General features: G+C 42.1%; 38 protein-coding genes and 1 long non-coding RNA gene across 116 annotated transcripts; 20 read left to right on the top strand and 19 right to left on the bottom strand.

The window, feature by feature from the left end:
* Positions 1-2,943: 2,943 nt before the first annotated feature.
* LOC108033213 (nucleolar protein dao-5) lies at positions 2,944-11,348 on the top strand. Its single transcript, XM_017107468.3, has 3 exons — positions 2,944-3,156; positions 9,487-9,995; positions 10,762-11,348. The coding sequence occupies exons 1-3, from the start codon at positions 3,140-3,142 to the stop codon at positions 10,908-10,910; spliced, it is 675 nt and encodes a 224-aa protein (XP_016962957.1). The 5' UTR covers positions 2,944-3,139; the 3' UTR covers positions 10,911-11,348.
* Positions 11,349-11,954: 606 nt separating this feature from the next.
* LOC108033171 (serine/threonine-protein kinase PAK mbt) lies at positions 11,955-16,465 on the bottom strand. Its single transcript, XM_050888368.1, has 4 exons — positions 16,223-16,465; positions 14,847-16,141; positions 14,514-14,785; positions 11,955-13,277 (listed from the first exon to the last, which is right to left on the bottom strand). Exons 2-4 carry the CDS (start codon positions 16,015-16,017, stop codon positions 12,801-12,803), a joined length of 1,920 nt encoding a protein of 639 aa, XP_050744325.1. The 5' UTR covers positions 16,018-16,141; positions 16,223-16,465; the 3' UTR covers positions 11,955-12,800.
* Positions 16,466-17,196: 731 nt separating this feature from the next.
* On the bottom strand, positions 17,197-28,715 carry LOC108033069 (nuclear pore complex protein Nup153). 3 transcript variants are annotated; one of them, XM_017107236.3, is made up of 9 exons: positions 28,290-28,715; positions 27,599-28,191; positions 26,990-27,508; positions 26,679-26,929; positions 22,319-26,564; positions 22,087-22,242; positions 21,152-21,277; positions 19,977-20,044; positions 18,520-18,759 (listed from the first exon to the last, which is right to left on the bottom strand). In XM_017107236.3, exons 2-9 carry the CDS (start codon positions 27,755-27,757, stop codon positions 18,666-18,668), a joined length of 5,619 nt encoding a protein of 1,872 aa, XP_016962725.1. In that variant the 5' UTR covers positions 27,758-28,191; positions 28,290-28,715; the 3' UTR covers positions 18,520-18,665. The 3 variants fall into 3 exon arrangements, with proteins under 3 accessions (XP_050744010.1, XP_016962725.1, XP_016962726.1); XM_050888053.1 differs by lacking the exon at positions 19,977-20,044 and having other exon boundaries at positions 17,197-18,759; XM_017107237.3 differs by lacking the exon at positions 21,152-21,277.
* Positions 28,716-29,530: 815 nt separating this feature from the next.
* On the top strand, positions 29,531-31,512 carry LOC108033193 (inositol polyphosphate 5-phosphatase K). The gene is made up of 2 exons (XM_017107437.3): positions 29,531-29,750; positions 29,830-31,512. Exon 2 carries the CDS (start codon positions 29,832-29,834, stop codon positions 31,347-31,349), a length of 1,518 nt encoding a protein of 505 aa, XP_016962926.1. The 5' UTR covers positions 29,531-29,750; positions 29,830-29,831; the 3' UTR covers positions 31,350-31,512.
* Positions 31,513-32,943: 1,431 nt separating this feature from the next.
* LOC108033202 (ubiquitin-conjugating enzyme E2 G2) lies at positions 32,944-34,469 on the bottom strand. Its single transcript, XM_017107448.3, has 4 exons — positions 34,158-34,469; positions 34,012-34,093; positions 33,693-33,952; positions 32,944-33,285 (listed from the first exon to the last, which is right to left on the bottom strand). Exons 1-4 carry the CDS (start codon positions 34,198-34,200, stop codon positions 33,167-33,169), a joined length of 504 nt encoding a protein of 167 aa, XP_016962937.1. The 5' UTR covers positions 34,201-34,469; the 3' UTR covers positions 32,944-33,166.
* A 62-nt stretch (positions 34,470-34,531) lies between these two features.
* On the top strand, positions 34,532-35,554 carry LOC108033010 (uncharacterized). The gene has a single exon (XM_017107137.3). It carries the CDS (start codon positions 34,730-34,732, stop codon positions 35,426-35,428), a length of 699 nt encoding a protein of 232 aa, XP_016962626.1. The 5' UTR covers positions 34,532-34,729; the 3' UTR covers positions 35,429-35,554.
* Positions 35,555-35,956: 402 nt separating this feature from the next.
* On the bottom strand, positions 35,957-40,310 carry LOC108033170 (structural maintenance of chromosomes protein 3). Its single transcript, XM_017107403.3, has 5 exons — positions 40,215-40,310; positions 40,024-40,138; positions 39,822-39,961; positions 36,602-39,721; positions 35,957-36,537 (listed from the first exon to the last, which is right to left on the bottom strand). The coding sequence occupies exons 1-5, from the start codon at positions 40,227-40,229 to the stop codon at positions 36,325-36,327; spliced, it is 3,603 nt and encodes a 1,200-aa protein (XP_016962892.1). The 5' UTR covers positions 40,230-40,310; the 3' UTR covers positions 35,957-36,324.
* Positions 40,311-41,172: 862 nt separating this feature from the next.
* LOC108032963 (microtubule-associated protein RP/EB family member 1-like) lies at positions 41,173-41,811 on the top strand. The gene has a single exon (XM_017107033.1). It carries the CDS (start codon positions 41,173-41,175, stop codon positions 41,809-41,811), a length of 639 nt encoding a protein of 212 aa, XP_016962522.1.
* Positions 41,812-43,079: 1,268 nt separating this feature from the next.
* On the top strand, positions 43,080-67,753 carry LOC108032964 (serine/threonine-protein phosphatase 2B catalytic subunit 3). Its single transcript, XM_044093450.2, has 2 exons — positions 43,080-43,349; positions 63,877-67,753. The coding sequence occupies exon 2, from the start codon at positions 64,152-64,154 to the stop codon at positions 65,907-65,909; it is 1,758 nt and encodes a 585-aa protein (XP_043949385.1). The 5' UTR covers positions 43,080-43,349; positions 63,877-64,151; the 3' UTR covers positions 65,910-67,753.
* Positions 67,754-72,318: 4,565 nt separating this feature from the next.
* Positions 72,319-75,957, top strand: LOC108032965 (serine/threonine-protein phosphatase 2B catalytic subunit 2). Its single transcript, XM_044093449.2, has one exon. It carries the CDS (start codon positions 72,954-72,956, stop codon positions 74,706-74,708), a length of 1,755 nt encoding a protein of 584 aa, XP_043949384.1. The 5' UTR covers positions 72,319-72,953; the 3' UTR covers positions 74,709-75,957.
* Positions 75,958-78,415: 2,458 nt separating this feature from the next.
* LOC108033157 (actin-related protein 2) lies at positions 78,416-85,071 on the top strand. Of its 2 annotated transcripts, XM_017107385.3 has the most exons (8): positions 78,416-78,584; positions 78,879-79,076; positions 80,039-80,149; positions 80,958-80,972; positions 81,940-82,155; positions 82,505-82,714; positions 82,770-83,198; positions 83,813-85,071. In XM_017107385.3, exons 2-8 carry the CDS (start codon positions 79,029-79,031, stop codon positions 83,981-83,983), a joined length of 1,200 nt encoding a protein of 399 aa, XP_016962874.1. In that variant the 5' UTR covers positions 78,416-78,584; positions 78,879-79,028; the 3' UTR covers positions 83,984-85,071. The 2 variants fall into 2 exon arrangements, with proteins under 2 accessions (XP_016962874.1, XP_043949164.1); XM_044093229.2 differs by lacking the exon at positions 80,958-80,972 and having other exon boundaries at positions 78,417-78,584.
* A 1,136-nt stretch (positions 85,072-86,207) lies between these two features.
* Positions 86,208-88,928, top strand: LOC108033024 (P3 protein). Its single transcript, XM_017107152.3, has 2 exons — positions 86,208-87,236; positions 88,268-88,928. Exons 1-2 carry the CDS (start codon positions 86,217-86,219, stop codon positions 88,607-88,609), a joined length of 1,362 nt encoding a protein of 453 aa, XP_016962641.1. The 5' UTR covers positions 86,208-86,216; the 3' UTR covers positions 88,610-88,928.
* Positions 88,929-96,416: 7,488 nt separating this feature from the next.
* LOC108032991 (sodium channel protein para) lies at positions 96,417-169,063 on the top strand. 50 transcript variants are annotated; one of them, XM_050887125.1, is made up of 32 exons: positions 96,417-96,461; positions 102,088-102,864; positions 105,828-105,916; positions 106,864-107,054; positions 109,891-109,923; positions 114,661-114,816; positions 114,904-115,109; positions 119,368-119,496; positions 124,269-124,360; positions 124,465-124,741; positions 125,014-125,323; positions 126,474-126,782; positions 130,126-130,188; positions 131,781-131,961; positions 132,028-132,239; positions 132,301-132,400; positions 132,745-132,813; positions 135,467-135,744; positions 135,804-135,977; positions 136,211-136,373; positions 138,432-138,619; positions 138,841-139,084; positions 141,477-141,658; positions 142,237-142,719; positions 143,796-143,969; positions 147,655-147,777; positions 149,391-149,513; positions 150,458-150,652; positions 151,244-151,489; positions 153,592-153,862; positions 158,260-158,564; positions 160,209-169,063. In XM_050887125.1, exons 4-32 carry the CDS (start codon positions 106,905-106,907, stop codon positions 161,232-161,234), a joined length of 6,462 nt encoding a protein of 2,153 aa, XP_050743082.1. In that variant the 5' UTR covers positions 96,417-96,461; positions 102,088-102,864; positions 105,828-105,916; positions 106,864-106,904; the 3' UTR covers positions 161,235-169,063. The 50 variants fall into 50 exon arrangements, with proteins under 50 accessions (XP_050743082.1, XP_016962561.1, XP_016962604.1 ...); XM_017107072.3 differs by having other exon boundaries at positions 138,841-139,045; positions 141,447-141,658; XM_017107115.3 differs by having other exon boundaries at positions 138,841-139,045; positions 141,447-141,658; positions 142,312-142,719.
* A 1,806-nt stretch (positions 169,064-170,869) lies between these two features.
* On the bottom strand, positions 170,870-177,022 carry LOC108033068 (eukaryotic translation initiation factor 4H). Of its 2 annotated transcripts, none has more exons than XM_017107233.3 (5): positions 176,899-177,022; positions 175,164-175,469; positions 174,716-174,894; positions 173,371-173,652; positions 170,870-172,461 (listed from the first exon to the last, which is right to left on the bottom strand). In XM_017107233.3, the coding sequence occupies exons 1-5, from the start codon at positions 176,928-176,930 to the stop codon at positions 172,295-172,297; spliced, it is 966 nt and encodes a 321-aa protein (XP_016962722.2). In that variant the 5' UTR covers positions 176,931-177,022; the 3' UTR covers positions 170,870-172,294. The 2 variants fall into 2 exon arrangements, with proteins under 2 accessions (XP_016962722.2, XP_016962721.2); XM_017107232.3 differs by having other exon boundaries at positions 174,617-174,894.
* Positions 177,023-177,649: 627 nt separating this feature from the next.
* On the top strand, positions 177,650-178,744 carry LOC108033136 (adenosine 5'-monophosphoramidase HINT3). 2 transcript variants are annotated; one of them, XM_017107359.3, is made up of 4 exons: positions 177,650-177,930; positions 178,001-178,191; positions 178,256-178,319; positions 178,384-178,744. In XM_017107359.3, exons 1-3 carry the CDS (start codon positions 177,741-177,743, stop codon positions 178,301-178,303), a joined length of 429 nt encoding a protein of 142 aa, XP_016962848.1. In that variant the 5' UTR covers positions 177,650-177,740; the 3' UTR covers positions 178,304-178,319; positions 178,384-178,744. The 2 variants fall into 2 exon arrangements, with proteins under 2 accessions (XP_016962848.1, XP_016962847.1); XM_017107358.2 differs by lacking the exon at positions 178,384-178,744 and having other exon boundaries at positions 177,651-177,930; positions 178,256-178,358.
* A 131-nt stretch (positions 178,745-178,875) lies between these two features.
* LOC108033138 (eukaryotic translation initiation factor 2 subunit 1) lies at positions 178,876-181,328 on the top strand. The gene is made up of 2 exons (XM_017107361.3): positions 178,876-179,698; positions 180,768-181,328. Exons 1-2 carry the CDS (start codon positions 179,004-179,006, stop codon positions 181,099-181,101), a joined length of 1,029 nt encoding a protein of 342 aa, XP_016962850.1. The 5' UTR covers positions 178,876-179,003; the 3' UTR covers positions 181,102-181,328.
* A 417-nt stretch (positions 181,329-181,745) lies between these two features.
* LOC108033137 (protein DDI1 homolog 2) lies at positions 181,746-185,539 on the bottom strand. Its single transcript, XM_017107360.3, has 4 exons — positions 184,941-185,539; positions 182,839-183,325; positions 182,486-182,771; positions 181,746-182,420 (listed from the first exon to the last, which is right to left on the bottom strand). Exons 1-4 carry the CDS (start codon positions 185,176-185,178, stop codon positions 182,037-182,039), a joined length of 1,395 nt encoding a protein of 464 aa, XP_016962849.1. The 5' UTR covers positions 185,179-185,539; the 3' UTR covers positions 181,746-182,036.
* Positions 185,540-186,047: 508 nt separating this feature from the next.
* LOC108033108 (protein gone early) lies at positions 186,048-216,773 on the top strand. Of its 2 annotated transcripts, none has more exons than XM_017107308.3 (11): positions 186,048-186,428; positions 194,357-194,813; positions 195,566-195,916; positions 195,988-196,146; positions 213,339-213,602; positions 213,669-213,820; positions 213,876-214,003; positions 214,673-215,227; positions 215,323-215,445; positions 215,637-216,140; positions 216,197-216,773. In XM_017107308.3, the coding sequence occupies exons 2-11, from the start codon at positions 194,498-194,500 to the stop codon at positions 216,282-216,284; spliced, it is 2,640 nt and encodes an 879-aa protein (XP_016962797.1). In that variant the 5' UTR covers positions 186,048-186,428; positions 194,357-194,497; the 3' UTR covers positions 216,285-216,773. The 2 variants fall into 2 exon arrangements, with proteins under 2 accessions (XP_016962797.1, XP_016962799.1); XM_017107310.3 differs by having other exon boundaries at positions 195,581-195,916.
* Positions 192,471-192,994, top strand: LOC108033114 (uncharacterized). Its single transcript, XM_017107318.3, has one exon. The coding sequence runs from the start codon at positions 192,567-192,569 to the stop codon at positions 192,879-192,881; it is 315 nt and encodes a 104-aa protein (XP_016962807.1). The 5' UTR covers positions 192,471-192,566; the 3' UTR covers positions 192,882-192,994.
* On the bottom strand, positions 196,758-198,790 carry LOC108033109 (uncharacterized transmembrane protein DDB_G0289901). The gene is made up of 3 exons (XM_017107312.3): positions 198,204-198,790; positions 197,253-198,123; positions 196,758-197,176 (listed from the first exon to the last, which is right to left on the bottom strand). Exons 1-3 carry the CDS (start codon positions 198,216-198,218, stop codon positions 196,851-196,853), a joined length of 1,212 nt encoding a protein of 403 aa, XP_016962801.1. The 5' UTR covers positions 198,219-198,790; the 3' UTR covers positions 196,758-196,850.
* On the bottom strand, positions 198,915-200,745 carry LOC108033111 (serine/threonine-protein phosphatase 2A 56 kDa regulatory subunit epsilon isoform). Its single transcript, XM_017107314.3, has 5 exons — positions 200,472-200,745; positions 200,225-200,415; positions 199,832-200,165; positions 199,209-199,438; positions 198,915-199,152 (listed from the first exon to the last, which is right to left on the bottom strand). The coding sequence occupies exons 1-5, from the start codon at positions 200,661-200,663 to the stop codon at positions 199,011-199,013; spliced, it is 1,089 nt and encodes a 362-aa protein (XP_016962803.1). The 5' UTR covers positions 200,664-200,745; the 3' UTR covers positions 198,915-199,010.
* LOC127010502 (uncharacterized) lies at positions 199,017-199,592 on the top strand. Its single transcript, XR_007763252.1, has 2 exons — positions 199,017-199,163; positions 199,230-199,592. It is a non-coding gene; the product is annotated as an uncharacterized LOC127010502 (long non-coding RNA).
* Positions 202,903-203,661, bottom strand: LOC108033113 (uncharacterized). Its single transcript, XM_050887468.1, has 2 exons — positions 203,114-203,661; positions 202,903-203,002 (listed from the first exon to the last, which is right to left on the bottom strand). Exons 1-2 carry the CDS (start codon positions 203,659-203,661, stop codon positions 202,903-202,905), a joined length of 648 nt encoding a protein of 215 aa, XP_050743425.1.
* LOC108033112 (uncharacterized) lies at positions 205,872-206,880 on the bottom strand. The gene has a single exon (XM_017107315.3). The coding sequence runs from the start codon at positions 206,812-206,814 to the stop codon at positions 206,062-206,064; it is 753 nt and encodes a 250-aa protein (XP_016962804.2). The 5' UTR covers positions 206,815-206,880; the 3' UTR covers positions 205,872-206,061.
* On the bottom strand, positions 210,070-212,212 carry LOC108033110 (uncharacterized). The gene is made up of 3 exons (XM_017107313.3): positions 212,071-212,212; positions 211,186-211,996; positions 210,070-210,600 (listed from the first exon to the last, which is right to left on the bottom strand). Exons 1-3 carry the CDS (start codon positions 212,083-212,085, stop codon positions 210,326-210,328), a joined length of 1,101 nt encoding a protein of 366 aa, XP_016962802.1. The 5' UTR covers positions 212,086-212,212; the 3' UTR covers positions 210,070-210,325.
* Positions 216,774-217,409: 636 nt separating the features above from the next.
* LOC108032966 (uncharacterized) lies at positions 217,410-224,167 on the bottom strand. The gene is made up of 4 exons (XM_017107037.3): positions 223,760-224,167; positions 222,246-222,994; positions 217,798-218,409; positions 217,410-217,717 (listed from the first exon to the last, which is right to left on the bottom strand). Exons 1-4 carry the CDS (start codon positions 224,087-224,089, stop codon positions 217,606-217,608), a joined length of 1,803 nt encoding a protein of 600 aa, XP_016962526.3. The 5' UTR covers positions 224,090-224,167; the 3' UTR covers positions 217,410-217,605.
* A 1-nt stretch (position 224,168) lies between these two features.
* Positions 224,169-234,184, top strand: LOC108033194 (transforming growth factor beta-1-induced transcript 1 protein). 3 transcript variants are annotated; one of them, XM_017107438.3, is made up of 5 exons: positions 224,169-224,364; positions 225,341-225,396; positions 231,193-231,414; positions 233,303-233,536; positions 233,605-234,184. In XM_017107438.3, the coding sequence occupies exons 2-5, from the start codon at positions 225,394-225,396 to the stop codon at positions 233,680-233,682; spliced, it is 537 nt and encodes a 178-aa protein (XP_016962927.1). In that variant the 5' UTR covers positions 224,169-224,364; positions 225,341-225,393; the 3' UTR covers positions 233,683-234,184. The 3 variants fall into 3 exon arrangements, 2 of the variants coding, with proteins under 2 accessions (XP_016962927.1, XP_043949212.1); XM_044093277.2 differs by lacking the exons at positions 224,169-224,364; positions 225,341-225,396 and adding an exon at positions 230,986-231,123; XR_007763251.1 differs by lacking the exons at positions 231,193-231,414; positions 233,303-233,536; positions 233,605-234,184 and adding an exon at positions 227,132-227,150 and having other exon boundaries at positions 224,218-224,364.
* Positions 234,185-234,645: 461 nt separating this feature from the next.
* Positions 234,646-236,472, bottom strand: LOC108032967 (odorant receptor 7a). Its single transcript, XM_017107038.2, has 2 exons — positions 235,294-236,472; positions 234,646-234,764 (listed from the first exon to the last, which is right to left on the bottom strand). Exons 1-2 carry the CDS (start codon positions 236,470-236,472, stop codon positions 234,687-234,689), a joined length of 1,257 nt encoding a protein of 418 aa, XP_016962527.1. The 3' UTR covers positions 234,646-234,686.
* Positions 236,473-238,287: 1,815 nt separating this feature from the next.
* Positions 238,288-248,202, bottom strand: LOC108033097 (mitogen-activated protein kinase kinase kinase). 5 transcript variants are annotated; one of them, XM_017107296.1, is made up of 11 exons: positions 247,873-248,202; positions 247,338-247,755; positions 246,618-247,270; positions 246,380-246,546; positions 246,142-246,317; positions 245,892-245,912; positions 245,426-245,602; positions 245,251-245,365; positions 240,602-241,040; positions 240,021-240,448; positions 238,288-239,952 (listed from the first exon to the last, which is right to left on the bottom strand). In XM_017107296.1, the coding sequence occupies exons 2-11, from the start codon at positions 247,605-247,607 to the stop codon at positions 239,015-239,017; spliced, it is 3,384 nt and encodes a 1,127-aa protein (XP_016962785.1). In that variant the 5' UTR covers positions 247,608-247,755; positions 247,873-248,202; the 3' UTR covers positions 238,288-239,014. The 5 variants fall into 5 exon arrangements, with proteins under 5 accessions (XP_016962785.1, XP_016962783.1, XP_050740843.1 ...); XM_017107294.2 differs by lacking the exons at positions 238,288-239,952; positions 240,021-240,448; positions 240,602-241,040 and adding an exon at positions 241,636-244,673 and having other exon boundaries at positions 248,012-248,202; XM_050884886.1 differs by lacking the exons at positions 238,288-239,952; positions 240,021-240,448; positions 240,602-241,040 and adding an exon at positions 241,636-244,673 and having other exon boundaries at positions 247,338-247,742.
* A 5,112-nt stretch (positions 248,203-253,314) lies between these two features.
* On the top strand, positions 253,315-317,302 carry LOC108033061 (MAGUK p55 subfamily member 7). Of its 12 annotated transcripts, none has more exons than XM_017107210.3 (16): positions 253,315-253,453; positions 263,420-263,602; positions 263,703-263,760; positions 276,739-276,869; positions 282,399-283,652; positions 283,910-284,172; positions 298,672-298,910; positions 299,007-299,098; positions 299,885-301,168; positions 303,444-303,671; positions 311,978-312,212; positions 312,280-313,564; positions 313,628-313,824; positions 314,188-314,319; positions 314,382-314,563; positions 315,160-317,302. In XM_017107210.3, exons 1-16 carry the CDS (start codon positions 253,367-253,369, stop codon positions 315,352-315,354), a joined length of 6,045 nt encoding a protein of 2,014 aa, XP_016962699.3. In that variant the 5' UTR covers positions 253,315-253,366; the 3' UTR covers positions 315,355-317,302. The 12 variants fall into 12 exon arrangements, with proteins under 12 accessions (XP_016962699.3, XP_016962701.3, XP_016962703.3 ...); XM_017107212.3 differs by having other exon boundaries at positions 300,179-301,168; XM_017107214.3 differs by lacking the exon at positions 299,885-301,168.
* Positions 317,303-317,803: 501 nt separating this feature from the next.
* On the top strand, positions 317,804-318,670 carry LOC108033117 (uncharacterized). Its single transcript, XM_017107323.3, has 2 exons — positions 317,804-318,034; positions 318,096-318,670. Exons 1-2 carry the CDS (start codon positions 317,920-317,922, stop codon positions 318,470-318,472), a joined length of 492 nt encoding a protein of 163 aa, XP_016962812.1. The 5' UTR covers positions 317,804-317,919; the 3' UTR covers positions 318,473-318,670.
* A 31-nt stretch (positions 318,671-318,701) lies between these two features.
* Positions 318,702-320,643, bottom strand: LOC108033116 (C-factor). The gene is made up of 3 exons (XM_017107322.3): positions 320,502-320,643; positions 319,415-319,466; positions 318,702-319,355 (listed from the first exon to the last, which is right to left on the bottom strand). Exons 1-3 carry the CDS (start codon positions 320,625-320,627, stop codon positions 318,790-318,792), a joined length of 744 nt encoding a protein of 247 aa, XP_016962811.1. The 5' UTR covers positions 320,628-320,643; the 3' UTR covers positions 318,702-318,789.
* On the top strand, positions 320,141-325,608 carry LOC108033115 (thioredoxin reductase 1, mitochondrial). Of its 4 annotated transcripts, none has more exons than XM_017107321.3 (4): positions 320,141-320,345; positions 323,660-324,005; positions 324,066-324,292; positions 324,358-325,608. In XM_017107321.3, exons 1-4 carry the CDS (start codon positions 320,330-320,332, stop codon positions 325,242-325,244), a joined length of 1,476 nt encoding a protein of 491 aa, XP_016962810.1. In that variant the 5' UTR covers positions 320,141-320,329; the 3' UTR covers positions 325,245-325,608. The 4 variants fall into 4 exon arrangements, with proteins under 4 accessions (XP_016962810.1, XP_016962808.1, XP_016962809.1 ...); XM_017107319.3 differs by lacking the exon at positions 320,141-320,345 and adding an exon at positions 321,316-321,631; XM_017107320.3 differs by lacking the exon at positions 320,141-320,345 and adding an exon at positions 321,896-322,048.
* A 2,049-nt stretch (positions 325,609-327,657) lies between these two features.
* LOC108033178 (NADH-ubiquinone oxidoreductase 75 kDa subunit, mitochondrial) lies at positions 327,658-330,743 on the bottom strand. Its single transcript, XM_017107416.3, has 6 exons — positions 330,633-330,743; positions 330,233-330,420; positions 329,834-330,165; positions 328,748-329,774; positions 328,199-328,687; positions 327,658-328,136 (listed from the first exon to the last, which is right to left on the bottom strand). The coding sequence occupies exons 2-6, from the start codon at positions 330,413-330,415 to the stop codon at positions 327,972-327,974; spliced, it is 2,196 nt and encodes a 731-aa protein (XP_016962905.1). The 5' UTR covers positions 330,416-330,420; positions 330,633-330,743; the 3' UTR covers positions 327,658-327,971.
* Positions 330,744-332,297: 1,554 nt separating this feature from the next.
* LOC108033086 (uncharacterized) lies at positions 332,298-354,724 on the top strand. Its single transcript, XM_017107280.2, has 8 exons — positions 332,298-332,913; positions 344,663-344,821; positions 347,157-347,694; positions 348,010-348,220; positions 348,677-349,521; positions 350,303-350,504; positions 350,569-351,676; positions 354,236-354,724. The coding sequence occupies exons 1-8, from the start codon at positions 332,881-332,883 to the stop codon at positions 354,413-354,415; spliced, it is 3,276 nt and encodes a 1,091-aa protein (XP_016962769.1). The 5' UTR covers positions 332,298-332,880; the 3' UTR covers positions 354,416-354,724.
* Positions 351,718-353,571, bottom strand: LOC108033088 (uncharacterized). 2 transcript variants are annotated; one of them, XM_050885620.1, is made up of 2 exons: positions 353,131-353,571; positions 351,718-352,711 (listed from the first exon to the last, which is right to left on the bottom strand). In XM_050885620.1, the coding sequence occupies exons 1-2, from the start codon at positions 353,228-353,230 to the stop codon at positions 352,155-352,157; spliced, it is 657 nt and encodes a 218-aa protein (XP_050741577.1). In that variant the 5' UTR covers positions 353,231-353,571; the 3' UTR covers positions 351,718-352,154. The 2 variants fall into 2 exon arrangements, with proteins under 2 accessions (XP_050741577.1, XP_016962772.1); XM_017107283.3 differs by having other exon boundaries at positions 351,718-352,696; positions 353,131-353,498.
* On the bottom strand, positions 354,583-356,605 carry LOC108033089 (pyridoxine/pyridoxamine 5'-phosphate oxidase). The gene is made up of 3 exons (XM_017107284.3): positions 356,462-356,605; positions 355,315-355,833; positions 354,583-354,890 (listed from the first exon to the last, which is right to left on the bottom strand). Exons 2-3 carry the CDS (start codon positions 355,827-355,829, stop codon positions 354,764-354,766), a joined length of 642 nt encoding a protein of 213 aa, XP_016962773.1. The 5' UTR covers positions 355,830-355,833; positions 356,462-356,605; the 3' UTR covers positions 354,583-354,763.
* LOC108033087 (uncharacterized) lies at positions 356,234-359,810 on the top strand. Its single transcript, XM_017107282.3, has 4 exons — positions 356,234-356,533; positions 357,497-357,843; positions 358,101-358,600; positions 358,662-359,810. Exons 1-4 carry the CDS (start codon positions 356,327-356,329, stop codon positions 358,754-358,756), a joined length of 1,149 nt encoding a protein of 382 aa, XP_016962771.1. The 5' UTR covers positions 356,234-356,326; the 3' UTR covers positions 358,757-359,810.
* A 5,148-nt stretch (positions 359,811-364,958) lies between these two features.
* On the bottom strand, positions 364,959-463,905 carry LOC108033124 (acetylcholine receptor subunit alpha-like). Of its 2 annotated transcripts, XM_050885576.1 has the most exons (12): positions 463,570-463,905; positions 462,045-462,284; positions 421,361-422,054; positions 396,062-396,356; positions 395,217-395,397; positions 388,457-388,572; positions 378,773-378,941; positions 373,017-373,153; positions 371,179-371,325; positions 371,015-371,107; positions 369,829-370,831; positions 364,959-367,116 (listed from the first exon to the last, which is right to left on the bottom strand). In XM_050885576.1, exons 3-12 carry the CDS (start codon positions 421,413-421,415, stop codon positions 366,916-366,918), a joined length of 2,397 nt encoding a protein of 798 aa, XP_050741533.1. In that variant the 5' UTR covers positions 421,416-422,054; positions 462,045-462,284; positions 463,570-463,905; the 3' UTR covers positions 364,959-366,915. The 2 variants fall into 2 exon arrangements, with proteins under 2 accessions (XP_050741533.1, XP_016962829.1); XM_017107340.3 differs by lacking the exon at positions 463,570-463,905 and having other exon boundaries at positions 462,045-462,328.
* Between the last annotated feature and the right edge of the window lie 20,119 nt (positions 463,906-484,024).

A 484,024-nucleotide genomic window follows, 5' to 3' on the forward strand; every position in this document is an offset into this window, starting at 1 on the left:
ATTTCGGGCTTATCTGTCTTTACAGCCTTTTAATTTGTGCCATCCGATACCTTGAATCGGCTCAGGCCCTCCATTCCGAGATGGATTTCAGCTGCTAAGATGCACTAAATGGTTATATTTAAGAAAAATTTACTGTAATATATTAAATTATTAAACAAAAATTAAGATATTTCAGGAAGGATGACTTTCAGTTCATATGATACTTTAATAAATTTAAAGATAATAACTTTACTATTATATATAATAGAGAATTTATTACACATTCTGGGTTCGAAAAGCCAAGTCCATGAATTTCAAAAAATATAAATTAATTTTTTGTTTTTTGTTTGAAAAACCAAGTTAACGAATCCATATATTGAAATTATATATATAATTATCGAAATTATATGTATAATTGTCGAAATTATATTTATTATTATCGAAACTATATCTATATCGATACATATTTCGATACATATAATTATCGAAATTATATCTATAAAAATAGAAATTATATATAAGCAATATATTTGTTTAACCATTCCCTAAAAATAAAGGCAAGTTTTATATATTTATTTATGACTCAGGTCAAAATGTAGGTAAAATAACTCGAATAGTTTAAAAGGAGCTAGGATCTGTTTTATCTAAGAATGCTTATTTTATCATATACATAAAAAACAAGTTGGATAAAAAAACAATGCACATATTCATTTAACATCCCAGAATATAAAGAATAAAAAACAATCCATAATTTTGAAAGTGGTCCCTTTTAATAAATTAGGTTGAATTTTTAATAAAAAAAAAGATTATGTTTAAATTAAGTATTAATATTAAGTTATATTTTTAATACAAAAAAATATGGATAAACATTAAACATAATACATGTACTTACAGTTCCATTTTAATTCACCAAAAATCAATTGGGAGTTTTTATATTAAAGAAACATTTAAAAATGTATTCGAAATATGACCAAAACTAGTTGGAAAAAAATGATTTTAGAGAAGTTTACTGGCTTTCTAGAAGTTTGATAGACAGGCTACCAAAGAAGTTAGGATAGCTCATAATTTTTTAGAGTATTTCCTAGTTCGTTAACAATTTCCTCGTCTGCTCCCTTAGTTCCATTTTTGGGTGTTTCGTTTTTTATGATTTTTAATCGTGAACTAAGAGATTTACATGCGGGACAGATGTGCCCTGGCTCTTGGGCGACGGGGCTCTGGCGACCGGGGATGGGCAGCCCGATCGGGATTTACCAGATCGGCAAAGAGCCAAAACAACAATTGGCCTAAAATCAATAAATTAATTAATAAAATATACAAATTGCGAGCGCTGGCGAGCTGGGCTGGCTCCGCTCCGCTCGGCTCAGCTCGGCTCGGATTGGATTGGCCGACTCGGCTGGGATTGGAGTGGATTGGGTTCGAAAAACCTGTCATAACCAGAGCCCAGGCCCGTGACAAATTGGCTCCGAAAAACCAGAAGTACTCCTGCACTCTCTGCCAGCATAGATCGCATGGCCACACGGAGAAAAAGCGGATACTTGCTGGCCTAACATCACTTTGATATGCAAATAGTGGCTATAGGTTTTGGATTTACATTGGCATCGGAAGGCCTCCGAATATGGATTCTAGTGGGTTCTGTACTCTATATGGAGGAAAGTGAAACCCAGCTGAGGTCGAAATAGTGCCACAGAACAAAGGTGTCACTTGCGCACTTTAAACAAGACAACAGTCTTTAAAAGAAAGTTATGGGTTCCAAAAGCCAAGTTAACGAAGCTCTTAAAGTACAGCTTATATGTAGAACTATGTTTATTTTAATACAACTATTTTCTGATGAGTGAGATTATTTATTATTATTTACATCTTAGTTCAAAATTATAGTAAAATAACCTGAAGATGCATAGCTGAAATATGGAAATCATTTTTTAAAATCCTTGTTCAGCAAAAAATTATTTAACCAGCTATGTTATGTTTGAAAATTGTTTGATATTTAATTCTATAAAGAAAATCCATATAATCCATATAAAGCATTGAAAAATTCATGTTTAAGTAAACTTGTGGGATATTCAAAAAGAAAATCTATACATTTTACGCACAGGGCTCAAGAGTTCGCGTTAATAATGCAAGGCTTTTCAAGATTAATATTCTAATTTGTTTGTGCCTAGGAATCTGAAGATTTCCCGTGAATATTTAAAAAAAATATTTAGATCAAGGTTTTATTGAATTGAACTTATGCATGTTACTCGAAGGGCTCAAGAATTCACGTAGGTAGCTTACAATCACATCATGTTGTAGTTTGTCTTTGTCTTAAGAACCTGAAGAATTCGCGTGCATATTTTATCATATTGAATTTGTGCATGTACGCAGAGGGCTCAAGAATTCACCTGGATAGTTTAGAACTTTTTGAAACTAAGGTCGCATTTCTTTTTGCCCTAAGAATCTATGAAATTAGTGTGAATATTTTTAAAACATTTTAAGATTAGGGTCATATCATTTGGCATTTTTTTCCGTGCTGAGATATATATTTAAATAATAGAAGCCGTATGTAATGAAGAATCTGAAGAATTCGCGTGCATGTCTTTATGAATTTGTAAAGTAAAAAAATACTATTTAGTTTTTCTCTGCGCATTGGAATATATTAAATAAATGAAAATCGCATGCATTTTGGGAAAGTGCCTCAAAAATTCGCGGTCGACTCCTAAACATTTGTAGATAAATACACATACTTCATCGAATTTTCTTTCTGTGCAGGGCAGAGCTTTGAGCAGTGGTGGATGGGCGAGGGCGAGGGCGGAGGCGGAGGATGAGGAGTGGGGGCAGCAGGAGGAGGCGGTGGCCACGGGCGGGAGGTGCAGGCGGCTCGGCTAGGGCGGTCTGAACCTGTTGCTCGGCCGCTGCCGCAGTCTCCGTCGAAGCCGCCGTCGCTGCCACAAAACATTGGATGGCCGTAGGTTAACTGTGTGCACACGGCATAAGTAACGTTCAGTCTGCCTCTAGAAGTCGATCGTGATCGTGGCCAGTCAGTTCCGCTCGCTAGCACAAGCCGCAGCCCTCGTCCCCCCAAGAAATAGCAATACCAGTGTTTTTTTTCTAGTTTAAGTTTAAGACGCGCGCGCTCCGAGTTCTCAATTCCCGCACAGCAAACACACACACAAGACGAGACAAAATGAAGTACTTCAACATGTGAGTGATCCCTAAGTATAGAAAGCACTAGGACTATTTTTTTAACTGTATGAAGTGTCGGTCAGAGGGCAAGAACTATTTTTTTAAGTGGTGCACTGCACACTCAGGTACTCCGAAAGTAAAGAAAGAAAGTTCCAGTGCCCAAGGGAGACTTGATATTGTATTATTTCAGCATCTTAGCAATTTCATTCAGTATCAAATGCCTGGCAATAGTAGTAAGGCCTCAAATTTCTCTGGCAAACATGGCAACTTAGTTGCCAACTGTCGAAATGCATTGGCAATCGCTGCAGGTTGACTTGCAACCTTTTTGGGGCACGACCACATGCAGGTGTAAGCTCGGCTTAATGCCAATTTGAACTTTAACTGCGGCAAACTGGAACTGCAACGCCAAATGCCAAAGTTTGGTCATGACGAGCATGGCGGCGATGATGAAGTTGTCGCGGCGCCCGAGGCTCTGGCATTTCGCCGGCAAAGAAATGGCAAATGTTAAAGCTGCTCAGGCCGCTCAGCCTGGGGGCGAATGCGGGGCGGCCCAAGGTCAGCGGCGGCTCGTCCCTAGGCCCTGCCCCTCGGCACTCTGCCCAATAGAGCACCGCCGCCCGCCGCCCCAACCGAAGTGTGCTGGATTAATTACCGCGGCTGTCTTATAAATTAACGGTTGCACTTTTAATGCCAGCTGACGGACAGAGCGCATATCTGGCTGCATTTACCGCCGCATAAATGCAATACCGCTCGCCTGGGTGTACGAGATGTGTGTTAATCGGCGCGCTGCATGCGGGAATTAATCACCCCAGATCGCCGCGATCGAGGCGCCTGGCTGACGGCTAAAAGCAGGATTTTCTCTCCATCACGCATTGCATAATGGCTGCATTTAGGTAGGCACAAAACCAGAGGAGAGCTCCGAGAGCTCCGAGAGATTCGCGAGATTCAACAGCCAAGATTCAAGGACTTTCGCGCTCCAAATTGGCAATGAGTGGACCAGTGTGTGTGCGCGATTCGCTGCACTTCAAGGCGGGCGCGAAACGTAAACACCGCTCTGGGCCAAATCAAAAGACTTAGGCGGCGAACTCGATCGATTTGGCAGGCAGCCAGCGCCTAGCGGACACCTTACTGGGCCAACTGGCGGCGACACACAATGCACCGTTATTGAACCCACTTGCCGCAGGCCACTTGGCTTTTTCGCCTCAACTACAGGCCACCCCGCCCCCGAAGCTGGTCCCACACGGCAGCAATAAAGGCGGCTCAATCGGGCTGAATTCGAATTTGAATCCGATTCGGTGTCGAGTGTGCACGTTCCGGCCCGTAATGGGTGGCTGTGCACATGCCACGGGGGCAGGAGGCGGGGGCCGGTGGCAGGTGGCAGGTGGCAAGGGGAGGGGACGCGCAATGAGGGCGCCTGGGCAATTAGAAAACGTGCGCGGATTAACTGGGGCAGGTGTCGCCTCTGACGGGGAGGACTGACGGATCAAGATCAGCACTTTGGTGGAATCTACACACTACGGTCTCTTGGAGAACTTAAAAACAGGGGTGGCTCATGGTCAAAAGTATGTAATAAGAAGTCGAAATAAGAGTTTCTTACAGTCAAAAAAATAGGTGGAAATATCAACCTACCTACCAAACAACTAACTTTAAACTAGAGTTCCTTAGTCAAAAATAAAAAAAAACTTAAATAAAAGTTCTTTAAGTTGAACCTAAAAAAAGCTTTAAATAGGAGTAATATTCAAATGATACTCTCTCAAATTTAAGTAATCTAAAATATATACATCAAAAATATTTTATAATGTAACATTGTTACATTTCAAATCAAATTAATTAAATTCCATGAGGCTAGTGTCATATGACCTAAAGAAATCCTTATTTCACAATGTAAAATTCACAATTTCAAGAGTATCTAATAAACATTTTTTTTAATTCTTCTAAATTTGGTATGTGTATTCTTTGGAATCCTATATAAAAACTTGAAACAATATTGTATATTTTGTCCAGGGAAAAGTATATTTAAATGCGTGTACTTAGAATTCAAATTCCCTAGTTATAAATATATGTTTAACTTCAAAGTCACATTTTTGAAACTAGACACTATTACAATATATTTAAAAACATTTTTCAAACCTAATTTTTTGCTTAGCTCTACCAAATAAAAATTGCATTTCAATAATATTGATAAAAAAACAATAATTATTTTACAATAAAACGTATTTAAACTCATCAAATGTTTTTTTTTAATTCATTTTTAAATTAAATTAATTAGACAGGAAAACAAGAGGCCTTATTTAAATTTAATTTATGAATTTATGAATGAAACGTATTAGTATACAATGAAATGCTTATTAGTTCAAACGATTATTTTATTTTATACTTAAAAAGAAGCCAAACGTCTTATCGTGACTAAACGAAAACCTAAATGAAAAATAAGCATAAATATGCATCGAACTTCCGGTATTTAAATTTGTTAAGTGTTTTGGCCGCTCGAGGTGGAGGTTCCACGCCGGCTTTCATTTCCATATCCGCAGTAGGCCCAATGACGCCATCCCATTAAGTCGAAATGGACCATGAGCCAAAGGTAAAATAAAATACAAAAGTGGCCAAAAACAAAGGCAAAAAAGAACGAAGTCAAACAAAAGCGAAATGAAGTGAAATAAATTAAAGCCCAACCAATGTGTTGACCAAGCTCTCAAAGAGGATGAAGACGACGGTGATGACGGGGACGATGAGGCTGCATTAAACAAGTGGTTCCGCCTGCCCCACGAAGTTCTCGCCAACGCGATGCTTATCATAAATTCGCAACTAATGTCGGCTTATATAACCGGCTGGCACCAGACCAGGCCTTACTAACAGGCCCACGGCTAGAAATGTGCCAGGTACCTGTGCCCGAGTCCACCCGGCGGTTGGTTGTGGGTGTGGAGCGCGGCTGCGGCTGCGGCTGCGACTGGCACTGGGACTGGCCCGGCTGCGATTGTTCCGGCGAGAAACCGGTTGCGAAGAAGCTCGGGCACGGGCCCTAGCCAAATGTCAGGCCCAGGCTAGGTTCGCCTGGAAACCAGCGCTTGGAGACACTTCTTTCGGGGCTTGAACGAAGCACCTCACTTGAAAAATCCCAAGTAGAGTTTATGAATGTGTGAAAAAATCCTCTTGAGATCTTGAAATCTCTCCATTGAATTTTCTTATTTATAAACTGGCGTAGGATTTAATGCAGGATAGTTTCTTAAATTCGATAGCAGCCACATTTAAATGATTGAAACATATATTTTTATTTAATCTTAGGCCCTATCTAATTTTGGCTTCTAAAAAATATTGTAAACAATTAGGCACCACTGAAAATCGTATTTAAAAAAAGAGAGATTTCACATAAAATTCAACGTATTTTTAAAAAGCTCAAATGTGTGAAACAAAGATGTTTAACTTTATAATTGTTTATCTTATAATCTCTTACAATTGATTAAAAATGTTCCTTTTTCCTGTTCTCAAACCATTATGGAATATTGAAGAATATCTTTTTCAGACTATTAAACATCTGAAATGCCGATATAGGGTTCTAAAAGATATCTTAAAAAACATAATCATAAACATAAAAATAATGATCAGTATTACCGTCAGCAATACGAAATGTTGATAGAAATTATTTAACTCACATTTATTTAAAAATAGATTCTATTTGGAAAGATTTCAAAGATAAATATACTTTTTTATAGGAAAATAATTTTAAAAAATTATATATATTTTATTTATATTTTTAAAGAATGACTTAACATTCACAAGCGATAAACTCAGCTTTTTGTGCATAGTGCTCAACGAAAACCCAAAGAAAAAACCATTTCTTCAAAGGAAAGGAGGGTAAACGATGGCATACAGGGAAACCGTGGCTGTAAAAGCAAAATGGCCTAAACGTGAGCTATTAAAGACGCAAGACCTATTGATAGGGCGTAGAGCGGGGGACTAACCCCCTTTGCGAGCCTGGCAGGGCACGCCCCTGCCCGGGGGCAATGGGTTTGAGCCACTGGGAAGTTGCAGATGCCAGGCACGCACCCACAAGTTGGGCCCACGCCTTTCACCTCTGCCGGTTGCGTAATCGCCGCTCAACTGGGCCATCCCCAGCCATGTCTCCGTGCTTAGGAGGCATCCGAGCCAAGGCGAGCCAATTGGCTGACCCCAAAAGCGAGCAAGTAGCCATCGGAGAAATGCAGCGCCGATGAATGCAAAGTGGGGGAGCAATAAAACGCAGGCACGGCCAGATAGATATGGTAATAAAATGGAAATGAACCGCGGTGCTGGCTAAAAATAAAGCCTGGCTTGCGCATTTTACCGTTATTAGCCAACTGCAGTGCGAGCGCGCACTTAAATTTATTCTGGCGCGCCGCTGGCTGCCAACTGGTTTGCCACTCGGCTGCCGACTGCCGACCGCCTTTTGCATAAGCACCTGTTTCCTTGGCCACTCCCCCCGCCCCACGCCCCACGCCCCACCAGCCCCAACCCCCTCTCCAGACCGCCCCCTTTCCAACAACAACAACCACACACACTGGACCTCAGCGCTGCCTAGGAAAGAATTTCAAAACGAGTTCGCTGCCTAAGTCTTTTGTTTTGCATAAAATACGAGCAGTTGACTCACTGCAACAACAAGAAATAGGAGGAAAAAACGCAAAGCGGAGCAGCATTCATTCGCGTTCGAATTTGGCATTAAGGCGAATCCATATCCATATCCACATCGAAGTCGAAATCGAAATCGAAATCGAAATCGAAAGTGAACAAACCCGTTTGCCTGACCTTTACACATTAATATCTGTTAGCACATCTCCTGCTCCGTCGGCGAGCGACATAAAAACAGAAGAAAAAACCAACAAATCTCACAGGAAAACCGAGTGGCCACCACTTTTTGCTTAAGTTGCAGTAAAAAACGCGGCTTCCGTTTCAGTAAACGATTGTACGTCGTTGAAATACCAACATTTATGGGTTCGTTTATAAGCGACATCGTTAAACACAGACTTAAATACAATCCGAACATAAAACACAATGTAGTATTTATTTATGATATTTGGAAGGTTCTTTTGTCGTATTTTGATACGTTTTTTGATTGAGAATCTTAATTTGTCAACTTTATATGTGTAAAAATATGTAGTTTATGAAAAATATATTGTGAATTCATGCTATCTTTTATTTTTTGCAAATTCTTTGCTGTTTAATAAAACTATATTTTAAATACATTTTTTTTTTATTTCCTTAGTGCAGAAGTATGTAGTTTTTATACATATATGTATTGAAACAACATGCTTTTTTATACTTATTTCATACTTTTTTATATTTATTGAAAATATTTTAAAAATATATTGTAAATATATTGTTTCATATATTTTTTGAAATTTCTACATTGCTTAAAAATACTTTTTTTTAATTTTTAAAGTTTAGAAATATTTATTTTATAAAGAAATATATTCTAAATATATTGTTGGAATTTTGTAATTCTAGAAATATATAGTTTATTTAAATACAATTTTGTATAAAATTTTTTAAAATTTGTAGAAATTTGTAGCTTGCTTAGACTTATATTTTCTATTTCTTTTAATTTCCCAAGTGTTTCCGCCAGCATATCTCACTGTATATAGGGGCGGGTACACATTTATCTACACAATATTTACGACTTCAGGTTCTGTATTGTATAACCCGTCCAACCAGACCTGCCTGATCGCCCAAGACTGGGTTCGGCTGGAAGTCACGAGGATTAGATGCGTGTTAGCGACAACCTTGCCCCGGGGATTCACCACACCGAATCCCGTCCAAAAATCACTGGGCAACCGGCCATTGGATCCCTTCACTTTCGTTAATTCAAGTTGGAGTACATTGTAAATTCGTATTGGGTCTTGGTAAATCAAGTTTTTCCAGTAAATTCTGGCAATTAATGAAACATTGTTCGTATAACGACATGCATTTGGACTTTTATGCCAATTACCCAGTTTTGATTTATGTAAAATTTGAATATTCAAGCACTTAATCAAAATTTAAAGGGGCTTAATGCTCTGCCTTACTTTCCCAAAGGACTGACTGACAGACTAGCAAGAGCAATACGCTTCATTAGCATTTAAATAAAGGTCTGGAAACCTTCAGACTCAAAACCAAAAGCTCCGTTTACTCCGGAAGTCTCTTGGAATTAATCAACACATTCGTTAGAGTGTCTGAAATCTCTAGAAAGGCTCAATGCAACGTGTCTAGCCAGAAAAAAATTGTCAGTATCATTTGCAAGTAAATGAAAGCAATGTTGGAGGGATACTGCTACCCATGATTTAGTACTACCCATTTATTAAATACTAATTCATTTTCGATATTAATTGCACCCCACAGCTGCCTGCTCTTCATCGTGTGCGTCCTGTGCTACGGCCTGGTGTCCGCCCAGGAGGAGGCCGGACCCGTGTCGCCGGCGAAGAGGATCTCCCTGCGCCGCCCCGTCGGGAAGGCGGCCAAGGTGACCACCACGACGACGCCGGCGCCAGCACCGGCGGATGCCGGCGGCGAGGGCGAGGAGTACGACGAGGAGGCCGGCGAGCACGGCGACCACGGCGAGGAGGGCGACGAGGCGGCCTTCGCCAGCTCCACCACGACCACCACCACGGAGGCGCCCAAGAAGGTCGGCCCGGTCATCCGGCCGTTCCGCTCCAACGACGACTTCCTCAACTCGCTGAAGCGCCGCCAGGCGAACGCCAAGAAGCACCGCGCCGAGAAGCCCCCGAGTCCCAGCAAGCCGTCCAAGAAGAGCGAGGAGTCCCACTCCGGCGAGCAGGAGGAGCCGGCCTCCGCGCCAGCACCCGCCCCCGCCGCCAGTCCCGCCAAGGGCTACAAGGGCAACTCTGCATGTAAGTTGGGCTGGGATTGCGGATTCAGAAAGTACTATTTATAAATCTTAATTTATTTAGATAATCCTCAAAACAAAACATAGAATTTAGGAAATTATTGAAATATTACTTGTTTATTTAAATTGAATGCTTTGTGTTTTCATGTTTCTAATTGAATAAAATTAAAAACAATATATTTTTTAATTGATAACATTTTTGGTAATATTTTTAAAATAAATATAACGTTTTTAATTACATAAAATTAAAAACTATAAAATATTGATACTTTTTTTATTGTTTTAAATTGTTAATATTTGTCAGAAATAATTTACTCATTTAAAATCATTAAATGCTTATATCTCTTAATTATATTAAATTTAAAAAAATACTTCTGCTGGCTAACATGTCGAATGAGTAGTAATTAGTACCATTTTTTTGTTTTTAAATATAAATGGTAGCTTTAAAAAATTTTAGGATTATTTAAATATGTATTAATTTCATGTGTAGACGTTGGATTATACGTGATGCTTAGTTTGTTTAAAAATGTTTTTTCTTAAATATAATAAATTTTCAATTTTACTTGATCAGCTAAAAAAGATTTCTTCATAAAATCTTAATTACCAATAAGGTTTTATTCAGAAAATGTAAAGAACAGATGGGTTTAAACTTGATTTCACCTACAATCTCAAGTATTTTTATTAGCAATGAAAGGGCTATCATATATTTTTGGGTATGTTAGGATAAAACAAACCAAGTTCCGTACTAAAGTCTCGTATTTCTCCCCCAGTGAGCCGTCGCAAGCTGTCGAAGCCCGCCAAGGCGACGCCCGTGGAGGCGGTGGAGGACGCCGCCGCCGAGGAGTCGGAGCAGCAGCAGAAGGAGGAGTCGAAGCCCAAGCGCCCCATCGGTCGCCTGGCCCTGCGGAAGCGCAACTAAGCGGGATCGGGATCGGGATCGGGATCGAATTCGGGATCAGGAACACCGGGTCCCAGGCCAAGTCGCCCCTCCCGCTCTCCATGCCACAAACCCCCTCCTCGCCAACCCATCAATTCATATGGCTAGCTATGTGGCAGCCCGACGTGCCCTTTAGTTCTTAGTTCGCAATTGATTTTTTGTGTATGTAATATATTTGTAATTTTATGTTCTAAACAAAAACACGCGCACACACACGCAACACTCACTCAATCACCACCCACGACCACGACCACGACCACGCCCACAATCCAGAGCCAGCCCCATCCTCCATGTCCGCGCCGGATACCCCTATATGTTTCGCGAATATATAGACGGCTATTTGCACGGGCACAATTATGTATTCTTCACAACCATCAATCAAACAATCAATCAACCAGTAATAAAAACAACAAAATCGAACACTAGCTGTTTCCATTGATATAATGTTTCAACTGAAAAACCAGAGAAGTATAAAGTACTATGCTAGCGTTAAGAGTTACAACTTCTTCTTCCCTTAGCACAGGCGGCTTGGGGGCTAGGGGTTTCCAACCTGAGGAGGAAATCTTTGGCTCACCTATTTCTAGCCACATCCCAAATTTTATATCAATCAAGCAAATACTATAGTCACTACATCAAAAAGCAGACATTATAATATTTGACCTATATCTACATATTCAAAAGATCAGTCTAATTTATAGAATATTATTACCTATGGATGATGAAAGATGATATATCAATGTACTGAAGCAATATATAATAATTAAATAATGTTATTATATCATTTTACTCTAAAAGATGAGTTAATATTATGTTATTATATATGGATTGGAATAAACATGATCATTCAAGAAGCCAGAATCAATCAATATTAAAATACATTATACATATAAATATGTTTACAAATGGTTTGGAATAACATTGATATCCAGAAACAATAGATTTGTTTAATAATTACAATAGCACTTCCCTCTTACTGCTTAAAACGATCCATATGTCATCCAATCGGTTATTAAAACAACGACATCGAACATTTTTGCATTTCGGTTTATTCATTAATTAATAATTACACGGGTTAAATCAAAAAACAGAACAAAGAATGTAAGCTAAACGATCTAAAAGATATTTTCGAAATCGGGAATGTGTTTAAATGTACGTATATGTCCGGAGCGTTAACATTTCACACGGTCATATGTCAATGTTCATCAGACGCTTTAGAGTGGGGCCTAATAAGTTATACGTCTAATAAAAATATGTCCAAAATTTAATATGCTTCTCCAGCGCGCTTTCCATCTCCTTCTCTCTCGCTCACCGCCCGCGCGCATCCGTCTCTTTTCGATTCACACCTTCGTTGTTTTCGCTTTGCTTAGGCTTAGGTTTGTTTTTATAAAAAATATATGTGTATATATATATCGAGTTTTAACATTATCTCTTAGCGTTTACATAATATATATTCGAACAATGTTTTATGGGCTTGTTAAAAAAAATCAAACACACATGCACACACAAATTAATATTGACAAGAAGAGAGCAAAATGCAGAAATAATTATACATAATGGTAAATGATGGTGGTCCTCGGGGCGGATAAATGCTACATTTATATCGATTCTTGGAGGCGATTGAAAGGCACATTGCATTCTCTTCTGGAACGGCAGTGGGAATGTGACGGGATATGGGTTCGGATATGGTATGTGGGAGAGTGGCTAAAATGTGGGTGCGCTGGCTTAAATGACTTTACAACGTTTCGAGGGATTAAGTACAGTTGCCAAACTGAATGTTAATACTAGAATTTCATAAATGGATGCCCACGTAGGGTCGTCGGGGACCGTTGTCAGTGGGCTGGGGGATTGGTTAGGGCTTCCTCTGTCCTCCATCTACGGATGGTGTCTTGCGTTCCGCATCAAGGGCACCAGCAGCGATGGCGGCCCCGCCTGGCGCAGGAAAGGATGGGCCAGCAGCTCCGCGGCCGTGGCTCGCTGCGCCGGATCCCGCACCAGCATTCGGTCCAGGAAGGATTGCAGGCGCGGCGACACCTTGTGGGCATTCTTCAGGTTGGGCGGCTGCATGTCACGTATGCGGCGCATCGCCTGCAGCGGCGGTTCGTTGAAGAACGGCGGCTCGCCGTCCACCATCTCGATGACCATGATGCCCAGCGACCAGATGTCCACCTCGGGGCCGTAGGGCAGGCGTGAGATGACCTCCGGCGACATCCAGTACGGCGTGCCCACCAGACTTTTGCGCTTGGGCAGCTCCTGGGATACCTGGGCGCAGAAGCCAAAGTCGGAGAGCTTCACCCGTCCATCGGCGGCCAGCAGAATGGAGTCCGACTTGATGTCGCGGTGGATGACGCCCTGTTCGCCAATCGGAAGCGCAGAAAGAGCCGAAGAGAAGGGAAATTGGTTAAAAGTGCTCACAGTTTGCGGTTTTCCCCCACCCCTTTCTCCGCCATGCCCTTTCTCCCAGACACTTATCGCATTACACGAGCCAACGTGGGACAAAAATGCACAAAAGAAACCAGCCCGGCCCTGTGACGCCCAAAAAGAATGCCCTTCCCACGGGAACTGGTGCTGCTCTTCGCTAGAAAGTACACCTAACTGGTTCTAGTTCTAATTTCGTTAAAATAGTTCAAATCAAGCCTGTTTTCGATCCCTATTATGGGGCCTTTTTGGGTTTAAATGTTCTAGAGAGCGAATATATATAATATTCTACCATTTGAATTTTAATATTGGTGAAATATCAAATTTAAATCGTTCACTTTTATATAAATCATAAAGAAGATATCCAATTTAAACTTTTCTACAGCTTGCTTCGAATTCAGGTCTTCAAAAAGCAATATTAAATGGTTTTCCTAATTATTTACCATATTCATTTATAGTTTAATCGTTATTAAACATTTACTATCTTAAAAACCCTACTTCAACTGAGTAAAACTCATGAAATTATTAAGAGAAATTAATATCTAAACATAAGTAACGTTAAAAAACAACATAATTCAAAAAGACATTGCTAACTTTTAAACAAATAACAAAAATATATTATTTAATTCAGACTATTCTGCATCTTGTTTCCAATTCTGGGCAGAAAAATTTTTCATAAAAATGGTTCTCCTAAGTATTTACTATATTAATTCGTAGATTACACTTTTCCAAACAATCATCATCTTAAAAAACCTACTACTATTGACTAAAACTCAAGAATAAATTCATATCTAAGCTAATTTCTATTAAAGAAACCTACTTTCAACAAGAAATCTAAGCTGCCTATACGAAAAACCTACTACAGTACCATGAAAGCCTCTCTTTTGGGGTAGGGCATGCACGTGCGATTTCACCCGGCACTTTGGGCGGCTGATTGCCCCACTGTGCGGTGGCAACGACGAGTGCTTTTGCTGGTGACAACATTTAGAAATTGAAACCAAAGCCACGCGAAAGCAGAGGGCGAAGAAAGCGCCGCAAATGGCAAGCCAATGGCACAAAGAATCGCATGGCGAGTACAGGCAGGGCCCAGTGCTCTTGGCCAGACAATGGCGAGGAGAGGGCAGCGGGAATGGGCGGCGGGTACTGGGCAGTGTCATGCTGGTCACGCACCTGTGAGTGCAAATAGGCCAAAGCCTTCAAGCACTGCTTGCAGACGGTGGCTATCTGCTCCTCGTCCATCCGCGAGTGGGTGACAATGTCGGTGAGGGCGCCGCCCTCGAGGTACTCCATCACCACCCAGAGCTCGTCGTTGACCAGAAAGCTGGAGTATGTCTCCACGATATTGGGATGATGGTAGTCGCGCATGATGACCACCTCATTGAAGAGCAGCTCGCGCCGCTGCTGTTTGCGCAGGTCCATCTTCTTCACGGCCACCTGGCGACCTGGCAAAGCAAAACCATTAAATCAATCGCTAGTTAGGATTTCTTTGGGGTGTGTTCTCACCTGTCGATTTGTCCGTGGCAATGCATACAGTGCCCGTGGAGCCCTCGCCTATTTTGTTGAAATGGTCGAGGTTCTCGCGCGGATCGCCGGCGGAAACCACCATTTGCAGGGCGGCACGGAACTGTTCGTGCGTCAGGCGCTGGTCCTGCTTTGGCTGACCACCCGCTCCGCCCGCCTGCTGGGCGGCACTGCTGGCTCCGCCGCTGGAGCTGGAGGCCCGGGAAGCCGACTTGGCCAGGTGCTGGTGGGGATGCGGATGCTGGTGCGGATGGGCATGTGGATGCAGGGGGTTTTGGTTCTGATCGCCGCCCTGTTTGGCCTGCTGCTGCTGCTGTTGCTGCTGCTGCTGATGGTTTGTGGGATACATGGGAGGATAGCTGCCGCTGTTGCCATTGTTCGTGTGCGAGTGATTGGATCGCGTGCCGCTGGCCACCGAACCCACGGGCGAGGTCTGCTGCTGCTGCTGCTGGTGCTGGGGAATGGAGCCGCCGGATGGCGGGGCCAGATTGCTGCGATACTGCTGCAGGTTGGTCTGATCCGTGCGCACGGCCAGCGGGCCAGTGGCTCCATTGGCATGCGCATGCTGACTGGTGTAGAGCAGGGCGGGATGGCCACCAGGATTGGGGGGCTTGAAGGCGCCACCGCCTCCTCCGCCGCCTGCTGTCGGAGGACCCTCCTCCTCAGGCACCGATGGCGGTACATTGGCCACTCGGCGAACCCGCGGCGGACTGGAGCTCCTCAGCGAATTGGACCTGGCCACATGCGAGGTCTTGGGCAGTATGATGCCGCCCGCCTCGGGTGGCATCATCATGCCGGGGCCATGGTTCATCAGGGAAAGCGAGCCGGGGGCCATGGGATTCATCGGCGCCATGGAGCCCATCATCATGGTGCTGCTGCTGTTGAGCGACGTGGTGTCCGCCTTGTTGTTGTTGTGGTGCGGACGCACAATGGTCTTGAGGTCGAGGATCTCGGTGGGCGTGATCTCGGAGGGATCGACGAGGGGCAGCGGGCGGTTGGAGGACTTGAGGATCTGGTTGTTGCCCACAATGGAGGCCCACTGGAGGGGCAGGCCCACGTATTTGTTCTCCCGCTTGTCGAAGCCCGTGTGGACGCGGTGCTCGAAGTTGCTGGGCATCGAGATCAGCGGTTTCTTTTTCTTCTTCGAGAACATCTTCAGCGACGACTCCGTGGATTTCCCGTGCTCCAAATTTCTGCCTGTTTGCCGCCCTTTTCTCTCACTCTTCTCCGCTTCGCTCCCGCTCTCTCCCTTTTATTTATTTTCTTATTTCTCGACTCTGGAAAATGCACAAACAACAAACGATGGCAACGGCACAACAACAACAGCAAAAACCTCTTCCCGATCCGATCTCACTCACACACACAGACGCATGCACGGACACGGGCACGCACACTCGCACATAGCAGCGGACGCGACTGGAAACTGCGCTTGGTCTGGTGTGTCCAAATGGGAGTCCGCAACCGATATACCAGGCGCTCCAGTGGTCAGCACATATCGCCCTCGAGGCGACAGCACGAGCGATTCGGGGAGCAAAAATATAAACTTAGGGAAATAATTGCCGATGCCAGAAATAGAGGTGGTGTTTATTTTATCGTGACTGCTGGCGATGGAACTGCAGTCGATGGTTATCGGTATCGCCTATCGCTGTGGGCTGTTCGAGCGCCTATCGCTCGGTGTGTGGTGAGTTATCCGGTGGTGAATTGGCTTTTCAAATGTGGTACTTTAGCAGTTTTACTTAGTCCAATTTCAAACTTTATTTAAATACTATCCACGAAATTTCCAAAGTATGTATCCCAAGCAAAGTTTATATAATGGTTATATTATCCGTGGTGAATTGAAAATATAACTACATTAGAATTTTTCCTACAGAACTATCTTTATTTATGCACCCCAGAACTCAACTCGGTCTGTGGTGAGTTACCGTTTAATGAATTTGCTTTTCAAATTTTATGTTTAAGCTAATCTGTATTTCATCTTGGGGTTTAGATATATATTATTATATATATATTCCATGGAAAATGGAACTTCCTATTTAACCAGCAACAAACTCAACTCGGTCTATGGTGATTTTACCATTGGTTTATTGGCTTTTCCCATTTTTTTTATCAAACATATGATCTCCAAGTTTAATTTCTTAAATTTCAAACTATAATAAATATACCCAAGGAATTTCCATATTTATACACCCCAATCTTTTGTCGATCAGTGGTTAATAAGCTTTTTATGTCTTAGCAATCAGTAATTAATCTAAAATTTCAAACTATATTTAAGTTCTCAAGAATTTCCCACATTTTTGCACCCCCCAAAACTCAAAGCAAAATTCACACCAAGTTTTAAATTATTATACCGCATATATTTACTTATTTACATTATGATACCTTTCTTTCTCAACATTAAGACTTCTTATGTTTCACTTCTGTTCTCGACTTAAACATGATCAATTTAAAATTATAATAAAATATTCAATGTTCTTCATGAATATATGTATATAAAAACATGCATATAATCGTAACTCGTTTCCGCTCTCTCCATCATCGCCACCGACGTCTCCGTGTCTGTATCCCCACCAATCTTATCTGTTATCTGTTAGCTATAGGTTTTTGTTTGTTTACGTTGCTAGATAGTTGTTTGCTTTAATTTGTTGGCTTGTTTCCACCTTGGCTGCGCTGCACTGATGCACTGCTGCTGCACATTGCTTGCGGCAGGACTCCCTGGCAACACAATGGGGTCTCGTATATAAATCTAAGTTCTAAAATCAATAACAAAAACTAAGACTTAATGCAATCGTACACTGCGCTCTCTGGCTGCAACCATTATCTTGTCGGCTCATCGGTCGATCACGCTGCTTTCGAAAATTGTCTAGACAAATGATTTTACTTTAATAAATGTAATATATATATATATAATGTAGTTTAGTTTTGCGCTATTATTTCCTTTCGCATCTGTTTGCAGCTCTTTTCGCTTCTTTACAACTTCACAAAATAATTATTACATAATTATCGTATAAGCATTATTAATCAACAAAAATTAATTTAAAAAAAATGTATTTAAATTTAAAAGGTAGACACACACACGACTGGTTGGCCCCCATCCATTTGGGGGGAGTGTGCATACACCAACGAAATTTTTATAATTTATAATCATTAGATAATCATGTAAGTTCGGAGCTCGGAGTCCTCTTCGCTGCTCCTCCTTGATGGGGTCTGGGTCTCATCCTGGTTTTTGAGTCGTCTCCGTCGTCGTTGTCTCACTGCAGTTGATGCGCCGCACTAGCTTGTAGCGACTCCGTAGCACGTGTTCTCCGGCTGTTCCCGATCCTGCTCGTCCCGCCTGGTCGTTGTCCTGCTCCTGGTGATCGCCAGATGGCCTCTGGCCACGGCCACGGCCACGTCCCTCTCTGCCGTGGACTTTGTTGCGCGGCCTGAGTGCGTATGGTGGGGCTGGTGCTGCAGGGGCACCACCTAATCCTTCTGTCTCCGCTCCTCCACTCCTCGAAGGGTCTGCTTCCGCTCCAGCGAACGTGCAGCCGCCGCGCACGAACCGGTATCTGTCCGGACGCGGCTGCTGGCGGTGACGCTTGAGCACTTGGTGCAGCAGCTCCAGCTGCTGATAATGTTCGTAAAGCGGGCTATTCCGCCTCTTGACCAGGTCGTTCTTGGTAACTCCAGCTGCTCCTTCTGCTACATCTCCTCCTTGGGCTCTTTGTCCTCCTCCCACTGGCACCCCCCATCCTAATCCTAATCCGATGGCGGCCTCAGCAGATGCATTTGCTATCTCGACGGCCGACTGCGATGCCATTTCTACCGGGGCGGCAGGCGGCGCACGGGATTCCGGATCTTGCGACGTGCCATCTGCGAATTCTGCGCCGAATTGCCGGCTGCTGGCGGATTGAAGCTGCAGATTAATAAAGGATTAGTATTGAATGTTCGACCATCGATTCTGGAGACTTCTGCGGGCGGCTGTGGCGGAGCGAGTACACATATATGAATTCATTTCGTTCAAGTCTTCACACAACCGCACAGTACTAAAAACATTAACCAAAAACAATATTATGGCAACGAAATGGCAAGTGCTGAGGAATTTGGCAAATCAAATGGTCAGGATATAAGAAAATCGTACATCCCCATTTAGACAGAGGTACATATAACATTAAGATAGTAAAATGCATTCCTATTCCATCGGGGGGAAATGGATGCGTTTAAAACGTTTCAAGGCAAGATGAAATGCACAAGATGGTACAAAAAAAAAAAAAAAAAAAAAAACGATAAAATGATATCCTAAAACATCAATGTGCTTTTAATGGGCCAACCCATATACTATATTATTTTTTATGAAAATGCAGATAGATCATACATACAGTTTGGATAGTCGTGGCTTGGATTAAAAGTGATGGAACTCAATGATAAACGAACCTTTATCTAATGGGTTTTAAGGCTACATATGAAATTATGTACAGTGTTTATCTGAATTATTTATTATTGATACAAATTTCCTTCTTTCGATAAATTTTTTACAAAATCTTTTTGCATTTTAATATTTTTTATCATCTGAACCGTTAAAAAATCTGATTTTTAATTAAATGCTTTTCTTTAAGAAAAAAAAAAAAAATTTTTGGTACCATGGAATTTGTTCATCCCAAATTAAAAGAAACTTTAAATACCACAAAATATAAAAAATACACCTAAGAACGTTCTTATGTTATTGTAGGATCTGTGTAAATATATCCATAGATTCCATCTTCCTTTTTTACTCTTCTGCTTTAAAGCTGTAAAACGAATACAAAACAAAGAGAACGCACAAAAACAATACAAATGCCTTACAAATTAGTTAAACATAAATGCAATTATAACGGTTAATTATGCAGCTGTGTGTGTTTGCTGTGTTTTAGAATCTTCTGTGTGTGGGTGAGTTGACCAATTCAATGTGGGAAAGAGGGAGACAAAAAGGGAAATAGATGCGTGATCATCATCTCCTCTCTCTGTTCCCCGCCGTGTCTCTGTCTCGCTCGCACCCATTGAGGTGTGGGGAACGTGGGGGCATGGTGGATGTTGGGTGGTGGTGGGTTGGGTTCAGCCGCCCGCCAACGGATCACCCGTCTCTGTCTTACTTACGCAAATATATTGGCTGGCGCTGGGGAACCGGCGTTAAATTGGAACGGTGCATTGGCATTCGGCGTTGACTGCAAAACGAATATTTTTGGTTTGTTTTCCTTAGTAAGTTGTTTTGTTTTTCAAGTAATTTTGTTCAGAAGCAACGGTTCACGATGGTTGGTGGCTTTTCTTTTCTCATATGAATGGTTATTTACAAGAAAGTCCTGATTTTTTCGAGTGCAAAAGGGAATGATATTGCTACACGAGAATGACAGCTAGTGTGCATCTGTGTGCGTGTGTGGTGTGTGTGTATGGGTGTGAGTTGGGGGAGAGCGGGGTAAGGGGGCGATGCAGGTGTGCATGTGTGAGTGCTTGTCAAACTATTACGGTAAAAGCATGCTAAACTACACTTAAAACAATTGACACTGTGAACACAAACTAGTTTAGTTCTAAATACAATTTTAATCAGAAAAATTTGACAAGCCCTGCGACACAAGCTCTTCGAGTTCAAATTCAACAGCTACGCAACTACTAAGCATGCGGCTATGGTTAATGCTAGAGCTAAATGGAGCATGGCGAGATAAGCACGATAAATGGTATGTTTTTAATGATTTTTGTACCAGGAACGTCAAAGAAATCTCCAATTTAAATTAAAAGACCATTGTTTTTCCTTTCCTAAAAGGTTTCTAGATACTCTAAATTGAATACACTAAATTTAAGCTTTAAAATTACAAAATGTAGTATCTCGAATACCATGTTTTACTTTAAACAGATTTTTAAGAACTTAATGGTGATTCTGATGTTAAACAAATTAAAATTTGACAAAAATATATATTTTTAAGGTAAAAACTCGCTTAAAACGCCGCAAAAGGTTTTTTCTAATCAAATTATATAGGAAAAAAACAAAAAATATCTAAAAGTATATCTTTTAAATAAATTTAATATAATACCACAGAAAAATATGAATCTTTAATTCTCATTAAAAAAAAACACTTTAAAAAACGTATCCATGACACAGTGACAAGCAATAACTACTACTAGGAAGCACAATATCATACATAAAACCAAATCTAGGCAGATTTCTTAGACATTCCCCAATGGTACATTTCATTCATAGGTGGTCGAGATTAGCAATCGTGTATCGTTTAAATCGAGTCGACGCAACGCTCTCGATGTTGACCATGACTTCGCATTACCTGCATCATCGGCGCCGCGGCGCTAAAATTGAACATGGGGGTGGAGGAGTTGGCTCCTCCCGCTCCGCTGGTCTGGTTATCAGCCGCCGCCAAGGGATTACCAAATTGGAAGATTCGCGGCTGCGACTGCATTTCGTTTGGGGATTCAGATTCAGATCCATTCGGTTCATTATCATGTTCATTTAGGGGGTTCGTTCATTCGGTTCATTTGGTTCATTTGTTCAGTTTGTTCATTTTTTGTGTTGATTTAGTGGGTTTGTGGGTTTGTTGGTACGCAATCATAATCATAATCGTGGTAATCATAGGTGGTAGTAAGATGGATGGTAGTAAAGTTGGTTCGTGCCCGTGCCCACAAAGGTTTTTCAGTTTTTTTTTTTTCAGTACAGAGAGTGTACATTACAGATTTATGGAAGAGGCGTAGTTAAGGAGTATACATAAATTACATGGTATACGACAATATTTCAACAGTAACAACACGCACGATCGTTTGTGTGTATAAAGGGTTGTGGAAAAAGATATAAAAAAAAGAAAAGGAGAGAAGAATACAAATAAATATATGTATATATATAGATATTATGTATAAAGTTAGGAGGTAAAATCAATACGGGGTAAGTACTTCCAAATCAATATAATCGAATCGAACTGGTCAGTTATGTTAGGGGGTCGATCGATTTGTTATCATCGCTATAACGACGGGGTGGAGGCATGCAAGACGGAAAATCAAAGGGGATTTTGACGGACAGCTACGACTACAAACAACCGCAAACAAATTTGCATGGATGAAAGTGAGAGAGATTGTTTATATCATCACATCGCGAGCTCTGCTCTGCTCCCATCGATCATCTCTTGGTTTCACTGGGTTACTTGGGAAGTGGGTCAGTGGGTGGTTGGCTGGGTGGGCTACTGGGATAATTGGACGGCAAGCATATACTTACATCGCCGCCGGAGAGACTGGTGGCTGTCGGGTTGGCCGTGAAGTTAAAGGTGGCCGCCTGAGGAGTCGAGCTCGCCGTGGAGCCCGTAAAGTTGAACGCTGGTTTGGCCGCCGGCTCATTGGTGGTGCTTCCAAACTTAAATGGTGCACTTGAGGGCTGTAAGAGTTTGAAAAAATGATTTAGCAAGAGGTTCTCATTGAAATATATGTAGATTCTGGTCTGGCATACTCACAGCTGGCGTGGCTGCCGCTGCTCCGCCAAAGTTAAATGCTAGCTTCGATGCTGGTGCCGCCGTTGTGGCCGCCGCCGCCGCTGCTCCGAACCCTCCGCTCGAGCTGCTGCCGCTGCCAAAAACAGGCGCTGCCGCCGCGATGGGCGTAGGATTGCCAAAGATGTTGGCCAGCGGAGCAGATGCCGAAGCAGCTGGCGTGGTAGCAGCAGGGGCTCCCGGTGCCACCAGAGAGTTGCCCACATTTCCGAAGACCCCTGCGAGGGCTCCGTTGCCACCCAAACTAGCCGGTGTGGCCGCAGCCGTGGTCGCCGTCGATCCGAAGGGTGAGCTACTGGTGCTGGTACTGCTGCTGCCGGCTCCAAACATGGAGCTGCCGCCAAAGACTGGCGTGGCCATCGTGGAGGCCGAAGATGAGGACACCGTCGCACTGGTGATCGCAATGCTGTTGTTCTTCGCCGCGGCTCCATTGCTGGACCAGTCGAAGCCAGGTGTGGTCGTCGTTCCCGAACCGGCTGGGGATCCAAAGGCGAACGCCTTGGGCGCGCTGCTGGTCGTGGTCTCCGCCTTCTTCTCACCCCAGCCGCCAAAGAGCGACGGGGTCGAGGTGGGCGCTGCAAAGCTGGGAGCAATGGCATTGGCCGTGCTGGTGGTGGTACTAGAACTGGAGCTGGCCGTGGTGGTCACTGATGCTCCAAAGATCGAACTCACGGTGGTGTTGGCTGGCGTAGCTGGCGCGGCAGCAGCTGGTGTCTGGCCAAAGAAGAAAGTTCCGGCGCTGGGAGTGGCCGCCGGTTTGGGCTGGCTGCCAAAGCTAAAGGTGGCCGCTGGAGCAGGTGCTGAGGTGGCCGCTGCTGGAGCTGGTGCCGCCGCCGGTGTTAGAGCAAAGCCTGTGCTTGAGGTCGTCGTTGTTGTAATGGCATTCGAGGAGACACCAAAGCTCAGAGTGGCCGACTTGGGCGTGGGCAGCGTGCTACTGGTGCTGCTCACGGCACTGCCGGCTCCCGAGAGGCTGAACATGGGTTTGACAGCCGTGGGGTTCGCACCAGTGCTGGCCGTGGAACTGGACACGGTCGAGGATGACGATGGAGCACCAAAGCTAAAGCCACCCAAAGCAGGAGTTGTGCTGGCGGTGGTGGTAGTGGAGGTGGTGCTGCTGCTGTTGGTAGTGATTGAGCTGGCCGTGGTCGCAGTAGTTGGGGCCTTGAATACAAACTGGAGGGCTGGAGCCGCAGCTGGCGCGGTGGTTGTTTCCGTGCTGGAAGTGGCCTGCGTGTCCTTGGTGTCCGCCTTGAAGCTCACCGTTTTGGGCGGCTCCACTTTGCTGACTCCAAACGAAAAGGTCTTCGCGGGTTCTGTCTTTTTGCTGTCCGCCACATCCTTACCCTGATTGTTGCTCGCGGCGAATCCAAAGCTAAACTGGCCAGTGGCTGCAGGGGGAGGTGCCGGGGTCGCTTCCACGGCTGGCTTGACGACTTCCTTCACTGTGGCGAAGCCAAAGCTAAATTTGGGCACCGAACTGGCGGCCGAGATCGCCGAACCGCTGCTGCCGGAGACAGACGAGTTTAGGGATGTTGTGGAGGCGGAGCTCGCTGCTCCCGGCCTCAGTTGCTCGCAGCAGATGCATTTGACCCGCGACATGTCATTCTGGGCCATGCAAGCATCGCAGTCCCAACTGGCTGCCTTTTGGGCTGCGACCAGCTGCTTGAATCCGGCATCTTGCTTGGGCGCCTCGACTGCTGATCCTGGTCGATAGCCATTCTGAGAGCTGTCGCTCGAGGATGCAATGCTGATGATAGACGGCGAGGATGAGCCGGATGTTGCAGCAGATGAGCCAGAAGACGAACCAGAGGATGAGCCAGAGGACGAGGAAGAGGACGATGACGACCCGGATGGACTCCGGGCGGCCTCGTTCCTTGTGCTTTTCGCTTGTGCATTGGGCGTCTGGCAGGCCACGCACTCGGCGGCGCTAGAATTGTTCATCACCAGGCACGTCTGGCACTCCCACGTGTTGGCCTTTGGTTTAAATGCCATGCCAAAACCGGATACGGTAGAGGCCAGATTGTTGGCCATCAGCGGGAAGTTGTTAACCTTTGGCGCCGCCGTTTTTCGCGGAGTCTCGCAGGCAATGCACTTGCTGTCCTCCGCCTTGTTGGACAGCATGCAGGCGTCGCACTCCCAGGCGGACGAGGATTTCTTAAAGCGGTCTCCAAAGCCACCACCCAGAGGCACAATAGCCGGCGTGGTTATTGCTGCCTGGACGAGAGGAGCAGCGGGAGCCGGAGTTGCTCCCGGCTTGGCCGTCTCACAGGCCACACACTTGGCGGCCTCCGCCTTGTTGCGCACCATGCACACATCGCACTCCCACTCCTTGGCGGACTTCTTAAACTGCTCACCGAATCCCTGCACGGTATTCTTAGGTGGCTCCGCTGACACGGGCTGCAGCTCATCAAGCGAAGCCGGTGCCGGGAAGAAGTACTTGCGCCTAATATCCACTTTGGCCACACAGTTCTTTTGCGAATTCGACGGCAAAGGTATGGGCTCCGAGAAGGTAAATGTGCGTCCCGCTGGTTTACTGACTGCCGTCACGTTCCCATTGGCCGAGAAGTTTACAATTGGAGCCGTGGGCTGCGGATTGGCCAAGAAATTGGGCAGCTGCTGCTGCTTGGAGTTGGTGGAAACGTTGCTGATGCTGGTCTTACTACTGATGATTGCGGCAACGGAAGCTGGTTTTGAGACAACTGGCACAGTCGGTTTGATGACCAGGTCGAACTTTGGCGCACTGGCCATGTCTGGGAAGCTGATCTGGGGCAGATCCAGCGGCAGGGGTGCCTCCTCCTGCTCCGCCCGTGGCTCCTTGTTGCGCGTCTGGTGTGAGAGTCGCGATCGCATCTTGTTTGTGTGATGACTATGGCTGCTGGGCTGATCGACCGGAGCAACATAGGGTGTTGTTGCTGGGGCGGTTGTGGTTGTTGCTTGATTGGCTTGCTTCTCTTGGTTGTTCTCGGTGCGAGGGCGTGTGCTTTGGCTTTGCACCAGATCCCGCGAGTTCTGGGTGACGCGGTGTAGGCGCCGGCGTTCCAGGAGCTGCTGCATTGTGGGCACCAGCAGTTTGTTAGAGCGCAGCTCCGCCAACTCGTTGGCCAGACTGGGCACCCCTGATGAGGGGCGACTGGCGTTCATGGGATACGCGGGACGCGGATATGGGGTGGCCGGGGTAGACTGACGCTGCTGGCGACTGCTTTGGTGCTCCTTGAGGGTACTGCCCATGCGCTTGGCATCGATCAATGGCGTGGAGTAGCTGTCCAGCAGGTTAAGGATGCGCAGCGTGGTGTTCGACAGGCCGGAGCCGGACTTCTTGCTGCCGCCACCTTGACCCACAGAGGTTTCCGCAGCGTTACCGCCCTCGGTGGGCCGCATGTCCACCGCTTTCATGCCGTACCCAATGCCACCGGTCAGGGAACCCTGCAGCGGATGCGCCGGTGAACTGCCGGCTGAATTAATGGCCAACGTGGAGGATGCGGCGGAGGAGCTCAGATTGCTGCGACTGAATATGCGATTGTTCGCGGAATTGCCGCCGAAGGTGGTGCGTCCATGGTAGAAGGGCGAGCTGGAGGCAGACGCTGATCCCGAGGTGGAGGCACTGCGGCTCAGCAGGCGACTGTCGCTCAGCGCCGAGGTGCTGCCGTATATGGAGGCATTGAAGCGTCTGCGCTGGTTCAGGGAATTCAGCGACCACGTCGAATTCCGATGCGATGGCTGTGCGGTGGCGTTGCTCCTGTTAAATATCGACTTGGTGCTCTGCAGATTGCCATAGAACTCCAGGTTGCTGTTGCTGTTGTGATGCGCGGGCCGTAGTCCATCGTGGCCCTCGCCATTGTCGTGGTAATCGTTCACATCGCTCTCGGATTGCGAATCTCCGCCAGCAGCACCAGCTCCCGCCGCTGACAGTTCAGTTCGTCTTGACTTTGACTTGATGACATTATTATTGTTGTTATTATTGTTGTTGGTGCTAATGTTGTTGTTGGTCTTGCTGATCCTCAGCAAATGATCGAGGCGATCTCCGTCGGCATTGGATGATATCGAGCCCAGGCCCAGTCCAGCTCCCGTCTCGTCCATGGTGAGGTCTCGACGATGGGTTCGCTGGCCCAGAAGCGAGGGTCGCTTGTGGTTAGGAAGGCTGGAGAGGCTGTTGTGGCTGGTGGCGGTGCTGCTGCCTCCGAAAGGTATGTTCAGCGAACGGCGAATGCTATATAGTAATAATGGTTGAAAAATTGAGAATACAATACAAATTCCTTCAAATTCCCGGGGATTCCGGATTTCATAAGTCAATATCCCATTAGTTCTCTCTAGCAACCCTTACCTGTGCGGCAGATCCCCGGTGCTGCCCTCGGCGGCTTCGTTGCCCGTGAAAAAGTTGTAGGCGGGTTCGCGCTGCCGTTGACTGCCATACAAATTGAGGTGGTTGCGTCGGTGTGGAGCCAATTGGCTGCCGCTCCTTGAGCCCGCCATGTGGGAGGCGGAGGAGCTGGTGGCAGCCGCAAGTGGGGCAGCAGGCGTGGATGACAACAGGGGCAGACGACGCATGTTGGGCAAGTTGACGGTGGTCTCCAGCTGAAAGGGAATTGAAGCTTAGGAGCGGATCGTGGACAGAATTTACGGTGTGACTCCTACCTCCAGACGTCGACGCTTGGGCTGCACTGCGGCGGCCTGTAGAAGATTGTCCTGCTCCTCGTCGTCGTCCTCCTCGTCGCCTTCATCCTCGTCCTCCTCCAGTTCATCCTCCTCGGCCTCACCCTCGTCGCCAACGGCAGTGGCAATAGCCTCGCGGTGCTTCCGCAGCAGGAAGACATTGTACTCGCTGCGCCGCGTCTGCTCATCCTCGGCGGCCAGGTCGTGCTCGGCTATATTGTCGGCCAGGGCCACCTCCTCGTAGTTGAGCCCTTTGGCATCGGAGCCATCGTCCAGATCGTCGGCAGCATCGGCATCCGCTTCGGCAAGCATGATGCGACGCCGTCCACGTTTCCGCTTGGTGATGGCGCGTCCGTTGGACTGGCGTGGCTGGCGGAGATTAGCTGAGGAGGATGCGGCGGAGGGGGACTCGGGGCCACCTTTGGACGAGGGCGAGAACCAGTCGCTCAAGGAGGCGGGCAGCATGCTGGATACGCGCATCTTCATCTTGCCCATGATGGACTGCAATGGGAGATCGGGGGGATTACGAGAATGCTGGAATTTCAGACCACGAGATCCACATCCATCTTCGTCACCGACGACTGTACTTACGTTGTTGTTGTTGCCGCCGCCGCCGGACTGCAAGCCTCCCGCCGAGGAACTGTCCTCCTCCTCCTCTTCTTCCTCGGGCAGCTCCTTCAGCGGCGTCATGGGGTGCAGCTTGGCCAGTTCCGCTTGCGAGGATTCCCTTTGCTCCTGTCCATCCTCCATTATGCCAATTTCAAATTTCGGGTTTCCTTTTTAGCCGGCGAAGCAACGGCACAAAAGAGAGACACGAAGAGCCAAAAAGAAGCGCCGCCGCACACACAACAACAAAACGTAAGTAAAGAAGAAAAAAAAAAGGAGCACACACTGTTGCAATTCCTGCCAGCGAGTTTGTGTGAGTTTGTGTGGTGCTCACTCGCTCGCTCCTACGCTCTCTTTCGCTCTCTGTCTGTGCGTGTGCAAGCGTGTGAGTGCGCTTACGCACGCCGTCGTGGTTTTTTTCTTTTTGATTCTTTATTCTTGTGTTTCGCCGAGATTTCACACACGCGGCGATATATATTTAAGAACTACTCCTTTTGGCGCCACAAACTAACAGCAGCACATTGGCTTCGGCTTGGGTCACCTCCTCGACTACGCACACACTGGATAAATGCTGGGCACTGGAAAGGTAGAGGCGGGAAAAGGGATTTGGTACCAAATACGGGCAAAGCGTTCGCGTTTGGGTGTCTTCGTTTGCGCTCGGTCTCGCCCTCCTTACCGCTCTCCTGCATGCCGCTGCCGCCTTGTTTTGTTCCTGCCTTCCGCTTCTTTTCCTTTTCCCTTTATTTCGATCGCCGGACAGCAGCGCCGCCTGTCCGATTTTTTATCGCCTCCCTTTTGTCTTTGTGCTTCTTCCGCCTTGCACACACTGCTTTCGCAATTCTTCGCTCCTCTTCTTCTCACTCTGCTCACACACACACACGCGTGCTGCGAATCGGTACCAATTTTGGCATTTTCCTGCTGGCGATTGCACGCACTTGATCGCAACTTCCACTCGGTTCCGTGCCCGCGCTGCGTTTTCCGTTGGCTGGGCGAAAATAATGCAACGCCGATTTGTAACAAACGAAATTCCACCAAAAAAAGCACGATTTGGGAAAAAACGCGTGTGTGGCCACAGTCTAGAGCTGGAACTTGAATCGATGTTGGCTCGATACTATCGACGTTTCCAGAAATGTGCTACTATCGATATCCTTGAGACTCCTCCGATTACTTTCACTGTGGATTGCAATTTCGAGATTTCGAAAATGTACGTAGAAATTAACAAGTTTATAATTTATTTAGAAAATTACGAGATAAGTTAAAGGTATCATATTTTACAATACCCATCTTTAATGGAGGCTTAAAAATTTGCTATATTTTGGCAGCAGGGAACTTATTTGAAAAAACGCGGGGAAGTCACGAAAGTCAATCTCTTCTGTGATTCCAGGCAAGACATTGTGAAGTGAAACATATTTGTTGTAATATTAAGTTACTTTCTAGCCATGAAGGTCGAACAAGAAACGATATTTAACTAAATTTATGATTGCACCGCAGTTTGAATATGAAATCGATTCTAAATCAAATACTTCAATCGATAGTTGAGTTAAAATGGCGAGTCGGTTTGACGAGTGCTGGTGTGACCAAGGGCTTATTTTTTCATTGCCAAATGACACGCGCTAAGGTTAAGATTCGAAGGATTGTGGGCGCTAAATTTGAAATACATACAGTGGCTCACTGCTTTAACTCTGTTTTTGTTTAAATGGTGATTGTAAATAATGATTGGCAGCTTTGTTTTGCGGTATCCTGCTAAGTAAATTGAATATATGCGTTTGTTTCTGCTCAAGTGCAGAAAGGCTCTAAAAATCAGTGAAACTATTGCCAATGCATAACAAACACGGTTATCTTCTGGTTTCCCCGGTTTAAAATCACCGCGGTAATCGGTTATCGTAATCGATAGCCCACCTTGTCACCAGTACTGCCACCTCTAGTGGTTGTTGCTTTTGCTTTCGCTTTGTTGTTGCTGGGCTGGGCAAACAAGTGTTAATAACTATTTGTGGTGCAATATCTTTAGCAATTACCGCTCGGCGATCGTCTTGGCCGCTCGAGTGTCCACGCCAAATAAACGAGATTAGGGCAGCGCAAGCCGCGGGAGCACACCGTATCGGCTTACACAACAATCAGCCAGCTTAATTGGTAAAAGGTAAACAACTCGATTGCCTCGAACAGCTGGAAGAGATTAGCACTTAACCACTGCGGTGCATTCCATTCGATTTGCGCAGAAATGAGCCAGCCGGAGGCCAGCAAGTCGTCCAAGATCCCGGACGCGGAGCCGGACGAGGCGCGGGGCAGTGCCAAGCAGCAGCTGGAGACGTACCGCGTGTACGTGGTCACCTGGAACGTGGGCAGCCGTTTCCCGGAGAACATATCGCTGCGCCAGCTGCTGGGCCTGCAGGATGTGACGGCGTCGAAGGACTCGCAGGCCCACCTGCCGGACATCTATGCCCTGGGCCTGCAGGAGGTCAATGCCCAGCCGCAGCAACAGGTGCTGGGCCTGTTCAAGGAGGATCCGTGGACGCACAAGGCCAAGGAGCTGCTGCGCGGCTACGACTATGTGGCCGTCAAGACGGAGCAGATGCAGGGACTGCTGCTCAGCATGTTTGTGCGCCGACAGCATGTGGAGCACCTGAAGGACATCGAGGCGGAGTTCACGCGGACGGGCTTCGGTGGCATTTGGGGCAACAAGGGCGCCGTCAGCGTCCGGTTCACCCTGTACGGCTGCGGCCTGGCCTTTGTGGTGGCCCACCTCGCGGCCCATGACCATCAGCTGGACGAGCGCATCGAGGACTACAAGCAGATCCTGGAGAACCATCATTACCATGTCAAGCGGTACAGGGAGATCTACGATCACGACTATGTCTTCTGGTTTGGCGATCTCAATTTCAGGCTGCAGGGCGGCGACTCCTCGACGGAGGTGCGGGAGCTGCTGCGCGATGAGTCGCAGCACGAGGCTCTCATCCAGCGCGATCAGCTGTACCAGGTGCGCGAGAAATCGCAGCAGGCCTTCCAGGTGCTGCACGAGCGACTGCCTGCGTTTCCGCCCACCTTCAAGTTCCGCGAGGGCACCTCCGAGTACGACCTGAAGCGGCGGCCAGCCTGGACGGATCGGATCATGTACGCCGTGCAGCCACTGAACAGGCAGCCCGCCATGCAGCTGTCCATCGAGCAGTGCTCGTACAAATCCCACCCCGTGTACACCATCAGCGACCACAAACCGGTGACCAGTGACTTCGCCCTGAAACTCTATCCCAATGTGCGGGCGCCGGGCGTGGTTTTCTCCCCGCTGACCGTCTGGAAGATCGGCGACGAGAACACCGTGGAGTACCGCAAGCAGGCGGAGTTCGATGAGGGTCCCAACGACTGGATTGGCATCTACCCGGCCGACTACGCCAGTCTGGCGGACTACGTCGCCTACGAGTATGTCAACCAGGCCGAGTCACCCACATCCTCGGACTCCAACCACGAGGCGGATCCCTTTGACACGCCCTCGCACCATCGCCGCGGTCGGCATCATCACAAGAACCGCCAGCGGTTGCGGCGCCAGCAGGAGGCCAATGCGCAGGAGCAGGTGCGTCTCGATTTCGCCGACGACGTGGAGCTGCGCCATGGCGAGCAGTATCTGCTGATCTACTTCCGCAGCACGGGAGTGCGGGGCGTCACCAGCTTGGCGGGCGTCAGTGGCGTCTTCGTGGCGGAGAAGCGACACGGATCGCCGCATCGGACGGAGTACCATGTCGACTAGCTGGCCGAGGCCCTGGACATCTTTATTCTTTAGTCTTCGCTGTGCAGATCTAATCTTACTGACCCCCTGTGACCGTGTTAAGTTTGCTTGTTTTGTTGGCTGTTGACTCAGCGCCCCGCCCCCAATACGTTTATACTTGTAATTATACAATTATCCAACCAGTCATGTTTGTGTTTTCTGCCCTCCCCAGTCGCCCACCCACCCAGCTTGCATCCTATTTCGTTTGCCCGCCCGTTCTTTCGGCTCTGCTGTCATTTTGTTATTTTTATTAGCACGGTGTCATGGCACTGGATATGTATATTTAACCGGTTTCGCAAAGGTTAATTACGCCACTCACAGCCACATATTCAGGCTATGACACACCCGCGCACAGTGGGTCAGAACAGGCACTCCTACCTCTTTAGAAAAATCTTTTGATTCTGCTAAAAATGGAGGTAAATTAAGTTGAAACCGCAGGCTGAAAAGTGATATTTTTGAACATGTTCCAAGTAGAAAATACAAAATATTTTATTTTTCCAAAAATATTTGTAAAAAAATTTTAAAATAGGAATTTTTTAAATTAACTTATATTAAAAACCCTTATAAAACTTGTTTAAAAGTGCTCTTTAAAAACGTACTAAGTATGATTCCATAAGTTATAATATTTATAAAGTCAAAATTGAATACATTTCGAAAAAAATGAAAACAATTGCAACCTGAAACGGAAAAGACTTCAGAAGAATGACTTGATAACGACTACGAAACGGCCCCATTTTACACTATATGATGGGTAAATAATTCAATAAATTATTTATGACCCATTCTTAACCAATCATAACGATAGCTGAGATAAGAACTGCACTTTATGATAGCCGAACCAAAGTTAGACCACCAAGTAGACACTTTAGGCAGTCAGTGTCAACTTTTACCCACCGTGCAGTGGGTTGTTTGGAGAAGCACTGGGTTCCGTAATCGGTATGGTTTCAACCGCTTTGTAAGACCCATAAACCCATGAAACAATGCCCACTGTACTCGAACGCTCCAAGCTATAAAGGGAGCATAAATTTATGCGGACTCGGTCAATTGAAATTCGTGTGGCTTAGTAACCTTCAGCAACAATTGGAAGACCACAACTACCACATAACTACCCGCACACGGAAGACACTTAACCAAACCAAATGGGAATGCATTTACCACAAGCCTACTTGACTATTAGTATATACATATGCCTTATCAAAGTGTACATTAATCAATTTACTTAATCAAGTGAAAAACATTTACAAATGTGTAGTAAAATATATATAGAACAATTTCAAGTGGGATTTCGGTTAATGAGCAGTTGGGAGTAATGGAAATAGACTTACATATGTAATGAATATACTATGCCTAATAAAAGTAAACTAGCAAAATGGAAGAGCTTCCTTGAACTGGACCCTTCAAATGTGTGATGAAACAACTACTTTTGCATGATGGCATATCGCATTGAGCTCCTGTGATGTTGGTGTGGAGGTGTTAAAGCACATTTGCGAACCTTTCCGATCCTCCCTCGAGACCCGCCGCCCATTAGGTGGTAGAAAAACCCTCCTGGATCCGCCAAAGCATTACAGAGGGTTGATGAACTGCTGCCTGGTTGTGGTTGACAGTCGATTTTATTGCTAGGTTCTTTATTTTTGCTAAATTGAAACGTCTTTGTCGATTCGCTCGACGTGGGTTTTTGGGGGAACTGAGGGTTAGCATTTTTCTGTGAGCCGCAATCTTGGAATCGTGTTGTTGTTCAGGATAGAGGGTTTCGGGTCGACGGTGGCGGACATGGTCCAGTTCCAGTTCGTGTTGATCGTTTACGGCGGCAGTCCGAGGGTTTTGCGCACCAGGCGTCGGGCGATGGCGTTGAACTCGTCCCGCCGCTCGCGCCACATGATGGCGGCGTCGACATTGGCGCCGCTCTCATCGTTGGGTTCTGTGGGTAAAATCCGAGATTAGTGGATAGTTGGCAGTGCTAGGTTGCTCATGGGTGGATAAACTGAGAAGAATTCTTTACTTAACGAAGAAAAGAGAACCTCTGCAATATCTTCCGTTCCTTTAAATCAGTTGTTCACTCGTTGAAGGTGTTCATTCACCATTTGATGCTAATTTGTTATGTTCATTTGCTTAGACATTCATTTTCGCAATGGATCAACAATATTTTGAACAACATGTATTACAATTTCAAAGGTCAAGGCCATTTTAGTTAATATTGTTAGCCTTAAACAAGTGAAAGGAGTGAATGGGTTAACAAATGACCAAGGTAACAGACAATCTAGTGAACTGGAGCGAATCCTGCCCACTGCCATGGGCAACCTCAGGCCAATGGCGCCTCCTCCTTACCCGCTAGCATGCTGACCACGCTGAGCAAGATCTTCTCCACGCTCTGGACGGGACTCCAGCGCTCCGCGGACAGCTCGTAACCCATAGGATCGTCGCCGGGCGCGTGGAGTATTGATATGCAGACCCGCCCGTCGGCGAAGATGTTGGGATGGAACATATCACAAGTGAATTTCATTTTTGGCGGACTCAGTGGATAGTCGGGGGGAAAGACGAGCCGGGCGGGGAACACGCCGCCCTCGAAGCAAGTGCCCTCGGGTCCGCTGCAAAGGGCAAAGGTTTAATTTCTTGACCAACCGATGGGGAATGTCTTTCAGCTCACGCAATCAGTGCCTCCCACTCGAAGAAGTTGTCCTCGCTGATGGGGCCGGCCACAATGCCCTCGGGCGGGTCCAGTGTTAACTCTGGAACGGATTTGGTGAGTGGGTAGAATGCAGGGCTAGCCAGGCCAGCGGACTTTCGACTTACGTTTGTATTCCGCCATTAGGCGACGCAGTGCGGATCCAGCCATGCTTGGTGTCCTCGTTGCAGAATGGTGATGGTTGCCGTTCCTGTTCCTCCTCCTCCTCGTCCTCCTGCTCGCTGTGCCTGTGCGCCCACTGCTTCCTGTGCGTTTCCTGCGGCTCCGCCTCCTCCAGCTGCGTGTCCTCCGGCTCCTGCTACTGGTCACCCTTGTGTCTTGGCGGCGATCGCACTTTCCAGATCCTCGGGCAAGGGGTCAAGTGCAGACACGTCGTAATATAATAAACACAAGCCTTTCGGTGTTTATTTATATCGAATGTATCGAGTGGGTTTTATGACAGTGTATTCACGGCGGCCTGATGTAATCGAATCCAATCGATACGCCGGCCTATCGATGTTTTCAGTGTGCCCGCACTCCAACGATTTCTTGTGGTTGAAAACAAACAAGTAAATAAATTAAATAATTATATATTTAAGTCATATGGCCGGCGGAGCTTAGTCACCGCCGCGGGAATCTAGTCTGGTGGACAGGACAAGACCACCTCCAACCGGTGTGTACTCCCAAGCAAGCCATAACCATGGTGAACAGCCGGAGTCATCCGGCGGACCATGGTCCTGGGCCGGGTGCCAGTGGTGGCTCCTCCCGCCTGGCGCTGTGCCTCATCCACTTCGTGCTGGCCGTCATCTCCGGCTGGGGACTGAAGCGGAGCACCGGGCGCCAGGCCATGGCCGCCTTTGGCATCTACTTTGGCCACAGCCTGCTCTGCCTGCTGCGGCACACGCATCCCAATCCGGGTGCAGTGCAGCGGCTGCTGTGCGACAAGTCGAGGCGTTACTCCTGCGTGCTGTTCGTCACCCTGGTGGTGGGCGAGCTGCAGACCGTGAATCCGGCCACCCGCATGGCTGACTTCTTCGGCGCCGACTGGGAGCGTCTGGCCTTTGGCCTCTGGAGCTGCGTCCTGGCCCTGGCGATCACCAGTTTGTGGTTCGGCGGCAGTCGCAGTTCGCTGGGCGCCACCTTCATCAAGCTGGATGCCGCCCAGCTGGGCCTCTGTGTGCTGTGGAATGTCCAGTGCCTGTGGCGCATCGCCATGGTCGACGAGCACTGGTGGTCCCTGGGCCTGGCGCTGCTCGTCCTGCTCAACCACTTCATCCTGTGGCGACTGCCGCTGCACTACAACATCACCCAGCTGGAGGTGGCCACGGTGGGCATGTGCTTCAGCACCATCTTCGCTTTAAATGCGATACAGGAGCAACTGGAGGCAGTGGCGAGCTGAGGACGGCCGAGGCCTGGAGCCTTGGTTAGCTAGTTATAAGCCTTCACTTACTTTCTATTGACCATTAGGAGTACGTTGTTGATCAATTCTTTTGTATAATAAACCCATTTTCTGGATTAAAAGACATATTTCGTGTACATTTCCATTATTTATGACTGTTTTACGGATTACAGAACTACATTTCGAATGTTTTTGAAGTTCTATAGGAAGTTTTCGAGCTGTATTTTAAACAGATCAATGTTTATGGATGTAGAAGAAGAAATAGTTGTCTAAATAAGTAGTAAAACCAAGGGAAATGTTGAATGAATACAAGATTCAAACATAAAACACTCATTAAGGCTTAATATTAACTATCTAATGGGTAAATACATATTAAATAATAATTCCGTTCTAGAAAACGTCAAAAGTAACATGTTTCATGTGAATTAAACACTTAAATGCTTAAAAATTGCTATAACCTTAAAAACTCTTCACTACCCACACATGTATTTCCCTAATAGTCCAACTTCCAAACGCTTTCGTTTTGCATAAGCTTTTTAATACACATTTTTATTTTATTTTTATTTTAAATATAATTAATATTACTTCTCTATGCGCTTTATTACATATTGATCTGGGTCCAGAGTTGCTCTACTCTCGCTTTTGCCCGCTGCCCGAGGTGTTTTACGCCACGGGCGCGGCTAAGCCGAAAACTAACACTCATTGTTAAGGAAAATTACAAGTAGCAAGTGTGCTTAAAAAAACTATATATATGTAAATACGGATCGAAAGAATGGGAAAACAAATCTTAGGCCTACGAAACTACGAAAATAATTGCTCCGGTTTGGCCGGCTGGGACGAGGGACGAGGGATGGGTGGTGGTGGGCTGGGGCTGTGGATTTGGCTGGGGGAGTCTCCTAGGCGTGGGTGCTGTCGTCCTCGACAAAGTCCTTCGCCTCCTCCCGGGTCACACAATCAATGTGGCTGACCTTGTTGCGGAACCGCACGCCGTAGAACTTGTGCGCATTCTCCAGCAATTCCGGCCGGAACGTTGTCGTGATGAACTGCGCCGTGTCGCTGAGCTCGTGGATCATGTCCGCCACCGCCTTCCGATGCATTGCATCCAGGGCCTAAAGAAATAGGGAAGAATTCATAAGCAAAGGAAGAGAATAAGTAGTTGAATCTCTAGCTCACTTGATCTATCTCATCGAACAGGTAGAAGGGCGCCGGATCGCACTTTTGGATGGAGAAGATGAGGGTCAGGGCCACCAGGGACTTCTGGCCACCGGACAGCTGGTTCATCTCGCGCATCTCAGCCTCAACGCCGGTGAACGAAACCCGTATGCCGATGCCCGTGAAGGCATCCGAGTTGGCCACCTCCTTCTCCATCTCCTCGCCCTCGTTGTCCTTGGTCTTCAGGATCAGATAGCCCGCGCCCATGGGCACCAGCTTCTTGAACACCTTCGTGAAGTTCTGGGCCACCTGGCGGAACGTAAACTGGATGGCCTCCACCTTCTGCATCTCCAGCGACTGTATGAGCATGTGGATCTTCTGGTCGCCAATGTCCAGCTCCTCTTTGCGCCGATACAGCTTCTCCTTCTGCTCGGAGAAGCTCAAGAACTGATCCAGGGCCTTCTTGTTGACATGGTTATACTTCTTCAGATGCTGATTGGCCTTCTCCAGCTCCTTGAAAATGTTCTTCAGCGACATGCGCGTGTAGGCGGCATCCACCTGCGGCACGGCGCCCAAGCTGGCGATCTTCTCGGTGCACTCGTCGATCTTCTCGTTGAGCATGTTCTCCCTGGTCGACCACTTCTCCAGCTGCTTGGAATCCTTGTTGAGATTCTCCTCCGCCTCCTTCTCCTTGCGCACATGGGTCTCGAGCTCCTGCTGCAGCTCCTTTTGCAGCTGCACCGCCTCCGTGACCCGCTTCTCGATCTCCTCCAAGTCCGAGTTGACCTTCTTTATTCGCTTTTCGGCGGAAACCAGCTCCGTTTTGCAGTTGTTCAGTTTGCGCTTGCGATCCTCCACGGAGATCTCCTGCAGCGCCTGGATGAGTTCGTCGCGACGACGGAAGAGATTGTTGATCAGCAGGTTGTCCAGCTTGTTCTTGCGCACCTCGAACTGCATGCGCTGCGTGAAGGCCTCCTTGTTCTCCTGGTTGAGCCGCCGGATATCGTCGTTCAGCTGGTCAATCTCGCGCTGATCCTGCGACGACAGCGTGGACATCAGCTCCTGCTTCAGCTCCGCCTCCAAACTGGACTTGGTGCTGGTCATGGACTCCAACGAGGCCTTGCACTGCGCCAGGGAGCGCTCCTTGGGCGCCCGGTACTGCTCGATGCGCACCAGCTCCTCCTTCATAAGCCGGATCTCGCCCTGCACCTTCTCGAACACATCCTTCGACTTGCCCTGCTTCGTCTCCGTCTTCTGCATCTCGGACACAATCGAATTGATGTTGTTCTCGGTGGACTTGAGCTCGTTGCGCAGCTTGCCCAGCTTCTTCTCGAACTCGGCGATCTGGCTGGTGTACTCCGTGCGCTTCTTTTGCATCTCCAGCCGGGAGCGTGATGTGTTGAAGTAGCCACCGGTGAGGGATCCCTTCGAGGACACCTGATCGCCGTCCAGTGTGACGCAATCCAGCCCCGTGCTCTTGGCCAGCTCGGTGGCGCGCTCCAGGTTCCTGCAGATCAGCGTCTTGCCGAAGATGTACCTCAAGGCCTTGTCGTGCTGCTCGTCGTACTTCAGCTTGGAGATCATCGGTATGGAGTCGGGATCGTCCGGATAGTCGTGTATTTTCACCTGCAGGCGGTTCAGGGGCATGAAGGTCACTTCACCGGGCAGCTTGAGCTTGTTCATCTCCTTGAGGATCTGCGTGCCCTCGTACTCCGACTCCACGATGTGATGGAACAGCCGATTGGCCGCCGTCACCTCCACGGCCGTGTAGATGGTCTTGTCGCAGCTAAAGTTCTCGATCACGGGGCCATAGTAGGCGCGGGCAATCTCCGCGGATTGGCCGCCACGCTCCACGAAGCTGTCCAGCACCTTCCGCACCGAATCGCAGCCGTTGAGGATCGGCTTGCCGGCCATGCTGCGCAGCGCCTGGTCGGCGCGCGATAGCTCCTCCTTGTGCGTCTGCAGCTGCTGCGTCATCTGGGTCTCCTTGCGCCACAGCTCGTTGCGCATGGACTGGTGCTGGTCCTTGGTCTTCTTCAGCTCGTAGTACTTCTTGTTGTGCTCGTCGATCTGCAGCCGCAGTTGCTCCAGCTCCGACGAGTGCTCCTCGATCTTCTGGCCCAAATCCTTCTCGGAGGTGGCGTCCTTCTTCAGATCCTCCACCAGCTTGGCATGGTGGGCAATCTTGTCGCGCGTCTGCTTGCTAATGGACTTCAGCTCGTTGGTGATCCACTTGTCGCGGTCCTCGCGAGAGGAGAACTGCGAGCCGCGACCCTGCTTGGCGTAGAGCTCCTTGCGCTTCTGCTCCTTGAGCTGCAGCTCGCGGGAGCAGTCCTCCTCCTTGCGCTTCATCGCCTCGTACTTGGGCTTCACGTCGTCCAGTTCCTTTTCGCGCTCCGCTATCGTTACCTTGAGGTTCTTGAGCTCCTGGTCGGCGCGCTCCTTCGACTTGTTGTCGCCCTGCACTTCGTCGTTCAGATCGACGATGGTCAGGTCCAGTTTGGTCTTCTCGCGCAGCAACTGCTGCTGCTCGGTCATCAGCACGGAGCGCTCCTCCTTGGTGCCCTGCACCTTCTTCTTGGCCTCCTTCAGGTTCTTCTGCACGTCCTTGATCTTCTCCTGCGCCTTCTGGATCTCGATATTGTAGATCTTCTTCTTGTCGGAGGAGGACTTGCGCTGCAGCTGCAGCTCGTCCAGGGCCTTCCTGGTGTCCTTCAGCTCGGTCTCGTAGCGTATGTACTCGAGGGTGCGCCGCGTCTTGTCCCACTTCTGGTACTCCTTCAGTTCCTCCTTCTCCTCCTCGAGCGTCTGCAGGCGGTCCTCGATGGTCTTCAGGTACTCGCTGATCTTCTCCACCTTGCTGTCTGTTTCCCTCAGCAGATTCAGCGACTCTTCCTTCCGCTCGTCGTACACTCGCGTGCCCGCCACCTCGCGAAGCAGCTTGAGGCGGTAGGAATCGGCTGCCGTGGCCATCTGATTGATCTTGCCCTGCTTGACGATGTAGTAGGGATTGGAGCTGGAGAAACCGGCCGATTCCAGCAGGTTGACCACCTCATTGCGGGGCACCACCTTCTTGTTGAGGAAGTACTGGTCCTTCTTGGCGCCAATCACGCGCCGCAGGAAGATCTCCTCCTTGTCGATCTGTAAGATGGTTTAGAAGCAATGAGTCATGGCTAGGATTCCTCCCCAAGCTGGGCTCTTCAAGGGATTCTTTGGGGGAACACTGGCTTGGCCTACTCACTGGAACCCGGTTGTCCGAGTTGTCGAAGATGATCTCCACATAGGCGGAGATGACGCGGGCGCCCGTTCCCTCGTGGAGGAGCGACTGGCGCTGCTCCGGCCGCAGGTGGGTGAACTCGTCGCTCAGCACGAACTGGATGGCTGCAAAGTGGAGAGGGTTCGGATTAGGCATCGGTTGGATGCGGGATCTGTGCGCCACCTACCGTAGAAGAAGTTGCTCTTGCCGGAGCCATTACGTCCGACCACAACATTGTGGCGCTTGTCGAATGGTTCCACCACCGTCTGGTCCTTGTAACTCTTGAAGCCTTGTATAATAATCTGCAATTGCAGGCGGGGATTTGAGACCTCCGGCGTCCAGCGGGCTGCCCGGCGCTCGGCCAGCGGCTCAACTCACCTGCTTGATGTGCATTTTATTATAGTAGACAGCGATTTTGCACAAAATCGCGCTCTTTTTGTTTACAACAAATACATAAATAATATCGATTCGGACGCGGAGTCATCGATGTTTTCTGTTTTCTTCGCCTATCGATGGCATTTCTAAATTGAGGGGCGATGGAAATCGATTTCGGCCGATTTAAAATAAATAGGTAAAAAGAAATTGAGTAAAGTATTAAACAATTATGCTTTAACAAATGCAAACTTTGGTATTCATCCAATTTTATGTACATTTATTACTAACGAAAATTGATTTTTATATAACTCTGATTTTATGTAAACTACATTTTATCTGGTAAATATATTTGATTTCCAGCTGGTAAAACTTGATTTTATTTTTATATGATATGATTATTATTAAAAGCTTAGAACTTTCATCTCATCGTTGAAAATAGCTAAGCTATTGGACTGTGAGCTGAAAAATACCGGGAAAATACCAGATTCCGCCAGTTCATTTCGATAACCGCCGATAGGCACCGCGCGAAGAATAGGTAATTCAAATTTTCGCCGTGAATGAAATGTTTATTAAATATTGTAGACATTATACTTAGACATCTAAAAGTTTCAAAACTTTCTAATTGTTCTTAAATATTTAGAAATCTCGACAAAGTAAGCAGGGGAAATCTCAAAAAATGTAACTTTGCAAAAGCCTACTGTGATAGAAATGTTTCTTATTTCTTAAAAAATCACAATTTTTCAAAAAACCCAGACGCGGTAGGCGTGCGAAAAGGAAATCAGAACCTAACACCGAGCACATTACAATTTGCTCATTCTTATACTTTCACAGTTCAGTGCACACACAAAAATAAAAATAGCACAAATTTTTATTCTGGTTTTTAGAAAGATTTTCTAAACGTTTTTAACAGTTGCAAACATAAATCTTATAAGTGAAGACATTGAAAATTTGCCAGCCAACAATGGAGAACAAGGAGAGAGCCCTGACGAACGTCTCGGCCACCATACGCAAGTGGGTGAAAGAGCTCCTGGAGATTGACATCGCGTGCATTGAGGAGCTGTGCTCCGGCGCGATCTACTGCCAGATCCTGGACATGATTTTCGAGGATGTGGTGCCTCTGGGGGATGTGATTTTCGCGACAAACGCCATAGCCGACTTCAGGAAGAACTTGGAGGTGTTGCGGGAGTGCCTCTACGTTTTGCAGATACCGCTGGAGGTGCCGGTCGAAGACCTCGCTTGGTGCGCCTTCGAGGCCAATCTGAACTTCGCCGCGAACTTCTACCAGTGCTTCAAGCAGCTGACCACCAAGAATCTCGGCCGCATGCAAAGCTACGATCCGCTGGCCGCCAGGACCTACCAGAGATTCTTCCTGGCACCACTGACCTTCGTTTCGGGTGGCATCAAGGGGGCCTTGGACCTCAAAGAAGCCAGGCATTTTGAGGAAGTGGAGGACTTAAAGGTAGTCCTGGATATTAAGGACAAAGAGGACATAGAAGGTGTCGAGGACGTCAAGGACGTAGGGGATCTGGAAAATAGCAATGAAGACAACGGATCGAGTGCTTGTTGCAGACTGAAGCGAAGGGCCATGGGCGCCGCCTGAATTCTGAAAGCTATGCTTCTATTTCCCAAAAAAGGAACACTTCGGACCATTTTAAACCTTTTCGGAACCCAGTTGCGGCCTGGTTTCTTCTTGGAAAGAACGCCGGAAATCCTCGAATTACAGACCGATAACATTTATTAAGCGACCTTAAATGGGGGAAAAGGACTTTATAATGAAGTGGGGCTCAAGTTTTTTAGATTTTGGTAGGTAGGATATTTAACCGAAGACGTCTACATTTCATTTCGACGGTCTAAAGTTGCCTTTTAAATTGCTCACTCGACAGGTAAGAAGATCAATATTTGATCTCCACCCATAAGATTAAAATAGTATTTTAATCAAGGGCAACAGTACGTATGAGTGATAAATTGTTAAAAATTATTGTGCGAAAATAAATTGTAGTATACCGAGGCGGGCAAAACACGGAGTGGTAAACAGTTTGCTACGATTTTCAACAACCTAATGACAGGACATCTTTAAGGGGGATAAGGTTAATTCGTCCGTATTTTATTAGCATATTAAAGTACAACTTTTAACCTACGTTTTAAAAAATTTTCATCGAAATTAATTAATTGGCAGCCAAGCTTCATCGTTTTAAAATGTATGATATTAATTTAAACATTACAGGTATTAATCTTCGACAAATATTTCAATCTTTTCCTTATAATCTTAAAAAGGATAAATAAGTGAAATGATACACTACGATTTTCATAAAAATGTAAGAAGAGCACTAATGGGACACGAGTGTTGTTTTGTTCCATCTGTAATTATTTTATGGTTATTTGCTAGCAGGGTACAATTTATATTTTGAATTAGTTCAGATTTTAAATCCTAATTTAGCACGAAAGTGTGTTCCATCTCTAGAATCCGCAGCTTTTTCATATTTTCAAGCCATGAGCGATATCGAGTGTAACAGTTGGGTCACCTTTTTACCGACACTTACGCTGATTGCTACGTTGCCTGCGCTTGCTTACGTTGGCTTACGTTTGCTTACGCCAAGCACATTACTGAAGATACCGATGTTTTCCACCTCTAGAGATCAATCGTATCCAACGATTATTACGTTTGTTTGCGAGAGCAGAAATCTTGCATCTCGCTTTTTAGATTTTAACAGCCGCGCCGCTGCCCGTCCTCTGCCGTAGTTAGATTTTGATGCATCTTAGCAGAGCTGTTAAAATATACAGTGACACTTACGTTTGCTCACGTTTGCTTACGTTTGCCTACGTTTTGCTTACGTTTGCCCACGTCAAGCAGTGCGATGAAAAAAGCGATGTTTTCTTGCCTCGAACTCACCTCTAGCCCACGGAACAAGTGCAAATTCGGATTCAGCAAACATTCACTTGCGATTCATTTGCGATTTTTTGCCCTGCGCGCGTGCACTCGTTAATCTCCGTGTGAATCGCTCCAATCAGATATCGCAGCGCCTTCTCCCGTGTGCATTTCGAAAGAAAACAGCAAAAGCAAATAAAGAAAGAGCCAGGCAAAAGCTTAGGTCGTCGAGTGAAAAAACGAGTAGAATTTCGAGCTAGAGCGAAGCTAAGGTAAATGCAAGCAGTCTCTGTTTTTTTTCTCGTGCTATTTTCCCCATCCCACCCCCCGCATCCCGCCACCCCGACCGCCTCCGCCTGCGCCCCGCCCCCACAATTGTGCAACACACGCACGCACACAGACGCAAGTGGGAGGCTTGGAGCCGTTTCAAACCACCAACAAACACACGCACACGGGCCCAGCCACACGCGCGCATATACATATGCCAATATACACATGCATACATACAGCTGTGTGTGTGTGTACATGTTCCAGTAGGAACGGGCCAAGACGTGAGTGTTTTTTTTGTTGTGTGTGCATACATACATTAATTGCATTAAACGGGCCAAAAACAAGGAGGAAAAGCGCAATGTCAATGTCCGCACCTGAGCGTTTCAATTAATTTGTCCGTCGATTTTTGGCAACAAAAGAAGGAAAATTATCGAAAAAAACAGCGAAAATACGCGAGTGCAACGGGTAAAATACATGATACACACAACGTGTGTGTGTGTGTGTGTATATATGCTACACAAGTATATAGGCAACATTTTTTTCTCTCATTAGTCATCTTTGGAGTGTGTGTGTGCGGTGAAAAGCGATGAAATTTCAGCTGAGGCTGCGTACGTACATCCCCGAAACCAATTTTTTTCGTGTGCAAAAGCCAGCAAAGGAAAAAGTGAAAAAATTCATAACGGTAAAAGGCTGCCGAAGGCAGCTGAAATGGAAATATCAGTAAAATTCAACAAGAAAACTTTCGTGTGTGCCTGTGTGAGTGTGTGCAAACAAGAGATTTTCTCGGAGAGAGCCGCACGTAAATTACGGTTCTCCTCGTCCTGGCCTGCGTGTGTGTGTGTGCTGGTCTGTGTGTGTGTGCGAGCGGCAGGACACCAAAGCAAAAGCTACGAAAATTTTCATGCTGTGGCAGCAGCACATAACGGTTCTTCCTTCGCTTTTCCCAATGTGTGTCTGTGTGTTTCTGTTTTTTTTCCTCTCCTTTTTTGTTTTTTGCCCAGCTCTGCTGCTGCGCAGTCGCTGCCGACGTCGCATGCACAGCAAGAAAAGTGGGAGGTTAATTTAATATTGATAATAGCATTGGATATTAGTTTATTGTTGATGGGTACAAGCCGTAAGCGGATTTCTCAAATTTTTAATGTTACACTACCAAACTTTAAGCTAGTTCAGAAGAAACAAGAGACTTTTGTGGCAGAGGGTTGCCTTGAACTCGGGCCCTATGTATTTATGTCTTCGGAAATATTTGTAGTTTTTGAGATGCTTTTCGTCCTGTGCCGCTTTGAAATTTGTTTGTCCAACTGGCGCTCTCTCTTCGCCAGCTAAATCTCTCTCCGTTAGCCTGCCTGCTATTTGTTGTCCTTCGACTCCGGAGCTGAGCTCTCAACTCCAGGGACATGCCACAAGGTTCCACTGTGCGCGTGTTTTCATTCCGAGAGCTTAGGCCCAAGGTCCCAGGCTCATCTCGTCACTTTTGCTCCTTGCTCCTTGCTCCCAATGATTCCCCAAAAACCCCCTGCTGCACTCCACCCTGATCGACCTCCACTGCATCGCCGCATCGCCGCATTCCTGCATTCCATCCACTCCTTCGCAATCCCCTCAAGCTGCTGCCATTCCCACGAGGAGCGGCCAGGAGGTGCCAAGTGGCGCGCTTGTGCCGGGAACTGCTGCAATTCATTATTAATTGCGGGGGGCGTCCAATGCAATCATCGAATAATTGCCCCATCGACGTTCCAAGCGATTCGCAATCGACGTTCCGCCATTCCGAATTCGCCACCCCCCCAATTAAAAGTCCGCCCGCCCACAACTGTCGCCAGTGTGTGTGCTGAAAAACCTGGCTAACACTCGGTTTATGCGTCAAACTATGGGCAGTATTCAAAACGACAAGAATAGGATAACCCACGTAGGCTCTAGCGATGCAAGCCTTCAAAAAATAGTTCTAAATTTCCATCAAAAAAAAGGTTGAGAAATAGGACCGTACTTACAAAGGTCAAGGTTCAAATCCCTCTGCTACCTTTGATAAAAGCCTTATCAAGAATAAGCTCTTAAGTCAAATGCCTTCTTTATAATTGATTTAGTTATTTTATTTGACAGTATTATGGTTTTTAATGGTTAGTTGGTTAAAAAAGTAAAAAAAAAATTCTTGAAATTCTAAAAAAAATTTAACTGATAATCCCTGTACTCTCCGCAATAAATGGCTCCTGTCCAATTCATAATTTTTAGAAAGTTCTTCAAATACTTGAATCAAAGCGAGCGGTTCACAAACCATTCGAATCAGTTCCAGGTTCGAATCCCTCTCCTACCTTTAATAAATTTTCAAAACTATATATTTAATGCTCTTAAGTCAAGTGCCTTCTTTATAATTGATTTAGTTAGTCTATTTCACAGTATTAGTAGGTGCATACATGGTTTTTATTGGTTAGTTAGTTATAAAAAATAAAAAAAATTTCTTGAAATTATAAAAATGTTTAACTCATAATCCCTGTACTCCCTGCAATAAATGGCGCTTGTCCAACTCATAATTTTTAGAAAGTATTTTCAATACTTTATTCAAAGCGACAGGCTCACAAACCACTCGAATCATTCTGTTCCATGGGGATCTTTAAGTTCTGAAAAGTCTGCTTGCCTCCTGGCATATTTCTTCAGATCCCCCGCTGGTTTCAGAATGGGATTCTTCTTTTTATGTATTATTAATGCTGGCCCATGCTCGGGTTTTCCAATCGATTGTTTTCAATTGAACAGGTGCGTCTGCCGAACTCGGTGTGCGTTGTTTTTCGCCAAATTCCGGAGTGCGCGGCATAAACATCGCGTTAATTTTAGCGTAATCCCAGAGCACTGGCCGTGGCAGTTTGGGTGGCGAGAGGCGAATGGTGGGCGGAGGTGGAGGTGGAGGTGGAGGGTTCGACTCGAGTTCCGGTTGTGTCATTTTAAAGTGCCCCGCAGCGATCCACTGCGGCGATTGGGCCGATTGTCGATAGGGCGATTACCTATGCAAATATGCAGTTTGGCGGCTAAGCGGCTCGCGGCTCGCGGCTCGCGGCTCGCGGCTTGCGTTTACGAGCTGCCATTTACCAGTTAGCAGCGGAGTGCGCTAATGACCGGCCAAACCTCGGCCGTTGCAGCTCGCAGGTGACACTTTCGAGATTGTTTCCGACAATTAGCTGGGTGGCAGCGCGAGGCTGCGTGGGAGCGCCGCGCGAGTGAGTCACTAGCGCAGCAGCCAGGACAGGCGGCCCACCCACTGATGGGTGGGGGGTGGAAAAGAGCATGAGAACACAAGTAAATAGCCACTGCAAAGAATGGAAATTGAACAGTAGGGCTAAGGCACCGGCCAACACACAGCATTTCACAGCAGCGCTGGCTCTTCCGAGCACACACAAATTGCGCTAATAATAGCGAAGGCGGCAGAAGAAACTATTGGAAGTACAGAGAGTTGCGCCCGAGTTTTCGCCACGGCGGAAAATAGCACAGCTAGAGGGGGCGAACATAACAACAGCGCAGGCATGGGGAGGGGAGGGAAAATGCTTAAAAAAGCCCACAGAACTGGGTGGAAATCTTCCGTGAACTCAGGAGTCGAGTCGGCTGCAGTTGCCCTGGGTCCCCAATCGCACATACAGTGCACTTGGAGAAATTTAGCCGCCATGTCCGAGCTAACGATGGTCGTTAGCACTGCCAACTACCAACAAAAGCCCAATAACCCATAACGTCAGTGTTTAAACTTTTATTGAACTGCAATAAAGCAGGCCAATAAACCATACATATGCGGGAATTCAAGACGTATTTATCATTTTATTTGCTTGTTGGTAATGCTTTTTTAACAGTGTTAATACATATTTTGGCAGCGACATTAACAACTTTTGTATTTATAGCTGAATTTGAAATAATCTTCGGAGCCATCTCTAAGTACTGAAAGTATTATCTATGGAAAACGTTTTCAACCAAACTTCTGCCCTATTCGTTAGATTTTTGTTGAACTATAATTTACAATTATAAGCTCATAAAAATAGGCAAAGAAAACGTTTTTTAATAGTAATCCATATGTTTTTTGCATATTCCCCGTTGAAATGGCCATTGAACGACATGACCTGAATTGCATGAACGAACTCGTTTTATTAATTTTCGAAATTTAGATTAAATATTAATTTAACCCATTTGCATTTTGAGTAAAGTTTAAAGGAGCGTTTGTTTGCTTCGGAATGCAAATATTTTTGTTGGCATGCCCAAGCATACGTTTCGCGTACTGTTCCCACAGTTGTGTTCAAAATTATATATCTATATAAAAAACATTAATTTATTATAGGTTTGGGAGGCAATGTGAAAAACATTTGATGAAACTAAAGAATGTAATATAATACCAATTGAGTGTGATCCCTTAAAAAATATGTTACATCTATAGAGAATTATGTAATACAAAAATCACGTATACGCAGAGTAAGCCAGTAATAACAGGTGATAAATGTACGACGGTTCCAGGATTTTATTTGGGGGTAGTTTATCCTAATGCCTCCCTTTCCAAGCAATTTTCATGCACATATAGGGTCTTAATCCCTACTTGTTATTATTAGTACAACTTTAAAAAACATTGCGCTTTGGAATCTTAGTTATATTTATACCATTTTTCTACCTAAGCTACCGTTAATATGTTAGTAAATTAGCAAATAACACTGCAACCGTTCTAAGTCGAATGGCGGTGGGTTGTGCTATTATTGCGACTCCAGCTGTATGTACCCTACACATATACAGTTATTCCCAACAGTTTCGGGTCAATTGACTTTTAGTGTAGTGCTGCACACATACATCCGTTTTGCTCCGCTGTGTGTTTGTGTGCGTGTGAGCAGAGGCGCAGGGAAAAAGGAAAAAGCTCGCAAAAAGTAGCAAGCAACACGGCAACTCTGCCGGCTTCGGCAGAGGCAGCGGCAGCGGCAGCGGCGGCGGCAAAGCACGCAACAAATCGCCCGAGCTAAAGCCAAAACCTAAGCTCACACAGATACATGTGTATATAGCGCACACAGACGCTGACACAGTTCTCCCTCTACCACTCCCACTCCCACCACCCTTCTCTCCCCGTTTCCTTCTCTCTCTCAAGCCCCACCGCACTGTGGGTGTGATAAGCTCAAACATAGAGCCTTGATTCCGCTGAAATCCTTGACTTGCGTTTTCGAAAAGTTTTCAAACTCAGCTGTAAAACATTTTCATAAACATTTAACGGTAGCATGGACTTGCAGAAAAGAACTCCTACAAAGAAAAAATTGCAAAGTTTAAATTTAATGTTATAGATCATTATAGATTTCATTTCATTTAGATCATTCCAGTAATGCTAAAGCCATATTTTTGAAAAGTCCAATACATATATACACACCCAATTTATTAAGCTAACAAATTATTTTAAAAAATCTAGAGCAGCAGTGGTAATTGAACCCAGGACTTCTTTTCCATAGTGTTACGTAAAAAGAAGTTGTTAAATAAACACAACATAACTTAAATCAAAATGTATTAAGGCTTTGCTATGACCTGATTATTTTGGTTTTAATATCGAGTTGATTTTTGCACCTGTGTTAACTCATATGCGGCCACCTGATTCTCGAAACCTCTGCCTGCTTTTAGTTGCTGCTGTTGTTGTCAATGACATCAGCATCTTTTTTGTGCCCACCACCCCGTTGCGCCCCATTGTACTTGGCATATTTACCCGTTTCGGCTCCATCCTTCGCATCCTTTTTCCGCTGCAGATGACGTTTGGGGCCCAAGAAAAAGGATACGCGGAGATGAAAGTCGGAAGGGAGCAGGCAGGGGTGGAAATGGAGGTACTAACAAAAATAAACATAAAAGGAAATTCACGTTGGCCCTTGTGAAGTGCCCAAGTTAAAATTCGAATTTCGGGCAGCAATTCAAATCGTTGCCTGTATTTTAAAAGCAATTAATTGCTCAATTTAAAATCAATTAACTTCAAATGAAGTTGTATCGGACCAATGCAGTAATTGCCTTTCAGAAAATAAGCAGTACAAATGCTTGGAGTTCCATTGAAATATCGTTGGGAGAACATTTTATATGTTTAGAATTACAAAGGAAACTGAAATATAACAATGGAATTCGACTGTAAATTTTGGTTGGTTTATTATATTTATTTTCTACCAGTCACGATTGTTATTAATTTGTGGCTTATGGCGATAATCGTTGCTGGTCAATTAACCTTTTAAACCTTTTATTGGTATCATTTTGTCATGCGAGTTGGCAACGCAAAAAGTACAAAATTGATTTCTCAGTGGTAAATCTATGGTGATGGAACTTCTAAAACGATACTCCTGTAATGGTTACTACCTGCTTTGATTTAAATGTTTTTGATCTATTCTTGTAGCCCACAATATTGAAGTAAAACAATTTATTAATTGCAAATCAGACTAATGTGGTGTTCATGAACATGATTGCGCATTCAGGTGAAAAAATTACTTAACTAATTAATTTTTCTTTAACCAGAGAGGGTAGAAAACCCTCGACCAACCGAGCATACACATGTAGCTACCCATCTCGTTTATTTTGCTTAGGCATTTTGGTGTTTTCCTTTCACGAGGACGTTGCATTGTTTTCATTTTTATTGGCGTGCCGTTGTATCTGGTTTGTCCCCACTGCCGTTGTTACTGCTGTTGTGCTGTCGTGTTGCTCTGTTCTGTTGCTCGTGTACGCCAGCAACAGGACGTAGGACGTAGGACACAGCTCACTGGACTAAGGACGCAGGACGCAGGACTCGCAAGCAGGCAGAAACAGCAAAGGCAGCGGCAAAGGCGAAAGCAACAGTGAAAACGGTGGGAGGCGTAGGCATCCACTTTCACGTCCACCTCCACGTCCCCGTCCACCTCGTTGTCGTCATAATGACCGACTAACTGAGTGACTGCGTACGTCTGTTATCCTGATCCTGGGCGTGCGTGCGTGTGTGCCTGCGCCTGTGCCTGTGTTTGTTGGGGCCTTAAATGTGCCTGTATCGTATCTCTCGGTTCGTGCATGCGCCTCAACAGCGGTCAGGGTTGACTTTTTGCAGGAGGAAGCTACAGGATCCAGAGCCCAGGACCCAGGCAATCACCCCTCACCCCTCGGTAACCCCTCGTAACCCTCAAGGCAGCGCAACGGCAACGAAATTAAGTTGAATCCCAACGAAATCCGCGCGCTTCTCCGGTCTTATTGGATTTCGGCTTTTGTGTTGCTGTGCTGGGGAATCGATAAAGCATACTTATTTGGAGTTTTGGTGCAACATGCTTTAAACTACGTATACACACAGCCACAGATACAGAATACTGCGAGCTGCACAGAAAAAAATGTTACGAATGTAGTCCAATGTAAAAAACGAAACTCCAAACGGTGTTCAGTTTTGGAATTGCATTTTTAGGTAGAAAAGTCAAGCTTTGGAATCTAAAACTTTAGGTTTGATTTTCTTATAATTCGTACTTTTTTTTTTTTTTAAAGATTATTCACTTTTTAGAAACTCCGCGAGAAAGGCAGGCCATTTTTTTCCGTGTGCGTAGTGGGTACGGTGTGTCATATTTCAGCGTTATATTCTGGGCACCCCACCGCACATAACCTCAAACCGCGTTATGGCTGCGCCATCAAAAGCTCCACTGTCCTGCTTTCTCTCTCTTTCTAGCTACCTCTCTCTCTCTCTCGGACTCCCTGTGCACAGCCCTCTCCCTTGTCCCAGTTAGACCAACTCGAGATTAGCTTCCGGTGGGGATATAAATCATCTCTCGGTTCGTTGCTCAAGTTATAAATATTAAATATTCAAAAGCGACTTTTCCCATCCTTCCTTCATCTCCTGCTGAGTGGATGCATGTATGGGTGTGCTTGTGTGTGTGTGTATGTTTTCTCTCTGCTTGCTTTTGTTTCGCCCTTTCGCTTTCAGCCTCGCACTTTAAACAGCTGCTCCTGCTCCCGCTTCCCCTTCTTCCTCTCTGTTTAACGCACTCTCCCGGAGCTCCGTTACAGTTACTTTACGCATACACTGGCGGTCATAAAAACCGCAACGCGAATGAATGAAACAACAAAAACCGCTTGGGGAATTCCGTTCTGGGGCTCACTGTGAGAGTGTGTGTGTGTGTGTATGTGTGTGAGTGGGTCGAGAATTCCGAACAAAGGGAATCCAGGTTAAAGATTATGTTATTCACTCTGCCAATATTAAACCTTCGCAGCACTTAAAATTAAATAACTATGCTGAACATCTCAAGGATTTATTGCACGTACAAATCCAAAAAAATATCCTAAATAAGTATGGCGATATGCCAGTTGCAACGTTAAAACCTTTTTAAAAATGCAAATTAGGGCAAAAAAGATAAGTTAAAATAGTCGGAACAAGCATGGTGTTACTGGTTTTAAGAAAGTTTCTTAAACTTCCACAACGCTTTCGTAATCTCATTTACTAAAAGCGATTTAAAAAAAGTTTCAATCGTCTTCTTAATTTTTTTTTTTTTTAACTGCAATTACAAAGTTGTACAACAAAAATCTGAAATGATTTTACCTGTAGATTGCAACGCCAACGTTAGAAACTGTATCATTTTCAGTAAGGTGAGATGGTTAAATATAGATAGGATTCTGGGCTGTCCGTATCAATAGAAATTTATGCCTCTGGTAACAAAAACCGTGTTCGAATCCACCGTGTTCAAATAATCGTTATCCCATATTAATGGTATTCACATTGAAAGACCCATAAACCTCACCAAACAAAAGAAGTACGCATATTTGAATAACGAGAGCCAGAATATCTACATCTCAATTCAACGATGCATTTAAGTTTCTATACATCCCTTTGGGTACCATTAAAAAGAACTGTGAAATTTGGTTGCGCACTCGAACTAAACTGAAAATTAGAAATCCTCTTCAAAAAGGCAAATATTTGACTTATTAAGTAAGGGTATTCGAGTTGGCCTTCGCTCATTGTGGGCTTTAACCCATTCGTGTGCATGGTAAAAAGTTGCTTCCTTGTTGCTGTTATTGTTTTTTTTAGTGTTGGTGCTTTTCTGTGTAAGTTTTGCGTTTGTGCTACTTAACCTTTTTTGTTGGCAGCATTTTGCAAAGTTGTTGGCCAAAGTATTTTATGCTGTATGACGGAAACTTTGGAGAGTGTTGTTGTTCCTCTCATTTTAATACCCTTTCAGAGGAGAAAGCATTTTTATTTTAGTGAGATGGTTAAAATGGTTCTAACTGCCTCTGGTAAGAAAAAAAGGGTACAAATCCACCGGTTCCCAATATTTTTTTTGACTAATTATTAAAGTTATGTATCAAGCTTTAATCCTTCTGTTCGTGCTAAAATTCTTAGAATATACTTCATATTATATATTACAATTTATTATCAAATCTGCCATGTTTCAAGTCTTGACTTGTAATTCTTTCTCTTGAATTTTTATTCTAAAATTCGTGAGGGTATTTAAATGTTGCTTTCATATGTTTTTCTCTTTTTTTGGTATATGTTTTGGTCATGCCGCTTGATTTTGTGCTCAGCTCTTGGCCATCGAGTGGCGGAGCTACTTTTCCTTTTGGCCTCCCTTCGCTTTGATTGTGTGAGTGCACTCAGCATGCAAACAATGCCGTTAGCCAGCAACAAAGGCGGTTGCTTTGGTTTTGTTAGCTGCCTTTGTTTTTGTTTTGTTTGCTGCTTTGCATAAATTTGCACACACAAAACTGGCAAAAAAGAAGAAGAAAAAACAAACGCTAGAAAAAACAGCCAAAGAAGAAAATTTGGCTAAGCTGTTGCAGTTTTTATGACCGCCACTGTGCGACGAAGGATAATGGTTATCGTAATGATGACGTTGCCTTGGCCGTCCGCTCTCCTTCCCAGGCTTTGTCAATGACATGTCCTTTTCGCCATCTCTCTCTTCCCGCAGCTAGCCGTCTCTTTCCGTTTTGCCAGCGTGCGCTTGCATGTGCGTGTGCGTGCGTATACGTGATGTTGCATTTTACGGTTACTCGTTAAAGTTAATGCCTTTAAATAGCTTATAGGTAATTTGTTGCTGTCGTTGACACCTATGCGAAGCATTTTACAAGATTTGCGCTCCCTGCGTGCGTATGTGTTAGCTGATTGCTTAAATGTGGTCACGATACGCACATCAGCTGTTTGCGTCGACTTACTACTACTGCTAGTAAGCCGCATTTTCCGTCCTCGAAATCATATTTACCCAGTAACTTTAAGGTCTCTTGATCATTATTTGATTAAGATTGCTTAGAGAACAGTTTGCATAGTAATTTGTGGTTAATGCTAAGTAGATAGGGACATTACTTGATACAAATAAAAAAAGAAAATTTAACTAATATATTTGTGTTACACATTTTAGCAGTTGTCACTAAACAAGTTAAGTAAGCAGATGGCACGTGGTCAACATAAACAATACAGTTTTGTTCGTTTAGATTTTCATTCAAAGTAGATAAGGACAGTAGTAGCTAAAAGAAAATTAAATGAATCCATTTCAGTAGCTTTGACTTAACAAGTAACTAATCTGAATTTTGTGGTTTGCAAACTATTTTGAAATCAGAATTACTATTAAAAAAATATCAAGTTAACCGATTTAATTTGCATCTAGTTAAAATAAGTAATCTACTCACAAGGGCATACAGAGTAGATAGGGACAGTAACAGTCCATGGCATACAATGTCCCTTGAATCAATTAGACTAAACTGTGCTCTCTTGCTTGTATAGTGTTTTGATAATCAGAATACCATGAAATCAATACCATATGAATGAGCCTTTTGTAATAGACAGGACCAGGACATTTGAACAATAGGAACATCATTTGTGGTTTGCGTCGGTATTTTCGGGGGTGTTGTTTACCAGTAACAGCAGCCAGATCGCATGCACCGACTAAGGCATGCAGTGCATATTAAAAGAGACAGCTTAATAGGAGGGATTTATTTATAAACAATTGCATGCGCATTCTAGCTGGCCACTTTGCACACCTTCGCCTGAACCGGTGTGCAGCTGCCTTTGAACCTCAACCCCCGGTCGCCCACTCCACCCACTTGAAACCGCCGCCAGTTGAGCAGCCAGCAAGCAGTAGACTAATACTAATTGCCGGGTGGAAAGCACAGCAGAAGCAAAAGCCAGAGCAAGAGCGAGGTGGAAAACAGAAAACACATGAAATAAAGCACACTAAAATTAGGTCGAGCAGTAATAGAGGAAAACAGCCAGTAGAATACAATTTGCCAAAAATAATCTCGCTGTGCGACAATTTTCATGCACCAAACAAACAATATACATATATCTACACACATAGGATATGAAAAATCGCTCAAAGTGAAAAAAGTACTTGAGTTATTGGAGCAGGCAGCCGCCAAGGGGGAGGGGTTGGGGGTGCGTTGGATATAAGATAAATTGGGGGCGTTGGGGTCTTGGGGGGAAGTCTAGAGTCCGAGAGCTGTCAATCAAACGGACACCAAAAAAGTGCGAGGCGTTGATTTGGACTCATTTTTTTCTTTTCGTTTTTTCGCGTGCTCTTTAGAAACGATAAATTAAGTTTAACATTTACTTGAACAAAATCTGTACGTGAAATGTGTGTTTTAGAAAGATAAATGGCGTGAGTGTACGCGAAAAGCAAGTTCTAAAACGCCGGAATAGATGTGTCACATGTTGTTTTCGAAAGAATTATGTTGGAAATTTTTGATAAAAAGACTTAATAGCACATTATTTTTACGAGTAGTAAACATTATTTGGGTATTTATCTTCTTCTCTAGTCCAAGATGGTAGGAAAAAGGGAGGAATATCCTTACCATGGAATTTTTTTTACATATACTTATTAAAAGTAAAGTTAAGTTGATTATTTGTTTCTTCTTTTAGTTCGATATGGTGTTTTTTTAGTATTTATTCATTCAAGTTATACCCAGTACCCACTCTTGATTACTGATACTTCAATTAGTTTGAGTACAAGTCCTTAGTGTTGTTTTATCATCAGTTGTATTACCTATTGAATCAACAATTTTAGAGATTTTTCTTTCCTTTCTAGTGTATTTGCCATTAAGGTTTTTTCTTTGAATTGACAAGGTATGATGTGTGTATCTATTATAAGCGATTTCCACTGTAGCCTTTTCCGTGCGTGTGTCCAGTGTTTTTGGCGTGTGCTTATGTGTATGTTTCGGGCTTTATGCCTCGGGTAACTGTACACCCTGTTTGCGCTCTAACGGTAAAAATTGGCCAAATGGCGTGCGACCAGCGTGTAGAATAATTGCTAGCGACAAAACGAGACAGAGAAAGCTCACCCCCGCCTACATAAAAAAAAGGAAAAAGAATTCGGGAAAAATATAAAATCGCTTCAAATTTCGAACAAATATGTTTTTAACGCCCGTATGTGTTTCGCTTCTTTCCCCATTTTGTTTATGTGAAAATAAAAATTTTTACTCGTCGCGCTGTCTGTCGTGTGTATCCGAGTGTGCGTTAGTGTGTTTTTGGGTGTTTGTGCGAGTGGGTGGGTGTTTGGCTGGTTGGGCTGGTTTGGGGCTCTCTTGTGGGAGACATGTGCATGGGGGGCTGTTTGTTTTTGGGTTATTTGTTTCGGCCTTTTTTATTATTTTTTTTGTCCTCTTTTGGCAACAACGTGACTTCATCATCGTACAACATGATCATTGTCGACAACGACTGCGTAACGTGGAAAACAATTGCATGAATATTTATGTGTGCTCATGTGAGCGTTTTCCGTTTGCGGTTTTTTGTGCAAACATTTTCTAGCCCACTGCCAGCCAACCCACCCACCACGACCCCCATATATCCCATATACATACATATAACCCATAAAGGCAACGTCAAAGGATTGCCCGGCAAATTGGCTTCGGCCGTAAAATGCGTTTGCGTGTAGAAAGCAAACATTTCCATTTTCCTTTTGTCGCTCGCGGGTTCTTTTCTCTCTCCTTTTTTTGTACTATCTCACCCTGCTTCTGTTGCCGCTGTTACTGTTGCTTAGTCGCAACGCATTTCTAACTTAATTATTATAATTAATTGGCAAGAACAACAACACAACTAAGCCAAGGGGAAAAACCAAATAGGCACGCAACCAAGCCACAAATGTATGTAGTACGTGTAGTACCCACTTGGGTTCAACAGGCGAAAAATAAAGGGTCTTGAATATTCTAGATCATAGATTCTGGCTTCTAGAACTTTGGACCACGGTGCCGGGCAAAATCATTTAAATTGGCCCTTCAACGCTCTGGCGCGATTCCCTCATCCAGGCGACAAAAGCCAACAGTTTAGCTGAATAATTTACCATTTATAAACGTTTTTCCTCCATGTGTTTGCGCTGTGCCAGTGGAAAACAATGCCACACACGAGACAATAGATGCTATAATACGAAAGTTAAAAAAAAAATGTAAGAAATAAACACAAAGAATAACACGTAAATGTTTGCTTATAAAAATGAATAAGAACAATTGCTAAGCCATTTTATGCGCATGAAAGCGGTATTATGTATGCAAATGCAAATGCAAGAACGGCGAACGAGGATATCATAACATTTTCGCACTGGCTGCTGTGACAGCCAGCTTTTGTCCGCGTGGGTAGTGCCAGTGTTGCCTTTTCATCCCGTTCGAGCTTTAAAAGTTGTAGAAAAAGAGGAAATACCTATAAAAATATATAGGAAGGAGGTTGACCATTATTTATTGGTTTTAAGACCAGTTCTGACAGCTTGGGCCTCCAAGCTAAACCATATTTTAAGTGTTAATAAGTGTTCTTAGCCTACGTAACAGCTAATAGGCATCGGCATATAGATCTCTCTAAGCTTAATACCCTTTAAATAAGAGCCAAATTTATAAGTAGCTTTTGAACTGCAACCTACTTTTAGTTGAGACTCATGGCACCAAGTATTCAAAGTGCTCCACTTGTGATGCAAATCGAACTCAAATATTACGGCCATGTCGCCCTGTTTTTTCAATAACGCTCCATTGTTCATAAATGCAAACAAGGATTGTTGTTGGCGGTTTTTGTCGAATGTTGATATTTCACTTCTTTTTTTTACCAGACACCGCAAAGCAAACACAGAAACATGGAAACAAACGGCTGGCTTTTTGTGCTGTGCCCCTCTTAAGTTGCCTTTTTTTCGTTTCGCTTCGGTTTGGTTGGGTTTTCGATTCGTTTGGTTCGGTGTCTCGCCTTTTGTTCTTGCCATTGGCATTCGACACACTTTTTAATTAGTTTTGCCACATTTCGCAAATAGTTTTAAGCAAATACAGAACACTTTGCCCGCTTTAATTAAACGCTGCTGGGCTCGGATCGGTTGATTTGTTTTCCTGTATTCAACAATAAATATTTACACATTTTGTTGTTGCCTTTAATTAAGCCATAGGGCCCGGGACTGTACTGATAGGGGCCGCTTTAATTGTGACGGTGGCAACCCTAAGCAGAGATCATGCATATATACATATTTGAACGATTCGCCAATGGTGATACAAACAATCGAAATCGCCGCGAAAGGTGCAGGCATGCATGTATTTACTTGTTGGATAAACATTGAAAATACAGAACACCGAATTTATGGATTCAGTTTCAGACGAAATATTACAAACGTGTGGGTGGTTGGAGGTTGGATGCTTTTCGGGCGGGTCTTTCGGTTGGCCAGACCTGGCACACATGTTTATCGCATGATATAAACCACCGACCGAAACAAAATGCCTGCCAGAATTTAAACCGCAAACCCCGCCTAGCAGTCGTCTAAAACGAAAAATAAATACCGAAGAAGCGAAACGAGAACAACGACCAACAGAAGGCACAGAAAAAGTGAAATAAAATAAAAGCCAGCGAGAACTGGCAGGGAAAAAGTTTTGTCTCTATAGGACTGACACCTGTACAAAGCGTCAATAAGTGAGGCCAAGTGGGCTATTAAATGCCAACTTAATGGGCTGAACAAATTGTTTTTACCAGCCGGTGTTGCTATTTTCCGCCGTTGTTCATTTCGCTTCGCTTGGAGTAGACGCATTCAATGCATTGAGTGTCCGCCAATCTTATCGATTAAGTATGTGAATTATTCAGTCTATTGGCCCAAGGACTTATGTAGATTCGCGATAACAGTGAAAAATCGGGCCAATTATTCTTTCGACGAATGTCAAGTTCAAACAATTGGCATTTGTGCTTTTCCAACAGATAAAGGGAACGATTTAAAAAGGTTAAGTGGATGTCAATATATCGCTCGCTAATATATCGCTAGGTTATCAGATAAAGTTATCGATTACGGTTGATCGATAAAAAGGGCTTTCTTGAAACCTCCGATAATTAAGAATCGTATTTATTTTAAAACAGTATTTTAAAAGTCAATTTATATATTCCTTGGCCTCTCAGTGGAAATTCCTCTGACTAAATTTATTGCTGAATGTCAACCGTTAACGGTTTTACGACATTTAATAAAGGCACATACAGAAACTCGTGCCAATATATTTATTGCAATAAATTGAGCAAAAACATTAGCACAAATTACAATTGACACGGCGCGATTGAAAGAAAAACACAAACATGTGCGGCCATCATTGTTTGTGTGCTGTGTTCATTACGCGGTCAAACTGTTTTATTTGCATTAAAATTGAGGTTAATAACTATGGCGCAAATTTATTGCAACTGTCAATGCATATCCATTAAAGCGCTCGCGTTCAATTTGATGCGTCAAATGCTCGATTAGCGACCGCGCAGCCAGCCGGAGCAGCAAAACCACCGATGTGACATTGCCCTTCCATTCCAATGCACCACTACGGCATTTCCACATTACGCCATTCGGCCCCCTAAATTTTTAATGTCCCTCTGTGCCTGAATGCCGCATTTAAAGCCTCTGATGGGTTTCGGCTTAGACGTAATTGCGATGACAAAGTCAAGTAAGTGGAAGAATCTTCACAGCCTGAAATTTGGAAAAATGAAGGAGATCATGTGATCTTGATATGAGAAGGCGTCTTCTCACTTATTCAAGAGCAAAACTTTCTTGATTTTTTTTTTTGGAGATGAGCCATGTTTTAAAGTCGAAAGTAAAGCAAACCGAGAACAGTAATTCCATTTCGGAAATTAGAAAATTTGCTCTTAATTTGAGAACTCTTCTTACTTACTTGAGAATAGTTATTCTTGAAATGGAAAGGAAAGTATTTGTTAACAAAATCTTGTATCCTCCGAAATGGATTAGACTCTGCGATCCTGAACTGAACTGAATTACTTTCTCCCACACTTTAGCTGGGTTTTGGACACCGGTTCTCCCCGATTTGTGGCGCCCACCGCAGCACATTACTGCACTCGGGAGATTCCAATAACGAGTGCTGATATAATTACGCCGCCAGGCGAGCCGGGCTTCATACAAAATGAAGACATGCCCATTTATGCACATTAATGTGTGTACGACGTAACACATAAATTGCACGTTGGGGACGAGCCCCTCCAATATGGACGTGCAGTGCACAGCCAGGCAGCAGCACATCGTTCATCTGACAGCCCGAATTAATTCAATAAAATCCGTAACATTTTATGAGCTATCAATTAAGGTATTAAACGAAACAAGACACGGTTGTTTAAGTGGTTTCTAAATTAATTGATGGGAAACTATTATTGAAATTTTAATGTTTCACATTGGGCAATTGGGCTTTTCTCACCCTAATTGCTCATAGATAATTGAGAATTCGTTCGACTAGGACTATTGGCAAGACAATAATTCAATTTGCAGGGATTGCATTCGATTTTACATAGCTTTGTTTGGTAGATTAATAGGGCTTTTTGGAATAGTTAATCTTTCACATTTATCTAGGGCATTCAACGTGATAATGGATTCGAGACATGGCAGAGTCGCATATAAGTCAGAAAAAGAAATCGTTTGCGTAATTGTCTTTCTCATTATCATGCATAAGCTTTTATTATATTAGATGGTTAGAAACCGCCTAATATATTTTAAGAAACTGTAGAGATCTTCTGTCAATACCATTTGTTCTAAAAATCAAGCATACGCCCTGTAAAAATACCGGTTTTTTGCCTTTTTCATTATCATATCATGTAGCACTGCATGTAAAGGTTGCAAAATATATTTTTGGTAGGTGTGGTAACTCGATTTTTTAAGAAATACTAGAGAGTTCTAAAAATACCATTTCTTCTAAAGGCATAAGCCCTGTAAAAATACCAGATTTTTATTTATCAGGTAGTTATATGAAATTGGTTTAGGATTATTGTTATAAAGTGACAAAATGTATTGCTTTTTGGATCAATTGGGGTTATCTTTAATGTTTAAACTAACAAAAATATTATATATTTAAGAAATAATCCAGTGTTTACTTATTCGGGAGTTCACTGTAGTCGCGATATCGGTGGAAAAGTAGCACAATCTCTGTGGAAGTAAACAAAAAGTAATATTGCATTAGCCCAGTTGACAGTATTTCTGCTGCCACTTCATTTTTCTGGTCGCTGTGTCTTGCCAATTATTTTCTTCTTGTTATTTTTAATCAGGGGGAGGGGCTCCTTTTTTTTCTGAGTGTAGGAGATGGGGGGACACGTTCGGCAAGGAATGTTCTCTTTTTTTGTAGTGGGCGTGTTGATGCGATCGTGTAAACGCAAAAGTATGCGCAAAGCAATAAAAACCCAACAATAAGCAAACAAATGGAATGTATGCCTGAAATTAGCTGTGTGAGCAGTGATAAAATGTTGTTCTCTCCACTTTGCAAACTTGTTTAATACTTAAAAATCAGCACACACACTCAAGTCATTTTGTTTGTACATCAAAGCATATATGTATGAATTTGCATATCAAATACTTTGTCTTTGGAGTGCCCAAAAATGTGTCAAATCTCGATTGATATTAATGGATTTTACAAAACATTTTGGCCCATATTTCAATGTTGCACTTACTCGTAGTAAGCACCTACAAAATTGCAAACCATCAAGTTTGTAATGAGCTTTTCGGTTGTAATTGTCATTGAAAAAAGAGTGATTTTTAATGGTTTTTCTTGCCAGGGAAACCAACCATGAAATCGAGTCGTTAACTAACATTGTTGGAAAGTAATTGAAATAATGCAATAAAACTGTCATAGTTTTCAATCAAAATCCGAAAGAGCTTGTTTCTTTTTTGTAAACTAGTGTTATTCGACTTCGATCTTTTAAGCTATACCGGCAACTTGATTTTCATTGAATTAGAAGCAGTCGGCAGGTTTATTTCTGCGTCATTCCATCGCCTGTTCAGTTTGGAAAAGACAGCTAAACCGACTTTAATTTAGAAGCTATACTGAAGAAATGGGGTATAAAAACAAATGTTAAATACATGTAAATTGACTTATTTAATACAAACATATTTCTATCTAGTTAGAAATTATTAGAAAAATGTTAATCACATCTACTTTAAAACATTTTATGTCGTAAAGCAATAAATAGGTTTCTAAAAACAGTATTAAATATAATTTTTAGGTGTCTAAAAATATGATACAAAAGATTTTAAACCTAAAAGTACAGTGAATCGTTCGCAAAGTCGAATATATTTTATGTACTGCATACTTTTAGGCACATTTAAAAGAGATTTCCAAACCTTAGTAGTTTTAAAACTAATTTAAAGTGTTAAATGTTTAATATTCACATGAACTTAGCTGCTCTGTTTTGTAACAGTGCACTTGGATGTGTGCAAACCGAGTCGGGGCGAACCACGGGGCGGATGGGTAATGTTTTCAAATGGGCGCTCGGCAGGACGCACGTGATTTGGCCTGGCCCTATTGTTTTAGCCATTACCACTGGCTGCGCTGCAGTTGTCAGTCAATACGTCACTTGCAGACTGGTAGGAGTTACTGTGTTTGTCCGTCCGTCAGTCAGTCAGTGTTGCTGTCTGTTTGTGCAACCGCTGCGGTGATGATTGTTAGCGCTATATTTATTCAGACGGCGTTGATTATTTTTCTAATTTATCTGCACATATTTGCATTTGTGCAAGGAGGAACGACAGCCAGCCAGCCAGCTAGCTCGCCAGCTACCAAGTACAAAAATGTGTGTGCATTTTCTTGTTTTTATTGCCATTGCGAAACACTGCAATAAATCAAAAAGGCCAAAACGATGCCAAAAACGTCGAAATGCGCGAAACAGGTGGTTGGCAATCAGGGCACAAATTAACTGTCACTTGACACCCGTCGTGTGGCTTTCATCACTTCCTCTTTTCTATTTTATATTTGGGAATACTTTTATAAATTTATTGTAAAAATTTGAACACTTTGAGTGGCTTTCGTCACTAGTTTTTATTTAACCATGCATGAATGTTATGCTTTTCAGTTCTGAATAAACTGTATCTTACCATCTTTGACATTGCTTTCGTCACAATTCTAAGCAGAAAAAATACATTATAAGCTTTTTAATTTAAAAACAAGCTGCCAACACTTTTGGGGTTTCGTCGCTTTTTTTTCAGCCTGAGCGTATTCTTTTATAGTTACACATTAATATTTTCGATTAATATAAATTATATTGCTTTTCAATCCAGAAAAACTCTACCCTGACCACTTTAAAGTGGCTTTCGTCACTAGTCTAAAGCTTGTAAAATGTTTAGATAATGTTGATGTTTTTTACTGCAATTCAAGTTACTGGATTGAAATCCTCTAAAAAATGTTACTTTAAAAACTGTATGTAATTCGTAAAATGATCATGAGCTTTTTTTTATTATTGCACCCCTAAGCTAAAATTAAATACTACCCGACTCCCTAAAGATTTGTGGCTGGTGTTAACCTTCAGAATTTCGTATGCCCTTTGCAGTTTGTTTTATTACTGCCATTGACATTTAAAATGTGTATAAATAATATGAATAATGTATTTCTGACGTTGGATATTGGCTTCCGTCATTCTTAAAGTTAGAAAATGTTAGGCTTCTCGTTTGTGGATTGTATATAAAAACTGTATAAATAATATAATTCCTAATTCTAATTTGGTTTGTGATTTACTGTTGCAGTTGGCTGAAATGATTTTCTTTCCTCAATTCTGGCTAATAAACTGCTGCAATTTCGGGCAATTGTTTAACTTTTGCAGGCCACCCACACACCTGCCAGTTGTGACTGTGAGCATTACAGTTGCGGTCAAGTTAATGGGAATTTTGTAATATTTTATTTAGTTAGTTCATTGGGCGAGTTGCTCGGCAAAGCTGTTGTATACTGTGTGTGTGGCGGCGGCAGTGGGTAATTATGCGAGTAATTTGCACAGAACATGTCATGCTATCGATTTTTATCGATTCTTTGGGCACTGTTTGTGTGGCGGCAGTCCCAATGCCCGCTTAATGGGAAGCTGTCAAGCTTAAAGTTAATTTCGAATATATTTGTTTATTTTCTTTAAAACGAATTCCACTCGTTAAATATATTGTAATCTCACCTGTTTTTAAATCGTATGATGTGATGAGCCTTTAATATTTTTATTATTTTCCCCACAGTGATGCTTTTATTACCGCTATGAGCCACTGCACCACAATGTATCTGAATCAGAGATGCTCGGGTTGAAAAAAACAAGAATATAAATATATACATTTCAGAATGGGGCTCCTTTATTATTTTTACCTCGTAATGCGCTCGCCAACAAGAATATAAATAAAAATGCTAAAGCTGCTCCACCATTTCTCATTGCAGATCACGAGGAATAACAGCAGCCAGTGAGGGAATCCCAGGCAGTCCAGGACAACACAGAGCAGGGCCAAGGAGCAACACCTGGTGGTGTGTGTGGAGCAGAAGCTGGCGCGTCTGGGGCAGTGACACGAGATCAGGTGGGAAGCCACATCCAGACAGCTAGCCAGCCAGTCGGGCAGACAGCAGCAGCAGCAGCAGCAGCAGCGGCGGCGGCGGCGGAACTCCGGAGCAGTCAGCAGTCGAGGACGCAGGCGGGCCAGTCGGAGGATCGGGCAACCATGTCTTCGCCGGCGGCGCAGAGCAACAGCAGCAGCAGCCAGTCGCAGTCCGCAGCCCAGCAGCAGCAGAATCAAAAGGCGAATGTCAACAACACACACGACAACAAGAATGCAGCGGCGACGACGGGGACATCGGGCGGATCCAGTGGCGGAGGAGCAGGATCCGCTGCAGCTGGGGCGGGCACACAACAGCAGGGGCAGGGCGGCACTGGCAGCGGCAGCGGACCATCGAGCCCCACCAAGCGCAGCACAATATCGACAAAGGAGCGTGTGATCGACAGCGTGCCATTTCCGCCAAGTCGCAAACTCACCTGCGCGGATGTCTTCGATGCGCGAACCGGCAAGCCGCAGCACGACGTGCTCAAGCAGCACTTCATACTGGAGGGCAGGATCGAGGAGAGCGCCGCCCTGCGCATCATCCAGGAGGGCGCCACGCTACTGCGCACGGAAAAGACGATGATCGACATTGAGGCGCCGGTAACGGTGTGCGGCGATATCCACGGCCAGTTCTACGACCTGATGAAGCTATTCGAGATCGGCGGCTCGCCGGCGACCACCAAGTATCTGTTCCTGGGCGACTACGTCGATCGGGGCTACTTCAGCATCGAGTGCGTCCTGTATTTGTGGTCGCTGAAGATCACCTATCCGCAGACGCTGTTCCTGCTGCGCGGCAACCACGAGTGCCGGCATCTGACCGAGTACTTCACCTTCAAGCAGGAGTGCAAGATCAAGTACTCGGAGCGCGTGTACGACGCCTGCATGGACGCATTCGACTGCCTGCCGCTGGCGGCGCTCATGAACCAGCAGTTCCTGTGCGTCCACGGCGGCCTGTCGCCCGAGATCCACGAGCTGGAGGACATCCGGCGGCTCGACCGCTTCAAGGAGCCGCCCGCCTTCGGCCCCATGTGCGACCTGCTGTGGTCCGATCCGCTGGAGGACTTTGGCAACGAGAAGAACTCGGACTTCTACACGCACAACTCCGTGCGCGGCTGCTCGTACTTCTACAGCTACGCCGCCTGCTGCGACTTCCTGCAGAACAACAACCTGCTGTCGATCATCCGGGCGCACGAGGCGCAGGACGCCGGCTACCGCATGTACCGCAAGAGCCAGACCACCGGCTTCCCCTCGCTGATCACCATCTTCTCGGCGCCCAACTATCTCGACGTGTACAACAACAAGGCGGCGGTGCTGAAGTACGAGAACAACGTGATGAACATCCGGCAGTTCAACTGCTCGCCGCACCCGTACTGGCTGCCCAACTTCATGGACGTGTTCACCTGGTCGCTGCCCTTCGTGGGCGAGAAGGTCACCGAGATGCTGGTGAACGTGCTGAACATCTGCTCCGACGACGAGCTCATGACCGAGGAGAGCGAGGAGCCGCTCTCGGACGACGAGGCGGCGCTGCGCAAGGAGGTCATCCGCAACAAGATCCGTGCCATCGGCAAGATGGCGCGCGTCTTCTCCGTGCTGCGCGAGGAGTCCGAGTCGGTGCTGCAGCTGAAGGGCCTGACGCCCACGGGCGCCCTGCCCCTCGGCGCCCTATCCGGCGGCAAGCAGTCGCTCAAGAACGCCATGCAGGGCTTCTCGCCCAACCACAAGATTACCTCGTTCGCGGAGGCCAAGGGCCTGGATGCCGTCAACGAACGGATGCCGCCGCGGCGGGATGCCACGCCCTCGCCGGCGGAGGAGGGCCAGAAATCACTGTCAGCGGCGGCAGCAGCAGCGGCCAATGCAAATGCGAATTCAATCAATGGATAATTCTAAGTCAGTTATCACCAGCTACAGCTAAATAACAAGTCAAGTTAGTCAGATAGTCGGATCGATGGGGCGGTGGATCGATGGGTCCCTGGATCCAGGTGATCGCAGGATCGTCGCAGGAGCAGGAGGAAGGGGAGAAAAGGGAGGAGGAGGAGCAGCAATGTCAGTTAGTAGTCGACAATTAAGCAGCGAACGGAGGGAGGGAGTCAGCTTAACAGTTTGGAGCAGAGGAATGGTCTCAAGTTCGGCTCAAAGGAGACACAAACTGGGCATACTTACATACAATTGAAGGATCACAATATACAGAGGAGGCGAAGTTGATCGAGGATAGTAGGGATCAAGATCAAGAGCAGAGACACCACAACAACAACAAGAACAACACAGCAAGCGTTAACGAGTACTTATTGGTATTAAATGCAAACAATTGAAAGTAAAAACCATGAGAAAAAACTCCCCCCGTAAAATGGAAGCTAATTATAAAGTTGAATGATTATAGAATTATATATATAAAAATATATATATATATATCAAAATTTTGTGCAACGTTATATCAAAAGAGCAAATGTAAAAGCTAAGCAAAAGTTTAAGAAGCGCCCGGCTTTTGGCAAGGAGTTGACACAAAGAAGTAGACAGATGCAGTTGCAAGTTGCGCGCATTCCCCCGATTTAAAAAAAAGGAAAAAAAAAACGATTAAAAACCAAAAAACTTAAATCAAGCAAATTAGATAATTTTAATTATTTGCTAACAAATTGTAAAACGAATCGAAAACCAATTCTAATCTCTGAAAAGTCAAACCAAACGATGTGACAAAAGCTAAAGAGAACTAAATCTAGCATCTAAACAGAGGCAAAAGCTAAAGGAAATTTTACTACTTTCGTTGTGTGGCGTCTGCGGCGACTTCTTCTCAAACCGAAAAAAAACAAGAAAAAAAAATAATAGAATGAAACAACTTCCTACTACTACAACAACAACAGCAGCAGCAACAACAATATTTTACTACAATATTTTAATACAAGAACAAGAAACGACTGAATCTCTCTCTATCTATCTAACTATCCGACTCTTTCTCTCTCGCACACACAACATCAAACATCAAACATTAAACACTGAACACCACACCCACTAAACATATACATACATACACCAACAAGCGGGGCGGCGATCCAACTCAAAGTTGATCGTCCCTTGCCGATCGCCGATCGTTGAGTCGATCAGTTATCGTTTATCGTCGCCATTGTCGCCTCACGCTCTCTCTCATCTGGTGATTGTGTATGTGGTCTTTATATACGTGCCATCTTTGTCGTAGTCATTAGCTGAATATATAATTAATACGTTTGCATGGGCCGCAGCGATGCAGGCGCCAGTGCTGAGCCACCCCACCACCTCCAGCCTGCCACCAGTCGAGCAATCGAACTAATCGTTAATCGAAGCTATCGGGGTAATCGAATCTCAAGGCGCGTCGATAGGCGGCTTCCTTCCCGCTATCCTCTAACTGTAACCCTCCAGCATTTGCGCCTGCGTCGCGTCGTTGTCGCGTGCAAAACCTTTTTATACTTAATGGAATTTTAGTTACTTTTTAAAGTCAATGAGATAAAAGATGTAGAGGAGAAATTAAATGGGGGAAATACGAGTATGAACAGAGCGGATAAGTAATGAAGCCTAACTAAAGATGATGTAATTTACGTGTGCAAAGGGAATTTTGTTATTTCTTACATTTTTTTATATTTCTTGTTATCTTTTTTATAATTTGTATTTATTGTAAACTATTTATATATACATATATATATACACACAATCAGCAACACACGTAATATAAATACATAAATATATATTTATAAACTAAATTGTTGTTTCTACTTCATTATTGTTTACTACACCTTTTTCTATAAGCGTTAAGTAATTTAATTAAATGAATTTAATAAAATGAAAAAATTAAACAAACAAAAACCGCCTGCAGCCGAAAAGGCCAGGCAAAACGTTTTCTTAAACAAAAATAATTATATTCTACAATAAGAGATAAGGGAAAATCATTAACAACAAAAAAATAAAAACCGAACTATGTGAATTAACTATTAAGTTTAAATTATACAACAAGATGATGAAAATTAAACCAAATAACGTTTACAACCATTAACAAAAAAAATATGTTGAAACCAAAAAAGCAAACAATTGTGCAGCATGCAAAAACAAAAAAAAAACAATTTTTCAAATTCGACAAGACAACAAACAACCCCAATTTAAAGTTTAAAGAAAATGTAATACAAAATGCAAACTTATAGCAATTTGAAGTACTTTATAAACAAATATACATACATACGCCTAAGAGAACGTATATACACATATATATATATATTTGAAATAGTTAAGGGTCGAAGTTGGTACTACGATTATACGCACGGCCTGTGGGCAAACAAAAATGTATCGCTAGTCCACCTTTTCGGGTGTTAAACTCTTGGTTCTCAATTTTCAAACGAAGTTTTAATCGGTAATCGCTTTTGTGACTTACTAGTTTGCAAATAGAAAGTGACATCGATAATTGGGCAACAATTGGTTATCGATGAGCTTGTATTCTGGCCGATAAGTCGTGCGTATAAGCCAAGTAAGAGAAAAAAAGAGAAGGAGATAAAGAGCGAGCGGCAGCTAGTCGAACAAGAGAAAAAAAGAGAAAAAAACAAGAAAAAGCATAAGGCGAAAGCATTAGGCAAAAGTGCAGCAGCAATCAGAAGGGCAGTTAAAAGTCGATGACAAATTCAAATTAAGTTGATAGGCACCCTTGAACACAGCCACTCACACACACACGCAGCATTGCTTTTTGCGAGCGAGAGGTATAGAAAGCATGCTTGGCGAGCAGTCGAAAAGCATGCTTGGCTTCGTTTTCTTGCCATTTTCCAATTTCCGCTTCTTCCTCGCGTGTTTTTTGCCTTTGCGCGGGTGCCCATGCGCAGCAGCAGCTACGTCATCATGCAGTTAATGGTTACAGATGATTTACATTTATATATATTTACATATATATATATATATAGTATATATATCCATATACAATATAAACCGATCTAAAGTTAAGCGTTTCACAGACACAACAATTTACAAGACGTTTATGCATTTCGATTCAATGAAAAACCAAGAATACGAATAATACAAATATTATAAACAACAATTACAACCAATAAAGGATTACAGCAAACAAGCTCTTACTATTATTTTTAAAGTAAATGAGACATTTTTAACAAATTACCGCAACCCATATACATATGTATAGCATATAACTGAATACTTTTCTCCTCCAACGTTCCCACAATACAAAAAAAAATGAAAAACCAAAGTAAAAACAAATTACAAATTAGCGCGCTCTTCTAAAAATAAAAAGCAAATGCGAAAACCAAAGTAACTTAAATTAATATACACCTACATATATGAAAAGAAACCGAAAAACCAAAATATATAACATATTACAAGTAAGCGAATAATATATAAAAAATACTTTTATACTATATACACGAAGCCTAAGAACTAAACAAAGCGAAACAGAATTATAATAACAACTCCCCCTCTCGCTCTACCCACTCCACTCACCTGCTGTCCTGCTCTACGCTCTCCTATCTCTCTCTCGCACTCAGAAACTCCCGACTTCGACCTTGACCCTTTCTGTCCTCACTCTCTATCTCTCTCTCTTTACGTATTTCTCTCTCTGTCTTTTCGGTGACCTAAGAAAACCCAGCATAAATGCGAAACCAAATGAAAAACAACACTTTTTAATGGTACATTTTCTACTACACCATATAAATATGAAATACCAGAGAAGAAGCGAATATAACGTAAAAACCCAAATACCCATTACAGCAGAAAACAATTTCAAAAACAAAAGGCATGGGCCTAGTTCTGAATTCAACTTTCGGCAAAATTTGGGGTTTTACATCTCTGGAGGTTTGAAACCATTTAAAGGCAGCCTAAAAGTATGCAATGGAAAGTATGTTTTGGTCCTTCGGTACTTAAACATGGGAGCTTTATTGTAGCATACATTTGGGCACTTTTATAGTGATTGAAACCCAAATAAATCAGAATGTCCCAAATTCCTACCGAAAGTTTTGTTCAGAAATATTTCCATTCTAAGTTTAATATCGAACAAAAATCGCATATTGAACTCTTGCGTTCTGAGTTTCTTTTTTCAACTTTCCGTTGGACTGCTAGTTTGTCCATTAGCTTGAACTACTATGTACAATCAAATACTTAAGTCGTTTTAAGTAAGCCCTTTTGTTAACCAATTGTTTTTTTTATAAACGTATATACACTTATTAAATTAAATTTAAAGAGAATAAATAAAGAAAATGGGAAGATTTCTTGTTTTTCGTTTTCACTCATCTCCATTGCAATGCAAATGAAAACCTTTTCATCATATGTATGTATGTATGTAATTATATACGTTACCTTAATTTTTTTGATACATGTATTTTTCAACATCTACTTCCTGCCCTCGAATGCTTTAAAACTTTACACGAAAAGGAAAACAATTTAATATATATTATAAACAAACAAAAAAGGACAAAGAAAACACAAAAAAAAAAACAAGAAAAACCAAATGATGAAAAACCAAAAAAGAATTAAAACTTTACCTTTTGGATAAATCAATTTAAATGCATATTTTATATATATTTAAACATTTATTTATATATAACATGTATGATAAATATAAGTTGGAGAAACTTTGTCAAAGCAAAAAGTTTATATACTTATATTGAAAAACAAATGGATGAAAGAAAGAAAACCAAAATGAACATAAATAATATTAAAAATGCAACATAACAAATTAACAACAAGAAAACATCACATCTAGATAAATCTCTTAAAAATTTTCAATTTTATTATTAAACCGAAACAAAAGTTAATGGATAAACAAATTTATAACTGCATTGCAAGGGCAGCTGGCTGGCAAAAATTACATAATAATTGCGCCGTTGTGACAACAAATTGTATGCAATCCAAGGAATAACAAATTAATTTACAAGATAAAGATAAAGGTAAAGATAGTGGAGAAGTAGACGACGAGAATAAATGGAGGCAGCAACAAAATGCAGACAACAAGTTTTAACCTTAAGTGAATGCAAAACAAACGGAAGAAATCCAAACAAAACCAAATGATTATCAATGTTATTAACATAATTAATATTAACAAAAGGAAAAAACAAGCAAAAACAAAAACAACAAAAAACAATACAAAAACATTAAAAAAATATACAAGTACCTATCCTGAGAATAAAATGCGCGCACATTTATTATTTCCTCTAAAAGTTCGTTTGAGTATCTGCAAGTCCGTCTCGCCGCCGGGGAATTTCAGAACGTAATCCCAGGGGCATTCTTCCAAGGGCTCGAAAAGCGGTGGACGTGGGAGTCTTCAGAGATTGCTCCAGGACTTGGATAGCATCGACAGGTTTGTATACGCTAAAATAAAGGCGTACAGCTAATACACCTGTTCTGAACAGTGGATCCCCATCATTTTAAGAGAAATTATTTTTTGACCAATTTTTTGCATCATGGTTTTTTGCAAAAAATCTCGAAACAACTTGTTAGGTTTGAATACCAATGGAAAGGAAATTAAACAACTAGTTCAACAAGGTATCACAAGGTATCAAGGTATCATCTGATATTAATTTTTACAATAGCAGCCAAAAAACAGAATTTTTAGAGCTAAAATGGGATTTATAATTTAGTCAAAATTACGAGACTCCGATTTTGGTAAAAATTACGTTTTTTCCGATTCTCAATCGTAGTTTAACCAAATAAAGATGTACAGTCAGCTTGCTTAATATGCTAACGAACCCCATCACTTAAAGGACAATTAATTTACAATAGCAGCCAAAAACGGAATTTTTAGAGCGAAAATGGGATTTATAATTTAGTCAAAATTACGAGACTCCGATTTACCAATTTTTTGTAAAAAAAAAAACTCAAAAGCTAAAATTTTAAGGTTCGAATGCCAATGGATTGTAAATTAACGCGGTAAGCCATTCCTCGATGTGACGTTTACTTTTTCAAAACAGTCAAAAAAAAGAAATTTTTAGAGCAAAAATGGGATTTACATTTTTGGCAAAATACGTGATTCAAATTTTGTCAAAAATACGTGATTCAGACAAAATGACAAAATGTCAAAACTACTATTTTTCTTGTCGGTTTTTTTAACAGTACTTTAGCCATATCCGCATCACTCTAAGGACATTTATTCTTGAACAATTTTTGCAATTTTCATAAGAGGTACATATTTATCGATAGTTAGCGAGGACTCAAACTCGAACCATGTACCTAAAAAAGAGAAAAGCCGCGGTAGCTTTACTGAAATAAGCTTAGCGACGGGAAACTTCTTAAGCAATCGATAGTAGGTGGGCGATGACTTGGAAACATCGATGACCGCGATGTGGGCATCGATGTTTCTCCACCTCTAATTAGAAAACGAGAAAAAAAACGTAGCGAAAGAGAGAAATTACGACGTCTGCAGGGCCGTAGCGAAAAAAGCAGCTAATACTGAGACAGAGTGACTATGATTGTTGTTAAGTGAAAGCAGCACCTTGGAAAACGGCCAGGCCAGCGCCAGAGGGAAAGCAGCGGAGGCAGCGTTCCAAAATCAAGCCAGCGGAAAGCGAATCAAAGCTGGAAGGCGATAAAGCGGCTCACCAGGCACAGGCACAGGCAAGGCACCACCACCATCACCACCAGCAGCAGCACCACCACCAGCAACACCAACAACAACAACGGCACCACAGCAGCAGCAGCCAGGGAAAGTGCGAGAGTGTGCGTGCGTGTGCGTGTGAGTGCAAGTGCGCGGCGAGGGAGTGTGAGTGAGCAAGAGTAAGTGTGTGGGCAGTGGAAACTGAACGGAACTGAGCCGAGAGAGAGCGAGAGAGGGCGCGAGCGGAGAGCCAGAGTGGAAGTGGGAGCGGGAGAGGAGCAGTCCGATTCCGAATCCCGGAATAGAAAACCAGAGGCAGGAGTAGGAGATCCGGAATAGGAGGGCGAAGAGGAGCAGCAGCAGCAGGAGCAGCAGCAGCCCCGACCATGTCTTCGAGCAACCAGAGCGGCAGCAGCGCTGGCCAGGCGGCAACAAGTGCCCGCACCGTCGGTGCCAACGCCAGCTCCAGTGCCGCCGAAGCCACAGATGCCAATAGTACCGCCTCGAACAACAACAACAACAACAATGGCAGCAGCACCGCTGCAGCGGGCGGCGGCGGCGCCACCTCGCAGAGCAACAACAGCGAAAACAGCAGCAGCAGTCCCACGGGCACAGCAGCGGGCCCGGGCAAGCTGCACGGCGGCCACACGGCGGTGAACACCAAGGAGCGGGTGGTGGACAGCGTCCCCTTCCCGCCCAGCCACAAGCTGACCCTGGCGGAGGTGTTCGACCAGCGTACCGGTAAGCCCAACCACGAGCTGCTCAAGCAGCACTTCATTTTGGAGGGCAGGATCGAGGAGGCGCCCGCCCTGAAGATCATCCAGGATGGGGCCGCCCTGCTGCGGCAGGAGAAGACGATGATCGACATCGAGGCGCCGGTGACGGTGTGCGGCGACATCCACGGCCAGTTCTACGACCTGATGAAGCTGTTCGAGGTGGGCGGCTCGCCGGCCAGCACCAAGTATCTGTTCCTGGGCGACTACGTCGATCGGGGCTACTTCAGCATCGAGTGCGTCCTGTATTTGTGGTCGCTGAAGATCACCTATCCGCAGACGCTGTTCCTGCTGCGCGGCAACCACGAGTGCCGGCATCTGACCGAGTACTTCACCTTCAAGCAGGAGTGCAAGATCAAGTACTCGGAGCGCGTGTACGACGCCTGCATGGACGCATTCGACTGCCTGCCGCTGGCGGCGCTCATGAACCAGCAGTTCCTGTGCGTCCACGGCGGCCTGTCGCCCGAGATCCACGAGCTGGAGGACATCCGGCGGCTCGACCGCTTCAAGGAGCCGCCCGCCTTCGGCCCCATGTGCGACCTGCTGTGGTCCGATCCGCTGGAGGACTTTGGCAACGAGAAGAACTCGGACTTCTACACGCACAACTCCGTGCGCGGCTGCTCGTACTTCTACAGCTACGCCGCCTGCTGCGACTTCCTGCAGAACAACAACCTGCTGTCGATCATCCGGGCGCACGAGGCGCAGGACGCCGGCTACCGCATGTACCGCAAGAGCCAGACCACCGGCTTCCCCTCGCTGATCACCATCTTCTCGGCGCCCAACTATCTCGACGTGTACAACAACAAGGCGGCGGTGCTGAAGTACGAGAACAACGTGATGAACATCCGGCAGTTCAACTGCTCGCCGCACCCGTACTGGCTGCCCAACTTCATGGACGTGTTCACCTGGTCGCTGCCCTTCGTGGGCGAGAAGGTCACCGAGATGCTGGTGAACGTGCTGAACATCTGCTCCGACGACGAGCTCATGACCGAGGAGAGCGAGGAGCCGCTCTCGGACGACGAGGCGGCGCTGCGCAAGGAGGTCATCCGCAACAAGATCCGTGCCATCGGCAAGATGGCGCGCGTCTTCTCCGTGCTGCGCGAGGAGTCCGAGTCGGTGCTGCAGCTGAAGGGCCTGACGCCCACGGGCGCCCTGCCCCTCGGCGCCCTATCCGGCGGCAAGCAGTCGCTCAAGAACGCCATGCAGGGCTTCTCGCCCAACCACAAGATTACCTCGTTCGCGGAGGCCAAGGGCCTGGATGCCGTCAACGAACGGATGCCGCCGCGGCGGGACCAGCCGCCCACGCCCAGCGAGGATCCGCACGCGCACAGTCAGCAGGGCGGCAACAATGGGGCTGGTCATGGGTAAGCTGGGCGCCCCCCCCCTGTGCAGCTGCCGAACAGGGATGCAGACGCGGCGCGGCGCGGAGGAGTCTGGCGAGGAGTGGCCTGGAGCAGGGGGCCGAGTGGAGCAGAGCGGAGCGGAGGCAAACACAAAGAACACCAACCGAACGGAACCTTAATTAAGCTTAATGTGTGGCAGAGCAACAACTTAATACTAAAACCAATTCTAATTCTAAGTAATTGTCATTAGCCCCCTGCATTTCGTTAGTGATCCCGATGCCGCGCCAGCTCCATGCCCATGTCCCTGTCCACGGCCCAGAGCCTCCGAACCGGCGGCACGGAGCAGAGAGATTTGTTTTTACGCGGGCGCGCGCACATTGGATATTAGAATTATGTGTGGCATACTTTGGCGCGCCAGCCACCCCAGGAAAATTCCCCTTCTCGATAGCAGAAAACCAACCGTAACCCATAACCTAGCCTAAGTTGTAATGTATAAAACTGAAATGGGAAAATTTTAAAATGAAAACTGAACAAAACCGAAGCGAAAGCGAAAGCGAACCCCAAAACACCCGCAAAAAGATAGAAGCCAGAATCACTACCCCAATTGAAGAGATAGGAGGGAAAATCCAGCGCTAATCTGTTCCAAACATTTAGCAGCGCCAAAAAGAAGCGTACATATATGTATACATATGATTATATAGAACTATTCGAAGTATAAAGCCGAGATGTAACCGAACGTGTAATGAAATTCGAAATGAGCAAAGGTCATTTTTGTAATAATCGTAATCCTTGAACTCTAGAAATGTAATCTTGCATAGAAACAAGCAGAAGCAGAAGCAGAAAACAAAAACGATTTCGAAACCATTTGCAATATGTGCCGCAATAGTCCATAAATGTTCCTTATACGAATTAAACATTGAAAGTGAAACCAGAGTTTATTTTTTTTTTAGTATTACAATATATATATATATGTATAATTGTTGCATAATCTAACATTCGATCTAATACGTTGCATTCTTGCGTGTACCGACTGTGTGTGTAACTATTGCGTTTTATCAGTTGCTTGTCGCAGATAGAAAGATAGTCGTTGTTCGAGGATCGAGTGATCGAGGCTAGCTAATTAATCAATTGATGCGTACGATCGATTGTGCCACAGCAAATGCATTTTGAGCACACTCGCACAGAGCGAGCGAGAGACGGAGGAGGGGTCGTTAACCATTAAATAGCAAATCAAATACTTAACTAATAAACTACTGTGTAAACTTGATAACGTATTAAGTACTTCTGCGTGTACATTGAACTAAAATATTGAATAGTTTAGCGAAGCGGTTTTTGTTGAAGGCCTAGACACCTACTCACAACTAATTTCCCCGACCTATAAAGCTATTCGCAATGAGATTAGGCGAACAGAAGAAAAAGCGATGTATTTAAGTAAGTATAAGGCTAGGGCATGGACACCCAGGAAACGGATGGGTCTCGGCGTTTCAGATCAATTCAATGATAATGATGGCAATCAAGTTCTCAGTTTCCGCCTCCACCCGTTCCCAAACCGATGGCACCAGCTTCGCCATCACACCATCACACCAATATCGAATACCGAATCAAAATGTGAGCACACACGCAAGAAATGCCTTCATCCAGATCACCCAGCCACGACCCAGAGTCCCAGAGTGTTACGCTGTACTTTGCTTCGACCCTTCGACCACCAACAGCTGCATTGAACTCTAATCGAAATATTTATACAGATACAAATATATATATATTATACGCCGAGTTGACACATTGGAAAGCAAATAGTTTTAGTGATCTATGCACGTATCGTAACAATACCAAGATTATTTAAATCGCAGCTAAGAGAAGGCCAGTCCAGGAGGGAAACTTAGCTTTTATAGGGAAGAGCAGAGGGCAGAGCAGGGCGGATAACAATTTACTCGACTTACTCGAATTAAGCACATATAAAAAGCCACCACAACTATATGATTATTGACGAGGCACACAGGAGAGGCACGTTTAAGTTTCCGCCATTCTGTTCGCCATATGGTTAGATTGTTGACGCTGTTATGCCGCAAACGCATGTTTAGTTAGTACCGGGCGGAGGGGAGTCCCCTCGAAGTAAATTGTATCGCAATAGTCAGCAGAACGAAGTGGAAGAACTGGTATTCTTCCAGCGAATTATGATTGTACGCACTCAGAAAACCAAGAGAAAGACCTTATTGTGTACTGTTTAGAAGCAAATGTTAAAGATTGAAGCCCCTTAGATGCGGAGAATTGTTTACTTTAAGCCTACAGCATCTAAGAAATAGTCAAATATCAAAATATACATATATCAGCAATTAGCTCTTGACAATGGCACTCCGCATTTGTTCTTAGGCTATCATTTTTTGAACACGCCAATTCTCCAAAGATTTATAAGGATTCCAAAACCCCTATCTGGTATATTGAATTGTATTTCTTAGGGCGATTTGTGTTCCGCGTGTATCAGAGCCATGGAAAAGTATTAAGCTAAGGAGTAATAGTAACTCTACACCATGTATAACTAACGATCCATGGGAAGGTACTTGCTGCATGAGGCACAGTACCAACCTCCCGGCACATAGCGAAATTAAATAAATTAACAGAAGGACGTGTGGGGGAGGAGTAGATTTTGATAATACATCAAGGCCATGCCAACATACTTACGGAAACTATTAAACAGCATTGGGACGTTCGAGAAAGGCATAACAGCCAGAGGGAAGCAGACACTGAATCAAAAGTGCGGGGTCGAGACGGCTGCATGGTACATACATATATGTGTAAGACATTTCGCCTCTTAAAGCAATTATAACGATAACAATGAGTAACGTTTATTATATTATTAAATTATACATACATATACATACTATATAAACGGAATAAAATAAATCAGCAGCAAACTTTCCATTTTATGGCGGTGGATTCCTTATTTCAATGCTTCCCAATGGGGTAGAAGGGTCTACATAGCACAGAGATTTTCCAATACCAAGGGGCACACAAAAAATGTCTTAAATTTGAATTGATTCGTAGGACATTGTAATAGAATGGCAAAAAACAATCTAATAACTGCATCCTTGTTTTTATTCATTTTAAAAAGTTATATATTTAAATGAAGATTCGGAGATTGAAAAATAGGTTGGTTTGCTTATTTTTAATTGAATAGGTATGACATCAAGTTCATCTTCATATAAGAATTCATTTTTTTATTTTATTTATTTAAAAAGTTTGGGTTTTTTATTGACTTTCAAAAAGTTAATAATTATTTTAAATTTTAAAATATTTACTACATGATAGAAACGGATTCCCCCCTTCAATATAAGCACTCGTGAAAAGGAAATTGGTTTTCCCCGCATCGTTTGATGGGAGTCCCCTAAAATACCGTTGGGGATAACAGTTTGAATTTTAAAGTGTGCCCGCAGATTTGACGACAAAACTGGTACATAAAAATTCAAAAATAGTTGTAACCAATTCTCTAAAAAATTCAACAAACAAAAACAAGCACTGCCAATTGTTAACAAATTTCATATGCTGATATAACAGAGATAAAATAGATAGCTACTATTTTAATTTTTTTTTACTATTTGGGTCTTAGTTTTCCGGGTAATGCCAAAACGCGTAAAAATCACCTAAGCTTGTAAAAAATACTGAAATGCTTTTTTCTGCACTTCCCTTCAGTATTTTCCACTTTCTGGCAGCACCGATATTATCGCGCAAACATCGCGTTTTGTTCCACCACTAGCCAGTAAAGAGCTACTTTTTGTACCGCCCAAAATAACTAAATTTTAAGTGTTTGCTGGTCGCCAAAGACAAGCCTTTTGGCCGTAACCAATTTGTAGTGCAAATTAACAACTAAATTCGCAGATAACAACAAGCGGAGCGGCTAAGAAACGTAAGAGAGAGCGGCGAAGAGAGGAAAACAAATGCTCCCGCCCGCGTGTTTGCAACTGTATGAGTTCGCGGCGGGTGTCCGTGTGTGTGTGTGAGTGTGTACGAATGGAAGTGGAAAGTGTGTGATTAACTGCAGTCGCTCTCCGGCGGACCAAAAGAAGAAAAAAAGAGGAGCCATTCAACAGTAGTGTTTAATGGACGGCTGAGCCAAGCCAGCAGGAAACGCGATCGCTCGACTCCCCCGCCACGCTCTCTGTATTTGTTGTTGTTGCTCTTTTTGTTTTGTTTTATCAAGGAGAGGCGCCGGAACCAACATAAAAAACCAACACCCACAAAGGCAACCAAGTCGCGTCATCAGCAGTGGAAGTGTGGAAGGCAGTAGCAGCGGCAGCGGCAGCAGAAGCAGCAGCAGTGGTTTTCCAGCTCCAGTTAGAGTCCTTAAAACATGGACAGCAAGGGTCGAAATGTCATCGTCTGTGATAACGGCACAGGGGTAAGATAACTGTGGCAGAGACCAACACCCCCGCACCACCCACTCGGGCGTACATGCACGCACCTGGACTGTGTGTGTGTGTGACACACATTTCCAGCAGAGCTAAGCCGCGTTGTTGTTGTTGCTGTTCTTGCGCTGCGCTTCTTTCTTTTCCAGCCCAGCGGGCGTTGACGTCGCGGTTAGTCAAGCAGTTGCGGCAGTTGCACTTACATACTATATACTATACGCCTGTGCCCCCAATCTTCCTCTTCTCGTTCTGCTTCTTCTTCCGCTTGGCCGCCGCGCTTGGCTTTAGTCACTGGAACAGCAGCGATCGCCGATTACTCAGCGGTTCGGTTCCAGCAGCGTTACTCAGTGTCACCCACACACATACACCAGCACACCTATTTGCACCCGAGAGCGGCACAACAACAACAGCACACGGCTATTTCACTTCCAACATTCAGTTCTTATCGGCAAGCCCGAGAATTTTTGTTTTGTGATTACGCCCGATTTCGATAAGAGTTCGATAAACCAAAGCAAAAACGATGCACTGAGAAAAATGAGAGGGACAAGCAGTAGGTTAGACAGATCCCAGAAATATCTGTCATTAGCTATTTTATTATTATTAGTGTGTAACAAATATGTAAAGTATATTTTTCAACACACTGATCTTTCTTTCTTAATAATTAATCTTTTTCAAGAACTTACAAAATGGGAATTGGGGAGATTTATGCCATTAAAATTTGTACAATTGTATAGTACTGTCGAGCATTAGGAAGGTTTTATTTTTTAATCCAAGTTAAGCTCTGAAAAAATGTTTAAGGACTGTTAAAATGGTTTTTAAATTCCATTTTGACATGGTGCGTTGTGTAACTGACTTCTGGCCCTAAAACAATGATTCTGTAATCCTAAAAACAAATGATTTTATTTCCCTATAAGCATGTTAACATATTATTTATTGTGCCCTCTTCACATTTCAGTTCGTCAAGTGCGGATATGCCGGCAGCAACTTCCCCACCTTCATTTTCCCCTCGATGGTGGGACGACCCATGATTCGGGCGGTGAACAAAATCGGCGACATCGAAGTGAAGGTATGATAATTCGTACTTGCCAATTGGACGCCCAATAATTAATCGACTACTACATGATGAGATAGTACAACCATACACTACACACATTGAATTGTGCACAGGCCATCGAACACATTACCATATATAATATCATTTTTCGATGTAACTTATCCATGACTAGTTAAACGGCAAGAAAACATTTAGCGCATAGAAGCTCACTATCCATTAAACCACCCACCATACTTTTCACCCCACCCCATCTGATTTTTGAGTCAAATTGCTCTATTCTTTCTGTTCTGTCTATTAGTGTGGCATATCTTCTTATTCTATATATATATAAATCATTTGTTTTCGATCTACCCCATTCACATTTCATTTCATTTTCCGTCTTGATTTCATCACGGGGAAATGTTTCCCAACATTGCATATTTGGCTTGAGTTGCATTGGTCCCGGTGTGTGGGTCTCTCCCATGATATACGCATACTATATGTACTATGGTAAGGGATTATAACGTTGGTCCGAGGATGTCTTGTTTCAACCCAGACTTAGATCGATGGATTTGGAGGCCGGACCACAGAGAAAATAAGCTTTTTCTTAGTGCATCACTGATATTCACACACTTATATTCTATATAGATCCTACCTAGCAGTTACTTTAGTTTAGACAGCAGAATCAACAACAAACTCATCCAAAAACACACCTTGAATAGCAACAAAAACCGATACAAAAAATGTATTTTAAAAATTGTAATCTTTCTGTTCTTTTTAATATTCTTATACATTTTTCTGTTCTTTTTTTCATATTTTTTTAAAAACGAATATTTTGCAGGATTTACATGTCGATGTAAGTCAAATTTGTATAGTTAAAAAACCAAAAACCAAACTACCACTAAGAAATCTAATCACCAAGCAACACAAAAATCGAATACCATTCGGCAAAGGTTAAATAATAAAAATTTGTATACGATTACACGAGACACGAAAATCAACACACGCTTGACAAAATTTTCGAAGTTTTCTTGAATAATTCTAGTTAAAGCTACGCACTTAGGATTAACTACCTAACTGTTCACATTTTTCACTAGTTGTTTGCCTTGAATATTCTCCCAACTATATTCCGGCCCTGCCCAACTATCTCGTTGCTTCCTTTTGGCCAATATCTGTAATTGTAATCCATAAACATAAAAAATCTCCTACATCTTATATCGGTTCAGTCTGAGGCGTGTTGAAAATAAAATCATATCGAATATAATCAATTTAACGACAAACTTACGTAATATAATTTTTGTTATTTAACTTGTATTCCTTTGTTTTTACCGAAAGCGTTTTTTTTTTTACCCAGCTTACCTCTTGTTTTGTGTACATATTTTAAGGCTACCCCGTTCAGTTGTTTGTTGTTTTAATTGTTAATTAGCTTGTTCTAAAAACTGATAATTTATCGACTGCATGATGTCCTTGTTTTGCTTAAGCCTAGTTTGTTGCCCAGTTTGTTTTGCACGTCTGTGTGTTGGTCCGAGTTTACTTGTAGTACCAGGAGCTCTGGAGAAAGGCTTTCCCCGGAGTTGCTCGCTTATTGTTGCTGTTGATCGTTGAGCCTAGTCTAGTTAGTCCCGTAGAGTGATCGCTGTTATTGTGCCTACCCCCTGTGAATGTCCACACCCTCGACTAACGCTTACCATCCCAACCACTAAGCAAAAGCCCGCCCTATCCAAACCCCACCAAATCCAATCCAAGTGAAATGAAACCCCTTGGTGATGCATTGACCAAGCCACGGACACTAACGCTGCGTCCATTGACGAACGAATTTACAGGATCTGATGGTCGGCGACGAGGCGTCACAGCTGCGATCCCTGCTGGAGGTCTCCTATCCCATGGAGAACGGCGTGGTGCGCAACTGGGACGACATGTGCCACGTGTGGGACTACACGTTCGGGCCCAAAAAGATGGACATAGATCCTACGAACACAAAGATCCTGCTGACAGAGCCGCCCATGAATCCCACAAAAAACCGTGAGAAGATGATCGAGGTAAGAATTATAAGTTTTACTTAAAACTTTAAAATAACCTTACTGATTTTATCAGTATGTTAGCTTTAAAAGGTTATTTAAGGTGTCTAAAAGAATATATGAATATGTTTTAATCCCAGAAGTACAATGAATTCTGTCAGAAGGATGATTATTGCTAAAAATGTTATTTAGGGTATCTAAAAGTATGCAACAAATATATTTAAAAGGAAATGCGACTTATTTGTTGCATACTTTTACACACTTATACACAAATGTAAATTAATATAAAACTCCTAGTGATTGGGATTGAGAAACCTTCTAATCTTTTTAAACATGACTTATTCATGCTTTCTGATGTTTTTTTTCGCAGGTGATGTTCGAGAAATACGGCTTCGATTCCACATACATTGCCATCCAGGCTGTGCTGACGCTATATGCCCAGGGTCTGATCTCGGGCGTTGTGATCGATTCGGGCGATGGCGTAACGCACATATGTCCCGTCTACGAGGAGTTTGCCTTGCCCCATCTGACGCGGCGATTAGACATTGCCGGGCGCGACATTACTCGTTATTTGATTAAGGTTTGATCCCACGCACTTCATGCAAACTGTGACTTACCTGGATTTTCTTAAACAGTTACTGTTACTACGTGGCTACGCTTTCAATCATTCCGCTGACTTCGAAACGGTGCGCATCATGAAGGAGAAGCTCTGCTACATCGGCTACGACATCGAGATGGAGCAGCGATTGGCCCTGGAGACGACGGTGCTGGTGGAGTCCTACACGCTACCCGACGGCCGGGTAATCAAGGTCGGCGGAGAGCGATTCGAGGCGCCAGAGGCTCTGTTCCAGCCGCATCTGATCAACGTCGAGGGCCCGGGCATTGCGGAACTGGCCTTCAACACCATCCAGGCGGCAGACATCGATATCCGGCCCGAGCTCTACAAGCACATAGTTCTGTCCGGCGGTTCCACCATGTACCCGGGTCTGCCCAGTCGGTTGGAGCGGGAGATCAAACAGCTGTACCTGGAGCGGGTACTCAAGAACGATACGGAAAAGCTGGCGGTAAGTCGACTAAATTTGATATTTCATTATTTTGAGAAAACAAAATAAGTAGAATGAACAAAAATGTAATATTTTAATCAATGAATCGGGTCGAGTCCTATTTAAGTTCTGGTTCCGGTACCGGTTTTGCACCCTTACGACTGTTTCCTTAAATGATTCCATTTCTATTCCGATTCTGGAACCGGTACTTACCGGTTTAAATCTGAAATTGAAATTTGTGTATCGACAGCTAATCGAGAATATAAATTATTTTAAAGGCTTTAGCAATGCTTTAAAAATTACTTTAAAAAATATAATAATATTTCCATCTAAGCGGACATAAAAACATAAATAAACCAAGTACTAATCAACTTTTTTGAAAGTGATACATTTCAATTTTGTTTTTAGTCTCATTTAATTTAAAAAATTCATTTTTAAAATATGTGGTTATCCAAGCACCCATTAAAAAAAATAGTTACCAAAAGCGAACCGGTTCGAACGAGTCGGTATAAGCTTGGTGCTGGAACCGGTTCTGGTTTTCGATATTGAATCGGTTTATTCCGGTTCTCTCAATTTGTAGTCTTTTCTTTACCGTGTGTGTGTAATTTTAGTACAACTTTTACTATATTTTACAGAAATTCAAAATACGCATTGAGGATCCACCGCGACGCAAGGACATGGTCTTCATCGGCGGCGCTGTGCTGGCGGAGGTGACGAAGGACCGCGACGGCTTCTGGATGTCTAAGCAGGAGTACCAGGAGCAGGGTCTCAAAGTGCTGCAAAAGCTGCAAAAGATCAGTCACTAGAGGCGACGACGAATTGTATAAAGTTCTTTTGGCTAGTTTGTATAAGTTGAAAATTTTCAGTTTAGCGTGATGTATCTGTCTATATGTGTGTTTTTTTTTGTTTGTTGTGTGCCTGCGCCAAGTGGGCGTGTCTGTTGATCAGCATTTGGTCCACCTTGGTCCTGAGACCACCAAAAAGACATCGCAGACATGCCGCCACTTGTTCGATCCCCGTACAATGAATTGTAATATTTCTTTCGCCGCGAGCCGAGCGGCCAAAAAAGTGTAACCCGATAGTCAGCCTAAATTGTGTAACCCTGCAGTAGTAAGTTCAATTGATTATAATTACGCCTAAAGTCCAACGCCCTTTTGCTTTGATTAATAATATACATACATATATATATATATATAAATTCCCTGCACCCCAAGGTGCATCGATATTTTTGTAAACGCAAATGTTTCATTTCGAGCGAGTATTTCACATTAAGTATTACCTAGGCCAAGTCTGCTAGTGGCAGCGATTATAAATCGTGTGTGTTTGAGGCGGAGAAAGTGACAGAGACAGAGACAGAGGCAGAGACAGAGAAAGAGATGCATAGGCACAGCACAGAAGGAGAAGGCGAGAGTTGGAGCCATCCTCCAGCCCTCGTTGACTAGGAAACCCCGATTCGACCCGAGATCCGAACTAAATCTAGGCATTTCTGGGTTACCTCCAACTAGACAACCAGGATAAACCAAGTCAGTCACAAGAATTTGCATTTATGTTGCCCAATAATCGATAATATAACCTGGTGACTACCAGCCGAAGTGTTTAATTTGACCTAATTTCCCAACCTGCCTTTTCTAGTTAGTTGCAATTTGATGATTGTTGGGGCAAGCGGACGCCACCCATGCGAAACTATCGGCGTATATATTGGGCATATATCTATATGATCAGTATATATAACAAGTGTGAAATGCCAATTATATAAGTAAATGCAATAAACATAATTACGTATGTATGATGTATACTGTGTACTGTAGTCTAAAGCTAAATCGTATTTGACTTGGTTTTTTTTACCAACTAAAAACAAAACAAGAATCACAATAAAAACGAAAAACAAATCCAATCTACGCTGTTTTATGGCCGGGAGGCTTCCAACTTTCCCCTGGTAAATAAAGCAATTCATAGCACCCCCTTTAAAATGGTCTTCTAACAATGGCAATGGTCTCATTGGCCTGCTTTGCGGCCCTAATCAGTAGCGCAGTGCTCGATACCAATTGCTTGGAGCCCGTCAAAACAAAGTGCAATAAATGCAACACCAGGGGAAAACAACAAACAAAGAAAGTCCAGAATAAGAAGTGGTAGAGGGCTCTTGATGAGGCAGGGAGCGGATCTACGGGTTTGGAGGTTCTTGAGAAACGTTCTACTACTGTATTGTATTGTATAATTTCTTAAGTTTAGTTCTCATTTTTTGAAGAATATTGTGAAATATTGTATACTTTATAGTGTATTTTAAGTACTTTTAAGTTTTTGTTGGTTTTCTTATATTTATTTTTTTAAATTTAAGAGGTTTTCAAAAACCACTCCCTCATAATCCAGTCCTAAGACATTTCATTTTCTTTTTACCTATGCTTTGGTGTAATTTTATAGGGTTTACCCTTACCTATTTTATAGTGTTTAAAGTGTTTTCTTTTTTTATATTTATATTCTTGGGTTTAAGTAATGTCAAGGATCCAGATCTACATTAAAAAACACTCTATAATGGAGTATAGTATTAAGTTCTTTCTTATATTTCTTATTATAAAACTAACTTTTGCTATTTTATGAAGCGTACGTGTAAAAATTAAATTTTTTCACATTTTATTATATATTCTGTATACCATATTTTACCTGAATAGCATTTTAAAAATCGTTTATTAGGTGTGTTTATTAACGAAATGCGTTTTGTACTCTACTGATTCGGTTTTCATATTCTATTACTTCTATCTATATTTTCTCATAGATACGTTATATTTATGCACTTATCATAACCCATATTGATAGGCTCCAACCAAGCTATATATAGACCGAATCAGAACTATATTTTAAGACCTTTACATTACAAACCTTCCTGATTTACGGCCCGCTACTACGCAGACTGATTGACTTGCCTCCGGTTCGCACCTGTGGACTGCGCTGATAAGGCCAATCCGGTCCAGATAAGGTCTCTTTGTGATCGGCTCACCTCTCCAAAGCGTCGGAGTGCCCAACCAGTTGATAGAACGACGCAGCATGGGCTATACGAAGAACCACGGACTGCGGATCCTACTTTCGATCTTGGTCCTCCTCCCGGGACAGGGAGTGAGATCGGAATATGGCGACCTGGCTGGCGATTGGCAGGTGGACTACGGTCAGCAGGAGTTGAAACTCCTGGAGGACGAGAGCCAGCAGGTGGAATTGCACATATACAATGTGATACCGAAGGATGCGTCGCTGGACTACTACTTCGAGGTGTACTCAAAGGATGATCAGCGTGCCTCGTCCATGGTTAGAATACCGAAGGAGGACTTCGATCTGCTGGGCAGCTGGCGAGGATTGATCGATGTCACGGGTGTGCGATTCGGTTACAGTTCGCTGGAGGTGGAGCTGAAGGCGGGCGCAGTGACGGAGTCTTATGCCCATCCGCTGCGAATTGCTGTCCTCAGATCGCGGGTGGTGGACGAGCGGGTGACCACCTATGTGTCTGCCGCCCTGGCCCTGCTGATGTTCCTCAATCTGGGCACCGTGCTGGACATGCATCGCCTGGCGGGGATCATCTGCCGGCCCGTTGGACCCGTTGTGGGTGTGGTCAGTCGCTTTGTGCTTATGCCCGCCCTGGGTTTCGGATTGGGGCGTGCCCTCTGGCCCGGCGCCTGGCCCATTCAGTTGGCCCTCTTCTACACGGCCCTGGCTCCCAGTGGCGGACTGGCCAACGTGTGCGCCGTGTTCCTCAAGGGGAACATCAATCTCTCCGTGGCCACCACCACGATCAACTGCCTGCTGGCCCTGGCCTTTTTGCCGCTCTGGATCCTGGTGCTAGGCAGGCTGCTCTACGAGGACGACGAGCTTGCCGTGCCCTTTGGCCAGCTATCGGGCGGAGCAGCCGCCCTGGTGGCCTGCCTGGCCATTGGCATCCTGCTGCGCCTCTGCGTTCCGAGGACCACGCGGTTCATCTTCCGCTTCCTGAAGCCATTGTCCGTGGTCCTCAGCTTGAGTCTGGTGGGGTTAACAGTGGGCCTCAACTGGTTCGTCTTCATGGAGTTCACTTGGCAGGTGAGTGCAGTTCTACTCCCAACCAAATTCAATGAAAACTATTTGGGAAAAAAACGTTTTCCAATGCTTAAACCATTTCTTTTATTTATTTTTTTTTTATTATAAAATAACTACTAATGACTATAAAACAGAAAAAGATCAAAAAAGAATTTAAGAACTCACGTTTTCTCACTTTTCAAATTTTATTTTCTATTTTTTTTTTGTTATTTTAAAATAAAAACTAAAGACCATAAGTATGGACAAATAATGCCAAAAATGCTTGATAAATTGAATTTCTTACTCATGTAAACTATAGAGACTCCACAAAGATCATTAAAAATATGGGTTTAAAATTATTTTTAAATTTTAATGAAAATAATATAGATCACATTTTATGAAGCATTAATAATATACAGTCATAGTATACAGTAAAGCCAAAAATGTAGTTTTTTAAAGGAAATCAATATTAACAAGGAAGAACGCTATAGTCGAGTGCGTCGACTATCAGATACCCGTTACTCAGCTTAAGGGAGCGAATGGGAAATGGAGATATATAGCCAGCAAAATGATATTTTAGGGAGCCACCTTAGCGTTCATACGGACAGACGGACATGGCTAGATCGACTCGGCTAGTGATCCTGATCAAGAATATATATAGGTACTTTATGGGGTCGGAAACGCTTCCTTCTACCTGTTACATACTCTCCGATGAATCTAGTATACCCTTTTACTCTACGAGTAACGGGTATAAAAACGGTGTAATATAATTAATTAGCTTAAAATGCTTAAAGGTTGGTTCTTCCCAAGCCCAATCTTTATTGTCTCCTTTTCTTACTTTGTTAAACAGAACATAATCTCTACTTGGATGATATGTGATTATATATATTTAAAGTTAAGATGATTTTTAAGATTTCACACGTGACAACCTTTGTGATCAAATAAAAAAGGCTTTTATCCACCCGCTAAAAATGTGTAATCCTCTATTGGCCCGCGACTAATCTAGAGAGTTTACCCCATTACATTTTCCACCTTTGAATCTTTGCTTCCCCCAGGTTCTGGTGGCTGCCGTGTGCCTGCCCCTCGCCGGCTACCTGGCCACCTACCTGCTCGCCAAGCTCCTCTGCCGGTCGGCCACCGACGCCCTGACCCTGTCCATCGAGGCCAGTGTGCTGAACATGACCATGCCCATTGTGCTGCTGCAGTCCAGCCAGTTGGAGCAGCCGCAGCTGGACCTCGTCCTGGTGGTGCCCATTGCATCCTCGCTGCTGTCCCTGGTCCTGGTGATCCTCTTCTACGGGTTCCGGCGCTGTCTTGGCTGGAACAAGCGGCAGGATGCCGATGGGTTTGACCACAAGGAGTTGATAGCGGAGCACGAAGAGCACGAGAGTGCTTGAATCGATCCTTAGTTTTAGGTGTTCTTGTTAGATAACGAGCTGAACTTTTGCAAGGACTATGCACTAAGTAATAAGATGGATTTCTCGATTTTCTGTAACTTCAGAATAACCTTTTTTACTATACAACATTTAAAAAGTGTTGTTTTAGTCTCAATTCTATGAAGGTTTATATATTTTGAAATTGTAAATAAGTGAATAAGTAAATAAGTAATTGTTATTAAGTGGTAGTTACCTGTTAAGTATAAAAATAAATTTATTTTAAGTTAAATGCAAGAATATTATTTGATTATCTTACAGGAATAAACTCCATTGTCAATTATCTTTTTTTTGAGTGCGCTTTTAAATAGTATATGATTGTCTTATAGGAATCTCTATCATTGCAAATGAAACCTCTTTTAAAAGCGCGCCAACGTAATCTTGCACTTTGCGCTGATTGGCATCACTGTAGCCGCGTACTTGGCAGCACTGCCTTCCGCTAGGCGCGCGGAAATCAAATGCGCTCGCCTTCAATGCACTTTCGATGCACGTCGTGTGCTCGCATGCAAATTTGGTTGTGGGCCAGCGCAAGGCAATAAAATAAAATTGTGTGTCAACGTCGCCGCTGGCCACTGCGTATGTACGAGGAATTTGGAGCATTGGCCGCTGGACAAACAGCTCGGCAATTGGGTAGCCAGGAACCCGGGCGCATGATGTCATCAGTTGGTTCGCCGCGATGCAGGGCCGCCAATTACGACACACGAACAGGGCACACAGTATATGTACTGTATGTATAGTGCCTAAATATATACCCATACAAACTCGTGTGTACACGTGTTTGTGCAGGGAAGAAGATATAAAAATAAGTGCTACCTTTGCCTGCACACGTGTGCGCTGGTGTGGGTGTGCGTGGTCAACCAACGGTTCACGCGCGGAACGCATTACCCAGCCCCGGAGCACACCTCCCCAGCCACCCAGCCACCCACCCACCGATCCCGCCCGAACCGCCGACCCAACGACCCAGCGACCTCGTTAGCCAGCCCTGACAATGTCTTTTTGGTTATAAATACATTTTTCAAACGGCGGTAAATGACATAACGCGAAGCATACCTTAACAGGAAGCCAACTATCCCTACCTGCGGTGAGATATTGCAGTGTACTTCGTTAGCGAGCCATCTTCCCTGTTGATAACAACATAAACAGAGTGGTTCCTCTGTGGATCCTGGATGATTTGACTTGGGATTAGTTATCCTTTAATACCTATTGATGTTACTGCTAATCGAAAAGGGTTCTGTTTTAGTGTTCTTAAGCCTTTTGACTATTGCATAGCTTCATTTGATGTGCGCCGCCTTTGATTACAGCCCAAAAACACCTACCGCCACACACACAGTGTACGTACACCCTTCCTACAGCTCCTTCACTCGAATGCCTCTCTCTGGAGGCCCATTGAAGCGTGCAGCTTTTTTCGGCCACACTCAGCAGTGATTCAGTTACCTTCCAGATTTTATTAGCCCCGTTTAGGATCCCAATAGCCATCCCTATCCCTGCAGGGATTGCCTATCCCTAGCCATAGCCATGCCACTCCATCCCGTGCAGCATATTATGCGATTCCATTGACCGCCTTGGCCTGCTGCTGCGCATTGCAGTTAACCCCAAAAAGGAACAATGCAGCAGGCACACTTAAAGTATTACTATTTCTGGGGTTAAATGGTGGGGATTTATGGCTTGAAGATTCTTGAATATAGAAAAAAGAAATACCCATATGCTCCTGCTCAAGAAACGGATAAACAATAGGGATATTTATGTTTATATATTCGTTTTATTTCCTTTATTAATTTTTACTGCCTTTCTTTGCTGATTATTTTGGTTTTTAATTTAGTATTAGAGGAACAATTTGTTGGTAAAAAAAACTCTTCTAAATTGGAAAAATAATTTTTTTATAATAATTTTTATTAAATCTCAGTTTTGTACAGTTTTTGTTGCCAGTGCAGCCATAGTGCTCCATTTTTGGTCCGTGCCAAGACAACTTTGAAAAGGAGTTGCAGCACTTTTTCGATGAGGCAATTTCATTCTCAGCTGGGCTCTTGCCCCAATGCCAGTGCAACTGCACTCGAGCAGAGAGAAGGGCGGCGAAAGGGGGCGGTGAAAGTGGGAAAATGCTAAAATGGCAAGGGGGTGGGGCGGCAATGGCGGCAGGCGTTGGCAGGGGCCACAAGTCAAAGCAAAGCATTTGGTTTCGTTTCGTTTCGTGACATTTGGATGATTTCTGCCTATTTCCTGGCCAAAACAGCCCCTGCCCCTGCCCCTGCCCCTGCCCTCTTAGCCAACCCCCCCGCCCGTCTTAACCCTCTGGCCGACTTTAATCGCGTGCTTGGCGCACATTTTAACGCTCGTCGTTTTCAGTTGACGGTTGCCACAGCAACACAACACGAGCCGCACTGCAAATGCAGTGCAAAAGAGCAGCGGGCGAGTTTCAGGGGGCGGTGGGTCGGTGGGTGGCGCCTGGCAGGAGGCGGTGGGTGGCGCCGACATCCAGCCCATTTGCAACCGAGGAAGGTGCGTTGGCAAATCGCTGCTTCTCGCTGCCCTTCATTTCCTGTCTCCATTTCAAGGCGCAGAAAAAAGCACACAGAAACGGGAGGAAAATCTGCCAGGAAATTCACTTGCACGCCAGTCGCGTGGATACGAGGGGCAGCCGGAGGAAAAACAAAAAGCAAAATACAACCGAAAAAATTGTCAACTAAAAACAGGCAGCAAAAAACTCAGGTCAATTATCCCCAGCACGTGTACTTGAATATTATGCGTAATTACGGCGCTGGAGATGGCGATGGCATAATTAGCCCTGTAACTGGCGTATTCGCTTATTACGGGCTCATTCCTCAACGTGCCGACGCCATTGGGCAGCATAAGTGCCAGGGAAACAAAGCTCTCAATACCCCTTATTAACAAGTAATTCCAGAACTGATCCACTACGGAGGAGGGCCAGCTTAGGCATGGATCCGTGCTATGGAACCTATAGTCGTTGTGTTAAATGGCTGCCTAGTTTTAAAATGAAGTTAAAAAATGTCTCCTTATTTTAACTAGCTGCCTGGATTTACGTTTAAAAGGCATCGCTTCACTTTTTTTTATTTAAAACTTTTTAGATTTTATTGGGCTGTGACCTTTTTTATGTATCTTAAAGATACTATCTTTTATTTTAACCCCTGCTTAGTTTTTGATACATTTTTTAATAAACATTTTAAATTCTTACCTAAAGACAAATCTAATCTAAAGTTATGGCGTTTATAACATTTTATTAGCAATTAACTTAAAAATTAAAAAGTTTATATGAACAGAAGTATAGATATAAGGTAGAAAACAACCAGGTTACATAATATCACCTTCTCAGAGCCTAAGTAAATTCGATTACAAAATCAACAAAACGTTTTTTAAGTTAAAATATATTTTTAAAAATTTAAAAAGCTTTAAAAATAAATATAAGCAATCCCAGAAAATCGTTTCATTTAATTTTTCTGAGTAATACAGGGTATGAGTGTCACAGAATGTCGGGAAAGGCAGGACGCTAACCATGCGCGTCTCGTTAGCCAAAATTAATGCAAATTCGCTTGTCCCCGCCTTTGTCCTTCGCTTGCCCCTCAGTCCTTCCTAGTCCTGACCTCCGACCCCTCCCCACAGCCCACCTGGCCCCCTCCCACCTGCCAACACCCACTGGCAAGTGCAAAGGAAACGCACAGTTGAATAATGTAGGGTTATGCTAATGTGCAGGACTTGGCGGGTGTCCCGGGCACAGGTACCTACGCACAGGTGTACATTACACATTCGCTGCATTTGCTTTGGCATTTATGGGGGTCACCTGTCCGCCTGTCCAACCCAGCGCCACGCCCCCACCCTCCTCCCCAGCTCCAGCCCCATCGTCGTGGCAATGGAAAGTGCAAGTGGAAAGCGTTTGCCATAACCGAGAGCGATTAAATTAAATATTCAATTTCCTTTGCCCAGCCGGAAATATTTGAGATCGGGCAGCAGGGAAGACCGGAAAAACACCGCCAGTTGTCCAGCCCTATCAGATATCACAGAAATCGGGGTGATAGTATACGAAATTGCAATTTAAAAGCCATTGGCTCAAGCAATTTAATATATTTTACACACAAATTACATTTATAGGGATTAAAAGAAAGTTTTATTCAAAAATGCTAAAAAATGAACTTAACGTATGTTTTTGGTATACATAAGAAATTATTTTCTTTAAAAAAGTTCTGTCAAGGTGCTTTAATGGACATTTTTAATTTAAGCGCAGGTTCATTCACATATGTACATATATCAGGGTCAGTGCTGCCAATGTATGTCTTTTCCAGTAGAAAAAAGTCAAGTAAACCATGGCTAGAAATCTAATGTTTAAAAAAATATAGAAAAAAGAAATATATAATATATAATATAAAAAAAATATATATATATAAAATATATAATATAAAGAAAAGAAATTAAGCTTGAACGGGTTTTATATCTATATACCAAACAAATTCCATTCAAAAAATCCACTTAAAAATGAGTTGAAATATATTATTAAATTGGGTATTCGTAAATTTGAATGTTAAAAAATACATATTTTTATCTGATCTATTGGAGAATCTGCTTTTTGAAATTAAGCGCACTTGGCAGCACTGTTTTACTCACCTTGGTACATATGTCTGCCCCGTGTATATCAGTGTGTAAACAAAGGTATAGGAAATTTAGTTGCACTTGACAAGATGATGGACGACAGATACCGCTGCACTGCCACTCCCACTTTCACTCCGCCCACCATCCGTTCGACGTTACATACAGCATGGTATTGAGGTTCCTGTGGGAGCCTGTGGTACGGAACAGCGTGGCGAGGCATGGTATGGGGGTCTCGTGGCGTTGATAGCTGAGTAGGAGTTGGGTAGGGAAACGTAAACGTTGCCGCTGTCAAAATGTCGTCATTGTTCATTCATGAAATGTGCGCCTTTTTACATTTTACCCAACATCAGCAGTAGGAACAGAAACAGCAGGAGCTACGGTGATAGCAGCAACGACACTGAGAGAAATAGCCAGGATTTTGCGATGTATTTTGATTTTTTATTTTTAGGGTTTTTAACCAACAGTTGATCAAGATAAATATTAAATTAGGATATTTAAAAATAAAAATATTTTTTTCTGAAAATTGGTCAAACTTTGCTTTCAAATTTTTTAAGTTTTTAAAGATAGACTAGTCAAAACATTAAATGGCTATAATTGTTTAAGAAAACTAACAAATTTATCCAATTTTCTTCAGTCTTACAGATTATATATTAATATAACCCTGAAATAGAAAATAGAAAAAGGAGATTACATAAATTAACCCCCCAAAAAGGTTGTTTCATTTTCAGTTTTTGGGTGTAGTTTTTTTTTCGAGTGCAGCAACAACCGCAATGGCCGCAAAATGAAATGGGGAAAAAAGGCGAAGGAGGGGGAATCCGAGCAGTGGAGTGAGAAAGCGGGAAGGCGAGAAAGAGAGAGGGCGAAGAGAAAGCGGGGAAAGCAGTGTGCTTGGGTGTGTGTGTGTGCGAGGACATGCGAATGTGTGGCACACACACACGCACACTGCGCCACACTCGCTGACATCATCCGCAACCACTCATGGGGCGAAATAACGGAGAAAGGGGCAAGGCGAGGGGCGAAGAAAGTGGCAAGGAGCAAGGAGCGTGGAGCGCGGAGCACGGGGAAAGGAGAAAGGGGGCTAATAATATCTTGTGGGCGGGGCTGTGCGCTGTTGTTGGCGTAAATATTGTCATTTGTTGCGACATTGAAGTTATTGTTTGTCCGTTTGACGCTGTTCAAATTCCCCCAACGACACACACACAGTGCACACTTTCCCCCACACACACTCGCGTGCACACAGGAGTCCTTAAAGGACATTTGAATGTTTGCCTGCAATTAGGTAGATCAACTGGCAGGGGGCGAATACCGATCGCCGCCACCTGGGGCCCATTACCACTTCCGGCTAATTGGGGGGCGAAAAGCGAAGTGGGTGATGGGATAAGGGAAATGCCACGGCGGGCTTTCACACAAAGAAAACAATTAAGTATTTGCGGCATTTAGCCCATCTTGCCGCAATTGCCGGTCGGCAAACATGTCTGAACGCGAAAATGGGCGGTGTTTAATCCAGAGGAATTTAAGTAAGTCGTATGGCTAGTGAAAAATGGAATCATTATATTTAAATGGTGGATGTAGGTATGTATTTTAATATGAAAAACAGTTTTGAAATGTTAAATATGTATTTGAAAATAATAGGGGTAAAAAATTGATTTAAAATATGTAATGTATTTTTGAAAAATAACGAGACAATAAAAACAGATTTAGAATATTTATATATGTATGCATTTATGAAAATAATAAGAGTATAAAACCGAATTTAAATATAAAATATGTATTAAAAAAAAAGAGTTCAAGAATTGCATTTTTAAAGATCACAACAAATACATTAAGTTTATTATGTATAAGTTTGTCTTATACTTAATTAGTTAACAAATTTAACTTGCATACAATACTTTGTCTTAATGTAGCTTACTTTAAATTATACAAAATGTTGTATTGCCTTTCTTTATTATTTAAAAATATACATTTTTTAACATATATGTATTGTTAAACAAGAAACTAACTATAAAGTGCAGGCAGTACTCTTATTTTGAGGTCATTTTATTTCAGGTAAAATTTACATGGTTAAAAAAGGTAATTATTGTGCATAAGTTAACTTCCTTGTAAACTGGCAAGCTATAATAACTTCTTCCTTATAAACCATGAATATTTAACTCTTTTTGAAATGGGTTTTAAAAGCAAACAAATATAATATCAATACTAAATATGTATTTTAATATAATATACGTATATTATGGAATACATACATATATCATATAGTATTCTTATGTATATTTGTAAAATAATATTTTTAGGATGGTATTTTGAAAGTACAAAATATACTTATAGGTTAAACAACATAAAATATACGAATTATCATAACATTCCTATATATTATCACTTATATCATATAGTTACATAGGTATATTATGGAATAAACACATTTATCATATATTAAGGGATATCATTTACCATATAATATAGTTGGGGTTGTTTTTTGAATGTTTTAAATACGTTTATATACAACAAAATGTAAATAAATGTTATTTAGTATAGTGTGCTTTCGGAAATACATTGTGCCTGTGCAAAAGGACATATACTTGCGCTGAGCTGAGGCTTTGAGTGCAGCCGCACTGGCGACTGAGCCTGCAAAGCCACATGGTATTGGTATCCTCGTGAATTTGGACTTGCCAGCGCCTCGGCTTCTTTGGTCTTGTCTTTGCCTGACGTATGGCACTTGCCACCCCGCCGCCCGGTTCCGAGTTCCCTATAGCATACACCCAGTACCCCAGTACCCATTCCCCAGTCCCCGATATCCGATCCCCGCCTGGCTGTTATCCTTCCTGGCGTGGATGGCCTAGCTGGCGTGTCCCTTTTGCAGCCTTTCTGGGTTCTTGGGCTGTTGGGCCGTTGGGTTGCTGGGCTCTTGGGCTCTTGGGCCGTTGGGTTCTTGGGCCTGTCCCAATGACCGAGTGGCGGCATGTCGCATCGCTCTCAGCCGCAGAAATTCCGAATCCCCGAAAGCCGAATGCTTCTCCGAATTCGAGTCCCTGTGAAGTGGAAAGTGGCACAGGCCCGAGCGGCTTCGGGGCAGTGACGAAGGCCGCTCGTGGGCAGCCGAGGGCGTGACGAAGGCCCCCCGAGCGGAGTGCCGAGCGAACTGAACGAAAGTCGCACTCTGCGGACGCACACGCGCTGCGGCAGCTGACAGTTTCAGTAAACCACGGAGACGAACGGATTACGGGTAACGAAACAGCAGCAGCAGTTCAAGCAGCAGCCAGAGAAAATAAAAACCAAAGGAACCTCTAAAAAAAGAAAGCAAAAAAACAGAACACATAAAAAAAATACAAAAATATACTGTAAAGGGAGAACCAAAAAAAAAACTGAAAGAGCAACCCAGCATGGGCTTGCGGCCCAAGCAAACCTCGAGCCGTGGGTCCTAAGAGCCCAAAATAAAAAACCATATGATATATTATATATTTATGTACGTATATGCCATATATACAAGTGCCTTGAGCCGTGCGCAGGCAGGCCAGCGAGCAAAAGGAGCCGAGACCAAAGAAAGTTTTACATAAGTTCTCCCTCCTCCTCAATCAGGCAGCATTTTTTTCTATAGTTTTTTTTCCGTGAGTGTGACCCAAAAACAAAAAAAGAAATATAACCGAAGAGAAGAAAGAAAGGCAGCAATGAGGAGAAGAAGAAAAAGAAGCTGAAGAAGCAGAAGAAACAGCCAGCCAGCCAGCAGAAAAAGCAAACTAACTAAAAAATACATGAGAATATATATGCTCAGAAAGTGTGTGTGTTAAAGTGTGAAAAGAAATGTCCTGAAAACACTATTTTTTTAATGGAATTTTGGCTATTTTTTTATTTGTGCAAAAGCGCGTGTTTGCCATGGCGTATACTTGATGTGGCCGCACCAGCAACGATTGCGTATACGCCTAGTGTGCCCGCTCTCTGCGTGTGTGTGTGTGTGCGAGTGTGTGCTTCTGTGCGAGTGTGCGTCACACACAACGTGTTACGCAGAGTAAGCCCCCTGCCCCCCTGAGAACCCTCTCCCTACCAAAAACCGTTGGTTTGTTGTTTAGAGCAAAGTGCTCGGAAAAGTAGGCAACGAAAATGGTTACAACAAATTGCAGGACACACACGCACACAGAAGCAGTCAGCAGCACACTCTCTCACACACACATGTGCTTATTTGGGGGAAAGGCGGCGGAAGAAGAAGAGGCAGCCGCGGACTTTCGATTTTTCATGACTCGCTTTTCTTGTGTGCGCTCCTCGAGTGTCCTTTGTTGTTGCTCCTTTCTGTTGTTGCTGTTGGCGATGTCGCCCCATCTAGCGCCTCCCACCCCCAGCTAACTCCACTCTGCATGGTTTTCGCCTGCTGTTTAGGTTATGTGTATCTGGCAGGTCCTTTTGGCCTGCCTTTGCCTTTTTGGAGCGCGCATATGCGATGTCTGCACGAAAGCCAAACGAAACGAATCGAAACGAATTGAAACGAAACGGAACGCCACGAAATTCAACTCAGCACACAACACAATTCAACTTAACTCGCCCCGAAAATCAACAGAGAACGCGCAGAGCAAGCGGGACGGGCTGGGGCATCCACTCAGTCAGTCAGTCAGTCAGTCAGTCAGTTGGGCGCCTGGCTGAGGCCTAAGGATCCCCTGCCCCGGCCGCATCCTTCGGTTTTTCGGCTCGAGTCGCGCGTGTGCCATATCGCGTTTCGTTTCGTGTTTTCGTGCGCAAAAAGAGCCGAGTTCCAAAGACTGGGGGCTCTGGGAAGTGGGTACTGGGTACTGGGTCTGGGGGCTCGAAAAGTGGGTACTGGGTACTGGGTACTGGGTGCTGGGTACCGGGCTCCGAGGCCTGAGGACGAGGCCACGAGGAGCCCTCCAAAGAGAGCCCACTACCCCGATGCGAGAGAGCGGGCGCGAGAGCGGGAGAGCGCCTGGCGTAAAAGGGACAAGGGTGTCGCAAATTGCCTTGGCTCGGCTCACACAAAAAACACAAAATTGTGCAACGCTTTGAAGTTTGAAGTTGATGTCTGCTGGCAAGTATATAGCCCTGCCGTGCACACGTATAGTCGTACCTATGTGCAGCACATATGCAGTTCGAGCAGCCCTATAACAGACACGGGCTAATTGCCTGAAAATCGGATAATTGTAATTGTTCATATATGATTTACAACGGCCATTAATGGCAGTTATTGTCACGAAAGTGCTGTCCTGAACATTTACGACGAGTGTTTGGCCTAGGAAGCGGAACTTTCGGATTGTTTTTAGAGTTAGAGAGAATGTTTTTTAACTTTGCATTTTCTTTGCTTTAAATCAAGGCTTATATGGGTTATTTGCTGCTTTTAAAAACAGATTTCATTTGCAAAACATATAAAATAAAGCACTTTGACCGATATTTTTGCTCAAAAATGTTTGAAAAACGTTTTTGAGACAGACTTTACTTACAGAAAGTGAATATAGTAAAATGTAATAAATAATTTTGAACCCTATATTTGCCTAAAAACGTTTGAAAAATGCCTCTGAAACAGATTTCATTGACAGAAAGTTAATATAATAAAAAATAATAATGAATTTGAAATCCTACACTTGGTTGAAAATGTTTAGAAACAGCTTTGATGTACAAAAGGTTTATATATTTTATTACTTATTACTAGTATTTCTCCAAATCGATATTATTTCAAAGCTTATAGTTCAATAATTAAGAAAATCAGTGGAGAACATTTTTTAAACATTGCGAGTGGTTTTTGTGATTATGGTTTAAAGACCCAATTTTCTTAGAAAATCCAAACTAAACTCCTTGAAATTTTAGAAAATTTATGCAGGAACAGGTTGAAATGAGAGTATTTAATATTTTCTACCCACGCTTGCCTGTAATATTCAAGCCACAGTTGAGTGGGCTGGAGAGCTTAGCCATCGAGGACCTGTGAGGACCTCGTTGAAACCGAAAGCACACGCAATTGTGGCCCGGAATCGAAAGCGAAAACTTTCCTTTCTCTGGCCAAAATCTATAAACTGTCATTCGTGTGAGTGGCTGTGTTTGGTTTTTGTGTGCGTTTCGCGACTTTTGGGCGCTAGGAAAAGCCAAAGGCAAGGAGCTCTTAAAGTAAACGAGGTGCCGCAGTACCGGGGTCCTGTGAAAGTGGGGCTACTACCGAGGGCTACTACCCATAGCTGTGCGGCTCGACCAGCCACCGGCGGGCTGAGCCACTCGGCCCACCTGGCCCGCCACCAGCTAGTCCTGCGGAGCAGGCTCCCCAGGACTCCCATGCCAAGAGTGCCGCATGGAAGCCCCTCCCCCAAGGAGCAGCGCCACCAGTGCCATATGCCCCCCGGGCGTGCGTGTTCAATTGGTTTTCCCCTCCATTGTTGTTTGCTCTGTGCCGCTCTTGTTGGTTTTCGGTGTAAAAAATTTACATAACCCAAATTGACGCATAAATAAATTATTAAATACGTGACGTGCAAATGGTCAAAGAGCGGGGACCAGAGGCCAGAGGCCAGAGACCATCGAATGGAAAATAGAAAGCCGAAAACAGAAGTCGAATGGCATGTGCCGGGGCAATCCTCAGGCCGAGGCTCTCTGTGCCATTGTGCGAATCCCCTGGGCTCGCAATCAGGGCGCAATCCAATAAGGAGATTGTGTGCTCGGAACTGCCAGTTCGGCCATATGCCATCTGTGGCACATATCTGACCGGCGCCCAATCAAATGTCGGCGGAGATCCTCGCCGGAAATGCAATTAGCACCAGGGCAGAGGCTGTTAGGCCCCGGAAAACGATCCAACCTATCCAAAATCAAGGGGACTTGAAAAGATACTACTCATCAAATATTTTATAATCATTTACGGTCGATTACCTAGCCTATTTTACTGACTTGCCAATCATTAAGTACTTTAAATTCAGAAGAATTTGTATTTTAAATTAGAAAAGGTACGTTAAAGTTGCAAACGAAAATAGTTATCCAAATAGCTAGTTATTTCTTATAGGAACTAATTAATTTGTTTCCTATACACAAACATTTTATTATTCCTCTTAATCAAGTTTTAATAAATCTAATCAAATGCTTGGAAAAGGATCCATATTACCCATAGAATATTGTAGCCCTATATGCAAGTAACATTTGGGGTTTTACACTCTAAACTATGCCCAACATTTAAATACTGATTCAAACAGAAAAGTATATTAGATGAGACTTACACAGAAATAAAGACCTATTAAAGGTGCATAATTAAACCTTAAATAGTACTGTGTGAAATGGGTTGGGGCCTGGCAAATGCCATTTTCCCAAATCATTTTATTCCCATAATTGCTCCTCAATTTTTCGATTCCACTTAAATGGTATCCGTTTACGCAATTGACCTGAATCTGTGAAGGGCTTGCAAAATAGTAAAATCAAAGTTGTATTTGGTTAACAGACTGCTATTACAACAAAATAAGTATTTATTACGGCAAGATGGTAGCTAAAATTAGCTACTTTAGGAGTTAAAGAAAATATGTAAGAAAATGTAGTAAAACTTCGATCTGGGGATTATTAATCAGGCAAGGTGATAGGAAATATCCTTGAAAGTAGCTCCCAGTAATATAGCAATGCGTATGCTCATCACCCCATTTGGTGACCCCAACTATGAGCTTTGCTTTCAAGTTTTGTTCAAACTATCTGGGGATTATTCTACTTAGCTATGATTTCAAGTTCCATACACTCATATCTGTACCAATTAGAAGCGCAGCGTGTGCAACGGATTGACCGGCGGCTGGTGACGACGTGGTGACCCTGCCACCGCTGGGTGGTCGGAGTTCGGATCGATTGGTGGCTGTCCAAAAGCGGGGTCCCGAAAGCGGGTCAGCATGATTTGCGATTATAACTGTTGTTCCATTTTCGGGGCTCGTGAGTTATGAACGCAGCTCGGAATTGACCAGTCCAACTGGTGCCAAACGCCCCGAAAATAATGGCCCACTGTCGCAATTTTTTCGGTGGTCGTGGAGGAACGAGAAAGGCATTAGCTTGATGACCTAAAAATAGAATAAGTCACAAAAAAGAGGCGGCGAAGAGGCGAAAATCGAGTGGCGAAAGGATAAGCGGCGAAAAGGGGTGGCTAAGTAGCACAACAAAACCTGTGTTGACAACGACTTTCGGCTGCTTTTGGGGTGGTAATACGTGGTAACTGCTATTTGGGCGAAAGGACCTCACTCACACACACACAGGAAGCTTGCGGCAAATTCGACTGAAAGGAAGTTGCGGCGAAGCAGGCAGCTGCATTCTTCTTCTTCGGCTTCGCCCCGAAACGGAGTTAGCCAGAGAGTCCTGGCTCTCAGTGGAAACCGCTCGAACTGCTCGGTGTTCTGTGCTCGGTGCTCGGTGCTCGGCGTTTGCTGCTCGAGGTTTTCTTGCCCCGAGTCCTTTGTATCCTTAGTGTCCTGCTCTGCGTTTCACGTGCGCGCGAACATTGCATAAACATAAACAAAACGCTAATCGCAGCTTGGTGCCACACAACTTTTTTTTACCGTGTAATAACCAGTGAGAGATACTATAATCCTGACGTACTTGGAGTGCTTTCTTTTTTTTCGAGTGTCCCCGTGCAAGCCAACGCAGTGTGAAAGAAAAACATCCTAAGAAATAAAAAACAATCAATAAAGCTCAAGAGGAGCGGTATAAATAACCAGAATAATATTAAATTATATGAAAATAAGACTACATGTAATAACAAATATTTGAAAATATAAGACGGCATTAGAGACCTAGAAATACTATTGAATTTAATCTTGATTCCTTTTTTATCCTTCCGATTAACGTTCGACCCTTTTTTGTGGCTGGGTTTTCCAAATTTCAATTCGCGTTTCAACAACTTGTTCGCTCCTCCGCAGGCGACGCTGGCGAAATTGAAACTAAAGCCGCAACAGCAACCACAACTCATAATAGTAATATTAACCATAATACGGAAACACAATTGGTATAAAAGCCAACAGTTAAAGCGAAAGGCAAGCACACAACCAAACACCACAGCCCAAAATAGTACATAATAGCAATACACAAATAATAATAATAATAATAACAATAATAAACCGAAACAGCTCTGGGAACAAAACGCAACGTTTGGTGAGAATTTTTGGCAACACGTCGCGTCGTCTTGGTTGTTGTTAACCACATCCTGCAAACGCCAAAGGTCCGAGAATAAAATTCAACCCACTACCCAATAATAATACAGATCAGCAGCAAACAAAGAAACACAAAAAGCAAATAAAAATAAAGCAAAAAACAAAAAATTAAAAACAAATTCATCTTCTACTTGTTCTACCGCTTCAACTTTATTCGTCTTCGTCTCCGTAATAAATATATACAAAATATACATATATACATATATGCATATGTGTGAGTGCGTCGCGTGTGTGTTGGTGCCTATAAATGTGTGAGCCACAACAACAACAACAGCAGCAGCAACCAGAGCCAGAGCAACAACCACAGCAGCAGCAGCAGCAACAGTAGTTAACAGCAGCAACCATTCTTAGCAGCAGCAGCAACAGCAACACAAGCAAGCACCTCCACAACAACAGCAGCAGCCACAACCACAATAGCAACCACAACAACAGCATCAGCGGATAGAGCGAGCAGCCAGGCACAACATCGATAGACATCGATTAACGGTGAGTTGTTAATCGAAGCAGTTGAAATAATCGATCTGCTGGGGGTCTTTTGAGATTCACCGATTTCTAAGCTTTCAGAAGATCAAACCATTCCCAAAACTCAATACTAATTACATCTTTCTTTAATTACATTTTTACGATCATTTAAATTTAGTTTATTCGCTACTATTTCTATTGTTAATATTGTTTATCTTATTATTTATTTTTCAAATCAACGATTTTACGAATTTTTAAATTTTGTCTTACACAATCTCAATCTCGTCTCTAGAGAATTCCTCTCATACCTAAGACTTTTTAAGGAAATACATTTTTATAATTTAAGAAAAATATATAAGACAATGTCGTTTTTCGATTTTAAAAGAAGGTGAATTAAATATTTAGGAAAAAACAAACAATATTATAACCAAACAATGTTTCTTGCTCCTGAGGTATTGAATATAAAATAAGTCAGTGTTAACTTTCTCAGTTTTTACCTTAAAGTACCAAACAAAGCAAAAAAAAATTAAAATAATTTTCTATTTTAAATCAATAATTATTTTCAAATAGTAATGTCAATAGAAAGACCTATGTTATATTTTAGTATCCAAAGATCTCATACTAGAGCGGTATTAAGTTTTTAGAAAGACCCACAAGTAATGGTTTCGAATAGTTTACTGTCTGCGATTTTAATATTTTGAATGCTAAAATTACCAAATAATTCAAAACAGCCTTTTTTAAATTATATTAATCTCTTTTTATGGTAACATAATAGAGTATATGGACAACCCTTCAATTTTCATAGAACAAAGATTAATGAAGACATTAAATTAGAGAATTGATTTTATTAACAACGTAGAAATCGGAAATTTCTTCTTTAATGAAACTAGGCTACAAGGAGAAGCTACCAAGAACTTTTGCCATACATTTGTTTCACAGAAATTCAAGAGGGCCAAGGACTTTAAAGCCCCTCTAGAGCATCTTCCCATCGCTGGTTATTTACCTAAGAGGGCACCTTTCGAGATGGAAATCAATTGGGTCTTTTGAGCGGTTCGAGCATTTCAATGCATCAAGATGATGTGCAAGTGTGAACTGAAACTGAGCACCGAGCGACTTGATGAACTTGGCTTGATTATGTCATGCCTTCTTGGTGAAAATCCCAGTTAACCAGGCCCGACCTCAAAGACTATCAATGGGGTATCTGCGCCCCTTTTTCCCGCCCACCGGCACGCCCCTTGCTTTTTGGGCTACAACCTTTTGCTGGCTTTTGGAGGGCAAACTTTCAGCTGCCACCGAATAAAAAAACAACAAAAGAGAGAGAGGGAGGGAGGCTGGGTTTCTGACGAGGTCTAACGGAATTCCTTCGCTCACGCACACAAAGAAAGCGAATTCGTTAAGAGAAGGAAACCCAAAAATGTATTGTTGTAGTCCGCGTTTCTTGGCGGCAACACAGCGAGAGCGCATCCTCTCTCGGCGCAGGCGAGAGAGCGAGTCCTCTCCTCGTCCTGGCCTCCGCTCTCTCTGCCGCTCTCCCGCTAGCCCCATTCGGCTCTCCCATGCAAAATTCATTGACTAACAACATGCAAACTTCGTTCAGTTTTTTGTGCTGTTTGTTTAGTCTTTTTGTTCATTTTTTCCTGAATTTTATTCTGTTTGAAATGAAAAGGGCTAGGAAAATTTGTCATATTTGACATAATCGATTTTTGAATTTGACTGCAAGGGAAAACATTTTGCTTTCATTTTTTGTCGATTGCCCATGGTTTGCCATGTCATTTGCATATTGACACACATTCCGGTTGGCTGTTTCTCTGCTTTTATTTTCCTTTGCGGTCCTGGCATGACTCATCGCCAGCGATTGGCCAAAAATTAATTCGGCAAACAACATTTTGCGAGTGCCATGAATGAAACAGACACACATAAATATATGCTCATATTGGCACACCAGTTTGCGTGTTGGTGTGGACGCTCTTCTATGCTGCATGTGTGCGTGTGTGTGTACGAGTGTGTGTGAGTGTGGCGAAATATCGAACTGACCTACTTTTATGCTCGATACACACACACACACACACACACACACACACACAGGCGGATTGGCAAATGGAAAAAGAGTGCTTTGACCTTAGCGGAGGCTGCTTATATAAGCCCAATATCCGATACCACAATCCGTAACTAAATCTGGCTTCGACTTAAGACGATTGATATAAACAAGATGTTTTGGAAAAAAATATACAAACAACATCTTTTATATTTAACATAGTAATAGATATAGGAGATCTGTAGATATTTAAATGGGTATACTGACCACAACATCATAAAAACATTTTACAACCAACTAATCCAAAACGTGGTTTCCACTAAAACGTTATAGCAGAAACATTATGTTAAAAAAAACATTGCTAAAATATATTTTTAAATTTATAAACTGTATAATAAACTATATAATATATAAATCTATAAACATTTTAAAGCCCACTAACCCAAAGCCTCGATTAAATTTTAATGATAATAACAAATTTATTAAAGTAAATAGTATTTTATATATATTTTTAATTTATAATAGTTTATGATAAAGTAAAGAAGAGATTTCATAATTAGTATACAGACCATATCTTCGGTGAAACATTTTAAAACTTACAATAATGGACACCCAATAGTACATCACTTTGCATATTTATAAAACCCCCTCTTCTGACATTCCTAGAAATCCACCCCCTTTTTGAAGTCCTGCCTCCGCCCCTGCCTAAAATAAACACACGTGTACGCAACTATATTTGTTTTCCCCTTATTGATTGACCATTGTTTGTGTGTTTTGTGCATTTTACTTTTGATTGCATTTCATTTAATGCGAATTGCCGCCTGCGGTAATCCAATTAGCCAGCTGTTGAGGTTTCGATTTCGGATCGGCACCACGGGATCAATGTGCTGGCCCTCCCTATAACCAATTTAACCCACGACTAATGGCCAAAACCCATTCGATTTACTTGCAGCATCGTGCTAAGCGGCGGGCGCTAATCGAACATGGCGCCTCGGATATAGTTGTAGCTTTAATGTAGCAGGCGACATCCATGTGCCTCATGTAAGTACACCCCCTGTATTATATTATGTTGCACTTTGGTCGCCGGTCACAGGTAATTATGGGCAATGCTTTTCACCACCTCTGAGTCTGCGGAGAGGTGATTGAGTTACCAATTGTGTGCAATCCAGTGTGAGTTGCTCGAATAAAATGTGAATGTAATTTATTCAGTTCGTGCTTAAAGTATTGAATTATAAATCGATTTTCGGAGAGGTCAGCTGCACAAGTGGGAACCAGTTTGAGGCCAACACTTCTTGTCACATGAAAAATTAACGCAACTCAATTATCGGTTGTACAACAAGTTTACATTTCTGTTTAACATGATTGGGAAAATCATTTTATTCAGCTCGAACATGGTTCGTTGCTAATTGAAGACGGTTAGAGGAATTGGCATGAAAGTAAATTCATATTAAAGCAAATATAAATAAGTTAAATAAAAAATATAGGGCTTACTTAGTTGGGATAAAGTCGGAAATAATTTTTTCTCATTTAAACAATGCATATTTATTCTAAGCCTAATAGGTTTAATTTCAGTTAAATGGTAATTTAGTTCGTTACAACGAACAGGATAACAGATTTTGACAATAACTATTTTTCAAACTGTTCATATATCTTTTAACTCCAATTGGTTTGAAAGTTTACATTTAGCAAAACATTTCTAGGATACCCCGAATAATAAAGATTGTTTTTTTTGTTATTCATTTTAGTATTAAGTGAGAGTACGATTTTGAGCAATAGATTTTTGAAAGGATTGCGTTCTTATGTTACGAATTTATCATTGGTAAAGCAGTCTATTATTATTATTATAGTTTTAAATACAGGATGCAAACAAATATTATAACGTTACTGCGAGATACAGATGGAAGTGTTATAGAACTATATATTGGCTTTCTGATTATATTGATCTAGTGGTTTTTGATGGACCCCTAAACTTCCCCTCTTTCTTCCAGGCCTTGGAAATCTAAGGCTCTCATCGTTGGCCGCATAGACAATGACAGAAGATTCCGACTCGATATCTGAGGAAGAACGCAGTTTGTTCCGTCCCTTTACCCGCGAATCATTGGTGCAAATCGAACAACGCATTGCCGCTGAACATGAAAAGCAGAAGGAGCTGGAAAGAAAGAGAGCCGAGGGAGAGGTGGTAATTATTTCTAGCTGAATGTGAATAGCTTACTCCGTTTTGTGTGCCTACTCTACTACTCTTTCTGTATCTGTATCTGTATCCGTATATATATGTATCTCTCTCTCTTCGTCTAAGTGAATTGACTTCCAATTGAGATCGAATGCCAAACGGTCGACGCTGATCGCTGATCGATTGACGTTCAACGATTGCCGGTCGATCAGCGATCAGTGATCAGTGATCAGCGATAACCGATAACCAAACGCCGCTACTGTGCGCTTCTGTTCGTGCTTCAACTTAAGCCTGAACGTCTATTTTACATATATAAAATACTCGAATATGTTCTACTAACCAAACCCCAACATACATAACTACCCGAAAGAAACCGCATATCAAGTTAACAACAAAGCCATCCCACTCACAAGCAGTCATCCTCCGTATACATATACATGTCTGTATATCGAATGCGTCTGTGTCTACAGTTCTCTTTATAACCATATCTTTCGCCTCAGTTTATAATATCGAACCTCCATCATCTCAGCCTCTGTAAATGCAGCCACCATCCATTTAAGTCTCAGTCTCATTTCGTATCTCGGAAACACCCACTGTGCTTGACCCCTGCCATCCAATCCGTAAACCTGAAAGAATAACTAAGCAGATCCTCAGCTCTTTACGCCTTTTCTCTGTCTGTCCCCCAACTGGACCTCAACTGTACACTCCGTAATCTCAGCCTAAACTAACACCCATTCTCCATCATTTCACCACATTCAAAGTCTCAATTTCGTAAATGTTTTAAATCGTAGACCCCCATACCAATCGTACTCAAATCCCCAAATTTACAGCATAATCCACCGACTTTCGTTTCGATCTTCAGTTTGATTTGTTCTGTTTCAGTTCCAACAAAATTCCAAAACGTAAAATTGTCTAAAAGAATAGTTAAGTGATTTCTGATTTCCCTCTTTGGTTGTGTATTTTGTCGTATTTTGTATTCAGCATAAGATCCTAAAAATCCCGCCAGCAATCCCATATGCTCTTGTACGTACCGATATCGTAACGTATTACTACTATCGAATCTGTAAAATTTCTCTCCTGCCATAATCGTTGTATGTTCGTTCGTTTGTTGGTTTGTTTAATTGTTTATCTGTTTATCTATTTGAGAGTAAGAACTGTGTATTCCGTAACCCATTGGCTTCGTAATGTGTACTAATGTGTATCGTAATCGATAACCTAATCAGTTTTTGTATTATTGCGTAAACATACTGTATCATTTTCAAATGCCAGCAACCCCAACAATTTAACATTATCATTGTCGTATCGTTATCGTATAGTACTAGTCGAAGGCTACAAACTTTTAAGTTATATTTCTTGATTTCCGTTTGGATTTTTCATTTCTTTCCGTTTAATTTAGCGAGTGGCTTGGGTATACAAATACCAGGCCAAGTCCACGTCCACGTCCATGTCCATGACCCACATGTCCTTCTCGTCTCAGCATACTCTGCACATTCAGCAGACCTCCAGGTATCGTCCTGTAAATAAACGACTCGCTTGTGAATACGTGTATCAAATCTTCACTACTGTGTCCATTGCCGATCATTAGTGCCAGTATTCCGTTTCCAAATCAGACCATTACTAATCAAATCATCAAAGAGCTTGGACTCATATTTTGCAGTACTACCTGCTATAAAGAAAAGGAACCAAAATTAAATGCCCGAAAATGGAACCGATGAAAAATATATCTATTTAAAAAAAATATATGCTGGACCTGTCAATCGGTGAAAATAATATTAGAATGGATATTTATTCCTATAATTTCGGGTAGATATCCAAACAAAAAAAGAGCCCTCGATAAAAAAGGGTAGAACCTATCGAAATCGATTAATGCGAAGCTGACTGCTATGAAACCGGAGCTAAAATCGAAGGACCATAAACCTGATCTAAAGATCTAAGCCTTGAAACGTTGGAAAAGCAGAAAATGTTAGGGCTCAGATCTACAGTAAAAGAACCACCATTACTTGCATTATTGGATCCGATTTAACTAAAATCAACCCGAACTAATCGTAGCTGTAGCTGCTCGCTATGATATCTTGTACAAAACCATCAAAGCGCATTGTCATAAGCCACCTACACATAGACAAGCAACGACTTAACCATGCGCACCCCAATTAACTTTCAACTTTGACCCTTAAATTTCAAACTTCAAACCAGGCTCTGTCTCTGTCTTCGCCTCTGTCTCTCTTTCTGTCTCTCTCCCACCTGCGACCTCTCACTTTGTAAAGACCATTCTAAACACCCAGTCACAGATACAGACACAACCACACTAGATATGTAGAAATCAATCAGAATTCAGATATCAATGAATCATTAACCATGATTAATGGCATTGCGAAGATGCGCAACGGCAATTATTAGGGGTAGTCGATACCGATAGCGATACCGATATCGTGTAATCGATATCCCATATGTATATCCCCCCTGACAAAATGCTGAAAACTGCTCGCCTACATAACCACTTTCTACCGTTTGTTTTTTCTTTCGTGTACTCTTCTTCCGTTTCATTTACAACTTTCTCTCTACTTTTTGAACGCTCTCTCTCAACGAATCTTTTGCGCGCTGCTGTCTGGACCAAAAATGAATACAACCATGATTATAAATGAATATAAAAACCATCAATAATGTATGACAAATGCGAATTCGGCGCTTGCATAATGCAATCAAACAAAATTACGAATACTCAAATCCAAATCAATACCAAATCGAACATGAACTTTTCTCTACTACTACGCTACTTTTTACTTGAACTTGATAATGCTCGTAATGAATGCCCTAAACCAAATACCAAATCCAAATCTTCTTTCAGCCGCAATATGGTCGCAAGAAAAAACAAAAAGAAGTAAGATTTTGCTCAGAAAAAAAGAAACCACAACAAATAAGAATAAGAAAACCACCCCCACCACCTCCCAAAAAAAAAAAAACACTACCCGACCTTCGAGAACACACCCCCCACACAGAGAATTTCCATCTCAATGCGAAATCGAAGGAAAGTTTTATGATTTCACCTTTTTTCGTGCCTTTTCAGTTGAGACTTTATTGCCACAAATCGTTTTCCTTTAGCCGAACAATTTTGCGTTGCAATTTTCCGTTGTTGGTTCCTCAGTTCCCTCAGTTTCTTTGTGCAACTGCTGCAAGTAACCAATCAAGCCAGCCAATCCACGCCACTTAGCCCAGTTTGATCCAGAACCCCACACTGGTGTGCCCCAGCCTCAACATATATAACGCCAATCTCGTACCCAGTATCTACTGTATATGTACTGTATATCTTTGTATCCGCTCCCCAAATGTAGCCCTCGTACGTAAGCTTGTATCTATGTATATCGTAAATTCGTACCATATCTTTGCCGTTCTATATCTTTCCCACTGCCCCGGGACGCTTAATGCAAAAAGCATATATGAGATAAAAAAAGAAAACCTAAAGCTCACCTTTTAATAGCCTAGAAATACCAATGCAGCTGAAAATACGCTTTTGACTTTTTCGCTTTACTCAGTCCTTGCTTTGGGTTCTTGCAGGGGATTTACACCGTCTGATTTTTTTATTATATTATATATATCCTTTGTCTAATATCTCGGAGTGGTTATCAAGAGGTTGATAATGACAGTGGTTTCATTTATTTTAGAAACGTTCAGTGTTGAGAAGCGTTTAATATCTAACTCATGATCTTTAACGTTTTCCAACTCTGCCATATTGAAACAATGATCTTAATTCTAATTTAATTGGGCCAACACCCTTTCAAAGGAGGTTTTTCTTTTATAATATTAGTTATTATTATAAGATCTTTCTTGGATCTTTATATGGATTTTTATCTCAAGTATATGTATATTTTTTGCATTTCCGTATTATTTATGGTTTTAATTTAAGGACCTTGCAAGGACCTAAGATACTTCGGCTGGCCGATGAACAGACCAATTGTTTTCCTTATTCTTTATCCATTTACTGCTGTTAAATACGCCGCTTCAGGTTATAAGTGTACCAAAATCCCTTTGTCGTGTGCCGCTTGCCATTTGGCATTGCCATAGTTATTGACACTGCCCGGGGGCCTCAATTACTTATCAAGGTGGAGCCCCCCGAAATGACTGAGTGCCCGAGTTGGGTAAGGAGCTTAGCGAAACGGGCCGAATGGTCTGGTGGAATCAAAGCCGCTAACACAGACACCCACTCACACACATACGGCACTGGGTCCTGGAGAAGAATTAATGGCTAATCAAGGGCTCCAAGTGTCACTGTACCCAAAACCGAACCGAAACAGAGTACCCCCAACTATGTGTATCCGTAACCGTGTCTACTGTATATGTATCTGTTATGCTTTTGCCAGCTAATACTCGAGTAATTTGTGTGTGTTTCTGTGTACTATTTGTTGTTCTCGATGTGAGCAATATATATATATATATATATATATGATAATATTTAAGCTAGCCCCCCCACACTCTCAAACACCCCATCCAGATCCAGCTCCGAACCCAATGAACTTGAGATAGCTAGGTGTAGAGACCAAAGTGTTTAGGGCTAGGAACTCGTTTCTTTTGACCATACTATGCAGATGTCTGATGATTTCCAAGGCGGCGAGCAATCCGCAAAGATTTCCCCAAGCGTACATTTTTGCATTGCCCCGCACCCGACGAACTAACCAACCAACCGACCATACAAGAAATTCTCATAAATTCCGACCTATAGAATTACGATTACATAAAAACCAATAAAGAACGAGAAAAATGGGAGCGTAATGCGGGAAAAAGCAGCAGAAGTCGAGCAAACAAGCAGATGAGTCACCGAGTTGCCAGCGTACTGTAAGTTGTGGGAGGTGAATCGAGTAAGTGCCAGCCAAAGTATCTCAAAGTATCACATCCGAGGACAGCCACAGCTGGGGCCAGGCATCCCCCGCATATTGCTGGGATCTCAAAGCCCAAACGATCACAACAGAACCCTTTGCAGCGCATGTAAGGCATCCACACTTGCCCCCTCGACAATCCCAGCAATATCTTGGGGCTTGGCCTCTGTCGTTAGTTATTTCCTAGCCTTAGATGAACATCATTAAGAGGTTTATCAGCTTCGGTTCCGTTTCGGTTTGAACTATTATTTGTAGTTGGCTTCAGACAAAACTGTAGAATCTCCTCAAACCCAAACCCTAGCCCTAGATCCAAAAAAAAACGCCTGAAACCCGTTCCAATAACCATCTGCTATATAAAGTATATACGAAGTAATGGTGTGCCTGGGTGTACGTGTACATAAGTGCGTGAAAGTGCGTGTGCTTAGGAGTGTGCATGTCGTTGTAGTTGACGTTGCATGGCGCATGAAAAACGTTCTCTCTTAGCTACTTTCTCCACCTGCTCAACTCCCTAGCAAATATTCCCTCTTTTCCCCCACCTCTCTTAATGGAATCGCTATGTATGTACCCAAGCATACCTGAACTATCCTGTTATCTTCTGTTCCCGCTTAGTTCCTATATATTATTTTTCCCAATATCCCCTAATTAACCCCAGGTTAGTCTAAAAATATAAAAAAAAATAACTACTTCCTTGGCTACTCATATATTTTTAGCCATGCAAACCTCCCATTTCCGTTTACAGCCTGTACCTCTTATACTCAATAGCACATTGCTATCCTAAACAATTTCCAAGGTTAAATATTAACCTTAGGTTAACTGTCATTTAAGTGAATTTGCTGAATTTAACTCTCTCCCTTTTTGTAAGCCTTTTTCAAACTGGCAACTTGTCTTTCCTGTATTGGTATCTAATATAAATTTGCATTCGCAAGCTAAACTCCGCTTGATCTCACCAGGCGGTTAGCTAACCCCAACCTAACCTCATTTCGTCATTGCGTCCGGCGAATGCGTCATAAATTTGTAATCAGTACGCGGACTGCAAAGGCGCGAGGACGACTTGTGTCCGGTCGGAACCGGCTGCTATATCCAGCTATCTGCCTCTCTTTCGCGCTACTTTTGCGGCCTGCCTTTTATTAGTTTAAATATAGACTCGAGTTGGCTGTTTAAAGAGGGCTCCCAACGCCACCCATCGAACCACCAACTCCGTGCTCGTGCCCGCGTCCGTGTCCGGGTTTTGTAGTCCTGGTGTCCTGGTGACTGGCGAGTGCCGCAATTGCGTCAAAGCCTCGGCTCCACCAAGCAAACACATATATGTACTCTACTACATCCTACACACCCATACTGGGACAATCTAATTGTCACGCCAAGCCAACTATTATGGAATTTTTCCTTCAGTTTTCCTTTTGTGGCCCACTCGCTAGCTCTCGCTCTCCCTTTCTGGCCTTCTCCCCGCCAATGTACTCGTTCTGCCCAGTTCTTGTACATATAGAGAGTGGGTCGCACCTATATAGTGTGGCTGGCTAAGCTAGTATAGCTCGGTGTAGTGTGGCCCACTATATGTGGTATATGGCCAGAGCGAGAGGGCGAATCGAACGATACGTTTCATAGAGTGACGTTAGAGTTCTTGTGCTTTTGGCTCTGGGCTCTTTAATTTTACTTCTGGCATTGCACGTGTCCGCGTCCGTGGAAAGTAAAAACAGTACGTTTCCAGTACCGACTAACCCCGAAAGACTGAAATCGATAGGGAGGCGGATAGTTTGGGACGAGAATGAGGTTGGTATTGTATGGGATAGAAACCCCAGGAACCCAAAAAAATATTGTCATACAATATGCATGGCGGGGCAATTAAAACTTGCCAGAACATGCAAGAATAATGTTTGTCTGGCAATCAGAAAAAATGATGAATTGACATTGAATTTCCCTCCCTGTTTTCCTGCTTGTGATCCTCTCCAGATTTTCCCACCCTGCCCGTAGTACTTAGTATAGCCTAGTGTTTTGCGCACTCTAGCTAATAGTTTACCAACACTGGAAATGGTTTTTGGTTTCTATTTTGTAAGGGCATGCCACATACTTACACGCCCACACACACACATGGAAAGGGACTCCAACACTGGTTACCTCAGTTTCCTCTTCCGTTTCCATAAACATTTCCGTTTCCGTTTCGGTTCCACCTTATACATGAGTTTTGTTTCCGTTTCTTTGAACCTGACAGAAGAAGAACAATGATGAATCAGAACATAGATGAAGAAACCATTAAAATGATGAAGCGCCCAAAAAGGTCTTGAGCCAGACATTGGTCGAACCGACTTGGTGTTACTTTTGCATACCAACAGAATCGGCTGAGCCCCCAACACCCCGCCCCTAAGCTGCCTCCCGCCCCTTTGCCTCCCTCCATCACCCTGTATATATACTTACAATATTAAATGTACACCCCACTCTATATATATAAATATATATACATATGTAAACAAACCTCTGATATGATATGCAAAACTGAAACCATCACGAAATTCTTAAATCCGAATCGAAAGCGCTTGAAATTGATGTTGATTTGTGTGCCGCTCACTTACTTCTGACTTATGATTTTCGATTCTTTCAATTCCGTTTTTGAGTTGGACTCCGGGCTCCAAATGAGAGAGCTGCGTGGTTGATAGTGATTGATGTCTAGTGCCAAGGTCCTTGCTAATCTATTGTCGCCCAACCCGTTCTGTTCTCCCCGCACAACGCATTCACCTCGCGGCACTGCAAAACAGATCCGATATGATGACGAGGACGAGGATGAAGGTCCACAACCGGATCCTACACTTGAACAGGGTGTGCCAATACCTGTTCGATTGCAGGGCAGCTTCCCGCCGGAATTGGCCTCCACTCCTCTCGAGGATATCGATCCCTACTACAGCAATGTACTGGTAAGTCCATGGGATTCTAGGGGAGGGATTCTAACTTAATGGATAGCCATGATATTGAAAACCCACATGCAACGATCTCTCTTGCAGACATTCGTAGTTGTAAGCAAAGGAAAAGATATTTTTCGCTTTTCTGCATCAAAAGCAATGTGGCTGCTCGATCCGTTCAATCCGATACGTCGTGTGGCCATTTACATTCTAGTGCATCCATTATTTTCCCTGTTCATCATCACCACAATTCTCGTCAACTGCATCCTGATGATAATGCCGACAACGCCCACGGTTGAGTCCACTGAGTAAGTGCGGCCCATATGCATTTTGCTTATATGACCAATATATCTATATGTAACCCACGACTGAATACACTTGATTTGTGTTCTTCCCCTTAGCTAAATTTGATTTTCGAAACTTGTTTCAGTTGATTTTGGTTTTCGTTTCGTTTCCTCTTTGTTTACGGATATTTTATAACTAATGTTCTTATACTCTGTACTAGTCATATAAGTATATAAACATATATATACCTATGTGCTATATAATCGACATACCTACCTATATATTTAAACCATATATTATACAATACTATATATGTAACTTTTTCGATATTTATGCAGATGTGTATTTAGGTCAAACTTGAATTTCTTTCCTCTATGATTTCAACAAAAGCCAAACGAAAAGAAATCGATAAACAGCAACAAACCAAAGTGCAATCGATGTGTAAACACACCTGTACTATATCTTTATGAAACAAAACAAAACCCATTTAACAGTCTTACGCAGGCGAAGGTGAAGGTGTCGAGTAAAGTAAAGTTCCTAGGTAGCTAAGACCATTTCCAGTAAGCGAACCCTGACATCATGATGCATTATAACTAGTAGCGGTACGAATTCTCCATTGAGAGCCGCGACTTTTTGCGAACATCCGCTCTTGTATGATATGACACCACTATCGCATCAAGCTGCATACATACCTATCTTCTATCTACCAACTATATCTGTATATCCTCATATCCGTACTCGTTTCTGTCGTGAGTAACCTTGCAACAATCGATCGTTCGACTATCCGACTATTCGATAACTCGATCGTAGATATCTCGCGTCCCAATCTCAAATCCATTCAAATTGCTCATTCCAACTGTAAATTTACCTCGCTAGTCCATCTGCGGTTCTGCAATCCAATCCTCCCGACTATCCGAACCGACTATCCCGATCCGATCCCGAGCATCGGGAGCTCGTAGAGGTCCCGCTGGGACCGAACCAGTCGAACTGGTTGGTTTTGGTTTGTTCACGTTTCGAATTAAATTCAATCGATATATCATTTGTAACTGAAGTAACTTTGATCCGTATATTCGATTGTAGTTCCTAGCCACCTAGTTTATTTCTAGTTACATATATGTATCGAACATACTACATAAATTTGAGCTTATATCCATAGATAGAACATATGTAAATTGTTAAAAACATAAATATTAAGCAAACCTTAAAAACGAAAGTATTGTAAACTAAATCCCCAAATTATTCCCCAACTAGAAGCAGAACTTAGTTCATTTTGACCCTCGTATCCTTGTAAATCTTAGAACTAGAAATACTTAGTTAAGATCCTTTATAATCGAATTTAGTTTTAGAGAATAAACCGTCTTTTAAGAGGGTTGGTACCGTACTACTCACAGATCGCTCTGGGGGCTAAAGTAAAGTAGAGTTTTGTGTGATACCTAGCTGACTTAGAAAACATATAACCCTAGAAGAGTTGAAGGATCCTTGGATCCCGTATATAGAAACATATATTCTGACTTTCCATTAGCTGGCAGGACATCTGTCTCTCGCTCTTTTCACCTACTAGTCGACTCCCAATCGATTAGCCATGTACTTCTAGTTAGACTCGATTCGATTAGTGCTCATCTAGAAGTCGTTTAACCTAGAACATTGCGTATACGTAGTGGTTACTTGTACATAGGTAATGGTAAACCCTAGCGACAAAAAAGGAAAGCCAAGCGAGCAAAACTGCTTTGAAGCGAGCGCGCCCAGCGCCAAGAAAGCAATATGTAAAGTGAAAAGAGTTACGTCATTTTTCTAGCTGATATCAAAGTTATTGTCGCAGATTTGGTATCAGAATGGAGCACCCTGAGACAGAAATAGACAGAGAGAGACAGAGCAGATAAGAAAACTTTAAGGATAAGAATAAGGATGAGGATGAGGAGGAGTAGGTGGCTGCCAGGTGGAAGTGCAAGCGGAAGTGTCACTTGAACTTGGCTAAGGGTTGGACGCGTTCAAGGGTTCAGGAAGTACGATGGGAGGATGGGGGATGGGTGCCTGAACAGCAGGTGCTGCATAACTTGAGACACGCACACGAACACACACTCACTCACCGGGAAAAAGGGAAAGTACGAAAGTGCGGAATAACCAGAGAAAGGAAGGCCAAAGGACGCTTCTCAAAGTGGGTCGAGATGGGCAGGCACTGAAAAAAATTTCCTGGCCAAATTACTAAAAAGGATTACTTTGAAAAAAAATTATATTTCCTTGCTTATAAGCTATGTCTCAAGTATAACTATCCATATTTTTCGTTACCAAATTCTAATCACTCCCAATCTCTAATAAGTTTTGACAACTCTTATGGGGTCCGAACAGTTATGTTTAAAAGAGCTACATTTCAAGCATACTTATCATTATTTTTTATTAACTTCAAAAGGCTTCATACCCCATTTTAAAGACTTTCTGTGCTCTCCAGTTACAAGAGCTCTCTAGAGTATAAATATCTCTTTTAGTCTCTGACTGACTATATTTAAAAGTAACATTTGTTTTTACAACTTCCAAGAACAAAAAGTCTGACTGGATGATTTTCGGGTAGTGATTCGCCAGGCTCTACATTCCAAAGGCTCCATTGTTTTCCCCAGTGCAGGGGTCACACTTGTGCGGGCCCCTGAGAAAGACATAATACCTGCAATTAAAACACAGCTCGAGTGTCCTTCACAGGCATTGGGGCCTAGGTCAGACGCATTCCCCATTCCCCATTTCCCAGTCCCCATTTCACGCTTGCCCCTGCCCGCAGCGACTTTAAACTGTCTGAAATCTGTCAAATGGCTAACTAGGCAGCGGGGGGCGTGGCACTGGCTGGGCGCGCCAACGGGGGGCGTGGAATGGGCGGCTGGGCCACTGGGTGGGCAGTTCGGCCGAAGGTCGGCCTATTGATCTGACGCCCACACGAACAGCCTCCCACACACAAAAGCGGCGTCAAGCAGTTGGCCGTTAAGTATTAACCATTATTGACATTGACAATTGTCTATCTGCATCTGCAATTCAGTAATTGGGACGGTCGAGCACTTGCCAAGTGTCCTTTTGATGTGGAACGGCAGGCGATTCATCTGTATCTTAGGTACCAATGCACCTAAGGATTAATGGGGATATTATGAAATGTTTATGGATTGTAGCACGTGCAATTTATTATTTTATTTTAATATATGTTAGGAATATTTACTAAGAACCGAAAGATATCTTTCAAATATGCGTAAGGTGTATAAGCTTATGCTGGTATAGGTCTTTAAATTTGAAGAAAATTCCTGAAGACTTAGTATGGATTTTTAATTTTTATTTTATAATCAAACTATTTTATTTAAAGCATAAGTTGATTTAACTTCAGATATTTCTATTAAAAGATACAACATTTCATTCAAAAGCATGGTAATATGAGTCTTTAAATTTTGAGAAAAAGTTGTCCTGAAGACTTAGTATGGATATTACAATTTATCAGGGAATATTTGTTGATTATAATTGAAGCATTATAATATTTTTGATCAATTCGTTTTAGAATTATTTATTTTAACTTTAAATTTGGAGGAAAAGCGAATGGGACTTTAAAGTTGTGGGAATAAAATTCAGTAAATGAATCATTCTTAGGCCATAACTTCCAATTGTTGGACACTGTGCAGCGAAATGATTTTGTTCTCATGAAACCATTGCCTTTCCCAAATTCTCGGTGGGTGTGTTGTGGGTGTGCCTTCTTTTTGGGGTTCCAGTTGAATGGATGGAATTAGCAGTACATGAAACTAAGACAAAAGCAAATCAGATGCGGACACTATCGTTGAACTCATTGAGGCGGTGGCACCATCCACCCAAACGGTTAGGCTAATCACTTAAGTTAGTTTTAAAGCGTACGTATCCCAATCTCAGCGAATGATCTTGGAGAACTGCGACAAAGTCTGCCGATGGAGGCGAGAATGGTGAATCAACGCTGGATGGAAAGGTGCCAGCGACTGGAGAGCATCGCGATTGGGAGCCGGGAGTGTAGCCTACTTTTAAGCGCCATTTCTCCACCACTTTGCAACTACTCTGTTTTGAATATTTGATTTTCGATTTCTATGTAACAGTTAACCATCTATTTTCTTGGTCAACCTTTACCAATTGGTTTTAGTTTTTGTGTGTCTGTTGTTCTTCTTTTTTTTGTTTGTCATCAGGCAGTCCAACCAAAAAAATATTTAAAAAATAAACATTTCAAGTAACAATTGAAGTGCATAAGAACCGAGAAGACAACAACAAATTGCATTTCGAAATTCAATTCGTTTTTAGGGTGATATTCACCGGAATCTACACATTTGAATCAGCTGTTAAAGTGATGGCACGAGGTTTCATTTTATGCCCGTTTACGTATCTTAGAGATGCATGGAATTGGCTGGACTTCGTAGTAATAGCTTTAGCGTGAGTTATATAAACCTATATATAATAATATCTTACTTACTACAATTGAATAATAAATTATCATCCATCCGTATATCACGCTTTCAATGCCCATTGCAAACTGCCTTAGCACCGACAATAATGTTTAACAGCACCTGAAAAATATAAATTGCCAATTTTAAATGATAACAAAATGGATACTATACAAAAAACTAGATATTATTTATTAAAATATCTACTTATTTGATTTAAAACTTGGCAATTCAAATAATCGAGTGGTTGAATAATCTAAAGTTTTTGAAATAGATTTATTTATCTCTTTTGGATAATATTATTTTCGGTTCTGGGTAGTATCTCCACTTTCGCACCAATGTATCATCTATAAGGATCAGTTCTCGTTTTTTGTGTTGCCTTTGAATTACAATTCGCTTTCGTATTGGTATCTTAACTTAATCATCCATCGTATGAGCCGTAGTCCCACGAATCTGAATAGCAGGCCTTCCCGTCCACCAAAACAACCCACTCAACCCGAGCTTCCTTCCCACCACTTCTCCCACGCCATGTTTTCCTTTTCAGTTTTATAAAATTTTCATTTTTTTCGGTTTCAAGTTTACAGTCAGTTGACTTCTGATTACAAATTAGCGGTATTTGCATACAATATTTATTATTATTATCAATTTATGCAAAACATTCACACACACACTCCCACGTGCACACTTCATTAACATAATTATGGTTGTGCCAGTACTCTATATACATTCACATGTGTGTGGGAGTCGCGCAATTAGCAGCATCAAGTTGAGTCAATCAATGAAGGCGAAAAAAACGAATAAAGTGGAAAAATCGAGGCTGAATGCTGAAGGCAAATGAATGCTGCGTTAACCGATTTACAGACATATGCATATATGCATATTTTGCTGGTCTATTAAATGCAATCAAAGGAACAGCTGTGTGTTCTATCAGCATCAGCAGTTACATATATGAGCTCAAAATACGGGAAAGCCCTAGGACAAGGCAACGTTTGTCGAAGTAGATGGTCCGCTAAGCAAGCAAATAATTGAAAACTATAATATTTTAAGGACAAAAAAAATGTACTATTTTGTATTTATTTGAATAGATTTTTTACTAAGGATTTCGGGTCTACATATATAAATCAATCCAATTTAAACTGAAAATCAATGTTAATAACTGTAAATGGAGCACATTAGTCCTATACTAACCTGGTCACTCTATGACACATTTGTTCACTCTATTGAGCATCTGGTCACTCTATTTTAGCTCATTTTTGGCGTAAAACACAAAAAAAAGAGTATGTTTGCTGTTAATTCAGCAAATACTGGCTGACTTATTAACAAATCTATAGTATTATTAACGTGGGTACATTTTAGGCGTTAATCAAAGGGGAGAAGTCACCGGAAGTATTCAAAAGTAGGAGTTGAACCCAATCAAAGCGAAGAGAGGGGCAGAAAACCAAAGAGCAAATGGAATTACATTCATTAGAGTCAGCAGTTGGAAAATAATGAAAGCGACAAAAAAGAAGAGAAAATAGCAGTCACAAGAAAACAGCCATAGAGTTCTATAGAATTATACGATACACGCGAGGGAAACAAAAAAAGTCGCGTTAACGGAGCATTTTTATTGATTTATTTTTGCCGTTTCTAATGACGCACCCAACCAAACACATACACAAATAAATTATATATACACAAATACGGGCACAGGCTAGGATTTTCTACGATTATTTTTCACACACACACTTGTATAAAAAAGCCATAAACAAATTTTTGGTCGCTCAAGTTAATTTTTGTTCCATTTTCCCATCTTTTGGTTATTTTTCTCCTTTTGAAATTACAGCTTTCCCTTGTTCTTTTTGTCGTTTCGTGACAATTCCATTTCATTGCTTTCTGCTTCATTTTAAGCATTTATTGGAGCTGTCTATTTGCCATACTTTTCTTTTTCCTTTTTTCTTTTCCCTGGGTGGCCCACCGAGTGGGGGGATGTGGGGTGACTACTGGGAGGTGACTGTGTCGTGCGGCACATTTGCCTGGTGGCGCCGCCAGGACGCGCAGCCTTGGCTCGTCAATGCCAGGCACGACATTTTAAAGCTCCGGCTTAAAGCATTCGTGTTTTATATTTTATTTTGTCTTTTTTCCACCCGGGCGGAGAGAAATATTTGCCAAAAGCAGGCCACTCGTTTCCCCACTCAATTTCTTCTCTTTTGAAAGTCGGGTTTTAAAAATAGGTCCTATACCATTGTCAAATCGCATCCAATTGGCAGGATTAATGGGAAAACGGGATATTTTTATACCCATTACTCGTAGATGGTATAAGGGGGTATAATAGATTTGTCGAAAAGTAAGTTACAAGTAGAAAAAAGCGTGTTACACCTTATATTACATAAATTCTTGATAAGGATCACTGTTTGTCCGACATTAAAACTACGAAGTTGGAAGTTGGTATACAGATTCTTGAGGTTCTTGTGCATCGCTTAAATAAACTTGAGCTGCGCGAAAATCTCTAGATTCAACATGCCTAATCTTAACTCTTTAGCTTTTATATTTTCCGAGGTAAATAGTTTATCAATCAAGAAACAAATGAGCTTTATCAACTTAAAACTTACCTCTCCTCTGATTTTGTACTGATATCTGTCCTCTTTAAGAATCATTGTCATCCTTTAGTAAACGAACAGTCTTTTTCTGTTGAGCCACATTCATTTGCATTTTTACTTGTACTTAACATTCTGGAATCGTTTTACTCAATATCGTTTCCGCACATCTGTCTACGTAGAATTTTTCTGTTCATCAGTTAACATAACTTCCCCTTCTTCGGGACAACTTTCTTTAGTTTCTACACCGAAATCGGACATCCTCAAATCTTCCTGCTCAACAAATATGAATATCTCCTTCTCCTGAACACGAATCCTCGCTTTCTATAGAGAAATCCGAAGACTTTGAATCACTCACGCCATTGGAATGCATAGAGCTCAATTCAGTTTTTTCTCTTGTGCAAATATTAAATATCATGGCATCATCTTCATCAGAAAACGATAGAACCTCCAAATAGTTTCCAGTTTGATTCTGGGACATTTGCTTCTTTGGGCACTTAGTTATTTTGTCAAGAAGATTCTTCGGGCACGCTGGCTCTTTGTCTTTTTTAAGAACCATGTCGAGGGCGGCTTTAACTTTTTCGTCTGAGAACTCGTCTTGTATAAAGAATCGGTGTCCGCGCTTTTTTATGAATCCCCGCTCAACGCCAAGCTTTGTGCCAGTCGTTATGTTGTCCTTTAGATCTTTGCTCTTCACATCAATATTGCCGGATACGTGTTTTAAAAGATCGCGGAAAGTCGCGGGTTCACGGGACTCCCGAAGAGCATCCAGAATTAAACCGCCGGTGATGGGACAGAAAGCCATTTCACACAAATCTTAATGCTCACAAAAAAATCATCAATTTGTATCACTTTTCGTTACTTTAAAATTTCTCGTTTGATGGTAAATAGTGTGTGGCTTGTAAAATCAATAATTTAAGTGTGAGACAAAAATCACTGCTTGCCTTTGAAGGTATAATGGCAGTTAAAACGACAAAAAAAAGCCTACTTAAATTTAATATCGAATATGTTTTGCCTAAAACAAAATAAAATGGTTCGCGCATTAGTTTTGAGTGGAGGAGAATGCGAGCATATAATATAAGCTTTATATATTATTACATTTTTTGTGTATTACATTTTTTCGACAATTTTAAAACACCCTTTTTTTATGAGTAACGAATAATATCATCGTAAGAGAATGCACATTTTATGTTACACCTACATATATGTAAATAAATATTACGAATAGGTAACTTTAAAAAATATTAAACGTTACTTTGAAGAATTTTAACTTATGATTCTTACTAATATTTCTTATTTTTTTAAGAATCGTAAGCTTACTATTTATCTGATTCAAAATTGTAAGTCACTCTCAAGGCCCTAAAACAATTTAGCAAGTGATCTCTGTGATCTCCAAGCCCTGCCCCTATATTATCCCCACTTTTTATCAAAAATCTGGCAATTATACGAGAGCAGTGCACGCAATGGCAGACAAATCGATATATATTCATGAAAAATAAATGGAACCGCTGTTGCTAGTGGCACTTTCAGTCCGGAGGTGGTGCACCCACCCGCCGGCGTGAATTCCCAAAGGATGACGTACGTCGGGTCACAGCGAACCAGCGAACTTCAGGTTGAGGAGGGGCCCGGGCGGAGGGGACCAGGTTCTATTAATATGCTTTTTTATGGCCGGCCACGGGGAGAAAATTGATCGGTGGGCCCCCAGGACGGGTGGGAAGTGGCCCAGGTGAGGCTAATTTACAAAATGTGTAATAAACTTGGCCCGGCCGCAGCTTTATTTATTTTAGTACCTATGTTTACGGGCATATGTCAATGTTCGCATTCATTTGGGCTTCTAATGGCGTACATACATACACTCCATACACTCCCAACCCTTCATTCATGCTTACAAACCCACACACTCGTTTGATTTACCTTAATTGCTTTGTAAAGAACAACGAAAGAATAATGAACCCACAACATTTGTAATTATATCGAATGCATTCGAATCCGATCGAATCGAAGCAAATTCTATAAATAACCATACCTAATTGCATGCCTATAGCACTCTAATTACTAATACTCGATGACATTCTGTGTGTATATCCGTATCTGTATCTGTATCTGCCGACCCTGCCATCAAATTACGCCCCCGACAATCGACGATCGATCAACGAAATCGAAATCGAAATCTATATCCAATCCGCAGTTATGTGACCATGGGTATAGATTTAGGTAATCTAGCAGCCTTGCGAACGTTTAGGGTGCTGCGAGCGCTTAAAACCGTAGCCATTGTGCCAGGTATGAAATATCACTATGAAAGACCTTTACCACACTGCATTATCTCTCTGAGTGATAGGAGTAGCGTGTGCCAATCCATTAAACCATAACCTTTCAACTAACAGGCTTGAAGACCATCGTCGGCGCCGTCATCGAATCGGTGAAGAATCTGCGCGATGTGATAATCCTCACCATGTTCTCCCTCTCGGTCTTCGCGCTAATGGGCCTGCAGATCTACATGGGCGTGCTCACGCAGAAGTGCATCAAGAAGTTCCCGCTGGACGGCTCCTGGGGCAACCTGACTGACGAGAACTGGGACTATCACAATCGCAATAGCTCCAATTGGTACTCGGAGGACGAGGGCATCTCATTTCCGCTGTGCGGCAATATATCCGGCGCGGGGTAAGTTGTGCATTTTGTCCGATAAGAGAACTTAAAAAGAGATCGCATGGGCTCTAAAGATCAAGCTACATACCAATTTTGTTTACCACTCAATAATGTTAGAGTGAAAGTGAAAAGGGAATTTCTTTGATTTCCTCTCAACGACTATAAAAAATATTCCTCGTATCGTGCCCGAACTGAACTAAATTCTGATGTTTCTTCCTTTCTTTCCATGAACCAATCGATCACCAACCGATATCCAAACCTATCGATCTGATTCGACGCGATCCCAGGCAATGCGACGACGACTACGTGTGCCTGCAGGGGTTTGGGCCGAATCCGAACTACGGCTACACCAGCTTTGATTCGTTCGGCTGGGCCTTCCTGTCCGCCTTCCGGCTGATGACACAGGACTTCTGGGAGGACCTGTACCAGCTGGTGTTGCGCGCCGCCGGACCATGGCACATGCTGTTCTTTATAGTCATCATCTTCCTAGGTTCATTCTATCTTGTGAATTTGATTTTGGCCATTGTTGCCATGTCGTATGACGAATTGCAAAAGAAGGCCGAAGAAGAAGAGGCTGCCGAAGAGGAGGCGATACGTGTAAGTAGACACCCAGACCACTGCAAGTGCCCCATACAACTGCAACAGCAACTGCAACTGCGGCTGCAACTGCCTCTGCAACTGCAGCAGCAAGTGCCATGCAGTGGGACAAGTACAGACAGAGAACATTGAACAGTACAGAGCCACGAACTTAAAACTCGAACTAAATACACCATTACCAATACCACACACATGGTAGATAATTTCAATTTCGATTGCTGCGGGAACTCGATCGAGTATTGAGAATATCTACCCGTACCAATGACTACAGCAACAACCACAACAGACTTGCTTTTTTCTTTTGTATGTACCATATGAATATCAATATGAATATGAATATGAATATGAATCGACTACTCGTATGTATATCGTATGCCCTAATATAGTATGCTTTAGCTAATTGTCTATCAAACTTAATCAAACTATCGCAACATCTTATCAAAACTACTATCTCTCCTGTACTTTTCAATCATTGTATAAAGTGTCGAGCTCGGTTCCGTCTGATACCGTCATCTCGAATCAGTAACTGCTATAAGACCTGGTCTTAATCACAAACCATTTAGCTTTCAAAGTTCCTGGAACTTGCCCTTTACTCTCTCTTTCTCTCCATGTATACTTATATATTTTATCTTGTATGTAAACTCTTTGGAGATATATGTACTCGTACTTACTTACTATATACTTATGATTTTAGTGCACCATTAGTTCCGATCCTGTCACTAGTCACAAACGATTAACGAAAATAACAAAAGAAGAAATCAAATTACTCACAACCTATACTACTATATATATATATATATAAATATGTATCAAATAAGATCCTGCCCCAAATCCAGTACCAAAACCCAGACCCAAAGCCCTATTCAATGCCAAAAACAAACGATCCTCAAGACCCAGCACAGCACCTTACTGTATGATTTCATTTGATCTGTTTACCTATCAAACATAACCGATCAAAGTAGCGTAGTTTTGCTTTTCGTATGTACCAGTTCCGCACCTCGACCAGAGACCCGATCCCTAACCTTAAAAACCTCAACCAGTCCACCAACCCAAAAAAAAAAGAAGAAAAAACCCCCGAACCTCCGGTTGTGTGAGATTGCGGAGTGATGGGACTGTACATAATGGCTAATTACAATAACAATTGTTGTAGGAAGCGGAGGAGGCTGCCGCCGCCAAAGCCGCCAAGCTGGAGGAGCGGGCCAATGCGCAGGCTCAGGCAGCAGCGGATGCGGCTGCCGCCGAAGAGGCTGCACTGCATCCGGAGATGGCCAAGAGTCCGACGTATTCGTGCATCAGCTATGAGCTTTTCGTTGGCGGCGAGAAGGGCAACGACGACAACAACAAGGAGAAGATGTCCATTCGCAGCGTCGAGGTGGAGTCGGAGTCGGTGAGCGTTATACAAAGACAACCAGCACCTACCACAGCACACCAAGCTACCAAAGTTCGTAAAGTGAGCACGGTAAGTATTCCGAGCGCAGGCGCAGCATTATTCTTTACCTTCCTTTCCATTCCAGTCTTTTTTGTGTTCCGTTCCGTTCTGTTTCGTTCCATTTGACGAGTTTCCTTTACCTTTACAGTTACCTTTACCTTTGCCTTTACCTTTTCCGTATCCGTTGTTATCTTTCCTCTATTCCGTTTCGGCTTTTATCGTTTTCCTCTTCCTTTCCGTTAATACCTTTTTCGGTTTTGGCTTTTGCGTTTTGGGCCCTACTGTACCCAATGTCTTTAGACTTAGATGTGTTAACTGTACTTGTGTTTGGTTGGCCCCGATGGCCTGAAGCATATAAATATCTACATATATCCTTTGCCTTCAGTTGCTTTTGGTCTCGATTAGGTTGATTTTCCGTTGCGTTTATTCGTTATTCGTTACCGACTCCTCCGCAAGGGTCTCCTCGTCTTCCGATCGCCGCCTATCGATCACCGATCACTGGGCTCCAGTTTCAGCTTGCGTTGCAGCTTCGTGTCCTTCTATGAGCTATCGATAAATTGCGTCGCCGCTACAGCTACAGTTAGAGCTACAGTAAAAGTTATCGTTACCGCTACCGTTCCATTGCCATTGCATTGTTATCGACCCTGGGTTCGCCTATCATTTCTTTTATCGTTTCTCGTCGATTTTCCTTTAATTAGTTGATCATTTTGTTGGATCTCTCCCTCTTTTGATTGGATCGTACATTTCGTGCCTTATATGCTGTATAAAATTAACCCGTATGATCATGCAACTAGATATTAATCCTTTCATACCTGTATATGGATATAGTGTTAGTGCGTGTCGATATGTATGTATGTACTACGATCTTTACCTATCTCTATAACTATCTTTTGCTTTATATTTTTATTTTATTCGATTTGGTTTTTTTTTGTTGGATTTCCGTTCTTTAAGTGCATGCGAGTGCCCGTGAGTGCGTGAGTTTCGGTGGGACATAGAGTCCCAGACAGTTTTGTAGTTCTATTTTAGGAGCTTTTGAAAATGTTTTTTCCATTTGCCTAGCTTCAGATATCGATCTTGTTTTAAGTTTTGTCCTTGAGTTCGAGTGATTTCGTTTTTTTTTTATAGTTTTGGTTTCGATTTTGGTTGGGTCATTGCTCGGAATGCTTTAGGTAACATCGAAAAACTCGTTATCTACATATATTATGGATTCTTTAATAATTGGCTTTGAACTGCATCCTGCTACGCCCGACATTTCAATGCAAGCTAAAAGAACCAAAAAGAATCATAGGCTTCAGATTCGTCAGCGTGGCTTGGCCATTAGACCTGCGCTTAAAGGCTTTGAACCCATACAAAAACCACTCAGCTTTTTGGTTTTCGGTTTAAATTGATTTTCGGTTATGGTTTTGGTTTACCGGCTTAAGAGCTATCCTTGATCCCTGACCCTGGTCAACGATCAATGTTTTCTTTTAGTTAAAGTTGAGTTCCAGTTCTTGTTTCAATTTCTGTTAACGTTCTGTTCCGATATTTGTTGATATATTGTACGATAGAGTTTCCGATTTGATAATTTCTGTGGCTGCATAAACATTGCATGCATTGATAGAACCTTACATTTACCGTTATAGCATCTTTAAGTGTATAACAATTATAACAGTTGACACACGCCACAAACGAAATCCGAAAATTAGAATCCATCGATTGGAGAACGTTGCCATTCGTGCAATCAGCACCAGATCGAGCAAAATCAAATTGAATCAAAAAGAATCGAACCGATCACAATACCTATCGGGCAAGCGATAACAAATTGCGATAATCACCGATCTTTCTCTTTCTCGCTAAGCTAACTATATAGATACCGCTCACGACACACGAACTTTTTTGGCATATGGCAAGCGTTTGCTTTACCGCACAGCTACACATACACAAACACGCGCGCAATTCGAGGATTTTCGCGATAGCCGATAACCAATAACCGATGATATGCGGCGGTTCCCTTTATTGAGCAGCAAACTCTTGAATGTTGAAAACGTCTCGGCTTCTTCCGTTTGAGTCATCATCCCGCTAACACAGCAAAGAACTGCCTTGAACCACTAAGAAAGACACTTTTTCACACGATATATACCTAACCGATATACTGATTGATAACTCGCTATCGCTATCTCGCTCTCGCTCGCTCGCTAGCTCGTTCTAACCAACCATCAGATTTGCTCAGGGCAGCCTCAGATAGTTTTCGATGAGAGCAGAAACTATTTGGGATTGACCGTTGATCGTATACCGATAAGTCCCCCGTTGCCTCAGGTAGGTTGCTCTCTCTCTCTCGCTCCTTCTCTCTCTCTCTCCCACACACACTCTTTCTCTCTCCAAATTTCTCTCTGTCTCGCTCTGTTAAACTAACCAAGCGAACTCACACAGACAAGAAACAACACGCGTACACCCCCTAAAAGAAAAAGAAAGTCTGACTAGGACTCGCAGCAGAGCCAAGATCTATGTAAAACCGACCAGACAAACCGTGTAGATACTATATATCCTTACTTTCGATCCGCTAGCCGCCCCTGCCATGCCCGCTGAGTATGCAACGAAAAGAGATCGAAAGCGCAGTAGAGTTGTGATTTGAAACTAGAAATGCATCCGTACGAAGTTTGGAAGAGATTTGCCTAGAGTTGATTGTAGAACTTATCGATTAACACTTGATCTGATTTTCGATTATTTTCGTTACCGTTATGGAGCCGGCCATTCCGCCAATGGGACCGATTTCCCGATCGACGTTTGTTCTAACCTTTTCGTTTTCCGTATTATTCCATTGAAGCTTTCTCTTTTGTTGGTTGATAATTCTTGATCTAAGAACTGTATGAGTATATAACCCTGTTAAGAACGTTTCAGTTTTTTCGTTCTCCAACCCCGACCCTTAAATATATAGCTAAATTAATCCTTTTAATCAAACGCTACGCTGAAGTAGAACCGAAATCACACCACAAACTTAAAACTCAAATCAACCGTTCACAAAACTACAAAATGTAAAATAGTTGCTACCTTATCATGTTAAAAGGAACACATACATATAAACATAGTGACACAATATGTATACACACAGATACACAAGAAACACACACAAGAATTCTCACCACTAAACGCTCCAAGTAATAACTTTTCCTTTAAATCGTAGACAACCGAAATACCAACCCAATATTTTATATCAAAACCAAAGAAAAGAAAATGTGCAAATTATAAATATACATTTATCCATAGATAATAAAACCGCAATCGAGGAATATATATATTTTATTTGATTCATTTTTCTTTTTCTTCTTCTATTTATACTTTGTTTGTACAACAAATGAAAAAAATGAAAACGAACCGAAAAAAAAACAAAACTTAGACATCCTTATCCTTACCTGGTTCACCGTTTAACATACGCAGGGGATCACGTAGTTCTCACAAGGTAAGCGCCCAACACACACACACACTCTCGAACATACCAGACACACCCAGTGACACCTCACACAGATACACCGTCCACTAACACAGATACACCTCCACGGATTTGCGTCACACACGTACACCCCCATCATCAGCCAGTCCCAGTCGATAAGTACTCAATCCCCGAACCATGGAATTGGCCATAGATCATCACAAATCACTACACCCGTCGACCATCTGAGGCTCACCGTCCTAGTCTTAGCCAAGTAACCAAAGTATCTCGTAGGCAGTTGCTACCGTACACCGTTTAGAACATATAGTTTTCGAAACGGTTTCCATTCACAACACTGAACGAAGACTTCGGATCATCTCCCATATAAGCGACTAGTTAGCGTAGCACCCGATAAACATCTGTAATACTCCGTAATGCCCGAACATCTTTAGATATCTGAGAGTCATATGTGCATTCGAGCACCTAGTCATATCGATAAGCTTTCGCATTTGCATTACCATAACATAACCATTTGCCATACTCACCTAATCGTCTATTACTGTCTACATGTTTTATGGTTTCCTACTCTTCGGTAATTGTTTCCTTGTTTGGCCTTGTTTTGTGTATCGCTGTATCTCATAACCCCCTATATATATACTGTTATATATACTATATCGTGCATATCCATCTAAAACGTATAGTCGTCTAACTAACTGTACTGCTCTTTACTGTACTCGGTTGTAAGTGTGTCTGTCTCTGTGTGCCTGTCCTCTGTTCCTTTGTACACCTGTACACCAGACTCTGGTTAGCTTGATCTCAGCAGTGGGCTTCGATGGGAACAGTTCTCGTCCGGATGTCACTCATCTCACGGTCACTGTTACACACGGTCACTGCCATAGTCGCAACTCACTGTCACGATCACGGCCACGCTCACGTTCACCTTCACTTTCATGTCTCAATGTGCATTCTTATAATCGTTTTGCCTTCTTTTTTCCTTTATTTTTTTTTAATTTCTTTATTACTCTTTATTTGTTAACTGTAAGTATCTGTGTAAAAATGTCTATATATCAGCAAAACAACCAAAAAAATCACATACTTATATAACAATAGCGAACGTCACACACTGAGTTACATTCCAAAATCTGTCTGTGGTCCGTGTCCTATATATAAGGAAGTTACCACTGCAACTACCCGGATTCAGCTCAGATACATTCGATACTACCTGAACCGATTTCTTCGAAAGCTCATTTGATTTATTCTTCCGATCTTAATTTATTATTATTGCCTATGATTGCTCATTTCAATCCCATCGTTAACGAGTCTTTCTGTTAGAAAAGAACAGACCAATAGGCCGAAAGATTTACCCCGCGTCATAACTATCACCACTCTTGGCAAATACCACCTAATACCTACTCCTACTACTGCCCTCTACTGTGTTACTACTTTGTAATTACTGATTACGACTAAATATCAAAATATATATAATATACATATGCTATGTGGCTTCACTGAATGCGCGAGTGGTGCGTGTGTGACTGTGCGCCAGTGTGCCTGTGGATGCCAGGGTGTTTAAGCCGATGAACTAACCGATCCTAACCCTGTTACCCCGTAACCATGATCAGTACACGATACGGAACGGACGTGGCCGCTTTGGTATACCCGGTAGCGATCGCAAGCCGTTGGTACTGTCAACATATCAGGACGCCCAGCAGCACCTGCCCTATGCCGACGACTCGAATGCCGTCACCCCGATGTCCGAGGAGAATGGGGCCATCATTGTGCCCGTGTACTATGGCAATCTAGGTGGGGTTTCCTCTCTCTTCATTCCCTTCCTCAATGCCATCTCACAACAATCCACTTCGCTTGCAGGCTCTCGGCACTCATCGTATACCTCGCATCAGTCCCGAATATCGTATACCTCACATGGCGATCTACTCGGCGGCATGGCCGTCATGGGCGTCAGCACAATGACCAAGGAGAGCAAATTGCGCAACCGCAACACACGCAATCAATCAGTGGGCGCCACCAATGGCGGCACCACCTGCCTGGACACCAACCACAAGCTCGAGCATCGCGACTTCGTAAGACCCTTTAGATTGTCTTCTTATCCCTCGATTGATCGATTGTTTTCGATAATTTCAGGAAATCGGTCTGGAGTGCACGGACGAAGCTGGCAAGATTAAACATCATGACAATCCTTTTATCGAGCCCGTCCAGACACAAACGGTGGTCGACATGAAAGGTAGGACATCTAAACTCCTATTAAAAATGAGAAAACATTTTCCCAAAAAATAATAGGAAACGTTAACAAATGTAGCAAGCTTTTTAAAACAGTCGGTATTTGGCGAAACTAAGCCGGAAAAACCACTAAAAATCAGTATTTTTCAAAAATCGGAATCCCATGAAATCCTAATGTACCCCTAAAAAACATTTGAATACTTTACAAAAATTTCTTTAGAGTGAGATTTTATATTGGTGGTAATAACTCTCAAAAGACTTTGTTAGCAAACGTTCAAAATGGAAGAATGTAATTTTTTCGATAGTTTCAATAACACATCCCCTTCTTTCTATTCTTGCGCTTTTCAGATGTGATGGTCCTGAATGACATCATCGAACAGGCCGCTGGTCGGCACAGTCGGGCAAGCGATCGCGGTGGTAAGTGGATTGATACATGCCTGCCGATAACTGTAACTGTTTACTATCGATTAATCTCCATTCCGTTCATTCTGTACATTTTTGCATCCCAATCGATATCGATCGTCGTCTCTTTTGCGTTAACCCTTACATGTGCATTGTTCGATTTTGGTTTCCGTTTCCTGTTTCGTTCGTTTCATGTAAATACTTACAATATTGTTAACAGCCTTGCGAGAGCGCGGGGACTAAAGATTGCCAGTCGATTTTCCCCGACAATCTCCTCTTTTAAATAATTTACATTTTTGGCTTTACAAAAACCAGCATAGCTTAAGATCATCTCCAGCCCAGGTTTCTTGTCAAAAAATGAATATAAAAACCAAAGGAGTGACAGTTTCATTGACTTGGCCAATTTGGCTGTCTCGCCCGTTGTCGATTTAATTTAATTTTCCCGCTCATGGTTTATGCATTTCATTTTGCATTTTGATTGCGGTCATGTTTTGATTTTATCGGTTCGCATGCGTTTTGTGACCCCCGCCTGTCCGAGACCCCTGACTGATTGATAGATTGATGACTGAAACGAATGACCGGGGGTCCTGCTCCTAGAGCCCGCATGCGGCCTGCTTCCTGTGCATCCCGTGCATCCGTCGATTGATAGTTGATAACTGATTACTGATAGTGTATGGCCGAATTAGCCCAACCGCGTGACCATTTTTTAAATATCTATTTCCCCCATTGCATTTTCCTTTGTGTTCTGTTCTGCATTCTATCTCTACTTTCGTGTGCATAGAAATATATATAAATATTTTCCATTCCTCTATCCTGGGATATAAAAAACCTATTCAAGCAAACATATTTTATATATATACCTATGCATATAATTCCATTTATATATATATATACTCCAATGAATGACTTCTTTGACTCGTCCATTTTATTTAATGCCGTTGATGCTAACAGAAGAAAGCGAACAAGCAAAAAAAGCAAAAAATATGCCAAAACCTATACAACAAATGTTTACAAACATTAAAAAAAGTCCGTCAAAAAGAAAGCTGCCTGCTAGCCACACACACACAGCCAAACAGCCACACGTATATAATTAGAGTTGTTTCCTCACAAACACACCTACACACGCCTGCAGCGGGAGAGCAAGGCCTCTCTCACCGACTTTCTCTACTCTCTTGAACTCAAAGCTTTCGCATTTCGCACGCTGCTGATGCTCTCACCCACACAGAAACACCTTAAACAGTAACACACACACTGAGCAGCCAGAGAGGTGACGAAACTCCTACTCACACATTCCCGCCAGCTGTGACGTCCCGAAGGCTGCTCTTTAGAGAGGCTCAGCTTGACACATACGTTTCGAAAGAAAGTTTCGAAGATACCTATAAGAAAGCAAGAAAATCGCGAAATTCGGTTTTCTTCCTATGTTGGTTACAATGCCTATGTGTACTACCTTTCGTTACCTTTTTTTTTAGTGCATGCCTTAATTAGTTACCTGTATATTTCCAATATTTCAGACAATTCCTGGCCAAATATTAGAGGTTTCCTTTTTTTTTAGTATTTTTGTCATATTTCGTAGTTATTTTGCATTTTGGTCTAAAAATAAAAATAAATAGTATATTTGTTAATGCTAGAGCATGCTTGTTTGTTGAACAGTAAGTAGAGCATTATTTAGAACAATCACATTCACTATTATCTAATGATTTCCATGATTATGAAATATATATATTATATGCTTAGAGCTAATTTAACTGGTAATTGAAGTGTCGAGCAACGATTGTATTGGAATATGATTCGAGTAGTATACATTTTGACTTTTCAGAGTGGTTCCGATGAACGGAGGAAGTAAACCCAGCCGATATCCCAAAGTTATACAGTATTTAGTTATCAGAACACATAGAATCGCATATAGACTTTCAGCTTTTAGTAGAGAAAATCAGATATTAAGTAGCTGAATACCAAATTGACGGTAGAACTTTCGGGAACCAAAGTGAAGATATTCTTGATGTAAGGCTGGCAAAAGGTCGATAATATTTGATCGCATTTATTAAGTGAAATATTTAGCTATTTTTACACGAAGATATTTTTTTATTTTACCCCTCAAGAATGTGTTATTGCTTATTAATATTAAACATTCGCGACGAAGGACTTTAGCTTCCAGCTCCTTTTTATTTCAAATATTACTTTTAGTTTTATAATGACAGCTATAACTGCTCATTTTTGTTGTTATAGTTATATTATTAAGGTGGATAGTTGTTTAGTATTAACATAAATTGCTACCTTGTCAGCTTTACACAGGAACATCAATCAGTTTCCGCCAAGTAGTTCAGTTGAGTTAAGATATATCGTACCTTTCAACTAAAATGAAATTTGCAATCCTACCTACAAACTTTTGTTTTCGTAATGTGCAATGTGCAAAGCAAGAATTGACAATCAGTATCTCAAAGCCAAAGCCTCTCTCACACAAGACACAAACTTTGAACCGTTTGAACCGCTTAACGAATAATATCCAATGCAATGAGCTTCAACAAGATAACCAAATAAAAACAGCAAACCAAAACAAAAGAAATTCAATGAAATGAAAAACAAATGAAAATCTAACTAAAGTAAAAGCAATCTGGCTGAGTCAAAGTTGGTCAAATCACCACTAATAACAAATTTTTGTATGGTTCAGTCTCCGTTTACTATTTTCCAACAGAGGACGATGACGAGGACGGGCCAACGTTCAAAGACAAGGCACTCGAAGTGATCCTAAAGGGCATCGATGTGTTTTGTGTGTGGGACTGTTGCTGGGTTTGGTTGAAATTTCAGGAGTGGGTCTCGCTAATCGTCTTCGATCCCTTCGTCGAGCTCTTCATCACGCTGTGCATTGTGGTGAACACGATGTTCATGGCGATGGATCACCACGATATGAACAAGGAGATGGAGCGCGTGCTCAAGAGTGGCAACTATGTAAGGGCTATGACTTAAACAGTCCCAATCCTCATATATATATCTTTCGAACCTCCTAGTTCTTCACGGCCACCTTCGCCATCGAGGCCACCATGAAGCTGATGGCCATGAGCCCCAAGTACTATTTCCAGGAGGGCTGGAACATCTTCGACTTCATCATCGTGGCCCTATCGCTTTTGGAGCTGGGTCTCGAGGGCGTCCAGGGTCTGTCCGTCTTGCGTTCGTTTCGATTGGTAAGCCTCCGTTCCATTGCGTTTCGAAAAGGACCAAACATCCTCCATCCCTAGCCTAGTCCTAAGTTAGACCTAAGATCTTGCGACTCTAACCTCTAACCCCAGCAGGTTCTGAATAACGTGTTCTAACGCGATCCCGTGCTACCGAAGCAATCGTGTGTCTAACCCGAACTCGTACTCGTGCTCGCCTATATATAAACCCCTTTCCTTTCCTTTGCCCTGCCAATTTGCAGCTGCGTGTTTTCAAGCTGGCCAAGTCCTGGCCGACACTGAATTTGCTCATATCGATTATGGGCCGCACTGTCGGCGCCCTGGGCAATCTGACTTTCGTCCTGTGCATTATTATCTTCATATTCGCGGTCATGGGCATGCAGCTGTTTGGCAAGAACTACACAGGTACTTTAGGAGAACTCCTAGATCCTCCTCCGAAGCTCCTGATCCCTCCTAGATCCCCCAATTTCGAAAATCCAAAGACCTCGAATTCAAAGCAAAGTTCTAGCGTGCAATGAAACTATTTTCTTAGTGCAACCTTTCTCAACCTTTTTGATTCCAACTTTTTCAACTTACATACGTTTTTTGACTCTACATATACGCTCCTACTAAATACATATTACTTCTTAGCTATAGTCTTAAAACTACACCTACGTAAGACCAAGAATTCGCCTAATCCGAGAACTCGTTCAGAGAGCCACGCTTTTGGGCACGGTTTTTCTTAAGTTTACCACACTTTGGTTTGATTTTAGTATATTTCTTAAGATTCTGCTTTTGCTGCCAACTAAAAGTCAAATTATTGCGGAAAATCTTGCCCGGACTATGTCCTTTTTTTCTAGAGAGATTCTTAACGCATTTTAAGCGAATGTTATGTTACAACTCATAAGACACCTTCTATAGACCCGGAAATAAACCATTAGGCATAGCCTAAGCCTAAGTAAGAATGACAAAATCTGTATATAAATATAGCAACTACTTATGTATGGGGTTCCATCGTGCACAGAAATGATGATAGCTGTGCACGAACCATCGGTGACATAAAATGATATTTTACATTAACTTTTAAATCGATTGTTTTTTGGAATAATTCTACATAACCTAAATACAACTTTTTTCCACTATATTTTCCTAATGCTTTGCCCGGCTTTCAAATAAAATCAAATAAAACAAATCGAATCAAATCGAACCGAACCCTAATCAAATAATCAACATGCTCGATAACCAATCGAATCAAATCGAATCGAACTTCCCATACACCAATTGCCAATTGAACTGTGAATGATCCCCCAAAAAATACAAAATCAAATCAAATCGAATTCGCAAACTGCAGCTGCGTGTATTTAAATTGGCCAAGTCTTGGCCAACACTTAATTTACTCATTTCGATTATGGGACGCACCATGGGCGCTTTGGGTAATCTGACATTTGTACTTTGCATTATCATCTTCATCTTTGCGGTGATGGGAATGCAACTGTTCGGAAAGAATTATCATGGTAAGTGCAAGATCAAGCGCATCCCCAACTCTCATACAAGTCTTTATTCGATGTGATGTGTGTGTTTCTGTTTAAGATTCTAATTCTGTTTCGGCCTTTTATGTTCAGTATTCGTATTTGTATTCGTGTATATTGTCTAAGTGTCATGGGAATCACTGTATCCCCAAAGTATTAAGCCTCACCTGTCTGTATGTATTGCGTTGTTTGTGTTCACCAAGCTCAGTTTTACGCATAAAAGGGATTCCAATGGACTTTGAATCTTTTAAGTCGATCATCTATTTGGATTCCTGCAAGGATATTATCTGCAAATCCATCGTACCAAGCTACCTTTTCATTTATTATACACCAATGAGTTATCGTTAGTTTTGCGGTCTGCTTAACTCATCAGTCTGGTCCGAGTAAAAAAACACTACCCCACTCAATAGTCGATCTCCAGCGACTATACGAACGGCCTTATGATTTACTTGGAGCTTGAATTCCATTCGATCGAGAGAGTTCCAAGTGCCCGTGTCTTCCGTAAGTACTGGCCAGCCAGCGATGGCGTTGGCGGAAACTATCTTTTCTCCTAGCTAATTTACTCCAAGCTCGTCTATTTAATTTTTTCCTTCCTAAGTATTATGTATATGCGAACGCAAGCGCAACCTAGCTACACACTTTCGTAGCTCTAGCCTGAAAAACAAATCATGACGTTGATGGTGATGAGGCGTGCGATACTTTTGAGCCACCATTTTCGGTTTTCTGTTTTTTATTTTATTTTTGTGTTTTCTGTGTACGAATTTTCTGGCATCTCACCTTTTTTGTGAGTGCCCGCTGCGCTGAACACTTTTTGCACACGCTTTTGTATGTGGCTTAACACCAAACCGAAACAAAAAAATCACCTATTGAAACTATGTCCAAATACTCCCAAAAATATAAATAAAATAATGCAAAAAAAACAAGGAGCGATAATAACGATAATATCCTTCGTCAGATCACAAGGACCGCTTCCCGGATGGCGACCTGCCGCGCTGGAACTTCACCGACTTTATGCACAGCTTTATGATCGTGTTCCGTGTGCTCTGTGGAGAGTGGATCGAGTCCATGTGGGACTGCATGTATGTGGGCGATGTCTCGTGCATTCCCTTCTTCTTGGCCACCGTTGTCATCGGCAATCTTGTGGTGAGTAATCGAAATAATCGACAGCTAGATCAAGTTATGAGCAATGCAACAGGAAACGTGGTATTAAAGCTGGACTTGTACTTTTAATCAGTAGCATCCGCAGTTGGTTTACCGTCTAAGACCAGTTTTAAGCATCATTTCGTATCAATCGTATCCTCTGCTGCATCGTTATCAACAAGCATGTATAAAGCTAGTGGCTAATCGATGACCTTTCATTTCAGGTACTTAACCTTTTCTTAGCCTTGCTTTTGTCCAATTTTGGCTCATCTAGCTTATCAGCACCGACTGCCGATAACGATACGAATAAAATAGCCGAGGCCTTCAATCGAATTGGCCGATTTAAAAGTTGGGTTAAGCGTAATATTGCTGATTGTTTCAAGTTAATACGTAACAAATTGACAAATCAAATAAGTGATCAACCATCAGGTGAGAGGACCAACCAGATCAGTTGGATTTGGAGCGAAGGTTTTTATCCACTTGTTTTCCAATTACTAAACTACTTTTAATTATATGATACTCGTAATACTCGTATATTGCCAACGATATAATTGCGTATACCGTTAACGTTAACTTCAACTCACTATTGGCCAGTAATTGAATTACGTAATCGATCTAAAACCAATATCAGTAACTAAATCAAATACAAAAATCGAAACCCAATTCGCATTCTGTAAAAGAAAACCCCCCGAACTAAAAATACGTTCTTAGCTGACAATTTGCAAATTCTCTTTAGTTAGTTTCAAGTATAACTCTCCCCCCTAGACCTAGAACTGTAACCTTTAACCTCGACCTCAGCCTCAGCCATTCTAACCACTCACCAGAACATGTATCTATAAAGCCAAAAGTCTCATCGTGGTATTCATGTCGATCGAGATATTGCGATTGCTTCCATTTCTTTGGTTTTTTCGTATCGGTTCCCGTTCGATTTGAACCTAAGTGTTGTTGTTCTTCAGCCGGTCACTGATCCTCAGACCTCTGACCTGTGACCTCAGACCTCCTCCGACTCCGACCTATGCGGCCAGTCAGCGTTTGAGTCGCGCTGAGGGAACTGTGCCACGCCGTGTCATTTCCGATCACATCATACCCAACAAACGACTAAAACAAATCGTAACCTTAACCGTATCCGTCATAATCTTTAGCATTACTTAGATAGTCTGTATTTAGCTGAACCGAAAAAAGTAACAGTATCAGTAAAACCAAAAACCAAGTATTGTACTCGTATACGTATTTTCCTTAGATACATATGTATTATTAAAGTTTCTAAACATTTTATAAACTAGTTTGATCCTCGTCGTCAATACTGTTAGCAATTGAATATTTATAAATTTAGTTGAGTTCTTTGAATCTAGCTTAAAGTTAGTAAGCCTTGTTTTACCTCACCTTTTGTTTTCGGATTTAGGTTAATGGTTTTGGTTTTGGTTTCACAACAACCACTCCCCAACATCCTTGTACATTTGCATATTCAATATTCCTTGCTAGACTCGCAGCGGAGATTGATTGGCCGTGACGAAAGAAAAGAGATTGATTTCAAAAGAAATTCCCAAATGGCAAATTGAATTATGTGTCTAGCTGTCATTATCGAATCGAATTAAAAATATGCGAAAACAGTATTAGACTCACATTGTAATATGGAATTATATAAATTGAAAGTAAAACAGTGGATTTGATCCTTCATAGTGTTATGAACTTTTCTTACTCTCGATATTTAATTTTTATTTGTTCGATTTACTGTCTGTGTACTAGTAATATGTATGGATTTTAGTTTAAACTTTAGCAACTCGAATCATCCATCATCTTAACTTCCTTCCACTAGCTGTGGATCAGTTTGGAAGTGAAAGCAGCTTGTTCTAACTGATGCCGGCTAGTGGGAACACTTTGGTTAATTACGGCCCACCAGCTTATTCATTTAATCGATCAGTTACGTTCATTAGTCGGCATCAGTATTGCGAATGCAGTGAAAACCGTGTACCAGCCATTGATGCCAACTAGTGGAAACACTTTAGTTCAGTTCTCTACAGTGATGGCAAGCTGTGCAAACTGCTTGCCCATTGATGCTGACTAGTGAAAACGCCTTAGTTACGTTTTGCTCACTAGTTTATTGAGTTCATTGATCATTTTGCGATTTGTGTTGTTCGCTGTTGTGTTGTGAGCGTTCCACCTCCTTCGTTCCCTCCCAGACACTAACATCCACCCAACCAACTTACCAACAGAACACACGACACGATATACGAAATAAAATACATTCAATATGAACCACTGACACCACTAAACGAACCGCGGATACGCTGATTAAATGTGTTTTGTGTTCCATTTGTGTGTCCTTATCGATTTGACCCCAATAATAAGAATTAACCGTAATATCTATCTTCATTCTTTTCATTTATAATAACTTGTCCTGATTTTCGAAACAAAAAATCAAAAAAATTCAAAAACAAACCCAAACTTGAATCGTATTGCATTGGCCGACGTAACGAACAACGCTTAAACCAAATCGAATCTCGACTCTTCCCAAATCGACTCAAATCAATTCAATTTAAATCAAATTTTATGAAAAAAAAAATCAATATCAAATCAACAAAAACGATCGACAAACAACCAACAACAACAACAACTTTAATGCGAACGGCAACTGCTTGTATGAATTATGAATTCGTTTCGCTCTTATGATTTCCCAACAATCGATAACCGATCAACAATCGTCATTGCCCATCCGTACAACTCTATATATATATATGCCATACCTCTGTTACGTTACATATGTATATATCGAACCGATTATGTAAACACTATCTATAAACCTATTACGATCGAATATGGGATACGAAAGGCAAAGGCGTTTGTCGTTGTATATCTGCAGAGCATGGTGACAACGAACTGGAGCTGGGGCACGACGAGATCCTCGCCGATGGCCTGATCAAGAAGGGAATCAAGGAACAGACGCAACTGGAGGTGGCCATCGGGGATGGCATGGAGTTCACGATACACGGCGACATGAAGAACAACAAGCCGAAGAAATCCAAATATCTAAATAACGCAACGGTAAATACAATCCATTCCAGTGCGGATCGCAAGCAATCGAATTGAACAATTGAACTTTAACTTGAACTGGAGCTTGAGTTTGGCTGCCATTTGGTATTCGAGCTCAAGTTCCCGATACATTCTCGTATGTATTGATTTGTGATATCCCGAACCCGATCCCACACCCCATACTATATGTATAACTACAACTACTACCGCTACTACTCCTCCTAAATACTTTGTTATTATATAGAATATTTTCGTAACGACTAAAAATTGATTTACATTATTTATTCGTTTCTCTTTTTCGTTCATTAAATTGTCACTTTTTTTCTTATAACATATAACTGTCTATATGTGTACTGTTATGTGTGTGTATTCCACCACCCAATCAATAAAAAAATACCGAATTTACCAAAAACAAAAATGATAAAAACTCAACCAACCAATCCAACCAACTGAACCCAACCAACTGAAAACCAAAAACTGAAACACATGAACTGAAATCTCGCTAAAAAAAAAAACAATACCAAAAACAAAAAAATATATACCGATATATATAAATATATATATGTATAACTATAACTATAACTATACAGATGATTGGCAACTCAATTAACCACCAAGACAATAGACTGGAACACGAGCTAAACCATAGAGGTTTGTCCTTACAGGACGACGACACTGCCAGCATTAACTCATATGGTAGCCATAAGAATCGACCATTCAAGGACGAGAGCCACAAGGGCAGCGCCGAGACGATGGAGGGCGAGGAGAAGCGCGACGCCAGCAAGGAGGATTTAGGTCTCGACGAGGAACTGGACGAGGAGGGCGAATGCGAGGAGGGCCCGCTCGACGGTGATATCATTATTCATGCACACGACGAGGATATACTCGATGAATATCCAGCTGATTGCTGCCCCGATTCGTACTATAAGAAATTTCCGATCTTAGCCGGTGACGATGACTCGCCGTTCTGGCAAGGATGGGGCAATTTACGACTGAAAACTTTTCAATTAATTGAAAATAAATATTTTGAAACAGCTGTTATCACTATGATTTTAATGAGTAGCTTAGCTTTGGTAAGTCAACTACAAAATTTAATTAAATTAAATTTATCAAAAAAACCAAAAACAAACTTAAAAATACAATTCAAAAGACTCTAAACCAGACTCGAGACTATTGTTTGCCATTTAGATTGTTGCAAATTTCTGTCATTTGCTTTTTTACGTGCTAAAAACGCAAATCGTAGCTTGCAACAGATCACTAAATTAACCAATTCAATTAAAAAATCAAAAAACAAACCATTCAAAATCAGCAAAACAATTGAAAATGTAGTTACTCAAGCCATGCTTAAACTTTACCAAAGTTGATTGCTTCATTCAACCCCCACCCGACCCACTTTTCAGTTCGATCCCAGACTCTACCCAGTTTAGCATAGTTTAGCGTAGACCATTTCTAATTGGATCAGAGTTTTTATTTTCGATTACCCCAAGCCGATGGCAATGCTTGCTTTGCGTTCCAATACAAAGCTTTTCAAGACTTTCCATCGGCCTTAACCACCTTAAAAATTGAATATTATACCCCAGTATCTTAAAACGACAGAAGATTATATACAAGTAGCTTAAATAGGTTTGCCTCTTATGCCTAGGCACATTCCTGTCAAACGGCTTGTGTCTCCGCGTAAGCTCGCAAACTTTTGAGTCAGGCATCTCTGCTTGACTTTCCAGTAGAGCGATTAGCGTTAGACCTAGATGTTTACTTAGACATTCGATATAGAACTAGATGTAGACGCTTTGTGCGTATCATTTCAAGAATTTTGTCTTCAATTTCTTTGAAAATTTTTCTTTAATTGCGTTTGACTTTAATTTGTCCGCCCAAGAAGAAGATCAGAAAAAACCAAGGAAAAGCCGACTGTTGTACAGCAGTGCAGCAATGCTTTTACTACCATTTTAATACTCATTAATGTTATATAGCTTCTTATATTGCTTCTAGATAATTGTTATACTCGTACCCGTCTAATGTTACCTCATACTCTCCTAACCACTCTATAACGTCTATGTAAATGTCCATGTGTTTCTTCTATGAATACGCAACACCAACGAAACAACTTAACAACGAATCAACGAAACCGCAATCCTTCTTTGAACCGGAACAGGCATTAGAAGATGTACACCTGCCACAAAGACCCATACTGCAGGATATTTTATACTATATGGACAGAATATTTACGGTTATATTCTTCTTGGAAATGTTAATCAAGTGGTTGGCGCTCGGATTCAAAGTGTACTTCACCAACGCGTGGTGTTGGCTCGATTTCGTGATTGTCATGGTAAGTCCACCGGTTACCCAACTAGATCGCTCCCCTTTCTGCTTTCGGACCTCTCTGTTTTGTTTGCCGAACTTATTCTGAACGTGAAAAACTCAACCTAAACCACAAGCCTATCGCAAGACTGACCCAGGACCGAATTAATTGAATTGAAGACGAATTAAGACTTTTCAGTTATGCCCCATCCCAGCCAATCCCCGTCACTGTGTGCTGCTTAGGACAGTATGACAGTCTTTTTGAGAAACCAGATCACCCCGAGTCTGTATCTAAACTGTATATTGAGAACCATTGTATGATATACCAACGAACCAGTAAATAGTAAACAGTAAACCGTAAAGAGTAAACAGTTTGTTCGATAAACATAGGTTAGCTTAGTTACTCACCATAGCTTAGAACGATAAGTGCCTAGACCATAGACCATCCCTGTAGACATACTTAGCTTATCCAACTTTGAGTTTCGTTTTGAGTTACCCGCCAATCTAAATCGCCCATCTAGCTGTCGCTAATTAATTTGGCCGCGGTCTGGTCCGGGGCCGACGATGTGCCCGCCTTTCGCTCGATGCGAACTCTGCGCGCCCTGCGACCTCTGCGGGCAGTTTCGCGCTGGGAGGGCATGAAAGTAAGTAGCGTCCACCACAGCCTCTCTCTCTCTATCTCTCTCTGTCTTTATTTCCATATCTGTCTGTGTATTTCTCGCTCTCTATTCCGATCGTTCTCCTCGATCGCAGTCAAACCCTCTATATATGTTTCTCTCTGTGTAGCTTTCCCTCATTCGCATTCTCTGTTGTCTATATGTGTGTGTGTGTGCGAGTGAGTGTGTGTGTATGTGTGCCAAGTAACCATGCAATACTATGCGATAACTATAAATCCGTTAAATGTTGTGGCTTCACTAACAAACTAACTTCTCCTTTGAAGCTCTTAAAACTTCAATGCTTTAAAAAAAGTGTTATACCGCCTCCTTCAGCTGGTTGTACACGGTGCAGTGGCGGCGTTAGATGTGTTATTTGAGATGGAGTTTTCACAAGCCTAAATACTGCACCGTCTACAACCATCTTTACATAATGGGTTTGGAAGCCTTTAGGGTCTAGCAGCAATCGCAAACTTCGTTGGCAAAGCGCTTAGTTCCCTACCGAAAACTGTTATACACACACAAAACACATATCCGAGCAATGTTATTAATCACCGTCTTTTCAATTTTTGTGTTCTAAACATATATCGATATTTAAGCCATACATGTGCGTGTGTATCTATGGGTGTACGTGGTTTTCTTTCGCTCAATATGTGTGTGTTAAACGCTACTATCCGTCCAAGCCGAATCGCTCACATTGCGCCGAGGGCAGCGCCATGCTAAGTGTTATACCGGCCAGTTCTGTAAATTTTCTGCTGCCTGTTAATGTTGATGTTTTACTCCTACATATGTATGTATGTCCCTATCTACCCAATAAATATATATATATATATATATCTATATCAATGTCCCTATCTACTCATATTGTTGCCTAAATGTAACGTAAAGTTAAAGTAAATTATATAGACCAATCAGCTCTACTGCAATAACGATATATTCAAGAAGCTTTGTAGGCATTGTATTTCATTGCTGCCGTCGCGTGCTTCAGCTTAGTTGCGAACATAATATAGCATTAGCGTTATCATATGAATATAGCTTATTCAAGTAACTTAGGACCATTGATCGAGACACACGTAGGTCAGTCATAGCTTTTAAATTGTACTATAAAGTTTTACGTATTTTCTTTATCATTAAGTAGAACTAAGAACTAAACATGCAATACAATTGGCCAATTGACGTAACTGTTATACGAATCGAAGCGTATTATTACTTGTGTATAAGTAGTTTGGTTCAATAACTAGTCATAGCTTAGCCTTTGGTAGAGATACCTCGCCCCTAGCCCTAAGATATCCACCCCTGTACATTCCCAGTCGTCAAGTCCAAGCTACTAGATCGTTTTGGTTGTCTTAGACAGATAGTCCTAGATATCCCATCTCCAAAGCCACGTCCATATGAACACAACGAATATGAACCGGAACTGGACCCGCTTCCTCGCCACGACCCCCCAACTTAGCGGCACCAAACTATATCCATCTGTATATGAACAGGTGGTATGTACATACTAAATGTATATCCCCAAAATCGATGCAAGCGTACTACGCAAGAGGGCCACAACTGCACTGAATTGTACAAACAAAAAGTAAAACAGTATAATATCCAAGAACTTCGCGACGCTGAGTCGTTAGTGTATAGATATCAATATCGTTTACTCGTATATGTATATATACTGTATATTCAACCACAATCAGTACAATCAGAACAACCAGATGTCGAGCATTCGACAAATCGCTCATACGCAGTGGTGGCAGTGTTTTACTTACAACAAACGACGCTCCAGTCGCGTCCCGTCTCAAACCAACTGATGTCGCTTGGTCTGGGCTAACTTAACTGAGCTCTTATCCGGGGCTAGTCCCCACACACCCCCCAAAATACAGTCAGTCCAGTGAAAACTGGGATCCACAATACCCAATCGAGTCCGGCAGCAAAGTTTGAGCAAAAATGTGTCAACATAGAGACAGATCAAGACAGAAAACCAAAAGCCGAAAGCCATTTTCAATGAGAACCTAGTGATGAGGTCGCACGACTGCACAATGGACCCATCGAGGTCCCTGCATACGCCCCGACCAACATCCGATTTCTCTCCCAACGTCACAAAAGTAAAGTCTGTAAATATTAGAAGAATCTGTCGAATCACGCAACATCCATCCATTCAATCTTTCGACTCGTTTTGTCCACGGCGTATGCATGCCGAATTCGTCCATTGTGGAGTGTGGTGCGGCTGGTGGTGCAAATGATCGAATTAGGAAACTATCAATTTAGACAGAGCTAGTTTAGATCCCAAAGTCATCTCTCTCTCTCTCTCTCTCTATCTCTGTGGATGTTTCGTCCTTTTCAAATGCGCTTTTATATCGAAAAGGACTTACCAGATTTCAGTACTCCGTTTTCGTCCCAAACAACACACACAACTCTCGTCTCTCTTTCTCTCTCACCCGGATCAGTAATCGTATCCCAAGCCTTGGATTGAACCGAAACTACTTCCAAATACACATCGAACCAATCCAAAAAACCTATCGAAACAAACCGAACCCACAGTAATCTACATATACGTACTTTATATGCATATGTGTTAACCTGTTTTGTGTGTATGTGTCTACGTCTATAAGTGTTACCATCTATGTATTTGCCAGAAGACCTATATTTATCTATATATACTCGTACAAACTATATAATTTATCAACTATCGTACTACCCTAGGCTATTGTTTAAGAACATGTTTTGTCTAAGTCAGAACAGCGCATTGGTAATATGCAAGTAAGTTCTTCGAACCCATAGGGCCCTTGCCACGCCCCGTCCCGCCCTTTTGCCTTGCCCCTTTTTGTCGAGCAGCAGCTGCAACAACAATACCAACAACAACGGCGCGGATTTAACTTTGTAAAGCTTCTTTTTGTTAGACAGACAGAACTAAATACCAAAACCAAGAACCTTTAACCTGATACCCAACTGAACAAAGAACCAAATTCACACCGAAAAGAAAGAAAACACTTTTGCTTTATTTACAAAGATCTCTGTATGCAAATAAATATGTTAAACTTGGCACTATTCGAACTATATCGAAACTAGGTATCGCTTATCAACTTCGTTGCTTCACTTGTTGGAGCTGGTGGTATTCAAGCCTTCAAGACTATGCGAACGTTAAGAGCACTGAGACCACTACGTGCCATGTCCCGTATGCAGGGCATGAGGGTACGTACTTTCCATACATACTCGTAACAACCCTATACCAAAACCAAAATCAAATCAAAACCAAGTACCACAACAAAAAACCAACAAACAAACAACTTCATCAATCAGTATCAGTAACAAAATCAGTATCAGTATCAGCATATCGTAAATCGTATATCAATCCTGCTAATAGCGCCAAATCTCATCATAACTAATACTGGCGACTCATTTCGTTCAAACTAACAGCAACCGATCCGAATTGTGTATCTAGAGAAATTTAAACGTAGCTTTACACAGTTAACCATTTGGATTGATGGACTCATGCCATGATTATCTATCTGCATCAGTGCAGCAGTTGATTTGATTTGTTGCATCCGTTATCCGTAATCTGTAAAACATAAACCGTAATTGATTGACTGATTAGATGCTACTTACCCAACTACTTACTCTCAAATCTCTCTCTCATCGATCAGCCGAACACAAAAAACACATTCCAAGTACTAGAGTTAATCTTAGCTATCGTTAACCGTTATTCTTATACTTATTCGTATCGTTATACATAATTAGACAACTGTTTTGCCTTGCCTTCTCTCTCACACAAGTTGCGTCTTGCTCGCTCTCCTTTTCGCTCTCGCTCGCTCGCTCGCTCTCTTTCTCTCTCTCTCTCTCTCTATTTTTGTCCTACTATCCACATATTTTATTGATCGTCCGCTCGGCTCACTCTTAGAATAATTGGCTCATTCGAACATAACCAACTACGAAATTCGCTTAACTAGCTTCAATCGACGACAATCAGTCGAATCTTTTTGCCTGCCCAGTATTGTAGAAACCGATCGAACTTAAAGCTAGAATTATCATCGTCTTATGTACCCACACCACTTTTTATTCTACTCGTACTTAATCCATCTCATCTAGTCCGAATTCCAATCGGAGTCACGTACTTAGTCTCTAGTTTAAGTTAACTCTTAGCTAAATTTGCTGTATTTATATATTTAACTACTTCAATTTGATAATATGCTTGCTTGTTCTCAAAAGAACCGTTATGTCGTTGCCTGTTGTTCCCAACCGTTATACATGTAGTGTTGTAAAGTGAACTGCTGCTGCGCCATGTCTCAGTGTTGAGAAACGCACGCTGCCTGCAAGTAGTTTTGAACAACACCGAGAAAAACTTCATATGCACACACACAAGCTTTCATCTCATAAAACTCAAGCACAGAGCTCTATAAATAAACTATTAGCCATCTATACAGCACCCTCACTCATTCACAATACAACCATATACACGCAATAACACACATTTGTACATCCACATCTATTTATAAGTCTGTTACTAACTTAGTGTATACCGATAACTATATATATATTTCCCAACTGACTAAATAACTCTCTGCATTTATTGTATTATATTCTATCCCCTCTCCCCCGCCCTCGCCTCGCCTTGCCTCGCATCACCCATATACCCATGTATCCCAACTACAACAACAACCAACCAAACAACCAAACCATCGATAACTCAACCCCCAATCATCATCGACGTTGCCAACGACGACCCAATCGGTTAACGATCGATTAATCAATCAATCCACGAAATCTGAAACGTACGACTACAAAAAAAATACCAAAACCAAATTCAGGTCGTTGTTAATGCGCTGGTACAAGCTATACCGTCCATCTTCAATGTGCTATTGGTGTGTCTAATATTTTGGCTAATTTTTGCCATAATGGGTGTACAGCTTTTTGCTGGAAAATATTTTAAGGTACGTGCCAAATGTTTCAAACTAAAACCTGAACCAAAACCAGAAACCAAGCCAAAACCAAAAACCGAAACCGAAACATAATCAAACAGGCCAAATATCGGCGGCAAAATGAATACAAGTCACAGGCTTGTGCTCGTTTCGCCTCCCAACGGCTAAAATTGAAAAAAGAAACCCAATTCCGAGCAGCATTCCATAATTAGCGATAATCAGTCGAATCAAATTAAATCAGTCTTGAAAGAAATGCGTATCTTTGCATCTATTTTTCGTAAATAGTTGAGTTTTAAACACGATTCAAAACGCTAGGTTAAGAAGTAACGAGCCAAGGCTTTGTCCAAATAACAAATCCTTGCGGACTGTACATATAATCAGAATTCATTCAAATGCAAGTCCTAAGCAAAAACTAGAATCGGAGTTAAGATCAAAATCAGATGAATCAGAGTCCGATTCAGCTTGGGCATGCTTATCGAACGTTATATAACTATACGAGTATGCGACCTTGCGAAAGTTGCTGCACTAAAAACGTTTCTTAGAACACTCCTTAGTAATAGCCTTAGACAGTACATTGCCTCTTGCACTGGAAATTGAAGAAGAGCAAAACATTAACTATCCAATATATTTTAATATAATTAAATATAAATTAATCAAATTCTTTTCAAGCCGAGCTTTTTAAAATACCGTTTAGTCAAGAGGCCAAGCTAATTAACTGCTCAAACACTAACACACCCACAGAACCACTGACACTATTACAACTTAGTTAGCATCTATGTATAGCTCTTTCCTTATGTAATCTACTCTTCCCATTTATATACCTGTTACTATATATATCTGTATGTGAAATCCCGCATAACTGAAATACATTTTTCCGAAATCAACTCGATAAACAAAACCAAACCCATCGACGCCAATCACCGATGACCACCAAACCGATAATCGATAACCAACAGTGCGAGGACATGAACGGCACGAAGCTCAGCCACGAGATCATACCAAATCGCAATGCCTGCGAGAGCGAGAACTACACGTGGGTGAATTCAGCAATGAATTTCGATCATGTAGGTAACGCGTATCTGTGCCTTTTCCAAGTGGCCACCTTCAAAGGCTGGATACAAATCATGAACGATGCTATCGATTCACGAGAGGTAATGTACAACCCTTATAATCCATAACACTCCAAACACCCAAATCAGACTGCATTTATGTTTGCCAATGCGCTTTGCCAACCACAAAAACAAGTAAAAATCCATTTAAACACGCAAAATAGAGCAGAAAACCGCTATGACAAAGCTATGTTGCAAACGAATAGTTAGTTAATTCATACATACTGTAAATGTAAAGAAAATGTCTATAATCAATAATTAAGTCCAGTCTATGATACTTTTTATTAATCAACCAATTTTATCTATAACTTTTTCTCTTTTTTATGTATGATCAACAAATCTTCAACTACAACAACACTCAACACTAAAAAAAACAACTACAAACAACAACAAATACGGTCACATCACTCCCAAAAAACTCTGGCCACACCCACTCCACAACAACAACAACAACACGAGCAACACTAAAAATGATCCATTCACCAAATAAAAAACGAATCGAAACGAAATGAAATGAAACCCGAAACTGAAACCAATGATGCCATACTACAAAATTTCCCCGCAAACACAAAATTCAACAACGTTTCCTGCTGCTATCGATCGATATCGAACTGGCCAAACAATCGATAACAGGTGGACAAGCAACCAATTCGTGAAACGAACATCTACATGTATTTATATTTCGTATTCTTCATCATATTTGGATCATTTTTCACACTCAATCTGTTCATTGGTGTTATCATTGATAATTTTAATGAGCAAAAGAAAAAAGCAGGTGGATCATTAGAAATGTTCATGACAGAAGATCAGAAAAAGTACTATAATGCTATGAAAAAGATGGGCTCTAAAAAACCATTAAAAGCCATTCCAAGACCAAGGGTAAGACAACAACAAAATACAAAAAAAAAAATATTAATAATTTAAAAACCGAAAAACTATAACCAATAAAAAATCAATAATAACAATCAAACTACAAAAAGCGTAAATAAATATAACACAATAAGAAAATGGAATAAATGAAAAATAATATTTTTAAACTAAATTGAAAATAATCTAAGAGGGGACATAAATGCCTGTGTACGTACTACAAGAAGTACAAATTTATCCAAGTGACATACTTGCCAAGTTCTCAAACTTTCCGATTTTTGCCTACTTCAAATCATTTGATGCCCCATGATCGAAACCTATAAACTGAATTAATATATTAACCAATAAGAAATATGATCGAATAACATAAAATTAACAAATAAAAGTCAGCGCAATAATAGAAAAAAGCTTTTGATCGCGTAATCTGTGCCAATCGTATCTATATTGTATATATAACATTTTGTATATATGATAAACTTTTTTCTATGTTAACTTGTATTAAAGAAACACCGAACTGTGCTACTGAATCAGACATTTATAGTAGACTTATAAACTCAAAATAAAACACCTCTAAGGACAAATACTGAAAAATATGATTCGACTAATATTCAAAGAATTAGTACGAAACTGTTATACGGACTCGAACGTCGACCAAAAACCCTTGCAATCCGTTGAGTATATTCATGTACCAAACACATATCTACGTACGCGCGTATGTATGTATGTATGTGAAAGGCCCTGTTCTCTAGCAATATTTTGTCAAGTTAATTGATGGATCTTTGAAACAAGAGAAACAACATGAGAAACATTACGAAAACGAAAAGAACAAGAAGATGAAGGCAGCGCACCAAGTCGAGTCTCTGGAATGGCTGCCGTGGTGCGAGAGAGAGACAGCGCCACTGTTGCCATTGAGCGACTCCTGCGTGCGACTGCGAGTGCGAGTGCGACGACGATATGATCGCAACATACCGTTTTCTTTTCTACTCTAATACTTAATTTCCACTAGCTGTTCTTAAGTATTGTGTCCGTTTGGTTCGTCTGTACTTAAACATTTTTATGTCTGCCATTTATCAGCTGGACGTTCGTTCTATCAAATTTAAAATTCCAAAAGCAAAGCAAAACTACAATCTATCTATATAATGTATATACCTATCTATGATACCCCACTCGCAACACTCCTAACTTAGATATGGCAACCTATGCATGTTTCTTTACTACTCTCGTACAACTACTACTCCTTATCTGGATGTGTACATAGCATACATCTTGGCACGTCTCTCTATAATCTCTACTCTGGGCATGTTTAGTGATAGTCACAGAACGATAACCGATAACTAAAACCAAAATTAAGTCGATAGCCAAACTAAAATCGAGCTACCAGAAATTATAAGTGTGAGGTAACGGCTAGCGTTTGGCATGCTGACGTAGAAAAGAGACGGACTGCACGTTTTCAAACCGAATTATCTCTCTCCCTCTCTCTCTCTCTCTCTCTCTCTCTCTATTCATAGCTCCGTAAATGTATCCGTCTCTGTCTCGTGATATGCCGCCAAAGATTCGTTTAGTGCTCTGTTATATAGACCTTAATCGATAACCAATAAACCTTAACCAATGCAATGAATGAATGTTTCTAGCACACTGAGTCACTGTCTAACAAAGATACCCAACCGTTTTACTGTTATGAGCCTACTCTGTACGTCTGCAGGTGCGCGAAAATGGGAAAGACGCTCCGCGGAACATCACATCGTGGAAAAAAGTTTGCAATTGGCACAGATCTACAAACGTTATGTAATACTGGCAAGAATCAGCCTCAAATCAAGAGCAAAGCTAAGAATACGATAAATCACTATATAAAATAGTAACTGAAAGTAACTTAATAACACTTATAAAGCGATCAACTGAGCTAATAACTCCTAACCTATACATAACTAATAAGCAAATGCGACGTATTTAACCAGATGTACTTATACAAAACTCTTCTATTCCTTTTCTCTCTTCTCTCCAATGTGTTTTGTCGGTGTCCAACGATTGATTACGTTTTATGTTTTTACCTTTCCGTATTATTTCCTTTTTGATTTTCTTATTGATCTTTGGTTGACTTCTTTTTACCATTCCAGTGGCGACCACAAGCAATAGTCTTTGAAATAGTAACCGATAAGAAATTCGATATAATCATTATGTTATTCATTGGTCTGAACATGTTTACCATGACCCTCGATCGTTACGATGCGTCGGACACGTACAACGCGGTCCTAGACTATCTCAATGCGATATTCGTAGTTATTTTCAGTTCCGAATGTCTATTAAAAATATTCGCTTTACGATATCACTATTTTATTGAGCCATGGAATTTATTTGATGTAGTAGTTGTCATTTTATCCATCTTAGGTAAGTAAAACCGAAAATCAATTTCCAAATTAACCCACCAACCAATACCCAACCGCCAAACCAAATAGCCAAAGTATGCAAATTGACCCCAAGCTCTAAAGCAAATAAACAAACACTTTTTGAATTCAGGATCATTTACGTGATCTTCGTGATCTAAACTCCCCTCTCTCCCCACTCTCTCTATCTATATGCATATATTTGATGTAAAAATCTGTCTGTCTCTGCAACAGTACGCTCCTATCTCTTTAAGTATTGTCCTTTCCAATAATTGTTGCTAATTTGCTGTCGTATAGGTAATGCGTAATTCCATTGTTCGATGTTGACTCGTATTAAAATCCCCCATTCCCAGCAAATGAATTGAGCAATGTAATTCCCCTCCCAACCTATTTGTTGTGTAAAAACATTGTTGTATCACGAGTGCCCATATTGCGATGTGGGTCCAACTGTTATATATGTACTTATGACGGGATCACAATCACTATATGAGCAGCTCAATGTTGTTGTGCTTAACGTATTCCAAGTTATGTTTTTGTTTTCGCTTTTAAACCGCTTGCCATTTGCATAATAAGCTGAAGATGTAATAATGCTTTCAAAGGAAGTGTTATACATCTGTTATATACACACTTATAATCTGTTTCAATTCAACATATTGTCAATTGTTAAAAAAAAAAATTGCTAAGGTTTTAAAATCTTATAGAAATTTATACAAATAAATATAAATATAAGCTATAAATCTGACATACCAGCAGATTTTTTTTAATCTTTTTAAATTGAGGCTTTTTGCTGTTATACATGCTATCTATTCTTGTGTTTATTTCATGCGGCTTAAAATCGAACGGTTATTTAAATAAATAAATCAACAGAAGTACTTTTTAAAAACTTATTAATCTAAAATTGGTATCATTGTGCTTTATTGCTATACAGAATTCCAGCTAAAATTGCAAATGCGCAATCGATTAATTACTATGGATAATATTTAAATTGTTGTTGCTGTTATTGCCAAATTTGTATGTAAAATAAGTAAATTGATGTTACATTTTTATTTAAGCCTAAGTTGAAAAGTAAACGTACTACGTTACTATATTGGTGTTGATTTGATTGTGTTTTCCAAGTAATTGTTGTCGTTCGTAGTTGCCGTTAAAATCGAAATATTTGTATTTGACCATAAAGTTGTTCTATTTTCGTTGTCAATCAAGTATTAATACCAACAATTGGCAGATTTCAAATGAAGTTTGTCAAGAAAAATATTTATATTTTATTCAAACTTAAAAGGGCCATACCTGAGCCCTCATGATTTGTTTTATTTCTTTTTTATTTTATTTAATCTTAAACTACAATTATAAGATCGAAAAAATTGCGCATACGTAAGCACAAAAAGAGAACGAACAAATGGAAGAGCTGAGACGAGACATATCCCACCACTCAAAGTATGTGGAATTATACTCTGAAAATCAAGTAGGAATTGGCTTTTGGATACAACCAGAAACGAGCAGGAAAAACTCTACAAAAGATGGCTTAAAATATGCTTTACTACATTGACCAAAGCAACAGAGAGCCTCCTTTTTAATGCCGAGTTCGTTGAAAAGGATGCTTTCTACCGTTCTGTTGCTGTCGAAGGTGTTGTCCCTATTCGAATGCGCCCAAAAAAATATTTTGTCTAGCGAAAGACCCCGAAATCCCTCAGCCCCCTCACTCCAAAGACCCCAACCTCTCAACCTTGATCCAACTCCAAGCCAGAACCGAACCAAAACCAGTAACCAAGATAACCCCCTCAAAAAAAACGGAACCTAAACAAACCGATCGTATTGTGTTTTTTCCCTACATGTACAAGTTTTTCGTTTCACTTTTGAAATACCTATAGTTTTTGCGAGAGAAGCTTCAAGTAAACCCTTACTATTTAAGAGCTGCGAAACTTAATGTTGCTTACGCTTCCTTTATCTCATATATATGTTTACTACTCGCAAGAGATTCACGCGCTCCAACTTGTTTTCAAGCGCACTTTCCAAGAAAAAAAAAACGAAACTAAAATGCTTTAAATTTTTTCGAACGCTCTAAAGTACGCTTCCTTATTTGGCTTCGATGTTGCGACAGACGCAAAGTGATATCCTTATAGACGAATATATTAATACACGCTTAAGGCAAACGAAAACAATCCACAAAAAAAAGAAATAAAAAACGACGACTTAGCTTTTGTAAATGCAAATTCTTTAAATAACAAAATAACAAGAATAACAATAAAAAATCAATAAAAAAAAACAATTGCTAATACACTCTCACACACACACACACAACTACACACTCGAACACGTTAAATGGCTTGCACAAAAACGCATAACTGAATATTAAACGAAACGAAATGAAAATTAAAATCAAGATAAACTCAATCACACAAGATTCATTCAGAGTTAGGTGTCAATGGGCATTCCACAAGCATTCCACTCTGTGCGATTGTCGGTTGCATAACTCTGTAAGCTACTGCATATGGTATCCAGACCGAACCAACTGGGGATCCCAATCTCATCAAGGGATCCGCCAGCGATCAGAGCCAGGAGCTCTGAGGGCGGGGCCCCAGCCAGGACAACGGCCATGCGGACTGTCTTAGCGTGCGGATCCTGCAAGGCCGTTGAACTGGATCGGACCGGACCCAACGGCAATTCAATCCAAACCAACCCAGCCGAATCGCATCGTATCGTGTTAAACCGATCCTAAAACCTGAATTCCGAGCCCCGTTGATAGTGTGTTTTTAGAGTGCCCATGCCGGAGGGTCCCGCCCACAATCAGGCCCACAATCTCTGTTCGTTTTCAAAGAACTACTTTGAAAATCGAAACTATGTAAAACCAAATCGATGGATATACCGTAGCAATAGCCTGAATCTTCTTAATGGTTTTGGTCCAATCTACGATGGAGATTATGTACTTTACTATGAACGTAGTAAAAAGCATACAACTTTGTATATTCTATAGACGAGTACCCCTCCAATGGTTCCCAAGCCATTCCCTAGTGCGGGACTTGACCCCCCCCCACTCAAATACCCAATTTTTTTTAACAACAACTCTTTCTACCTAATTATAAGAAGCTTTCACCTTACTACTCTAATTTTTGTGTTCCTTTAACTAGTTAATCCTTTTTCGAGATCGCTGTAATTTCGCTCTCAGCTCAAAATTTCAAAAGTCCTGCAAATAGTTCGTTCGACCACGCCAATGCCCTTCCAACGCCCTTTCGTCATTGTTAGAGCCATCAAACGAGTTACCAAACAAAATTAGAACCAATGAACATTTTGATCAGCCAGGCAGCGAACGAACTTTGCAGTGTATAGTATTTGGCACATATAAAATATGCTGCGGATTATCGCTAAAGAAAACGTGACAACGCATTCCAAACAGAAAAAAAAAGAAAAATCTATTTCATATATCGATAACGGTTCCCGACTTACTGATTTCGGGCTCCAAGATTTTGTTTTGATGCTACTTTTGCTGTCGCTGCTTAAACCAACGCCAAAGATCGCCTGCTCCTGCGCCAGCTGCTCGCAAGCAAAAGGATATCGACTGCTTAACCTGTTAACCGTTTACTGTTAACCGTTCAGCGTTTACCGTTTACTCTAACCTTAAAGTTTTTAGTTTTTAACATTTTTCTTTCATTTCTTGATCGTTTTATTTCTCTAAGGCTCTCTTTCTCTCTGTTTTGGTTTTTGCCCACCAAACTCCCTAATTTGATTTAGGCCAGCTGTAAAAAACCTTTGTGTTAACCAGTGTTTAAAAAACTTTCTGAATTTCCTATTGAAAAGTTTCAGGAGTTACACAACATCGTGACTTTTTCCACTTCGGATGAAGCGTTTTAAACACTGGAGTTAACTGTACTTGTACTGCTAGTCCGTAAATGTAACCAGTAACTGTACTTTGACTGTATCAGTTGTAAATGTAATTGTAATTTAATTGTACTTTCTTCGCTCCACAACGATTTGTAATTGCTCTTCGATTGATCGACTGCCCTGTTTTTATTTTGTACTTTCATTCCGCCTGTTTATGTTTTGTGTCAACTGTACCCCAGCGTAACTATTGTCTAAAGTGTACATATAAGTTTTGCGTTTGTTAATGTTACCTTAACCTGTAACCCCTATCCCAACTGTGTGCGTGTGCGTATCTGTTTGTAAATTGTTAACTGACGTTGGAGAAAATGGAGGAGCGGAGCGTGCCGACAACCTAATGCTTTCCATATTTCAGCTATGTCAAGTGTTTAAGTCCCGAGCTCCCGGAGCTTTAGTCGCCAGCTTAAAGAAACCCCATCCAATATCCCCCCGAATTACCATCCCCGACTCCCGCCCCGATTCTATGTATCAACTCAACTGATTTATCTTGATAAACTCAATCCCCTATCCGCTGCCAAATGTTTGTCACAGGTCTCGTACTTAGCGATATTATCGAGAAGTACTTCGTGTCGCCGACCCTGCTCCGAGTGGTGCGTGTGGCGAAGGTGGGCCGAGTCCTTCGACTGGTGAAGGGTGCCAAGGGCATCAGGACGCTGCTATTCGCGTTGGCCATGTCGCTGCCAGCCCTCTTCAACATCTGCCTGCTGCTGTTCCTGGTCATGTTCATCTTCGCCATCTTCGGCATGTCGTTCTTCATGCACGTAAAGGAGAAGAGCGGCATCAACGACGTGTATAACTTCAAGACCTTTGGCCAGAGCATGATCCTGCTCTTTCAGGTAAGAAGCCCAGCCACAATTCCGTTGACGGTTTATGTTGTCTATTGTTGTTGTCGTTGGGTGATGTTGCCACGACCCCGTGCTGAAATCGAAAGTTACTAGTCGCGAAAGAAAAAAAAGAAGAACCAATACCATACCTCTCTGCCCTGACCATCGATCGGCGACGCTCTATCGCTGGAGTTTGGACGTCGATGGATGGCCGGAAACGGAAATGGAAATGGTGCCGCCATTTTGGGTCGGCCATCGTTTTTTCAGTCTAGTGGCAACATCACAATGTTGATTGAAGCTGCGGTAGTTGTTGGTAAAAGCTAAATTAGTGCGATTTTTTGATTAACCTTCGATTTTATTTATCGATTTGTTTAAATCTCTGTCTATCTGTCTGCCTATCGGTTTACCATTTACTCTTTTTACGTTATCTGTACAAAGTAACTCAACGATCTAAACGATTCACTTAACTTTTATTTTGCACCACGGCATCACGTGAAGTCCAAAATTGATTTGGTCACGGAACGGTGCGGTGTCAAAACTGCTTTTCTATTTTGTTTTTGCGCTTGTTTTTCTTTCAATCAATTTGTATCTAAAGTATATGCTTCTCTGTATATGCATTATTTTAGTAAATTGTACAAAAAAAAAACTAATTCAGCTCTTTCAACAAACACCAAATGAAATGTTAAGTTTCCTCAAGACACCCCCTCCCCCCAAAAAACAACAACCCACCCCCAAAGTCTCGCCACCTACGTATATCTACATACTTGTATGTAAAGGCAAACTGAAAAATATATTCGATCTTACGATCCCGGGAACACGAACCCATCCCTCTCTCTTTATCTACCTACTTTTAAACTATCTTTCTATCGCAACTGCTTTAAACATCCTATTCTTTGTACTTTCCCCATCTGGAGTCTATCGACTTCTCGAGCTAATACAAATGCTTGCCACGCTTACCGCTTTGAATCCCCCAGTTCTGGGCACAGAGTCCCCAGCAAATATCGCCCTCCTAGCAACGCCCCTGATCGCCCTTTCGACCGGGCCAAGGGGACTTTTTATGGCTTACAAGCTTACCCCACTTTCGGGGCCGGATCAAAGCAAGGCAGCCGATTATCCGTAACGTAGCCGCATACCGAATACACACTCAATGTATAACTACTAACTATAGCCGTAACTGTACTAACCACCTACCGTATGCCATACATAACTAGTTTGCTTAGCCCAGCGATCCCGGTGCCGAACGTTTGACTAATGATGACTCTTCTTGTTATTGTATCTTCTGTCTTAAACTTCTCTCTCTCTCTCCCACCGCCCACATACGAACACACCGAAAAAAACACACCAATACCACCACGAACGAACGACCTGACATGCATCGATAAATATCGATCAATAAATATTGATGCATCGAACCATGCCCAACCGATCGTACAACTGCCAATCCAATCCTGTCAATTTGTAATCGATTGCGAATCGATAATGCTCCATTTGCAATCCCGTAATCCCAATCTCAAATCTTTGCTCCCAACTTGCACCATCCCAAATCGTTGATCCTGAACTGTGATCCCATATCATTGGTCTTCAATCAATTGACTTTTCCAAAACTACCAATTTTCAAAATCCAATTCCAAATCCATATCCTATTAAAACTGGCAGATGTCGACGTCAGCCGGTTGGGATGGTGTACTGGACGCCATTATCAATGAGGAAGCATGCGATCCACCCGACAACGACAAAGGCTATCCGGGCAATTGTGGTTCAGCGACCGTTGGAATAACGTTTCTCCTCTCATACCTAGTTATAAGCTTTTTGATAGTTATTAATATGTACATTGCTGTCATTCTCGAGAACTATAGTCAGGCCACCGAGGACGTGCAAGAGGGTCTGACCGACGACGACTACGACATGTACTATGAGATCTGGCAGCAGTTCGATCCGGAGGGCACACAGTACATACGCTACGACCAGCTGTCCGAGTTCCTGGACGTGCTGGAGCCCCCGCTGCAGATCCATAAGCCGAACAAGTACAAGATCATATCGATGGACATACCCATCTGTCGCGGCGACCTCATGTACTGCGTCGACATTCTTGACGCCCTCACGAAAGACTTCTTTGCGCGCAAGGGCAATCCGATAGAGGAGACGGGCGAGATCGGTGAGATAGCGGCCCGTCCGGATACGGAGGGCTACGAACCAGTCTCATCGACGCTGTGGCGCCAGCGAGAGGAGTACTGTGCCCGGCTGATTCAGCACGCCTGGCGAAAGCACAAGGCGCGCGGTGCGGGTGGCGGGTCCTTTGAACCGGATACGGATGGCGATGGCGATGGCGACTGCGATCCGGATGCCGTTGACCCAGCGCCCGATGAGCAGGCGGATGGAGGCGAGGCCCCCGCCGGTGGAGCATTAGATGGTAGTGTTAATGGTACTGGAAATGGAACTGGAACTGGAGAAGGAGCTGCCGATGCCGACGAGAGCAATGTAAATAGTCCGGGTGAGGATGCAGCGGCAGCAGCAGTAGCGGCGGCGGCGGCGGCCACGACGGCGGGAAGTCCCGGGGCGGGTAGCGCCGGACGACAGACCGCCGTTCTCGTGGAGAGCGACGGGTTCGTGACGAAGAACGGCCACAAGGTGGTCATCCACTCGCGATCGCCGAGCATCACGTCGCGCACGGCGGATGTCTGAGCCAGGCCTCGCCCCCCCCTCCAAGATGCACGCGAGTATTAGCATGAGTACGTGTTGGATGCTGCATGTTGCATCGGCAATGTGCAGCAACAGTGAGCTAACAACAACAGCAACCAGGCGAACAACAAGCATAATTTTCTGCTATATAATGAAAGTACACCATACAAACGAAACAACAATAAAAAGAACCAATCAACAACATCAAGAGAACAACAACTACAACAGTAAAAGTAACAGCAACCGATGATATAACGAAGAAAAACAACAACAACACCAGTGTAATGTCTCTTTGAGTTACATATTTGTATACCCGCATTATTCAGTTAACGAGTCAGCAACCAACAACAATCATACTTAAGCTAAACCGAAATGTCTCAATAATTTGTAAGCAGCTCGTAGTCCAATCCATTTAGGCGTTTTTCCAAACCACTATTTGCCTAAGCAGGTGGAAGAAGAAGGAGTTAAACACATCAGTACACACAAACACATTACAATCGAAAAGCATATACACACACTTACATTACCATAAACAATTATTAACCCCAAAAAACAACAAGCCGATAAGAAAGTTAAAGAACGATGAACAAGCTCTAAAAAATGTATTTGCCAGTAGTGGGTCAACAAACAACACGCTTGATTTAATTAACTACCTACCAAACCTAAAAAGCAAATAAAAACAAAAGAAAACGACGAGCATATAACGCTAAAGGTATGGTAAGCAAAAAAAAAAACAAATCCCCCAAAAGCAACATTCTCAAATAAACAAGATGAAACTTTTTAACTTATTCTAAAAGAGACGAGAAGAGAACACCAATTTGCATAGTTTGTATTGTACATTTATCCAGCTAAATAATGAAAAACTAAATCAGTAAATCAAAAGCGGACCCAAAACCAGTAACTAAAGCAACACCAATAAAAAATACCGCCCGAACTGCCATTGAAAGCAATACGAACCAAAAATGAAAAACCAAAAAGAGGGACAAACAAAAGCGAAAGCGAATGCTAAATGTCAAAGTATATTCACACAACATCCATACACCCATTCACACGTACACCCGCACACACAAAAGGAGGGGTAAAGGTCACCAAGAGAGTAATAGGCAGACAGAGTTAATTCACATTCACAAACAATCGTACTACCTATCGGACATTCCCCTTGCAGTTTCGATTTAGGCGATAACATCCCATTGGGCCAGCAAGAAAGTTCAAAGCAAACATTTCACCCATAGAGATCGGATATTTGAGGTTATGTCCTCAGTTTGAGGTTATGTCCTTATTATGAGGTTATGTCCTCATTTTGAGGTTATATCCCCGCTCACATTCTTAAACCCCCACACAGAAACACCGACACAAAGCGACAACAGTACCAAACAAATCCTTGGAGTTGGGGCGCATGGATCCAAACGAAGTGAGACAAAGTCAAGTGAAACCTTACCAAGAGATCTTAGCAATTCAAATTAGAATTCGATCAGTCTAACAATCGATCAACCAAACAATTAACGAAGTACGAAGAACGAAGTGAACACGGTAGAAGTGTATAGAAGAATTGAACAATACGAAGAATGTTAAGTGAAAGAGAACCAGTACCGAAACAAGTTCAAAGCAAGTGCTAAAAGAAGAAATCATAAAACGGAAATTAGCAGAAGAAGCGATTGTGCCTAGCACAATATATAACTAAAGCAAATAGTGAAACGAAAACGAGTGAACAATTTGAACAAGTTTTTGTTTTCAAAGTGCTATATTTTCACATACTTCTTTTTTATCTAAACCTACAAGTAGAATCGAGCAAAGATCGAGATTAACGCTAAATTACACAGTGAGCAAGAGAAGTTAATAAAAAACGAATATATATTACACGTAATTATAACAAAACTAATTTAACTAAAATACGATATTGATACTGAATTGAATTCAAACAAAGTTTTAGCCCAACCGCTTAAGAGCGAAAAATACTTTTCAGCGGCAACCGCCTTCGCATTCGCTTTCCTTTTCGTATCCGCCGCAGCCGCGTTATAACGATGGACAAGAAGATATGTGAAAACCGAGAATCGATCTTCGATAACCGATAACCAATCCAAAAGAAGAAGAAAAGAACCAAAACGATAAAGTATTTCGCTGAGTTGCGCCCAGTTTCGCCATGCTAAGCTTTGTTTGAATCAGCCTTACTTCATATCATTTCTTTGGTTTCTATGTCGTTTCATTTACTAGCAATGCCTTTTCCGACGCTGTTCAGTTATGTATTGACAAGCAAACGATTACCGATAACCGATTACGATAACGTTCAATGAAACTCCATCGAACGGCCCCCGCTACACCGAAAGTTGTGGAGCATTTCGACCCGAGTGTCGCAAGAAAACAAATAATATGTGAGGTTCCATTGCGCACACACACACAGTACAGTACACTCTCGCAAAATTCACCCACCCACCCACTCACTCAACAAACATATATATAGAAACTCAGACACATGTAAATGCTTTGCTTTTGCTTCGAAATTGCTGCAATCGTAGGAGGTGAATGAAAAACGAATACTTTGGGATCAATGCGCTTTTTGGTTTTGACAATAACAAAAATTAACAGTTCACCCCACTGACACTCACGTCCACGAGAAAAGCATATGTACACAGAGGCAGACATGGACATTGAAAGGACCTCTTTCATTGGCAATCCTCTTCTCGCTGACTTGCTCTCACTCTATCTCCGATCACGAATTGAAACTGTTATACGAAACATGCTTTCACACACTGCCTAACTTCTAACTATCTGTTAAATCAAATACAAATGCGGAACTTGTTCTAAGCACATCCAAATCTACTTACAGAAAGATAAACAGCATCGTACCAAGTTTACCAACACTGGGAGTTTACAAATCACCCTCGGTCAACCAATGCTTTTGATTTGCCAGTATTTTCGTTTAGTTTTCCAATATGTTGTTACTAGTAGCTCACCAATTTATGGACACAGTTGATTTATTGCAAATGGCCAGAGTGTTTACATTAACTTTTTGTGTTGAATAACTGTTGTATAACCGATTTATAACCGTTTTACCGGATGTATAACAGTAATATAAGGGTTGTACAGCTTTTAAAATAATTATAACACAATTACATGACGGTTGTAGGCAACAGTATATGAGTTCGACATGTATAACAGTTTGCTTTGAATGCAAAACTCAGCTTTCTTTACAGTAAAACACATGTATAATGCCCCAGTTACATTGGCCACTTCGCATCGATCGACTCTCTCAATTTGGTCGTACAACAAAGTTGGAAAAAAAAAAAAAGGAAATGTTAAAGCAAGCCACAATAGTTTTCCAATACTCGACCGTTCTGATTTCAAATTATCTTAGCCAACACAAAAAGTAACGCAAACAACAAAAATTGTAGAGTAATTGACATGTGTACATTATGGGGACCAGTTTAAGCGTTGCCTTAAAGTCCAAATTGAGTTTTTTTATTTGCGCACGCGTTTACAAGACCTTTTTCAATGATCAGACCCCGAAACTATGTTTAACCATGACCCCTAAGACCCCTTACCCTTTTAGACGCAACGCAACCCGACTCGAACAGACTCCGCTTTGGTTTGCCTTAAATTCATCGTATTACGTATTTGAATTTCCCCCACATTGATTTAACCGCTTGCCAATTGCCAATTTTGTAACGACTTAAATGTAGCTTCATTATTATACATTTTGTTGGCTGTTTGACAAATAATACGAGTACCCACTTTGATAAATAATAGAATACATGGAAATAACGCAAAAAACGATAAATCGCTTTGTCGAGAATAATAAACGAAACATGCTATAAACTAATAACAGAAAATTAAGTTTGAAAATTCCGTACAAAATGCATAAGTTAAACGAAAAAAGCATATAATATTGAGGAAATTAAAGGAATAATATATCTACTTATACTGAGTGCACTGTTATAAACGAGGGGCGGGGCGAGATTAAATAAACAACAAAAAAATCGAATCAAATGAAATTAAAAATTGAAACAAAAAACATATATTATAATGGTATATACTTCAAGATATTGTACTATCTATGTGTGAATAACATCATCTGCAAAACAACAGCCACACATGAAGCTTATGCGACAAGCAAAAAAAAAGAAGGGACAACATGCAAGAAGTCGAGGATGACATACTCTATAATATACGTGTAAATTTACAATAATACAAGCTGAGGAAAGGATAAGAATTTTAGCAAGCGGTAAACTCAAGCGACACCGAAACGCAAATCGAAATCGAAAAGTTAAAAAATATGCATGAGGACAAGAAGACGAAAAGGACGACGACGACGATGTCGTGGAAGGGTGGTAATGATATTGATAAGGAAATCTATTTCATATTTTTAGCATACGTGTAAACATATTTTTTGTGCCGAGGTTACGTTCGAAGCAACACGCGCATCATTGCCATTAGACAAAATAAAATTAATTATATATACAATATGCCTAAAGATAATACGGGAAATCCAAAAAAAAAAAACTACAACTAATAATTATAAAACAACCAAAAGCAAAACAAAACCAACAACTGCATATTTTGTGCTGCTGAAGAAAGTCACAACGCAACAAAAAACATGATAACAATAAAACGTATATAAATTTCTAACAATTTTAGAGCAATAAAACCACACACCCACGAACCATGACACGAACACACACCCTCACCACAGAAGGTTGCCGAATTTTTGCACATCCACTGTTGCAAAATGGCCGTGCAAAAGAGAGCGAGATAGGGCGGAAAAGCACTCCACACTGCTTCGCCCACGGCCGCACAGTGGCGTCGCAAAGTTTGCAACCGAAAACAGCCCGCAACATTCTCAAATTACAAAAACGATAAAATCATTTTTTAGATACACTTCAAAAATCAAAGCGTGAAAATTTCTATATTAGTTAATAATAAAATCCTTTTTTGTTAACTCACTATATTGAAATGGAAAACAAAGATGGACAAAAACTTTAGCTTTATACTCGTACATTTGTAATATATTACATAAGCCTAGATAATTACATAAAAAAAAGGAAAATAGAAAATATATTATAAATTACAATTATACAAAAGCAAAACCGAAAATTTTACAAATAAAAAAATTCAAAAAGAAAAAAAAAACAAACAAAACCAAATCAAACGAAGCATAGCAAAGGAAATTCATAAATAGCAAACAAAAATCGAAAAAAAGGAGAAAACCAAAAACGAACTGTATAAAAAAAATGAAAAACAAGAACATTTAAATGTAAAACAGCCAGTTATTATGCATAGCTATTAAATTTCAAATACAGAGCAGGAGCAGGAGGCGATACCAAGAAATAAGAACAATTATTGCAATTAGATATTCTACATAAAAAATTCGAAATCTTTAGTAAAGCATAGGGTGCATATACAACCACACGAACACATTAACACAAAGGCCCACATAAGCATTCCCGTGTTTTCAAATATGAGTAAAGTGTTGTTTTCAACGACCCAATCAGGTCGTTATATCCTAAATTTGAGTGTTATCAGTTGCCAGCCCTCTCACCCATCCAACCACCCACCCAGCCACCCACTCACACACCCACAGACAGACAGACACCCAGACAGACCCCGGAAAAACGAAGCCAAGCAGCAGAGATTAAGATAAGAAACCAGGCCTAACTATACGAAACCAAAGTCAAACCAATCCAAACCGAAACCGAAACACAAGAACTCACAATTACGAAAGTTGCCATCCAGCGAAATATTTGCAATTTATATTGAGAGCAAGAGTTAATAGCCGTTTATATAAAGCCCGTTGAACACGAAAACAAAACGAAAAAAAAGCAAAAACCAAAAACAGACTGAAGAAAATGAGAATTATTTAACAAGAAAAATTTATATATATAATGATAGCCAATAGAGACGACAGAGTGCATCCAAGCTATATGAACAGAGTCACAAAATGCCAAGCTGCTTTTACATGCATCCAGAGCTGAGCCCCATCCACTCACTCACACACACACCACACACACGGAGACAGGATATCCTGCCACGCCCACAAGCAACCACCCACCCACAGACACAGATACTAAGACACACACAGACACACACAATGGAGATGCAGTAGCTCATGAAAAGATTGAGACGTGAGGGATATATATGTATTTATATTTATACACCAGCAAGCTAGCGAAAATGGCTACATGATACTAATGGAGCATAATTTAAATATACATATTAAAGGAAGTCTTAACTAAAGCAACAGCAAAAACTGACAAAAACAAATTAGCAAGATTACAAAAAACCAAAAAAAAAAAAAGAAGACGTTTGCGAAGAGACACAGGCACCGTTAGCATATTTTTTTTATACAAATACAATTTAAGCAAACGAATACGAAAATCAACAAATTGAAGTAATTTATTAGTGAGAAACCGAAGCAACTGATGATGTCTTTGTAAAGACTTTATATATGCCTGCCATATGCCTACATCTGCCTAGCTGTCTGACTCTAACACAAAAACACGAACACAACACTTTCTCTTTTTTCTATTCTCTCTCTCTCTCGCTTGTGCAGACACGAACAGAAAGACAGACCTCTTGAGTAAAAATGCATTCATCATTCGGAACGTGGACCCAGCTGCCCTCGGTGAGAAGCGCGGAGAGAGGCGCACTGGAGCGAAGACTGGTTCTAAACGATGCAGCAGCGGCTGCATGAGCCAGACCGAAAATTGTTCAGGCTTCTTCTTCTTGTCTTTTTATGGGTTTCTTAGCGTACCCCCTCTCATTTTTTAGCCTCTTGGGGGGTTCTCCGACCCCCCGTCTCCCGATCCAGAGCCGTTGTCGAGCAACTCTATTTGATAGCAACTTCCCCGGCTACAAATTCCAAGTGGTTCAGATGGCTGTAGGACAACCAGACAACACATGCACCCCTTACAGACACACAGATTCAGATTCTACCCCAAAAAAGATGATAAAGATATATACATATGAATATGTATAGATTATATATGTGCGATCAAGTAAAAGCAGCTAAAAAAAATACCGAAAAACGAAATAAAAAATGCTAAAAATTATGACACCCGCCACTTTTCTACTAAAAAGAAATCGACTGTATATATATATACAAATATATATATATGAACATATATATATATAATAATATGAGTATATTTATGTAGCAGTATAACAGTATGTGTAGTATAACACTTTGTCCATTTGCTTGACAAACAGACTCACCACACTCACAGAACGACACACATACAGACAGGCACACGATATGCATTTTGTTTTCTAGTTTTTTAAAGGGACATTAACTTGTACTAGCGATACTCTTAACAAATAAATCTTGCAAAACAATACGGATAGGGACATCGCTGTCATACATTGTAATGTTTTCGCCGGCACAACCTTCGATTTTCGATTGAAGCCAGCCTCTTGTTATCAATTTTTTCGATAGAATACGTGTATTTACCAACAACCACAGATAATCCATTAAGTTTGCCCAAAAACACACATATTAATATATAAATATACCTGCATATATATTTTTTTTATAGCAACGTATGGGAAATCTATATGGGACAAATGAAACACAACAGTTTTTGTATGTATTCATTTTTATTAAAAAACCAAAACGGGAAAATGGGAAATACAAACCGGAAACCAAGAAACCAAGACAAAGAAACACTCGTAAAACACACTGACAGACAAGAATTGTTTTTATAAAGATATATTATCGATTAATAAATTTAAAGTAAAATAAAAACAAAAAACGAAAAGAACAAACGCCTGAATTAGTTTATTACGCAAAGGAAAAGAATTATAATTAGTTAATTCAAAATAAAATAAAACATAAAAAAAAACAACCATACCCAAAAAAAAGAAAGGAAACCAAAACTGCACAATAACATCTAAATGTAAAAATATGAACAAAAACATAAACAAAGCAAATGCAAAGGAAAAAGCCCAAAGAAAACGAGATGAAAAGTAAACGATTTTTATTTTCATTATATATAAATAATTAACGCTTTTTTAGTTCTCGAACAAGTTGCATAATTTATGTATAATTTATAAAGGAAAGAACGACAAAAACAATTTATAATAAAACAAACCAAAATAAATCAAATTAATAAATGGGAAACCTAAAAATATTGTAATGTAATAAATTAAAACAAAAAAGAAAACAATACAAAAACAAAAGGATATATATATATAAATTAAAAGCGAAATTTTTTCACACTTTAGCTTAATAAATTGTAAAAAAATACAAAAAAAAACAAACAAACAAAACTGAAATAAAATGAGATTTAATTGAATTTGTTATGCAAATGAAAATCCATTGTTTTATTGGATGGGGAACACTATGGAAAACACAGACCAGACTATTGCATTGGTGGATCTTTTTTAAAGGAGAATCCCCCTATTTTAGTAAAACAGCTAAAGGTGAGTTGTATTATAATTTCTTTTATTTATTGATTTAGTTATGTGTATATATCTGTATATATACGTATCGTACAAAATGTTGGAACAACAAAAAATATATATATTTATATATTTCGTTATAATGTTGTGTGTCAAGTTTGTTAGCGTTCGTTCTTCATTTACTTAATTAAACATCTTGCTGTCTGTTGATTGGACTTTGTTGATTTGTTTATAATCGTTTTTGTTATGTAAGTTACATGGAGTTAGCACTTTGCGATGTCTGCTGGTGTTGTAATTGGTAAAAATTTATATTTTGTTCACGTCTACGACTGTTTTCCTCTAACTGCTTACTAATTTCGGTTAGTTCTTTGTTTTTTGTTTTTCGTGTTTTTTCATATTTTGTTTCAATTTATTGCGGTTGCTAAGAGTAGAATTGCTATTTAATCTTGGCTTACTCGATCAGTTTCGTCATTAATCATAGCGTATATTTATTTATATTTGTGTATACATACTTTAGATGTTTTATGCTGTAAGTTAATGTCTAACTCTTGCTTTGTATAAATTCTCGCTTTAGTGTTGCTTTTGGTTTAATCGTAATTTAAACAATTCTTTGTCGTTACGGGCGTTTTAAAATGCGTATCAAAGTTCTTAATTAGGTTTAGAGCAGCAATAAATTATGTTCTCAACTCGATCTCGTCGTCACTTCATCCCATTTTGTATTATTTATTTTTTCTTTTTTGGAGGCGTTTACAAATATTGTTTGTCCATTTTCGTTTAGTTTTCGTGTAAATCTTTGACTGCTTACGGTATTAGTGCTAAAAATTATGTGTTAAGTTTATCTTTAGCTTTAAAGGTATATTAAACGTAATCTTTACTTTAACTGTTACACACTCATCATTACACACTCGTTTGTATCTCTATCTGCGCCCGCTGGTGGCGGTTAACTCTGTTTTAGCTTGTCGGTCAAGTCGGTTTTTGGGTTTCTCTAAGTTTTCTAGGTTTCCGGGTACCTTGGTATCTGGGTTTTTGTGTTTCTTGTGTTCTTGGGGGAGTATCGCAAGCAAAGTGGATCGGATACCGGGGAATCCCCGAGCAGGACAGCCAATTCGGACAGAACAACACAACAATTGCTGCTCCCCTTCGGGGGTTGGGAGCCTTCTTATTTGTATATACAAATTGCTGGGCCGCACTCCGAAAAACAATTCCGATTAGTCCGAAGGAAAACACCAAACCGAAACGGCACAATCTTATGTAATTTTTTTGCTTTATTTTCAAATTAATTTACAACTTTCGCGTTATTTTTCAGCTCTTGCAAGGTACAAAAAAAAATGGTATATATTTAAAAAATCTTGTGAGGAAACAAGGGTCATTAAGAAAGGAAAAGCGCTGCTCGCCTACGTACAATGTGGATGCAAAGAAAAACCGAAACACACAAACAACAACAATTAAATTTATACACATGTTTTCCATACTTTTTGCGTCTTATACAAAGGTTATCTACAAAGAATTCAGATCTGTGGCGGGCACGTTAAATCAAAATTGGAAAAGTGAATGTACAATTTTGGCGAAGAAATATTCAAATGAGTTGCTTTGCTTATAAATCAAACAACAGATAAAAAATGGTAGTGAGTGCAAGGATATCGAAATAAAAATCATTTTGGTCTGCGGCATAGACTTCTTCCTCACCTACATAGGATCTATGTAGTTGATGGCTTTTCATCCTTTGTTTGACGGTCGGTATTATTATTACTTCTGCATATTTCTTCTACTTTTTTTTTGTTACGTACGTAGTTGGTGTTCTGCTTCTCTGCGATTTGTTTTGTTAGATCTGTAGTTGGTGTTTTGTTTTTCATAAGGTATATATGTTGAATAATTGGTTTCGGTGTTTGTTTGTTTTGTTTTGTTTTTTTTTGCGTTTTTCTCTTTTTTTTTTGCTATATATAAACTGTATAAATTGCCTGCCTGCTACGCTGAACGTTTTGTCAAAAAAGTTTTTGTTTTCGATTTTTGCTTTGTTTTTCGAGTTTTTTCTTTTTTTGTATTGTTTTGTTTTTGATTTTTTTGTTTTGTTTACTATTTATATACCTTAATGGTAGAACTTTTGTTTTGTTGGTTTATATGCATTACTTAACTAACAAATAGCAACGTGCATACAGCTGCTGTACACGAATCGCACATAAACGTATATATACTATATATATAGGCCATATGCACGAGACTAAAGTTTATCGCTGCTTAAGGACTAACATTTATAGACTTTCCATGGTTGTTGCGGATGTTCTGTTCTGTTTGCAAAGAGTAAGAAAGGTTGCTTGGTTGCTGCTTGCTGCTGATGTTGCTGTTGCTGCTTCTTGCTGATGCTGATGTTGCTGTTGCTGCTGTGCTGTTGCTGCTGCTGCTGTTAAGTTGCTCGCTGACTGACACTGGACACTGACACAGAGACACAGAGGCCAGCCTGTTCTTTCATCCTCGTTCTTGTAATGTAGTACATATCTTTCGTATATAATAGGTATGTAGCGTAGTGTTTTTAATTAATGTATGTGTTTATATATGCATGCTGCTGATGCTCCTTCTGATCCTCCTCCTCCTCACTATCTCCGCCTCACTCTATCTCGGCTTCCCTCCAAAATATCATATCAGGCATATTATATTGCGGACCGACTCCTGCCCATCTAGTTATCGCCGTTGTGATTGACATTCTGCTGCAGCTCCTTCAGCTTCTCCTCGCGCGGCTTGGCGTTGCCAAAGATCGAGGCCGATTGCTTGGTCTCGGCCACCGCGTTTATGGGCGCGGCAATGGTTCGTGGCTTCAGCTGCAGGCGTGGCCGCTCATTGTCGTCTGGAGGCATAGAATGGTCAAATGGTTGGATGAATCAGTTTCGCAGATTCGCTTAACTTAGTGGTATAACAAATTCACAAATTCACGCGTCTATAATCCAACATTTTGATTTGCTAGTATCTCGACTGTCACATACCCTTTACTCTGTTTCAAAATCCTAATAAAATAACAATACAAGCCACCTTGGTTCCTAAGTTTCAAAATAAAACACTCCAATATCATATCCAGCATTTAGATGGGTATTGGACCAATAAAATCAATTTCAAAATACACTAAAACTGAATCTGCATGCTTAAACCAAACTTCCTCAGCTTTCATACGGCGATGTCCACATCAAAAATATACATATACTATAAAAGAAACGCTTCCCTCTACCAATTACCTTTACTCAACTAAAAATGAGTACAGCTATTTCTAAATAGATCTAAGTGTGTTTACATAAAATCGACCTTTAAACCAAAACTATTCGATTAAAATAGAGGTATTTTCACTTGAAATATTTCAAGCTGTTTCAAATCTGAAATCTTGACTTGCTTGACTAAAACAATATCTAAAATGAAATTTATAAAATATCCACATTTTGTGGCTTTATAGAGTAGAGCAAAGTAAAAACCCAAATCAAAAATACTATAATACATTTAAAATCATATGTAAACCAAGGTTAAAGCCCATTAATTAGCCAGTTTTTTTTCGTCTGCATGCCAAACTAACTTAACTTTTAGGTAAAAATGCAGACTACATATATCTAAGAATGGGTGGAGCAGAAAATGTATCCCTTAACTTTACTCTTCTTGAAGTCTTCAATTTATATTACTAAAACAATATACTTTCCTTTAAAAAACTTGATCCTTTTCAAAGCCCCTTTAAACATGGAAACCACTACCACTACTAAATACTTGTGCAACTCACCAATGGCGCCCATGGAGGATCCACCGCCGACGCCCAGGCCGCCAGAGCCGCCGGAGCCGCCTCCCAGGCCGCCCATTCCGGCGCTGGGCCGTTCGCTCTGCTGGTTGGGGTTGTAGTGGGTGCGCTCGCGGTCGCGGTGCCGGCTGAAGTTGTTGTAGCGGTCGCCGTCGCGCGACTGGTTGCCATAGCTGCCTTCCCGCTGGCCGCGCTCGCGGTCCTGGTTGCGGTCGAACCGATCGTCGTTGTTGAAGTTGCCGTACCGACCCCGATTTGCCGGCCGATCTGCAACGGAAGCGAGTGGATTAGCGACCTGTTGGCCAGGAGGAAACCTGCTTAGAGTTAGGCTCAGCATGCTGGCTAAATGCAGTTCAAAGTAAAAAGCGTGCGGGTGTTTCGGATCGTTTCAAATCTATCAAAGTGTGTGCTTGGGCTACTGGTACAGGGGAGCTATACGAGGTATACGTTCTCGGTAAACGCAAATTAGGTAAGATAAAGTAGGCAATTGGCGCTGTGAGTGAGTAATACCATGTAGACCACCACTCCCGCATACAAAACAAATGAACCTCTTTAACTAGATCTCAACTTAAATTAGCCAGGACGTGACCATCATGATCCTTTGTAGAGCTTTGCTCTCGGCAATAGAAAACTTAAAAGCAAATCCTTAAGTTTATAAAGTACCCCACATTTGTAAGTAAATTCATCAAAGAGGTAGATGCAATCTCCTTAAAAATGCATTTAGCTCTGCATGTAATACAACTTTCTTAAGAAATGGATACTTGACCACTTCGAGGAGGTCTGAAAATGGTATCACACATGGTCTATAAGGCTTAGGGAAATGGTTTAGCAATGACCAAGGATTAGAGTACCCCTAAAGGCCCAGTGGAAAGAAACTGCCAAAGAAAAGTAAAGCAAAATCAATCAGGATCAGCATGAAGAACCGCAGGAGGGTAACAAAGAAATAACAGAAACGGAAATAAAGGGGGAGATTCTGGGATCGCTTTCGGGGACTGCAGCATGGATGTCTTTGTCTTCCTGCCATGCAACCGAATCGAGTTTGTATTTGGTATTTAAATCAGGAGTCGGAGTCGGAGTCGGAGTCGGAATCGTAATACGTAATCAGAATCAACTACTTTTTGGCGGCACTACGAGGGATGCAGCTACGTGTTGTTGGTTGATTGGTTGGTTGGTTGGTTGGTTGGTTGATTGATTGATTGGTTGGATTGGACGGCAGATAAAAATGCTTTACCATTGTATCCTCTATTCATGCCACCGCCGGAGCCCGCGCCGCTGCCGCCGCCGCCGCGACTTCTATCATTGTGACCACCATAACTATCATTGTACGAACCTCTACTATCGCCGCGATTACCCGATCCGCCGCCGCCTTCGCGACCGCCGCCAGTGCCAGGACCTCCCCGGCTGTATGACTGACTGCTGCCGCCTTGGCGGGGTGGGCCGCGCTTCTGGAAGTCTCTGCCATCGCCGCGGGTCATGCCTCCGTTGCCGCCGCCAACACCGCCACCAGGGCTGCAAAGGAAGGTAAAACGTTAAATGTTTTAATAACTCATCCAAACAGTAGCTATGAGAGTGTAAGTAGAAGTGAATCGATTTGGAATTCGTTGGGGGAAGGCATGATGTTATATCTGGAAGTATTCGAACATTTTCCTGTCGACAGGTGTAATGCCTTGAATCGTTCCTATATCTTGTATTATTTCGTGAACAGGTACTCTTTCTCATATACCCTAACGATCTACCAAATCGACCTGCTCCAGAGAGAGTTCAGCGTGCCCACATACCGATCATTTTTCCGACGATCCGCAATGTCGATGCGCAGCGGCGCCGACAGGTCGTCCAGTTTGATCCGACCATCGCATTCTAGCGCCTTCTCCAGATTGTCCAGCGTCTCGAACTCCACGTAGCAGAAGCCTTTGAACTGGTCCGTCTCGCGATCCTTCACCAGCCGCACGTTCTTCACCTCAAAGTCCTGGAATATTTTGATCACATCGCCCTGCACCAGGCCTTGCGGCAGATTGCCGACGAATGCGATGAACGGCGGTTCCGTGGGCAATTGCTTGGATCCCCGGTCTCCACCGAATCCGCCTCTGTAAAAGGTATACAAATGGTTGATTAATATGGTTGTTTTATAGGCCAACTTTCGCTTTTAGGGGGACCATTCTTACATTGGTAGATTTCGGGGTAGTAAGGAAAGCTGACGTTTACTAGTTCTTGAATTATGACAATATTTTTTCTTCTAAGCCCCAATATCCCATCTATAAGTCATTCTTATCGTAGGTATTATCAATAGTTGAGACTTCTTGGTTGGTTTCTGCTCAATAATGATTATATTCAAAGGTATCTATGGGGGCAATGTTAATGTTTCAGCTTAGTTATGGTTACTTGAGTGTCTGGATTGAGCAATGGAACGCTTCAAAATCTTGAATAAAGAAGCCTGCAGGATCTATCGTACTTTATATTTATATATTCTATGATTTTGGCAGAAATAATCTGATTTGGCTTCGGAGATATTTCTTTACAATATAGTGACTATATTTGTTATGGTTTCTTGTTAGCTATGGTTACTTCAACATGTTCTTCAAACATACTGTGCTCTAGAGTCTTGAACGAAGCTAGACCAGGATCTATTGACCCAAAGTGGAGTGTTGCTTTGGAGGAGCAGAGTGCTCTGGAACCTGGGAACCTTGAAAGCGAGAATCCAATTAATGGGGGTGTGTCTGTGTCTTCTTCTTCTTGATTGTGGGGGCGCCACCCCCAAGGGAAGGGCAGGGGCGAGGGCGACACGAAACGCACATGGCTGAGATATCTAGGTGATTCCGGCTCCGATTCCCGGCGAAAAGTCAACAAAGATGCGGGCACCGATGACAACAACAACAAAGGCGGGGGACAGGTGTCAAGTGGGGGGAAAAACGCGCGCGCTTTTTGCCAAAAACTGCATTCTGCATGGATTTTTCATCTATTTTTGGGGCATTTTCTTTTCTCTTCTCTCTTCGGTTTTTTTTTTGGGTGGGGGTTAATTTAAAATCCGCCGGTGCGCTGCGCTAGTGCCGCAGTCGACGTCGCAGCCGGCAGAGGCGTCGCCGCCGGCAGCGGCAGAATTTTCCGAAAAGAAAAACAACGCAGGCGGTGGAATCGAATCGAAAAAAAAGCGAAAAAGAATGTTGGAAAAAAACACGCACACTGTCCCGCACACACTCAAACACACACCAACACACCGCCTCACTCACGCGCACTCACACAAAGGCGGCGGCGACCAACGACCGACACGTACACGGCGTACGTATACGCGTTCGTGCGCGAGTGTGCCAGCGGCGAGGCGAGAGCGTGCGCGTGTGTTGGTGGGCTGGTGTTGCCTTTTTTTGCCCAAACCCCAAAAACCGCGTGCATTATCACACATTTTCGCCGAATTGTCGGCCCGCGCGCAGAACGATCGCCGCGGAGCCACTTTCACCAGCACCTGCACACCGCGCACCGCAAGTAGCGCTGCCGATTGCAAAAATAATTAATAATATTTACCTAGCGTGTTCATAACCACCTCTTCCAGCCATGTTTTTTTTTTTTCAAATGAGCGAATCCGTGGGGATGGGACGGGAAAAACATCGATGCATCGAGCAAGCTTACGCTGTTATCGAGGTTTGCCCATCGCTGAGCAGGAACCCAAAGGGTTCGGTATTTTTCCACTGCGCCCGCCTGGTCACACCGGAATCGAGCTAGCCACCGTCATATCCGATGCACCCGCCATCAGCCGAGACACTATTTCATAATTGCGGTTTCGCACTTTCTGATAATATCGATAGTCTTAACGTGTTTTATAGGTTCGTTAGTTGTCAATTTGTAAAATCTTTCTTAAATTCTAATTTTAATTCAATTACTTTTAATATTCTATTTGAAACATTTTGTTTACCGATGTTGGATTTCAGCATTATATACATTTGAAAGGGGAATTATTAAAAAACGGATTTGAACAAATTCATACGGATGGGCTAGTCCTGTAGAACACAAGTCCGCTCATACAAACCATACTGAAAACTGTTCTTCCGTCATTAAGTTTATTCATTTTATTTAAATTAACCAAAATGAAATATTGTTATTTTAGCTTTAGTTATTGTTATAGGTTGACATCTCTGGTTTTCTGAAATCTTTGACTAGTGAATTTCCAAATTTAAGGAAATTTAATAGCTTAGGAAATACCCCTAACATGTGAACCAACCGAATTATTTTCCCCGGCGCTTGGCTAGAAAAAGGCCAGACTGGCCCGAAAAAGGCGGAACTGGCATCCCTTTATAGTGCACCTAATCAGCTGTCAAAGTACAAATTTCCATAGTTTATATTGCCTACCTTATAGTTTAGTGACAGCCATGGCGGAGGACAACTGCATTTTCTGTAAAATATCCGGCGGCCAGGAGCCCACGACTGTTTTGGAACTGGAAACCGACGAGTTCGTCATCTTCAAGGACATCAAGCCCGCTTCCCAGCACCACTACTTGGCTGTGACCAAGAGGCACTACACCAGCCTCAAGGATCTGGACAAGACCCACGATGCCCTGGGTAAGAGCAGCTGGACTGCGTCCTCAGCTTGGTCAGCACAACTAACCCGTGTTCTTCGATTCGCCCCAAGTTGCGCGGATGGAGAGCGGCTTGAAGGAGTTCCTGGCGGGCAAGGGAATCTCCGTCCAGGACGCGCTCCTCGGCTTCCACCTGCCACCGTTCATCACGGTGAAGCACCTCCACATGCATGCCATTGCCCCCCGATCGGAAATGGGCTTCCTATCGCGGCTAATCTTCAGGCCCTCCGTCTGGTTCAAAACCGTGCGTAGTGACAGCCATTCTAATTTGTTTTATCTCTAATTCCACATAATCTCTTTGATAACAGGCCGAGGATGCGCGGGTCTACCTCTCTCAAGTGGAGAGCTCACAATGAGTTGGGCTTGCAATAGGTAATAATAAAGGAAGCCACTTTCAAATCGGAAAACTTAGCCTACAATGTATATTCTTCACAAGGCCGCGGGCGAAAAGGGAATTTATATTTGTTAAGCTTTTATCTGATGTCAGGAAGGGATCGGTTTGAACGTCTTAACAATAGTTCAAAGATAAACGATTAGATATCATTTCCACCTTTAAGAGTCTACACCTAGAGCATTGTTTTACAAAAAAGTTACTTAAAACAATTCTGAAAATGCTAAAAAAAATCGGAGTTCTGGCTTACAAGGAACATTTATCCGCTGAAATCGCAACCAGGGATGGATTTCTGCGACACCCCAAAGGGTATTTCCGTTTTTTATAAAACCATGTATCTTTCCACTTCAATGTATACGACCTATTGTCTAAATTCTTAGAATATATAAAGAAATTTGCAAATTTACATTCTCACATTCAAACTTCGAGTACTTTTGGCGGCCAACCACATCCCGCCTCGCAGTGTGACCGTAGTCGATGACAACCGATGTTATCGCCAGTGCCCCGCCTCGGCCGCTATCAGTTGCCGGCGCCAGCAATCGATAGTCGGCATTGCAACGCTGTACGCTTCTTCTTCTTGCGCCCGCTCGGCAGAAATTGTACACGTTTTTCTTTTCGAAAAGTGCATTTTCCCCCTTTTTCGGCCTAAGACAACGCATTCGAAGATGGCCCTCACGTCGCGCTTCTACAACGAGCGGTATCCGGAGATCGAGGATGTCGTCATGGTGAACGTGCTGTCCATCGCCGAGATGGGCGCCTACGTCCATCTGCTGGAGTACAACAACATCGAGGGCATGATCCTGCTGTCGGAGCTCTCCCGCCGGCGCATCCGCTCCATCAACAAGCTGATCCGCGTGGGCAAGACCGAGCCGGTGGTGGTCATCCGTGTGGACAAGGAGAAGGGCTACATTGATCTCTCCAAGCGCCGCGTCTCGCCCGAGGATGTGGAGAAGTGCACGGAGCGCTTCGCGAAGGCCAAGGCCATCAACTCACTGCTGCGCCATGTCGCCGACATCCTCGGCTACGAGGGCAACGAGAAGCTGGAGGAGCTGTACCAGAAGACCGCCTGGTACTTCGAGAAGAAGTACAACAGCAAGACGGTCGCCTACGACATCTTCAAGCAGTCGGTCACCGACCCGTCCGTCTTTGATGAGTGCAACCTGGACGCGGAGACCAAGGAGGTGCTGCTGAGCAACATCAAGCGCAAGCTGGTCTCGCCCACCGTCAAGATCCGGGCCGACATCGAGTGCTCCTGCTACGGCTACGAAGGCATCGACGCCGTCAAGGCATCGCTCACCAAGGGCCTGGAGTTGAGCACCGAGGAGCTGCCCATCCGCATCAACCTGATAGCGCCGCCTTTGTGAGTTGACCACGCCGTTTGCTGCCCCTTTCAGAGGCTTCTCTAAATAGATGTGCATGAGTTGTATAAAATGCTAGGAATCACTAGGTTTCTGTTCTCTGTTCCTCAGCTTAGGCCAAATGTGATTCATATAGTTGTTGTCACTTAAATTATGATGGGCTTAGGGCCGTGCCAGATCTCCATTTATTTATTTAGGCTAATTTCAAGTATTAAGCCGGCGTTCTAGAAACAAATTTCTATTTAAAACCTAAATAGCTCCTTCAAATTCTTCGTATTACTCCAATTTAGTTGATATCCTTTAGGAAAGATATGTTGGCTTCATGTTGGGTTGATATGATGTAATTAGAGCATTTTCATATAGAAGGATTATTAAAGGACCTATACTGCACTAGAAAACTTTATAATGTGTTGGTATATGATGTAATTAAGCCAATTTAGAGTGGAGGTATTATGGAAAGACCAGAAAACATTTTATAATGTATAAGTTGCACAATACTGCATATCTTTTATCAATGATCGCATAAAACTAAAGCATAATGTTGCCAATATACATATCTTACGATGGAATGTTAAGCTAATGAAAAATAGTAGGCTGCCTTAGTACGTTTTCAGTTTTCGAGGGTTTTTATGTAAAATAATACAAATTCATTAGAAATAAACCTTCCAACATGGACTTCTATACTTTCATAGGTGTGAATGATTTTTATAAATTTGTAGATGTGGCTTTTTGCATAAATTAGTATATTGTTTCCATTAAAATCATGTCCTAAGCCTTTTTTATAGTTTTATAATCTTATTTTTAAATAAACTCGCGAATGAACAGGTGTTTAAGCATTCTTAATAAAAAAGAAACAACAAGAATCAATTAATTAAAGTAATTTATATAATTTCACAATTTGAAATTCAATAATCAATAAGATAGACAATATAGAAAATGACTTTTAATATAAAAAAAGACCAAAAAATGATATTAAGTTGCACCTAATTGGATCAAATAAATTGTGAAATATGTAGCAGATAGGGCTTATATATATTTTTTATAATAATGAAACCTTATTAATCCTTTCAGGTATGTGATGACCACGTCCACCACAAAGAAGACAGACGGCCTGAAAGCCCTGGAGGTGGCCATCGAGAACATTCGCGCCAAGATCATCGAGTACGAGGGCGAGTTCAAGGTGATCATGGCGCCCAAGCTGGTCACCGCCATCGACGAGGCGGATCTGGCCCGACGCCTGGAGCGGGCCGAGGCCGAGAACGCCCAGGTGGCGGGCGACGACGACGAGGAGGACGGCGCCGACCAGGAGGGCATGCAATTCGACCCCGAGAAGGAGTTCAACCACAAGGGCGGCGCAGCAGCGGGTCGCACGAACGAGGAGGATGAGGAGGAGGACGAGGATTAGCGTAGCCACGGCGGCAGACACAACCCATAGCAACTGTAACAAATGATTAAACGGCTTTTGCAAAAGCAAAATTAAATCCAGACCGCGTCGTGTGTGGAACCTTTGGAGCCTTCAGCAGCAGATCAGAAGTTGTAATTTTATAATTTATATACTATACATAACATAACGAATGCTATTAAAGATTTACAAAGAGAAAACAGCGAAGTGCCCGAGAAGATAAATGAAAACGCGCTTCTTATTCCTTTTCGTTCCTTTTCAAATCCAAAACAATACTCTCGACCTTTTATTGACCCAATTCAGTTTAGCTTGACAGAGCCTTAATACTAGTTCAAATTGTATATAATGGTTTATATATATGTGTATAATTGTAATATATTTGAATAGTCAGGCGTACTTATTTCCGTTTTTAGTTTGTATTTTCTCTTATTTAACATATTTAATGTTTTCGTTGATGCGGCTTGGTTCCATCACCCTCCGTGCTATCCATCTATTACATTTCCTTACTTTTGTCTTAGTTGTTTAGTTTAAATCGCCTACTAATCCTCTCAATATTCTCTAGAAAAAACCAACCCCTGGCTCTGATTCTCTTTAAAAATGATCCGGTGCTGGAACAGCACCCTAATTAGATATTGTACATCGTAACAAACGATTCGTATAAAAAAGTGGCTTCTTCGGTTTATAAAAATTTCACTAAATTAGAAAGGTTTCGTTTCTGGTTTCATTGCTTATTTGTTGTAGTTGCTGTGGTGTGGTGTGGTGTTCTGTGTTCTCTGCTTCCTACTTGACTTTAATATGTGGCGTGTAGCTTATTTTTGGTATTGCTCGGAGTATTTTGTCTGAACGCTCTTCATCCTATTGCAATCCTGGCTGTTTCTGGCTGTGGGAGTGGGGAGTTCGGCTTGAGGTGGTGGTGTGTACTAGGGGTCTAGCCGCGTTCAGCTGAGTCCTGCCCCCGAGGCGGCGGCGTTGCGGTTGAGCAGCACGGAGCTGGCCGCCTGCTTGTTGCCGCCGCAGAGGCGCAGCACGGTGAGCACATCGCTGCGCGGATAGCCCAGGGCCATGAGATCGGTGACGTCCTGCTCGGTGAAGCGGTCCAGCGGCTGAATGGTGTTGGGTCCGCCGCCAGCGGCGCCAAAATCGCTGCCGCCGCCCTCGCGCTTGCTCTGCTCGATGGCGTTGGCGATGGCCTCCTGCTCCATCGACTCCTCCGAGTTCCCTGTCAGCCGAGCGCTGACCGGCAGCTCGCTCTCCGGCAGGAACGGCGTCGTTGTGCCGGTGGTGCCGATAATCAACAGATTCCGCTGCAAGTCAATCAGGCACTGCAAAGGGATAGCTTGTTAGTTTGTGCCATGTTCAGAACCAGCTCAAGACCGGACTGCTCTACCTGGTGGCGCTTCAGCATGTCCAGACCCAGCAACATGTCCATGGGCTGCTGGCCCAGCACCGTGAAGCTGGACGTTAGGTGATCGTTCTCGATCTGCAGCTGCACCATGTGAATCCTGCCCAGAATGGGCTGTGTGCCCACGCCCTTGGCCACGCCGTTCCAGCGCGTGTCTATCAGCCGGTTGACGTGGCAGCGCTCGGCACAGTCCTTGCTCATGATCGTCGTCTGGGCGCCCGAGTCCACGAAGGCCTTCACCGGTATGCCATTCACCTTGCAGTTGATGTAGCTGCAAACAAAATGGGGTGCGTATATAGACAATGCAGGAGCTCTATCAAGAAGATGCGGATACGTACAGCATGGTGACCGTGCCGAAGATCTCGGGATTGTACTCAATGGCCGCCGCCATGTTATCCTGGATATTCTTCTGCTTGATCTCCTCGGCAATCAGGCGCTGCGTCTCCTCGTCGAAGGGGTCGGCGTTGAGCATGCGCATGCGGTGCTCGTTGCGCCGCTTTCGCTCCGTAACATGCTCGCGCAGCAGTCGGGCGAACGTCTCCTGGTCGCCGGAATCGAGGGCCTCGGCCAGACGGGGATTGTACTGCCGCAGGAGCGACAGCGTCTCGGGGCTGGACAGGAACATCTGACGCACGGTGGCCGGGTCATCGTCGAAGTTCACGTTGAACTCGTCGGTCGGGGGGATGTCTGTGAGGTTGTTGAACAGCTGCTGCTGCAGCCCCTGTTGTCCCTGGGCGGCCCGCGAAGGTGGACTGCCGCCGGAACTGGAGCCCGGCACTGCGATGCTGCTGAAGTCCAGCGTGCTGATCGCGGGATTGCCGCCACCTGAAAACAGGAGGAGGGTGGGAGTTTGCTTAAATATATTTTTAATGTGGGAAAGGGGTTGAAAGGGTGAAGACACATTTTTACATGCAATTTGATCAGAACTTTAGAGATATTCAATATTCAGATATAGAGATAAAAAATAATGCCCAAACCATCTTGTTTGTTCAGATATATTGACAGCATATGCTAATTAGTATATATACAAGGTATTTCCCCTGTAGCAAACTAAAGAATCGAAAAAATGAAAGTCCAAATATGGGTCTAAGCAATGTGAAAAAGAGCGAGCAAGCTACACTGTATAATCTTAAAAAAAAAGTTGAATAAAATATAGAACATAGGATATATCCGATCATAAGTTTTCAGAAATCTAAATAATATATGATTTATAAATATATATATTGAGATGGTCTTAAAACTTGATGTATAATAACTTGTTTTGGACGGCAGAGGTAATACGATCTTGACCAAGCTCAGGTGAGCAGTCAAAGATTTAAAATAAGGAACATATGTGTTAGTCAGTAGAATGCTTATCTTAAAAAAAAAAAACATCAAAGATGAGAAGGTTTTCGCAGACCTCTCTTGATTATCAGACTTTTAAATTATAAAAATAAGTAGGATTGATAGAGACCTACGTTAAGATGGTCCTAAATGATATGGTATTTGATAGTATAACCAACATTTGTATTAATCAACAGGATGTTTATCCGTAATATTTAAGTACAATGCAATTTGCCGGCGAAGAAGTTAGCTTCCTTTCTATAATTATACTCATAAATGGGTCTCTTGGAGTCCAAAGTGTGGAATGTGTATTCGCACATATACGTACGAACTGTGCCGTGCAGAGGTTGAGCCAAACCGAAAATTGTTCACCGCCCACACCTGTCTGCAGTCGCAAAACGCACAAGTGTGTTGTGCGAATGTACACATCGCTTCTATAGCACGATCCCATTCCAACGGACAGGCTGACAAGGCCAAATGCGCATGCAGGGGTCAACAGAACAGCAGAACAACAAAGCCAACAGGCGGCGGGCAAGGTGGGCGGTGGGGTGGGTGGATCTCTGAGCACCTGCTGCTGCTCCTCCTCCACTTCCATTGCCTTTCCCGCGCGCCCTCCCTTCTACCGCCGCTGCAATGGAAGGCGATAAGCGACTTCCAGCGCTACGTTATTTTGGAACTCGCAAAAAGAAAGGCGGGCGTTTATTTTTAACTCCCAACTGCGCCGCAAAAAGATGCGATGTGCGCTCTTCCGAAATAACTAAAAAACGCAAACATTTCAGAACAAAAGGGGGTGAGCTGGGGATTCACAGTTCAAATTTCATCACACCGCGTAGAGTTTTTGGCTTTGTGCATATGCTTTGTTTGAAAAATGGAATTTCATAATCATAATGAGCGAGGTAAAATCAATGCAAAGTAATTGAATTCATGTTTTGGCTTCCTTTTTGTAATTACAATATTAATGAGCGAGTGATTGGGGGTCAACAGAGTCAGACCTGCTTTCACCCCGCCCAGAAAGATCCGCCCCTGGGTCCAGCATACGTGACCCAGTTAAGGGTTAATGGCCACCCGCTCCCCCGCCGCCTGCCACCACATCCAGTGGCGCTTCCAGCTCTCTCACCTGACCGATTGGCGCTCCTGCGTCGTTCCAGCATTATGAAGTCGCCGTCGCCGACGCCGCACTGCTGCAGCGTCTGTTTATCGCTGGAAAGCTCGCGCCCATTGAAGATGACCACTATCTGGGCCACCTCCGCGCCGATCTCCATCGCGCAGAGGGCCTTCAGGTTCTCCAGCTCCAGATCCTGGGCCACGTCCAAGCAGAAGACCTTGTCATCGCTGGTGGTCACCGTGATTTTCATTGCCGCTGCCGCTTCTCCCTGGGAGGATCTCTGTGTGCTGGGATCGTTTCGGGGCTCTGGGTTGTGACTGTGTGGCGGTTGGAGTGAGTCCTAATCTCTGCTAGCTTTATCTTCGCTGGCCGCTGGGTGTGCTGATATTCTGCTGGTTCGCTTATTGTTTTGACACAACAACGAAAACGCCGCCTCCTCACTGCACGGTTGCATGCGGCGCGCTATCGATATTTCCAGAGGTCTGTCTATCGATGGTTGCGAGGATGGTCAGTTCATAATTTCCTTGGGCTATGGAATGCGGATCGAAAAGGGGAAATTACGGAAAATTTGGAGGGGCTCTGAATATTGTATCACTTAATTTGACATGTTTTCCAGAGATGCCACCTAGAGGGGTGAAAAAAATGCAGAACTCGGTTTAAATGTATACAAAATTCGCTCAATTATAACTATCGTTAGTTATTTTACGTTTGTGTTTAATATTTTAGGGGGAGGGACTGATTTGATTATTAAATGAAGATAATACAGTTACTGTTAACCACAAATTGTATAATTTAACATTTTTTACGATCCTTTATCACGAAATTTCAATGTAGGGTCGATCTGGCAACACCGGATGTAACCGATACTCTAGAAAATTCTGAAGAAATTGTTCATATCGATGGGCTTATTGCCAGCCAGCAAACAAACCGGAATTAATATTTATAATTATTAAGTTTTTGTTTTTACAATTACCCTATATATACAGCTATACAGTATTTTTATCGTTATCGATAAAAGAAAAATCCCCTGAATTTGAAACGGAGTGTGCCCAAGCAACGGCATTCGGAAAATACCGTGGCAAACTATCAAGTACCTGGATTTTCTGAAAACACTCACTACTTCACTTCACTTACTTATTGCAGTCTTCTTCTTCAAGATAAGATTTGATTTTGTCGTTCGCCGTTTTAAAAAATAAGGAATCCCTAAACCGCCGCGCAAAAGAGCACGAATGGAATAAAGTGTGATTTTCAAAAAAATTAAAAAAAAAATACTACTGCGCCCTAAAATAAAACAAGTACAACCCTGTTTCCATTGAGAAGCCGAACATAGCGGTTTATTCGGTTGTTGTTGCTGCTGAGCGCGTAAAAATTCAAAGCAATTCTCCAAAAATCGCGCGTTTGAGTGCTGTTTCTGCGTTACTTTTTTTTCGAGTGTGTTTTCTGCGAATAAATAAGAATATGCTAAAATTTCGGAATGCCAAATGAGCTGTAAACAAAAAGGTAAAGACCAGCGGTTTTCCAACTTCTTTAAAGGAATTTCCCATCGCCTATGTGTGTGTGTGAGTGTGTGGATGGGTGAGAGCAAATGTAAGCGCAGTTCAAGCCACCGTTTTTGTTGTTGTTGCTGCTGCTGCTCGAAGGTGGAAAAGTGTCGCAGTGTGTGTGCTTGAAATGCCGGCAGAACCGGTTTAGCAAGTGGCCAAAGCAAAAACAAAAAGAAAATAAAAATATTACAAAAAAAAGCCGATCAGATACTTCGTTCTCGCGTCGATCGGTATTGCGATCAGGAATTTTGTCACCTCAGTTGCGACAGAACGTGATCTTTGGGTGATTTTGATGATATTGACATAAATGATAGTTATATTATATGCAACTACTACTACGTTTCGTTTTTACAATATCCTTAAAACAACTACATAAAATGTTGGGCATTTGATCACGAAGTTTTGGTGAATATTCTGTGGGGCTACAGCTGATTTTCATTGAGAATTCAACACCATATCTCAGTTTCTTAGAACACACTTTGCATAATAATTAACGATCGCTGGCTGATCGCGATCTCTTTTCGTGTGAACCCATGAACAGCAACAACAACAACTCCGTGTCGCGTCGCTCTCTCTTTTCCGTCTCCTCCTCCCCGCTCTTTCGCTGCAAATGCGCCTGCGTGTCAGTTCTTTTTATTTTTATCTCCTTTCCCGAAATTCCCGTAATTAATGCGTAAGAGCGGCTGCGTCGCAGTCGACGTCGGGGAGTGCAGCACGTCCCGAAAACAACAACAAATCATAATTAAGAGATAATGAGCCGGTGACATTGAAAAAAAAGCCGTAAATAACCTTGATCTTGGACAGGAATCTATAGATCTTAACGCCTGATTGCGGATTACTTGGTGTTTGAAAAGGTGTCGCAAAATCTACGTAAACTAGTCAATCAGAACATGATATTTTTATATTTTCCTGAGTTTTCCAAAAAAAAATATAATCTGATTGTTGTTTGCTTATAAAAATGGTTTTTATAAACCAAAACAAAAACGTACGATCCTCAGATTAAAAAAAAATTCATTTACTAAAGTAAAGAGTTAAAGAATTCACCCTTGGTTATTTTTTAAAAAATTATACAATTGTGTATATTGAAATATAGTATATTATGATATGGTTATGACCATGATATTTATAATATTTGGAGTGTTTCCTCTGACCTTTTCCCTCGATGAAGTTCCTGTTTTTCCTGGTACTTATGTATCTTTTTCTCAAGCTACTTCCGCTTCTTCCCACTTAATTTGGGATTACCGCTATGCACTGCATTTCCAGCATGTGCAAAAGTGAACCCGCTGTTTTTTACTCGTCGTATGGCCCATTGTAAGGCTCACGCACGAAATCGGGCCTTAGTAAAACCCCCAAAAGGCCCCCACATTTCTTTTTTACCTCCGCCCGCATTTGTGACTCTTCCATTGTCTTCGTCACTCGTTACGCACTTTTTGTCCATCGAACAAAAAATAAAACCCTCGAAAAGCTAACCTTAACCGCACCTTTTTCCGTTAAACGTTTCACGGTTTCAACTTTGCGCTCGACTGGGCTTGCCGGCGGGGTTAAGATCAGCAGAGATAGCTCAACTTGAATGACTTACAAACGTGATCACCGGGATATGAAAGGTTACAGATCTGTCAGTCTCTACTGAAATTTAATCCATTGAAACCATTTTATAGGTTGGATATTTCTATAGTTTACATCAAGAGTTTCACATTATAACAAAGAATTACTCACGAAAATTGATAATAAATTGAACAACGTAATTTTTAAAAAGAATATGTTATATATTTTTATATATATTTACTAATATTTAAAATAAATTTGAATTTTTTTATATCTTTATATCTTCTTTATATCTCAAGTAATGCTTGATGCTTAAAAAATAATTCCTAAAAATAGGCAAAAAAAAAAAAAAATGAAATCCTATGGAGAATATCTTTTATATATTTTTTATAAATATGTTTATTTCCATGTGAACAGTCAGTCCCATCTGAAATTAAAATCCATTTATCTTCTTTTTAGATAGTTTATATGAAACATTCTTATGAAGAATATTTAATATAATAATAATATTAATAATTTTACATAAACAGTTAACAAATATGTTTATAGTTATAGTGAAAATAGTTAGTTATAAGGTTTTTAAAAAGGAATTCCTCACGAATATGTAAGAAAAGTAGATATCAAATCTCTGAGAAAGATATTTATTCTATTATTTTCACTTAAATCCGCCAGTCCATATAACAAATTCATCCCAAGTGTTAAACTTTTTAATAACGAATTCCTCTCAATACAACTCTGATATTATAATAATATTTGATATATATGTTGTTAAAGAGTTGAAAAACTTTTGTATTTCTTTATAATTATTATATTTACCCTGTAAGTAACCAGCTCACTAATTACGGTTCCATGTTTGGAGTGTTTGCTCGTTCGACAGCGAAGTTGCATAAGCAAACATTCCCGTTCTGCAGCTCTCAATTTGCCGACTTTAGTGACTTCCACTAGTCAGCGACAAATTGTTGACACATTTAACAACTGATTGCGGTGGATGGGTTGGTTGTGCGGCGGTCCCGGGGTGCGACAAGGTTATCATCGCACCCAAAGCTGCCCAATCGACACTTTTGATAATGCGGGCGACGTGCGGCGTGCCATTAACTCAAATTAAATGTCAATAGGTGGGCGAGAAAGAGTGTGAATTAAGTGGGACAGGTGGGCAAATCGCTGTCAAAAACGCCACGCTCAATTAGCCGCAAAGCCAAGTTGATTTTCTAATTCCCTGCATTGTCTCGAATGCCTGGTATCTGTTTGGCGTGCGTCAAAACTGTCAGAGTAAGGATTTTGTAAGGCCCAGTATTATTTTCAAATGCCTGTCAAAATTGGTCAGCAAATTTATGGCCCCTAGCTTTACCCTCTTTTTTTTTGTTGGCTATCTGTTGAGATTTATATGGTCCGTCATGATTTATGCGCGGCCTGCTCAAATATGGTAACTCGAACTGGAAAGGAAATAAATGGGCGGGGAAAGTCAATGTCTTGTTTGGTCCCACAAAGAAAACGCCGATTTTTGTTCGGGGCTGGGGGAGCGGAAATATTAAACCCAAAAGTAAAGACAATCTTGAATAATGTCTTCATTAGACGAATGATGGCCTCGTGATTGAAACGAGGAAGGAATACAGAGATTATTTTAGGTTTCCTCTTGAATATATCTAAAGATAAATATCCCAAAAGCAACCTGCTGACCTGCACTTTCATTGAGCCCTACTTGGTCTTTATCTCAGTCGGTTTATCTCCGACTCCGGGGAATTTCCCACACCTCTCCGCTTATAACCATCTCCATCCCCAATCGAACTGCGTCTCAACTTTCAATTGCGCCTCGCGATGGGGGCAGGAACAATAGTCGAGAGTGGAGAATCCACCCCGAACTAAATGACGCCGCAGCTTCTTGGTATCTTCTAGTGCCTGGGATAAACTCCGCTTGAGATTCAGTTTCATTTTCAGCTGCAGTGCACTTTATAATCACCCCTCCCTGGATCCACAATCGAATCAAGCCAAATAAGCACAAATCAGTCTTTGGAAAAAACCGAAATCAAAGCAATTGCAACTTGATAAGGACCCACGAAATTGAGCTCTGCTTTGGCGCTTGATTTACTGCTGCTCATGCGGAGCGTGTGGCCCCAATAGATTCAGTTCTTCTCTGAAAATTCGCCACAGCGGCAGAAGTTCTTTGAGCCGCCAAAGTGGCCCACTAATCGGAGACAACTCAACGTCGCAAAAAGGGAAAAAGTCTGGAGAACAGAGAGGGTTGAAAGTGAAATCAGAAAAGTCGATGAAAGATGCGTATCAGAAAGTTATGGCCCAAGTGTGGGTAAATTAACTTAAAATCTGATGGGAAAAATTATATTCTCTAAAGAATACCAAAATTATTTCATATGGACAATATAGAACATGGATCTGCAGTTAAAAGTGTTCCATTTGTCAGACAAATGTAATTAATAGATGAAAATTACAACCAAAGTTGCACTTTAAATCGTTTTTTTTGTTGTTTTTAGTTTTATTTATTTTTTAGTGTTTGTAGTGATTTTTTGTATTATTATTTTGAAAGTAAGGAGTTTTAAAAAGGATATCCGATTTAATGGACATACAATGCAGAGAAACTGGACTTTAAAATATATGTTATCCTCAATCAATGCCTCAAGTTTAAGATTAGAAAGTACCTACATTTTAAATTGAATTAAGGTGCAACATTTTTTTAAATTGCTTTAAGCTTATTATTAATATTTTTTATTATTTTTTCTTATTTTTTTCTTATTTTTTTTCTTATTTCTTTTCTTATTTTTCTTTTATTTTTCTTATTTTTTTCTTTTATCCCTGAATTTTAATGCATGTATAGTCAATGGAGCTTTCAAATCTTAGCCATACTTGACTATGTCATCCCCGGGTTTATCTTTATGTGACTTCTTTGGAAGATCTTATCGCCTGATACGGCTCCCCAGAAGTGCGGGGTTAAGTGTGCCTCAGCATTACTCAACAACCTGAGATACCCGAGTAACTAAGACCCGTTCCCTGGCAACCTTCAGTGCCTCGAGTGGCTCTACAGAGGGCTAGACAGATAAAGTCCGAGATAGTCGGCTCGCAGATAATTGTTTATGGGTTACCAAAAACTAGCGCCCAAAAAAGTGGAATATTTATTTTTTAATTAAGCACTTAGGCAATCTACAGAACTAATCTTGCAGCATGTTACAAAATTGATTTAAGCCAACCCTGAAATGGCTAAGGTAAGACCTAAAAGTGAGGCCTAGGTGGAAGGCGGCCCTAGTGGCTACGCCTAGAACAGACCAATGTATTTGGCAATAATCTCAGGGCGATAAGATACCAATAGCTGATTCGGACTGACCTTTTTCCGTTCTACTATATTTCGCTCATTTCTCCTAGCCAAACACCTTAGCTGACCACAACTTATCGCTTTTTTGGGGCTCTTGAGATTTGCCGGGGCTTCCAAAGGGGAATCTAGATTGAATATCGGGCTTTTTTTAGATGCCAATGCGCTGAGGGTTGTTTTAATTAAATTTCCTTGTGATTCACAAATTAGTAATGCCCGGCCAGGTTTTACAATAGATTTGTTAATGCTACTGTTACTGCTATGGAAAACGCTCGAATTGCGCTTCATAAACTCTCGCGTGCAGCGCAGTTTCATAATTAACCTGCCGCCTGCCCCACTCTTTTTGTGTGGGTGAATTGGCCGCTTTCCTCGCGGATTAAATGACAAAAATGCTATACGATTTCACAGGGAAAACAAAGGCTGGAAAACTATTTCAGGTCTAGCATAACCACATAGAGAGACAAAGGCACGTGACGCCCTCTGGCGGGCGGCGAAGCGAAACTAAAGCGGCCTACATTGCAAATGGGTTCCATTTGAAGATCGTACCAGGTCCCTGGATAGGCCCCATCAACGGCCACCGAAATGCAGTGCAACGCATTTAAATTAGACAATGTATTGTTGGGATCGTGGAAATCATTAACAAATTAAATCAAATAATTGTTTAGGGATTGATTTTCTGATATTTGTCCATCGAAATTGACTAATAGATACCCTGTCTTATGACGTGTTTTAAAAGTCTTTACAAAACAAAAATCTTATTAGACTTTAGGCAATCAAAGTTTGATTTTCAAACATTCTTTGGAGCACTAAAAATATTCTATTTTCTTCACAACATAAGACATAGAATGCAATTGGTTCACAGCCATTAAGATTAAGATATATTCGTATTATATATTCTATCCCTTTGTCCGAAATTCTACTTTTAGTCCTTAAATATCGTAATACGTGGTCATGGCTAAATAAAATCAATTATTTTAAATGTAAATTATATTAGCCCTTCGCTAGATATAATAGTTTAATTATAAGCGTGCTAATTTTGTCAAGAATAGGTATTATCATAGTCTTGAACATCTTTGTGCACTTAAAGCAATACCATCGAAGTTGGCTGAGTAAGGAACGTCAAATATATGCTCTGTAACCGAAGGCTTTGAGTTGGCCCTCAGTTCTACTTCAGAATCATACGTTCCTATACGAACAGTATACAAATCCGTAAATAATAATAAACTTGAAGAAATGTTTCCTTCCTTGCGAGGTTTCATATCCTGGAAGCCCATCAAAGCGAAGAGCTCGCGCCGTTCAGCCGACGGAATCGAGCCCAGGGCGATCATTGACCTGACCGTGGAGATAGATCCGCACATCAGGCAACTGGCCGAGGAGAACGAAGACCTCTACATGTGTCCCATTTGCTATGAGGCGCCTGAGGAGCCGGTGGCCACCATGTGCGGGCACATCTTTTGCCACTCGTGCCTGGTCTCTGAGCTGCAGCCCTTCAATCGCTGTCCCATGTGCAGGAAACTAGTGCCCAGTTACTTCCGCATATATTTCTAACTCCAAATGTTTTTAATGTTTAAAGTTATTTGTTAACTTTAGAAGCGGGCAGAGAAAGATCTAATTGTTATGAAATAAACCCAGCCAAAGCAGTTCCTTTGGCTACATTTTGAGCATAATATTTAAAGTGAATTATTGCTGGGAGGGATTATAAATAGAGTCATTAGTTGTTTGTTTTAAAAACAAAACATTACAAAATAAATATAAATCAGCAAGTTTTTTTTAGTTTCTTATGTAAAGAGAAAGATAATATCAGAAAATGTTAAAAAAAAATATATATAATAAATATATTATTTACTATAATAATTATTAGTCGGTAGAACCCTTAGAACTTAACTTTCTAGTTTATTTATTTCTTAAAAAGTACTTAAAAAATAGTAAAAACCCTGAGTACATTGCCAGACAGATTTTTCGTGCAATTATCAATTAACCTAGTTTAATTTCTTCACATCACTGAGACGTCGCTGCATTTTTAATTATTTGCACGGCGCTTAATAGAAATTTATGCAAGTCGCAAAATAAAGCCGCAGACAAATGACTCTGTCTCTTTTCCTTTCTCTTGGAAGTCTCACTCCCATATATTCGGATATATATTTTCGCCAGTCGAAGACTTTAGCCAGTGCAAATTGCCAGCAATTGTTGTCAATTTAAAATTGAAAAGAAGTCAAATGTTGAACAAGAATGCATGCAACATATAAGTACGAGTACAGCGCCCAAAGGCAAAGATGAAGCCGTTGATCTTGTCTACTCACACGCATTCATACAGTTGAGGTGGATTAAAAAGATATAATTTTTAATTCCTAAATAGTAAACTATAATATGATTTTTCCTATTTAACAATCTCATTTTATACCGAAAAGCCAAAAAAATATTGATTTTGAAGCACTTTTAAATTTAAATATCAAAAAATACCAAAAATATTATTTTAAATAACTACGTATAATAATCTATAAACTGATTGCTGACACCTATTCAGCAGTCTCATTTTATAACGCAAAATCCTACAAAATTAATTTTGAAAGCTTCTATAAATTTAAGTATCAAAATATACTAAAAATACTACTAAATTATTTATGCTAATAAATGTACATTTTATAATGCAGCCATCAAATACCAATAAAATACTAAAATAAATATTCAAAAAATTAAATAGATTTGGTTTTAAGACGCATGATTTTTTTTTCCAAAAAGCAAGTGCCATTTTTCTGACCGTAGCTGTGTATCTCAGACTCAAGTGCCTGCTATCTCTGGGCAATTTTCACTTATCTCCGATGCTCCACATAACGAAAGGTTTCTTTATTGCCAGGGGTAAATGGGTGTACGGGTATATGGGATACGAGCGTATAGGTATAGCCCCGTATATCATGTCTCAAGGTAATCTTTTGATTAACAAGACGCTTAAGCCGTCGGAATTCCGTGTATTTTGTAAGCTTTGGGGAAATTCTTAACGATTTCCTTGTCTTTTCTCCTTACAGAGCTATTTAAGAACTGATTAAAAATGCCGAATCACCTGTATTGAGGGGAGACGAGAGGAAACGACGCGAGAACCACGACGAGAGGCCATCTGAATCAGCAGGGGAACCGAGGATCGAGGGCAGCATCCATCCATCCGCGCAATGGCCATCAATCAGGGCAAATACAAACCGACGATCTGCGCCATCGACGAGGTGGATGACCGCAGTTTCAAGCTGCACAACAGCCAGGACGAGATCGGCGGCAAGCAGCAGCTGCAGCAGATCGAGGGCAGCGAGACGGCCCCGCTGACCACCAATCAGCAGAAGCTGCATATGGACGACGGCTCCCACCTGACGCCCAAGGATCTGGAGGCGGCTCGCCAGGATGCCCTCAACGAGGTCGGCGGAGCAGGCGGCGGCAGAGCCACGGCAGCAATCACGCCCAACTCCACACATCCCTCGGCCAATGGACTGAGAGGTGAGAACCGATCCTCGAAAGCACTTGCCATTAACTTTCCATTTAAAACCATGAAATTCGTAGACGGGGTTATAGGAATACTCATTAAAAATTTTGATATTTTTCAAACACTGTTTTTTAGATATTTAGATTTACGTATATTGTTTTATAATAATCTATTTCATTTGGTCAAAAATTTTAAATTTAAATGCTTATGTTTTTTTTGTTTTATGATTTTAGATTGCTAATTTGGTTATATAAACAGTTTTAACTCTTGTATTTATCTCATTTTGATTTTTTAAATAGTTTAAAAAAAATATACTGTTATCGAAACCAAATTGATAAAGTAAGTTTTTAAAACATTAAATTTACATTTTTTGGTTTTTTGGTTTTTTATTTAACTTTTAAAATTCTCTTAAATTGGAGAAAAATCTAAAATTGAAAAGTTCAAATATTTTTGGAATCGGTATATGATGATGGTTAATTTTGTTAAATAAAAATGCAAACAGTAGATTCATAGTGGGTGCATAAAACTCACTCTAAAATCACTTGAAAATTGTATTTTTAAGTGTCTAAAAGTATGCAGTATATAAATAAGTACAATATGAGCTTAACATACTTTGTTGCATACTTTTAGATACATAAGGAATTATATTTATGAGTGGTTCCCAAACAGCAGTGATTTGTTTTGCCTCCTGTAAAATATTTTCTCGACTCCATCCTCATTTCATTAACTCATGCTTTTCCTTATCCTTGGCCCTGCCCGATGATAGCCTTGCTGCTTCCAGGCCGACGATCCTTCGACGCACTGATGAGCCTGTCGCGCAAGCGGCGCATCCTGTACGTGACCACCGCCTGCCTGTGCGCCCTGCTCCTGCTGATCATCATCCTGCTGCTGGCCTTCTGGCCGGAGGTGCCCTTCTACCTGCGGGCGCCGCTCTGCCTGGAGAAGGAGTGCGTGGAGAGCAGCCGGCAGCTGCTCCTCTGGGCCAACACCTCGAAGAGTCCCTGCCACGAGACGTACGAGTGGGCCTGCGGCAACTTTGCCAGCGACTATGCCAACCACGACTACTTTGTGATCAAGCGCGGCGAGTGGAACTACGAGACTTACAATGAGTATCAGGGTGAGCTGGGGTTAATCTTCCCTCCCATCTGCGGTATCCTTATCTCAAGATGCATATCTTTCGCTTCGCAGAACTCAATGAACTGAATCGCTTTATTTCAATGCTGCCCAATACGCAGGAGGGCTCGGTGGAGACCACGGTGAGCAGTCTGTATCGCAGCTGCCGCGAGACGGACGTCCTGGACAAGAGCCAGTCGGATCTGCTCCTGAAACGAGCCATCAACGGAGTGTGTGAGTGATGGGATTGATTACCCTTATTATTATATGTGGGACCTGGTCAGGTTGATCTCTTATCCTAGTTGTTTTGAAGTTTAGGTTTCCTGATGATGTTTTTCTTGTTATACGGTTGCTAGAATACATTTATTGCATATAGTAATTTTATACTTGTCTATAAAAATATCACATACTTTTGGGCTGGCCAAATTGACCATCGCTTAAAGAACTTTTCTTTATATTTATAAAAGCTTTTTGGTCATACATCAGCTTTATTTATAAAATTTTTTTTTACCAAAATATTAAAAGAGATTTTAAGGGGTTAAGTTTTTAAAATCATGGCATTTTTAAATCCAAAAAAATGATATAATCTATGTAACGAAACTTCGTCTGTATATCATTGTATTGAGTTAAAGTCAAGCCTGTCTCTGATATTTTAATTGGTATTTTCAAAGTGATTTGTTGCTTTTAAATACGCGTTAAATATTTGTTGGTTTATGTTAAACCGTGGAGTTTATGGTCTATAAAGATTATTTTTTATCATTATTTTCTGTAAGTCAAGTTTAAGATTTTTAGCTCACCTCCTCAACTAAAGAGTCTCTCCATTTTTTTTATATTCTTCTATGTCGTTAAAAATTTATTTATGCTTTCAAAAAAAAAACCTTTGACTATTGCATCACTGTACAGTAAAATTCTTGCTATGCGTCCACGCGAGTGATCATCTATTTGCCGCTGGGTGGCAGATAGGTGGCACTCTGGGCATTCTTGATGATGGTGCCGCCGGAGATGGATCCTCCGGTGATGCCGCCAGAGATTCCGCCAGTGCTGCCGCCGGAGGTCGAGGTGTAGCTGCCGACGGTGGAGCCAGTGCCTCCGGATACGTAGTGGGAGCTGCCGCCCGAGGAGCCAGTGCCTCCGGAAACGAAGTGAGAGCTGCCAGTGCTGGCGGCACCAACAGCGCCACCATCCAGGATGCCAACCACCGACTGGGCGGGGGCCACGCCGCCGTCCTGGTGCTCCGAGGTTCCCTCGATCCTGTCGTATTCGGCTGGAGGGGGAGGAGGTTGTGGAGATTAGTTTCGAGAAATCCCCAGATCATAAGTCTTTTTGCGAGAAACACTCACCCTGAATCTGCTGCTGGGCATGAGAGGCCTCCGCCTCGGTCTTGTACTTGATGAAGAAGACCTCCGGCTTGCTGGGCACGGTGGGTGCGGGCGTGGCAATGTCGTTGACCTCCAGCTGGTTGTCCTTCTTGCTGAGCACATAGATGACGGTCTTCTCCTCCTTGGGTGCGTATTCGGCGGACAGCTTGACATTGGCATTGCTCGAGGATGGGGCCTTGATGAACACCACGCGGTAGTTCTTCTGCGGGCGCCCAATCACCAGATGCTTGGAACGCTCCAGATTCTCATGCTCCTCGGGAGCGGCGACGGTGAAGAACTGCTTGTGGATGATGGGCTCCTGGAAGCCGCGCTGGACCTCCTGCTCCTGCTGCTGCTGGTAGGTGGGTGCCTGGTAGCCGGCCAGAGCGCCGAAGCCAATGTTAGGAGAGGGTCCGAATCCGGTGAAGGAGCTGCCGCCATAGTTGGAGGCACCGCCAGTCGAGTAGGTGGCTCCCTGTCCGCCAGAGGAGTAGGTGGCTCCCTGTCCGCCAGAGGAGTAGGTGGCTCCATTGCTGCCAGCAGAGTAGGTGGCTCCATTGCCACCGCTCGAGTAGGTGGCTCCATGACCACCACCAGTGGAGTAGGTTCCACTACCACCACCATAGTGGCTTACAGCCTGGGGGGCAGAGGAGCTGCCCACCAGCGAGCCCACGCTGGCGCTCTGGAAGGCACCCAGCGGTCCGTAGGATGCCACCGAGGAGTGGCTGGGAGCGGTCAGGAAACCACCGCCGGTAGAACCTCCGCTGGAGGTGGTCAGCGAGCCAGAGACTCCACTGCCATAGTTGTAGCCCTGGGGCTTGGCCTGGCTAAGAGCCACCAGAGTGCAAAGGGTCTAGGAAAAAAGCACACGAAAAAACAAAAAAAATTATAATCCTCTGGTTAATCCTGCGGTTAATCCTCCTGTCAACTTACCACAAACAGACGCATGTTGAGTGGTTTTCAGTTGTTGACTTAATGATGCTCCCCCTAGATGATTTGTGGCCTTTTATACCCCAAATCTTGGTTCCTCCGCTTCTTACTATTTTTCTATAATTTTTTTCTCCTCGCCGGTTTAATTAATTGCTCAATTATTTGACTATGCCGAACCTCTGACATTTGACTTGTGCGTCTGACGCTCTGACCCTCTCTGTCGCACCTCTGACCCGCCGTCTCTTTCACGCTTCCTTTAATGTGACCCCCTGTCCGTCGATGTTCGTTTTGTTTCTTTTCGGGGCGATCATAAATCATAGTCGATATCATATACATTCGCCGGTCGTCGGCGAAGTTCATCGCAGGCGGATCAGTATCAATATCAACATCGAAATTCGGTTGCATTTTTTCCGTTTTGTCGCATTGTTTCGCGATTATCTACCCTCTAATTTCAAAAGTTGCAAACTTTGCAAAATTTTGCATAAAATCCTCGATTGATTGATGGATCTTCTGCGGTTTACCAAGTGTGGCTTGGTGTGCAAACGTGTTTATGGCTTAATTTGATCAGCATTGAAAAGACAAGCTCGATTGTGACCATTGGAGGGGTATTTTTTGGTTCTATATGGTTTTGATCACTCAAGGATATGATTTTGTAGTAATTTGTGCACTTTATTTGTTATGTACTTATGAGAATACTGTGTATAAAACAGTTGGTTATAACGCAATACACATTTATTAAAATAGTTTTCGCTCTAACAAAGTAATTTTAGTAGGCTTTTTTTCTAAATTTTAGACTTCAAATTCGGTCATTTAGTCAATAACTAATTTACTTAAATTGTCTTCGCAACCTGAATTAAGATTTAACCCTGCTGAAAGGCTTGGGGAATGCTGGGATAGTATCTCCTTCAACTTGTTCCAACGCTCTTCGCGTTTGAGCTGCAAAGCTTTCGACCTAAAAAGGAGGTGAATTGTTTAATGTTTTAGAAATTATTTCGGTGAATAACACACTTTTCGTGCTCCGACTTCAAGTTTTTGTTGAGCTTGTTGAAGAGCTTCTCGTTCATCTGCAGGAACAACTTGGAAATGCTGTAGACCAGATCCCTTACCTCCTCGTTCCAGTGCTCCTTGCTCACGTGGTACAAGGCCGGAAACATGATGGGCAAGATGACCTCGTTGTTGGCCATAATGAGTGACACAATATTCTCATGGCTCCACATGCGAAGAGTCCTTTCAGCCACCTAAATTGTTGGGAATGACAAGTATTACTTTCTGCCACGTATATTAAATAGACGGGTCTCTAAAAACCACCAAATAATAATATTCTTTTGCCTTAAACCTAAGTTTTTGGATCTTATATTATGATATTAAACTAATTATTCTAAAATGTTACAAGACCACGTTACCTAATTAAAAGATCTTATGGCTTTCTGGGCTTTAATAGAAAGGTTTCTGATAAAAATGTAATATTTATAAACATTACTTTTGCCTTAATTAGAAGATCATTATATCATTCAGGGTCTAAATATACAATTTTCGGATCATACCAGCTTCTACTACTTATTTTAAAATATAACTATCACCAATTTTCAAGTTTTCTATGTAAAAAGGTATTAACTGCCGGCTAATCTTACCGACATATGAGGACTCGCCAAGCACTTTGCAATCCGGCGGAACATCGGAATCTGGATTTGCTGGAACTCTTCAGGACCAATCTTTTCCATCAGTTTGTAGATCTCGTCCAGGAACAGCATCTCTTTCTCGGAGGAAACCATGGGCCAGATTTTAAGCAGGCCATTGATGAAATACCCAATAAGTTTTAGGTTCTCAGAGAGCATGAGTAGAGTGCACTTCATCATGGGAGCAAAATATGTTACTAGGGATCGGGACTTGTGCAGCGGTACAAAGATCTTGATCAGCAAGTGTTCTTGTTCTTGGATCGATATCTCATTGCATTTACGGAATACTCTGGCGAAAAAACATAGTAAAGTAAATTAGGTTATAAAGGTAGTTAAGTGTTCTCCTACTCGTTGAGAAGTTCCATGAGCTCCGGAATTCCATAAACGTTTTCCGTTTCATAAATGAATCGGTAGAATACGTTGTTTATCTCCAGTCGTATATAGGGTCGAATTGCATCAAACTTAAAGTAGATGCGACGCAGGAGAATCTTTGTAAATTCACGTTCTCCCATAACCTTGGAGTCCAAGCTTTCCAATAACTACGAAAAGAGCCATTAAAAAGGTTAACATCCTAAGGATCTGTATCTGATCTTACCTTCACGATAATAGTTTGATCGATTTCTCGCTTATCGATCGCATCGAAATCGGTATACTCGAGAAAGCGAGAAAAGATCTCAAAGGTTAGCTGCCGTTTGGCCATATCCTCCAGATCCTTGGAAACAATATCGATATCGATCTTCTCTGCGGGCGGAGAATCGGCACTGACTCTTGCATGGGAATCGTTCATTTTGGGTTTGGGTTTTTAAAAATATATATTTTTGTTCCTTTTCGTAGCAGTATGTGTTCGTTGACTGGTCTGTGATCGATTATTGAAGGTAATCGAATAGGTAGATTGATCTGAGATGGACCAGAAATAAATACATCCTTGCTAACGTTGTGAAACGCATGTAAAGCGGGGAGTGCGAGGGAGATGGAGTGGCATAGCGATTGCAAACTTTATGATCTTATAACTTTTTTAAGAATGGTCCGATTTGAGCAATTTTTTGGCATATATATTGACAAACAACATCTCAATTAAATCTAATTTAAATACTCTATGAGTAAAGGGTATGAATATTTTGTTCAGGCCATTATAAACATTTCAAATCAAAGATATAAATTATTATGACATTGTGTTCTATCTATAAGAATTTAAAAGTTAACTTTCATTTGCATTGCTTTCATTTTCCTTCGCCAATTCTCTTTCTTTCGCTTTTACCGCCTTAAAGAGCCCCCAAACATGTTTTCGCATTTCGAATTATGGCTTTAACCACGTATCTTGATTGATGGACGCAATTTGTTTGCTGTCTTTATTGGCCAAACAAACAAATACCACAAAGAATCTTTTGGTTCTTTTTTATTTTCTTATGCCTCTTTTCTTTTCGCCGGTGATTTTTCTTGGCTTTTTATTTTTGTACTTTTTGTGCTTGGTTCTTAGAACAGAACTTGCTTCCGCCTCGGGATTTTAGTTTGACGTATTAAGCCATTGTTAACAAGAGCTTAATTATGTTGGTGGAATTAAACAGCATCGGCGAGAGCGTTATTATATTTCAAGCCACAGGCGCAGACATTTACTGGCGTTGATTCTGCGCTTGAAGTCTGTATACTCTTGCGTTTTCAAGAAATGTATTTATTTATTTATAAATTTGTGTGCAATATTATTTATTTTGATGAAACATTTTGAAATGAAGCTCAGTGGCCGCCTAAAACTCGTTGGCCTGCTGTTGTTGCAATGGCATTTCAATTATTGTTGCGCGCTTCATCTAAAATTTCCGCTTTGATCTTCGGAGTTTTGACAAATCTTTGTTAGCCCATAAATTATATCATTAGTTTTGGCCACATTGGCGGCACGGCGAACAAAGCGCCGCAAAGGATTTAAATTGCCCCCGAAACAGGAAATACCCTAGGCACTTATATTATTTTAATATTTATTTATCACGAGCTGCATAATTTTATTACATTTATTTGTCAGCATTTAGTGTGTGTTGTTTTCTTTCCACCGATTTTATACACCCAACAAAGGGTATAGGCAAATATGCATAGATTGCGTTGTGTTGTCATGGTCTATTTTTAGTTAAGACGGCTAAAAGCAGAAATTCCAAAACCACAAACCGTCGGCCGAGTGTTTCTTCGCTTTTCGTTGATGAAAAATTTCAATATAATTGCCATAATTTGAATGCGTTTTGGGCAGGGCCGTTTTAGGGCCATTGTTTGTGTTTGCGCTTTTGGCCAAAAAGCATGTGTGATTTATTTATATATTTTTCTGGCCACCTTGGCATGATAAATACTCGAGGGAGAGACGAGAAAAAGGTGTGGAAAGGCTCAGTGGGCGACTAGAATCCCGCTTTTTAGTTTTGAATTTTCGCCTCGACCTTGGCTTGGCCAAACTGTTGAAGATTAATTGCTGCCAAATTGTTGCTGCTGCCAATCAGAAAAAGGTCGCCCAGTTGATGCCCAAAAATGGCTTCAAAAATCCCATTAATTAAATGCAAATGCAAATACATCCAAAAGAAGATAAACTGGCCGCGCCAAAGAGTAGACACATCATAAAAAAACTGCATTGCCGTTTTGCCGTTTCTTTATTCGGTTGCGCGTCTTGCAAAATTTATGCAGATTGTTCGTTTCTCGATTTTGGCAAACTATCATCCACCTAACATATAGACGAAATACCAAAGCCCCTTTGAGAAGTCAGAAAATACTAGCAACATTTTCAAAAGATTATTATTTATATAATTTTATCACTAAAATGTAATATTTTTTAAGAAACATATTCTTTCTATTTCTTTTTTGCAAAACCTTAAATCCATCAGTTTTGTCACAGGGTCAAAGCACTTCTGCCCATATCTTTATATACAAAACGCAAATCAGATAAAAAAGTTTGCCAAAATTATACAGAAAACCATTTTTATTTACGCGTTCGCCAGGTTTTTGTGATAAATTCGCTGGTGGAAATGACATATCAATTATATGCTAATAGCGTGGAATATTCAACGATTGGCGGATATAATCGGCGTTTTTAAGTGGGATCGTTCCACTGGCGCCAAAATTGTGCTGCTGGGTCTGTCGTAGTGGTAGCCCGGCGATTGGTAAGCAGCTTGGTAATCAGCTTGGTAAGGGGTCGCTGCCGGAGGACCGCTTCCCGATTTACCGGGAGCCGCGTAGGGCGCTGAGATGCCGGTGTTTCCGCCCTGGTAATCAGCTTGGTAAGGGGAAGCTGCTGCTGGGTGTGGAGGGCCGTTCAGGGCCCCAATTACCGATTTTACGGGTGCCACATAGGGCGCTGAGATTTCCGTATTTCCGCCCAGTTGATCGTACTGCGTTTGGATTTCCCTTTGGGCCGCGGCAGCCTCGTCGTTGGTCTTGTACTTGATGAAGAACACATCCGGCTTCTGTTCGACCTGCGGTTTCGCCTCCGTAATATCCGTGGCCTCCAGTTCCGCTTGCTTCCGCGTGAGCACATAGATCACGGTTCGCTCCTCCTGGGGCGCCAGCTCCGCCGTATACTTCACTTGATCGCTGTTTCCCCCGGGAGCCCTAATGAAAATCACCCGGTAATTCCTGCGCGGCTGTCCGATGACTAAATGCTTCGTCCTTGGCTCCAAATCCTCGGGATCTTCGGCTGGTGATATACTATAGAACTGTTTGGTTACAATGGGCTCCATGGTCGGCGGTAGATAGGCACGTGATCCTTGAGCCGCCGCCAGACTTATCAACGAAAGTGAAAACCACACTAGGGAGTTGAACATTTCGCGAATTTCGGTAGACAACTGATTCGGGTGTTCCATCGCAGCTTCTCTTTTAAAAGAGATCTACTTAGATCGCACCTTCTGATTGTGGCAGAAATTTGAGAAAATTTGGCTTTTCACACATTTTCTTAACCCTTAAAGCGCTCCATTAAAAGCTGCCAAAACAAAAGACTTGAGCAACGAACTTGCGTTGGGTCAAGAAAATTAATTGTGCGTGAAAATGCTCGAACTGTTGTTTATGCAGTCGGAGTCTTTCACTTTCGTAATCATTATGTTTACAAAAAATGTAGTACAGCTTTTTGTAAAAAATATTATAGATTTTTTTTTAATTTTGTATTTTATTTAGAGCTATAACAGTTTTGAGTTAATATTCTAGCTTTATCTCCACTTTGCGTTTGAATTTGTTTTGGTATATTTGGTATTTTCAAAATAATTCAATAATGTAAATAAATAATCAATTTTTTTTGTTCTCTTGCAGCTAAATTATATTTAAAAAAGATCAATATTTAATTAAGAACAATAGTAGTAGTTCCCAGTTAATACACTAGCATTCTTTCCAATATTCCAACTATTTTATTAACTATTTTTTAAGTGTACTTACGTAACTGCAATATTATAGATCTTGACATACAGTTTTTCCCCATTCGTTCTTGTAGCCAGCCAGTTCGAGGCCCAATGGCCTTGAAAATCTCTAGAAAACTCGATTACCCCAAAAAATCCCCCAACTTAATTTAAAAACAATTAATTACGGCTTGACGATCCCGCTGCCCCGATTAGCTTCGCTTTTGACATGCCTCTTCGCCATGCTCTTCTCACTTCCCAGCGATTTGCAGGTCATTTATCATTTCCCATCAGGTGGGGCTTGCATATTGATCTTGCTTCGCTTTCGGGCGATGGGCAGCACTTCTTCCTAAGGCCCATAAAAAATAAGTGCTGCCAATCACCCGAGTATCCAACGCCCTCACCATTTGACTAATGGTCTTGGCCAACTCTCGCGCTCTGTTACCACCTGCATCTTTCGGCTAAAGCCGAATCCAAAGGCGAGTCTGAGTCCACGACGTCAGTTATACTTGGTTATTTGTATTTGGTTCGCAGCCTCGTCGCTGATTAGTAGATTAATCTGGGCTCTTTTTCTCGTTTTCGGCTCGTTGTTGTCAGCGAGAGACAATTAAAATATCAACAATGGCCGGCCACATCGCGGTCTATGTGTATCTCTATATTGGCAACTGGTCCGTCCATCGGATTTGCATAAATTGACGCGTAATTCCCACACTTTCATGTCGCATTTAAGCAAAATGGTACAGCTAATTTGATTTATGCTCGCTTTTATTGAGAAAAATTGTTTGGCCATACACGGTGCACGGATAGGTTGGTGGCTTGGAGGCCTATGAAGATGTCAGTTTTATTCGGGTCACTTCTGCGAGGCTTTTTTGGGAGAGGTCAACGGAGATAATGGGCTGGGATGTCAAATAGATTAATTGCTTTTCATACACATTTATCATTAAGAAGCCTCAAATAACATGTGTGATTTCTTCTATATATTTATTTATTTATTTCCCCCCCCCCCCCATTTGTTTAATTACTTCAATTAAATGCCAATTAATAATAATAAAGAACGGTTAACTTCCCTGAGGTCCAAATTGCTTTGCACTTGATTGTTTCATTTCCTCGCTTCGAACCCACGATTTTGTGGAGCTTCTCTGGGGATGCCATTAGCTGCGATCCCAACATTAATCAACCGATCTTTGGCCCTACTTTATGCAGCGTCAGTTTAATGGCCCCATCAAAGAGCAAAAAATAAATAAAAAATAGAAAAAGTCCACTATTTAATTAAATTTGATGGGCTTATTTTGATTTCTCACTTCATTTACGCTAATTTCTGTTGGAAATGTTGACGGCAGCTTCGGCTCCGATTCGGTGGACATATTCAAAAGTGACTCTGCTGATTTGAATATCGGGGAAGACAAAGCCGAAATGTCTCTGCCTGCCTCGATTTATTTTTGACTTTGACTTTGATTTGGTTTTCGATTTGGGTTTTAATTTAATTGCGCCGATGAGACATTTCAATTTATTTATACGATTTTTATTAATTTTTTAAATGGCTGACCTTTGTTTCTTAAGCATATTGGGCTTGCGAAACGTTGGGTTGTTGGGTAATCATAGAAGAAGCCTAGGAGGTGCACTGTTTTTTAGAAAGGTAAACACATGGCTTCATATTTTGGTTTTAATATAAGCTTTTTATTAACAGTTCGGTATAACAACAAAAAAATAGTAAAAAAAATATTAAGGGGATACTTAAAAATACGCAACACAACGGGGTTCGAGGATGATTTGGGTGTGATCTGGGTGATCTGGGTGATCTGGGTGATCTGGTGATGCAGTGCAGCAGGGGCTAATCCTCTAGTGCTTCAGCAGACTGGGCAGGTACTGGGCGTTGGGCGCCTGGACGGCCGCCGGGCGGTTGGCGATCTGGCGGTAGTTGTAGCTGCCATCGGGATTGAGGCCATCCAGACTGCCGATGACCGAGGTGATGGGCGCGTTGTTGTCCTCCTGGTACTCGTTGGTGCCGCCCAGCTTGTCGTACTGGCCCTGGATCTCCTGCTGCGCCTGCTTGGCCTCGTCGTCGGTCTTGTACTTGATGAAGAACACCTCCGGCTTGCTGGGCTGAGTGGGCGCCGGCGTGGCAATGTCGCTGGCGTCCACATCGTTGTCCTTCTTGCTCAGCACATAGATCACGGTCTTCTCCTCCTGCGGGGCAAACTCCGCAGAGTACTTGACATTGGCATTATCGCCGGCGGGCGCCTTGATGAACACCACCCGGTAGTTCTTCTGCGGGCGTCCCAGCACCAGATGCTTCACCTTGCCATCGTTGCTGTGGTCCTCGGGTGCGGAGACCAGGTAGAACTTCTTGTTGATGATGGGAGCCTGGGTGGTGCTGGCGGGGGGCAGGTACTTGTCACCGCCGCGGTGCGGCTGGATGCTGACCAGGCCATTGCTGGAACCGCCAATGAGGCCCACATTGCCCGCGGGCGAGGAGGAGCCGCTGCCGCCGAGGAAGAGGTCGGCGGTGGGCTGTTCGTAGCCGTACTGAGGACGGGCTTGGGTGGCGGCCACCAGGATCAGGCAGCTCACGAGCACTCGTTGCAGGAACATGGTTTGCGATAGGTGTGTATTCCCTCGGGTGATTTGGTAATCCTTGGTGGTGTCTGGGGTGCTGGAGGCTGGCTGCTTCGTGGACGATCTGCTGCGAGGCAATGATTGCATTTTGGGCCGCTCCACTTGTCTTAAATATGCTCCGATTGTCCAATGGGCCAGCCGCCTCAGTCGGCTTTATGCAAATGCCGGTGCCGCACATAACCAGCGATCCGCCGCCGCAGCTTCTCTGGGCCTATGGAGTCTGTGCCATACCACATCTATGTCTCCGTCTTGCCGACTTGCCGACTTGCCGTCTTGCGATCTGACCTAAAATTTATTCAAATTAGAACGAAACGCAGCCGAAAGCCATGGCTCACAGGCGACATTGAACTTGACTGGGCCGGTGCGGTGCGGTGACCCTGGTTGATGGATTAGCAAATACCTAAATATACCACTATTCGTCTCTATCAGCAACCATCATATATCTGCAAAAACCATTGAATGGGCTGAGGGGCCCTGCGAATCTCGTTAAACGGCACCTCATCGCCGCTGGGAGCCATCAATCTCGGCCAGAAACACGTTTGCCGGGTTTTCTGTTTGCTGATTTTTCCTTATACTCACATCTGTCACTAGTTCGGGCCTATTCGCCCATCGATTAATTGGCAAGTATCTGTAACAGTTGGTTTAGTCGGTGAATATTTGAGGCATTGTAAGTGATCTGGCTTAAGTCACAGCTTTCTTCTAAGTGTTGGTACTTAAAAGTTAAGTTGTAATCCGCTTATTTCCTTAGTTTTTGATATTATCTTATTGATAGTTATTTTTTCGTAAATTTACTTAATTTTAAAATTCGATTCTCCACTCTTTTCTAGTACTATTTTGTTTATTAGAAGTTGTTAATATTTAGTGTGAAGCACAAGTGGGTGCCGCTTGTATCTATAGGTTATTAAATTATGTTGTTTAATCCCTTTTTAGAAACTATAAACATTAGGTTTAATATTTTTTGTTTAAGTTTCTAATTATCCTAATTTAAATGAAACCGTTTCCACCATTTTCTAGTACTAATACGTTTGTTCATTAGAATTTGGTGTCTAAGCACAGTATATAAAACACAAGTTTGATCTGCTATATCTAAGAGTAATTAAATTACGAACTGTTCTACAGTTTTTCCCACCATTTTCTAGTCTTAATGAGTTTCTTCATTAGAAGTTTATATCAATTAGTTTTTTTTTGCACATTATATTGTAAATGATTTATTTAACTACCATGTGTTCTCTGGGTTCCTTGCTAACTTAATAAGAGTAAACCTGTTTAAATAAAGCCATAGCTGTTTAAGGCCCTAATGGAATCAATATATATTTTCCGTAAACTAAACCATTTGTTGCATCCCCTGGGTGTCATTTAAAATTCTTTTGTATCAAACAAAGAAATGATATTTTCCTAAATCGAGTCAAATTCAATTTCCGTTGCCCAAAAAGCTGATTGGCTCTTGTTCGCCGGGCGGAATTCCCCATCGATTTCGGCTGGTGCTCGCTATTTTGGTCACCATAAATGGTGACCCCGACGCGAAATCGATCGCTGGTGGTGACTCAGCCCCCAGCCGGGACTCGAACCCACGTTCACCCGGCGCTCCGCCTTGGAGGTCGCATAAATATGGCCAAAATAAAGGCATAAAACATCATTTGCACTCATCGCGCGCATTTGAATAATGCCTTTGAATGGATTTATGGCCCGTCGATCGATGACAGAACATAAACGCATAAAACTGATTGACACTTTGTGAAGCCACAATATGGTGGCGATCGAAATGGGTCCGGGTAATGCATATTCTAACACATTCCGACACCGAAACCGATCTCGAGTGGACTAATTTAGCCATTAGCCGATCAGCGATCAGCTATCACAGATCACCGATCACCGATCACAGATCGCCGATCGCATATCGCCTGTGGATTATGGAAAACCGAACAAAATGATAATTATCAATTAGGCATTCCATATTTATAAGCACCTGCGAGCGCTCGCTGTGCTGGAAATTTATGTAACATTTTATTGATGATGACAGTAATAGAAATCGAATCGAGGGACAAATCTGCGGGCTGCGATCTTTCGATCTCAATCTTCTGCGGAGCTCGGCTCTGTGCGGCTACCGTCCGTCTCGCGGCGTTTTATTTAGTAGGTGTGATTATCTTTATGCTAAAGATCTGGCCGCCGCCCATTGATATGCAGATGGGAACGCCAGATCTCCGAGAAGATACGGAGATAGTATCGCCCATGCCATCTGCTTTCCCCCTGTAATTGATAATAAATCGGTGTTTGGGGCGTGCCCCATTGGCCAAACAATGTGTTTAGTATGGTATAACTAATTCTTCTTTAATACCCCTTGGTATTTTAACGCGACTTGCATTTGCCTAAATGCCGACCTTGAGGCTCTGGGTCTTGCATATAGCCACCGATATAGCCACCGATGGCTGTTCCGAGTTGAGTTTCTTTAAGTCGCTAACTTATTTCACCGAGTGGCTTTTGAGCTGAGTTGAGTTGAGTTGGCCCTCCGAGATTGGTCGATCGTTCGTATCGGATCGGGTTGGACAATTATGAGCAGCTTGCCAAATAGTTGACGCTGTCACATGCATTAGGTTTTGGTTTCTTCGTTTATAGATACTTTTGGGGCGACATCTCGGGCTTTCCGATTGCGTAAGCTGCGGGCAGTTCAACGGGTCACGCAGGCCCCGGGCTTTGGCTCCAGAGTTTTCCATTTCGAGGTGGAAATCCAGCTTTACTATGATTTTACATACATTTTTCATTCCTAATTTTTAAACTGAAACTCAATTGGTTTCAGAGATTTCTATTTTGCAGAGGAAATCCATCTTTACTATGATTTTTTAAAGGTTGCATTTATTTCGTTATTAATTATTTATTTTTAATAAACACTTTTTTAATTGTTAAAGTGGAACTGTTTCTTGATTTATTTTTTTTTAATTTTTTTTTTAAGATGAACTTAACATATGTTTAGTCATCGAAATAAAAGGCCTTATGACACTGATTAAAATATTGACCTACTGACTGGATTTATTTTACATAGCCATGGCTGTGTAATATTAATACTAATATTAAGATATTTATATTAAGATTTCCATAGCTTTCCTGATTGAAGATAGTAATTTTCTTAAAATATATAGAAAGTATCATAAGGCCATAATTGTTATATTCCCATTCCTAACAGCTTCTTATTCTTCCCTTATCGTCGAAATAAAACCGCATGTATTTTACATTTTTTGAATGCCTATGAGAACGCTTATATTTTATTAAAAAAAAAATTTACACAAGAAATATGAATTATGCCGAAGGCAAAACTAAATAGAAAAAATCGCATAGGTTTCCCCGGCGGGACTCCACTGCAATGGGCCCCAAACCCAAGGGGCTTTCCCATCCAGTCCGAGTCCCCCGGGGCTCCGCTCCGTGAGTGTCGTCTAGGGGATGTGTCATGTGCGGATGCAGGAGGTGGTATCCAGGGGGGGTCCAGGCGACGCACCTACTTCCTCACCGGCCTCACGGGCAGGTAGGTGGCCTGGGCATTGGTGCCGGTGGTCACCGTGCTGATCACCTGGCGCTGGCTGCCCTCCGCGTCGTAGGAGGCTCCTCCGTCCACGCTGGGAACTCCGCCGGTGCCCACGATGTTCAGGCTGCCACTGGCGTCGGTCACCACGCCGGAGGCTCCGTTGTCGCCCAGGCTGCCGATCACGGAGGAGACGGGGATCACGCCCTCGTTGCTGGTCTCAGAGCTTCCACCCAGAGCATCGTAGTTGGCTATTGGGAGGGGAAATTGAGGTTCAGTGATATTTTTTTTTTTAATTGTTAAGGGGTAACCATTAAAAAATGATAAATAAATAATTTACAAAGGAAGTGAGCCACTTGTTATGAAAAAACTATTGGGAAGCTATAAAAATACATTAAAATATTTCCTTTGGGTTTTTGGAAATAGTATTAAATTGAAAATAGTATTTAATGAAAAATAGCACTAGATTGAAAGTGGTATTTTATGGAAAATGATATTAAATGGAAAATGGTATTAAATTTAATATAGTATTGCACTGAAAATAGTATTTAATTAAAAATGATACTTTATAGAAAATAGTATCAAATAAAAATTGATTCCTACTTTTCTTCAATTTTGTTCTACAATATAAATGTGGCAAATAATAAATACTTGTTGTTCATTTTTAAGAGATAATACTTGGTTATAACAAATTCCTACATATTGACTACTGCAATTCAGTTGAAATTCCTAGCTATATCCAAGGAAAAATACGTTCCAAGATATTATACTACCCGAAGGCCACTTTCTCGGACTAGTTCCCTGATCATCCACCGATCCTCCCCCGATATACTCACCCTGAATGGTCTGCTGGGCGTGGGCCGCCTCCTGGGGAGTCTTGTACTTGACGAAGAAGACCTCCGGCTTGTTGGCCACCGGGCGCTGTGTGACCACCTCGGCGCTGACATCCAGGGCGTTGGACTTCTTGGACAGCACATAGATGGCGGTCTTCTCCTCCACGGGAGCCACGTTGGCAATGATCTTGGCCTTGCTGGCGGTGGAGGTCGGAGCGTTGATGAACACCACGCGGTAGTTCTTCTGGGGCCTGCCCACGTTCACATAGCGGACGATCTGCTGCTCATCGTGATCCTCGGGAGCACTGTGGATGTAGAAGTGCTTGTTGATCTGGGCGGGCTGGAAGTTGGCCAGGTGGCTGATGTACGACTCCTGCTCGTTGTAGTTGATGGTGGGGCCGGGTTGCAGACCGGCCAGGCCAATGCTGTCGCTAACGATGCCGCCGCCGATGCTGCCACCGCCAATGCTGCCACCGCCGATGCTGCCACCGCCGATGCTGCCGCCGCCGGAGGAGGACTCCACCTGGTAGCTGGAGGATCCTGCGCCACCCACCTGGTAGTTGAGCACGCCCGAGGAGCCGGCAGAGCCCAGGTTCAACTGGCCAATGGTCGGAGCCGAGCTAAAGTAGTTGCTACCGGCTGCCGTGGGCTGGTAGGAGGTCGACACCGTGGCCACGGGAGCACTGATCACCTGGTTGGCCACCAGGCCGCCACCGTTGTAGCCACCGGCCTGGTAGCTGTAGCCCGCCAGGTGGGTGACGTCCGGACGAGGAGCGGCTCGGGCACCGCCGATCACAGCCAGAACGGCCAAAACCTAGGGGATTCAGTGGATCCAGGTTAGCTATCGCTGCTCCAAAGGGTTCCTTCTGGTCCCTTGCTTGCACTCACCACAAACTGCTTCATGCTGCGACTTAGAAGGATGGATATGGATGGGTGGAGACGGAGGAGGAGCAACTGTTGCCCTGGAGCTGTTGCACTGGATTGATATGTCAGACACTCACAGCTGTCACCTTTTATACGCCGGCCAAGATTCGCCTTTAATTGAAGTTAATTAAAGTGGTTTGCAATAAATCGTTAAAAAACTATAACATCGAAAACCCCAAAATCGAAACTCCAACTTGGCGCAATAACTACAAAATCCGGCTAGCACGGCTGGTATTTTTATTTTTTGGTATCAGCATCGATTGCCACAAGTGCTAATTGCAGGTGTCAACAAACTGAAACACAATCAATTTCTATGTCTGCATGTCATTCGACTGGCTGATGAAGCTTGCGAGGAAGAAATCCGATGGTCATATAGGGGTCAAATGGTTGCTATAGTAATGAGTGGTCTAGATTAGTGGGGATTAGGCGGATGCTCCCCAGGGCGATCAAGACTTTTTGTATTAAACTAAGATTAACTAAGAGGGTGTATCTAAATAATTGGAAAAATTTTAAAATATATTATCTAAACTCTGATCATGATATCAGTGTAGTAGGCTGCTTTAATGCTAGAATTTTGTATATTCTTAACATATATGTATCACAAGCTTATAGACTAAATAATCTTTACTACCTTTATTTTATAAACTCTCTGGATATAGTATATACAAATATTCCAAGATCCCTATTGCCAATGTAACTATATATTGCTTTACTTACAAAAAATACCATAGCATACCCACTAAACCGCAAGATTACTAGACATTACCAATATTATTGCATACTTTTAAGCAACTTTTAAAAGGATGTGAAAGTAAGGGAGATTTGCCCAGAAAGAGCATTCCGAATTCCCATATTCCCTTGCCAAATTCTTAGCTTGTTTTTTGTTTTACTTCATTTTTGGTTCAGTATTTTATGATTGCAAGAGAAGACGGGACTAAGCGCCCTGAAAATTTCAAGCAGCCAAACATTTTAGCGCCTTTAATTGCCATAAACCACCGATATTCGCCCATATAAACTCGTTTGTGTGTGTACTATATGTATGCGGATCTATGCTATAATGTATAATGTGTGCATGCAACCGAATTTCTTGTCTTATCCCAGGGTTGATTGGTTCTGGGGAATTTCTATTAGCGCACAGCCTTCTCGTAGGGGGTTTCCACCGAGAACTGCCTGTCGAGAACCAGAACTATTCGCACGATCCCACTAATTTGTGTCTCTTGATTGATTTCCAGATGGCTGGCAGGCATTCCGCGAGACCAACCGGCTGCAGTCCTGGGACTACAGGCGGGTCCTGGTCCTGCTCCAGGCCAAGCACGGCATCTTTCCCTACTACCGCGTCAGCGTGGAGAACGGCTACAGCAATCCCCACGACTATGTGATCACCCTGGACGAGGGCGAGATCGGGCTGCCCCACAAGTACTTCTATGGCGACGATGCCGACGAGGAAGTGGTTCGGGGCTACAAGCTGCTCCTCAGGGACTTCGCCATCAATATGGGTGAGCTTGGAAACACTTCTATACACTACATATTATCTTAATTAACCGATATATTCCCTGTTCTAGGTATTGTTTCCCGGGAGGCTGATCTCTTCGCCGACGACATTTTCCACTACGAACGTCGTATTGTCAAGCACATTGAAGATGCCAAGGCAGATGGCAGTCGGCAGCTGAACAAACTTATGCGTCTGGCCGATCTGAAGACCAAAGCTCCCTCGGTAGGGTACCCTTTGGAATTTGTGTATATAAATAATAACATGACTCCCCCATTAGCTGCCCATTCTGGAGTCCCTGCAGGCCATTTTCCCAAAAACCAAAATCACTGAAGAAACAGAGGTTCTGGTGCGCGATGTAGAGGTTCTGCATGCTCTGTCCATTCTGCTCTCCACCTCGGATAAAAAGTAAGATACATTTTACGTATTAAAAAAATTAAATTACGTCATTAACTACATCTTAAAGTTTAAAAGAAATAATACTTCTTGTAAATGGTTGCAGCTTTTATGTATACAAAGCGTGTAGAATACGCTAAATGCGTATAAAAATACGTTAAATAAAGCTTCCAAAAATGAACTATAAAACCTAATACTGTAGTTTATATTTTTGTCTTACCTAATTTGGTTGTAGAAGAAAAATATACATATTTCTCAGTGTCGTTTTTAGATTATACCAACAGTTTCTTAAATTGTTATATAAATCTTAACCACTAACAACATCCTTATTGGTTTTTTATCAATTTCCTAACTGCTTTTCTCTTAAAATATGCTTAAATTGTTTGTAAACTTTTTACAGTAGTATTTTAAGGATTTTAAAATCAGTTTAATGAGATCATTTCTGAAGTGGTCATCATTTTTTAGTTTACAGACCAATTACCTATTAAACATTTTATCATTTTATAAATTTTATATTTAATAATAATCAGACTTTGCTAGAAAAATAATATATATAACATGATATTGCTTAATTGGTTTGTTCACTTTATACCTGTTTACAATTGGCATTTTAAAGATTACAGAAGACATGTGATTGAGTAAATTTCTAAAAATTGTTAATTAAATATTTTCTATTTACAGGCCAATTAACAACTTTATTATTTGGTCGCTGGCCCGCAAAATGCTGCCGCACTTGTCCAAGGAGTATCGCACTCTGGCGGAGAACTTCGACCACGCCCTCTATGGGCGCACCGCCAGCTATCCCAGGTGGCTCATCTGCAGCAAGGTGGTGCGCGATTGGCTCCCCTTCGCGGTGGATGCATTGCAGCAACAGCCGCCACGCCAGCAATTCGAAACGGCGACGGCCACAAAGAACAGGGGATTGAACAAGACGCAGGGTAACGAGGAGCTGCTCAAGCTGATGTTCTTCAGTCTGCGGAATCAGCTGAAGGACTCGCTGGACCAGGCCAAGTGGCTGGAGCCGGCGGCCAGGCAGTTTATCCAGAAGAAGCTCAACGAGATGCGCCTCCAGTTCGGCATACCCGACGAGGTGCTGCAGCAGCCCAACTATCTGGCTCAGTACTACAACGAATTGATCCTGACCAATGTGTACTTCGTGGAGCACTTGGAGGGCATCTGGACCTTCCGTCGCCTGCAGATGGAGAAGAAGCTGGGCACGCTGGCCTTGCTGGATGTGTAAGTGTTGCGCAATGTGCATCTTGTCCGTCAAAAACTTTCTAACACTTTCTCCCGGATCGGCAACGATCCATCCATCCCGCTCTGTTTGGCAGCATTGTTTCCGAGATGTACACAAGGGAAAATCCACAGGCCATCGCGTACTCCAACAAACTGAACATGCTGCTCGTCTCAAGGGTGTTGATCAGCTCCAGTTACTACGACTACCGATACCCTGTGTAAGTAGACATATTATTATTATAAAGAACCTACCAATGCTGCCAATTTCTAAATAGAATCCAAAGTACTTTATCAAAACTTTTAAAAGTGAACTATATTAATATTTAAAATATATGTGAATAATATTTAAAAAAAATCCCCAAAGTTTTCGCTTTTTTAATGATTTCATATCCTTATCTTTTTCGTGCAGAGCTGTGAACTTTGCCCGCATAGGCACTGATATACTGGAGGCCCTGATCGACAACTTCTCCACCTTCCTGCTGCAGTTCAACACCCAGAGCACGGACATTAGTGACGCCGTCCCGGAGATTGTGTACCCCCGCCCGGATGTGAATTGCCTGGCGGCGGGACAGCCACCGCGATTGGTCCACGAACTGAACGAGCTGTCGAGCAGTGCGCTGAAGAGCTTCCATGTGACCCTGAGTGCAGCCAGAACGGCGGCCAGGGCGCTGAGCAACTTTGTAAACGCCATCGATGCGGGCAGTGCCATCCAGGGATCGGGCATCGACCAGGTCAACACCTACGAGGCCCTGGGCCTCACCAGGCGCCTGAGGGTTCCGGGCCTGAGGTCCTTCAATGAGAACGAGCTTTTCACGCTCTCCTACATGCAGCAGCATTGCAGCACCACCATTGCGGACAAGGACTATGCGCGGATCAAGCCGCTGGTGGAGAGCCAGCTGGCCGAGAGTTATCTGTAAGAGCTTGTGTTACGAGTCCCCCAAAAGATACTCATGTTCCTTGGTATTCCAGCTTCAATGCCACCTGGCAGCACATCCAGTTCCTGCCCCGCTCCACAAACTGTGCCGCCGCCGAGGCGAGTTGCTCCAACCTGCTCTGAGACGCGTTTGCCCATCCACCAGGACCTGCCACTCCCACTCTGCCAGAGCCCTGTGGATGAACACGATGGAGGACACTACTTGCACGATGGATCAACATATTTATTGTACTTTTTTTTACTCCCACACATTGCCACTGACAGAGATGCGAAACACACAGACAGCTACCCCCACACACACATCGCCTTAGTTGTAGTTTAGTGTTAAGCCTAGCACGTAGTTTAACCATGAAGGATCAGACTTAACTTTGACTAGCCACTGTTGACATCACGCCACACACTCGCACCCTGCTCCCACTGGTCACGAAGTAACCCAGTGGAGCAGCCAGTCGGCTTAAGTACGAACCCCACACCAGCCTAGTTTAGCCTAGTTCGGTAACCTAAACTTAGTTAGTTGCTAAGCGCCGTCTGCCACCCTGTGTATAAATTGAAGAATTTGATTTTTGGAGAACAATTAAATGAGAATGACGTTTCACACAACTCGAAAAGCAAGCCAACATGGTATTGGGTGAAGTCTGTTTGGGTGTCTAAGGTACTAATAAGGCAAAAGAAGGTTAATAGGTTCTTCTATTTTACGTTTTCTAAATTCTAATCATTTTGTTTTATTTCTGAAAAGTAATATTGATTTTAATTGAATAATTCGCGATTTTTATAGATTTATTTGTATTATTTTTGGACACAAAAAAAGTAAAACGAGATTGAAAGCTTACTGTTTTCTTAACGTTCTTAACGTTTTTTGGGTTCAAATCATTTTGTTAATGCACAATTTATATTCTTGAAACACAATTTTGACCGTATGGTTTGCGATTTTTAGTACCATTTTGTAAATATTTTCGACACAAAAAAAGTAAAAAGCGATTTGTTTGCATTTCAATTTTGTGAATTTGTACCTCTTGGGGGACAAGATCGAAAACCTTATATTTTTGACATAATTAATTGAGTGAGTGTTCTTTGAATTACAAAACTGTCAAAACATTTATAAGTTTTGGTTCATAATTTAAATGTTTTTTAATGGAAAACATTTAATTGTATTTAAATGTGGCATTATTACAGCATGCATAATAACATATGTACATGTTTGCCTACTTTTAGGATCCGGAGTAAATAAATATAAAACCGTCATTTTACTTCATACATACAATAATTTTTTATTAGCTTAATTTTTTTTCATACAATTTTTAAAATATTAAATTTGTACTACACTTACAATTTGTCGATTTGTGTAGAAGAGTAGTAAGTGGTAAAAAGTTGTGGGTCTACTTCTGTAAAATATGATAACAAGTTAGGCAGTGATGAGGAAAGTCGCATATGATGGTGGGTGGACCTATATATTGTTGCATTTGTAGCCCACAAAGTCCTTGACATAATTAGCCACACTGCGATAAAATTCGACATCCACGCTTTCAATAAGCTGCGAGCTGAGCTTGCTGGCCACTCTAAAAATATTAGAGAACAGGATTAAAAAATTTGGATATGAAATATTTTTTTTTAATTTAAATAATAGCTATATTCCTACTTGGCATATATTTTCCATGGCGCTGAGCTGCGCGAATTATTGTAGAAACAGCTGCGATTGCAGTGGGCTTGGAAGCGGTTCCGATCCTGGACGAGCTGCTTCCACGGGTCAGTGGGGCTAGGATCAGTTGCGTTCTCGGATTGAATTTCCCGGAGATGAGGGGACTGCTCCTGGGGCGGAGCTCCCCCTGCCGCCCATGAACTCTGCTGCTCCCTTAGCTGATCCTTGTGGCGTCGCTGCTCCCGACAGTTAATCACCAGCTGCTTCTCCCGCTCCAGCTCCATCCGCTCCCGCATCGCCTGCTCCTGGCGCTCGTTCAGCGGATGATAATCCAGGGATTGCCCCAGAAAATTCCCGCCTGACTGATGCCGCCCTGGGCCCTGCTTTTGCAGCTCCATCTCCATGTAATCCAGCACCTTCTTCTCGTCCTTCAGCTCCTCCTCCAGAGTGCGGGAGAAGAACATCCGGCCATCGGGACCTCGCAGGACCTTCACCTCCTTGAAGCGCTCGTCGCCGGGACGCAGTTTCTGGCGCAGCTCCTGGCGCTCCTTCAGGTACCGATGCCCCTCCCAGAACTTCTCCCTATAAGGGGACTCGTCCAGGCTAAGGGGTCTGGGAATATGGGGAAGAAATCATAAGTTTTGATATTTGTATAATATTCTTGGGCTTTATTTGGGTCGTTACTTTATGGTATTTTCCATGTTTGATACATGGGTTCAATCAACACCCCTACCATGAATAGAAATGATAGTATCAAACCCAAACTTGTATCCCCTGTATAGATCAAGTTGAGTTATTGCATCAGCTTGGCTTTTGTCTGGGAAAGGGGTGCCCGGGGAGCCGTTGGCATTAGCTTTCATATGGGCTGCCGTCACGCAAGTTTTCTTACCCCTCCGGGAACTGCACCCGAGGTCCTCGGCGAAGACCCGATTCCCAATTCCCAAACAACCACCCAACTTCTCCCCTCCGCAGTGATAGTTGAAGTCAGGGCCTCAAGGCCAATGTCAAAAATAGGAAAATTGAAACAAATCGCACTGGCTTCACCCCTGTTTATAAATACCCTTTTAATAGCTGTTAGCATTAACCTTTTAATCTTCATTTAGTAAAATTTGCAAGTGAAAAAGAAGGGATTCCAAATGGAAGCTTTACGGGAATGCCTTCTATCTGAACACAATAGCAACCTGATAAATTAAAGTCAGAGGCCTAAAGGCCTTGAAATAAATCTCGCTGGCTTAACCCCTGTTTATAAATACCCTCTTAATGGCTGCTAGTATTAACCTTTAAATATTGATTACTTAACATTTTCAAGTGAAAAAGAAGGGATTCTAAATGGAAGCGATACAGAAGGGATTCTTCTATCTGACCACGATTGCAACCTCATAAATTGCAAGATATATATATGTTTTGCCTAAGGAAGTAAGAGTATATGTATAAAATTTAAATTATAGGAGATAATTTGATATTTTTTAATACTTAAAATGCCTCAAAATCCCACAATTAAGTTAATAAAATTAAATACCAACATATTAGAAATCATTTTATAACTCAAATTTTAAAGCATGTCCAAGCTAGAGTAGCCGGTTGGTGTGCAGAGTATGACGATGCGATTCATTCATTCATTTGTTCCCTTACTCTCAGCCTGGGTCACTGGGGTTAAGGTTGTGGCTCCCAGGCCTGCCTCTTCCCCCAATTTTTTTATTTTGGAAACACCCCCCTCCCACCAATCGCAGTGATAGCGCACGTAAATAATATGACACAATCAAACTGGGAAATGGAGAAGCCAAAAACCGTAGAAGAATTAATTAATAAACACCGCCCGATGAGGCAACCCTCTGGCGGAAAGAGGTGGCGATTCGTTCGCTAAATGGCAAAGCCAAATTTATTGATCAAACAAATAAAGCGCATCAGCAGCAGAAAAAATAGACTTGGCTAGGGAAAGAAAACAAAGTACCAGGGTGTAGAAAATGACGAAATAAATGGAGTTCTACACTTCCTTTAGGTGATATATCGAAAGGGCAAGGGTTTTTCGGAAGGTAGAGCCCACCACTATTTATAGCACCCCTGCTATTGACCGAAAATCGGACGATTGTCGAAGTTGGCTTGGGTAAATATAGCCACACACAGCCGGAGCACAGTATATGCACACCTTATATACGGCCATATATCGCGAATTCCAACTGCAAACAGTTGTCGATTAGCGCCCGGCGATCGTAGTGTTTGATTACGGGCCTTCTTCATATCAGCAAAAGACCAAATTGCAAAAAGCAAAAAAGGAAAGTGGTTGGAACTGCTAAGTTTGCACACCAGAGACAATAAAAGCAGGGAAAAAAGTCAAAAAATGTGAGACATGAGACATTGGCGGTGGGGCCAGTAATGACCCAAAAACCAGAACCATATAAAGCCAGTAATCCGAAATATCAGAGGGAGCGCAGCGTGGAGCCAGCGACCCTGAACTTGCCATTAGTCACCGACTTTGACTATCTTCACAGTTAGATACGACTAAGCCTCTCCGGCAGATAAGACGCTGCAAATTAAACCCTCCAAGTTCTATATTTGTTGTTGATTTAGTTAAAATGCAACGGCGTCGGATTCTCATGAAAACAATTAACAGAATTAAATGGAAATTAAACTGAATTAAAGCAGGCTCGGCTCTGGCACCTCTAGTCGTACAGTTGAGGGTACAAAAGTAGTATCCGAATTAGGGAGGTTTCCCTGGCCTGATGAGGTTTTGAAAAATGATAACGCGTTGTATAATATTTTAATGATCCACTCGGTCTTTTTTTGGATAACTAAGATGGAAAAACATGAAGGAAAAATGTTATTGTCGGCAAAAATCGGAGTCCTAAATATTCATTTTTTTGGCTGCTTTAATGAAAATAAAAGTGAAATTTTTGTATGTCATAGCTCGTTGAGCTCGTTGTTAATTTACTGTACTGATAAAAAGAAAATAAACGTTAGAATAATATAATAAATAATATTCGTAGCCATAATGTCCTTTTAATTTTTTTATAATTTAAAATAGCTCTTTATCTCCTAAATGGGAGCGCAATATTTTAATTTATGGGACTATATTGGATGCAATCAAATTGATAAGTTGATTGATAAATTGATAAATTCAAGCACAAAAAACGCTTGAAAGAAAAATTAATATTTAAATTATTATTTTATTAAATTTAATTTATTATATTAATTTTAATATATATTTTTTTCTTTAATATCTTTAAAATAAAATTAATTTTAATTTCGACTCAAGATAATTCTAAAAATTTTAATTCTGTTGGTATTTTAGTTAATGTAACCATAATTTCTTTGTAGGGTATTAAGAATGTCGAATACATTTCCAGGCGCAGTGCAGTCACCATAGAAAAGGGTCAAAAAGAGAGTGACGAAAGAGAGGGCTTCCGAGCCCCAACAAACGAAAACCAAACAAAAACCAAAACAACCAGAGGCCCTTGTACTTGTTGTTGTTGCTCCTGCTTAAGGTATTCTTTGCTGCTTTTGTTGTTCTTGTTGTTGTTGCCTAGACGCCGGCTGACGTGAATTAGTATGGGTAAATGAGCACATGAGTAACTCCATCGGCAGCGCCGCCGGCAGAGACGATGGCGTCAGCGGAGGAGCATTGCCAGCTGACTCCCACTCTCCCACTCTCGCCGGCCCCCCGCTCCCAGCCGCCCCCTCTCCCCCACTCTCTCCCACACTCTCTCAGCTGACGACCGGCGATGACATCATTTTGGCGCTGCCACTGCCTCTGCCGCGGCGCAGTCGCAGCCCCCAACGCCGCTGCCTCGCTAACAGTGGCGGTAAAACCAATAGCAGCTCAAATCACAGTCACTTTACAAAATGTTAACTTAACAATAAAAAAAAGAAATTTTAACAAAAATCAGCAAAAAATCAGTTTTCCAATCAGTCAAATTAAATAATATTTTGCAAGCAGCAAACAAAAACAAAAAACAAGATATTAGCTAACAGCAATAATCTCATACAAACGAAATAAAAAAAATTCCTTTTATAAATGATTAATAATTATTAATAATAAATTCCTACTTTTTTTAGTCAAGCAATAATATTGCGAACTTTGTGATACAACTATAGATCCTACTTGCTGCACCCCAGCTGTAAGTGGCACTTACAGCTTCTGGAGAAACACTATTTGATTATTATTTTTAGATATTGCTGCCACCTGGGTAGCCAAGCGAAACCGTAACCATTATACCGTTTGAACCGTAATAACCGAATCAATTTTATAACCGCAACTGAAAAAGCTAACTAATATTGATTTTAAATTAGATTTTTTTTAACTTTCCCCTATCAAATTATTTCCTGAAGAGATAAAACCTACTATTATTTAATTTCTTTTCTCATTTTATCCTTTAAAATATCGCTAGTTTTTTGAGGTGTTTCGAGTAAAAACTCCTAAATACTATTTCCAGCTTGTTAGGCATACTCACAGCATCTGGAGCAGCATGAGCATGGTGTCCCGGGAGGGATCTCCGGTGGAGCTGGCCACAATGTCCACGACGCCCTTGTCGTGCTGCCCGGTCCGCTGCAGCAGCTCCAGCAGCGCATCCCGCTTCTCCGGCGGCAGGCACTGCGGGTTCTGGACGAGCGGTACGACATGGGGCAGGTGATCGCGACCCTGATCCTCTGCAGACCCAATGGCGATCCTTGAATAGGATCGCGATCCGCCGTAGTTCCCCCGAGCGCTGAGCATTGGCGAACCAGCTGGCACTGGTGGTGGCTGCGCCATCTGGCGGCTGGCCCCCTTGGCGACCTTGGGGCCGCCCCTCCTCCGGGCAAGGTCGGCGGGCGGAGGGGGTGGCTGATAGTCGCCGGACCGCTCGATCCGCGAGAGCAGCAGCTCCAAGTGCTGGTGGGCCTCCGCCATGGACTTCTTCTTCAGGGGATGAGCGAATTGAGTGGGCTGAGCGCGTTGAGGGGGTGGGCTTGGGGGGCCGGCGAGGTGGGGACACAGGTAGGAGTCGACCTTGGCGCGGACGGTCCGCAGGCATGGGCGGGTCTTGCGAGCAGCTGCAGGCGGAGGAGCAGGTCTTCGAAGAGTGGGTGGTGGCTGCGGCTGCGGCTGAGTGTACTGGAACTGATTCCGGGTCTTGACCTCCGGTCGACGACTCCGCTGTGCCACCGATCGACGCTCCTTGGCGGGCTGGTCTTCCTTATAGGGATTGGAGAGGCCAAGGACCTGGAAACAGTGTGATAATATGTAAAATAATTCGAAATAATGTTCTATATTATATTATTTGATAATATTAACATACGTTCTTATTTTATATTTTGAATATATAAAATAGTTTGAATATATATTATATCTATAAGAACTTGGAAAATTATGATAGCTAATAAGAGTATGATGAGTAATATGAAATTAGATTACATATTTTGAGGAAAGAATATCATATTATAAATATATATAAACTACTATTTATAAATAATTACATTTAAAGTAAAAAAATTTTGGAAAAAAATATATATATAAACCGTAAAGTATACTTAATAAATGGGTTAAACAAGTTATGGCATAAATAACGAAATGCTATTATATCATAAGATATATGATATGTTTTTATCTCAAGGGTTTCATAGAAAGTATTATTTGATAAAATATAAACAAATTATTTCGGGAATATTATAAGGAGTGTAAATACTGTAGAGACTATAGGAAACAAATTATTCCAGGAATTATATTATACTTATTTATCAAATATTTTTTATGTTATACATAAAATGCCAAGATTTTATTTAGGGATAGAAATAGAATAGAATTTTAAGGATTATTGCAAGGTAAAATAGTAGTATTTTGGAATAGTAAGTTTGCTTTTAAAATGGTATTATTAAAAAACAGTATTAAAATGGTTAAGTAAACATTATATAGGTACATAAATGGTAAAATATCCCCAACTATGATTTGAGGCACAATGTGTCCTAGAATTATAATGATAGACCTTACCCTGGCGGAGAGTACTTGCCGCGGTGGCCTGGGGACCAGTGGCATCCGTTGGGCATCCCTATCCCGCCGGCTCTGGCTGGTGGTGTTACTGCTGGGCTGCACCATGGCGATGTTTCCGCCGGCGGGCGGCGGAGGTCGGCTCCTCTTGGCGCCGGAAGTGGGGGCCGAGAGGGGGGCGGAGGAGGACGTGGGGGCGGCACTCCTGTGCCGCTGACTCCTGGCGGTCGCCGCCGACTCCTTGCGGCCACTGCGCCTGCGCACCAACTGACGCGACGCCGATGGCGGCAGCGCCGGCAGCAGCAGCTCCGGCCCCACCAATTCCAATTCCATGCCGCCGCTGCTCCTCCTCTGCCGCTCCTCAGCCGCTGCGCTGCCTCGCACGCCGACGGTCGGCGGTTCAGTGTCAGTTTCTTGGTCGACGCTCGCCGGTTCGGTTCGCTTCGATCCGATCCGAAATACAACACTCCAGATACTATTTACTAGATACGATTCGCGCTGCCTTCCTCTTTCGCGGGACTCACTTTTTCGCGGTCTGCCAAAGTTTCGCGTGTTTCGCTGCCGCCACTGCCCTTTCTATCCCGGTTTTCTCAACTGAAATTTGCACGGTACACAAAACAAACAATAAACAAACAAAAAAATCTACGCAAAATTCGAGGGGAACCTATTAATATTTGCTGCAATTACTTAAATCGTTTGAAGCCGTCTGGTTTTTGTGTTTCGAAGTTGCCTTTTTATTGACAGCCTTTGCTGAGGGGGTTACTTTGTTTTGACGAGGTGTGATTGGGCGGTTTCCAGTTGCTAATAAAAAATACATGCCATAATGTGATAGAACTTTTAGAGGAAAAAGTTTGATAATATTTAAAAACCAAAAAATAACCTAATAGATCAGATTATTTTTTGTTATTTTGGTAAATTACTTTGTAGAAGTAACTAAACGAACGAAGTAACTAAATTTTGTAACTTAAAAACTAGTACTTTTATTTAAAATATTCCTTAAATAATTGCAATTTGTTAGATGATTCTTTATATTGAGCGTTTTTTTCTTTTTAGATTTTTGTGTTTAATCTAGAAATTTCTAAATTTTTGGAAGTTTTGGAAGGACTATCAGTATTATTATTTATAATATTTCTTAAGTAATTGAGACCTTTTACATGTTTTTTTGAATTATTTTGGCTAAAAGTATTTATATTTTGAATGTTCCCTAAATTTTGGAATTACTTGGTTTTAATTTAGAAATTTGACAAAAGAAGTAACTAAATTTTAAATATTCCATACAATTTCGATTTTAATTCTCGTAGATGATTTATCTTTAGGAACTCCTGAGGTGTTTAATCTATAAGTATTACAAAGGCAGAAACTTTGCTAGTTGAAAAAATGAATAGTATAATGCAGTATGTATATTTAAATGTTTTCCTAGAAGTGATTAAATGTTAAATATTTTTTAAAAATTCCTATGGGTGGCTGTGAAATATTTGTTTTTATTTTTCGCTTGCGAATTTCCACTCAGCAGCTTGTTTTCCCCCAAAACCACACGTTCCTCGTAACTAATGTCAACCATATTTTTTTGATATTTTTTTGAAGTTCAAATTTCAACGGAAAAGCACTCAAGCAACGGCAGCAAGAGCCCCTACAAAATGGTAAGTGAAACATTTGAACCATTTTTGGGGGAAAGAGTGGCCTGTGGGAGGCTGGGTGCTCCGCATCAAATCACTTTCCAACTGGTCGCCCAGCTGGCTGTCCCAGACCCAATCCCAATCCCATTCCGACTCCCAGTCCCAGTCTCCGGCGTGGGCGTCTTTCAAACAGGTTGGAGATCGGAGATTGCCCATACTCCGCGTTGGCCACCCATTCAGCTTGTGTGTTGGCTGCTTGGATTTTCCGCTTTCGGCTTTTGGGTTTTCAGCCTTTTCTGTTTTCCATGTGCAAGATTCATGGCACAAGTGTGTGAGCGGAATTTTGAGAGTGTCAACTGGCAGCGAAATCAACTGAAACCAACTGAAATTGTCATCCATCTGGCTTTGGGCTAACCAAAAAAAAACAAACAAAAATAAAATTCACGCACGCTCGAATATGGCCTGCCTTGCCATATTAGACTTTATGTTAATTACCATACTAAAAATAAAAAATACAAAATAGTGAGCCCGCGAAAAAGCGATTTTCAAGAGTTACCAAGTGACTGCCAAGTGGGCGTTCCGAGTCGTGTTTTGGAAAATATTCGAGTTGCGAAGAGTGTTTATCAGTGGGCGAAAGCAAAAGTGGCGGATTAAGGGCCCGCTTTCCATATATATGCACACACGCTTTGTTTACACAGCATTTACCGACCTAAGGTTAAGCTAAGCCCAGAACATCTCCGTTCCGATGATATCATGCCTCGCCTTTTACACACACAAAGTATCATCAATTTACAAAGCGATTTATTCGTTGTCCGCTTAATAAAATGAGCCATATAAATCAGCCGCTTCGGCGAGCCTGCTTAGCCAGAAGGTTTCCAAGAGTCATCACCATTATCGTCATCATCGCCAGGCCACCCTACGATGATCTTGATCGGGATCGGGAGAGGGTGATGATGGTCTCCGGTCGACTTATAAATGGTTTGGCTATAAAGTTGGTTCGGAAATGGATGCCAGCTCTTGGGCTTGGCCCTTTTCTAAGATCCCCAAGCTGTTAGACTTTGGCTTTGCGATCTCTAAATAGTCCCGCTTATAGTTGAATGAAAAATGTGTATAAATATGTATAGTATAGTATGTCCAACAAGCCGATTGTCTAGCTGAGGTTATCTGGGTTCCAAAGAAACTGGGGCTTTGTAAAGGCGGCTAAACAACCTATTAATAATAGGCCTATTGTTTTGATGGCTCTTTTGGTTTGCTTCATTTTAAAACCCCTATAACTGGATTTTAATTCACTTTAGAATACACTGATAAGAAGATGTAATCAAAGTGCAACATTTGGTAGTAAATAATTAAACTAAATTGAAATATAATAATAATAAAAGGCTTGATTACACTTGATGATATTACAATAAAGGTAAATATATTTGTTTTCTTATTAGATAATTAATTTTAATATTTAATGTCTTAAAAAAAGATAATTTCATATTGAAATTCAATTTCAAAAACTTTTATATATTATATTTGTTAAACTAAACAATTGAAAATGTTTACAAAATATGTATAAAACTAAATCTGAATTTCTTCGACCTACTACATCTTTTTACCACTTCACAGTTTAAGTAATTTAGGACCTCAAATCCCATTTTCCGATCCCTCTTCCTGTTGCCATACGTTATTTTCTTATGTTTTCTTTAATAAATTGTGCTAACTATATATTTCTGTAAATTTATGCCATGCTTCCTTTCGCCTTCGTCTATTTCAGCCGATCTTCAAATACAATCTAACTTTTTCTGCTTTTCGTTGGGACTTAAATGCTCGGCCATAATCCGCTCCATCGATCTTCCTGCACACTGTCTTATTTATATACAATTTTCGCCGTACATTACAAAGCCATTTCGGCATCTCACTCGCAGTTTAGGTGGGATAAACGGCCATTACGCATACGCATAGTGGGCCACGCGTTTGGGGTGAGTGTGCGGGGGCTTCTGCGCATCGGCGGCTGCCGGTGCCCACGAATTTTGCGATCCAAGGCGATGTATATTCCAAAGACCATGTAGCGTGTGTTGCGCTGCTCCTCGCTGATTGACAACTCTGATTGATGGCCGCAGAGCCGGCAACAACAACAATCGAGAGCACTTGACGCCACCCCCGCGAACCGCCACCCAGTGCCGCTGTAAACTTCGCTCTGCCCCCAATGATTCATGCACTCAATATTTTAATTATCGCCTATGAATAAACAAAAAAGTAAAATTGTTTTCGACTTGTTGGCCGGTGGCCTCTGATGTATTGTTTTCATATTTGCTTTTTGTAATTGCTGGGTGATTTTTCCTTTTCATCTGTTTGGCTTGTTTTGCTGCTTTTCCGGGCGAAAAATATTGGAATCGCTTGCAGTATTGCGGCAATTAACTGATAAGAAATGCAAATCGTCAACAGAAACGTAATAAACGTGAAAATTGCAATTCGCAATGCACTGAGTAAGCAGAAGATGGGGGACACTGGGTTAAATGGCAGCTTGGGGCTTAATCAGTTCAGTCCATGGATTCCGATTTGGTTGAGCTGGGCTTCGTTAAGAAGGTCATTGAACTGGGGATACACAGAGAACAATTTTACGGGATAAAGTTACCGGTGCGGATAGTTACCTCACTGTAAAAAATGTGAAAAACTTTAGAAATATAGATTCGTACATTCTTGTTGCTTTGGCAGTAATATTGCCATATAATGGTAACTTGTGCGTATTTTTATGTTTAAATAATATAGTTATATCGTTTTTAAAATTTATAAATAGAGGGTGCATATAACAGTTGCTTTGCTTACTTATTAATTGTAGAACTACCATAAAATAGTAAGATGTGCTCATTTTGTTCTTGATAGAGTAAATATTTTGTTGGTGAAATTGACAGAACATATTAACAACTTTTAAAAATATATATACAATATATAATCATTATATACAGTTATATTTGGTGACTTTTTAAAAGTAAGATTACCATAAAATGGTAAGTTTTGGTTTTTTTTTTGGTAAATTTACAGTTTTTTTATTGATAAATTCTACTTAAAAGTTATATTTATGTTTTTATTTACTCTGATTTCGGAGTATTTCGTTGTTGAGAGAGGAACTACTTTGTTGGTGAAATTGACAGAACATATTAACAACTTTTAAAAATATATATACAATATATAACCATTATATACAGTTATATTTGGTGACTATTTAAAAGTAAGATTACCATAAAATGGTAAGTTTTGGTTTTTTTTTTGGTAAATTTACAGTTTTTTTATTGATAAATTCTACTTAAAAGTTATATTTATGTTTTTATTTACTCTGATTTCGGAGTATTTCGTTGTTGAGAGAGGAACTACTTTGTTGGTGAAATTGACAGAACATATTAACAACTTTTAAAAATATATATACAATATATAACCATTATATACAGTTATATTTGGTGACTATTTAAAAGTAAGATTACCATAAAATGGTAAGTTTTGGTTTTTTTTGTTGGTAAATTTACAGTTTTTTTATTGATAAATTCTACTTAAAAGTTATGTTTATGTTTTTATTTACTCTGATTTTGAAGGATTTCGTTGTTAAGAGAGTAACTATTTTGTTGGTGAAATTGACAAAACATACTAACAACTTTTAAAAATATATATACAATATGTAACAATTATATACACTTATATATTTGGCGACTATTTAAAAGTAAGATTACCAAAAAATGGTAAGTTTTGATTTTTTTTGTTGGTTAAATTTACAATTTTACAATTTACTCTGATTTTGGAGTATTTCGTTGTTGAGAGAGTAACTACTTTGTTGGTGAAATTGACAATTATGGTTTGGTTATCTTTCGTATTGGTAAACTTAATTCCAATTCTAAAAGTTTTTGTGTGTACATCTACTGTGACTTTGGAATACAATATGTTGCTGCGTTTCGCTGGTTTAAACAATATCAACTCGCCTGGCTAATAACATTTTGTTTTATTTTGTTTGTTTGTTTGCTGCCCATTAAGCGCTAAACATTTTGCTTAATTATTTTTTGCCTGGCTTTTTGTCTTTTTTTGGTTTTTGTATTCTGGTGGTGTGGCCTTTTGTTATTGTTTTCTTTATCCAAGCAAACTCATTTGAAGTGTGCGAAAGCCGCTGCCCTTGGCCCCCTAAGAGTGCCCCCTCTCTTTCTTTCGTCCTCTGCCCGTCTCTTTCTCCCGGCCTATGGCCATCCCTCTCCCCCGTGCGTGTTTGTTTAATTCGGTTCTAACTCTAGCGATGATCTAAGTGAGACGTCGTCGAATGCAGAAAGAAATGCTTGTTGCCGCTGCTACATCTGGCGCAAAACTTTAAACAAGACCAAAACCAAAAAAAGCAAGCCAAAATAGAGAGGAAATCGGAGGAAATGTGCGTTTAATTGGTGCAAATTAAATTTCACAAAATGACCGCACACACGTCGAAATGTAAATAAAATCGAGAAAATCCTCTTGCAATTTGGCGGATATTTCACTTTATTTCCATTATTTATGGCCGCCTTTTGCTGCATTTTTATTACCAATCGCTGCGGCTCCCCCTGTGAACCGTTTATGGCGGCTGGCACCTTGGCCAACACCCCTCTTTTTGGCCAACTTCCTTGGCGGCTCCTCAGGTGATAATGGCCCAAACGTGCCAGCCCAGTAATGTTATGGCTGGCCAGGCCAAGAGCTAATGGCTGAGCATGGCCAACAAAAAAGGGCGAAAGTGGAGTGTTGGCCCTAAAAAACACAATTACGGCTAATTTCGGCAGGTGTTAACAGCCAAAGAAGCCCTGGGCTTGCCTATTAAAAACTGCATACTTTTGGGGTGAACTTTCATCTAAACATTTGCTTTCGGAAGGCAGTTGGCTTTTAATTTTTACAGCTTTGGCCTTTTTATATATTTAACAAATTTGTTATAATGACAAAAAATGTATATTCCATTTTTTTTGTATTTATTAGTACCGATAGAGGTTTTTTTTGGAAATTCAAAGGACAAATATTATCTTTTAATTATTTAAATTTGAGCATATTAAAATATTTAAGTAATTTATTTTCAAGCTAAAAAATGAAAATTAAAGTTTGCAAACGATTTTTTTATATAAAAAAGGTTTATATAATTCTAACATTTTATTTCATATTGATAGACTAAAAAGATTAATTATTAGCTTTAACTGTTGCACTCTAAGCCTTCTTAGCCTTCTTATTTGTGACCAAAAAAAAATTAGTTAAAGCTAGTAACCTTTCCCTTAAAAATATAGTTAACAGTGAATATTTGATTAATAAATTTGTTTACATTTTATTTCATACGTGTAGGCACTTAAACGATTTGATAGGACATTTATAAGGAACATTGATTCGGAGTCCGAAATTTAGAAAACATCCAAACAGGGGATTGCTTACCTGAAAAGTAAGACCCAGAACGTTCGCCTCCCACAACTTTGGTGGCAACCCTCTTGGCCAACTCGTTAATGTATAATATATTAATGTTATTATTGGTGCTGCTTGTAAATGATTTTACGCTGATGCTCATCGCTCATTGTTGTATTATATGTATTGTAGTACACCGCATATATGTGTATATTTTAATATTCCCGCTGTGGCCTTTGGTATTGGGTTACGTAAAATCGCACCGCCAGCTGTCTCTGCGGTTTTTGAACTTGCTGATGAGCTGGGGCCCAGATGAGTCGTCTCATCCGAGTCCGCCCGCTCCCAGAAAATTCGCCCAGAATTATGGTGTATTATGAAATATTTGAAGTACGTGATTTTCATTTGAAATGTGCGAAATTAATGGCTTCTATCCCCTGTTTTTGTTCCTTCTTCCAGTCGGAGCCGTCCGTCTGTCACAAGTGCAATGAGGTCATCGAGCAGCGCATCATCACGGCCCTGGGGATGACCTGGCACCCGGAGCACTTCGCCTGCAAGGACTGCCACCGGCCCATCTCGGAGGCCACCTTCAACATCCAGGCGGACGAGCCCGTCTGCTCCGACTGCTTCGTGAAGAACTACTCGGGCACCTGCTTCGGCTGCAAGAAGCCCATCCTGGAGGTAGGGATCCATTATTATCTTCTTAATTAAAACTAAAATTAATTTGGCTTTATAAAATGATTAAATATGAAATATTAAATGTAAAGTGGGTTATATTAATATTAACTTCTAAATTAAAAAAATTTCTTTGGGAAAAAGAAGTTTATGAAATGGTTAAATATTCATCGTATCTTATATTAATTTTCAATTCTAAATTAAATTTAATTTAATTGACATAGCAAGTGTATAAAATTCCTAAATATTGATCGGATATTCAAATTTTTAACTTTAATTAATTAAAATTAAAATGTTATGTATTTATTATTATAGTTTTAATATGTTTGATACGTCTGCGTATTGAACTAAAAGTAAAATATAAGAATATACAAAAATTCTGACTACTCTATAATTTTTATCAAACCTTTAAATAATTATAGTTATAAAGGATTTTTTTAAGTAAGCTTAAGTTTTCCCTATTTCCAACATAATGTCCTCATTGTACTGTTTATATCATTTAAGTCTGTCAGATAATGTACTTCAATACTCGCTCACTCCCTGTCCAAGTTGTTTGCTTCCGGAAATTCCCCATGAACTCGATTAGAAGCCAAATGCTTTTCGAAGGAGGTGCATTATAAATACTCATATTTGTACTTCCCATCTGCGCTTATTTTTCCCTAATAACCGCATCGTCTGTTTGCCATAAACTAAGCCGCTTTATGAGCGTCGTTGTAATGAATACTGTCAACATTTATCTAGATGCGCCATAAAACCACTTGGATATCTGCTCGCATATGCTTAGTGACGATTTAATTAAGGAAGTGATTGCGGTTCGCGAATTTAGACATTTCCCAAGCACGCAAGAAAGTATCCGAATATTCCCATTTTCATATAAGCTTAAACGCTTACGGAGGCATTCAACTTTACACCTTCAAAACTGAAAGCCAAAACTGCACTTTTAGCACTTTTAGAAATAATAAAAATCGAATAAATATTTTAATTGCCTTTTGGGAATTGGATGCCGAAACTTTTGGCGATGCTTAAACCTTTTCATATACCATAACGAACCAATATTTTTCCAGCATATTAAGTTGAGTATGAGTAATGATGATGAATAATCACCTAACTCTTCCGTGTTTATTTTAGAATTATTCGGAAAACCCTAACGTTTTCTATGCAAAACATAAGTTAAAACATTATTTGCACTTTATGGATGTCTAAAAATACTTCTTCCCGGGAATTTTCTCTTGCCAATTATTTGGAGAGCATTTATTATTCCACTTCTGCTGTTTAAGTTTGCGCAAGGTCGGGCTGAACTCATCGTGGGTGTGTGCTCGATTGATTGGCTTTGATTATGATTATAAATATTTCTATATATGCACATCATGTGCACTATTGGTTATTGGAAGTAAATGGGTCTTTGGCTGATTTTATTTTTTATTTATTGAACAGCTTGAAAGTATGCTATTGACAAGTATGCCTTTACTAAACAATTTACTAAACAATATATTTTATTGAGTTCCATTTAAAATAATTTTTCATATAATTTATAAAAAAAAATTTTAAAGAAAAATTGGTTTTAGCGCTCGTGAAAGGTGCCTGCAAGTATGCTATGAAATATTTTGAGAGTGACGTTCGTTGTTCTATGCATACTTGTATGCACGTTTTTTAGGTGATTTCGAAACACCAGATTTTTTAGAAATTACGATTTTGAGGCTTAAGGTCAGAGCTGCTTGTTGTTTTACTTATAAGTTAGCTATTAGATTTTAATCTTAATTAAGGTTAATACAAATAATTCAATTAAATTTGATCTTGAAAAACAATGAATATAGCTTAGATATAAATCATTTATTTTTTGTAAAAGTTATTATAAATTATGATTATCACTAATTATAAATTATTACCCAAACAGCGCACCATCAAGGCCATGGAGCAGTCCTGGCACGAGGAGTGCTTCGTGTGCAACGGCCCCTGCAAGAAGCCGCTGGTGGGCACCTCCTTCTACGAGCGGGACGGGCATCCCTACTGCCGGGCGGACTTCGAGCAGCTGTTCGCCGCCCGCTGTGCGGGATGTGGTCAGCCGATCACGGAGAACGCGATCGTGGCCCTGAACGCCAAGTGGCACCGCGAGTGCTTCAAGTGCAAGGTGATTGCCCCTGAAATGCATCTTTAATTCCATCTATTATAATGGAACAATTATTTTTGAACCTTCAGAAGTGCGGCACTCCCATCACGGCCAGCTCCTTCGCCGTCGAGGACAACAAACCCCTGTGCACGGCCTGCTCCGGCTAGAAATCGGGAACCAAGCCCCTTACCAAACCTTACAATTCACTTCGATATCCATGTATATTATCTACTCTTATGGTATTTGTAGTAATCCAATTTGTTGAACCCAATCCCAATCCCCGAGAGCAAAGCAAGGCAAGGTCGTGGAAATGGAAAATGGATAATGAAAATTCCACGCCACCGGAGGGAGGGGAAATTTAATTTTTTGATGGACAGGAACATGAGAAGTGCATTCGATGGGTGGCGACGAGCGGAGTGGGGGGGTTGTTAATGCTTAAAATAATTGTAATTCTCCTTAGTCGATATACTATATATACGCCTGTCTACCTGTCCCTCTCTATCTCACTCTCGCACATCTCCCCTCCGCAAGCCACCCACAACGATCCTCTCTCGAAATTCTCTAGATCGTTTTCGTACTGCACAAAGTATCTGATAAATGGTATATAAATAAAACATTAATCTTGAATCATTGTTGATATCTCTTACAAAATAAATAAAATACAAACAAGCTTTGATTGTACTTTTCTGGGAACCATCAGTGGTTATTGTGGCCATAGACTTATGGAGAAAATGGAATTATGTGGGTTAAGCAGGAGCAAGACTCTAAAAATGTTGATCTAGTTTAAATAAAAATACAAAGTCAATATTTATAATACTTACCTATGAAGGAGTATAGTCAATTCTAGCCATGAAATGGCTTCCTCAAAATCCCTAGAGCCAATAAATTCAAAGAATTTGTTTTGTTTTATTAGCAAAATATTTTAAAGGACTTTAAATCTTCTTATAATTTTCTTTTCTTTCTGTTAAAGGTAGTTTCAATTTTGTTGGCACATTTTGTTATTTTATTTGTGTTTCATAAAAGGGTTACAAGGATTTCGTGAGTGAAATATTCAATTTCCTATGCTCAATCAGAACACAACATGTAACTTAATATTTTAATTAAAAAAAAAACATACACTAAGGATGTCTGCATCTAATATATTTCCAAGTGTTCTTAACGACAATTGTCTTTAATTCGTCTTGTTGAATCGCTCGCCGAGATTCATCCCCTTGATGAGCGTGTAGAGCGAAAATGAGAACTTGGCTATCTGAAAATACAGAACAAAATAATAGGAGTATTTTTCAAAAAATTGGTACTTTTAAAGTCAAAATAATATGGTGTTTGTCAGCATAGGTAGCAAGCTGCTCAAATTAGTCGAAAAAATGGTATTTGCGAATGAAATTTGAATCTCGTATTTTTGGCAAAAATCTAAATCTCGATATTTTGACCAAAATCGAAATCCCATTTTAAATATCCGTTTTTTGGCTGCTATAAACAAACTAAAAGTCAGATCGAGGAATAGTATACCTCGTTTCTTAATCTCCCATCTATTGGCTATTTAAATCGGAACATTGTTGATTATAGAGATTTTTCGAAAACATCTTTATCCACCTTACAAAAATTGAAAAATATATTGGGATTGATAGCAGAGGTACCAGCTGCTCGAACTTGATTTGGCTAAACTACGATTGAAAAACCGCAAAAATAAGTACTTTTTACTATGATTTTTAACACTGTTTTCGGTAATTTCAAATTATTTTTAAAGGAAGCTCCCTGCTCCCTGCTCCCGTACTCACACTGAAGTAGGTGGCCAGGTTGATGGGGAACAGCTTCATGGCCGTCAGCGTGATGGGCTGCTGGGCGCGGTGCAGGTAGTAGAGGAGCATCTTGCGGAACCGGGCGCTCTGGCCCAGCCACTGGCACTGGAAGATGGCCAGGGCCAGCTTCTCGTTGTCCAGCATCAGCGAGGTGGCCTGGTAGCAGCACGGGGCCGTCTGCAGGGTCACGGCCATCAGGTAGATGATCGAGGCTATCTTGGTGTTCGTGTTGGCGAAGATGAAGATGTTGATCATGGTGGTGCCCATGATGGCGGCGGTGATCAGGAACTGGACGAATATGGTCCGCGAGATCACCGGGCTGATGCAGCCGAGCAGCTGCAGCACCGTCTGGTGGTCCACAATGCAGCGCTGCAGCTCCTCGCAGTGCTCCTCCTGCCGCCGCTCGTCCGGAAAGATCTCCATCTGACCCAGCTTCGCATCCCGGCCCAGCCGCTCGACCCTCCTGGCCAGCAACTGCACCTGCATCCGCACCACATACAGGTAGATCACGGCGTAGACATCGTCGCTGGCCTGGTGCAGGCACGTCCAGTTCATGATGATGAACTCGATCCAAGCCTGGATGCAGAACTGCAGCTGGGAACGCTGCCAGTCCAGGCCGGGCAGATAGAGGGCATAGGGCGGCTGGCCCAGGAGAAAGGCACACACAAAGGTGGAGGAGGAGTAGATGGCATAGCAGATCTGGTAGAACCAGACCAGGCGGTTGCAGAACCTCACCGCCTCGACGATCAGCTGGAACTCCTCCCGGTCGCGGCATCGGGCATCCAAGGCGGCCAGGTGCAGCTCCGCCCGCCGCAGCAGCGGTAGATTCCAGGCCAAGGCCACTATCTTGGCGGGCAGGATGACCGCGTCAATGGCCACCTGGGCGGAGGTCAGCACCTGGGTGATCTCCATGCCTCCCATGTAGCGGTAGCTGATCACAAAGCAGGTGGGCACCACCAGCAGCTGCCAGATGTACATGACCACCGAGAAGCAGCGGTAGATTCGCCGCCAGGTGCTGCTCTTCGTGGGGCGACTGCCGTCCGGAGCCTGCATGCCCAGGGCGTAGAAGCAGTTGAAGAGATTCCTGAAGGCCTCCCGGGACTCGGGCCGCTCCTCCCTTATGTTCACTGCCCTAACCTTTTGACCGCTCACCTTCATGGCTGGCACACTTTTGAGGCCTCCGAAAACGGGAAAGACCCCTTTTATAGGCCCTCCTTTTGGAAGAAAAGTTTACCCTCTAGTCTTTTGTTTTTTTTTTTCTATAAAAAATAGTTTTTATTTTCGCATTTTGGTCTCTGAATGATTTAAATGAATCGTCAATTGTTAATTGCTAATTTGTACATAACATAAGTCACAAGCAGCATTTTGTTATTGCATATTTGTGAGTCCACTCCAAAAACCCCCCGTCGTCGATCAAACTTTTCGGCCCCCCTTAGATTTCTCTTTTCCGCTTGCTAATTCGAGGCAATTAAGCAGCAAATACAAAATAAACTTAAGAACTCGAGCCCTCCTCTAATTAATAAATAATGCAGGCGAATGCAATTAAGCTAGTGGGTGAATGGTAAATGTTAGGGGTTAACTTTTGGGCAGATGCGTGGCTGTATTGCTTTGATTCTGTTTCTGTTTCAGTTGCTGGTCAATCGGACTCAATCGGTTCCTATTTTTGGTTAACTTCGGCTTTGTGTGAGCATAAACAACAATTTGTCTAAATTATAGTTATTAATTGGTAAATATATGCATGAGGTTGGGCGGCGGAGGACTCGCCTGCCTCCCGCCCAAATAAAATGCTATGGCCTAGAGTTCGTGTTTGCTCGAGTGGCAAACAGGTCGAGTAACTAAATTGGTAACTGAACTCCTCCTCGAAGGTCGAAGAAAGCTATTTGTGCATGCTGCGATCAGATTACACATTGTTCGGGGTGCTTTCCAAATATCTTGAGATTCACAAACGAAAGCAATAGTTTTTGAGGAAATATTTTAAAGTACAAGTGTTGGAAAACCCCGAAATGTTACAATCCGGTTGGTGTAGTGTTGTGTAGTGTTGTAAGAAGCCGCTTCAAATCTCAAGATATTTCCGAAAACACCGCGAACATAAACATGATTACATAATCGGTTACATAATAAGCATTTAGTAGAAGTATCTATGTTTGTGGCGTATATATGTAAAGGTAGTCAAATTCATCGCCACTATATCATTACCATAGCTATGTATTCATATTTGGAAAAAACAGCAGCAATATGCTTCGTTATATACTATATAAGTGTTTCATACATAAATGTATATATATACTCGAATATATCCATTATAAGTACTTGTAAATCGATCGAGTTATACTGGTATTCAATTCAGAGCTAGTGGTTTGGGTTAACGCGTCTATATCGGTCTATATCTAGGTGTCTATAAATATATATTAATATATAAACATTTTTTCAGACTTAAAAATGGAGCTTACGGCTGGCGTGTGTCTTGATTGGGATGTGGTGTCCTCGGAATTACAAAGTTTTATTAGTTATTATTGTTTTTGCTGTTGTTGATGGCTTGCTAGCTGGCTGCACTTAATCTGAATCGGAGAACGCAACTGAAGAGCTTCGTCTTCATAAATATGTATATATATGTATATCATACACAGTAAATGGGAGTATATTAGCTATATCCAACTATTTGTTCATCAGTTGAATCGTCGTTACTCTTATACAAGGGATTGGGATTCGTTAGGATGAGTGTATTTTTTGTTTTGGAATCCGGCATCAGGCAAAACTAGTGAAGTCTTCACTCTACTTTTAAGGCAAATCGCTCAAGTCGGGGGTTGCACATGTGTAACTATGGGTGTGTTTACCAGGGGTTCTTCCCAAAACTCCTGGAGATTCGGAAGCTCCAAGGAGTTGAGTTCGCTGTCGGAACAAGAAGAGGTCTCCAAAAATCTCCAGACGCCTTAGGAATACCCCGTCTATATGTTTTCCTGTCTATCTGTTGGCTAATATTAACATCGAATTTGATATATTTCTTGGGTGTGAACAACTTGGCAACTACTTTTATATACAGACAGTGGGTATACGCTGCTTTGATTTAGAATTCTGCGAGATCCTATAATATTTAGAATTGCATTCGCTTGATTTGATGTGAGGTTGCTGGTTTTTTCCTGGCATCCCTTTGACATATGTACTTCCTGAAAACCATTTTATTTCTCTGGAGTCTTGCGACTGTGGCTTTTGTAAGTTTTCTGCAGCTTTAGTGTTTAGTTATTCCTTAATTGCTTGTTTAACTTTTTAGATGAATGCTTTTTACCAGCTGACTGCTCCTCTATCAATGAGGTATTGCTCTGATTATGATTTTTATGGCTTTTCCTGGTATCTTTTGGATTTCTTTGTCAGCTTACTGCTTTTGGGGATGCTATTCTCTTTTTTTTGAGGTAAGCTTCCTCCTTTATAAAGATTTTCCAGCTACTCCACTTCTCCTTCTTCTGCTCCTCCGATCTCGTCCAGGTTCAAAGGCCGTCCCTTTCTTTTTCGCTTGCCTGCATACGCCTGTCCTGCTCTCTCACAGGCGGTACTCGTAGTGGGCCGATCGCGATCGCCGGGCTCCCGAGTACCATCGATAGGGAACCCGCTGCTGATGCAGCGCCAGGCCAGCTGCCCCTCCTCCGGTTCCGATGTCCGCTCCTGGACTCCGCGCCAACTGCAAGGTCAGCGCCAGACGCGTCTGCTAGGAGGATGAGGCCGATGGCGATGGCGTGCTGCCACTGGAAGCCTGTCGCTGGCGCCTCTGCTGCTGCTGCTGTTGATGTGGCAACTGCATCGCCGGAGCCGTCATCCGGCGTCCGAGTGTGGGCAGCGGATTGGCATCCAAGTAGGCCTCCGGGCTGAAGCGAACCCGGCTATGCTGGGAGCCAATGGAACCCTCTTTGGCACTCAAATACGAGCTATCATCACTGGTCAGCGAATCCGGCGGCGTGGGGTTGGTGGGTGTGCCCTGCTGCGAGGATGTGGAGCCATTGCCTGCATTCCCACCGTTGTACTTCTTCAGCGAGCTGCGCAGCTTGGATTGGCCAGCCAAGGGTGGTGGTAGCGAAGTCCCCACCGATCCCACTGTGGTCGGCTGCTGGTAGCCCAGCGAGAGGGCGTGCTGCTCGAAGGGCAGGCTGGCTGGTCGCGTTACCGCCGCCGTGGCATACTTGCTCTTAGTCATCGGCAAGGGACTGTGGATCAGGCGGTTCAGCAGCTTGGGTGAGCCGGCATACAGCTCCTGCTTCGTGGGCGGAGGCACTTGCTCCCGTTCTCGTTCTCGTTCCCGCTCCCGTTCCCTCTCATAGTCCGCATTCAGGTTCAGATTGTTGTAGTCATAGCAAAGCAGCTCTTCGTGCTCGAGCAGAACATTTGAGTTATTCGAAACGGTCGAGGGAGTGCGTCGGTGTCCGGCCGCACTTACGCCCATTTGGGGCACCCGGGGTGGCGGCGTGCGCGTCTGGCTGACCGGACAGGGAACGGTCACGGGAACGGGCACGGGCACCATTGGCGCCTCATACTGGTAGTCGTAGTAGTCAGGTAGCCGATGGTTGTAGTCGTAGGAGTAGTCCGGATACGACTTGCAGTCCCGCTCGTAGCTGTAGTTCAACTCCGGCCGGTATGGGAAGTAGTTGGAACCTAAAGGGAACAAGAAGCAGGGATTAGAGAACTCATTTGAGAAACATTATTATTTTTTGTTGGCCTACCAAAATAGCCATTCCGGTAGTTTCCCCCATCGTTGGAGTAACTCGGTCCGTTTCTCAGGTAATCCGCTGGCGCATAAAGTGGCGGTGGACCGATGCCACCGCCCACACGGAACTCCTCGAACGCTTCCGGTTGGGGATTGGGGTTGCCAAAGCTGCTGTTGCTCAGCTTCCGGCGTGGCGATGGCGTCGGTGGCTGGTTACCGGCATAAAGTGCACCGACTCCGACGCCGGCTGGTGGCTGAGAGGCCGCCACTGTGGTTGGAATAGCAGATGGAACTGCCTGTGGCTGGTGGTGGTGCTGTTGCTGGTGGTGCAGCTGGTGCTGTGGTGTCCGCTGAACGGGCGTGTAATAAGGTTGACTGCCCCCAATTCGTCTCGCCAGGGATGTGGGCTGGGATTTGCTGACCGGTGCTTCCATGCCGCCAAACCTGTGGGTTCAATATAAAATGTTATATTAGAAAAATACAATTAAAGGTAAGAGCTTAATCTAGTGCTAAATATAAATAAACACGTGAATCCTGAAGAATTCTCGTTTTGGGTTTTGGCTGATGCAGTGCATCGTAAGCTAGGAGTGCACTCACCTCGTCTGGTTGGTCATCTTCCGGGGAGTGCTTTCCCGTTGATCCTGCCGTTCGCCCTCCTGCTGTTTGAGTGGCGCATCCACCTCCAGTGCCAGGATCTGCTCCTCACGAGGCTCCTCCTCCTCCGCAACTGTGGCCGCTGCTTTGGGCGCCGCCTTCAGGGCGGGCACCTCGCTCAGCAACGTGGGATGCACTGGCGACACGTTCGACATCCGGACATCGTATCCAGCCGCCACTCCGGCCAGCAGGGAGGCCATGTTGTAGAGCAGCAGCTCGATCACCGAGAGCTTCGGCTTCCGGGCGGAGTCGCCGGCGTAGAGCGTGGGCAGCGGCACGTTGCTGGTGAAGCGGCTGAGCAGATACGGCGACGGCGACATTATCGGCATGCTGGTGGCCCCCGCTCGCCAGTCGTCCATCTTGCTGCTATTACCCTGGTATCCTGGATGGTCGGCAGCATTCCAAGGCGGATATGAGACATGATTGAGTTACGGAATATGGCTCTGGCTTGGGGATCGGTAGCTGGGATTTGGTCGGTAGTCGGGTGTTCGGAGGGGGTACAAGTAGTTGGATAATAACCGCAGGCAATACCAAGGTTTAGCCACCGCATACCAGGAGTCTCTGTAGGTCTGTTTAATGGTGTGTCTCTCGGTCCGAAAGGGGATTATTCTTGAGCACAGAGAAAATCCAAGACAATATCTATTATTGACACTTAAGATTCGAAAGTATTCTTACACAATATAGGTGATCATCATATATCATATCATATCATACTATATCATATTATATTATATCATATTATATCATATCATATTATATCATATCATATAATATCATATCATATAATGTCATATCATATCATATTGTCATATTGTATCATATATCATATTATATTATAAATTTATCATAATTCTTTTGTTTTAGGAATTCACTTTAAAATACTTTCATTGGGATCTTAAAACAATGAATGTAATATGGTCAATTGGGTTTTTCTCTGTGCTTTTAGAGTTGGCAAACAATCAAAACTGGTCGGCAGATTCTCTATAGTTGGTTTTATTGTCGGCTTTATGTTTCTAAGTATTGGTTCTTTTATTTTTGTTTTTTTTTTTGGGTTGGCTTGGCCCCAAAATGGAAAATACATCAATATACAAAGTACAAATCGAATCGAGCAGTAAACGTAAAATGAACAAATCGTAAAATGAATATAAATATACAATTGAAAATTTTCATAAAAATAATACAAAAAAATTATCATTTCATTTTTTCCATCATCGTTTTTTGATCACAGGTTTTTTTGCGCGTATTACTCATGTGTGCTTTTTTTAAGAAATCATAAATAAATTAATTGGAAAACCCGATTGCGTAATAAATGTAAATAAAACTGTGCTCAAAATACCAAAGAAGTTGAATATCAAATTAAGAATTAGGGTCCCATGGGTCCGCAAATGCGGAGGGCGATGAAAATTTGGAAAAATCTCTTACATAGACAAGGGGAAGAGAAGGCTCCTCGCGAGACACGAAAAAAGTGGAGTTCCTAAACAATTAAAACTTAGTTCAACTAAGATGGGTGTGTAATGCAATGTAAAGACGCCTATACGCATCGGTATAAAGATAGCAATGTGATTTACTTAATGTTAATCCAATTGTTACACATTAATGTATATGGTTTAGTTGAATATTTTGCCATTGGCCCATGCAAGTGTTTTCGTTTCCTTTTTTTGGATGTCTACGTATGAACAGCGTTAGTCTATCCGTTTAGTTCATCAATTTTCGCCCTTTCTGTATCGTTTCGCAATTTTTAGGTACTTTCCCTGACAAAAATCACTGGACTAATTAAGAAACCTTGTTTGTAGTTGTAGATTTTGCATATTGCATTCGTTAGGAACAATTCGGTTATTATGTTGAAGTGCCTTTCGCGGTAAAGGGAGTTCTGTTTTGATTTGTTTGGTTGTTTAGTGATTTCGTTAGACGGGGTTTGGGAACCTAAGTCCTCCTGTTTTGACACATTAGCTATGGCTAATCCTCAGAGGAAGTCTCCTTCTGTCGTCTGGCTTTCTCCTTCTTTTCTCTATCTGTTTGCGTCTGACTTAGTCTAGAGTTTTAATATAAAACAATGAGCTAACTAGGCGGTTCTCCAACAGCAGCACAGCTCCAACTCCCCTTTGTACACTCCGATGCTCGCCGATGCATCAGCATCGCTCCAGTTGCTCGCAGGACTGCGTCTGCGGCTTCTTGTCCTTGCGCTTCAGGGAGCGACTACTACTTTGGTACGGATCGATGGCACTGAAATCGGATCCGCCCATCAGGTTGTGCTCGGCCAGCTTGCTGTACTTTTTGCGCGAACGCGTGAAGAGGTTTAGCAGCGAGCGGAACTTGGAGTGATGGTGATGATGCTGGTGGTGGTGCTGGGGATTATCCTGATTGTGGAGGTGGGGATGCTGCCCCTCGTCTGGCGCCTCGACAGACTTGGATTTGGTGATGTGCTTGGGTCGCTGCTTCTTTTGGTTCTTGCTGTGCTGACGCTGCTCCACGGCCCGCAGGTCCTCGTTCATCTTGATGACATCGGAATGTGGCTGGACATTGACCATGCGACGGGCCGCCCAGGCCTCACCCTGGATCATCTCGCCACCGGACGAGGCGATCGATGCGGAGGCGGATGCCGTTGTGGAGGACGAGGACAGCGACGGCGAGGCGGAGCGGTAGGTGGCGAAGCTAATGGAGGCACTGGACGTGTACAGATCCGATCTGGCAGTCGTCGGTGGCGTGTGCACGGAGGCGGGCTCCTCGAAACTAACGCTCTGGAAGGTCACCGAGCTCTTGCGCGACGTGGTGGAGTTCTGGCGCATCTGGCTGATGACTGGTTGACTCTCATCTTCGTTGTCCGCGTCCAGTGAGTCCACCTCCGCCTCCTCCACCTCCACATCCACTTCGCCCTCCTGCCTGGTGAAGAAGCAGTGGCGCGGAAACTGCGATCCCGAGAAATTACGCTGAAAGCGCCCACCCTCGAAGGCCTCCTCCGCATCATCGCAATCCCGGGGCGTCGTCAGTCGCGTGCTGGAGTTGTACATGGTCAGGTCACCACTGGACTTGGAGTTCACCCTCTCGATGCTGGCCATGGACACCTTCTTGATCACATCGCGATAGAAGGCATGGTCGTACGTATTGTTATCTTCCGATGGCAGCGTTAATTGGGTCAGGGGCAGTGCCAGGCTATTGCCGCCGATTGGAGGCGGATGCGGGCCACTGCTGTCCAGCGAATGCTTCTTCCTCCCGACGGCGGGACTGTTGCCCAGACTACCGCCAAAGCGATGCAAGTGCAAGCCGCCTCCACTGGCCTGATGCGAAGCGGAGGAGTTGTTGCCGGACTTCAGGAAGGGAAAGCAACCGGTGGGACTGGCCACCGTGTCCGTTTCCGAGCTGTCATCCGTGACCACATAGAGCGGGGCCGGCTGATAGGCGTGCGGATGATCCAATCCGTACTCCTGACTCCTGGCCCGATGGTACATCTTGGCTGGCGACTGGCTGGTGCTGCTGTTGGAGCTACTCCTGCCGTTTTGCAGGACGACTATGGTGTTCGTTTGGGAGGTCGGGTTAGTTTGACTGTTATTGTTATTGCTATTACTAGTAGTACTATTATTATTTAGCTGGTTGTTGTTGTTGGCGGAGATGCTGTTGTTGTTGTTGGTGGTGGTGGTTGTGATGGTGGTGGTGGTGATGGCTTTACAATGGCCAATGTTGTTGTTGGGGCACGTTATTAAATAGGGTATACCTGTGTACAACAGAGGCGTGGCCGATGTCAGGCCCCCTCCTCCACCTTCTCCTCTCAATCCTCCTCCACTTCCACCCAAATTCCCCAAACCCGGCGGCGGCGTCAGCGAGGCCACCTGTTGCTGGTTCTGCTGCTGCTGCTGCTGCTTCTTGTCCAGATTCGGAGCACTCTTGCTGAACGAGGAGTGGGTCGAGGTCTGGGCGGGCCACTCCGGCTGACCGCCGCCCAGCTGCGAGGGCAGCAGGGATCGCTCCCGCTGGTGCATGGTCGACGGGCCCCACGTCTTGCCCTTGTGCCCATCGGTCACTGATTTTCACCCCGCAAAGGTCATCCAAACAATACGCAACATAAGAGGTAAAAATAGGAAAAATAAAACAAAAAACAGAAAGGAAAATCAATCAAATGTAAAGAAATCAAGATAGATAACAAAAGTATGCAAAAATCCGCATGTACATAGTAGTTCAGTAATCGTATTTTGGGCTACTGATACGGTGAACCGTGCATTCCGGCGGCATGACGAGCCCGCTCCTAAATAATCTCAGGCCTCGGGATGCCTAATCTTATCTATAAGACGCGCATGGTGCACCGAATGCTAAATGGAAACTTATTTGAGGTAAAGTGCGTTTCAGAAAGCTAAAAAAATAATCCCTTTTTATCGAGTGGGTTCCACCAAAATAAACATTAATCATTTTCCTGGAGAAGGTGCCATTTCCGATTTAGAATGGGAATTCACTGAACAGCTAGTCATCCTAAGATTGTGGCATTTCATTATAGTAAATTGTACGATCTGATAATCCGCAGCTTTGGCATCTAATCAAGTGATGTTTTCACCCCAAACTTATCAGATCTTTGGGCAGCCCCGTCCGTAAGATGTACTACTTACGTGCCACTATGCGCAGGCCGGAGAAGGAAGGTGATCCCGGCTGCTCCGCCTTGTCGCGTACGGCCGTAATGGTGTGCCTGAAACCCGTGGGCAGCGATATCTGCAGTGGTTTGTTCTGTAGATAATAAACAATTAGTAGACCTTCAAAAACCTTCAATGTTGGGTAAAGACTTACCTTCTTGCCCTTCTTGGGCTTGCGCTTCGAGGGCACTGGCTGCATCATGACCAGTTCCCTTTCTATCAGCACCATTTCGCGTTCGCGCAGGATCTGCTCCTGGATCTTCAAGAGGGTCGCCTTCTCGCGCTGCTCGTTCTGCACCCTGAGCAGCTGCTCCTCCTTGTTGCGCAATTCCTGGCGGGGTTAAAGGGATAACATGGCGGAACGTGACGGGTTAGTGAGGGGTTAAGCTTGGTCTGTACTTGAGGGGAGACAGGTGCTACAAAATAGCTTTAACTAGGAACTAGAAACCATGCAGCAGTTGGCTTGAGTGGTGGGCTATTCTGGGTGGTTATCCAGCCAATCAAAAGGATAACTTAGGGTGGGATAACGTAAAAGTAACTTAAAGTAACAGAACAGAACGAAACGCAACGCAACTAAAACGCAAATGGCGGGCAGAGAGAAACCTGTTGGACGCGCTTACCTCTTCGATGGTTTGGAAACGCTTTTTTTCGATTACAGGTTAATTTTCGTTTTGTTTTTGGAGAGAAAGTATACACCAAATTATTAGAATTTCATTAAAGACCAAGTGGGTGAGAATGGAATGATAGAAAAACAACTGAAGAGCGGCTTAGGGCCAACAAAGAACGATCTAGAAACGATCTAGAGCAACTCTAACAGGAAGAGGAGTTGGTGTTTGCCGGTTCGATGGGTATCTTCCAGCCTAATAGTACCTTTTCTTTTTCGCGCAAGTCGTGGAGCACTTCGGCGATCTCCTTCTTCCAGCACTCCTGCATGTAGTGAAAGGATTCCTGAGGCGTCAGGGTGAACTTGGAGCAGGCGATGCTCTCCAGTTGCTTGAGTATCTCCTTGAAACCAGGTCGCTTGTGTGGATCCGTTTGCCAGCAGCCTGTGGATTGGTTTTGTGCGAGAGTCACATGGGGAAACTCAAACATTGGCTGCATTACTCACTTTTCATCAGGGCTCCCCAGGTCTCTGGGCAGGTTTTTGGTATGGGCAAGGTCAGCGTGTTGACAGCCACGCCATAGGCCACGGACAAGGGATCGAAGCCCTTGTACGGCGTCTCGCCCGTAATCAATTCCCACAGCAAGACACCATAGCTCCAGACATCAGAGGATCTGGAAGATGTGACGTTTGATTTAGTTCTTAGACATCCTCCTACAGATCTCCTTCGAAGGATATGACTTACTTGGAGTAGGTGCTGACGCTGATGACCTCCGGTGGCATCCAGGCGTACGTGCCCGCCGCGCTCATCCTTTGCGTGTTGTACATCTCCCTGGCCAAGCCGAAGTCCGTGATCTTGAGCGTCTTCTGCTGCAGATGATTACCCTCGATGGCCTCGTAGATGAGGACATTGGAGGACTTGAGGTCGCGGTGTATGATCGACATGGGCGCCTCGTTGTGCAGATAGTTCATGCCCCTGGCTATTTGAATGGCCCAGTTGACCAGGACATCGGGCGGTATCTTGCCAGCCAGGATGCGGTTAAGGCTGCCGCCACGGGCGTACTCCATCACCAGGCAGAGCTTGGTGTTCAGGCAAACGCCACGCAGGGCGGCTATATTCTCGTGCTTAAGGGCCCAGAACAGTTTGGCCTCCTGCAGCACATTGTCTCGCATCCGTTGCATGTCATCCTCGCCCGTCTGATGGGCAATCTTGATGGCCACCTCCTCGCCATCGTAGTAGCCGCGATGGACCTTGCAGAAGCCACCCGAGCCGATGACCTCCTTGATTTCCAGCTCATTGTACTCGATCTCGTGCGGCTGGATGTCGCCAATGGCGGAGGAGACGTTCAGTTGCAGTGGGTCCTCGTCGGTGACAAAGTCCTTGGGGAAGACGCCGACCTGTGGAGCAAATGGGGGCTCAGTTTGGGAGCGTTTCATTGGGCAGGATGGTGTGGTGTGGCATTACCTTATCCCCGATCTTGCCCGTCCACCAGCCCACATCGCCGGAGACTTCGCTGTCCGTGGACAGGACGACCACGATTTCGCCGCGCCGCAGGGTCAGCTCATCCTCGCCCTGGGCCTCGTAGTCGTAGAGGGCCGTCCACAGGCTGCCATCGCCCACCTGGGGCTCCACTTGCTCCAGATCTGGAATTGGGATCTCTGGTATCTGCTGGTGATGCAGTTGCTCCAACTGCCGCTGCTGCTGCTGCTGCTGCAACTCGCTGATGGGCAGCATGGTCCTGGTCCGCCAGTCGTCGTCGTCGTCGTCGTCCTCGGGAGTCCTGCGGGGGCATCAAAGGCCCGCTTTTGGCGACATGGACACTCCGCACCTCTTTGTTTTTGTTTTTCTCCCCCCTTTTTTGTTAACTTGCTATTGTGTTTCGCTGTGTGCGAAAGGGAGATAAAAACGCAGGGAAGAAGAGGAGGAAGAGGAAGAGACAGCGAATGGGTTTAGTAATACTAGTTGTGAGGCGGGTGGCTCGGGGGTGGGGTCGACTTACTGGCAAGGATGTCGCGAGTGTGGCCCACTGTCCGCCGTTTCGTCCCACTGTCCGTCCGTTTGGCCACACGCAAAACAACAACAACAACGGCACACAATCAGACAACACGATACAAAACACACACACACGCAGTGCACACCATTATCGCCTCGGTCGCTCTGTCGCAGTCGGCGTCGCAGTCAGCGTCGCTGTCGCCGTCAGCGTCGCGCGTTACTTCGCCTTATCCTTGATCCTTGGCAATCGGTTAAATTCGCTTTATCTTCGCGATTCCGCATATGTTTTTAAAACATATATGTATTAAAAAAAAATGACCAGGGCTGCACTGCTGTGAATGGGAACTAGTTTCATTGAACTGCTCTTTGGACCCAGCCAACGGAACTGGTTTGTTTGCTGGTTCCGCTTTGCACGATGGTTCCAGTTGGTGGGCATATTTTTAGTTGCCAATGTCTTATAGCATCTCTCCCTAAATAGTTTAGTAAGTTTTGTTTAACGTAAGGCATAAGTTTGGCTTTTTTGGGTTCATTTCACAAGGGTTACATGAACTGGCTACGGAATTTGGAACTAGTTCCCTTCCGATTTATACTAAAAAATACCAGCGTAGCAGTGTTGGCTAAAACATGTCTTTTTGGTATTTGAAAATACTTTTCAGGGCTGGTATCTACGTTTTCGATAAATTTATTAATAATTATTACTTAGCACACGAAAGAAATTTAAGTGCCATAAACAGAAATAAAAAACCAAAAAGTATAAGATAAGAAAACAAAGCCTCTTTTAAAAAAATGTATATTTATGATCGCCGATCGATAAGTTACTATCGGTACCGTTAATTTCGACCAACTTGTAAAACAATCGATATATTACATTGAATTTAAATATGAATTTAAATCTAACTGATCTGATTGTTTCAAATAAATTTGTTATTAAATAATTATTCATTATGTAAAGTCAACCTAAGTAAGCTAAAGCCTAAAGCTATACAAGCAGTTTTAAATTTTAACCTTGAAACCCTCACATTTTAATGCAAATGTCTCTTATTATCCAGAACCTACGATTCAACTGAATTTAACTTTATTAGAATATAAAGTAATTATTTAAAATCACGTTTCAAATGAAGTGTCACTGTCATATGTTTTCCGTTTTGATTTTTAGCGATTCCGTGCTGCGCATGTTTTTGCAGAGGAGCAGGGAGTCCGTGGAAGGGGGCTTACAGCTGCTGCCGCCGCTCTTGCTGTGGCTGTTGTGCTGCTTTGCTGTTTTGCCGACGAGGATACGGCCTGATGATGTTGCTGTTGCATCGCGGAACGGAACGCTGTGTATCCTGTGTGTCCCCTTCCCCGCACAGTACACCCCCCTGCACACCATGCCCCTGCGCCACTGGCTCTCTTCCATTCTGCTTTCGGCGACTGTGATTCTCGTCGGGCGCCCAACACGCGCCCTTGCGTGGGTGGTGGGTGGTGGGCGCTGTTAGGTCGGTCTATTCCGTGCCATGTGTTTTGTAAATCAGCCAACACCGCCCCCTCCGGCCCCTCCCCTCCCAAAAGCTGGGGGAGTCCTTTCGGCTGCGCTCGCGTCCGCTCGGCTGCTGCTCTGCTCTGCCGCTCATCCTTTTGGTCCAGCGTCGGCATCGCACAGTGGGCTGCGTCCGCAGAAATTTGCTGACTAAATCAGTAGAGGTTCAAATCCCCTATGGATTGTTATTTTGAAATGACTGTAAATTAGGCAAATGCCAACAGATTGAAATTTTAAAAAAATATTGTTTTCTAATTGAACTGAAAAGTATATATTATTTTAAAACGTTTTTTATTTAGCTAAATGCATATACAAGCTTAAATGGTTCAGTATAAAACATATGTTTTATTAGTTGAACTAGAAATGGGCTAAAATGGTTTAGTATTTTTTAATTACAAGAAGAAGGCGATCATACTTAAATGAAAATTACAGAAAATACTTAAAAATTATTTTCTGGCATTTTCATTTAAATAACTAAACTAACTTCTTGTGATTATTAAATTGAACTGAAAAAGTTTTATTCTCAAAAGAAAAAGTTAAATATTTTCCTCTAGAATGAAATAAATTCTTTTTATTACTCTTATTATACATATGTCAAAAAATAGTGGGCAACATTCTTTTTCAAAAATGCTTAAAATTTGTTGCTGCAATCGAACATGATTAAATGTATGGTTTGTTGGTTTTATGTTGTTTTTAAGAGATTTTATAAAGATTGAAAACCTAAATGCATCTTAAAATGAAGTTGCAAAACTGACTTATCTTAAAAATGCTTTATGTGTAAGGGAGAAATGGAAAGTAAGTTATAAAAAAAAATGTATTTCTTGTGAAAAATATTCAAAACAATATTTAGTGTCCACTGTGCCTCGGCACTCGTGCTCGCTGGCAGCTGAGCCGAACCAAACCGGGCTGATGCCTGATATAGCGCTATATCTGCAGCCGTAGTCGTAGTCGCAGCCTTTGCCGGAGCCGGATCCGGAGCCTGGAACAGAGCGGCGCAGGACACTACGGGCCAGGACCTGTGTACCGCTGGGCCACGCTTCGTCCGGCGAGGAGAGGAGAGCGGCACGGAGAGGAGAGCGGCACGGAGAGGAGAGCATCCGCATCCGAATCCGAATCCGAATCCGCAGCGGCTGAGACTGAGGCTGTGGCAGTGGCAGTGGCAGTGGCAGCAGCAGCAGCCCCGACAGAGGCTGGGCCACTCAGTTACGCGCAACATTTCAACGCAACGTCGTGGCAATTCCAAATCGGCGGCAGACGCGGGCGTGCGCAGCGCACGGGCGGACTGCACGTAATAAATCCTCCGGAACGGGCTAAAAATACGGCAAACGCAACTAATCACACACAATAGAAGCCTGTCAAAAAATAGAACTCCTGCTTAGAAAATCGTTTAGAAAAAATCTGCGAAAAACGCCCAAAAATAATTTAGCAAGGCCGCAGTGCGACAAAAAAAATATACAATATCTTACGCACAAAAATATTTTTGCCGCTGTCCCAAAAAAAAATTCTCAATATTTTTTTCTCCGCCGCGTGCGCGTTTGTCAGTGTGTGTGTGTGTGTGTGCGCGCGTGTGGGTGTGATTTTGCGCGCGTGTGTGTGTCGCTATTTTCTTGTTGTTTTTTTGGTAACTTTTTTTTGCCGTTCTTTAATCCCTGGCTAAAATACAAAAAAAAGGAGGAAAAATGCAAAAAGCCAAGGCAAAAATGTAAAACAGCCGATGATGCGAAAAGCGTCCCAAGCGCACAAGAAATACAAAACCCAAATACAAAGTAAAGAATTCAAAAGCTAGTTTTAAGGCAAACGAAACGCACAAAAAGAAGCCAAAATAGATCAAGTAATTAAGTTTAATAAACACATAAATAAATAATCACTAATCAAGCGGAGGGAAATCATCAAACTGCAGCTTAACACTGAATGAAACTGAGGTAAGACGGGGTTTAAATAAGTCATTAATACTTATATTTAATATAATATTTGGAGGATTATTAGAGGATAGGGCGTATCTTAGAGCCTATAAATAAACTCTTAAATTCCTTTGAATTTGCCTTATTTGATTTCAAAAAAGAGATGGGTTTCCGATTTAAGAGCTGTCTAAACTCCCAACCATCTGATATGAAATACCTGCAGTTATCCCCTGGTTAACTATAATATCTTAGTCTAAAATTAGTAGGACTTAAGTCCTTCTGACCTACGGCTTATTTAATCTATTATTTAATTTCTTTACCGCCTTCCAATAGTTTCCTTGACACTATTTTCGCCTTTGCCAAAAGAAAAATCGGGGGAAAATCGGATGGCTGCCTCCACACACACACACACACTCTCCTACACAAAGGCAAACACATTCACATACAGGCACATACACACATATATATAGACATAAATCCATGTAAAGCTGTTGCCTGGCCTCTAAAATGGCTGCCCTGCCTCTGCCACTGCGCTGCCGCTGGTAACCGCGACGCCGACTGCGACGCCGGCAGCGTGGTAAGCAGCGCGCAAGAAGTTGAGGTTATGTCTGCGCCGCAAAATGTGCTTGGGCTTGGGCTTTGGGATCCAAAAAACGCTGCGAAAGTGGCAAAAACCAGGGGGTGGTGGGCGGATTTCGGGGGAGCACGGCTGCTGGTAATGGGGTGCTCCAAACTGCCCTTGGCATGGAAATGCTGTCGCCCCTTTTTCGATGGGCGTGACTGCAGCACCCTTTTTGGCCATCCAAAGGATGCTTCTGCTCTGCATTCGCTTTTGTCCTTGTCCATGCAAAGCATTCATTGTACTTTACACGGGGAAAGCGGTCGTGTTTTAAATTCAACTCGTTTTCAACCACTACCAAGTGGAAATCTCTGAATGAGCCGCCCAAAAGTAGGCCATGAGTTTTAGTTAAGGCACTTGGAGGTTTGAAAACTCCAAAATATGCCAGAATTGAACCACAATCAAAAGAATGAATGCTTAGGGACAGTGTCCATTTTTTACAGCATACTTTTAGACACATTTCTAGGGGGATTCAAAACTTCAATTTTTAAAATTTTAAAAATTTTAAGAATAAAATTGCTCAGTCAAAATACTCTTTTCGTTTCTTTTATACTTTTCGAGGGGTAACTGTATCATTATCAATAAGCACCTTTTAAACTTTGAAAGAACAATAGCCTATTTTTAGTTGTTCTACATATTCTGCTTCTCTCTGTGTATTTATTTATTCCTTTTATTTTATTTTTTGGAGTGTGGGTGGTTGCACGATGTGGATGACCTAGCCCTATTTCTGGGTATTACTGAACCGTTAGCGCTGCTGCTGCGCTGCCGGTCTTCAGTAGCAGAAAGAGGAAGAATTTTATTCCAGACAAAGTCGAGCATAAAAAGAGCAATCGAAGTACAAATACCCTAAAAAAGAACGTCCCTAGAAATATACGAATTAATCTATTTATAAATTAAGATTATAAACACGAGTCATGAATAATCTTATATTATTTCTGAAACTTAAATGAATGATCTACAACCACTCGACATATACTTAATAACACATTAAATATTTCCAAAAAACCCCATTGCTATTTTGTTTGTATTATACCAATCATTTTGCATATATTTTCCTTCCAGAACATCAAGTCTTACCGCGGAACTATTCGACTTAGAGCGTAATAATCAACGATAATCTATTTTACCTAAGTGTAATCCAAAGACGATATGCTTTCGATCTGACTCGATTGGACTGCAGGAGCAATGAGCATCAGTGCGTCCCGGGCTTGGGTTCCGTCTGCAACTCCGTCTCCACATCCGATTCCGATTCCGAATCCAAATCCAAATCCGAGTCCGAGTCCTTCTCCACCTCCCTTTGCCAGGAGCCGCCAACAGGTGCATGGGTCGAGCCTTTGATGCCAGTTGGGATTGGATTTGCTGCTGAGGTAGAGAAACAGGAGCAGGAGCAGGAACAGGAACAGGAACCGGATCCGGATAAGGGCGAACAGGAGCCCCCGTTGAAGTGGCGCCCCTGCCTTGCGCGATGCAAGCGAACAGCAGCCGCTCCAATTTAAGCGCACAATCCTCGGGCACGCCGTCGGCCTCAACGATCTCCTCGTCCCAGGGCAAGGTGAGTGCACTCGAAAAAAACCTGGTTCATAAGAAAATAGAAGAAAAATAAAGAAGAAATTTAGCTAAAACTCTAGGCATCTATAGCTCTTATTGGTTCAGTTCCTTAAATAGGTAACTGAAATATAGAAATTACAATTTGGTAGATTTTTTCATAAGTTGGGTTCAATTCCTTATGTAGGTTACTACATTAAAATGTATCTATGTCATTTCCTTTTTAGGCTACTATATTGCATATTTATGTTATTATACAAATTATGTTATTATGTTTCAAAATATCAAATTTTAATTTAATTACTGGTGCTCACCATTTAAAAGAATTTAAACAGTATTTCGGAGTTTGGTATACAATTTTGGAGACTATTGTCGTTTTTGAAATGGCATTCCAACTCGGAAACTGTTTTCAACTTTAAAAATGTTTTTACACGGTTTGATTCTCATACCGCCCGTCCAAAACCCTTAACTTTATCGATTTAATTACGATCTGTAACATAAAAATAAGCCATTACTTTATATTTACCTTGGCAGACAGGCAGCATACAATAACAATAATTAAAACCTTAACTGTGGGACACTTGGCACTTAACACAACAAGAGACTTCATATTTTATTTGCTGGCACGGAGAGGATTCGTTTGGTAAATGTCAGCTCGAGTAAATTATGTTGCGCAACAATTTTCTGGCATTAAAAATGTCATATTGCCTGTGTGCCCGGCCAACTGGCCTGGCTTTCCTTTGTATCCTTGTTTGTCCCGGGCCCAGGATCAAATTGAATTGGTTTCTACCTCTGCCTCGGCCGAACCGAGGGCCATTACAATTATGCAATGTTTATTGACTGCAATTATAAATATTGGCCCCGTCCGCCTGTCAGCACGACCTCAAACGCATCCCCAAGATTCGCATCCGTATTCGTGCACTTCGAATTTCGAATTCCCCATGGCAAAAATGGCTTTCAGTTGGAGTGAAATTTTATTTGTCAGTTCGCTTCCTCATGCTGGTCACATGGGCGGCGGTGTGGGAGGGGGCACATTTCCGCTTTCAATTTGCTTGGCGTGTGCGTGGGTGGCTAAGAAAATGTGGGGGGCGGGGGCTGTTTGGGGGTGGTAGAGGGTCCTGGGAAACATAAATGTAACTGGGGTACACGCTGCATCCGCCGCTTGTCAATCGAGCGACGTCTGATGAATGCAGCCCCCCGAGGCCCCCCGACAGCACCACCCCTGCCCTTCCATTCACTCTCTTATTTGCATTGCCCATTGCCGGCGTTGTGTCCTTTATCGTTTTTAATTAAACATTGCCGTTTTGGGCTATTACACACAGACACTCGCGGCCCTGCAAACGCACATGTGCACGCCCGTGTGCTCGGGCTCGGAAAAAATGTAAATGCTTTCACACTTAAATACACATTTAAACAGCTGATATTATGATATGGTGAACTCTAAAGCAAACACATACTTGGGTTGAGTACTAGTTTTAAGAGGGCCCCTAAAAGGCACCAAAAGAAACCCATCTGTTATTTCTATATACAAGATTGTAGGTATATTATTTGTATAGTACTTATCGTTCGTTTTACTAATTACATTTATTTAAGGTTTACATTTTTTGGACTTAAATGAAGCACATATCTATGAGTATTATCAAAGTCCATTTATGAGAGGGATCCCTAAAAAGGTACCAAAATGAATCCTTTATGTTATTTCTTTATGCAAAATTATATATTATATTATTATATCATTTTTCTACATCACTTTATTTAGTTTTCAACAATAAATTTTGAAAATACATATACTAAATATATTTATTTTATTAGAAGAGCATATATTTTCAATATGAAAAATAAATCACTTCTGTATTAACCAATTTCTAATTTTGAGAGATCCCAAAAAGGGTGCGAATAAAATCCTACACGATTTTTCTAAATCTAAAACTCATCATATATTCCCTGTATATCACTTAATTTATTTTAAATTTAAACTTAATAATATTTATAGTTAGTACTTTTTATTATATTTATTTAAGGAAAACATATTGTAAACATGAAGAAGACTCTCCAAGAATAAATCCTATCTGTTATACCTAAATATAAAAGAGTAGTTAAATTATAAGAAAGTATATTCTGGGCTTACTCTATCAGTTATAGATATAGTAATATTTTTATATTTATACAATATTACCTTTTCAGAGGGATTTCAAGAGAAATTTATACTTTTATTATTTTTTTCTCGCATTTACATTTATGATAAGAACGTTTTCAAAGTATTTACAATATAATTCACACTTGTTTGCCAAAATTCAATATTCTAAATAGGAAAATAAAACAAATATTTTCATATGTTTAGGGACAGTAGCTGGTAGTTTTCAGTCTCTGTGTAGCTGGTGCTGTGGGTAATTGTAGGTCTCGATTTTCAGAATGTGCCGGACGCATTTTCAGTTGCTATTTGCTCTGCAAAAGGAGGTCTCTTTCTTGCCTGGCTGGTTGTGTGCCGTTGTTTTCAGGGAAAAAATGCAGTGAAAATCACCGTGTTTCATTACTGTCATCGTCATCGTCCATCGGGCGGAGAGTCCTTTCCCCCGGCGTCCTGGTTTTCGCATATTTCCGCCGTGTTCAGTTGGCACTTTGGGAGGCCCAAAAAAGTAGGCAATGCTTTTTTCGGAAAAGAATTTTTATTGCTGCCCGTTTCCTAAGTGCAAGGATAATGGCGAGTGTAAGGAGTGAAATGGGCATCCCACCTGTGTGCCTCCCTGGTCACAGGCCTCACTTGTTTCAGTTGCAGAAGATACAGATTCTGCTTAAATTTTGCCTCTTTATGCCCTTTAGTTTTTTGAGTTTTTAAAGAAACATCTATTTTTATGAATGTTGTATCGTTGTTTTCATTTATTTGGTCAATTCTGTCTTTTTGCACACCCACGCAGTCATTATTATTACATTTTCCAGGCAACACCTTCCGTTTCTATAAATTTCTTTAAATAAAACATTTTAAATGCTACTTTTTGCTTCGTTGATAATTCAAAAATAGCTTTTCATACAAAGTTTGCTTTGCCCGATGTCAATTCTTGGTTAATGCATTTCCTGTTAAGCTGCCTTTCTGAACGTTTCGTGGAAATGCATCTTTTTATAGGTGTTTGCTTGCGTCAGGCTTTCTCGGGAAAAATATAGAAAACAACTACCGCATCGGAGCCGAGGCTTTAAGGCCTTGACTTTAAACCTGCATTCGTTTTCAAGGGAAATTAACTCCCTTTTCCCTAATAATGCAGTTTGCTCGCCCCTTTGAATGGCTTTTATCTTGTTTTTCTCATTTGATTAGTTTCTCTCCCTGCTGAGAATTCATTTTTTCTGCTTTCAATTTACACTTCCTTTGAATTGTTTTTCCCAGAATTTCTATTGTGTAGTTCCCTTTTTTGTATCTTGCGAAGACTGGCACATGATTTAATTAAATTCTGATGTTCCTTTTTTAGCCCTTTTTGCCACTTGTGCTTCCTTAAATTCGAATGGCTTTAAAGCTGTATTGGGATAAGTTTTAAGGTTGGCCACGGGAGGGCAATGTGATATGATGAGATTGGTATTAAAATCCCTGCATAACGCATACGCCGCGTGGTCCATCAGTCACTTTTGCCCCTGTGGTCGTAAAATGTATGCTGCTTTCGCTGCTTTCGCCCGTATTCTTGCTGCCAGCTACTTTCTGCGGCTGTCAAAGAAAGTTTTTTACATGAATTGCCATGAAATTTTCAAATAACTTCCATCATATGATGGCCAATGGCAATGGGATTCTCCTATTAGTGGGGGTGTGGTTGTGAAATGATGCAGAAGAATGAAAAGTATGAAACATTTTGCTTCATTAAGTGGCGTGTGTGTGTCCTTTTTTTGTTGTTCCCGCCGTTGTTGTATTGCCTTTAATTCAGAGCCGCAGAAAAAGGAGGAAAAAAGCGTGAGGCTGTGGGGCTGGGTGGTTTGGGGGCCATAAAGAAACGCACATGCGTGTGTGTTGGTGAGTGTCTGATTGCGGTGCCTGCAATTGCGCATGTGCTGGACCACTCTATACCCTGCAAACACCCCCTCCCCCAGCGGCCCACGAATCCCCAAAAGGACTGCTCCATCATAAGACATATGCTCGAAAATATACAGCTTTAACAGGGCGAGGAGCCAGAGCACCAACAACAACAATAATAACATTAACAATAGCCACAATTGTGCGTATCATTTGTGTTACTTTGTTGCATAACCATAACCCCGTTGGGAGGAATTCCCCCAGAAAGCGGAATATTCATTCAAGCCGCCTTCACATGCTTCACGAAAAATTCCGCCCCTTTGCAACACTTATTAGCCGCCTGTGTAGATGTGTATGTGCCCACATTCAAGCGCACGTATGTGCTTGTGTGCACCATTTAAAACAATATCCAAAGATTTGTTTCGCCATTTATATGTCAAAAATGACAAGTCAAGTGCTTTGTTCTTGCTCTCGCCTTCTGCCTTTCTCCACCCCCAAGCTGCTGCTTTCTTCCCTTTTTCGGTGGCGCATCCTTCTCTGGTCTCTGTTTGCTTTCCACGTTTTTTTCAGCTTTTTCCTTTTTCGTTTCTGGTTTTGTTCTTGGCTTTGTCATTAGCAGTCAAGCGCAAAGAAGCGGAGCGAATGGAGAATTAAGCAAGATCACAGGGAATTCGGAATGCTCTTCTAAGAGGAATAAGTTTTGGTAAACGATTTAATTTACGCTCTGCTTTCTTGGTAGTTTTCGTCACTATGGTATGGAAAACATTATTGTGCAAACTAACAGTGTTGACTAACTAAGCAGACGTATAAATAGACCACACCCTGTATGTAGCTCTTCAAAAATTTAAGTGTTGATAAACTAACTGAGAGTGTACTGTGTACTGTGTACATTCAGTTGTCTACGCACACAACTTACTGAAAATCCAAATTCGTATTTGAATATCTAATCTGGTTCTATAGATTATACCTCAGCTGTGTTGCCATAAACTTATAATTACAATCAGTGTTGGAAAACAAATCAAAAAGTTGTTTATGTTGCCCTTGCTTTGACTTGTCTTGATTCCTTCATTCCTTTAGTGCAATCAACCCAGAAAGGTATGCTATCGGGAAATCAGTTTTTCTTTTCCCAAAGTTTGTAACTCATTCAATTCATATATATTTCGCCATCGAATCACGCTCCACTGAATTTCGGTGCAGTTTCCAGGGCATTTCCCAGGCAAAAAAAAGTGAAAAGCAGAGACAATGAACGACAGAATGAAAGATGGGGCGAAGGGAAAAGTCGCGGAAAGGGACTGGGAAAAACTTGTCGCCTAGACTTTCTATATATATATGTATATTTGTGTGTGTGTGTGGTGTACTTGCCATGTGTCTATGTGTGAAATGAGCTTCAAGTACAACAACAAGAACAACTGACAAGGACGCTCATATGAAAACAAACGCATAATTTAAGCGTAATTGCTGTCATTTTTCATTCGAGTGCGACAAAGTGTTGGTGAGAGCGGACGGGGGGACTGTTGGGGGTGCAAGAGGTGGCTACGAGGGGGCGGGGGCCCAGGGGGTGGAGCGGTACTGCCACAGCTGCTGTTGCTGCCGCTCAAGTGCCCCAGTTTGTCTATGTCGCCAGTTGCCCTCGTCAGTTTCCTTCAGCCAGCTTTCGACTTCATGCACCCCCAAACACATAGTAAACAAAAGTTAAGATGGTAGTATTAATAGCAGAAGAAAATCATTTCCAAAAAAACTATTTATATTATAAGTATAAGTATTTGAAATGGTTTTTTGCATTTTTCCATATTTTGAAATATTTAAAATCATCTAAAGCCTTTTCCAACCCAAGCTTTAAATATTAAATTTGTTTAGGTGCTAATCATTTTTCAAATATTTAAATCACTTTAAAACCTTGTGTAGAATGGATGAGAAGTATCATATTTAACATCATAGATAAAAGTATTTAATTTTCAAATGGCTTATTGCATTTATTTTTTATGAATGTTTTAAATCACTTAAAATTGTTTCGAGCTCTAGCTCTTAATATTAAAGGCGAGTGGCATAAAATATACCAATATTTTCTTTAGAAAAAAGGCTAGAAAATCAAAAAATAAGTTGTAAGAAGCTTCATATATTATAATTTTTTAATCAGGTTTAAGTGGATTCAAGACGCTGTAGATTTCAATTGCTCTCTTTATAATACGAAATATTTCAAAAGAGGTTTTCAGAGGTTCAACAAATACCAGTCTCAATTTTAGTAATTTTTTTATTACCATTTATAGCTACTATATTCCCGACCTATGGTGTACTTAGAGGGACTGCCTTTATGTGTAATGTCGCTGCATCCGGCGTTGAAGCGCCAATAATTATGGAGCTTAAGTTAGGTATTCGTTATTTTCCTTCTGCTTTTCCCCATTTTCCCCGTGCCTCTGTTTTCCCAGTTTTTTTCTGCTTTTTGCCATCGCGTCCTGGCAAACGGTGGCTCGGTGGTTCATCAATTGGTCCGACTTTTTGCCACGTTAATCCGCAGAAAATATATGTGTTTATTTAAAAGCCAGAGGAGTGACGCGAACACGAAAGAGGCGTGAAATATGAGGCTGGAGCAGTGGATATTCCTGCCATTTGCCATTGCCGTTCGCCCACTCCCGGCTTTTTGGCCCGTTTGGTCGCGCTCGGCCCACCAGCTGCAGCGACGAGTTGTCTTCCTGTTTATTCGCCGCTTTGTGTGCGGATGCTTTTGGCCCTTTAGCACCTGGCCTAGGACATTCCGCCTTTGTGTGTCCTTTTTGGCCGTTTGCCAGCTCAACTCGAGTTCACTTCCAGTCGAGTGTTTTGCCCGTCGCCCGTTTGCTGTTCCCGTTGCACTGCGAAAATCAGGGGTGGCTGTTATCATATTCGAAAAAAATATGGCATGTTTTGCTTTAAATTCCCCCACTTTTTTACTTGCAAATTACTCACACAAATAAAAGACAAAACGTTATTGTTTCGAATGCCTACAAAGAATATCTTCTTAAAATACTAAACAAGTGTAAAGTAAGCTCTCAAAGATTCATTGAAAAAAGTGTTGGAAACATGAAGAAGAAGCTGTTTTTAAATGAATTTTCAGCTTATAAATTGTATAACCCTGGAATACGTTGTGAGCTTTGCAAAAAGTGTTGGAAAAGTATCTTTGATGAATGCCTAATATTGTTTTTTAAGGTAAATAAATAAGAAATGTGCAATTTTACCCTGAAAAATTGAAGAGAATATTTTTCTATGTGCTGCTGCGGTTGCCTTTTCTATTGTCGACCTGCGCTTGCAACAATGCTTGTTTCTGCCACACTGCCACGCCCACACCAACGCCTGCTTATTCACTTTTGTGACCCAATAAAGTCGAATTATTTCTTTTTTCATTTACTTTGTACTTTTGTTTTGTAATTAGGCACTCTTTTGCAGATCTCTGCGCTCTGTTCTCTACAAATATCTTTCTTGTTGTATATTTATATTTATCTCAACAGTCAGCCTGTCGTGTCGGGTATTTTTGCTTTTTATTTTCTGGTTTGAGGGCCCAGGCTTAAATGTTTCTCAAGTGCTTTTTGCCAATTTTCGGTTTGTATTCTGTGGCCTGCATCGTTGCTGCCATTGTTATTGCTATTGGCATTGTTGCAGCTCTCTTTGTGTCGCTTCCATTTCGGATTTTTGTGTGAAATGAACTTAGAGCATATTTAAATAGCTGTGGATGCACCTCGCCCAAGCTGCCCGAATTAAATGGGACAGCAAATGAATTATTCCGAGGATTTTGTGGAAGGTGAGAGGCGCCACTGAGGGAATTTTTAAAAATTTATAAGCTTAGGAATGTGGCCTGTCGGCACTAAGTGCCACTTAAATTGCTATTTTTACAAACGTATTTTTGTACTGTTCACCACAAAACAAGGGCATATTATTCTCGGCGAAAACTGAACAAGGTTCTGGGGTTCTGGTAAACAATTTTTGAATGCAGTTGTTGTTTCGAGATGGTAGTTCCACGCCGGCCAAACTTTCTCTAAACGGACTAATGGCGTTTGAATGGACCTTATTTCCAGGGTGACTGTTTTAAAATTTATTAGCTTAGACATGTTGCCTGTCGTCTCTAAATGCCACTTAAATTGACTTGATACTGGGAGAGAAACTTATATTTTCCTATTTTTGACCACAAAACAAAAGGATTCTTTTTTGGCACAAATTGGACAATTTTCGTTTGGTTTAAATATCTAGGCAATAACTTTATAATATTCTTGTATTTTGAGGTTTTGGTTTTACATATGTTATTTATTTTTGATAAGGTAAGCTGCCAAACTTTTTCTGAGCCCATAAATGACTTTCGCATAGATCCCCTGTGATTGTCAAACTGTATGTACCCCACACAGCATTTGTTCATTTCCTTACCGTTTTTCGTTATTATATTCAAAATTGTATTGTTTTTTCATATGGTACAGCATGCTACCAAACGCATTAATGGAGTCGAATGGACCTTATAGCCAAGGTGACTCTCAAACTGCTGGCAATACCAACTATGCAGGTTTGACTCCCTACCATTTTATAATTTGCTTATATATTTTTGTTATTTTACAAATAAATGTATAGAAGTTGTAATTATTATTTTCATTTTTTAGATACAATATGGTATAACTAAACGTATTAATGGCTTTCGAATGGGGTGACTCTCAAACTGCTGGCAACCCACCTATGCAGAACCACCCACCAAATGGCCTGCTGCCTACTGATTACACGCTTGAGGGCGTGGGCGGTGCTCGGTGGGGTGGCTGGGGCTGGGTGGCGCTTTCAAGGATATGTGGGCTTGCTTGGGTTGTTAGGAGCTAGGAGCTGGGAGCTGGGAGCTGGTAGCTTGGCGTGTGGCGAAAGGCGAATGGAAAAAGGGGAAAGGGGAAAGCAGAACCCTCGCAATTGCCGCATGAGCATAATTTGTTGTAATTAACATAAGGAGCCAGCCCAAGCAATAATGACCAAAACTTCCCACACTCGCCGGAGTGGGGTATTTGAACTGAAGTTGGATTGTTTGCTCTTCCAGCCCGGCTGCTGTGTTTTGCCTGTGTCCTTCATCCTTTTGTGTAATTAATTTGATTTTTTGTTTTATTTTTTTTTCACTTTGTTTAGTAGTAGCGCCACCCACAGCCCGCAGCATAAATAAGTTGTTCCTGCTATTTAGGCAGCATTTATGAAAATGACTTTATGCGAGACATTTGCGAGAGACTTTGTAAATATTTTGTGAGCGAAGGGAGTCGTTTGGCATTAAGCGTACGCCGTGTGGTGCAAAGGATGTGATTATTCAAAATTGTATAAGGAGCTGAGGTTTAGTGAAAGTTACTATTAAATAAGTCACAAATGAAGTAGTTCGGCATTGCAAATTAAGGACAAGTTTTGGGCGCATGAAATAATTGAAAAATTTCCTTTTTTCCTTGATTTTTTAATCGTAGTTCAGCCAGATAAAGGCGAACAACAAAAAGGACGACTGTTTTGGGCAGCTTACTATCGTTGCTAACGATCTCAATCAAATAAAGCAAAATTGATTTATTTTATAAATTTTCATATTTTTTCTAACTTTTTTTCTTTTTAAAAAATTTAAAAAATGATAAATTTTCAGGCTTTAATGTCAATAGATAGGAAATTAGGCCACAAACCTTTACAAGCATTTTGGCAGCCCAACCACCAATATTTTAGTACAAAATAATCTCCGTCTTTAAGGTTTTCCAATCTTAGTTTAGCCAAATCAGGAAATTCTATTATTAAGCATATTAAGCATACGCCGTGTTGCCTTGAGTACATTACTTACATGTATATAAGGAGCTACACGACATAGTGGCTTGGTAAAAATATCTTAAGTAGAAGCAACAATATATCCATTTTAAATTTATAGTAAAGAAATCATTCTTGTATTGTATCACAGCTTTTATTAAGCATACGACATGTGGCACTCTTATTAAATCGTTTTTAAAAATCACCCCTTATCCTTTGTCGTTGCAGCAACAAGTTGTCGAACTATCGGGCTATGTCATCATACTCGTCGAGAATGTGGAGGGTAAAATTAAACTATACGGCTCACCGCCCGATCGCGATAATCTGGAAGTGGGCGATGAGATACTCGAGGTCAATGGCCTGACCCTGGAGAATATATCGCGCACGGAGGTCATTCGGCACATACACGACGTACGGATGCTAAGTCCTTTAACTGGAGGCAGACCATCCTGACACATGCTAACTAATTTCCCTATGTTTCTTCTTTCCGATCCGCACACTTTTCCTGCAGTGCATCAAGTCCTGCACCATCTGTCTGCGTGTGCGAAAGAAGAATGACTCGCGACTGGGTAAGTTGGATGTCTATCTTATAATATGTGGTGTTCTAAGGGCCTTCAATCAAAGGATTGGGGCAAATATAAATGGAATATTAATTAACTTATTAATTGAATTTATATTATGTCTTTATAATATATGTATTGATCTTGCCAAAAGAAATTAATTTAAAGCAGTTGTGGCATAATTATCCAAGGGCTTGAGAGTTTGACACTCACTGCCAATCAATTAATAGCCGGTTATCAAGCTAATCTCTGTGGCTCCAAAACCTCTAATCGCACGATCACCTGTGCTGTTTGAGAGCCACTGCAGCCCAGGTAAAACAACAAGTTGAAGCTAACTGTCTGATTGGGAACTCTGCTCTCGCATTTCATTTAGTAACTGTCTAACTCGATCGCGCTCTCTTTAGAGGGAGGCCCTCTCTCTTGCTTTTTTGGCATTTGTATTTGCATACCCTGGAGTCGCAGGATCTTGGGGTGTATTGGGATTACGCTTCTATCTGATAATCACAAAAATATAGAGCTCTTTGGCATGGATTACTAGATATGCAACTGTCTTTGGTAATATTTTCTTTTTTTTAATTTTATTATTATTATATTATATATGTTTTATAAGCACACATAAACAATTAAAATGTCGTATTAAAGACATTTTTCGAAGTATAACTAGGAGATCCTATGGTCAGGTAGTTGGTATGCACTATGTATTATTAATCCCCATTTATAAAACTTAAAATGTCTATCCCAAATTTAAAAAATCACATTAGTTTGAACCCATTTAGGGTACAGAAGAGTTGAGTTTTCTACCAGCTTTTATATCGGAACCCCTGACACATAAGTAGCAGGTAATTTGGGGTCGTAACTCTTCACTCGGTTGGCACTTCTGTTTTTGCAATTGACTTTGCGGTCAGTGGAGCTTCTGGCGCTCGCCAGTCTTCGCTCTCCGGCTCTTCAGCCTGCTCAGCTGCTGCCCCAGTCTTCCAGTCCCCCATTCTCCCGCTCTTCGGACGCCGCTTGCTCTTCCGCTCTCTTTGGCCGGGCTTTGGGGGCCTCTCCGGCCGCTTGGCGGTGGGGCCGCGTCAGTTGCGAGGCGACCGTCGACGTTTCCGTAGCGTCAGCGCCGCAGTGTCGCCGCTTTGACCGTACCGCCCAGCACTCTCCGTCTCGCTCCCTCCGGCGGCTTGCGTTCGTTGTTACTTTTCGATTTTCGGCTTTCGGTTTTCGGTTTTTGGCTCTTGGTCTTCGGGTTTCCGCCTCTGTTTTAAAGTGCGCGCACGCGTTGGCGTCTCGTTTTTGGTACGTGGTGCGCCAGCGCATCGATCCGCTTCGTGGCGTCTTTTTTTTCGGTGTAACAAGTCTGATTTGTTGTTGTTTTATTGTGGTGCAGCAGCAGCCAGAGCAGCCAGCGCAGCGTCGGCAGCAGCCGCGGCAGGAGAAGCAGCAGCGCAGCAGGGTGAGTGGCCAGTGGCTCTGAAACTGGGCAAACTATCTGTGGCAGAGTCATGAATCAACATTGTTAGTGTTTGGCTTGGCGTACCTGGCCACAGATACACAGACACAGACACAGATAGAGATACAGATACAGATACAGCCGCAGAAGTATCTGCGAGTATGTACCCTCGGTTACTACAGGCGAACCTGCATGACTCGGCCTACACCGCAAGAAAGTTAGACCGCCTTGACGTATATGTTTTGTTTATTATATTTTTTGTACAATATTTAAGGAAACTATTTATTAGCAAAGTTCCCTATTTCAATTATAAGTATTCAACATGTTGTTCTATTTTTTTACGCCTTTCTGTTATCAAAGTATTTTTTTATAGACATTTTTATAAATATATATATTTTTGGGTTTAAAATCTCGAGAAATATTCGAGATTTTGTTGTCTGTGCGCACAAGCAACGTTTGCAAATCTTTTTTTAAAGACCTTCCTGGACATGTGAACAATTTGCATGGTTTATTTGTTGCAGAAACCGATTCTAACTTGGCAACTGCCAGCTCTTGGCACTCACTTTACTTAGCTTTGTTTAAATAAATCAATCGATATGCCTTGTGTTGAATTTAATCAATATTTGATAGCGATTATAAAAAAAATATATAATTAAGACAGGGCAATCGGGGGCGAATCAAAGGCGATTCTGTGGCGAATATCCAGGAAATGCAAGTGAAACTTTGGGCAACTTCAAGGCGATTACAAACTATAAATACTGAAGCCTCCCTAGGCACTCTGGAGGAGAGTGAATCCAAAGCCAAATCAGTTCCACGAACGACATTAGCACGTAATGCCGTTGTTAAGGCGGCAAAACTGAGGCCGAGGAGCTGCAAGTTCTGGATGTTCGACTGTATCCGCAAGAACGCCGGCTAAACAATTCCGCTGCGAATCACGGAAAGTTTTTTGTCGCTTCATTACTATGGGCAAAACTTCAGTTTAACCCATTAACACGGCGATGAGTGCGGTGTTTGCTCTGCTTGTACTCGCCCCGTGCGATTTTCCGCCGTTTTCTGCTCTTTTTGTGTGTTGTTTTGCGTTTTGCGTTTTGCGTTCGGTGTTCTGTGTTTTGTGGGCGTGAGAGTGCACGGGCGAGGGCAAATACAGTTGGAGGGCCGACACATGTAGATACAGATACGAAATCCCCCGTGGACCATCGAAGTGGGCAGCAAAAAGCGTTTGGAAGTGGAAATGGTGGGAGTTGCGGCACCCGCTCTCTCTTTGCAGCCTCCTCGGCCTTTTCTCTCTTACCTCCCACCGAATTCAGCCAACTGGAAATTACTGCAAAATAGACAACGAGGGAGCGAGACGCGGCGACTGCAGGGGCGGCGAGCGCGAGGGAGATGGGCTATAGAAATACAAGCTGCTTACAGTTTGGCCTGCGTTGTGGGCCACGTGTTGTTGTTGCCATAAAAAGCGGCCGAACAAGAAACAACAACACCACCACAGCGCACAGCACACAGGCGGCCAAGAAAACTAACCTCAAAACGAAACAAGTTTCGTCGAAAGTGGAAATCAACTGTCAAAAAATAATAAAAAGTGTTCATAAAGTGGCGAAAAAGTACCCATTTTATGGGACCCACATACCAGGAGTTACGTTCATTAGGCACTCATTAAGACGGCAGCACTAAGGCCGATCTCGGGATGCAAATGAAAGGTTTGCCGGGAAAGTTCTCAAGAAGAACTGAGAGTCTCAAGACCTCAGAGATACGCAAGCGCGACAAAAGGTTCTATACTTGCTAGCCAAGAAATTCTTTTTATTCATTGTTTTTATGAATACGTTTTTAGCAATTGAAAAATGAGGAAAATATTAGAAACTAGTTATTTATTTTAGTGTGCATACATAAATATCTCTATGAAGCATTGCAATTCCAATTTCCGCTTGAGAGTGCCTTAAATCACTGCTTAGTTTGTGCATTACCACTTAATTGCTGCTCGAGCGCTGCATAAATCAACCGCTGACCTATTTAAAAGCACACATATAATTTTTATAAAATATAAATTCAGTTTTGGCTGAAAGCCAATAACCAATAGGTATAAATTATAAGAATTGTGGCAATAAGTAGATAATTTTCTAAGCCATGGCCCAGGCCCCGTGTATCCCGCATAAGTGGCACTCAGGGAAATCCAATTACTGGCTGAAAGTAAACTGAAATTACTGCACAAAAGCAACATTATTGTGCGGATACTAAATCAATCAGATGCTGACCCATTTCGAGCGCACACATCGCAGAATCCGCAGCCAATTGAATTACAGTTTGGGCTGCACTGTGCCGCATTCCAAGGGGCGTATGCGCAACCGCCTCCCCCTCCCCAAGCCCCCTTCGCGCCGCTGATAAGGCGGCAATCAGTTGCAGTCTCCCCGAAACCGCTTTTATTTTTGGGTCAACTCCAACGGACCTCGAAGAATTTCCAGTTTGCAACGGCGGCTAACACACAAACCAAATACAAAAACACACAAAACCAAAAAAAAAACGAAAAAAAGTCAGGAAAAAGGAAAAAAACTCTGAAAACACCAAATACATTCCAAAGCAGTGAATTTGTTGTTTGAAGCGAAATCAATAGGAGTTAGCCGGCAGAGGAAGAGAGGTGCGAAGCTGAAAAAACCGAAAACTAAAAACTAAAGCCAAAGTTTTCAATGTTCGTCTATGGGAGCGCCTGCAGGTGCAAGCGGGATGGCCTGCGATTGGGAAAGAGCGAGAGCGAGAGGGGGAGAGCAGCATCCGAAATCCGGTAACGCAAGTTTCTTGGCTCCAAAAGAACACTGGAAAAAAATTAGAACGCAATAGGGGTGACTAAGAACTGAGTGCTTTGTGAGCATGGTCACCCTAGCAATACGGAGAACTTGGTCACACTTTTTGTTACTCAAATATTAATAATTTCAAAAAATCTTAACTGACTAATGCATAAGAGTTAAAAAACATGGTTAAACTATAAGTTGGCTGTGCAAGACATGCTTTAAATCAGAAATTTATTTGAAAAGTCAATTGGGTGTTAATTTTAAAAACTGCACGTTTCAACGTCCTCTTGATATTGCTTACTGAGCATAAGTAATTAAAATTATACATTGATTTATCCAATTTTTCACACCTTTCTTAAAAGCCTCGCAACAATTTTATATAATTATCGCATTCAGTTCCCAAACAAATAACTTTTTTAATGGTTATGGTCACCTTCATATATAATCCTAAATAAATAGAAGTTAGAATGAGAGCTCATGTATTTTTCTTTAGTGTATCCGCTGACTCAATTGTGTGAGTAAGTCTTTAAGTTTTACACGCGGCCATCGTCGACTGAATGTGAAGCTGAAGCGATACAATTGAGCGCGCTCAGATGCGCTGGGCGGCGATGAGGGGGCTGAGGGGGCGGTCGGAAGGAGGTGGAGATGGGGGCTGGTTGGGGAGCTTCAAAGGTACGAGATGGCCATGTGCTGCGATGTGTAAAAGTCATTGCCTCTGGCGAGCGAGCGAGAGGGAGAGCCAGCAGAAGGGAGATGGCCATAGCAAGGGGAGCGCCGAAATTGTTTTCCAACTTGGCCATGGAATTGCATTGAGATGCTAGTACACTGGCGAAAAAATATTGGCAATACCTTAGAAACTAAGCTCTTGTATAAATAGAAAATGCGGAGCACGCATATGCTAACTGAAAGTACCAACACTGCTTCCAAGCCAAGCAAAATGTGTTAATTATAACGCCTCGAAATAGCCACTTGGGAATTATAAGGGAATTATTTAATCTACAGTTTTCAGAAGTAAGTTTTAACAATTTCTATTAAGAAATATTTAAAAATAGTACTATTTGAATATAATTCAGTGTTATTAATAAAATGTTTATAATAATAGGTGTTTTTGTTCAAAACATTTCGTTATTGAAAAAAATTCAAAAATGTAGCTTCTAATGTTTATAAAATATAAAAAATTTGTTTTTCCGGGTGCAAGGATGTGGCAGCAATGGGGACGCGGACCGGGATGCGCACGGATACGACCACGGCTATATGGCTGGGTTGCGATGGGAAGGTTTGAAGTGGGAGTGGGACGAAGTGGGTCGACCTCGGTGGCCACAGGAATGCGGAGGCTCAGTGGTCCATCTAATGCGGTGGCAGTGCATTCCGATTATTCGATTATTCGGCTCGGGCTCGGGATGCCGGGGCACTGACATGCTATACCCATGTTTCCAACCGGCATCCGTAGGTGTATTTTCATACGACCTGTATTCGTTTAGCCTAACGAGTTTAATCGGAATAATTGATTCTGGCATTCTCGCCAACAAAGTGCACAGTAATTTCAAAGCAAATGGCTTTGATTCGGTTACCGAAGGGGTTGTTGTTCGCTGAACAATTGAACTAGGGTGGAGCATCGATAGCTAGCAGGGGGATTTATTTATAAAACCCTTCCTGGGAAACTTTACAGTCTCCTATGAAATATGGTGTGGAGAATCGCATAGTATGATATGATTTCCCTACTTGTGTACTTCCCACTTTTCGGCCAATTTACCTGTGATCTCAGGCATTCCACGCCGAAGACCTCTGGAATTCGTATACCCACAGCCGTGTTGCTAATTTCGCAGTAATTATTTTTTAGCTTGACAAGTGCCACGCCCACCTATTCACCGCATTCCCCAGTTTTTCCACTTTTGTTCGTTCTTTATCGGTTGCAGTTGCAGTTGCAGCTGCATTTGTTCCCTGGTTTTGTTTTGTTTTCCCCTTCATATTTCTGTTTTTGTTGGCAGTTCTGTGTTCTTCTGCTTTTTGTTCACCTGAACATACTTTTTTGTCTTGCCCTGCCTTTCACCATTGCATTTCCAGCTTTTCTCTCTGGGTTTTCCCCCGCCTCGAAGGGCATTATCTAATAACAAAAAAGAAAAGAATCGCAGAGAAGAAAGACAGAGGGAAGAATCGGTTTGTGCCGTTCTCCGGCATCGGAATGCTTGATTTCTGGGGTGCCGTTGTCGATTCTTCGGATTCTCCAGCGATTTACCGCTAGGCTCTTCCAATTGGATATGCGCAGAGAGTTCCTAATGCCAATCCATTGGCTATAAGTTATGTGCATATGCAGGACCCCAAAAACACACGCACTCTCTACCGCTTGAAGATTTCCCCGAACTTAAGCACCCAAAGATCTGTTCCATAAACCCCGAATATGCGATTAAGATCCACCGAATTAATTAGACAAATGCAACTTTGTAGTTTTCCTTTTTGCTCCATTTTGAACTTGCCATACACGTAGAGTGTTTCGACTTCCTCCATTCGCTCGGATCTGTTGCTAATCTCGAAAAGATCGTACTTGTTGTGAGGCGAAGCGAAACCCTGCACGCAACATCTGAACAACATAAAATAAAGTGATTTTCTAAATGATTTCGTCGGAAGGGGGCGTGGCAGATCGGTGTACAGGTGGTTTTGGGATTCTGGAGCTAATTGCGATTTGAAGTCGTCACAAAGAAATATCCGAGTGTATGTGTGGGGAAATCAAGCGCGCAAATAAGCAAACAAACGTGAGACAATGCACATCGGAGACACTACAAAAAATATAGAAAACTTAAACGAATTCAACAAGAACATGACCCTGAGAAGATGATTGTCGTCAGCTCATCGCATGTCAAGTGGGGCTTTAATTGAATTCTGTTAGCTAAAGTGATTTTCAGTTCCGGTTTGTTATCACTTTGAAGGGGCTTTACTTTTTGTGACAGGCTCAACTCAAAGGATTGATTATTTGGATTCCTTATATTTTTCTAAATTCAGTTTGTATACCAAATTTCATAGCGATCGGACTGTTATTTATATCGGGATGGTGATTTTTGTCAACCACTACAATATGCATGGTTAATCGCCAGAAAGTATGCAATGATTTTTTTCTGATGAAAATCTGCGAGGAAGATCATGCTTACCGTAATATATTTAACTTTTTTTGAACAAAAAATAAAAACACCTTTGATTTAATGAAACTCTTGCACCAGTTAAAACCTAAGTGACATTTTTGGTTATGCATGGTTAATCGCCAGAAAGTATGCAATGATTTTTTTCTGATGAAAATCTACGAGGAAGATCATGCTTACCGTAATATATTTAACTTTTTTTGAACAAAAAATAAAAACACCTTAGATTTAATGAATCTCTTGCACCAGTTAAAACCCAAGTGACATTTTTAGGCGAAAATTAAAACATATCCATAAAGAAACCAAACAATGAGCCATTTAATTCTCATTTCAACTCTATTGTGGGTCTTAATTCAATTTGTAATCAGGGTGAGAGTACCTGGCAGGAAAAAGTAAACAATGCGACCGTCCATCAGCCCCGTAATCAGCCCCTCTTAACCCTTTTGGCCCCTCACCAGGCAATCGCAATTAAACAATTTTCATGTTTACCCAGAAATCCCCATGAGTGGGAAAGAAATGTGGGACAGAAGGAAAATAAAAAGTGTGTGATAAGCGATAAAGCAACTGCGGCGTATGAGTAATAACTGACTGTGTCTGGGGGGCTTCTCGCTTTGGGGTGGGGCTGGGGGAGCCGTGTGGTTAAGCAAGGTGCTCACACTCATTCAACCCCCGATCGGCCATATCAAATCTGCATTGACACGAATTGATATGCATGCCTTTTATTTACAAAACAATTGAGTGAAACCCGCTCTTTTGGACTTCCCCTTTGACGGATTTGGGTGCACTCTCTATATGGAGATGCAAAACTGAGTGGCATAAATAGTACAATTTATATCTAATATTTCTTTTCTTAAAGTACACCTGAAGTAGGTCAAGGTTTTTCTTAAGCAACTCGTTTCCATAACTGCAAGTTATTCAACTTTACATTGATTACCTTTTAAAAGTTTTGGCTATGTAAGCATCTTAATTTTTAATTGCTTAACTTTTTGCCATCTGACGTTCTGTTTACAGGGGGTTACCCTGTCTGAGTTGCCAGATTTCAGGTAGTCATGGTCAGGGGCCACCCAGTTTCCTTGGTTTCCCCAGCTTCCCCAGTCTGTCCAGACTTCCCAGATCCCATACATATCATAATCCAAGTCCGAGTCCCAATGCCGGCGATGCGGTAATGCGATACGCTATTGTGCGGTTACATAACCCCTGCGCACATGATTCGTAGACAAAAGACGGAGACAAATAATAACAACTCGCACACATCGATACCTGCGCGCACCTGTATCTTCGTATCTTCGCATCTCTGTATCTTTGTATCTCCGCAGCTGTGTGTGCTTCTCTCCGGCAGATAATGCGATATAAAGCGAAATCTTCTGCTCAAACCAAACGGGTTTCGCTCACATCAGAAAAGAAGCGATTAAAGCCAAGAAGAAGGCCAAAATATAATCATAATAATTATATACACATACATCTGGTCTTCGCAAGAATTCGCTGCAATTAAGTTGGCAAGTTCTCTCATTGAAATATTTAAAGTCAACATATTTGCATTATAACGTTAATCATTTAATGGCCAATTAGTGTGTCTGCCGCAAGGTGTGACTTTCAGCAAGGGCCATTCGAAGCGTCGGATACCCTACTTTCTTGTCACGATACATTACGATTCACTGGCAATTAAATTTTAATTGCAAAACTCACAAATAAATTCGTTCGAGCGACGGGCCCATTGTGTTTTTTTGCTTATTTTCCTTGTTATTATTTTACTGCTCACTCTGTCTGGCTAAAGGCCAGGGCCAAAAGTAAGCAACAAAAGCTGAATTAAAAATCACAACAAACGGCAAACATTTTGCAATTTTACCTGGCCTTCATTGAAGACTCAAAAAAAAAGAAAAACGTATATAGGAAATAAAAAAGGTGCTGCTTACACATTTAAAATTATATAGCTTTTGGTATTTTTAGATAAATGAAATGTAATAAATCAAGGGACCTCTGCAGCTTGAACTCTGAAGGTCCTAAAATATTACGTATACGTACATGGGTTAATCTTTTTAGCACATAGCTATAACTTCTATAAAAATTAAAATTCGTTTTATATAAATTTTCAAAAATGAACAAACACATTTTCCCGGCAGTGACATATCATTGCTGTGTGAACTGCCCATGCACTTCCCTGAAAAGTTTGGTACCCCATTTGCGGTTGGATCTACCATAGAAATGGGAAATCCATCGATTGCGCTGATTCCGGCCATTCCACCTGCAGTTTGGAAGCCCAGGAAGTTGGCTGGTACTTTTCACCCTCGATATTGTCCGTATTGTACTTGTTGTACCCGACGTTGATGTTGTTGCCCACCTGGTGGAAATCGGTTGCCGTATGTTGCAGGCACTTCTCACGTGGTTTCTGCAATTTGAGTGCACTTTGGTTTATTGTTTATCGATTTGCTTGCGGGCAATTAAAGCCCCCAACTCCGCCCCCACCATTCGATCTCCACCCTCAACTTTTCATTCCGCCAGTGGGATTCAAGATTCCAGGGCAGAACCATTAAACGGAGAAGTTTTCCCCCATCATGCCACCACTCCGCTCTCGACTCCTCTCCAAATGTGTGAAGTGCCACACGAGCAGTGGTAACAAGAAGCTCGGTTTCGAAAAAACTCCAACAACAGCCAACTCAACGGGACGATGCCCTGTACAAACAAAAGTAATTTCCAAAGTTTTTTTACTCTCCAGAGTTGCACAATAAATAAATAATAACAAGAGGTCGTCGCCAACCTTAATCACAACATATAACCACCATTTACCTTCAAACATATCCCAAACAATAGTATTATGTTTCCAAAACAAGTTACTTCTCTTTCTGTAAAGAGAGAGTTATATAAAACTGACTACCTTTTTTCTGTGTGACATTTAAAGACCGCACAACATAGCACACCGCTAACACACACATTCCATATAATTAAGGTGGTCATAAAAGTTTATTTACCTAATAGATCACCCAATAAAAGTTTACACCCATATACCATGCTCGTTGCAGGAGTACCTAAAAGTTAACGGCTGTGCAACAAAGAGCACTTTGTTGAAATAGTTTATGCACCCTTTAAACCGACAAACACAACATGTGCAGAATGACAGAAACGCAAAATTTATTTTATTTTTGCACATAAACTAGACACGAACTCTTTCTAAAATGACCAGTTGTGTCCACAAATGATATATAAATAGTAAATAGTATTTGCAAAGTGAGGTAGCAACAGCAGATTAAAGTATTTAAACAGTTTCTAAAACCAAAAAACTCAATAATTGCAATGCTGAAATGTGGAAAATGTAGAATAGTTTAACCTACTTTCGGTTACCTAACTGTCAAATTGAGTATGCCCTGGTTTTACCCTTTCGCTTTAACGTCGCCTGTCGTCTTTTGGGGCTTTTAATGGCTAATTAAGGTTAATAATATTGCACAAACACTCGACACAACGGAGACACAGAGCGAAGGAGAAGAACAACAAATGGCGGACAATGGACAACGAACAACGGACAACGCCCATCGGAGTACGGACAACGGACAACGTTGTACAGACGGACAATAACGGACACCTGTGATGGCTCCGTCAACAGCTTGGTACTCGATTACGAGCATTTGCATGTGTCAAAGGGGTGGTGTTCGATGTCCGCCCCTTAACATCGTCCCCCCTGGCCCAAACCTGCCATGAACTCAATCGGAATCGCAATTGCCCGGACTTGAAGAGGCGCTCAGCTGACACGGCATGTCAAGACTTATGAGAGGAATGCCCATAGGGGCGGGTTCGCGGAAATGAATGACACAAACGAAAGGCATACACATGGACACCCCATAGGCACACTAACAGGGACACGCACAGGGTCACACAAACACAAGCCCGGAAAAACACACACACACACTCGCGCGCACAAATGAGATTAAAAGTCAGAAACTTGGAGCTCGGAAAAACGCACGGTAGTTGCTCCAACTCAGAAAAACGCCCCCGCACTAACCCTTCGCCTACATGCACTAAAAACCCCATACACTTGCCAAAAAAGTGCTATGCAATACGTGACTAAGACCCGCATTTTAAACTACTTTCGTCAGAAAATGAGTATTTGACATTGGTAACTTGTGGATTTAGTAGGGATTACCTCACTATGCTTGCAGAAGAGTTGGGGAAGGTCCACAAAATCCTTTCCTATAAACTTTACCTTAGGATTAAAAGTATAATATTATTATAACAACTATATTCGTAACCAACATCCATATATTTTATGCCACTCCAAGTCATAGCCTAAAGGAGAATCCCTTTTATTGTCTAGTTCAAGTAGGTCGGTTTATATGAGTATTTAGGTAGCATAAGGATTTTTTCCAGTGGTAGGTTCAACGACATGTTGCGACATCGAGGCTGACAACGCGGCGCCTAATTGGATCTGGCCCGAGCGCTCCACTTTTGCCCGGGCACGCCTGGGAGGGGGGTTATAAAGGGGGGCTCATGATGGGTCTGGCGGACGGCGGATGGGGGATGCGACCTCGGATCGAGGGCGTCTTTAGCCCCATACGAACGCCCCACTAAAGCCCACCGCTTTTCGACGCAATCAACAGCCGAAAACGCAAGGGCAGCGAAATGAAATTAAAGCCGAGGTCACGCGGGGGTTGCTTAGTGGGTGGATTGGGAGGATTGGGTGGCTGGGCAGGGATGGAGATGTACCCAAGCCGAGGATGGGTGTGGGGCCTCGAAGGGAGTGCAGCCGAAAAGCAATAAAAGTGACAAGAAAAGTTGAAGCGCTGAGTGGGCGACGAAGAAGGATAAGGACAAGGAGCTAGATCTGCTGGAGAAAGTGGATTTCGGGTGCAAAAGTTGGGCCGGGGGCTGTGGAGTTCGTGTTGTCGTTGCTGTCAGCAACCAGCAAATTTTTAGCAAAACTTTTAGCCACCCAGCCCCCACCCCAAAAAAACCCCACACACACACAAAAAAATAAAAAAAATGGGGGGGGGGGAGATTTTGTTTGGAGTTGCCAGGCATAAAAACGATTCCCCCGCGGCAGCATTTTGTGGGCCGTGAATGCACTCATGAATATGTACCGAGCGATTCGTTTAGAGCGCCGTGAATGCAGCGAATGAGCGTTCGGGGAATTCCGAAAGGAATAAGCCGGAATGATGCCTGTCATCACGGCGCAAATCATTGCTTAGGTCAGTGCCGTAAACTCCCAAAACGATGACAGGCGTCTTTCGTTACTAGACTGGGAAATATTTAGTACACTTTGGTGTTTCTCAATTGTGTGCTTCATTATTGGGTTACAGATAAGGGGGAGTATAAATATAACAAATCCTGCATCTATAAGCACAATAGTTTGGCAGCTTTAGGCATAAATAAATACTACTTAAAGTGAAATATTGGCCAGCAAAGTTTGAGTGCTTGTCAGGACTATTTTATAACTATGATTTATGGGCCACTTTTGTGTGCGGTCTTTCATCATCTTCCGTCTGCCTGAATCAACTATTGATTTTCGGGGGTCTTTCTGCTTTCTGCTTGGCAGATCACAGCAATTAAGCGCCTCTGACCACACCCTCAGCTCGCCCCAATGCTAAATGCTTAATGTGCCCGAATTAATTATTTATTCCGACCACTTGCCCCTCTTGTCTTGCAGCCTGGGACATTGGCAACTCGGTGCAGGACGCCTTCGTCATCGCCGTCGAGGAGCACGCCCGCGAACGTCTGCAGAGATTGGCGGCCTTGAACCGGGTCACGCCCGTCGACATCACCCAGCTGTCCAAGAAGGTGAGTGACCCCTGCAACCCCTCGTGTTTCTGTGCTTCTTGGCTGTACACTCCTCTCGCTCAGGAGTGTAATTACACTTTTGGCAGTATTTTTAAGTGGGTTTCCAGTATACTTTTATGGGCTTTTGAAGTGTTATTGGTATAGTCAAAAGGGAATTTTGGTTACTCCCTATAACCACCGAATTTCGCCTTACTTCTGAGAAGTTGTAAGTGCAATATCGGCTTTTCCCATTTCCATTATAAAGAAGCTTAAAATACCTAAGTTTCCTTGATTTAGTAGGCACTTTAGTGCACAACTTTTGAGCAAATATTTTAATCGGAAACTACAGACCAGAGTGGTTAAAAACTTACTGCGAAACCCATTAGCAGGGAATAGTTAGCAGTTCTGCTTTCTCTGCAGGATTAACTCAAAAATACACTGCTATTTTTAGGAACCCTCTGGGGCTTATTGAGTGGGGGAAGTGCATATGCGGATGTGTGAAAAAAGGCAAATCGGGCTGGGGAAATTCCCTGGCTTGTGCGGCATGTGGCAGGGGGCTAACACGAATGCGAGATACTTCTTTGCAGGCTGTGTGTTAATTTTTTGCTGCCCCGATGGGGATGGCAAGCTGGAATTGAAATGGAAAACGTTTTATCAAAACAGCTTTCTATGGCACAAGGCACCAGGCCCCGCGCCTCCCTCTTGTTGGCATAACCGAGTGACCGGAGGCCCCTCCCCAAAACCAATACCAAATGCCAAATACAATACAAATACAAATAAAATTCGAAATGCAAAATGCAAAACAAAAAATGAGGAGGCATGCTCTCTCTGACAAAATTCAATTAAAAATTCAACAAACCAAACACGAGCCAGCAGACACTGGACGGAAACTAAAAGTGGAAACAACGGCGGGCACAACTATGGCCAAGTAAAAAGTGAATACTACAAAACAAAGAGGAGCTCTCAACAACGGCTGTATAAACTTGAAAACAAAAACAAAATAAAATTGCCATCAAAAGTTACGCAAAACAGAGTGAAAAAACGAGATACAAATAAAAAACAGTGGCGCAGAGGGGCTGAAAAAAGAAACGTAAATGCAAATATGTGGGTAATTGAAAGTGAACGCTGCAATCCCATTTGCATGTGCGAGCGCAAGAGTGAGTACATTCAGGGGGGACCAATAAAGCGGTTCGCTCCTCAAACTTACGTAACACCGATCCCCGAGATTGGGTGCACTGAGAAATACGCTTATGGGAAAGAGGGGGAATGTGAAACCACATATCTATGGTATCTATTGAAAGGAACCGATTTTATAGGACCATTACCAGGAAAAATATGAAACTTTTTCTAAAAGGAAGCATAGCCCATATCTTGTATATAGATTATATAGGACCATTTCCAGGAACATGATGTAGAATATAAAAAACAAGAATATACCCAAACCATGATAAACAAAACAAACAAACTCTATACTTTAAATAAAGATTATATTATATATTTATGGAATGAAGAGACATTTTAAACTCAATTTATTTTTATTTTATAATTAGTAGGAAGAGCTTATACAAGATCATTTCTAGGAAAAAAATTAAGCATTTTATTCAAATCAAGTATATCCTCATATCTTATATAAAGACTATATAAAACCATCCAGATACATTTTAAAATCAAGTGCAATCCCATATAATGAAATGAATTTCATAAATACCTTTTCGATATTCAAGATAAATCCTTTACGGGTATTATTCATTCATTTAGTTATTTTGGCTTACAAAATGATATCCACTCATGTCCACTTACAGTTTTAGGTAAACTATCTTTCAACTAACTATCATTTACTTAAAAGGCCTTTATTTTTTTCCGTGCACCTCTGCTTGTCTTTTTAAATGTCGGTGAATAAATAAATTAGCTATTCACTGTGCGTATTCACAGTTTCGCTGCGTTTACAGTTTTAAAGCACAAAAGATCGCGCTGAATGAAATGAGTTATGGCGAATCATTTGAATGCAAATTACAGCGATTACATAGATGTATTCATTCGATACACGCTCTGGTAGGTTTTCAATTGTTTCGTCCATTTCGAGCACTTGCCAGCAAAAGTTTGATTTATAGCAGTTCAATTATTTAAATACTCACTTTTATAGCAATGAGTATTCATTTCATTCATATAAATAACGATACATCTATTCACCCTGCAGCTAGCTTTCCTACTTCGTTTAAAAGTTCTAAACTTTACCTAATTTAAGAAGTGAAATTGTTGCAGTTCAACGAGGGCATTCTGTTGTGAAGAGTTGGGGCTGCAAAGTGATTGAATTGAGTGCATTTGTTGTGCCCAATAATTTGGTCACTCGCCTCGGGTGGGGGAAATGGCGGAAGAATGGAAAACCGCGGAGTTTCGAGAGGCTCTTTCGGTCGGCTTGGATGGTATTCCACGCATTAACCGCCAACCCCGGATCCCCGGATGCCGATCCCCCAGTGGCCCCGGCACTTTTAAGCGCATCAAGTGCTTTTGTCATCGTCGTCATCACAGTTGAACGCTCCAACAATTGCTTTCAGCCCTCCCGAAAGTCCAGTGGATGGGGGTCAGGTGCGGCTCGGTTGGGTTTCGCTGCGGATCTGCGGATCTGGGGATCTGGGTTGGGCTGGGCTGGGCCGACTTGGATTGGGTTACTCCGCCGGAGTGGGGTGCTTTTTGTCTAGGATGCGCTGGAGTGCTGCTGCGGGGCCTTATCGAGAGCACTGAGTCAATCGTTTGTTGCCAGGCCAACCGAACAAATGGTTTTGCATACACAAACAAACGTCAATATATGCATGTGAGTACACTGGGCGAAAGTACGGGGAAATTAGGAACTAATTGCTTGGGTAATGACAAAAAAAACAAAAGGTTTTCCTAAAAAAAAGGATATTTTTAAATCATTTTTACGGTTTCCATATTTAAAATAAAAAAAAGTAATATTTGTATACAGACAAAAGATACTTTAAGATACTTAAAACTCGAAATTTGCTTTAAAATTTTTTTAATTTGATACGAAACAACATTGAGGAAAAAATGTTTTGAGCCTCGCAGATCGTTGGTGTTCACTTACCAGATTATTAAAAGTGGCTAAAATTTAAAATTGGAAAAGGAAGGGTTCCATTTAACAATAATAATATTATTAAACTATTGGATATGTAAGTAATTCAATAAATTAACTCACCAAGAACAAAATAATCCATTTAAATTTGAATTGAAATACCTGGATGCAGGATAAAACTGCGAATTTTCGGCATTCCCCGTGTATAAGTGCATCGATTTATCCGATAAGTGTTGAAGTGTGTGGGCGGGTGTGGGAGGCGGAGGCGGGCGATGTACAGTATTCGGTGGGTGTGTGGAAGCCGGGAGCTGGAGCCGGAGCTGCGACTGAAGCCACGCCACTTCACTCCACTTCACTCCGCCATCGAGGAGTCCACAAGCCGATGCGGTAGACTGACAAACCGACTTGGCTGTCAATAATCCGATAAATGCGAGCAAAAAATACGCTTACGGCGGATGGATGCTTCTGCGTCAGGCTGGTTCCTGGCGAACAAAAAAGCTATGTATCCAAAGAGCCAAATGGGAAGAAGGTGCCCCGAGCATTAGGTATGGAGATCCCCCCACTTAGTGTGTTTTTTCATCGTTTTTTGTGCCCCCAACTTAGGCATCTCATCCCCAGGTAATTGCACGAAAAGAGCCCCATAATTCAACTTGTTCATTTATTTTCACTTTTTTCCCGCTCGCTGACACTTAGCTATTGGCATTAGGGCGCGATTTAACCTGCCGAGGAAGGTTAAGGCCAATTGGATTGGCTAGGGCATGCGGGCCCCGGGGGCGTCTTAATTGGCTGATTTCGAGGGAACGACGGAGCAATGGTGTTCTGGCCGCGGCTTGTGGGTGCAGTTGAGCGGGTTGTGGAAGGGGCTACCCACGCGAAAAATCATACAACCTGGCCCAGACGCAGACACTCCCACTCACACACGCCGCCCGGCCACATCCATTATGTGTGCTCGTCGTATTAATAATTCATATTTCATTAGGGGCACAGCATCAATATAAACCATGACTTCGGGGGGCGTTATTTGGTTAGCTTTATTTTAATGGAATTTGATTGATTTGCATATATGCGAAACGGAGCCTGTCAGCGGCGTTAACCGATGACAGTTTTCAGCTTTTATTTATTTTCGGCAGTGCTGCCACAATGGAAAGCGAGGGTTGGTCGATAGTTTGCCAAGCGATTAGAGTATTTGGGGAAATGATCAGGTTTTGTTGTCCTTTGACAGCTCTTTAGTTGTACAATAAAAATATATGAAACGAAACATGTTTAATTGCATGTTAGTCAAAAATTACCAATTTTTTTTAGCCAAATGAGAACGTACAGAAAAAAACGCTGACTGTTTTGAGCAGCTTGCTTTATATACTAACAGTCTCTATTATTTTAGAAAAAAAAAATATTTTTTTTTACCAATTTTTAAATTTGTTAACTACATATGTATATCCCATTTTAATGCGTATAATCGAAAATAATACAAATTAAAAGGTTTGCATGCCAAGTTATAGGACATAAAGGCACGGGCTCAACAAGATAAGACATTTCTCCTTCTGACCATTATTAGCATTTTGACAGCCAAAAGCAATGTTATTTCAATGCGCATAAATGGTATTCAGATTTTTGTCAAAAAGATACTTTTTTCGTATCGTAGTTTAGCCAAATCAATCGTAGAGTCAAAAACCCAAAAGTTGGGCAGCTTGCTACCTCTGCTTACAAACCCATTCAATTTAGGAAAAATGTATTTTTTGACCAATTTTCGCATTTTTTGTATAGGGGTTGATTTTTTGCAAAAAATGGCAAATTAAAAAAGTGTCAGATTTGAATGCTAAGTAATTGGACACTAAGCACCGAGCTCAACGAGGTATGACACTCTTAATTTCGACCATTATTTTCATTATGCCAGCCAAAACTCAAATTTTTTAGGTCGGAAAAAGGGAATTAAAATTATAGGCCAAAAACAGTAAAATTATGTGGTTATTCAATCGTTTAGTTTAGCTAAATCAGGGCGCACAGCAAAGTTACCTACTGCCTTGAAGAGCTTGCAACCTATGCTAAAGATCCTATTCACCCTTATAAAAACGTATTTTTGACCAATTTTTGCACTTTTTATAATTGTTTAATTAAAGAAAAAATTATGAGGTTTTAATGCCAATGAATATGAAGTTAAGCTGGCAGCTCAACGAGGTATAACACCTCTCATTCTGACCGTTACTTGCATTATGACAGCCAAATTACTGATTATTTAGTGCGTTTTTGCAGTAATTTAGATTTTAATTTTGAAAATGGGAACCTATTTCAGGTTCTCAGTGCTTTATGAATGCAGATCGAGAGTTTTTATGGCTGTGGTATCAAAACTCTCAACCATTTTAGCCACTGATGGCCGTGGGTTTACAATTTGTTCCTCTTTTTACTGTGAAAACCCCCTAACATGTTGCTCATCCCTGATGTTCTTGTCTCCCGTTTCCCGTTTGCTGTTTGTTGGATAGCTGCAACAAACGAAGAGCGGCACGGCAACGAGCCAGCGGCAGGACCTCAGCTTCCTGAACGAGTCGACGCCCATCTATGTGACGTCCTTCACGAGCAACCAGATCACCTGCAGCAGTTCCACGATGACGACGGCCACCGCCGGCGGCCCGATCAGCGCCCCCTCCCTGGCGACGGCCACCACGACGGTGCCGACGGCCTCCTCCTCCTCCTCAGCCGCGATGCACACCACCACGGTGGTGGCCCAGATCGAGCACGGGGCCTCGGCGCTGGTCAGTGCCGCGGTGGCGGCAGCCACGGCCGCCGATCGCAACGCCAATAACACCACGTCGGCGGCTCTGAAGCAGACGGTCAACTGCGTGGGCAGTAGCTCGGGGGCCACGACCACTGGGAGCAGCTCCACCAGCAGTGCCACGGGTCACATCTACCAGACCAGCCAGGCGCAGCAGCAGCAGTTGCAACAGCTGCAGCAGCAACTGGCCGCGGCGGCGGCGGCGGGGAAGCCGCTCCAGGCCAAGTCCCTGCTGGCCAGCAGCCTGCAGCATCTCGCCGAGGAGGTGGACAACGAGGACCTGGACGACGATGACGACGTGGATGGGGCCAACTACTGTGGCATAACCTACATCAGCTACAACAATAAGCATGCCCAGTTGCCGACCACGACGCTGCCGGCGACCACTGCCCTGCCAGCGGCAGCTGCCACATTGGCCACCACAGCTGCGATACACCAGCAGAGGGTGCAGCAGCAGCAGCAGCAGCAGTTGCACCACCACAGCAGCAACCTCCCACCAGCAGCAGCAGCAGCAGCAGCATCAGCAGGAGCAGCAACAACCAGCCAACTCAATCGACCCTCGGCACCGGCACCACTGCAACTCGGAGGACCCGTCAATCCCTGCTTCGTGGATGCCCAGACTTCGACGTCGCCGCTGATGCTGCAACAGCCGCAGCAGCAGCAGCAGGATGTGGCACTTGCAACCTCATCGTCGGGGATGATGGAGCGACATGTGCACGGCACCACCACGCCTAAAACCGAGTACTCCACGGCCATTTCCAGCGGGCAACTGCAGCAGGCCTTCGCCGAGCTGCAACTGCACTCCAGCAACAACAATGCCACACAGCAGCAACAGCAGCAACACTTACTTTTAAGCAACAACAATAATAGCAATAATTCAATGGCAGCGGCACAAACAACGGCAACCCTGATGAAGAATTGTGATCTACTGATATCGAACAATCTGTATCCACCGAGAAGAGAGGTGAACCCTTGGGTTTTTATACCTTTTTCTTTCCTTGATTGAGAAAATTGCAGTTTCCCGATTGATTTTTATTCAATTTTAAGCATTTCTTGAGCAATTTAGTTGCAGATTGATTTGATGGCATTTGTTTAGTTGATATAATTAAGTTTGTTATGTGCATTTTTTTTGGTTGTGCATGGATTTCGATTGACTCTTATTCAATTGGTGATGCTTGTGTACTATGGATTATTAATTGCTTATTTTTGTGTACTCCACAGTTACTAGAAGACGTCTTAGTCCATCAGGCCAGTGATGTCCATGCATATGGGCCAGGTGCAACAGCAGCAATCGCCAGCAGCAGCAGCAGATCACAGCAGCAACATCAGTTGCTGAGTGCCGCCTACGAGTTGCAGCAACAGCAATTGCAACTGCAGCAGCAACATCAGCAGCAGCAGCAGCAGAACAGTCCCACAAGTAGCATATCAATAGGAAGAACTGAACTTTTACTGGGCGATCAGAGCTTGCGGCAGGATCCCAGAGGGTGAGTTTCCACAAAAATACTTGCTACTATGGATAATAATTTAGTAGGATTAATATACATATAACCTTAGTGATTATTAAGACGTTACTGATCTTGAAAATGCCGGCACTGTGTCCTTGCTAAATTATCTCTGAAATGGAAGTGCAAAAAGTGTAGCCTATCCTGCAGGCGCTCGCGGGCGCACAGTGGCTGCCAAACTGTCAGTTCTCGTTTGTTTGCCCGCTGATTTATTTGACCAACACTGCGCTAGTGTTTGTGTATCTGTGTTTGCATTTTATGAAGCATTTATTACTATAGCACACCAGTAGCTACTGGTCCACGCCGATGGCCCTCCGGCTTGAATGGAATTTCTCGCGCTGCGGAAATACCCAACATGTGGCCCACACACACACCCAAATGCACTGACACACTGCGCGAGCTGAGTTTTTATGACTGCTTATTTATTTACTCGCTCTGCTCGCTGGGTTTTCCACCTGGCTGGATCGCAACAGCTCCGCCCTGCATCCGCATCAGCATCGGCATCCTCTCGTTCGCATCAGCTTCCCTATTCGCGCCAGGATCCCCGCTCGCATCCGCATCCGCATCCTTGCTCGAGCTCCGCCCTTGGCCATCGCTGACATTTTTCACACATTTTTCCCAGTGCTCGCACTGTGGCCCCCTTTCGCCCCCTCGTTTTGGCACCCACTACAGCGCCCCTCGCGTTCGTCCTTGCCAAACGAACCTGTTGTGATTTCGCCTTCAGCGACAAACTATTCGCAGACAGCAGAGGGCAAAATGATAGCACACACCTGTACATACTTAATAAGACGAATGAAAATAACTTGGTAGAACATTATAATAGTATATCTATAGCAACAGTATTATTTTAAAATATAATGAATATTGTTAAATATAATATTTCTATCCAACGATTTTTTTTTGGATTTTAAAATACCAATTTTTTTTTTCTCGAAAAAAATCTTAAAACTAATCCAAATGAGCATACTGTAGAACGAATTTGCCTTCAAAAACAAATTCGTATCTTTTGATACATAATATTAAAAAATAATTTAAATTACCTATAAAAATGTAAATTTATTTTATGATCACTATATTTTCGCTCCCCACTGCACGTTTGCGCGTAAGTCAACCCAGCATCCTTTTTATTTCCGCCCCACGCCCCTGCTCATAACGGCCCCCTCAACGACCCATTTAAGCACGTGCGCTTCCATTTTACGCTCATTATTAATTAACGAGTTATTTTCCTCGCCCGGCGATGAATATTTATACATTTTTAATCGATTTTTCCGTTCTTGAGTGACTAAAAGCATCCGCAGTTTGGCGGCGAGTGCGCAGTTTGGGGGCCATTGGAGAGTGGCGTGTAGCAATTAGGCCGATGGGGTCGCCGTTTTGCGGGTCGGCTTGTGGTCACTCCACGATGACCCCTCCAGCTGTCTCGCTCTATGTCCTCGATGTCCTCTTCCAACGGCCACAATTGAAAACCTGCTGACTAATCAGTTGCAGACAGTGACAGCCCGCAAGCGTTGCCGATGACCATGATGATGATGGCCAGTGGCGAGGCCGAAAGGGGTCTGTCATAAGTCGGGGAACATGATGCAAAAAACAAGGGACGTTTCTAACAGAAACTGAAGTGCCTAAAACTCATAGCTTCTTAATAAAAGAGGCACTTCTAATCTTCTTTCAAGAACTCTAAGTGAAGTCCTTCCGTAACACCTTCTTTTTGACGTTCTTTAAGACCTTCTTTCTGTGGTTCCCGTATCCTGTGACTAATTATATAAGAAAAGTACTTAAAATTCCCTTCCAAAAGCTCGAAAAAATTTGGGATTTCTTGATAAAGCAATAGTTCTTTCTCTCATACGCTGGCATATGCATTTCCTTACTCATTTGAAGCCCCCTTTTCGGAGCGCCCCTGCTGACGACACTTGATACGGCGATGCATTGCACTTGATGTGCATTATCTACGAGTTGTCGTTGTGTGCTGTGCATTTGTGCTGCCTGCCAAACTGTCACTCCGCTGCACGTACGCCCCTCTTCCCCAGATCCCCTCAAATCTGATCCGCACAATCCCTCCTCCTATATGCACTCATCTCGACATCGACATGGACATCGGTTGACAACAATCAATGCTCGATGAAATTTCTCTTTCTCGGCTTTTTGTTTGGTCAAATGGGAAAGTCAAGTAGAGGTGGGATTTTCTTCAATTGATTTGGACTCGCTTTCGGTTTTGAAGCCTTGATATGTATATTTAAATTTTAAGTATGTTAATAAAATTATAGATTGATTATGAGGTACAAAAATGTAAAGACAGGCGGAGAGTTACAAAATTCGTAGAAAAAATACGTAAGATGTAAGAATTTTACATAGTTATTATTTATAATTATTATAATAAAAATATATTGGAGCTCCCCTAATGCCCAGCAAGCAGTACTGCTCAAACTGTAGGCACTGACGAAACGCCTGGAGAATTCCGACCGATTCTTCTTTGGCATGCGATCCATGTTTTGGATCTGCGGCTTCGCATTTGGACTTGGGGCCTCAGACTTCAGACTTGGGATCGCGGAATCGGGTCTGGCCTTAAGAATTCTGGGCACGCGCATGCGCAGCATTTTTTCTGCTGTTTGTCCGCATGTTGTTCTTTTCGAGTTTGCTGTGCTGCCTTTTCAGGGGCTTCGTTGGGGTAGGACTTGACTTCGGGGATTAGAGGGGCTCTGCTTTTTCGGGCGGTCAGGAGGGGATTCCAGCTACCAGGCTGGTCACTTTCCCATGGGACCCCAGGAAAATCAATTAAAGGTGCCGCCATTAACTAATCTCTCCTTCTGTCTCTGCTTCTGTCTCCATCTATGGGATTCTGCCTCGCTCAGCTGGCTAGCCGAAAATGTAATTAAATCATTAATTTCCTGTCGTTATGAGGCAGCCTGGGCAACAACAAACTAATGGCCTACCAGGCCCACAGCAACAGCAAAGTCCCCTTGAAATACAGTCGGGCCTGCCTAAATCAAATTTAGGTCTAGATACATATCTAGTGGTTCCTTTGTTTATACATAGGTGTAATTTAAATACTTAAAATTGCGTTATTTTATCTGTTGCATATCTAGTGGTTGCTTTATCTATAATTGCATTTAAAATATATAATAAATATTCCAAAACCATTAAAATATAACATCCCTCCCTTGGTTGTCCTCTTGATTTAAAATCTATTTTTATACCCTAACTAAACCCAAACCCCTTGCTAAAACATCAATCCCAATGGAAGACAACAAAGTCCTCGAGCTCGTGTATCATTTACCGAGGTTCAACTGTAGTGGAAGTGGGGGGAGTGGCTGGGAAGAAGCAGATTCGAGAGCCCGAAGGACTTGCGAGCTATTTGCAGAGCAACAAACTAAAAAGTAAAGCGCATAAAAAAGTTGGACGAATATACTATGAAATAAAATCATATTTGTGTTGCCATGTGTGGCACACAAACACACAAGCTTGTAACTTGAGATAAATCCGTTATAATAACTCGGAGCATCTGGGTTGGATGTGGATACATATATACGTACATTTGTGATGTGTATGTGGACATAGAGATGTGGATGCACAGACACACACAGAAACAGACACTCAAGCTCAAGTGTGTCGATTGTATCTTTGTATCTTTGGAGGATGCTTGCCGCTGTATCTTTGTATTTGTATCTTTGGAGCCGCTCTTCTGCCTTGTCCCCCTTTTCTCCCTCTCTCTCTCTCTTTTGCCACCCTCCCTCTCCCCCTCTTTCGCAGGTAAGCCAAGCAATCAACGTTTTGTTTGCCTCTTGTTTTTGTTTTGCTTTTGTTCGCCGAGTGTACGTAGGTGTGCGTGTGTGGCTGTGTGCTTGTGAATCTCCGCTCTATCTTACCTGTTACCTGTTGGCCCTTCTCTCTCCACCTCGTTCGCTCATCATCCTCCGCCCCTGCCTCCTCCTTCCTTCGCTCGTCATTAGCCTGTGCCTTTTCGTGGGATCGCCAGGCAGCGAAAGAGCAACGAAAACAAACGAAACTCGAGCCAAAAGGGGGAACTGAGATGATGTCCAAGAGGTGGGCTACACCCATTCTAAGATGCATCCAAAAATAGTAGGGTCAGTTGGGGCCTTTGAAAACTTAAAGATACTTTCTTAGAAGTTTCTAGAATTTACGCCAATATTTCTAATAACATTTTTGTAAAAGTGAAATATATTTTTTTATTTTTATATTTATAAATTAAATTTTTTCTATCAAAAGGTTTAAAATCACCTAAAAAAGCATCTAGAAGTATGCTGTGAAAATACAACACCATCTTTTATTTCACATTTATACAACCCAGCTGAAAAAGACTGATAAGGTTGATCTGCTATCTAAGATCAATTAAGATGGCACTTATCTCGCCATTTTCCCTGTGTAGTCTTAATTGGAGCAGTCACATTTAATTGCTGACCCAGAAGCAAATGGCAAGTGCCTCTCAAACGGAAATTAAATAATTATCGCTTAACGGCAAAAGGAAATTAAGCGGACTCTGGCTGTGGTAGTCGATGTGGTCAGCAGTCGACCAGACTGCAACAGATTGACACAAAATTGGCTTGCAATGCTGCGCCAGTTCAAAAGGAACCATAAACTTCGAAGAAAACTTGCGAAGTTATGAATAAAATTTAGAAATATAGCTTGGGATCTATAAAGATATTTGAACGTCAATATAATATTATGCGTCAAGAATAACAAGACAATCAGTTCAACTACGTTAACGCTAAATCTCTGAAAATGAAAAAAACACAAAAACACAGGAAAAGAATCATTTAGAGGGTTGATGAATTATGAGAATTGGACAGTTTTATTATTTTGGTAAACAGTGGATAGTTTTCTACCTGTAAACTCCCCCGAAATGGGTTTTCCTCTTCCGCTCTCTCTCTTCGCACCACTCTCTCGTATCTCGTTCTCTCTTGGAGATCCCTGATTCATTCCGGGGAGTGATACACTCTCACCTGAGGCCCCAGCATCGATTTCCAGCTCAATCTTGGGGCAAGGCTCTCCGTTCTTCTGAGAAAACGAGAGAATCGGCATACGTATATGTACATACCTCTCGCTTGAGTCACGTACCCACACCAGCACACACACACCTTGCACACCTTTTGTTCTTTTATGTGGCACAATGGGCCTAACAACATGTCCGCCTGTGTGTGCAGCAGAGTGGGAACAAGAGTACGGGTACGAGTACAAGTACGGGATATTCTTGTACCTCTTGTACCTGCCCTGCACAGCCGTTCTTCCTCTTCCTCGGGAGTATTCACTTTCGAGGAACGAAAAGGGGAAGCAGCGAGCATAACGAACTTTGCGAGGGAGTGCCGACTAAATGATCTCTTCCCAGCAATCCCTTTATACCATGAAGGCTGATGTGCGGAATGCCAGGGATTTTTGGTTTCAGTTTTCGGACTTATCAGCAGTTCCAGCTCTATCTGTAAGAAATGGTATATGTCACTTTTCATTTTGACTTTTTTAAAAAGAATCAGGAGTTGTGGTAAGGATAATCTTCGCTTGTATAATTAGTATGAAGAACTATTACAATGTTAAGATATACAGATTGTTTAAAAAATATTTTTTTTAAATTGTATAATTATAAATAGTAAAGTAGGAAAGAGAAGCATTAAAAGGACAACAAGCTTTGTGTTATATTTTTGATTTCTATGCAGTGATCCCTTTTTCGAAGTGTAGGGTATCCGTGCTCGCAATAGCCCCAATTTGCGGCTGTCCACGGATTTGCTATTTCTATCCCTGTGCGCCTCTTTCGCCTGTTTGCACACTTGAATATTTTGCTATTGTTTGCTCCCCTCTCAGCTAAGCACACACACACACACCGGCAAACACAGTTGAGCACGCAGGCATACTGGCATATGCACATGCATGTGTGCACTTACACACACATATCCTGGGGCGATTGAGCGCGCTGCACTTGCGCTGCTTGAATACGAAAAAACAAACGGACAGGTATGCGCTCTCTCCTCCTCTCTCTCACCTGTTCTCCCTCCCCCTGCCGCTCCCCTGGCCAACACACAACAGAGTCGCGCTCTTCGCCTCGCTCGCTCTCTCTGCCGCTCCCGCTCCCGCTCCCGACTTTTTCAAGCAGCGCTGCCAGCTATTTTCTTCTTTATTTTCAGCTCGGCTTTCAGGTTTTTTCATTTTCATTCTATGCCTGACTTTGTTCGTATCGCGAGGTAAAAACGCGTGTGGTGTGTGCCACAACCGAGGTGCAACAACAATAACAGAAAAACAACAACAAATTCCCCGAGTGCGGCGACAATGCTCTAAGTACGAGAACATGCAACTGCGATTTGCCGTTAGCTTAGCTGCACGATCGATTTGCAACAACAGCCAACTGAGTACAGTGGTTCTAGCGCATTAAAGTGCAATTAAAAGCGAAAAGAACAAGAAGAAGCAGCAAAACAAACGGTTAGCCAGCGTTGCCAGATCGCTCACCTCCTTCTCGTAGTCTCCCTGCAAAGTGAAAGAAAAGTGGCAAAAACTATTCGTGGTGCATGCGTGTGTGAGTCTTGGACGTGCAACATGCAACTTGGTCAGTTTTATTGTCGTTTTTGTTGTTGTTGTTTTTGTTGCTAGTTGCAGACACCTTTCGAAAGTGTTAAACGAAACGAAAGAAGCAGTCGAAGTCCAGTAGTGAGCGGTACACAGCAGATATCGGTTAAAACTCTAAAATATTTTCGAAAAAATAGTGAAGTGCTATAATTGAATTCTCAAAAAAAGTTATTTTGAAAATGTATCTCACTGTTGAGCCCTACAAACTACCAGATCTTCAAAACTAAATCGTACCTTAATCAAAAAATGGTTTTGAATATTACAAATTTGAAAAAATATATAAAATATTTGATTATTTTGAAACACTACTCTTTTTTTTCTTTATAAGTATACAATCTAAATAAGCAATATCTGCTGTAAATCGCTTTTACTGTTGCCATGTCGCAAGCGCACAACCTATTCATGTTTTCTTTCAAGTTTTTTTTTTAACACATTCATTTTTTTTTTGTGTTTCGTGCTTGTGAAGGCAGCAGAAATGTATAAGCCAAAAGGATAAAGCAACAAAATTTTAAAATTTAAATTACAAAACAAAAAAGTTAAAATAGAAAGTGGGAGAACGAGAGGGAAAGACACAGCCAGACAGAAACAAAGCCAGAGATCAAACGGATTACAGATATGCGCATCCTAAAGCAATGGTGAGTGTTTTCTTTGTTTTTCCCATTGTTAGAACGGGAAAACCCCTCAAAACGCCCCTGCTCCGAAAACCCGAAAACCCTTTTCCTCCCACACATTCAGGTATTTTATCTGACATCCGTCGTTTTTGTTATTCTCGACAATCAACACATCCATTATAACACTCCATTGTTATAGGGTGGAATTACAAAAAAGGCATACACGGAAAATTAACAAGCTGAAATTTGTACAAAATATAAAACCAATTCAGATATTCATTAAATTTTAAATTTAAAATTAATGACCCTATCTTGGTTTCTTATAACATGATTTAGCTTTTTTAAATTATCTAATGCATTAGAAGTAATTCATTGATAACAGAATATCTGATCTGAGTAAAATATAAATTAGACCGTTTAAAGAAAACCCCCAATAGTCTTATAATGTCTGCAAAGATAACGAATGTTATCTAGATATATTTATCTGTATGCACGGCTCGTTAAGCTGTATCTCATAGATATAGATATATTTCGTATGCAAAACACGAGGGGCGAAACCAAATATTTCGTGATCTACGCCGCCGCAACTGAAGTGCAGTCATACATAATTCACCCCGCTTAAGGACCGCATTCCAATAGTTCCGATATTATAATGCCATAATTATGTAATCGCTTTCGTTTGTGCGGGGAAAAGGCAATTTTCTGTACGAATCTCCGCGGCAAATAGTTTCTCACCTGGTCTGCGGGCACAGAACGGAGAAGGGATTCAGTAATTGAGGCATCCCGCAAGCCCCCCATTTGCCCCAATTTCCCCATTTCCCCCTCGCCTTTTTCCGGGGAACTCCGGCGTCTAGACAAAAAGAACGCAGAGTATCTTGGCATGCCAAAGTGGTTTTCGGATTGGAATGGGCGAGAACAGAATGTTGACCAGAAACCACAACGAAAATGCGCAAAATTGGTAGAACAATAATTTGAGCAATAATTTACCAGGTAAATTGCAACTGAAGGCTGATGAGATGAGCTGGAAATTGGTATGAAAATGGGTTTGGATGAGACCGAGCCACAGGAAATAAATTGCCTTGGGCGAACAGGAAGGGAAATGTGGAAATGCGATTCGGAAATGGGGAGTACATATCAAATCCATAGGTAATATCTACCAGGATTTACCAATTTCTAGGGGACAATACTCTAACTAGGTGCATATACAACCACAGAGTCTTAAGGCTTAATTACCGATTTCCATTGTGCTTTGCGAAGCAAGTGAAATTTTTGGAAAACGCTCGGATCAATCTGAAGTGCCTTTAGCTTGGCCGGGGAACAAAACAGTGCCGAATGACGTCAAGCTAAAATCCAGGCTGAATTTTAAGCCCACCCACGGCGAGCTGAAGTGCAAGCCCACCGCCCCTTGCACACTTTCACCTGTGTGCAATCAGCAGCTCTTCTCCAACCCCTTCCATAGCCCCTTCCATAACCCCTTCTCAGCCCCTTCTCAACCCCTTCCCAACCCCTTCTCAGCCCCTTCCTCTGACTACACGCAATCAGGACTCTCACCTCTTTTCCACCTTGGAATTTCTCTGGCTTCTCGAGGGGAAGCCCCTGGGAAATGAGGACGAGGGCACTGAATGGATAGTAGGGATTTCAATGCACAAGTGCAGCCCACAATCAATTAAGTTTCATTTCAATTTGCCAAATGGCGAAATGAGTTCGACTGAACTTTAATTGAACGCCCACATTAGCCACGCCTCCCGCCCCTCGCCTGCCGCCTCTCGGAAAAGTCGAAATGAAATTTCTGCCGGGTGGGTGGAGAAAGGGTATACGTACCCAATATTATATATAGATATTGCATTCACATTCACCCCTTTTCGGGGCCAAAAGCGCTTTTCACCTTGACTGCCTTTGTGTTTAGGTTTTAATTAATTCTTAAGAAATTTCCCAACCTGACCACTATTTGCTTATGAATTTCACCCGGGCATTTCCAGGGAAAACTTTTTTCTCGCTCCAAGGGGCGCCAGGGAGGGGGGAGAAAATTGGAGTGGCGAATCGAGTGTGCAATTGAGCGGCATCGATGATGCGATTGCGAATTCGGTTGCAAAATTTCCCAAGAGCTGAGCCAGCACCGAGAGAAAAGCGTTACGTTTTTCAGTTTCACTCTAGCATCAGCATTTTAGTCTAAACTGATTACTATTACTTATTTTCGTTCTTTCAGTACGTCTCTTAGATATTTATTAGTTTTTAGCTCAATATCTATGAATTCTACTTAATAAATATTTTACGATGAGAGACACTTTTCTCCCTGTGCCAAAACTATTGGTTATGGCATTACTTTGGCTTTTAGTTGGCTCGGCAATTAAACGAGGTCCAATTGCTATTACCACTTCCATTCCCATGTGGCTGCCTTGGCAATGAATAATGCAAATGGAATGCCAGCTTCAGCTTCAGATGATTGGCTATGTGCCTGTAGTCCCGCATCCCGCATCCCCATGCCCCATGCCCCATGCCCCATGCCCCGGCCCAACCTCCCCGGTTTTCCTCGCCGCTTCTGCTTATCCAACACTTTTCCTGGCGGCACAACCACAATCCATTACGATCTCTCTCAGTCTGAGTTGCATTTCAAGTTTCGAGCTCTGGGCTCCGGATTGTGAATCAAAATGAGTGCTGTGTCTGACCAGGGTCACACCCACAAATTCTGGTCGAGCCGAGGAGGTTCTACCTGGGGAAATGGTGAACGGTGAATGGTAAATGGGAAATGGTAACTGGTAAATGGAGATTGGGGGATTGTGGTCTGGTATTCGAGGCAATCGGGCGACGGTGACTCATGGCTGCCGCTGCCGCTGCCGCTGCCGCTTCCGCTGCAAATAAGCCTCTTCCGGTCCCGCCCGCCTGCGATTCCCAGCTCCGGACTCCGGACTCCCGCTCCCCTGCTCCCATTTTCCCTATTCCGATTCATGGTCCCCGATGCCCGATTCCCGGAGTTCACCTGTTCCAGCCACTTGTTGCATGCCCTCAAGCATGAACCCTCCCAAATCGTTGGCTATATCGCAGTGCAGGGGCTATATCGAGTACACCTGTTGCCATTCTTTTCGTAGCACCCGGAGTGCATTTGCGGTGGGAGTGATAACATCAAATACAACGATAGATGTGTTATTGTCATATGATAAAATATTTATAATATTATGAACATAAGTTTAATTCACAGACCTCGCAAACTGTATCTTTATTAGAAGAACATGATATTGTACTTTTTTGTGCAGACCTAAACAAAATAGATCCACTAAAAAATAACTTTTTTGAGTCTCATTATTCTAAACTAACTTAAAGAACATAAAATTTACTACGAGAAGATATAACAACATTTATGCCAAAGTTAAATTTAACCTGCTATGAGTGCTATTCCATTGTCCGCCACTGTTTATTAACCCCTGACCCCCACACTTTTGCCTCGTGCTCGCTTGTTGGCCATAAACAATTAACATGTCGCATGTTGCTGTCGTGCAGCAGCAGCAATAGCAGCAGCAGCAATGTGTGTCGCTCTTCTGGTCAGTTGCACATACTCACAGATACAGATACATATACAGATCCAGATACCCGTGCATATACACTTACAACGATGGCCAGCTGGAAATGCAAAATACATTTAATGGTTTCCCCCATGTGTTGTTTGCGTTTATCTGTCTTCTGTCTCCTTTCATCGCTGTCCCGCTGCCCCGCCCCCTTTTCCGACCGCCCCCGTCCTGGCTAATTGCCATCCTTAACCTGCGGCAATGTGCACTGAGCCAAATTGAGGTGTGATGATTGTTAAAGTAAGTAGATTAGTTAAATAAAAATAACAAATGGGGAAAACTAAACATTTATTTTATTGATCTTTAAATTTAATAAATTAAATTCTTTAAATTTAAATAATAACTAAAATATATTACCAAAAGTGCTTTTGTTGAATAATACTTATTTGATATATTAGCTGTGTTCTGGCAGAAATAATTAGTTGAAATAATTCGATTCTTTGAAAAATGTAAATAAAATTTGAAGAATTAATGATAAATAACTTAAGGGTAAACAAGAAGAAGATAGATATGTTGAAACCCATAGATTGCTAACCAACAGTAACTCTGTTCTAAAATTAAATATTAAATAGTAAAAATAGTTTGAACTGACATCTGGAAAATGTTGGAAATATTTTTGCGATTGACAAAAGGACATGGATGTGCCGCAAAGTGCCATCGCCTTGTCATCGACGTATGAATCGTTGGGGTTTGCATTGCCCACTTTGACAGCTCCGACGGCTCCTTTCACTCTCCACTGGTCGCCAGTCACTGGTCACCGGTCACTGGTCACCGGTCACTGGTGACTCCCCCGGGTTATTGATGATCCCATCAACGGGGGATGGCTCAAATGGTGGACAATGGGGGATGTGTGCGGGTATCTCGCATTGTTCTGCTTGTTATGACACAGATACAGATATATAGATGCGCAGATACGACGGGAGGGGGAATGGTCCGAAGATTGGTGATTGGGGGAATGCGAATACCGATGCGGTCATTAGACGGGGCATGTCCAAGTGACAATCAGATGCATGACAGATAGCTGCCGGCTATGGGTGCTGCTAATTGCTGGCAAAACAGGGATGTGACAGCCAGAAAAGCCGATAGCCATGCCACTCGAATGTCCACACCTCCGGCCCACTGATTTCGTTGGCCAACAGCTCGGAAGGGGGCCATCGTTCATTGATTTGACCTTTGAGAGCCGCACTTAAAGGGGAGACTTCATCAGCGTTCCTTGAATCGATAATGCATTTTACATTTTTAAAGCCAGAAATTGAATACGCCTCTAAGCCTAATTGCTGCGTAACCAATCGAACATCTGCGCAGGGCAGGGAGCCCGAGATAAAAGCTCCTCGAGAGGTCGACAGCTTGACGGGTGGATAAAAATAGGAATGGGCTGGCCCAGCTGACCAGCTCGCCAGCTGTTGCTGCATGTTGCTGCCGCAGTTGCAATGGTTGTTGCACAGTTGCTGTTGCAGTTGCTGCTGCTGCTGCTGCCAGACAACTGGCCTTGGTCTGTTCTTGATGTCAGAGCCAAAGGCATTTTAATTCGTTTATGGTGCGCTTTTTCCCGTCTTTTCTTCTCCGTCCGCTCGACTCATTTGCACTGCCCGTTAACTTGACTCGCGTCCCCGACTCCTCCCAGACCCCATTTGGAGCTCCTGCCATCGCTGGTCGTCTGCTCTTACGCAAATTGAATTGTCTCGCCCGTTGCCTCGTGTTGGATTCACATTCCCCATCGCCATCGCCATCGCCATCTCCCATCGCCTCGCCATCGCCATCGCCATCGCATCTCATCTGCCTGTTCTTAGCCGTAAGGGAGCCATCTTGGCCATCTTGTCGTCGCTGCATTCCCCAGAAATCGGTTTTTAATGCCTCGCACAGCCATTGTGTGGCAGGCGCTCTCTACGAGGAGAGCGCTGAATTCCGCTGGTGAAATGGCTGGGAAGTGCTGGGGAAGCAGGAAGTTGAGGTCTGCGTAGATGCACATCGAAAAACTGCATTCCATTTCTATCGAAATTATCAGTTTTGGTTCTAAAATGGGTTTAAATTTAAAACAGAAGTTGATACTGGGTCACATTCCTATCAAAATAATTAGTTTTCATATTTAAAACGTTAGGTTTTCTAAACATTTTTACTTCTATTTACAAAAAATTTTATCTTGCTTTAAAAATGTTATTATCATTAGTGCTTAGTTTATAACAAACACACATTTATTTATCCTTTAAATATTATAAATTAATCTGAATAATGATAAAAATCACAAACTATTTGTTTAACCATTTCTGAATTAAGCTGAATGATTATTATAATAATTAAAATCAATTTAAGAATCTTACCTCGTTTTAATATTTTATTATCATTAGTGTTTATTTTTTTATCAAGCAGATAATTATTTATCTTAAAAGATTATAGATTAATTTGAACCCTTTTTAAAAATATTTATTATCATTGAAATAGTTATAAATTTATACATATTATTAAAAAAGATTGTTCGTTAGTAAAATCTAAAGAAAATGTTTTTTGAAGGGTTTTTCTTTTTAAATTAATTTTTTCCGTTTCTACAGAGATTTTATAAATTATTATTGGTATCAAAGGGTAATCACAGTTATTTTTATAGACGTATTACCCTGCTAAACTTGTTTTAAATGGAATATTCTGCAATTCAAATACTCTTAGTTTTGGAAAAGTGTTTTATTGGGGTCCTGTTACATTTAACGGATAATTTAAGGGACTGACTAGTACACTCCCTGATCTGAAGCCCCCGAGCTGAGCTTTTTTCTGTATGAATCCGCGGTTGGTTCGCCTGTTGGAGCTGCTGCTGACGTTCATCATTACCCAAAAGGGACCCACGGAGCCCCGGATCCCTCTAGCGAAAGTGGAGGAGGGGCCCCGGTGGAGTTGGAGATGGAAATGGGGCTGCGACTGCACTCCGATGTCGTTGCCAGGCTGCGGCTGAAATTGCTTTTGTCGCATCAGCGCCTGGCGAAGGGCGATAAAGCGATTGGGCTGCATACTTCTGGGCTGGTCCGGCATAAAATCCACTTTGAGCTTTTTGCAATTAGCCAGCCGACTTGGCCCGGCCCACCTCCACAGCACCACAGCACCGCAGCGCCACACTGCCGCCTAAGTCCATAATCCAAAAGCCGAACAAATTAAGGCGCAAATTGCCTTCAAACCAGTCATTTCCCCTGCCACCTTGCATAATGAAAGAGCCAACGCAAAAGTGCAAAGTTATAACAAAGTTTTCGGGGAGCGTTCCAGTTTCAAGTTGCCTCCTATAACACCATACCTATGCCCGTGGCCATACGTATAGCCCATACCCACAGCATACCACAGCGCACCATAGCCCCTCCCGAACAGTCTCTTTGTGTCTGGGATAACTTTTTGAAATAATAAAGGAGGCTGTCCGCCCAGTGGCTGTCAAACTGCGTGCTCCAGCTGGGGGAAAAAGCGAAGGAAAAGGTGCCTGATGGCGCTGCCGTCGACAGAAGCTGCCAATTTGCATTGAAATAGTGCAGCCAATAAGCAGCACGGCAAGAAAAAATAGTTGATTCTTCTTTACTTGCAATTTGTTTTACCTTTTTTCAATATTTTAAGTATATCTTACACAACCACTGGAACATTAGAGGGTTTAAAGTTGATCTAGGCATACCTATACATATATTTGATTTTACTGTGATCGATTTAGGTCATTTATCTGGCCAGGACTTCGCCTGGAGAACCCAATCGATGGAATCTAAATGTTCTCTTCTCCTTTTTCCAATTGACAGGAATCGCCGGCGCTCCGGCTCGAGCATTGTTGTGCTGGACGGCGACGACTTGAAGCCATGTCTGCCGGATGACTACATAAGCGGCCAGCACCACCTGAACCACCAGCAGCAGCTGCAACTGCAGCAGCAGCTACAGCAGCAACATCCGCTCCAGCAGCAACACTACCGCACGCACTCGGGCGACATCAGGGAGATTGACCAGGAAATGCTGACCATGCTGTCGGTGAACCAAGATAACGGTGGGTGTCAGGAAGTGAAGGATACACCGTCCACTATCCATCATCAACCTTTTGAAAATCCATTGCAACTGACCAAAGTGCTCTCGTCCCGTTCAGGTCCACACCGTGAGATGGCCGTCGATTGTCCGGACACGTTCATCGCACGCAACAAGACGCCACCCAGATATCCGCCACCCCGTCCACCGCAGGTAAGCACGCCAGCAATCCGTAATCTGTAAACCCACCCACAACACCAACCAACACGAATTTCACAAGCCAGAAGAAGCCATAAGCCAACGAATAACTTTGCATAAAACCCAACAGTATTTGTAAAATCACTAACACACCTTGCACTTTAGCCAGAATGTTCAGATTTTGAAGAACCCATGAACCCCTAACAACAACCACCAAGAAAAGAAGTATTCGGAAATAAACCTATCTTATTATTCAACAATAAAATCAAAAGCCCTATGTTGAAACCCCAACATATGTAGCTTTAAATTCTAAACTCCCCTTGAATGAAGCACCAAATATTTAAATCAAAAACAACAACCACTTTAACTTAAGATGTGAATAACAACGTAAATCCAAAAGACCCTGGTATAACCCAGTCTGCCTTACCTTAATGAACAAGTATTAAGTACCTTCCAAAAACCCCAACTAATCCTCCAAACTATCAAAACAGCAACCACCCAGAATTAAATAACTAACCAGAGCCACTACCAAACATCTTTAAAGCCCTTAAGACCACTTGACAATCCAGCCAAAGTTGTTTGAACCAAAGTAGTTTTAACCGACAACCGCTAACAAACACCACCGAAAATACTAAATAAATCCGAAACAACAACCACCTCAATAAAGTAAATAACCAAAAAAACACATCCAGCCACTCCAATTCACATTCAAATCATTCACACATACATTCATTCTCTTTTCACCAAACCATATGCACCACCAACACCACCTCAACCACCACTTAACCCACACGCACACAGAAACACAAGAAAAGCACCACCAACAACACCACCACCAACACCACAATCACAGCTATGACTAACAATGATCATGCTAACAAAATGTTAATTGTTGCATATCATTCTTCACATCAACATGAACAACTACAACAACAACAACCACCACATCATGAACAACAACACCCATCAAAAACAACAATTGCACTCGATGTGGCCACACAAAATCTGTACAATCAAAAACAACAAATTAAATTGGAACAAATCGAAAACTATGAAAATTGCCTACAATCGGAACAACACGAACAACTCGAGCAGAAGCAACAACAACATCCGCAGCAGCAGCAGCAACAACTGCAAGTAGCAACCACTGGGGCAACAACAACACAGGTCGCCCAACAACAGACGCCCAGCCACAAGTTGCAGGCAACACTGAGCAGCGATCCAAATGGCAACAGCAACAGCAATGGCAACGGCAACATCAACACCGTCGGCAGCAGCAGCAGCAACAACAGCAGCATCACCGACGACTTTCTGTGCGTTGTGGATGGTCTATATCAAGGACGCAAGGACTCGGCCTCTCCCTCATCGAGTGCCTTCGATGAGGTGATGAGCAAACATACCCTGGACTCCTTCGGCAGCATCGCCTATCGTCACCTGCACCAGCAACACCAGGCGACGAGCAACGGCACCAGCAGCAACAGCAACAGCAATAGTAATTGCAACGGCAATACCAGCGGCAACACAGCTGATTCGAGTAAAACCAACACAGTGGCTGGCGTGACGAGCAACAGCAGCAACAGCAACTCGCTGAACAGCAGCAACAGCTCGATGCACACCAGCAGCACGAGCAGCAGCGGTCACAGCAGCAACATCGCAAGTGCCACGTCCACCAGCAGCTCCACGGTGCCCGATGACCTGAGCCTGGCGCCACCCGGCTACGAGGTGAGCCAGCAGCAACATCATGTTGCTCCCGTGTCGGTGCTGCTGCCGCCGATGGCGAAGCATCGCGAGCTGCCCGTGGACGTACCAGACAGCTTTATCGAGATGGTGAAGACCCCGCCAAGATATCCGCCACCGGCTCACCTTTCTTCCCGCGGATCGCTGTTGTCGAACGGCAGCGCCTCCACCGCCCACACCACGCTCTCCTCGATGGGCGTGTCGCCCTCGCCTGCAACTGCAACATCAGCAGCGGCAACAGCAGCAGCAACAGCGGCAACAGCGGCAACATCGGCATGTGCAACCGCAAGTGTTGCTGCTGCGGTTTCTGGTGTTGCTGACGGCGATGCGAGGCGGGTGGCCGATGAGGTATACCACATTGCATTTTGTACTCGTTATCTGTCTCAGCTTTTCACTGGAGACACTCTTCACTACTCTTCTCTCTCTCCTCTGCTCTCTCCTCTGATTCTCCAATCTGTCTGAATCTTTTATTTTTAAGTGTGTCTCAAGTGATGTGTTTTTGGCAATTCGTTCAGTAATCTTAGGGTTATCCCTATACCTTTTCCCTTGGAAAATGTAGAAATGTAGGTGTCTAAAAGTATGCAACAACATAAATTTATTCGAAAAAACGAGTAGTCTTCGTTCATTGCATACTTTTAGACGGGCAAGATGACTTTTTTAGGGGATTTAAAATTCAAAGTGATTTGTAGGGCACCCCTTATAATTTTTTTTTTTATGTAAATGTTTTTTTGTTGTACTTTAAGTTGCATCTGCTCAACCAGCTAATTACATTATTTCCAAACCAGTAAAATGCCACAGTTAATTAGCAAAATGGGCCTAAGCAGCGTGATTGTGATGGATTATGTACCATAAACCGCACTTTTAGCCACCAAAATAATAGCGTTTAAAATCCGAAAAGACAGCATTAAGCCTTAAACCTTGATAGAAGCAGCACGAAAAATCCTGCTAATGGCCATTCAAAATAGAAACAACATGACAGTTGAATGCGCTGCGTGAATATTGCATTAAATGGCCACAGAACCGGAAATTGTGTGTGTGTATATATGGTAAAGTATTATAAAATATGGATCGATAATTTTAGCGACCCCCGGCGTCGTTTTTCGCTCAACTCGGCTAATTAAAGCGACGCCCACTTAACCCCTTTGTACGTCCACACACGCATTGATTCCCTTTCTTCGGCCAGGGGAGCAGGTCGCCCCCGGTTGACCCGTAGCCCCCATTTGTACATCCCCTGGTCCCCTGGTCCCCGGGAGCCCCAGAACCCCAGCGAAGCAACCAAACCACTCGTTTGTCACCTTGTTCAGCCGGTTGGCCTAATTCACGGCATCAGAACCGCCGCTGCGTTGGCCTCGTTAGCGGGGGCATAATCCTAACAGCATTGAGCCACCTAGAACCACCCAAAAGCACCCAGGCCACCCACCCACACTCAGTGGGCGGTGGTGCTGCCGCCCGCTGTTCCGCTTATTTCATCATTTGCAGCTAGCTAGCTCTTTCCCCGCCCTTTCTCTGCGCCTTTCTCCTTTCCCCACCACCTCGTTGGACTCTTTTCAGGCGATGAAAAATAAATGCCATTTTGTATGAAATTGCTCTCGATTAATTTTCCAATGGCTGCAGAACAAAAAGCGAAATGAGCGCCGCCTTTTCTTCCACACTTTTTATTTTTCCCACTGACAATGCGCTGAATAAAAGGAATCAAAAGAGTAATTGCATTTAAATACGGACTGTATACAATTCTCGCCAGTAAACGACACCAAAAATGAGGCAAAATGAGAGAAAGATGCGGGATTTACAAGGAAGAAAAAGGGGTTCAAGGGGCACACACGCAGGGGCGCAGGTTTCTAGTCAGTGTCTATAAAAAATATAAAGTAGATATTTCTTAAATACGAAAAAAGAAAATGCCCAATATAAATTAAAGCTTGGTATGCATTTTTTAACTTTACTGTGCGGAACTATGCGTTACAAAAAGGTTTGCCCAGTCTTAGGTGCCTTAAAATATTTATTAAATATTAAAATGAAAATTGGTTTTAAATATTGAAAAGGAAATGCATTCAAAATCTTAAATAGAACCATTGTAAAATTGGTTTAAAATTTTTTTGTGTAAAAAGTAAAGTTTCATTGGACTTGCCTAGTTTTAGGCGCTTTAAAATATTTATTGAAGCTTTTAAAGTAAATATGCCTTGAATATAAAAGAAGAAAATCCTTTAACAATCTTAAATTGAAACTTGGTGTATATGCTTTTAAACTTTGCTTTGTATAAATATAAGTTTAAATAGACTTGCCTCGTTTCCGATAAAAATTCATTTAACCCCTTGATAAGTTCCAGTCCATACGCCACTGTCAGAAGGTGAAGGCTTCATTTCCATGCGCACTTTTCACATAATGCAGGGAGCCTTTTCGCTCATCTCGCAGGGAAGTGCACAGAAAACACTGGCAACAAATAAACCCATTCAACTTTAATGACCAACAGCCATCAGCCATTCAACACTCGCACACACTCGCATAAACTCACCCACTCAACACACTTCACACATTTATTTACAAGGATACGCAGTATGGCGCCCAACTAATGGGCCTTCCCACGTTTTCTTGCCATTTATTTTTGTCTTGCCCTTTCTCAATGCAGCTCAATGGAAATGCGAAGCCCGTGCCGCCGCCACGTGATCACCTGCGGGTGGAGAAGGACGGGCGGCTGGTCAACTGCTCCCCCGCCCCCCAACTTCCGGACCGCAGGGCGCCCGGAAACGCGAGCAGCGGCAGCAGCGGCGGTCCGCCACATCCGCTGCAGCAGCAGCAGATCGCCCAGATCGTGGAGCCCACTTTGGAGCAGCTGGACAGCATCAAAAAATACCAGGTGAGTGTGGGCTCTCAAACTGTGATTTCGGCGCCCCTCCTACGGGTTAGACTACGAAAAAGTTCGCTTGGAGCTCTGCAACTGGGGGCTGCGTCTGTAAAATAACTCTGCCTGAGATATACAAACTAGGAAAGAAAGTACTTGCAAATTACCATTCAGTTTTTCATCTTTTGTACTGGACTTTCTGGGTCACTTCCCCACACTAATTTGGTATATACTGAAAATTTAAAGGAATAGGAAAATAAGGAACATTAGCTATAAATGCTTAGCATTCTTTAAAATATAAAATAAAAGTGCAATTTATTTGGTTAAAGGGTCTAACAAATAAAATGAGTTTTAAACTAATTTCTATTTTCTATTTTTTCTCTTTATTTAATACTTATACTCTATAGTTCTCATTAGATACTTTAATAATAAATATCAATTGAACTATGGGGTATTATAAATCTCTAAAATTAATATCATAATTGCCAGATTGTAACATCAATTCAAACTATAGTTTTTGTACTTTTTAGTATCCCCAAATTCTAATTAGTGTTTAATTCTGTCGGTGTTAAGCCAACTCTTTGATGAATCCATTGGTGATTTACAATATGGTGCGTTTGTTTAGAATTTCCCCCAGTCGAGTGCAGCTCGTTAGCATTCATAACAGGTACTTCACCCATTTCCTCTGCCCTCTGCCCCCTTCCGCCCCTCTGATTGTCATAATAAATGCTTTTTGATGAATGTCTGGGGCAACGCTTCCGGCTTGGAGCCACGTTCCTTTGTTCCGCCCGATAATCGTTTGGATTTTCAGCTCGGTTCTTTGACCGCCGCCCAGTGGCTGCCAAACTGTAATCATCGCACCGGCCAGCGAGAAAATTACAAAACACTAAAGAGCCGAGTGAAATTTTTCCCAATTTTGATTGCCCTGCCTGCCTGACCATTGCATTTAACTAGTAAAACTATTAAAACGTTTACCGCGCCGAAAGACAATCAACGCGAGGCCAGGGGCGGCGGCACAGGCGGAGGCGGTGGCACAAGGGGGGCCGTCGCCTCGTTTAAAGTACGGTATTGTGTGTGTGGGGGCGTGAAAAAAGTTGTCCAACAACTTTTTCTGTCTGTGCACTCGAAAGTGCAAAGAGATGGGGGCGGGAAAAGAGAAGGTGGCAGGGGAAGGGCTCAAAAGCTGGCTAAAAAGGGGGTAATGTGTGGGGGGCGGTGGAATTATAATGCCGTTTAAAAGTAAAACATTTCGCATTCATTCGAAAGACTGCAGGGCATATGTGGGTGGTATTTTGCAGGGGAGGCGGGGGCAACAGAGGGGGCTTTATACGCTGATTCGCCAAGAAGGGAGCAAGGGATGGGTGGTAAATTTGCCATAGGCGTTGTTCCACAGGAAGCAACACGAGACAGGGGGGGTGGCAAAAAGTTGTTTAATGAAATGATTAATTATGCAACTTTTAATCGAATTGTTTCGTTCCGCCCTTAGCCACGCCCTCAGACAGAGGCAGAGCGATACAAAAATAAATAGAGCAACAGCGGGGGGTTGAGGGGAGGGGGAAGACACGGCGACGGAGACTGAGTGGTGGCTAAAACACATTTGCTAAATGTAATTAATTGAAAACTGAATGCGTCTAGTGCCACACAGTTTGACAGCCACTGGACTGGAAAAAGCACACTATTGAGTGCGAAAAGCGTGAGGGGGTGGCGATTATATGGATGTAAGCTCATTAAGCGAACGAAGACAAAGAGGTATAGGGGCCGATGGATAATGGGAACGCACATAAAGTCTGCCTTTATGCATCTGTGCGTACCGAGAAACTCTAAGAAATCCACAGCTTAGGAAAGATTTTAAAAGCTACTTAAGGATTAAGGCTGTGCAAGCCTCTTGGATATTGTAGATATTTGTAGCCTTTATGGTAGGAGGTGATCTAAAGAATAATTTTGAAATTATGACCGATAACTATTGCAACCGATTTATTCGATACACCATCTTTAACGGTCGACCTTTTCTATAAATCAGTTCGATATTGTAAATACTTTTAGCGTTTACTATTAAGGGGGATTAAAAGAATTGTTTTTTAAAGTAGTCGAACTTGCACGATAGCTTTTGCCACCGATTTATTCGATACACCATCTTCAACGGTCGATTAACTAGTTCGATAATGATTAGTTCCACTCCAGCCCACTCAGGTGTTTCAGCGTATCTCTCCGAATCAGTGTTATAATTATGGCTTTGCTCTATCACAGCTTTGTAATCGCATCTCATTAATGCTACACCCCCTCGTGGCTTTTATCATGGTCATAATTAATAGCCATTCTCATTCAATTTATCATGTTTGACATTGTTATCGCGCTCGTTATCGCTATCGCTATCGTAAATCTTGTTTAAATAGAGTGCCCAGCATTGTTTAAATTTAACCTGCTTGTTTGCATGGCTGCTCTGTTTGTTTGCTGTCCGAAGGGGGGTTGCTACTGCTGGTTGCCACTGGCGGTTGTTAGCACCCCCAGTTGCAGTCGCCCCCCTTTTAGCCCTGCCTCTGGACGGGCATGTTCGCAAATTAGTTAAACATTCCATTTTTGCGCATTTGTCTCTCCAGGCCGTCTTAACACACATGTGTACTTGTTTCTACCCGGGCTCTTGGCTTTTGCTCACCTGTGCTCACCTGTTCTCCGCTCCCTCTATCTCTCTTTTCTTCTGGGCGCCCCCTTCTGGCTCTGCCGACGCCTCTGTCTCTGCTGCTGCCTCTGCCCACGTCGACGACGACGTCGTCGGGCGGCGCTGGTTTGTTATGATTTTCAGCTGGCGTTTTTAGTTGTTTTTCTACGCGTTCTGCGATCGGCCGCAATTTTCGTTGATTTTTTCCACCCATTTATTTTCATTTTTTTGAATTTTTGTTCTGGCCAAGTGCGTGACAAAGAGCCGATAACCGATTAGATAAGGCCATATGCATATGTATGTATGTCTACTGCGAGAATTAAGCACCTTTAAATGGATATGGGTGCATTTCCGCCGTGAAAATGAAACTCTTTTGTTTAGAAATGCAGAGGTTTTTTTTCTGTTGTTTTTGGCAAGTGTGCATGATTGTATGCCTGTGTATTTTCGAGTGCAATGCGAGCCATGCAAAAAGGCGCGGCTCGCAAAAACCGCCCATAACTGGCAGAAATTCTGGGACCAAAAAGCACGTACCAACCGCCACACGAACAACCATTTTCAAGTACCCCAAACGGCAACAACGCAACATTCGACAACATTTTATGGGCAGCAACGGAAAAAACAGCAAAACAGGCGTGGCAGTTGTAGCCATAACGGAAAGTTGCTCGCGTAACCGCAAAATGCTGAAAAAATCAAAAAAAAAGGAGAAAAAACGCTGAAAATATGTGAAATAAATGAAATATCCCGAAAAAAGTGGCAGACCTTATTGAAAAAAGCTGTCTGAATATCGCAAACAGGCATTGGTTAAGAGCACAAAGAAGCTTTCGAACTGGCAGGCCAACAAGGCAAAGGATTTAGCGCGTTAGTGTGCCCAGGACTCAAAAAGTGTTACCAGCTCTGGGAAATATGCATCTTTTATGACAAGGCACTCAAGTTCAGTATTGATAATTTTTCAAATACATATTAAATCGAAACTATTTAAGACTTTTTATCTATATTCTACCAAGGACTTCAATTTATAGTGTGCCCAGAGCCTTGAAAAAAGTGTTACCAACTCTATAGTTTATGCAAATTGTAAGCATGCTACAGCACAGTGATTGTCTTGTTTTTTGGTCATTGCTCTGACTCACAATGCAAATTTGTCGGAAATAATAAGAAAACTCAAATAAGAAAGCGCATCAATAAAAAGTGATTTTAAACACGAACGAAAAGGATATGAAAATAGGTTTCTCCGCCTGCATATAATATATGCATACTGCAAAATTATGAATTTTATAGACCTTTATCATACTCCATTGAAGTGATCGCCTGTTTTGGACTTTGCTCTGACTCACGACGTTAATTTGCCTGCAGACAACAGAAAATACCTACAAAAGGCAGCTGAAAAATTTTAATATAAATGATAAACAGTTGAGGTGAACTGAATTTGTTTGTTATTTTTTTTTTTTTACATTTTTTTGCCTCCATGAGTGTGAGTGTGAGCGAGTGTGCTTCTTATTGTTATTGATGTGCCAAGCGTAAATGCAGCGTCAACAGCAGCAACACGGCTCATTCGCCAGTTCGGGCACGTTGAATGTTAAATGTTGAATGTTGAGCGACGGCAGCAACAATAGTGAGCAAAATAACAATAACAAAAAGGCCCATAAATAAACAAATAAACAAATGTGTAAAAGTAAATAGTAGTAAATTGCACGGGCTGAAAGGAAAGCTGGCTGTTGCTGCTGTTCGTGTTGCTGCTGCTGTAGCTGTTGCTGCTGTGCTGGCGATGCGTGTCTGGGCCAGAACTATTTCGGCCAGCCCAGCTTTCGCTTTTTATGGCTTTTTATCCACTGCAGCAGCAGCAGCAGCCAAAGCAGCAGCAGTTCGAGTTGAAATGCGCATTAAGTTGCATTTCATTTGGAACTCAACATTCCCTATTCAAATTTATGCACTGCCCAGCTGTGGGCGTGGCCATTTGCATACTGGCTGATAATGCTGCTGCTGTAGATGTTGCTGCTGCCGCCGTGGCCGCTGCAGCCGTGGTGACAGTTTCGGTTTCGTTTTCGGTTTGCCAGCGGAGAGACCAAGATCGATGAAAGTGCAATTCGAAAATGGTCGTGTCCACTTTGCACATAACGCTGGAGAACAACGGCAATGCTGCTGGCGGGCAGCCAGCAGTTGCTGCTGCCGTTGGAGCAGCAACATCGCCCACCAAGTTTGCCCAGCTGTCGGCGCAGCAATTGCAATTGCAACACCAACAGCAACAGCGGCAACAGAACGAGAAGGAGAACCACATGAACAATAATAACAACAGCGACTATTGTGATATGAACGGCAATGGAATTGCTGGTGGTGTTCCGGCACCGGGATCTCTATTGGCCCATTCACCGGAGCAATATGTCGGCTCACCTGCCTCATCCACTGCCACGCCCCAGCGCAGCGCCTCCGCCCTGCGTCGCGGCATTCAAATCCAGCGGTCCTCGACGCGTTTGCGACAACAACAGGCAAGTTTGTGGGGTGTCTGCGTCATAGAAAGTAACTTTGCCCCATTGGAGTTGATTTTGATGTCTAATCTATTCGTTTATGTACATTTGCACATGCCTTTTGGTGTTAAGAATTGAAATATATTCAATATAAAGCAAATTCTTAAAAAATTCTATGTAAAGGTGAGACCAGAGGTTCAAGAGCAGTGTGACCAAAAAATAAATTAAAGCTTGTTAAATATTTACCGAAAAAAGGAATAAAATTGAAGAGTAGCACGTATGTAGGTAGAAAAGTGTAAACAATTTTTAAAGGCCTTTTGATTTAAAATATCAAAAATAAAGTATATCCTTTAAAAGCTGCTTACAAAACTGCAGAATGAAGTGTGACCAGAGCTTCGGAATCAGTGTGACCGATAAGTAAACTAAGGCACATTTCTTTTAAAGCAATGAAAGTGATTCAATTCAACAGTTGCGAGAAAGTAGGAACGTGTTTACTGCCCTACGCTTTTACGTAAACTTCGAACTCTGCACATACACCTGGATCGAATCAGATCGTACTGTATGCCGCATATATACGCTGCTGTTGCCAGTGACAACAGGCTTTATCTGCATAAATGCTAACGACAACACAGCAGCAGTCGGCCAGCTAGCCAGGCAACAACAACCAGTTGACAACTTGGCTAACTGGCTCCGAGCCATAAAAATTAGAAATAAAACGAAAAAGGCAAAAACAATTTACCCCAGCGACAGCGGCTGAGGTAAGGAGAAGCCCAGTACCCTAAGTCCCAGAATATAGGGAAAGCGAAGAGCGCGTCGGGTATACCCCACAAGATGTAGGGTAGCGGCAGTAATATATTTTTAATTTCCACCGGTACGCGTATTTCCAATATTTGTTATTTATTTATGCCGGCATTTTTGTTGGCAATGGCGATGATGATGTCATGGCGCTGCCGTCGCCAATTGTTATTGTCTTTGAAGTATGCCTTCCTTTATTTTTTATTACTATTATTTTCTACAATTGCTCAAGGCGTTGCTGGTGTGCAAGATGATTGATGGCCTTTTGTAGGCTTCATTTGATCAACATACGTGTGTCTATTTATAGGTTTTGTTTTCGTGCCACTTGCGTGGGAGTTGCGAGCTCCGAGGCTTTAATTGCAATGCCTGAAACTTAAATCCCCTTGCCAGCACCTGAAAATTTGTTTGATTTGCGGGGAAATGCACAGTATTGATAACACATTGTTTGTGCAGCTTTTCGCTGAATTAATAATTAAAAGTTTCGCAAGTTCTCAAATGTCAGAATAAAAACGCTTTTAGCTGGAAATTTCCCCAATTATTTTCTACAAATGTTTTCGTGCGCTTAAATTATGTTTAAAGCGAATTGGAAAGCAGCTTTTAAGCAAATATTTCGGCAGCAGTTTTGGAGCCACTGCATCTAGTGGCTGTCAAACCGTGCTATCTGAAGTGTTCTTTTGCTCGGACTTTTTACGATGCTGTGACTTTGAGCGATTCTTGTTTTGGTTTGGCTCGTTTTATTCCCTTTTCCCGAGCCGCTGTCATCGTTTTTCATTCAGGTTTCAATGTTAAATTCAGTTTTGGTTCACATGGCGTTTTCTTGGCTGCTGAGTGGTATTTCTCAGCCATTCCAACCTCTTCAGCCTCGTCCAAGTCCACAGCCCCTCGAAGAACTCGTGAAATTTTTGCTGATTCTCTGCCGCTCGGATTATGCAAGTTCAGCAGAATTCATTTTTTAGTGGCTCTGCACTGTTGTTGCCCTCTTGTGCTCTTGTGTTGTTTCTTGCCTTGCTTCTTCCGCCTTTTGGAATGCCGAGCGCCTTTTCTGTTGTTATTCAATTACGTTTTTTGCCTTCTGGTTTTTGTATTATTATTACCTTTTTTGTAGTGGGAACTTTGCTCCTCATTTTTGTCATCGATTTGATTTCATTCTCTTTTTTTCGGTCACGAAATCGCGAATTTATCACGTTTTGCGCCATTTGCCCGAACAACATTATCCATTATCTTAATTGTTGGCCCTGGCAGTTTGGCGAGCACTGGACCCCGCCCCCATGGGGACGCCCCTCCTCCGCTGAATGGCGAACACTTAAGGGGCTTCCGCAACAATTGCAACAGTTGCCGCGCAGACCACCTCTGCTCCGCTTTATCCCCAGTTCCCTTTGTCAACCCTTTACGCTCATTAACTCATCGCCGGGGCCCTCGACGGGATTTGCCCGGGTTTGAACAGGGGTTCGAAAGGGGGCCAGCACAGCAGAACACCCATCGGAACACCCACCGAAACGCCCCTCAACCACCGCGTATTGGGTCGCTGCAGTCGCACTGATACCCTGCAATAAACAGGGTGGCTTTATTTCTATGATATAGGGGCAAGTGTAGTCCTATCACTGCAATGTATGGAACCACCTTTATTTTCATATTTTGTTTTAATTAACTGGGAGTATTTGAACACAAATTAGCTTATCAATATATTGTGTCAGAAAGTCTATACTTCTGAATGCATTTTTTGAGAATTCGGACTTGTGATATAAGGGCGTATTCTAATCTTATCAGTACAATGTAGTTAACCACCTTTATTTGAATTTTTTAATTTTCTAAGCTTATCAATCTTTTGCGACCCAAATTAGGTTATTAGGTTAAGGTTAAATTTAAATTATTTCAGTTTGAAAAGAAAAAAAAGATTCAAACGGTTCCCAACTAAAACCTGAACTTGATTATATTTTTTATCAAAACAGACTTTTTACAGGATCTTATGACTTCTTAGCAAGTGTCATTTGGCCTTAACAAGACTCAAAATTAAAATAATGATCGTGTTTTAAGTAAATATATAATATTGCACTAGGTAAATGCATTTATCTGACCATTTGAATGCAGAGTTCCTGTTAAATCGAATCGCCGCTCTTGTTTGTCTTCTTGTCAGGGAATCTGCGGCCCCTGTTCGGGCGCCACTAATTAAATTAGCGATTGTGGCGAATGCGGATTAAGTGCGCCACTTAAGAGTCAACGCCCAGCCCCCTGCCCCCAGTTGCACATTGACTTGGAATTCCAGAACTCAAAGCTCTAAACCCCAAAACCAAACCGGACCCCTTCCGAAGCCCTTCCAAAACCCCTTCCAAAACCCCTTCCAAAACCCCTTCCTACACCACTTCCACACAATGATACATTGAACTAACCCTCGAACTTGATCCATTCAACAGGAGCAACTGCGCCGGCGACGCGAGGAGGAGGAGCGCATAGCGCAGCAGAATGAGTTCCTGCGGAACAGTCTACGTGGCTCCCGGAAGCTGAAGGCGCTCCAGGACACGGCCACGACCCCCGGCAAGGCGGTGGCCCAGCAGCAGCAGCAGGCAACGCAGGCCACTCAGGTGGTGGGCGTCGAGAATGAGGCCTATCTGCCGGACGAGGATCAGCCGCAGGCGGAGCAGATCGATGGTGAGTACGCTTGATTCCCATCTACTGCTCTTGAGCTGTTCTAAACGCCTTCCCCAATTCCTTCCAGGCTATGGCGAGCTGATAGCCGCCCTCACCCGCCTCCAGAGCCAGCTGAGCAAGAGCGGACTGAGCACCCTGGCGGGACGGGTGTCGGCCGCCCACAGTGTCCTGGCCAGCGCCAGTGTGGCCCACGTCCTGGCCGCCCGCACCGCTGTGCTCCAGCGACGGCGCTCCCGCCACTCCGGCCCACTGCATCACAGCGCCCTCGGCCTGCAGAAGGACATTGTGGAGCTGCTCACCCAATCGAATACGGCGGCGGCCATCGAGCTGGGCAACCTGCTGACCAGCCACGAGATGGAGGGTCTGCTCCTGGCCCACGATCGCATAGCCAACCACACGGACGGCACGCCCTCGCCCACGCCCACGCCCACACCGGCGATACTGGGAGGAGTGGTGGTCAGTGGTCACAGCAGTCCGGTGGCAGGACCCAAGAGGAACCTGGGCATGGTGGTGCCACCGCCGGTGGTCCCTCCGCCACTGGCGCAGCGAGGGGCGATGCCACTGCCACGCGGGGAATCCCCGCCGCCGGTGCCCATGCCACCGCTGGCCACCATGCCCATCAATCTGCCGATGAGCGCATGCTTTGGCACGCTGAACGATCAGAACGACAACATCCGGATCATACAGATCGAGAAGTCCACAGAGCCGCTGGGCGCCACGGTGCGCAACGAAGGCGAGGCGGTGGTCATCGGGAGGATTGTGCGCGGCGGAGCGGCGGAGAAGTCGGGCCTGCTGCACGAGGGCGACGAGATCCTGGAGGTGAATGGCCAGGAGCTGCGGGGCAAGACGGTGAACGAGGTGTGCGCCCTGCTGGGCGCCATGCAGGGCACCCTGACCTTCCTCATCGTGCCCGCCGGCAGTCCGCCCGTCCATGGCGGAGTCATGGGTGGCGGGCCCACCGGCAACACGCTGGCCGGCCTGGGCGGCGCCCACCGGGACACCGCCGTGCTGCATGTGCGGGCGCACTTCGACTACGATCCGGAGGATGACCTGTACATACCCTGCCGGGAGCTGGGCATCAGCTTCCAGAAGGGCGACGTGCTGCACGTGATCAGCCGCGAGGATCCCAACTGGTGGCAGGCGTACCGCGAGGGCGAGGAGGACCAGACGCTGGCCGGCCTCATTCCTAGTCAGTCGTTCCAGCACCAGCGCGAGACGATGAAGCTGGCCATTGCGGAGGAGGCGGGACTGGCGCGGTCCCGCGGCAAGGACGGATCGGGCAGCAAAGGGGCCACGCTCCTCTGTGCGCGCAAGGGTCGCAAGAAGAAGAAGAAGGCCAGCTCCGAGGCGGGGTGAGTGATCCACTTCGAACCATCTAAAGGAGATCCCTCATAAACATATAATTTGCTCTACAGGTATCCCTTGTACGCCACCACGGCGCCGGATGAGACGGATCCGGAGGAGATACTCACCTACGAGGAGGTGGCCCTGTACTATCCCCGCGCCACCCACAAGCGGCCCATCGTCCTCATCGGCCCGCCCAACATTGGCAGGCACGAGCTGCGCCAACGCCTGATGGCCGACTCGGAGCGGTTCTCCGCCGCAGTGCCACGTGAGTGAAGCTCCTCTCCCCCGACATCCCGAGTAGCTATTCCCATTTAGCAACATGTTATCCAGTCGTAAACGTTGCAGCGGCTAGTCAAAGTTCTTGATACTAGGAACCACCTTCGTTAGACCCGCCTTTAACGTCTCCTCTGTCTGTCTCTCTTCCGCCGGGCAGTCTTCTATTTGCTGGAGGAGCGGCTCAAGCCGGCCAAGGCCAAGGCTCAGGTCAAGGGTAAACGGCTGCGCTTCAGAGCCACTGAGTCCCAGAGAAACTGCTAGACATATAGATAGGACCCCCAAGAACCCTACCCAAACCATACTTTCACTGATATGTAAAATTAATCCCTGGATTTTCGCCTGTTTCCCTCAGACACGTCACGAGCCCGCAGGGAGGGCGAAGTGCCCGGAGTGGACTACCACTTCATCACGCGCCAGGCCTTCGAGGCGGACATATTGGCGCGCCGCTTTGTGGAGCACGGCGAATACGAGAAGGCCTACTACGGTGAGTTATGGTGGATCAAAGATAGATGTATGAGATCTAATGCGTTCCTGCATCTTCCACAGGCACATCACTGGAGGCCATACGCACGGTGGTGGCCAGCGGCAAGATCTGTGTGCTCAACCTGCATCCGCAGAGCCTCAAGCTGCTGCGCGCCTCCGACCTCAAGCCGTATGTGGTCCTGGTGGCGCCGCCCAGTCTGGACAAGCTGCGCCAAAAGAAGCTGCGCAACGGCGAACCCTTCAAGGTGAGTTTATACATTTTTATACTCTTTCAGAGGGCATTATTATTTCGGTCAGAAGTGTATGATACCTTTCCGGTGCTATAAAGTGTATATGTATATTCTCGATAAGCATCACTAAGGGAGTCGATCTAGCCATGTCCGTTTGTCCGTTCGTCTGTCCGTCCGTCTGTCCGTTCATCTGTCCGTTCGTTTGTCCGTTCGTCTGTCCGTTCGTGTGTCCGTCCGTCTGTCCGTTAATCTGTCCGTCCGTTTCTACGCAAACTAGACTTTCAGTTTTAAAGCTATCAGGTTGAAACCTTACCAAAAGTCTTTTCCCTATTGCTGGTAGTATAGAATTCTGATCGAGACAACTATTTTCTATAGCTACCATGGGAAATATGGAAAATATAATATAAAAATTCCAACTTCGTTGTTATTTAACATATTCTGTTCTACTCTGGGGTACTGCTCTTTTAAGGATTTCTAAATTTGCAATTAAATTCTTTTTCAATCGAACGTTTACATATATCATAGATATGATAATATATGATATGCTTGGATATGATATGATATGTTTTAAGACTTAACCAAACTCTAACCTTCTGTTTTCCCCTCGCCAGGAGGAAGAGCTCAAAGACATCATTGCCACGGCCAGGGACATGGAGGCCCGCTGGGGCCACCTGTTCGACATGATCATCATCAACAACGACACGGAGCGCGCCTACCACCAGCTGCTGGCAGAGATCAACTCGCTGGAGCGGGAGCCGCAGTGGGTGCCCGCCCAGTGGGTGCACAACAATCGCGACGAGTCATAATGGGGTCGCCGGCCCCGGCCCCGGCCCCGCCCCCGCCACACCACCACCCACTACCCCTAGGAGCCACCCGCCCGCACCCCACCCGAAGCACAAGCCAGAAGCAAGCCCACTCTTTGTAAATACAATTTTCAATTGAGCCATGAAGCGGAGGGCAGGATCGATTCCAGTCCAGTAGTTCGGCCTGCCTGCCGACGCGTTGACCCCCTCCCCTCCAATACTATACATATATACATATTTATACGCTATTTGTTGCATATGTGCATTTTAGACTTAGTGCGAATTGTTTTTAACCGTGTACCCTGTTTTGAAAGCATTCCAATACAAACCCCCCATGTATGTTCACAAAATTCTGTTGTTCGACGAACCGCCTGCGGGGATGCCACAGAGGAGTCCAGTAGTCCAATATGCCCCACTTGGGAGCCAGAGTGATTTGCAATCACTAGTGATTTCTGTGGCATTGCCGGCTATTATAGTTATTTTTTTATTACGCCTACTAACTTATATTGTAAACGTATTTTTTTTGTTTAGACTAAGCCTGAGCACTTCCTTAATTTCGAGGGGGCGAATCGAAGGTGTAAGATAACGAATCGGCGACGGAGGGCCAGCACCCGTAGAACCCGATCAAATGTGTAATAGTACCCATAGGCGACGCCTCCGCGTGCCACAGAGCCAGAACAATCCGTAGGCAGCTGTCCCTCGGCGCATCCGAGGGATGCGGATGCAGGCACAGACTCCAGTTCAGATACCGAAACCGAAACCGAAAACGAAACTTAAACAAGCAGATTCAGATGCAAGTGTTGCAATTACGTAATCTATTTACTTTATAAACTATATACTATACGGATATACATACACGTAAATTATAAATCGAAGCGTACTTAATACAATTAATTTTTAAAGCGAATGCTAGAGCAAAGCGAAGAAATAAAACGTTCGAAAGAGAAACAACAAAATCAGTAAGTCATTGCCAAAAAGGAAATTGAACGAATGGGAGCTAGAAGAAGACGACGAGGAGGAGCAGCAGGAGCAGGAGCAGGAGCGCTAGGAGAATCGAGTAGGGAAGCCACTCCACGAGCGAAATTGTTAAAAACAAGTATTTAGCCAACTCTAAGCACTGTAAGATAGTGGAAGCCCAGCAAACGAATGCAGATAGTGGGCGGCAAGAAATGAACTAGGCTAAGGCATCGAAAGCGAAAAACAAAGGGAGTCCCCGAGTAAATGTTGTTGTAATTAATTATTTAAACCATTCGCCTAGAGAAGCGGGAGGGCGGGATGCAAAGTTGGTTTCAACTCCAGCCACTAACTACTAGCGAGCCGACACAGTTGCGATGCGATGCCAACCTGCCACGCATCCGGGGGTCTATGCGAATCCCCTTGATCAGCAGCTGAAACCAGAGTTTTTTATTAAAAGTTGTACGATGTGTGGGGCGAGTGCTCGCAGAATAGCAAACTATGTTACGCGACGTTGAACACTCGAAAGATTCTAACGCAGATGATATCTAAGTATGCCTAACTATACATATACGGCCCCGTTTCCGGCTTCCGGTTCCGTTTCGGTTCCAGTTGGTCCCATTCCATGTACGTCCCCGAGGTATTATGGATCCCTGGGTCCTGAGACCGGATCGGAGTCGGAAGTGGAAGCGGAACCAGTAATAATAAAATTCGAGAATATATTTTTTTTTTTTGTAGTCAACAAGGTATAAAAAATGTGTGTGCAGTAAATCTGTTTAAGTTTTTATTTATGTATGTGTGTGGTGTAGCAAAACTAAACTAAATACGAAACAAATACCTAATGAAAAACAAAATGGATACAAAATAGGCACGGTTTAATAGCCATTGTACGAAATTAACGACATTTATGAGTAACCCTAACGCAAGAATGCGGACAAAGTCAGATGAAATAACAATATTAATAATAATAAAAAACGAGAAACCAAGAAATATAAAATTTAGAAAGTGTTTTTCTGGGTGAAGAGGGGGTTACTTGCGTTCTAGAGCTTGAATATTGGAGGGAAAAGTACTTTTTCCGATGAAGAAAATATTTATCTGCAAGAAATACAAGCTCCTTGGTCAAAAACAAGCCATTTACTGTCTAATTTAACAGTTTTATGGTAGTTTTATAGTAAAGAAATATAGCCCTTTTTATAGTTACATAAATATGCGTATTAATAAGTTTTAGCAATATATTTTTTTGAGTGTAGATAAAATGTTTTAAAAAAATTGCTTACTTATTTTAAGTTACAAATTTTACTCAAGATTGAATAACAGACAAGAAAAAATAATTTTAATTTAGCATATAATCGTATGTATTCAAATATTTATTGCCCTATGAAACAATATTTTAGAATGAAAACTATAATTTAAGCTTTTTACCTTGTTTTGCGCGCACTTTTTGACCGCAAAGTAGGCTGGATTTTTTAGTACCTTTGTCAATCTAGTATTTTCTCAGTGCAACGCCCTGGTCACTCTGCAGTTTCGACAAAAACTTTTAGCTGCTTTTATTATTATTATTATCTCTGGAGCAGAGCAATCGAGGCCGCAGGACCAGGACAGAGAAGCACCAGCATGGCTCCACCGCCGCTGCCTCCTCCGGCGGCCAATGTCCCCCCGCTGCCGCTGTCTTCCGCGCCGCCGCCACCGCCAACGGGGCAAAACATAGCGCCATCCGGAGCATTTCCGGGTGAGTCTGTCCAGGTTGACGGGTAACATTACGCCTTACTGCCATCTCCTGCCTCTGACAGGCTCACTGACGCCCGGCTGGAATGACCCGCCCCCCCTGACGGCGGACGCCCTGAGCCCCAACGCCAACAACCGCCGTCCACGCCTCGATCTTCGCAAGCGCGTGGCCCACCCGCTGGATGGGAAGTCCCCCAGCCTGGTGGGCATGGGTCCACCGCCCATGGACTGTGCCTCACCCCGCCCCGTGGCCATGGTGCCGCCGCAGCGCCAGAGCTCCCAGCCCGAGCTCAGCCAGACAACGGGCGGAGCACCAGATGCGGGAGGATTCGCTGCGCCCAACGCCAATGCCAATCCCATGCGCCTTCCCCCGCTGCCCCAAGCGATCAACATGGACCCCTCCAAGGTGCCGGTGGCCAAGGTGCCGCCCAGGCAGAAATAACACCTAGATATGTCGCCTAGTTAGGAACCTAGATTAAGCAACTCCCAAACACTGTGTTCGCGGGCTGGCTGCCAAATTCAATATTTTTCTACGTAATCCAATTAGGACACACCGCTCGACAAACAAAACGCAAAAGGCTGGGCTGTCGGGGGCAACAAAAGCAAACTAAAACTCAGAAATAAAGGTTATAAATTAGAATTTGCCAAATGAATTACAGGAAAAGCCCACATTTATAGCACCCGTGGCCTGAGGGCCTAGTTTATTCAACAACAATTAACTAACAAACAAAATGCAGCTGAGCTTAGCATTGTCAGGCCTCACCAGGCCAGCGGAGTGCCATCGTAGTTGACGAATCCGCCGTTCTGCTGCTCGCCCAGCTTGCTGATGGTCTGCACAATCTGGCCCGTGCTGGTGGGCACGTCCAGGGGTGCACTGGCGCCGCCCATGTCGGTCTTCACCCAGCCGGGATGCAGGCTCACGCACATGATGCGCTGCGGGTACAGGTCGATGCTCAGCGACTTGGTGGCCGCATTCAGCGCCGACTTGGAGGTGCGGTAGGCATACATGCCGCCGTCGGTGTTGCCCTGAATGGAGCCCAGGATGGAGGACATGTTGATGATGGCCGCACGGCCCACGCCCATCGGCTGCGACTCGTTCGCCTTGGCCGCCTTCTTGAGCAGCGGCAGGCAGGCCTTGGCCAGCATGATGGGCACCACCGTGTTGGTCTGCAGCGTGTCCAGCAGCTCCTGCGAGCGCACGGCCGTTATCCTGGCCGACTTGGGCGCTATGCCGGCGTTGTTGAAGAGCACGTTGAGGCCCTGCTCCTTGGTCACGCCCTCGATGTCGGCGACCAGCTTGTCGTAGGCCTCGAAGTTCCTCAGATCTGCGGGCGGAAATATATTTATTAACTAGTCGGTTGTGTTGGCTGAGCAGGATACTTGCCAATCTCCAGGATGTGGATGTTTGAGTGCTTCTTGGCCAGATCCTCCAGCTCCTGTGGGAAACAGGAGAGGTGTTAAGAGAGTGTTAGTATTTAAAAATGATTTATATAAAGTTAATAAATAAAATTATAGTAATGAAATTGATTTCGCTTTACTTTTCTAACAAAAAAAAATATACTTTTTTGAAAATGTAATTTAAAAAAGTATTAAAATTGTAAGTACACCTACGATTTTATATTAATGAAATGGTTCCCAACTTACTCTCACTCACAAAAAAACGTTAATTAACTAACAAATGTTTAAAAATGAAATTGGTTTAAATTCAGTTTTCATTTAGTTAACAGCTTAGTATAAAATATTAAAATTACTAATGCATGTATTAATTTGTAATTATTTATTCTTACTTTTTCCTCACAAACAAAATAACGTATACGTACACGTAAGTATAATAATGGAAACGATTGTTACTCGCTTAAGTAAAAAACTTCTTCAGTTTAAAGATAGATAATAATTTTCTAACAAAAATGACATTTCAAAAAGCGCGCCAAAAAGAGGCCAAGCTAACCGCCAACCTAGCGGAGACAGGCACCTGACACGACCGATGATAGCGATGTTTCAGTGCTGTCGATGACCCACAGGCCAGGAAATCCGGAGCCTATCGATTAATCGCTGCCCTTTCTCGCCACCTCTACGCCCCACGTTCGTGCGAAAGAGGGTACAAAAGCTATTGCAAAAGTCGGCCGCCCGTTCGTTTCGAGCTTTCGTTTCGCGAGTGCCGACCGCCTCTGAACACGCTCAGCAGTTCTCGACCGCCGCTTCGCCAGCTCCCCACTTGCGCCTCTGCAGCATTTACTACCCGACTTTGATCCTAGTCCTCGCACTGAGTTCCCTCGAGCAGCTGCCCGAATCACCGACAATGGCGCCCGTGCAAGGTGAGTCTACGGTTGGCCGCGACTGGAAGGCGGGAACGCGGGAACGCGGGAACGAGCGGGCACGGGCGGGAATAAGCGGGTCCGCTTCTTGCGGATTGTTCGCGTAGTTTCTGAGGCCGTGAGTCACCGGCGTCTTCGGCGGCGAGCCGAACTTACCTGGGCCTGCTGGCGGTTGCGGCAGGTGGTGAAGAGATGCTGCGGCGGCTGGGGCAGGCTGACCAGCGCCTTGACCAGGCCCAGGCCCAGGCCGCGGTTGCAGCCGGTTACCAGGATGGAGTTCATGGCGGCGCTTCCGCGGTGCTCGATCTGCGTTCTGCGATCTGCGGCCCAAGAGGGAACCCCGAATCTAATCGCGCGCACTTGCGAGATAAAGGCGTCAATAAAGGGCGGCGCAGGCACTCGGCTGCTTGTCCGGATTTCACCAGAGCCCCGGCCTCCAGATGCCCGATATCAGGAATGTCAGGCGACTTTATTGCCGCGGCACAGGCGTGGAAATAAAACGTAAAACGTAAATTCTGACGGCCGGCCGTGTGTGCGCTTCCACTGGCAGCGGCAGTGTTGCCAACCATCCGCGGAGTTATCGATACGGCGCACTGCCAGACGTGCGTTTCGACAGATTCCAATTGGCACTGGGCCGGAGCAACGGCTGCGAGTCCAGAAGCCAATTGGGATCCCTACTCCTGTTCCAAGTGCCAGTCCCCCCCTCCCGGCAAATTCCAATGGATTCCCTTCGTTTCGCTTCCCAGCGCACTGGCGTTCGCGCGCTCTCTCTCTGCCGCTCTCCTTCGCACTCTGCTTCTGTTACGTAGCCGTTTATCGGCCGCTTGCCCTCCCACGGCGTTCGCAGCATTCCCGGCCAGACCAGCGACGCGTTTGTGTGCTGCGCTCTTCCCGTCTCCGTCGGTTTTTTCGCGAATACAGTTTCCAGCTGCGGTAGCCGCCATCCGCCAGGGGGGAGGGCTGCTCCAAGATGAACAACTTGTGCAACTCGTCCAGACTCTCCGTCACGTTGTTCGTGCGCCAGTGCTCGACGATTCTAACGTCGGGCATTCGAGAGAGAGGCCAGTGTGGTTGGCTTTCCAGTTGTTCGGCCGCACAACAGACGTTCCAGCGAACGATGAGCTCTGGACAGCGAGGATCGCGCGACAGCGCTGGAAACCCAGTGGCGGCCGCGGCTGCTGGAACGGGCTTGGGGGCGGGCTCGAGTGCGCCCCCGTTCCAGCATCCGCATTGCGACCGGGCGGCCATGTACGAGCAGCCGGTGCGGAAGATAAGGACCAAAGGAGGTGAGCGTCGATATCGATCACTTCGCTGGGTGGGGGTTGGCAACGCGGTCCGATAGGCGGGTTGGCCGTTTCTTTTGCGGGCCGCGGACTGCGGGCTTCTTGTGCCCAACCGACGCCGTTATGCAATAGGCGTTAGTTGCCGCAGACCATTACTCTGCTCTTATTACCGCGCTTATCGGGTTTCGTACCTGCGGCACGTATTCGCAAAGGTTTAGGCCGCCGTCGCCGCCGCCGCCGCTCCATCACATTTGCACCGTCATCGCCAATCGTCATCGCACCGCGCACCCCGTCCAACTGGATTTACAGTCGGGCGCGCGAAATTAGCACCCGCCTGCGGCGTAATGCTGAAGTACACGATGTGCGCCATCGTGGTGGGCGCCAAAAATGGCGCTTTCTCGAAGTATACTAGTCAACAAGGTTCTGACTCATGCACGTCCTATTCCATTATTTTTATATGTAAATATAGTAAATCTTAGACTTTCTTTATCAATTATTTATTATTTTTATTATTTTCTAGTAAAATCAATTTTAAAAAGGCTAATTTCAAATATATATAGACTCTCCTGTTAATATTTTGTAATCAATTTTATTTTTATTTTTCATTTTTTGTATTAATAACCTTAGTCGGTTTTTTCATGTTCAATATTTTAATGCTTTTATAATAGTATAGTAAATCAATTATTATTCAAAAATCAAATCTTCAGTTAACACGTCTGTAATCAATAGTTTATAGTATCAATTTCCCATGTACTTCCCCGTTTAATCCCGCCTAATTTCTAGAAAATACCTCTCTTCGAGGGGCTCTTTAAGATTACGAAAAAACCCTTGATAAGAAAACCCAAATATCATGGAAATTCATTATGTGCTTGTAAGCATATCCCCACAAAATCCAATTCTCATGCTAAATGAATAACCAGCCCATCGGTCTTCGCGTGGCGACCTGTATTTCTAAGGACAAGACAGAAACCCATTCAAAGTGCACTGGCAATTAGCACATGCGAATTCCTTTGGATGCTCTTGAACAAACCTTTGGGAACGTTCGAGAACCGCCTTGCGGTGATTTCACCACATCGCGGTGGTGTGCATTCCGTATCTGAGTCTGAGTCTGTATCTCTGCCGGCGACACTTGCATCATCATTGCCCCGTCATCGCCCCGTCACGGCCCTTTAGTTCCGCAAGTGATTGCAGCGTGTGACGTCGAACCCCATCCCCCGCTCCTCTGCGGGACTGATATGCCGGGCGATAAGCGCCGGTGTGGCCAAGCTGGCAGTTTTGGGGGCGTAACCATGGTGAATCCAGCGGGTCAAAGCAAACCCCTGGGCGGGCCGGGGGCGTGGCAGGTGGCCATGTCGCCGGATGATTGCTCCAGTTTGATTCGAGCGCCCTGACCCGACCCAGTGTGGCATGTGGCATGTGGCAATCGGCAACGCTATCGCCGCCTGGCATCTAAAGGCGAAGGAGCTGTGGCGATTGCGGGGCGCAGGCTAAGGACTGCGGACTGCAGCAGGCCAACAGTCTTGGTCGCCGCCTCGCTCCGGATGCATCTGTTCGAGTTTGTGCCCGTCTCCCAGTTGGCCGAGGGCGCACCACGCCACCGGAGGAGCATCTACCGATCCGCCTACCTGGACATTCGACTGCGCGAGGAGTCGGCCCAAGGCAGGCGGGGATTGCGCTTATCTTTAGTTGGATTTGGACGTCACAGTGGTTCGGGGATGAGGAAACTTGTGTTGGGACATATGATTGGCAGGGCTTTTGAACTTATCTGGTCGCTGGCTAGGTGGGAAATAGATAATTATAGTGTTTAACGAGGCAATTAAGGTTGGATTTATCATTACAATGATATGGAAAGGTTTGGCAGTCGTGAATACAGCTTTATTTAGCCCGTAAGGGGGATATTATCTGTGTTTACTGGTAAATTAAAGGAATATTTAGTTGTCCTGACACGAAGAGTTAAGAACCTGCCTGTAAACCTTGTAAAATGTAGTATAAGCACACTAATGGCAACCCGAATTCCCCTCTTCTCCCCAGGATCCTACGACTACGACCTGATTGTGATTGGCGGCGGCTCAGCTGGCCTGGCCTGCGCCAAGGAGGCGGTCCTCAATGGAGCCCGTGTGGCCTGCCTGGACTACGTCAAGCCCACGCCCACCCTGGGCACCAAGTGGGGCGTTGGCGGCACCTGCGTGAACGTGGGCTGCATTCCCAAGAAGCTGATGCACCAGGCCTCGCTCCTCGGCGAGGCTGTGCATGAGGCGGCCGCCTACGGCTGGAACGTGGACGACAAGATCAAGCCCGACTGGAGCAAGCTGGTGCAGTCCGTGCAGAACCACATCAAGTCCGTGAACTGGGTGACCCGTGTGGATCTGCGCGACAAGTAAGTCTGGTCTAAGGCTCTCCGCAGGGAACCCCCTTTAATTCTACTGCATTTCCCCAGGAAAGTGGAGTACATCAATGGCCTGGGCTCCTTCGTGGACTCGCACACCCTGGTGGCCAAGCTGAAGAGTGGCGATCGCACAATCACCGCCCAGACCTTCGTCATTGCCGTGGGCGGCCGACCCCGCTATCCGGACATTCCCGGAGCCCTGGAGTACGGCATCACCAGCGACGACCTGTTCAGTTTGGACCGCGAACCCGGCAAGACCTTGGTTGTGGGAGCTGGCTGTAAGCAATGCCCTTTGTACACCCACTGCCCCGATAATAACCCATTTGTATGTGATCCTTTCCAGACATCGGCCTGGAGTGCGCTGGATTCCTCAAGGGACTCGGCTACGAGCCCACCGTGATGGTGCGCTCCATTGTGCTGCGTGGCTTCGACCAGCAGATGGCCGAGCTGGTGGCCGCCTCGATGGAGGAGCGCGGCATTCCCTTCCTGCGCAAGTCGGTGCCCCTGTCCGTGGAAAAGCAGGACGACGGCAAGCTGCTGGTGAAGTGGAAGAACACGGAGACCGGCGAGGAGGCCGAGGATGTCTTCGACACCGTGCTGTGGGCCATCGGCCGAAAGGGCCTGGTCGATGACCTGAACCTGCCCAATGCCGGCGTGAGTGTGCAGAAGGACAAGATTCCAGTGGACTCGCAGGAGGCCACCAATGTGGCTAACATCTATGCCGTCGGCGACATTATCTACGGCAAGCCGGAGCTGACGCCCGTGGCCATTCTGGCTGGCCGTCTGCTGGCACGCCGCCTATACGGTGGATCCATCCAGCTCATGGACTACGCGGATGTGGCCACCACCGTGTTCACTCCCCTGGAGTACGCCTGCGTCGGTCTCAGCGAGGAGGATGCCGTCAAGCAGTACGGAGCCGATGAGGTGGAGGTGTTCCACGGCTACTACAAGCCCACGGAGTTCTTCATTCCCCAGAAGAGCGTGCGCTACTGCTACTTGAAGGCGGTGGCCGAGCGCCATGGCGACCAGCGGGTCTATGGACTGCACTACCTCGGACCAGTGGCCGGTGAGGTGATCCAGGGATTCGCGGCCGCCCTCAAGTCCGGCCTGACCATCAACACGCTGATCAATACGGTGGGCATTCACCCCACGACCGCCGAGGAGTTCACCCGGCTGACCATCACCAAGCGCTCGGGACTGGACCCCACGCCGGCCAGCTGCTGCAGCTAGAGCGGGATGGCAGCCCTGCCGCCGCCTGGGACGCCGTCGAAACCTGCTCCAACCCGAATCCACCCTAGAATGAATGGTTCTTGCCGCGGCCCGGCGATCGAGATCGAAGAGTTCAACAGTTCCGTTCTTAGTTACCACACTTAACACTCCACACAACAGCTCTGCGCAAGGGAGGGGCACCGGGCAGCGATGGCGGGCGGAACTCCAGAGGAACTCCCCGCGCGACCGGTCCATCCCACACGACTGCTGCGCCGCCGACACGCACTCCAAATTCTGAATTTGTTTGATCCCATGAAATTAACCATGAAATCCATGAAAATCCCCTGAATGTAAGGTTGAAAAATATAATTTTTCACCCACGAAACTGAGTTTTTACATTGTAGTATCCATATCTTTGGATTGCGACTCGATAGGGCCTTAATCTAATCTTAAAGCATTTTTGTGTGATAGTAGAAGTGTATTAGGGTCAACCTTCAGTAGTTGCTAGCAAGAAACCTCGCGACCCTTGACATATTACGTACACGCCAATCAGCTAACTACGTTTACTTCATTAGCCATGCAAATTGCCTAATGGGTTGAATGAATCGCGTTTGCCCCCGTATAACATATTCTTGTGAACTAAAAACTTGCGAGCTTGCAGTGTGGGGTGGAGTATTGATAATACCCTTGAGGTTCTGCTAACGACCTGAGAGTAATGGCACCGCCGAGGGTTTCCTGTGGGCCTTGGACAGGTGAAAAGGAGGAGCGTCAAAGCTGTTTTCAAATTGAAGTTGCGTGTTATGTAATGAAAATTGGACAGAGGGAATTCTATTACGAGAGACATTGCATTCTTTTTTTTCCCTGTTACCTTTTTATTGGAACTTGGTCAAAATGGTCAGAAATCAAAAAGAAGCACCGCAGTCATTTTCCTACTGATTCTAATAAGTAACAATTTTTGGATATTTGTAACATTGTATTTTTTTATGAAAATTGGTCAAAACTTAAAATTTTAAGCTGAAAATGCCAAATAATTGGGAATTTAATTACGAGTTGAACAAGGTAAACATTCTATTTTTTGACCCTTACTTTTATTGTTTCGTCTGAAAAACTGATAATTTTTATTGGAAATTAGAATCTTAGTTTTTTGACGAAAAATTTAATAATTTCTTTTTGTCTGTTTCCCTGTAACTTGGTCAAAAATGCTCCGAATTCTAAAAATGTACTGTTCTGGACAGCTACAAGCTATATAATAAATCGCGGATATTTTCTGGCCGATTTTAAAAACAAAAAATTTACGAAAAATTTTCATTTTTTTAAATTTTCGTCTTTTTTTTGCGAAAATTGGTATAAAATAAAAATGCTTAGGTGTGAATGGCAATCAAAAGGGAATTTTGTTACGAGTTCAGCAAGGTATATCATTCCATTTTTCAGAATTACTTTTTTGTTTCGCCCAAAATACTGATTATTTTTGGTTGAAAAATAAGGACCCTAGGTTTTTGGCGAAAAAACGATTTTTTTCTTTACGCATTTTTGGTGTAATTTGGTCAAAAATTGTCCGACCACAATTGTCCTTTTCTAGCTGATTCTAAAAACTCAGTTTCAATTTCTTTACAAGGGGTAGCATCGTCTTTTTCTGCGAAAATTGGTCAAAATAAAACCATTTGTTGTGAATGCCAATTGATAGGGAATTTAATGACGAGTTCGGCAAGGTATGATATTCCATTTTTTGGTCTATTACTTTTAGTGTTTCGTCCAAAAGACTGATATTTTTGGGCGGAAAATATAAATTTCAGTTTTTGGCGAAAATTAGATTTTTTTCTAAGTTATTTATTGCTGTACTTGGTCAAAAGTGGTCCGAGCCCTAAAAGACGCACTGTTTTGGACAGCTAAATTTGTCAAAAATAAAATTATTTATGTGTAAATGCCAAATGATTGGAATCTTTGTTACGAGGTCCGCAAGGTATGACATTCCATTTTTGACCATTAATTGTACTTTTTTTAATGGACACTAAAAATCTTTGTTTTTGGCAAAAAATCGATTTTTCCTTTACCTCTTGTGCTGCAATTTGGTTAAACAAAATCCGATGCATTTGGAATAGCTTAATGAGCATGAGTAACCAGAAATCTGATAGCCAGTCAAATAGTAATCTAATGGTGGTTCCTCAACCTTTGACATACATTTTTGATGTGTTCCGAACATGAAAAGGGAGGATTAAACTGTGCTTGCAGAATGCGATTCATCAGGCAACCAAAGCTAGACAACACAATCGGATGCAAAGTACTTATAAGGCTCTTCCACTTGGTATTTCTCACACCCAGAACATCATTATTACCTTCAACGTGGAAACAAGTGAGATGGCCATACAAGGGACTGTTTCCCTGGGAATTGCCTAACATACCTTTTCCGTGGCCGGCCAGAGAAAACGTCGCTCGATATTTTCTATTACATTTTTATTTTGGTTTTCCTATTTCGCGTATTGAATAACTCCTTTGTTTCGAACAACTTCAAAGACTTTCATGTACAACTGCCCCAGCGCTGGCGCCCCTGCAGCTGCGTCTGCTGTGATCCCGCTCCTCCTGCTCCTCCCGCCCTGCGCTGGCCCATCCTGCGGCTCGTCCTGCTGTCTTTAGTGTCCGTGGTGGATAGATATTTAAGTGGGGAGTGCGGGCAAAAGGTCGGAGAGCAGAGTTTAAAAAAAACATTAATTAGTTATTAGTTTAGATCAGACCGGAGGCGAGGCTGGGCGCCTAGATGGCCACGCTCTGCTTGGCCTCGTTGTCCCGCTGCTGCTTGTTGACCGCCGATATGCACTTGGCCATGGTGGGCGAGGCGCGCGAGACGGCGTCGGTCATGAAGTAGTCGCGCAGCTCCTTCAGCTTGATGTCGATGGGGCCGCCGCTGATGGACTTGCTCTGTGGAGGAGAGGAATCATTAGTTAGTTGTGGCTCAGAGTATTCGTTCCCCCTTCACTTACGACAGTGCCCGCTGCTCCGGCCTCGCCGGCTGGCTCCAGCTGTCCCAGGCGCGTTAGATGCGGCGCCACGTCCTCCAGGCGGTTGCGCAGCTCGTCAAGGTTGTCGTACGGCAGCGGCTGGCCCACCACCTCGGACAGGGCGCGCAGGATCTTCCAGTCCTCGCGGGCCATGCCCGGAGGCGAGACGCCAGGCAGCGTCTGCTGGGGCCTGCCCTCCGTGTTCACGTAGATGGCCTGCTTCTCTGTGTAGGCGGCGCCGGGCAGCACGGCGTCGGCAATGGAGGCGCCGTTGTCACCGTGCGATCCAATGTAGACCACGAAGCAGTCCTTGGGCAGCTGCTCGCGGGTCACCTTTCCGGCGTCGGCGTTCAGCAGGAACAGCACCTTGGGCTGCGCCTTCAGGGCGATCTGAGCGCCCGCCTTGTAGCCCACATCGAGGGCGCCCACCTGGGCGGCGTTGTTTTGCAGCACGTTGAAGGGGTTCCAGTCCTGGCCAAGAAGAAAATCCATTTAGTAACCGGCTAAACAAAAGAGGGACAGCTAACTCACGGGCTTCTTCAGCTTCTTGCAGTACTCGGCGACGGTGGCGTGGATGGCGGCGCCATCGGCACGCTCCAGCAGATCGGCGCCAATGATGATGGCCGGCTTCTTGGCCGCCTCCAGAACCTTGGAGAAGGCATGCGAGCCGGAACAGACGTCCTTGACCAAGGCGGCGTCGGCGCCGAGGTTCTCGTGGTCGTAGGACAGGTCGATCTTGGGTCCAATCGAGGCAATCTGCAGTTCGTTGTGGACATAGGCCTTGCGCAGACGGGTGTTGACCAGGGGAGCCTCGTAACGTGGATTGGTGCCCACCAGGAGGACGGCGTCGGCCTCCTCCAGGCCGGCGATGGTGCTGTTCAACAGGTAATTGGCCCGGGAATCGGTGCCGCCGTGGACAAAGCCCTGCTCGGTGGCGACCACCTCGCTGCCCAGGCGGTTCACCAGATCCTTGAGCGCCACCTGAGCCTCCAGATCGGCCAGCTGGCCGGAGATGGCGGCAATCTGTCCACCGGCTGCCTTGACGGCCTTGGCCACGGCGATGAGGGCGCCCTCCCACTCCACGGCCTGCAGTTCGCCGTTGGGCATGCGCACCATGGGGGTCACCAGGCGCTGGCGCTTCAGGCCATCGCATGCGAAGCGCGACTTGTCAGCCAGCCACTCCTCGTTGACGTCCTCGTTCTCGCGGGGCAGGATGCGCAGCACCTCGTTGGTGCGCGTGCTGACCACAATGTTGCTGCCGACGGCATCCAGGACATCGATGCTGCTCACCTTGCGGATCTCCCAGGGACGAGCCACGAAGCTGTAGGGCTTGTTGGTCAGCGCGCCCACGGGGCACAGGTCGATCACGTTGCCGGAGAGCTCGGTGAGGAAGAGCTTCTCCACATAGGTGCCGATCTGCATGTCGTTGCCGCGGCCAGTGGTGCCCAGGTCATCGACGCCGGCGATCTCGGAGGCGAAGCGCACACACCTGGTGCAGTGGATGCAGCGCGTCATGATGGTCTTGACCAGCGGTCCAATGTCCTTGTCCTCCACAGCGCTGGGGGGATTGGGGGTCAAGTTATACGGGTTTGCATCAGCTTTAGCTTCTCAACCTACCGCTTGCCCGTGTAATTGATGTCCGTGAAGCGGGATCGATCGGAGCCGAAGGCCATGGCCTGATCCTGCAGGTCGCACTCGCCGCCCTGGTCGCAGATGGGGCAGTCGAGCGGATGGTTCATCAGCAGGAACTCCATGACGCCCTCGCGCGCCTTGCGGGTCAGGTCGGAGTTGGTCTTGATGCGCCAGCCCTTCATCACGGGCATGGCGCAGGCGGCCACCGGCTTGGGGCTCTTCTCCACCTCCACCAGGCACATCCTGCAGTTGCCGGCCACCGCGAGGCGCTCGTGGTAGCAGAATCTCGGAATCTCCACGCCGATCTGGGCAGCGGCCTGTGGGAGGGATGGAATGGCATTAGATGGGGTTCGAGGGTTCCTGCCGCATGGCCAGCGATCTCACCTGCAGCACGGTGGTGCCGGGCAACACCTGCACGGGAATGTCGTCCACAAAGACCTCGATCTTCTCGGGCGCCTTCGCCGGCGTCTGGGCCACCATGGCGCTGGTGCGCACCGCCCGGCTGGCCATCTGATGTGTGGGCGAGCCCAGAGCGCCCAGCGCCTTGACTAGCGGTGCCCGTATCATATTTTCTGCAATGAGTCCAGCGGCAGTGGTAGCCAAAATTCAGTCGCAATCGTTGGCGAGTCAATGGGAAATTACATAAGTGTTTTGGCACACTGGTTCGGTCAACACGGCCCGCAAACCGCTTGCTGGCGAAGGATGTGTGGTGGCTCCGACACCTCACCACTCGCTACCCACTGCGTAGGGCTCTTTGGGGGCCCAAAAGTGTGCGAAAACCTACCGAAATGCTGGAAAATATTCCTGTGGAGCTCTTAATGCGGAGACAACTTTTTTATCGGTTTGCTTTGACAGTCGCACCGCGTTGCCAACTGCCGCGTTGACAGCTGACCCGCCGCGATAAGTTATCGGTTTTCAAAATCTAATTAACTAAGCATTCATGCCTTGGCAAGGCAGCTTGAAATTTACTTATGTCGCATTTTCTTTAAGCAAGTTTTGTTTGAATTTTTACAAATGATCTTATCACCTTTATTAGTTTGGAAGAGCAGTTGGCAACGCACCTGCTGCCAGCTGTTCGGAATTTGTTTGGCCATTCACATGGCGGCGCGTTCGCTTTCAAAGTCAAACCTCAACTCAAAGATGGCGCCACTTAACAGCTGTTAAAGTTATCTTTGCTGCTAAAAAATATATAATAATTACATTCTTTTTATAAGATTTATTAAATATAACTTTCGTCTTTCGATATATTTTTTGATCCGAAATTAAAAAACAAAAAAAAATAATCTTATTATTGTTATTTTTTTTAATATTTGCCAAGTATAAAAGCCTTATAAAACCTAAATAAATATATTTGCCACATTTCTAAACATATTTACTAAATGCCTTAATTTAATGCTAATTTGTTAAGACATAAATGCTTAACTACCTTTTTTAAGTTTGGGAATTTGTAACTATCTATAGGGAACCAAAAGTTAGATTAATTTCAAAAGGATTCCCATTCTAAAATGTTTGTTGGGCCCTGCTGAAAGGCATATCGACATTTTAATACATATTTTTCCATTTTGAAATTTTTTTGGTACCCCTTTTTGTTCATTTTTAATTACTGTTGTTAAGTAAGACAGAAACGTTCTTCGCCTTCCGCAACTGCCTTATCAGCCAACGCACAAACATCTGTATCTCGTTCAGGATCTTCAGCGCTTAATTCGAATTAATCATCGCATAAATTACCGGCTTAAAAGTGCAACGCAGCTCTCCCGCGCTCTTGTCACTACACTGGAAAAATTAATCTCATTTTGTGTGAGCCTGTTTTTATATTATATATTAAATCAGCCATATTTAAGAATATTTTAATTTATTAAATTACACTTCTCAAGCTAAACAAATGTGCAAAAAATTAGATGCCGCAAGAGCTTTAAAATGAAATATATTCGTTTCAAGCCAAACAAAAATACAGAAAAGTTATAGTCGCAAAAGCGTATAATATTTGTTTACTAAATAAATGTTATATTATTATATAGACAAAATATATATATATTTAGTAAGCTAAACAAATTGGGTAGCCGCAAAAGCTTTAAATACTTGTAAATTTAAAAAAATATAAATAATAAATAATTATATAGTAATATAAAATAGTATATAGTAGTAGGAAACCATTTTTTTTTTTAATTTATTGACCGCAAAAGCTTTTAATATTTTTGTATTAAAAAATATATATTTATTAATTAGAATAGTAAATGTTGGGTAGGGGAGGTTTTCAAGTCTGTTTGCGACATTCTTGGTTTTAAAATCTTATCTCCCTTTGGGTTTTCTACCCATTTGCTTCTTTTCCTTTCCGTGTAAGAGAAAAATATGAGGCCCAGAAGACTCAAAACTGGTTGCGACAACTTTCGTTGCGGCCGCCGAAGAAGGCGCCCCGTTTCGGCCAAGTTAGTTGGCGTTTTAGCTCCGCTCGAGACGGTCGTGGATCGGCAGAGACCCACAGTATCGCACCAGCCCCTCCACAAGTACACATCTCTTGGTTTTCGAAAGAAAGGTGCGCGCATGCGCATGGAAAGCGGGAAAAGCGGCAAAAGCGGCAAAGCGAGTGCTGTGTTCTGCAAGACGGAGCGTGAAGTGCGGCATTGTTTGCGCTTTATTTTTCGGTCTGCATTTTGTTTTGTTTTTTGTATTGTGTTTGCCCGAATACGCGGATAAATATGCGGAAAACCTAAGCTGCCCGAAAATAGTAACAAAAACGTGACAATAGGCGACGTCAACTGGCGGGCCATATCGATTGCATGTGACACTTTTCCGCGGCGCAAAACAGGTTGCCACTGCCGCCAGCACCTAGGGCACCTTGCCGCCTGGCCCACCTGCCGGCCAGCTCACCTGGCTCCCCGGATCACCTGGCGGTGGTCATGCTGCCGCAGTGCTTCTGCTGATTTCCAACACAGAAAGCGCCCGGAGGAGCTGCGAAAGGAGCGAGTCCGCCAGGCGGAGGGCACCGATCCCATCCGATCCCCTCCAGAGCCCAGCCCAGTTGCGAGACCAGGATGTCGGACATCTACTACTGCAGCAACAGCCAGGTGAGTTCTAGTCCAAGCCAATTACGAGCCGGTGGCCAGCAGGAAACGCGGCCAACAGTTAAGCTCAATCAGAGGTCTGAAAGTACACATTTCCCCGCGCTTAATTGGATTATTAGCCGAACTTGGAACTTTTCTTTTTCAAGCCCAGAGCAGCAGTTCTGCAGGCTTGTTTAGCGCGAATTGTATCTCTAATGTACTTATCTCTCAATTAAAAATCTGAGCTGAGTTAATGGTCCTGAAAATAGTTTGATCTGGTTTTTATTCTCTCGCACTTGTGCTTAAAAATATTTGCAAAATGTGTTAAGTACATTGGTAGTTTTGTTAATTTTTTGAATAAAAGAGAGAATAAAAGTTCTTTGGGATAATAAACCTATTATTTTGAAAAGAAAAAGACACATTTCTTTAAAAAAAAATAATAGGGCTGTCCCATTGACCAGTGATTAAAGCAATTTAGAAAGGAAATTATTTTATAAACTTGTTTAATAGCAGCATTTATTTTAACTTTTTACATTGCTGAGTGGCTTATGAATTCTTAAAATTTGTTTGTGCTAATTTAGTACATTTATTGATATTGCTGGGACTTTATTTCCTCTGAAAATTGAGAATTCAAAACATTCTTTTAGTAATACATGTGCTTAAGAGAAATAAATCTGAAATTAATAAAATAGGAATTTATTTTTATATATTTCCTTGCAAAAATAAATCGATCCCAAAACAATAAATATCCTATGAACCCTACAAATTCATAGATTAAGTATCCATTAGATACGTCCAACACAGTTGAGATACGTATTTGGTGGCCGAAATCCCGAATAGTGAGGCTGGCAAAGCAGGCAAGGCCTCTCCCAGAGCCAGGGGCCGAAAATCAAGTGCATTGTTTCGACATTTCCCAGACAATGGTGAAATATCTGTGGACTCCTGGGGGCCACTTGCCGAGCATACCTCGCCAGGCCCTCGGAATGGCCTCAAAGTCCCACCGAAACATCAAATGCGATTGTGGGGATTCTTAAAAGGGCAACAATCTCTGGCTGATTTTGGCTCACACAGTTTTCTTTGGCTTGCCTTTGGTCACTCGGCCCAAACGGCTTTCCAATCGCTGTCATAATTGGAAACCGCTGAGCAGCCGTAATTAATGAAACAAAAGTAAAAGCGTCGTTAAAAACAGTAACTGTTTGGCTTTTGTCGTGCCGGACCGAGTTGCATAATGCCGCACTAGTCGGTGATATGGGTAACCTGCTACCGATTTCCAATCAGCATCGGCATCGCGGCCATAATGCCACCGCTGCTCCACATGCGGCTCGAAGCGGGCACAGTGGTCCCTGGATGTGAACGCCCTCTTGCGAGCACCCGGCAATTAATACAGTCAGTGCTGTAATTAGGGGGGGCAATCGCTTACTATCAAGGGAAGGAGGGTCACTCATAGTCGAATTCCCTTCAAGTTGTATGCAAATTGGGTTGGGATTAATTAATATTTAAATTAATAGCAACCAATTAGTGTATTGTGAAAAATAAAGTAATAAAAAGTTGTTTAAAAATAAATAACATGTGACATTTAAAGTTACATACGCAGACGAGCTTCGGTTTTAACTCTAAAAGCTGGAAATGATAATATTAATATTTGAAGATTTAAGGTTTACTATTTTTATTAGTATATTATTAAATATTATCAATATAATAAGAAAGATTTTATAAAGATTTTATTGATTTATATTGGTGATCCATGTTTGTATATAAATCATATTATTTAATATTTTTCATATAATAATTTCACTGTAACGATTTTTATTGACTTTATTGATGATTGTAAAAATATTACATAGTTAATATTATTTAATATTTTTGATATGATCATTTTACTCTCAAGATTTTTGTTGATCTTATTGATGATCAATGTGTTTATATAATTAAAATTATTTAATATTTTTGATATGATAATTTAATTAAGTATTTATTTATGATCAAAGTTTTTATATATTTAATATTGATATTGTTGATCTTATTGATGATCATATATATTTGTAATATATTAATGTCACAGAAAAGCATTTTATCTTAGCCCAAGCTAAGTTATTAACAAGATATAAAACATTTTTTATGCTATATTGAACCCATCACTATTCCACGAATTTAAGGAGGCATACCACTGTGCCGGCAGTTTGGCCCACTGTGCGTGCCTGGGCTACTGTAAAATTTATGGAAATTGCGCGGCCCCGCCCCCTTTTCGGTGCAGGGGCGGCAGCATCCCCGCACACAGACACACACAGCCAAGCGAAGAGAGCAGCGACTTCGGCTGCGTTTAAGTGAAAGTGCGTCCCGTTACAAGCCAATTTTGACTTAGTAACTTACTTTTGCCGCTCGCGGTTGTTGTTACTAAAGTTGTTGCTCGCCTCGGGCGCCTGGCTGTAAAAATCTGGCCCGCCTTGCCGAAAGAAATCAAAAGTTTGCCACACACAAAGAAATATTATTCAATCTGGGAGTTTGGTTAGCAAATGTTGAAGTTAATTTAGTCTTTTTTAAGTTAAAAAAATATTAAATTGATCTTGAAAGTTTTTAAATGGAACTATCATTACATTCCCAAAAAATGCAAAGCAATTGTCATAAAACTATACAAGTTAAAGCAGTTTAAAGTTTTTTTTTATTTTGAGTCCGAAAATTATAAGAATTTCTCTCTGTGCAGGGTGCGTTGTCGTCTTCTTCGCCTCTGCAAATCTTCTGGCCTCTCTCCTCTGCGCCTTTAATTTGCAGCTGTTTTCATGCTAAAATTTCGGTTTCTGCTGCTTTTCTTCACTGGGATTTCCCCTGGTGACTTGTGTCTTGTGTTTTGCACGGGTATTTCTCCCAGCCGTCAACAACTGTTTTTAGTGGCGTGTATAAATTTGTTTGTGAAATGAGTCGTTGAATACTTGGTCGCCGTTTCCCTTCCTTTGTTTTCTTGGCTGATGAGAATTTTCCAAAAACAAAATGTGCCGCTTGGCACAATAACAGTAGTGATAGTGGCTGCCAAAAAACGAAAAAACGAATACCTTATGCTCTTCATGGGAAATACGAAAAAGCAAAAATTGTAAAATCCAAAAAAAAATTTCTGAACGTTTTTTAGTTCATCGAGTTTCGAAAAAGAAGTTCCTTTGATTCCAAAATGTTAAAGTGAAAGTGAAAAAAACAATTTTGCGAAATTCTAACACAAGGCAAGTATCCTATAATATTTTGTAAATACTTGTAGATGCACTTGGGGAAAATTTGTGCAAATTGTCCCCACTGGATGTTGGGTTCTAATGGGCTCGCTAGAGAACCAAGGCCGTGGAGTACGAAAAAAGGCCTTTGAGAAACATTTGCTAAGGGTATTATTCACCGTATGTATTTCGCACCAAGGCCTTCGGCTTGACCAAAGTTTCCCCGCTTGTTAGTTGTTTATTGTTGGTTGTTTGTAGTTGGTTGTTGGTTGTTGCAGGGCGTGTGTGTTTTAAATAGGGCCCCCAATTGTCGTTTTTGTTGTGATTGCTGGTGTTGGCCGCCAAAGGCAAGCAACGACTATTGAGCAATTTAGAGTTTATGCTGTGATTGTTGTGGGTTCGTTTCGTTTTCTTTCTCAAGTCCGCCCGCTGTAATTTGAGCTCCGATCTCGAGGAGTACGTATTCGTATGCATAAAAACGGCGGTGACCGAAAAAATGGGTTAGGTTCAATAAATAAGCAAAATTCCTATCTATATATCTGCATAATAACACCCTTTTATTGGAACTATCTAAGTACTTTTTTTATAATATTTTATTATATATTTATATTTTGTAGTATGTATAATTTAATAGATGTGGACAAATATAAATTGGAATACCCTTTCTGCGGCATCAAAAATCAGTGTTTAACAATACCTTTTTGAGCTTGTGGCCTATAAAATTGGCATTCAAGTCTGAAAATTGTTAGTTTTTTAGATTTTCTGCAATATGCTCCTTAAAAAATGCGAAAGTTGGTAATAAAAATAAATTTACCTGAACAAAGCTGCTCAAAACAGTCCGTCCTTTTGCTGAACGCCTCCTCTTGGCCAAACTACAATTGAAAACCCGCAAGGAAAGAGGGTAGTTTTTGACAAAAATCCTTTTTTTCCCGAAGCCACTACCATGCTGGCCCCGACTGTGCGCCGCCATGTGTGTGTGGCCTGGCATTCCAATAAGTCCACGGGTCTAGTCCGGGTCTAGAGTCTAGAGTCTGGGCTTGTGCTTGGGATTGGGCTTGGATTTGAGCTCATGCGCCAAAAGTGATTGCAGCGACAACAACAAACTCGTTTGGCTTAGAAACAAACGCAACAACTTTCGGTTGTCTGCTGGGCTTGCTGTGCGGCTATTTTTTCTATGTTTTTCTACGCTTATCTGGCTGGTGGGTCCATTATTGTCTTAGCTGTTTTCGGTTTTCGCCAGCGATTTTTCCCTCACTCATTTCTATTTTTTGCACAATCACCAGAGATCCCACAAATCGCGGCGGCCATAAGAGCCAAATGAAAACAAGGAACCTATAGGCTAGAATCTGGCTAATTGGCTGTGTATCTTGGAAGGTTTTTTTAATGAATTAGAAATCCCCAAGTCGCTGAAAAAGTTCGGTTCAAAATGTTATAAAATCTTTAATGGACTTTAAGTTTGTCAACCTCTAGGATTTCATGGTCATTCATATCGTAGTATAGTAATAAATAATAATAATTACATTATAAAATGAACACAAAGATAAACAACAAAATGAGGTCAAATAAGAAAATTAAGAAGTTAATTTTAAAGATATACACTTCTTAGAAGTGTCAAGAAACACAGCATTTTATCGCTAACTAAACATTGCCTATTAGCCATTTTTATCTGTCTTCGGCTGCGTTTTTCACTGGCTGTCACATTTTGCAGTCATGTGCAACAGGTTCACCTTACCAAAGAAAATCCCACAGCAACAAAAAGCCAGCAGCAACAATATGAAATAAAATGTTGTTGCCATTTGGCAAATGCCACAGCACAGCAACCACTTTGGAGTGGTAAGAAAAAGCGTTAACCCCTCTACAAATTAAAAGTGCTAAGAGCCTCATATGATATTATTTAATAAATTGATTTTTAAATAACTTTAAATAAGTGTAGAAAAATGCATATCAATTATATAATGATTGTAGTTGAGACCTTAGATTTGCGTATATTTTTTAGCTTGCTAACTTCTCTTTATTTACTAGACTACTAAAACAAATATATATATTTAAAAAATAATTTTAACTATACATCAAACTGTATAACTTGGTTTTTTTATTCGATTAAATCACGGCTCGCAGTGGGTTAAGCTGAGCTTGATTTTTCTGCTGTCTTGGTCGCAATCAAATATTTTTGAATCGACCTTTTGACAGAGCAAAGTAGCAAATCATAAAAGCAGTAGAGCAACCAAGCAGGAAAAATGCACTGAAAAAATAATTTTACAGATATAATAAAACGCTATTTGTAGGTTAATATTTTAAAGTGAAAAATAAAGATTGTTAAAGCTAAACTAAAAAAAGTATGCCCAATAAATGTGTTTCGTGCCCAATAAAATAGAGGTTGTTTCTAAATACACAGAACTAAATAATAATCTTTTTTGAAAAGGTATATATTAGGTTATAATTTTTTTCTGTGCACACTTAGCGCTTCTGTGGTAAGTGCAAGAGAGAGGAAAGAACTTTCTCCCACTGCTTGCATTTTCGGTCACATGTCATTGAAATAAATTAGAAGCGAAGGGTGTGGAGAAAGAGGGGAGTTCAAAAGAAAGGGGGGGGGAGACGAACAAACAAACAATGACAAAAGCCACAAAAGAAGAGTCTGCGCTCTTGGAAGAAAGTAGCACAAATCTTCAACCGCTCTTCTCCGCATTTCTTCCCTCTTTCGCAACGGACTCTTATTGGCGGCGATGTATGTGAATTTCTTTTGCAATTTGTTTGCAATTCACTTTTAAAAGTGTTTTATGATTTTTATAGAACTGAAAAGTACAACCAATTAATTTGCAATAGTAAAAAAACGCACTGCTTGCAGCCTTGAACCAGTGACGTCAGCAGCGTGGGCAAAATGTTTTTTACTTTTTCATTTTTTCCAAGGCTTGTTTTTTCGATTTTTTTCGCTTTGTTTTCTTTTAAGCTGTTTACCTTTTGTGGCATTTTCCTGCTGCAGTTGGCCGTCCAAAATAGTTGCAAAATTTCAATTAAATATGCTAATCTCAGCGGAAATTAACTCTTGATTTTTTGGCAAATTGCAGAATGTCAAAGTTTTAAATTTTAAAATTACGCAAAAAAACTTTTCGACGTTGCCTTGACAAAATAAATGAAGCGTAAACTGTGGACAACATTTTTATTGATTGTGGAAGGCACTCACTTTTGATGTATTGTGTGTAGTATGCAAACGCGGGCATGTGACTTTTATTTAGGGGTAGAGCTTGGTTCATCAACCCGGTTTTTGTCTTTCTTCTGTCTCTCGTATTTATTTATTAGTTATTTATGCTAATTTCTAAGCTAGTCTTTGAAATCTACCTTGGTTCCCACATAATCGCAGCCATGGCAGAGCAGTCCCATTCCCATTTTGGCCCGAAGAATCGCATTCTGAATAGACAATTCTTCAGCCCAGAAGAGTGTAAATGCGAAGAGTGGGAGGGGGATGTGTTAGGTGCGGTGGGCAAAAGGAAAATAAATGAACAAATGGCCAAGAAAGCGCCCGGCGGCATTCCAATGATCGATTTTTTGTTGCTTAAGCTGAGAACTTTCTACTTCATTTGGAATTCACAACAAAGCCGTGGCTCCAACTTAAAGCTGTCATGGTACACTGCCAAAAATATTATAGTAAATTATATGAAAGGATAGAAAATAATTGAAGCTACCCTATCAAATATTACTATCATTAATTGTATTACTGATTACCCCTGTATTACGGACCTCAAGATAACAATGTAGATTTCGAAGCTATAAAGTTCAAGTGCATGGATGGCTTAAAATTTGTTGGATACAACATCTTAAGACAAGTCTTTCCTCAATAAAACGAATGTTAATTACGCACAAATGCCTTTGGCATTCACGAAAAGCCAGTAAGTAAGTCCAAAAGTTGTTCAACCGCTTTTCCCTGTGTATCCCCGCGCTGGATTGCATTTTGATTTGCAATAATTGGTGTGGCTTGCTAGTTGTGATCGTAGGCCGACGGGCTGGCGAGTGAGTCACCTCGACTTCACCCACTTTAACTGCGAAGAGGCACACACCCAGAAAAGAAGGCAGCGGCAACCCAGTTTCCAAGTGGCCAGAAAATCGGAGAATCGGTCTCAGTCACGTCGCCGTCACCGATCGCCGGCTAAGCCCAGCTAAAACCGAAGCCATCTACCAGGCAGCGCTATCCACGCTCTACGCGTACTCTTTCCCCGTACGATCCCATCCGATCCGATCCGATCCGCAAGATAAGCCACCACGCACGTAGTTATGCATTAAGGAGACGTACCCATGTGATGAAATTTCAAGAAAATGTGTTGGAATTTAATTCATTTCATTTTGTAGGTTCCTTTTTATTGGTTATACTATATAAAAAACATTTTTTAGTTACTTACTATCTTAAGAAAGTTTACAATGTTTTCAAGATAGACATATTTCGATTTGGTACATGCTTTCTTTAGTATTTGTATCGATTTAAACTCTAAAGAATATAATTTTGAATGATATTTGCTTTGATTTTATAAAAAACATATACAATTTATTTCTAGACACTTGCAAAGTACGCACCTATATAGCTAGGCATTTTTTATACATATACATATACATACATTTTTATACATACATAGCAGAACTTTCCTCACCGATTATTTTCCTCAGTGCACGCCGGAGAGAGTGGGAGCGCGACAGTTGCAGTGGCAAATGCTCCTTGAAGGGGTCAAAGCTGTTCGCTTTTATCTTACGGCTGAAGTCGCCTTGTCGTCGGATTTGTTTTTTCTCTTTTTGGTTGTTATTTTGTTGCTGGCCACTTGGGAGGAGGAGGGTTTATTGTTAAGCTGCAGCTTTCCCCCGTTCGTTCGGCAAACGTTCCGTTATTAATTCGTCACGATTGAGTGGCAGCTGCGACTGAGAAAACCGAGAAAACCCGAGGAAAAACAGAGTCTGCGGCGGCTGCTTGAAGGGAAATTAGTGAAAAGCTGTCACAGCTGCCGTTTGTGTGCCGTTCCCTGCCATTCCCTCCTCCGCTTCCGCTCCGTTCCCGCCCGTTCCCCCGGCGATTCCGGCCCATTTCCCCTCCATTCCGCCCCGCTCCCACTTTGCGGGCCGCACGTGTCTCCACTTCTAAATGCAAACAATGCACTCGACACTCGGTGAAATGTGATACTTGAGCGCGAGTTTCAGCGCTCCTAACCCAGCGAACCGGGCTTGTGGCCCAGTGATCGGTCCGAAACTTGACCAGAGGGTGTCTCATGCCCGCTTACGCATGAGTATATTGGCATGGGCTCCTAACTCTGGTAACTCGGCTGCCCGATGGTCTGGCGATGTGAAGTCCGACCCGCGGGCGTATTACCCACTACTGATCTATCTGGGCTTGGGTTTCCTGATTGTTGCATAAATGCAGGCCAGTTATAGTTATAGTTTTGTAGTAACATGACCCGGAGTGGCTGTGATTATGTTGCACTTATATCATTTGCTAACTCTGAAACTGGACTTATACTACTATTTTATTACTATTAGTTTGTAATAGAACTCAGGTTGGGCAAAAATAATACTGGAGGTGAACTTCCCCAGTCGATTATTTCCAAGATTTCCTACCGTAAAACCAAGACACAGTGGGAACCAGGGACAAAGAAGCAATTTGGGTCCACTTTTTGGTATATGGGCGCCATTGTAGCCGCGTTTTATTAGCCCAATTTGTAGGATCGGCTGGTCCCATGGCACCCACATACACCATTGTTTCTGCATACAGGCGAATCCGAGACGTTGCACATGGCTATTTGGCCGTGCAGCCTTTTAATTGTTCTGTGGAAACTCTTACTCGCAACACGGGCTCATAATAATGCGAATAATCATAATGCCCCGGTGCCAGATGTTTGGGAGCCGCGTTTCGTTTTCGCTTTTCTTTCACACGGGCGACTAATTAGGAAAACTCGCAGGGGGGGAGGTGGATACCTGGGAGCCCCGAGTCGATGTCGACTGGAGTTCGCCCAAACATGTTTGCCGAAACGTGTTTGCCGAGGCAGAAGCAGCAACAAAAACACTTTCATTTCCAGCTGCATCGCCTTGGCTTTGAAAATGTGCAAAAAAAGCAAGCAAAACAGCAAAAACAGTGTATTTTCGACTGCAATTGGCACGAAAAATTCGCTTTCGCTTTGTGCAGGCCAGGCCAAAACCAAAACCGAACGATTCAAAAATGCGAAGCGCTTCTTCGCTTTTCCTCGAATGACACTTGTCGATGTGGAAATGAAAATGGAAATGGCAAAACGAGTTCGTGGCTTTAGTCTTTTGAACTTCGCCACATATCGAAAGCCCGCGCCTCCCAAGAGTCCCCAACTTGGCACTGGTTGACCTTATGGTCTTCGCAGCGAAGAAAGTTGCAGCGAGATTTTTGGAATTTCGGCTTCGGCTTTTTTCACTTCGAAAAGGAAAGCGACCGCACTGATGACCGAGTTCGACGGGCGCCCTTGCCGAGCGCTCGTTATTGATTGCTTTGCATCTGAGGAAACAAAGGGTCAGCCCCTGACAATAGAGGCGGGCTACGGGTCAAGACAATAGTGGGTTTCCCCTTTCACCCAGAACAGTTTTCCCCCCTTTAAAACTCACTTTTCACAGTGTCACATCCCCTGCTTTCCCCGTCCCCGTTGACGTAAGCTCTGCGATTCCATAACACGTATAATCAGTAGGTCTTCAGAAGCCCACATACCAAAAAGCCAGCTCGGAACCCCCCGCAACTCCCGGTTACCTCAGAACAGTGACCGGAATAGGCGGCCGGTAATGGGAGCAGGCTTGTGGCACTGCCGGGCGTATGATCAAAAATATGTAAATACGCTAAACGGAGCGAAATAAATAAACAATAAGCAGCGAAAACCAACAGGGAAACTTTCTTTTCTTGACACTGGGCCCCTGCACTATGATGGTTGGTCTTTCGCCTGGGCAGAAACTGGAGCGAGCTTCAGCCTGCCCACTTTTCGAGGCCCAGAGGGCGCTGAACGGAGACTTTTGGGGAGGGGCGGGGTGCGGCGCCACAGACCGTGCTAAATTCGCAGTCGCACAATTAGCACCTGTCCGGTTGGTTAGTCGCTTGGCTTCGGGCGTCCGGCGCATGTCGTCTCCACTGCCAGGTCCGCACCATGGATGCTATTAGTTGTTGGGCACTCGCGGGCCGGCTGATCGCTGCGCGGTACAGTGAACACCCACCGCGCGGGGGAGCTCTTCCCCGCTCGAATTACACGGCCGAGATGGGCCATTACGATTGTGACATATTTTTAATTACACCGCCTGACATGTTGTAAGATGGGAAAGTGCTTTTTGTGGCTGTGTGGCGGAATTAATTCATTTTTGGAGTGTCCCAATGGAAAATAAATACGTATTAGATGGTGTTTTGTTAGTTAATAGGTTTTCCCCACCAGCAGGCTAAGTAGTTTATGATTGTATTTCTGTAGAAATATTTGTTAGAGGTTAATATTCGGTTGACTACTGTCAGCTGTGTGATTACTCTGTTTTGGCTTATTGCACTCCTAACTAACTAAAAATTAACTAAAGTTTTATAGAGGCAATAGATAGCTGCTCAAAGTGATACAAAAAGCTAGACAAATTTACTGCTCCTAAATAAGCAAACATTGTTTTGTGTTTATAAATTTCTATGCAATTTGTCTGTTAATCTTGTATTTTTTTCTTCTTTTAGTTTCTAAAGCTTATACCAAAAAAAAACAGGTTCTAGAAACTAACAAAATGGTTAGAATTTATTTGTTAAAATCAGTAGATTTCCGTAAAGGGCAATTTTGTTTTTGTGGTTTAACGATTTGTTTATTTCCACTGACTTGATTTTGAATTTACTATTTTAGAAAACATAGTGTTATGAGGTAATTATTTTATTAACAAAATTGGATCTTAAAGGGGCTTCCTATATTTTTTATAAACTTTAAATGGATCATTAGATCAGTATGACCAATTGATAGATTTCATAAAATTATTACTATTAATGTATTTTTTTTTATTATTATTTTAACTAAAAATGTAATATTTTTATTATTATTTTAACACCGTATTTATTTCTCTGATTATCCACCTATTTTTGCGAATATTAAATAAAATGATCTAGTGATAGATTTGATATAAAACTACATAGTTTTGTCTAATAAAAATGTAATGTTAACAGTATATACATAGTTTAGCTTGTTTTTTAATTTATATATCTTAATGGTTCAACTGTTTTTGCAAATAAAAACTAAAAGATTTAAAAGAAAACAAAATAGTTTCCATATTCAAACTATAATAATGTCACCAGATGCCTTAGTTTTTTTTATACTTTATTATTTATATCTCTTAGTTGCACACTTGTTTTTGCAGATAAAAATAAAAGTATCTATTAATAGATTTTAAATCAAAAATTTTAAGTTTTGCCTAAGTAAAATAAATAAATAAAATATATTTACTTTTATTTATTTCAACATTTTTGCAGATGATAAAAAAGTGATCTATTAATATAAATTTCTGTCTTGTAAAAACGTAATATTATTGCATCACTTTATAGTTTATTCAATAGTAATAATAATCAATTATTTATCTTTTTTATACTTTTGCAGATGAAAAAGTCGCGCGAGTCATCCGCCCCGTTGGCGGTCACCAACACCAGTGCAAGCGCCGCCAACATGGCCGCCGCCGATAAGAAGAACAACAACAGCAACTGCAGCAACCGCAACAACAAGGAGAAGAGCGTGCAGGCGAACGGGAAGAATTGGAAGGTAAGCGCAACTAGATATGCGGTAATTAGGGAAATCAGGAAAAGCCACCGCGAGCGAAAGTGGTGGGCGGGAAGCGCGGAAAATGTGAAAGATGCGAGGCGAAGTGAGGTAACTGCGAAAATCTCTGCGCACGTGCGTTCAGTGCGTTAACCGTTATGCGGCCGACTGACTTCTGCACTCACACATCGGCGGACGCAGCCGCTCCAACTTTAACCCTCCGACGGGCCAAGAGAGACACACAGCTAGGGTCAAGATAATGGGGGCAAAGTTAGAAAAATCACTGATGTTAAAAAAAAAGATAATATCATTGAGTGTCCTATGTTTTTTATATTAGAAAAAACAACAATTCTGTTTTTTTAAGCGGTTAAAATACGTGACTTTTATTAAATAAAATTCTAAGTGTTAGTCTATTAAAACCTGAAAAAATTAAATTACGCCAGAACAATATTTTTTTTATTTGGTGGACTATTTAAATATTTTAATTCTTATGTTTTCTTTCCTAAACATTTAAAATTCATTACTGATTTTTTTATAAAATTCTAAAACAGAAATAAAAGTTAATTTTTTTTAGACTATTGAATCATTTTCAATTGCTATAAAACAGTTATATTTTTAACTTGTAAACATTTACAAAAAATAGGTTTTTTATTAACAAAATACTAAGTTGTAGCCTGTTAAAATCTCTTAAAACCAAACAAGGAAGACCAGGAAGCTGTAGTTTTGTGCCATCTTTAATTGTTAAGAAACCCGTGTTGCTTGCTGCAGAAATCCCATACTAATTAGCGAGAGTCGGTGGGGAAACCGGGCGGCAGAGTGCGTAAAAGTGTTGATGTGGAATTGGCCGGCGAAAAGTGTTGACCGCTGCCAGATTATGAAACGAGGAAGCCATCGGGTTTAATTGCTCGCTGCTGCTGCTTTGTTATTATTGCCGCTGCTGTGGCAGCATCACATCACACATCACACATCGCACATCGCATGAAATCGCATCTCACGGAGGCACGCAGCCGTCGAGGAAAACTGAAACTGGGCCGAGTGCTGACCCGTTTTCGTCTTGGCCCCAAGAAAAGTGGTGGCAACAGCACAGCTACGGCCACATCAGTGGCTTTTTCCTCTTACCTTAGTTGCGCTTTAATTGTTTTTCTAAATTGTGCCCGTGTCTGCGTTCTGTTTTCTGTTTTAGCCGCTTTCGCAACTGCAACATAAAACATAAAAGCCAATTCCCCCGTCTTTCGCCGCTACGTTACGTGCTATTTAAGCCCGGCCAAAACGAAAAGCCAACTGTAAAAAAGGTTGGGATTGGCCAGCAGTGATCCACTGCTTGTTTTTGTGGCTGCAAATTTATTTATCTTAGTTGAAAGGCGGAATAATTAAAAGATAACGTTAAAAAGCGCTATATTTTAGTCAATATACAAGGGTTTAATACTTATTTATATATTTATAATTTATAATTTTTAAATATATAGATACGTATTTGAGGTGATTTTTAAGCCTGGCTTAAACTGAAAGAGAATTCTAAAAGAGGTTGCAGTTTTTCAGCAATAATCCACTCTTTTTACAACTTTTATGACACGATTTATTTTATTACTAGCTCAATCACTTAAAAAAACGTAAATATAAGGCAATAATTTATATAAAATAGTTTATATAAAACAGTACAAATTAATACAATATATTAAAAAAATATTTTTAAGTTCAAATTGAAATTTAGATTAGTTGCTACGTAGGCCTGATTATCAATTTAAAGCTAAAGGTTTATAAAAATGTACTATTATTTTACTATTTAAATTACAAATACCTTTTTTTACTAGTTAATTAAAAATAATATAAATTTTTTAGTTAATATTTAAGGGCATCTTTTCCGTTAATATTGAAATGAACATTTTTGAAATTTAAATTCAAATTCCAGTTCAGTTGAGTTGGCAACGCCGCCCCGCCGCGCTTCATTAAGTTGGCAACGCTGGCGCGCGATTTGAATTAATTGCTAAAAACATAAATACGCCAAAAATGAATTTCCTTAATTAATGCAGCTGCTTCCTCGCACAAAATCTCCAAATTGCATGCTGCATTTGCATGCTGCAGCGGCATTAAAAACCTGAAGAAGAAATCATTTTCAAGTGCGAGATTTTGAGTTTTTCCCTCAGACTTGTGGCTAGGAGTTTTCCCAGCCGGTTCGTTCCGTGATTTGATTTAACGGCATGATTTGGCTGAAAATCAACAGCATTTAAGGCGCTTAGCTGGTCAGCGACCTTGCTTAATTATTGAGTCCGCCGAAAAGTGCTTAGTACTGACGGCTGTGTTTTTCTCTCTTTCTTACTCGCTTTTCGGTTGTTTACAGGGCATTGTCCAGAGCAATCCCAATCCGAGTGGCGGCGGTGCAGGGGGAGTCGGAGTGGGTGTGGGCACCACCGCCCAGCCGCCGAAGGTTTTCCACAACACCCGATGCACAAGGCACCACAAGCCGCACCACAGTCATGGCAATGGAACGGCAGCTTCCGCGGCAGCAGGAGGATTGGGAGGATTAGGCGGCGGCGGAGGAGGAGGAGCCGGCTCCAATGGACCACCGCTGGAGGCCACGCAGCAGCGGGAGAGGGAGCGGGATCGAGACCGAGAAAGGGAGCGGGACCGGGACAGGGAGAGGGAGCGGGACAGGGACCGGGACAGGGACAGGGAACGGGAGCGGGAACACCACCTTCACATGCACCAGCACCAGCACAACCACGGCCTGCGGAGAAAGTCCGAGTCCGTGCTGTCCACCGACTCGGACATCCGCTTCACCCGCCGCAAACTGGGCGATGGCCAAAAGTGTGGCTGCGCCGTCATCGCCGGCTTCCTCATCGCCCTCCTCGTCGCCGGAATCTTCGTCTATGTGGGATGTGAGTATATACATAAAAAGTACCTCAAAACTAAATAAAATCCTTAAGCTCTTATAATCTTAACCTATGAAAATGCCACCCAAATCAATAGAATTTCAAAACCACTTTGAAATATATTTTTTAAGTGCCTAAAAGTATGCTGTGAATAAACAATAGTTGCTTACTAAGTCAATGCTCTTTAATCCGAGATTAAAATATATTGTTGCCTACTTTTAGACACCTTAATAACAATTAAAAGTGATTTTATTGATTTGATTGATTGATTTGTGAAATATTTTTAAATTAATACATATAATTAAATATATATTTCGTAAGATACCTATTTCCGGCCGGAACCGCTGCCGGATCGCGTTTTCCGCGGCCGATTCATGGTGCTCAACGACAAGTGGAGCATGGAGCTGGCCAACCAGAACTCGATGAGGTTCCAGCACAAGGCCCGCGACTACCGGGAGCGCATCAACCTCACCCTGCGACGATCCGACCTGCGGGAGGCCTACGAGGGCAGCGAGATTTTGGCGCTGGATGGGTGAGTTACAAAGGAAGATTTTCTAAAGAGTATACAATTATTAATTTTATCATTAAAAAACAAAGAAAATATTTTCGAAATTGGAAAGTGGTCCAAGAAAATAGCTAAATGTTTTATTTCCAATTATCAAATTATTATAATTATTTATTTCGCAAAGGTTTTAGAAAAACATATTCGAAGTATTATTAAAATCAAAACAAAATCTTTAAAAAATACAACATAATTGTCTACTTGATTCTTTTTTGAATTTTAATTGATTTAAAGTTAAAGGTGATTTTTTAAATTACAAACATTCAATGAAAAAATATTCTAATCCTTAAAAACATATTTAAAATAAATATATTCAGTTAACTTATTTATATATTATTTATCTATGAGTGCATACCTTTTGTTGGGGTTCATTCTACATTAAATTCCTCTTTACCCTAATACTATTTTGTACATTTTAACCTGCAGGAGCGAGGACAACAACAACATAGTCGTGCACTTCAACATGATCTTCGACCCGTACGCGGGCCTGGTGAGCAGCGGCGACCTGCTGGCCCTGTTCCACGAGGAGATGACCCAGCCGCCGCAGCAGCGCCGCCACTTCGCCAACATGACGGTGGACGTGGCCAGTCTGAGCATCAAGGAGACGACCGGGCTGATCGAGGAGCCGGTGATGTCCAGCTCGCCGCTGGGCGGTCACGATGAGACCACCGAGCCGGTGGTGACCACCACTCCGGCTCCGCCGCGTCGCTGCTCGCCGCTGGAGCTGTCCTACTGCCGCCAGGTGGGCTACAACATAACCACCTACCCGAATCTCCTGGGACACGCCAGCTACGAGCAGCTGGCGGAGGATGTGATCGTGTTCCGGGAGCTGGTCGATGGCGAGTGCCACCGGGAGGCCTACGACTTCGTGTGCCGCCTGCTGCAGCCGCCCTGCGACACCCACGGCTCCGATCTGCAACCCACTCCCGGCCAGATTTGCCGCGAGTACTGTGAGTCCTTCATGGCCGGATGCGGCGGTCGGCTGCCGCAGCGCTTCCGCCAGTTCTTCGACTGCGAACGCTTTCCGGAGTCCACGGGCACCCAGTCGTGCCACCAGAAGCCGCACTGCGTCAGCGACATGCAGTCCAATGTCCAGAGCCCCCGGCTCTGCGATGGCTATGCCGACTGTCCGGACTTGTCCGACGAGCGCAGCTGCGCCTTCTGCTCCCCCAACGCCCTCTACTGCGGGCGGGGCCGGGCCTGTGTGCCGCGCAAGGCGCGCTGCGATGGAAAGGCCGACTGTCCGGATGGCGCCGACGAGAAGGATTGCCGTGAGTAGTGGGGTGGTGTCCTCGAAAGTTCTAAAAAATAATATGTAATTATGATTATAATAATTATAATTATACAAATACGTATATACAAAAATATATAGAAGTGTCTAGAGAAGGTGGGAATCCTAGAAGTTCTTAGGACTTTTTTCATACATTTCCCTAAGATTTATAATCAAAAGAAGTTGAATGTTATGTGATATTTTTAAAAATCCCATTTCAAAAAGTATCTGATTGGGTACGAATCCAAAAAAAAAATTTAAATAAGGTTTTAAATAAATATAAAAAAAAACATTTTTTAAACAATCAAATATGAAATCATGCTGAAAAATATACTTCAAGAAAACTATTCCACATAATATTCGAGTTTAAATGATAACCATATAGGTCTTTAGACTTTTAAACTTAGAAGTCCTAAAATATTTATAATTTACATCGTACAGACTTATTCTGTTTTTAATTTTAGATAAAAATTTAACAGCTCTATTCGACTTTAAATTTTAAAAACCTAAACGGCTCTGCAAATAAGCTAGTTTTCTTTAACAAAGAACTATATGTTAAGGTCGACTGAATAATAATAATAAAGTTAGGTAAATAGATTTTCAAGAAATCAGTCGAAAATTAAAACCGGAACAGGTCTTATATGGTTTATAATATGATATCGATACTCAGAATACCATCTAGCAGAATTATAAAAATATCTTGCGGAAATATCTTCAAAATCCTACAAATATATTTTTATAATCAATATTTTCCATTGATATATCGTTTTGTCCTCTTTCAGTGTCCATAGCCCCGCTGGCGGCCGATCTGCTGCAGCCGGAGCCCCTGGTTCCGTACCTCTCCCGCTTCCATGCCGCCGGCTACGCCGTCTTCTCCGAGAAGGGGGTGGTGGGCAAGCTGTGCGCCGAGGGACTGGAGGGCGACGCCAAGCTGGTGGTGCGCCAAACGGTCTCCGAGTCGCTGTGCAAGTCCCTGGGATACGAGTAAGGATATCTCTATTAAGGATTGTAACCCTAGAAATCCGATTTTAATACTCTACCTTCGCAGATCCGTGGAGATCTTCGATGTGCAGAACGACACGGAGCAGCTGAGCGACTACGTCCGCGTCCTGGATCCCCATGCGCCCGAGATCAGCTTCATCCGCACGCACTGCCCCCGGCGCCAGGTGCTGTACGTGGGATGCGGCGAGCTGCGCTGCGGCGTCCAGTCGGCGCTTTTCAATGCCAAGCAGCACCTCTCGCTGCCCAAGATGTCGGCGCCCGGGGATTGGCCCTGGCTGGTGGCCCTCTTCCGCGAGGACATCCACGTGTGCGACGGCACCCTGATCTCGCAGGACTGGGTCCTCACCACCGAGGGCTGTTTCCAGGGCCAGCCGCGTGCCACCTGGATGGCCATTGTGGGCGCAGTTCGTCTGTCCGCCAAGGCGCCCTGGACGCAGCGGCGTCGCATCATTGGCATGATCAAGAGTCCGGTGGAGGGCTCCACGGCGGCACTGGTGCGCCTGGAAACACCGGTCAGTTACTCGGATCATGTGCGACCCATTTGCCTGCCGGATGCCCTGCAGAGGCGACTGCTCCAGCAGCCACCGGCCCAGAGGAGATCCCATGTGCCGGTGGCCGAGAGATTGGAGGGTCAGCTGGTGAGCCAGCAGCGCAGTCGATTGGCCCAGGAGAACCAGCAGTTCTTCCTGATTCCCTCACAGGAGCAGCTGGATAGTTCCACGGAGAACCAGGAGGAGGAGGATCAGGACGAGCAGGATCGCTTTGGCGCTCAGGCAGCCGCCTCCTATATGCCCAAGGCCGAGGCTCTGCACCAGGAACTGGACACCTATCCCCTGCCGGATCATGCGCCGCAGGTGAATTACTATGGCGGCGGTTCCTCCTCCTCGTCGGGATCCACGGTCACATCCGCGTCCTCAGCCTCCTCCGCCGCCGCCCGCACGAAGGTTGCCACCAAGGCGCCCGTCTTGGCTGCTGTGCCGGCTGCCCAGGAGCAGATCTGGACGAATTGCAACACACTCGGCTGGTCCCGGCAGCGGGATCACCTGCAGCGCGTCCAGCTGAAGATGGGCGACATGGCGCCCTGCGAGAATGTGTCCATCGCCACCGTGAACTCCATGTGCATGGAGGCCACCTACCAGAAGTACGACTGCACGGTGAGTACAACATGCTTTACTATATATCTAAACAAAATAGGTTAGTTCTGAGAAATAACTTAACTTTATTGAATTGAATCACTTCATAGGGACTAAAAGTCTTACAAGTTAATAAGCAACTATTTAAGTTCGGTTTATCATGATTTAGTTTCGGAAAATAATGCGTATAAAACTTCAAAATTGCGAAATATTTGTGGGGAATTTTATAAAAATGTGTTTTAAATTTGAACATAAAAAGTAAATTACAATCGGTTAGAAGCTGGCAGCTTAGGAACTAAAATATGTAGCTTTCGTGTAGCTTAAAATATCAACAAAAAAGATTTATTTTACATAATATAACATTTGGTTTGGACGTTTTTTTGGTGAGATAGGAGTAGAGTTAGTCTTAGGGACAGTGGTTCAACCTTTTAGCTTATGACTAAGTTTGTATGGAACATCGTATACGTACTATAGCTATGTACAAGTGGTGATCAGCGACTTAAATGCGAATAGAGCGCTTGGCAGGTAGGGCGTTCGAAATCGCTGATGCGGACGCAGTGCGTCGCGACTTGGAACAGAGGTCCAAGCGAAGTCGCTTCTTCTGCGGTTCCTGCTGCTGAGCATCCTCCTCGCGCAGTTGTGGTAGGGAAATCTCCTCCAGCTGCTGCGACTGTTCCCTGAGGAAGCAGTTCTGGCGATGCACAGTTGCGCCTCCTCCGCTGGGCAGCGACCCCAGGAAGCAGTTCATCCGGTACACGGGCACCGGCTTGTAGTCCGGCACCGGCTCTTCCTTCTCCTGCTCCTCAGCTTTCTGGCCATCGGCCTGATCCTGTTCCACTGGGCGCTTTCTCTTGAGGCACGCGGTCTTGCTGAGACTCCTGCGCATCTTCGACCAGTCGAACCTCAGGTGGAAGGTTATCTCGGGACAGGGAAACAGGAGCAGGAAGTACTCCAGCAAGTGCTCCTCGAACACGTAGTCCTTGCCGTTGGTCAGGATCAGGGCACACCTTTGGGCCTCCGGAATGTCGAAATGGGACATGGCTGGAAAAAATGGGGCTGATTAATATGGCGCTTTTTTGATACTGTTCGGATTAGAATTATTAAAATATATCTAATTTTAAATTTATATCGTTTTTTAAACGGTCTTTAAGAAATAGTTATAGCTAGTTGGGAATATTTTAAATATTTTATTCAAAAATTTCATATAATCACTTTATATTGAAGTAAATAAATTTCTCAAGCAGCAGAATAATAACACAGAAAAACAATTAATTCCATGAAGGATCTTTGTATTATTAGGTTGTTTAGTTAGTATTAACAAAGTGAAATTGTAAATGTCTTATTGAATAACTCTAGTATTGACGTTTTTTTCTGTGTACTCATTGGAATGACGAAAATATGCAACACTCAATGGAGTTAGTTTGGAAGACGACGCCACAATATTCCAATTCTGGCATTCCAGTTCTGTGACTCACCTTGGGAGATGACCTCTTCGTAGGTGTTGGAAGATCCGCAAGTGATGAGGTTCGTCTCGCCCTGGAAAAGGATCTTCAAGCGGCTGCTGGCGTCCGTCATCCTTGGCGTTCTCTGTGTTCCTTAAACGTTAGTTTGCTTTGCTCTGATAGTTTGCAGATTGATCTCGCCACTGGAAATCCTTTGTTCTTCTTTTGCTATCACTTCTTGCTGCGATGCGATCGCTTGGAAAGTTGCCGATTGAATGAATGCAAACAACTGTTGGCGCTCTGTTTTATGTGTGTTTGCTAGTGTCCCTTCGACCGTTGCCTCTTCCTCCTTTTCCCGCTGTCGCTGTCTCCTTTCACCCCTCCCTCTTCCTATTCATCTGCCTGCAGCTGCACTCACCGTTGTTGCTTTTGCTATCCTAGGTAAACGCTCACAGGTAACGGGGGTTGTGCTGTTGATGTGTGAGTTCGCTCGTGCTCAAATTTGAGAGAGAGTGAAAAAGAGAGAGGAAAATTACTCATTCAATTTTGTTATTGTTTCGCCCGCCTGCTGTTGTTGTTGCTCTACGAAGAACGCGTCGCTGCATGTCGCGTGCGTGTGACGTCACGATCGCCAATTGGGGTGACACGAGTTAAGTTCAGTGGTGAAATGTCGGAATAGAGTGGACCCCAATAAATGTGAATGTTTTTATAACAAAAAAAATGTTTAGAGCGTAGAATGTTTGAAATCAATAATTTATTTTCATTATTTAAATTAAATTTCGATTCAAAAATGTTTAATTACAAATAAAAATATTAATAACAAACGCTGTAATTATTAATTATCTTAGCGATGTCATTAAAGTTCTATTCTTTCAATAATTTTAAAATAATATTTTTGAAAACATGGGAATAACACTTGAAAAATAAAAGATGTACATATTGTAGGATGGACCCAATTAGGTGGAATGCATGATTTCTCATAGACAATAAAAACTGAAGTAATTTTTTATTTCATTTTATTTTTGAAGGATTTTCAGCTAAGGTGTGTAGGGTATATTAACTCTGTTATTTTTAAATAATGAAACCTTTTTTTATTTCATATTTCTAATGTGACCTTCCAATAATTTATACCATCCAGCAAGAGGAGTACTCGGGAGCCCCCGTCCAGTGCCTGATCCCCGGCACGAACCAGTGGGCCCTGATCGGGGTCTCCTCCTGGCGCATCGCCTGCGGACCCTCGGGCGTGGAGCGGCCCAGGATGTACGACAAGATCGCCTCGAACGCCGCCTGGATCCGCGAGACGATCAGCGCGACTTAGCCGGGTCGGCACAGTAGTCCCCGGGGGCGGCGGCACGCCCCCGCCAAGCATTTGTGTAGAAAACGGAACCGAACTCACTGGGTATTACCAACCATTTAAGCATATGTAACTAACCTGCCCCTAATGTTACTCGAACCCAACTCTACGCTAACTACTCTTTAACGTCCTTTTTTTTGCTGTTTGTGTAATATTTATTAACTATGTTGTAATTGTATGTTAAACATGTCCAAAAGAAAGCAAGTTTAGTTGTTAGTATGTACGTTTAGCTGTTTGTAGAAAGATATTGTTGAATAAAATGAAATCGCCTAAGGCTGGGCTGTACTGTGGCACGGGGCGGGGTTCCCCTTTTCAGGTGGAGACGTGCATGGACTCCCAAGGTCCACTGGGCTGGCGGCGATACTGCACCCGATCGGCGATCTGGTCGACACCGACCTTCAGGAAGTCCCATCGCTGCGGCTCGAACTTCCAAGCGGTACTGAAAGGTATAAAAAAGGTGTCAAATGGAAAGTAGTACATTTATGGTGTAGCATATGATATGATCCATGCTATGATATTATATGCTATGATCTATAATGTGATATTTGATATGATATGATATTTTGTGATCAATGATACATATAATATTTGGTATGATATTATATTTTAGGATCTATGGTGTAATATTTGATATGATATTATATGTTATGATCTATGATATGATATTATATGTTATAAGATGTGATATTATATGACTTATGAGATGATATAATATGGTATGATATATGATATGATATTTGATATGACACATTATATGGTATACGATATCATATATATATGATAAAATATATATAATGTGAAATGACATAGATTATATGATATAATATATGATTATTAGATGATACATATAGAGCTATACTAACTAGCTGGCGGGCCTCTCGATGGGCTTGCCCTTGTGATCCTGGAGGAACTGATCGTGCTTGGCCTTCAGCTCATCGTAGTTGATGGGCTCTCCACAGGGACAGATGTGACCCCTGATCTGGGCCGCCAAGTTCTCCTTGGCCCACAGGGCAGCCATTTCGCTCTCGGGGAGCTCCACGGCTGTGGCTCCAATCAGGCGCACCTGCCAGGAGCTCTGATTTCCGGCCTCATCCCTGACATCCGGCAGATAGAAGGTGATGCAGGCCTTGGGATTGGCCTGAAGGTTCTTGAAGTTGCGGGTATACCGGTGGGTTATGTAGAACACGGAGTTGTCCTGGGTGAGGCCGCGGTAAAGAACCGTGCGATTGAGCACTCCGAACTCCTCGTCCACGGTGGCCAGGTTCATTTCCTGCAGGAATCCCTCAGGATGTTCCTTGGCGGCTGCCTGGAGGATCTGCTTGAAGAACTCCACGGGATCGGAGGGAAAGTGCTCGATTTTGGCCAAGGCGGATGACATGTTGCTGGGAATGGAAAGGTTTTATAAGTGGGTTATTGTTTAACTAATTCATTATTTTTTAGTTAATAATTTAATTCGTTTTTAACTAACCAAGGGCAGTGCATGTTGGTTTTAAGTAATTTGAATGACGAAGGTCACAAAATAAGTAAAGGCGACAAAAATTAAATGAACTACTTAAAACCTAGCTAAGTGTACATTATAGAAAGTCAGAAAATCTCGCATTAATTGTGATGGCAATTTCAGTTAAAAAATTGTTATATTTGAATTTGGATAGTCCGAAAACAGGTGCATGCCTCTGCTACGTCAGCCGAGACAACCACCCGGCATTTTGGCGTGACCACTTTCGGAATGCCCCGTTATCGATGTTCCGAAAGCACCGCTGTCATCGATGCTTTGCCACCCCTAAAAACGAGAAAAACGAAAGGCAAAACCAAAAAGGAAAACGCGATTCTGGGGCGGCAGAAAGGGAAATCCCGCCGAGGAGCAGCAGCAGCAGCATGACCTCCATCCTGGACATGAAGGCCGGCCCGCCCGACTACTGGGCGGAGATCAGCAACTTCTTCCTGCCGCTGAAATACCTGATCACCAACGACCGCTTCGACGCGATGGTGCGGGACATAGACCTCTATTACCTGATCAACGGGGTCTTCTGGATATTCGTGGCGCTGTCCTGCGGCTACTACGCCTTCCAGCGGCTCTTCCAGGTGGGTCCGGCTCGCGGAATCCTTTCAATCCCTTCCTTCCAGCCGCCCTCGATGCGGCACCTCCAATCGCACTTTTCTTTTGAGGGGTTGCTCGGCCAATTTGCCGTTTATAAATAAACAGAGCGGACACGGGGCCGGACTCGGGTCCCCGGCGGTCAAGGGGGTGCCGCCCGAGTGGGGCGCCTAAAACACATTATTTCCACCCCCTAAGAAGTCTGATGAAGGTACATTTGGCCAGCTTCAGTGCAATATTATGAAGTGAAAATGAGCTTAGTTGTGTAAGTAGGTAAATATTTAAAGAGTTTTTGGCAGTTTTAAGTCTAGTCTTTAAATATTTCAATTTTACATTAAGCTTCATACTTAATTGCTTAGTTTTAGGGTTTTAATTAAGTGTCTAAAGGCAAAAAAATGTAAAATTGTAATTGAGATAATGTTCACAATGATATATTATTCATTTTCAAAGCCCAGTTATGAACTATTATGTTTGTAGAAAACTTTTCTTAACTTGTAAATCGAAATTTAAATGATTGTGTTAAAGATGGCTTGTAAACGACATAGAATTGGGGGAAAAAACTGAAGCTGTGATAAGAGATGGGGTTCATAAAGATATTTTGTTAGTTTACCAGGCACAGTTATCAAATATTACGTTTATAGAAAAGTGTTCCGAAGTAATAAGTCTCTAATTTAACTAATTGCCTTATTAATTATAAATATCATAGATATGGGCAAGAAACACTGAAATTGTAATTGCGGGGTCTCTAGTGAAATATTGCAATTTCCAAAGCCCCCAAAGCGAGTTCCCATTCCTGTTGCCCCCAATCCGCTCCTAACTTTAGCGATAGCATAACACGATGACCGCCGACCGATCGCCGCTGACCATAATCCATAATCCGCTATCTGTAACGACCCCAGACCAATGCTCGACTAATTGCCCACCGGGCACATGCCCTTCTTCCCCTGCAGTTCTTCCTCAAGTCGTCGAACATGAAGCACTTCCAGCGGAGGCTGTTCGCCCGGGTGATCTGGAACATCGCCTTCTATGCGGCCAGCTGTTTGTTCCTGCACTTCTTCAACGAGTTCATGATCCTGCCCCAGCTGATGAAGAACCAAGGGCGCTACTCGCTCTTCTACTCCTCGGACAACCTCATCTTCTATCGCTCCCACCACGCGGAGAAGTTCCAGTTCTATTCGATCTTCATCATCACGTTCTACCTGCATGGGGCGTGGCTGGACTTTAAGGACGCCGACTTCCTGGAGGTGGGCTCCAAGGGACTCTACCTGCTGTCCCTCGTGGCCATCGATGTTTACAGGCAAGTCGCAACGTGTTTGCTGTCGAAAGAGGTCCCTAAAAGGCCCCTAAAGGGTGGTTGAGTAATCAAAAACAACCAATACCTATCCCACAAACTTTAAGCTCAAGAATAGCACTTTTATGTATGTCCTTATCATTGAAAGCCAGTCCCTTGTATTTCAAGAAACCCCAATTTCGTTATCCAAACAAAGGAACTGACCACACTTTACATTTATAAAAGTAACCCATAACTAATATAACAACCTGCTCATCTTGTAGGTACGAGAACTACTTTGTGGGCCTGAATCTGACGGTGGGTCTGTACAGCATACTCACCGAGGTGCTGGCCCTGCTGGTCCTGCCCAGCACCAACTCGCACCGGCTGATCTACCAGGTCTTCCTGGGCCTGCGCATCGTGGTGTGGGCCTACGTGTTTGTCAACCTGCTGCCCTTCAAGTACTTTATACCCACGCTGTTTGCCAAGAACTTCAAGTTGCCCCTGAACGTGGCCGTTTGGTTGTGGTACGGCCTCTCGATCTGGAACTCGCCGGTGCTGCAGTACTTCTACCATCAGATCTACCACACGGCACCCTCGGACTGTTCGGGCGAGGGGTCGGCGGCCAAGTGCATCCTGGTGAAGGACACCAGTGAGTTCCGGCACTACAAGACGCTGAAGAAGGCCTATTTGGAGGTGAAGCTGGCCCACATCAGAACCACCTCCAACTCGCTGCCCTCGGAGACCAGCTCGGCCTCGGCGAAGACCTTCCAGGCCATCAAATGTGAGTTTTACGAGGAGGTGATTACCAACTTAATATTAACCACAACTGATTCCCCTTGCAGGCGTCATGATGCTGAAGCGCAAGTTGAAGAGGATCCGCGAGGGACGTGGTCATGAGCCGGAGGATGACAACGATGACCAGGCCACCGACACCTAATCTCGTCCAGCAGCCAGGACGTCGCACACTCTCACACAAGTAGACCTAGACATTTCCTTAAACCAAAAAAGACACAAGTTCTGCTTAGGCTAGAAATTCACAAGCTGAAATAGCGCTCTCTCTCTCACACAGTCTTGTTGGGGTTTATGCGCGTGGCTAAATCGTGATAATAGTGCAGTGCGTTTTGGCAACTCTAAGGTCGTAGCAAGTCTCAAGAACGGAATCAAAATGTTGGCTATGTTCAAACAAACATCTCTGATGTGACTAGTAACTAGAAACGTAGGAGGAAATTTAAAACCAAAAAAGAAACAACTCTGATGTGACTAGTAACTAGAAACGTAGGAGGAAATTTAAAACTAAAAAGAAAAAATTCAAATGGTTGCTAAGCTTTGGTTGATAATGTGTAAACTAAATGCGAGATTTAAAGTGTAGCTAAATATTTCAACGAATCGTCTATGTATTTTAATTGAAACACATCGAAAACTTTGGTTTTTACCATAACATATAACTACTATATACGAAGAAATCAAGATAATCTCAAGGGCTATGTAGAAATCGAAAAGTGAGGCTTATTATAATAGCGTAGAAATATTTTATACACATAATGGTTACCCAAACGCACTCTACCAAACGTACTTATCCGTGACAAACTGCGGTACAGTGAATACACGTTTTACTAGCTAACACATATTTATTGACCTCTAGACCAATTCTAAGCCCAGATCACGATTTGGCGACGCGCATAAACCGAGCGGCTGTGGAACCCTAGTGAAATAAAGTAGTACCGCCCGACTTTTGGCGCCCGCGGAGATCGTCTTGGATGATACGGATATATTTATATTATATTTATATAGCTACTACATCGCTCCAACTCGCTCTCTCCCTCGCACACACGAACGCAGTTTCTCTCTCCTTTAGATTTGTAAGTCGCCTTCAACTTATTGTTGTTGTTTATTCGCTGTGACTTAATGACATATTGAAATATTGTAATGTGTTTTTTTCGTTCTTTTTAATTGAAATATACTATATATGGGCTAAACGAGCGCAATTGAAATGTGTGTGTGTGTGTTGTTGTTACTGGTTTGTTTTATTTACTCTTAATTTTATTAGGGTTTCCCATCGTGGCTGAAATATTATGTTATTAATGTTCTTGCTTTATTTGATATTTGAAAAGAATTCTCTAGTTAAATTTCGGTTTCTCATTTGGTTTCAGTGTTCGCTGCACTTCCTTGGAAACATTTGTTCGATATCCTTGCAATCGTATTTCTTACAAAACTTTCTGCAATCGGAATAAAAATCGACCCGGGAAAAAATCTTATTGATATACACTTTTGTTTATTACATTCCAAGGTTGTGCGTAATAAAATGTAGAAATTGGTTTCTTCCCTTGGGAAATCGCATTTTAAAAGCTTAAACTTTAAATGATTTGTACGTATTTGTTTAATTATCAAACTAATTTTTTAATTTATAAAAAAAACGTTTGAATTCGTGGAAATGCACCTTTTTTGTCTTACAAAATAATATATTCCAACGTATTGAAAAACCTCTCCGTTTTTGGGGATTTTTATTCTGATTTAAAGGTAGTATCTAGAGTCTATTTCCATTGCGTTTCAAACTTCTGTGATCAATTGCAAGGGTATTTCAGCGTCGGCTAGCCGATCTCGTAGTTCCATTTATATGTTCATCCTTCCTCGTCCTGTTGACATGGTTCCTTATTTTAAATGCTGGGGCATTTTTCTATCGTTTCATTTCTCGCTTGGTTTTAAAAATTCTTTCACTAGAAGCTAAGTTTGGTTTTAATTATAATTTCTTATGTTTTTTCTTATCTTCTTGCGGTTTTACTTGCCTTTCGTTTTGCTTTTAGTTTAATTTTAAACATTGTTTGGTTTTGGGTTGGCCAATTCTTGCAATTTGTTGTTTAGAAAATCGTTTTGTGTTGGAATTTGTGGTTTACTTTCGTGACGAACAAATTTTTACGTGCCGCGAAGTATATTTTATTTTTGTGTTTTTAAATTTCTTGGGGAAAGTGAATGAGGGTGAGGGACTGCCCCCTGGCTTTGAGCAAAAAAAATTGTCTCTCTATTTTTACAATTATTTGTTTTTCTTAGTTCTGTAAATCGTATATGTTATAGTTTTTTCTTTGCTTTCTTTAAATAGCTTTTCTTAATGTCTTGTTCGGTTTTTTTTTTTTTTTTTGTTATGTTCTTAAAGTTAATTCAATTCGTGTTTGGTTTTGCTTCGCTCGTTTTTAAACAATTTTGCTAATCTCCTCTTCTTTTTTTGCTGTGTATATCGCTTATCCAATGTCCTCTGTTAGTTTTAGTTTAATGTTAATGTTAATTTACCATTAAATGTATGCTTTAAAATTAGTGTTAGTTGTTCTGCCGGAACGCTTCTCCCAATCGTTCTGTTAAAGGTACGTTCTAAAAAAAATGTCCCCTCTATGCGATTCTGTGGTTTATAATTTTAGTGTTAGTTCCGCCAGCCCCACAATGCCCCCAAATCCCAAATATCGCTTTATATATATTTATATATCTACGCGTGTATGTATAAACCGTCTTGGAGCACACAGTGTCTTGTGGCCAATGGCGGCGACCCCAAAAAGTCGAGCTTAATTTTGCTGTTCAAAGTCTCAGCCCTCTGACCCCCTGGCATATCGCGTTAGTTTTGCCCAATTCGTTTTGTAAAAAATATCCCAACATTTTTACACTTTTGTTTCTCTGTCTCTTGAGTTGGTTTCCCGTGGTTTGCTCCAATTTTCCATATAAATATGTGTTAATTAAGTTTTCTTCAACGCCTGTTTTTCCCATATTTCTTGTGTTTTTAGTGACTAGTGATATAAATGACACACATGCACACTCACGCATTTGGAAAGATTTTCGGCCCGTAAATCCCTATATGGAACACCTATTTGTTTGTTATTCCTGTGAAACCTTAGAGGTTCGTTTCGTTTGTGCTAAGGATGTTTTCGGCGAATTTTGGGAAAAATTCGTGCGCGTACTATCCTCGTTTTCGTTGAATTTTTGTTACGAAAAAATTTATGTTCACTGCAGTGCCGAAAATCGAGTCCATGAAGGACCTTCATACCTCCGCTACAGATAAATTTCCTTGAAATTTTTTAGAAAACTCTTTGGGGCTGGGAAAATGAATTTCCCGCGCCTCGCATTCATTTTCAATTAATCAACTCGCGACTACAATCATTTGCACTTGTCGCACGAATCAAAACAGCGCCAGGGAACAACTGCCAAAACGGCAAACTTTCCGAATGAAATCAAATTCAAATTAGCCAAAATGCCCGCCCAAGGTGTGTGTGTGCTGGCCTGTGTGCTCTTCGGGGGGCGTGTCCGATAATGAGCCTGCTGAAAATGAGCAGCCGACCAACAACAATAACAATCCCAATATAATGAATGAAATTATGTTGAAAACATATTTTTCCCTAGCTCCAGGGGCTCCCCGCTCCGCGCACAAACAGAAAATGTCGACAAACTTTGTCCTCCTGACCAGTTTTTTTTTTTCGTTTTCGGTGGAGGTTCTGGGAAAGTGGAGGGGCTGCGGAAAACTCCAGGGGGAGGCTGTTTTCCTATTAGCAAGCAATAAATTCGCCGCTCTTATTGAGCGAAAAAGGTGGGCGAAAACAGAAGCAGAAACATAGATAGGACATTAAATGATATGAGGGACGGGGAAATGGGGAAAGGAAACGCGTGTTCGAAGGATCTGGCGGGGACCAGTGATGCCAATCTAAGTAAGGAAATTAAACCAGAACAAAAAACAGTATGGCAACGCCCAAGCTTGCTTCTAATGCAATTAGGCAATAATAATGCAGCTTTATAAATATATACATATTTGTTTAATTTAAAAATTCCAAAAAGAAAATCATTTGGAACCTAAAAAAAACTAAAGGACCTAAGTAAAAAAATGGTATTGCACATATGCTAAAATTTTTTAAAAAAATAATTGTAGGAAAATATGAGTTTTTAAAATAAAATATTTTAGAAATTATTTACTCTCTACATATTTATACTATGAATATTAACAAAATCATTTAGTTTAAATGTGTTAAACATAACAATACCTACAGAATAGACTAGCAATCAGCACTGTTTTGGAGAAACGGAGCTGGGTGGATTTTCGAGTGTGGGTGCGGAAAAGGCTGCCCGGTGGACAATGTCGCCCAAGGGTGTAAAGTTGGTTTCTGCTCCGGGTTTTTGGCCAGCAACTGGACCGAAAACCGGGAACGGCAGTGCAAATGGCCAACTCCGGAGTAGCGACTGGTTCGGCCGGGCCATAACTTTATGATTGCTTTTGTATTGCCCACTGCGTTTGGGGCGCAGTTTCCCGGCGAAACCCGGCGCGGGGCGATAGATAAAATGCCGGTACAGTGGGAAATGCTCAATGATGGACATTTCCGGCTAAGCCGTTGCCCCGTTTTTTAGTTATTTGTTCAGCCCTGTCAATAGGCTATGGCCATGGGTTTTCTTTTTTTTTTTTTTGTAACAAGGCTAAGCCTTAACTTGAAATTTTAATGGAATGTTTTGGCGAAAAGGATTTGGAAAACGGGAGGATTACATTGATTTCAATAGTTCAACCAGCTTTGAATTATTTATCTTCACACCAGTTAAGGTTACTTGTAAAAAACTGGATTTTTCAATGAAACGGTTGGGGATCGGTTTTATTCGGTAATCGGTTATGCACCGGTAATATTGCCTTTATTCGAGCACATTCCACTGTAAATACATTAAGGCCGCGGGAGTGAAAACAAACAAATAGGCCGAACTCTTGGCCACGTTCGCCGCTGATACGCATCGCTCATTGGCGGCCAAAAAGTGAAGAAGAGGGAAAACAACTCCAGATGAATGAAACAAAGCCAAAGTATGGGCAGGGAAAAGCATAAGCAGAGCAAAAGCAACAGCCAAGAGCAGAGAGCACGGCGAGCTGGCAAGGAGCAGGGCTAATGTCCTTTTTGTGTGTGTGGCCACACAGTTTGCATTGTTACGACTTTGGGGAGGAGTCCTCCAGCCCACCAGCCCACCAGCCCCAGCACACTCCCCGAACTCCCGAGACCGCGAGACCCCACACCCCCCACCAGTATTTGCTCTTCTTGTGTCTTGTGTGTCCGCAACAATTATGATTTGCGGTCTCCAACTGCCCCCATTCCAGATTTACTTCTTCCTCACTTCGGACCAGCTATATTTCGGTGGTAACCTATTAAATGGCTTGTGCTTAAACAACATCAAAGCTACAGGGTAAGAAAATGCGAAGGAACTCTCGAGATTTGTGGAAGGAATACACTTTTAGTGGATTTTTGTAGTTTCTTTAATAAAAGATGATTAAACATGATTAAAATAATAAAATTAAGTTGCTCTGCTCAATATTTGTGTTAAATATTTAATTAAAACTTCTCAAAAAAATTAAATGAAAACAATAATATTTTTAGCATTAACGGAAATTAAGGATATTCTGTTATTTTATTTTGTATTTTCAGTTTATTACAATATGTAAACCATAAAAAATAAGCTTTAGCTTAACTTGGTAAAATAATTGAAAATCTACTCGTATCGAAATTGTCATTATAACGCATCTTTATAAAGATTACTTCCCAGATCAAGTTTCTTTCCGTGCAGACAAACTCGGGAATTTTGTGCACTTTTTATATCCCAAACAGGATTCAGCTGACATCGCCACTCCCTCCATCTTCAGATATAATATTTCGTTAATGGCTTTTCATTTTGTGTGCATTTCACTCATCGCCCCGTCTCCCTCTGGCACAGTGTCTGCAATAACTCTTCGCTTGCATTTCATTTAATTAAAAACTGGAAAAGTGTTGTGTGTGTGATATGGGCGGGGGGTGGTGGCAGGGGCAGGGGCAGAGGCAGGGGCAGGGGAGTGGCGGTCCAGGGGGCGTGGCAGGAACAATTGCCGTGCGGTGACTGTGATTGACACTTGCTTGTGACGACACACGCATTGTGGTTTTTGTTGGCATCGCCAATAATTGAGGACCAGGCGAAAAAAAATTGGAAATCAATCAATAAAATAAAATATAATAAATTAAACAAAAAAATTAAGATATTTTTAAAAATGATGATGCAACTTGATCTTTGGAGTATATAAATAGATAGTTTTAAAAGCACAAAATTATCTTATATAATTTTTTTGAATGAGAATTTTTTTTATAAAATTTAAAAAATAAGTCTAGTATTTTTTAAAACAATAACTATTTTTGAACAATATATTAATTATACAAAAATTATAAACTTAAGCTTTATTTAACAAAAACGGACATAATTTGCACTCTTAAAAATAAGGGGTTACAAATATAAAAGAATTATTTTTGATTTTGTTTTTAGGATTCGCATCTATTATTTTAATTTGTTGCATAACTCAATACAAAAATTTCCCTTTCCCAACCGCAACATCGAAAAAGAAACCTCTGTCACCTGGCGGCTGTTAAAATTTCCCTCGGCTAACAGAAACATGTTAGGCTGCGTTCATTTTTAAACTTTCTTTTTTGCTTGGCGCAAAAAAGGGGAATTCCCGCTGTCGATGTCCTTTTGGCTGTTGTTTTTTCGCTGGCTCCCCTAATCAGGCATCATTTGATTTTATGAGCAATAAAAAGTGTAAGGCAAATAAACGGGGCTGCAAATAAAGCAATCGCAGTATAACAGCGGCAAAAATGCGAAGGCCAAGGAAACTTTTGGTGTGTCTTTTCTTTTCCATTCGGCAGGTGGCTTCCCCCCCCTTTGTGTTGTTGTTTTTCCTTGGTTTTTTGGTGAATTATGCAAGTGGAAATTAACATAAATTATGAGTGTGGGCGTTGCGGCGAGCGTGGGAAAATGTTAATTGGGCGGCGCAGAAAGAAACGTGAGCAACTTGGGCGCGTTTTTTGCCAATTAGGCAGTGCAAGCGCCGAAATTGAATTTGAATTTCTAATGGCGATTATTTACTATGCAACCACATGCGCTCGCGCCAACACGCACACCGAGGCCCACGTACACTTGGGCATAATAACTAAAGCTTTGTGCTAACTAATTGCCCCGAGGCGATGTCGTGGAGGGGGCAGGGGGCTTTCCGGATTTTCCAGGGCCTGGGGGCTTCTTTTGCGGGGGCTCCCCCACCCCCCTTTCCCTCTCTCACACTCTCCCGGTTTATTTGCACTAATTTGCATGCCTCATTTGCAGTCACACACATACGGTCACACACACACGCATGCAGGCGGAGAACAAGAATCGCGAAGAAGAGTACGTCATTTAAGAAGGCTTTCTTCTAGGAAATCTAAAAAAATATTTTTTTGTATGAATGTATAAAGGATTATAGGATTTTTTAACTTTAATTTGGCTATAAGATTTGAAAGAAACCTTAAAAAATATATTTTATTCGTATGGAAAACTCACTTTAAAGTAATTTAAAATAAAAAGCATTTCCGAATGGGTCTTAAATCTAGAAGAAAACCTTCTTGAACCACAAAATCGTATTTTCCCTCCCCCGCCTTTCTCTCAGTGCACACACATATACCTCTGCCTTTTTGTTGGCTTTTCCTGTTCCTCTATTTTGGTTCGCTTAGCTAACTAATGTTGTTCTCCGTCTCTTGGTTTTCTGGTTCAACAAATACACTTTCCTTTTTTCTGGTTTTTCGTTATTCTTGATGTTTGGCTAGGCTAGTTTAATTTCACTAATTTAATTTCGCTCTCAATTATTACCATAAATTGTGTTTATTTATCTGTTGCATACTATTTTGCGCTTCATTTCAGTTGAATGGGTTTACTTAATTATTTTGTTTTTGTTTCTCGCCTTGTCTCTGTTCATTTACGTTGCCTAGAAAAAAAAACCGTTTTGTTTTAGCATCGTTCGCCTGTTTAAACATTAGTGTACAAATTATTTATAGTTAGTTATACCTTTTATGTATACAACAAATACAATTTATTATAGTTATAGTTACTTGGATTCTCGTCGTCGTTTCTGTTGTTTTTCGGAACAAGTTTTTGTGGTTACTTTTTTGTTTTTTTTTCTTTTGTATTCCCCGTCTCTCTGGTTAAAGAAAAACAAATGCGAATTTCATTCATTACTTGTGTTTGCTTTTGCTGGCTTCTTCAGACTGTGTGTGGTGTGTGTTCTCCGGAATACTGGCTATCGATCAGTCGATCGACCGATACTTATCGATCCGCTTACAACACGGGCCTGGCCACATTGGGCTTGGCCGTCGTCGAGGCGATCTCCGATAGCTTTATGTCGATGGGCATCCGGGTGTCGTAGAGCGTCGGAGCCTGCAGGATGATGCCGGCGGTGCCGACGACCACGGCTATTGTGAAGATCCACAGGAACAGGCGGTCGAGAACCATGGCCACGTACTTCCAGTCCTCTTTCACCTGCCGGGGAAATCACACAAGTCAGTAAAAATATTTTTAACGAGCTCAATTTTAATATACAATTTTATTTTTTTAATGACCAAAAACGTAATAATTTTCTGTCCTTATAATTTCATACTTCTTTCTTTTCCGTTTGTTTTCTATTATTATAAAGCTATTATAAATATATTGCATTTTTAATAAAACCCGACATATTTATTAAACCTTTCTTAATAAGTATTTTAATACTTGTATTGAACATTATGTTACAAGAGCGTCGTCGTAAACAACACTGAATTTTTAAGACAACAAGACTTCCTTTTTTTGATTGGCATTCCTTCGATATTCATTCGCTGGGCCCTGAGTTCATAAGCCAGGCAATATGTTCAACTTTGTCCACGCGTCTTGCGACTAATTCCCCCGTCAATCCGCTGCCACGCCCCCATCCCACCGCCTTCCATCGCCCAGGGGGCGTGGCGCAAATGACACGCACTCAATGTAAATGCCGCCGAAGCTGTCTCGCATTTCTCAGCGTTCGATGCCGCAGTGCTGCCATCTGGGCTACTTTATAGCCAAATAATTACAGAAAATTAAAAATAATAGTATTTAAGACAATACATAATATTTTAAATAATTAAATATTTATGGAAATAGTCCCAAGAAAGTTACAATATGGATAATTTATCAAAAATAAAGAAAAATATGTTCTATTTCTTATCTCTTTTTTGAGATCTAAATATATTAGTAATATAACCTTGTTTATATAGTTATTAACAATTGTTGCTAAAAAACCAATCTGGAATTTTATTTATTTATCTTTTTACAAAACATATATGATTATATATATATATAAGAGAAAGGTGTGCAAAGTAAGGGCCAATTGTAGCTTCATCTCTTTTTTAGGCATCTGCGATGGACAACACTGCCTCTGGATTCAGTGTCCTGAGTCCTGTGTCCCGCTCCTTCTGTCCCACGTTTCCCGTCCGGAGGTGCCCTAGTTCGGTCCAAGTGTCCCAGTCCAAGTCGCTGTCGCAGTCCCAGTCCCACGCCTCCACGGCTAAGCCCGGCAGGACATTCCAATAATGATTGAATGTGTGCGTAATTTTAATAAAATACTTTTATTGGCATTTTGTTCGATGCCACAAGAAAACATTCATTATGACGAGAGGACAGCAGCAACAGCAATGCTCGTAACTACGCGAACAACCAGGCGTACAAGGCTGCACTAAAAGAAAATTTGTCCTACTTCTCAGAACTAAATTAAAAAAAATTATTAAAAAGTCAGGAAGGACATCACCAGGAAATGTACTTATTTATATAAAAAGAAAGTTAAGTAAGTTGCCTATTATTTCGAAAGCAGCGTGGAATTTTCTTCAGTGTACGATGGCAGGACATGGCCATAGTCGCTGCTCAATAAGGCGCATGAAAAGTCATTAAAACTTTTGGCGCAGCCGGCATCAGTCCGCCCATAGAGACGATGCCCCACAGACACACATATGGACTCCGGGACACCAGGACATCGGGCGGGAAAGGTCAACGAAAGGGCAGAGCCAGTGACAGTCGGACATCATCAACAACTAGGCCCTGGCCAAGGTATCTCGACCATCTAGAGCCTGCAGTTCGAGCTTGAGGTTGAGTCCTGGCCATCGATTATCGACGTGCCAATAAATCCCGCCTTAGGCCGCTCTAATTTATTGCGCCAGGCTTATTAACATCAAAACCCACACTGTCCGTCTCTTTCTCGGTGTCAGTTTCCGTCTCTCTCTCAGGTGTGTTTTCGTCCCTGTCGCAGGCCAACGTTAAGCGGCTTTGGGGCGATTTGTTTTTTTCTTCCGGCTTTTCAGTTTCCTCCTCTTTATGTTCACTGGCTTGCTGCACTTGCGGCCTTCCTGAAGAGCAAGGAAAATAATTTTTCCACTGGGAGACGAAAATAAAAAGTGTTCGCTTAAAGCGAATCCCCTGGAAAATTGGCCAAATCATCGAAACGTTCAGGGGTACTTAAGTTATTGGCAGTATTATGGGAGTTTCCGCGAAGCCGCGCTAAATTGGATAAGGCATAAATAGGAAAAAGGTGAATAAAAGTGCGGATACTGAATAAAATTCTTTATAAAATTTGTAGCAACATAAATTTAGTTTGAACTCAATGTACATAAAAATAATCATATAAGGAAAAAATATTAGGTATATTTATTCAGGTTAGTTTTTCTATTTTTTAAAGTTTACTAAAATAAAAAATAGAGTAAGGCAGGAGTATTGAAAACTCTTCAAATTTAAAAAAGATATCAAAAGTCAAGATGTCAAACATAACAAGGTAACACGCCTCTTATCTAGATGAAATTGATAGTGCATTTCATCAAAATGACCTTGTATTGTGTTTACATACATTCCGTTGCAATTGTTTGTAAAATAATTCATTTTTAACATTATTATTTTTAATTATTTAGTTATTGTTGCCCAGTTCAAATTTTATTAACCGTTGGCTTTGCCGGCAAAAGCTCGTCGGACTGGGGTAGTTCATTTCATCAAACAGTCTATTATATCTTATCATTTTTGTGCTGTTTGTACCATGTATACTGTACATATATTATTTTTAAATTGATTGCAAAGTATATATTTTTTAAACTAATTAATTATTGTTATTTATTTATTTATGCCCAGTCTGGTTTTGCCGGCAAAAGCTCGTCGTATTTGGGGTGGGTTTTATCCTATATGATCTTGATCAGCGTTACTCACCCTTGTGCTCTCCTCCTCCTTGCGCGTCTGATCCGCGATGTAGGTGACCCCGTCCATGGCCTTGTGGAGCTCCGGGCAGGTGTGCCACCGTTGGCGCACGTTGCCACGCCCCGAGCAGCAGTGCGGCCCGCCTTCGCGCTGGCAGGCGGGCAGAATATCACAGACGCCCGCCGGCGGAGGCGGTGGGGGTGGCGTTCCGGCCGCTGCTGCCGCCGCCGCCGCAGCCGCCGCTGCCGAGGTGCTGGGTCCGCCGGCGGCTGCCGCTGCTGCTGCTGCCGCCGCTGCCGAGGTGGTGGGTCGCTGGTGGTGCGGCTGCTGCTGCTGGTGGTGCATCTGCTGGTGGTGCAACTGCTGGTGGTGCAGCAGCTCCGACGACTGGCAGGCGGCCCCGGCGCCCATGCCCTGGTGGATCTGGATGGTGCCGCTGCAGCAGGAGTCCGCCAGCGTGGAGGCGGTGGCCACCGAGTTAACCGTCGTCGTGGACTTTATCACATTCGGATTGGCCATGCCCAGATCGCTGGTGGTGGTGGAGGCGTGCGCCTGGTGGGCGTGCTGCGGCAGTGGCGAGAAGTTTGCCGAGCAGCTCGACTGCTGTCGGTACAGGTGATGGCCCCCACCCCCACTCTGGTTGTGGCCACCGCCGTAGCCACCGCCGTTCCCGCTGCCGTTCCCATTCTGACCCGTCTGGCTGGAGGTCGAGGTCATCTGGCGGAACTTGGTGGGCGTCAGGGGGTGGTCCAGCAGCGAGCCACCCGTCTGCTGGTACTGATTGTGGTACTGGGCGTCGATCAGCGAGGATGTGGTCGAGGTCTGCTGGTTGGCCGTCGACATGGTCGGCGGATACAGGGAGCTCAGGTGGCCGGTGATGGTGGAGGCGCCTCCCCCTCCACCCAGGCCACCGCCCATGCCCATGCCGCACTCGTCCATCAGGTTGTAGGTCTGCACGCGGTGCTGCAGGTGGGGCGAGGTGCTCCGCGATGTCGTCTTCGGGCTGTGATGCATACTGAAATAGCGAGAAAAGTGTTTAATTATTATGCAAAACACTGACTTGAAAATGGAAAAACAGTTTTCCGTTTTTGGTTAAAAATACACTTTTTTACTGTATTTGTAATTTGTTATTTTTGTACATATATTATTTTAAATGACTCCCAAAGTTCGTTCCGTCTTAGACCACCTTTCAACTTACCGAGACAAGGCCACCGGCGGTGGCAGCGGTGGTATTTGATCCCTTAGTTCGAGTCCGTTGCAGGTGCGCACCATCAGGCGGCGCGAGGATTTTCTGCAGATGAGAGGGGGCCATTGGGGGTTAGTTTACTATATCTATTGCAATATGCATTCGGGGGCACTCACATCATCTCGCTGATCGGGTAGAGCGGACGCCGCATGACCAGGAAGCGGGGCAGCTGGTTGATGAACACGGTCCGCACCCAAGGAGCCATCGTGTGGGTCTGCGGCGACCGGAAGTGGATGTTCAGCACCAGCACCGTCACACAGATGCTGCACGGAAGGAAATTGGGGGTACAAAGGGGGTTTAGTATAAAGTTCAGATAAAAAAAATATGTCTTATAGATGGAAAAGTTTTTAAAATGAAATTATGATTTTTGTAACAATAAAATCTTTGCAAGTCCCTGCTAATTTCATTTTATTGCAAGGAGTTATTTTTCCTAGATGATTTTTAACCTTCGATGTATATACATTTTGCGGCTTTTTTTGTTATAACCTAAAATCATAGCAATTTGTTTTCCCTCTGCATTATCCACTTGGCCAACATAATTATGTGGAAGTGTATGATAAAGTGTCACTATATTATGTACCCTCTGCAGAAGAGTTGTCCAAGGATAAAGTGTGTGGGTGGTGGCGGCGGAGGTGGTGGGAAAACATGCAGAAAGGACTTAAGTGAGTTGCTCTCTTAGTCTGGGTAATTAACTTTCGACGCCCACGTCTAATTAGCAGCTGGCCAAGGCGTTGGAAAAGAATACCGGGGGCTGGGGAGGGGGAGCAAGGACCCGGCGAGGGTGTCCTGCCTGCCTTAATTACATCATTTGAGGCGAGGTCCTGTTGCGCCACAGGCCATTCCATTGTTGGCAGACTCCGACTCTCGGTCTCAGTCGACTTTTGTTTACCAACAATTAGGCGGCCATCATTTGGTGTGCCGGCCAGCCGCCTCGTGGGCGTGGCAAATGACTGTAAATTGCCGCAGCCATTTAATGGGACCCCAGCGGGGGCCGGCGGAGGTGGGCGTGGCACTAAGCCAAGCTAAGTCGAACGGCTGCCGAACCGAATTTTATTTTCAGCCACCGTTTACAAAACTTTCCGAAACACCAGTCCAAGTTTTGAGGAAACTTCTTTAACTACATATTTGGAAGTTTTCAAAGATTCACAAAGCATTTATGTGCATTTTGCGTTCTTCAAAAATAAATGTGATTTTGAATTTGTCAAAGTTATTTATTAACAATTGAATTCGCTCTTCTTTAGGATAGTTTAGTATATTTTTTTATTTCTTTGTTTCGTTTAGTATATTTAAAATAAATTTGTAGGATAAAAATACCCAATTTTTAGGTATTTATTTAAAATTTGGTATTGATTTCCATGGCAAATAATATTTCAAAATATATAACAATATTTTATAATAATTACATAAACCATACGGAGATTTAAATATTACGTAAAATAAGTTAGGGTAAACATAAAATATCTATTTGTTTTATTATTTCTTTTCAAATTAAATATAAATATTACGTAAAATAAGTTAGGGTAAACATAAAATATCTATTTGTTTTATTATTTCTTTTCAATTTATGTAAGATAAAAATAAATACCAAATTTTTATATTTAAACATAAATTTTTTATTCATTTAATAAACAAATATTATTTTAAAATGTTGTTTATAAATGAAAAGCTTATATAAACTATATGGAGAATAAAATATTAAGTAAGGTGTACATAAAATATCAACATGTTTTAGTATTTATTTTAAATGTAGTATTATTTCCAGCAAAAACATCACATACAAATTTTGTATATTATATAATAAGATATATGCAGATTAAATTATTGTTCAAGCCCACTAATTCTTTTGAAATAGCTACAACTTTATTAAGTACTTTAGAGAACTTGAGCCGCATTAGTGGCACCCTGGGCTCTGTGGATCGATGGGAAAATCGTGGAAAAATCGGAGGGGGCTCACCTGAAGGTATCCAGTATCATGGTGAAGAGCACGAACTTTCCCAGCAGCGGCACCACCAGCGATGTGGGCGGAATGATTTCCGCCAGCAGCAGGAAGAACACAGTGAGCGACAGCAGAATGGATATGCTTAATGAGACCTGCAAGTATACGTGCATACTTATATAGTATATATATATTACAAAGGGCGGGGCGAGTCGGTAGGAAGTGGGTGGGGCAGCTGGGGGCGGCTGGGGGCGTGGCAAATTGAGCTGCACGTCGAGCGGAAAATCTGAAGCGCCATAAAGAAGCGACAATTGCGAACTGCGAACAACAACGGGAAACTCCCTGCCCGATAAGGTTGCTCATTTATAATGCATAAATATTGCTGAGACGCAGCTGAAGTTTTTTCCCCAAAAGAACATTTTCTAGGTGCCCGGTTTGGTTTAACGTGGATTACATAATACTATTCAGAGGTATTAGGGGTTCCAGAATTTCGCCAAGAAATAAACAAAGCGAGCTGTTACTTATCCATTCATCCAATAATCCTTTAACTAAAATTATTTGTCTTAATAAATATAATATGAATGCACATGTGCTAAAGTAGTTGCAAATATTTTTGCTAACTTCCTTATTTAAAAATGAGGTAATTATAGTAGAATCACCTAAATAAGCAGTTTGGTCATATTAACTGACATGCAATAGTTGGAAGGCCTATAATAATTAATCTGATCTAGCATGGCCGACCCCTAAGCCGTTTGAATTAATTAATAAGTATACAAAAGTTAAGCTGGCTTACCGTTAAGTGCATTAATGGACAAAGTTACGTTTGACATAATTAATTAATAGGCTAAATCGCCTAAACTTTTTCTGGTTTAGATGAGTGGTTAATAGACTGTTGGTTGGCCAATTAGGCACCTTCTATTGTATTCTGTGTGAATTTTGATTTTCAGTAGGAATATATTTAAAACCTTTATCCTTAAAAATTTATATATATATTCTAATGCTTTTAAAAAATTAAAAGCACTAAAATTTGAAATAAATTTAATATTAGTATTTTAATACTAATTTCAATTTAAATTCTTTGCGGATTTTATTTATAATTTGTGGTTCGTAAGGCTTTTCATATAAAATAATTTTACATATTTTTTTTTAAATACAAAACCTTAAACTTTGAATTGCTATTTTTGCAATTTATATATTTATAAAAATTAAAATTCGAAATAAACGAAAGGTTGCTTTAATTTGGGAAATAAAACCTTAACCAAGGAATCGCCATGTAAATATGTAGATTGAACATAATTTTCCCGTAACTCGGCTGATTAATTCGCCTCGAACTGAGGCTATTCATACACTCGCATTTCGGTGGCAGACAATCGCCAAGATTCCGCTCGCTTGGCCGGCAATTGGGGCCACGAATCCAAATTGATTTAGAACGCATCGCAAGCAAATAATGAGCCGGGGCAATGGGCGTATGAAAGGCGGTTTGTCAGCCGGCAATTGCGGCCCTGCCAAAAGCTGGCCAACAAATCATATGCAAAGGCAATGAGAAATGCCGAAAATGAAAAAAAAATGGGGTTCCCCCGTGGAAACGGAAATGAAAACGAAAACGCAGCATACTTTTTAGGGCGCTCAATAAGGCGAAAGATGATTTGTGGTAGGGGGCGATGGGCGGGGAGTGGGCGTGGCACCTCACCTTATTTATGCCTAAGCTGCTTGTAATGAAGTGTGTTTGTATGGGTTCGGTGTGCGCGTGTGTGTGTGTGCGTGTGCCTGCAGAAAGTAATTAAATGTCGAAAATGAGACGCTCGATTAGAGCCTCTCTTCTGTCTGCCTGTGTGTGAGTGCGTGGGTGCCTCTCTCCCTGTCTCTCCCAGTGTGATTGTGTGCGTCTGTGTGCGGCATAAATTTTCGATGCTTAATGATTTTATGATAATTAGCCTTAGTTTGGGGCCAGCGCTTGTAAAGCGATTAGTGACGTTGCCTAATTAAGGTTACAACTTGCCGAGCCAATCCAATGCCAGCATCTACGACCTTTCCACTATAAATACACTGAGGTAAAATGGGGAAATGCCGAAAAATAAAAGAAAAAATTAAAACAGTAAGTACATTTTAGCACACAAAAAAATGTCACCTTCTGCACTCGAGAATTAACGTTCCAATTAAAGTATTATTAATAAAAAAATATAGTTATATATATTACTAAATATGCATCTATAAATAAAATATGGAAGAAAGTATAAATACAGATACAAATTAAATTATTGAAAAAAATATTTTTAAAGTCTTATTTTTTTCAGTGTGATTATATTGCCTGGAAGCCTTAGAGATGGTACAAATAGCGAGTTTGGGAGATCTATATTCTATTCCCTCTCGCTGCCATCACTAGCGCCCTGCTCATTATTTATGCAAATGCCCGGTGTAATTAAGGTGGCCAAATGCATTTGGGTTACGATTTCGGTTCTGCTGGGTCGGCTTCGATCCGAACTGGATGCTTCGCATATCCCAACTGATGGGCCAGTTTCAATCTGGACTCTGTTCGTAAAACGTAATTGTTTCGCCCATAAAAATACGATGCAAATAAACGGAGGGGAATCGGGAGCAGTGCGGCTACTTAGTATTGGAAAAGTAGCCCTTCGTTTCTTGCACAGAAAAAAATATTTTGGCATAACAAGTTGAAGTACCCAAAACCCGCTGTAATACCTAAATGCTATAAAAATATTTTGTTTAAGAAATAATATAAAATTGATTATACAAGATTAGCAAAAGATCATCAAAAAAAAATTAAAAATTTGAGAGAATGCTTATAAATCCTACTTTTTGTTTAAACTAAATGTGTTGCAACCTTAGAATATCTCTATGTAGTATCTAACAGTTACAAAGTATCTATTAACTGCTAGATATTACAGCACTTTCAGTTCCGTTTTAAATCCTTTAGTACTATTTTCTTTACTTTTTTCCCCAAGTTTGACTGATAAATTAAATCTTGGTAAACAAAAACCAATCCCGATTGATAATCGAAGGGGCGGGAATATTTTTTGCAAGTGTGCGGCAACCGTTTTGACCACCTCCTTTCCACACTGCCGCAATCGGCAATTGCATGAATGAAGTGCGTTGTGCCGCATATGCATGTAAATTGGCAATTCCAATTCCAATTCCGATGCCATCGCGGGCCTGGAACTTCGGCCACGGGCTTCCAAAAGGACCAGAAGGACGACGGGGTGGGCACGGACCGGCCAGTGGCGGGAATTTCGGGAGCAGTTCGCAGTTCCGCAGTTCCGCAGTCAGTGCCCTGTTTTATTTCGCTGCCTGCTTTTAGGCGTAAATATTTGCCAGTTCCGTGTGTCATTGTGCCAGTGTCTCGGTGTGTGTGTCCGGCTGAGTGTGCGTGCACGGCCATAAAAGGGAGAACAGTGCAGTGAAATGTGCCCACTCGGCACAAATCGTAAAAGTCAAACAAGAAATAACAAAAAATAAAAAAAAACACACCAAAAAGGGGGAAAATGCCCTGGCAAAATACTAATACGCTTGAATTGATTATTTTTATGGGACCAGCCAACTTTTAGTCCTAGAAACTAATATTGGCGAAACAGGTGCAATCTTAATTGCTTTATTATTTTCAGGAATCCAAGCCGATAAAGATTTCAAAATTAAATAGCTTATGTTATTAAATACAATTTCCTTATATTTGTTTTTTTAGGGCATATCTTTTTTCACTAAGAAATAGGCAAAATAAATGGGTTTCAATTATGTTTTCTGAAAGTCTGTAATCTTGTTTTTTAAAGAATTTTTTGTTTTTATTTTTTGTCAATATATCTCTAAGCATGTACATTTTTTCTAATCTTTTATAGTTGCCCTAAGTCTTAAAATAAATATTAAGACATACCGATTTTTTTGAATATCTAACAGTAGAAACTCAAAATATATATATAATTATTAATAGATAAATATATGAATAAATTCTACTTTATATTTCAAAGTTGGTAATGCTTAGGTTTTTTATTCCCGTAACTAAATCGACCGCAATTTAAACGGCTTAGCAAATGCCAACTGAAATACACCGTCGAGAAACGTCCTTTTCACGTGACAGCTCGTTTTAATACGCGTATTATTCGGTGAGTACCCATCGAATCGGCCTCTTAACTCGATAATGCACAGGCAAATCGGGAATTTACATAATGCCTGCTGGGATGGCCCATCAAATGCCCGGCGCTGTCAATATTTATAACATAAATTACGCTCCGTGAGCGATGTGGAAATGTCGGATGGCATCAACATCACCATCAGCATCAGCATCAGCAACAGCATCAGTAATCCACAAACCGCTTGCGCACACAAATTATTTTTGCATTTTATTTATTTTGAAAATTGGCCGTAATTTATTCATAAGTCCCAGGCAGCATGTAAATGTTTATATTTATGCATTATGCCATTTCGTGTTTTCATTTTCGTTTGGCATTTTCCCTCAAAAAATCGCCAAAGAACCGCAAAAAAATGCGGCCGGCTTTTGTTCGCATTAAATTGAATACATCGTGTAATTTTATTTACTCAAACTTAAATGATGGCAAACTGGGCGAAAAAAAACCCACACACACACCGAACAAAAAGCAAACAGAGCACCCGAAAATGAAAAAAAGAATTGAAATCAAAACGAATAAAATGTTAAAATGCATTTTTATTTTCATTTGAGTGTGAAATTATTATTCTTTTTTTGCTTTTCTTTTTAATTAAAAGCACATTTTCAGCGGATGGGCGAGGGGCTGAGCTGATAATAAATTATGGCAATTGGTTTATGCAAAAAATCAGTTTGGTGAAGAGCGCGGGGAATATGGCAGCAGCTGTGAACGAAAGTGGCAAGTACTGTGTGCTATTCAAGCTAATGCATTTCAGCTGCGGATGAACTTGATTCTAATGGTTAATTTCACTTTGAATAAATGCAATAACATGTGTATCATTAGCATAAATCCAACGGCAGAAGATAAAGCTTTTAGACGGCCGGGCCGCAACAATTGTGCGACTGATTTAATTATTGGAACCAGTTTATCAATCGCACTAGGCAATAAAAACTGCAGCGAATAAAAGAGTTGAGTTTTTAATGTAAAATACCATTTAGTTATTTTTTCTACAATACTAGTTGTGTGTAAATATATAATATATTACAAAGAATAAAATTTAAGGATGGTTTTAAAATAAGCTTTTTAGCTCGAATAAAATGCATAACTTTGAGATTGGCTCTCTTTACTATTTCAAGAGTATCCGAAGGAATGGTGCTATATAAATCTCATGGAAGTATAATTTTCCTGCTTTAGCAAAAACGGTTGGGAATTATAAGGCTAAGAATACTATATTTCTTCAAATTGATTTAGGCTTCATTTTTCTAATAAAATATAAAATATATTTAAAGATTGTTTAAAGAGAAAGTTTGAGTTTTAAAGTAATAAATAAATCTCAATAGAGTATGCAATTTCTTTGGTTCAGAAAAAAGAGTTGGGAATTATAAATATTTTATAAAAAAGGTTTTATGGTTGGTTTTTTTATTTGTTTGGAAAGCTATATAAATCTCCAGAGATAATAAATTTTGTTTGTCCTGAAAAAGGAGTTGGGAGTTATAAGGCTAAGGATATTACATTTATATAAAATACGGCTTCTTAAATATGGGTATCCCAGAAAAGCTGCATATATGCAAAAATGCCACCACGCAACCAGTTGGGAGTGCTAAAGTCAGTAACTCAATTCCCGAACTCGGAACTTCTCCCGACCTTTGGCTACCCCGGACTCACCTTTTCGCCACTATCCGATGGCAGGTAGAACACGAGGATGGTGAGGAAGCTGATGCCCATGCAGGGGATGATCAGGTTGACCGTGTAGAAGAGGGTCTTGCGGCGCATCGTGATGTTGAAGGTGATGTCCAGATATGGCTCATCGCAGCACGTATAGAACTTCTCATTCCTGCGAATAAATTAAAACGCCGGAAGGCGGAGTATGAGCTAGGCAAATTGTTACGCAGCGCGTAAATATTTATTAAGGTTCATTCGGGCTGGGGATATTTATTTGAATGGTGTTCTTTTTTCCGCTTTGCGGTGCTGCCGCTGCAGCATCCGCAGTGTGTGGCAACCCAAAAACCTATATTTATTTACATAAACACACATATATCCGCAGATATATGGCGCTCCAATCACATAAATCATCGGCCGCATGATAAATATTGTAAAATGCTGAAAAAATATTGGCCTAACTGCTAACTGAGTGTCAAAATGGTTCTGTGTATTTTTGCGAAGCTGCAAATCGACGGGGAGTTACTTGAAACCTTTTAAAAATGCAGAGAAAATTTGTGAAGTTCTCAAAGGTAAGTATAGTTTCATCCAGCAATAATTAATACTATTAGAATTCAAAAGTGGTAAGTTAGTATAACTTATATCACTGAAAATGTTGCTTACAATAATGGATTAAAAAAACAAACAAAACAAAGGTAATGGTACCTTTTCTAAAAAATTATAGAATCAAAAGGGCTTCTTTTGAAAGAAATCTACGGAAAATGTTGCCCCTTGAACAAACCCTCTGAAACTTTAATCCATTTGCGTTAATCAGTTCGACAGTCATTCAGTCTTTGAGCTTTTCTCATATTTTCGCCCCTTTTCCTTCCCCGGGACCAATGAATAATTTAAAAGTTAATAATCTCTGACTACGGCTGCCCCTAAAAAAACCAGAAGAATATAAAAAAGTAATGAGGAAAAAGAAAGAGAATTTTTGTAAATTGAGTCGAGTGGACTTTTCGTTATGTTCTTTCGCCCTCCCCGACTCACTTGAAAAACTCTTAGAACACAAGCTGCCAGTGAAAGGACACGAAGCCGAACAACAAAAATCCAAAAAAAAGTATAAATAAAAAAATGTTACTGACGGGCAGCAAAAAAAAGGGGTAACCCCCCTCTCAACATTGCGCTGTGGTATATTGCCGGGCCATCAATAATTCCGAGAGGCTTGCGGCTTCATTTTGAATAAGAAAATATTGTAAATAAATAATAAACAAGGCAAGGAGCAGGGCCAAGGCGTGGGAAATGGCAGCGAGCCGGGGGGAAGGACACCAGCACCAATACCGACGACGACAGCGGCAAGGACAACAATAACGACAAGCATGTGACCGGCGGGCAACTAACTGTTTGTGGCAGTTGACTTCCCTCCAAATAGAAATGAAGTATGTGGCAATAGGCACACAGAATGGCAGCGGAATCGGGGATGTGTGTGTGGGCCAGGGAATCCGGGATTGAAGGCCAACATCTTGTGGGTTAGTTTTGATGGCTGCAGCAATAAAATATAATTTGCCAAGGCAATTCCAAATGTCAGTCACTCGAAAGGGAACGAGGGGAGCAGGAAGAATGAGATAGCGGACGGAGGCTATAGAGCTGATACAAGAAAGTTATTGTTTAAAGGGGTGCCCATAAATAAAACCAAATTGGTCACTACATCTCAACGCTATTCGACATCTAAGAAAATATATCTATATCTTCATTTAAATTATTAAAATCCTTCAAATTTCGTATAACTGTGTTAAATGTGAAATACCAAAAAATACTACAAACAATATACTAGGATATGATAAAGTTATTGTTAAAAGGAGTGCTTAAAAGTAATACCAAATTGGAACCATCTTCTTAGGACTTTAATTTAAACAAATTCATGTGTGTTAAAAATAAGTCCTTTTAGTATGCCTTTATTGTGCTGAAAAGGAAAATGACAATAAAATACTAAAGGTACTAACAATACTATTTTAAATTATTACTATTTAATTAAATTGAATTTATTAAATATTTAAAAACATTAGGTAACCTCCTTAAACCAACGAATTGCCCTAAATATAAATCCATGAAACTTTAAAAAATTAATTTTAGTGTGATCAAATTTCGGTGAATGGAAAAATAACAAATAAATACTAAAAGTACTAAAAATACTACAATTTAATTGAATTTATAAAATACGTAAAGACTCGATTCGAGGCTTCGTCTATTAAAATGACATTTAAATTGGACAAAGCACAAGTGGGCGAAAAACCTAATACCCAATATCCTTCAGCTCACTTGGCTTCCCAAAAGTCCCCCGATCGAATGCGAAAAATGTAATATGGCCACAGATTAAGTCTGCTGAAGTGAGCTTTGGTCAACAGGCCATGGAGTGTCCGAAAACTGGGAATTCCCGCTCCGCCCCCACCGCCACTCTACTGCCTTAAAGATAAGTCCCTGCAGACAGAGACACACGAGTTCTGGCAGAGACACTTGCCCCCGAAAAAAGAAAGAAGCGCACAAAAAACACAGAAAACTTCGAAAGAAGACCCTTAAGTTGGCAAATGGGGGTGGCGTTTGAGTGGGTGGCTTAGTACGTGTAAAGGTCAGTGTAATAAGCTCGGTGACTTGGTGGGTTCGGCGGACTAGTTGGTTACTTGGTTAGCAACCACGATGGGAAAACACACAATAAATCATAAAATAGGCAAGAAAACACGCGCGTGCCTCATCACACACTCACACAGACACACGGCGCCGGAAGATGGCGCCACACAGGCAAAAAAAGAAGAAGCAGAAAAATAGATCCAAATAGAGAAAAGCCTGGAACGCGAGCAACAACAAATACCAGCTAGGACCAGCAGAACTTCAGTTTGATTTGACTCGACGGCACATGCCACTCCCATATTGCCACACCCCCACGGAACACAAACGCCCCGGCCCATAGACAAACACATCCCTCTTCCACAAATTCCGAAATTGGCAACAATTCATCAATGCGATGGGCCACGCGGCGTATGCGTAATAAAGGATAAGGCAACCGAAATAGAAATGTGAGTAAAGTCCGACACAAAGTAGTCGAAGTCGGTGATATCCTGTACTCTTTCTTGTATCGTTTTCGAATTTGTCCCACGAGGCGTATGCTTAATATTAAGTATACGCAAAGGATATTACTAGTTTTTAAAATGTAATATTTTCCCCTTTAAAGAGGTCCTTTTTTGTAAGAGCATGTATAAAATGGCAGACTATTAATAACTAATAAAATACAAATATTAATGATAAGGTTTTAATTGCAAATTTTAAAATTTGGCCCACCTGGCGTGTGCGTAATATCAAATATTTTGAGATTCAGTCCACTAGCTTATCGTAATACTAAGTATACGTAAAGGATGCCAAATATTTTAATAAATAATGGCAGCAAATCAGTATTAAAAAAAATTTGAAATATTAATGATAAGGTTTTAATCAAATATTTTGAGATTCGGTCTACTAGGCGTATGCGTAATATTAAGTATACGCAAATGATGTCAAATATTTTAATAAATAAAATGTAAATTGTGCCTAAATGTGGTAATTTTTTTTTTTTAATTTTGTGACTGTCAACACCAACCAAAGTAAAAGTATATAGCAAATGCTCGAAGTCAAAGAAAATCGACAGTAGCCAAACAAATTTTCCTTTCCCCTCATCACCAGCCTTTGTGTGTGCGCTTGGTGAATGATTTTCAAGTGAAACAGATTTTAAATCAAATGTTATTTAGATTTCCAACTGCCTCATCCTCCCCTGCGCTTGGGTCGCCAAAAAAGAAGAAAAGCTAAGTGAAATTCCAGCGAAATTGAACGGAGAACTCGGCACGTATTTGGGAAATGAGAGGTTTTTCTCGGATTTTTTCTTCCTATTTTTAGGATGGCTGGGGTTACCACACTAAAGTGACCGAAAATGGTCAAATCGCTGATTGACAACGGGGAAATCCGAGGAGGATTGAAGGGGAAACAGCTTGCTGATTGGAGTCAAAGAACAAACGCATAAATACGAAATGATTGGCAACATAAAAAAGAAACGAAGACGTAAAGAAAGCGCAGGAGGAGGAAAAGCACTGCCATTGCCACCTAGAAGTCGGTTGGGAAATCGGGGGCGAGCCGGGGAAAATTCGGGGAAGGATAGGTCTCAACGCTTGATTGATTTCAGCAACTTTGAGCCAAAAGTTCTCTATGAGCTTTCGAGTGTTCTCTATGCCTCGATTTCTGGCTTTTTCCATGCACTTTGAAAAATGTAGAAAAATATTCAAACAAAAAGTACATTTTGTTGAATATTTATTAACCGCAACTAGCAAAAGAAAAGGCTCATGGAGTGTCAATTTGAGCTTTATTTCTATTTTGTCTTTAACCCAATATATATATTTTTTTCTAAGTGCACCTATCTGTTATTCCTTCCAGACACTCGAATTTGGGGCCAACCAGAAATCAAAGTAAGTAATAGAATTTTAATAACTAACATAAACACGCTTCGTTGCATGACTTGAAAAAAGAAGGACTCGAAGGACTCTCCTGGGCGTGGCAATTGAGGTGTGACCACAAGCGGGAATGGGAAGAGGCCAGAGGATTCTCTGGAAAGTTTGCTAATTATGATTTTAATCGATCTGTGATAAAGCAACGGCAACGGAACGAGTCTGGGGAGCAAAAAGCCTCAAAAACACAAACCAAATTTGTGCCTCGTAATCAGGCTCCAGTGGAGGCAAGGTGGAAAGCTGGAACGGGGAGAAAGTTGGCAAAGAAAGTGGAAGAGAGTGGGGTGGTAGGGGGCGAGTGACTGGGCGCGTGGCTGGGCTTTCGTGGAGTATGTGCCCGGCGTGTTGATTCGATGCTGTAAGACCCATTGCGGCAATTAAACAAAATACAGCCCCCGGGGGAATGGCACTGGGAGATGGCAGTTCGAGCTCGACAACCAAAGACAACTCAATAAGCGGATACAAAAAGATGAAGGCAAAGTCAAAGAAATCGTGCAAACAGAGGGTTTATCAGAAAGGACGCTCGGGACTTTAATGGCAAAGAGTTAATTGGAAGGTATCAGATGGAAAGCATCTTAAAGTAAGGTAGTAAACGTGAAATAACATTTATGGGACTAGGAGCCAAAACCAAATGATCACAGAAACGAAAGTCTAAAATGATTAATGAAAAGGTTTACATTTAAAGGATATTAAAATATGTCAATACAAATAATATTAACGATTTTAATACTAAACATACTATATTGTAGCAAAAAATATTAGAAAACCCAAACGAAAATGTAAATAGATATTATATTTCAAACACAAAAAATTAACTAGTAAATAGAGTCTAAATTTAAATTTAAATTTTAAGGAAATTAAAATATGTCAATACACATAATACAAACGATTTTTAGATTAAACAAAATACAGTGTAACACAAAAATAATAATAAACCAAACGAAAATAATATAAATAGGAAAGTTAATTACTCCCTGTCAAAAATGTGATAATATAGTATTTTTTTTGTATAATGTTATTCAAAGAAAAAATCTCTGTTACTTTAATGGTAAAGAGTTAATTGGAAGATATGAAATAGAAAGGATCTTCAAGTAAGGACATTGGAAAGAAAAAGGCAACTAGTTAATATTAAAAAATATAAATAACACAAGATGTATTATAAGAAAGTAAACAGTTTCTATCAAAAACAAAACATTTTATAAGGCAGTAGAGTTGATAATGAGAGTTCCCACAGATTATTCTAAAACACCATCGGAGACTTTCTTAAACTGCCGCCAGAAGATTTCTCCGCACTTCACGGCACTTTTCCCGAGCGAAAACTATAAACTGCAAATTGCCGGCCCGGCGCACTGTCATTATGTTCCCTATCGGATCGAAAGAAAAGGGTTTTGGGATGGGAATAAGCAGGGTTAATTTTATGGGCTCGTGATTGGCCCGACTCTCGATCTCGCCCCTTTGTCTCAGGTGGTCTGCTGCTGCTGCCCACCTGTCCGCCAGGCCTGTCAATCAATGCCTGATTGTCTACCGCTGTCTCTTTCGCTTATATGGCTACGGCTAAGTCCCCCGCCTCCCCCCAAACACCCTATTTTCCCACCTGTACGTGCTGCGGCCTGCCACGCCCCTGCCGCCTTCCGCCCTCAGTTAATTTAACTGTCGATGCGCATTAAAACTGAATCCTGTCGGAGGCTCTGCACAAGTTTTTGGAAAGGAGCGCGGTGGCCAGAGGACTCGGCTTCATGGGAAAATTGCTCTACGTGCTGTGAATTGTGTTGCAGCATTTTAGGCGCAGCAGCAGAAGCAGCAGCCTGCAGACAATAAAAGCTGCCAAGGGAGTAAGTCAGAAGGGGGCTTTTCCAGGGTGGGGTCGTGGGTTTAAGGGGACTTTGGGGGTTTGGCAGGACGGTGGTTAGGTGGGGAAAATGGTGGGCGATGGGCGGTGGGTGGAAGGTTTAGAGACTCACAGCCGGCGGCCTCTTTTGTGAGTGTGTCACGCACTTGTGGCATAATTTACTGCCAATGCCACGCCAAATAAACCAACGAACACTCGCACCCACACTCATGCACTTCAGTACACACACATAGGCAACACCACACACACTCTTATATTTGTGTGTTTGTAGGGGCCAACAAACACACACGTAACTGGCGCTGTCAACTTTTTAATTCCCGTCAATGACTTGAGCTCCGTTTTCAGTGGTTTCAGCTCTCAGTTGGCAAAAGGTCTTAACATGCCGTTGATACCCTGGCTTTGGGGAGTTATAACTCAGCCACAAACTTTGTCACGCACAAAAGCAATCAGGTGCTTCTAAAGGTATAGTTATCTACCATTTTAGGGTGTCTTTCTTAGAAAACTCCTGGAATTGTAATGGGGCATGACACATGAATCCCAAGGGTTTTTAAATCACTTATTTTTATTTCATGCGCCCAAAAGTATGCAGCTAATAAGGGGTAGTGTTCAACCGGAGTAAATTCATGCTATAAATATTTCGTTGCATACTTTTAGGTACATAAATAAATTGCATTTGAAAGGAATTTTAAAAACTTATTTCTTTGGCTTATTATATTTATTTTATACTAACCTATCTCAATCTATCTCAATATCTTGTTACAAAAAATAGAGTTTACTTCGCTTTCTAGGGTATTCCCGACTTCTATGCCTTTATATATATGTTTCCCACTTTGTTTCATTTATATACTGCACTCTGTAGTTGAACCTTGTCATTTCCGTCTGTCACGTGCCGCTTATGAAATATGGTGGGTGTGGGCGGAGGGGGTTCATCCAGTGGGCGGGGCAGAAGGTCAAAGGGCAAACGAATTGAGCTGTTCGAACTTTAGACACTTAAAACAGTCATAGGTGCCATCAAAACTGAAGTGCTATAGAAATAATTTATTTTTAAGCACATTCTTTTTATTTAAGTGGGCAAAAATTGTTGTATTTTATATAAGTCTCAATTAAGGTATTTCGGACATTTATAGAGCAGGAAAATAAGTAAGAAAAATTGAAAAAGTAGAAAAAAGAAAACCAAACTCTTGCCACTGATTTATTGACCATTTCTTGCCCCACACGCAACTTCAAAATAGTTCGAGGAAATTATTGCCCTGCAGCCATTTTACTTTCTCTTTTCCCTTTCATTTCCAGCGACCCCACCGCCGACCCACTTTCCGCCCATCTAATACACATACACCTGAAGAGTTTACGGCTTTTTGTCCTTTATTTTGGTGGGGATACATAAACAACACTTTCGTGAAATTCACGGGCAATCTCCACGCTTTTCCACCTCGCCACCTACCTGCGAAAAACCCGCCGGAAAAATCCACCCATTTATCCCCCGGCTCGTAATACTCATATAAAAATAAAATGACTTTTGGAGACGGGAGTCTCGACTTGTTTGTGGCTTCCCTGCGTGCCAATGACGACAACAAAAAATAGGAACAGTAAATGTCAGGGAAAATATAAATAAGGGCTACAAAAAACTAACAGGAAAATCAACTTATTTAACTTTCACTATCTCTGAGTTTTGGGCCATAAAATAGAAATCCAAGAGCAAACAAAAAGTGTTGAAACAACGAGTTATTTGTAATGAATTTGTGTGGTTTATGGACAATAGATGGCTAATCAAATGGTACTTGGTAGAAAGCAATCAAGGCATTTTTTATATAAAAAAACAGTGTAGAAAATATATGCAATTTCGCAACTTACCAAGGCAAGATCAAAGTAAAAATCCAAGCTATTTGAGCAACCAAATTAGCCTAATGAAAAGTATTTTCAAACTGAATTTTCTCAGTTCATCTAGCACGTGTCATCAACTAATTAATAGCACTCAACAGTATTGCCACCCCGCTTTCAACAGCAGCCCCATCTCGAGCCCCTCGACTCACTCAACCCCTTAGCCCCCTGGCTCGCCTTTTAACCCATGGCCGCCCACAAACTCACCTGCTGGCTTCCAACAATCCCAAGATTCCGAACAAAGTTGCGCTAAGTGAAACAAAAATTTCTTCTTGCCTTTTGTCTGGGGCTTAATGCATTAAAGACGGGGTTCTGGTGAGGAACTTCCCACCATACCCCCCATATAGCACCTCTCGCTCCCTCCAAATGGTGTGCACACAAGCGTGCCATCCCACTCGCTCAAGAAAGGGGCGTGGCAATTAACAACCGCCCCTCTCCCCGAGCCAAGAAAATGAATTCAAGCAGCTTTCACTTTCTCTTGCACAGCGAAAGTCACACATCAGGCGACAATAAGGGGCGAATTAATATAGTACGTCCTTTAAAAATCACGTAAGAAGTTGATTAAATAAACATATTTTTAAGATAATAAGTATTTAAAATAACAATAATACTTTTAAAATATATTTGTAAGTCATTTAAAAATATAATAATATATTTAAAATATTTGTTAGCAACTAAAACAGAGCAAGTCCTTAAGTATGGTTGAAATAATACAATTTATAATATAATAAAACAAAAGCAAGCCAGAACATTAAATATGTTTAGAAATATATATTTTGCTTAAATGCAATTAAATTAGTTTTTGTTTTCCGAAGTTGTTAAACATTTTATGTTAAAAAACAATTTTATGTAATTTAACTTGCAAATAAGGTTTGTAATGTTGCAAATAACTTTAAAATGTTTCTTTATTACTGCCCCTATTGAGGAACCAGTTTCCTGACCGCTGCTGTAGGCCCACATATGCCTGACCAGCTGGGCAGAAGGAAGAAACATAAGAGGCAAGACCTTCCTATTTATTTATATGTATAATTTTGTGTTGTTTCTTTATTCTGCTCCTTTGGCAGTTGCTTTTGGCAAAGTTTTTTAATTTAAAAACTTCAAGGGAAAAATATTGAGAGGGGGAGGAGAAGAGGTGTAAAGTGTAAGTAAGGACCACGCCCACGCCCACGCCCGTGCCCGAAGATCATCATCAGCATCGAGAGCTCATCGGAGCCTCTCTTTCTACCAGCATATAGCCATCTCTCTCGCTGCATCCTTGACCTGCGTGTGTGTGTGCGTTCTGACATCCTGAAAGATTTGTGTTTGTGTTTTGTGACAGCGTCCATGGCTTCCAAGGAACTTGCCAAAGGAGTTTCTGCCAAAAATAATTGTTGTTGCCGCCTTTGCCGGTGGGCGGATGGGCGGGTGGGTGGTTGGCTCCACTGGCCGGGCGGTTTCAATTGGCGGCTTGCTGGCACTTACCGCACTGCAGGAACTTCGAGGATATCCCATTCGACGGACGTGTAGAACTCGGACAGATCCACGCCCACCTCCACGACATTGGTGCCGTTCAGCTCGTCAATGTGCCGCAGATCCACCTGAAAGTGGATGCAGAGTGGTTAGATTCCAGAGATTCGTACACTGGGATACAAGGAACTTGTTTGGGAGTAACCCTATAGTCATTAAAATTTATAACCAATTTTTAAAAACCATAAGATACTTAGAACTATAAGCAAGATGGTTAGCATTCAGATATTCACATAGTGAGATTCACTGAAACTTCTATAACAATTTGTACAAGCAGTTAATAAAGTAAAATCACTTTTTTAAGCAGTTCAAAAATGGATCATTATGGATAATTTTCAAATATGAGTGCACTGATATTCTTGAAATTTCTAAAGTGATTTACTGAGAATCTTTGTCTTCCTACAAGTCAGTTAAAATATACTTTGCTTGAACGATCTACATCTTTTTCTATTAAATATTTTAAGGCTAACTTAAGATCCTAAAAAAGTAATCAAATGAAGTTTAGATTAGAGTACACAAACCTATTGTAATATTTTTTTCTAGACAAAATATAAAATATTATAGAATAATAAAAAAGTTTACTATCAACATTTTTGAGACAAACAGACCCGTGTAAAATGTCTATTTAATTGAGATATAAGTATAGCGAATTGGCATATATAAAGAAGTATAACCCACTTCTATCAAGGTTCGATATGAGAAAGCAACCCAAATTTGGTTTCAGATAATTCCCAACCTGAGTTTTCTTCCAGTTGCCCAGTGATTAGACGAATACTGCGTTGCGTTGACAGCGAACATAATTGGACTGCACTCCCTGCCAGATGTCTATGCCTCTACCCTCGACTGGCCACTTTCCCATCCACACCCTATGGTGTCCATCCCATACCGTACATTACCAACCCAAACCATCGCCCCATCCTGTCCTGACTCGTCCTGGCCTGCCATTCCGATTTGACTGTCAAACTCAGTGGCAGCTCCGGCAGCTCCTCGAAACTGGGATCCTTGCTGGCGTCCCGAGGAGAAGGATCCAATCCATGGGTTGTCTGGAGCAGGGCGGGTGGCCAGACGTGGCTTTCAGGTTTTTAGGTTTTCAGGTGGCCAGGTGGAGGAACGGAATGGAGTGCCGGCGGTGCATCGATACCGAAATGGACAAACATGCGAAGGCCGCACTTCAATTCCAGTGCTCAGTTTTGCTTAGTTCGGCACCAGTGCAGCTGACAGGACATGGACATCGACAGGACACCACCTGGCCCACAGGAAGGTGTACTATATTGGCAGCATTCCTTCGCCTCCCATCGCCTCCCATCGCCTCCCATCGCCTCGCCCTCGAATGTCCGGGCGAACAGTTCCGGATAAGGTATTTGACATGCAACGGCAACACTCTATCGAACCTGATTTTTGCCTTTCGAGTGCATTATGGGGCAGCATTTTAACTTAAAGATTGAGCGAGTGATTCGGTTTTCAAGTTATATTGATTAAAAAAATTGAATTGTAATTATTTGATATTTTTAGGGAATTTTTAATTTGATTATAATGTGTGTGATTAATTTTAAAATTTTAAACAATTTTGCGATGCTGTTTTTATTGACTTATTGATTATCGGTTTGATGGGATTTGCTTGTTTTTTGGTTAACTATGTGATTTAAGCTTAGAACATTTTGTTTTTTTATTTTTATGCGCAAATATTTAAGAATTTGTATCATTTCTCTAAGTCTTCTTTTCCAAATTCAGTTTCCATTTTGGAAATTTTGTTTTTCAAGTTATATTGATTAAAAAAATGTGAATTGTAATAGTTTGATATTTTTTAGGGAACTTTTAATTTGATAATTATTTGTGTGATTAGTTTTTAAATTTTAAACAATTTTCCGATGTTTTTTATTGATTTTTAATAACTTGTTTAATAAAATTTGCCTGTCTTTTAGTTAAGTATTTGATTTAAGCCTTTAACATTTTGTTTTTAATTTTTATGCACTTTAAGCCCCTTCAAAAAGTCGAGAGTTTTGGTAGCATCCCCTTAAGTATTCTCTTCTTCCAAATTCAATTTTCATTTCCCCTCGTTCTTTTACCCATGTCGCAAATAAAGCTTTTCCGCAACTGCATTATCTAGTTTTTGCCCAGCTGGCTCAGCTTTTCTGTGTGCACTAGCTGTTTGAATATTAACCCGGAAGTGCATTCATCCCATCAGCAATTTTTAATTCCTTCCTTTCTTCGACTGAATTTCCTAAAGCATTTTGTCTGCCAATTTACGCCTCAACGATTTTCCATGGTTTCCCAGGGCGGGGGTCGGAGGTGAGGGGTGGTGGTGGGAAAAAGAGCCTGCTGCAGGTGCCAGTTGACATTGTTGGGCGGTGGGTGGTGGGGGGAGGGAGGTGAGCGGTGGAAAAGCGTGAAATTTGAAAAGTGACGTTAATACGATTTCTCGTTTCCATGCTCACTTTCTATTTTTGCTAAACTCTGCCCTTCTGGTTAAGTGCACTTGAAAAAATAAGCCACGTTTAGGAAAAAAATCGTTATTGACAAGATAACAAATATTTAAGTACCCCTTAAAAATATTTGAAATTTCCCCATTTTAATAATTTTTTATTAGGCTAAAAAAAAATAATTTATTTTATATGGACACCTATTTTTAGTTACCCCTTTCAATATGTATTTAAATTACATCCTTTTAAAATAAAAATTGACTGAAATAAAGCTAGAATAAATATTAATTTTAAAAGGAGAAAGATTTGTTTTGGGCAGGACAAGAAGGAAAATAATAAAGATGTTTTCTGCCACTTAATAGAATTAAGAAATCCTTTCCCAAATTTGACAAGTGTTCCTTCCACTTTGTAAGCACCTTTTTTGTCGAGCTTGTTGGGCGTATCCTGTACAAAATCAAGTGTGAAAATTGAGCCTATGAACTTGCCCTTGCCTTTGTTCGGCGCCATACAGACTCCGCAATTTTCCCCCTTTCCCCGTGCTACCTCCTCTTACCCCGACTTTCCCCCAAGTTCGGCTCATTGACACGAAATTAGGAAATCGACGCTGGCTGAACATGAATGAAAAACAGGGTGCGAAGATGCAGCTGTGGCGCAAGTTGGCCGAAAGGGAAAATAATCAGGCAGGATGCGGCTTCCCCAGGACCTCGGCAGGTGCAATGGCATCCCGGCTGCTGGGATTGCCGATGCGGAAATTGTTATTTTAAGTGGTTGCGGAAATTTCACTACAAGGAAGTGATGATTTAATGAAATACTTCCGCTTTGCAGCAGACTGATGCCAGCAGGCTTCACTAGGAACGACGAGGAACTAGAGGCGAGACAGGAGCAGCCAGAAACCAGAAGCTGCGAATGAAACCGCCATTCCATTCCACGCCCCTCGGAGACTTCATAAATAATTCGCTGCTACTATGTAGGATATCGCTCATTTTGCGGTTGATTTATGCGTGAGTTGCGAGTTGAACACAACATGCTACAATTTATAACGCAAAATATGCTGACACTCGGATGAAATTTATTAGCGAGTGGGAAAAGCTAAAATATTAGAATACTAATTGATAAAAGGTATTTGGTCTTATATCAATACTACGTGCCAAAGATTATTGAAGTCGGTGTGCTCACTGAGAAGTTATAGCCAAATAATATTTTGCAAATTCATTAAAGAAATGGATATTTTTAAGATATGATAAAAGTTTGAAGTATGTTTTATAATAATGCGTTTTGAATGTGTAGCACTTAAAAATATGTAGTGAACGTCAATAAAAAATATAAATGCTGTGATATTAAAAAATAAAAAATATTTGCTTTCGTATAATTTTAAAATTGCTTAAATAAAATATAATGAAAATATATAAAAGATATTTATAAAAACCAAAAGTAAGAGGATTTTCGCAGTTGCATTATGAAAACGAACAATAATATTACAATTCTAAAATATAAGCATTTGTTTCTAGCTAGTCACGGATTTTTTTAATTTTCTCAAACTAATATCTTTTGAAACTGTCACGTAACCACTTATTTCTCGCAGTGCCTGAAACATTTGAGACAATGCCACCCCCTCATCCCTCTCTACCCCGCCCCTCATTTCGTGTCGTGTCAAATGCTTGTTAGCGCCTTGCCTTTTTAATAGTAAATGAGCATTTAGCTTTTTAGCAAATTAGTCAGCCGTCTGTGTGAGCAGGTGTAAATGCATGTGTGTTGGCCAGAAAGAGAAGGTATCCACACACACACACACACAGGAGAACGTGCCTACATTTTGCTAATTGTCTACACAATTAAACTAAGGCAGCAAGTCAGGACAAAGACAGGTGGAGATATTTTATCAGCTCTGCTAATTGAGTGATTGAAACTTAGTACACAAATCCCCCCGGAAGCACCGCCATTAAATTGCATACATTTTGCAGAACAATATCCAACGGCTGTGGGCGGAGTGGGCGGCCAAGCTCATGCATTATTCACACAAAGTTATAAGGCGCTTAATTCGATATTAGATGGAAAATGTGTTTAATAAGCCTAAAATTGAGCTAGCCATTCTGTGACTTCAGTTTGCTAAGCTCGATATTCCGGATTTATTTATGGATTCTAATTTAAGTATCTTGGGCACAGCAAGATTTAATAATGTTTTATAGATTTAAAGTTTAAATTTTAGCATTTATATAGGGTAACACTTTACCTATTTTTTTATTTACTCGAATTCTTATCGTTTTGGTATAAGCTAAAAAAATGTTTGCTAATTGCCTATAATTTGCTGTTTATTGTATTTTTAAACAACCATAAGTTAAGCCAAGAAAACTATAGAAAATCGTGCAGAGCCCCAAACACCACTTTTGGCTTTCCAACGCCATCGAAAGCCGAATACTTCTCCAGCTCGAGCGCGATTTAATGGCCTGGCTAATGCAGCTCCGTAGATGCATGTGGTTAACCCGCCTGTGCCTATTTTGCCTGTTCCGCCTGAATGGAGGGTTAAGCGGAAGGGGCCCGAGCGGTGCAGGCCGACTTAGATCCCCGCCTAATGCCGCTTCATTATTAGCTGGCAAGCTCCCAACCGCAGCACCAAGCCGCAGAGCATCCATCGGGTTTCTCTAGCCTTCTATCTATTCTATGCACTTAGAAGAAATGTAAGTAAGTAAGTTTAACTAAAAAAATAATAATAATTTAATTTATTTTGTTTAATACCTAGCTCTAATCCTGTTACATTGATTTCAGAAAATGAAATTTAAGTTTTATTCTGAGCTACGAAATAAATACACAACCTAAGTGTTAAAATAATTGTCATTCAAATAAGAACTTACAATTATTTATTTGAAGAAAGAAAGCTAATTATATGTTTAAAATTTATGCCATCTTGATTTTAGTCTAAAGACTAAAGACTAAAGACTGAGAATACGTTTCTTTATGTGTTTTACTACAAATATTTAAAACTTATTGAGTATAGATTTTAAAAAGTTATTTCTCTGACTGAGATTAAAAAAAAAACTATTCAAACATTTTATTTTTATTTTAATTTTTTTTGTATTATTAATCTATTATATTTTGTATTATTTTAATCATTATTTTTGTATTTATATTTTATATTATGTATTTTATTAGTTCATTGTTATATTTACAATAATAGACTGTTATTTTCTAGCATTGTTCTTTTCTTAGATTTTTAAAAAATTACTTAAGAGATCGCTGGGAATTTTTCTGAATACTTTTGTATCTCATTCACTCGATTTTTTCTGAGTGTATCCCAGCCTTGGGCTGCATTTTTGTGTGGTGCAGGGAATTTTACGAGGTTACGCGGCCTCCGACCGCTAGTCGCCGACATTTTCCGGGCAGGTGTCAAGCTGGCTTAGTGTCTTGTGCTCTGAATTCCAGTTCCCTGGGTTACCCGGCTCGCCCAGATCCTCCTGGTCCTCCTGGTCCACCTGGTCCGCCCTGCTCCTTGGTCCACCCCAGCCCGCTGGCCAAAACCACTGGAGACGTTTTTATGAAGTCTCCCTGTGGTCGACTGTCTGTCTGTCTGTCGGCCTGTCTATTCCAAACCCATTTGCCTGCCATCTCCTCCTGCTTTGTTGCCGTGTGTTTTGCGGCCATAAAACGTGAGAAATTCCAGGCCAGTATTCCGAAAAGGAATTATGACCGTATTTCGGTTTATGACCACTAAACCGGGCTCAGAGACACCCGAAAAAGGAGCGCCAGGTGAGCAATTTGTAAATGTGTAAATGAGATAGTCGCCGGGGAGCGGGCCATGGGAATGGGAATGGCATGAGATAAGGAGCCTTTGGCCCACTGGCACATCCTCTAATGGCAACCTACTACATGTATATACAAATGCGCAGACCCATCCGGCTGATATATTTGCTGCTGCGACTCGAACACTTGCCACAGATTTATAAACCAATTAGCCAAGGGCCAGACCAGACGGCCGAGAAACTTTCATTTGTGTGGTTTAAATTGGATCACGTGTGGGGAGGCGAAGGATGCGAAGGGTTCGCCCAAGGAGCCGCCAGCCAAATTTGCGGTCCGCATAAAGGGAACATCAAAGATTTGCCTCCAAATGGGAAATTGAAATCTTGTTTGCCGGCAACTCCATTGTTTTCCTGGTCTTGGAAACGAAATGGTTGTGCCAAGGACATGGGATTTTATGGCTATCTTAGGTAATGTAGTGGCTACATTGCCTTTATTTCTACCCATTTAATTTGTAATAAAAACTTTCCACCATCTGTTAACCTATAAGATACGTAGCTCTGACCCACCTGAAAGCCGTCGTAGGTCCAGCTGCCGAACTTCATCACGCAGGTCTGCTCGTCGAAGGGGAAGTACTCCACGTCGATCTCGCAGGAGCTCTTGTAGATGGCCGGCGGTCGCCACTCGACGCGTCCCGTGTAGTTCAGCGTGGCCTTGGTGGCCAAGGTCACCTCAAAGTTGCCGTCGGCGCTGGAAAGGTCATCGGCATAATATATAATAAAATACCTTATATGGGAACAATTTTTATGATCTTAAAAAGCTAACTAAACAGGCTACAACCTCTATTTGTCTAAAAAAAAATGTAAGAAAGACTTGAGTTGGTTTACTTATATTAAAGAATTTTAAACGAAGTGATGGTAAATTCCTTTATTGAACATACAATTAGCATATTTAATATCCAACCCATTAAATCCAATTAAGGAAATAACCGCAATTATAAACTATATATAAATTCAAGGCAATTAAAAACGCGAATTCTTCAGATCCACCGGAACAAATATTCACCAACCGACGTACTTGATGGGTTTCCTTATAAAGACCTCTAAATCGATTTATCAATTGTTAATTACAAGCGCAAATTCTTTAGAAAAATTAAAAAAAAAACGAGTTAACGAGTTGAGCCTATTGAAAATATAACCTCAAAATTTTGACCCATAGGGAATACAATCCATATCATTATATACAGCCCTAGATTGACTTATAAATAATTTAATACCGCGAATCCGTTTGAGAAATGGGAAAATACAATAAAATTTGAAATATTATGTAATGTAATGTATAATATGTAACACAAAAAAAAATTAAAATTAAAATTACCTTGATTATATATTTTATTTAAGCTATATGCACTCACTTATTGTAGAGGACGATGTCCGGCCGCCAGATGTGATCGGAGGGCACGTGGAGCATCTCGACGCCGCCGTACTCCTTGGGCTCCCACTTGAGCTTGTAGTCGTACCAGGACTGCTCCACCCACAGGTTGGTGGTCATGATCTGGTTCTTCAGGTTGACATCGATCAGTTGGGACAGCTTCAGCTTGATGCGAACGGTGAGGGCGTCCGTCACATTGACCACCGGGCGGACCAGTTTGTTGTAGTTGCTCAGCAAATCGTCGTACAATCGTTTGGCATCCGGATTCGCTGTGCTGCCTGCGGAGTGCAAAATATACGGACGTTAGATTCCGCCGGACAATGGATAAACGCCGCTAAAGTGGGTCATCAACCGGGGAGGGGGGCTATGATTTATACATGAACATGTGTATAGCATCGAGTGGTCCGGAGCTCACAACTTTGTCGGTGCGAGCTCAAAACGCCCGGGGCCTTTCGGCTCGGCCAAGTTTATTAAACGCTTTCGATAACTACACTTTGTGTGTAGTATGTGCAATAGCCCCGGAAATTCTAGAGGGAATAGGTTTTTCTCTGGGTATTTGTTTGTATTTATAAGCTTTAAAAAAGTATTAGCTTTGAGTGTGTTTATTTGGAGTCAATGGATTTTATATATTTTCTAAAAAGACATATTTTTAAATAAAAGATACCGTTTTTACATAAAAAAAGGGAATATCTATAAAAAATAAATAAATCTAAATATATAAAGTTAATAGCAACTATTATATTCATAAAGCCAACCTGTCGGATGAGTAATATTTTGAACACATTTAAACATTTGAAGTCCTATATTAACTTGTATGAAGTCTTCAATGTTTATTGTATTACATAAAGGGTAAAGAGAGGCTAAGGAGTTCTCTTTAAAAACGTATAAAAAAACACACCATCCTATTGCCATATTTTTAGCGCCCATCTCCTCCAAATTCCCCGAGATCAATCCCAGCTCCACTGTCATTCAAAGGGTATTTGAGTGGAGTCCTGAAGCTAAATTGATTAAGGGCATGGGGGGGGGGGGGGGAAATAGTGGAGCTGCCTACATCCTGGACACGTCCGTGGCGTAAATGTGCGAAAATTGCAGGTGCCCCTTAATGATGCAGGAAATGAGTTAATGCGCCGTCAATGCCAGCGACACCAGCAACAACCAGCAAAGAGCAAATGGGCAAAGGGCTGTCAGGACAACAGGCTGGAGGCCAGGGGGCGGTGGGCGGTGGTCACTGGGCAGAGGTCGGAGGTCGGGGGCAGAAGGAGCCGCCGAGCGACAGCATTCAGCCAGGCGGGTGGCCAATGGCTCAGTCAAGCGTTCGCCTCCATTGTTCCTGCTCCTCCGCTCCGCTCCACTAAGTCCGGCCACTGCACTCGAGGAAATCGGAGGCGAAAAGTAAGCCAATTTCGTTGTTTAAATAAGTTTAGAGCTTGCCAACCGATAAATGCTGATTGCATGAATTAAAAGGACAATTAAAACCACCACTATAATATTTTATTTTTAATGGTATTTAACTAAACCTAGTCATTTTAACATCATGTAATACAAATATTTTTCATACATTTCTACATTTTCAGGTTATCTTAAATCTTTCTATTTTAATTTATAAATAAGTGATTACAGATGAACAGATTCTATTGAAAAGATTAAAGATAACAAGTAAATGTATTTAATTAAATTAATGTAATTTAGGTATTAAAGGTATGCAACAAAATATGTTAAACTGAAAAGTAAAATAAATACCTTCAGAAAGAAGAGTGTTCTTTATTTGCTGCATACTTTGTATGTACACTCCTTATTTTAAAAATTCCAGTGTACAGTGTAAAGCATGGTACAAAATATATTTTCTTTTCTCTTTTCCCTTCCCGATTTCTCTCCGTGCCGCTTGACATGCAAAGCAAAGCGAGGAGCATCAGAACGAGAGCCTGATTGGCATCCTCGCCTGGGGGCGACAGCCACCCGCCCGCGGGGTTGGCTTAGCCTGGCTCGGATCGGCACCAGTCTGCATCTGATTTTGAATGGGACTGAAAGGGAGCCGGAGATGCGGAGAAGGAGACGAAGATGCGGATGGCGTGGATATACTCGGTGGGCGGTGGGCGGTGGGCGGTGGGCTGGGGGCAGCTGTAAAATGTCGCCAATGTCATTATGCGAGGCTTGCGCTAATCAGCTTATCATTACTATATAACATGGGGCATAAAAATGCCTGTCGCTGGGATATAAGCGCATTAAAATAGTTACTGGGCCCGGGTTGAAATGGAGATGTTGTCGAAAGTCGCAGACAAAGCGAAAATAAATCAATTAAAAGATTTCCCATCCTCATTATCCCCGCTCTCCATGCCCGATGTTTTCACCAGCCGCATAATGGCGCAGCATAGTATGTTGGCACTGTTTATTCTTTTTGCCAAGGTCCCGGGCGGAAAGCTAATTAGCAGAGCGACCCAGCCAGATTAGCCCCAGAAGGGGGCGGCGGTGGGCGGGGGCGTGGCCATCGGCATATATCATTAATTTAATGTCCCGCACATTAATTGACTTTGTTGGAGGGAGACGATGGGCAGCACAATGACCATAATGCGAGCATATATAATGCTGTGTGTCCCCCAGGGAGTGGGGAAAATGGGAAATTGGGAAATGGGAATTCGGGTATTGGGAGAATCGAACCATGTTAATGGCACCGGCTAATCCCGAATGGTTATGCTGCCAGCCGGGCATCATGCGGCCGATTTTAGGGTTTAGGTGCTGCTAATTTCGGCCAGTTGACAACAAACAAATAAATATAAATTATCAATTTAATCTGTGATGCCTTAATTGCACAACTGCCAATATGAAATTCATAATGGGCAAATAATGGAAACGCAATTCGCTTCAGCACTAAAGCGAAATAATTTAAAAGCCCTGAAACCCTCAAGATAAACAAACTTTTTTGGCAAGTTTCATAAGGAACAGCTTACAATATTTTTGTAAATAATAATTGCCTCCAAATAAAATTAGGATATTGTTTATGAACACTGCTTTAGACTCGGCTCTCTCTGTTTAGCCAGCATTGACCTACCCCACTGGGGGCCACCCAAACCCGGTGACATTACCATCTGGTGTACTCACTTTTGGCCACATCTTGCGGCTGGCCTAAACATCTTAAACGAGCCTTGAGGCCGTTAGACGGCGTCGTGTAATTTGAGCAGCACATGGCTGTGAACTCTGGAAGGAGGAAGCTGAATTCCGGCTACACTCAGAAAAATAATCATCTATTAGGCGTTGAGTTTTGAAAAATTAAAAAATAATATTTCAGGTATTTTTAAAATTTATTTTCTAGCAATTAGAAAATTATTTTCACTCAATAAAAATATTTTTATTTAGGTTATGTGATTAATTCATATAAATGAAATACTTCTTACATTATCAGAGTTTATTTTCTAGGGATAAGGACTTTATTTTAAATAAATAAAATTGTTATTCATCAGGTTTTTGATTGTATTAAATAAATATTATTTAAATTTATTTTTAAAAGTTATACATAAAATAGAAAATATATTTATAATATATTAAATATTTTATACATTTTTTAGGCTTTAATAAGGCCTTTTTAAGAGTGTATTCGCTTATTCATTTGGCAAGGTGTAGGACTTTTATGCGGCACTGTGTGGGTGTGTAGGTGTGCGAGTGTGCCAGTGCGCTGGTGTGTGTGCCGCACTCACACACACAGGTTGTGGCTCGCGTGGGAGGCGTTAGGTTAAACGGACCTTTGCGGCGGCCGCTTTCGTTGGGCTCGACTTGGGCCGTCATACGCGGCGTATGCTTTATATGGCCAAAAACATGTGTGTGCCGGCTGCGCGCCTGTGTTGGTGTTAATCGACTGCCGTTGTGTGCGTAGGTGCCTGCGTGTGTGTGCGACAATCACATTAAGGTGGCCAAAAAAGCACATTTTATGATTGCTTTGCGTGTTTCTCCCACCCCACAGCACTCCGCACTTGTAAATGTGTTTATTGTCAGCAGCACACACAAAAGTGAACACACATAAACAAGTGTTCATGGCCGTGCCTACACTGGCCAGCAGGATTTTCCCCCTTCGTTTCAAAATAATATTCAAGAATAAAAACAAAGTATAGCAAACAAATTTATCTAGCTTTGTTTTGTGCCCTAAAATGTGGAACTACGGTTGCTTTAGACTTTGCACTTAATTAGTACTTGCCAGGGGCGGTCGCATTTGCATTCGGATGGATCGACTTCACTTGGCATACCATGTGCCATTCGGCTTGGAATTCAGAGCATTAATGGGAGTGGCTCACAGTCTCTGGACTGACCTCGACTTCTAATTAAAGCACAGTGCTTTTGGCTGCCGACCAAATGCAATTTTCCTGTACTCTCCTGTATTTTCCCCCTTGCAGATCCTGCTTGCGACTCCTAAATAATTATTTCAGCTCTATTCTGTTCCGTTCCGCACTATTCGGTTGTTATAACACTGGGCCGTCCACACACATTTGGGGTTTTCCAAATGTGCCATGAGCTTCTGATTAGTATACTCCCGAACCTTTGGTTCCCTTCATTCCTGTGGCGACGCTGTTAATGAATAAGAGGGCATGTGGACAGTGCGTTTCGCAGCTGTAAGTCGGGCAGGGGAAAGTGCCCAATGAGTTGATGAACAAATTGCCGTCAATTTGTTGTAAATTACCCAGGGCAAAGCACTAAAATAGAGCGATTTAAGCTTTTTAAATACCACTTCTAGTTTTCTTGATCCCTTTTCAACCTCTTACGCTGCGAAGAGGCATCGTAACTCCTGGTTGACAAAGGGCTTTTCCCACCTTTTTTCCACCTTGAATTTTCCAGTGGGCATTTCCTTTGGCTGTGCATTCATTCACAATAATTGCGTGTAAATTTGCAGCGCTCAACCAAAACCAACTTCAACAAAGAATGAGCGAATAACCGAAGCAGCATTTTCATGATAATTTCAGCTCTTTCTTGGGCTATTGAAGCCGCCCTGCTTTTCCGCTTTTCCACTCGCTTTTCCTTTCCTTCCCACACCCACCGCCCACCACCCCCGCGCCTTTGGCTTCGGCCTTGTCTGCCAATGCCAAACGTTTTGTTGTTTAGTTCCATTGGAATTTATGGCGTTGTTTACACAAAAATTGCATTCGCCTTTTGCAGTTGAGTAAGCAAAAAAAAAAAAAGCGAGGGGAAAGGGAAAATAGGGCGAGGCGAAGTTGAAAAAGAATTGAGGGAAAAGCGGAAAAACAGGTGAATCCCGGTGGGTGGCCCTGATGCAGCTGCTTCAGCGGAGTTTTTCTCGAATACATATAAATATTTTTGAGTGAGATGCCGCCCTTTTCGCCGCCGTTGTGAGGAAACTTTTCCCAGCCCGGACAGCCACTTGCGCATTTCCCTCGCTATGAGGCTTCTATGTACATCTACTATGTACCCTGTCACGCCCACCGACAGCGGCTAATTAAAGGCGGCGGCTAAGTCGCGTAATTAGAGAGTTAGAGACCTAAGCCCACGCTGCGTATACGTAATGCCGCAGCTCTCATCAGGCTGCATTTACCACAAACTACTACTTCAAAGATATTCAATGTGCAGAGATATCACGTTAAATCAAACATTATAAAATTATACTGCTTTACTCAGGCTGAAGTCACTTCAAGTTTGCTAAAGATATTAAATATTCAAACATATCACATACAAAATATTATTAAGATAGCTTTCATCAGGCTGAATTTAGTGCAAGTTTGCTAAAGATATACTCAAAGATATCACATAAAATCTCTATAAAATATAATTGCTTTCATATTACATTAAACTAAATATTGTAATATTATATAATATGAATAAGTCAAATTAAGAAGTATTTAAAGATATTAAATATTTATTTATTTATGTAGATATTACAAATTTTATTTTAAAAATCTATTTATAATAATACCTCTTATGTCTTGATGTTTATTAAAAGCTCTTAAATTCATCTTTATGAAGTATTATTATTATAAATAAAATTTTAAATAATATCAGTGATGTAATTTTATTTTTCTTTGTCAAAAAAAATATAAAAACTAATAATAAGAGATGTGATATGTATATTATTCACATGGGACTTTATCTTCTAGCGTTCTTTTTTTCAAATATTCATTTTAGTAATATATACTACCTTCAATTAAATAAATATTTTTTAAAGCCTGGCATTCTATTGTTTCTCTTGCAACTGATAAACTGGGTTGATTCAGGACCGATCTGATCGTGTTTTTCGGATGGCTGAGCTTGCAGTGCAGCAAAATGGGGAAAAAAGAGCAGTCCGGCTTTTGGGGCAACTGCAAGTGCATCTGCAACTGCAGTGGAGGGCCAACGGGGCGCATGAATAATGAAATTCCGGCAGCGAAAAGAGGGCTTTAGAGGGTTAAGGGGTTGCGGCCAAACAATGTGAACGGTCAATGTGGGAATTCCGAATGTGGGTGACAAACTGGCCGCGTTTTGTTAACCCGCGAGCCCCCATCGCAGTCGCCGCCCCCCTTTTGGCCAGAGGCGTCCGCAGGTGCGAAGGCAGGTGGCACGCACATTGGGCAACACGAACACGTTCCACACATTCCACCAATAAAACAGTACACAAAAAAAAGCAAAAGAAAAAGCGGCCAAAGAAAGAAACAAATTGCAGATGAAAATACGCAGCAAAAACGGGGAAAAGCGAAGTAGACAGCTACTGTGTAAATATAATATGAATAATTTTGTTAGTTGTTCCCCGGTTTTTTCTATATTTTTTTCGTTTTTTTGGGGTTTTTTTGGGGGCGTAGCAAGTGACCCACGAAGATGCCACAGCAGAAAAGTGGGTGAAAAACCAAGCGAAAGTGCTGACCAAGCCGCATGTGTGTGCCTTTTCGTATTTCAGGAGGCTTCTCGGTTTTGGCAGGCAGATAAAGCCAAAAAAGCAAAAAATGGTTATATTTAAAGGTTCTCAGAGGGTTTAATTAAAATGCCTGTGGTAGCTGGAACTTTATTTGTTTTTTAGCTTGCCAAAGAGTTTCTGAGGATTTTGTAGATCTAGTTAAAAAAGAAGTCTGCATAACGATGGATTTATAAGGTAGTTCTAAAAGTATGATTATTTTTTTAATGATCATTATTTATAGTAACTGTATAAAATGTATGATGATGAAGGATTCCTAGAAATTCTAGAATAGAATATAATGATATTTTTAATTTTCATTGTTTATAGAAACGGAATAAAATGTGTGTTCGAATAATTAATTCCCGATGGACCACTCAATTTTGCCAATAGCTCTAACCACTTTCGCAATGCCCCTTTGCATGCCGTGTGGAAATTGGGGCAACCAGTTTGATATATTCCCGGTGATATGAACAATTACATGGCCATCAAATGCAAACGAATGCAATCATTCACTAACTGACACCCTGTGCCAGTTTCCCCGGTCCCCTGAACCTCCCACGCTCCCCCACTTTCACCCCCACTTTCGCCCGCACTTTCCACACCATTTTCCAAGCTTTTCCTCCGCCAGTCATCGTCATAGCCAGGCTGCTGCTGTCAGGGGCGTAAACGCTGCGTCCGAAGCTTAAATGGCAATATTTTTGCCAAGTGTCAGGCGATGCCCATAAACTAGCCCCCACACTTGGGGTACCAAAGGCACCAACCAACCCCCCCGCCCCATTCGAAATACCAAAATTTCATTCGTTTTGTAGGTGTTGCAACCTGATGAATTGAGCGCCGAGCACGTGCATGATCCCCATCATCATTTTTTATGGCCATGCGTCAAAAAACGAACAGGAATTACCAGAAGGCAGAAGGCAGAAGGCATCCCCCACCTTAAATACCATCTGGCTGCTCTGTCAATGTGTCAAAACGAATCGGGAGTTCCGTAGGATGGTCGAAAAAATGCCGAAAGTACCAGGCGCCGAGGGGTAGAGCCCGGGTAGATCGGATTTCGGTATGAAGTAGGGAACTTGGAGAGCGCCGGAAAGCGGAAGTAGGAAATGTCGCCGACACGCACACTCGAAACGGAAAATGGTGAACGGAAAATGGGAGTGGGAGAGCGGAAAGGGGGGCGGGGGCACAGCTAACGCATTTCTAACGAGCAAAGCCAGCGAAAATGCTTTAAATATGCACACAACACTACAAATGGCTCATGCTCTTTGCGCACATATATTTCGAAAATTAAAACAAAATATTGTATATACAAAAGAATTATTATAGAATTTCTTTGTTGATAATTTATTATAATTTGTTAATAATGCTTTAAATTAAATATTACTTTACAGTAGGAAATAAATAAATAAAGAAAATATTTGCGAATTTCTTTGTTGCAATTTTTATAACTTATTAATGAGCAATCTTAAATACAATTTTTTTAGTAAGATTTAAGGATTGCTTTGGAGTTTATTCTGCTAGGATCTTCAAAATGCAGATTTGAATGACATTTTGCACTACTTGTATTTACTTTCTTGTCTTATCTTATTTATAACCAATTGTTACAAAATGATTATCTTTTTTATACATTAAAAAATCAGAAAAGTATGGATTAATATTTTTTGAATTTTTTATTAAGCTTCGCCTTGGATTTTACTCTGCTATGATCTTGCTAGGAAACGATTTTAATAACATCTTCCATTTACTTTCATTTAATTTCTTTCCATTAAAATAAATATTAAATGTTATATATATAATTCATAACAAATTGTTAAGAAATCATATTGTTTTTTGAATATTATTCCCTGAAATCAAAGTGTTCAGACCGTAATCTAGGGTATAGGCAAACGAAATCCCCTGTCTTTGGCCCTATTGGAACGGGGGGAGTCGTCCACGCCCCTGCCCACTCCGCCTTCGGCAGGACTCGCCGTGTGACTGTGTGCGATCGGCATCATTGACACGCGAAAAGCATGAAACATTTGCAGCATTTATGTGAAAACCCAACCTTTGGCCCACCGCCTCCACTTTTGTTTCCGCATTTCTAGCTCACTTGGCTGGAAGGCAAACGCAAGCTGATTACTTTGGCACAAAGGCATGCCGTAGCAGGCAGCCGCGGCGAACAATGCGAAGGACCTGAAACGAGGTCCCGAATTAATGTTTAAGAAATCATATTCGCTTTGGAGGTTTAATGAGTTCGAGCGGCAAATAAAGCTGGCAACCTCTTGATAACAATAAAAGGCCTGAGAGGAGCTATACAATGGGCGGAATTTCCTCTGAAAGTATTTATTTTTAACTCATCGCAATCAGAAACATAATTGAGCTGTAAAAATATTGACAAAACTTTCGCATCAGTTGCACTTAGCCGTGCTAATATTTTCGGGGTTAGTTTTTAATGAGGTCTCATTTGGCCCCGGGGTCCGCAACTTGCTCCATCCTTTGTGATATAATAATCCGATTGCATCCACTTCAATACAGAACGGAGCTCGTGGGATGGGGAGCAGTGGGCTTGGGGCTTGGGGGAGCGTGTGTTATGTCGAAAGTTTTACAGGGCTCAGTTGGGTTCACTGGGGAATACAAGAGTGCGAACTTGCACATAAGCACATGGTCTTGTGCACAGTGGCAGAGAAATGGTACGAAAAGGGCGCCTTTACTTATGGAGTTTATAAAACAAATAATTTCTATCCCATATTTTACCAAATTAATATGTATTTTAAAATCTATACATTATTTCGCATGCGTTTTAAGTTTTCTATTGCAATTCCCCTGGGCAAATACTCCAAAGTTCGTTGCAACTGAGTTGCAAATTGATATAACATATATAATCCGGGGATCCCATCTTTCCCGACTGCAAGGGGTGCGAGTTGCGAGTGTATGCCAAGCGAATGGCAGCGTAATCAAGTCGCCCCGCTTTCGCAAACGCACGGGCACGGGCACACACACAGAGGCAGTCCCCGAAACGGAAACGGAAGTGCAGCCATTGACAGCGGCAGCGACGGCAGTAAAAAGATGGCGATGATGATGACGCGATATCTGTGCGTGTGTGTGCTATAAATCTAATATCGCTTAATGTTGAAAGAAAGCTTTGCGCCGGAGTCCGCTTTACGCCGGCTTTCCCCCGGCTCCTACCGTTTCTCCTTCTCGGGCTCTAGCTTCTCCCCACACACTCACACATGTCAGTGTCAACAGGGAGCTGTGGGGAAAAAGCGAGGAAAATCCCTCTCGGGGTGCGGAGTTTTCGAGGGTGGCAGATTGGCAACGCTCGATTGGCAATAAATTGAAATACGCGACCATAAAATCACTTAATTGCGAATTCGTGTCTCTCCATCCCTTTCCCCTAACATGTCCCTCTCCCTTTGGCAAGCGGAAGGCGGCCAATTCACGTGGCCCTCATCTGAGGCGCCACTGGAGCACTGAAAGAAAATATAAGTACTTTTTAGGCGGCACCTCGACACCCCTTCCTTAAAATGCTGCAGAAAGAAGCGATTTGTGATGTTTGAAATCTTTAAATATATTTTAATTGTAACACAATTTTAGAGTTTTTAGAGAGTTAAAAAAACAGGTAAATTATTTATACTTTTTATAAGTATTTAAACTCCGTTTAAATTATTTAATTTTTTTGATATATTAGAAAATATAATCCAGACTTTATAGCATGTTTATTACTTTTTTTATTTATAGTTTTCATTTATTCATATATTTTTTACAGTGCATTCAAGGGTGTAATTGCATTGAGGCAGCCACTGAACATGGCGAACGCATCCAGCCTGTCACTCAGCGCCTTTTTCAGCCGGTCGGACAGGGGTTCAAAGGTTTGCGCGGGGTTCAGGGGGTCATTTACGGGCGGCTCTCACTTTCACTGCCATCCGCTGCCGCCGTTACTTGATGATTATGGCAAATTGATTTGTTTGCCCCGCACTTTGTGGCTTTTAAATGACGCCACCCGCACACACACGCGCGAGCAGGAACAACCGGAAGACAAATGAGCAATTGGCGGTTAGCAATCGGCGGCAAAGGACGTGGGACCTTCAAGTTCAGACTGCGATTGGTTAGCTGTCAATGCTCAAACCTCAATGAAAAGGCAACTGCCTTCGATGACAGGAGAACGGCAAGCCATTGGAATGGGCTGCGACTCGGGAAAGAGCCATAAGAGCAGGCAGCAAGGCTGTAAAGCTGACGTGGTGGGAATATCGTATTTGATTGCATTTAACTTAGATTCGCCTTGGCCTCTCGCTTGAAATTCTAGTAAAAGGCGGTGTATTTTTTAAAACTTCTAGTAAAGACATGGGAAATATTCGGTCTTTTTGCTGTACGCCTTCATTTGGCCAAATTATTAAATTGAAAAACAGCAAAAAAAGAACCTATTTGTTTTGCAGACGCAGCATACAGTTGACAAAAAGTGAGCCGGGCTTTCCGCCGCAGCTCTTTTTCCCTCTCCATCTGCATACACGCGGACCCGTTTTCTGTGTAATTAAAGATCGCCCCACCGAACAGGAAGCTATAACCCATACGGCAGCCATAATCCCCAACGCAAACAAAGGCTGGCTGCTGCAGCACTCCAGAAATTTTCCAACGGTTGACAGTTTCTGCTGACATTGGAAAATACAACAAGAAAGGGATGTAAAAAGTAAAAAAAAAAAAGAAAATGCGGAAAATGTAGTAATAACATACAGTCTCTGGGGAGGTGGGGGTGCACGAGTTTGAGAGCCGTAAAATGCAATGCGTCACAGAGCTGAAGATTGAACTGCAAGCCACACAGATACAGAGGCAGGCAGGGCCACAGTGTATCTGTAGAGATACGGATGCATGCGAGCTCTCAAGTGCAGCTGGTAACAAATTTGTACAGAGCTCGTAGGAGGGGAGCTGCGGAAAGTTCGCGCTTTGATAAACAAATACAAATGGCGGAAGGTAAAGTCCGTAGCCCGTCGCAGAAACCGACAATCCACTAACATGCCCCCCTTTTTACTACTTAGCGCCGCCCTTGCCCCTCCTGTGTCAAAGCCCCCGCCCCCACTTTGCATTAAGCGTATGCAAAACCATCAACGTCATGGACCAATCCTTATCTCTGGCGGAAACTGAAATGCAGGGAGAGAAACTAGACGGTGGATGTATCAGGAGCAAAGTATCTGGGTATCTGGCAGATGCATTTGCAGCTAAAACTTTTACACCGGCAAAAAATTGTTTTAAATTAAAAATTAGCTTAGCTTACGTTTCATCAGACTTTCAAGTTAAAGTTCTATATTATTTATATTTTATATATTTTTAAATTTGTTTATTTTTTATATTTAAAAAAATTACATTCCTGACTTTTTTAGTTAGAAAAACCTTTAAAAACCATTCGATGATCTTGTGGATGCTTTAAGTTTTTATGGATCTTGTCCGGGGTACTTCACGAATTTTCTCTCTGTGTGCTGACTGGCTTACTGGTAACTGGTAAATGGCAAATGGTTACTGGCAACTGGTTACTGCCACAGTTGCTTGGTTTACTGGGCACGCAGCGAACGACAAATGTAACTGTCACTTTATGCGCAGCCATTCATGTGTGGAAGGGGAAGGGGTTCGGAAGGGGTTGTGCACGGGGTGGTGCAGTAGGGATGCAAATTGTATCCGGATGTCACAACTTCTTGGGCCACACACACACTCTCGCTGTCACATTGCTAAGACGTTTTTATTGCGTTATTCATATTTCATTTGCACCGGACCGAGGCGCCGAGGGAGCCGAAGGAGCTCAAGTCCTTGGATGTGGCCAGGTCCTAAGTGCAGCGGTTAGTGGCTAATAAATTCCCCACACACACTCGACCATTTCTTATGCGTTTCCTCGAGCAGCCACAAATCGGACCGATAATGCTAAACATAGAATTGCCATATTTACGACAGACTATTATCATTTCTGAGTGGTGAGCAAGCTTATGGCAGCCATCATATGCATATTGTATCAGGGTCGTTAGAAGCAATTCAAATAGTTGACTAGTGAATAGTGGGGAAAGTGGGGAATGCAAATATCCCTACACTAAAATTAATCCTAAAACAAAATAGTAATGCTGTTTAATCACCTTCCTTTTGGAGCTGACAGAGCAGCATCAACCTGAAGTTGTGCCACTGAAATACCCCTTAAGTGAAATATTCCATTAACTTTCAGCGATCATTTCAACTCGTTCCGAAGTATATACACATACATATAGAGAGTGTCAAAAATCCCCAGGAGCCCGGGGGTGTTGCTGTTGGGCGGACGAACCACTTACTGAAACTGGAAGCTGACCAATGACCCCCAGAGCAGTGGTAATCCCACCCACCGAAGTACCACCCACGCGTCCACCTTCAGGCCTCAGTGTAACCTCAGATCCTGGCTGGCCCACTACCATTGACACGGACACCTTGATGCGGTGTGGCGATGGTGAGGCGGTGGGATGGTGGGATGGTGCGATGCCGAGGTGGGAGGACTCGTGCTGCAGGACCTCCGGGCGTTCGGCTTTAGTGTGAGGTTGGAAGTGTGAGTGGCGTGCTTATGAGTTCATGAAATGCTCTTTGAATATGCATGAGGCCCCAAGGAGCGTTGAGTGCTGCTCCTCCGGCATCTCGCAGCTTCTCGCTTCTGTGCCAGGATTTGGCCTGCTTTGGCGGTGATTTTGGCCACGGCCCGCGAGTGTAGGCAACGCTTTTTTCACTCTCCGTCGGTGGCACTGGCAAAAACCAGGAGGTAGTAGGCTTCCCAAAGAGCTGCTTTCTATAGCTAAATATCAAGTTACATTTACAAACTGAAAAGTTCTATCTCACTTTTTGAACTTGAATTCCGATTTATTTGAAAAAATTATTTATTTAAAGTTTTTGATAGTAGTAAAGTAATAAATAATTATTTTTTTTTAACTTACATATTTTATAAAACATTTGTTCTAGTATCTATCGAATATTAAGGTCCTAATTCTGATTTTTTTAAACTTAAATATTTTATGCACCTTTTCTCCCAGTGTGTGTTTAGTTTCATTCTCATCGTCGCCCGTCCAGCAAACGAGATGAGTTGAAATTAAATTAAAGTGCTAAACTTGGCCTGGGGAAATTATGGGAAATATTTAAGCGCAGTGTTAGTTGGGGAACCGAAGAGCTGCAAATTCACTTTGCACGCAAGTTTCTCACCCAGAGCGAAATAAACTTGAGATGGACTACAAATCCTTACGATCTTATCGGACTATAGAGTAATCCCCGCATTCGGCACTTGCTCGGGGGCCAAAAACATTGCACAACTTTGCGCGTCTTCGGAGCGTTTGAATTCATTCACTTGCCCTCGGCTGGCTTTTTATGGCAGATGCAAGTGAAGCCATCAAATTATGCAAAGGTTAATGCAACAAAAGGCAGCAGGTGGCTCAGGTGGGGCATTCCAGGCACCGCCAGCGATTCCCGAGAGGATTACTCGAATATATATTCACACATATGCACAGCAGATATGAAAAATGCATGACCTGTGGGTTGGCACAGGGAGGGAGAGTTGGTGGGGTCAGGGAAGAGTACAGTGCGATTCGAAAGGGTAAGGTCCTACTTTAACCGTGGAGCTAGAAAAATTTAGCTTATATTAAAATGGGAAAAATAAAGGTAAGAAAATATAGAGACATCAAAATTATATAGTCGTAGAAATAGAAATTGAGTTGCTTAAGATTCGAAATAAAAAGTTTTTGAGCCTTTAAAATTGTAATTTTAAATAAAATTATAAACAAAAAACTTGGGAGAATATATAATCATAAAAAGAATACAGTGATTTATTTCTTTTACGCCTTTCCCCTGAAAAATATATTTGTTTTATATTTTACATTTAATATTTTTAGTTCGGTCAATTTTTTGGACCAACTTTAGCTTATCGACCCGCAACGCACTGCACTCCATACTGGGATTGTTTCGCAAAGCCTTCTCAAATGTCGCTTGGCAGCAAATTGCATAAAATCAGCCTAAGAGAAGGCAGCATGCAATTTTTATATTCCCTTGTGGGCGGATGAGTGTGTGCTTGTGTGCCACAGAAGGAATTGCGAATGGCGAAAAAAGTAAGTAAATAAATAACCAAGGAGGAAACTCAAACTTCAAGATAAATGCAATTTTCAGCTGCAGCAGGAAGGACAACGGCAGCCAAAAAAGGAGGAAAACGGAGTACAAATGATGGAAAAGAGGAAGAAAGCTCTGCCATTTCCGCCAAAGTCAGTTGTGCTGCTTCTCATTCGCCTCGTTTTGCAGGTTTTTCATTTTCCCCCATTGGTGAGTGTGGTGTGTGTTTCTTGCGGTTTGTTGTCACACTGCCTCGCCTTGCGAAAATTCTTTGTCGCAGCTTAAAAATTTTCAAGTGTCCGCCGCCTCATCCTGGCCATTTCTCACCACCCCCCAGGCTCATTTGGCAAACTGGCCAACATTAATGTGGGCCAGGAAAACTGAGGGGAAAATGGAAAGAGCAACTGCAACTGAAATAGCGACAACAACTTCATTTATCAAAACACTCGCTGCCGTCCAGCCCCCTCTACCCACCTCCCCAAAGCCTCCCACATCCACCCACAACCCACCACCCACCACCCACCACCCACTGGTCATTGAAGTCAAAGAGCCAACTAACCTAATTCTCGGCCAAATGGTATTTTGGCAGTGCCACGCCCACTTCTTAATCGGGCAGAAACCGTCACTTACATGTGGGGGATACTCGTACCATAAAAAGGGCTACAAACTCTCTGATGATTTAATAAAGATACATTTCAATCTCCGACAATGGGAAGCAAAGAAAAAAAGATATTTTATAAAAATTTAAATAAAAATTAGGTTCAGAAAAAGCAAAAGTAGCGGATTTGGGAAGTGATTTGCCAGCCTTGATAATAGTGCTTTCTTATTAGAGTCATAAAAAGTGTTCTCATATAAGTCATATTCAATCATTTACATATGTTTATTTTTTTGACTACTGGAAACACAAAACCAAAAGGCTTCTTCATACATAAATGATAATAAATAAATCCCAAAATGTCAGCCCTGATAGTTATGCTTTCTTATAAAGAGTCAAGAGAAGGTGTTCTTTTAATAATGCATTATTTTAGAGATTCAAAAGAAGGTGTTCCAAAGAAAGTCACACGTTTCAAGTGTACTTTCATGATTTAGTCAAATACTATTCCATCTCCATTAAGTTTGTAAGTTAGATAAGCTCCATCCCTCCACGTTTTGACCCAAAAATGCATGTAAATATGCAGCTTGCGGCCCAGAAGTGTGGCCCACCATTTCCATTTAGCGTCATTTCATTTATTTATCGTCATAATCGAAAGCGATTCAAGCAAAACGATTGACGTCTCGTGCATGCCAGTCCCAATTAACTTTGTGTCAGAACAAACGATTGCGGGCCAAATTATCGTCATTGTTTGTCGGCCGGTAATCAGTCTCCATGGGATTCGCAGCCGATGATCCCTAATCCAATCTCTGTGGCACATCCACAGGCCATCAACTTTGTTGGAAACCAAATGGGGCTAAGGCCGGCGACATCAATCACGGGCATTATCTATTAAATGAGCATTTCCCCCCCTGCCGACGAGAATCTCCAATCAAAAATTTGTCAACACATTTGGAGTGCAACCATTTTCCGCACTTTCCCCATTTTCCATTTCCATTTCCCGATCTGCATTCTCATTTGTGTAATTACATTTGGCGCATTTCGCAAAACAACAATTAGCGCCGCGTTCGCGGACGCGACTCGTTTACAGAATGCCATCAAAAACTTTCATGTTGCCGCGGCAAGAGGCAACATCATCAATCATGCATTTGAAAAGTTTATTAAGGCCCGCTCACACAGGGGCTGCTGACGGGGAGTACGGGGAGTACGGGCCGCACAGGGTCCTAGGGCTACGGGCTCCTGGTTGCGAGTGCCTGGTGGCAAAGGGCAAGTGTGCTTAAGAGCTGCAAACTTTTCAATGGCTTTTTGCGAGCAGCAGGCGAAGAAGTGGGACACCAGGACATCGGGACTTTGGCCCACCAGAAACCACGGTCCAGCGTTGCACCAGAGATATGCCCTGGCTGATGCACCGATCGATAAGCTTTGCGGGCCTGTCAAAGTTTTTACTCTCTGAGTTTCAGGCATCAATCAGTTCTATAGGAATCACCACCTTAGAAGGTAGTAACGAATGTGATATGTGTTTCTATTTGTATCCTTTATAAAAGATCATAAATTGCCTTGAAACCTTTTGTTGTTATGTTATGGACTTAGCATTAATAATTGTTTTGTATAAATTAATTTTGGTCTTATCAAGAAGTTTTCATAATTATTTTAAAAATAGTTGATCGCCTTATTCGCAAACTCTATTGGGTAAAAGTTACTAATATAATACCCCAAATACCAACTACTCATCAAATTGTTATAATTACCAACTTAATGTTAGACCCATAATATAATTTTATGGTAGTCTTACTATTAAATAGTAAACCAAAAACCAATAAAATAAAGTTATTTGTTAAGGGATAAGGTTATAATTATATTTTTACAACTACTCAACTATTCGCATTACTAACTAAGGTAAGTTTTGTCTATTAAATTTTGTATCTGTCTTATAGAGTTTGAAATGGCAATAAACAATTCTTAGGAGCTAGACATACCTTTAAAAATTATAAAATAAAATTTTCCACAGATCTTATCCAATTTGATGCTTAATTTGAGATACACAATTCACAATTCTTTCTCCGTAATTGAGACAAGTTTATGAAAATTAAACTAGCCCCTACTTGTTAGCTATAACTCTCGGACTTAGCTCGAACTTTGCGGTCCCTATATTAGCTGGCAAATTATTTATCGCTGTTCGAGAACTTAAAGTTTGCAGTGAGCAGGGCAGCAAGTCCACCAATAACGCTTACCATGAATTAATCATGAACCCAGGCCATAATCTCTGGCAACTTTTCCTAGGCCTTCTCTCTGTCGCCGCTCTCCCGCTTTTACCTTTGTCGGGCCCACTTTTCCAGCTCGATTTTCCGGCAGTGCCGAGTGTCTATTTAAATTTTGACCGTGAAAGTGTGATCGCATTTCAATGAGGCAAATAGGCAAGAACATTTCTCTGTCGAAATGCAAATGCTGGGCAAATCCAGCTGGTTTCTGCAGCAGTTTTTCCCACTTTGCATTTTCGTTTGGCAGCTCTTTTTTCGCTGGCGATTTTCACTTTCGCTTGATTTACAGCCCGAAGATGCAGTCGGCAATAATTTTGCCAGCACTTTCACTCGGAGAGAGGGCGGCCACCCCCGACCCGCTAATCTCTCCCGATATCCTTGCAATATAAGTGCGGGGGTGTTCATCAATTTTCAATAACAATGGGAGCCAAAAGGAAAATGCACAAGGGGAATGTGCGGGTGGTGGGCGGTGGAAAACCGGGCTCCAGACAATGGCAGCACGTGGCGAATTTACGATGCAAAATCTGCACAGAAAAATAAAGAAAGCTAGAAAGTAAGGAAGGAAAAAAGAAAATGGGAAATGTCCCGAGTCCGCTGGCTTCGAGCAATTTCAATAAATTGCAAATGATATAAAGCGAAGGGAGATGGGCGATGGGCGATGGGCGCCGTGGCAGGCGGGGAAAGGGCAGGGTGAAAGTGGGTAATGCAATACTTTCAGTCAATAACCAGAGCGATAAACAAAGGATAAACGAGCGAAGAATAGAGTTTGATAATCGGCGACTGATAAGCAATCGATGCTATTTGCCTTCCATCGCTTTATTTGTTTCCCAGCTGAAATATGATTTGAGCTGATTGAAAGCCAAATTTGGAGTCGGGAAAATTAATTTTCATAAAAGCTAAGCTATTATCTCATGATATTACATAATTGAATCACTACGATATTGTTGGTACAATGTGTGAACAGTGCCTAATTTGGTATATACTGATCTGTCCTGGATTAATGTGGATGGTTTCCTTTTGGTAGTGTTACCAGACTCTGTGAAGACAAATAGTCGAGGTAAAGAGGTTCTCAAAAGCAGAACGCATGCAAAACCAGTTTAAAATATAATTTCTGATATCATACATAAATTTAAGAAAATTTAAAGCAAGTCCCCTCCGTTAGTCAAAACTTAAGCCAGTTTCCTGTGGCCTCAAGTGATTAATATTGCTTCATTATTTACGTGAGAGACTCTTACGAGCGATCAGTATCATTCCGCTGATCTGGCCTGAAAAGGATTTATGTCGCCGGATTCTGGGATAAGGAATAAACTGGAAGGGCAGTGGGTGGGTGCGTTGAATGCCGTGTGCGACACGGAGTTATCGCTGTTTGAGCAACTCTCTACATCCGTATATACGTAGGTGCCTGCATATATCCTCCGCTCCTTTACTCCTTCGCAAGTGGAGAGGACGCCCATTGTGGCGAGCACCCAAACACATTGACCGACCGAAGGATGCCGCAGGCTTCCGAGCGTCTGCCTCTCCCCAGAGTGCACTTGAGATTGGCACTGGGAGAAATTGCTATTATCTAGAATCAAGAGAAATCTACATCTATTTGGTATCTTTTAGCACTTATTTATTTTACCTATCTGGTAAATAAGTTTTCCTCCTTACTTTATCATATTTTTATTGAACTGACGCTTACATATCTTGAAAAACAAATCCTACAGCTGATAAAATCAAATAATATGGCAGTTAAAAAAGTAGTAATAGAATCAGTAGTAGTAATAGTAGTAGAATTAGTAGTAGTAGTAATAGTGGTAGAAGAAGTAGTAGAAATAGTAGTAGCAGTACTGGTAGTAAGTGAAATAAAAACACAATTATTTTATTCTAATCGTGGCAGTTTTGTCTCAGTGATTGGTGCATGTGTCTGTGGCACTTTTTGTGTGTGTTAAGTCGCGCGTAGACGACGAGGACGACATTGCCATGGTGCGGTCATGAATCATGCCAAAAAATTGCAGTCACCGTTGAGGATGGTGACCCAAATTCCCGCTCCCCCGCCCCACTCCCCATCCCGCTCCCACTCCCGGTCTCCTTGCCGGCCAGACCCTTGGGTTCTCCGATTCTCGGATTGTGGCGGGCAGATACTGGGATGCTGGATGGCAGTGGTGGCTCCACTTGAGGCAACCCATCAGCCCGGCAGCCCGGCAGCCCGGCAGCCCAGCAGCCCAGACGTCGAACCAAGGACAAACGATGGACGCCGTGGCCATGGAGACGTCGACGACGACGACAAACCAAACGCTCCTGTTCCCACAGCTGCCACTTCTCCCGACGCCGCTGCAGTGAATTTGCCGCACTGCCTCAGCAAAAAGTGGGCGTTCTGCAGCTCACTCACTTACTGGTACACTGAGAGAAAGTTTAGTAAAAAAATTTTGTCACAACATAAGTGTCTATAAAAGTTTCCCTAGTCTTGTGTTCCTTAAAAATATTTATGTTTTATTCTCTGGTACGATTTTTTCCCTTTTAAATTTTTTATCATCATAACAATATAATGAAATGTTCTGAAAAATGTTGAAAAGATGTAAAATATCATAAAACTTAAAAATAATATAAATAATTTTGATTTACAAAAATCTTTATAACTTTTCATCCATAAAAATGCCATCTAACAAATGAAGTTATTAAAATTTAAAGGACAGCGAGATTTTTAAAAAGAGATTTATAGATCATATGATTTTTAATGACTATCTTATTTTTATATTTTATAACTTGCGAATTATTATCTTTTTAGAGTCTGTTAAAATGAATGAACCAATAAAACCCTTTCTAGTTAAGTTATATTTTTTATTCAGTGTACAGTGACTCGAGTAGGGCGTCGACACGCCCCATTTTTGCAAGTGCCATCGTCGTTGTAGTTGTCGTTGTCGCTGTTGTTGTTGGTGTGGTTGTCGGTGTTGTTGTCGTTGTCGTCATCGTTCCCATCGTCAACGTTGTCGGTGGCACTTCACTTTTCTATATTAGCGCCACGTAAGTGCAGCCGCAGGGGCGTGGCAATTGCATTAGCGGAGGACGCGAGGGGGGCAGGGGATAATGGGCGTTGGAGGACATTAGTATCGCAGTAGATAAAGTGGTTGGAAGTGAAAAATTATACGAAGCTGCAATGTTAACGGGCGACAATAAGGATGTTTTAATACCCTTTTGAGGGGTTCTTAAAGAAATATTTTTAGGATTTCATAGTATTTAATAGTTCAAGTATAAACCTGCCTGAAACATTTTCAAATTGGTATTTTTACCCCTTATTTTTGAGTAGTATTTTTCCCTAAGACTGGTTACCTTACCTATTTTTAAACAACAGCTTAATAACATCTAATAAACGCTCCTGAAGTTTAATATAAAACCAGTTTTAAATTTCCATTTACGTTTCATCTTTTCTCGTAAGTATATCAAATAAATAACCTTTCCATTTCTGTGGCTTACTTTTTCCAATAGATTCAACTCTTTTCTTTGAAGTCCAGAGCTAGTAAATAAAATCCTCATGGTCGCAAAACAAACTCAAAGTGCAATTTATTGTACATCATTTGCGAAATGCTTTATAAAAACATGCATTGAATTTATCAACCCAATGAAGTATGCCGTTGGAGGGCAAGACACATTTTGTGAGTATTATATGCCGCAAAGTTATAGTTTGCCCTTTGACCCGCCGCTTGAAATAAGAAGTCATGGAATAAGTAAGTGGAAGACCCGGGGAGGGGGCAGAGGAAAATGAAAACGAAGCTGTGGAAATGGGCTTGATGTCGTCTGTCGTTTGATGCTAAGAAAAAAGAGGGCGTTAGATGCACTCTCCTGGCCTGGCTTCTTTTTGTGCACTGATAAAAACAAGTTATGCTTTAAAAAAAAAGAGTGAAAAAAGTGCATGATTGGTTACTATACTCGTACAATTTTAAAGCTATTGAACATCTTAATAATTTTAATTAAATCAATAAGTATTGAAAATGTTAAATAAATTAATCGATAAATGAAAAAAAAAATAATTCAATAAAATCGTTACTTAAGTGGTATATTTTTAAATATACAAGTATGTTGATTTATTGTATTTATTTCTCCAATAAGATATTTAAATATTTATCGAGCCAGGGATTATTTAAATTGCATTTAATGTAATTAATTAATCATTAAATTTATTTAATAAGCTTTGAAAAACGTTTTTCTTAAATTTAAAGATCTAATAAGATATTAAGTGGTATATTTTTAAAGATATGTTGATTTATCGAGCCAGAGATTATTTAAATTGCACTAAAACGTTTTTCAAAAGCTTTAAGATCTAATGAAAATGTTTGTGTAATATGTGTACTAATGTAATGTAATGTAATTAAATTAAATTAAATTAAATTGAAGTTTTTTTGTTTTTAGATTTTAAATAATACAAAAATCATGCTACTCAAGTGATATTTTTTCTAAGTCAGGTAGAACTTTCCTTTGATTTTCCCCAGTGGGATCGTATTATATTTTAATCTATATATTTCCCAGCGCTTTGCTACTATTTATTTTGAAATTGATATTTCCCGGTGTACGTGTGAGTGCGGCTGTGTGAGTGTGTGTGCGAGTGTGTGTGTGGCCCGTTTAATGGCCACAAAGCGGAGCGTGGCTGCTCCTCCGTCTTCGGCTGATGCAGCTGCATTAGCAGCCATTTGCAGCGGCCATTGATGGCAGTGCATGTGTGTTGGTGCGCTGCCCTCTCTCTCTCTCTCTCTTCCTCTCTGCCCCTCTCTTTCTCGCTTGGGGCGTGCTTTACTGCCATTTATATTTATGTTTGCCCGATGCCTTGGCCCCCCGAAAAATGATGACATGAAAAATTGTGTTGCCCGCTTTTGGGCGCTGCTCTGTGATTCGGTTTCGCTTGGGGTTTTACGGGGGGTTTTCCGACGTTTTTGGGGGGTTTTCGGACGCTGGCGGTTCCGGGGATCCCCACACTGCCGAACTCCTCGGCTGCGGCCCTAAGGCCAGTCAGCAGACAGCCAGGAAGCTCTTCGAGCGCAATTTATGGCTTTTTAAATCGAAAGAAATTCAATGCTTGTTTAAGAAGAATGAACGCAGAGTGCGCCCCAAAACAAATTTCGAGATTTATGTTTGCCCTCGCAGTGCTTTTTCTGTTCTTCGCCCTTGTTCGATCTATTAGTTTTTGTTTGTTCTCTCTCCTAGTGAAGCTTGTTTGAGACATGGTAAGTAGCCCTAATTGTCCGGCACAAGCTGCATCCAGCAAATCAAAAGTCAGAAAAATAAACCCTCACATTTTATTATGCCTTAAAAATATATTTATTTTCTGCTAGCAACGACAGGGTTTGCGTGCTTTTATTTACCAACTTGATTTACCCTAGACCTGCGCTTCCAGTCCGAATAAAAAGCGCTTCAATGGTGATTAATGCGTGTTCTATTTATTTTATTTTACAAATAGTTGTCGCTCGGCACATATGTTGCTGTCAAGGATCCCAGTGGTGCTTGAAAATACTACCAAATTGCTGTGGCAAAAAACCGAGCTGCTTCTTTGTGGGCCTTCGATTTGGGATTGGGGAAGGGCGGTGAAAGGGAGTGAAAGTGAACACAGTGAATAAATAGTGGGCGGACCCATTAAATGCTGGCTGGCCTTGGTGACGCGTCGCGACGCGATGCGCATAAAAAATGGAAAATCAAATCGGAAAAACACGCACAAAAGGCGTTGGCCGGCTGGGCCGGGGGGAAAACTATATAGAAAAAACCCAAGAAGGGCAGGCTCGGGCTCGCAATCAATGCGTTGCTGGCCAAGAAGTGGGGGCGGCTGCTTTGATTGTGGGCGTGGCACTGCCTTGTGCCAGTTTCGGCTATGCAGCCACACACACTCGCACACGGATACTTGGCCACGCAGACGGATACAGATACAGACACAGATACGGGGGCACAGATACACAGATACAAAGCTGCGGCCTCATTTTGCGGACGCCAAATGGAACTAAAACTGAAACTGATTCTGAAACGGAGACCGAGGAGCCGAAGCCAGTGCTGAAAACGAAGGGGCAGCCGGACCATTGTCCTTCGTCCCTTTTCGGCTGCATTAGCCCACTCATCCTGTTACGTCCTCGCCACTTTCCATTTCCAGCCAACCAAATGTGCGCCCACCCTGCCTACCTTGCGGCAATGACAACTTTCTGAAACTCGCCGTTCGACCTTCGCAAAAACCTTCATGTAGGGATAATTGTTTTTCTAAGCCTAGGTAAATAAAATTGCCAATTTTCATATTTATATGGGTAGGAATTGTCCTGTTTTTATATGTTTTCTGAATTTTTTGGTTTCGTTTTTTTTGTCTTGAAATCCTAAATAAATTATACAAGAAGGGTACCAACACTCTCGACTACGATCCCAAGCGGTTACATTAATCCCAATTCCCAATCGTTTATATCAAGTGAATTTTATTTTTGTTACATTTGTTATTCCTTTTTTTGTTGCCCTGGCCGTCAGTGTGACTGTTTTGTGTTCTTTCTGCGGCAATTGCCAAAATCCAAATTAAGCTTTGGCAATAAAGCCTGGCACAGACAATAACAGCTAACCTCGGTCCTGGAAATCCCCAGCAGGATCCTCATCATCCCAGCGTTCCTGGCCGCCGATTGTTTGGCTGCCCCACTTGCCCAAGGCACGCAGAAAAATATTTTGTATTCTTTATGTATTAATATTATAGATAGCTTAGAGGAAAAATTTCCAAAGGATCGTCTTTTAGTATATTTGATATTTTCCACTGTTTGCTACTTAAATTCTCTCTCACTTAAGTACACATAAAGTAAACCAAGGGATGATCCTATGATACTTTGCATATTCGCGTAGAACTAAGTATATTTTATTATTTTTTCTCTTTTAAAAACTCTCAAAAATCAAAAATGAGAGAAAAGAGAAAGAGATAGCTTCTCTAATAACTTTGCGTAAGAGCGAGACGGCAATATTAGAAACTCTCTCAAATAGAAAAAGAGAGCAAAAGCAAGATGGCGATCATATTAGGGTGACCCGAATTTCATCTAAACGATGATATGTCTTATCCTTTTTTTCTCCGTGCACGGTACTTGTCTTTTTTTGTAATTTATGCATACACTGAGCCAACTATTTTCCGAGTGCACGATAGTCCGCCCCCATAACTAACTCAGGACACTCGAGCGCCTCAATGGACACACGGATACGCAGAATCGAGGGGGTTTTCGAGGGGCTTTCCAGGGAGGGAGGCTTCGAGGGGACCCGAGCCGGCGGAACTTGGAGAATGTTTTGAGTGTTGAGAGGATGTTGGGCGAATGTCATGCGATTGTTTTGTGTTGCGCTGTGTTGCGAGTCCTTGCCGTCGACGGGCTTTGTTTGAATGGCACTCGAATCGAGGGGATTCGGTGGCGGGGCCTGGGACCAGGACTCGGATTCGGTTGCGGATTGGGGTTCGGGGTTCAGGTTCGAGTTTGGGATGGGGGCTCGGCGATGCCAGATGAGTGGGTAGGCCAAACCAGATTGGGTCGAGGCTAATAAATACGAGGCACTTACTTGATATAAATGAAAGCACAAGAATCATATCTATGGTCACTTGAAACCACTTCATCTCATTTCCCTCTGCACGCCTTTTCTGCCTGTGCTGCGGTGGTGGATCTGCCCTATATATAATCCCCTTCTGGCGGCTCCAATCTTTCCTACTTCCTGATATACATATATATCCCGTGCCGGTATTTCTGTTTTTTTGGTTTTTAGGGCGCAGGCGCAGCTGTCGCGGGAAAAGTGAACTTTTTCTTCATGTGTTGCGGATTTTCCTTATTGTGGTTGTGCGTTTTATGCATCTCAGTTGCGGTTTTAATTCGCAGTGTCCTCGAATTGGCAGCATTTATTTACATCGATTATTATTCTGGGTATCGCCTTCGTGCCCCTCGATTTCATAGTAAATATAACATATTTCTCCTCTCTCTCTCTCTATATATATAGTATATATTAATGTATGTTCGTTTTTGTTTACTAGGTATATAAATATATTTGTAAATATATTTGTTTCTTGGCAGTTTTCGATTAAAATTCTTCAAATGTATGTTTTCCTCCTTTTGGTGGCCTCCTCCGGCTTTGCCTTGGCTTTGCTCCTTGTTGTCCTCGTTGTCCTTTGGCTTCACATCGCCTCATTCCTGCGCTCCTCCTCCATCTGTTCTTTGTTCCGCGAAGGCTGGCAGGCAGAGGGATAGGTAGAGCGAAGAAAGTCCTGGAAGAAAGGACACATTTAATTAGTGCTTTCATTAAAAACAAAAAATTTCTTTTCATTTCGCTGGGGAAATGTATGTGTGGGAATTTATCAAAGGACCGGGAAGCTTTCACACCCTAAAAGGAATTCGAGTCCCGGAAGGGACTACTTGGCATGTTTCGGGGATTGCAAAAAATGTTACCATAAGTGTATCTGGAGAGGATTTCTTTTAAGGGAGTGAAATGGGCTCAGAAATGGGCTTACAAATATGTACACCCTTACTTTTGTAGTATTAAATAATTAGAGTCTAACAACTTATTCAAGTTTTTGTAATTTCTTAAAATATTTGGGAGAAAATTTGGCTTAGAAGATTAATTAAAATACTTTAATTTTACAGGTAAATACACCCTACTTTTATTGTTTTTAAATAAGTAAAGTCTCTCAACTTGTCAAGCTTTTGTATAATTTCCCAAAATATTTGGTATTAAGAAAAAACAAGGTGACATAAGAAAATTCGCTGGTGATTTATTAGGCTTAGACCTTCTTTCACCTTTTTCCCTGGACACCTACTTAGCCCAGCTCATCCGCTTTGTTCTCGAGGAACAATAAAGTTTTCAATCCCAGCAGCGAGTCCCAAATAAATTTTCCCTCTCAGGACTTGCCTTATTTTTCTGTTTATGCAAATTGATTTAATTCTAATTTTCTGCTCTTGCCGCTGACCCAAATTGGATTGTTTGAAATGCTTATGTACGTATACATGAGAGTGGAGAGTTTTTCGAGTCCTGGGCCGCAAACATTTTGTGAATTTTAATTGCTAATTTTGCGTAATTCATTTACCCCGGATCCAAAGGTATCCCACGGCATTCAGGCCCAAAGTTTTTGTTCTTCTCCGGCGCCTCCTTTGGGTCTGTTAATTTAATTAATAACTCGGCCAGAGACTTGACGAGCGAGTGTCCCTTTTTTACGAGCTGGGATAATCTCAGAAAGTCCTTTGAGTGGCCGAGTGATTGCCCAACTTTAATTTGTAAGGCCCTGTAAATGCATTTTAATTGGCCTGAATAGTTGAGTCCTAAATGGAATGTAGCTACTCAACTATTAGGCACTCATTAAATACATTTTAATCAAAATGATGGCCCAGGAAAATCAATAGGTTATCCTTGAAACATCCTGCTGTCACCTTTGAACTTGATTTATCTCCCCGGAGCAAAGTTGTCGTGCGGTGCTCGGCGTAAATAAGCCTGACATGACATTGATGGCGTACATGCCTCGTGGAGTAAAAAACAATTGTTTAACATTTCGTTTGTTCAAGCATTTAAGAAATGCTGTCTTTACATCCTTACCCCAGCTATTTTCCCTAATTTAATTCATGGAAAAATGTACTTCAAAGTTATGGCAAATTAAAAAAAGAAAGTGCCCCTGAAAAGTTGCTACATTATTGCGCAATTCAATTAGGGCGACTTTAAGTCGCCACTTGAGCGAAATAAGGGGCTGCAAAGGTGGGAAACGTGTGAAAAATGTGCAGGGGGAGCGTGGGAAAATGTGAGCGGGGGTGGGAAAGGGGGGTCGGTGGTGCCAGGTGGGGGAGTGGCATGAATGAGCAATTCAGCGAGGGCGTGAAAAGGTTTTCGGAAGTAATTTAAGAAAATGTCATAAGAGTGTGCATGACCTTCCCACCTTCCCACCTCGCCCCCTTAACCCCCCACCCCGTGGCTTTTTCCCACTGACGCTGTCAAAATTGTAACCCTCTTAACACCCCAGTGACATACCTGTAACATTGCAGAAAATTACCCATAAATCCTAGGTTTAATGTTAGAAATATGCAGGTATTCTTGAACGAAATGTTAGCTTAGTAACTTAAGATTAATGTTTATATTTTTTATAGAATTCAAATTATATTTATATTTTCTAAAACTTGTTCCCATTGAACTGATGACATTTTCAAATTAGTTCCTGGCTTTCCACAACTCCTCCGTGTGTTTGCCTGCACTCTCGAGGAAATCTTTGTGGAAATTTCCATTTTAAATTGGGGTAATGAATCGAGTGAATCTTAATTAGAGGGTTAAGGGTCGCCTGCAGCGCCTGCGACTGGGGCAGGTGTGCCAGGTGCCAGGTGGCATGCAGCATGCGGCATGCGGCAGGATAAGGCGATGGGATGGCAGGATGGAAGGCTGGCCGACTCGAGGACGACACGTTTTTGATGCAACAAAAGATGCCAAGTGTCAATTTAAACAGCCGCACGAGTGAAGGCGAGGGGACTTGTCTCTCTGTCTGTCTCCCAAAAAATGTGCCAGGGGCATCGCTCGCTCGCACTCGCACTCGCATCCTTCTCGTCCTGCCACTTGAAGCTTGAAAAAGCCAACGTTGACAGCGTTTAAGACTTTCCCCATTGTCCTTGCCAGCGCCTTGATGGTTTGACAGGGCAAGGCAACGCCGTCCTCCTGGCGTCCTCCTCCTCCTTCTCGTCCTGCCAGGACCTGCCTGTCCTCGCCTGTTGTCTTTTCATATTAAATGCATGGCGAAATGTACAAAAAAACCAAAAGAACCCAGAGAAACGACAGCCCGACAAGAGCGAAAAGGGAGTGCATTATTGTACATCGAAACTGTGTATATCCTGGACTTAAAAATAATTATATTTACGTTTTATATCTACAGCAGAATGGCTTAATTCCAGTACCAAAATTGTTTGCATTTATTTCTGGCACTTCTAGAATTTTTCTCTCTGAAGAGGGTCACCTTAAAAAATGTTTATAAGATAATCATGTAGGTAAGTTGATAAAGTTCTTGTTTTGCTATGCATTGTTGTGTATTTAAATATTTGTTTTCCTTTAGTTCTAAAATTGTAGTAAAGAGATTTTTAATAATAACTCACCATCGCAAAATCTTCTCAAGCGATTAATGTTGTAATACCCCTAGCGAGGGTAAGTGAAGGGACTTAAGTCAAAAAGCGCGAGAGAAATTCGATTTTTTGCCGTCAACTTCCGTTTGTCTGCCCGCCCAATTTGCCCCGTCATCACGCGATAGTTGCCACTGCCACGGCCTTTGGCCTCCCACCACCCCCAACGCTCCACCGCCCCACTCCCGCAAGGCCAAGCCACCCGCACCACATTTGTCGCTCATTATGGGCGCTCATTAGGCGGCGCTAGCGGCATGTCAAGTCTGCAAGAAGCTGAAGGGCGGGGCAAAAAAGGAGAGAAAAAAGAAAATGGGGTGAGCCCCTGACCCCTGACCCTTAACCCCTAATCATGCAGAGCAGCGTGCGAGGATAAAGGGCGTAATAACTATGTTATGCAGTCTGACTAAGTTATTTTCCCGCCACAACCAGTGGCTGGAAAACAGCCAAACGAAAGCGAAGATTTGGCCTGGTTAAATAAATTACTTTATTACAATTAATGAATTAAGTTATTTAAATTTAAAGAATTCATTTTGTATCCCTCTAACTAATAGTTTTCTTTAAATAAGTAATATTTAACCAGGGTAAAGCTTTAAAATGATTTCCTTTCTAATTAACACTCATGTGGTACCTTCGACTATTTCTTATCATTTAAAGAACACCCCCAAAATTATTCCCCCCATAATTTCTTAATATTTCTGGCATAAGAGGCATAACAAAGGCTAAGGCAACAATTTTATTTCCATGAACATCAGCATCAGCATCAACATCATCATTACCATCTGGGCTACTCATTCGCATGCTCAGCAGCAGCTGTCTCTTTCCACCCTGCTATACCCGTCTCTTTCGTTCCGCTATCCCCGTCTCTGTCGCCACGGTCGTTGTCTGGTTGTTGCTGATTTTGCTATTATTACATGCATATTTCGTGTAATGAGTGCGATTAGCATTTTCAATGAAGTGGGGTTAGCAATGTGCCTTGCATTTCTAGTTGGTTCGCCCACTCTCTCCTACTTGCTCCCGCCTTCCTCCAACTTTCACCCACTGGCAGTCGAATGCGGCGGCTGCCACCAAGATCCCAGCCAGAAATCTCTCACTCGATGCTCCAAATGATGCTGCGTCATCAACATAATCATCGGGCATCAACATTTCAAATTGAGCGGCATTATTGGCCCGACGGCACATAAAGCTATATACTCGCTCGCCCCGATATCCATGTGCATACATATAGTCACACATGCCAGCCATAAACAGTCGCTGCATTTGATCAATTGCCAAGCGTATTTATGAATTCACAACACTGCGAGCAATCGCTGATTTCGAGAGTTAATTACACTGGGCACAGTCAAAAATGTCAGGAAATTTAAAAAAAATATCAGTATGTACTAGGAATCATTTATTTTTATTTATCATCTTTATTCCTTATACATAAAAATAATTAGGCATTTTTAGATAGATAACTTACATTGCATATAACTTCATACTGTTGCGCCACAGAATAAAAAAAAAGTTGTAGGTGTCTAAAAGTATGCAACAATATTTTTAAGCTTAGAAGAACAAAAAATCGTGCTGTATTTTCGTCACAGCATACTTTTGGACATCTAAAATTGCATTTGAAAGTGATTTACTCAAAATAAACAAAAAATTTTGTTAAAAACGTAAAAGAAGATTTAATTTGTACCTCGAATTACCTTATTTACTGATATTTATTCGCCAAATGTTTTTCAAAGTGTAAATGTGCGATTTGCAGTCGCATTTCTGCCATTTCAATCGCTCTCAGCCGCACACATTTCTGGGGTCCTTTTTTATGGCCACTTTCCTTAAACCACGACCCCGCCCCCTTGAAAAACGCCCACCAGCTGAGCTTTGTCCTTGCGTTGGCATCTTTAATGTTGCCTACTTTTTTGCGCTCTCTGCGCCCTGTTTTTTCTTGTTTGTGTGTGTTTGTGGCCAGGATATATGTGCGCATATATATCTGCGGGTTAGGATCACTGAAGGGAGGTTGCCCGCCATCCGCCACCCGATGCTAGATTTTCCCTTTTAACTCATTGTCTACTTATGGCCTGGTGTCCTTTGGCTTGCCTTGGGTTTTCCCGCCCACTTGGGTGTCCTTGTCGCTGGTTTTGCATTTCGGTGGCCTGCAATTCGCACACTTACACTCGCAGGTGACAGTCGTCAACCTGCACCGTGCCCTTGCACGGTTTTTCCCTGCTATTTTCCTTTTTTTCTCTTTTTTTTCTTTTTCTTTTTGTCTTTCTAAAAGGGGCCTCGGCCCGGCAGCCAAACGAGTTTTCCCCAGACCCCAATATCCCCCAATTTCGCCTTCGCCTTGGCAGTTGATTTCTGTCACAGCTGCCGTCTGTGATTTGTGCTTTTTACCTCTCTCTCGCCCGTTTTCCATTCCCCATTTCCCATTTCCACTGCCCATTTTCCCCTTTGTCTTTGCTTGCTTACTGCCTACTTACTTTGGATTTTTCCTTTTGGCATTCGCCAAAAGATTTATTGCTCATACGCACTGTGCTCCGACCATGTTTCATTTCTTTTGTATTTATAAGCTGTTTAAAGCGCTGCTAGCAGGCTGCGGCCCGCTCGAGTTCGAGTGACAAATTACGAGCTGGAGAATTGATTATCTTGTTCGAGATTATCCCAAGTGTCTATGTGACGGGTTATTGCCCCATTCGATGCGGTTCGACTAAGCCGCCATGAATTATACGAGTTCATGGCGACACATCCACATGGCATCAAATATGTCTTCAAAAATATGTATGGGTTCGGTGTGGGGAAAGTACAAGGGAAGTGTAGAAAATATCTTTTATTTGTGTACTCTGCAGAAGGAAGGAAGTTTGCAATATGCTAAGAGATATTTTTTACCCTATAAGGTACATACATCCTTAATAAGACATACAGAACATGCTAGCTGATCATAACGTAAAACATATAATCATCAAATCATTTCCTAAAAACAAGTAAAAAATAAAAATTTCAATGGAAAAGGCTTATCATAAACGTATTCCCTTGTTGGGCACTTATGATTCCCAACTAGTTCTAGCCGGAATTCATGAGCTAGCTGCTTCGGCAGTCAAACACTCGTGTTTAGACCTCAATTCCTATACATTCTTAATTTATTTAAAAGCTAAGTTGCCATTTTAGTTCTAACATTCATGATACCCCAATTAATGTATTAAAATTAAAAACCAAATTATCTACTCTTCAAGTAATCATCGCAGGGCCTTGCCCAAACGGACTTTGACCAACTTGATGTTGACATTAATGTTTTAATGCCAGGGCCATTTGATATCCACTTGAGGTAACCCTTTAACCCGTCTGGCCCCTTAGCCCCCGACAGGCCCACCACTAGTTGGATTGCTTACAATATTTTTTCATTTTAATGCGAACTGCAATTTCTTCGTCGCTCTTTTCGCAAAGGCTTGTTATGATGAGGCGCAGTTTTACTCGTTTCCGCTTGGACAGGATCCGTTCGCGTGGAACTTGTTATCGCTGCCATAAGCCCCCCTGCCCCCTTAATAAATGGGGTTACCGGGGGATCCTTGCACATTTTTGCAGCTCAAGTTCTGTGTTTTTTTATTGACAGAAAGTTGAAAGGAAGACGATGCAGCTTGTCCCAGCTTGTTTGCCTCATACACAAAATGAGACACTTGACCAAATAGTTGTCAAGGCAATGGCCATGTTGATACCCTTCAAAAGGACGGTACTCGAACGTGGTGGTACCGAAATATAAGTGCTTTTAATATGTCTTTATTAGTTTATAATATTTGTTCGTCATGTGTACAAGTAGTAATATTTTATTTAATTATTGTTTTACTACAGATACGAGTATTATTTATTTAATTTAAATTAATATTTATAATAACTCTTAAGTGGGGCTTACAAATATCATTTCATAATTTTAATAATATGTAAGCGACAAAATAAAACTGCAGGATCCCAAGAATTCGCGTTTTTTATCTTTCGAAGATATCAAAGAATAATAGAAATTGTATTTTTGCTTTCTTCTGGAACATAATATCTAAAGTCAAAATTTTACAGGATTTTCAGAGCTATGTAAGCTGTAAATTAAAATTTAGGATCTAAAAAGAGTTCGCGAACTATATCTTTGCGTAAATGTTTTTGCCTTCTTCTAAAGTGTAATTTAAATCCTATACTTTACAGGGTATTCAGAGCTGCGATGATGGGTTGGCAAAGCCCGCAGTTGTTGGCTGATGTTTTAGCCCGGCCCTGGAGAGTTGCTCTGAATGGTTTGCTTTGTCATTAAAGTTGAGTTTTCCGTTGATGTTGATGGCTCTGTTGCTGCTTCAGTTCAGTTTCAGTTTCGCTTTCTGTTTCTGTTTCTGTTTCAGCTGGCCAGGTGAAGTGGCCAGCGAGCTGTGGAGGATGCTCTAATTAAATTTGCCCGGCCGCTTCATTATGCCGCTCCTGAGGGCCACGCCCCCGGCGACCGCCTCTTCACATGTTGACTGAAGCAAATAAATCAAGTTAAATAATTGCCACTCGTATTGTCAACTCGTCTATGTGGGTGTGCGTGTGTCCTTTCTCTGAAGTTGTGTGCGTTGCTGTTGTTTAACATGGACCACGCCCCTCTCGCCCAAGCACAGGAAGACACATAATAATAAAACTAGCCGTGAATCACCATGAATATTTCGTTGAGTGCACCAAATGACAATATATAATGGCACACGCTCGTTGGAAAGCAGTTTTCCAACTAGAAGGCACAAAGTTTTTGTTTTGCATTAACGTTGCCGGTTTTTCGGCCACGCCCACAACCTTGAAACAACAAATTGCTTTGCCAAATTTTATTATAATTAAAACAATTTACTAGGCACCGAAAGGCTGGGAAGCAGGCGGTCACTTCCGGTTCCTGGCGCTCGGCTTCCGGTCCGGCCTGCTGGACCCGCTCCACACCGTTTTCTCCTTTCTTTTTCCACCAAACCCACCCCACGCTCGGCGGGATCCTTTGACGCCGCCTTAACTATGCATGAGCTTTCAGCCGGCCTGGGGAATACATTTGAATGGAGCATGTGAATACCTTGGGTATTCCCACATCACGAAGTTTTGGCCATTTTAAATTAACTCTGAACAGGCAGTGCAAAAAGGCTTTTGATTGTGTTTTAATTAAAGTAAGCGAAAGCTATTAAAATTTAAATGTACTAAAGTTTCAGCGCTTGAATAAGTTAGAAACTTTAAAATGGCAGTAAAATATTCATTAGAAATATGTTTTATCTCAGACTATGCGTATACAATTATACTATTTTTTCTCATTTAAAAATCTTTAAAAATTATCTTAGATATTTTTGTAATATTTAATTCCAGAAAAAAATGCCTTTACTCAAATAAGTCAAAGTGATCAAAGGAAAGTGATATTTTATTATGGACTTCTAATTTCAGCGATAAATAAATTATAAAGCATTTATGCACTCACTAACGAATTTATCCAGGGGCGAGACTGTGAGTGCACTCACTCCGCACCCACACACTCGGTCCCCATTCGAACACATTAACGTGTGGCCCACCAAACCCCAACCATTTGCCCCGCACTTTTGGCTCTTGAGCTCGTTTCTGGCCATTTAAACTTGGCTAAGCCACCCACACAGCGCGATTATGACCCTGCCTCTAATGGCATTTGGCCCGCAGGCAAATGCAATTTTTTCGGTTCAAAATGAAAGCAAATTTTCCGCATTAAGTAAGCCATAATTGAATAACGTCATAAGCTGCCTCCAACACGGTCGCAAAAGGGGGCGGCTTTGGAATGGGGGCGCGGCCTGCGGTCTGTGTGTGTGTGTAATCAATTATGCTTTTTATGTCAAACGCCATGAGAGAATGATCCAAAAGGGGTGGTTGGGGGAAAGGGGCGTGGCTGCAAGCGGCACAAAACATTACCATCAACAACAGGCACTAAAATCCCCTTGAAAGTCCCAGAAACTGCCCTAAAAACCCCTAAAACCAACCGAAAACCCCCTGTCATCAGTCAAAATTTTAAGTTAATTTCGTTTGACAATTTTTGGAAATGAAATCACCCGAAATTAATAAACAGAAAACACGAATCAGTGAAACTTTGTCCAAAGAAATTTAATTTAAATTTAATTTAGATTTTAATTGCCCTATTTGCATGGCCAGCACTGTGGCGAAAATGCCGCATTTATTTTACAAAGAAATATGTTTTGTGCAATGAGAAAAATCCAATAAATATTATGAATTTTAAAAGAACTTATATTTTTAAGTCACTACTTTCCAAAACAATGATTACATTTCGTTGTCTTATTGCTTACACGATTTTTTGTATATATTATTTATGAATATTTCTTATTATTTCCTAGCTAAAAACTACTTATTCTTAGGGATGCCTAACTTTGAGTGCTTTTTCCCGAGTGTTCTCACTATTTGGCCCTGTAACCGACTCATCATCGCACGCCTCGTCGTCATCATCTTTTGTCATCCGGCGGAATCCTTCGGCCTGTCTCCTCCTAATTCCTCCGTGCCGCGCTTAACGTCCATTCATCTTCATCTGGTCCATGGCTTCTAAGCTTCGCCTTTGTTTGCCCTCTCCTCTTGACACGCCCCCGAAGTGTCGAACCTTTCAACCTTTCAATGCTTAAAATTTGAGCAAATATTTTGCCTTCTTTTAGCAGATTGCCTTTTGCGGGTGGAAGTGGGTTCGGGGTTCATCTGGGCTCGGAGTTTTGGGGCAGAGGTCCTGTTTTAGTCACACGCTAGCACGTCATTCTTCACATCATGCTCAAAGGTACTTGAACCATTAACCCCTCTAATACAAATTAACTGGGATAAAAGGGGATACACAAAGGCTTCTAAAAACATATCATTTATGTTATTCTTAAATTGTACAAATTGATTTTCAAATCTCTAATTTTACTTATAATTTTTTTGAATTTTAAAAATATTTAAAATGTTTAAAGGGTCCTTTTCTTGCGCCTCGCTTCCTCTTCTTCACACGTTGAGTGCCACAAGGACATAGCGTTGACGACAAGCAGAAGAATTTGGCAAAAAAATTGACGCTCCAATGTTTTTGTCATTAAGACTTCGCCTCGTTTCGTTTGCCCTGCCCCCAGATCCTCCGGCTGTCCTTCCATACAACGTGGGATAAGGTCCTGCGGCCCTTCACGCTCCTCCCGTTTGTGCCAACGGATTTGTCAAAGGCATTAAAACGAAATCTCGCGCAAACTGGGCATCAATCATGACGCGGAGCACACGACGCCACACTGGGAGAAAATGCTTATTAATTTAAAGTTTAAAAAGTCCCCCTTCTGCGCCCGTTTCTTAAGATATTTGTTGAAATACTCAAGACATATTGATCTTTTTTTACAAATTCCAAAATATAACTGCTAATTTCGGAGCATTATTTTGCCCAGTGTCCCAATGTGCGGTACCAGCAGCTCGCCCATCTCGATCTACACCATACAGTGCATACAAAGGAGGATTCGCCAAAGGATCCGTCGCCTTCTTGGCAATCGGGGGTGGCAACCCTGGCAGGGCCATTTTTTCCGTTCCTTCTTTTTTTGGCCTCTGAAGGAGCAGCTTAACAATGGCCCACGACGGGCCAAGTCAAAGGCACAAAGCGCCCAAAACGAATATGGAAAATGCCACTTTGAACTGGCTGAAATGTAGGTTCGTTCAGGCGAATTTCAATGGAAGTATGGAAATATGTGAGGGTCAAAAATGTGTGAGGGCAACCCGAGCCCTTCTGCAGCATTTAAGGCTGAAAATTTAGAAAATGTAAGGAAAAAGGGGGAGAACTCAGAGTTCACTACTATGCTTTACTATAAATCAAATGAATAAAAGCCATCAAATATGCATTAATATCCTAATTAATAGTTCGAAATTCCATAATTTATAACCATAGCTTTGCCCTTGTAAAATAGAATCAATACCAATCAAATGAATAAAACCTATCAGAAATGTATTAATTGTTTGCTTAATAGTTTGCGCCCGCAAAAAGTGAAAATGCTTTTTTCGCCCCACAACACTTGCCCATTAATAAAATTACACATTTGCCACCCATTGTGGCATTTTAGCATGAAATTCCATCATTTATTAACCTCATTAAATCGAGATGACAGCACTGGCGAATCGAACTGAACCGACTAAAAACCAAATCACGCATTCCGCCCCTACAACTCGCTGATGGCCCATAATTGATATTATTCGAATCGGTTTACAAGCGCCTTTGTCAGCGAGGATGTTTCAATTATTGTGATTATTTTTTTGTACTTAGTTGTTCCCCCCCTTTTTTCTGCTGGTGCAACAATGTTTTCGGCTGTGGTTTTGTGAGCGCGGTTTGTGCGGTAAGCGCGGATCCTGCAGATTTGCAGCGCTTAATGGAAATTTTCAATTCACTTTGACACTTTATGACAAACTTTGGTTTTGGCCACGGCACAGCACAGCGCTGGCCACATTAAGAGCACAACAGGGAAGGCAGAAGCGTCGATGTGAGCTTTATGGCGGCTTTAATGCCACGCCTGTCAGACGCACTTGTCGCCCCTTCTCGTGGCGCCCCTTCTCTCGGCTCCCGTCCGCTTTCTCCTTTCTCCTTTCACCCATCCCCCCGGCCAGAATCCTTGCTCAGCCTTCGACGCCAATTTCCAAAAATGCTGTCAGCAATTTTTGGCTTCGACTATTTTTTGTGAGTGTTTTTTTTTGTTTTCCTGCCGCTCTTTGTTTTGTTCGGCCGTCGTCAGCTGCCAGCAGCACTTAAAGCCAACAGGAACCACAACAACAGGACGAACAGGACACGGAAATACAGCCTTATGTGCATACCTTATAGCCCTATATATAACATAGGCGCCTATGTGCCGAACGAAGGTTTTCGATCTTCAAAACATCCATTCTATATATATAAAACTATAAATAAGAAAGAATATCCCTTAGTTTTAATATAGGTCTTATAACAGTGCTTTACTTTTTTAGAATTTTGCATATACTTTTTTCGGATTATTTAAAAAATTCAGTATTTTGTTAACGACCTTTTAAACCCATTCCTCGTTTTTTAGTTTTGCTAAGAATGAATGCTATGAAGTTATATTGTTTTCATTTAATCTTTGCAATTTTACTTCTAATTTTTTATAAATTATATATCAATTTATATTTTTTTCAGATTAAACAATTAAATAATGTAGTATTTTGTCAATGATCTCTTAAACACATTCTACATTTTTTGTAGAAATTTTCTTGTTATTTTTCATTTTTTTTTTTTAATCTTTTAAATACATTCCTCATTTTTGGTAATTTTACTCAGAACGTTTCATGTACGAGTATATTGTCAAGTATTTCAACATTGTATATATAATAATATTGTTTCAGGTTTACCACTTAAAAAATGTAGTATTTAACCAATTAAAAAATGTACTTTTTTGAGTCTTACCTCTTAAATAAAAAAAATTGATAGTTTGTTGGTTAATTGAGTTATAAATTAATTTTTTTCTACTTTATTATTTTTTTTTTAATTTAAAAAAATATTAATGTTGAGAAAAAATGCATATCTTTTCCAATTTTCAGCACCTTAAGTTCCGAACACTCCCCTTGACAGGGCAAGTCCTCGATGACTGGCAAAGGTGTTTAGTTGGACTTCCCGTAGTTGCCCCCAACCGACCCCGCAGCATCTAGCCCGGAGTGCCCCCAAACCACGGCCTGATAATTTTGCGAATAAAGTCACGTTTTGCTTATTTAACATTTCGTTGACTTGCCGAAACCGGCTCAAGAAATGTCCTCAAAGCCATATGGCTGCCACGGCCATTGCTCTGCATTTATTCATTTACTTTGCTCCTGGGCCGGCAGCGGGGCGGGGGGCACTCAGGCCGAGCCATTCCGGCGATTCATTATGCATTCATTTCGGCTTTGTTCGATTCACTAAGCCCCAACATAAACAGCATCGCTCGGCGCTGAGCAATAACGATAACTTATCGATTATTCGCATTAATGGCTTTGATACGCCCGGCCGAAGTGCTGTCAAAAATAACAGCAATCATAATAATGAGTTTTGAGCTGCTGGCAAAACAGTTGTTTTAGGATCCCCCTCGACTTAAATTGGGCCCGAGCCGGGTCCTTAAAGTGTCTGGGTTTGCTGGCGGCCTGGTACTTGGTAAATTTATTCGAATAAATAGTTTGGACAAAGGTCTACCTGCTCGAGAACGACTTTAATTAACTTTTAAGCCGGAAATGGCTGGTCTTCGATGTGTATCATCTAGGTTTTGCTTGCGGCCTAATCACACTTGGAAGATTTTTGACTAACCTGGTGAATTTGCATAAATAAATGATTAAATTCAACGCCTGACAGCTAATCAACAACATTTAGGAACTTATATTCCAATATATTAGTTTAATAAATGGAGCTAAACTATAATTTTTTCGAACTTATATGCCTATATTTTACAGGAATTTTAATTTGCATCACTTAGGTTTTAATTGCTGCCTTATAACACTTGATTGAGTGTCGAAAAATGTATTTTAAAAAATTGTAAAATTAATTAAATTAATCTAACAGCAAAAAATTTAATGATACCCATGTGCTATAGGTTGTCATAATTACTTTTAAATAAATCCAATCAGTTAGATAAGTTTATAATATTTATAGTTCAAATATTTGTATATTTCTATTCATAAAACACCCGAAATGTAAGGAATTGTTTAGAACCTACTGTAAACATTTATTTTTATCTTATGATCCAATCAGTTAGTTAAATCTATAATATTTATAGATCATAGATCTGTTTCATGATTGCCACCATTTAAGGCCCACTTTCATTCATAAAGCACCAAAAGTGCATGGAACGGTTTGAATATGCCTATTATAAACATTTATTTATGCTTTATAGTCCCAATAAACCCAGAGATCTCAACTAAGCTCTTACAATGAGTTTACTATCAATTTGCTGGCCCAAACTATGGGCAATTAAGAAGCTTACCTCTTATCCACTTGCGTACATTTTGCTCGAACTTAATTTGCCGCCTCGAAAGCGGCGGTAACTATCGAAATTGCTGTGCCCAGGCCCCGGGCAACCCATTATCCTGTGGTTAAAATTTCCACCCCCTTTCCCCAGCCCACCCCACCCCACTTCACACACACACTCACACGCAAAGGCGGGCGGAAAATTGCCAATGGCAACGTTTTCTTTTGTGTTTTTGTAAATTGTGTGAATTTTAACACTTGATATTCTTTTAATGAATTATTTTGCCCAGCTCGTTCCTTTGGTTATTTACATTTTTACAACTATTTTGCATGCCAAGAGCAAAGAAAAATGGGGGCGGGAAACGGGAGAAAAGGGGGAAAAGTGTTACGCTTTTCCAGGGGGCGGGCGGAAGGGGTGTTGGCTACTTTTATAAGTCAGCAGGCCGCCCGAGGGCGTAGGAAACTTTCCCAGCAAATAGCTTGCAATTGAGTTATTTATTGTGTGTGTGTGTGTGTGTGTGTGTGTGTGTGTGTGTGTGCCGGGCCTGTGTTTGTACTCGTGGGCTCGAAAGTGGCCAAATTATTTGGCCCAGACAGTACAGTTTTTCAGTTTTCAGCAGCCAGCAGCCAGCACTCGGCCTCCAGTTCCAGCTGGCCAAGTAGCCGCTCCCATTCTGCACTCTGTTTTCCGCATTTCGTATTGCCTTTTAGCTGCCGGCCAACATTTCGTTTTGTTTTGCCTGGCTTTTTGTTTCGCCCCTCTTTATTTGCCTTGTGGTTGCCACTTTTGATTGTTTTGGCCATAATATTTGCTGTGCGAGTGTGTGCGCGTGTGTGCGGCCTGCTGCCCGGGCATTGTTATTATGTATTTGTCTATATGGCCGAGAACGCAATTTGCAGTCGGCCTTCTGCCCAAGTAAAAACCAAAATAGGCAGAAAAAACAAATCCAAAGGAGAGAAAAAACAAATCTCCAAAAAATGGTTAGTGGGCAAACATTTGGATCGAGACTCTGGCTCCTTGCAGCATACATATTTTCTAATTACGGAACAACGTATGCTCTCATAAGTGTGCCAGAAGGAAGCTTATCATGGTTCGAGTGAATACCTTATGAGAAAAATAAATATTGATAATAAAACCAAACGTTTTAGCTTGCTTTTGAAAATTGAAGATAAGAAGATACACATTAAAACTCTTTTAATACATATTTTTAAATTTTAAATGGGAAATTCATCCTTTAAAGCCTTTTTTCCCGTCCTTTCCAAAATAAAATTTTACCTTTTAAATTTTATATACATTTATACGGCTGAGAATTATAAGTAATTTACAACTATAAGTTATTATAAATATTAAAATACAAGGAAAAAGAAATAAAAATGTAACTTAAAATCGGGGAAAATAGAGTTCGTAAAAGGTATCCCGCTTGCTGGCCCAGAAACCGATATACCCGCTTATGGTTATTGGTTATAAAAAGAGCAAATGAAACGAAACGAAAATTAAAACAGTGAAATGCTCCATGGATCCGAGAAGCACAAAAACATCAAGTCCGAACACACACACATTTACGCATTAAGGACATAAGGCGCAGTGGTCCTGACGCTCGATTGCCTTTTTATAACAGAGCTCTTGGCAGCAAAAATACACTAGTGCACAAGCAGAAATAAAGTGTGAGGAACAAATGATATTTCATTAGTTTTTTGGACCAAAGCAGTTAATTTTCGATTTAAAAGTAGCAGTTTTTAATATTTTTCAGAGCTTTTCTTTCAGTGCATGTGTGCGAGTGAGTGAATGTGCTGCATAGCCACAGGAGGCGCTTTAAAAGTTCATTGTTTTGGAGTATCCCGGCTACTTCTGTTGATCTAAGGCCAGCAGACCAACCTTCCGTTCTGGCCCTATTCTCGCCCTTTCCCTTCTTGGCTTTGGCGCTGGCTTGGCTTTACCTTAGGAAAACTTTCTGGCCAAAAGTTTACGCTGCGAAAATCCTAAGAAATTTCCAGGGCCAAGGCAGGCCGGCAAAATGAATGTGGCATATGGGAGATGGCCCCGAGTATTTGCAGTGAGCGGCAGAGCGATGAATAATGACAGTGAGTGAGTGCACTCGTGAATGCATGCGGTGTGATCGAGTGGTTAAATTAAATTACCAAAATGCCTTTCCGGGCTGCGACGGGGCTATGGGATATGCAAAGAACTTTCAAATTAGTTCCCAACTCAAATTATTCGCATATTTCATACTTCATAGGGGAAGCTCATTTGCTACCGGGTGTTTTTAGTATTTATGAAAGTTTGCTTTTTAATTGGCAATGAGATTATTTTTTCTTAAGAAAAAAATGGTCATTCTTCAAATTCAAATCAACATTAAAAATACATATTATTTCTTGAGAATTATGCCGATCAATACAAGTTATTTAATTGGCTGATACTCTAATTTTTTAATGAATTGTTTAAAGCAAAAATTGACACAATTATGCCTAAATGAAGTTATTTTTTCATTTTTGTTTATTTATTTAGATTTTTCTTCAGTATTTATCCTAAGAATAATATACCAATAAGCATTTTCTAACAAAAATGAATGAAATCCAATATTATATAATTAATATGTGCGATTTTACATTATATGTATCTGTTTATATTTAAATTTAATTGTTTACGTTATATAAGTTTTATAAAACTTTTGAAAGGGAATTTTTAGCCAATTCAAGATGTTTATGTTCTCAGACAGTTCAGGACAAATGAACTTCTCTTAAATTAAATTATTTTTTAAGCAGAAAAGTTAAGGAACATATATCTTTTTATTTATCAAAATTAAATTTAATTTAATAGTTTATACATTTATTTTGCGAAAGGCTATGATATAAATTAAAACGTGAATTTAAAGAGTAAGATATATATTTTTTTCGTTGCATTAATAATGAACTTACTTCAAGTATTCTTTTTTTTATTAATGAATTAATAAAAGAAAAATTAAAGATTGAGATTTAAGTATTATATTTTTTTACTTTTAAATTAAAAAATTTAAATACAAATTTAAAAATTAAGTTATATTTTATTTTTTATTTTAAATGAGTTTTATGATTTGTTAAGAACTTGGATAGATTAAAAAGCCTGCGAGAACTGCTAGGTGTAAAGCGAGAAAATGGTGGCCGACGAAACCATTCGCAGGATAATTCGCAGGACCACCATTACCGCGCCTTGCTCTTGACCCAACCGCAAGTCGCATTTGGCGTGGCACACACACACTCTGGCGGGGGCACGCACACAGGCGAGAACGGCGAAACACGTATGGTATGCGTGTGCACTCGGCTTAATTGCCGCACAGACCGCATCAACCGAAAGCCCCCCGAAAGCCCGAAAACCCCCGTAAGCCCGGTGGAAGCCCCGTGGAAACCCCTTCTGGAAAAGCCCCCATGCAGACCAGAATAAAAGGCTGGCAGAGCCGTGAAAGTTTTCGCAACGCATTCCAATTTATATTAATAATAATAAGTCATGATAATTTGATATGTGCAACGCGTCGTATGCGCAATGTGCGGCACTGCGCCTTTCACGAGAGTAATTCGCGTATACGTGTGTGCCGTATGTGCTGGCGAGTGTTTGGATTAGCAGCTGTACGTGTCATTTGCACATGCCAAATGCCAAGTGCCGAACGGCGAATGGCGAATGGCGAGTGCTGAATGGCGAAAACAAATTCCTGAGTAGTTTTTCTTACACACATTTTCTATTACGCCTGCTCATGCATTCTCTTTGCAGCACTCTGGCACTTCCCCTTCCGCTTCCTGCGCCCGCCCACTTCCGGTGGCCATTTGCATGCCGTCCACGAGGCGGTGGCACAGATTTCTGGACCCGAAGTCTAAGCCTGCGACTGAGCCGCCACTAGAGTCTGGCCAAGGACTCGGCCAAAGGCTCAAGGCTCAAGATGCGAGACTCAATGCTCGGGACTCAAGGCTCAAGGAGTTGTCGAATAAACGCTGCCATGTGTGAGCCAGTCGACCGGCGACGAAGTGGATTGGTTATGAGCCGCCAGCAGATTGCCGAACTTGAGCTGAATGGCTACTTGCTTTTCGTAGTTTGCCAAACCTCAATCACTTCAAATAAGACTACGTTAATAAAACATGTAGATAATATAAAACATTGCCCCTCCCTCACAGATTAAAATGTATAATTTACCTTATTTATTTGATTAACTTTATATTATTTTACTCAGAAAAATCTTAGCTACTTTGTAATACTCCGTTTTGCATTTTATAAAATGCAGTCAAAGCTTAAAATATGCATTTCGTTACTTATTCCGCCAAATATTGGAGACTGCCATTTCCGAATTTATTCACAAGTCAAGTCACTTGTTTAGCCCCGTGCCTTTGCTGTATTATGATATGCTAATGCAGCTCCTGCAGAAATTCAAAGTCGTGAGTCCTACTCGAGAATATGCGCATAAGGTAGCGCCATCTCCCCCGTTTCTTCTTTTTTATTTCATTTAGAATTTGTTTTATTTTATTCCGGACTCTTTTCTCCTTTTCCTTTCTTCGGTGGGCGTGGCCGGTGCTCGTTCGACTTCCTTGCCTTTATCCCGCTCGGTACGTGAGCCCACGTCGACATTCGAAGGAGACATGATGCCTGAAAATTGAGTATACGACATGTTGGCATTGTCATGATAAAGATGCCCGCCGCCAGGACGAGGCCTGCGAAATTGTCCTGGCACTCAGCCAGCCTTGGCGAAAAAATTCCCCCCCACAGAACACTCAACGCGACGCATTAATTATTGTAATTAGAAATTTCTCAGGCTCTCTGGGGTGCAAAAAAAAATCGAAAGTAAGGAGAAGTGCTCCTACTTTCTGGCCATCCGTCAGGCGGCTTTAAGAAAATTCAACTTGATGTCAAATTAACCCTTAAATCATGTGTGTGTGTGAGCAGGTCCTGCCTGTCTGTGCCCCAAACAATGTAAAAGAAAATTAACTCACAACAATTTGGGAGGACGTCTTTGTCGCTGCCTGTTTTAGCAGCTCAAATTTCAAATTGCTTACTTAAAGCAATAAAGACGAGCAAACACTCACTCTCGCACACCCACATCCTCGGCACTCAGCCAAAAATGTCTGCTCCCGATAAGTGAAAGCGAAAAGAAAGCAGGGGGCAGGGAGCAAATTGCAAACAGCACAAAGCTCAAATGGCGGACGAAAAAATGCTCTCAGGGCTGAAAGATTATTCCGCAAAATGAACTAGTTTTTTGTGGACCTAACAACTGAGGAGGAGGCAGTATTTAAAAGGTTGACTGGGTTAGTGCAGCTAAGGTAAGGTATGGACCATACAAAGTAGAGGCATATGTTTTATTATTACAAAAATACACAAAGAAATGTATACATTTATTTTGGATTTTGCATTTGTGGCTCCGAAGGTTGTTGGTTTAACTTTGAATTATAATCTAAACTCAAATTCATAATTTTTAAGTAGGTTCGATTTTTTGACTGTTGATGGTACGAAAGCGAAAATGCACATTATTTTATTATTTATAGTCTGATTTATACTTATCATATAATTATTTTAACAACATTTTTTTTATTTTAAAAAAATATCTGAAAAAAAATTATTTAGTCATATTTTTCAGTTCGGTTTTCCAATTTTGCTATAATAATAAGTAAATAATTTAGTATCCTATGAACTATATATTGTAGATTAATATTCGCCTAAGGGTATTTCGAAAGTCTGGACCTCCGTCGCTTTTTGGAGCCCCTGAACCACCGACTTGTCGCCTGCTCTGGGCCACAGGCATCATTGCCACTTGACGTCGCCTTGGTTGACAGCTTCCTCATTGGCCCACTCAGTGTTCTCGGTGTTGGGCTTAATGTCGCGCCTGTTTGTTGATTTTATTCCCATTTTTTGTTTGGCATTTGACTGGGCTTTTGTTGCTTTTGCCGTTGCCACTTGCAATGCGTAAATATTGTTTTAAATTCGCTCACAAAAGCCCCAGCGAAAATGAGTCGCAAAGACAATGGCGCTATAGACGAAAAATAACGGGCAGACAAATGAACTTAGTTTTGGGTCGAGTGGGAATGGAAACGGAAGTGGCAATGTTCTGGTGGGGGGGGGGGGGGGATGGGATTCCTACATGGGGGCGTGGCCCATAGTTATGGAAGTGGGCCGGGCTGGGCTGGGCAGGCAGTAAAAGTTTTTGATTTGTGTGTAGAGCACAGCACCGACTGGCATCGAGATATATACATAGATACTGAAACACGCGCCTGGCCCAGTGAAAGTTACAACTTTCATTTCGTTTCGTTTCTAGGGGATTGCTGGTTGGGGGCAAAGCTATACGTGGGCATGGAATGGGAATCAGTTTATGCTGGCCACTAAGAGGCAAAACTGTAATGAGAATGGCGAATAGGGATTCCGAGTGGAAAGTACCATTCATTTTACTCTGGAATGATTTCCAGATTTATTAGCAGTGCATTATAATTTGGGAATTTTGCAAGGCCATAAATATGATTTCAGGCCACATAAAGAACATTTTGTGGCTTAATTTATTTATATCTTGAAGGTAGTCAATCGAATGTCTCACTTTTTAGTTACCTATAGTTTGTTAAGCCCGCATACCAAAATTCAGCTCTCTAGCTCAACCCCGAGCCAAGTTCTCTGAGGTCAGTTCGCGAAGAGAAATCTCATTTAGCATTTCTAATCCTAATAGCAACAAGCACGCACACCGAGGGCAACTCGAAACGTTTTGCGCTGGCACGGACACAATACATATACACTCGCACATACATAAATACAAACACACACACACAGAGTCACACAACCCGTATATGTGAGCGGCAGGCTTTTCCCCAGGATGCTTGGCCTTTTGTTTTCTATGGCTTATCTTCATAATGTGAATGTCGCCGTCGCTGTCGCTGTCTCTGTCTCGCATTGCAGAAAGTAACTGATAGCAGTTACAACTTTTGCCACTCACACACACACAGAAGCGCGCACAACACACACACACACACAAACACGCACGTGGGCCTGATACTCGTATATTTTGTAGCATACTTTTGTGAGCCAAAACTTTAATGAAACACCAAAGCGCAAAACTTTCGCTTTTTGTTTCGCTTAGCCGAATGCGATAAAAATGAAAGACAAAGACATGGGCTTCCACAGAAAGAGACGGGCAATCCAGCGAAAAAGGGAAAGACATATGCCTGCGAGCACATATATATTGATAGCAAGACACGCATTTCCCCCCGACTGGCAGCTGCATTGGACACATTGGCGAAGAAATATGAGCGAGAAGGCTGCCATAGACATGGATTTTTCATTCGGAATTGCGATTTGCGTCAAATGGCTTAATCATGGGCCATCAAAAGCCCCCACGCCACCATTTTTTCGCTCGATTTTTAAGGTTACACTTTTTAGCCAAGCAGGATGGGGCGGGGAAATGGATATACATCTGCTGCGCTCCGCTTAAAGTGCCACAAATTGCCTGGGCGAGTTCTCAGCGCGGAAAAGCACTTTCCCCACGCAAATGCCGCAAAATGAGCCATTTCAATGGACCCAAAGTGCCAGCATTGCCTGCCGGCTATTAAGCAATCGCCGTCAAAATCACGCGCCACCATGGAAAAGGCCTGAAACCGACTACCACACTCTAAAAATAAACCATCAGTCAGTTAAACTGCCAAAAAAAAGCAAACTCACATTTACAGCTGTGCTCGAAATATTACAAGTGGGGCAGACCAGATAATTAAACCGAAATGATTTTGGCAAGGCCTTGAAAAAGCACAGATAAATATCTACACTCAGCGAAGAACAATAGTATTTCGATCTCAAATCAAGAACAAATAACACCTAAAGTTAATCAAGGAGGAATTTTCTTGATACAAGAACAAAAATTACACATTAATACTGATAGTTCAATACCAAAATAATGGAATTAAGAAAAATTGTTCTTGATTAGCAGACAAAAAACGTTTAGTTTAAGAACGAAAAATTCTTAATTAGGAGCGAAGTGTTCTTTGTTTCAGGACTACTTGTACTTATCATTCTTAAAATTTAAGGTTAGTTTTAAACACTTTAAAAGCGGTTCACTGCGTTTTTAAGAGTATTCGTTCTTAATATATTAGTTCTACATTTTTCTAGGTCCATATTAAAACAAATAATTAAGTAAAACAAGTGATAGAGTATTCCCCAATCAAAGCCCTGCTGACACCGGCTTAACCATTTAGCTGCAGCCTGAGAGGGCCCATTGAAAAGTTGTGAAAAACGCAACGTGGCATATCAAAACTAATTATTAAGCTAAATGCCGCAGCCAGGAACCGCAGAGAGCTTAACTCATTCAACAACAAGCTGCAAACTTTCGGCTTGAATACGCACTGGCAAAAGAAAGGAGAGGCGACCAAGGAAAACAAACTTAAATAAATAAATGGAAAAACAAAATACCGTAAACAAATTCCGAAATTGTTTCGCCTTTACGCTCACAAAAGCTCACAGAAAGCCACAAAACAATGCAACACTAACCTGCCAGCTGGCGGTGGTGCACTGGGTGGTGCAGTGGGTGGCTCAGAGGGTGCATTTCAGGGGGTGGAAGTTGGAGTGGAAGTTTCCTCGCCTGACAGGTGCAACAGCGGCGGAGACTTTACCCTAGCCGGGGGCGTTATAAATTTGGAACAGAACACAAGTTTGAAACACACGGCAGGGAAATGTTCCCGAGCCCGCAAAACTTTCTATATCCCATATATATACCTATAAAACAACGCACAGTTTGGTCTCCCAGTTAGTTTCCATTAAAGATAATCTCTGGATTTCGAAAAACAACAGGCTAAAAATTGGGTGCGGCAAGGTGTGAGGTGGCAAAAATTAGCACAGTCATTTTACAAGTTAAATATTGGTAAAGGCAAAAAATATCCATTGGCACTTTAGCCTTTTTAAATTAGAATAAAAAGAATAATAATATAAGAATCAATTAAGATTGGAGTTGCTTTTATAAAATTATTTTAAATATTACGTTATTTATTTTTAGACTTCTGCATATTGTAATAAATAAAATAATATTATATAGTATAAAATTTAATAATTAAATTTACAACTATTACTTTATTTTTTATTTTTAATGTATAAAGAGACTTAGCCAGGTATTTAGTTTCATTCGTTTTTCGAATCAAGCCGACCCTTCAGTCATTCATCTATTTTTGGGAAAACTTTACGCACAAGTTTTCCGAGCCGCTTACGGCTGGTATGTGGGTGGTTTGCCAGGTGGTTGGGTGGTCGGGTGGCCGAGTGGGTGGCTGGCCGTGTCCCAGACGTCAGAAGTTGCAACAAGAGACAAGTTGGAGGCGCCAGGGAGCAGGACATGGGGTGAATGGTGAATGGATGGCTGGATGGTGGCCGGGTGGCCGGGGAAAGGTGCAGGAGAGTCCTGGGGAGAGGACAAAGCATTTAAGCAGTACTCATCGCCCTCTAAGCCGTTGGCGCTCCCCAGCGCTGTCCTTGGTCCTTGGTCCTTGCCGGCTGCATTAGCATTAGCCACTGGCAACTGGCCACTGGGTTGGGGCCTGGGAAAGGTCCTCAGGGGGTGGTGTCTGCCAAAGAGATTTGACTGGCTGAAGGGTACACAGTTTTGTGTTCAGTGCGTCGACATTCTGGTTGCAATTTGCTGATAAGGCAGAGACAACGAAACTTTTAGCTGACACACGGAGAGAAATGAAATTCTATATAAAATCCTTGGTGGTTATGGGAGATGTGCCAAATATTAGTAAAATTGAACAGTTTTTACACATTGTTATTAAAAATACTTGTAGTTATAAGTGTTAAAGATACATTTTAAGATTTTAAATTCAAATTATGTTAGCACATATTTTAATACCTTTAGTTGGTATACCACTTTATGGAATTTATTTTAAAATGCTTCTGGGCGAGGGGACTTTTGGGAATTTGCTTTAATTTAATTTTTGAATTTCTCAAGCTAGTACCAAGCCCCCTTTTTCCCAGTGCACCCTCATTCTTCCCTATCTGCGAGACAATTCTGCCATCAAAAGTCACTCAACGTGTGGCCCATCTGCCCCCCTTCCGGCACTTGGGCCCCGCCTTTTGTGTAAATTATTTTAAAAGTGTCTTAAAGTTTTCAACGAGCTGCGGCAGCGGGGGCGTCAGGTTAAGTATTTTGGGGATTTTTCTGTACGTGCCGATCCCCGAGTGCAATCGGAAGGCCCTGTGCGCTTAACTCGCCTTTCGCTCGCCTTATAATTGTATTTATTTTCATTATTTTAAGCCCTGCCTCGCCTCCGTCCACGCTTTTGCAACTATCCGTGTTGCTTTCACTGCACGATTGCGACAAATTGAATTTGGAATTGCAAACAACAGCAAGGGAGGAGCCAGAATAAAAAATTGAAATCAATTAAAAGCTAGCGCGCTGACTAACAATGCAACAATATTAAAAAATAACAAAGAAGTGGTGCAAAATGATAGCAAGAGTGCCAGACAATTGTGTTTGTTCTGGAAATAAAGTTTTAAAATTCCCAAAATACATATGACTTAAAATTCGTTTGTTGGCTTAGAATTTAGCAAAGCAAACAGCAGATACTGGCGATCATAAAATATTAAGTAAATAATAGCGCAGCAAGTTAATAAGGTCAATAAAAATGAATAATTTGCACACGCAATGAAACAATGCAAGCAAAAATCAAATTTAAAATAAAAACTATGAAGGGAAAAAGTTGACAGACCCTCAGCTATGTAGGTTTTTCAATTTATTTTCACCTGTCCAAAAATGAATTTCATTTCTATCAATTAAATCTGCGGAGGTGCGCAGTGCAAATTGATTGATTTTTAGCTAAGGGAGGCCAGAGCTGCCGACAGCTGCAGCTGCCACCAGGTTTTTCCTTTTTTTCACCTTTTTTGAAGGCTAATCCTGGCCAGAACCGAGTCCTTGCCCGGTATTTGGGGCCAAACACGAGGACGAGTGCTCGCAAGTATGCTAAGTTCTTGTCGCCGTGCGGAAAAAGTAATTATTTTTGATTTATGACAAGTCTGACAGCCGCTTGGCCAGCCAGTCGCCTGCTTTTCGGGGCTAAAAACTGCATTAAAAGCGACCCCCTGTTTCGTCCTGGGGACCACCTGCAGGCCCCCACCAGCCCAGCGAAACCTGGTCCCCACATCATTTGTGAATGATGTCAACGCATGCATAAAACATGGCCCTTGCAAAAAACGAAACGAGACGAAAGAGTCGCGAAAGAGTGTCTAGCTCAAAGGATCTCGAAGTTGCAAATACCCAGCATAAAAAAAATTATTAAAAAAAAGCTTAAAAAAGACGTATATAAAAGTTAATTTAACTTACTTTGCTCAGCATGTTAATATATAAATTCCATAAAAACTGTGCAGCCGACAAACAAAGTCTGAGGATGATGTTGGAGATGAGATGTGCCTGCTGCCTCTTAATTTTTATCCAAATTTAAGAAACTAACAAACTTTTTAAGGAGACAAACTTGCGATGAAAATTACAATACCCCCGCCCCAAAAACCGGGGGTATGGGGAAAAAACATAGAATAGCGAGAAACTTATGACAACAAACATGCAACTTACAACTATGCAAATTGCGCGCTTTTAGCCGGCAACAACAGGCAGAAAGCAAAAACAACGGACAAAGCCTGCAGCAGGAAGTAGAATACACGGGGGCAGAAATATTCATAAGTGCCTGGTGGGAGGGAGACAAGAAGCGGAAGTCGCTGTCGCATTATGAATTACATATTGCTATTGCTGGAAAAACTGGCGGGGAGGCTGGGGTGCCACACGGCGTATGCGTAATGCGACGATAGGCAGCAACTATTTTAATTATTGTCGCGCAAAGGCGCACGAACACACTGCAAAAACGCTGAAATATGTTCAGTAAGCAGTAAGCTGCCGGCAGAAGGGCGGAGGGGAACTGCACTAAACATGCCTCGGAATTTCGTGCACCAGCGCACAAAGGCGGTGCCAAAGGGGATCGGATGAAGAGGGGGACAGGGCACCGGGAATTGGGGGCAACATGGAGAGGCTAAGTGGGAAAAAATCCGATAATACTGCAACAGATCGCACCAAAAATGTTGTTTTAATATAATTTTCCTTATTTTATCAGCCAGCCTCTCTATAAAATTATTTCTTTAAAATCTTTTTTCAGGCGGGAATTCAGATTTTTCCCAAAAACTCTTTTCCTTTGTGTGTTTTTTCAATCATAGTTTGGACAAATGAAAGCCTACAGCCAAAAGAACGACTTTGTTGTTCAGCTTACTGCATATGCTAACGACTCCCATCACTTTAAGCCCAATTCATTTTGTGACCAATTTTCGAGCTTTTTTTCAATGGCTTTTTTTGAGATTCGGATTAGATTCGGTTTTTTCTCAAAAATACACTTTTTCTTCCCGTTTTTGAATCGTAGTTTGGCCAAATTAAGGGGTATTGCAAAAAGAACGACTGCTTTGAACAGCTTACTTCATATGTTAACAATCCCTATCACTTTAAGGAAATTTTATTTTTTGACCAGTTTTCGAATTCTTTCAAGGGGGTATATCAGATTTTTTGCGTAAAATTTAAAAAAAAAAATTGTTAGGTTTAAATGCCGAATTATGGGAAATTAAATCACGAACTCAATAAGGTATAACATTCCTCACTCTGACTTTTATTGCCATTTCAAAAACCAAAACATTTAATTTTTAGGTTTCATAAATTAGATTAGGATTTTCGTCAAAATGCTCTTTTCTTTCCCGGTTTTTGAATCGTAATTAAGCCACATTAAGGAGTACTACAAAAATACTGACTGTTTTTAAAGTTTACTTCATATGCTAACGGTTCCCATCACTTTAAGCCTAATTTTCGAATTATTCTAAGGTGTGCCAGATAAATGATATGATAAAATCGAAAAATTAAACATTTTTGGGTTTTACTGCCAATCTAAGCCACGAGCTCAGCATAAAATGGCATTCCTCATTCCAACCATTATTAGCTTTTTGCCAAAGCACTGACTTTTTATGGCAGAAAAATGGAACATTACGTCTAATATTTTTTTCCGATTAAAACACGGATTTTTCTCTTTTTTCCCACCAATATCTATAAAAGGATACCAATTCAGCTGCGAAAAATGTGATAAGCAAAACAAGCAAATGCCGAGGTCATATCAAACTGTATATATAACTATAGTAACTGATTGAGTCAACTAACAAAAGTTCAAAATGCAATAAAGCAAAAACCAGAAATACCAAAGGAAATCCAATTCAGGGGCTCTGGAGCGATGTAGAAGTCGGCAGACTTAGGCGGACGGCCGCACCTGAGAGTAGAAAGCCGAAATCCAGGAGAAGAAAGCTGCAGGAGATACCAATCATTTGGTCCTGCTCAAAGGAATGCCAGCGTGTCCAGGTGTGCGCCCGGCAGTATGCAGTACATTTTTGTGTCTGCAGCTGTGACAACACAAAGGGGCGGAGCAGCGGAGGGGCGTGGCTAGGTGCACCGTGAGTGATATATGTCCACCTGTTAGTGTCACCTGCGCGGAGGTGCAGGCAAGACACAATGCCAAAGTAAATAAAAATCCAAACTAAATTGAATTTTTTGCATACACTGGAAAAGGTTTTGATGTGTAGACACGTATGGATACTATCGGTTTTTATGATAATTTAATTACTTCCAGTATTTTTCTAGTATTTTAAAGTTTTTCAGTATTATTTGGTATTTTCAGGTTTTCTCTAGTATTAATAATATTTTAAACTTCGTTGTAGCTCTCTCATTTTCCTTTTTTTATTGAAAGTGATAAGACTATTTTTGACCTAGTTCTCGTTTTTCTTTTGCGTTCTAATATGTTCTAAGGATATTTCCGCCAGTGTACGCTGCCACTGCGGCACGCCACGCCCAGATGATACCACAACTGGCCATTGTTGTTGCTGTTCTCTCCTTTTAATTTATCAGCATATGAAAATCTGCAACTGCAACTGAAAGCGGGGCAGCAGCTTGAAAGGCTCCCCTCGATTGCATATTTCCCATGCAAATTCGGTTTGCTTTGGCTCGGTCAGTAGTGCACCATTTCCAAGGATGGCCACAGAACTTGGCCATGGCGAAAGCAATTTGGTCTGGATAAATGGCGCCCAGTGAAAGGGAAGAGTTCCGCTTCGCCCTTTTTTTCGTTAGCCATTTCGCCTTTTTTCTTAGCCATTTTTCATTTTCGCTTCGCGCTGACAGTTTCCCTGGAGAAAGCGAAAGTAAGTGGGCGGACGCTTAAAAATTCAACAAGAGAAATGCGTGAGCGGCAAATGAGTCGCACCTGGGAAATGCCGGGGAAAGCGGCGTGCAAAGTCAGTGTGAATAAATGCATGAAATGAATGAGTAAATAGCTCGAATGACTAACTGCGCGGCATTTTCGCTCAAGACATTTTCCAACCCATCCCCTCCTCTTTCGCCACGCTTTCCCCGGCATTGTTATCCACCGCGTTGGGGCGGCATCTTCTCGATTTGCTAAATTACCAAGACGATGCGATGCTGTCGACAACCCAACAGCCCAACAGCCCAGATGAAGATAAAGCCAGATGTATGTACGGGGCATAATTGGGGCTCTGGAGGAGTTGGCTACCCTGCGAAAGGGTCCAAACCGAGAAATGGACCACAATTTATGGCTAAATGTAAAGGCATTTTTATAGTTGAGTGCGAAATTGATTGAAACTTTAGTGGATTGGCACTGCACATACACGCGGAGAAAGGGGTTATATCACTTGATATTATCTATAAAATGAAATACCCATATAAATTACAAATGAATATGGGACAGGTCCATCTGTTCATGCCAAGAGTACTTTATGTGCATCAAGTAGTTGAGGTATCTTTAAGAAACCCCTGCCAAAATCATTCCCCCTCGAATGAGGCACATCCAATGGCAATTTGAATGCCTGCAGCATTTTGCTGCCCCACCAAATGAGCGGTCGAATCAACAAAAGCTGCGCCCCAGCTCCCCCGAAAACCCCCGTGGAATATCATCTTAATAAATTAGAGATTCCTCCACACTAGCCAGTCTAATCCGGCAATTCAGCTGATCCCAGAGTAAAACTAATATGCCTGGGTGAAGGAAAAAGGACCGCCAGCAAATGGGGCGTGCCAAAACAAAGGGAGGGAAACGCAGAAAAAGGTGTGAAAATCCAGGGAAAACTCATCCCAGGCTGGGCGTGCGTGCAAAAGAGATAGTGCCACGGAATGTCCTTTGGCATTCGAAAATGGCATTATCAAAATTTACATACACGCATATCCTGATTATCCCTTAAGCATGAATTATTGAAAGCGTAAATACCAAAACACGGCCGACAGTCGACAGTCGGCAGTCGAAGGAGAAAGCCCGAAAAAAACAGCAAAACTGACAAGAGATAGGGACAACAATGCGACAGAAGTTCCTCGAGAGTGGCTTTTTAGGGATGCTGATAATGATTATAATGATGACGATGTGCGGAGTAAGTTATGGCCCGGGGTGGGGGAGACCCAGCCAGACGACGGCTTAATTTTCACATGACAAACAAAAAAGACAAGCTGAGTGGAGACATTTTGAACGGCACACAAGCTAAATACGAGAAAAAATTCAAAAAAACACACAGAAATGAGAAACAGAAACAGAAGCAGGTTGAGTGCGGATTCTAAAGTGGGTTGCAGGGCTAGGGGAGAAATGGAGAAAGGGGTAGGTGGTAGGTTGGTGGGTTTGCAGGAGGCCCAGTGACTGAAGCGGGTAAGTGATGAGGTGCGATGATGCGTAGAATGTTGGACGAGCAGTTAAGCGAAGCGCCTAAGACAACACAATTGAATCGAGTCACCGAGGGGCCCTCGGAGGCTATGGAAATATTGAGATATCACCTAACATGTTTTCATACAAAATATAGTGCAATAAGATTTAAATATTTGCCAAAATAGTATTTTATTTAAGACCGCAAAGCCATAAAAACATTTTAAATTTGCAAAAATGTATTTTAAAGATAAGTTGTATTAAATAGCCAAAAATAAACCTTCATAACATTTATGAAGTAATAACATAATGTCAGAGACATTAAAATATTTACCAAAATTGTATTTTATTCGAGACCAAGAGTTTACCAATATTTTTAAATTGCGAATAAAATATATTAAAGCCAGATTTTATTTAATATATACAAATAAATATATATTGTTAAGCAATTTTAATTGGAGTAACATTTTTTAAGTGCAAGTGGCTTCAATAAATGAATTTTATATGAACATTTAAAAATGGCAATAGGAAATTACTTTAAAGCGAAAATGAACTGCAAATAAAATTTTATTAATTCCAAAAAATGTACTTTATGAAAATATATCATTTAAAAAACAAGCTTAAGATATTTTTTAAATGGCCTTAAATGTAGGAACCCCTTCGAGTCCTCATAACATTTATATTCAATAAGATAATCTTTCCCTTCATAAATAACATTTGTGATGGGCAAAACATATATTTCTGCCAGCTAAAAGATCCAAAAATGTTCCATCTAAAATCCGAAAACCAAGAACTTCCCGATCGCCCCTCGGCCCGCATTTAGGCAAATACACTCTCACTCGAGCACAATCACTCTCACGCACACTCACACGCACACGGGCAGGACTCACTCACTTGGATAAATGTGTCTACAACTGCAGATAGCTCGGCTCTGCGAGTGTGTGTGTGCGAGTGTTTGTTTATTTGTTTTTATATTCGAGCGCGTGTGTGCGAGAGTGTGTGCTCGGTTCAACATCCTTTGGCGCCCGTTCCGGGATCTGTCAGGAAAATCCTGTTAAAAGTTTGCCATAAATCCTATTTACATATTTTCATCTGCTGCGGCTCAAAAAGAGTTGCGTGAATATGTCTTGGCCACGCCCACACCCAAAAAAGGAGAGGAAGGGGGCGGGCGAACGGAAAATAGTCATATCAATGGTTGAGGCAAATAAATCATAAGACTTCCCGGAGGCCTTGAGCTCTGCTTTCAGCACGGCGAAAAACAAACACGTAGTCCGATTATCTGAACTAGGGTTTTTCATTTCAATGTTGGCCTTTTGTTGGCCCATTTCTATGTGTTTAATTTTATTAGTTGGATGCTTTTAACCGAGTTTCCGCTTTAATGTTGGGATTTTATAATGCTCGATGCCCGGCTGACTGCGTGGCCTCAATAAATCTGGATTTTAGGTTCTGTTGATTTTTAATATATTTTTAATGTGACACATTTTCCCACTGTTTTATAATGCTAATACAAGTCCGGAGAGCTTTTTATCGTGTCATCCGCTGACCTCGTTTCCCAATTTCCCCATATCCCTGACCAGGGTTCACACAGAGCTCCTTTCCCGACTTCCTTCCTGCACTCGCCGTCTTGCGGAGGCCATTCGGCATTTCAACTTCGATTAATGTTGCCAAAAAATCGGGCAGCTGGCTGCTTGGGGAAGGAGACGGCGCACCGCAGATGGAAAGAGAGAGTTGCCATTGTTCGCCGCACTTTTGTCTACCAGTCATCGGGCTCCGCTTCCAAGGATGGTCGCCAGAGAAGTCGAAAGTCATTCCCCCAAATTCCCAGAACTCATTTTGTATCTAAAAGCCCCAGAAGATACCTATAAGCGGGTTGGTAGACTGGCAAATATATGTTCTTCTTTGGAAACACATACATTAGCACAATTAATGATCGAAATAAAGTGTTTTTCAAGAGAAGCTTAACTTTAACAAATTCAACAAATAATTCTTTTTAACAACCGTACAGGAACTATTTTAAATTAATATTTAATGATTTGTAAAGTAGTTATAGTTTAATAATTTTAGAAAATTATTCTGTTTTTCAAATTATTATTGGCTTTGCACTTAAAAACTATTAACTTTTTTTTTGAACGCTGCTGTAGTTATTCGGATAAACATAGAAATTAGAGTTAGAGTTTATTTTGTATTTTTTATTTCTTAACACTGCTTTAATTAATAAACACATTTTAATTAAAATGTTTTAAAATGTTAATTTAAATGCTTTTATTGTTTAATAAATATATATTATTTTAAGGATATAGAAATTCTACCAATGTATTTAACTTTTCAACAGTAGTTAGAGCTGAATAAATTTAAAAAGTATTCTACTTAACACCACTTTTAGTGTATAAATTCTATTATTCCGAGCACCGCTGTGTGCACACGTTTATGTACATACATTTACTCGGTGTCTGCTTAATCCTGGCCAGCGGGCGCATTTGTTATGCCAAGGATTCGTTTTTGCATATGCTTCTTGGCCCTAGCCGAGCTGAGATTCCGGGTATTAGTCTTGGGCACCGTCTCAGCGCCAGTCGCTCATCCTTAGCCTTGGCAAATACATTTTGAATAATTGTTCTGGACATTGGACGCTGGACACCGGCCACTGGACTTTGTGTGGGCACGGGTGTGGGTGTGGGTGGCCAGGAAAAGCCTTTTCGGAGAAACTCAAATTCAAATGACTGTAAATGGCACAATCCTTATGCATATTTCATAGTTCGCTCGCTCCTTTTGTTGTGTCGATGTGCAAATGTTTGTTTTCACTTTTCTTTGTCCTCTTCCTGGGTCTTAAGAGGCTCCCAGAATTTGTTTAATCGACAAATTTGTGCACAATTCATTCGCCCAGTCCTAATGCGAACATTTGTAAGCCGAAAAAATGAGTTTGCTCTTGCATTTAGCATATTTCCGACAGCCTTAAACCTATTTATTGCAACTCAAATGCAGCTGGCAGATAATTTTCAAATGAATAAAACTCCATTTGAACGGCCAGAGAATTTATTTGCATAAGCTACTGTTCTTAGTTTATTGGCAAACTTTTTTAGTTCGTGACTGCGGACATACGTTACAAATTTATGATTATTAAACTGGGGAATTATTAATAAAACAAGCCGCCATTAATACGTGGTGGACAGGAAGTCATAAATACGGGGCACAAATGTATAAAACAAATAAAACGAAAAGGATTTTTATTACTGCAAATATAAGAGAAATATATTTTTATATATAGCAAAATGAAATAATTAATATTGTGTGATAAGTAGAGGTTTTAAAAGGATACGTTTTTTTACACAATCAGTATCGTACCGCTTGAAATCTACAAATGAATTAATAAAAACTTAAAAGAGTATAAATAATAAGGTAGATAAATGGAAGATATACATTTGTTTATATGCTATAATGAAATAATTAATTAAAAGGGAACTTTTGCAATACAACAACGTTTAAATAACATTGCATATGTAAAATTACAAATATTTGCAATACCCTTGCATCGTTAGTTTGATTTACATGCTGAATATTCGCGCCGCATTGGCTGGCAAACGAATAAATAAATAACAAGGAGGGTGCAAGTGCGCTCAGAAATTTTCTCCACCTGCCCCCAGGTGGCGGGGGAACGAGCCCTAATCACATTAAAGGAGCTCAGTGGCTCCTTACATATGCCACCTGCAACATGCCTATATAAATCGTCGCTTGTCAGTGCCAGGCATTAGCTCATCTCATCTCATCTCCAGCTCTCAGATTGCGTATACGCAGCGTACGCCCTCCTGGAGGGGAAGCCCCGTGGGGCTTTCTTTACTTCCCTTTTTTGGCGCCTGACAGCTGGCAGATTGAATCGATGCCGGGTAAATCACAATTGCCACGCCCATTTTTGGGCCGAAACAAAACTCAATTAACGGCCGAGGGGCCAAAGCTGTTGAGAGGACAACAAAGTCAAAGAGCTCGAGCAAATGTAGCCAGCCAAAAAATGGGAAGCTCCACTTTTTAGTGCAACTCTGTTGACCATCATAAAAAAATCAAAAAATGAGGGAAGGGGAGGGCAGCAGTTGACTGCATTGGTAATTGAAGAGGAAATGGTAATGAAAGCGGGCGGCAGCCCAAGAGGGCGGGGCTGGCCGAAGGGTGAGGACAAAGTCGCCTTATTGTGTGGCACATTGTTAACTTTCGCCACAGCCCGGGGAACCGAGTGGAGAGAGAGCTGAGCTCGGAAAAGGGGGTGGGAAAATCTGTTGGGGGGAGTGGGGTTTTCCCAGACAGAAATGAGCGCACATACAGCTGCGACTCTATGAAATACGCTCTCAGACATTCTTTAAAAGCAATAAATGCAATCAAACAAGCACTCGCCGAGTCGCAAAAGAATAGAAAATATATTTTTGAATGGCTCAAGTTTGTGAAGTGCACAAAATGGCATCAAATTATACAAATGTACTCGACCGTTTATTTCGAACTATTTAGCCGGGGACAGCAAATTAAACAAATAACAGTCGAAAAAGCCGAAAAATCACAGCTAGACACTTGTGACAAATGGGAAATGTGTGTGTACACAATCAGATAAAATGACAAATTTACACACAAATGGATGTCCGAGAGGCAGAGCAAATAAAATAAAATGAAATAACGAGGCAATATCAAGACGAGGGCAAAAAGCAAATTAAGAAAAATGTTCGAACCGAAACTGATTAAACACCGGCGACACACAAGTGCACACAAATATTTGTGGATATTTTCGGCTTTGTGAACTGTGCAAATGTGTGCTCAAATTGGGCAAATATTTTGAAATATCATATATTAAATTTGCATGAAATAAGTGCGAGCTATTGCTCATGGCTGAAATATTCCCATTTAAATTTAAAAAAGTAAACTATTTTCTGTTTTAATTTTCTATAAATTTTAATCACAAGTTCCACACAAAATTAGGACCACCATTTAGGCTTAGCCTTAACTTTTAATTTCCTCCTCCTTCAGCAAGGGCAGTACTTAATCCGTTGAGTTAAATTAGCTTTTTCAATGGGTTCTCCATGATTTTTGCTCTTGTAAGGAAGCAACTTACGCAAGTGGAAAATGCGCCGAGCTTATTATTTAAAATTTCCCCCCAAAAAAAAGGAAATACACACGCACACCCCCTACACATCCACATACAGAACAAGGGGAGGACCATCGTCATCATCGCAAATCTCAAAATGCTTCCTGCGGCTTTTTTTTGAGGAATTTTCAGTGCTATTAAAAAGTTTACGCGAATCAGGAAAAACGGCCACCGAAGCAGCAGAAGGGAAGTGAAAATGCCAGCGAAAAGGGGGCGGGCCGGCCAGGCAGGAAGTAACGAAAAAACGAAATTATATATATTTATTATAATTTTTTTATTTTACGCATTTTGTGCGTTGACTGCGGCCCACCAAAAATAAGGAAAAAATCGCCCCCGACGAGCAGAAAAAATGAGGAAAACACATTGAAAACCGCACGGAAAGTGCGAAATATGAGAAGGAAGAAGCGGGTAGGGAAAAGCAGGAAAAGCGGAAGCAAGACAAGGACGCAGTGGCCGGGGTCGATTGTAAAGTTTAAACCTTAAGTAGATGTGGAGGTGCAAATTGGTGTGAAAAAATGCTGCAAATTAAAGGGGGCTCAAAAAGGGGTAGGGAAAAGATACAGAAAATAAAACACTTAAAAGCTTTTAAAAAAATAAACACCAGCATAAAAAAGATTACATTAAGTGGCAAACATTTTATTAGTAAGTAAGCAGTCAATAGGCTAACAAAGTAATAATTTAAAAACATAGAACTTGCAATGGTTTCTAAATAATTTAGATAATAATTTTAAAAAAATTTAGAAAAAAACTATTAATTTACTTAAAAATATTATTCCTGTTAGAAAAGGATAATATATTTTTTTTCACATTCTTAAAACACACATTATTAATAAAAAAAAATATAAAAAATAATATAACGTATTTAAAATCAAATTCCTTTACTTTTGTAGGAAATATATAAAATATATAATTTACTAAATTTAAAAAACATGATTTTTTTCAAAAGGTAATTGTAAAGAATATAGAAAAATCAGGCAAGTTATTTAAAATATTTTTACTATTAAAAATGAGCTATTTTTGTAAGAGCAAAAGTTTAATGTGTTTCTTATTAAGTATTTTAGTACGAAAAAGTTTTTTTTAAGAAAAAATTAACAATATATTTCTAATCCCATTGGAATCATCGAACTGCTGGGGTGAACCTCGCTGCAGGCTAATTGGGGTAACAAATAGGCCTCCTGCCTTCACTCTTTATCTCTACTTCTAGGCTTTTATATTTATTTTTATTAGCTGCCGTTCCTCTGCGCACCGGCCAGCCACTCTTTGTTTTGCCTTCGCACAGTTTTTCACAGTTTTCACACATTTTTCATTTCGCTCCTCTTACCTTTGCCTTGTTTTATTTCTATTTTTTTGATTTTCCTCCTCTTTTTTTGCATTGTTTTGTGAGGCAGCAATTAAAAATTGTTTTTTTTATGAGCAAACAAAATTTTTGTTTACAACAAACAACAATAAAGCGGTAATAAAAAATCATAAAATGGCCGGCGCCAGAAAACAAGAAACAAGCGAAAAGTGCTAATTGGTTAATTGTGTGTGTGAGCGAGGAAAAGCGGTGCACCTGTATTCGTGCCGTGTCTCTCCGCTTGTGCGTGTGTGATGGTGTGTGTGTGTGAGTTTCCGTTTCCGCTCAATAATTCAGGTCCTTAAATTGACCTCCGCACAAAGGGGAGTAATGAAAAAATACCGAGACGTCTCAATGGGCATTTAAGCAAATTTATCTACAATTTAAAGTTGCCGCTCCCTGTGTCTCCCTGCATTTCGTATTCCTTCTATTTTTGTAACATTTTTTAAATGCTTTTTTTTATGTTGCCTAATCCTTTTTTTGCGTTTGAAAGGCGTCAGCTGCAATGCAGACAAAACAGGGCCACGCCCACTGACAGGGCCCCCAATCCAGAGCCAGATCCAAGTGGCGCTTGTTAGTTTAAACTGATTTGCAATGTTTGACATGGGCCATAAAAAGCAACGAGGCAAACGACGACGACAAGGATAACGGTGAGATGGAGATAGCACAAGGAGCGGGCCGAAGAAGAAGGACATTAGACCACTCGCCCAGGTCGCCACACTGGGCGAAAAAGACTAGAACTGTGAAAATAACACTAGGAATTTGGGAAACCCATTTGAATGTAATTTTAAGGTGCCCAAGAGGTACAAAAAGTGTATATCCTTTATCCACAGCATACTTCTAGGCATTTAAAAATTACATTTTAAAGAGATTTCAAAACACCATTAATAAAATGAGTCAAATTTACATAATATTTTTCGCCGTTTTGTTGGCTTACGACAAATTACATCATTTGTTTCCCTTATTGCCCTCTCTGTAAAGTTAATATTCCCAAATTACACATTTCTGGTTTTATTTGCAAATGCAAACTTTGTCAGCTAACAAAGCTGAATTTTCTACCAAATTATAAAACAACCTTTTGCAATTAATTAGGGAATACTTAATTAAATCTTTTTTAACAATTTTTACTCTCATCTGGTCACATGTTTTTGTGTAGCTTTTGCTAATTGAGCAACAATTCATGAGGCATGCACCTAATTGCTGCTAATTTAATTCTCTTTTTTGTGCAGTGCACCCTGGCTGTTTGATGGCCTGGCCTTTTGGCATTTCTAGGCCACCCTTGGGCTTTGTATTCGAGCTGAATTTTCAGCGCCTGTCAGGGAAGGGTCCTGCTCCTGCTCCTGCTGCTGCTCCTGCTCCTGGCCATTTCAATAATCTCTTCATTTGGCCGGGGCCACAATGATTTTTTCCATGTTAACATTTTATTTGCCTGCACAATGGGGCGTATGAGCAACGTTTGCCGGAGCACAACACCCTGCCACGTTGCTCATACGCCCCATTGTGCAGAAACTCGGACCCAAAGCCATAACAATGGCGAAACGAGAGCCACATTCTAAATGCTAAGTTCATTCATTCATTCATTCTGCACAGCAACACAGGGAAACACAGAAAAGCACACAGAAGCATACAGAAGGCACACGGCCACACAGACATTTGCTTGTTTTTCGGCAACAATTAAAACGATTTAAATGCAAAACAGTCAGCGCCAGAAGAGCACAGCCCCAAGTGGGTCATCTGCTGGCCGACACTGTATTAGCCAATTTCTGGATCGCCCCGATTGCCCCTCGATATAGCCGAAAAGGAATGGCCGAAGCTCAAAAGTCAACTATCTAATGCAGTTAAGTCAGCATGGAGGATGCATCGCAATGCATCTCGGTAGATTAAAATGGGGAATGCTTTCAGTGAAACAAAGCCAGTCGCATATTTTATGAGACAGTCGCAAGCAATATGCTCAATAAAATAGGGTAGGTACGAGTAAGTAAAATATGATAACAGCCTTAATCGCATTAAAACATAATAGCAAGGCTAAAACCACGAAATATGTCCATCTATGGAACAAAATCGATTCAACTAAATCGAAAGTAATAAAGTGCAATAAAATTAAACCCCTTTCTTTCGTTGATAAACTGTGGTAATTACATTTACATGTGATTGGATAGACAAAATCTTTGGGCCTTTATGCGCCAGTTAGCAAACACAAGCCCCCCACCACCAGAAAAAGACCTCCACTCTCTTAAGTAAACTTGGCTTAATTACTTTTCGCCAAGCTTTTCCATCTTGCCAAACGAATAATAAACATCAATTTAGTTTTCATGTCAAATGAAGGGTGCGAAAAGTGGCGGAGGATTCCGGCGTTTGGGCTCTAATTCAACATTTAATCAGTTCGTTTAATTTCCATGCACAAATCGCTATTTGTTGTTGCTCGGTCACAGTTCGGGGGCTTCCATTTGGCCCTTGACTTTTCCCATTTGCCCGGGTTGCGCCCGATTTTAGCCGATTTTCAACGATTTTCAACGATTTTCCCACGACGCCATGTTCTAGTGTGCGAATCGCTTTTGTTTGATTGTGTTGGCAGTGCCATCGTTATTGTTGTTGCATTTAATTAAAAGCCCCGAATGCAGATTGAAGATGGCCCAAAGTGGAGAGGGCCGAATGGAGAGTGGAGATTCCGGAGGGAGCCGTGGCGAGTGGAGAGCGGAGAATGGCCAACAATGGCTACAAGCTGAAATGAATAAATAGAGGTGCGTTTGCTATTTTGACAACCACAACAGCGGAAACAAAGAGAAAATGCGCTGAGCTTGCGTTTTAAATCACGAAAAAACAGCTTCGTATTTAGTACAATAACTTACTTTATTGAAGAACAGCTGGACCTTTTTGATAAAATGTATTATTTTAGCCAACTTATTTTTTTCATATGTATATTTTTATTAGTGTAGCAATAACAACAAGCGTTGGCAGCAACAATGCCACTTCCACTCCCACTGGAGCCATTCAAGTCACACACAAGCGCGTAAACACGCACACACACACACGTTTCGTAATCGCTCAAAATTGTTTGGCAAACATTTTAAACATTTTCCATTGCATACGCACAGGGGCAATTCTCAAAAGTTGCCCCGAAAAAAACGTAGAACTGGGGAAACGCGTGTCCGGATAATTTAATATCAAAGTCTGGGCGTGGTCATTGCTTTTAGAACATACTCCAGGAAATTTTAAACACTTACCCATGCATAAACAATTAAAACAATTATGTTATTATGCAGTAGCTCGACTATCTTATACCCTTTATTCACCGAATAAATTTATCTAAGATAGCTCAACTTCACATATATTTTGATTTAAGTCAATTTAAGTTTTTTGTACGCCGATAGCGTTAATAAATTAAATAAAATATAATTTGTGTTTTTAATTTTTATTTCTTATTCCTATTCAACTCCTCACCTTTAAAAATGTTGTTTAACTACAAATGCATTTTTTAAGGGAAGAATGGGTAGATGAATATTGAAAACAATTTACATTTACACTTTTTGAAAATCTTCTGGCTGACTATGAACTTTCGGTTGGGCGTGGCACATCGAGATATCAAACTTGTGCTACGTAGGAATCTCTAGAATCTGCATGCTTTATCCTAATATTCCAGATCTTAAGGTGTCCGAAAATCTTAGCGTTCATGAAGACACCGATCATGAGTCGAAAAAGCTTCATTCTACCTGTTAGATACCTTCCAACGAATACTTTACAGCCTTCTACTCTGCGACTAATGGTTATAATAACAGCTTTTTTCAGGCCCCATAAACTGTAAACATATGTCCAGAATATATACGGGGACGCAACAACTTGACGATCTCAATAGGGCTTCAAATTGCATAGTTTCGAGGCGACGTCGGCTAGATAATCTCGAGCAGTCGCTCGCCGAGCTCTTTAAACGGAATACATTATTATTTCTTCGTTTTTTTGCCTTCGCTTGAAGCCAACCCATGTTTGCCCGCTCCCAACACGGCTTAACCCACATTTGGGCGCCTCGATTCGAAGGCACATATTTGCCTAGCCGAGAAACAAAACATTAACTTTGGTCCTAATGCTAATCTTACCTTGGCACAGAAAGTATTTCGCCTGCCGCTGTAGTGGTGTCCCCGCACCCACACACACGCACACAGGCCCACGTGGTCCTTCGCACGGACACGGACACGGACACGGGCTGGCTTCCTTGTTTTGGTTTCTGGTTTCCTCGAACTTTAGTTTGCAATTTGCATTCGGTTCCTTCGGCTTACAAGCACACCTTTTTCATTCGCAATTTCCAATATTTGTTTTCAAGTTTCAGCCTTGTTTTTCTTTTTTTGATTTTTTTGGGTTAAGTTGTTTGGTTTAGAACATTAAAAAAAGAGAAAAAAAATTGGGTTGGTCTCGCTCAGCTGAACTCAAAAGGAGGAAATATTTAAAAGTAATAAAAAATTTAAATTAAATTGTAGTTGGCAAGCATTAATTGACTTAGAAAAGTTTAATGTTTAAATGTTTAAATCACATTAATATATTTTTTAAATTAGCCAAAAACTGTTCTGTATGTATTTTAAAATATTAAGAAACTTTTTAAATTAATAATAATAAATTAATAAGTAATACGTAAGTCGCCCTGTTCAATATGTTATTCTATTAACGTTTTCAAGAACCACAGCCATATATAACCCTTTATAATAACCATGAATAATCCAATCAAGGGGCCCTAGGTATTTCTTACTTTCTTTGTCTGAAAGTTTATCTTGCCGAATTCCGAAACTTTCGCATACGTTTTTATTAAAAGTAAGACCCCCTTTGGCTGGGTCGCATTTCGGAAAATATAAATACTTTTTGTTGGCAATCAACAAGTTGTAAATTTGACGGGGATTCCCCTTTTCAATTTATTATTACGAAACATTGCATGTCAATTGATTTCTAATTCCCCTTGGCTGCCGTTGCCTTGGCAGCTCGCAAATAAAATCTCTCTTTTAGTTTGGCGCGACCTCCGCAATGACCGTGTAACAATTTCGGTTTTCTTCCCTCTCCTCCTCCCCCTTCCCCTCCTTTTTTTGTGGCACTTTCCCCACCCCATTTTCTTATTTTCAAACTATTTTTTTGTATTTTTTTGGGCTGCCAAAAAGACGCGCGCACCAGGCGAAAATTCAGAGAGCGCGCGTTTTTGGTTTTCGCTGATGGAAAATGTGAAATACGCGAATTTTGCGAAATTTCAGTTAGTTGCATTAAGCACTTGGTTAGGTAATTTTCTAGCCTTAAAATAGCAACACACACGGACGCAAAAACACGCACACAGCGGCGCTTACAAATGGCCAACTTATGTAAGCGTTTTGTGCGCGTCTTGCACGCGTTTCGGGCGCTGCTTTTTCCGCCCACGCGACAAAGTTGCAACTAAAATTTTGTTAACCCCATGGAAAGCGAAAAAAGTCCGCAACTTGTTTGGCCAGCTGTTTTTTGTTTGTTGTGGTTTGCTAGGGTTTTTCAGTTTCCCCCTCATAATTTCTGATCTTCCCTTTTTGGCCCATAATCTGGGCACTAAAAAATGGGAGCAGTTAGTTTGACAAATAAACAGGAAGAGTGCAATTTAAAAACAAAATAAAAACCTACAGCTGAGGCGGTCACATGCGCGACACAGACACAACACACCAACACACGCTCACGCAGACAGACAGACGGAAAGGGGGCGGGGCGGCAGAGGCGGCGGCGGCTGCGGCGGGACGGCGGCGGCAGCAACAACAAAAAATAGTTTAAGAAACCAACAACAAACGACAACAACCGACGACAACGACGACAACGACGACGACAACAACAAGAACGACAACGACAACAACGACAACTTTCGACTTTCGACGGCGACAACGACAACGACAACTTGCGACTTTAGCGCGTTTTTTGTGCTGTTTTCCTGGTGACTGGGGGAACTCTCTCTTTCTCGAAGCGGAACGCGTGCCGTCAGCGCTGAGTCCTGTTTCATACTATTTGAGGACATCCTCGCATCCTGCCGTCGTTGCCAAAATCCCGTCGCTCGCTCTACAGCAGCCTCGCTGTTCCAGCACTGTTAGGCGCGCATGCTGCGGCACAGGAATTTCCCCGCTGTTAAAATTTCCCTGCCATGCGCACCGTGTGCCGCGAACATGTGAATGCGACTGCAGGATGCGAAGCGAGTGCGAGTGCGAGTGCGAGTGCAGGATGCAGTTTCAATGCCAGCCGGCCAACGCTGCGGATGCGTGATGTGCATTGTTGCCACTGCCGTGCAGCGGCGGGGGGAGGCGGATTCAGGGGGTCTCTGTTACTCGGCATTTGTCAAAACTATTGCTACTGATTGCGAATTTGGGGGCTAGGGGAATTCCCCTAGAGATATTCAGTAGCTTTCTTACAAAATAACTGCCTTTCTGTGGTTTTGAACCCCTACATCACTGGTATTTATTTTAATATAATAATAGTTATAATTAAAAATAATAATAGAACAATATAAGTTACAATTTCTCTGAAATATTACAGACACAAGGAATTCGTGCATGTTTTACACTTAGCAAGGCTTCATTATGCAGCTAAATCGAACTTTTAGGCACTCAAAATAACTGGGATTTAATTCCCTCAAAATATTGTATATTATAAAAAGGTTTTTTTGATGGCCCGTGGTTAGAAGGCATTTGAAATTGATGTTAAAATGTATTATTAAAACTATCAAATGAAAATAAATTAATTTAGATTAGATAATAACATTTTGTACTATTTATAGAACTATAACGGTTTTAAAAATATGTTAAATAATAAAGAAAAAATAAATCCACGAAAAATAGTTGTATTTATATGACTACAAAACCAAGAAATAAATTCTATTTATATAACTACAAAGATTTTAAAAACGCTAAATAGTAATACAAATTAACAAGTCCACGAAAAAATACTATTTATATAGCTACAAGACTTATACAATAAATATATCCAAGAAATATAACTTAAGAAAGGCTGTTTAAAAGTATTAATAAGGACTGGTACAAAATTTAAATACAATCCCTTAATGGGCTAGTAACCTTCTAAATTCTCATCCCAAATTCTTGCTAATTTCGCCTGCAAACTGTCCGATTAAACCGACCCTTTAGGCCAGGTGCTGAGTGAGGCTTACGCATCTGTTTCGGCTAATAAGGTAACTGGCCATTGACAGTCGTTGATGCTAACCGCAGTTAGCCGCAATTACGCCAGCTGGAGCGAATCAATTTATTTATGAAAATTCGGGGCAGTGCGCCATGTGCAGCTTGCAGTCGGGAGTGCGTCTGCCGCGAAGTCCGCAGTCGAGGGTCCTGCATCCCGCATCCCGCATCCTACGACCCTGCGACCCTCGTCCTTCGCCCTGCACTGCACACGTGCACGGCATTAATGCAAATGAGTTGGATGTCGGATGCTGGATGCTGGATGCTGGCTGCTGGATGCGGAATGCCGGGCGGCGGTGGCTTCTGTCTTCTGGCCGCTGGATATACGTACTGCTGCGGATGCGGAATGCCCGACTTGATGCCAAATTGAATTATGTTGGATGCCAGAAAGGTTAATGAAAGAGAGCGCCGTTCTCGCACCCGGATACGGACACATCCACGGATTTGGATTCGGATGAGGATGAGACTCAGCTTCGGTGTCGGTGACTGCGACTGCGACGGTGTCGGCAACGAATTCAGATTCAAGCTGGATGAATTGTGATGAAGCACCACCGACCGACCACCACCAACAAAGTGCTGTCGTGGGGCACTGAGATGACCACACATAGATGTGGTCGAGCACTGCGAGAAATTGAGGAGTTGATCCAAATTTTCACGGAATGAATTGATAATGCACTTGAAAAGTTAAAAAGGTTTTTTAAAATTGTAGACTGAAGAGAGGCAATAAAAAGTATATTTTCTGGATATTTAATGGATCGGCCTTTTAAAAAAAATTACCTAGAGTTATTAGCCATTTAACATTTGCGTTATTTTTATATTTTTCCCTAAAATCCTACTTATAAAAAATCAATAATAAAACTAACAAACAGTGAGGAAAAAATTATGGAGCGTCTAAGTTTTAATCATATATTAAATAATAATATTCCTAAGAAATATTAATATTTTATTTTTGATACGAAGGCAATACGAATTCCAGATTTAGTTATTTTATAAAAATAACAGTTGCTTTTCTTACCGTTCAAAAGGGAGCTCGAAGGATTCCTTGTACATTTTATTTGAATTTATATCGAATTATTAATTCCTTTCCAGGGCATTTCTCCCAGTGCAGATGCAAAGCACCGGCCATTGGCGACTGTCGACTGTCGGTTGCCGGTGGTCAGGCTGCATGCAAATTGATGCTTTTTGTGTTGGACTCTGCATTATCTTGGTCTGGATCTGGTTCTCGGTTTCGGTCTGGGCTGGTCGAAGGGTTCGGTTCGGTTTGCCCGGGCCTGGAAGCCCAGGACCCGGGACGCGGAACACGGAGCACGGGGATGTGGGCACCGAGTGCAGCTGGAAGTGCAGGGGAAACGTGTTGCAGTGTAATGGCCAGTAATGTACGGCGCAGATTCATGTGGGCCAACTGAAAATTAGAGCTAACGATGACTGACAATGTTTTTAGCCCCGACATAAACACGGGACTGCCTTCCTATATGGCCAAAGGATACTTTCTTAAGAGCTTTGTGCGACTTCATCGAGTTAATTGCCTTTCCAGATCAATTGTCAGTTTATTTCTTTTACCGACGAAATATATTTGTAATGAAAATAGTGATTAAGGGGGCATTACGAACTCCATATGATTTTAACCTTTTAATATTCAATCAAACGTAAAGAGACATCAATATCCCTAGTAATCCAACATAACTCCACGCGCTTATCGGGCTTATCCAGCTCACATCCCGCCCGAATATCCCCTTAATAACTCGGCTTTTCAATCTTTTTGACGGCGCGAGGCCGCAGAGGGAAATTCATTACAATGCGCCAGCCATATAGCACATACTTGGGCACTTATTTCAATGAACCTGGCGCACATCATTGGGCCATTACGTGTACAAAGTGAGGCAAATCGGGGACCTTTCTCCTGCCGTCATCAAGAAGCCAACATTCCGTCAAAGGCCCAAATAACCCAAAAACCGGGTTATCAAAAGCCCATCCCTACCCTTTTCCGGTCTCGGCAGTTGACAACATGCAAGTGGCATCAGCAGAAGCCCGGCAGAAGCCCGGCAAAAACCCCCTGGAAGCTCCAGCATTTTCCGCCTCAATTAATTAAAACGTTTTGTTTTAATGCCTCGACGAGGATGAGGGAAACCCGAAGCTCCGTCCTTCATCCTTTTCCTGACACATCCGCCGGCAGTCTACTGTAAAATGCTGATTGATATTTCCCGGTTAATAACTTGGGTCGCCCGATGCCTTTGGCTTTTTTCAAGGTCGCGCAATAAGAATTAAGTTCATCCATCATTAATGGCCACCCACGACAGCCGGGAATGCCAAGAGGATGGGTTCTCGCTTCACTCCGTCTTGTTGACAGCTCCGAAAGAGTGCCAAAGAGCGCTCCAAATACCCTCCAAAATAACCAGCTTTACTCGCAATTTAAGAGCGGAAAATCAGAAATAAATATAATAACAATCTAATAAGCTGCCTTTGCCTTCTGTTATTTATAAAATATTGTTGCGGTAAAGGGCAGCAACTAAAGGGAAAAACCACAGTGCCTTCTTTGCCAACAGGAGCCACATTAAAAGAACTTTTTATTGAAAGATTACAATGCAGTTTATTGCCATTATTAGGTAGGTAGCGTCATGGTTTTCCCTCTATTTACAGAGTATAAAGGGCAAACAGGCGGGACAAGGCAGGACGAGGGATAATGAGAGCGACGACGACTCAATTAGCGGGTCGAGCGCTGCATTTACATAACATTTGAAGCAAGTTGATTTAATTTAATTGTTGTCGACTCCGCGCCGAACGTCGCTCATTGTCCTGCGAGCCGCGAGTGCGGCTCCTTTCTGTCCTCTTGCCGCGCCAGCTGTTATTGTTTTTTGAAAACAATATGGCCCGTGTCCTGCGTCCGGTGTCCTGCGTCCTGCGACTGTGCCTGTGCCTGTGCCCGCTGCCTTGTTAGACAAACCGCAGACACACGAACAAAAGGACAACGTGGCCGCGCTCGCACACACACAAATAATCATTTTTGGTGGCGCCCAACAAAGGACTCCCGGCCATTGTTGTGTCCTGCTGGCAGGACTCCGGCTGCCAGCCTCGTGCAATGATCACTAATGGTCGCTCAATCATCCGCTTCCCGGCGGACTCACCTGTGGACCTCATACACCGCCCAGATGGAAGGACAATGGCTCTTGGGGTTAACTTAAAATGCATATTTATATCTTTGGGTTAATTTAGAAAACAGCATGTACGAGTTAACTCAACCTAAATTTTGGGTTTATAAAAATAAATTACTAAGTTGTAAGGGATGAGCCTAAAAATAGGTAAGTAGCTTCGTCAGCAAAATGGCTTGATATAAAAATCTAAAAAATAAAGAGGAATTCGGAAATAATAATACAGCAAAGCATATAATCAGCCAGAAAATACCGCTCATTTCCAGTTCGAATTGGTTACTTTATGGGCCCTAAAAATGTAGTTTCAGTCACCTTCCAGAAACCCAGAGAACTAAAGCGCTCCGAGGACTTTTGACCCGCCCCTCGCCGCAGCAGCGCCCCCGGCGGACGGCCCGTGAACCGCCGAGTCGCGCTGCAACTAAGTTCTCAATGGTTCTTTATCTCAATTTGGCACATTTTGGTCTCGGGCGGAGAGCTCGTGGCTGTCGCAGCTGTCTGCCAGCTACAGCGACTCGAGTTCAGTTCAGCTCCTGTCAGCCGCAGCCTCAGAATCAGACTCAGCTCGAGTCCTGCACACATATACACTGGGCGAAAGTCTGGGCAATTACATAAGACATTCCAATTTGCAAGGAAAAATGCCAGAAAGATGGACATATTTGAATGGTATTGATGTAGTATATAAAAAATGAAAGACATCCATGACCTTAATAAAACGAAATGCAATAACACTATCTATTCTGACAATAAATTTATAAACAGTCACTGGAATACTTATCAAATATAGTAAACAGAGACATTTTTAATGTAAAGCACAAATGATAAGTACTGCCTAAAAATACCATACCATTTATGGATCAGAAAATTATATATAAAATGAAACAAATATTCTTAAAATACTTGCTTTTAAAAAAGTACTAACTACTTTTAAATTACATTTTTAAAATCATAATTTTTTAACCCCTTCGCTTTTAACCCCAGTGTAGTGCCCCGTGGCACGCAATCTTGCTGTCCTCATCGCACTCTCGTTGCTTCTCTTTCTGTAATGACCTTTGTTTTGATTTTATTATATACTTTTTGCTTTCTTTCAGTTTTTTTTTTTTTTGAGTGGGCGGTGGGCAGAAGTAACACTGTGTCGTTGTTGTTGCGGCAAATTGCGTGCGGCGCCTCAACGCAACTTTCAAGGATGCCACTTACCGCGCCCTTTCGCCCCCGCCCCTGCGCCCCTGCCTGTCAGTTAGCTAACGATGTTGCCCGTTTACCGTGTGTTCCAGTTGCCACGCCCCCTCCTGTCGCCCCAACCTCCCACCTCCTAGACCTGACTAAAGATCAACATTCGAGTGCTACAAAACTTTTGTCATTTACGCGCCGAAAATTTGCTCGCCTCATCCCTGTAAACCACCCAGCACCCTGCCACCCCCCGACCGGCCACGCCCCCCAGATGACCTCGCCGCCCCCCGTTCCGTTTCGTTTCGTTCCCATAATTGAATTTCTGCTGCTGAAACTAAACACAAAAAATACGATAAAAAGGAAAAAAATCACTAGATGATAGGGAAAAGATAGTACCTTATAGGCTGTAAAGTCTAGAAATAAGAAAGTAATGAAAAATGAATAGAAAACATATTTTCATTAAAATATTAGTATCGTTAAGAATAGTTGGTTACTTAATGATAGATACCAAACGGATAATCAACTTTATCAATATAACACTATTTCTTAAAAAGTGTATACTATGGAGATTTTCTCAAGGGTAAGTTCCCCTTTAAAAAAATAGAAAGAAAGGTAAATAAGTTTAAATTGAATTTCTTATTATTTCTTGTTTATATAGGTATGTATATATTTTATGTACCTTTAAGATCAGAGTGCCAGGGTATCCAAAGAGTGCCAAATAGACACACTGCCGCCTCTCGAAGATGGGTAAAGAACCGAGCCGAGAATGAAGCAGGCAGGGCATAAAAAATAGTGTAAAATTAAATGAAAAATAAACAATGAACATGGCGCAGTTGAATTGAATTGAAGAGCTCTGCTCCTGGCAAGCTTTGAACAGCCAGCGAAAGAGACGGCAGCACTGGCCGCGAAAGAGAGAGCAGATGTGGGGGAGGGGTCATTGTAGTGGCTCAGTTCTTGGCCTGGCATGTCCCGGACTCGTTTGTCTTTGCTTTACCCGGTTTTCGTTTTTAACACATGCGAGTTAAAAATGCTGACATGGCCATGGTTGTGGCGGGGGCGGACCAGAGGGCGGGGCAGCACGGGGGCACACTGGAAGAAATGCCAGGTGATTGATCAGGGAGACAAGTGCACTTTTCCCTGCTTAGAGCAGCTTAAAAAAAAAACAACAAAATATAATGTTATAATATAAAATATTTAATATTTTTATTATAAACTAAACTATAAATGAATTGCAATAAAAATATTAATAGCTCATAAATTACCCAAGGAAAAAAATTACATAAACTTATAAATTTTAAATTAATTTTTAAGACCATTTTTAAAACCATTTCATCTGTTCCTCTAACACACTAAATAACTAATAACCTTAAGTATCTCCTGCAGTATACATAGTGATTGGAAATTTCGCGTTAGGTCTATTGTAAATTATTCAAATGTCCTTAATTTTTGCTTGTGCTATTGGAGGCTATTTCTATGAATTACAAGCGACACACACACACACGCATACAGAGGAACAGCTCTTCCTGCCATCCCGCTCTTACTGTGTGCCATTTCCGTTTCCGTTTTCCACTTTCCACTTGCTGGGTATTTAGTGTTGTCGCCCGGCACCCCAACCCCCCAACCGCCCAGCTCCCCACTGCCCCTCGTGTAATTGTTGTACTTCGCTTGTACTTTCTGTTGTCGCCGTGATTTTGATATTCCCCGCCCGGAATTTCCCGCTTTGCCGTTTTCCTTGCCGCTCGGAAGAGCTCCATGCCACGTGTTTGACAAGGCAGCGATGAGCTCTCGCATGCAACCTAATTGAGTTTCCAGTTTTAAGCCCGCCTCGCATGTGTGTTGCAAGTTGAGCTGTCTGCCACTGCCTCCTGTTTCCTGTCCCCTGGCCCTGCCCCCTGACCCCTGACCCTCTCACCTGCTCCGCAAAGGAGTTTAGTAGGCTGTCACACCGAAAATCCCTTACAATTCCCCCGAAAATCCCCAGCCCAAAAGCGTTAATTAAAAGAAAAGCAGATGGGGGAAAAATGCTACAGAAGTAATGATCCCGTTGGTATGTGAAACGGATGCCACGGCTCTCGCTTACCAAAATAATCGTTTGGCCCCAAAACGATGCCTAGGCACGGGCACAGTGGCTGGGAAGGGCCAATAAGTCCTTAGTTGCATAAAATGGAGTACAGAAAAATGTCTAAAATCCATTTATAAAATGGAAACAATCTCAAATCGCTATATATATGAAAGCTATTTATATATTTCCAAGTGCCTTTTTGATATTCTTGATTAAAATTGCCATGCTTAGACTTCAATCCACTGTACAGTTTCATTGCCATCATTAATATACACATATAATCGTAAAATTCGTGCATCGTAAAGCGATTTGGGGAATCACAGTGCCCACCCTCGCTTAACAATCAGAGCATATTTCTGCTTATCAGTTTCTGGGGGCCATAAAAAAGTTGAAAATTTTGTTTAGCTTGTTGCGGCTCTTTTGCTAATTAAAAGCCGGCAAATCGACGGGCATAAAAGTTGCTAATGAAAAGCTAATGGCTCAAGGAAGAGCGGTTAAGCTGAGAAGTGCCTGGGTAACTGGCAACCGGGAAGTTGTGCCGGAAGTTCAGAGGAATTGATGACTCAAGTGTCCTGGCATCTGTTGTCTCCATCTGCCGTCAGCTCTCCTCTATTCCTTTTTTTTTGTTTGCCCCAGCATGTTACCATCTCCATTTTTGGCACTTGAAAGTTCACAAAACATCGAGGGAACAACGCACATCATTAATTCGAATTTACGTACAACTTTTTGCATTTCTCTTTATCCAACCCCGACTCGCTTTGCTTTCTTCCCCTTTTGCAGCCATCAAAGGTGACTAAATGGTTTCCCAGACACTGATCAATGACAAACAGGAAGCATATAAAGCCGGTGAGCCGAACAAACTAGCCCACAGACTAAAGGATACCCATCAGAGAGTCTTTTTTTTTTAAATATATTAACAAACTACAAAGTAATTTACTACTTTACAGCCATTCCTCAGTTTCAATAAATAGTATGTTTTATTTTAAAACACATCAAACCATTTTTTTACAGGGTATCTGTAAACCCTTAACCAAGGCTCTCCTTTGTGAAACTTTGCGCAAATAATTTGTGCAAAATTGTCGTCTGTCGTCCTCGTGGTAGAAGCAATAAAATCTTTTGGCCATATAAATACAACAAAAAACCCAATGAAGTAGGGTGAAGCAATGGAAATGGGAATGCGAGGGAGAACGTAGAGAGTAGAAAGGAAATAGGAACCGGGCAAGACAAAGGACATTCATCGGTTGAGAGTCGAGTCAAAAGTCAGCCTGGCGGCAAATCGAAGTGAAAGTTTGTCCTATGGGCAATAATGAAAGCTATTGACTGATGGGCTGGGGGAGGTGGTGTTGGAGAACAAACATGCAAACTGCCATTAAAACTGACAAAAATTGCAGAGGGTCTGAGGTGTTGAGAGGCAGCCGAAGCCATCAATAGACTGACAACAAAGTTTGCCCCCTCTTAATCAAAGGTAGTGGCCATGGGCGTGGTTGCAGAGCCGGCAGCCAAAAAAGGGGGTTCGCTGGGACAACCTGTTGATTCGCCATCAATCCCCTTTGATGACACTGTCGTCCGGCCAAATAATTGGCGCCCAACGTGGGACAGGAAATTGCTAAGGAAACCGACGCCCGGCAGTCAATTTTTTTCATGCCGCGACCGATTTTTTTACGACCTGAACATGAAGTTAACGCAAAAGGTTTGACATATTTACCATTTACCATTGCCCGGGCAATTGAAAGGCGAAGAGCAGAGAATAATGGCGCTCACTCAAAGCGTGGCAAAAAGATATACAAGTAAGTAAAGAAGTTCAACAAGGGGGGTTTTGAAAGGATTACAGAAGGATCTGGGTGGAAAATGATTGAGAGCGTGGCAGAAAGTCTTATGAAAAGGGTGAATCAGTTGGGTTGGATAATGGAAATGGAAATAAATTAACAGCAACCAAACGTTATAATCAAATCAATCTTAAACTCAACATCAAACTGTTGTAATATTAATTAGAATAAATGCTATAATATATTTAACGTCTCAAGGACTAATTTGTTCATAGTAAAACAACAAAAACTGTTAAGGATCAGGTTTTGAGCAATTAAAAGATTTATTTTTATGTTAAACGACCATATATTTGATTAGTTTCTCAGAAAACTTGACCTCCAACACGAATCAAAGGATGGACAACTGCATAACGTTTTATTTAAAGACCCCTACCGATCGGCAGGATCTATTGCTGGCCGCTGGAAAATCCAGGGGCTCATTCCCAGGCTCTTGGCAAATTTCCGAGGCACCTCCATCATCATCATCAGCATCATTGCCGGCATTCTGGCCGCACCTGCGGGTGTGTCATAACTTTGTCAAGTGCCACTCAGCACACACATGCACCCTCAAAAGGCACGAGGAGCCAGCCAAAGTGAAATCAAAGCAGCAGAGGTAGGGCAGAAAAAACCAGCGTGGAAAACAAATTCGCGCCCAGTTCAAAAAATCGTAAAAAAGGGGAAGGAGGCGGGTTAACAGCAGCCAGCCAACTGAGCAATGTCATGTGGAGCAGACCAACAAATACAGCAAAACGCCAGACAAAGGCAGCTGGGAAAGCGTGGAAAACGTGGAAAACGTTGTGAAAAGTGGCAAGCAACGAGTAGAAAATAAAACCAAAAACAGAGCAGCTCGGTTCTTTCAGATGAAGTGTTATACATATTTATATGTGCAAAGAGCCAAGGGTTTTGATAAAAAATATATATTTTCGAATAGAAATGGGGATTTGTTTTTAATTGTATGGCTTTTTGAAAGCTTTTAAGTGAAATTTTTATATAAAAATGTCTGCTGGATGTATTTATATTATTTAGGATTTATTTCCGTGCTAATTCTATATTTTCCGAATCCCTTTTGGCTTTCTACCCCTACAACATTATAAAATCCCACTTTTCCTCACTTATTTATGCGACTTGCAGAGCTGTCTCCCTCTTAGCTGACCTCCATTAACTTGCCTTTGACCAGAACTGCATAATTCATGTGCATATTAAAAAGAATTCCCAGCAAATTGCCTCAAACAAGCTCTTTTAAATTCCCTCTATCGGGCCCATCCCCAACCCCCTGCCGCCAAGATGCTGAACAATAAATAAATAAATCAAAGGCATTTAATTTCATTTTGAAGGCAGCAGAGGCGAACCACACGCAGCTGAACTCTGACCTCCGCTTCCTTTTCCTTTGACATAAAAAATGCGTGACACACGCGGCGTATGCGTAATCTGGCCCAGGAGTTGAGGGAGCCAAACGAGAATCCGCAGGGGGTAAAAGCGAAATCAGTGGCATAAACTAAACGGGGGGTGGTGGGGTGGAAAAACGAGGGAAAGCGAGGAAAAGGAGTAGCAGCAGGTCCTGCGGGGCAACTTCACATTGACGCCTTTGTCAATTTGTTCACCTTCAGTCCGCCATTGAAGGGCGAAGCCAGGGAAAAATATGCTGGGATTACACTTGAACTCGAGATTCTTGCTTTACAAACAATCCTAAAAAAGAAATAGTAAAAAAATGTGTTTTAAATTGTCCTCTATAAATGTAAGTTTTTTTACTTTATTTTAGGAAATTACAATTACACATATTTATTAATTTAAAAGCAATAATATTTTTTATAAAATTGCAATTTTATTTTCTACGAGTGCAGCATTTTCAAAAAGGTCTGTACGTGCCACGCCTTTGTTGGTTCTCGCTTTTCCCCTATTTTTATTTTTTGATTCCCCGCCGCCCCGTTGAACTAACAGAGGCCGCCCTGTTGACTTTCCTATCAGGTGGCAATTTATTTAACTGCGTTTGCATTTAAAATTCGTCCCGAAAAGAAGTTCTCGGGGGGCAAATCCAGGCGGAGATTTTCGCCAAACTAAAGAACAGGCGAAGCGGGCAAAAGGAAAATGCGCGAGTGGCAGGTAATCCACGTTAACAGGTTAATGGATCTATTTACTTTTTCATAAACTTCTCGGGGAAACGCTGAGAAGCTGCTTACACGGCTTGTGGGCATTTTATTTCCTGGGAGCCGGCGGAGTTAATAGATCGATTAGCTAAGCCGGAGCTGGGTGGGTGGAAAGACGCATCTTTTAATTCGCTGTTGGTTATAGGGAAAAGCGTATTCAAACTGTTTAAGAACCTAAATGTTTTTTATTATTTTTTGAATAAGAATACTCAAATTCCCCTTAAAAATATTAGAGTTTTCAATGGGATTACCCTTTTCTTCAGAACAGATACTGTTATAGGAACTATAGCGACCAGGGAACTTGGTTCTTGGAGTACTTTAAATTAAAATACCTAAAAATTGGCTTATCATTTTCAATGGGAGTATCCTTTTCCTGAAATAAAACCTAATTTTCGGCAAACAAACTTGACGTACTTGGCCTTCCATTGCTTTAAATTGTCTTACAATTTTCAGAGGAATATTACTGACATGCCCTTCAAAACATTGGTATTTTCAGTGGGATTATCCCCTTTCCGAACTGGAAACCTGTTGGCTAAGCTGCTGACCCCTGATTTTTAAAGTCAGGCCCTTTTCCACCTTCAATTGGCATCGCGCTCTCACATTTAGCTATCTTATTTGATTGACTGACATCTGATGAGGTGGGTGCTGGGGGCTGCTGATTGTGGGCCCCTCCTTCAATGTATCCATGTGACTTCTGGCCCGCCACACATGCTCACAGGCTCACAAGCTCACAGATTCACACACTCAGATACTCACACTCGTAGGCATGACAAATGTCTGGGACATTTCGGCACACTTGTCAGGACTCAAAGCCCAAAAGCCAATTCCCCCGGCACATCACAACACACAGAAAAAAGGAACTCGCACAAAACAGCAAAAAATACGGAAAGAACGGGGAAAGTCGGGAGAAATAGTTAGAAGGGACTTGAGATACACTTACTCTCGCTCTCATCGAGTTCTTAAAAGAACACACTATCATTAAAATAACACAAACTATAAAACATATTAAAACCTCAACGATTATCTCATATCCCTTATATAATTGCCAAGTTTAAATATCCTTCTATATATTTTCCTGCAAAAAGCGCTATAATAGTGGTTTCAAAATAATAAAACCATTGCATTCTGGATCGTAAGACTCTAGCCTTGAGGTATTTCCGCATCCTAAGGGTATCCAGCCCAAGCAGTTCCCCACATGCTGTGCTTTCGCCTTGCCTTCTCCTACTTTTCAGATTCTTTCGCCTTTCACAATTTGTTTCTCTTTTTCCGTGCCGTATTTTTCCGGCTCCATTTCCATGGCGGTTGCAGATTTTCGCATTCCGTTTGATTGTCCCTGGGGAGAGTGGCAGAAAAGTTGCGACTTGTCGGCCGTTCTTGCTTGAAGTGACTTGTTTAAAAATTAAAATTGCATTTTCCACTAATTTGCCCAGGTATTCGATATCTGTGTTTGCATTGATGTGCGACAAGGGCGTCAAATCGATTAGGGTTCGGGGATAGATTTTCTTAATAGCCATAACTTGGTCAAGCCATTTTCCATTTTCCCGCCAGTCATTTGGGTGGTCATTATGGTCATTATCCTCGGACTCCCTTTAGCAGTTTACTTTTATGCACTTTCCCGGCACTTTTCTTCTCAAGCGATGACGCTGCAAGCCGGCGGAGTCATTAGCCCGGGAAATATTGATGGCCGCCATTGACTAGTCATATATCACAAATTACCAAAGCACCAGGGGGCTAATGGGAAGGGGTTTGGAAGGGGTTCGGAAGGGGTTACGTTGTTGGGCTGGCTGACAATTTTAAGCCCCGGCAAAAACGGAAGGCTAATTATTCAACGTCAATTGGCATAAATAATGCAGGAGCAAGTGGAGCAGCAGCAGGAGGGGCAGAAAGAGGGGCAGGCGAGCCGACAACACCGGGATCACAAGGACAATCGATGTCTTATAAGGCCGGACAGGGCCTTCAACCCCTTCTCAACCCCCTCCCCAGAGCACCACTATTAACCCGTGACATAATTACGTGGATTGGCGTGGCCGAGAGGTGCAAGAATATGCAGCTCGCCCACTCGGCATTATTAATTCATTGGAAAGTCCATCAAAGGGATGCCGGGGACCAGTGGGCGTGGCTCATGCCGTCAATGTGTGCGTAATTGATGTTAGAGCCACACTGCTTCTCATTTTCCACTTGGCGATGATGATGACGATGGTGCCGCCGCTGCTCCTTTCTGCATATTTTAGCTGCATGGCCAAAGTTTTGCGCTGAGCGGGATTGGATCTGACAGAAGGTCAAGGAAGGCGGCCGAGGCTGACCTCGGTGCTACACTGGCCAAAGGCACATCCCGGGATTACTATAATTTTGTAATAATCCAGAGGCAATGACAACATTTCCACATCACTTCCGACTTAAAAGGTAAATTCCTATAGAATTCGCGTATGTTCAAAGTCAATAGTAATCATTAGGTTTCAGGAACAAATATTCTCGTATTGCAATGCTATTCCTGTCGTTGGATAGGTTTTTTGCTGAGTGAAAGCACACCTGCGGATCCCCTGGCCCCTCCTGCTTTGTCCCACCTCTGGGGAGTTTAAACGTCGGCGCACTTAGCGGCCGCCTCGACGAGTTGTTAAAAATTTTATTTCTAAAGTGCTGGAAAATTGCCGAGCGCCCACTTGAATCGGCCAAAAGGCCCTCCGCCCACCACTACCTCTTCTCTTAGCTGATTCCCAGCGAGAATTTCGGCCATGCAGCCACCGCCCGCCCGCCTTAACCCCACGCTGGCCCCCTTAACCCATCGCATGCCTGACCACAAAGAACTTTGCGCTCCAAAGTCGCTGCGGCAATCAAGTGATGCCGGGGCGAATGTGCTTCGCACTGGGAAAAATGGTTATTAAATAATATATTTTTTATGTGTTTTGCTTAATAAAATATTTAGTTATGGGGAAGTGCCTTGACATTACTGGCGGATGTTTTTATTTAAGGGTAATATCTTTATGATTTATTTATATTCAGTTGTAGAATATAAATTATTTGATTTAATAAAGGCCTTTCTGAATTTATAGAAACAATAATAGGGTAATTATAAATTAAATAATCATAAAACATATCAATTCATTGAAGATATTGCCACACAACGAAGATCCACTTCCGGATTTCATCCCTTCTGTAAGCTGTCATTTTTCCCTGAGTGCGGAGTGATTTGGATTGCTTCGGGTTGCGCATTCTCCGGTCTGGTCTAGATCGAGGATCTGGAAAGGGTGGCCATGTGGCAGGTTGGATGGTTAGGTGGTTGGCAGTTGGAGGGCTGGATGTGCAGCCGCATCGGAAGCAGTTGGGCTTCGTTCCGTCCTGGGCTGCGCTTGACTTTCGTTTTCCCTTTTGGCTTTCGCCTCACCGAACTCTAGGATTTTCAGATGTGTGTAGGTAGTTTTATAAATTGTGGCATATCGATTTGTTGTGGGCATGGTACTGAACCCAAATCAAAGTCTTGGGTTGCCAGGGAACTGTAAAAAGTTTTCAGGAAACTTTCAAATTAGAGTAGGTTCATATTTTATTCAATATTATTTTTATGCAGGCTGCTAAGAAACGATTGATGTATATGCGCCTAATCATTATATAGTTGTTAGAAACAAAAATACTCAAATATTTTTATACACAATTTTAAAAGAGTAATTTATTTGGTAAAGGTGATCTGGCAAATCGCTAGGGCCCCACAAAATCCGATTGGCAAGTGCGGGAAAAGCCAAGGCATCCCCTGCTGGTTTTACTTTCACTTTGCCAGCCAGTTTAGAGCAGTTTTGAGTGCTCGCTACGTTCATATTCATTTATCATTGATAAGAAACATAATCAAGGAAATGAATGAATGCCTGACTGGGCAAATGAATGAATGAGCGACTGCAGTGAGCCAGAGCGATGGACTGTGTTGCTGGGCGGGTTTCCCTGGCTTTTCCAGGGGCTTTTCCCCGCCCTGGCCCCGCCTTCGCCCCGCATTTCGGCCAAAGTGAGTGCAGCGCTAAGCGCAGTTGACTTGCATCCCTGAGCTTGACTAACGCCATGTGGCAACTGTTTCCAAATCCCCCGCACATCATTCATCTCCATTTCGCAGCCATTCGCCGCTGCAGCAGGACCACCACTCTCCCCCAGGTTTTCCCCCGGCTTTCCCTCGGTTTTCCCCGCTTTTTGCAGCTCTTCCACATTCCTGTGCGGTTTTTTGTTCGCCGCTCTCGCTCTTTTGTCAGATCCCTGACAAGGTCTGGGCCAGAATCTCGTCCAGCTTAAGGAACCAGGAGGGGGATGGGGCAGGGACACGGCTTGTGGACCGCAGGATTCAGTTGATTGATCCTTATCACAGTTTTCACTTTCCTGTAATCCCATCGATTGCTCTCTCCCCCGACAGTTCTCGCACATGGCTGGTTGGACTAGCATTAGACAAATTAGTAAAAATATGTGTATGAGAACTAAAGAGTTCTGAAAAAGTTCCTTTAGCAATTACTGTATATGCAATTTAATGAAAAAGATATTAAATTGTAAAAAAAGTTCTCTAAAATTATAACGATTGTTAGAATAATAAGCTTTTTGCTGTAAGCCTTGATTTGTTTAAACAACTCAACTTAGAAACTCAAAAGGATTATTGGAACTTTGCCAAAAATCTTAACTCGTATTTTTGACAACAATCTGAATCCTATTTTCGACCTAAATATTCAGTTTTTCGGCTGCTGTAATAAAAACAAAAGTCAGAATGAGGAATGCCATACCTCGTTAAGCTGTTTAATTTCCAATCTATTGGCACTAAAATCTGTACATTTTTGACTCTTGAGAATTTTTTGAAAAAATCCTAATGCACCCCCTTACAAAAATTCAAAAATGGGTCAAAAAATAAATTTCTCTTAAAATAATTGGGATTGTTAGCATATCCAGCAAGCTGCCCAAAACAGTCGGGCTTTCTGCTGTACGCCTTAATTTGACTAAACGACAGCTGAAAAACGGAATTATAAATTCGAATTTTTGACTAAAATCTAAATATCGTATTTTTTACAAAAATCTGAATACCAATTTTACGCTCTAAAAAATCCGTTTGTAGCAGTTGTAAAGAAAATATACGTCAGATCGTCGAATGTTGTTTAATTCCAATCTATTGGCACTAAAATCTGTACATTTTATACATTTAAGAATTTTTTGAAAAAAAAATAAATAAATTTCCCCTAAAATGATGATGATTGGGAATCAAAAACGTCGGTCTTTTAGCCGTTCGCACTAATGGCTCTTAAAATTTAGATTTTTTGGGAATATTAAAAATAGCCTTATGCACCCCCTTACAAAAAATGCGAAAATTGGTATTGTGATTAGAATCGTTAGCATTGAAAAAGCTGCTCAACACAGTCGGTCTTTATGCCTTGATATGCAAAGCTACGATTGAAAAAGTAAGGCAAGAGTTGGTCGAAAAGTATTTTTCCCCAAAGTGAAACCCAAAAATCTAAACATATAAGCACATACACACAAAGGTGACCTTAAGCAGTGAACATTCCCATCGATTAGCGATTAAGTTCGCCGGTATTTTATAGATTATTCCTGTGCTGCGTAAAGGCCCCACCTGCAGCAACCCAATTTGCCCGACCACGCCCACAATTATGTAACCCGAAGAATGCGCCACTCTATGCAAAATTAATGTAAAGTTTATGGAGGTGGGAAGGGGCGCAGGGGGGCGCAGGGGAGGGGCGAGTGGGTCACATGTGCCGCGAACTGGTTAAAAGTCAATTAGTCTAATTGCCCAAACGCAATGAATGTCAATTTTAATGAGGCCAGTGCACAGGGGCGACGGGGGAGCAGAGGACAGCGGTCCGCTGGCCATTCGGGTCTGCTTGCCACCCCTTGGGCGGCACTTGCCGCGCTCTTTGGCCTGTCAAAGGAAGCAGGTACCCATCATCACATCCACTCAAAATCATAACAGACAACATCAACGGCAGCAGCAATAAGCATAAAAAACATGGGTAAATAAGCAGAAACAACGCGAGCGACGACCCAACTGCAGACATAAGCAGACTTAACTGAAGGAAAGCTGACTTCAAGTGAAAATGAAGGGAAGCGGAGGGTACGGTGGAAAACAGCCTGGGACAAAATATACTTATTAAGTATTTACTATAAACTTATATAAAAATAGTTAATATACTCAGTATATATTTATTTGGCATTCAAAATATTTCGTATGCGAAAAATAAATCAGGGAACATCAGAAAATATGCGATAAAAAATATGTATAACGTAATACGATTTTTATAAAAGATGCAGATGATATGATAAAGTATAAGTAAGCCAGAAAAAAGTATCTTTCAACAGTTTTCTTAAAAGCTAAAAAGTTGTAGCTTTGAATACCTTTAGGATTACAAATAATATTTCATAACAATTTTGCAACAGTTTTTCATAAAAACTGCAAAGTTGGGACTTGGCATATTCTACTATAAATAATTAAATCATAATAAATGATCAAATATACTTAAGTCATAATCCAATAATCTGCCAATTCTTTCTTTTTAGGTTACGAAGCTGGGACTTGGCATATTTCAAACCCTTATGATAAAATATACTTATGTATATGATATAAAATAATATAAAAAAATACTGTTGCTTATCTCTTACTACAAACATTTTCCAAATACTCTTCAAAAGCAATATAATTTAAGCCGAAGTTCAATTTTTATATGTAAATATTTTACGTATTTCCTGCTTTCCTGCTCAATTTTAGCAATAAAGTATACGAAGGGTAACCAGAATCCACGGTGGTCAGGGAGTCCCACCAGGACTGAACGAGAGTGACGGCAAAAAGCAGGGAGAGGAGCAAGAACAAGAGAAGAAGTGAAAAAGGACACTCGTAAACTTTGCACCTCACTTGCTAATGTGGCAGCTTAGAGACAGAGACAGCGACAGAGAAAGCGACAGAGAAAGCGACAGAGAAAGCAGAAGAGTCCCCCCCCTTGCTTTCAGCATATTTTTCGGGGTCTCGCAAAATGAAAGTGGGCGTTGCGAAAGTTTTGCACTCGAATTTTTACTACTTTCGTTTTTATTTTCGGGTGTATGTGGGTAAACTGCAATTAGGGAGGTCAAAGGTGGCCAAGAAAAAGGCGAGGAAAAAAGGCAAAAAGTAGCAACGTGTCAATTAATTAATTTAATTCAGTCCAAACTTTTGCATTAAGAAAAAATTGTGCAAGAGCACTGGTAAGTATACAAGCACTGGGAAAAATTAGCATGTTTCCTTGCATTACTTATTATTATTATTTTATAATGGATTTATTTTATAATCGATTTATTCTGTATTGCATTTATTTTATATTGTATTTATTTTATTTTGCCCATATTTTACAGATTCAAAGTGAGTAAAAATTATTTAAGCAAACACTGAGAAAAAACTAACTTGTTTTCTTACATTATTTATTTTTATTTATTTATATTGTATTTATTTTTTTCCTATTTCTTTTATTTTGCATTTATTTTACAAATTGATAGTAATTTAAAACTATTAAATATACCTTCAATCAAACTATATTTTTTCTTTCCAAATAAATTTATTAAATATTTTAAAGCCTGTAAATAAGTCGATCAAGCGGTCAAACTAATTTGTTCTCTCCAAAAACACCCTTTAAACTACTTCACCATTCTACTATGCTGTAAAAACCAAGCCAAAAATGGAAATGAACCCCGAAATGGCCGAAAAAGGGGCTGTGAAGTAGGCGGAATGCCAGAGGGTGTTTAACTAGGGTTAGTGGTCGGTTTTTAGCAATGCATAAATTACGCACTGTAATTGAATTAAAATCAATTTTTGCATTCGTGCACACCGACTGCATTGGCCAGGGATCCGCTGCAGCTGCTCCGGATTTGGATCCGGGTCTCGGGTTTTGGGTTTCGGGTTCCTGGTCTCCGGGTCTCTGGGTCTCTGGGTTTCAGGCTCCTGGCCTTCGGTTTCCTGCCGTCCTGCTGTGTTTTCCCCCATTTTTGTGCATTTTCCGCACTTTTCGCCGGCGGTCCTGCCGGGAAATCGGTGGTGCGGTGGCTCGGTGAGGCGGCAATAACAAACAAGCAAACAACATCATCAATGGACTGGTCAGCCAATGGACTCATCCCCGGCGTGCACGCACTCGACCGGGGAACCACTGGCACCACTCCACCACCTGACCATGGAAGGGCACTCGCGGAAAGTGCGGTTAACTCAAATTAAGTACCAGGTTTAGCAATAGAAATATGAAAATACCCATATCCTAAACGATACTGATCTTATCCATCTACCTGTTTCAAGGTTAGTAAAATACATATATCAAAAGTTTATATAAAATACAATTTATATGATTGTATAACTTTTTAATAATTTTCGAAAACATATAAATATTATTTTAAAGTTTCTGCAAAAAATATTTTGTTTAATCTTATGAAAAACATGGTTAGATTCTTGGTAACTAAACAAAGAATATTACATTTTGGATATTTTTTTGTTTATATGATTATTTTTTGTATAATTTTTGTATTTTTTTATTTATTTTTTTGTCAATAAATTTGAATTATTTTGATTTATTTTTTTATTTTCTTTTTCTGTTATTATTTTTTTTAAAGG

This window comes from Drosophila biarmipes, chromosome X (genome assembly GCF_025231255.1).
Source record: "Drosophila biarmipes strain raj3 chromosome X, RU_DBia_V1.1, whole genome shotgun sequence".
Lineage (NCBI taxonomy): Eukaryota > Metazoa > Arthropoda > Insecta > Diptera > Drosophilidae > Drosophila > Drosophila biarmipes.

Excerpts from the sequence above, each read along its gene's own strand:
- LOC108033213 (XM_017107468.3), top strand. Across the intron at positions 9,996-10,761 it reads CTACAAGGGCAACTCTGCAT|TGAGCCGTCGCAAGCTGTCG; the intron begins GTAAGTTGGGCT and ends TTTCTCCCCCAG.
- LOC108033171 (XM_050888368.1), bottom strand. The coding sequence starts at position 16,017 with ATGTTCTCGAAGAAGAAAAAGAAACCGCTGATCTCGATGCCCAGCAAC. Across the intron at positions 14,786-14,846 it reads TGCCACGGACAAATCGACAG|GTCGCCAGGTGGCCGTGAAG; the intron begins GTGAGAACACAC and ends TTGCTTTGCCAG. Across the intron at positions 13,278-14,513 it reads TGGCCTATTTGCACTCACAG|GGCGTCATCCACCGCGACAT; the intron begins GTGCGTGACCAG and ends ATTGGCGAACAG.
- LOC108033069 (XM_050888053.1), bottom strand. The coding sequence starts at position 27,757 with ATGGAGGATGGACAGGAGCAAAGGGAATCCTCGCAAGCGGAACTGGCC. Across the intron at positions 26,565-26,678 it reads ACCGGGGATCTGCCGCACAG|CATTCGCCGTTCGCTGAACA; the intron begins GTAAGGGTTGCT and ends ATTACTATATAG. Across the intron at positions 22,243-22,318 it reads CAGCGGCAGCCACGCCAGCT|CCCTCAAGTGCACCATTTAA; the intron begins GTGAGTATGCCA and ends AAACTCTTACAG.
- LOC108033193 (XM_017107437.3), top strand. The coding sequence starts at position 29,832 with ATGAGCCAGCCGGAGGCCAGCAAGTCGTCCAAGATCCCGGACGCGGAG.
- LOC108033202 (XM_017107448.3), bottom strand. The coding sequence starts at position 34,200 with ATGGCTGGATCCGCACTGCGTCGCCTAATGGCGGAATACAAAC. Across the intron at positions 34,094-34,157 it reads CCTAATGGCGGAATACAAAC|AGTTAACACTGGACCCGCCC; the intron begins GTAAGTCGAAAG and ends AATCCGTTCCAG. Across the intron at positions 33,953-34,011 it reads GAGTGGGAGGCACTGATTGC|CGGACCCGAGGGCACTTGCT; the intron begins GTGAGCTGAAAG and ends TGCCCTTTGCAG.
- LOC108033010 (XM_017107137.3), top strand. The coding sequence starts at position 34,730 with ATGGTGAACAGCCGGAGTCATCCGGCGGACCATGGTCCTGGGCCGGGT.
- LOC108033170 (XM_017107403.3), bottom strand. Across the intron at positions 39,962-40,023 it reads CAAGAGCAACTTCTTCTACG|CCATCCAGTTCGTGCTGAGC; the intron begins GTAGGTGGCGCA and ends TCCACTTTGCAG. Across the intron at positions 39,722-39,821 it reads ACTCGGACAACCGGGTTCCA|ATCGACAAGGAGGAGATCTT; the intron begins GTGAGTAGGCCA and ends ACCATCTTACAG.
- LOC108032963 (XM_017107033.1), top strand. The coding sequence starts at position 41,173 with ATGGAGAACAAGGAGAGAGCCCTGACGAACGTCTCGGCCACCATACGC.
- LOC108032964 (XM_044093450.2), top strand. The coding sequence starts at position 64,152 with ATGTCTTCGCCGGCGGCGCAGAGCAACAGCAGCAGCAGCCAGTCGCAG.
- LOC108032965 (XM_044093449.2), top strand. The coding sequence starts at position 72,954 with ATGTCTTCGAGCAACCAGAGCGGCAGCAGCGCTGGCCAGGCGGCAACA.
- LOC108033157 (XM_017107385.3), top strand. The coding sequence starts at position 79,029 with ATGGACAGCAAGGGTCGAAATGTCATCGTCTGTGATAACGGCACAGGG. Across the intron at positions 82,156-82,504 it reads ACCGTGAGAAGATGATCGAG|GTGATGTTCGAGAAATACGG; the intron begins GTAAGAATTATA and ends TTTTTTTCGCAG. Across the intron at positions 83,199-83,812 it reads ACGATACGGAAAAGCTGGCG|AAATTCAAAATACGCATTGA; the intron begins GTAAGTCGACTA and ends TATATTTTACAG.
- LOC108033024 (XM_017107152.3), top strand. The coding sequence starts at position 86,217 with ATGGGCTATACGAAGAACCACGGACTGCGGATCCTACTTTCGATCTTG. Across the intron at positions 87,237-88,267 it reads TCATGGAGTTCACTTGGCAG|GTTCTGGTGGCTGCCGTGTG; the intron begins GTGAGTGCAGTT and ends TGCTTCCCCCAG.
- LOC108032991 (XM_050887125.1), top strand. The coding sequence starts at position 106,905 with ATGACAGAAGATTCCGACTCGATATCTGAGGAAGAACGCAGTTTGTTC. Across the intron at positions 130,189-131,780 it reads GATCACGTAGTTCTCACAAG|TACACGATACGGAACGGACG; the intron begins GTAAGCGCCCAA and ends AACCATGATCAG. Across the intron at positions 142,720-143,795 it reads TAATGAGTAGCTTAGCTTTG|GCATTAGAAGATGTACACCT; the intron begins GTAAGTCAACTA and ends GAACCGGAACAG.
- LOC108033068 (XM_017107232.3), bottom strand. The coding sequence starts at position 176,930 with ATGGCTGGAAGAGGTGGTTATGAACACGCTAG. Across the intron at positions 175,470-176,898 it reads GGTGGTTATGAACACGCTAG|AGGCGGATTCGGTGGAGACC; the intron begins GTAAATATTATT and ends TACCTTTTACAG. Across the intron at positions 174,895-175,163 it reads GATCGTCGGAAAAATGATCG|CCCTGGTGGCGGTGTTGGCG; the intron begins GTATGTGGGCAC and ends CTTCCTTTGCAG.
- LOC108033136 (XM_017107359.3), top strand. The coding sequence starts at position 177,741 with ATGGCGGAGGACAACTGCATTTTCTGTAAAATATCCGGCGGCCAGGAG. Across the intron at positions 177,931-178,000 it reads CAAGACCCACGATGCCCTGG|TTGCGCGGATGGAGAGCGGC; the intron begins GTAAGAGCAGCT and ends ATTCGCCCCAAG. Across the intron at positions 178,192-178,255 it reads CCTCCGTCTGGTTCAAAACC|GCCGAGGATGCGCGGGTCTA; the intron begins GTGCGTAGTGAC and ends CTTTGATAACAG.
- LOC108033138 (XM_017107361.3), top strand. The coding sequence starts at position 179,004 with ATGGCCCTCACGTCGCGCTTCTACAACGAGCGGTATCCGGAGATCGAG. Across the intron at positions 179,699-180,767 it reads AACCTGATAGCGCCGCCTTT|GTATGTGATGACCACGTCCA; the intron begins GTGAGTTGACCA and ends TAATCCTTTCAG.
- LOC108033137 (XM_017107360.3), bottom strand. The coding sequence starts at position 185,178 with ATGAAAATCACGGTGACCACCAGCGATGACAAGGTCTTCTGCTTGGAC. Across the intron at positions 183,326-184,940 it reads CAGGAGCGCCAATCGGTCAG|GTGGCGGCAATCCCGCGATC; the intron begins GTGAGAGAGCTG and ends TCCTGTTTTCAG. Across the intron at positions 182,772-182,838 it reads TTCGGCACGGTCACCATGCT|CTACATCAACTGCAAGGTGA; the intron begins GTACGTATCCGC and ends TTTTGTTTGCAG.
- LOC108033114 (XM_017107318.3), top strand. The coding sequence starts at position 192,567 with ATGTTTCCTTCCTTGCGAGGTTTCATATCCTGGAAGCCCATCAAAGCG.
- LOC108033108 (XM_017107308.3), top strand. The coding sequence starts at position 194,498 with ATGGCCATCAATCAGGGCAAATACAAACCGACGATCTGCGCCATCGAC. Across the intron at positions 196,147-213,338 it reads ACGAGCCATCAACGGAGTGT|ATGGCTGGCAGGCATTCCGC; the intron begins GTGAGTGATGGG and ends ATTGATTTCCAG. Across the intron at positions 214,004-214,672 it reads CTCTCCACCTCGGATAAAAA|GCCAATTAACAACTTTATTA; the intron begins GTAAGATACATT and ends TTCTATTTACAG.
- LOC108033109 (XM_017107312.3), bottom strand. Across the intron at positions 197,177-197,252 it reads TGCCCAGCAGCAGATTCAGG|CCGAATACGACAGGATCGAG; the intron begins GTGAGTGTTTCT and ends CTCCCCCTCCAG.
- LOC108033111 (XM_017107314.3), bottom strand. The coding sequence starts at position 200,663 with ATGAACGATTCCCATGCAAGAGTCAGTGCCGATTCTCCGCCCGCAGAG. Across the intron at positions 200,166-200,224 it reads CTCATGGAACTTCTCAACGA|AGTATTCCGTAAATGCAATG; the intron begins GTAGGAGAACAC and ends TTTTTTCGCCAG. Across the intron at positions 199,153-199,208 it reads TTGAAGTCGGAGCACGAAAA|GTCGAAAGCTTTGCAGCTCA; the intron begins GTGTGTTATTCA and ends CCTCCTTTTTAG.
- LOC108033113 (XM_050887468.1), bottom strand. The coding sequence starts at position 203,661 with ATGTTCAACTCCCTAGTGTGGTTTTCACTTTCGTTGATAAGTCTGGCG. Across the intron at positions 203,003-203,113 it reads GCAGCTTCCCCTTACCAAGC|CCAATCGCCGGGCTACCACT; the intron begins TGATTACCAGGG and ends CCAAGCTGCTTA.
- LOC108033112 (XM_017107315.3), bottom strand. The coding sequence starts at position 206,814 with ATGTTCCTGCAACGAGTGCTCGTGAGCTGCCTGATCCTGGTGGCCGCC.
- LOC108033110 (XM_017107313.3), bottom strand. Across the intron at positions 210,601-211,185 it reads CGCCCAGCAGACCATTCAGG|CCAACTACGATGCTCTGGGT; the intron begins GTGAGTATATCG and ends CCCTCCCAATAG.
- LOC108032966 (XM_017107037.3), bottom strand. The coding sequence starts at position 224,089 with ATGGAATTGGAATTGGTGGGGCCGGAGCTGCTGCTGCCGGCGCTGCCG. Across the intron at positions 222,995-223,759 it reads GGCAAGTACTCTCCGCCAGG|GTCCTTGGCCTCTCCAATCC; the intron begins GTAAGGTCTATC and ends CACTGTTTCCAG. Across the intron at positions 217,718-217,797 it reads CCATGGAAAATATATGCCAA|AGTGGCCAGCAAGCTCAGCT; the intron begins GTAGGAATATAG and ends TAATATTTTTAG.
- LOC108033194 (XM_044093277.2), top strand. The coding sequence starts at position 231,049 with ATGAGTCGTCTCATCCGAGTCCGCCCGCTCCCAGAAAATTCGCCCAGA. Across the intron at positions 231,124-231,192 it reads TGTATTATGAAATATTTGAA|TCGGAGCCGTCCGTCTGTCA; the intron begins GTACGTGATTTT and ends TCCTTCTTCCAG. Across the intron at positions 231,415-233,302 it reads GCAAGAAGCCCATCCTGGAG|CGCACCATCAAGGCCATGGA; the intron begins GTAGGGATCCAT and ends TTACCCAAACAG.
- LOC108032967 (XM_017107038.2), bottom strand. The coding sequence starts at position 236,472 with ATGAAGGTGAGCGGTCAAAAGGTTAGGGCAGTGAACATAAGGGAGGAG. Across the intron at positions 234,765-235,293 it reads ACCTGGCCACCTACTTCAGT|ATAGCCAAGTTCTCATTTTC; the intron begins GTGAGTACGGGA and ends CTGTATTTTCAG.
- LOC108033097 (XM_017107294.2), bottom strand. The coding sequence starts at position 247,607 with ATGCTGCCCATCAGCGAGTTGCAGCAGCAGCAGCAGCAGCGGCAGTTG. Across the intron at positions 245,913-246,141 it reads ACTTGCGCGAAAAAGAAAAG|CGTTTCCAAACCATCGAAGA; the intron begins GTACTATTAGGC and ends ATCGAAAAAAAG. Across the intron at positions 244,674-245,250 it reads CGGCCTGCGCATAGTGGCAC|TGACCGATGGGCACAAGGGC; the intron begins GTAAGTAGTACA and ends GGTGAAAATCAG.
- LOC108033061 (XM_017107210.3), top strand. The coding sequence starts at position 253,367 with ATGCAAGCGAACAGCAGCCGCTCCAATTTAAGCGCACAATCCTCGGGC. Across the intron at positions 299,099-299,884 it reads CGCCACCCCGTCCACCGCAG|AAACACAAGAAAAGCACCAC; the intron begins GTAAGCACGCCA and ends ACACGCACACAG. Across the intron at positions 313,565-313,627 it reads AAGGCCAGCTCCGAGGCGGG|GTATCCCTTGTACGCCACCA; the intron begins GTGAGTGATCCA and ends TTTGCTCTACAG.
- LOC108033117 (XM_017107323.3), top strand. The coding sequence starts at position 317,920 with ATGGCTCCACCGCCGCTGCCTCCTCCGGCGGCCAATGTCCCCCCGCTG. Across the intron at positions 318,035-318,095 it reads GCCATCCGGAGCATTTCCGG|GCTCACTGACGCCCGGCTGG; the intron begins GTGAGTCTGTCC and ends TGCCTCTGACAG.
- LOC108033116 (XM_017107322.3), bottom strand. The coding sequence starts at position 320,627 with ATGAACTCCATCCTGGTAACCGGCTGCAACCGCGGCCTGGGCCTGGGC. Across the intron at positions 319,467-320,501 it reads GCAACCGCCAGCAGGCCCAG|GAGCTGGAGGATCTGGCCAA; the intron begins GTAAGTTCGGCT and ends TGTTTCCCACAG. Across the intron at positions 319,356-319,414 it reads CATCCACATCCTGGAGATTG|ATCTGAGGAACTTCGAGGCC; the intron begins GCAAGTATCCTG and ends TTCCGCCCGCAG.
- LOC108033115 (XM_017107319.3), top strand. The coding sequence starts at position 321,316 with ATGAACAACTTGTGCAACTCGTCCAGACTCTCCGTCACGTTGTTCGTG. Across the intron at positions 321,632-323,659 it reads GAAGATAAGGACCAAAGGAG|GATCCTACGACTACGACCTG; the intron begins GTGAGCGTCGAT and ends TCTTCTCCCCAG. Across the intron at positions 324,006-324,065 it reads CGTGTGGATCTGCGCGACAA|GAAAGTGGAGTACATCAATG; the intron begins GTAAGTCTGGTC and ends GCATTTCCCCAG.
- LOC108033178 (XM_017107416.3), bottom strand. The coding sequence starts at position 330,415 with ATGATACGGGCACCGCTAGTCAAGGCGCTGGGCGCTCTGGGCTCGCCC. Across the intron at positions 329,775-329,833 it reads ATCAATTACACGGGCAAGCG|CGCTGTGGAGGACAAGGACA; the intron begins GTAGGTTGAGAA and ends CAATCCCCCCAG. Across the intron at positions 328,137-328,198 it reads CCGGAGCAGCGGGCACTGTC|AGCAAGTCCATCAGCGGCGG; the intron begins GTAAGTGAAGGG and ends TCTCCTCCACAG.
- LOC108033086 (XM_017107280.2), top strand. The coding sequence starts at position 332,881 with ATGTCGGACATCTACTACTGCAGCAACAGCCAG. Across the intron at positions 332,914-344,662 it reads ACTACTGCAGCAACAGCCAG|ATGAAAAAGTCGCGCGAGTC; the intron begins GTGAGTTCTAGT and ends ATACTTTTGCAG. Across the intron at positions 348,221-348,676 it reads GAGATTTTGGCGCTGGATGG|GAGCGAGGACAACAACAACA; the intron begins GTGAGTTACAAA and ends TTTAACCTGCAG.
- LOC108033088 (XM_050885620.1), bottom strand. The coding sequence starts at position 353,230 with ATGACGGACGCCAGCAGCCGCTTGAAGATCCTTTTCCAGGGCGAGACG. Across the intron at positions 352,712-353,130 it reads CGAAGAGGTCATCTCCCAAG|CCCCATTTTTTCCAGCCATG; the intron begins GTGAGTCACAGA and ends CATATTAATCAG.
- LOC108033089 (XM_017107284.3), bottom strand. The coding sequence starts at position 355,829 with ATGTCATCCGCCTTGGCCAAAATCGAGCACTTTCCCTCCGATCCCGTG. Across the intron at positions 354,891-355,314 it reads ATCGAGAGGCCCGCCAGCTA|TACCGCTTGGAAGTTCGAGC; the intron begins GTTAGTATAGCT and ends TATACCTTTCAG.
- LOC108033087 (XM_017107282.3), top strand. The coding sequence starts at position 356,327 with ATGACCTCCATCCTGGACATGAAGGCCGGCCCGCCCGACTACTGGGCG. Across the intron at positions 356,534-357,496 it reads CCTTCCAGCGGCTCTTCCAG|TTCTTCCTCAAGTCGTCGAA; the intron begins GTGGGTCCGGCT and ends CTTCCCCTGCAG. Across the intron at positions 357,844-358,100 it reads GTGGCCATCGATGTTTACAG|GTACGAGAACTACTTTGTGG; the intron begins GCAAGTCGCAAC and ends CTCATCTTGTAG.
- LOC108033124 (XM_050885576.1), bottom strand. The coding sequence starts at position 421,415 with ATGAAGTGGTTTCAAGTGACCATAGATATGATTCTTGTGCTTTCATTT. Across the intron at positions 396,357-421,360 it reads TGTGCTTTCATTTATATCAA|GCAGCACAGCGAATCCGGAT; the intron begins GTAAGTGCCTCG and ends TGCACTCCGCAG. Across the intron at positions 371,326-373,016 it reads ATGATACTGGATACCTTCAG|CATCTGTGTGACGGTGCTGG; the intron begins GTGAGCCCCCTC and ends CCTTCCGTGCAG.